The sequence below is a fragment of the Balaenoptera musculus genome, chromosome 8, assembly GCF_009873245.2.
Source record: "Balaenoptera musculus isolate JJ_BM4_2016_0621 chromosome 8, mBalMus1.pri.v3, whole genome shotgun sequence".
NCBI lineage: Eukaryota > Metazoa > Chordata > Mammalia > Artiodactyla > Balaenopteridae > Balaenoptera > Balaenoptera musculus.
This window is the reverse complement of record NC_045792.1, coordinates 23785244-24273357: the sequence shown is the minus strand read 5'-3', so window position 1 is coordinate 24273357 and position 488114 is coordinate 23785244. Positions and strand designations below refer to the sequence as shown.

At 43.1% G+C, this 488114-nt stretch overlaps 1 protein-coding gene and 2 long non-coding RNA genes across 22 annotated transcripts; 1 reads left to right on the top strand and 2 right to left on the bottom strand.

Annotated features, from left to right (window-relative positions):
- Positions 1-12230: 12230 nt before the first annotated feature.
- NCAM1 (neural cell adhesion molecule 1) lies at positions 12231-324977 on the bottom strand. Of its 20 annotated transcripts, XM_036862073.1 has the most exons (24): positions 324581-324923; positions 78459-78533; positions 76565-76783; positions 75373-75516; positions 74862-74999; positions 73654-73771; positions 73061-73227; positions 65627-65769; positions 59466-59495; positions 55276-55426; positions 54761-54945; positions 54313-54409; positions 53834-54004; positions 52081-52212; positions 50985-50999; positions 46751-46798; positions 45130-45171; positions 41504-41506; positions 33036-33160; positions 29492-29672; positions 19466-19673; positions 18143-18259; positions 16347-17153; positions 12231-14899 (listed from the first exon to the last, which is right to left on the bottom strand). In XM_036862073.1, the coding sequence occupies exons 1-24, from the start codon at positions 324630-324632 to the stop codon at positions 14779-14781; spliced, it is 3489 nt and encodes a 1162-aa protein (XP_036717968.1). In that variant the 5' UTR covers positions 324633-324923; the 3' UTR covers positions 12231-14778. The 20 variants fall into 20 exon arrangements, with proteins under 20 accessions (XP_036717968.1, XP_036717973.1, XP_036717974.1 ...); XM_036862078.1 differs by lacking the exon at positions 16347-17153 and having other exon boundaries at positions 324581-324917; XM_036862079.1 differs by lacking the exon at positions 16347-17153 and having other exon boundaries at positions 29492-29669; positions 324581-324916.
- LOC118899989 lies at positions 19804-25496 on the top strand. The gene is made up of 2 exons (XR_005021022.1): positions 19804-21942; positions 23223-25496. It is a non-coding gene; the product is annotated as an uncharacterized LOC118899989 (long non-coding RNA).
- A 78734-nt stretch (positions 324978-403711) lies between the features above and the next one.
- Positions 403712-408597, bottom strand: LOC118899990. Its single transcript, XR_005021023.1, has 4 exons — positions 408440-408597; positions 406993-407122; positions 404803-404947; positions 403712-403828 (listed from the first exon to the last, which is right to left on the bottom strand). It is a non-coding gene; the product is annotated as an uncharacterized LOC118899990 (long non-coding RNA).
- Positions 408598-488114: the final 79517 nt, after the last annotated feature.

Sequence of the window (488114 nt, the reverse complement as noted above, 5' to 3'; positions counted from 1 at the left end):
TTGAGGCTGTGGTTGATCAGAAGGACACCGACGGTCAGCTGGACTTGAGTGCAGGAGAGCAAAGACGTGATGAACTCGCCCAGCCTCTCTGCATTTGTCTGTCCATCCCTGCAGCTGACGGCAAAAAGTCCTCAATAAAGCAATGAGCACTGCATCACTTCTGCCTTCAAATCTCATACAAGTTCTTCTTTTGGCCAACTCTAATTGGAACTATACATAGAAGGGAGTTCTGGGAAACAGTAGCCAAGTGGACAGAAAGCATTTCCATCACGACATTCTCTGACCATCCAATCTAAAGTTCTCACCTGGTCCTACTCTGTCACATCACCCCATTATAATTCTCTGGGTGGCATGTATTGCCAGCTGCTGTTGTCTAATTTGTTTATTGTGGAGTTCCCCACTAGAAAGTTAGCTCAGGAGAGCATGGATCTTATCTGTCCTGGTGCCTACTTGATATCCAGGGCCTAGAACAGAGTAGCACATGGAGTTGAATAAATGTCCCTCACTACCTTGCCTTCGACAATTCCTTATTTTTGGATCTGTTCCAACACCCTACTTCCACATGCTGATTTCTTTTATTAAATAGGAATTAATAGAATTCTTTTGGTTTAGAGTAAAAAGAATGTTTACTTAGACTTAAATAAAGGGGAATATATTGGTTCGTGGAATGGAAAAGTCCAGGACTTTTTCAGGTACGGCTGGATCCAGGGTGCTCCCATGTCACTGAGATTTGCTCTGCTTCTTGTGCTTTGGTTTCCACCTCGGGCAAGCTTTCCCCTCAGGTGGCACCTTTTCTCATGGGTTCAGTGAGAATAGAGTTTCTTTTTGCCAGTAGTTTCAATGAAAGTTCTGAGAGCAGAAGGGGAATCCTCCCTCTGACCCCTGCCCCCATCCCAAAAAAGGTGCCGTTGAGAGAAGGAAGGAAAATGAAAGCCAGCTGGGCAGATACATTTGTTCACTACAGATTTGTTGTGAGGGTCAAGAGATGATATTTTAAAGTTTATGACATATAGTAAGCCCTCAGTTACGATGGCTACTACAACAATAATATTGTCATGTAATTATTATTGCTGCGTGAAAGAATGTTGTACACTTCAGGGTACCAAACCAATGTTGGATGTCATTACCTCCTTCGGAGTTCGTGGGTTTAGACAGTTCAGGAGGGAGGAGAGGAGAAGGGCTCCTTTCCCATGCCCCAGGGGAGGTGGGGTTTTCTGTCTGGGCAGCGGGGTTGGAGGGAAGTCTGGTCCTCCTGTGGTTCTCAGGATGGCCACTTGGTGGCAGCCTTAGCCCATACTGCTCCCGTCCCAGCACCGTCCCAGTTTGACTAGCCTGCTCATCTGGGCTTTCCCAGGAACCTCAGGGTCCCCAGCCCTTCTCAGACCTGCTGCTTGAGACTCTCCCTTGTGCTGGAGATGGGGGCCACGTGTACACAGATGCGATGCACACAAAGGATCTCCACAGTTCCTTGGTGTGTCGGGGTTGCGGTGTGAGGGCAGGGAAGCTTTGGGAGTTGGGGGCATCTCCACCAGGAGTTTGCAGGACTGCCAAGAGGCTGGGTGTGTATTTGGTGAATAGCCTGGGTAGGGGACTCCAGTGGACATTTATCATGTTCAGGTTGCCAAGCACTTGTGAAGCATCTTTGCTCCATTGGAGGAAGGTCTAGCCTTCTGAGTCCTAACCACCCCCCCAAAAAGTTGAAGCCTGAGAACTCATCCCCCAGGCTTCTTTGTCGCTACCAACTGGTCCTAGGTGAGACCCAGAGCCCTGTGACCAGACTCATGGACGTGAGACCCAGCCTGGAGATGAGAACAGCATGAGGAGAGAAGTTCTGCCATTTTTCTGGCAGAGAGTACAGAGGCGTCAGCTTTCTCTTGGAGGTGGGGGTGAGGCGGGGGCAGATGGTAGCAGCTGAAGGCCAGGTGCCTGACCTGGATGTGGCATTGCTTAGGGGAGAGTGGGTAGTGGCAGATTTCTCATCAGGCCAGCTCTGCAGTTTCGTTACGGGCATTGCTTTTGGAAGCTTGGTCTAAAGCCCTGTTCTCCAGGCCTCCCACAATGGTGTGAGCCATTCAGTCTCCTTTTGTAAAATCATGTTTGGGGTTAATCCACCAGAATCAGCTTTAGTTGCTTGTAGCTAAGAGCCCAGACTAATGTAGGTGCTAACACTGATTTATCACATGCCAACTGCAAGGCCTCTTTTAAATTTCAAATAGTTCTATGAGGTAGGAATTCTCATTTTATAGATATAAGCAAAACATACTCAGAGAGGTTAAGTGCTTTGCCCATGGTCACACAGCATGGACATACCAGAGCCTCAAGTCCAATGTAAGGTATGTTGGTCTCTGGAGTCCAGATCTTTCCACTGTGCCAGGCTCTTTGCCATCAGGTCAGGGACATTATCGGTACCTCCAGTGCCCAGCTCAGTGCCTGACACATAGTAGGTGCTCAATAAATATCCGACCTTAATAAATACTGAACAAATAAGTAAATGAAATGCCACAGTCTTTTTTCTTGGAGTGTGGTCGAGTTTGGAGTGTCTTTGGGGTGGAGACATGTCCCGGTAAAATGTCAGGTGAAACTTGTCTCGGAAAGTCTCAACCCTCCTGAGAGCCCTGTCTCCTCCTGGCTCCAGCCCCTCTGCTCCATCTGGAACTTAACTGTCTATCCCCAAAGGTGAATTTGAACGATGGCTGTGATCACGTTGACAATTTGCTTCCTCCACATTTAGTGGTGGCAGGAGTGCAGAGTCACTGCTATCAAAGGAATTGAGAATTTGAACAGAATCATCTGTGCATCTGATGCATCAATCTCCTTTCCTTGTGCCTGAGGAGTGGCTGCCCAGCCTCTATTAAGGACCTGACTGTCCACTTCTAGGGCTGCTCTGAGACAGTAGTGTTCCTCTGGTTTGTAAAGCCAGGTTCCCTATAATTCTGGTTCTGCTTGAGCCCACAAGAGTATCACATGGGACGCCCACTCCACCCCCCTTTCTTTTACTTGTTAGGTTTTTTAAAGAATTTAATTAAAAAATTTTAATTCAAGTATAGCTAATTTCCAATGTGGTGTTAGTTTCAAGTGTATAGCAAAGTGATTCAGTTATACACACACACACACGTACACACACACACGTATATTCTTTTTCAGGTTCTTTTCCATTACAGTTTATTACAAGATACTGAGTATAGTTCCCTATGCTATACAGTAGGTACTTCTTTACCTATTTTGCATATAATAGTATGTATATGTTAATCCCAAACTCCTAATTTATCTCTCCCCATGGCAGATATCCCCTTTGGTAACCATAAGTTTGTTTTCTATATCTGTGAGCCTATTTCTGTTTTGTAAATAAGTTCATTTGTATCACTTTTTTAGATTCCACATATAAGAGATATCATATGATATTTGTCTTTCTCTGTCTGACTTACTTCACTCAGTATGATAAGCTCTAGATCCATCCATTTTGTTACAAATGGCATTATTACATTCTTTTTTATGGCTTAGTAATATTCCATTGTGTGTGTGTGTGTGTATATATATATATATTATATATATAATATATATATATATTATATATATATATATATATATATAATATATATATATATATATATATGTATATATATATACACACCACATCTTCTTTATCCATTCATCTGTTGATGGGCATACAGGTTGCTTCCATGTCCTGGCTATTGTAAATAGTGCTGCAGTGAACATTGGGGTGCATGTATCTTTTCAAATTAGAGTCGTCTGTGGATATATGCCCAGGACCCATTCTCTTTTTTAATTGATAAGCCTTCAGGTGTGTGAAGGCAGCCACTTGAAGTCTCCTGTATTCAGTCCCACGCCCTCCCACTTGCTCCCAGGTTTTCTTCCTCAAGTGAAACATATATACTTCCTCCCCACGCTCCTCCTCAGATGTGGATTTGTGTTCCTTCCCCCTCCAGTGGTTCTGCCCTAGACACACCCCACTGGCCTGTGCTTCTTGGATGTGATGCGGGATCTTGTGGTATGAAAGCTGTACCACAAGTGTGGTCTGCCCAGGGCCGGGTGGAGTGTTGGCTCACGTGTTCCTCGCTCTGGGTACCTTATGACTGGGTTCAAATTCTGGCTCTGCTTTTTACTGGCTGTGTGACTTCGGGCAAGTTAGGAAACCTCTCTGTGCCTCAGTTTCTCCATTTGTAAAATGGGTTTATTACAATAATATCTACTTCATAGAATTATTATAAAGACTAACAGAGTAAATATTTAAGTTAATTAGAACAGCGGCTGACATAGTATTCGAGAAGTGTGAAGCAAAAATAAATACAACAGTCAGTGTCAATATCACAAGTATTATTGAATGTCTACACTGCATCACCTCTCATGCTGACTTTATAGCCAATTAAAAATCCATTGTCTTTTTTTCCTTTTTCTTTCTTTTTCAAAAAACAGGCTCTGCTGCTAAGCCCCATCCTGTCAGCACATGCTTCAGTAGTTGGATTTCAGGGAGTGTACAGGAGTTCACATCTATTCCTCGGACACGACATCATCTTGGTTGCTCCTTGTCTCAAATGGCTGGCTTGCTGGATTGCCAACTCTGCCTTCCAGCGTGTGTGGTGAAGTGTGCTGAGCCGTGGGCAGTATCTTGCTGACTCCAGACACCCGACTGTGTCTGCAGCCCTTCCTGTCTGTCCCTGCACTACCACAGAGCCTCCTGAAGAAGCCTTTCCCTGCCCTTAGCTGGACGGGCTGGGTCCTCAGGCCAGGCGCCTGATGTTGAAGCGAGATGGTCCCCAGACACCCGCCTTCCAGCCTTCCTCCACCTGCGGTCTCAGGGCCAGCTACAATGGAATCCCGCCACCCCAGACCTGCAGCCTCAGGATCTGGGATCCAGGAATGTGCAGTTTATACAGTGTCTCAGGAGACCCAGAAGGCTGGCCGAGGGGATGATGGAGGAGCTCGACCAAATGTGGCTGCGGATGAGTGCCGCCACTGACCTCCCAGCCTGGGCGGGGTGGGGCGGATGTGGCTGCCCGTGGGAGACCCTCTCCTTGTCTCTAAGGACCCGCTTTCTTTCCTCCTGCAGCGTTAGGACACGGAGTATGGCAGGACTTGTGGGCTGGATCCCTGGGCTCCGAAATGCGGATCCCTGAGAAGTTTCACCCTCTCTCAGCCCAAGAGCTCGTCAGAGCTTCTTCCTCATGTTCACTGTCACGTTTCCAGCAGGCTGCTGATGGCCATCATGACAAGAAGCACTCTAGACAGACAGACCCTGTGGGTTTCCTTGTTCTGGGCTGGGCTTGACAGCCACGCGCCTGGGCTCACCTGCTCAGGAAGAGGCAACCGCACGGTGCTGTCCCCGGCAGGCCAACACACCGACACCTGGACCTGGGGACCGGGAGGCCTCCACAGACCACACCAGCCTGTTCTCCTGCCTTCTGTTTGCTCTTCCCAGCCTCCCAGCCCGGAGATTTTCCCCTTAGAGAAAACTCCACAGAAGGAGGTTCCCTGGGCTAGCTTGGTCAGTTCTGCCCATCAGATAACCATGGGTTTGAGTAACAGGATGGGGTCGACCCAGCTGCAGTGTTCTTGCCTTTCATGATCCCCTAACCCGAGTCTTCCCAGCCTGCCTCCATCGTGGAGGGGCTGCTCACTGGCTGGACTTTGTTACCAGCCTGGAGGAAGGTGATCAGGGACTGGGACAGGCAGAGCAGACCCTTTCCAGCCACATGTGAGCCCTGTGACCAGACACTTCCCTGGTCCCTAGGGTGGACTTCTTCAAGACTGAGTGGCACTGCTGTGTGATTCAAGTTCAAAGGCATCTTCCCTGGCCAGGTACAGACCCTGTTTGCACTTATACACACACACACACATACACAGACACACTCACATAAACACACACACACACACACACACACACATACACATGAACATGGGCAGGTAACCATGGCTGGTGTCCATATATATAGATATGTTCACTTCATTCATGCATTCATTCACTCCATGATTCATGAAGCAGGCAAATACCAACCTTCTACTTCGTGGCAGGTGCTTTATGAGGCACCAAGATAAAGTAGTGAATAAGATAGACACAGAACCTTGCCTGGAGAAGTTTAGAATCATAGGGAAAGAGAAGCATTAAATTAGACATTAAAAAAAGTGTGGGGTTATGTTAGCTGTGGACACCAGCTAAAGCACGAGAATAGAACCCTGAGGACCTTCTTCAGGGTCAGGTGCAACCCCCTGGGTTGTGAGATCTTGGGGGCATCTGAAAGATCCTGTGTGAGGGGCTGGGTGACAGCAGCTGCTTACAACAGTGAAGAAGCATTTCAATATTTTAACAACCTGATACAACTGTACTTGCGAGTGCCAGCTGTATACTGGCCCTGGAGAGAACATTGAACAGGGGAGTATGCAACCTGGATCAGGTGTCAGGAGATATTTAAGCCGAGACCTGAGGATGAAGTAAGAAAAAAGGATTAGTGGGCACTGCGGGTGCTGGAGAGGATTCCAGAGAAAGTAAGAAACGCTTGGACATGCCAGGACCCGTAAGTGAGAAAGAGCCTGGCATAATTAAGGAAATACAATTTTTTCCACTAACTCTGGCACATGGAGTATGAAGGGAAAATCACTGTGATGGGCTTGGAGATTAACACGATTAGGGGTCATGTCAGCAACACTGAGAGGGCTGAGGGCTTAGTTTGTTGGAGATTACATTTCTACCACCCCATGGCATGGCAGATTGAAGGAGAAATTAAGTTCAACGTTAAAAAAAAATTTCATTTCATATTTATTCGAGAGTTTGACCCACCACGCAACCCTGCCAGCCAAGAAAGGCTCTGGGTGCATGGAACACGTGCTCCTTCATGTTTTTAGGTCTCTGCTTAATGCCAGATCCTTGGAGAGGTCTTTGCTGATTCCTCCTTATCAGACAGCCATTCCTCCTTCGGGACCTGCTAGCATCCTTTCCTCACTGCATATTTCTCACCGCACTCAGCCTGGACTCATGATATATGTTTATTTAGGTGTAAGCTCCATGAGAGGGGGGTCATTGTTTCCCCAGCATCTAGAACAGTCATGGCCTTGGGGCCAGTGCTCAATGATGTTTGTTGAATGGATCTTGAATGGATGAAGAAAGACCCCATGAAAGGCGGAGAGAAGGGCCAGCACCCAGGGATGGAGATAGCCTTTAGGAAGGGGAAATGCTGCTTCCTTATACGGGAGCCAAGAGATGGTGGGGGGGGAGGGGAAGGGGGCAGAGGGGTTGTAGGTTTTGTGTGGGTGCTTGAGGTTGTTCCTTCCTGCCAACTGTACTTTTCCTTTAGAAGAAGGAAGCAAGACCATAAGCTGAGATGGAAGGCATGGCTGAGGGAAGGGTTGGTTTGGGGAAAGTGAAGACGTGTGTAGCCTATGCACGAGTTGTTGAGAAATATCCGTAAGATTGTCAAGCAGTGCTAGTGTCAGAGTCTAGTTGAGAGGGACTTATGTATTGGTACTATTGTGACTGATTACCTGGTTTCTCTCCAAAGGTGACCAGCTGTCCAGGGGTGAGCAAAGAGCCGGCAGCCAGATGATTTTCCAGGGCTGAAGTTTTACAAGAGAGACGCAAAGTGAGAACATTGAGGCAAAGGAGTGTTGGATTTTTGGGAATGAGTGGTTGACGTGCTGGACCAGGGAATGGAAGCTGGATACGGAGGGAGGGGGAGGGAGAATGCAGCAAGTAGGGAAAAATCTGGGAGTCAGTGAGTAGCAGACTCAACAAGGACAAAGCGCTGGTTTATTGGGAGTAGCTGAGTGAGAGAGCTGGATGGCCACGGCAGTGTTGGAGGGCAGGGAATATGCGTCTGAATGTCTGATTCAGGCTGGATGGCTGAGGTGATGATCAGGTCTGGGGTTTGGTCAAGGGATTAGGTTGTTCAAGGTCGCTGGAGACGAGGAGTTCAAGCTGTGTGTTGGAAGGGTTGTCTGCGTAAAGCACTCAAGTCATGTAGGGTGATGGAGGAGCTTCAGGAGAGAGGAAGATCATGAGCAAAAGTCAAGGCTTTGACAGATCAGAGGCATAGTCAGGAGACTGCACATGGCAGGGACAGCCTGGAATCAGATGCAATCAGATGGTCTTTCATCTTGTCAGTGCAAGCTTGTTCCTCCCCCGACCCCCTGTGTAAGTGCCATTGTTCTAAGTGCCAGATAAAGAGTCATTCAGTTTCTTCCTTGACATAGAGCTGCCTCTGAATTTTCTTTTCTGGGTTCCGTGCTTGGTTCTCTCCTCTTCTTCATCTATATTCATTCCTGGGTGACCTCACCAAGTGCCAGGGTTTTAAACCCAAGCTCTGTGCTGCCAGCTCCGACCTGTGTCTCCAGACTCTTGAGCTTCAGTCTATTCAAAATCTTCGCTAGGATGTTCACATGGATCTCAGACTTAAAGTGTCCAGAACCAGAGTCTGCATCCCCAAACTCTGCTTCTTCTTTACTCCTTTTAGAGAGTAAATGGCAATTCCATCTTTTCAATTGTTTTGGCCCCCAAATCTGGAAGTCATCCTTGATGCCACTCTCAAACCCACATCCAATCTATTATCTATTTTTGACAGTTTGATGTTCAGCAGAGCCAGAATCTGGCCACTGTCTGCTTCCACTGGATCCAGCTTGCTCCACACTCTCCATCTTGTCTCATCTACATTATTGCCTCCTAACTGGTACCCTTACTTCCTCTCTTGCCCTGCTCTGGTCTATTCTCTACCCAGCAGCCGGAGTGACAATTTTAAAACTTAAAAGTCATGTCAGTCTTCTGCTAAAAATTTTCCTTTGGCTTTCCATCTTAGTTGAAGAAAAAGCCAAAATTCTAGCCATAGTCTACAGACCCTATGTGATCTAGCTGTGGATACCACTGACTTATCTCCTACCTCTTCAGCCTCTGTCCTACACCATCCCTTGCTCTTTGCTCTGGCCACACTGCCCTCCTTGCTCTTTATCAAACACACTAGGCAAGTGCTTACCTCAGGACCTTTGCACTTGCTGTTCTCGCTGCCTGCGATATCTTCGTTCAGATACTTGCATAATTCAGTAGCTCACTTCTTTCAGGTCACTGCCCAATGTCATCATTTCAGAGAAGACTACTCTGACCTCCCCCCTCACCTGGACTTATTGTTGTCCATAGGACTGACCACTCCCTGATTTAGCCACGATAGGCTAAATAACGTTATGGTAACAGATCCCAAGGTGAAGTGGCTTATAACATAAAGGGTTATCCAGTGGTATGCTGAAGCCAGCTTGTACTGGATCAGAAGAGCCAATTGTTAAATTTTCAGGAAATTTGTCAGTGTTAAGCACGGTCATTATTAAAAGTTAAATTACATAACCTTCCAATTAACAAACATTAAAAATGAGGACAGTACGTACTCAAAACACATCAGATCTCCATTGTTTTACAACATTTTACTATTATTATTAATGTATATGAAGTTTATTATTATTACCCCATATTATTATGACCTCTGTGCTTGAAGTTATCTATGTCTTTTTTATTTGTATTGTGGAAATACTAATATATAATATGTGCTACTGTGCATTTCTACCTAACTCCTCATGCAGTGATGACATGTAGAAATCAGCCATATTGGGAATATTTACATACCCCTGAAATCAGTAAAGCTACAAATCAGGGTTTGATCGTTTTTGTGTCTCTCTGTGTGTGTTTATCTAGACTTAAAAAAGTGATGGGGAAAATACTTACGATGCAGATTAAACTTCAAAGTGTGTCACATCTACAGCCATTACACTGTGAATAGCAAAAACTGAAGCAGTATTCAAAAACTTACACCTGATTTGGCAAAGAGGTTGCTCACCACTGATGAGTGAGTGAAGTTCTGACCCATAGGTCTTCATCGTGTCACTTTCGTCTTACTTATTAACATAAATGAATATATCAGGCAACATTCATGTTGGAAGTATGCTCATCCATCATTTGCAGCCATAGGTTGATTATGGATACAAGACTTCAGCAAAAATGAACCAAAGCATCTGTATCAATTGGGTACATGGCATTTCAGTGTAGAGTAGTTTGTTTTACTATTTGTAAACTGCATTCTTTATATCAGCAAAGTTTCTAATAAACATACACACACACCACACGCACCCCGTACTTACATACCCACCCCTCCCCTCCTGCTTTGGAGAGCTGGTTGTTAAACATTCACTGGGTTGATCCCACATGCACACGCCATGCCCATCATGGGTCCTCTGTTCACACCCCTCACTCTGGGCCCAGGTGATGGCACTTCTACCACGTGCAGTGTTGCTGACTGCTGTGGCAGGGGAAGAGACCCACTGGCTTTCAAAGGCTCCACCTAGAAGGGACATGCACTCCCCTGCTCCTATTTCATTGTGGGAAGCAAGCCACATGGCCACATCTACTGTAAGTGAACAGAGAAGTGTAATCCTGTCACGTGCTGGGAAGGAGGGGGGAGAACTGGAATGCAGGTGAACAGCCCAATGACTCCACAATGTACTAGGTTCTTGTGTAGAATCCTCAGCCCCACACTGAACAAACATTCCACTGGAGAGTGTTTTGTTCACTGCTGTCTCTTGGAGCACCTTGAGACACTCAAGAAATACTTAGTGAATCAGAGAGGAGACTAGCCTGAAGGAGGAAGGCTCTGGAAGCAAGCCCTCATGGATCAATGGAGAGGGTTATCCAAATCTTGTTCTCTTAGAGCCCCTCACCCCACCATATGCAGCTGGAAATCCGTGGCACAGGAAGTCACATAGATGCATGTGGTTCTGTGCCATTTAAACAGGCCCTAGGGCCAGTGAAGGGACAAACTCTGGGAGTGGCTGCAGACACCACCCCAGGAGAAGGCTCCACTGACCCAGGCTGAAACCAGGGTGAGGGTCATAGACCCGAAAGATGGTGTCACTCAGATTCGTGCAGGTGCAGGGTTGGCCCTGAGAAGGAGTTACATTTTGCTCCCTGGGCTCCTTGCTTGCCTCACCCTCGTCCTGGCCTCTTCTCCAGGAACTCCTGATTCCATAGTTTAATAGATGATCCCAACTCTACTGGCTGCTTCTTCCCAACACAGCCAGACAGCAGCGTATGCAAGAGAATTCTGAGCTGAGGCGAAGTTTTCTTCACTCTCTGTCTAGATCAGAGGTTTCAGTAAATCCCAGGGGTTGAATTAAGGCTCCACGTGCTGAGCAGGATGACAAAGTAATAAGGAGAAGGATAACGTATTCTAGAATAGCCTCATGCATCTACCTCGGCGTTGGCACCTTGGAGCTCAGGCGTACACTGTTATTCCACGTGGGTTTGATGTTATCACACACCAGGGAGGCAACAGCTCTACTCCCATTCGTTGAGCACCTACTATGTGCCAAGGCTTTCCTATACGCTGCTTCATTCATTACCCAGCACCCCAACTCTAATAGCTTGGTATTTCCTGTTTGTCAAAAGAGGAAACTGAGTCTGGAGGAGATTAGGTAACTCTTCCAAGGTCAACAGGGAAGTGGCAGAACGAGGATTTGAATGCAGTCTTTCTGAATCTGACATCTGACCCTTCTCGACGAGGACTCCTCTATCAGCCTGAGAGAAAAGACTAAAAACTATCATTCAGGCAACATGAACTCAAGACCCTGGGTTTAAATGAGGTAAAAAAAAATACCAGAGGCATTTCCACATTTGATTCACATGCCAGACTTCCACGGATTTGAAATAAATCCCAGTTGGACCATAATAGCTTTCTTTTTCTTTCAATTTTTATTGAACACAAGTATTCTGACAGAATGCAAAGTCAAAATTCTCAGTTAGTACTCAGTATTTACACCAGTGAGAATGGAAACAAAGGTGGTATCGATGTTTCACTTGGTAAAAAGTTTGTAACAAGAGAGAAGGCCCCCGAAGTCGGGAATGCTGGGTAGAGATGTTAATGGAGATCTGATAACCACCATCCAGACAGACAGCCTACAGTGAAAACCTGGGACTTGGAAGGCTCCATAGAAAAGCGTGAAAATAGCGTTCCACTTCAAAGCTGCACTATATATACTACAGCCCTTCAGGGTTCCGAGGCTCCGTGCATGGCACTTGAGTGCCCCTCCAGCAGAACCTGGCCGTGCCGGTATTTATGTGAATACATATGTATGGCACATACACATATAGACACATAGACACTGGAAACCGGTAGAGTGATCCCTCCTTCAAAAAATTAAAAAAAGGAAAACTATAAGCTTTTATCCTTTAACATAAAAGATAGAACGTCTTGAAAATAAAGTGACTCCCTCTTTGATTTTAAAGAAAGCACTGCTCTGTTTCTTTCTTTTTTTTTTTTTTTAAAGAAAAGAAAGCTCACGCATGCAGAGACAAATCTATGTATGATGGGAGAGAGGCAAAACAAAAGGTTGACAAAGTTTTGGGTTCCAGCCAATGGCAGAGCCAGGGTTTAGAGAGGGGGGCAGGGGAGTCAGCTGCCCTGGGCCAGGTTATCTGAGGGTTGACCATACCTCTTTCTCTTCCTAACCACCGGAACCAAAATCAGTTTACTTGACCACAACCCCTTGGAGTGAGATGCACAGTCTTGACGAGGTATAGTGTGGGCTTGGCCTAGGTAGTCAAAGCCATTAACATCACAAGATGAGGAACTGATTCCACTGACAACCTGGGGAACCGGAAGAGCCTACCACTCCCCGCTGGGTCCTCTCCGTCTGTCTCAGACGCCCAGGAGCTCCCATCTGCTGTGTGCTCTGTGTGCTCTAACAACTGTCTTCACCTGACTTGTTCCTGAGGGCCTGTGCATTCGAACCATAGATTTGTGCAAGCCCTAACATCAAAGGGCCAGAGCTGTGTAGACCGGGATCCTCCATTTCCATCCCCAGGAGCTGAGAAAATGCAAAATAACCCCACATTGAGCAAATGACAAGACCATTATTTTTCACAGTTTGATATGATTATCTAGCATAGCGCCACTGATTAGTCTGCAGAAGTGTCAGAACACTGGGGAGTGTGGCCCACAGAACAGACTCAGGGGAAGCCTTGCTACCCTAACCTCCTGCTGTTTTGTACCTTGGGAAAGGTACCTGCAGAGTGCTGATTTCTGTTGACTTAGCATCATCTTCATTATCACAATCGCTTTTACTTCATTTTCTTTGTTTAAAGGCTTCAGTTCCTTTTAAGATTTATTTTTGTTTCCTGAATATTTTTTTCTGAACTATCTGCTATACCTTCCACAACCAAACTATGTTGAAATTTTATTTCAATACTATGACAAAAACACGTTTCACACTAAAATATTCACGCATCCACAGTGCACAAGCTTGCAGTTCTAAAGTAGAATGAGGAAAAAAAAGCAAAATTTCTATACAAAGGGCTGGCTTTTCCCTTCTCCCCCCTCCCATCCCCCTTAAAGTTTCTGTATTTTTTTTCCCCCCACTTGGTTTCCAATCCAGGAAAGTTGTGTTATGACTCCAGACAGCAGGTTGGTTTTTTTTTTTTTTTCTCTTTTGTTTCTACAAATGCTGCCTAAGTGAACAGAAGGCCGATGTTATTTTACTTCAACAGACTTCCAAAAAAAGACACTAATTCCCTGAAGCACACATGCTCTTCCGCTCAAATCTAGATTCTGGGCTCAAAAGGAAATTGTACGTATATATTTTATTTGGCTTTCTACAAAAAAGGGGATGTTTGGGGTAAAAATGTGTGTTCACCAAGACCAGCCCCAACTATACAATCTTCTCTGCTTCATTCAACAAAGCCTAAGAGTCCTTCAAAAGGAAGGACAGGGATGCCTGGGGAGCAGATCCTTTTCACAGATACAGGCAGGTGGTAGCTAATCAGAAGTGGTCTAACCCCCTAGGAGACAAAAAAGAACTGAAAACCCGAAAGCAAAACCATTCCAGAACGAGATGGATTTTCACCTGAGTCGCACACAGGCAAAAATTTCAAATCAGAAAGGGGGGAAGAGCCACTGTAAACAATCAGATTTCGTGAAGCTGTCCTGTGATGATCCTACACCCCTAGGCAGTACTTGTAACTTAAAAAAAAGGCAGCTATTTTACATGGACATTGAAACACAACTGAAGTCAAACATTTGTCAACTTGTAAACACTGGAAAGCAAAGTTGGCAGAAAGGTAAAAAAAAGAAGGAAAAAGAAAAGGAAAGGAAAAGAAATCCGAATACTGCAAATTGAGATCTACCCCCAGAAGCTGCAATTTGGCATTCTTCCTACAAAACAAGAGTCTATGTGGGAATTGAATTCAGCTAGAAAGGGTGACACACTTTGCATACTGAACAAATACAAAGTGAACAGAAATTATAACTTATTTATGAGGTTTTACAGAGTTCAAACTCGACTGAAAGTATAAAAATAAACTTGGACTTTGTTCATTCGGTTAGTCTTAGTGTCTGGAAGTATTTCTCTGAACCTGGTCTGTGCCAGTTGGGCAACACCAAGTGCGGTCTTCCTGAACCTAGATTTTTTTTTTTTCTGAGCTTCCTAGATTCTTAATTTGGGGTCCTTTTGTTTGATTTTTAAATGGTTTCAGGAAACGGAGAGTCCTAGTTTGGCTGTGGGTTTCACCTTTTTGTCTCATTTTCTTACAAGTGAGTGCACAACAAAGGAACCCTTTCTATAAATCTACAAAAAGGAGATCCCACGTTGATCTGCTTAGTTTTTGTTTTTTTGTTTTAAAGGCAAAAGACACTAAAGGAATGAGGTGTGTGTGTGTGTGTGTGTGTATGAGATATTGGAGATGCTCTGGTGAAGCTGTTGTGTCACTTTTTATTTTGATCTTTGCTGGTATCTCGTCACCCATCATGCTTTGCTCTCATTCTCCTTTGTTTGTGTGGCATCGTTGGGGACCGTCTTGACTTCGGCTGGCACTGGCTTCGTTTCTGTCTCCTGGCACTCCGGCTTTGCTTCTACAGGACCCTTCCTGCGGAGAATCAGGAAAACAGCACTGAGACCACGGTCTGCAGTAACGCACCCTCTGGCCAGTTCCTCAAAGGGGGCTCCAGTTAGAGCACTGGTCTCCAAACTCAGCTGCACGTCAGGATCACCTGGCGTCTCTAAAAATCACTGATGCCTGGGCCGTGTCCCCAGAAATCCTGATTTAATCGGTCTGAACGTGGTGACTTTTAAAAGCACCCAAGTGGTTCTAACTTGCAGCCAAAGTGGAGAACCTCTGAATCAGCGGAAGGAGCCCTTCCAGCCCTAATCTGATGCCAGGGGCTCCAGCTTTACCTGGGGTGGTGCAAGTGCAGCAGGTGCAGCCTTTTCCTCACCCTGCATGGCTGCAGCGGCCCAGCTTGGTATGAATCATGTATGTTGGGCTCCCTGGTACTGATTCCGGAGGGCCCTCTGCAAACCACCTGTTCTTGCCTGTCCTCGCCCCCCCACCTCTGTGCTCTGCCTTTCCTGGTGATGCCTCTATGGCTTGCCCGGGCAGGGTAAGAAAATGCTGTTACTGAGGCAGCTTTCCATGGGAGTCGGGTGAGAGGCCAGAGTGGGCTGCCGGGCTGCAGGGGAGCTGAGTGGGGTGGAGTGGGCGGGGCTGTCCTTTTATTTTCTGACAGATTCGGGGCTCCTGGTGAGGGTCCCCTTGCTGCTCTTGGTGGCAGCACCTCCGCTTATCTGGGAGCAGCCACAGGAGCCTCTATAAAAGCCTCTGTCTGACTCTGCCTCTATCAGTCCCAAGAGTGAGAATCTGGTTTAAGGACGCACCAGAGCAGACTCAGACCCCAGCCCCAGCTGGTCCCCCTGCATTTTGGCCTCACACTGAAGAAACCTGTAAGCTGAAGGACCTGGCCTCGAACTTGGAAGACCCAGCGGTCACTCAGTGCTTGGGAGCTCTGCGTCTTCACTCAAGGGCAGGAGACGCAAGGGTGGGTGGGTGGGTGTGTCGGCTGGAGTGTGACGGGGCCTTCTGGACCACACAGAGCCTCTCCCCACACGAGCCTCAGGGTCTGCCTCCTTACTTCCCGAATACCCGTGCCATTCTGCTGGGGACTCGGCCTTGCCCTGGATGACACACTGCCTGCGGGCCCCAGGGTGGCCGATCAGGGCACCTTGACCTCCTTTAGCTCACTTCCCAAGCTACGCTCATCCGTGGCCCGAATGCAAAGGCTCCTGCAGGGACGACGGACGCCACTGCTAGGACGAGAAGGATGAAACCTAATTAACGTGGCCTAATTAGTCAGCAGGCGGCTGCCCGCCGGGCCTGCTGCCTGTGCCCACGCTCTGCCTCGGCCCAGCCCCTGGCTGACAGTCGCCTCGGAGAAGCTCTGGAGTAGGCTGAAGACACATCTAACAGGGAGGACACAGCACAAACGCACACCACCACGGGACACCCCCCGACGACAGTGGACAGAGAGAGGCCGTACTCGGTCTTGGCTGGCGCAGGAGGAACAGCGCCGTCGGCCGTGGAAGGAGCAAGCTCAGGGGCTTGTCCACTGGCCCCGGCGGCGGGAGCAGGAGAGCCCAGGGCTGCAAAAACAGCCTTTGCAAGGTCAATATCTGGGGTCTTGAAGTTCCCTTCATCCATTTTAAAGTCCTCGCCCTGGGCAGGGTTTGTGGTGCTGATGGAGGCCGCCTCGCTCTTCGGGCTGGCGAGGGCCCTGGCTGCCTCGGCTGGGCTCTTCGCGGTGCCGGGCTGGGTGGGCTCAGGGTCCGGACCTTTGGTGCCGGGAGCCTCCTGCTTGGCCTGGGGGGCTTCTGGGGTGGGGGTCGTCGGTGCCACCGCTAGGGGACCGGCTGCCCCGGCCGGGGGGGGGACCGGCTTGCTGGCCGGAGGGGCCTTGGGGGCCTCGCCTGCACTGGCAGGGGCGCTGGGGCTGAGCACGGCCCCCTGGTTTGCCAGGACGCTAGAGGACAAGTTGCTGGCGGCGGGGGCTGAGGTCGGGGGGTCGCTCAGGTCAACGAGGGGGGCGACCTTGGGGGCTGAGGCTGGGGGCGGGGAGGTGGCGGTGGCGCCGGGCCCCTTGGAAGGGGTGGCCTGGCCGGTGGGCACAGAGTTTGAATCAGGGGTGGCCGTGGCCACGGGGGCGATACTGGAGGTGAGGGTGGTGGTCTCACTGGTGGGGCTGTTCTGAGCAGTGGCAAAGGTTTCGGTGATAGTGTCAGAGTTAGCGGTGACGGTGGTGACAGAAGGCAGCATGTCCTCAACAGTGGCTGTGGTGTCAGCAGGCAGCCTGTGGGGAGGACAGGAAGTAGAAGAGATAGACGATGAAGCTGAGACGGACAGAGAAGCCAGGAAGGGCGGAGGCCAAGGCGGGGGCCGGGGGCTGGCATGCGGGGGACGCACAGGCACGGACACAGGCCCACAGAGAGAGGAGGACGCGAGAGGAAGCACACGCCCAGGCGGGCAGAAGAGGACACAGGAGACAACAGAGAACTCGGCAGTCTAACAGGGCCTGTCACCTTCCTCCCTGCTGACTCCCCTCCCGATCTGCACGGGGCTCCCTTCCCTACGGCCCTGGCGGCCCTTTCGGACCCCTGCCTGCATCTCGACTCAGGGAGAGGCCAGCTGGAGCTCAGCGTCCACCACCGCAGGCGTCATAGGTCCCTGGGGAATTGGGCCCACCTGCCCCGGAGACGAAGAGGGCTCCACATGGTCCCTCAGGGCTGTGGGTGGTCCAGCCAGAGATTTTGTGCTTCCATGAAACTCCATTTCCTTCAAACCCACAGGACCCATGATACCCACGTGGTCATTACCATCACAGCTGGATGTGGCTTCTGACCGAGGGTCCCCAACGCTTCCGAGACCAGGAGAACCAGGGAGCTTTTACCAGGGCCCCAGCTTCCCTTGCCCTTTTAGGAAGAATGCAGAAAACCCTAGAATTCTTGGAAATCCTAAACAGAATCTGCTAAGCTCAGCCTCTCTCAATGAAGTTTTGTCTCCTTAAGCCATTTCCAGAATATGTGTGTGACCTGGGCACAGGGTCTAGGGATCCCACGTACGCACGGAGGCTTTAAGGCATCCACAGCCACCCAGGTAGAATCAAGAATGCCTCGTGTCTAGGGAGAGAGTGGGGTCAGGCGCTCCTGGCCCAGCACTCCAGAATTCTGGCCTGCCATGCTCGGCGGGGAGCCGTGGGTGGGAAGCATGGAGCTGTGCGTAGGGTGATGCGGTGGGTGTGAGGCTCTGCTGAGGAGGTGGCAGCCCGACCCGCCCACGTACTCGGGCTCCGTCAGCGGCGTGGTCTCGTTGGGCTCTGTGTGTTTCCCTCCGTCGTGTTTTGGGGTCCGCTCCTCCTCAGTTCGCACCTCCACGATGGGTTCCTTGGACTCATCTTTCCTGTGGAGACAGCTCTGCTGGTTCCATCCCAGGGAGCTGGGGGATGCAGGGGGCTCCCGGGGAAGCCAGCTACAGCTCAGGCACCTGTGCCTGGCCCGAGGCTGGGGGGTGGGGGGGCGGTGGGATCCAGAACCAGAGTCAAGTGCGGCATCTCAGCCCCCGCTCTCGCTAGCTGTGTGACCTGCTCACCCATACCTCCGTTTCCTCACCTGGAAAATGGGGCAAATAACAGTTTCTACCTTGCCTAGACGTTATGAACATTAACTGAGATAATGGATATAAAGTGCTTAGCACAGTGCCTGGCACAGTTCAGTGCTCAAGTCATCTATATTCGTATACACGTAAGTATGTACGCGTATGTGTATGTGTATACATAAGTACGAACACGGATAAGTATATGATGTATATATAAGTATACGTGTACATATATGTACGTATGTATACGTGTAAGTATATGATGTATGTATACCTGTAAGTGTATACGTATATGTAAGTACATACGTGTATAAGTATAGCTATACGTATATGTAAGTAAAACATGTATACGTATGTGTATATGCATGTACATACATGTATAAGTATATGATATATGTATATGTATATACAGTGCCTGGCATGGGGTGGTGCTAACAACTTATTTCCTTGCTCCGTCCCTTCTCGCCTTGCTCCACCTCAGCCCCACCCAGTGACAGTCTGTGAAGGTTCCTGCTATTTGGCTCAGGATCTGTTTCTCCAGAGATGCTGGAGCACATCCTCCAGGAGGATGCTGGATCGTCCTCCAGGAGGACAGGTATTTTCATCTGCTTTGTTCACTGCTGTCCCCTCACGCCTGGCGATGGCGCCGTGCCTGTAGCGGCTGCGCCATAAATATTTGTTGAATGATGGATGCATGAACGGCAGCAAGGCAAGTGTGTCTCTCAAATGCTGACTCCTCCCTGGTAGCTCCCCTCCAGGCTTAGCTCTGACAATTCCCCTCATTTTGACCTACGTAGGGATTTCAAACGTCTATGCGATTCTAGTTGTGGGGTTGGGTCCAGGTGTCTGCTTTTTAAACAGGTACCCCTGAAGACCCTGCTTTGAGAGACAGTTCTCTAATGCTCTGCTCCCCTCGGGGTTTCCAATGGGGAAGCTGAGGTGGCTCCCTTGCTGGGTCCCAGGCCGGGGCAGAGTCTAGCACTCCGCAGCAGCGGGCGGGTCTGCACTCACGAGAAGGCGGCTTTGCCCTCCTCCATGTCCTTGCCCTTGGCTCCAGGCCCGGCTTTTCCGCACAGGTTGATGGCGATGCACATGAGCAGGCCACACTTGTTCAGGAAGTAGCAGGTGACATCCACGGCCACCAGGAGCAGGACGAAGGTGACGACGAGGATGCCCACGATGGCGCCCGTGCTCAGGCCTGAGGTGGGGCTGCCGTTGGCTTGGTGGGGAGGGAGAGAGGGATGGTGTTGGTTAGTACACTGAGATGCAGACCTGGACCTGCCGAGCAACAGCCCTGGGGGTGGGGTAGAGCCCACAGGACGGCTGTGGCATCTGTGTTCAGAGTGACACTTTCCCTGGGGCCTTTCTACCCCTAGGTGTTGAGACAACAGGGTCTCTTTCTATCTTCAAGAGGGAAGGATGGCAGCCTCCTTTCATAGACCAGGGGACAAGGGCACAAGGCACCCACAAGTCAGGAGGAGACTGGGCACTGTGTCTCCATCCCTGCTCTCAACCCACACTCAGCTGGTCTCCCCGTGAGCCCTGGGAGCTGCCAGGGACAGGGTCCCAGATGGGGCGACAGAGGGTTCCCAGGGCTTCCTTTGGGCTTGTGGTGACGTCAGGCACAACAAGATGCCCCGCGCACCTCCGCGCTTCCTTCCCCCTCTTTAGGAGCCGCTCCAGAGGATCCCGACTTTGGACCACATCCTTCTTCATTGCACCAGGAAGACGAATGAAGCTCACTTACTCTGGAGATATAGGGGCCTCGCCAGGCCCAGAGGGCAAGGTGGACGGTCTGGGAATACTCACCATCTGGGAGCCAGGCACGCTTGGATCAGATTTCAGGAAACCCAGCCGACTCACCCAGAGATGCACGCATACACGCACGACAGGCTCACTCACACAGGACACGTGCCCACCACAGACGGACACACATTCTCACCTCTGAGCAGCACCCAGCATCCCCGCTCTAGCTGGACTCACTTGAATGACTCAACCTCTGTGTCTTACTCCCTGGTGTCCATCTAGAATCCCCTGGGGGCCCTGGGCTATTGATGGTATCACAGAAGGACCCCAGGCTCGGCTCCATTGGGTCCCCTCGTGATGGGTGCTAGGCGCCTGTGGTGGACCCCTGACCGCTTGGTGATTCCCACCAGCATCTGGGAGGCGGAAGGCTGTGCTGGGGGAAGCAAGGACCCATGCGGAGCTCTGTGGAAGCCAGTGTGGAAACCATGACCCCAGGCTGAAAAGTGGGTACCCTGCTTCATTTTTCTTCTTCTGGGAAGACAGGGTTCCAGAAGGGGCAGCCCCATCGTACCACCAGACCTTGTCTGAAGCTTCCTCTGTCCTCCGGACCCACTGGGGTCACCCAGGCCTGTTGACTGGAGGCAGGAACTGTGGCCAACACAACCTGGGTCTCACTGGGCCTTTGCTGAATCTGGGCCAGGCCCAGGGGCTTCTGGCCACATCACGTGCCAAATGATGGAAAGAACAGGTAACTCAAGGTGACAGAGATGGGCCACACACTCTGTCTCCCTGTGGTTTGTGCTCCTGGGAGGCCCTCTGTGTGTCCCAGGGGCCCTGCTCAGGCATGGCGGGGCTCCTTCAACTGCTGTCCTATTCTGATGGCCCTTATTTCTAACTTCAATTCAGGGTATAGGCCACTGGCCAGCACATAAGAGACGACCACTCACAACCTAATTCCTGGCACCCAGGGCTCAGCTGGGCCTGCGCCGCAGGAGCCTCCTAGGATCTTGAATATTTTTGGCTCCTTGGGACCTTGTTCTTGCTTCCCAGCCCCTCCTCAGGCTCCCCCACTGGTCCCTTTCAACCCCACACTGAAGACACAGCCTGTTCCCCAGGAAGGCCCGAGTCTGGCAACGGGCTCCATGCCCAGAGGACCCAGCTCTGGCCACTCTGTCTCTGGCCTTTGGCGGCAGGAAACCGGCCACGGGTCCCTGCGTTCAGCTAGAGCCAGTCTTCTCCCCAGTAGCACACCGTCCACTCTGCTTCCCCGTGGTGCTCACACATCCACACACAAAAGCAAAGAAATACATGCAGGCCTTCCTGGTCTCCAAAATACCAAAGCTGCTTCCCTGAACAGGGAAGAAATATGGCCTTGGGCTTCCTCCCCATCCCATGACTCAGGGCTGGAGGCCACCTGACACCCGTACCCAATAGGTGTTAAGTGTCTACTTCCTGCAGAAGGAGCCTAAGGTATTTCTGTGGGGAAAGAATGTCTGTATTTTTGGACTCAAAGGCACTAACACCATGTTCTGAGGTTTATACATAAATATCGTTTTAGGGAACTAGTCATGTCTCTAAGGAAGAAAAATAAACCACTGCAAAGCTGCTCCGTGTGGGAGAAGCAGCCGTTATCCACCTGTGCTCTGGGCTCAGCAGACCCATCAGAGGGCTGCACTGCTCTGAAGGCCAAGGCCAACACCTCCAAGGGCCAGGAGGGCAACGAGACTGATAGAAAACAGAAGGTAGGGCAATGGTCTTCTCTCTCATTTGATAGAAAATTCAAATTCTTTCCCTTAGTCTAAAAGGTGCTACACGTGCTGTGGACTCTCCCACTCCTCTGAGCATCATAACTCAGGGCACTGAGCCCCGCCTCCCACCCCTGTGCTCCAGCCGGGAGCGCCTCCATTCTATCTGCTCACCACGCCCAGCCCGTTCCTGTCAGAGTGCCTGGCTGACGCCTTGCCTGGAACCCTCCAGCCCCGTCACCTTGTGGTGGCTCTGTTATCCTGCAGGTTCAGCTCAAATGTCACCTTCTTGCAGAGGTTCCCCCCTCCCCTGCCCCGATCTCTTATCTACTCAGGCACCTCTACCCAGTACCTACCACATTACCCTGTTTTATTCTCTTCTTACCACTATCTGCCATTTTCTGTTCATTGACATGCTTTTTATCTGGCTGCCCCGCCCTCTAGAATATCCTGGCAGGTACCCTGTCTGTCTCGTGTCTCCCCAGCATCTAGGACAACCCAACTTACAAGAAATGTTCAAAGAATATTTGTTGAACAAAGGAACAGTGTTTAGCCTTGGAGATAAGAACACTGTCTCCAAATATTTAAAGGTGTGTCATGAGAAGGAAGTAGTCTTATTCAGTGTCCCTAATGGATGGCAACTATGGGGGTAGGAGGCAAACTTGAACTCACATGAGACAGAACTAACACACAAGAGCTATTTAAGTGTGGTGTGAGCTGCCTTGGAAGAGCTCCCTGTTGCCAGAGGCATTCAAGCAGAGGCTGGAAAATCCCTTGGCCGGGATACCGTAATGCTCTGGATGAGTTTCCTGCACTGGGAAGAGCCTAGGATAGAGGATGTCTTCAGGTCCTCTTCAACTCTAAGAACCTGTCATTGCATGTGAGATGGCCTACAGTCCCCAGCACAGGGTACAGATTCCCTAATGTCCATGTCCTCCACAGTGTGTACTGAGCAGGACTTTTTCCTGCAAGACAATCGGTAGGTCCCATCTTTATTCATTGATTCTTATGATTTTATCTTTAGTTGAAAAATAAATACCTTTTAGCATAATGTTTCTCTACCTGCAGCAGAATTCCTGGGGTGCTCTGTTAAGAATTCAGATTCTGGGGATCCCCCATTCCACCAAGTCAGAATCTCTGGGGGTGAGGCTCAGGCTCAGGATTTGATGGAGCACCCCAGTGATTCTTATGCACCCCAGATTTTGAGGACCACTGTTTCTAAGTTTTCTGCCTGCATTACAATGAATAACAGCTGTTCCTATGACTCCCCACCCAAGGATGAGTTGTGCAGTCTTACCTGGTGGCCCTGACCTAACTGATGTACTTGATGGATGGAGAGAGAGCAAAGACTTATCCCCAAGGGACCACCCAGTTCACCATTAAGAGTCTAGACTTCCAGAGGAAGTGAGGTACCCCTCAAGCTGGAGAAAGGATGTGCGGAGCTTTTACAAAAAACTGTAAATAAAGGAAACACCGGATGCAAATGAAAGGGTATCCAAGTCAAGCCAACATTCATTACCTCTTGGTGGCTGTTACAGAATTGTTTAGTCCAGGAAACTAGAAGGACAAAGGTTATCTCCTGCATCCTGCTTAACATTTTACAAAAGGAAAAGAAAACAACCTTGGGGTCTATCTTTGCATGACCTTCCCCTGACCTTTCCTGGCTACCCCATCTGCACACCTGCATACCTAGAGTGCTTCTTGGGAGCAGTTCCTCCACAACCTCCGGGCTTCCAGCTGCGCTAAACGGTGGGGTTATGAAGCTGGGGCTGCCCATCCTCTGTGGTTCCTGGTCTGGGAGGTGTCGGCACTGAACACCTGGCTTGCCCAAGACTGAGACCTACAAGTGCCTACGCTCATAAATGCCTCAAAATGGGAAGATATCTCCCACCTTACAGTTGAGGGGGCCCGAGTCACTGTGTCGCGGGACATCAGTGCAGAAGTGCCCCCTCCTGCCTCCGACTCTCGGAACCATTAAGCTGAGGTTCTGGTTCACTCGTCTGCTTGTTCCTTCCTGGAATCTGCTGAATAGATGGCTGGTCTTGGGGCTTTCAGGAGGCATCCAATTAAGTGTGATTTTAAACAGAATAGGGCTTGTCAATGAGACCCTTCTCTTAGATTCTCTCTGTCACCACGTCACTCTGTGAAGCCTCTGATATGAAGTCGTGAAGGGAGCCGTGCAATCGGGAGAACTTGCAACAGAGTTGTGGTTCTGGTGGCCCAGAGTGTGCCCCTGATCCCAAGGTGACCACCTTCTGGCTCTGCAAAGGCACTTGCCCCTCGCCCTGTCTGCTGGGGAAAGTCCAAGGAGGCGGTGACCCACAGCAGCTCTTAGGAGAGCTGAGAAAACTGCATCACTCCTCATGAGGAAGGGAAAGCGATTCCTTTGGCTAGAACTCCACTCAGCAAGCTACGAGTTTGGGGTCCAATTTAAAGGGCTCTCTGGGGCAATCAAAGTAATCCAGGTACCTGTGAGGTGGAGGCAAAGGGATTTTGGCACTTTGTAGGATACACAACTATCAAATAAAATCCAAACACGCTGGTGAGTTCACATGAACTGTTATTTCCTTTAATAATGCGAAGGTGTAAACTTCATCAAGGCCTCGCTGATTATCTACACAACAATGTTAGCATTCTTATTAGTAGAAAAACGTGATCCACACCTGCCGTATAAATATTCCAAAAAACGAGCAGAGAAGCCCTGTGGCGTGTCGAGACTGGGCAGCACTGAGACAGGGCGCAGGGGCAGGGCGGCTGAGCGGGGCGGCGAGCGTTCCCTCCTTCAGGGCCTGTCTTAGGGGTTCCCGGCAGGGCTGAGGGCTGCAGCCACCATGAGAGAACTCAGCGTCCGGTGGGAGCGGGCGTGCCTGAATGCTGTCTCCCGAAGGGCATCCCTTACAAACCATGGGCCTGTCTGAATGGGGCCAACGCAATGACCCCAAAGTTGCTTCAGCTGAGGCCTGCTTGGCCCAGAATGAGCTGAGGGGACAGGGTCATGGATGTCAGCCCTCCCCACACTTTGGGCCAGATCTTCAGAAACACAGACATAGGCCCTTGCCTATGGGATTGGGACCAGGGTGGGGCAGACCTCTGAGATGGGCCCTCCTGGGTGAATATGCAACTTCTGCCAAAGATGATACCAAGAGCCTGCCGGGAGTCAGGGGACAGGGACGGGTGACCTGCATGAGGACCACCTCTCCCTCCTTTGCCCTCCTAATGGCCCTGGGATTCTACACCGGGCCCGGAGGCACCATGGGCCTCTTCTCGATACTCTGCCTTGTGCCTAAGAACCGTGTCTGCTCCTGCTGCCGTGGTGGGACGGGAGATCGGGGATCCCGGGGGAGAGGTTCATGGCGGGGCTGGAGGCCAACGGGGCTGGGGTGACAGGCGCTGCCTGGCTGAGCTGTTGGGTAACCTGTGGCCTCCGGTGTGTGTACCTGACCCTCTAAACTGCCAGCACTGGGGACACGGGCCTGTGCCCACTGACACGGGCAGCTCTGCCCTGCAGACCATAGGATCATTTGGATTCCCAAAGAGAAAGGCTCGTCTTTGAACATTAAAAAATAACAACGGAACCAAAAAGTAAAGAAACCAAAAAGAACAAAGATCAAACTTCTGTGGAGATGCTCAGAGATGAGATATGTGGAATGATATGTGACCACAACGGAGGGGGCAGTTTTTATTCAGGAGAAGGTACCCCCGAGCTCAGACACTGACGCCCCTGAGCAGGATTCACCCGAGTCTCTACGGGGAACTTTAACAAATGCACCTCACCTCCTCTCCTGGGCATGTCGCGGGGTACCCCCAACAGCAGAGGGGCAGCTGGCTTCCACCAGAATTTTTAAAATGTCACTGAAGCCACTGACCGACAGGGGGTCGGGGCACTCGGGCAGTATGACAGGCTGGCTGGGTTCCAATTTATGGGCACTCCGGGCTGGCCCTGCCTTGCGCTCTACTGAGCACGTGTGGGGAGGGGGGCGTGACTCGCGCCAGGCTCACAGTGGATGCTTCCAACCTGGGGGACTGATGCTTACGCGATAATGTGGGTCACAGTTGGGCCACATCCGCCAAGACACGAGGTCTGTGGCTGATCTGTAGCCATGCAGCAGGTATCACCCTGACTGGGAGACACGCACCTTCCAGAGCCCACAGGTGCTGGGCACGTCCTAGGGTGGCCCTGTTCACAGAGCCAGCGTCGGGTGCTGGTTATACTACCAGGACCAAAGTGCCTCCCAGGATGTTGGATCAGCCCCAGAAAATACTCAACAAATCCAAGTTCTTCCGCTGCATGGGCAACAGGGTGACTTACTTTGCCCATCATGCCAGCAAAATGCTCCGGCGAATCGCAGCAGGCTTACCAGGGGCACTTAAATGCGAGCGAAGCCAACTACTTATTGAAGGGCAGCAGAGGAGCACAGGGTTACAATGGGGACACGGGGTGATTTTAACAATCTGATGCAAGCTTTAGAGAGTACTTAGAAATCCTTCTCTGCTACATCATTTTCAGGTAAGAACCAAAAATGCAACCAGTAGCAGATGTGCAGAAACTTTTCTGTAAACCTACTGTAATGGTTTTTTGTTGTTTTTTTAAATATATATTATATAGAGAGAGTTTAAAGAGAAGAGCTCCCAAACATTTTTATACTGCTATGAAAAAGGGGGCAAACTCCTTATGAAGTGGCACAAAAGTATCTGTGAAGGGTAATAAGTCCGGAGGTCCAGCTTTTTCCAATTGCCAAACCTTCCTCTTCCACAGAGAGCTTGGTGGTGTGGCCATGGCAGTCCTGACAGATTCTTCCAAAGGGGGCACTGATCATTGTCATAGGAACTGGGCTTTTAGGCAAATTTAGTTTTTTGGCATTCAAGTTCCTAACAGAGCAAGAGAAGAGTCACTGCAGAGAAAAGCAATGAGACAAAGGTGTAGGACGCGGAGGAGCCTCCCAAGGTCGCTGCAGGTGCCAAGCAATGGGTCCTCAGAGAGAATGTGGTTGTTTAAAAACAAATGTGGCAGTGGGGATGTCCCAGTGACGTCCAAGGTGATATGTGTGACGACAGACACAGGAAGGGGAGGGGGGAGGAGGAAAGAGAAGGAAGAGATAGAAACAGAGAAAAAAAAATAGATAAAAAGAAAAAAAAAAGGTCAAATATAGAAAATGCACGAATCAAAGGTTAATTCAATTTTGTAAATTAAACTGACAAAGGTTAGAGAAGAGTTCAGTGCGGTATTATCACCATAAGGCCAGTTCCGAAGCTCAGCGAGGCCAGAAGCAGCACAGCAGGGTGAATTCAGGGGTTAGGGGTCAGCGAGCAAATGAAACTAAAGTGAGAGAACAGAAGCCTCCACAGGCAAATACAAGAGTCTGATTAGGAAAGTGTTACCTTTGATAAGGGGAGGTCTCTAAGATGCAGTCAGGAGTCTCCCCACGGCCTTCTAGTCTCTAGAGCTTTTTACACATTGGGGTAGAGATGCATCTGATCACTGTAGTATGTGCAGCAAACTGTATGCAAGGACGGGGGCCACCTTTTCAGCAATATATCGGACTCTTCTTCCTATTGTACAATCCCCCCACCCATAGCGCTCTTAAAGAGAATCTAGTTCTGCACCTCTCACCTCCACCACCCACTGACCAGAGAATTCCACCGTGAACGTACATCTCGTAATTCAGAGGTTTTATTCGCAGGTCCCAGAGAAGTCCAACCAAGCAACCTCCTTCTAAAACCTATGCAGTAGAGGCCGAAGCCCTCTTGGGGAGGTGAGTAGCCCCTCCAACCCTCCCCTTTAACTGGGAGCCTGGGAGATTAGCCAGAAGGACTCTGACAACTCCGGTGGGCAGGACCCGGGGGACTGGTCTTCCCAGAATTTCTGTATCTGACACACAGTGGCCCCAACTTCTCCAACCCCAGAAGCTGATGCCGCTGGCAGTACCCAGCCTGGGAACGCAGTGTGTCGGAATCACCACCTACGAAGTCTTACCCGAGGAAATAGAGGCCAGGAGAAATCTGTCTCACTGCAAAGGAATCACTCAAGGCTTCTCACTCCCCCATCTCCTAAGTGCCCCATAAAAGCCGAGCAGATAGCCGAGCAGATCTGGACACTCCCACCAGACTGTCAATTTCAGGGAAAAACTGACCCAAGAACGCAGAGAAAGAAGGGGCAGAGAATAGAGAGGGCCACCTCTATTTGGACAGCCTATGAAGCAGTCAGGAGAACACTGTTTACAGTCACAACCAGATGCCTTGGCTTCATCACTGACCACGTGATCAGTGCCTGCAGAGAGACACCCACCCTAGCCTATGCTAAGGGGTCTCCCTGTCAATGCAGAGGGGAGGACCACGGACACTTCTCAGCTATGGCCGCCAACTCCCTGGGGGCCCGCACACATCTATCAGACACACACACTCATGCACAACCAACCATCGGGAAGCACACACTGATCTTACTTTGTTGCTGCTCGACTAACCCACTTCCACACACACAGCCCTGTGTCATAGTAGCCCATGTCCTTTCTGGCCTCTCTCCCTCTGGAAAGAGCAATCGTGGTCACTGAGCTGAGAGCTGGGGGCAAGCACTCTAGACAGGACAGGCATAATGGAGGCCAGACGAAGGCCACCGGGAGGTTGGAGCATCTTCCTACCACACTTGGACACTGCAGAGCGTTTATGGCGACCCCTCCACTAGGCTGCAGCTGTGTGTTCTATGCCCACCTCTCCTGCCTGTGGTTGGCATCTGGCTGCTCTGGAAAAGCAGAGAGGGACGATGAAGATCTCCTTCTGCTCCAAGGAATTAGGTCATTGAGGAGACTGGCCATCAGCAGCAAGCCAGCTGGGCCGGAAAGCAGAACTCTCACTTTATTCCCACACTTGAGTTGGTCCTGGATCCCTAGAGACAAATCTGCATCTCCTGGGAGAGCTGCTCCCATCCCGGCCTCTAGCAGACTGGACTGCCTTTCATGGATGGGGGTTTCCAGCGCCTACTTTCTCCACTTGTTCTGTTTCAAGTGGCTCAATTTAATCTTTGTTTCAATTGAGAGGCCCTTGGCAGAGAGGATTTTTAACTAACTAACTGGGCACCATATGTTCCTTCTCTCGGGGTTCCCACAGAGAAGAGATTTGGACCACAGTTGTGCAGGTAAGCAAGCATCAGATAGAAAGTGCTTAAAAATAGTTACGTGGTCCTTGTATGAAATGGTAGATAGCAGATAAGGTCTCGAAAAAGGATCCTTCCTCAACCAGCATCCAAAGCTTGGCTGGAGCTGGGGTCTTTCCCATCTGAGGGGTCCCACGGACTGGCTTATCATCAGTCCTCCAAGGCTGAATGACACAGGACCTTCACTCAGGAGGCTTGGCCAAGCCTTCCTGGGGGTCCAGTCCATCTCAACCTACTGCACAGCTAGGTACAAAGCAAAACTAAGCTTTGCATGGGCAACCGATCATGAGGATGGCTGTAAGCAAGCGAGTTGTCAGGGGCTGTTCAGGCACATTAGGAGGTGCGGCACTTGTGCATTAATTCAAAGCGGGAAACTCACAGAAAGCAAAGCCGTCATACCTGGGATGGCTGTGGGCTGGGCCGAGGTCCTGAACACAAAGTGAGCTGCTTTGGACTTTCCCTGCTGGTTCTCAGCCACCACACAGACCTCGTACTCGGCATTCCAGTCCAGGGACTTGAGCATGACGTGGTCACTGCCAGATGGGAGCCTGATCTCTGGTTTCCATTCGGAGGAGAGCTTCTGGGAGAAACCGGCAAGAAAGATACAAGACACCAGAAAGCTTTAGATGAAATAGCTGCTAAGACCAGCTAACAGGAGGAACATAAGGGATTGTGCAAAACAGAAATAAAAACCAAAGATAGGACATGGTCTTTATTTTTAACCAGCCTGAAAAACCCAAAGGTAAATGATCACGCAGGTCAGGAGGTCAACCGTGCGTGCCTGCAAATACAAACAGTGGCAGACTGCCAGTGTGGCATGGGGCCAACTCTTCAATGTCCTGTGCATCACCTTGAGAGCATGCAGGGACCCAAGCTACACTCTGGAATGCTGGCCCATGGCCTAAGGATGACCTAGAAGAGTAATCCAACAACTGTGTTTCTTGTCCTGTTTCAGAATGTTGGTCACACTCAGGTGTGTGACTCACCTCCCTGACATGGGAACACTGCACAGATTCCACTTTTATTAAAAATAAAAACTATCATTTATGGAGCACCCACTACATGCCAGGCATTGGACTAAAGGCTTTCTGCACATTTTCTCACTGCATCCCTACAACAAGCCTGCCAGTGCTTTTGCCAGGCCCTTACTAAAGCTGATGACTGGGAAGGGAGGGAGAGGTCAGGTGACTTCCCCAAGCCACATGGGCAGTCGAGCTGTGGCCAAGAGCCTCTGGGCCCAAAGCCTCTCGTAGAAGGGAGCTCAACACACATCTGCTGCACTGAACTGGATGGTCCTTTTCCATGCAGTGTGACCTGGTCTCTGAGACTGGAGCTGGAGGTGTCACAGGTGTGAATTCTTCTGTCAGGTCCAAGGCTGAGGTGCCCAGAGTGCCTACAAGGTACACTCAGCTTAGCAGAGCACTGCCCAGGGCATAATTTCAGGCACGAAACTGGAGTTATAGGTGCCCCTCTTTTCTCGAATGTTCTTTCCAGTTCTATCCTACACGTTTGCCAGTGAGTTTGTTCTAGGTGGGAGACGTTGACCCATGTCTACTGGATATTGGGCTGCTCCCTAGAAGAGCAGAACATATGCTAGCAGTGTCACCTGGAAGGTGGTCTAGCCCGTGGCTGAGGCTGGAGGAAGAGTTACATTCCAGGAGAGCCAGCCATCTTCCCAGAAAAATGCTTTGTACCAGCCAAAGAGATACCTTTAGGAATGGGATAGCACTCGTGTCATGGCCATGAGCAGTGTGGGGAAATGCTGGAAGGGAGCGCTCGTGACCTCAGAGTCTAACTGGAAGCCGGGCTACGGCTCTAAGTTGGCTCCTGAGAGTGTCAGCATGTGCCCCATTTTAATTTAAAACGAAGAAATTCAGCAGTTTTTGTACTCTTTCTCTGAAAGGCTTCTTTCCTTGGCAAACAACATTACAAAAGAGAGAGCCAGAATATAAAGCAAACATTATGTTACATAATACATATTAATAATATATAATAATAGTAATGTTCAGCAAATATTAGGATTTTGAGGTGGAAGAGAGAGGACAGCTAAGGTTGTCGAAGTCTAACATATCCCAGTGTTTTGCCCCAATTGTCTTTTTAAGGCAGGCCAGCCTGGCACAGCTGGGACGGCTCTTCTGGAACACTGACACCTGATGTGGCCTCATAAGGGAGATATTTCCAGCCCCAGCCTGCATCATAGCAGTGATTATCACAGTTACCATGTACAGAGTTTTCCAAGTGTCAGGCACATTTCAGGTTCTTTGCTTATGTTATAACTAATCTTTACAACAGCTCGATAAGCTCTCCCCATTTTATTGATGGAGAAATGGAGATTATGGAAGACTGGGTGACCTATTCAGGTACCAAAGCTGGAATTGGGTCCCATGTCTGTTGGGCCACATCAGCATAACAACACATAATAACATCCTCCCCCCACACTGCCCACTTCCAGTGGGCTCCATGGGACCACCTGCCCAGTCCCTGCATCCTACTCCACAGCAAGGAAACCACAGGGACCTCTCAGATGGTGGTGCCTCTGGGCTGGGCCTTAGGAAAGTCAACTGAGGCTCCTCCTCCAACATCAGGCTCACACCGGACTTCACAGTTAAGTAGGAGAGGGCTGAGTGGACTGACAGGCTGCCCAGCGGCTGAGACGTGTGCCCGGGAGTGCTCTGTGCTGTACGGACTCTCCGTAAACCTAACCGGGTTAGGGCTCCCACGGCACTTCAAGCAGGGCTGATCAAAAGGCAGAGAGGGAGTAAGTCAAACTTCCTGGGAAAAGTCTATTTGGGGGGCTATCTGAAGAAAGAAAGCTCCTCTCAAGTTCATTATTTTCTACGGGCAAGAAATCCTAGCAAGAGGCTATTTCCAATGCTCAGAGGCTGCCTCTAAACCTCTCAGCAATTGGTTGTGGAAGGCAATGGCCAAGGGTCATTCTAAAACCAAAAAAAACCCAAAAAACCACAATGGGATGATTTTCAGTTTGGGGGTCGGGGATGACAGGTGGAATGTCAGAAATCTTAGATGGGTGGTGGGCAAACCCAGAAGAAAAGGCTTAAGGCCAGGCTCACTGGTAGCCGGACAGCAGGGTGACAACAGCTCAGGTGGGCTGCATGAGCACTGGGGGTGGGGCGAGGGAAGGAGCTGATTTAGGACCTGAGGCAGTCCAGGCCGGGGGCTAAGGACCCCGTCTCTTCAGGCACACAGACCTGGATTCAAACCCTGGCATGCCTGGCTGTATGAGTCACGCGGTCACTGACTGCATAAGCCTCACTTACTTCCTCTGTAAAGTGGGGATAATCATTAAGACCAACTTCGTAGGGTTCTTGGGGAGAAGAAAATGCATGTGATCATGGGCCTGCATGCCTGGCCTATGATACACACTTTATCCAAGTGTGATTATCAGATATCAGTATGTTATTTGCAAAAAGTACTGGGTGATGGCAAGATAACTTCGTAGAATAATTTAGGAAGCAGAAAAATCAATCATGGTATGGATTTGTCGTCACCAAAATCATTTTAGAGGTTTTAAAATGGTCTCAGTGTGTTTATCCATGCTATATGTAGCACAGAGGACCATATTCAATATCTTACGATAAACCATAATGGAAAAGAGTATTAGAAAAAGAATGTGTATATATATATATATATATGTATAATGGAGTCACTTTGCTGTACAGAAGTAATTAACACAGTGCTGTAAATCAACTGTATTTCAATTAAAAAATATAAAATAGGGGACTGAAAAAAAAATGGTCTCAGTGTAGACATGACCTAAAGGCTGCAAGTCAATCCTGGAATGTAAAACCCTAACCTGGACCCAGGAGCCACCTGCCAGGCACAGAGGCCGCCCCTGCCCCCCTGGACTTTGCACGCTGCTGCTCCAAGAAGGCAGGTGTCAGGGTTGCGGGGTGGTGTGAAGCCCGGGAAGGAGGCCACTCACCGCTCGGTACTTGACCAGGTAGTGTCGGATCGGGGAGCCGCCGTCATCCTGCTTGATCAGGTTCACCTTAATAGAGTTTCCATCCTCTCCCATCTGCCCTTCGAGCTTAGGTGCACTGGGTTCCCCTGAAACAGCCATGTAATTCGCATGACATTTTCATCCACAAAATGAAAATCCAATCCATCAGAATGGGATGTAGTGATGGGGTGGGGCTGGCCTCTTGCTTTCTCAGCAATTCAAATGGTTAAAAAGCAATGCATATAAAACTTTGAATTCCAGTTGGATGCCTCAGACTTAGCCCAAACTGAGAACGCCTTTTGGGAATGTTCTGGGAAACTGCCCTCCCTACTAGCATAGTCCTTTCACCATTTTAGAGAGAAGTGTTGTTTTTTTTTTTTCTGTCACGTGCTTGTATTTTCTTTTAGCTGCTCTTACAACTGCAGATTTAACTTTTATGAACCTGGTACATTTTGAGGAACAGCCTGAAATAGGGGAAAATGTATGCATTTAAGGAGAAAACTTACACCCATCAAATAATTTTTCAAAGCAGCCCAGTTTTTTTCCCCTGGATATATGATTCATCCCAGTGGTCTAATCCCTAACTGGGGTGGAATGATGCTGCATTCGTGTGACCATCTTTGTATGAATTAAATTTTATTACTTAGATTCATTAAAAAAAATAACGAGTTTCCAGTTGTGATTAAGTAAAGCACGAGTTGCTGTAGGCAAGTTTCTTGTAAGTATCCTGCATTTGTGGCTCAACAGCCTGAGTGATAATCCAGTAATCTTGGTACCTTGTATTAATGGAACGATCATTAAAGTCTTTTTATTTGTGAGAAGAGAGAGGGAAATATGTCTTTAGCATTTCTCAACAGAAAAAAGTCAATGTTTCTCTTTTCCTTGCAGTAGAACTCTGAATCCAAGGTCGAGAAGAAAGATAAGCTTGTACGTGACAAACTACCAGGGCTGGGACGGTTCTTCAGGAAGATGCCGATTTACTTAAAGAGAAGCTATTTCATTAGTATATGTTGAAAGCAATGAGATGAGAGAACATCTGTTATAAAAAGTTAAAATGAAGATTTAAAACACTTGGGAACCCTGTACTTCCTGTGGAAAGCATCTCTGTATCTATTTCATGACCTCAGACAGAAAATTTGGAGAGCCTATAAAACAGTTACCTTCTGGGTGGGTGGTCCTCGCTTGTTCTCTGGAAGATAGAATCACAGACATGGGATACGAGAGCCAGGGGAGGCTTGTCACCAGGCTTTGGGCCTCATCACCCACAGTGTACCTTTCGTAATTTAATGAGAAGGTTGCTGGTAAGGTCAGTCCAGCCCACCCTCCTCACCCAGCTACTCTGAGAACCTACAGTGGCTGAGTGTCCTACTTTTCCTTTTGAGGCAAGGAGGAACCAGAGACAAAGCTAACGAGAGCCCTGCTACTCGGCCTGGGCCGGCAGCACACACACCACCTGGAAGCTCAATTAACAGGATGGCAAGACGATCTTGGTGCACATGTACTAGTCATGGGGACACATAAAAGCAACAACAGGGAGGCTGTGTAATCTTAATGTCTGAGGGATAAAGTATTTAGGAAAATTTGTGTTTATTATGTGTTTTCTTCAATCAGTAATTAAGGAAAAAGAAAAAGAAAAGCTAAAAGATAAATGGGCTTCAGGCAAAGACCTGTCCTGCTTTTATGCCACTATCTAGCCACCAGCACCAACTACTCAGTGGAAAATACTTAGAGATTTGGTTTAGATAATGTCAAGGTGCGTACGCTTCTCAAATTCTTTTGGACCATTCTAAGTCTTAGATAATATTTCAATTATGTCTTATACCATTAGAGATATGCAGTGCCAAAAAGAAATGCAAAGTGGAGTATATTTTAGAGCAGGGAAGGAGGTCTGTGTAGATTCAACAATGCTGAACAATGGAATAGGAGATGCAGTAGAACTTTACAAATTCTACTCTCTTGCTCAGTTAGAGTGACCACCTCGTCCTGGTTAGCCTGTGACTTTCCAGGCATTAGCACTGCAAGTCCTTTACCATGGACAAACCCTTAGTCCCAGGTGAAATGGGATGTTGGTGACCCTGGACTGAATGAAGACTTACATTAATCATTATAACTTTCTGTATTCAGAACTGCAACACTGACTCTGGGATTAATGGTCTCTTTGCCTTAAGAAGGAGGGAAGGAGGTGGCATCAGCGGTCCTTCCAACACACCCACCAGGCAAGGACCTAGTCCTTCCCCCGAGGCCTCCTAGGAAGGGAAATAGAGATTATTGCACTGGGGCTGCTCTGTCTGTACCTTCCTTCCTATTTTCTCTCAGATTTGAGCTGTATGGCTTTCCAAGGCTGAATCAATACCACAAAACAGTGAACCCTGCTTTGGGGGGAGTGTCTACTTAGAAGGGGCTTTCTCTGATGTTGTGAAGCTCCCTTTAGAACTGAATGCTAAGGATGCCACAGTGGAGCTCAGGGTGTCTAGTGCCTTGGCTAGGTCACTGCCTCAGTCTCCACATTTGCAAAATACCAGATGCTCCCGAGGGCTCCTCCTCACTCTGATATCACCGTGACACTGTGACAGTCACTGTGCTAGGATGAGTTATCAAGAACACCTTGGCTATTTTCATGATGCTGTAAAACACAGAACCCCAAATCTAGGATGTTCAGTCAATTTTAGGGAGATGCACCGCAAGTTCAACAATTCCATATCACTTAGGCACAGAGATGCCCATTTTTTCTACAATTTTAAAAAAGTTATCTCAAAAAATTCCTGTCTTTGAAAAAAAGACCCCAAGAGTCTTCAAAGACATATGAACAAAAATCTAGCCAAGGAATCCCTGCAAAAACCAAGAGCCCTGATGAAGGTGCTGTCCTATTTTTGGATTTGTTTCAGAAAAAATATAGTGGGAATCACAGAGCAACCACTAAAAATTATACCACAGTTAGAACATAGTTCTAACATTTATAGAAGTTAGAACACTATAATTTGCCACCATTTTAGCTGAGTGACTACCACGTAACTCTGATGTGTATTGCTTTCTCATAGAATTTAGAGTATTTTATATCATATCATTTAGAGTGCTTTAAAGATAATTTATTCATCAAGTGCACATTCAGTACATACTAAGTACTGGGTAGTCCATTAGGCTTCCGAGTTTCAAAGGTGATTAAGACAAGGTTTTGTTTGCCAAATGAAAAAACTTAGTTATTCAATTATTATTCAATTCTTTGCATGGTGGGGCCCTTGTACAGAACTCTAACCCTTCCTATGACAGTATTTCTAAAGGATGATCCTATTGAACTAATATCATAGAGATTTGGACCAACTATATGGCCATGCAACTTGTTGTAAGTACATACAGATGTGGAAAGAGCAATATTTGTTTAATCAGTTGTCTTACTCATCTTCAAATGTTTACTGGCAGCCAATTTTTTTAAAGATTAGAAATGGGGTTAAAGAAACGATCTCCTAAGCTCTCTGGAAAAATAATGTTCCAGCCACGCCTGAGGAGGGAGGGGGCTGACACCAAAGAAATGGGCCTGGCATTCAGGAGGCTTGCTGCTTTATTGAACACATTAAGAGAGGAAATTATTTAGAGGGTCCCAGCATACACTCTGTTCTGAGATGGCTGCTCTGATTGAAATCATTATGGGTAATTTCAGCAAAACCAATATTGTAATTATTTGTAAATGTTGGTTTGCAATTCAGCAGCAATCGGCAGGTGGCTCCAAGAAAACCCCTGGGGTTAATTATACTCTCTGAGTTTAGCTTCAGCCATGAGTCAAATTTTTTTCCCTAAATATTTTATGTAAAGACTAAAACAGTGGTGTTCGTAAAAATAAACCTTGTCAATAACAAATATGAAATATCAGGCAGTTCTGGTATTTTCTAGAAGAATGTAAATCGTGTATGCAAGAAAAAAATAAAGAATGTACCAGAGAGACCGCATACAGTCAAAAATATTACTGGCAGGTCCTATAAATTCCCCTTAGAAACCGTAATTGAAATGTGTATTTCTGGCCATGTAGATTGCAGGTTCTTCTTTGTAATTATGGTGCTACTGGCCCTAAAATCAGAGTCAGCTTCATGTCTTTCTCCTCGTCAGCAGAAGCCCTGGGACCAGAAAACTACTGCTGGATATCTGAATTCCACAACAAAAATTCTAACAAACCCAGGGCCTTTGAACAGCAACTATGAATTTTGGAAGGAAAACAATATTCTACTTCTCACTCAAAAAGCCCAAGGACCAAGAGTTGTATGTTCTGAATGAAATGCTGAGGGGCCAATAGGCTGAGACAGGCTGGACCTGGGTTCTGTCTTCACCCACTTTGTTTTCTCTCCCATCAGGACCCACACAGGGTTTGGTGCATCTGAGAAGAACCCAATGATGGTTATAGGGCCTGCATTAGAATCTTTTACTACCAAAAAGGATTGTCTGGCATTAAAAATACTGTTCGTTCCGTTTCTCCTAATCCCTGTTCCCCTTTACTGATTATTTATTATAAGCAATTTGAAACTGTTTTAAAAAGTCCAAAATGTATGATTAAGCTGTTCTGATATGACGCTTGCTTGATGTTTCCAATTCAAGAACATTTAAAATTACATCAAGAAGTTCGAAGTTTGATTGGTCCTTACGGGATCAGCAAATTACCAAAGGGAATCAGGACTCAGTTATTAGACCACCAACTCTCCTTCCTCAGACCAACCTCTTAGCCCTAATGTCAAACAGACGAATGTGATCTATGCCACATACACTCCTGGACCCTCAACATCTCCCTGATGCCTCTTTGGCAGCCTACCTGGCTATTCTAGTCTAAGGTGGTTTTCCAGTACTCCCAAAGAGCAGCCTGCAGTGCTTGGACTGGCATCCATTTGTCTCGAGCATCGCTCCCCCCAGATCAGGCCTTTGGAGTAAAGTGTTCTTTTTCTCCTGAGCGCTTGTCTCTTAATTGTTAAGGATCTGCTGTGCTAGCATGACCTGACTCTATGCCATCCTAGTCCCTGGCTCTGGGGAGTGCTGGGGTACAGAACGAGCGGGTATGGGTGTGGCCAGGTCCCCCACTTCTACAGAGTAAGGATGCTTGGCTCTCTGCGGCCAGGCTCATGGAGGCATCCAGTCCACAAATCTTCCCAGCGCGAGTTATATCTTGGGAATTGTGAATGGGAGTGCGTGCTGGCGGGGGATAGGGGGGAGGCCTGGCAGCACCGAGGACGAATTAAACAGCAACAAATGAACTCTGACAGACCGAACCACAAAAGTACCAACTCCCTTCTCGTGGGTGTCATGAAAACACCAACAGATTCATTGATCAATTATCTCTGTTTCATCATCCTAAAAAGAAAATACAACCACAAAGGTATGGCTTGTGGTTATGGGGGCTGATCCAGGCTGAGGAAGTTAAGACAGAAATAACTGCCATCACCAACAATTAACTTGGCTCCTGCCTCCGAGGTCACAAGGTGGGTGCGTGAACATCTCCAATACTATTTCATGGACGTGAGATTCGTTATTGAGAAGTATGAGGCTCCTGGGAGGTTTCAGCCCTCATACTGGTAAACCCTAGGGAAACGGGCACTTTCTGAACCCCGTGGTCCATGCCCACAGGATTCGGGCTGATATACATCACTGCCTTGGTCCCTTCATGCTAGCTTTCTATCCTGGTAACCACCAGTGCTGGGAATCCTTAGGAATAAAGGCAATTAGAGCAGAAGCCCTGGTGAAAAGTCTATGTCGACCTGCCAAAGACCGTGGCAATCCAGACACACAGCTGTAAAAAATAAAGGAGGGGGGGTGGAAGGGATGGTTAGTGAAGTTTTCAATCTAAGAAGGAAGAGTGGGTGTTAAAGGGTTTAGTTCATCAGAATCAGCATTTCCTAGTACAAGTCAGTGTCAGTAGCTAAAGAAAAAAAGATCATTACAAATGAGTGGGGAGGGATCCATGCTCAAACATGCAGCACACGAACAGGGGGGTGCAGGGGGCATCTCATCACATACATGCTGGTGGGAAGGGTGTCCCATTTATGCAGAGTCCTCGGTAGCTGATGGAGGCATGGAGGAAGCGGGACCCGCAGTTATGTGTTGTCATGATACCAGAAATAAACTTTGGCATCAGGGGCTCAAATTTACACTCTCAACAAACCCATGCCTGTGCCCTTGGGCCAGATGTCTGAGCTTCCCTGCCCTGGACCCCTCCCTGCAGAGCTCTGTGGGCTCAGGGGCCAAGTGGCCCTGGGCTGTGCTCAATGCCTGTGTTCATCTCCTTCTGGATGGAAACCAAAGGTGCACGGACATCTGGCATATGTTAATCACATCGTAGGCAATTTTGTGGGGGGGGGGCTGGGGGGGGCGGAGGGTAGTGGACACTGGATGTAATCTATTGTGGGCATACAACCAACCCACTGTTCACTTAAACCCTCTTCATTAGGCTTAACTCACCTGAAACCTTACTAATGCCCAAAGGAACCATCCCTAACTAAGATTTATTTTTCTCCTCTGTAAATTTTATTTGCTCCAGCTTCTCCATTCCCTTCAATTTTATTATTAAAGGCCATTTCCTGCTGCTTGTTGCTCATCTGTGTAACCATCCTCTGTCTGCCCCCTTGCAAATGGCAGGAGAGGGGTGGTTTGATGAGGGGGTGATCACGTTTTGGAATTCCGCAGGCTCCTGAGGAGATTTTTTAGTGCTGGCCAAATTTTCTACTGACAGCCAAGACCACTGCTAAGGTGTGTTTCTAGGGCAACTGTGGGAAACACCTTCAAACACTTCTAGCCTTGCTTAAAATGTCTGCAAGAGATCTCTCCTCAGAGGTGTGAATTAGCTTCTACCTTGTGCTTCATTCTGAATCACAGCATTGCACAGAAATGACCCAACTTGGTTTTACAGAAGAAACTAAGGGGTTTCAGCCCAATATCTGCTTACACTTCAGCTTTCAGGGGAAAGGTTCAGCCTCTGAGCAGTCACCCCAAGTCTGAAAAGAGCCTGTCTCCCTCAGGGAAATAATGAAACCACATTTTTTTGTGTGTGGGACTTGGAGTGTATATAATCATAGGTTCCCAATGTTCTTTCCTCTTCCCCTAAGACTCACAGATTAAGATAATTTTTTAAGCTAGGTCCAAGTTTTTAGCACTGTAGAGGTTCCCTGCTTTGGGGACATCCCTCCTTTATTTCATACGATGTAAATGTTAAACATCTCCTTTTTTGGAAACGAGGATGCCTCCCATCCAAGACCCTGTCCAGGAGTCTGGTTGTAAATGGGACTAAACTGGGGCACGGTGGCCATGCCCAGAGAGCTGAAGTCCTCAGAGGGGGTCAATGCGGAGGGCGAGGGGTGGCACGTACAGGGCTCACACACGTGGGGTGCACGGGACACAGGACAGACCAGGGACAGAGCACATGCGAGATGAACGGCCGATGGTTTTGTTCGTGTGGATGTCGCCCAATCAGCTCTCAGAGAAGCGAGGTCGCCGGGGACCCCTTGCATGCACGGGCGCCCTGGGGGGTTACTGGTGTTAGTTTCCCTTCTGTGATCAGTTTAGCCCGTGTGTGTCTCAGGTTGTGACATGAAGTACAAATTTTCAGTTAGTCACGCACGTGACTCCCAGGGTAGGTTTGAATGGGTGTTTGATTTTACTGGGGGAAGTGGTGAGCAGAGGTTTCCTTTACTCTTCATGGTAAATAAGAAATGTTTTTACAAGGTTGTGACAGTCACAATATTAACTAATTATTTTGTCACTCCTGTGCGCTTAATTAGGTTATAATTTTTTTTGCCTTTGCTGCAAGGGTCAATTGTGTGCTTCTGGATTACATGGATCTCCAGTCATGGTAATTGTCAAGTGACTTTTGCTTTGAGTTTTCTTCCCTCCTGCCCAGAGTGGGAGGTGGGCCACTTGAAAAGTGACACCTCGGCCATCACAGCCAAACTGCTCTAATTCCAAATTCTTAAATCTCTCATTTCAGAAAGTCCTCAATCTGCATGAATTTTATGAAACTCTCTCATTGGTTTTGAGCAAATACAACCTTTGGGAATGATACGTTTCTCTCTGTAGCAATGTTATGTTTTCATGGAAGTGGGACATTTTAGAGCAACTGTGGTTTGTAGAACTACAAAAGTTAAACAACAATGCTATAAAGCTCATTTGCAACATTGATTTCTGGGAAATAATGTTTACGAGCTATCTGGTGAAAATTCAAAGGTGCAAATTCTGCCATGACTAAAGTGATTTTACCGTAGCCAAATTTCTTGAAGCAAACCATTAAACCAAAGGCTGTCATGGTATCAAATTGTCATGTAAAGGCTACGAAGGATGATGAATTCTGGATGTGCATTGATTGAGAACAAGAGGAAATCTCTCAAATGGCTTTGCTTAGGAAATCCGAGACAGGAAGAAATGAGTGGGCCCTACGTGCCAGGCTGTGGTCCCAGATTTATTTCACTAATCAGAACAAAGAGTTTTACCTTCTGTTCACCAGCGTGGACGACATCATCAGCACCATGCAAGCCACATGACAAAGTCACATGATACGCACGCACATGATTGGTTGAAAGGAAAGTGGAGGAGATCACATGGAAAATACAAAAAAATTAAAAACTGATGTAAACAATGGGCAGGGAGAAAAATCAACAACAAAATCACAGACTAAATAAAAGGAGAAATTAACTTAAATTAGCAGCATATATAGGAAACATTGGAAGGGCAGTAAAACTGCCTGGAAATAGAAGACTAACAAATCATAAAGAGCATTTGGTTAACAACACCAATAAGCATTAGCTACAGCTGCAACACTGCATATTAATACCACATCAAGGAGCATGGAAACTTGTTTTGAAATGGGGAGGTGTCTCTGTCAGGACCCAGATGTCAAAGTCAATCCAGGAGACTGTTGAAGGAGAAGAACAAGGCAAGTTATTCTTCACAGATTCCAGAAATGTCTCGGCATCCTTGGAAAACAAGGGCAATGAAACAGAGCATGGTCATGAAGGAAGAGTCCCATGATTTTTAAGGCGCAGACCGTGTGCCCTGGAAGAACAAAATATTACATTACATTAAGAAGTCATTTCATGTTTCCTTTGGCGCAATGAGGAGGCGGGTGTGGGATGAGCGAGGGTTGGAGGATGCAGGCAGAGAAGGTGGCCAGGGATCTCATCTCACTGCCGTATTCGTCTACCCATGTTATCCTAGGGGCCACCATGAGATAACCCCAATCAAGACACATATAAAAGAAGAGGCCACTACTTTGTTCTCTACATCTGTGAGTCTGCTTCTTTTTTGTTAGATTCACTAGTTTGTTGTATTTTTTAGACTCCACGTATAAGTGACATCATACAAAATTTGTCTTTCTCTGTCTGACTTATTTCACTTAGCACAATGGGTACCAGTGGGGAAGAGGTACAAACTATTTGGTTTAAAATAAGCCACAAGGATATATTATACAACACAGGGAATATAGCCAATATTTTATAATAACTATAAATGGAGTATAACCTTTAAAAATTGTGAATCACTATATTGTACACCTGTAACTTATATAATATTGCACAGCAACTATACTTCAATGAAAAAAACAGTTAAGTAAAGAACCATGAAGTAGTATAATAAAGATTCTAACAAAATAATAAAAAAAAAAGAGGCCAGTGCAGAAAGGGAATAGGTTTCCTTCCGGAGGTTGAGACCATAGCTCTGTCAACACTAAACAGCAGAAACTGAACCCCTGGCTCAATGAGCTAAGAATTTGACATTAAACACATGCTCGGGCATTTGTGGATACAGTTATCTCTTTAGACTTGCGGTGAATGGATAAGACACGAGTTTGATTTTTACAATGAAAAAAACAGCTTTCTTGTTTGGATTTGCCTATATTCCTTTTTGTCCTATGTTATATTTACATCTGATTTGTTACTGAGTGATTCTGCTTCATCAAAAGGCCTTTTGGGTTTCCCACCTTAACTTGCACAGGCCAAGGGGCGTTTTGGCTATTACCAGTTGGAGCCAAGAGAGAAGGAGGGCAAAGAAGGAAGGTGAAGATACCTTTCTGCCCAAAGCACACCAATGTTTAAAAATGATTCAAGAGAAATGCTTCAACCAAGTGACACAGTCCCTTGCCACTGTGAGCTGATAAGAGTGTTTACTTCTCACTGTCTGACACTGCACAGAGTCTGGCACATTCCAACCAAGGGTGCCTGCAGGGATTATAGACAACTGAGCAGTTTCTCCTTTGATTTTACTTAGGCTACCTTCATTCGTTCATAATTATAAATGAATTAATACACACACACAGAAGCAAAAATAAAAGACATTATTTATATTCAACCCTACTGACTGACTGATGATTGATGGATTTTTGGATGCTTCCAGCTACTCTGCTGTTAGTTTCACTGCAATTCACATGTGCTCCATTCTGCCTTACAGCTGAGAAATATGTTCATGCTAAATACGGGCTGCTGCCCAATCGTGACTGTCTTTCCTCTATCTCAGTATCCACTGGGACCTACAATTTGGGTCAGTAGTCAAGTGGTTCAAAATAAAGAAGACTCAAACTTTCTTCTCTTTGGATGTCACTGCTAATCATTTTACCTGTGGGCAGAAATGACTGATGTTTAAAAATTAAACCTATGTCAGGGGAGAGACACCTAATTCCTCCTTAAGGAAAAATCTGGATCCAAGATTCTATTTTCCTTCCAGAGAAGACCAACCTACAGTGAGACACCTTAAATATGACCCAAGTTGTGCAAATGCATTGTGTAGCCTTTTCCCGCTATGCTCTGCACGGCACACACACTGCACTCAAGCTGCAAAGGACTGGAGCATGGCTGTTAGCAGATGAAAGGGTGCTGTTAATTTCATTCCTTTTCCAAATGCAGAGAAACCCATCACCTGAATTAAACCCATGTGAGCACAGCTCATTGTCGCCTGCTCTGCTCACAAAGTGTAACCTCAAAAGCATCAGGAATTAAAATTCACTGCAGCACGCACACAGTGAGAACACCAAGAAAGCAGACCCTCAGCTATGTTCTGCAGTAGAAAAGAGAACCACTTCATGCAACACGCAGAAACTCTTTTCTTCTCTGTTCAATTATGTATCAGAAACCCTAGCCCAGGGAGTGGAGCGGGAGCTGTACTTTGCATTCTTGCTTTCTGCCTTCTGCTCTGACTACCCTTAATGGGACGCACGTCATTTTTCCTGTGCACTCAGAAGTATTATAAAATCTAAAACTCGCACACAGCTGTGGACACACACACACACATTCCAGTTGACTTGTCAGTGAGTTTAAGGCCTAATACACAAGCCCACTTCATCAGAGCATTATAAAGACTAGCTTGGAACATGTTACAGATTGTGATGAAGTGTAACGTTTTCCGTGATGGAAAAGCTGGTACAGTTTGGCCATCAGGAGATGAATTCCAGAACTTTCATATAGACTTTCAGCACACAAACTTGACAGAGCCTGGTTATGCTTTTTGAGGCCATAATTTTTCTAGCACGAGGGAGGCTAGAAGCCTCTCTCCTTCCCCGCGTGTTCGGGGCACACACTTCCACACTCTGCAGGAGGCAAAGGAGGGCACGCTGTCAGGTAGCAGAGGCTCCCTCCTTCCTCATCCTCTCCCTTTCCCCAGGCAGCCAGCTTCTATTCCTTCCCTCCTTGTTCTCAGTCTTTTAGCTATTCTATTTTAGCCTCTGTGTGTGTGTGTGTGTGTGTGTGTGTGTGTGTGTGTGTGTGTGTGTGTGTGTCGGAGGGGGAGAGACAATGAAAGCTGGGACGAGATGCTCTCCTTTTGTCTCCTCAGCATTTCTCTAATCATTTTCTGTTTTTTTAACTTGTGGGTAAATTTGGAAAAGTCTCCTTGTGCACAGAGTTTTCTTCAAGAATCACCCCAGTTCTTTTAGTGACACTGGGTCTGCTCTCTTGGCCAGGCAGACAGCATGCTTAGGGACCCACACCAGGCAAGGAGCCTCCATGCATGCACAACTGTTGCTTTCAGCACTCTGTGGGGGGGGCGGGGAACCAGGGACAGCACTATGACCCACGAGTCGGCTCTGCCACAAGCAGCAGTCTGGCCCAGGGCAGCTAAGCTCTGTACTCACTAGATGGTTTGGTGGTGGCAAGGGCAGGAAGAGGCCAGGTTGCTATGGAAATATGAAGGATGGAAAGGGCACAGAAAGGTGAAAGAGGGAACGGAGATAAATTAAATTTATAAATACATATCTATGTGTGTGTATACATATTAAGGCATTATTATAAAGAAAAAAAGAGATGGTGAAGCAGGTATTCTCATTTCCTTCTTCCCTGATTTATCAATATGAATGTAGGTATTTTAAAGAGATTATCAGTGATTTTGCTGACAAATTACTCTCACGCAGCAAGAAGTAACATAACCCTCATTTAGTCTTACTATGAATTCCAGCTACTACGTGCTGCACACTGTTTTGTGTTTTTTCGTACTTAATCGTTAATTATCATAAATACCTATAGAGTAAGTAGAATCTATCCTTCCTTTGGGAGATAAGAAGTGTGAGGTTCGGAGAGGTGGGATGACTCATTCAAGGTCATGGAGTTATATACAGAAGTAGTGGAGCTGGTATTTGAACCTGGACCCCAAACCTGAATTCCTGCTGCTACAGTCCACTGCCTGGAAAGCAGTGCGTGGGATAGGCGGGCTTGTCTCCAAGTCAAGCAGGTGCCACAAAGGGCTCTGAGCTTGGGGCTTGAATCACTCCCGAGGTTCCTCCCAAGGGGCAGGGCTTCTGAGGCACCAAGGGGTGAGGGTCAGCTGGGCAGCCCCACCGGCTGCACTGTCGCTGCTCTGAGCACATGCGGGCGTGACACCCGGGTCTCACTCAGCAGCTGTCCCGCTCTGCTCTTTCCCTTTGGAGTGCTCGGTTCGTCACTCCGGACAGTGGGAGGCCCGGAGCTCTCCCTGCGCCCGGGGACTCAGGGCAGGGCAGCCGAATAAAATAAGGTGGTAAACGAGTGAGGCTCAGGCAGGGTGACAAAGCCTGAGACTGACCAGGCGACACAGCGGCCGGCTTACTGGCACTGCTCCTAGGTGGGCAAACAGCTTGATAAATGCCAGGTTTGTTGGTATGTGCCGGGGGCGGGGGTACGATTACTTCTTGTGTTTTATAGAGGAGAAAAAACAAGGCTCCCTTGTAAAGGGTTAAATAATGTGTCTACGGCCAGGCACATCTGCAAGCAGACACACTGCTTCTTTTCCCACAAATATTTACGAGAAATATATGCATTTATGGAGAAAGCAAAAGCTACAGACCTCGCTCTCTAATTTCAATGTCTGAATCCAACTATGCCAATTAAAATGGAGGGTGAAAACACAACGACCCAAACATTTCTTATGACCCTGCAGAATAGACATTTTTCTTGGGAAATTCCTTTGGCTTCTCCAAATAATCAGCCCACTATGAATCTCGAGGACAGGGCTGGGGCTGCCACAGCCTCAGGGAGCCTGTCTGCGGGGTTTTCTGTCCAGAGCCATGCTTTCCACTCGCCTCCTCTTGCGGGCAGAGCTGTCCCCCGTGAATCTGAGCGGACCTGTGCCTACTTCTCATCTGCTTCTCTAAAACCCGGTGCTGCTCTCCACTAACAGAGTGGAATTATCACCTGGTAAGGGAGGTAACGTGAGGCAGACCCACTGTGGCTGGCAGAGAGCAAGCAACCTGCAGAGAGATGGATGAAGAAAATGATACTCACTATCTGGATGAGACAATGGAACAGGGGTGGAAGAGCTAGCAGGAGCCGCTGAGGAAAGAAAAATGAAGGTGAAAAAAAAGGGAAAAAAAAGGTCATCGAGGCACACAGATACTGAAGGGAAAAATGGAAGAGGCAACCCGGGGGTGTCAGTAAGAGAAGCTGAAGCGAGTTATAAGCGGGAAGGAGAACCCCATGCGTGAGAACAGGTGGCTGGCGGCCCAGCAGAGAGCAGGGCCTCTCTGACTTCAAACCCTGAGCCTGTGCGCCTGCCAGGCCCTGCCGTTCAGGTAAGGGACTGGGCCAGGAACAGCTGCAGAGGCCTCCAACCCTGCCTGGAAACAAAGAGCCAGTTCAGCAGGACCAGCTGTCTCCATAGGATCAGGTGTCAGGAGGGAAGGGAACCTGGACCCCAGCTTAAGGCGAACCAGCAGAAAAGGGGAAAAGCACTTTGGTTTTGCCATTACCTACCTCTTCATGTGTGTATATATAGGCATATACCCACATGGATGGCACGTATTTATAGCAAAACCGGTGTGTCTCACTCTCTGATTTCAAGGTCCCAATGAAACAGAAACGACCATCCTCCTTAATGTTTGTGACTGGGTGAGGTCGGGATGGTTTGGCATCTGGATGGTATGACAGCCACTGCTGCCCTCCAAACCCTATGAAATGTGATGCTCTGGCTGCTGCTGTGTGCACAGAGGGCAAAGCAAATTAACATCGGGTGTTATTCTTGCCCTCGAGAGAAAGGGAATGTTCGAGGGACCGGGACTAACCAAGTTAATGCTAACCAACTTTCTGCATGGAGAACCTTTAAAATGGTGCGTCCGAGACATTTTGGACACTGAATGGATCTTTAGTTTTTCACTGGCAAATATTCAGAAGTTGTCCCATCAGCAATCACAAAACATAGTCCCCTTTGAGAGCTGTATAAAAATTTGGAAAAACATCACTGTATCTCCAACATTGCGTTGACACTCATGGTTCTGTCTTTCTCGTACCTTCCAGATGAGGGTACCTCATTAAACCATCGAGTACAATGTCACTGGAATCAGAGCAAGACAGGCTACTAACTCATCATGACTTGATAACCTGGTTAATTCTGGTAAAGGTGTATCTCTCTCTCCTTTTTTCCTTTTTATTTCTTTATTTTTTGGCTTGAATTGTTTGCATGATTGTCCATATCATTCTGGCAAAGGGATAGGGGTTTATGTGCTTTAACCACAATATATTACAATGCTTTAACTTATACTTGCCATGTGCCATCTAGGGGGCAAACTGAAAACACAAAAGTCTCAAGATGCCTCTTTTAAAAAGTAGAGACCCAATTATAACATTTATACCTGGAAAGAAATTGTCTATGTCGCTTCATGGTACAGAAGCAAATGAAGAGGTAACATTCAGGCAATGAGATTCTGAAGGTGTGTGGTTCATTCGTGGAGGAAAGAGTCGTAATAAATTGTCACATCATTTCTTTAGGGCTTTAGCAGCTCTGAGAGGGAAGCAGCCCCTCTCAGGGCAAACAGAGGTTGTGAGCTTTCCACCTAAGACTTTCTTGACAGCACGCAGACACCTGGCCTAAAAATACATGAAACAGGGACTTTTTCCCAGGTTGGAATTCCGTTTGTCCCATTGGAGCCACAGCTTCCTTTGCCTTCACAGAAACAAAGGGACCTCCCAACAGGCAAGCCCGGCTTTCAAATCGGGCCGCTCCGAAGCAGGAGTCCTTGAGATATTGGCTAGTTTCACCTTCTCATCCCTGTTTTGACATATTCATGCCCCCAAATGTGGAGTGGTCTATTAAGGAACCATGAGAGCAACACTAATATTGAGACATTTCAACAAACTTCAAGTGCTGAGGAATGGCTCTCCCCTATGCCTCCCAACCCGGAGGGGCCGGCAGCATTGACTCTGCCCGGGGTGCCAGCCCCTGCTGACCCTATACCGTCTCCTCCTTGGAGGTGGGGTGTACCCAGCGCCTACCTCCAGTGCTACAGGAGCAGGCTGTGCACCTGCACCCCGACATCACAGCAGGGGAATGCACTGTCCGTGGGCAAGATAAGCCAGCTTCAGAAACCAACACCCCTGGTTCCTGGGCTCGGTGTAAGCCCACAGCTAAACTGATGGCTGATCTTGTTCAAGTTCAGACAGCCTTTGTGTCTTTCAAGGAATGGGAGTGAGAACTCAGAGAAGGTCCTTCCTAAAACTTATCCTCATTTTCTAGCAGCAATAACTGGGTTTTGTTCTGGCAGTGGCAAGCATTGGCATCTTCCTTCCAACTGTAACCTTTTCTCAGGATGGCTCTAGGCATGACAGGATACCCCTGGGGCGAATATCCTCACTTCAGCAACTCTTGGAAGGCTATAAGTGTGCAAGGAAAGTCCATAAGAACCAACTTTAGTGAGAGCATGATAGTCTCTCACCCCGCTCAAGCCCTTGAAAAAGGCACGTTCAACTCTAAAACTGTGCCACATTCTCTTTATCTAAAAGAAGTTTGCTTTTTAATTCTTTAAACCATACCTTTATTAGGTGATTGAGAAAACTGACCTTTCATGACACTAGCAATGCCTGCTGCTGTATCCCTCATGATTGACTTGGAATAGAGAACTGACCCCACCATTTTCCAAAGAACTTCTTGGAATCTTGGTTAATTATCCATCTTCATACTGGCAGACAACAAACAATAAAATCTAGAGGTCTCCTTTTCTAAAAGAATTAAATGTTGGCTTTTAAAACAAAAAAAAATTCTCACCTTAACAAAGGCTGGGCTGGCAGTGAATTAAAACCACTTATGACCTTTGAAGTTCAAGACCCAGTTCCTCCGATTCAGTACTCAAAACCCCGTTACTGGTTAGACACTCAGAAGGAGGCCTGACCCTAGCCTTCCTCTCTGTCATATAACTAAGCCGGCCTTTGTTCACTGCTAAATCTAGAGGAGAGGACACCCGAAGACCAGGTTAAAGATCCAGGAGGAAGGTGCCCTCGTGCCTTCTGAATGCACTCAGGGCAGAGCTGAGCTGCCAGCCCAGAGCACACAGCTGTCAGTCCTAGCTGTCAGCTCCACCCCACACACGATTCTGAATCCTTCCAGAATTGGTTCATTCAGGAACCAACTCTGCTGAGAGAGTAGATTTAGCACTTGCTCGAAATCTCAGAATGCCTACCCTGAGCTACTTAGTTTCTGCTGTTGCTGCAGTATTTCTGAATAAATTTCAAAAAGATAAGCTTCCCTGAGAGCCTTTCAGGAGCTAGGAGCTTTTTATGAAAAGAGTGTGCAGCTTAAGACTTCCCTCCACCATTCTGAGCTCATCCTGGGAAGAAGCTGAGCCTCAGTGGACGCAAAGTTTGGGGGGCATCTATGCAGGCTGAGACCAGAGCACAGTTCTGTTCCTGGAACAGCAGGCGTGCTTCCTGTTACCCCTGCTCCCAGCTCCACTATTTACAGCTTACACGATTAAAGTGTCCTTCCTGGGGAGAATCACCCTCTCTCTGCATTCTTGGCAGTAGAGCTACTAAGTAGCTGGTCAGTTTTCCCAAACATGGAAATCCACGTTGCAAGTAACCTAGTGCTAGAGAACAGAGTTGACCAGAACTGGGAGTTTGACTCCCCTGCAGGATGTACCTGTGATTTGAACCCAAGTTCATGCTGTTCTTTACAACTGTAGCTACTGCTGCATGAGGTTCCCCTACCCATTCTCCTTAGAACCTTCCAGCTACCATCCTGCCAGACAGAAAAGGGAGACGCAGTGAGCTCAGTTCTTTCACCTCCTAAAAGCAAATGTGAAAATCCTTCCGGGTTCTTGTGCCCATGAAGGGATTTTGAACAGAGGCCTGGCGAGGCTGTGGCAACCCAGCCACACTTTTCTGGCAACCCAGCTAAAGGTGAGACGGTGCTATAGCCTGTTATTCAGAGACCCTCTGCACACCTCCGCCATGCTTGGCTCAGCAAAATGTTGCCACAGGGTAATCGTCACACACAGAAATTAATAAATAAACACAATTTCAAAAGACACAAAAATTGCATGCTCTAAAACAGGACGAGTGTTAGCCTCTTGGAGTAACCTACGGACATTAACAAGGGCACAACTAGACTAAGGTCAGTGTGGTTAGGGCCCGGACGATATCATCTACTTCAGCCTCTAGGGGACAAAAGGGACCAGAACTAAATTAAAAACTAGAACTAGCAGATGTTAACACTATAGAAACAGGTAATGAGGTATGAAGAGGCACTTACGTGGAAGAGGGCTATCTGCATATCCCATGGATGGAACACAGACGAAAAGAAAAGACAAGAGACAGACCCAAGAAAAAAAAATAAGATGTGAAAGAAATGAATAGGATCCGCAGAACACACGGAGCTGGAAACTCAAATTATCAAATTACTTCAAATCCAGAAAGAAGCAATTCCTGCACGAGGAAGATGAGACAGGCTTTCTACTTCTGGGAAGAGGTAAGGGGATCACTTCCCAGGCCCCTGGCTTCAGAGAGAAGAAAGCAAAGGATTCCCCTGTGTGCTTTTTAATCCCAGGAGTCAGAGAGGGCCCAGGGAGCTCTGTGACCACTGGGGAAGTCTGTGCTACAGCATCTTCTTCACCCGGATGGACTCACCATTCTCCCAGGGCAGGAACTCCAGTCTGTGGAGGGACAGGACTAGACCAGGGCTCACCCAGAGCCTGGCTATGTGTGGGAAGGGAGGGAAAAGTAAGGCATGCCTGGTTTAAGGAAACAGGGAGTGATGGAGACAAACAAGAGCTGCAACCCTGAATGGGATCAGGAAGAAGCGACCCCTGAAAGAGGCCTTGACCAGGGAGACCCCAACTGGGCTCTGGGTGTGGGAAGGGAGGAGGAGCAGGAAGGTCAGAGGCCATTTTTTTCCCTTCTGCCTTGTTGGGGTTTTGCTGCTGCTCATATATCCTACAGCAGGCTCCGTTTTCCTATAACTGAATATCTCTGCTGCATCAAAAATCCCACAACTAATTATGTCAACTGTCACTGCCTTTACTGTCTTCCTTCAGGTCACCAGGTGCTTAGCGCCCTGGTGGCAAAAAGCAAATCTCCCCAAATCCCTCCCTACCACGTGGCTGTGATTCTTCCTATTGTCTTTAATAACATGTGTTAGTGGTTTTCCTCCCTGGCTGTTATTCTAACAAGCTGGACCAGCTGCTATGATGGTGTCACCAAGCCCTTCAAGAAAGTGAGGACAAAGGGACTGGGTATCAGTCATCACTGAGGGCGAGAGAACTAGGAGGTGGGACCACCGTGAGCAGAGGGATCTGAAAGACAAAAAGCTGCCCCCAAGGGGAAGAGGCTGGGCAGCTGGCTTTACTTACGGACTGGCTGCGTCTTGAACTCGGAGGCTGCGCTGATCTCACCCAGACCCTTGCCATTGAGGGCTGCCAGCCGGACCGCGTACATTGTCTCGGGCTTTAGGCCCACGATGGTGACGATGCCTTCCATGCTGGCTGTCATGAAAATATGAAAAGGGTCACAAAGGAGGAAAAACCTATTGGTGAAGTGGTATAGCTGCTATGGAAAACAGCAGGGCAGGTCTCCCCAAAATGAAACAGAGCATTATCATTTGATCCAGCAATTCCACTTGTGGATATATGTGCAAAAGAACTGAAAGCAGGGACTGGAATAGATATTTGTACACTCAGGTTCACAGCAGCATTGTTCACAACAGCCAAAATGTGGAAACAACCAAAGTGTCTGCTGACAGATGAATGGATAAACAGAATGTGGTCGATACATACAATGGAATATTATCTAGCTTTAAAAAGGAATGACATTCTGACACACACTACATGGATGAACCTTGAGGACATTATGCTAAGTGAAATAAGCCAGACATAAAAGGACACATGTTGTATTATTCCACTTATATGAAGTACCTAGAAGAGTCAACTATACAGAGACTATTACTAGTCAACTAATAGAAAGTAGAATGGTGGTTGCCAGGGGCTGGGGGAAGGAGGGAATGGGGAGTTATTGTCTAATGGGTATTGAGCTTAGGATGATGAAAAAGTTCTGGAGATGGACAGTGGTGATGGTTGCACAACAATGTAAATGTATTTAATGCCACCGAACTGTACACTTAAAAATGGTTAAAATAATACATTTTATGTTAAATATATTTTACCACAATAAAATAGTTAACTAGAAAAAAAAAGCCACAGATTTGGTATGAGGTTTCAGGGGGGAAGTCAGGGAGGTAAAGGATCATTTTCTTCTAGCTCTAATCCTGATTACCCAGAAAGTCCTCCCAGCCCTCCCAAAAGCTGAAGGAGTGATAGGAGTTTCCTGGCAGGATGAATGCGCAGTACAACTGGGTTGGAAGATGTCTCTGAATTGCTATGACACCGTGTCCTAGCCCATTCCCAATTCTACCCTCATTTCCAGGATTAAAAATTTCTACAGAAACAAAACCTACTTCACTGAGTTATTCCAATTAAACCCCAAAGGGAGAGTTAGACATAAATATATTCAGTCCTCAGGGAAAGATGATCCGAGCTCAGAGACTTCAAATTGCAGTCATCCAAGGGTCATTTTTCAAATCTGTGGTTTGGAAATATATCATAGGATTGACTTAAGAGCAGACCTGTCTGGTTGGCTCTGCTTATTTGGTTCATTACAGGGCAGTCCCTGAATAGACCCAAGCAGGACTGGATGGGTGAGAGCAGAGAACCTGAAGCACATGGAACCCAAATATGCAGAGCAGGGGGGGACTGGACTCCTCTGGTTGTGCCCAGCACCTAAGCAGGGCTTCCGCTTGGCATGTGGCTGAGCTGGCCTCATCTATCCTGCCAGGGTCACGAGAACCAGGTTCCGAAGTACCAGGGGGCAGAAGGCCAATAACTCTACATGAGATGTGACCACACCCTAAGTCTGGGGGGCCGGTGATGGTGTTGCAGCACAGGAACATCAACAGGACGGCAGGTGGTGGCATCTGGCCTCTCTCAGTATTGGGGAGTGGTGCGCACCCTACTCAAATGGGCAGTCAGGGTGCCAGCATCTGGTGAACGCAAGGGGTGAGCGTGTGCCCAGAGTCATCATTCTAAAGTAAACCGGGACTCTCCAACTTACCTTCTTTGGCATCATACCACTTGGAGTGCCACACTTCCTCGTCTATTGCTCTCCACTCAGCCTTGTATTTGAGGATGGGCACCCCGCCTGTGGCCTCTGGCTCATCAAATTGCACCTGTGCTGTGCTAGAATATGGCTCCACCTGGTCAATGGATGGTGATGATGGGGTGTCTGTGAAAAGGACATATATGGAGACTCAGGTGAGCCTGATTTGGCCCAGGATGTAACTCCCAATCATGAAACACATCTCTCTCATTTCTTTTAACTCTTGGGAATCTTGTCGCCTATATCCTGTCTCCTGCTGGTCCACCTCACCATGCAATTCTTTCCCAATGTGTCCCATGTCCAGATCCTCAAAGCCCCCAGAGCTCCCAGCCTCCTGACCCTCACACCCTCTTCTTCCCACGCTCCTGTCATCACAGAAGGTCATGAAAAGGGCCGGCAAGGGTGAGGGTGGTGCAGCCGTAAGGGGTGCTCACCTGCTTGGACAAGGATGAATTCCAAAGACTCCTGTCCGATGCGGTTCACTGCGGTACAGTTATAGTTTCCAAAATCATTTTCAGAGTCCGGGGTCACCTTTAGAAAGAAGGAGCTCTTGAGTTATGAGTGTCCCATGGAATGGCCCCCACCTCAGATCCTTATTTATTGAACTAAAATTAGTAGAGAATAGAATCAGTAAAGCTGCAGCCCAGCCTTAACCCAGAGAGAACAGAAAAGGGGATCATGGGAGAGGCACACTCTGCCTCCCAGGCCCCAATCTAGCTCTGGGGAGAGAAAGAGGGCCGAGGCTCACTTTCTTCCTCAGCCAGTGGCTCCCCTGCTCAGGACGTGCCAGAGAAGCAAGTGAGAAGATGTTAGCTGTATCCAGGAGCCTGCCCATCCTCAAACGGTGCCTCCTCCACCCTGCCTGCTGCCCCCATGTCTCACCTCCAGGTAGCTGGCAGACGGGGTGTTGTAGATCTTGATGTTGCTGTAGTTGGAGCTTGGCAGCAGTTGACCGTCTCGGAACCATGAGATTGTGGCACTGGGGTAGGCAAACACCTCGCAGGTGATGTTCACCTGGTTGCCCTCCCAAGTGTACACAGCCACAGGGCCCTGAAGCTTGGGGGCATCTGCAAAGAAGGACAACAGCCCTCAGGAAGACTGCCACGATCGTGACCCCTCCCCCCACTCCGTCTCCTGGCACCAGGAAGCTGGTCATGCCTTGAGGCCAAGCTGGTGCCGGGGGACAGCAGAGACCGGGGTCACTTCCCATGAGCTGCACGGGGAGACACGCAGACTTGTAAGAAGCCAGGGGACGGCGTGAAGGGGTGCCTTGCGGACGCAGCTTTGAAATGGCCAGGGGCCAACCACCATGGGCCGGGTCCTGGCAGCTGTTTCCCTCTGTCATCCTGACCCTGCACGGCCCTCCCTGCCCCCTGTCTTCCCACCGTTTTCCTCACATTGCACTTCGAGGTACACGGACTGGGAGTCCTGGCCGATGGTGTTGCTGGCGGTGCAGATATACTCCCCAGCGTCTGTGTACTGGATGCTCTTCAGGGTCAGGGACGACACGCGGGCATGGCTGCGGACCACCATGTGCCCGTCCAGGGTCTGCCAGGAGGGGAGGGACAGCGTCAGGCCCGGGGCTGGGCGGGGCCAGGAGACCGGGCCATCACTGTCTGCAACCAGCCTCACAGCTCTCTGCTCTCTGGGCCAACGTCTAAGTCTCGCTTTAGGTACCGACTTGCGAGGAGGCTCCGGAGAGCACTCTGGGAACTTGGGTGCACCCCAAACAGAAAATGGGACTCAGTTTACCCAAGCAGCTTAGCCTATGTGCCAAGATTGGCTTGAGAAGGACAACCAAGGCCCCCAAGACGATTTGGTTGGCACATCTAAAATGGAAGCCAAAGTCTGGCCAGCAGGCGTTGCAGCTGCAATAGCCCTGCCTCGTGAGATTCTGGAAAACTTGCACTCCCGTCCTTTCCTTCTAGCCCCCTGCCCATCTGCCCGTTCCTTGGTGCATGCACACATAATGGGAAATCCGAATAAAAGAAATTATACAAGAAATCCATATTTCTGCAGATGCCTTACTTTCCTGGATGCTTAAAAGTAAAATAATTTCATTGAAAAAAGTCCAACAATTCGGAGCTCAGGAGCTGTTGAGCTGGAAGTGAGGGGAACTGGGTCCCCTCTCCCGGAACAGTGATACAGACAATCCCAGGCAGATTTGGAATCCTGGACACTATAGTCACCATATTCTAGCCCTTGACACTAGAATTGTCTTCCTGAGTCTCTGGAATTACAAGAGTTGGTCAAACAGGGAATAAGCATATGAGCCCTGGGCAATGGGTACCGAAATATTTCCAAGGGGTTTCCCCCCTTGACACTCTTAAGTAAAATGGTTGCTGGCCTAGGAAGAGTCTAGGCATGCGGTCTGAGTTCAGACCCTCAAGAAAGCTGGCAATCTGAAGAAGGAGTCTAGCTCCTCGTAGGCTGGGCCATACTCTTTAAGTCCAGTGAGCGATATTCCATAGAGATAGACAGGTGAGTGCTCTGCATATCGTCCGTCATCCCATGAGGCTGGGCCTTTAAAGAACTAAAGAACACCTGCCTTCAGGTTCTTTTGAGCTGCTGTTTGGAAGCCCAAAACCCAGCATTGAAATATCATATGGCAGCCAGTTTGGGGAGCTCAAAAGCAAGACACCATTGGCCTTGACAGAAGTCTCAGACCACAAAAAGTCCCATCACTGGTAGAGCTAATCTGTTTCAGTCATTTAGTCCCATCACATTCATATCCAGAAGCCAGAACACAACTGCCAGCAAAGAGGCAGAAGAGCCAAGCAAAACCATCACTACCTACTGCAGCGAGGGCCACCCCTCTCTGACAGGAATGCCCAGATGCCTTGGCTCTCGGCCTCCACGAGGCCTGGAAAGCTGTGAAGCTGATGGGCTGAGAAGCTGCACCCCAGGGGATGAATGGGAGCTGACACAGGCAGGTGTGGAGCACTTGTCTCAAAAGTCTACGGTCATGTGCCAAACAAAATCTTGAAGCATCATCTAAACTCGTGGCATCAGGAGTGTGAGGTCAACGCTGCAAGTATCTCTGAGGGCTGACCTGACCTGCTTGTCATTCCTATATTCCCAAGACAGCAGAATGAAGGCAGAGGGGATTCATGGTTTACCCCGGCCTTTCTGGTTACCTCAGTGAGATCACAGGTTCAGCCAACAGTGATGCCAGCCAGTGACTGAACTGTAATTTTTTGTCACACACCCAGGATTTGTCCTGGGGCTGCCACCACAAACACGGAAAACTGATCAGAATCTTTCAGAAGTCAAGAGAACATTTCCATAAGGAAGGATACAACAGCAAAAGATGCAAAGAAAGTCGTGTAGGTAAGAGAAGGACATTAACAAGTAACCACAAAGGGGGACATGAGCAGTTTTTACTCAGAATGATCTAGAAAATGGTCAAAGAGAAGCTCAGGAAATGGTTGCATTCACAGCCTTACTTTTTTTCCCCCTTCTCTCTGGTCTCTTTGTCTAAATTTCTCTCTGGAAAATTTTCTCATTTAATGATGTCAGCAGAGCAGTAGGCAGCCTTCCATAGAGAATTTTATTTTGCGGTGGCTCAAAACAGGATTGACGATGGAATTATTTGCCAGATGCCCAGTTCTCCCTCTGAGGGGACGCAGACAGACTCCAGTGTGATTGGACTATCTCCTTCTGAAATGATTTACTCTGGCACCAGGACAAAGTCAGAGAGTGCCACCTCCAAGCCATCCAGACCACACGTCATGCTGATGGTCCAGGCTCGAGGAGGAAGCAGATAAACTCTGGGTACGAATGAAACGATCACTATGGCAAGAAGACCCGGTTTTGCAAAAATGTATGAAAGGCAATTATAATTGCTCTTCTCATCAAAACATTTTTGTCTCTCTTCTTGCAGGGAAAAGTCCTAAGGCTTTCCAGAACTTACAGAATGAAATTAGCCATGACCCAAGCCTTCTTTTGAGCTCATCTGGACTCATGGTCTTCATCCCTGACTGAGACAAATAGGAGGGAACGGAACTTCTGAGCCCCAGGGGGCAGAACTCACTTGAAAGTCAATTATGTCCAGAGCGAGATAACTTAAGATAAGGACACTTCTGCAAAATGGAGTGAGGTGTCTGCTTTCCTGGGAGTAAACCAATTACTTCCACTAATAATAACAATTCTCTCAACATCTCCTTAATGCTCCCTGATAAATCTCAGCTCCTCTTCTAGCCTGTCTAAATCTGAGTGACGGGAAGATGCACAAGGCCAAGCGGAATGAGAGGGGTAGTGGCTCAGAAGTGGCTGATAATTAACCCTTCTTTTCTCCCTTCCCCAATCCCAACGAGCCCATGACTTTTGGGCAATAAAAACACCCAGTCTGTGACAGCACTCCTGGGGAGTGTTTACAGGAGGCAAGTGTTTTAGAGAGGGTGTGCACCTAACTACAGTCCCTACGACGTGGAGGAAGGAATGACACAAAGAGAGCTTATAATGAATTAGATTTGATGATGGCAGGGTGCAGAAACTAGCATCAGTGCCTGGGGACAGGCAGTTAACTTTTAAATATTAAACAGCATTAAATATTTATAGCTATGACCTGAACACATGAGTTACGTGTTCTGAATAATTATCATTTCCGAAAGACTGGAGGATGGGTTTACCCAATTAAAATACAGTCTACAGGATTGCCATATTCTACATTTATAGTATTAAACAATATCAAAGTTCCATCTGGAGAAAAGGCTACTTTTTAAAAAAGTATTTATAGATTAGATTCTTGAACTTCATCTAAAACATACTGTTTTTTATTTCACTATCTGTCAGTTAATCACACAAATCAGGTCAAGAATGATAGGCATGATCATCAGTAGGGTCTTGGGGATACAGCAATTACAATCTAAAGATTTATATTTAGCTTCAGTTTTCAAACTAAGTCCCACATTACCCAAACTGAAGCAAGCAGTCAGAGAAATTTCAAAGGCTAAATATGCTACTGACTTAAAAAAAAAAAAAGAACCATTTGTGACAAATCACTCTAATCTCATAAACTTAATGCTCTATAAAAGTAACATAGATATGTTTCGCAATTTGGGAAAACCAATGAGAGATGTCATTTGCATTGCTTCGAGATGAGATGTGATGTGGTAATTTACCAAGACCAATCATGATAAAATAAGCGAGCAACAAGATGAGTTGAGCTGGAAAGGTAAGGGCTGAGTGGGTTTTTAGATCATTAACTCTGTGACTTTATGATCCAAAGCCACATCAACCAGGTAAGAGTCAAAAAAATTTTATCATTTCAAAATGCCTGGCCTGGGAGTTGGGGCCATTTATTTCTCTAAGTATAATTACCTGGATGTGATTTTATCAGCACCAGCAAGAGAATAAGATCCAGTTTTAGGAAATAATAAGGATTTGTTCATCCACTCCCAACACAGCTTGCTTGCTCACCCTAAAGTGACACTATTGCTAAGTAATGTCTACCACTATTGACCTATTCTTTAATCTAACTAAATTACTAATTAGTTTTAGCATGTCTGGTTATTAAACTGTAATGGTGAGTTGAACTGTAATGCTTTCAAAACTACAGACTGGCTAGTGGTCAGGTAAGCTATACCTCTTGCTTCTCTGGTCGAGTCCACGAAGCCTGTAGAGAACAAGATATAAAACACAACAAGAAAGCAGTAAAATTTTACAACATGTTGCTTTAGAGAATTGATGTATCACACTGCATTCCGTGCACATGCAGCTTCTTCTTAATTCAGAACTTTTTCCAAGGTCCACTTTCAACAGTGTGTTTACTACCCAATTTAATTTAGGATTTAGCTTATGTTCAGCTTTCTTCCCCCACTTATGCACATTAAGATGTATAATTCAAACGTAAAGGCTTTCCTAATCTTTGGAAGACGTACATACGGATACCAGCAGATATATTAGACTGCTCCTGTTCCAAAACATCTTGAATATTCCTCGTAATATTAGGTGATACTACTAGTTCTAACCACACAATCTAGAGATACTTCTAGAGTAGGTTTCCTCCTTTGGATTTTATTGGACAGCTTATCACCAATATACTATTTTGTGCTCATGTATTTTGTAACTCTTTGCATGCATTCTATTAAAAATCAAATTTTTATTTTAAAAAAAGGAACAAACAAAGGAGCAGAAGGGTACATTAGGAATGAGAAGTATGCCCTTAAGACAGGAAGCTTTGAGGATACTGAACTCTGAGTGCTATGGTACGTTCCAGTTGGTTCTTAAAGACAGAGGGACGCCCAGATGACATGCAGGCTTAAGCGTTCACCATCTTCATCAAAGATGGCATTCACAAAGCGGGTTTAGGTATTTTCCTACCCACATCAAGATTTTTATTTATCCAGCACTGGGGAATCTACTATGCTTACAGTTTTTCTGATTTCACGCTGGGAGTCAAAACTATCATACATGCGTTATTCTTTTTATTAGATGGCATGACTGCCTGATTGTCCCTCATGTTCAGATGGAAGAAGGACAGAAACGACGCCAGAGACACAGTAATGCAATCCTGGGAATGCAAATGAGTTAGCAAACATTCAGTAAGAGTCCGCTAAATGCAAGGAGCTTTTGTGAGACATGAGGATGGAGATGTTGAATTATGTCACATGATGTTGGCATGAAGAAGAAAGTGAGTACAGAGGAACACGCATAGACCAAAGTAACAGTGGGCCAACATGTCAAATGTGGTTGCCATTTCCACATCACTTAGAAGCTTGTCTGTCACATGCCAGGGCTGCATGAATCAAGACAATTTTCAGGGGCCCTATCATATGGAGTTGTTTGTTTTTCAGATATGATTCTTCCTGTGTCTCTTCTAACTTACTGTGGTTTTGTGGCTTTTAGAATAAGTAGGTGCTAGTAACACAATGCTTTCAGTAGCCTGACCTTCTACCTGTGTGCCTGGTAGGATAATAGGATATATCTTGACCCTGATAATTTGATGAAGGCGTGTAGCCCACTTTAAGACAACCTGATATGCAAATATACATACTTAAAACCTAAACTAGTATATGATTAGCAGTGCTCCCAAAACTGTTAGTTCCAGTTTCTTTTAATATTTGCATGTTTTATGATCTTACACACAAGTCTGTAGGAGTATGTATACAAATTAAAGTGAAGTGAAGTGACTGATAGACACTTATCCTAAGTATTCCCTCTTATACTTCTGCCCACATCCTGGATAAACTACACTCCAACTGCTCAATGCAGGCACCTTTCCCAATGTTTAAGAGCGAGCACCTGTTTTACACTGAATGAGGAATTCTCCCTGGTGAAAAGAAACTTCGGTTTCTAGGGAATCCAGAATTTCAAAAGGTTTCTCTTTTTTGTAGGATACTCTGTCTACTCAGAATTCAAGGTTCATGAAATGCCTTTCACTTATTTCTATCTCTTCGGATCTCAACTCTTTGCTCCTCTCCTTCTCCTTAGACATTAAGGCTTCACAAGCCTTTCTTTCCCAGTCTCTTCAAAGGCACTGATACGTTCAAATGAGCACAGACTGGACTTGTTCTGCCAGGGAGAGAGGATGTAAATTACCATCCAGGGCTCTCACTCAATATGTAAATGGTACCTGGAATTTAGCACCACTCACTGTGAGTCTTTAAAATACCTGGCAGTTTAAAAAATGAGTCTCAATAGGATGGGTAATAAAATGATACGGATGCACAAACTTTCTTTGTATCTGCAGTCACCACAATGACCTCCATACACATCGATCAAACTGACCCATTACGATATTCAAAATTTTTTTGTCAACAGACTAGTGACCACTAAGAAATGGATTAACTTTCAGACAGATGATCTCCTCTAATGATCTTAGTGACCCAAACTTAGCCTAGCTATTATCATTTGTTGAGTGAAACCAACTCAACTAGCTGAAGCCGAACGGATTGATTATAATCAATCTTAAACGAGTGACTAGACTAAACCTAGAGACATTGTCAAAGACAGAGTGTGACTTTTGGGCTCAGTGTACTGGTTTTTGCTTTTTTTCCCTTCTTTTTTAAATGAAGAACATCAGTATTCCATTAGAAAGTCACCACAAGCCTATGAGTGAAAGCCTTTTCTCCCCTCTCCTCTTAAAAAGGATTAACACTAGATTCAACTAAGCAGTGAAGCAAAAGACCAAGCTGCTTTAATCAGCTTCTGTTGTCACTAATTTTATTAAAGGAAGCATTGAGCCTTCCGTGAAAGTCATCAGAATCATAAGAGAGCGCCATGGCGTTACGTGCTCCACCTTCTGAGCTACTCACCCCAGGGAAGCTCCGGTGGCATTCTAAGGGCTCTGTACTTGACCTTGTTCCAGTCAACATTTTTATCAGTGACTTGGACAAAGATATTTCAAATAAGCATTCATACAAGGTTGGAAGCAACAGCTAATAGAGATGCTAGATGGCAGTTGCATGGGGAAGGCTGAATTGCCTGCCCTTGGGTCTTGTGCTTAGAACTGGGGTCACCATCGACGGCTATACCCCATTACTTTTAACAAACATAGATAAAACAGGGGGGACCCACATTGGTTGAAATGCCCTGGACCCCAAGAACTCTAGGGACAGTTCTAATGAAAGCCAGTCCTGACTGCTCAGAAAGATGGACTAAAATAGTCGTTCTCCAGCCAAGGAGTGTTTCTGTATGTGACACTTTTGGTAACGACAATGATTAGAGTTGGTTACTAACATTTAAAGGGAAGGGACCAGGGATGTTAAGTATCTTGCAATGCACAGGACAGTCCCAATGAAGAAAGAGTCTTCCCAAACTGTCATTTGTGACCCCCACTGAGAAATATTGGGTTGCAACAAACAAAACAATTTTTAATAGAAATAAATATAAAATTCTACATCATTGGTTAAGCAATCAATTGCATAAGGACAGGACAGGGGATATGTGGCTTAAATGCAGTTCATGCCAAGAAGAGCTGGGCATTTTAGTTGACCACAAGCTCAACAGGAGACAACAGAATGAGGAAACTGCTAAAGGGTTAACGTGATGTTGACAGCATTTCAGGGTCCAGATCAAGGGAGCAATGAGCCAGGAAGTCTGCATTAGCTATACTGGGCACCACAAAGTTATAGGGGACACTAGGGAAGTGAAGCTCTCTAGTACAGGACGACTAGAAAGGTGAAGGGTGTGGAAACCATAAGATAAGAGCAGCAGTGAAAATAACTGGATGTGTTACAGGGCAGAAGCCTGACTAAAGGAAAACTGGAGAGCTAGTTAATGGCTCTCACACAAAGGACTGAGTTGTAGGGGCTGGAAGGCTGGGAAGTGGCAGGGGCAATGAAGCAGGGCCTCTTAACCATCAGTGTTGGCCACCTGACTGCAAAGAACTGACACTGTCACCCTTCAAGCAGGGGCTGAGTGACTTTTTGGCAGTAAGACTAGATAACCTCCAAAGGACCCTTCTTCCAACCTTCTATGATTCTGGCAAGTTATGTGATCTACTTCTCAGGAGGCTTATTTCCCTTCCCAGTAGAAACAATTGGCCATTCTTACTGCTCAGCGCATAGTCTTGACTTTAAAAAGAAAACTTTTCTTCCCCTCCTATAATTCTGTGACTCTAATAATCTTGATACCTAATTATCAATATATATAATGCAACTTCAGCTGGAGGAGAAAACGAGAAGCAGCTGCCAAAGTAAAAGTGAAATTTACTGTCTGGAGTCCACCTGGCTCACGAATAGGCCATCTCTGTTTCCTTAATTTTTAGCCACCCCCGGTATAAGATGGCTATCATGCCTCTTTGATGTCAATATGTAATGAATAGAAATAGCAATTTTTCTATACAGCGTTTCATTTAGGCAAATATGCTGATCTGGGGTCACATCACTGGCCAATTTGGAAGGCTTGTTCTAACACTGATTCATTCATGTTGCAGTAATGTCACTTGAAGGGGGTCCACAGTAAAAGAAAGCGCAACACAACCTATGTGGCTGGGCTTAAATAATTATCTCAGATTGAGACTAATGATCTACACTGATAATTGAACTATGCAAAGCCTACTTGGCTTGAGATGGTCTCTGCTAGACACCTTTGGTTTTAATATTTAGGAAGTATGAGTGTGTATTAATGCCTGGTTTTTTGTTCTCATTCTATAAAAATGAATTCACAGATACAAGCCAGAAGTGCCCACCTATTAAAGGACCTGAGGTAGGCACAAATCTTAATAACTCTTCTGGTCTAGCTTGGCCGTTGAGCTACTCCTAGGAAAGATATAGAATCTAAAACCATCATTCATCTGGGGTAGATGTTATTTCTGTCCTTCCCTCTAGATCAAAGATATACACTGGGTCATTCTGGACAAATCTACTCTCAAGCCTGATGTAGAAAAATCTGCCAAGTGGCAGCCCTGTGGTTTAAGCCTTGAAATGTATATTCAATCCACGTAACACACACGATGGGAGCTAAAATCTGAGCTGAGGGTTTAATTCCAATGTTGATAAAGTATCCAAGTAAACACTACATTACTTAATTCAGTTGGTTTTCACAATATCAAACAGCATACGCAAGTTTCAAAAATACTTAGCAGTTCCTCGGTTGAGTTTTTGTTAAGTTGAATTCAACTCTGGAGGTAAAACTTGCAAAAATTAATGGGTTTTTTTGGAACAGCAATTTCTGTTCCTCTTGATTTAGTTTTGTTTTCTATTAGTAGGAGAGAAATCAGTTCTTCAAATGCAAATCCCAAATTTGGCTCTGAAATTTCACACTATCCCTTTTTAGCTTTATTTAAGTCTACCCTCTCTAGGGATTTCCTTTAGGCAGGCAGAAGAGTGAAGATCTATCTTCTTTGACGTTCTAGTCAATCAGCAATCCATTATAAATGTTCTTTAAGGCTAAGGCCATTACTCCTGAATAGGTGACAAAGCTCTGGCCAACTAAAATGAAGCCCATTACTACAGGATATATGAGATGAGATTGGAGAAGTGCCATAAGAAGGTTTAAGTTGCTTTAAAACCAAGCTTCTTCCTCCCCCTGTCTTTTGGCCCACTCAATAGCAAAAGGCTGCCTGATGTGGGGTTACCTCAATTTTTATAGACTGTTAATAATAACGACAGCTTTCCGGTGGCCTATAAATCCATGTGCTTGAAAGCTAAATCTTCCCAGTCATTTAAATTTGCCAGGAAGGTTGCTATAATGTTCTTCATCTCTCAGAGAATATATTGTAGAACCTGGTGTAATCATCATCACATAGAAACTGCTAATTATTTTTGCCTTTAGAACAAAATGATATGCAAGTGTGGCCGAGAATACAGGCAGACACAAAGGCAACCAAGCGTTTGTGCATATAGGGCATGTAGAGCATGAACATACAAATCACAAGGAGAAGAATTAATAGGCTCATCCTGATCCCTATTAAGTTCCGGGACACGTTTCCTTGGGTGCTCCTGAGATGATGCTAATATCACCCAGTGCACTGGGACCTTAACTTTCCTTGGTCCTCCCAGCTCCATAACCCTGGTTTGAAAATCACTGTCCCCTTCCTCCTTGCGACGTCTAACCTAACCATACCCACTAACATCACACCCCTGCAAATCCATGCAAGGAATTGTGCCCCTTCCATCCCAAGGGGATGCTGAGCAGGCCACAGCCAGGGCAGGCTGGAGGAGGGGGGCCATAGGACCTGGCTGCAGCCTCCAGTGGCCACATCCCATTTTCGGGTTCACCGAAGAGGACCGGGCATGGGGCAGAATCAATCCATGTAGAGTCTGCGCTCCATGGCCCTGAAACTCTTGGGCGACATTATACCTTTTCTTCGCTGCTGATGTTTCGGGTGGATGTTCTCCAGGTGATTGAGGGAATGGGGTCTCCTGAGGCTTCACAGGTAAGCGTGACCTGTTCCTCTAGTTCCATGGCAGTCTGGTTCTCTACGTAGGTGATTTTGGGTTTTGCTGAAAAGACAGAACACTTCCATGAGTTTGACATTTTTTTAGCTTTCCAGGTTTGAATTATAAAGGCACCATTCAACAAAGGTTATCAACTTATTAATCATAAGGCCCTATTCTAGGTGGTGTATGAGTTAACGAGCTGAACCCCCCAGCAGCTTACAATGGAGCAGGCATAGGACGACACCAAAGTGACAGTAATAACAACGTCCCGTATGGGGAGAGTGCTGAGGGTGATGGTGCAGGAGGCCTGAGCAGAGGAAGAGCTCTCCTCTGGCTGAGTCTTCATGAGGAGACAGTTTTGGGGCTGTCTTTGGGGCTGGGTTGTGAGATTTTCAGTACGTGGAACTTTGGGTGGACACGGAGTCATTCCGAGTGTAGAAAGGCACGTGAATGAAAGCAAAGAAGCAAGAACGTGTGGAGAGAGGGTGGGGAAGAGAGCAGAGCGTCAGGGTCTGCGTGTCTGTGCCTCAAAGCAGTGGGAGACAATGCTGGACCCAGGCAGAGAGCATCTTGATTACCCGGTTACAACTCTGGCTTGAATTTTATCCCCTGCCTGGTGGAGACCCACTGACAGTGTTTAGTCAGAGGAATGAAATGCTCATTTGTATTAAAGGAAGGTTAATCTAGGCAAAATTGAAGATGGAGAAAACCTGAAGGTGGGAAAACCAACCTGGAAGCCCTGGCATTGCCCCAGATGTGATGGAATACAATCTTGAACATCCCCTCGGGGTTGGGTGGGGGGAAGGGAGGAGAAAGGGCAGCGTCAAGAGAGATGCTGAAGGAAGGCTTTACAGGAAGTGGAAGCGAACAGAGGGCAAGTAGAGATGGGAAGAATCCAAAGAAGAAATTAGGAATCCAAATGACTCTGAGATTCTTAATACCTAGGAGGGTTGTGTTAGCATTAACTCAAGTACGGAAATGTGGTGGGTGACTCACTGGGGGCTGGGGAGTGGGCTGGGGCTTGGGAATAAGATGAGCTGAGATGAGCTCATATCCCAAATGTTTTGGGTAATGCAAGAAAGCACAAGCATTCGAAAGCTGAGTTTAAATGTAGAAACATTAGAGAAAATTGAATTTTCCCGATTTAAAACAATTATCCTCTGAAATCACTATACTCTGAAATCCATCGAAGAGAAAAGATAACACTGCACAAATATAACTTATTTCACTAATAGAGAAAAAGGCCAGGATAGATAAACAAACAATAAATAAATCAGAATTATGGATAATTTTTGAAAGAATTACATTTCCTTTATATTCAAATTCATACAGTAACTCCAAGTAGACCATTAAAACTACTGCCTATTATATATCCTCCAAGTTGAGGCCTTAATTCTGTTTTAATAAACAGAAAACAATGAGGGAGCTGTGCATTTTCTGTAGCAAATATCTACTTCTATATAAGATGACTCATTTAGTTCAAATATTCTCCTACAGTTAATCTGTACTAATGGCCTGCTTATAGCAAATCCTTTTTTAAAAATTAATTAATTAATTAATTAATTGTGGGGGGCTGTGCTGGGTCTTCGTTGAGGTGCGCAGGCTTCTCTAGTTAGCGGTGCCCGGGCTCCAGAGCGCTGGCAGGCTCAGTAGTTGTGGTGCATGGGCTTAGTTTCCCCGCGGCATGTAGGATCTTAGTTCCCCAACCATGGATCGAACCTGTGTACCCTGCACTGGAAGGCGGATTCTTGACCACTGGACCACCAGGGAAATCTCCACAAATCCTTTTTTTTTTAAATGTTTTTTTATTGTGGTAAAAGTCACATAATATAAAGCATACTATTTTAACTATATTTAACTGTACAGTTCAGTGGCACTAAGTACATTCACATTGTTGTGCAACTCTCACTGTCATCCATCTCCCCGATTTTTCACTTTCCTAAACTGAAACTCTGTCATTAAACACTAACTCCCTATTCCCCCTCCCCACCCCCTCCCCACCAGCCCCTGGCATCTACCAACGTACTTTCTGACTCTATGAGATTCCACTTACACGAGGTACCTAGAATAATAGCAAATCCTTTTTTTTTTTTTAATTGGAGTATAATTGCTTTACAATGGTGTGTTAGTTTCTGCTTTATAACAAAGTGAATCAGTTATACATATATATATGTTCCCATATCTCTTCCCTCTTGCATCTCCCTCCCTCCCACCCTCCCTATCCCACCCCTCTAGGTGGTCACAAAGCACCGAGCTGATCTCCTGTGCTATGTGGCTGCTTCCCACTAGCTATCTGTTTTACGTTTGGTAGTGTATATATGTCCATGCCACTCTCTCACTTTGCCCCAGCTTACCCTTCCCCCTCCCCATATCCTCAAGTCCATTCTCTAGTAGGTCTGTGTCTTTATTCTCGTCTTGCCCCTAGGTTCTTCATGACCTTTTTTTTTTTTTTTTTTTTCTTAGATTCCATATATGGCTAGCACCCAGGCACATCTCAATCTAATGTGGTCAAATGATTACAAATTTGAACTGATGGAGCCCACATGGGTGAGGTTTTCCCACAGGAAGGTTCTGTGTCTATCTTGATCAACAGAACTTTCAAGGAGGTTATAACTCATATTGGATGGAGTAAGTGTTAAGTGTGTTGAACAGAAGGTTTTAGAGAGGTAAAATAAAAGTTGCATTTCTCTACTGTTAAAATCACAGATTGAAAAGTTAAAAAATCAGCCAAACAACTGAATTCACTGAACTGACAGTTGGTCTGGGGTCTGGAGGCAGCCACAGGAAGGCTGACTTTCTGGCCTCTTGGAACCTACATGGACATTGTGATCCAGATAGTGTTTGCTGACCTTGTCCCACTCCACAGTGCTATGTCCTGGCAGCAAAAGGTTAGCAGAAGACAGACAAGGGACAGTTAACATCAATTAATAATATCTGGTCTTGGTGACTCCATTTCCCAGATGGTTATAAAGGCTACACTGTGTAAGTCTTTGAACAAGGCAAAATATATTCTTGTTAAAAACATTATTAACAATGGCTAATTTTGTATGGGCTACAGAGGCTGTTGGAAGGAAGGCAAGCTTCTCGCTGGTAACTTATTCCTTTCTGCACTTCAGAAGCAACGCTATTGTTGGAGCTAACTGAAGGCTTAGAATGCTGCCTTGGAAATAGGATAGCAATACCATTTATTGTCCAAATTGGGGCATGCTGGAGAGTGAAAGGCATGCTCTGAATAATTACTCTGGGACAACGGGCTTCACTGAGCAGACAGGGACAGATTTGGGGTCATCCTGCTTATGAAAGCTTCCTTCCTTCTGAACACCAGCATCTAGAAGAATCTCGCCAGGTTTTATCTGCGGATGGTATGTGCACCATCTTAATGAACCTCCGTTCTCGGCCCTTGTGACTTTGGATCCCTGTCTTGTTCTCCACCTGCCGCCATGGGACTTAATGCCTTAGAATGTTTCATTGCACCTCTCCCCATGGACCCTCCTGTGAGCACAGCTGTCTTTGTGAGTTTTCTAAACATGCTTGCTCTCTCCATCCAGCACATCCATGGCTCTGCACCCGGCCACTGAGGGCCAGACTTGTCTACTCTAACTCCAATCCAGGGTCCTGCAAGCCCAAGGAGGGCTCCAAGGCCCCTGCTTCCCTGCACTGAGGTGTTGGGCATGACCGGGTACCCCTTCCTTCAGGAGCCTGCTTGTCCTTTGCTGTAACTCACAAGGGCTGCTTTGGTCCTATGGGGTCAGCTAAGCAAAGCTTCTGCCCACTGGTGAACTTGCCTCAGACCACAGCACCATGAGGCCTCAAGAGCATTCGTACAGCATAATAAGAATCTGTGGAGACAAAAATACTTCTTCAGAAGGGCCCAGAGGAGGGGAGCAATGGAAATTCACTGCCAAGTTTAAAGGAAGGTAGGATGCTCTTAGTAAAAAGAGCTTCTGGCTGATAACTAGGGCAGTGCATACTAGAACACGTCCCTTTCTTAGGAAAAAATGGTATTAGGATAATTACGATAGTCCCTAATTTAGATATGTCCCTTACACACTAATGGCTAGCCCTTCTTGAAGCCACAGTTCTGAGAACTTCTTTACTATCTAAGCTACAGGCTTCTTTCCTCTTCTGCCTCATTGCTGTAACCCTGCTGCTTCTGGGGAACCTACCTCATTTCTCTCCAAATGCAGGTCCCCGATGGCAAGCCAGAAGGCAGAGGAGAGGGAAAAAGGGGCTGAAGAAAGATGAAGTCCCAACTAGCTAGCCCTTCCCCACCTGGCTCCCAGGCCTTAGTACCAATCTCCAAAACCCATGGGGAGGACAGAAGGAGGAGGTGAGAAAGGAGGTCAAGAACGTGAAATGAAGAGAAAGGAGGGTATACATGGGGTACCAGGTCGCTCCAGGGAGACCATGTGAACTCTCCTCAGGATGTGACAGAGGAGGATGGGGCGTCTATGATCCTTTTACCTGTCTCTGCAGGAGTCGGCCCACATCTCCTTGTTTGCTCTACTGGGCTGCCTAATGAACGTTCTCCCAGCTGCAGTCTTGGGAAAGAACTGTGGTAGTGGAGTGAGAGAGAGAGAGGGAGTGTGTGTGTGTGTGTGTGTGTGTGTGTGTGTGTGTGTGTGTGAGAGAGAGAGAGTGTGTGTGTGTGTGTGAAGAGTGTGTGTGTGATGCAGGAGGGAATCTGTGGCCAGGGAGGAGGGCGGAAACACAAGTCCTACCGTCCCACAGTTCCTGCATCCTACTTTCCCTGCCTCCTTCCCTGGACTCACCCACCCTCTTCACCTTAGCACAGCCCCACATGGCTCTTGACACTACACACTCCTTCTTGGGGCAGCCATCGCCACCAGAGAGGCCTGGAACAGAAGCCAAGATCTCTTCTTGACCAGCCAAGTTAGAACTGAGTGTACTTCCGTAGAGAAACCACGTAATCCATGGAGGTAAAGGCAGAATCCACTAGTCATTCCATATGGAATTCAGACGTAATATGTGTTAAACTGGGTTTCATGGAGGAGTGACCACAATTGCTAGCCCAGGGAATGGATGTGAAAGCTTGGGTTTGAGTCCCGGCTCCTTGGGTAGGACACCTAATCTCTCTGTGCTCAATTTCCTCACTTGCAATATGGGGATAAAAATTAAATCTACTTCATAGGATTATGATGAGGTTAAAAGAGGTCATTTATGGATAGTACTTCACATGCAATGTGCTAGGCACACTATATGTGCTCACTTTGTGTTGGGTATTATTATTATTACTTTATGGAGCTGATATCTAAAAGAAGTTCCTAAAGACAAGTGATTACATGTTTCCAGGTTCATCTCTCTGCCACATACATTATGCTTCATTCATATAAAACTAATTATGATTCCCTCATTTATGCAAACACGGGTGTCTATTACATGCCAGGTGATGTTCTAGGCCCTGGGGGTACGGCTGTGAGTGGAGCAGACATAGTCCTCGTTCACAAGTTCACATTCACCACAACATGGGCTCTTCCGGCCTCGATGCCTGTGCGGCGTGCCCTGAAAGGCTTGTCCACCTCTCCTGCATCTGGGAAACTCCCACTTGGGAAAAGCATATCATCTTCGAACACTTCTCTAACTTCTGTCACACAGGACCAGAAATCAAATCATTTCTTATAAAACACTGTGCATGTTGCTTATGAAGTCATTATAATGGGTTGTCATTAAAAATTTCAGCACTGATTATCTCCGTTAGCCTGTGAACCCACTGATGAGAACAGAGTGCATGTTACTCATCTTTGTAACCTGGGCAATGGCTGGGCCCACAGCTGGTACTCAAGTGTTGTTAACTGACACCATCTATTATAATTTATAGGCTTATATGTTTATGTCCCTTTTTGTGCTTCTCAGGGTCAAAAGACCATATCTTACTCATCTCTGTAGCCCCTCGCCCAGCAACAAGGGCACTTAGTAAATATTTGTGAAAATTAAGGAATACATTAACAAATGCATCTGTCTTTCATCTAGAAAAACTTAAAATCAGAGCGACTGGGATAGATAAGTCAGAATCAGAGAAAAGACCGTCAAGAATATTTTCCAAGAAGTTTAGCTTCACTTTCAAGTACGTACAGTTAATTTGGACCAAACTGATAACCTGTTTCTAAGCCTATTAATTAATTGTCATTAATGAGTAAACGGGATTCATCTGGGATAGTGGGTCCAATTGCACATAAACGCTTGATTTTCAAAGGTCTCTGTTTACAGACATCAATGATTTCTCCTGATCAGGCTAAACAAGCGGGTCCCAGGCAGGTTCCCAAAGCGCAGGTGCGGGAACCACCAGGGAGCTGCGTGCGCCAGGGCTGCCCCTGCAGTGTCTGTACTCTGGCAGCACCACCTACAGTGGACTCGCTTATCTGTGTTTTTAAAAAAGATGGGCAGACAGAGCTGAGAGCCACTAGGTTAAACATCTCTCTGCCACAAATTTGTTTGTCAAAGTCAGGTCAAAGTGCATTTCAGCTCTAAATGAATGGACGTTAACTGAGTTTATAGAGACGAAGTGAGTAGAGATATGGAAGTTCTTTTCATGACTTTTATGACCCTGCTTCACACAGGCCAGGGAAAGAAGAAATGGAGACAGAGGCAGCCACTTGGTCACTAATATTTAGCAAGGGCCTATTCCGTGGTCTGGTGCTGTTTGGAATGCCAGAGATAAAGTGACGTGTAAGAGTGGAGGCAGGAGAAATAATTCCCCAAACCAGTATGTAAATGAGATGAGTTTAGGTACAGAGAAGGGCACTGAAGAAGAGATGGGTGGGGTGGTGATAAGGGAGATGCACTGGCCAGAGCAGGGAGGGAAGGATTCACTGAGAAGATGATCTGAATGATGCACTGACATCTGGATGAGGGATGACACGAGGGCAGCTCACAGGGGATCTGGGGAAATGATATTCCAAGCAGAAGAAGCATCTAGTGTAACAGCCCTGAGACAGAGAACAAGCTTAGTGTGTCTGAGGGAGAAGAAGAGGGCTTCCGGGGCTGGAGAGCTTTAAATGTAGAGCACAGCAGAGGCATGACGAGGTCAGGAAGGAAGCCAGGGGCTAGCTCAGATCTGGCCTCTGTTGACGGCAGGGAGTCTTGATTTTATTCTGGTTGCAATAGGAAGCCATTGGAGGATTTGAAACAGAGGAGTGGTGCTTAAGGTTATTCTGGCTACTGTGAGTGGGCGGGGCTGAACGGGACCGATGCATGGCTTGGACTAGGGCTGACGTGGTGGAGCTGGCAAGAAGTGCAGTAGATTCCCAGGCAGAGTGGGCAGGGTCTTGCTGATGGACTGTGTGGGGTAAGCGGAACTGTGGCAGAGGGGTGACCTTGACCCCACTGTCCTTACCGAAGACCTTGAGGTGGATGGACGCATCCTGCTCGCCGGCCTTGTTCTCGGCGATGCAGACGTACTCGGCCTCGTCGTTCTTGTCCACCTTCCTGATGGTCAGCTCAGAGCTGTCGTCGCTGAAGAGGTACTTCTCATCCTCCTCATTCTCTATCTGCTCCCCGTCCCTGCAGGGCACAGAAATGTAAAGGACCGTGATTTTGACTACAGAGCTAAGAGGTTAATTTTTAATTAGCTTCCATAAAACGCGGACCGAGCTCACGCGAAAGACTGAATCTTCACAGAAAGTTAAGACGCCAAATTGTACTTCCTCGTGATTCCTCTACCCAAACCTCCGATTCCGCCCAAGGGCTGCAAAGTGCGCCCCCCAAAATTCCAAAGAGAACCTCTGGTTCTGCCCCACAAACTGAAAATGAAGGAATCCAATGCACACGCAAGGCAAGAGGACCTGACAGAAAAGAATCCATTCTGCACCCAGAGCTGATGCTCCCCAGCTGCCCACCCCTGTTCCCTTGAAACGCCAACACAGGACAGGGCCTGCAAGGTCTCCTTCTCCACTAGTCGGTGATAAAAAGCACGAGCCAGTTTCTTACTTTGTCCAGCTCATGGTGGGTTCTGGGAAGCCTTCGGCATCGCACACCAGGGTGACGGACTGGCCGAGGTTGGCGGTGGCATTCACTATGCTCTGTCTGGCCTGGACGGTGGGCGGCACTGAAGGAAAGAAGGACTGTCAGGGGTGGCAGGGAAAACTTGGAAGGACCTGCTGGCCTGGAGAAGAGGCACTTCCGGGAGACCCCAGGTCAGACAGTCAAGAGTCCTGGGCAGCTGCACAGTTACTGTAAGGGATCTAAACTCAGGTGTGCACTAAATAATTACTGTAAACTGGATCAATAATTCATCCACAAATGCACATTAGTACTTTTCAACAATGCATAGTATTGTTATACATATAACATTATATAATATTGCTTTTCAATAATATAGATTTAGAAGCTATATTAGTATGTTTTGTTCATTTTACAATGGTATTCTATTTCCAGTAGCTATTTATCATTATATATTTTCTTCATCAATGCATACCAATCTTACAACTGCCATGATTGATGGAACTTGACTTTCAAAAGGGGGCTCTTGATGTTGGAAAAAGTTCAAAACTCCTGCTCCTAGTGATTAAATGGTTAATACCAATTTGAAATGCACCAGCTCACCAAAGAGTGACATTTCTCTGGGACTGTCACAAACAACCCTGTGCACAAACTATTTTTTACCAAAGGAACGAGAGGGGGAGAGTTTGGCAAAAAATATATATCAATATCCAAAGCAATTTAACCATGACTTACTTAATTTCTTAGTACTGACATTTCCTGTAAACATCTTGTAAATGTCAGATCGATTCCATGGGTGTGTTTATTTGACACTGAAAATTAAGATTAATAAGCCCATGGACTATGATTCTGACTGTTCTGAGGCCTGAATTGATTATAATATTTTCTTTGAAGACTGAACCAGGGGACTAACTTAACAATTACAGTAACCTCAAGGACAGTGAAGGATGAATAAGAATTTACCAGTAAGCATGGGGCAAGCTTCTAGTGTTAAGATAATGAAGGACATTCCAGAACTGCACTAAAAGTCCCCACAGTTGAGGGAGACCCAAAGACAAGTGTGTTTAAAAACAAACAAACAAACAAACTAACAAGACAAGGCAGAGGTTGGGGGTGGGCTGTGGGAAGGGGTGGACTCAGTTGCCGTGGATGAGCCAAGGTTGTAGCGGTGGAGAAAGCAGAACAGATCTCCTCACCATTCACAATGACCTGAATGTCCTTGAAGTTGATCTCCCCGCGTGCCAGGATCCTGCCTTCACAGCGGTAAGTGCCCTCATCTGTTTTCTTGATGCCCCGGATCTGGAGGTAGTTGTTGGCCAGGACTATGAATCGGACTAGAAGAGACAAGGCGCAGGTTCATCCAAGGATCAGTCAGAGGACTGGTATCTGCAGGCAGGTGGCTGAGCCTTTCCTTTTGCCTGCCTTCAGGCTTATGGGGGGGGCGGGGGCTGGGAGCGGGGAGAGGCTCTAAGCTGCAATAGGAAAATGTGGCCCTGGCTCCAACATAGAGCCAAGGGCAAAAGTCTATTGGAAATCTGTCTTTTTCCTTGGAGAGAAAGTCAAGTGCTTGAACATACAAGCTATAGACATGCAACCTTTGACCTGGAAGCAACATGGGGTTCTGGGACACTGGAATCTGAGTTTGGGCTAGAATGCCTCAGAAGCTGGTTTCGTGGCCCAGGGGAAAGGACAGCTGCCAGGTCTCACCATCTTTTTTCAGGATGACATCTCGGCCTTTGTGTTTCCAGATGATGGTTGGGGGGAGGGAGCTGACCACATCACACACAATCACGGCATCTTCCCCCTCCCTGAACTCCTGTGGAGTTGGCGCGTTCTTGAACATGAGCTTCTCTGGAAAAGGAGCAAGAGGAGAGTGAGGGAAAATGGCTGGTTCTCCCACAAAGATCCCTTTTCACTGGCACCATACTGCTTGGATTCGAGTCCATATATACAGTGGTACCAAAGGGGGTCCCACCCATCACTTGGCCAAAGATGCAGGCAGAGCAGCTGGCACAAGGAGGGGAATATATCACCTGTGTTTGGCAATTAGTGTCTATTCAAAGTGCTAAATTTATCCCATGTTGTGCAGAAAAGGGTCTACAGAAGGAAAGGATTGTCTTTACCAAGGGTCTTCGCCATGTGGGATGGAGCCAATGAAACACAGTGCACAGGTAAAATGAACTGGTAGAACATTTACTCTACAACTAATAGTAGGAGCCACCAGTCCTCCCTCTGTCTCCCACTCTGTCTGGCATCCCATCCCCAGCCTGTCTACAGCAGAAAGAATTTTGAAGAACAAAACAGAAGAAAAGCAGGCTTATGGCAATAAATACTGTGACAATCAATACTGTTCCATTGGCTGTCACCCATCATTACCCTGGCCAACAGGACAGATGCATGATAACAAGGTAATGAGATGCCACCTCCAGACTGGTTTCAGTGGCAATGGGAACTACCCGCTCTGAGTGGCACAGAGTGTTCAGATAATAACCCCACGCACTCCACCGAGCCTTTGCACTCCATTACCAGCAGGAAAAAGTGAAATAAGAGGGGATAAACTGAAGTGTACAACAGTCAGTCAACACTTGGGGAAGGGAGAGGGGAACCCATCCTAGTCCTCTGGGAATGGTGTAATTTCAATTTAGGGAATGGAGGCCAGTGGGAGGTAGCTGTGACCAGCATGAACACAGTTGTGAGTTCGGAGTTGGCCGAGGATCATTTAAAAATATACTGGAGCTCTTAGCTTGATGCAGAAAAGACTTAGGGAAAAGGAGGAAAGGGGCCCTGTCAAGCCCTCAGTGGGTCCTCTACTCCATCCCACTCTCTTTGCTACCCATGTGCCTTCCTAGACAAAGGAGAGGACAGGAACACAGAAGAAGGAGGAGGAGGAGGATCTTACGGAAGATCTTCACATTGACCGTGGCCTCTGACTCGGTGCCATCCTCTGCAGTGACCACGCACTTGTAAATGCCGGCATCATCGATGTTGGCATTGTAGATGGTGAGGGTGGAAGAAGAGTCATCATTCCACACCACCGAGATCCGCTGCTGGTTCGGGGTGAGCTTTTCTCCGTTGGGGGAGAACCAGGAGATGTCTTTATCTTTGGCATCTCCTGCCACTAAAGAGGAAGAGATTATTTTCAAACCACTGATGCTGAAAAGACAACGACCCCTCCAGGGTGACAGTGGGTACTCAGTAAGAGCTACTGAGCAAGAGCTCATCAGGCTTGATGACAAGGCGGGGATGACCATTCATGTTGGAGGTTTCTGTGTTTAATTGTTATGTCCATAATAGTATTTGGAAAGAACTCAACCAACACTGGTGCTGGTATTTCTCATACTGGTCCCATCCCTAGTGAGGGAAGAGAAGAGATATTTACTGGGGACCCACTGTGTGCCAGGCACTAAGCTAGGAGCTTATAACCTCACAGAATGGGGGGCAAAGGGAGTCAGTATAGCTGGGATCTGAGCTCAAGGCTAGCTGGTCTGAGCCAACTCATCAGCTTATTTTCCAGGGCTTAGATTACGGTCTCTGAAGTGGAAGATGAGACTCTGGCTAGTTTTGGAGTTTACACTCCAACCACTTTCATTCCAGCATCTGCCTGCACAAACTGGCATGACTGTCATTTCAGCGCTCCCGCCTCAGAGAGGCAAATGCATCTGCCTAAATGCTGCAAAGAAGGTAGCCAGCGTCGCCTCTGCATCCTTTCCCCAGGCACCTTGGGATACGGCTGCTGAGCTGTCCAGACACTGAGCTGGAACAAGGGCTCTGGGACCCCCAGACATGGCTTTGCCCTGCCTCTCTGCACAGCACCCTTCCCCAGCCCACATCCCCCGCCCTGCAAAGATGCTTAGTGTGGAAATGAAGCAGCCTTCCTTTCAGGGCCCATCATGTTTTCAATAAATATGGCTATTTGCAAGATGTGCTATGGGCTCCACGGCTGCATGTTCAGATCATTTCAATTGTTGTAGTGAAAGCAAAGCTGGAAGGAAAACATCCAGCGGCCACCAGCCGCCTCATCTGGTGCAAATCATGACAGCATTTCAAGGCCCCTCCCTGCCGAAAGCGGCTTGCTCAATGTCAGTTTACACCTAGCTCAGCTCTTTCCTGGTCCTTTCATGTTCCAAATCCCAGGCATCTCACATACAGAGACTCCAAAGCCTCATATGAAGCCTTTCCTCCACAGGACATTTACGGATAATTAGCTGAGCTGTGGAAATGGGGGCATATTTTCTAAACAAAAGACAAGGACACCAGGTCCGACAAATTCTGATCTCTCGTTGGGGCAATGGGACAGAATATTGGAATTCACTAGAGAGCTGGGAAACCCAGGGCACCTGTCCTCACAGCAAAAAGAGGTACTGGTACTCAGTTTTCTTTCAGGCACTTTTTAGGCCTTCTTGGATTTTCCTGCTCTGGGGGATTCTAATAATCCATACACTGACCCACTGAAGCATTCTTTCTGCACCAGCCCTGCTCTCCAGTGTCATTCATGGGACTCTGGATGTACACAGCGCAGGGGGTCTGGGGGCTGTGCTGACTTTCCTAAGAAAATCCCTAGACCTCCTCCATCACGAAGCAGAAGTCCACACAGCATATTTCGCTGTCCTGGGGCAGCCTTGGTAAGGGAAGGAAGGGGGTCTGAGCACTCCCCTGGCTCTCTGGTCACCCTGAGAGCCTGCCACAGGGTGACCCGAGATTCCAGGCACACTGCGATCTGCCGGGCAGACACAGCCGCTGGCTCTGCTCTGAGGGGTGGGTTTCCTGAAATGCAGTGTGACACGGGCACTTGCCTTGGCATAGGAAGAATTTGGACTCTCCGACGCTGATTTCCCCTTGGCTGGGAACAATATCCACCTGCAGAGAAACTGAAAAAGACAATGTCCACTTTAAACACACGTTTGGATTTCTGAGACAGAAACCAGAGCTTTGATTCAAAAACGGTCTCCCCGCTCACATCAAGAAAGAGTGAAGACAGGAAGTTGTTTGGGTTTTGAGAACTTGTCACCAGAGTTCCTCATGCCGAGGCCAGGAGTGGACGGGGTCCAGGCCATTCCCTGTGGAATGGGAATATCCTCTATCACACCGTGCAGGGTCCCCTGGAAGATCTGGGGGTGACCTCTTTGCTAAACGTTTCTGACCCCTTGAGAAGGCTTAAAGTCCTGCTCCAAACAGCAGCACGTCTGGGATGCACGGAAACAGCAGCCCAGCCAGTTCCATGTGGATCATCAACCTGCAGCATCCCCACAGCTCTGTTAAGAGGGAAGCCTGCCGCTCCACAACCCTGCACAGGGCTTCCTGCCACTTCCCCACACCACGGAGCTTGACCACTACGGGGAAGGATTCAACGTGAAGATCCAAACTGATTTTGAAGCAGGGGAGGCCCAACAAATACTCACCTTACCTCACAACTCTAGGGCCAATACACCTCTTTGCAGAAGAGGAGACAGCAATCAAACATCGTCACCCCAAGTAGTCAGTCAACTCTTCTGACATGCTGGCGTCTGTGCCCTGCGGCCCCCTGAATCTCTTGGCTACTGCACTGCAATATTGCAATATCTATACGCTCCACTCCACCCATAAGACAAAATACATTGCACCGGATCTCACAGATTGAGATTGAGATTGATCTGCTTAGACCAGATAACTGTTCCTCATGAAAATATACTCTTAGGGTAGGAAAAATGCTGTTATTCATTGGGATTCAACTTCCTTCTGCCTTTCCTCCTCTTAGGTGAAGTAAATCTGCAAGCTAAAGGCTAAGGGATGTTTGGTTCAATGCGTGTAGCTTCTCAAAGCCGGTATGAAGGAGGGGCCTGGACAAAATAGACCGAGTAACAGAGACTCAGCTAGCCATTCCTTCTAACAGCCATTTTCTCTTCACAGTAGAATGGAGGGAATGTTCGTTGCCATGGTGATAGCCTTGCAGAGCTGCTGTGGGTCTCAGTCTGCGCTCATTTGATGAAGAAGCAACCATGGTTGTGCTCAATGGAACAGAGGGATCAAAGGGCCTGCTTGGGCAGGGAAGGGGGAGCATGGGGGCAGCTCAGCTATCAGGGGCGCAACCTTCCTAACTGTCCTACAGACAAAGCAGCCCACGGAAAAACCCAGCAGAGGCTGCAGAGAAAGGGATGGTTCGGTGGGACAGGAACGGAACAGGGGAGGAGTGAGGGTCATGGTGAGGAATCGGGAACAGGCTGGGAGAGGATCCTGAGGGCTCCACTGTGAGAATACGAAGTGGGAGTCCAGAGACTTCCAAATGCTGGTTCAGAAGAAATAGTATAGTAACTGCAGGGCAGCCTGTCTCTCCCTCGGTCAGTTTGCTGCTGATGACTCATTTGGGGCCGAGGATGGAATTCTTCCTGAGAGCAGTGAAATGTCTTCCCCTACCTTTCCTGAATTTCACCCGCAGTGCACAGAACTGCAATGGAATATAATGCCGGGGCCACGGCACCCGGGGGGGCAGAAGTGCCCGGCGGTGGCAGGTTTCTCCCATCACTCTCTTCTGGATGGAGTCAGGGCCACTGAGTTCTAACCTGAGGGAGCGGAAGGGGTCCCAACCATCACCATGTCCTGCCTCCTGATTTTCCAGATCAGAAAAGAGAGGTAAAGTGACTTCCCTAAGGTCACATCTAGTGAGGACCAGGGTGGCCCCAGAGCCCAGGCCACCTGGTTCCCAGGTAAGTGTTCTTTCCATTACATAAGGCTGTCTCTGTGAGTAGGGGACAAAATGCTTCCACTCAGTTTAACAAATAATCCTGCCAACCTGAGGAACAACCTTCAGATGCACATCCCCTAAGAGAACAGAGCAAGCCCGCAGTATTTGGGGGAGCAGGGGGCCCTATAGCGAGGGCTACAGGCCAGTGTCATCCATCTTAAGGCCAACCAGGACCTTTGCGTCCCTGTCTGTGGCTCCCATTCCATGGAACAACCGGCCTATGAAGCCCAGAAGCTGCGCCGATGCCATCTGTCACCTAAGTAATGGTCCTTTCTGGAGTTTACTGGGGCATTCTTTAGAGAATTAGAGACATATTTCTGCCTGGAAAGTTCACTGGCCCATATGCTGTGTATTAGCAGCCAGCTTCAACATATGGATCCTGTGACTCTCACAGATCCCTTACTGCTTTGAGAAGGATTTTCTTATCCCAAGTGAAAAAACAGACTTCATTTTTTTCAGCTCTTTTCAAACAGAACATGACTCTCAAGAGGGAGGAGAACACGGCAAGGCTGAAAAGTTTCCATACTCAAATGTGGCCAGTATCTATCTTTGGACCAAGGAGAGAAGTGAGAAATAAGAATTACAAAGGAACTCCCGGCTTCACCAGATCCCATGAACACATTTATCATCACAGAGATTTTTTTAAAGAAGAGATATCCATTTAGACGCCTGACCTTTTGCACACATGGAAAAGATAGATTTCTCCTTCTAGACGCCAGTCAAAGCCAGGTCAGAGGAACCCCAGACTCTCTGAAAAGTCAACGCTTGGATGTTTTCCACCGAAGCACAATGGCTGATTATTCTTCCCCAAATGCAAAACCTTGAATTATTAGGTTTAATAACGGTAAGTGGAAATCCTGCTCCAAACCCCAAACTCTTTCCCTTCACTTCTTGTGGCCTTTTCCTTTATTACTGTATTAGTCCTCTCACTACTCCCAATAAAAATTCCTGCCTCGACTTTCACCTTTCTCCAGTTGCAAATATAACTGAAATTTCCTCACCAGGCCTACCTCAGACCCTTTAGAGCAACTATGAAAAACACTTCTCCCAGAAACAGTATCTCATTTCTTGCTTTGCAGAAACATTCTCTGCAGAAACACAGTGTGTCATCTTAGATGCATCCAAAGACACACGCTTATAAACACAGGTAGTTGGACCTGGCTGGGACCCAAGGGCAGGCTTTCAGTGTCCTCCCCTAAGGACTCATCCCCAAGGCCTCTGGCAGCCAGTTCACACTTTCTGGTTTACAAAGCACACTTTGTTACTTCACCTGAGTCTCACGACAATTCTGGGGTATAAAAAGGCTGATACTACAGTCCCCATTCTACAAAAGAGGGAATCAAAGCTCAGGGAAATGAAATAACTTGCCCAGGGCAACTCAGCTAATAAGTAGTAAAGTCAAGATTAAAAGTCATCTAATTTTAAGGCTCCAGCTCTTCCCCCTGCACTCCATAACTACCACTAATCTTTTCTTGGCCTCCTAATGGGCTCGTTATTGTTATTACCTATTAGTTACCATTTGCTCTCTTTCTAAATTATGGGCTAGAAAGAGCAGAGTGTACAAACGTCTTATTATCAAGTTGCTGCCATCACTTCTACTCTGGTTAATTATAACTGGCCTCTCTGTTCACAGATAACCATAGCATTATAATTCCCATTTTACAGATGGGGAAGTGGAGGCTCAGAGCCCTAAGTAATGGTAACAGTGGGGTCAAGATTCAAAGCCAGGTCAAATGCATCCAAAGCCCCAGCCATTTCTCCCACACTGTTCTATCCCTTGTGAACAGACAGAAAAAGCTTCTCTTGAGAATGGAATGAGTCCCTTCTCCATGTCTCATTGAAAAAGTAAAATAACCCCGTGAGAGATGTATATGTTTCAAAATGTGTTTTCTACTTAAATGTATTTTTTAAAAAGTAATGCCTTGTTCTGAAAGATATGCCAACTTGTTTAGCAAACAGCTTCAGGTTGAGGTAGAAGTTTTGTGATTCCCAACTCCCTAGCAGAAGCAAGCTGTGAAGTCTCAGTTGCTGAGAAAAAGGAATTAAAATTTCAGTTCTAAAGGTGCTAAGGCACTTATCAGAAGAGGTGGGATCTTACCAAAGCAAAGCAACAGAAAAAAATTATTCTGATTTCAAAAAGGAACTCATAGATTTCATCTGAGTCAGGAACTTCTTGCAGCAGTTTAATTTTACTGTTCTTTTCAGATTCTTATGTGCTTGAGGAAGTAGGAGCTGAAAGCAGAAAGTGAGCCCAGGTCTCTCCCATGGCTAATTGACAGTACCTTCTTGTTAAATGGTTATAAAGACACTGGTTCCTGAGGAAGACAGACTGCAGAGATGCAGCAGACCCAGGGCCAAGGTAGGTGCACCTGCAGACCATGTTCTGGTCACCATTTTAAGAGATGGGTGAACGACAGAGGATTAATCGGATCAATGACTATGCACCAGATAAAGAGATTTTCCAAAACCTATTTAATAACGGCTAAGGAGTTTTGAAAAAGGCATCAAAGTCTAGTTCTACATTTATTTTGTCAGCTATTGTTCTAGAAATGAGCCTTAAATATCACTATACTTAACCACTTTAATGGTGACTTATTTTTTATTTTTCAAAGTATACTAAAGTGTCTTTCATTTGACGGTTCTGTGGGAAATCCAGATGCTGGAACCAGGAGCGTGATAACCGAGGCACCCCCGCTTGCCTAGACAGTCTGCCCTCATTGTTAGCAAAGTACTCGAGGTAAGATAAAGGGCAACTTCACTGATAAACCAAAGAAACGCAATGAATGTAAAACTGAGACTCAAATGGCAGTCCTGTAGAGTGGGGAAGGCCATGGACTCTGGGCCAACCCTCAGCTCTACCACTTACTAGCCAAGTGTAATCTTGGCCAAGTTATTTAACCTCTTGGTGCCTTTTTCCTAATCTGTAAAACGGGGAAAAACAGAACCCTTTTCATAGGGCTGTTGGAAAGATTAAATGAATTAATACATGTAGAATAGTCTCTGGCACATAATACACATTTTATACTTGTGTATTATTATTATTAATAAGCCTCTATCAACAACCCTTCCCAAGGAAATTATTTTGGTTACTATTTTTGAGAGAAGCTATGTTTCCCTTTATGGTTTTAAATAAAGTAAACTTCCTGAATGATCCATGTGTTGGTCAGGTGGACCGATTCCACTCTCTACATTACTTGAAGATATTTAACTTGCCTGTCAGAATTTTATTGGTATAAAAGATGACTGAATTCAAAGCCAAAAAAACAATAATGTAGGCACTCTAGCCAAGTCACTTCACCTCAATTCTCTCATCTGTAAAATGGGGATGATAATAAAACTGAGGTCTTGTGGTTGGATTGTCTCATGGTTAAGAAGTCAGGATCTAGAGTCAGAGAGGCCTGGATCCAAATTCCAGCTCAGATACGTAGTAACTCTGAGTTCTCAGGAGAGTTTCAGGACCTGTGATTCCACATTTGTAAATGGACATAACTCAATCAATCTCGCAGGGCTGTTGAGATGATTTAGAGAAGTAATGTATGTAAAGTTCCCAACACAAGGTCAGGCTGTGCTGGTTGTCTTTTAAGTGATAGCACATACATGATAGTACTTTAAACTCACACACACACACACAAATACACACACACCCCCTAAACAAACAAAATCCCCAATAATGCTTGTAATGAGAATGAGATAGCAGGAACCTCTTGTAGACTACTGGATTCAACTGTCCAAAATCTATTAAGGGGCGTGTGTGTGTGTGTTTATCTACATGTATGTATGGGAACATCCACTGAAAGCATAGATAAAAGTGTGTGTGTTTGTGTGTGTGTGTGTATGAATAGAATAATTCAACTTGTCAGATTGCTACTGTTGCAAGAAGCAGCTGGACATAGGTAACTTTTCTCATTTTGGGAGAGAAAAATGAATAAACAATTAAGGATGACAAAGGAGTCTCACCCATTCTTGACATGTGAGTCTCACAATTCTGGCTTGAGCTACTGTTGACAGCAGCTGGGTAGGAGAAAATGAGGTGGACTGTTTTACTTTCAAATATTAACCCAAAAGTTATATGTCACTTTAAAGGAACTATAACATATATGCTTAGAGATTTTGGCTTCTGGTTCTGTATAATGGCATCATAATGGCAGACCATATTCTGATTGCCACTGGAAGCATCCTTCTTGTTTAAAGCTGGTTCATAGCAGCAACCAAAATCATCTAAGAGTCATACTCAGGGCTGCCAGTCTCTTGGTCAGCCTAGTTAGGGCCCCATCTATGTAAATGCTGGGAATCCTATGTAATTCCCATTTAAACCTAAACACCCAGAAATAATCTAGCTAGGGTTTCTAAGCCAACTGAGATAATTTATGACCAAACCCTTGGGAAACCCTCTGTGTGTAGTCCTCACAGGACCCTGGGCCCCTGGCTTCTCCCAGTATATCAGCCAGCCTAGAGAGTGAAGGTAGCCCTCAAGAAAGCTGTGGTCTTCCCTGGTTGACAACACCAGCACCAGCAGACTTGCGAGAGCAGAACTCAAGACTGGAGAAGGAAGGGAAGCTGGCTCTTGGTGGTGGTGGTGGGTACATGGTTTATGCCTTTTGAATGGAGAAACCAGAGCTTCTGCATGAAGACAAATCATACAGAGAAGCTGTAGATAAGATACAAACTCTTCTAAACCAAACTCACTTAGTTCATATACCAAGCAGGTTTCCAAAGCCTATCATTTTAATAAAGCCATCAAAACTGGACAATGTTTCATTACAAAACTGATGCAATGACAATTCCTGGTGAAAATTCTCTTTAACTTCCTCAAATCTCAGGACTCTTCCAGAGTGATGGGGGGAGGTACGCAGAAGGTGAATATGGCTTCAGAATTCTTCAGCTTTCTATGCAATATGATAAAATAGTTGATATTATAATATTACACTAAGGAAGAAAAAGTATTGAGCATCACTACACAACTGAGGCCTAGATGGTTAATCTGATATCCTGTTACCCCAAATAAACTATCCTATGAAATTCTGGTAGCCAAACAACAGAAACCAACTTTCTAGAAGCAGGAAGCTCTATTTCTTAGCATAATAAATTATATGAGCTGCTGGGAATCAGGAATAACTGGGTTCTGGCCCTGTTCCATAGGGCTGGCTTCATATCAGAACACAGAGCCAAGGCAGATAATGGCTTCAGCTCTCTTGGCCTCCTGAGTTCCCTGGGTCAAATTAACATTTCATTAGTTCTGATCGGATGGTTTAGTTTTATAGAACTAAATCAGTGGTTTCAAACCATGGTTGTTATCCCCACGAACTACTTAGAAGCTAGAAAACTTGACTAATGTCACACAGTGTCCTCGTGCTTCTGGTTATAGGGCAAGAAGATCTACGCGGTGGTTTAATCTGCTCAGATGTGATAGATTCACGCTATCCCCCAGGCTGCCACTCCCACAGCTAACCCCCACCCCCAAGAAAGTACACAGTTCCTACTAGGAGCATTCTAGAGCATCTTTAATAGGGAGTCAGAAGAAATGACTCAAGGGATATTAATCAGGAGCACGACCCAAACAAATTCCACACCACACCCCCAGATCAGACACAGGAGAGAAGCCAGCCGAACTCTGATGAAAGGAGCCGGTTGGTTTGCTTGTTTTTATAGAGGATCATAAAGGAAGGAGAGGCATTGAAGAATTTACTGAATTTTTTTTCCCAAAGCAGCAATAAAGTCAGAAGGAGTCCTATAGAGCCTCAGAAGGGCCAGATTCCAGGCCAGGAGTGAAATCCTTTCTGAGTGGGCATTCGTACTGTCTCCTATAGTCCACAAGGGGTGAAGGCAGGAATGTTCCACAGCCTCCACCCTGGGGAGCACCCAGCTGAGGGCATGAGTGTGTACCAAGAGGCGGCAAATGTGGACTAGTTATACCCTGACTTCTGTCTTCTACTCTGTTGGATTGATTCACAGCCAGGGTTTTAGAGCTAACATTTAGTAACAGAGAAGGTTCGAGCTGGGGGGACCTGACATATAATCTCCAACCCCTTCATTTCACAGATGGGAAACACAGGAGCAGAAGTCTAGGGTCCCTGCAGCAAAGTTCAGGAGTCACGAGGTTGGGCCCAGGTGCTGACTGCTGACTTGAGGCCTCTTCTTGCTTCTGTGTCTCATTTGCTTTGTGTGTTCCCAGTAGCTATTTTGCCAACTCTTTCCTCTTGCCTGGTTTGCCCCGGTCTCACCTCTGTCCCCAAAAAGCAAGAGTCATCACTTGGAGAGACTGGCTCTATTACGTGCAGGTAGGAAAGCTGGACAAACAGCTGGTGGTCTACCTTCCTGTCCGAAGCCCATTAAAATATCTGGTGCCGCCAACACCAGCCCACTTTATAACAGAAGCTCTGGTTCCCTGCTTCCTTTTCATAATTTTTCTTTAAATAAATTTATTTATTTTTGTCTGCGTTGGGTCTTCGTTGCTGCGCACAGGCTTTCTCTAGTTGTGGTGAGCGGGGGTTACTCTTCATTGTGGTGCGTGGGCTTCTCATTGCAGTGGCTTCTCTTGTTGCGGAGCACGGGGTCTAGGTGCGCGGGCTTCAGTAGTTGTGGCTCGCAGGCTCTAGAGCGCAGGCTCAGTAGTTGTGGCGCACGGGCTTAGTTGCTCCGCGGGATGTGGGATCTTCCCGGACCAGGGCTTGAACCCGTGTCCCCTGCATTGGCAGGCGGATTCTTAACCACTGTGCCACCAGGCAAGTCGCCCCTGCTTCCTTTTCAGACTGTCCTTCCTGCTGTTTCCCTTTTCCTGGCAGAATGACTGCCAGCCAGCACTTTGCCTGCAGTTGAATTACTGAAACGTAGGGGAAGGATAGATGCAAATAGATGTTTGGAACCCAGCTAAGCTTCTCTAGATAAACAACGTAAAATCTATCAACCTGCCCCGATAACCCAGGCCTTCTTAGTAAACAGCTGTGTGCGATTTGATAGCTGCCAGGATGCCCCTGACAATGTTTCCTTAGGTCTGCTCTTCTGAAACCTTGCCTTGACAAAATGACTCATCCAACTTCTCTTCTTCCAGCTATAAAAAGGTACTGATACAAGGAGGATCGTTTCTCTCCCTCCCAACAGCTTTTGCCAACATGGCAAGAAGTTGGAATTATATCTTCCAATATTTGTCCAGCTGTTGTTTGCAGATGTTATATTCTTTACACCCAGAAAATAGAAATTTAGAGAATGCTGGCATGCAACTTCATCCAGAGAATTTCAAATCCTGCCCGTGTCTTTCAAAAATGTCTTATGTGATCATAGCTTTAAGCACATCTGGGCTATTGAAGATACAAAAGCTTATAATCTCTTAAACAACCAGTGCAAAGAATTGTTAAATTTAGTTTCTGTCAAGTGAAAAAAATCACACTCTCAAACCAAGATATATTGTTTATATATAGAGTGATTATTTTGTGCCAGTCCCTGTACTAAGCACTTCATTGAGTTCACGTAATCCTCATAACAACCCTATGAGATAGGTACTGTTATGATCCTATTTGACAGATGAAGAAACTTAAGAACTGAAAGGTTAACTAATGGCCCAAGGTCACAAAGCTAGTAAGAGGTAGAGCCGAGATTTGAACCCCAGGCAGATCCAGCTCCATGGCCCTTGATCTTAAGTATGTATTACTTAAAGTTGGTTTCAATAAAAGTCAACTTTCATGAAAAAGGGGTTGCTCGTGTGCTGGATGAACCGGGAGACAAGTACATTAGTAGAGAAGAATACTATCTACTCAGGGATGTACTGATTCTGAACAGGGGCTGGAAACAGGTTGCTTGAATTCTGAGCCTGCCAGGCCACATGCCTCTCCCTGCTGCAGCGCTGACTTTGTCCCTGACCTGAATCCTTCTAGCCCCTCTGCTCGCCACCAACGGGTCTGGCTTTGATGCCTACTGGCAGCCACCAGAGCTCAGTATCAGTGGTGGTCACCAACAGGGGTCAGGCAGAGGCTGTGAGTGGGACTTTCCCGTCTATGGGTCACTCCTGATCCCCCAATTTGGATTCTGGATAAGCCGTATCATGCCTTATTAAAATGTGAGTGTTAGAATTATTCTTTGCCAACACAAGTTGTGACTGGCTCTTCGCTCCTCTGCAGGGTGTGCGTCTGAACTGGGTTATTAATGCAGCTCCTCGGCCAGTGTTTTCTCAAAGCACTCACTCTCCTTAAGAGGCCATCTGGAGAGCACCATGGTAAAGAGATTCTTATTAGAGGTCACAATCTCTTCTGCAGGATAGACAGTCCATTCCCTACTCCCTTGGCCACTGTCACCCCTCATCAGACAGTACCTGACCTGTTGATTAATACATAGAACCATATTACACAAAATTTTGAAGGAGATAGAACAGAAGAAAACTCAGCCACTTAATAATAATTTTACAAATAGTATATCCATTATCTGGGAAATAATTGTATTACTTTCTTGAATTAGAGAACAAATAAGAAAGCTGTCGCTGGCACCATTAATTAGGGTAAGAGCTGAAATGCCATATCTGTCACTATGGCTTATCAGGAACTTAGAAGTGAGAGCAGCCCCAGCCCAGGTGGGGTGGTGGGGAGGAGAAGGGGCAGTGGCAGACGGTGGCCGTGTGGTGGTCCTGGCACATCTGAAGTACATCCTGGTTCTGAGTCTGTGGTACTACATCTGCCAACCTTAGGATCCATCCATCCATCCAATTACAGAACACTACTTTCTGATTTTCAGTTAAAAGTCCTTTGGCTACATTTGTGGCCTCCTTCTGTCTTCACACAGTGTGATTTCAGGGACCCAGAAGAGCCCCCCAGTATTCTCCCAGCCCCAGGCTGGTGATTGACACGACATTTTCATTCTTGGTACTTCTACCTTCTGATGTGTATGCCTACTAACAGCCAGCAACTCTACATTGCTATCAGTCTTTCCAACTTATAATGAATCAATGATGTGGACAGAGTTTGTTGGGAGGGCTGGGAAAATGGTCTGCTGGGTAGGCATAGGGAGTTTGGGGAAAAAAACAACCAAACACATAACATTCCCACTCATCTTCGTAGCTGAGACCTTCCACGTGTGCTAACTACGCTCCTTTCTTGCCCATAACAATGCTACAACTCTAAAGAACTGCCAATAAGTCATAAACATTCAATATGGAGTGAGATCCTTATGATATATCCCTTACAGTTTTTTTGTTTGGGTTTTGTTTTTGTAGTAGGGTTTTTATTTGAGCAACCATCACTAACTTCTTTCATTATTCACTTAGACTCCTTCCCTTGCCCAATCCAAACCCAACTGTCCTTGACAAACTCACTTTGCTTTATCCAATAGGCAGGAGAGCCTTTGAACCCCAGCCTAAGAAATCAAAGACAGAAAGATTAAAGAGAGTCCCCCCCATGGCACCAAGTCGTAATGGGCTTTGATGTTCAAGGACTAAAACGAGTGGGATCCCAAGGAGCCAATTCAAAGGTCAGAGGCACATATGATGCTCACCCATGAGAAACAAACACAAACCCATCTCATCTGATGGTGGCAGAATCTTCTTGGAAGGATTTCACAAAGGCAATGTTTCTTAACTTCCCCTTCAAGGTGACAAACTCTAGTTCTATGAGCAACTTTAAAACCAAGTAACTAAACCATTATTCCTGAATCCGTATCTAAATAAAAAGGCAAAACCTGCCAAGAGACAAATTCTCTTTAGGGGAGGTTTATGGGAAACTTCCTCTCAACTTCAGGAGACCAAACCCCTTTCCTGGCAATGGGGATTTAGTGTCCACTGTGATCCTGCCTGCTGGTTCCAGCACCAAGTCTAACTAAGGGACTTGGGCAGGACACGGGGGAGAAAATGTGCACACACACTCACACACACACACACACACTCACACTCCTGCCTCGCATTGTCTTCCTGGACAGCAAATTCCCCTTGGGAACTAACTTTTGAACTTTCAAGATGATGTCAAGTCACAGTGACCAGGTAAAACTGGATTCCTTAAACTCAGGGCACTGACCACTGAATTCACAGTCAGCCTCATCAGTGGCTAAACTTGGGAGTGGAAGCACTCGTTTCTACTCCAAACTGGACTGACAGCTACAATACCGAAGAGCCCTAAGACTAGTGGCGATCTGAACATATTTAAATTGGCAGAGCTCACACATGATGATGCTGCTTTGTGTTGCGTGTAACTTTTAGTTTTCTTTTCTTTTCTTTTCTTTTTTAAATATAAGCAAGTTGAAATTGTAAAGACTTGTAGATTTTTTTTTTTTTTTTAATTTTTGGCTATGTTGGGTCTTCGTTTCCGTGCGAGTGCGAGGGCTTTCTCTAGTTGCGGCAAGCGGGGGCCACTCTTCATCGCGGTGCGCGGGCCTCTCACTATCGCTGCCTCTCTTGTTGCGGAGCACAGGCTCCAGACGCGCAGTCTCAGTAGTTGTGGCTCACGGGCCCAGTTGCTCCGCGGCATGTGGGATCTTCCCAGACCAGGACTCAAACCTGTGTCCCCTGCATTAGCAGGCAGATTCTCAACCACTGCACCACCAGGGAAGCCCAACTTTTAGTTTTCTTACATCCCCACCAGAAACTCCCCAAACAAACTCCATGCTGCAGGGCTTTAACGGTGCAGACAGACAAGGCTGTAACTGTGGCTGTCTTAGAAGCAACAGTGCATCTGTCTGCTGTCAGGATGACTATGGCATCCTGGGGGTAACTCAGCAGATCTCTTAGCACCGTGGATCGTGACAGAATGGGTCACTCATTTCACATGCACTGGGATCTCCCCAACAGGCCTATCTTTTGTGTAATGGAGTCCCTGCCTTTATTCCCCTCCCATCACCTCTCTTCCCATCCCACCCCCAACTCTCAGGGTTGGCCTTCTGAATATTTCCATCAGAGAGACAGACAGACAGAAATCCTACACACCCAACAACAGCAACAAACTTTGGCCAAACAGGAAAAGCACGGATACATATGGATATATAGCCCTCATGTTTGCATTATACCTTATTTTGTAACAAGGCCTTTATTTCTATAAACAAGTCATAGCTGTCAGCATCACTATTTGGCCTTTAAAGGTGCCAGTATCTTATAAGAAAGCTATTAAACAGTAACAACCTGACAACCAAGTCTCCTAAAGGGACAGAATCGCCAGAATAAATGGCTAGAGCAAAAAGAGCTCACAATCCCAGTAGAACTCCCTAAACTCCCTTGGGGACGAAGAATCCGTGTCTGAATTTCATCCTGCTCTCTGGAGGTATAAGCGATTACTCCCTCTTCCTCTTTTCTGTTATGGGGTCTACACATAGATTTACATTTCATGAAGCATTTCTCACTGAGTCCGTTCAGGCAAGATGACACAATTTGAATAGTCTACAAGATATTACCAACACACACACACCAAGATTCCCAGTCTGCACAATGTCAGTCTCAAAAGCCACTGAACTGCGACTTATAAGCCTGCTTCCTACGTAAGGCGAGGCGATGGTAACACCTAAGATTTTCCCCAAACTTCTAGGTAGCTTTTAAAGCTGAAAACAAAAACAAAAACAAAACCTACCACATCAAAGACTTCTTGACCTCTATATCATCCTTTTTCACTGAACCCTTGGGGCGAGGCTATTAAGTGACCAAAATGGGCTCAAGTCTCGGGTTGGCCTTTGTCTTAGACCAAGACTTTTGTAACACCCCAAGAGAGAATGACCCAGAGACCAAGACCTGAAATCAAGGGTACTGGGTCCAGTTTCCCCACAGCAAAATCTGCCGGAGTCTGACTTATTCCTGCCTCTTAGCGAAAGGCCTTGCTATACAGCTCAGAGATGGGGAACTCCCTTAGAGGCCAGGTGCCAGAGGCAGAGCCTCAAAGGTGAGAACGGGTCAAAGAAAAGAGCTGAGAACTGCAGTCGAGAAGGAAAGTGCCTTCAGGGGAGAGAAAAGAGATGGAACTAACTGGATGACATATTAGTGCAGTGTAACAAAGGCCTCGAAAGAGCCTCAGGAAGCAGCCACCCTACATGCTGATTCTTCTGCTTCTCACAACCTTCCAGAAACCACCAACTGTGACATAAGCTTCACAACCATGCCCTGTGTGAGCAGCCCCGACCCTCCTGCTGTGTGCTCTGGACTTGGAGGCCATGCTGGGACCTTCCGGGAGACCCCAACTATGGGCACAGAGGACTGGCACAAACCAGACTGCACGGAGTGCACGATATTCCCTTACACTCTGCAAAAAGTGACACTGCTGGATTTTCTTCCAGGGAAAATCAACCAGGACCACGGGAGGGCTGATCCAGGGCTATCCTGGTCTTAACTGTTAAAATCTGGCCCCAGGATCCTCTAAGGCCATGGAAACCATAACAGAAGGGATCTGGAGGTGTAGAGGTGTGAAGTCAGTCCCTCCTCCCTGTCTCCATAGCAATGAGCTTGCACCTCCGTCACAGCCTCACTGTGTTATAATGTAGCAGCACCTGTTTAGATGACTGAACTCCGTAAGGACTGAGCCTTTGCATCCTCAGTGCTCAGCACATAGTATGTCTTAAGTGATGTGCTGAATTAACTGAAGATCTTTTTTGATTATTCTTTTCTGAGGTTCACATGAGTCTAATGGTTCTGAAATGCATGGGATGCAGGAGTTCAGGCCCTGGAATAGTGTCAGGTTACCTGCTTAAGAATCACCTGGACGTTTGTGAAAAATAGCCTTCCTTACTGCACCCCTAAAGATACTGATTCCGTACCTGCAGTGGGGCCTTGTGATTCTAATTTTAAAATGCTCCTCAGATGATTTTGATATGTAGCCAAGTGAAGATTCTCTGGCCTAGTCAATAATCTACCTGGCATAACTGATGAATTGCAAACAATACTGAAACCACCTAAACTCTTCAAGGCCCTGCCTGAAGTTTTTGATTTTTATAACCATTCTTATGTTGCCCTGCTACTTGGCCATTTATCACATTAAGCAATGTGACACAGCTCTGCAGAAACTCCTATTTCATGCATGTCTTTTCAAGTTTGTCACATTAGTACTTTAGCAAGTATAACCCTATGCTCAAAACCAATATACAAGTAAACATCACGTTTTTCTAAGAGCAGATATGCCTTGCAATCAAAATGGATATAATAATAAAGGACAGGAAATTACAACTGGGTACCACTGTCCTTAACATAGAGTTTGACATCCTTGGTTCATCTAGCCCAGGATGACAACCTGATGCTACAAATGGAAGGTCTCAATCAGTGTCCGTGATCAGTTGAGCAATCTTGCTCTTGCTTTGCTAAGCAGGTCAGCCTGAATTCTTCCCTGTATAAGCCATGTCTATAGCTCTGCCCCCGCAGATGAATGTGCTGGTCACTAAGTGGATGTGGTGTGAGAAATCTATTCTGAAAGCTCAGGGCAGATCTTTGTTAACTGTAAGAGAAAAGAGAGGTGAGGGGGGCAGGCATGAAGCATCAGACACTATCTTCCTAAAATGAGACTTCAGGGTTCTGAAACAAAAACAGTCTTTAGAAATTTTGAATTGGCTCTAAGTCATAAAACAAGATGAATTACTTCTATAGTAGCTTCAAAAGGGCAGTTAAAAAGTATACCCGGCCCTATCCGGCAGAAAGCATCCTGGTCCATGGTATAAGGAACTACCTGCCTCTTACCTTCATCGTGTGATATTGATGAATTTTAAACCTCTACAGGACCATTTAGCAGGCTCTCAATCCCCTGCTGAACCTGATAAAAGAAAACTTCCAATTGTTTCAAACAATTCCTAGCTGAATTCGTCTTGCTTTCAAAGCTGCAGAGTCCCAAGGATGAATGCTCTTCTTGTATGTAAAAGATGATTATTTATTCTTAATATCACTACGCTTGCTCACTGATTTTTTTCCTCTTCCCTACAGCACAGGCCTCACTTTAAAAGAAAAAGACATCTGGTGATTCATTAACTCTTCCATGAATGTGGAAATTCATAACCACTGCACAAATGCAGATGCCTTTTCCACCCAAGTTATAGATCTTTCTGCCCTTTCAATGTGGATCTCTATGGCTTACATACTCCCTACAAAATACTCCCACATGCAGGAAATATAGAAGAAAACGTACACATACATTTTCCTATTAACCCTTATGTCTCCTCTTTCTTAAACTATCCAGAGAAATTCAAACTACCCAGAAGAGTCTGTCACCACTGCTCACTCTCCTGAGGATACTGAGGGACCCAAAGGGACACCTGGAGCACCACATGGGGACCTCATTTGCTTTCCAAGTGGCCAGTGCACATAAGAACAGGTAAGCCTCCAACACTCAACTTCTGGCTGGTTAAATAATTCGTAGCTGTAAGTTTCTTGGTCTTAAAATTAGAAATTGAAAACAATATTTAAGAGATGACTCCAATTAGAGGAAAAAGGGGAATAAAAGAAACACACCAAACAGTAGACGGTAAGCTACCTAGAGCGAGGGCAGGTCTTTTCTGCAATTTCAAAGTGTCTTGTACTTAGTTTTATACCCAGCAGGTTCCAATAAATGCTCTCCACTGCCTGACAGCAACCCTCCTTTCATTTATGTTTTATCTCCCGAGGTGAATATTGTTTCTTAAACTACTTGCTTAAAAAAATGTATTTTAAAAATGTTTCCAATGGAAATGCCTGGGTCAGTCCCTAAAAGTGAGGCCAGTGGGAAGAGAATCCCTGCGGCCACTCAGCAGGAGATGTGGATTCTGGTTCTAATCGCCTCATTTGTGCTGTGGCATTGGTGCCTCAGCTGTAAGATCAGGATAAAAGAAGAGGCAGAGGGTGGCAAAGTGGGAAAAGCAGGTGAAAAGGAACCAGAAAACCAGGATTTCGTTTAGCCTTGCCCCTAAAACACCTCCAGGATTTGAGGTAAGTCATTTTATTTTGCCAGGTCTAGGTTTATTCATTTGGAAAGGAAGAGGTTGGACTAACTGATTTTTAAGGTCCATTCCACCCTATGGTCCTATGACTGGGGCCAAGTTGGCAGTTCATCAAGGGGTTTCCCCATCTTCCTGCCAAGGTTGGCTTGTCCCAGTCCTGCCAGGTGGGGTGGGGAGCTTGAACCTGCAGGCAGAGGCTCACCTGACTCCTGAGCCAACCCTCACGGATGCTGGCGACCCATCAGAAGCCCCAGTCCCACCAGGGAGGCCAGTGCTGCCTCCTTAAGCCTGGGGTCCTGGAGTACTGACGAGGTGCTGCCCTCTTGCCAGCCCCCTCCCGAGGTGGCGCCCTGGACTCTGGCTAAAGTTCTGGTCCTAGCCAATCAGACCACCCAGAATGCAAGGCTGCCACCCACTGAGCTTGGAACATGTCCCTCCTCCATACTCCACCCCTGCTGCCTCTGCTCCCACCCCAGTCCTTCCTGGTTCCCCCTGTTTGGTGAGACAGAGATGGTGGTTCTATCTGCACCATGCAGTGGTGGGGAAGACAAGCAAAATGCCCCGTGAAGCGCATCGTACACAGCAGGCAATCTACCAATGGTAGTCGTCATCACCACTGATAACCATAATGCAAGGCAGAAAACGCAAGCGCCTGGCAGCTGTTAATTACGCCGTGTGAGAGCCCAGAAAAGCAGCCTCAGAGCAGCCTGATGGGGGAGCAGGCCCCCTTCCCGCCCTCTTGCAGGATGACGCTGACAAGAGGGAGCTTAACAAGCTGACCCTGGCCCTTCTCCAGTGCATTCCCAGTCGTCCTTGGACGCATTACCGTCTGGTAGGAGAATGAGAGAAACAGAGAACAAGACGGACTATTCTTTTATCAAGACTTTTACTCCCACTGGGGTACAGTCAAAAAGCTTGATGTTTCTTTAAGTGTTAAGCCATCCCCATGGACTTAAGGGAAGAGATTTGAATAACTCTGAGGACAGACAGTAAGCTGTATTTTGCCAAATAACATCATTATGACAAGGGCTATAAGAAAACCAAGGAGCTAGAAAGAAACTGCTGTCTCCATTTGTCTTTTTTCCCTTCTTGGGTTTATGCAGTAGTAAGCTACTTAGACATGAGGATATACCCCCTAGGGCCTATTTCAAGGAACACTTTTTGAAGCTTAAGTGGCTAAGTGGTTTCATTCAAAGAATGTTTAAACCCTGGAGGCTAGTATGTCAAAATGGAGTGGAGTTCCTTAGTCTAAACCCAGGTGGCTATCCATCATTGTAATGAAATCAGGAGAGAATCAGAGAGGCTGGACCAGCCAAACATCACCAGGATTCCGGTTGCTTCTGAGGTCCAGTCCTGTTTATGGCAAGGAGAGGGAAGTCCATCTGGACCAGAACCACGTGGTAAACCCTTCCCTAAGGAAAATCTGGCCATATCATTGTAGGCTTATTCACACTCAAAGCAGGTCCTGGGCCTCAGAACCTGTGCCTCCCAAAGCCAGACAGTCGAAAGCCCACCAAACAGAGCTCAGGGAACCTTGCTGACTTGGACAGCAGGAGAGTGGACAGCTTGGAAGCACGAGGCTGACGGTGCCCAAGAGGCGTCCCAGGGGCTCTGCCTACAACACACATGTTCACACCAGATCTCACAAATGCCTCTAAGCAGATTCTCCCAGCCTAGGAGGAACTCATTCTAGTAGGAACTTGTCTTTACATTATTAGTGAAACTGAGAAAATGACAAAGAAGCAGAAGAATCGGCATTGCTATTCCACTTATATCAAGTAGTAAAGAGAAAGTTCAGTATGAATGAGGCCCCCCATTTGGGATACAGCACTCACATCAGCAACCGAGTGTTTAACTCTGGGCCAGACGCTTTACAAACGTCATCTCTGGGACCTAGCACTGTCCTTGCACACTCACTGACTGAGTGATTGAAGCTCACATCCACCCTCCATGGGGGGGCTACTGTTACCCATTTTACAGATGAGAAGACTGAGGCCTAGAGAGGTTAAGTGAGTTGCCCAACATTACACAGCTAATAGCTGTGGTTGGGGGGGGCTTGGCTTTGAGAACTCAAGGTTGCTCTGCTCCAAAGTCCACTTCCTTTGTCTTATACCATGATGCCTCCAATAATGCAGTGGGGCTTCCAATGAGAGACTGATTTCTTCTCCTTTTTCTACTCCAAGTCCAGGTCCTTGCTGTTTATTCTTAGGGGTAGAGAGAAGAAGCGAACTGACAATGCTACAGGGAAGATCATCCTTGCCACATGTATTCACACATCACGCCCACACTTTCCTTAAGGGTGCTCTGTCCTGGGCTAGGCGCCCAGACATTAAGCCTTTTGAAAGATCATTCCAGAAAGTGGCTTGTGATTCTTTTAATACCAAGTCTGATGCTAAGAAAAACTCCACCCTCTAACCCTTACCTTTACAAGTTTATTTTCTTCCTTTAGCTAACGCTCCCCAAAGGGGGAATCCCGGGGATGGCCAAATGCCTCCATCAAATATGCTCTCTCCTGCCTTTCAAACCCAAAGTTCTCAAAACACTCTTTTTACTGGGGGTATTTCTTATCTGCAGGATGAGACCAGAAGCCTCTTCAGGACAAGGGTAGGGTCCTCCTGTCCTCGCCATCCTCCAGGCGCTCAGCCGTACCTGTCCCAGCGGATGTTCAACGCAAGCCAGGTGAAGTGAGAAGCACGGAGAACATTCGGCACAGCCCCTGCTGCTGCTGGCGTTCCACACACGTGGGCGTGTGAGCAGAAGCAGATGTTGCTGTGGCTCCATGCTGCCTGGAGCTCTGGGGTCCTGTTCTGTGTGCTGATCTTGGGGAAGCCACAGACTCCAGATCCCCAGTTTCTTCATTTATGAGAAATGAGTGTGAACATTCTTTGAATTTAGAATATTAATGAGTTGGATTCTTTCCTTTCCCCTATTTCCCAAGATACTGCTTAAAGACCCATTGTCACAAAAACCATGTGTCTCCATATTTTAAGAGACAATTTAAAAGCAAAGGAAATCTCTGCGTTTCATGCTAAGGAGGTTTCAGACATCCTCATGTTTCTCACGATTTCCATGTGGTTGGTTGGAAGCTCTTTCTAAAACCTAGCTGGTGATTGTCTACCTTCTATCATATGCCCCCGAGGGATGGGAGAGAAGAAATGACCCAACTGTTGATAGTAAAGCCACACCAAGACTGTCTGGCAGCATCCTTATTAGCACGGCAGACAGAGCAAAGATGGCTAAATCATATACCTGCCTCTCTCTCATGGCTGCGCCACTGAGTCCTACACAATAGACCTTTGGAAGCAGCCAGCTTGTCCCCTGCACATTGGGTGAGCTGAGGCAAAGACAATTTTCCAGGCTGTCTGGCTATCAAGAGACACCAAACTGCTTAGCCGAGCAGACGTGATTTCCTTCAACTTGTTGCAAAATTCTTAAACAAACTTTGAAAATGGAAATGTGTTCTCATTTTACTTCATAGCTAAAGGATGGTGAATGCTTTACATGGGAATCAAGTTGGGGGGTACCCACGTAAACATACACTCTCACAGAAAACAAGATGAGGCTCTAAAACGATTAAAAATGGGTAATGACGTATCATTTAAAAACATATGATAGGCTTTCATCACACTTGTCTCCTGCCCAGTGGCATGCGGGTAAATGGCTCTTGGCGGTGGGGGAGTCCTAATTTGTAGCACTTGTCAATTTCTGTGGTGTAAATACTCCCACCATGAAATTTCAAGCTACCAGAGTGATGTTTCTGAATGTGACTTTGGAAAAGATACCCACAATAGGCTGTTGAAAACTGGTGGACCAGCTCCAACATACACCACTGTCCTGCCCAACGTTTAAGCCCTAATCCTGGGCTACAAGGCGGGGCGGGGTGGGGGGTGGTGGTCACCAAGAGCCTGCTTTCTCTGGCCGGGCAACAGCAACAGGTGAGTGAGTTGATGCAATCTGGACGAATGCACGTCAGCCCTTCAAAGGTCAGCCATCCTAGAACACTGAGATCTCACCGCCATCTTCCATGTCGTCATCACTCTCTGGACTCTATTCACTCTTCAGAAAGCCAGCAAACATTTCTGTCCTGAGATCACCCTGAGGGCTCAGGAAGAAATTAGCCTTCTTTCCTTTTTACTGAGCTCTCTCTCCTGATCCCAGCAGGCAGGCTGGCTTTGGTTATCCTGCATATGCCCAAACCCAGGCTGTCTGTCAGGAACTTGCAGAAAAGCAGAGTGTTAAGTTTTGCTAATTGGCCTCCAGGATGAAGGAGGTTCGTCAGAGGCCCGTGGAGATGTGGCAGGACCAGCCTGGGTGCAGTTACATTTCCAGCCAGTTGGCTTATTCTCCCAGATTTCATCATCCTGCACATGAAATATACACTGGAACTTCAAATCATTTCTAAGGACAAGAGGCTAGGTCTGGTATTGGGAGATGAACCCTGCACCCTGGTTTAAGTCACCATCTGCATTCGCCTGGCATGCCGTGGAACATGAGGGTCGCCCCGTCCTAAGGTATTTTACTCCTCCCCTATGCTTTCCTCTCCACTGGGCTCCTTTTTCTGTCTCCCTGCCTCTCCTCTGCTCTCAGGTTCTCTTTCTGTCTCTGTTTCATTTTTCTCTTCTAAGATAGAGGCACGAAGAGGGTGGGATGAAGAAGAAGGACATTCGTGATGCGAGGATGGTATTTGCATTTATTTCATCTGCAGGGTCTACCTCGTGCTTGTTTCTTGGACTTTAAATCCCACATAGTCTTTAAGGAACTGCTTTTTAGAGCTTAACTATGCATTTATAGAGTCTCTTTTCCAAAACAGCATTCCTCCCACTCATTTCCCTCCAGTGGATTTGTCTTTCACTTTTGCTGCAGGCATCCCTTTTGAGGGAGTGCGGGGAGGGTCCATGGGAGGACGGATATGAAGGTGACAAGCAAGAGAGACAGAGATAAAAGGGAGGTGGCAGAAATGGAGAGGTGGGCGTGGCAGTCCCACCTTGGCCGCCCACGGGCTCCTGTCAGTTCTGAGCCTGACCTGGGGGCTCAGCCTAAAATATCCCCCACCCTGACAACCCCCCTTCCGTTCATTCCCCACCACCGGGTCTGACCCCCACTTCACCTGCCGCCTTCAGGGTTGTGTTCCATTACAAACGACAAGAAAAGCGTGAGGCTCCTCCCAGATGACTTTAAACAGTGGCTCTTTGAGTACAATGTATCCTGTCTTCCTTCCTGGTGGAATTTCAGACCATGTAAGGCGGTTCCGGGAAAGAGAGAGGCCTATAGAGTTGATGCCCTTGAAGCCACCCTACGTGGGCAGCAGCTTACACCAGGCCTACTCAGCCCGTGAGTGTGATAAACACCAGTGCTGCAAACATTCCAACCGGAGATATGTTTAAATACGCAATCTGTGAATCCAAGGCAACCAGGAAAACATACCCCAGGATGTGCTTGAGATAACACATCTTGTGATCCTGCCAATGACCCCTACCACACTGTCAGACAAGAAAGTCTATTCAGAAGTTTGGAGAAGATGCAGCAGGACTATACATTCCAAACTTCCAAAGCCAAGTTTATCATTCCTGGTGAACTGACACAGGATATCATTTTCATACCCTTCCACATGTTGATTTTTCATTGAGGATACAGCCCTCATATAAGAGGTTGGTGGACAAGCTTTCCTCAACATGCTGGGAAATAAATGGTGTATTTTTTTTTTATGGTACAATGGAAACATTTGGAAAGCATTTAGTGTATCTGCTGTTAGGAATTTGTTAAGCTAAAGTTGGCCCCATCTCAATGACCACAGAGAAAAACCACACAAATTAAACATATAAAAAACAAACAATGGGGTGATTTACAGATGTCTCATATCTTAAGCTGAAGCTTGGAAGAAAAAATTAATCTTTGCAAAAGCCCATAACATCTCCCTTGAAAATCATGGAGTGTTTTGTGTTTCTCGTTTGCAGACCAGTGGGTGTTCTCAGAGGTGGGGTGGGGATGTGGCCTCAGAATAGACCAGATGGTTTTTCAAGATGTCAGAGAATTGGACGGTGATCGAATAGGGCTTCACCTACTCTCTTGTAAAATATAACAATCAATTGTGGACGAAACAGCTTTGGTGAGCTGTAGAACACCTAGCATCCTTTCTGACCCTGGACTACTTCCTTGTACTAACTCTTCAGCACAATCAAAGCAGAATCTAACTTTGAGTAACATGAGGAACCTTCACCCGTACCTTTGCTTCTAAAAAGCTACCCAGCACCCTTCCTAAACCTATAAGCCTCTCAAGTGCCAGCCCTATCTTTGATCTCTGCAACCTTGGGACCAGCACCCTTCTTGGCACGTAGCTGGGCTACACACAGTTGATGAAGGGATGTGAATGAACCCACTGTGGTCTCTGGATTCTCACTCTGTGTTCTTGCCATTCGAGTCTTATGATTTGATCTTGTTCTACCAAGGCACGTTGTATTTTATCAAAAACACCAGCATCTGGTGGTTGTTAACCAACCACCCTGTACTTACCATCCTCTTCTCTTAACTCACTCATCATCTCCTCTCTACCTGCTCACCAACTTCTGCATTGTCTCCAGTTTACTTAAACAGCATTCTCATTTTCATTATTCTTGCTTCTTTCTTCTTTCCCTCTTTCTTGCATTTATATATATGCATATTTACATATATGCACAAACGTGTTGGGTTTTACATATAGGAACATAAATATGTGTCCAGATATGTAAGGAGTGTGACTGATGTTTTTTCACAACGGCAAATGACATGAAAAACATAAAAACAAAGATATTCTATTATTTCTCCATACAAAGAGAAAAATTCAAAGATTCATCCCTTTCAGTGTCATAACTGCCTTACTAGCAAGACTATATTCCTACACCCTGGGGGAATATAGGCTAGTTCTCTAGAAGCTTAGGCCTGGCCTAGGTCTAAAACCAAATTACACATGTGGTATATTGAAATATACCCCCGCTCTTACTGAGGAATGGGGCCAATGTGCAAAACTCCTAAATCAAAAGTACTTTCTACAAGGTGAATAAAACGGTGAATAAATCAATGACATACATGTGAGCAGCGGGGCAAAGTTTCCCAACTGGAGGTGATGTATGCAATTCAAGTGCTTTCCAAATTGTTACAAAATGCACGACTCACATTCTACTCCTTGCCACCTTCATTCAAACAGTACACACAGCCTCCATCTCTTGGGCCAAGATTTATTGTGGTGCTGTCATTCACAAATCAGCACAACTGGTAAACTCTATTAAGCTTCCATCAACTCCTCATGTTGCATTGGAGACCTCAGTCAACCTTTTGACAACAACTGTAAAATGTCTCCAGATGGTTAACATAGCACATCAAAGTTAGTATTCAAAGGCTTCAGTCAATCTAAGGAATACAGATCTCCCACAAAGGCATGGCACCATCCAGCAACCTCAGTTGCCAAGGCACCTGTGGAGACTTTTATTTTGTAGGGGCTGCAAGAAGGAAGCCTTTTGGGCCCCAGCTGATGCGCAAACACCACACACACACAACCTTCTCCAGTAGATGCAAAGGTTTTATTCCGAGGATGGAGCCCGAGTTGTTGGTGGGCCTGGAGTGAGAGCAAGTATGACATAACACTTGTACTCCACCTTTGATGGAATCCACGCAGAGGAGGCTTTCTTGCTGGGATTCCCCTACTCTAATCTACCTTCCATGTTGCATCCTTCTCTTCACCATTTCTTTACCTTATTTCTGTTTCTTTTCCTTAGTGAAAATATGAATGGGACCTGGTATCTCAATGCCACATGCAAGGGAAAAAAAATACTAAGTCGAATGTGAACATTTTCACATTTCCAAATTTGCAATATCTTTAAAATCTGTGCCAGCCAAGGGTGGTTAGAAGAACCGGGTGGGGACAGCTCCACACCTCTGGGAGGAGGACCAGACGGGCCGCAGCATAAGCTGGGGGAATGGAGGGGCAGGATGCCTGGCCCCTGTCCACCAGAGACCTCTATCCCAGGAGTCACAGCCCTACCTGTTGACTACATTTGCTACAACAAATCACTACTGCAGATGTTTCTTTCTTTCTTTTTTTAAAAAATTTTCACTAAACCCTCACAAATTTATTTTCAGATGCAAAGAAGGTTTCTGTACAACCTATGCTCCTTTGCATAAACATTACTAAATGCAATTGAGGTTGCTTAGAAATAGCTGGTGTTTGATGGGAAAATGGAGTCTTAGTTCTGAAAGAGAAACCTCAGTAAGATCTCAGTGTGTGTGAAACAGCAAGCAGTCAAGGAGTACAGAGGGAGTTGTGAGTCTGAACCACTGCAGGGAAACTTACCGCCCACCCCCTTCCACCATTAGGGTCTTCTCAGTTGCTCTGGTTATTTTAAAAAGGATAGGATTGCCAGGAAATCTTCTGAAGGGGATATATATTTAGATCTATATATATATTTAGGATTTTCCATTTCTAGTCTCCTAGATCAAAGCAGACCATAATAAGAACTCCACTGTCTAGTTAAAGACCTTATTCTGCTGCACAGGACACACAGCATTTACACTAACACACTGACAAAGGTAACATACCACAGAGATTTGTTTTTTACCATTAAGTACCTTCACTGGGGGTAAGGGATGATCTGGGAAAAGTGGCCGCTGGCATTGAGCTAGCCAGAGGCAACAACAGTCTAAGTTCAGAGACTGATTCTTCTGACCTCACCCCGGTGCACCATCTCTACTCGCAACCCACAGTAACCCATCGTCCCAGACCAGTGCTGTGGTGCTGACCCCACCGGGCTGGTGGGTTCCTTCCATGGGCCCTGCGCATCCTATTTTCTCCAATTCTAGAGATAAAGGAGCTGAGGCTCTGAAAGTTAAATCCAAGAACACAAGCCTTGAACTAGGAAAAAGTGAACGTGGATGGAGATTTTGTTTCCTGTCCCACTCCCATCAATAGCTTTTCCAGCATCTCATGCTGCCCCTAAAATGTGTATGTTTCAAGTACTGTGCTAGCATCAGTCATACATTTCCCACCTCCATAATGAAGTGCTCACAAGCCTGAAAAATATATCCGGACAAAGTGCTGCTATTAAAACAGTGGAGACCCCTCCCGTAGCAGCTTCCCATCCGATCCCCCCTGCCCCGTTCCTGCCCACTACGGGGGCGATTTGCATCATTATGTGGTCCCTTCTTATTGTACTACCAGGGCTGAGGTCCAGGGAAGCAATTCAAATGAGACCCCAGGTTTATGGAGATTCTTAACATAGTTATAAATATTCAAATCAGGGCTGGATCTTGGCAGAATTTTTCTAATTAAAATTTAATTCAAATTAAATCAGCCACATCTTGACAGACACGGGAGACAAAAAGTTTTGTGGTTTCGTGAGGGTTTTTTTTTTTTTCCCAACTAATCAAAAACATGGCTAATGTAGTAAGAGTAGGGAAGGGACCCTGTCCATGTGATGGTGGTTACAAGTGAGCAACAAAGGGGATGATGCAACCAGAAGCCGTTGCTTCCGCAATCTCAGATCATTTAAAAATGGCCTATTACCTAAAAATCTGAAACACAACAGACCCTACGTAGAGGCAGGAGCTGCCATGAGCAGTATTTTTAAAAAGTGTAATTTGACAACGTCATGGGAAAACTATTCAACATCATCTGCACCTCAGTTCGATCCCAGATTAAGCCTTCAAAACACAGCTGCCAGGCTCAAATTTGCAAATACAGATACAAATTTCCTTTTTATAACAGTCAGACTTGTAAAAGGCAAACAAAACAGACAATGCAGCACTTAGAACACTTCCAGCTAAGAAGGAAAAAAGAAATCCATTTCAAGATCCAAAGCAAAATACCTACTTTTCATGGTAAAACAGCTTTATTCATTTCTACTTCCTTCACCGAACACAATTTAAACTCCGCATAATTTTTGCTATCAACCCCTCTCCCACAGACTGCAACAGCTAAAATGCCAGTCTGTCTCCAACATAATTAAACAAAATGTGCAATCTTCTAAAATCTGTGAATAAACAATATAAGGCAAAATAAAAGACCCAGACAAAAGAACATACTGAGATCAATCCTCAAGCTATAATATCCTCACATTCCACCAAGGAGTACTTACAGGATCCACTGTGGCACGGAAAATAATAATTCCAGAACACAATGAGGACTAGGTTGCTGGGGACGGTGCTGCTGGGAGTACAGGCGAGGACACTTATTTGGAATGTAGAGGGGACGAGCTGTATGCAGTATACGAGAAAAGACAGCTTTGATGGCAGCTTCTAGAATCTGCCATAAGTCTGTGAAGACAGCTTGGGAGGAGTTCCAACAGCCCAGCCTGGACTGACGGAGTTGATGAGACTAGGGACTTACGGGGAGAGATGGGATGTATTAGTTTGCTAGCACTGCCAAAACAAAGTACCACAAACTGAGTGGCTTCAACAACAGAAATTCCGAAACTCCTTGTCTCACAGTTCTGAGGCTAGAAGTCCAAGATCAAGGTGTCAGCAGGGCCATGCTCCCTCTGAGGCACTAGGGAAGGATCTGTTCCAGGCCTCTCTGCTTGTTCCTGGCAGTTCCTTGGCTTAGGGCAGCGTCACTCCAGTCTTCAGATGGCACTCTCCCTGTATGCACGTCTGTCTCCAAATTTCCCTTTTATAAGGACACCAAGTCATACCGCGTTAGGGGTCCACCATATTCCAAATGAGTATGATCTCATTTTAGCTGAACTAATTACATCTATTTCTGAATAAGGTCAGAGGTACTGGGGGTTAGGACTCCACCTGATGAATTTCGGGGAGACACAGTTCAACCCATAGTATGTACGAAGGAAATGCATTACCTAATTGGACAGTAAGTGATCATTAAATCCAATTCACTATTAGCTCTGGGAGGGCAATAAGTTATCCCTTTTCATGACGTATCTCAAGCCACATGCCTTCCCAAATTCACCTTTGGGAAACAGAGTGGAGAGGACGGCTGAGCATGGTCTTTACAGCTAGATAGACCTGGATTCAAATTCTGGCTCTGTCACTTAAGAGCTGTGTGTTCGGGACAGATTGTTTAACCACTCTGTTTCCTCTTCTGTAAAATAGAGACAACTTCTATGTAACAGGTTTGTAGTAGGGATTGCATGAGAAAACATAAATAAAGCAAGTGTCCCATCTTATGGCACAGCGGGGCAACCACCATTCATTAATTCACCTCCCCTGTCCCTGCCCTGCTTCTCTCTGGAACCCTGCACTTTCTACAAAAAACAAGGCATCTGAAAATCGTCACTCTACTTTATTTTTAATTACACTACTGCAAATTTTCTAAACACAAACACAATGTAACACCAACATCAGCTCAGATTACCTGGCCCTTATTTACAACATAAATAATTATTTTAATGCAATTAGCTTTTAGCAGTGTTGGAAGACAAGCTTAATGATTTTTTTCACCCAAGAGAGCTCTGATTCATAACTTCCAATGTGTATTCAATGTAGTATGAAAGAAAAATGCCTCCTTTTTGCCCTTAGTCCATCTCTTTTATGAGCAAATAGGCCAGGGAGACATGAAAATAAAACTTAAAGAAGCAGCCTGAAACTGAAAAGGTAAAATGAAGCAAAGCAAAACAAACAATGAGAACAAAAATCACCCTATCCTTCCCCCACTGTCCTCCCCGCCCTTCCCCCTCCCCCAAACTAATTCCTCAAAATGATGCTTCACATTATTTTGATCCTCTTAACATCTGGCCAGTGTATTTCTTAAATTTTAACCCTTTAAGGTTAAGTAAGTATTAGACATTGAGTCTAAGACATCACTTGCAAAAATATCTCTGTGGAACAAACATGCATTACATCTCTAAAATATACAGGCAGCTCATACAACTCAATATCAAAAATAAAAAATAAAATAAAACAAAACAACCCAATCAGAAAATGGGCAGAAGATCTAAAAAGATATTTCTCCAGAAAAGACATACAGATGGCCAAAAGGCACATGATAAGATGCTCAACATTGCTAATTATTAGAGAAATGCAAATCAAAACTACAATGAGGTATCACCCCACACCGGTCAGAATGGCCAACATCAAAAAGTCTACAAATAATAAATGCTAGAGAGGATGTGGAGAAAAAGGAACACTTCTCCACCGTTGGTGGGAATGTAAATTGGTACAGCCACTATGGAGAACAGCATGGAGATTCCGTAGGAAACTAAAAACAGAGCTACTATATATATGATCATGCAATCCCACTCCTGGGCACATATCCAGAGAAAACTGTAATTCAAAAAGATACATGCACCCCAATGTTCACAGCAGCACTATTCACAATAGCCAAAACATGGAAGCAACCTAAATGTCCATCGACAGAGGAATGGATAAAGAAGATGTGGTATATATACACAATGGAATATTACTCAGTCATAAAAAGAATGAAATAATGCCATTTGCAGCAACATGGATGGACTTTATCATACTAAGTGAAGTAAGCCAGACAAAGACAAATATCCCATGATATCACTTATATGTGGAATCTAAAAAAATGATACAAATGAACTTTCTTACAAAACAGAAACAGACTCACAGACATAGAAAACAAACTTATGGTTACCAAAGGGGTAAGGGGAGGAGGGATAAATTAGGAGTTTGGGATTAAAACATACACAATACTACATATAAAATAGACAACCAACAAGGACCTACTGTATAACACAGAAAACTATACTCAATATCTTGGATTAACCTATAATGAAAGAGAATGTTAAAAAAGAATATATATAGTTATATATATGTATAACTCAATCACTTTGCTGTACACCTGAAACTAACACAACATTGTAAATCTACTATATTTCAATATCAATAAAAATTTTTTAAAAATGCATTACAATTTGGGGGTTTAGAAGTGTCCTAGATCTAAAGTAAGAAGGACATAATCTGTCCTCTCTCCCTTTCCATTTCCTGTGTTTTGCTCACTTGTTGTCACACATGTACTGCACACTCTGTCACAGAAAACCATAGAGGATGGGCATGGCCAAAGGACAGCAATCCTACTTTAAGAGTGGATAGAATCTTAATAGCGGGGAGAAAGAGAAGTGAAAGAATATACATAAACATGAATACACTTGGAAGTCAGAGAAAGGTTCTAGACATGTTATTTCATTCTTCTTGGAAAAAAACAGCCGATCAACGAAACAAACAAAGCAAACCAGGCTGTGAAAAATATTTGCCAACCTCCTCTGAAACAGCAATGTGAAATAACTGGGACCAATGTCTTCATGGAAATGATAGTCACCTTATTTACACCCAAGAGCCTAAATAAAAATCAGGAAACTTATGACAAGTGAAAATACATATCATCTGTTCTCCTATGTGATGTAAAACTCAAAACAATACATTTGTGAGGAGCTGCCACATGGACAGAAGAAGGCAAGTTCTAGGTTTTTCCAAGCAAACAACTTTTCTCTCTGCATTATTAATGTGGAGTCAATCTGTACTACTGATTTCACACTGGGGAGAAGTTCAACCCAAATTGTTCTACCAATAAAGGCAAGTTGAAATGATCTGCTAGCGTCCTAACATGGGTAAACAGGTCTGTCTAGCTATCTATTAAACTGCGTCAACAACTGTCCTCAGTTTCTGGATTTGGTATATGATTAGTATCAACTAGGTAAGTCTCATCCTAGGTTTCCTAAGCTGGTTGTTATTTCTGCAAAGCAATCTGGAAATGGGCAAAAAGACAAAGAGAGAGTGAGAAAGAGAGAGAGAGAGAGAAAGAATATCTTTGCTTTCCTCTTTAATAGGCACACAAGAACATTTACATTCTGCCTCCAAGTTCATGCAGTAAAGGTCCCTTTAGTATCCCATAATAACTCCATGTAAAAGCTTATGCTTAATCACACAGTTAACATTTTCATGTGGAGTTGTTTCCCTGGCTCCCCCCACCCCTCCACCCATCTGGATTCCCAGCTCCCACCTCACACAAGTTAAACATTTCCCATTGATTAAAAAGTGCTGTTAGTGCAACTTTACTATCATCCGTGGTTAAACAGAATTAACTCAGCATTTCAACAAAAGAAACTGGATCAAATTGCTCTGCAATTTTGGGTAAGAAACAAGATTTCTTCCCACTGTGTACAGACTAAGTCAGGAGCAGCAGGACAGATCTGAGAAGTTAATAACACATCTCAAGCAGAAGTGTGGGAAAGTACATTAATTACTAGGTAGCGGATATCAACAGTGCAACTAACTACAATTACACATGCTTAAGTGATGCGGGATGTAAACCGATCTCAGAGGACGCACGCTGTCCCTTCTTTTTTCCTAAGGCGTGTTCCGTTGGGGATGCACTAAACGGTGGAGATGGGCTAGTTATGATTCCGCTAGCAGGGAGGCTGCCACAACTAGGGAGTAACTGTCCAGGTTTCTCTCCAAATAACAGATGTGAGTTGGAATTCCAAACCTGCATTTACAAAAGCAGTAAAAGTAAAACAAGAGACCAAACACGAATAGAACCCAGGCTGCAAGACTTTGGTTTTCAAAACGCAGACAGATGCATTGTGTATCTAGCACCTCTGCACAAGGTCCCATTTTTCCAAAGAAAGTCCTGCAAATGATTTGAATTAACTTGATTATCCAGCCTAACCTGGAAGGAGCCTTACATGTCCGATTCAATTTTAAACACGATTCTGGATTCAATTCCATTTCCTTTTAGATATGGAAAAATGTGTACTGTGAAATTCTAACTTCATGGCCCAGTCACAATCTAAATTATTTATACAATTTCCAAAGACGTTATGTAAGAGGTGCCTAAAGATTGGATTTAACCTTTCAAAGGTGAAGAAAAAAAAGCATCTTTTTTGGCATAAAAACAACACACACATACACCCTAGCTATCACACTGTATTATGAAATCACAGCAAATTGGTCACACTAAATCAGTTCTAGAAAAATCTGCTGATAAACTTGACACAGTGCCAAGAATTAAGTCCCACTCATTTTGGGCTCGAATTGTGTGAACCCTGGGCAGTAACTGCCTCCCAAATGGGTGAGGACGCAGGGAACACGCCCTCCAGGCTGGAGATGGACCCAGCTGCTTCCCTGCCACCCCCTGTACTCCACTAGCCCCACCCAGGGGCCTGGCTCCAGCTTCAAAGTTTGGAATTGAGGCTTTTGAGTAACTGCTGAATGTTGAGTAAGGATTTGATGAAAACACTTTTTTTAAAAAAAAATTAAAAAACTATTTTGTCACTCTGAAATAGTAGGCTGTAGTCACTATGTCAGGTGGCACCTGCCCTCACAAGTGTGCGGGAAGTGGCCTGAGCCACCGTGTGGGACCGACGTCAACCCACGTCAGCGGGTTTGGGGAGCAGACCCGGAGGGTGGCTCACCTCACGGCACCTCAGACTGTGGGGCTCTATCACGTTGCTCGTAAACCACTCAAAAACATGGTGTTTTTTTTTTCTAAGAATGTAAGTGAGGAAGCTCAGAAAGATACAGACACACACGAAGGCCATTTCAGCCTTTTCTGTAAGCAAGGCAAATCTGAGGCCAGTGATTAACAGGAAAAGCTCAGGGTTCTGGCTTCTTTACACGGATAGGTCTGAGTTCCTGACAGCGCCTCTGATGACAGAAGGATCAAGACTGTGTACTTAACATGTCCTATGTGTTCAACAGAGGCATGAATACTGCAGCGCACTTTAAATGCAAGTCAAAATCCATTACGTCAAATCCCAAAGAGGCAGAAATCAATTTGCGTTGATTGAACAAGAGTGAATGAGTGAATACTCTAAGAAGCCATTTTTTAACCTGAAATCTGATCTAATCCAGTTGATTTTTTATATTACTAAAAAGTAGTTAAAATGATTGTGTTTGTATTTCCTTTCTTTGTTGTTGTTGTTTTGCCTATGTGGAGACATATATCGCAAAGTTCATATACAGTACATAGAACAGAGTCAACTTTTTTTTATCCAACGACGACTGTATTTGCTGGAGGTAGGACTCCAGATTTCCTTCTACGACATGTAATGTGTTATGAATCTGAGTATCTGAAAGGCTCCCTCATTATCTAAACAAGTCATTATTCGTTGTCATCATTTAGCAAAGTACAGGCATAATAACAGCCTTCACAAATGTTTTATATTGTTCCTCATATTTTGTCATAACCTATCATATACCTCCTATAACGCCACAATCTGTACTTTAGGTAAAATGCACCTGCTTTATAGGCGAGACACAGAGATTAAGAAAGGTTCAAATGACCCACCCAAGGTCATACAATTCCACCAGATTTGTAATTGCACAGCAGTACCCCACGGGCTCACTGACGTGGAGCGACGCGGTACCCACTGGTGGGCGCTTTTTTCTACTCTGTGTTTTGTATGGCTTTTCAGGGTCCTTCTGCAAATTCCTTTCACACATCCTGCCCCTAGCAACCAAGCTGCAAGGCCTTGGAGGCTAGGACCATGGCAGGGATCCAGGTCCCAGGCTCCTCCTCCTCCTTCCTGCTGCTGTCTTTTTGCTATTTTTCTGATCATTATCACCTCTCCCAGGGAGAAGGCGGGGAATATGAAAAGGCATGGAACTGAATCAGTCAATTTTGCTACTTTAGGAGCAACAGAAGGAGGGGAGTAGGCAAGAAGCCAGTGTAGCTAATGGTGGTCTTCTCCACACTGAAGCTGAGCTACCCTGGAGGAATCCAGATGGCTGGAGCATCCCTCAAGTGGGGCAACACCAGAGGCTGCCTTATTCATTCAGTGGTACATGATAAGCTTCATAAGGATGTGGAAGAATATTCCAAATAGGTAACAGTCCAGGCAGGGGGCGGGAGAGGAAGGCTACACAGACCCCAGCTCTGACCAGGTGTCTCAGAGGCTTAAACTTTATTCTCTGGAAAGTGGTTTTGAAAATTAACTACAGGTCTGAAAAGTGGTGATTCTTAGTACTTCCCAGGCTCCACTGCGTGTAAGACAGGTAGAGAGCCCAGAGACCACGTCTCAGATTCTGGATCTTAGCTCTAAAAGGGACCTTTGAAATCATCTTTCTGAACAAGTGCTTTTAGAAACTACTGGCCTTACCCGCATCCATCCCAGTGGACAGATGCGGTCTTGCTTGACCTTCCTCCTCTTTCTTTTTTTTAAACAAGGAAGAAGCATAAACACTCTTTATTATTCTAATATTAATATCTAATTCTGTTTATTTTCTTCAGACCATTGATTCAGGCTTTCTTTCTTCTTTCTTCCTCTCTTTTTCTCTTTTTTCCCCCATGATGGTAATATTTAAAACTAGCTTTTCTGTTTATATTTAAAGGAAATACATAGTCAAGTTATTGGTAGTTATTTTGTGAAAAATCAAAGGTATCGATTTTAGGAACTATAAAAGCAACACTAAGGAAAGTATTCCATTCACACTTACTTGCTGGCCAAAGATAAATGACAGGGCGCTCTAAGTTGTAAGGACATGAATGTCCTACGTCAGACCCTAATAATCTTAGGTGCAGACAATTTTAAGAGCTGCCCAGCTGGTCTCCCTGTTTCTGGTTTCTTCTCACTCCATCTACGCTACACGTGTTACTTCTGTGGCATTGATCTTTATAAGAAAACATCTTGGTCTTTCACCCAACAAGTATCTGTTACCCTCCACTGCCTTCAGAAAATAAATAAGTAAATAAGCAAACCAAGAAATAAAAATGAAACAAAACCATAAAAGCCCTCTAAATTCCCAAATCTCCTCCAATCTGGCTGTATTTAATTTTTCAGACCTGATTTTCCGACGTAAATCCTCCATGCCAACTAGTCTGCCAAACTCACTGTCGCCTCGCAATGCCTTCTGCTTCTCCACTGATGAGTTTTTGTTTATTCACATGTTTCCACCTACCTCTTCATCAGTCTGATCCTCTTGTTTCTAAGTCACTCTATCTGTGGAAGGAAGGCACCTAGTGATGCTAAGGGGGGGCTGATAATGCTGGGGTTATTTCACAGCTGCCCTTCTCTAGCTTCTGTCCTCCCCTCAGAGAAACTTCCACAGACACACCTGGCCCTTGTTGTCAGTGAGGAAGCAGTGGGTCCCCTTCTCCACCACTAATTCACAACAGAGGTGCTAAGTGCAGACTGCAAATCTGACATACCAGAGGCATCGGGTCAAAGGCAACAAGTCTCCACGCGGGAAACTGGTGACTCTGCATTCAGCCGGGGGAGATAACCACACACTCCATATCGAGATCTACTGTAGCCAACATCAGGTCCAGGATGACCCCGGGTGCGGTGGGGTGCCCTATGGCCCCATCTAGGGGAGGGCCCTATAGGTGTCTCATCCTGTAGCACCCTGCACTTCCCTTTGGAAATACCTCTCAAGCTTTTGTTCGCTTACTATCTGTCTTCTCCGCCTGACCTTGCACTCAAGGATGCCAAGGTCAGCGAACTCTCTCACAGCTTTGTACACCCAGCACTTGGAACAGTGCCTGGCACATTACTGGAACTTACGACTTTAGGGCACCTAAACCCTGCCATTTTCTTCCTTAGATCACAGCCAGGTCTGAGCAAAACTTTCCCTTAACTTTATTCTAGATTTTCACTTCTTATCCAGCTTTTGGCCCATAATAAGTGGAATGCTCAAATTATGGCCTTCCCTCCAGGCAAGCAAGGGGCACTGCCCACTGGCCTCTCTGGGCTGGGACTGGACACACCCTTCCTTGAGAACGCGGCCTCTCATAGGAACGATGCCTTGACTCTGACAAGTTACTTTCCATAGTGCTCTGGACAGCTTCCAAGAGCAGAACCTCAGCCCCAGCCCTGAACTTCCTGGCTTTGAGGACCAGTTCAATAGAGAAATCCACAGAGGTCAAAAGTGCAACACCCTATCCTCAGGGGGAGGCGGGGATGGGGGGTGGAGAACAAGGTCCCAGTAGAAACAAAAGCATTAAGTCCACGTGGCTGACCAGGCTACTGAGCCGACACTGATGCAAAACAGCAGGATGACTGGGTTTTTTTTTTTCTCCCCCCACTCTTTCAGCACTATTGCAGCATTTATTTTACAGAAAGGTAAAGATCTGCCGCAGACTAAGAAATCTTAGTCTTACATCCGTGACTCCAATTGCCAGGGATCTCTTCCACTTTTCTTCCTGGAGGCAAGAAGACTTCCCTGCAGCCGGAGAAGGTGGGCAGGGTGTGAGGTTACAGGATGAGGAAGCTGCCTGGAAGTTCTCCCAAAGCAGTGGGTCTCTACCCCGCTGCATGTTAGAACCACACGGAGCTTGGAAAACACTGATGCCTGCACCCCACCCCACCAAGTCCCAGCATGCAGGGGTGGGGACAGTGTTTGTAACTACTCATGTTCCCAGGTGACTTTCACAGGCAGCCTGCGGTAAGGGCATCTTTCCCAGAGAGCTGAGGCAATGAACTGAACGTCCATCTCAAATCTACATGTGGGCTGGGGCTCGAGTGGCCACTAGGGTGGCATGTTGAATCATTAATGAGATTGTGTCTCAGTTGCCGCAGCCTCATGTACTCCCTCGAGTGGCCACTAGGGTGGCATGTTGAATCATTAATGAGATTGTGTCTCCGTTGCCTCGGCCTCGTGTGCTGTGCCTGAGAATATGTGCTATGACTGTAACAACAAAGGAAGAACAAACAGGGCAGAATCCAATCACATTTCTGGTGGAGACAAACATTTGGACAGTCCCACATTCATTTTTTCTTTCCCCATCACATTATGATCATCTCTACAGCAACTCATCTTTATTTTGAAAAGCCATTGAAACAAATTTTTTTCAGTATTATTTGTTCAAGGAGAGTGATGTCATGGGCTCGCTTTCTTTGTAATTTGGGAAAGAAAGATGGATTCTTCCACTTTCAGCCTCAGTAATAGTTATTAGTCCAGGACGGGCGCCGAGGAAGCAATCTCTGCAGATAACAGCAAGCCCTAGTCTCCTCTGCTGCAGCCCAGGGAATTGAGCCTGAGCTGGGATTTTTGTTTTTTACCAAATAAATGAAATGCGGACTAGGCTTCAAATGACGGGAAACCGAGTAGACAAAGGGTTTGCTTATACTACCGTGTTTTGATATTTTTAGCTCTGTCTGCAAAGGCTAAATTACAGTAGGAATCTGGACCCGTCCCTTGGCAATTGCCTTGTAGCACACCATAACCGTCTTGGGCCGCTCTTCCTCCCCAAGGAGCCATAACTCAAAATTACAGATCCTACTGAAATAAACCCCTAACTGCTTGTTTGTTTGTTTTACTCAAGTGATCCTCACTTCCTAGCATAACACCCTTGGATTCTGAAAATATCTCGAACAGCGGTTCACCTGGCACACATGAGGATTTCACGTTGTTGGCAGGAAACAATCCAAGCCAAGGTTTCAGGGAAAAGATCAGTTCACGGGATGGACAAATATGACCAGCTGCTCCCTGGCACAGAAGACTGTGGAAACTCAGCCTATTGTACGGAGCCCCACCACGGCCCGGGGTCTCCACTCTCTCCCTCAGTTCTGCCACAAGGCGCCTTAAATCAAGGCTCCAGTTCCTGCCAAATTATGGGCAAGAGAGTAGGGGGGACTATATCCTCATGCTTAACAGGGAACGTGGGGACGTTCTCTAATAGCCTAACATACTGACCACAGTCAACAGTCAGATGGATTTTATGTATGTTTCCCTATGATAAATGCACTGTCTTTTTTTTTTTTTTTTTTTTAAGAGCTTTACCCTGATTACAAGATTGATCAGTCTCTGGAATGAGCTGTCCAAGGCTGATAACAGAAGCATGAAAAGGAAGCACACACATTTTCGATAGCTCAGCAAGCACACATTTGGCTATAAGAACACACTCCAAGAGCCTCTTATCATACCTGGATCTCTTTCGGTGGCATAAGGTTTAGCGATAACAGCATAAAAAAAGGGGATTCTGACTCCAAGGCATGATGTCCACCAACTTAAAAATGCCAGGTAGGGTTAAGGGGAAAGACGGAAACATTCTGAAGCAAGAAATTAAACATTTTGAATTAAGATTTTAAAAATTGACAAAGAAACCCCCTGTAGTATATAATCTCCATTTTGTAAAATGGAAGTCATTGAGTATTGGGAAGCTATTTTAATTCCCTGCCCTTTCTTCTCATCTGTAGCATAGATTCTCATTTTCTAACACGACCGTCTGTCCTGACCAACAACAAGTGTAATTCAATGTTCTTGTCTGTCAGCTCTCTGTGAGATAAAAGTGAAAGCAGAGCATGCCTGCCAGACCCCCGTGTATTCCAGCCATGGAGCCTCCACGAACACATACGTAGGACATGGGAGCTGTGCATCTCAATGGATAAGAACATATAGTTTATGTTCTCCAAAAGCCCTTTAGAGGAACTATCAGAAAAGCAGACAAGGCCCAGACCATAAATCAATTTATGGTTGATTTAACCTTGTAAAAATTCCCTAGGTCAGCACAGTCTGCTTCATCATACAATCTGTAGCAGATTCTTTCCAGAAACCGCACTATATAATCAGGACCCGCCATGACCTTCTTTGTTTGGAGCTGGTAAAGCCATCTGCAACTGCAAAAGCAATCATTTTAAGTGCTCAAGATGAACACCTAGAGCAACCACTGGCACAATCATACAAGCAGCTTCCAACAAAAAAATGCTGTGTGCCAAGTGGGGTTGAGGGTTTGCAATGGCTGCTGGTGGCAGAAAATAAAACCAGTTCAGGGGAAGAAACACTCTGGAGTTTCTCTTCACTGAAGATCAATAACACCGGCTGTGTCTGATTCTTTCATAATTCCTGCAAAACTCTACAGTTCCAGGCTCACTCCCATCATGCAAGATCTGGGATATTGTACTGGTGCCAGGAAAATTAGACAGCATAAAAGGAGCCCTGGGACTTCATGTCTTGCAATTGGAACAGTCCTGTGGAAACTGGGGCAGCTGGTAACCTGGAGTGAAGCAGAACTAAAGTGGAGGTACAATCTCCTTCTCTGAAGCACCATTTAGCTCCATGACCACATTCATACTGTCAACTCCAATGTGGTCAGAGATTGTCCAAGGCCATGTTCCTAGGCCTGGTGTTCAAAGGCTGCCTGAGGGAACGCAGCGGGGTCTGCCCCCCATGTGTGACCTCAGGGGCTGACAGAAATAAAATCAGCTGCAAACCAGAGCCTTCCTGCTGGCCACAGCCTCTCCAGGCATCGGGCACTCATGGCTCTGTCTACATGGTATGAGCAGGTTCAGGTGGGCATGTTTCAGACACAGTGGGAAGGAGGGAGCTATATGCAGTAATGACTAATAGGACTGGTTACAGTTAGGGGACTTTTAAAAATATTTTAAAAATCAGATTACTAAAAATTTCAACTGGATTTTCACTTTCAAAAAGCACTTAGTAGAAATAACTCTCTCTCTAGAATATATACGTTTATACAGACAGACAAAGTCTGAAAGGACAGTTAAATTCTTAACTGTAGGGGTCAGGGGGTGGGAAGTACAAACTACTGGGTGTAAGAAGGGCTCAAGGATGTATTGTACAGCTTGGGGGACATAGCCAATGTTTTGTAGTGACTGTAAATGGAAAGTAACCTTTAAAAATTGCATAAAAATTAAAAAATTAAAAAAATTCTTAACTGTAAAGGCCACACCACACGTTTCTATTTTCTTCATATCTAGTACATTTCACCCAGATGTTTAATAGATGCTCAAGGGAATGGTACAGCATAGGTAACTTGAAAACTGACAGTACTGTAAACATTTCTGCAATTGGATATTTCCCAATTATCAAGTACTCTTTTATTTCTAATTGATACCTACAACAAAAGAAGTGAACTATTAAATTATATAAACATTTAATTTAAGAAATATATCAAATTTAAATATATGAAACATAAATTTTAACTTCTAATTATAAAATTCAAGATTCCTGACCATCAAATTTGAGAAAACATACTAATGTCAGTTTTTAAAAGTTGTCTTGTTACATTTTACAAATAAGCTGCAACAAGCCATTGATTACATTAGAGCCGTAATCTTATGGAGCTCCCATGGGCATCTATATATAATTTAGAAAGATTAAATACATCACTCTATTCAATAGAGGCTTATGCTCTAACTAAAGAAAATCCCATCTCGCATTAAAAGAGATGCTGAGTTTCAGTTTTCAGTGGGTGGCGCTGGTCTCTAGAGATAACTATTGTTAGAAATCACATATTGTTATTTATTATTGAAAAAACATACTCCAAATACAAACTTGCTGTTCTAGATAAATTAAGATATCAAAATGTTTACTGTTTTGGGTGATGTTGCTTTCCTAATAATTCAACTTAGCAAAAATATGCCCCAAATGACCGTAATTAACCCAATGAATAGGAGAAGCTTTCATCAATTTCACTCACCCAGTGTTCACTGGACAACTAGGTGTTGTGTATTGACTACACACATGGGCACAGTGCACTGAGCACTGAGAAGGCATAAGAAGTCTGATGTGTGGCCCTTGGAGAACTCCATAATTTGGCGAGTAAACCCATAACTTAAAGCAACCAAGACAAGGTAGTGTGTGCACAGTCTGCCTTATTATAGCAGGGGTAAAGAGAGGGACAAAGGAGAGAAGAATGGAGGGATTTGCACATCTTCTTAACATTCTGTGGGACAAAACGGGAAGAGTGAGTGAAGCGCCTCTGCTGTGCACAGAAGTATGGCAGCTGCTTGAGAACAAACATTGGTGCAGCTGAGTTGTGAGCTCAACTAGCCCCACTGCTCAGGGATCACCATTTTCAGTTGAAATAACTACTGACACACAAACTAAGGTTACTCAGACTTGGGGATTGGAAGATATTTTCTCAAAAAATGAATGAAACAAACCTGTCATTTTAAGGAAAATACTTGGCAGTATTTGTGGCCAATGACGAAATTCAAGCTTTCAAGAGAAAATTACCATTTCGGAAAACTGCATCCACCAACGTGAGTATAATAGCTTTCCAATACTTAAAGACTCTTCTGATGAAATTTTGGTGATAGCCATGCATACAATTTTAAATATTATGTAAAAAATGTGTTGGTATTTGGAAGGTCTACATAACTCAATGGACCAATATTTTCTAAGGGACCAATACATGTAAAAAATCATGCAGGAGTAAATTATTCACCAAAGTGCAAGACAAACCAAAGAATTTTAATGTAACCAAGTGCAAAAAGCTGATTGGTATGCTTTCAGATTCCACATTTGCAACCAACTTTAAAAAGCTGCTGCTTGTCAAGTTTTGGTATAGTGTTAAAGAATATCCACAATTGTCTTAAAAGTCTACTAAAATACTCCTTCCTACATATCTGTGTGAGGCTGGATTTTCTTTATATACTTCAACAAGAACAGCATACTACAACAGACTGAATGCAGAAGCAGATATGAGAATCCAGCTGCCTTTTTTTTTTCCACTGTATTATTGATTTATTCTTTTTTCATTTAAAAATGTTACACTTAATGAATATACTGTTAGTACCCACAAGCCAGCTAGCAGATCTGTTTTTTTTTTTTAATTTTTGAATTTTATTTTATTTATTTTTTTATACAGCAGGTTCTTATTAGTCATCAATTTTATACACATCAGTGTATACATGTCAATCCCAATCACCCAATTCATCACACCACCACCATCCCCACCCCACCGAGGCTTTCCCCCCTTGGTGTTTGTTCTCTGCAACTGTGTCTCAACTTCTGCCCTGCAAACCGGTTCATCTGTACCATTTTCCTAGGTTCCACATATATGCGTTAATACATGATATTTGTTTTTCTCTTTCTGACTTACTTCATGCTGTATGACAGTCTCTAGATCCATCCACGTATCAACAAATGACCCAATTTCATTCCTTTGTATGGCTGAGTAATATTCCATTGTATGTATGTACCACTTCTTCTTTATCTATTCGTCTGTCGATGGGCATTTAGGTTGCTTCCATGACCTGGCTATTGTAAATAGTGCTGCAGTGAACATTGGAGTGCATGTGTCTTTTTGAATTATGGTTTTCTCTGGGTATATGCCCAGTCGTGGGATTGCTGGATCATATGGTAATTCTACTTTTAGTTTTTAAGGAACCTCCATACTGTTCTCCACAGTGGCTGTATCAATTTACATTCCCACCAACAGTGCAAGAGGGTTCCCTTTTCTCCACACACTCTCCAGCATTTGTTGTTTGTAGATTTTCTGATGATGCCCATTCTAACAAGTGTGAGGTGATACCTCATTGTAGTTTTGATTTGTATTTCTCTAATAATTAGTGATGTTGAGCAGCTTTTCATGTGTCTCTTGGCCATCTGTATGTCTTCTATGGAGAAATGTCTATTTAAATCTTCCGCCCATTTTTTTATTGAGTTGTTTGTTTGTTTAATATTGAGCTGCATGAGCTGTTTGTATATTTTAGAGATTAATCCTTTGTCCGTTGATTCATTTGCAAATATTTTCTCCCATCTGAGGGTTGTCTTTTCGTCTTGTTTATGGTTTCCTTTGCTGTGCAAAATCTTTGAAGTTTCATTAGGTCCCATTTGTTTATTTTTGTTTTTATTTCCATTACTCTAGGAGGTGCATCAAAAAAAATATTGCTGTGATTTATGTCAAAGAGTGTTCTTCCTATGTTTTCCTCTAAGAGTTTTATAGTGTCCGGTTTTACATTTAGGTCTCTAATCCATTTTGAGTTTATTTTTGTGTATGGTGTGAGGGAGTGTTCTAATTTCATTCTTTTACATGTAGCTGTCCAGTTTTCCCAGCACCACTTACTGAAGAGACTGTCTTTTCTCCATTGTATATCCTTGCCTCCTTTATCATAGATTAGTTGACCATAGGTGCGTGGGTTTATCTCTGGGCTTTCTATCTTGTTCCATTGATCTATGTTTCTGTTTTTGTGCCAGTACCATATTGTCTTGATTACTGTAGCTTTGTAGTATAGTCTGAAGTCAGGGAGTCTGATTCCTCCAGCTCTGTTTTTTTCCCTCAAGACTGCTTTGGCTATTCAGGGTCTTTTGTGTCTCCATACAAAGTTTAAGATTTTTTGTTCTAATTCTGTAAAAAATGCCATTGGTAATTTGATAGGAATTGCACTGAATCTGTAGGTTGCTTTGGGTAACATGGTCATTTTAACAATATTGATTCTTCCAATCCAAGAACATGGTATATCTCTCCACCTGTTGGTATCATCTTTAATTTTTTTCATCAGTGTCTTATTGTTTTCTGCATACAGGTCTTTTGTCTCCCTAGGTAGGTGTATTCCTAGGTATTTTATTCTTTTTTTTGCAATGTTAAATGGGAGTGTTTCCATAATTTCTCTTTCAGATTTTTCATCATTAGTGTATAGGAATGCAAGAGATTTCTGTGCATTAATTTTGTATCCTGCAACTTTACCAAATTCATTGATTAGATCTAGTAGGTTTCTGTTGGTATCTTTAGTATTCTCTGTGTATAGTATCATGTCATCTGCAAACAGTGACAGTTTTACTCCTTCTTTTCCAATTTGGATTCCTTTTATTTCTTTTTCTTCTCTGATTGCCGTGGCTAGGACTTCCAAAACTATGTTGAATAATAGTGGTGAGAGTGGACATCCTTGTCTTGTTCCTGATCTTAGAGGAAATGCTTTCAGTTTTTCACCATTGAGAATGATGTTTGCTGTGGGTTTGTCATATATGGCCTTTATTATGTTGAGGTAGGTTCCCTGTATGCCCACTTTCTGGAGAGTTTTTATCATAAATTGGTGTTGAATTTCGTCAAAAGCTTTTTCTGCATCTATTGAGATGATCATATGATTTTTATTCTTCAATTTGTTAATATGGTGTATCACATTGATTGATTTGCATATATTGAAGAATCCTTGCACCCCTGGGATAAATCCCACTTGATCATGGTGTATGATCCTTTTAATGTGTTGTTGGATTCTGTTTGCTAGTATTTTGTTGAGGATTTTTGCATCTATATTCATCAGTGATATTAGTCTGTAATTTTCTTTTTTTTGTAGTATCTTTGTCTGGTTTTGGTATCAGGGTGATGGTGGCCTCATAGAATGAGTTTGGGAGTGTTCCTTCCTCTGCAATTTTTTGGAAGAGTTAGAGAAGGATGGGTGTTAGCTCTTCTCTAAATGTTTGATAGAATTCACCTGTGAAGCCATGTGGTCCTGGACTTTTGTTTGTTGGAAGATTTTTAATCACAGTTTCAAGTTCATTACTTGTGATTGGTCTGTTCATAGTTTCTATTTCTTCCTGGTTCAGTCTTGGATGGTTATACCTTTCTAAGAATTTGTCCATTTCTTCCAGGTTGTCCATTTTATTGGCACAGAGTTGCTTGTAGTAGTCTCTTAGGATGCTTTGTATATCTGTGGTGTCTGTTGTAACTTCTCCGTTTTCATTTCTAATTTTATTGATTTGAGTCCTCTCTCTCTTTTTCTTATTGAGTCTGGCTAATGGTTTATCAATTTTGTTTATCTTCTCAAAGAACCAGCTTCTAATTTTATTGATCTTTGCTATTGTTTTCTTTGTTTCTATTTCACTTATTTCTGCTCTGATCTTTATGATTTCTTTCCTTCTGCTAACTTTGGGTTTTGTTTGTTCTTCTTTCTCTAGTTCCTTTAGGTGTAAGGTTAGATTGTTTATTTGGGATTTTTCTTTTTTCTTGAGGTAGGCTTGTATAGCTATAAACTTCCCTCTTAGAACTGCTTTTGCTGCATCCCATAGGTTTTGGGTCATCGTGTTTTCATTGTCATTTGTCTCTAGGTATTTTTTGATTTCCTCTTTGATTTCTTCAGTGATCTCTTGGTTATTTAATCACGTATTGTTTAGCCTCCATGTGTTTGTGTTTTTTACGTTTTTTTCCCTGTAATTGATTTGTAATCTCATAGTGTTGTGGTCAGAAAAGATGCTTGATGCGATTTCAATTTTCTTAAATTTACTGAGGCTTGATTTGTGACCCAAGATGTGATCTATCCTGGAGAATGTTCTGTGCGCACTTGAGAAGGAAGTGTAATCTGCTGGTTTTGGATGGAATGTCCTATACATATCAATTAAATCTATCTGGTCTATTGTGTCATTTAAAGCTTGTTTCCTTATTTATTTTCATTTTGGATGATCTGTCCATTGGTGTAAGTGAGGTGTTAAAGTCCCCCACTATTATTGTGTTACTGTCGATTTCCTCTTTTATAGCTGTTAGCAGTTGCCTTATGTATTCAGGTACTCCTATGTTGGGTGCATATATAGTTACAATTATTATATCTTCTTCTTGGATTGATCCTTTGATCATTATGTAGTGTCCTTCCTTGTCTCTTGTAACATTCTTTATTTTAAAGTCTATTTTATCTCATTTGAGTATTGCTACTCCAGTTTTTTTTCGTTTTCCACTTGCATGGAATATCTTTTTCCATCCCCTCACTTTCAGTCTGTATGTGTCCATAGGTCTGAAGTGGGTCTCTTGTAGACAGCATATATATGGGTCTTGTTTTTGTATCCATTCAGTAAGCCTGTGTCTTTTGGTTGGAGCATTTAATCCATTCACGTTTAAGGTAATTATTGATATGTATGTTCCTATGACCATTTTCTTAATTGTTTTGGGTTTGTTTTTGTAGGTCCTTTTCTTCTCTTGTGTTTCCCACTTAGAGAAGTTCCTTTAGCATTTGTTGTAGAGCTGGTTTGGTGGTGCTGAATTCTCTTAGCTTTTGCTTGTCTGTAAAGCTTTTGATTTCTCCATCGAATGTGAATGAGATCCTTGCTGGGTAGAGTAATCTTGGTTGTAGGTTCTTCCCTTTCATCACTTTAAGTATATCATGCCACTCCCTTCTGGCTTGTAGAGTTTCTGCTGAGAAATCAGCTGTTAACCTTATGGGAGTTCCCTTGTATGTTATTTGTCATTTTTCCCTTGCTGCTTTCAATAATTTTTCTTTGTCTTTAATTTTTGCCAATTTGATTACTATGTGTCTCGGCGTGTTTCTCCTTGGGTTTATCCTGTATGGGACTCGCTGCGCTTCCTGGACTTGGGTGGCTATTTCCTTTCCCATGTTAGGGAAGTTTTCGACTATAATCTCTTCAAATATTTTCTCGGGTCCTTTCTCTCTCTCTTCTCCTTCTGGGACCCCTATAATGCAAATGTTGTTGCATTTAATGTTGTCCCAGAGGTCTCTTAGGCTGTCTTCATTTCTTTTCATTCTTTTTTCTTTATTCTGTTCCGCAGCAGTGAATTCCACCATTCTGTCTTCCAGGTCACTTATCCGTTCTTCTGCCTCAGTTATTCTGCTATTGATTCCTTCTAGTGTAGTTTTCATTTCACTTATTGTATTGTTCATCTCTGTTTGTTTGTTCTTTAATTCTTCTAGGTCTTTGTTAAACATTTCTTGCATCTTCTCGATCTTTGCCTCCATTCTTTTTCCGAGGTCCTGGATCATCTTCACTATGATTATTCTGAATTCTTTTTCTGGAAGATTGCCTATCTCCATTTCATTTAGTTGTTTTTCTGGGGTTTTATCTTGTTCCTTCATCTGGTACATAGCCCTCTGCCTTTTCATCTTGTCTCTTTCTGTGAATGTGGTTTTTGTTCCACAGGCTGCAGGACTGTAGTTCTTCTTGCTTCTGCTGTCTGCCCTCTGGTGGATAAGGCTATCTAAGAGGCTTGTGCAAGTTTCATGGATCTGTTTTGCCTCTTTCCGAGGTTTCACCTTATCTTGCAAATCATACTGCTTAATTCCTTTATAGCTGATTCCAAGCCACCAAGGAAGTCCTTGTTTATCCTTTACTGCATAATAATGGACTCCATAGGTCGGTAGAGCTTCTACTATTTTCATATACTGAACCACAGCTTGACCCCGAGTCAGACCTTTGATTTTCAAATAATGGTCAATTACCCTGTCCTCACAGTAGGCAAGGGAGGGGTGCTCTTGCAGAGTTTTGGTTGGAAAGTCTGATAATGTCTTTAAATCTTTCCTGGCATTTTCATCACCAGGGGCCCCTCGGGGAGGTGGTGTTAGATCGAGAGGACCAGTGGCTGCTTGACTGGTTCTCCGGACTCCAGGTCAAAGTGGAGCAGCTGGGGAGGAGAAGGAAGCAGAGGAGGGAACTGGAAAGCCAGGAGGAGAAAGGAGGCCAGTTGTCTTTTATTAAGGGAGATATTAAAAGAGATTTGTAAAAGTATAAAACAAGGCTGCTACTCTCAACTTTTTTTGTTGTTGTTTTTTTATTACCATAAGTATTGATTCATATAGCCAATATAGGTAAAAGAGCTTTGGGGAACGTAACAATTTTTTAGGAGTGTAAAGGCTCCTGGGACCAAAAAGATTAAGCGCTGATGATCTAGAAGCAGACTTCCAAACAACAAAGTGTCTGACTAGTAAGAGTATAATGTACCAAAATAGATAAACAACAAAGACCTACTGTATAGCACAGGGAACTACATTCAATATCTTATAATAACCTATAATGGAAAAGAATCTGAAAAATAATAGATATATATATATGTATAACTGAATCACTTTGCTACACATCTGAAATTAATACAACATTGTAAGTCAACTATACTTCAATAATAATAATAAAAAGAATGCATTGGCAACTGCTCCAAATATAACCAATACAGATACAAAATTGTCATTTATTTGGTTTGTTTGATGTGAAACTAAAACTTGGAACATTTTCAATTTGGGTGTGGGCGTCTGCTCAGCAATCAAGTTTGAATTAACTACATTCCAAATGCTGTAGGTGCTCTAGCCTTTGGAGCCCAGCATTGCTCTACTGGACGCAAAAGTGCAAATTAAAGTGCTGCATGCTTCAGGTTTTTAAGCAGCATATGCAAGTGGGTCTTTTTTTTTTTCAAGTGGGTCTTACTTTGTTTATTTTTTGTGTGTTTTCCTGACGAGGGAATCCTCTTTTGTCTTCAAGTCTTCAATGCTTCTCTCTAGGCTAACCTTGCAATATATCTTCCAAACTGGACCAATTAAAAGTGAAAAGGGATACAATTAAAGTAATTATGCCTGAACACCAGGCACAAACCATGAGTGTCCTAGACAAACAAGGACATGTGGTCATCTGACTTCTTCCCAGGCCACCACCCTCAAGTCTGACTGATATGCTTTCTTGATCCCTGTAGCATCTACCCCAAGCCTTCCTCCTGCTCTCTCTGGAGATGACTGCTTCTCTCTTATCAAGAACACAGAGGACCACCAGACTGCCATGTTCCTCCACCTCAACACTGCCTTCTTTGCCCATGTATTCCTCTTTCTCTTCATCTTCTCTTGTTCTTGGAGGAATAAGGATGCAAGGCTCTGCCATTCTCCGATCCCTGCTTAATCCAACAAGCAGTTCTTTGCTGGCAATTCTCGCTCTCTCTTCCATATTTTCTCCTTCCAACAAGCCATGAACATTGTAGTCTTTTCTCTCTAAAAAGTCTTCCCTAGACCTCAAGATACTGTTTTCTCTATTCCTTCCACTGTCTGTGTTTTCTCCTGCCCACTTCGTGACAAACCTCTCTTTCTGGGGGCCTTTTTCCTCCCACCCCTTCAACACAGGTGTCCCCAAAGTTCTCGACTCTGCCCTCCTCTCTTCCCACGTGCTGTCAGTTGGCATGATCTTCCTCTCCTACAGTGTGTCATAGACACAACTAATTGTGATTAACTCTCAAATATGTATTTCTAGTACTTGCCTCTTTCTTTCTTTAAAGCACCTTTTCCAAGGTCCATCTGTGTTTTGTGCATCTCACCTGAATGGGCAGCTGGCACCTTAAACTCAGCAAACTCAGCGTGCTCCACACAAAACGCATCCTCTCCCATGTTCCCTTTCTGGCAACATCGTCCTCTCAGGAAGCCTCAACGTTTCATCATCTTTTATCCTTCTGCTTCCATCTCTCCTACATACTTCTTTCTCCCAGTTGTCCTGTTGACTTTCATCATAAACTCTAAAATGCCTTCCACTTCCATCTCTTCTTTCTTTTCCTACTGCCACTTCCCTGTTTCAGGCCCATGTGTCAGTTGCTCCAACTTCAGAGCCAGTTTCATACCTCATCTTCCTGCCTCTTCTCTTTCCCTCCACCAGTCTTCATGGACACTTGGCTAGGGAGGGACTCTGACGGTGAATGTGGGCACAGCTCAGAGGAGTCTTCAGAGAAGGTCTCTACCAGCAAGCTGAGAGCTGAGAGGAGAAGCCAGTGGAGGGATGAGAAGGGGAGAAGGACCAGAACAGTACATTTACCAGACGTCCAGTGAGGGGAGAGTACGAGGAAGGAGGTGGCCAACAGTAAAGAGTGCTAGGAGAAGTCAAAGACTTGAGACTGGAGGAGAGGACTTTAATTTGGCAATCAAAGATCACGGTGCTCTTGGAGAAAGAAGTTTCAGTTCCTGAGTGTGGGCGGAGGACCAGCCTCTAGGTTCTCAACTTCTCATGACCACCACTGGCATTCTCCTTCAGCTTCTCCTTATCTCGGTCACATTCTAAGACCACTCTTCTTTTGATAATTGAAATGCCAATACACAACTCTCCAAGGACCGTTTTCTATTCTTCCAGTTCCTCTACACCCTCAAAACCCCCTAAACTCAACTCTTTGATCTTGACGAGCCACCAAATGTCACCTACTCTGGGTTCCACTTGGCTCCACTTGTTTTTTTCCTGTTCCGTCAGACCCTGTCGTCCAACACCTCACTTACTGCCCTGCTGGCATCCTTCATTCTCTCATCTGCGTTTTGTTACACCACAGTGCACAGGTTGAAATGATGCAGTACTGAGGTACATGGGGCTTGCTGGAGGAAACTCCCCAGCCCTCACTGTCCCTAATACGTGATTCTCCACTCCAATCTTCAGTGGTCCCTCAGCATCATTCAGCAATCCTTCTCCAGGTCAACTTTCTTCTTTTTTTCATTCCTGCACTAGCCAGTTTAACTCATCATGGTTTCCTCAAGACCTACAATTCTGCCCCATCTCTCAGCAGATTCCTTGCCTCCTTCTCCACAAAGAAAGTGAGGCCTCCAGGCATGAACGTCAACTTCCCTCCTTTAATCCTCACAATTACAACATTGAACACTGTGTGTGGGTAGATACACGTATGTATATAAGCAGATGTGTGGCTAGATGTACAGGTGTATGTGTAAGCATATGTGTGTGTGTGTGTACATGCTCACAGCCTTAATCAACACAATTTTTAAAGCACCCACCATGTGCCATCCACTGTGCCATGCATTTTGTAATGTGTTATCTCATTTAATCCTCTTACCATGCTTCTTCTGCTAGTCAGAGAAGGTACATTTCTTTACATCTGCCTGTCTCCTGAGAGACCTCTGTCCCTATTTCCTATAACTTCCTCCTCTTTGCCAGGTCCTTCCCCTCAGCAGTTCAACATGCTCAAGTCTTCCATCTTGAAAACCCCACAACTTTTCCTCAGTCACCACTTCTCTATATAGCCCTCTTAGCAGCCAAACTTTTGAATAATCTTTGTTCATTACTGCCAGTTTCTCACATCTCATTTGTTACTCAATCCACTGGAAACTAGAATCTATTCACATCACTCCATGACTCCATGAAAAGTATCACAAGTGTTACTACTCCTGCTGGTACTGTCTCAGGACCCACTCTGTGCTACTCTATTATACCAGGTGTCATAAACTCATTCTCTTGTGCAATTCTTCTCAGCATTTACCCTAACAATAATTGTTCTGGCAATTATTTGTTTAATGTTTGCTCCCTACAAAAGACTGAAAGTTAACTTGGAGCGTGGACCATGACTATTTTCTTTACATTTGTGTCCCAAGTCCATGCACAGAGTGGGACCTCAGTAAATATTCATTGAGGGCTTCCCTGGTGCTGCAGTGGTTAAGAATCTGCCTGCCAATGCAGGGGACACGGGTTCAAGCCCTGGTCCGGGAAGATCCCACATGCCGCCGAGCAGCTAGTCCCGTGGGCCACAACTACTGAGCCTGTGCTCTAGAGCCCGCGAGCCACAACGGCTGAGCCCGTGTGCCACAACTACTGAAGCCCGTGTGCCCTGGAGCCTGTGCTCTGCCACAGGAAAAGCCACCGCAATGAGAGGCCCACACACGGAAACGAAGAGCAGCCTCCGCTCGCTGCAACTAGAGAAAGCCCGCGCGCAGCAACGAAGACCCAACACAGCCAAAAATAAATAAATAAATAAATTTAAAATAAATAAATACATACCTACGTACATACATACTCGTTGAATTAACGACTGAATAAATAACCGAATAATGCTTTAAGGTAGATCCTTGTATCTCCATTAAACATGAGAAAAACAGGGCTCAATGTGGTTAAATGACTTTCCCAAAGTCATATGGCTAGCACGGGGTAAGAGCCAGGACTCAAACCCAGATCCAATGATAAGCCTGTGCTTGTCCAGTGCCCCCTGTGATCTCCCCCACCATTACCCTCACTGCTGCCCATACACATGAGACACACTCTCAGATTTACACATCTAGCCCAGGCCTTTCTTCTTAGCCCCAGATTCAGATGCACAACTCTCCACTTTAAATTTCCACCTCAAAGTCCACCTCTAACCAAACTCAACTCATTATCTTTCCCAAACCTACTCTTTAACTCTTACTCTTAATGTTGTCACCATCGACCCAGATGACCAAGCCAGAATCTTGGGAAATATCTTCTCCATCACACCGACTACACACACACACACACACACACACACTCTCTCTCTCTCTCCCAGTAACTACATTCTGTCCTTTCTCCCTCAACACCTCTTCCATCCACCCTTTCCTCTAAATCACTATACTGTTGTAGTTTAGACACTTACAGATTTCACCTGGATACCAGCAATTGGGTCGAGCTGGTTTCCTTGCATCTGGCTTGACCCTCTACAATTCATTCTTCCCTTATATCAGCATCATCTTTATAAAGCACAGATATGATGATGTCACTTCCTTCCTTAACACTTTGTAACACTTTGATGGCTTGCTATCCCAGCTAATGGGATAACCAAGCAAAATCTCCAGAAATGAGACATAAAGACCTAGATGGGTTCCTTCTGCCTGTGTCCCGAGTCCCTCCTGACACATGCTCCCACCCTAGGCTTACTGAGGTGCTTCCAGTGCCCTCCAGCCCACCGTGCTGCTTCACTCACCACTGTCTCTGTACACGCTTCCTCTCCTGGAAGGAACAACTTTCTTCATTATAGTCGTCCTCATGAACTCCTACAGGTACTGCAAATCCACGTTCTTCAACAAAGTCCTTCCAGACCCTTAAAACCCTCTTCCAAGCTCCTACTGAACATTACGGTTTCTATATAGGATATGCCACACTATGCATCAATTATGTTTACTTGCCTGCTTCCTTGCTATGTTGTAAGTTCTTTAAGGGAGGGACCAAAATTTTTTAAATTTTCTTATGCTCAATACCTAGTAGCAATGGTGTCCAATAGAGTTTTGATGGTTGAATGACTAAATACTTTACAAATGCTCCATGTTCCTATAACTGAGCTCCAACCTCACAGAGAACAGGAGCAAAAGCAAAATGAACTTGGTTACGATGGTCCTGATCCATAAAGAGCAAAAGCATGTAAGGTTTGCCTGCCACAGCCAAGTGCTCAAAAAGAGAAAATGTTAGAAACAAATATCATATATTAATGCATATGTGTGGAGTCTAGAAAAATGGTACAGATGAACCAGTTTGCAGGGCAGGAATAGAGACACAGATGTAGAGAACAAACGTGTGGACGCCAGGGCAGGGGGCGGGGGGTGGGGAAGGGGGTGGGGGGGTGGTGGTGGATGAACTGGGAGATTGGGATTGAAATATATACACTAATATGTATAAGGTAGATAACTAATAAGAACCTGCTGTATTAAAAAAAATAAAATAAAATTCAAAAAAAAAGAAAAGAAATATGCATTTTTGAGTATTATATGAATATTTTTAGAAATATTACACTGACTTGTTTCACATGTTGGCTTGGGGAAGAGAAGATGCCAAAGGGATGTGCGCCAGCTGTAGTTTCCATTTGTTCAAAAAAATGTAAACCATGATGCCAGAGGCAGAAACTCACAAATGCAGCACGGTGGAAGTGCAGCCAGACCACATCAAGATTTCTGCAGCCTTTACACTTGGATTTTGTTCGAAAGGCAGGGCCTGTCACCCCACACATGGGCTGTGTCAAAGAGTGAGGCCTAAGGTCAGAGCCTGAAGCTCAGACAGCAATTATGCTGTCTCCAGACACAAGTGTGGGATGTCTTCCCATAGCTCATTTGAAAGATTCTTAAACTTTGGCTGCTTCCAGCCATGTCTTATCTTTCTTTAGAACGCACTTCAAATCTGCACTCGGATGATCCAGTTCTCACGTGTACCCTCTACTGGAATGGAAGGCAGCACGTTGCAGGAGTGTTTTGCCCAGAGTTAGAGGAGATCAAATAGCCAGCGTGTCTCCTCCGCCCTCTCACCTCCCACTCCCTGCACCTGTGGCCCTGCTGAGGATCCTTATGTGCTATGGTGGCCTCTCAACATCCGCTTTCCATCTTTCCCAAGTCAGCTGCTGAGCCCGGTAAGGCTCTGGGCTGGTGGACTCATGGGATCTAGCTGCGCACTCACTGTACCCTGGGGGAGCGTAAGAGAGCACAGTGGCTGATGAGTGACAAAGTGGAGTGAAACCGAAGGCAGAGAGCTGCTAATGCGGGCCTGGGTCTTCCAGCAGAACCTTGCTCCTGAGTGAAGGGCCTTCCATGAAAGCTGATGACAGAGACAGATTCCCTTTACCCATCATTTCAACTTTATTCACTAATGGGCTGAGTGTGAGGGCTCAGAAAATGTGCCCCACTCAGGTAATGCTGTGGCTTTTCCTACCCACTGTCACCCTGGCTTGTAAGTGAAAAATTCACAGAATCTGTCAGGCAGTGGAATGTCTCCTGACCGCATCCAATTGACTAGTCACTTTCAGCCTCCCCAGCAGAGAGTACATCTTCACTTATAAGGAATGATTTCAGGATCATGAAGATGGTCAGTTAGATTTGGCTGTAATTTCTCTCTCTTGAGCTCCCAGGAGAACTGCCTGACTGGCCCATGGCTTTTGCAAATTGACAAGGGGGCCTCAGCTTCGATGTTTCTTTTGCAAGTTTTTCTGGCTGGAGTCTACATTTCTCTTAATTTGGTTTCAGCTGGCATTTTCAGGCTAAGGCCATTCCCCTTGTACATTTAGGATTTAGGTCTTTGGTTCAAGAACCAACCGGAAGCTGAAAAAAAGTCATTAACCTCAAGCTTGTCATCTCAGAGCATCCATGTGGCTGACAATGTCCCAGAGTGGAGGACCAGCACCCTACCTGGCTTTGCTCCTACTTCTAAAATTTTGTGCTCAATATCACATTGTCTCGTTGGTCATATCCCGTTTCTATTATGTATTAGATTAAGATGGGATCCTTTAACCAGGCATTCAAGGACTTCAAAACATACTCACACCTCAACTATCTAGGCTTTCTCCTCCAGGTTGCCTGACAGGGACACTCCATCTGCCAGCTTCACTCAACCTCAGGTCTGAATCTTCCATTATCCTTTCCTCCCCACACAGTAAGCCTTTTCCTAGATTCCTAGTCTGATGACACTCTAGCCTAAATCCATTCAAACTCATCCCGCTTCCTTCATACACTCTTCCTAGTCTGCTTAGTTCACAGAGATCTCTCTCTTTCTTGATGTCCCCACAGTAAAAACTGCCAGACAATTGGCGAACAGAACATACTGCATCTTTTGTGTTCTCCGATTGTCTTTTGTGTGTTGGTTGTGCCTCCCCAAATGAATGACAAATTCCTTAATGGCAGGTAAACAGCTGTACAATTCTTACCCCCTCCCAATGCCTAGATTGGTGCTGGCATATGAAAGGTACTTAATAAAGATCTGCTCAGTTGAATCCAACAAAGCAACTTGGATCATAAATGATCTTCTCAACAGGAAATACCAAGTGAGCAGGCTGGTGTCATAGCCCCTGAAGTGCCAAGTGACTCATTCAGTTTCAATATAGACAGGACCACACATGCAACCATTGCTGCACCCAAGTGGGTTGATTTGAAATCAATTTAAACTACTGTGTGCAATTCATTCCATTTTTTCAAAAAGTACTTTTATATTTCTCGATATCTTAATTCATATTTTCACAACTCGAGATATATTTATTTAACTTGGACATTTCTAAAATAGCAATTTACTTGCATATTTTTAAAAATTATTTTTTACCATAGCAAAGTTGATTCAGGCTTTACATATTTCATTTTAAATGAAGCAGACTTTGTATTGTTTTTCCGTCCAGTACTAAAGTGGCTGAACCAATGGTGTGCAGTGTGCCTCACTATTTCTCACTGCCCAGTTTCAATCATTCCCAGCCTTTTAAATTCTGACTTCTGGACAAATGCTCCCAAATATATGCTTCGCAACTTCACCTTTCTTCAAAGTAGATGTCAATTCCACATCTACTACCAGAATATCTTTTTCAAATAAAACACAATAAAAGAAGTCAGCAACTCTGTATTCCAAAATTCTATTTCCAAGGCTGTTTGAAATTTATAATTCATTTTCCATAGAAACGGCATTATAAATAGTAATTCAGTTAGTTCTCTGGCTGGAAAACAAAGCTTAACTAATCCATCTGCAAGGAAAAGTAGCAGAAAGCAATATGGTAACAATATGAGTAATTAAATGAAGCACTAAAAAGTGAATGTAAAAAAAAAAAATAAGTTCATCTCGGTTGTTAATATTTAAAGAAAGCACTTTCACTTAGAGGACAGGGAGACTGAGATTGCGGATATCTGGAGGACTTTTAGTTACAGCCACACAGTACTAAAATCTGGCAGGTTCTAGACCTACCTCCTCGATCCAGTTGCCAGTCCTTCTGATTCTTCCTTCAACTGACCTCTTCTACTTGTCTATTCTCTTCCATTCCCTCTGCCCCTGTCCTCAACCAGACATCCTCCTCCCTGACCTGGATTATTCTCACGGTTTCCTAGTTGGTTTCTCTGAGTCCAATTTCCTCTTTAAAATTCATTTTGCATATGGCATTCAGATTAATCCTTTTTGAACTGTTCTGCTCAACAGTATACCATCTCCCCCCAATGAGTCAGAATAGCATAGGCCTTGCCAAACTTTCTGGGGTGATGTGTAGCCTGGTACTGGGGGAGACCCCTCATACTGGCAGGGCCCATTCAGGGACCAGTGGAGGACCCACACAGGGTCCAGTGGAGGACCCACTCCCACGCAAAGTAGTCCAGGCACCCAAATGACATTTAGAATTCTTGGTCAGGAGAGAGCACAAGCTCTCTCCCTTTAGACTGCCTGAATAGTTGATCTGCTCTCGAAGACCAGAAAGTGATGTCTCAATCTGGTTACTACGTTATTCTTTTAGAGGAGCTAGAATGTTGAAGCTCTCGGCCAAAAGTGGGAGGATGGGGAGGTGAGACAGTTTGGTCTTCCGTTTGGTCTCAGTTGCCTGTGATCCCTCTGAGCAGAGTGAACACAGACCTGTTGGTACAACCTGACAGAGAAGCATCACAATAGTGAAAGAGTCTTGCGTTGGTACAAAGCTCCTTTTCTGAGACTCTGTTGTGTCTTCATTTGTTCCAAGGAGACAGTGATGCCCTCCAGCCACAAGGAGGATTGAGGGAGGTGCTTGAAAAGACCTCTAGCGGTGTCTCATACATACATACAGGTATGCGTTAATTAAATCGGAGATAAGGAGATGTACAAAAGCTTTGGGTCAGAGCCTCCAACTCTTGACCAACCCCTGGCAGATGCTTTCACTTGGACGAATGCCCACTTTATCAACTTTGGGCTGGAATTCAAGCAGAATCTTGCTTGCTGTTCTATACTCCATCCTGACTCACTAAGAACAACTATCTGGGGAAAGGAGAATTACTGATTTACAATTCAGATCCAAGAAATACTCAGGAATGAAGACAATAGCAAATCCAAATGAGACACGGAGTCTGCTCTGGTTAATTGAAACAAAACAAAACAACCTCAAAAAACAAAAGCCAAACAAACCAACAAAAAAACTCTGGATCTGGCCAGCCAAGAGCAGAGCCACTGCCTGTTGTCATGGTGACTCGGGCACTGCAATCCAGGGCTTCTGAGGGCAAAGACTGTGGCTGCAGAGGGCCACACCCAGGGCTCTGTGGTCCCTAACTCAGGCTGCTTCTCTCCGAGGCTGGCAAGAAAAGTGAAAGAGGGTTGGGAAGATGTGTATTTGCTTCCATTCTCCGTGTGGTACTCACAGAGATATGTATTTTAGGACTAATCATTTTGAGGCATTATAGCTGTAGAAGATTTATCCATTTTCAAGGCATTTTCACACACTAAATTCTAACAGCAGCCCAGGTATTATTTCCATTTTGTAGATGATAGAGCTTAGAGTGGTGGCCATGGGACAGGTCACTTAAACCCTCTAAACTGTGGGTTTTTCACTGGCATAATGACTACATGGAATTGTAAACGACAGAGCTCTAAATGTTAGAGAAATGTCACTCCTGGCCAGTGTCATTCCCATACCATCCCACCCCCTGACCCCCACCCCAATCTACTCCTAAGAAAAGATAACGCCAAATAGCATTAGACACTGAGGTGCTACTCAATGCAGAATGTGTCCTATCCATCTCTGTTATATATTAGTAGAGGAGTTGTCCTGTTTCTAGCTCCCTGGGCTGTTTGGAAACTATGGGGCATATCTGGAAACAAAGACTGTAATTGCAGTCTGCGTTTCCAAACCTCCCATTAGCAGAGTCATGCCACCTACTGTGCTGAGAGGTGACCTCATTAGAAGAGGAGAACTACCAGTGCAAACTCAAAGCTTCCTGAACCCTCTGGCAGTTGGGCCTGTTCTTGGGGAAGGCGTCCAGCAGCTGCCACTCACGATGGGCTTCTGTACCCCACATTTGCAAAAGCTTTTTTTGCAGGCCTTTGATCCTCCCAGGAGCTAGCTGGTTTTGTTTTGTTTTTATCCTCAAGCAAGATGGCTGCTGATTGCAATGAGCTCAGAATAGCAGAAAGTAATTAAAAATTCATTTTAAAATCTATTGCACAGTTTACCATCTACATTAAGAACACCGATGGGGTAAACAGGCTGGCATCATCTTCAGTAAGGCAAGGCAAAAGAAGAATTCGGGCAGTCTGTTGCACACAGTTTAGGAGCAGTAGATAAAATAAACTGTATTTCAGCTGGCCTTTGTACAAGTTTTGTAGGCCTTTTCCTGAAAATGCAAGCGGTCATGACAGAAACCCGCATTTTCCAAGAGAATTTGGTAGCCATCTGATGGCCCAGTTATCTCAATCTTGTTGATTGAGATAATTCTTCAGGAAAATGGATCTCCTGTTTTCAAAGAGCAGTTCTCTTTAGAGGTCAGTGACCAATGGTGCCGGGAAGCTGACATTTTAACAAGCACTTTTTTTTTCTAATGATGTGGATCCACTGTTTATCGCATTATTTTGGGAACCTTTCTGCGTTGAATATCTAGAGTTTAAACCAGCCTTTGATGTGCAGACTGAGCTGCCAAAGTAGTAACAGAGGTGCACCTGGACCCCAGGCTTTCCTCCATCCCACCAAACCCTCACCGTGCCTTTTGCAGTCCCAGACCTGCCTGTGACCAGCAAACACTGCCATCAACTCCATCCCTGCCCTTGGCCCCAGTCTCAGTACCAGAAGCAAATTCCATTGGAAAATAGATATTCTCTGCAAGAAAGTCCATATGCAAGACATTTTTCTGAGGGCTTTTTTTTCTTTAAACTCTAGCAGAGAAAGTGCTACTGAGAACACACTATTGAAAAGAAGTTAACTTGCGTTAAGTGATCTGTATTTTCACCCATGAGCTATGTTTTCTGGGTCCAAACGTCACTTTATATCAATTTTGAAGCGTGGCAATAGGAATCTGATGATGAATATAATAAAACAGTTTCATTTAGCAATCGAATTACATTATTAATATTACTGCATTACCCATTTTATTCTAGAATTTATGTTCATTTTCAGAACTAACAACCCCTTCTGCTCAGTGCACATATTTTATGTTTAAAGTAACTTGTTGTACTCCAACCCAGGAAACAAATACCGAATCAATTTAATCTCTCCCTCTTCCCCCAACACTGAAAGCAAATGTCAAGTGTTATAAAGCTCCCCAATGATGTCAATAATTTTATTAAAACTTGAGATTTAATATCTCTTCTCATATCCTTGATAGAGGATTTTAGTAGGTAGGGCTATAAAACTAATAACCTAATTTTCACTGCAAATATTTTCATTCACCTGGGGCAGAGTAAACCAAGGCCTTTATGGTTTCGTTAAGCCAGATTATGAGCAATTTTGATTAAAACCAAAGACACTGACATTTTCCAAACAGAAAAGGAGTGTCACCAGAATCAATGTCTTGGCCATTGCTTGTGTCCAGATGAATCCAGAAGCTGGGGTGGGAGAAACTGCCTCCAGAGGGTTGTGGGTCTAAACGATCACAGGTTCTTAGCATTTCCTGCCTGATCCTAAGGGGGTGGAGGTGAAAGGTGGGGGGTGGAGCTGGGAGGGAATCTGTGCTCTAGTCACACAAGGGTAACACCTTCTGACCTCAATTAACATACACATGAAGCGAATATAGAGACATTTCTTTCAATAAACGTTGAAATCAATAAACGTTGAAAATATCAAAAGCTAACCTTTTTCCAGTTTCCAAAGCAACAAAGAAGACCACGGATGGAGAGGTCATTAAAAAGCAGGGGACAGAGCCAAGAAGATGGAATAATGATGTTCACATTTCTCACTCTTACCGGTGTTGAAGTTGCTTTTATTAAGACAGTTAAGAATAATTTCAAGTTTCCAAGGGAAAAAAATTGAGTTGAAGATTCTGATTTTTTTTCTTGTAATTATTTCAGAAACAAATGCTAAATCACTTATAATCCATTATAAAATTATAAGTGATGTACTGTAATGCTAGCATGGGCATGATTTCTGAATTTTACTAGGTTTTCTCCATTTGTAGTTTTTATATTTAGGAAAATATGCCTTGATCCAGCCCAGATTCAAATATAAAGAATAATCATCATGTTTTATAACAAAGGTCTGTTTTGTGGATTCTTTGTTCATGTTATTACATGTTTATATTTGAAGATAAGGCAGCTGCTATTGGTATTCCGGGGGCCAGTAAAATTGAAACAGTTAATGAATGGGTGTCAATCTTTTCCAGATAGAATATTCATGTAGCTTGAATGACAGCATTCATATTTTTGATAATAAACTAAGAGGAGGTATCGGCTTTTCTTAGATTATGAGTTAGAAATGTGCTGTGATACATTTAAGATGATGGACATCATGTAAAAAGTCTTGTTTTTCTTAATCATGTACATTGGCTGGAGGACCCTCTACTCAAGGAAATGGCCAAGGATTCAGTGATACTACAAGGTCTATGATCGTTAACATTTGTCAACACCTGCTATGCAGTAGACACTTTACATACGTGATTTCTTTTCACCCTCACTACTCTTTGACAGAGGAACTATTCCTATTTTATGGAAGAGAAAACATAGCTTAAAAATTCTAAGAAACATGTTAAAGGCTGTTATACAGGACACATTCTGCCAACCTGGAAAATACAAATACTGAACCAATCTTTATAATTAAAATTCACCACAACATTGCCTTGGGTAATGAGGGGAGTCAGCTCTTTTTCTCTTAGGTTGCTGAATTACTCTGAATTAAGAGCTTTTAAGCAGTAACTGTAATGTATTAGCGGTTCTACCATTTTTAAAATATTTAAATCTTTTTCTAATTACAATAAAATTTATCTTATTCTACATGGACCCAGAATGGACTATTCTGATTATTAAAACACTCTGGCTAATAAAGTGTTAGGGGAAGACTACTAATCTTTAAGAAGTAGCAAAAATCATATGCATTCAGTATCAATGAAGTACAAGCTTTGACGATTCAGGAATCATGTAGGAGACGGTAATGCTGGAGGGTCATTGTGACAAAGACCGGTTATAATTTCACAAGGAAAGCAGGACAACACTACTTAATAGAGATTTCTAGTTGTCAGAATCTTAGATTTGAAGAACTGGAAGGCACCTTGGAGGTCCTCCAACCAAGCCTTTTATTTACAGGTGAGGACTCGGAGACGCAGACAACTGGCAGCTTTAAGTGACACACCCAAGGTCATCCAGGAGCCCAGTGGGAGCCACCTAGTGACCAGAACCCATGGTAACCAGTTCTGCCTTGCTAAGCTGATTCATCAAAATCATAGGTACCCTACGTAGCTCATCATCACTTAGAACAAAACAAAAAAGGAAAGATGTGCCGTCATTTGCCTTCTGAATTTGTTGATTTCCAAGCAACCACAGATTTACTCTTTTTTGTTGTTTTCTGTGACAGCTATTCCCTGGATCATCATTTTCTTTCCATAACTTCCACAGCACAATTAACACACCTTATGTCATGCTGTAAATAGACACAGCAAGGAACATGCACTTTCTCTGAACGGTTTCTGATTTTTCTCTCTTCTCTAATACAATTTTTATTGGGATTGAAATGTGGAGAGGAGTTCTACGAAGCATTCAATTCCAGACTTGCAATTTAACTTGCCAGGTCTAACTGGGGGATGATTAATCAATTATTTACTTAGCTGGCACCATTTTCCTGTCACTTAAATCATATTTAATTTCAATCTATTATAATCCATTCTCAGTGCTGAGCCAAAACCCTTGATGCACTATCTGCTTATGAGATGGTTTCACACATATAGCATCAAAGTACTAAGTGTCTCATGTACATTTACAGATGACGGACTGCCTCTGTTAAGATGTGGTTCATGTGCACGCTTTGGAGATTTCTATGTTTTACAACTTTAACATATCCGGCGCCATTTAATACCACGTGAAAAACCACCAGAATGATCTAGATCAATAGTCTATTTAATGTGACAAGTCATCATTCATGTAAAATGGGACTTAAATATTTTTTTTGAAAATCATCCAAATCTTTTATTCCTGCCTCCTTCACAACAGGAAGTCAAAACTCTAAAGCTATTTGAGATTTAAAAGCCCAATGCAATGTACGAAACAATTAAATCCTAGTTCCGGGGAAAATATATATAGTACATTTTGGAGGGATAATTGCACTGGGTGTTTACATGATACTAGAGAATTAGTGTTAATTTTCTTATGTATGAAAATGGCACAGCAGTCGTGTCAGAGCATAACCTTATTTTAGGGATAACGCCCTTATTTTTAGGAGATGCAATAATGAAGTATTTGGGAGTTAAGTGTCATGACGTCTGCAACTCTTTAAATAGTTCATATACAAAACATAGATGAAGCAAATATGGCAAAATATCTGAATTTAAGTAGTTGGTATATAGGTATTCGTTGTACTATTTTTCCTTTTTTTAGTTTTTTTTTTGAAAATTTATAATAAAATTGGAAATCACTAAAATATCACTTTAGAGAAATAATTCAGAATTGCTTAGTTTTATACACCTTACGTCCCCCCCCGCCCCCATCAGGGGAACAGAGAACCACTGTTTGGGGCAGGTGATGGCATGGTAACAGATGACAGAGAAAACAGCTATTTCCCAGAATGAGTCTCCAACCAGAAAAGATAAACACAGTGAAAAGAAGAGGAGGCCAAAGGTAGGTGAGGATACAATAAGAGGGCACCCACCTATACATGAGCACTTTTCCAGGCCCTGGCAACTTCCACCTAGGTTGTTCAAGGAGGATGCGTGTGCAACCGTGGACACACCTGTATCTAGCTCTTAGGCTTTACAGCAAAAAGAAGAGGAAGGCACTAGGACACTGCAGATGTGCAAATGTCCCAATTTTCAAAAGGGAAAGTGTTCTGTTCTTAGAGAAGACAGTGGTTTAAAGCCATGCTTTATATCTACATATATTGAATCATTATGTTGTACACCTGAAACTAATATGTTATATGTTAATTACATATCAATTAACAGCAAACAAAAAACCGCATGCTGCTGCACCTTTTGAAGCCATCTTGTTGTTGGCTACAGACTTACAAAGGGGACACACCCAAGGATGTTTTCCTAATGACATACACTAACATGGAAAAGCCTGCTCATTGCCTGCTTAGAGCTGACCCCCGCTTTACCATTCTGTCCCTCACTCTCCTAATTTGTAAGATAGGAAGAACGTGCCTATCTCATGGGTTTCCCGTGAGAATCAAATGAAACAGCATTTGTAAAGAGCCTAGCACTGAGCCTGTCACCTGTCACCAGGTAGGGACCAATAAGTGGTAGTCGTCATTACCATGTAGGTTTCCAGAATCAAAGCACTCAACTCTGTGTTTTATGATAATCTTCTAGCCCATGTGGAAAAATTAGGGGCAGGTTGTCAATATAAATAGGCTTATTCATATCTAGTTAAAAAACTTCCTCAAGAGGGCTGATGAACGGATCAATGTCAACCTAGAGAGAGGTTTTAAGTGTTCCAATAATTCATCTTTATCTTTTTTTGCTTCTACTTTTATATAAGACTGAAATGAATACCATTCAAAAATGTGGATGAAAAAATATTACAGAGACAACTGATACACCAGAGAGAAGAGCACTAAAGTACAGTGAGAACACGCCTAGAGGTGTGTGAAATGGTTCATTAGGGTGTGAGAAGGCAATTTGAGACTATTTCTGTCTATTCTTAAACTTGAAAAAAAAGTTAAGCTTTGCTAATATTCTAAATGCACTGAGTGACAGTGATATTGTCACCTGGTCTATAATGGAGAGGATGGCTTGTCAGGTAAGGTATACAAGGAGTCTGAGGGTTTCTATAACAATAGACGATTGAAGATAGTCTCCTATTTGTTTGTTCTCTTTCACTGTATTACCACACACAGCTGTTTAGTTGAGCTCTGTTAAGTGGCTTTATGGATTGCATTATCTAGTTTTAACTACAGAATCTTCCCTAAATGGACAGCTGGCTTAAAAAAAAAAAAAGATTCCCCAAAGAAATCATGGATTGAAGATAATACTAATGAAGAAAGCACAAGTGAACAACAAGAAAATGGCAGAGAGGACAGTTCTACTGTTCCTGGCATCTGTACTATGCCAGCCATAGGAGATAAAACAAGAATGATCTAATGAAAGCTGATCAGAAATCAATAGAAAAATGTGAAATCACCAAAATGATTTGAGATATGGATTTGACTCACTAGTTGAACCTTGCCTTAAGTATATATTATGGCTTGAGATATTAGCTAATGACATCTGTATATACATTATAAAATAACAGACACATTATCTCGAGGGTGGCTACTCAAAAGGTGTTTACAGGGCTTCCCTGGTGGCGCAGTGGTTGAGAGTCTGCCTGCCGATGCAGGGGACACGGGTTCGAGCCCTGGTCTGGGAAGATCCCACATGCCGCGGAGCGACTGGGCCCGTGAGCCACAACTACTGAGCCTGCGCGTCTGGAGCCTGTGCTCCGCAACAAGAGAGGCCGCGATGGTGAGAGGCCCGCGCACCGCGATGAAGAGTGGCCCCCGCTTGCCAGAAGTAGAGAAAGCCCTCGCACAGAAACGGGGACCCAACACAGCCAGAAATGAATAAATAAATAAATAAGTTTATAAAAAAAAAAAAAAAAAAGGTGTTTACAGGCGAAGTAATCCATTAAAAATATTTAGAGAAAATAATCCGGACTCAAATTTCAAAATAGGCTGGAACATGGGTCAATTTTAACCATAATGAACTGTAAATGAGATGAATGCAAAAAAAGTCCTGCATTTCAGGTCAAAACGTCCAATATACAAGTAAGGATGCGGGAGACTTGCCTACAAAGCTGTTCATGCCTCCCTCAGGGGAACTCTAGGGTCTAGAGACAGGGAGCAGATAGCCTCACTGTATTCTGCTGGCCCACAGGTGGAAGGCTGTTCAGTTTTACCAGAAACATACAGGCTTCCGCAGAGAGGCTGCAGGCCTTGCCTGGAGGCGGGACTAGAACCCTGGGAGGTAATTCTAACTCTGAATTCTGCCTCCGTGAAGACGCAGGACAGGATCTGCATAACAAACAAACAGAATTTAAACAGTTTAGCTTGTTTAAAGGTCCAATGGATGTGGTAGGCAACCCACTCAAATGTAACTCCATGATGATAGGAACTGTTGCTTCATCTTTGTCTTGTTCAATATTGCATCCCAACACCGGAGCTAATGGCTGGCGTCTAATATATGCTCAGCAAATGTTTGTTATCACGGTAGGGTAGGGCACGTCTCATCACTTGAGGTATCCATGAAGAGGCTGCAGGGGTTTTATCTCTAAGGAATTTCTGACCCTAAGATGCTACAATTTTATATTTGCATACAAGCTTTTCTTCGCCAAATTGAAATATCACTAACACAGGCCTCTGAGCCTCTTTACAAGTTTTTAATTGAACACTTCAGATTTCTATGGATGAGATTCTCTATTCAGAACAACTTTGATTTTTTTTCCCCCAAACAATTTGGGATTTTCTTTTAAATCTTTCTCTTTTTTTACTTCTGACAACTTTTTTTTTAACAAAAAATGTACAGAGAGATTCTCGAAGTCAATTCTGCCAGGAATTTGTCAACAGCAATACTTTGTCTTATCTCTCTCTCTATCCAAGAGACTGCAAATAAATACAAAAACGAATGTGGTATAACAAGCCTCAAAGTATTTTAGCTAAGGTTTAAGGAAGAAAAAATAATTAAGGACCATGAAGATACATGTGCCTGAAGAAAAGGTAGATCTGGCCACATATCAAACTGATGACAGCATAGGGTCCATATTTGATATTTTCTGCAACTTGACAGGACAATAGAGAATCATTCCTTAAACCGTTTCAGCTTATCAGAAATTAGATTCTTACAAAAAAACTTCAAGTGGAAACTAATAGTGGAGGAAGTCACTGCCAAATTATGAATATAAAAAATATACATGATACCCTGAAGTAGCCCTGAACATTATCTCTTATGCTGTAGCTAAACTTAAAACAATTTTGCTCATCTCTTTTAAAATAAATATCAAACAAAGATCTGGTTTCCCATCAGCAGCAATATTAGTATATTTTAGTTAGTATTTTCTGTAGAACATTTTTAAAAGACACTTAGTAATTGTGATTTTATTTAGAAGATAAGAACTGTCCCAGCAAGTCCCTAGGGTAGGTGGCAGTCTGACTGGTCTTTCTAGAAAGCCTTGGAGAAACACTAACCCTCACAATTATCCACGAAAGACAGGCTAAGCATTAGTGGGACAATGCCCCGTGTGGGGAAGTGCTGTCAGAGAGACGCATCTGCTATTTGCCTGGATGTCAGCGGAAACCGCATCAGCCTCATGATAGACTCTGGGTGGCCATCTGTGATGAGCGGGGCAGAGGAAGGATTCCTACACTGGAAGAGTCGAGATGACCTCTAAAGGCTACAAGCAACTCTAAAACTCTACAGCGTTAGGAGATGCTAAAAATGTGGGTCTGCTGGATGACTAGCTTCCATGGAGATTTCCGGAGTGTGTGGAAAATACACTGTTCCTTCAAGACATAATCTAAAGGGCAAAAAGCAGGTCATTTTTTAATCACTGCATCCCATCACCAAGATTAAAACACAAAGAAAAGCATATTCAAATATAAGAGTTTCATTCATGCAATAGAATCAACTAAGGAGGTATCATAAAAGAGCCCAGATCACGCAGTATCCACATTCAAGGTGGAGTGGAAGGCAGTGTCTCACCAAGAGAAGTATCAAAATGCAATACAAAAAACACCCAGCTCAGCTCTCTGTCAGTTCCTGCTAGTAGTGACGGGGCTATCATCTTGCTGTTTGCTATCCCAGGGAGGAGAGCTGTCAGGAGACACAGGCAATGCTGTGGCTCCTCAGGCCCGGGATGACAGAAGCCCCTGAGTCCTGGGCCATGACAGATGCTGGACTGAGATAACCAAAAAGAATAGGAAATATACAGAACAGCAGCTGGGCCAGACAAATTCAACTTCCACCTGCTGTTGATTTACACATTCATCTCTCACACTCGATCCCAGCCCATGTAAAAATCTGCCAGCACGTGGAGAAATTAATCAATCTGGGGAAAGGGAGGGAGTTATCCATGGTCGATTTTATATTCTTTCTGTAAACACATTTGTGTAGCACAGAGGCAGCTGAGCTGAATGAACAGCAGTGGCTTTTTCTGCTTTCTGCTGTAATCACCCATACACCTGGGACTCACACAGCTCTCGCTGTTTTCTTAGATGAGAATTTTTTTTTTCCTGGGGTAAAGCTGGCTTTGGAAACTAATTAGATACGTCTGTGTTTTTTGTTTGGCTACCAGAGGACACTCTGGCCACCTAATTTGCATTTCTGTCTTGTCCCTCCCTTGTTGCCTTTGTTGTTTTTCCTTTTGTCTGAACAGAGAACAAGAATGATTTCCAAGCACGGCTGGTCAAACATGTGACTCTTTAGGGTGTGTGTCTATATATATATGTAAAATTCAAGTGTCTCATTTGTTGCAAAACAACCTTTATTCTGAAGAACATTTCAGCTCAAGGAAATGCTCTTTAAAATGTCTAATTCCCCACTGTGATTTCCTTTAAAGTTCTAATTAGTTGTGCACAGTAATGAATTCTGTAAATTGCAGTGTTTCATTTAAAGCTTTTAAGGTACCGAAGGCTCTAATAATGAGTTTTGCCACCATCAACCTTTGAAGAAAGTAATTTTGAAATTTAGGTTTCATATTTTTGGAGAGGCCATACATCTTAGAAACAATCACAATGCTGAGTCTCAAATTAATATTTGTTGCTTAATGCCATCAAAATGTCAGATTAATGAGTAATTAACAACATTTGTCCATAATGTTATTTCCTTCTTTCTGCAAAGGCCAATGGCGTAATGGAGAATTCAAGCCATGAAACATCTTCCAACAAATATATTTCCAGAGTTTCCATTTTAAATAACTCATTAGGTCCATAACTGTCTTTTTTAATGGTCAGCAAACAGCTGGGTTTCGAGATAACACGGTGAACATAACATATTCATGTTATTTAAGCTATTTCTACATGTCACTAATACTCTTTGATTTGCTGGTCTTGAAGGGGAAAGAAACCATCACCACTGCTCTCCCTACAACATACACACACCCTTTTTTAAAAAAAAGAAAGGTTTATCTGCACCAACAACCTCCTTCTGTCATGCTCTGCTTGAGGACAACTAAGTTCCTTTTTATTCTGTGTCTGGTTTTCAATCTTTCCTTCTCTTCTTGAACTTAATTGAAACTTGACGCTCTTGGGGGACACGCCCCCTTCTCACCCTCCCCGACAGACGGGCAGAGAGCTATCCTCTGGCCCCGGTCAGCTTCAGCCCAGGCCTCCCCGGGCATCCTCTCTCCATGCCCCTTCATGCTGGAGCCCATGGCCCACAGAGCCCTCCAGACGTTCAACTCCCTGCGGTCTGTTAACCCCCCTTTGTCTACACTGGCCTCCCTTCTCCCGTCCCAGGCTCAGCATTAATGATTGGGAAACGGCCCTCTCCAGTAGCCCAGCCTCCTGCCTTACCACTTTCCTAAGCCTCTCAAGTCAGTTCCCAGCCCGGCTCCATCCCCACCATCCATCCCGCCCATTCCTGCACCTGGGTCACAGATGGCGGAGACAGAAGGCACATCCTTACAAACCTGGTCTTTCACAGATTCAGACACGGCCAACTTGAGAAGCACAGAAGCTGCCATCCATCACTTCACACGGGTCTCGTGGTCTTCCTAACCCAGACCCCACAGCAGCTATGCCCATCTGTCTGTTTCCCGTCTGCTTATCCTCCCAGCTTCTCCTCAATCCCCAGCCGGGAAGGGGAGACGGACTACAGAGAAGGCCCACGCTCTGGTGTGCGCGCCCCTCATCCCCCGCCCCCTCCACTCTTCACTAAGGGAAGAAGAGCCTCTCCAGCCCGCCTTCCCCATGAATCCCACGTCACACCCCAGCCCACTCTCACTGCTCTCTCTTCCTACACTTAGCCTCTCTCTACTGAGCAGCTTTTCTCACACTTATTTTCTTTTAAAACCAAAACAAAAGCAAACCCTTTCTTTGACCTGCTATTATTCCTCTCACTCATCAACCTCTCACCTTCCATTTCCTGCCACACTCCTTGACTCTGCGCTGCCCACTTGCAGGCACCCCGCGTGTTTATTCATTCCTCTCTTAACCTTCCACAGGCTGGCCTCCTTCTACCTTCACAGTTCTACTGACGACAACACTCAGCGTCCACCAAGCACCCGCCTCTTGACAAATTCATCAGCACTGCTCTATCCTTCCCTCTTGATCAGTGGTTCCCAGCACTTCCCGGACATAAGGATCACTGATCGTTGATCATAGGATCCTCACTGATCACTGAAAGTTTTAAAAAATATAGTGTCTGGACTGGGTCCTATCTGTAGACATTCAGATTTAATTGCTGCGGGGTGCGGCTCAGTCATCGGTACGTTTTTAAGAAGCACCCTAGGTGATGCTAATGTGTACCAGGTGCAGCCCTGTTCCCGAGATGATCACGACCCTCACCTGGTAAGTTCTCTGTCTGTGCTCCGGGCATGGGGCCCCTACTCTTCTCATCCTGACTCTTCCTTTCTGTCCTCACTTCTGATTCCTATGCTTTAGCACGCCCATGCATTTTCTCCAAGGGATAGTACCCCACCTCACGCACGTGTGCCTAATATAAATAATTTATAATTCCCAGTATGAAAAATGTCCGTATCTCCACTCCAGTGGAAACCTAAAAGCCAGTTCCCCCGTATGACTGTTGTGCATTTCTACCTGCATATTTTGCAGTGACTTGACGACCAAAATGAACTGATGTCTAAAAACCATCTCCATCTTATCAGTCCCATTCCTATCATTTGTACTACTACGTATTACTTTTATTTCAATCTAAACTGCACTAAAATTAAAATCCTGAATAAGTGAAGCATCCACTGTAGAACTTCGCTTACTTCCAAATTAATGTAAAAGTAAATGAAACCACAAGGGAGACTCATTGTAGTCTACCAACTATATTATTTTTGGACAAAAAAAGGCCCTCCCCAGACCCATATGATACACAAGGAAACCTGCTTTCAAATCTCCTCATTACTGATCGTCAAGAAATAGTTAGCCCTGGGGTTCCCATCAAATGTGTTGATAGTTAAATTGACTTGTGAGTATTAACTGGCTTTGCCTCCATGACACCACAGGTAGACCTGGCACTTTGCATAGTTCAGCTCATCCCTGATTTCCCATGAAGAGCACGGAGGAATATACACAAAATATTTGGTAAGAAAGATAGTTCCCACACTGCTCTCAAAGGCTCAAAGTGCCAATGACACGAAACATCTGGGATGAGGAGGCCTGAGGGGCAGGATGTGTGCCTGCCCAGGGCACACACCCAGCTTTCTTTTTTTAATTGATGTATAGTTGATTTACAATGTAGTGTTAGTTTCTGCTGTACAGCAAAGTAATTCAGTTATACGTATATATGTATATATATACATTCTTTTTTATATTCTCTTCCATTATGGTTTATCACAGGATATTGAATATAGTTTCCTGTGCTATAGAGTAGGTCCTTATTATTATCCATTCTACATATAACAGTTTGTATCTGCTAATCCCAAACTCACAATCCGTCCCCCCCAATCCCTCCCCCTTGGCAACCACAAGTCTGTTCTCTGTGTCTGTGAGTCACACACTCAGCTTTGATGAAGCCAAACAGTTTCTTCATCTTGCTCCGGAGCCTCACATGGGTCCAACACACTTTACTTCTCATGCTCACCCTCTGCAGACCCCGCTGCCCAAGTTTGTTTTCCATCTCAAGAACTGAGTCTGAGATGCACCCTTGCAGCTGCTACTAGTGCTGTTTAATTCTGCCCAGTCACTTGTCTTCTCAAATAACGAAACAGCCAACACAAGTCATGAAAATCACATTAAAAATATCACTTGAAGTGTGCTCTTGACGTTTTCTTACAGACATGTTATCTATTTTTTAAAAATCAGAAAATGATTATTTTTTTCTCAATCTGCCTAGCCACAGGTGAGTCCCACCTCTGCCTGTAGATGCTGTCCTGGTAGAGCTTAACTAGGACTGCAGTTAAGCCACATTGGTTGACAATATCACAGAATTGCCCCACCAACTCACCTTCTTAAATCCCACCCTGTTCACTGTTCTCAAACACTTACGAGCACCAAGAGAACTTCTGGAAATCAATCCTTTTTTGCCACCAGGAATTCAGGCCCATGATGGGCAAGGTCTGGTGCCCACAGCCCTGGAGAAACCAAGCTCAGTAAACGTTCACCATAGCCTGATCCAGGGTGCCCCAGGAGGGAACTGGTAGGAAAAGACAGAAACCACCAGCCCTGTAAGATCTACACAGCACTCTCTTCCCTTTGTGTGGGTTACTGCAACAGAACAAGCTTCTTCCACATAATGAGGCAAGGAGATCTGACTTGATAATGAACCCTCAGCTCAACATCATTTACACGAGACGATACATATTACCCAGAAAAGACTTACAAATGTATGTTACAACAGGACAACCATCCCAGTGTGAAGATAACGGGGAATGTGGGGGGAGCATGTGATTCTACAGCCTCTGCCCAAAAAGTGTAGGAAAGAGAAGCAGGGGAGAAAAGAATGTGCTGAGTAGCAGGATGGGGGATGATCACCTGCCAGTCGATAAGCCTCAATGAATGTTCAGCCCCAGGAGACACTAGGCTGGAGGGCTCACTATGTTGAAGACTTCATAACACAAGAGACAGTGATAATTCACTTTGGGAAAGGACATGGCAGGATTCATCTAATCAAAAGATGGGTACACATATTCATGGGATATGGGTACCCAGGTTCACAGCAACACTATTCGCCAGAGCCAAGAGGTGAAAAAATCCAGATGTCCACTAACAGATGAATGGATAAACAAAATGGAGTATATATATATATATACTTACAATGGAATATTATTCAGCCTTAAAGAGGAAGGAAAGCCTGTCACCTGTTGCAATATGGATGACCCTTGAGGACATCACATTAAGTGAAATAAGCCAGTCACAGAAGGACAAATACTGTATGATGCCACTGACATGAGGTATCTAAAGCATTCAAATTCATAGAAACAGGGAGCAGAATGGTGATTACTGGGGGCTGGGGAGAAGGAGAAAAGGGGAGTTGGTGTTTAATGGGTAAAGAGTTTCAGTTTTGCAAGATGAGAAAGCTCAGCAGATCTTTAACACAACAATGTGAATGTACTTAAACACTACTGAACTGCACACTTAAAAATAATTAAGATTGGGCTTCCCCGGTGACGCAGTGGTTGAGAATCTGCCTGCCAATGCAGGGGACACGGGTTCGAGCCCTGGTCTGGGAAAATCCCATGTGCCGCGGAGCGGCTGGGCCCGTGAGCCACAATTACTGAGCCTGTGCGTCTGGAGCCTGTGCTCTGCAACAAGAGAGGCCGCAATAGTGAGAGGCCCGCACACCGCGATGAAGAGGGGCCCCCACTTGCCACAACTAGAGAAAGCCCTCGCACAGAAACGAAGACCCAACACAGCCATAAATAAATAAATAAAAACAAATACTTAAAAAAAAAAAATTAAGATGGAAAATGTTGCATGTTTTTTACCACAATAAAAAAATGCAAAAAGAAATATGGCAAGTGTGTGTGTGTGTGTGTGTGTGTGTGTGTGTGTGTGTGTGTGTGTTTAGCAGCTACAAGACTCTAAGTTTTCCCTTTTGGCAGAGAATCTAAATGGTCTCTCCCTTATCATGCAACAGGTATAATAAAACCCCAAACTGGATCATTATTGGTTGGATTAATCGTGCTTTAGTGTCAATCAAGACAGAGCAATATTAATGCTCCTCTAACCTCCTTTCACTTAATATTTCAGTCTTTATAAAACTTAACTGTGAAACGTCTGTAACTTGCTCTCCATGTTCGTGAGCCAATGACAAAAAAACTCATAAATACGAAGACCCCACCCACACCTGTGCCTCGTTTCACACCAGCCCCAGAAGAGAGGCAATCCATCAGCCAGACATTGATACTAGAATTGAGGGCTTCACAATCAATCCCTTTTTCTCTTAAAGTCAAAAAATTCCTAGTGGTCAAAATGTAACTCTTTTTTGCTGTTTTATGAGTTGGTACTGCTTCAGCAAATTAATACCATTTGTGGTTCCTTACCTTTTGGTTTGGATGCAGAAGAGATGAAGGAATTTCATGGCAATGGGCGGGACACAGCAGCCGATCACCAGGTTGGAAAGCAGAGCAATAAAGAAAAGGAAGGAGAAAACTGTTAGTTTATGTCCTTGGAAAGAAGGACAAAGTACACCCCCGAGTAACGTCTATCGCTTGAAGAACACAGCAAGAGCACAACGTAGAGATATTTTGAAACACAGTGACACGCTTCATCACAGTGACCTCTCCTTCCATCATAATTAGAAACCTAGCGCTTCTGGCACCAAGAACAAAGACAAGACTCTTCGTCATCTAGTAAGGACTTCCCTCCCCAAGCTTGTCTTTTCTTAGCTGTTGATTCTGTTACTAAAAACACGTAGGACATCATTCCTCCTTCAACAGGGCAGAACAACAGGCTCTGTGGGCACAGATTTCTATCCTTGCAACCCTTTCTTCTGAACCCAAGAAGAGAATTCCACTTCTGGCACCTACTTCCAACACACCAGTACCGACTGCTATGTCCCCAACATATGAGAAGTGTGCTGTGAAAGCATCAGGACACATGGCGTCTGGGTGAGAGGCCTTGGGTGCGGGAATGCCACTGTTCTGCAGTCCCAGTAGGTGCAGGGCAGCCCTCTCCTGGGGGGGGCGGTGTCAGGCCACCACCTCTCCCATCCTTGTAAGAGCTGAGCTATCACAGGCACTGGACAGTGGTGCTCATACCTCAGAAGTTCCTAGACACACACACACACACCCCTCAGAAGTTCCTAGACACACACACACACACACACACCTCAGAAGTTCCTAGACACACACACACACACACCTCAGAAGTTCCTAGACACACACACACACACACCTCAGAAGTTCCTAGACACACACACACACACACACACTCATTCACTCTTCCTAATATGCTGGATCCCAAATGCATGTGCGCCCTCATTAAAGCTGTGTGGCCAAGCTTAGGAGAAGGAAGTTGTGTTGACTGTGACATCTGGAGGAAACCACACTGGAGAAACCACGAAAGGAGAGAAGGGGAAGGCCCCTCCCCGCAGGCATTAAGGAACACACATTATCCAGTGCTGAGATATACTAAACAGATGCGATTTGGGGGAACCTGTCTTTTCTTGTTATAAAAGGCAAATTCTCACAGCCTGGCTCAAAATTTAAGAGAGTCTCCTGGGAACACTGTCTTTCCTTACATAGCTTAAGGCATGATTTCAATGCCTATTGTTAGCTGTATGAGGTGAGCCTTTCACAGAATATGCTTCTAATTCGGCTGACTTTTTTACTCCTGGCAGAGGGCAGGGGGGCAATGACAGGCCTTACTGAATACCAGCCCGACGGATGGTCCAGCAAGCTGAAGCACTGTCCACATGGCAGGAGGATGGAGAGGATATGCATTTCCTCTCTCACAAAAAAGCATCACGAGTCCCCTTCTCATCCAAACGGTATCCAGCACAGAAGGACACACAGCTCTCAGTCAGGGCAAAGGACATAGTTAACCTGGATCCGGATAGACCTGGAGCTCCTAACTGTCCTCCAAACTTCCTTTCCTTTCCTCCCGGGCACACAGCTGGACTGCACACCCAGCCTCCCTTGAAGAAAGCTGTGGCCGTATGGCTGCATCCTGGTCAATGGACCGTGGGTGCAAGTGATATATGCCACCTCCAAGACTGGCCCACAGAACCGCCAGCCCAACCCTCCACTCTCCCTTCCCCGGTCTGCGGGCTGGATGGTGACGTCCAGGGTGAAGACGGCAGAGCTTCGTCACCCTGGGGCCCTGAACGACTCTGTGGAGCACAGCCTCCCCCCGTCCAGCTACTGATGTTTATGGGCCAGAGAAACAAACTTCTACTGTGCTGAGCCACTGGGTCTGGGAGTTTACCTGCCACAAGGGCCCACGTTCCTCTTAACTAATTCACCAGTTCTACTCCCTGGTGAGGGGCTAGCTGCCAGCTCTTAGCTCTCTTAGATGCCTCTGCCTGCTTCCAACAAATCCCTCCCTTGCCCTTGAGCCAATCTGAACGCGTGTTCTTCCTCAATGAATCTCTGAGTAAAAGATGGGCTTGAAGCAAATGCTCTAGAAGCCCAGCGATGGGCACAGGTGACCTGCTCGGGAGGGGGAGGAGCAGGTGGCTTTGTGATCCCCTTCGCGCAGCTCAGAAGGGCTGAAAGCACGGAAAGAAGGATGACTGACGGGCATCAACAGGGCTCCCTACCAAGGACATCAATTAGGTTGTTCGTCTTAGCCTACCTACGTCAGAAGAAACAAATAGGCTTAAATTAATTCAGAAGGCACATAGAAAAGAACTTCCTGCCAGCAACTGGAATGTCTTAGATCAGACCACAGGGTCTGATGACTTCAAGCTAAATATGAACAGGCAGACAACTGCTCCCAGTTGGTCTGGGGTCAAGCCTTTACTGACCATCCCTCCTGTGACCTTTATACTAAGGAAGCAAACTTTCCAGAGGAGAAAACAAAGAAAAGCTCTCTAGTAGTTTTCCTTATAATCCATGCTGTGCTGTGAGGAGACAATTACTAGGGATTGTTCAGCAAAGGGATGTAGCAATAACTCCGTCCACCTTAGGAAAAACATGTCTACACACCTCGTAACACACTCCGTAGAGCCTGAGACAGCCACCCCCATGGCCACATCTGTCTCCTGCTGCTGGAGATGCATACATTCACTTAATATACATGTACGGAGCATCTGTAATGTGTATGACACTGGACTCGGGGCTGTAGGGGAAGCCAGGACTCACAATCTATAGTCCCTGTCTTCAAGATGCTTACCAACTACTAACAGAAGCAGGACATAAGCATGAGAGGTTCAATAACATAACAAGGCAATAGTACACATGATGTCACAAAGAGTACAGCCTAATCACTGCGCAGAATTCAGCCTATCGTTTGTATCCAATTTGTTTTTCAAACATATTAATTTGCCAGTATCACTGTTCCCTGGAACTCCCAATTCCAGCTGGCCTGTGTGATTTATTTCCTCGTAACATATATCACTTTGTAAATCAGTGTTTCATTGACTGTGTTTACTAAGCTTGACAAAGGCAGGGATTTTCTCTCTTTTGTTCACTACTGTACCGCAGTGCCTCACACAGTGCCAGGCACATGGTGGATGCATAATAAATATTTGTCAAATGAATGAAAACTACTCCAAGTTTCTAAGTACAGAAATTAATAATAAACAATCACCTTGCTCTTAAAAATAGCCTTTAGCCTCACACAAAACATCCCAGTGTCCTCAGACTCTCTGAGGACAATAGCCAGGGCCCCCTCAGCCTGCTCACCAATGGAAATACAGAGCACGGCTACAAACTGACAAGGATCTCAGTGTCAAACCCAAGATGCTGGTATTTAGAAGATGCAGTGGGCAAAGCTCGTGTTTCATATGGCTAGCTGATTATTTAAAATAGTAATGTTATAGCCAGGAAGGTGACCCTCAGTCACCCCTGTGTCCAGAGGGCCATTAGAGCAATCAATGCCATTTAAAATATGGCAGTAACATTTAAAAAGCAGAATGGATGCCCTGCATAAAATGCATGGACTAATAAGACAACACAACCCGAAGCTACAAGAGCAAAACGCTGAATCACTGGCCTCTTTACTCAGCTAGCAAGAGGCTGAAAAGAACCTCGGGGGCAGAAGAATTGAGCTGCGCACCCCTGTCACTCACCATATCTTCTTGATTCAGGACGCCCACCAATATTGCACAGCCTCCCAAGGAAGCTTGAAACTCAGATTCCTGTTTCTCTCCTAGCAATCTCCGTGCCAGGTATTTATTTTACATTCTGTGCTCCTATGGCACGGATAGGGAAAAACTAGCTCTCAGGAGTTCCTCCAGAATACGCTGTATTTAATCACTAGATGAAATGAACAGGACTTGGCCTTGTTCATCTGTGTTCGTCTCACAGCTGTGACCGAGCGGGCAGTTCAGAGAGCAAATGACTGATGTCATCCATCTTGGTCACTGTAGCTGGCATAAAAAATACAGATCCTTGTCTGTAGCGTGCCCAGGAAACAAACCAGAAAAGAATCTCATTATAGTCAAGACCAGTCCAGCAGACGTGTACGGAGCTGGTTTCATGTGCACGGAAAATTATGCAGAAACCAATCTGCCAGGGACAACAGTTTAATTTTCAAAGGCAAAACTTGGCCCTAAGTGACCAAGCTAAGAATAGATTTTTTACTGAAAGTATCTTCATTTGTCAGACACAAAGAGTCCTCTTCGGGAAACGAGAAGGCCTACTTCCCGCAGAACTGAGAGGGGAAAGTTGTCATTGGGCGGTAGGGGTCCCCCTCGGAGATTTAGTCTAATGAAAAGACAAAAGGCTTGAACCTCATGGCTCCCAGACAGAGGATTGGTTTAATCATTCTGTCCTCCTTTATGCTGTACATAATCTCCCCCGGGGTTTAATTTTTAATAAATTGTGTGTGTTGGAAAGCATGTGTGAGCATGCACGTACACAGACACGCACACACAGAGACACACACACTTAGAGAAAGTATGGCTTTATTAACTCCCCAACTGCTGGTACCAGAATGTCAGCGATACACTCTACCCCCAATTACAAGCACTGCACTTCTAACGCATATTACACAAACGTGGCAGCTACTTTTACCTATCTTTCCATTTTTCTCTTGGAGTCCCTGCCGACCCTGCTAAAGGGAAGCGCTAATAAAACTTGGGCTGCAGAGCCAATTTTTCAGCTTGTAAGGCCAGGCAGTAGAGATATGAACAAATCATCTCGAAGAATAAAGACGTCCAAAGGAGTGGGACAGGCCCTCTGCAGAGGGCAGAGGTTTAAAGCGCAGTGCGGTGGAAGTGACAAAGGCAGAGGTCTTCGTGACTATTTCCATCCTGGGGTATATCACCTTGCATTGTGATTTCCCTTTTTACACAAGTGTCTCTCCCACTAGACTGTGAACACTCTGTGGGAAGGGGCTGTTTATTACTGACTCTTGTAGCCAAAGCTCCTGGAGAAGAATCTATGGGCAGGAGACCTTCAGAAACCTTATCTCACTGGTTGATAACTCATGGGGTGCTTTCATTCCCAATTCACAGAAAAGCAAATTGAGGCGTGGAGATCTGAAGTTGCTTGCCCCAGCTCACAGAGCTAGTAAGTAGCAGACCTGGGACACAAAGCTCAGTCGGTTGGGTCCCCACCTTTCTGTTATGCCTGCTCTGTCCCTGCACAAGAATCTGGGAAATGAGCAGTTACAGAATAAATGGACAACGCCATGAGACTTGGACGTTTAGATACAAGGGAAGGGTGGTCACTAAAACTCGGGGGTGAATGGTGTGTGGATTAATTAATGGGGAGATACCAGCCTAGGAAACACACAGGACAGTGACGGGGGTCCACACTTCAGTGCCAGGCAGTGGGTGGACATACCACAGGGAGCACCTAGGAGAAGTGATGACCCAGCCACACCCAGTGTGCCAAGCGCCCCCACCCCACTGAATCACCTCTGCTCAGCCCTCTGTGTTACAGGTGCCCCCTGCAAGGGTGAAGGGACCTGGTATCTAAGGTCGAAGACGTTGTTAAGTTCTAAAGAATCAGCAAACAACTGACTTGTTGAAGCATGACCCATCTTTAAATTGGGACCTGTCCATGTCTTTCTCTTTATAATATGAAGGACGCCACTGATCACTGGCTTGGTTTTTGCTACTGGGCACCAATCACGTACCTTTTTCTATTATAATTACTTTTCCTTTGGGTGGAGATTGAATTACAACATTTCAATGCCTTGCAGCTCTTAATGTCGATATATTTCTATCCTCCCATCACTACTTACCACGACCAATTTTGCTAAAAACAATGGAAATTTTAAAGCACTATCCTTAAAAGACAATTCCTGACTAAAAAGACGTTGCATTTGCTCTTCCATTGTTATCTGCAGTCCCTGCTTTTCACGAGAGCCATTAGGCCAGGAGCTATATGGCTTCGTTCTAAATAGCTCCTGGAGGGAAAGAGATGGAGCGCTTCTCCCCTCACGCACCTCACAGCTCCCTACTGGCAAACACAGGTGGGCGCAGTGGTTCTGCTACAGCCCTGGCAAGTCCTTGTTTACTGCAAATTCCATTTATTGCTCTGAGGCAGTAGAATGTACTTAAGTAATAACAGAATTACCTGGAGAGCTTTTGTAAAAATGATTCCTAAACCCCATCCCTGGAGATTCTGGGGTGGAGCCTCGGAATGTGTATTTAACAAGCACTCAGGTGAGTCCGTGAGGGGTTCGGGCTTGGGAAACACAGTTCTGCCTAATAAACCAGAGGTAATGCAATAGAGACAATCTGTAGCTCACACAACCTGCAAAGATCACCACCTCCTTTCATTTCAACAGTGGTCAGAACATACTTAGCAGGCGCCCAGCAGGCACTGGGTCTCACTGTGGAAGGCAGCAGGGAGCACAAAGGAGGAAGGCCTTCTCCTCCAGAGGAGGTTGAAGCCTGGCCGTGTCCCTTGTACCCGTATCTGTCTGGTTGGTCTGGACTAAGTCATACCTGTGAGTAACTGGCGTGAGCATCCTGGGATCTGTGCAATGGGGGCAGGTCTGCCTAAGTGTGCCCTGCAAGGTAGATGAGCTCTTCCACTGTGGTGAACATGTTTATTCTCTCTCTGTGCTGTGAGTGAATCTGTATTGTGTTTGCAGGGGTGGGCTGGGTGGCTGAGCAGATTCTTATTGAAAAAGTAACAATGTTGCCTTTTATAAGAGAAATTTTGATCTAAAACGCATTTCAAAACTACATAAGAATGTCGGAGACAGGAGAAGCTCGATAATTCGTCAATCGCATCCACTGAAAATATAATTATGAGAAAAATGAACTGTAATGATATAATAGATCTTTTTGTGTTACTTAAGGACTAAGCAATGAAGGAGGAGGGTGATAAGCATGAGGAGAATGCAGCTATAAACACATCTGAATTAATCTCAGGACCACGTGAGGCGACACTCACCCCACCTTCATCTCCAGCCTGGGACAGAGGCAGCGCAGAGAACTCTGTGCTTTGGAGTCTTGACATATCGGGGTTCAAATCCCAGCTTCACTACTTAGATGAGTTGTCTGACCTTGAGCAAACCGTGCATACACTCACTGAGCCTTCTCTTTCTTATGAGAGTGGTGTAAGGATTAGAGCTAATATTGCAGAGCACAGGGCCTGCCACGTAGCAGGCACTGGATAAATGGAAGCTATTTACTGTTATTATTACTTGTTGTTGTTAAGGGTAGTTTAGGGAAGGAGAGACTCAAAGATCTAGGATTCACAGATTTCACAGATGATCTCAATGTATATTTTAATTTTGAAGGATGGGTTGGACCATTTGAAGCTCTATCCCCATGTCCAACTTGGTGACCTGGTGTCCTGCACTCTGCCCAGGTGGATTCCAGCAGGTCGTCTGCCTCTGCCCGACTAAGCAGCAGTTTCTAGACTGAAGTGGTACAAGCTGCTGCCCCCAGGAGAGCCCCAAACAATTCTTCTTCTCAAACCCAACAGGGAGCAAAGGACCACTGTCCTCACCCCCAAATGGAAGTCTGCTGCAATGTTGATATAATCAAGAAGTAAGGAAAAAGAAAAGATAATCCAATTGCATCCCTTCCATTAATAAAGACAATTGAGATTTCTCTTGATTTGTTTGCAATAATTTCCCACTTTTTCATGAATGGAAACATGCTGCCATTTTCCAGCATGGTATGGTGACCAGGGTTAGAATTTCTAAGATGCTACAATCATCATTACACATGAAATCTGATCTATTAGCTAATAGGTATAACAGTGAAAACAACCCTGCCTGGAATCTTTACAGGGCCTAGAGAAAGCCTGATTTACTAGGCTCCTCATTCAAACCCTGACCTACACATTTATCAAACAAAGGCATCCATTCTGCAAAACATTACCAGAAAGTTACTACCCAACTAAGTGCTTCAGACATCTGAGGGTTGCATTCTATTTTGCTCTAATTATATTACTTAAGATTTTATAAGTTGTCTGATTTAGAAGGCTGATTTACTTACAGCGCTAATAGAAATGACAAATATTACATATGCTCATCTAAAACCTGTCTCAGTTGTTTTCGAGGTACCACTAGTGTGATGACTAATGCTAGGCATCCAGGCCTTTAATGACTGAAGGCCTCAGGCAATGCACACTTACTTTTAGGACACACATCAAGTCTACATTCAAAGCACTGCTGAGGAATTTAACAAAAGTGTCGATCCATGCTCTTTTGCCAGATCCCAAGTCATCCAGCTGTCGGTAAACGTGTTTTATACCAACTTTAATGCAGTAGTGAAAGCCAGACGAACACATGCAGGAATAATGGGGATTAAAAAACATTTTCCAAGTATTATATACCTTTTCACGCTGGTGTCTTCAAGTAAGTTATTATCCAAGGAAAGTTCTTCAAAAATAAATTATCATCAGAAGATACATTGAAGAATGAAATAAACCACTGTTTCTCATATGTTATGAGCTTTAAGCGAACAATAAGACTAAAAATGAATAAATAATTTTTGGATTATCTTGTGATTCTACAGTTTCCAATCTGAAGAACACACAACAGCTGCTTTACAGCACAGAGACTTCACCCCTGCTAGGCAGTGGACTCAGAACGCGAGATGGAGGGTGTAGATTTCACCGTGCAGCAGGATGCTGAGTAGGACTTGGGCCACTGCCTCATACTGGTCAAGTGGGCCTAAGTCCCCTTGCCAGGACCCTGTCCAAAAGGGCAGCCTACAGATAAAGAGACCTCACGAAGAAAAGGCTGTAGGTTATATCATTAGGTGACTGTATTGAGGAGAGTCAACACTGGATGTCCCGTACCTGGGAACCATGCAGTGGAGAGTCCCCAAAAGGGGCCCTGAAGAACACTCCTTTGGGTTGGATGTCTGCCACCTGGCAGGCAACCACCCTCAGCCATACCTACAGGGAGAGGCCTGCAGCCACGACCAGGGATGTGAGGGACACCTGTCTCTCCTCCCCACCCTAACTTAAGAGACAAAGGATGAGACAAGGGGAGGGGTGAGACTGTCCCAAAGCTCCAGCACATCCTCCACCCTTCTCCAAGGTGTGGGAAGGAGACACAGAGAGTAGCCCTGCCCCTCCCCCACTTCCTTAAGCCCAAAGAGGGCAAGTGCTGGAAGAAAGGGGCAAAGATGAGATTTACAAAGGATATGGGACTGGTGCTTTAAAGCAGATGGTTCTGAGTTTACTTTTAATTAATGAAAACAATTGGGGTTCCACCAAAGATGTTCAATTTAATAAATCTTTCCTGAGGTTCTACTATGTGCCAGGCACTATTTTAGGCACTTGGGTGACAATGACACAGATGAACAAAACAGGCAAGATCCCCGCCCCTCTTGCTACTAGTGGGGGAAAGGAGATTTAACCCAGCACGGTTAATTAACAACAGTGAACGGAGAAAAATAAAACTACTGAACCTCTACCAAGTTCAGGCCAGTCAATAAACCAGTTTCAATAGCTTTCAAAGATTTAGCAATTTTTTTTCTGAAAGTTTTGCTTTCAGGAAAAACACTGCCTTCTGCAAAAGTGCCCAGAGATCAAAGAGCTGCTTAAGAGGAGGAAAGGAGGGCTGAAGGGAGAAGTGACTAATAGAACAATGTATATATGTATAGAAATTAAATGTCTTAAGCATTCTCAGAAAAGAGTATGTTGAGGTTTTACAAGCTGAGATGGCAGCTGTATCCGATGGATATTTGATCCCATTTCTTCCGTGAACACTCTCCTGGGAGATGGGACTAGAGGGCAAGCTGGGGACACCCAGGAAACCATGAATTTAGAGAGATGCTTAAGGGCACTCAAGATCAGATGAAATAGACTAGAATGGCCAGGTAAGAATTTAAGACCTGCTTTCAATTATACCAAGGCAAGCATGACTGTGTTTTCTAAATATTTTCTCTTAGAAAGTCATTATTTATACAGTAAATAGGTCCACGTTATGAACAACTCAAAAATCTTTGAAAGAACACCCAAAGTTTCCTCTTTCCTTTCCTCTTCCCTTCATCTCTCTCCCTTCCCAGTTGCTGATTTGACTCCATCTTCCCAGGGAAGGACTCTGAGGGTCACATCTGAGAGGTCTGGCGGGCATGAGACTCATGAAGCCTGATGGAGACAAGGAACCTCTGGCATCTTCGGGGTGATGGCTCTGAATCCCAGAGTGAATTCTACTCCCCAGTCTCCTTCCTGAAATGGATCACTGCTTTCTTCTCAAAAGCCCCTTTCTGGGCTGGAGTGTCCCTTTTTCTTCTAAGATTGGTGTGTACTTCCTTGGCGGATTCCATCCAAGGTACAGTGTGTATGAGCCAAGCTTTATCTTCTCAGGATAATAAAAGTGGCCTAAGAAGTGGGTCAGTACAAAGCATGACTGCAGTGATGTCATGGGAGGCCTCTGGTACCCTAATGAGCCCGGGTTATAGTTTAAATTAATGTCAAATTATTACCCTGAATAATGCTAAAGGTTGTCTACTAAGGCCTCAGTTCCTGGCTGTTCACAAGGTAGAGTGGTATAGATGATGGTAGTTACTTTTAAATAACTGGGTGTAATAGGGGAGAACAAACCTGACTCCACATTAGATCTGTTCTGTTGCCTGTGCTCTGCACCTTTTGTAAAACAATGTTGCCTATAGCCTGAAATATACAGGATAGCCTGTTCTCAGGACTCTGACCTTTAAGAGTCCATTCATATAGAGATACAAAGTTGCAGAACAGAAAATAACATTTGTTTTATTGGAGGTTTACAGGAACATCCTGCCCTGACCTATGTAGATATCTGCAAGAACAAAGGATTCCACCACTAAGAAGTTTGCACAACTAACCACGCCCTCCCTCACCTTGCCTTTAATAAAAGTGTTTTGCTGAAACCCTTTGAGAAGTTCGGAGTTTTCTGGGCAGAAGCCATCTGTCTCCTTGCATGGCCCTGCAATAACCTTTCTCTGCTCCAAACTCTGATGTTTTGGTTTGGCCTCACTGTGTGTCAGGTACTCGAAATTTGTTCGGTAACATGGGTACTAAAAAAGATAAGGACACTTCTACTCTGAAACCTTCCAGCTTTCCAAAATGAGTTCACTTTTTTTTTATAAACATCTTTATTGGAGTATAATTGCTTTACAACGGTGTGTTAGTTTCTGCTTTATAACAAAGTGAATCAGCTATACATATACATATATCCCCATATCCCCTCCCTCTTGCATCTCCCTGCCCCCCTCCCTATCCCACCCCTCTAGGTGGTCACAAAGCACGGAGCTGATCTTAACACTGCCCCTGGATAATGTCAGCCCACAGGGTGCTAATGGCCCCGGAAGCTCCTCAGAGCAAACACAGGATTAACGTCAAAAATTCCTCATTGGGGAAACCAAAGTGCCAGCGCAGCTCAAAATCTTTTAGTGTCGTGCCTGCAAAATGCCCCTTCTTAATAAACCGGTAAATTTTCCAGCCTGGCACAGCCAAGCCTGGCTAATTCTTTTTAGACAACCAAGAGAAAACTCTAGCTTCAATTCTTTTAGAAAACTATTGGCCTAATTAAGCCCAACAGCCAGAATGCTAAATGCAAATCTTAGTCCTCCAGTAATTTAGCTCAAGCAGCAAAGCTACTTTCCCTTTTCTTGTTCCCACTAAGTATTTTGTCATCATGAATTGAGAATAATAAAAATAAACCGACGCCGGTAAATGTAACTCCAGACAGGGTACTGGGTTGTATGGAAATCTATGGGGCTGACATTAATAAAATTCTGTTTAATACATTAAAATAGTATTTTATAGGAAAATTTCAACATGTGCCACAGAGAGGAGGCATGCTGAACCCATTGACATTTAGCTAACAGAATTTTAATAGACTTGAGCTGGCCTAGGAAGGAAGAAAAATAGGAAAGAAATGCCAACCAGATGATTCTCTAGAGGATAATTCATTTTGGTTTTATGTGACATTAAATATCACTTCCTCCACCAAGGTTAGAACCTGCATTAGGCTTAACAAAGCAATTTTCACCCATTCCCAAACTCCATCGTCATGGTTGCCAGATCAACCCCAGGGTCTGGGGCACTGCTACCAACCATTCTAACAAAAGCAAGACAGTTCCCTGTGGGTGATGCCATTTTCCATTTCACGAAACACTGTTGGAACTTCCGTCCTCTTGGCCGAGTCTGATGGCTGGCTTGATTTCACCTGGTCCACGGCTATCATTGGCTATCGCTCTGGATAGAAGCTCTGCAGCTCTGAAGGCAGATTCCCTCCAGCGGGGCAGGTCGAGAGCCCTCAGCCCTGGTTACTCAACTGATTAGTACTTCACAGGGCAGGGAAAGCAAAGTGCTCTCCAACCCCCAAGTGACCAGAGTCTTCAGAGTATTTCTCTCCTTCCTTTGTTTTTCTTCTTCCCATCCCCCTTTTCCTATTTACCTTCTTACTCTTCTTCCCATTTTCCTTCTCTTAAAACTGCCCATGAAGTGATATCTTAGCATTTGTCCAATGTTTTCATGTTCTTCTCATAATTTGAAGGTGATTTGAACATTTTATATTTCTTTCTAAATATATATTTTTTAAAGGCACTAAAATACATTGATTTTTGTTTGTGCTCTGTCATCGTAAGATTTTGATAGTTTAAACTTTTGCTATTCTTGACTTGCTTTAAATATGAAAGTTTTTTTTTTGCCTTTTCTTTTTTTTTTCTTTTGCCTTTCTGTTTTTCAATGGCTCCTTTTCATTCTATATGCTTCAAATGAGCACTAAACTTCAGTTGTCAAGTCTCCGGGTTTTCTTATTTGCAGATTCCTTTCACTTGTACAGATTCGCAAGTTTAGTGCTTTAGTTCAGAACTCAAGCTTCCCTTTACCCAAACCTTTTTACTGAGCACCTACATAAGCCAGGAGTAGGGCCAGGCACCGGGGGGGTTCATCGTTCAACAAGATAAGGTAACTGGCTTATATACCAGAAGGGGAGACAGTAAAGTCTACATATATAAAATATTCAGAGGTGTTGCCATGTGTTACAAAGAAAATCACTCGCATGCTTTGGGAGAACAGGCAGGAGGCCTGATTGAGATGGGTGGTCAGAGAAGACCTCTCCAAGGAGCTGGTTTTTAAGGGAGCCAGCTGGGCAAGGAGATGGGGCAGAGAATTTCAGGGGAAGGAACATCAGGAACAGAAGCCCTGAGGCAGGAAGGAGCTTGCGTTTTCTAGGAACTTGGAAAGAATGTGTGAGCGACTGGGGCCCAGCCAAAGGGGAGAAAGTGACATAGGAAAAGACTCAGAGAGCGGGACCAGAGCTCACAGGAGGCTTCTGAAGAAACTGGATTTTATTAAGAAAGTCACTGAAAGGCTTTAAGCAGGGGGATGGCGTAATTTTTGTGGTGTTTCTCTTTACGCATCACTCTAGGAGAATCTGAACTCCTGTCTCTGACTGCAGTCCAGAGTACTTTCTAACACATTCTCAAGACCAAATTACTAGTTACATCCACAAAACACACCAACATCCTGAATCTACCCCCAAATGAACGCCACTTAGAAGAAAATAGGACAATATGTACCTTTATGAACTCAAACATTTCTGAAGGCATATAATCGACTCAACTGTAAAATGACAGATCCATCTAGTTTCTAAAAATTAGGATCTACAGCTTCCTGCCTGTACATATTTGGTTTTGTTTTATTTTTAATTCATCATCTCCTTAGAAATCACTAACAAGTATTGTAACATAATGAAATGTGTACAATAGTTTCCCCAAATATTTTATTGAAATGATAAAGCAGTTATTTTAAAAAAAAACCAAGGAACACATTATAAGAAGAATGAAAAGAATACAAGATGTAAATAGGAACTAATAGCCACATATCTAAGTCAGTGTAGCTATTGAATTTTAGGTGATAAGCAGAAAGGAAATGAAAGAAAAAGTTAATCTTCTTTAGAAACAATCAGTAACATAATCCCCCCTTCCCTGCCTTTTATCTGATCCAATCAATCACACATTTATTGTGAACTTACTATTGGTGTGTGCTGTGATTCACTCCATCCACCCCTGACACAGCTGTCTTCCTCCACTTTTTCTGTCACTGTTTCTTTATGCTATGGCTCCACCTCTGCCTGTCTGTCAGTCTTCTCTTTCAAGCCCAGCCCTTGCCATCACCCTTGACTCAAGAGCTCAGCTTCCCCTTGGAAGGCCTACTCCTCACTTTTGAAAGCCATAAGGGCTGTAAATGAGGCGCTGATAAGATACAGAATGGATCTGGCCCAGTGACAACTTCTCCCTAAGCCTGAGAAAAGCTTCCCCAGCAAAGGCAGTGGTCTTTTCTGAGACATTTAATAGGTATAATTGTTAATTACATGAGACTCCTTTGGGCTCATTTAGGTTTTTCATCTACCCATCAGGGCTAGAAAAACAGCTGAACAAAAAGCAGGACTCCTCTCCAACACAGACACAGCTGAAGAACAAATGCTTAAGAAATAAGATTAATGTCCTCTGAGAGTACAAAGATTTAACAAGTTATTTTTAGTTTCAAGTACCTAGACACTAGGATACAAAGAAACCTCAGAAAAAGGAAGACTCAGCTGGAAAACTCTGACAAAGTCGTATTGGCAGTGGAACCTCATGAAACCAAAATTGAAAATAACAGATGATAATGCACTTTAAAAAATACCTTCTTGGGCTTCTCTGGTGGCGCAGTGGTTGAGAGTCTGCCTGCCAATGCAGGGCACACGGGTTCGAGCCCTGGTCTGGGAACATGCCGCAGAGCAACTGGGCCCGTTAGCCACAATTACTGAGCCTGCGCGTCTGGAGCCTGTGCTCCGCAACAAGAGAGGCCGCGATAGTGAGAGGCCCGCGCACCGCGATGAAGAGTGGCCCCCGCTTGCCACAACTGGAGAAAGCCCTCGCACAGAAACGAAGACCCAACACAGCCATAAATAAATAAATAAATAGAAATTAAAAAAAAAAAAAACAAACCTTCTTACAATCACTGCTATTAATCACTCTTAGCCTAAGTAGTCCCGATGATATTGCAGATGTGGAGCAAATGACTGCTTGAGATGCCTATTTACAGTATTTTGTGTACTAAAAAATCTGTCATTCTTTTTCCTACCCCCTCCAAATTTTAGACGTCAAGTAGTTCCTTGTGATGATAAAAGATGTACGATTACTTGACCTTCATAGGTCACTGTATCCATTTCTGTTCTGACTATAAACTAAAAGCTGAGAAATCTCATACATTTATAACTGGCATGAAATTTACCAGGATTTAGGTGGTTTTTGCCCATTTAAAATTGGTTTTCCCTCAGTATAGCCGGACAAAGTTTCTGAGGAAATCAGTACTTTTCATTATCCCTGAAGTCTATAATCCATGGAGAGCAATTTCTGGATGGTCACCAAAACGTTTGCAATCCTTTTGTGGTTGGTTTCAAAGCAAAACAGCCAATAAGACCTTTGCCATGACAAGTAGATGGTCTGGGTTGGGGGACTGAGGGAGGCGGGGTGGGGAAGAGGTGGAAGGTACAGGCGCTTTGTGTCCCTGAGCAGAATGCCATGGGTAGAGGAAGGCTCTGTTCATCAAAAACAGTGTAACTGACCCGAAGGCAGGACATCACGTTTGTAATTCAGGTTTCCTATAACATGGTGTGAAGATCCCTCGTAGTGGCAAGGATGCCAAAATGGGAATAATTTACATCTGAGCACTAAATGCATCTTGGGTTTTGTCTGTAGCATATTAGTCTACTCCCAGTTTTGCCAGCCACCAAACAGTTTATGCAGATGAAGTGAAATACACAAAACTGTGTTTCGAGAGCATTATTAGCATAAAGATATTAATGCTGCCCTAATTTTGTAACATTTTCTTGGCACATGAAATATTGAAGGCCAATTTGCAAAGAGAAACATGTAATTTATGTATTCTACACTCATTCTCAAAAGGATTTGAGGCAGAAAACAGAGAATTCATTTTACAGGGAGTGCCGACTTGAACTCACCAAAAACAGAAAATGTAACCTTCTATATTCATAAAGAGGCATATTTTTATAAACATTTTTTTCTATGAAATTTTACATTGTTAAAAAAGTTCCAGTCATAATACTAGATTTTCATCTGCTTTTTGGCCCCTTTCCCAAAACACAGTGGTACCTTTCTCCAAAGGCCAGGAAACACATGACAAGACCTCGAATGAAGAATTTCACCACACTTTTCGGAATGTATTGAGAGCAGAAGTGATGCAAAGTGCCACATTCTTTGGCAGACTTTTCTGGGGTCAGCTTCCCCGGCACCTTCTTGAATAATATCTTGATTGATTGGACTTGCTCTTTGAAATGAGCAGACTAACCCAGAGGGAAAACAAGAAGCTTTACTCTCCCTGAGTCGATACATTTAAATAACTCGAAGCCTAAAACGAGTCTAGTTGTCTAATGGTTTGATGCAGATGAAAGGTTTTGGAATCACTTGAAAATATGTGCCAGCTGACCTGGCCCCCTCTGGTTTAAGGTCCTCCTATCTGCTGCGCTGTCACTTCTGCCAGTCAGTGGCTTTGCAGGGCTGTGACAAGTTCCCTGGAGGAAGGGCTGCAACTGTGGTGCTGTCAGTCTATTACCTTTCTTCCCCCATCACCCCATCCATAATAAAGGCACAAAGCAGTAAAATTCCAGAGCAGTGGCACTGAATGGACAAAAAGTTATTTACCAAAAGAATGTAACACTCCAGCAACAAATGATCTTTAAGCATCTTAGAGTAAGGCTCTGGACTAAGTACTGCAAAGGATGTGAGTTACTGTCAAAATCCTCACTGCCTAGAAGGGGAAGGAGATGATCAGACATCAACTACACATCCAAGGTATTTATTATGCCCATGAATTTTTAGAGGCGATCTATTTCCAGTTCGTCACTTTAAACCTAGATTTTTGTATTTGCTTCAGACCCATGGCTACTTGGGATTAGAGATATCAGTTGAAACTTATGAGGGGGAAGAAGAAATTTTTTTATTCTCTTAGCAGTATAATTCCTCTTTAAAAGAGATTCATTTACTAAACTGTACACCTAAAATTGGTCAGGATGATAGATTTTATGTTATGTGTATTTTACCACAATTTAAAAGAGAGACAGAGACAGACAGAGACAGAGAGAGATTTTAGTGGTTCCTCTCCTCTTGGGTAACATCTCCTCAAGCTGTTTTCTCACTTCTTGGCTTCTTCCACACTTGCTCTTCACCCACTATTTAGCTGGGCAGAATCTCTGAGTCTAAGCTTGGCGAGGTTATTGTTATTGTTATTTGTTATTGTTGTTATTGTTGTTTATTTCCCCTCCAGCTTTACTGAGATGTGATTGACAAATTAAGACTGTATATATTTAGGTTGTACAACATGATTTTTTAAAGGTGTAAAATATGATGATTTAATATACATCTACATTGTGAAATGATTACCACAATTAATTTAATTAACCCATCACCTTACATAGTTACTAAACAAACTAAGGCTTGCAAGTTAAAGTCAGCTTACTTCTGTACAGCAAAGAAAACCATCAAACAAAATGAAAAGGCAACCTACGGAATGGGAGAAAGTATTTGTAAGCCACATATCTGATAGTGGGTTAATATCCAAAGTATATAAGGAACTCATATACTGAAGAGCAGAAAAGCAAATAACCTGATTAAAAAATGGACAAAGGGCCTGAATAGACATTTTTCCAAAGAAGCCACGCAAATGGCCAACAGGTACCTGAAAAGGTGCTCAACGTCACTAGTCATCAGGGAAAAAAGCAAATCAAAACCACAATGAGATATCACCTCACACTAATCAGGATGGCTATGATCAAAAAGGCAAGAGATAAGTGTTGGCAAGGAGGTGGAGAAAAGAGAACCCTTGTCCACTGTTGGTAGAAATGTAAACTGGTGTGCCCACTTTAGAAAACAGTATGGAGGTTCCGCAAAAAAATTAGAAATAGAACTACCACGTTGTTATTTGGTCTAAGCAAAAACTGCTTCTCAAATAGTATGTGCAAATAGTTTTCTTCAGAGCATCCACGAAACAGAAGGATCCCAAAGAGTACGTGTAACAGGGATCTCACTGCAGTTCCTCTGTTCTTCTGCTCTTGTTCCTAGAACAATCTGGAACTTCACTTTGTTCACTGGCTAATGGTAGAATCCACTGGTCCTGACTTTCTGGTCACTGTGTCCCTTACAGAATCTAAGGCATCGCTGGCATCTTGGCAGTGGGGTGAAGGAGTGATTTTCTTTCTTGATTCTCTGTATGGATGCTCAGAAACCATAAAAATTAGAACCGATGATGGGCCTTTTGTTAACATAAAATTGGCAGTAAGACAGCTCATACCCGCTTCTCAACTCTTTGCTTGCATATTTTGAACCTTTACCAGGAATGTGGAGGCAAAATATGTTGCTCCAACTTTCAGCTTTCCACTAACAAAGTAATAATAGTAAGAAAGCTTTATTTTCTTCAGTATCTCTTTCCAAGCTGGTTTTTTTTTTTTAATTTATTGATTGATTTATTTATTTTTGGGTGTGTTGGGTCTTCGTTTCTGTGTGAGGGCTTTCTCTAGTTGCGGCGAGCGGGGGCCACTGTTCATCGCGGTGCGCGGGCCTCTATCGCGGCCTCTCTTGTTGCAGAGCACAGGCTCCAGACGCGCAGGCTCAGTAGTTGTGGCTCACAGGCCTAGTTGCTCCACAGCATGTGGGATCTTCCCAGACCAGGGCTTGAACCCGTGTCCCCTGCATTGGCAGGCAGACTCTCAACCACTGTGCCACCAGGGAAGCCCCAAGCTGTTTTGTATGGTTTATGATGGACACCTAGTTTAAAGTAGCTTTTTGTTTCCACTCCCTCTGTGCTTCACTTGGGTGGTGGGGTCAATGAACAAAATGCAGAGATAAGGGCAACTCAGAAACTCACAAGACACAAAGGGTGGACCTTTGACAGCTCTACCTCAACCACTTCTCTTCCAGGACGACGCTGACTGTGGGTGCTGACTGCACATGGACCTCCTCTCAGGAGATCCATTTATTTTTTATGCCTCTTGAAAAATAACCTAAGTTTATAACTATTGGGTGCAGTCTGAATGTTTGTGTCCCCTCAAAATTCATATATGTTGAACTCCTAACCCCCGAGGTGATGAATTAGGAGGCGGGGCCTTTGGGAGGTGATTAGGTCAGGAGTGTGGAGCCCTCATGATGAAGATTAGTGCCGTTATGGAGGGAGACACCAAAGAGCTCCCTCACCCCTTCTGGCATGTGAGGTTACAATAAGAAGACGGCCCTCAAGGAGGAGCAAAGCCCTCCCCAGTCATGCACCATGATCTTGGACTTCCCAGCCCCCAGGACCGCAAGCAACAGATGTTTGTTATTCATAAGTCTCCCCCTCCTCCCCCTCTGCCACCGCCCAGTCTATGGTATTTTGTTATAACAGCCTGAAGAGACTTAAGACACTATCTTTTCAAAATTCCCTAATACAAAAAGGAGACATTGGTGGGTTAGGTATAACCCCCCCACCCCACCAGTTAAGTGAAACTTTCTTATTTTCTTCCTTTTTTCCCCCCTAAATGGGTAGAAAGGAACTTGTCTTCATTTCTGTTTCTCAATACGCTACAGATACAAAATTTTAGTGCACCGATAAATTAAAGGTCCATGAATCAGGGACTTGGCTTGGCTCCCTGCTGACTCTCCAGCCTTGATCGGTCAAGAAATACCAGTTGCTGGTGGAATGACTGACTGGTATGACTTTAAAGTGAAGAACTGAGCAACCTGAGTGCGTTTCCTTGCCGGGATCTTCTGGGTCACCGAAGTGAGGTGCTCTCCAGCCCTGTGGACCACACCTTCCACCAGAGGGAGCAGGGGCACCACCACAGTCCCGAGGACACTTGGTGCAAAACCACAGGAGACGCCTGAAGGGGAAACTCAGAAAGTCCCTAGGCACAGCAAGAAAGAATTTAAATCAAAGCCAAAGTGAAGAAGAATAAATCTTGAGGTCCATGTAAGTAAGGGCAACGGCTAGATTAAGCCAACATAGACCTTCTTTTTCCTGCTGCTTAAATGTCTGGGGCTCGTGACCTAGAAGGGGCCTCTGCCTGCCTCCTGGTTACTAATGTGGAGGTAGCCTTGCCACAGTGCATCTCATCCTAAAAGCAGAAGGGACAATGACCACAGCCAAACCACTCTGAAATCCCTCACTGCAATGCTCTGAAACAGTTCTATTTGTGTCTCCAGCTCCGGGGAAAAGATCAGTTATGTGGGTTGTTTTTGGTCTGGCACAAGTGCTATGATGACTTCATTCCAAACTCTGGGCTGTGATTCCACCTAAGACCAAATAATTCTGCACAAATCACCATCAACTCACATAAATGGCAACAGAAGTTTAATATTCAAGGTCTCCACTTTCTTCTCCAGACAAATTTAAACCTAAAAAGGGCAACAGTTTGAAAGGCTGGCCATCAAAGCACACAGCTGTTAAAGCAGATCATTAGCCCTTTCTAAGTCTCGGCATGAATGAGAAGGTGGTGAGGTGGACAGTGGTGTACAGGGGGATTCAAAAGGACAGACGTGGGTGACTAATTTTGCCTCATGGACCACCATCCATAGATCATGGAGATCACAGGGTCGATTTTAAAGCCCAACATCATCTAAAAGGAAAGATAATTCAAGAGGAGATCTAAGATGTATCAAGATTAAAAAAAAAAAAAAGACTCACATCAAACTAAAGCAGCAAGCCTTAAGTATATTTAGCTAATGAAGCTTTGGAGAGTAAATTATTCTTCCATGGCTGCTGAAACAAGCAACAACAGCAAAAGATACTCTCTATTTTCTGAGTGGTTCCACCCTCTGGATGGAACCTGTCAGTCCACAGATGTCCGATTCGGGCCATTCCTGGGAGCCTACTGATGGGATATAACTGTTGAGCAATCATGAAACAGAGCATCCCAAGCAGTGAACATGGTACTATTTTAGGTTTGTTTTAAGGTAATGATCAGAGCAAGTGGAAAATTACATATAATTCAAGAGAGAAACCCAGGTGACAAATTCAAATGAACAATGACAAGTTTCTACAAGGCAAGATCCTGGTATATTTCCTTACTCTGCCCACTGCATCTTGCCCAGTCTATAGCAAGTGGTCAACAGGGACTTACCGATTATCTAATTTAAAAAGATATATCTATGGGCTTACCTAAAAAGAAATCGGAGGCCAGATCCTTTCTACAAAGCTACCACTAGATCAGAGGATAGAAGGAATACATTAAAGGAATGTAATAGACACAGAAAGATAAAAACACAGTAGCTAATCAAACCCACTGAGTCTAAAATGCTTTCCAAAAGTTGGGGGATCCTATAAAGATGGTGGCTTCTTGTTCTAATCCTACTCTTCTAGGCAGACAGGCTTTCATGAAACTAACAAGTACTTTAAAAAAATCCTCAAGAGAGAGGCGAAAAGTGTGTTAACTTTGGGCGGGAACAGGGAAGGCTGCGCACACTCAGCAAGACCCATGAAGAAGCTCTCCTAATGTCTGTGGAGAGATCTTTCTCTACATAACGGCAAACAATGAGCCTTGTCAAATTTTTCTTATTTTTCATTATGGGAAACGTTAAGTGTCACGATACTTCAAGCATGCAGCGTGAATAGAAAACAAGATGGCACACCGACTCACGACAATGGTAAATCAAGTGTTCTGTCTGGCAGGAAAAATGTCATTAGCCTGCGAAGTGATCTAGCTGATGTCATTTTTGAAACAGAGGTCTACTTGAATTTATGAGGAAAACAATTGACTTTCTTCTCAGCCATCTACTTTGAGAAGGAAAATATTTATTGTACTTTTTAAAAGAAAGAACATTCATACTCCCCCCCAAATAAGTTTATAGAGTAAATATTTCCACTAGCAAAACATGGAAAACAGAAGTTCATTCTTAAAAAGTCAGGTTATGAAGAACTAACAGCCTCACGCCCAAATGGAGCATTAAGGTAAAAATAGCTCATCATTTTGCTCATTCCGCACAGGTTGGGCCTGCCTTACTATACCTCCAATGCAAGGTCAAGGAAAATGTACTGAAAAGTAGAGTCTTCAGGTACCTAATAACTAGAAGTCTAACAATAGACAGAATGTTCCCAAAGAAGTTATCTAAGCAATTTACCAGTTTCACTATTTTTCAGTCAAAGCAACTGTGTTCTGAGAGAATTTCTTTTTTTCGTAGTAAACATGCACAGTAAAGCTTAAAAACAAGATGTGCTATAAGAAAATTCAGACAAAAGCTAACTTACATAATTAATAAGTGTATTCAAATAATCATGCTCACTGTTCATGACAGATGAATTGTTATTGATTATAAAGAATGCTTTTGATATATTTTTGAGTGAAAAAATAGGTTACATGACATTTAGAGTATAATCTATTTTTAAAACTGTATTTTTATAATGAGTATGCATAGGAAAATGTGTGGAAGGATATACAACAAGGTTTTACTATTGCCTTACATGTTCAGTCATGTTTCCTGAGGAATAATTTATGTACAGTAAAATTCACTATTTTTCTATACAGCTCTATGAATTTCAACAAATGCATACAATCATATAACCACCACCCCGATCCAGGTGTAGACCACTCCCATCACTCCAGAAAGTTCCTCTGTGTCCTGTTGTAGTCCATCCCTAACCCCATCCCAGCCCCTGGCCATCAAAGATCTGTTTTCTTTCCTTTATCATAATTATGCTTATTCTAGAACATCATACAAAAGGAATCATACAGTAATCAGTCTTTTGATTAACATCGGTTTTTCTTTTCTAGAATATGGGATTATAGGTGATGATCCCTTTATTCTTATTATCTTCCTTTCCTATATTTCTAATCTTTCATTAAAAACTTAACTATTTTTTCAATTTAGAAAAAACACAAGCAAAAACTAATTAATTGTGATGCGCCTATGGTGAGGAGACAAAGCCATGAGAGCACATGTGAGAGCAAATGTTGTATAAGATATGAAGACTGTGGAATTACTTCACCAAAGAGTTAACTTTGAGAGGCAACGGAGAATCAGCTAGGGCTTGGGGAAAATACTAGTTGTGCTATCTACCAGTTGGGTGGCTTTAGGTAGGTTTTTTTTTTATCACCTTCTAGCTTCAGTGTCCTCATTTTAAATTGGGGTTTCAAATAGTTCCTCTCTCATAAAGTTGTTGCAAGGATTACATGAGATTGTGCATATAGGCCACTGGCACTGGGTAAACTTTAGCACTAAAATTGTGTTTATTATTTATTTGGCTGTTCTCATCAGTATTATTATCATTATGGAGACCTTGGGAGGTTTTCTAATACAAAAGGACATTTCTAAGCCCAGGAGAAGAGCCACAGGGAGAGAGAATAAGGGCAAGTAGGGGCAGAAGGAAGGTGGCTTAGGTTACACGTTCACGTTTCAAATCTCAAAACTAAACCGTAGACATTTCGCTTTAGAAAATGTAAATCTTCTGATTCTTCTAAACAAAGTTCTTATCATTTTGTTATGATCTCTGAGCGAATTCAAACCCCTGTGGTTTTCTATTCTTGGAATTTTAAGTGATAGCTCATTATTCAAGGCACCTTGGGACATGTAGTATTAATAGTAAAAGACCAGGCACCCTTACAACTTTAATCCATATTTTCTTACTATTTAGAACCCAGCAATCCTTTAGTGAAAATATACATTTGCATTTATCTAATTCTCTCCCCTTCACCCCACATGAATAGCCCAAACCCTCTAACCTTTCTTCACCCCACGATGAGGGTAGCCAATTATACAGCCGGCAGTCTAAACGAGAACATGACACTGAAGATCAGTGAGCAACAAGACCGAGCAATTGTAGATGTTCATTTCTGCAAGGTTTTTGGTTGTCAGAGACTCTGGGGTAAGAACGAGTTCATAAGAAACAAGTATGATCCACCTTTATCTCCCCAAGACTGTACTACATGCCAGGAAGTAAGTCTATCTCTTTTGGGAAGTTCTCAAATGTTTTGATTGAAATAGAACATCTCATTTAATTTTCATCCTTATGATGAATTCATAATTCATGAACCAGTCCAGGCTTTTCATAATAAATGGCAATTAAATTAAAAACATGTCTGCTGTCTTTGGCCAAAAATATACATATAATAAATGTAGGACTACTGGCTTCATGCATTTTGGTCAAAAAATAATTAGAGCCACAGTAAAGTTCATAGACATAACATTCATATGTGTATGTCTCTATGTGTATGCATGTGTGTGTATATATGTATATATGTGTGTGTGTGTAAATGTTCATGGAGCATACGTTATTGCAAAATCGCACAAGCCAGGGAATGATCTGCCAAGCTCCAGGCCCCTCTATCAGATGCCTGCTCAACTACAGGAGATGGTTCCTTTGACTAGAAAATCTTACCATCTCCACACCCTACCTGTCATTCAAGATGCAGCTCACGTGCCACTTCTCCATCAAGCCCCTTTCAGTTTTCCTGCACCAGAAATGACCTTCTCCTTTCTACCTTGGATTCATTATTTATATACCTGTCCTCTCCCCATGACAAAGCAAAAGGCTCCTTGAGAGTACGGCCCGTGGAAAATTATCATTTGTATCTCCCTCATCCACTAGTGCCTAGCATAGTACTTTGTACCAATTAGGGGCTCAATATAAATTTTCAGAATAAAATGAATATTTTATTCCATTTCACTACAATCATCAATTTTTGCTTTCATAAGATAGCAATGGCTGAACAGTCCAGAAAATGAGACTTGAGAGTAAGGCTTTGGTAATATTCTAATTTCCAATTCCTGACTCCTCTTGAAACCTTGTTAATATTTCAATGGACACATCGAAAAGTCCATAGATCTCCAGGCCCAACTCCAGTAAAAAAAAAGAATTTGAGTGTTGAGGGTTTAAGAAGAAACTTGTTTTGGATGGTGCAGAGTGCCTGGATTGAAACTGATGAAAGCATTAAGAAATGATTGTCTTCCATATGCTTTCAGGTTAACAAAGAACTTTTTGTCCAGATATGAATACACCAATCACAAGCAGCTTCTAAGTTTTAATCATTTAATGACCCGCATATGAGAGACGAGTCAAGAAAGACAGTAGGCATGTCTCCTCTTTTCCCAAGCTAAGTACCATGCTGGGGGTGGATAACTTCCTCCCAACTTCTGATAAAGCAATCACCCAGAAAGACAGAGAGCTCTGAACAATATTCATCCCAATTTGATAGGTGAAGTGTCAAAAGTTTAAAAGTTAGGGGAACAAACATGTGGCATCCTTCAGCGCTCTGCTCCAAGACAACTATCATTCACTGACTACACAATGCGTGGCTTTGCCAGCCTTTTGCTCACTCAGTGCTCACAACAAGGTGAATTCCCATTTAACTCATTTTACAGATGATAATACTGAGGCTTGTATTATTAGACATTAGGCATACACTATAGTCCACAAAGCAGAAACATCCCTCAAGTCCGAGCTTACGTCCTATGAGTTAATCTTTAAAATCTAATATTAAAATTTGGGGACAATGTTGACATAATGGACAATGTCGGTCAATTCATTTTCAATTGACTCAAGTGCACACAACTTATTTTCTAACTGTTAAGAGTTTGGGGGAACTTATCTCTGAATGATCATAGAATTTCCAGAACATTCTGAATTTCACCTAGGAGTTAATAATTTCTGAGAAAAGGATAACACAGGTTTAGTAACAGAAAAGTTGGAGCTCACCTGGGGACTTCTACTGGATTCTGTTCCTAGGATTGCTCCCAAGGACTCTACTGCCTGAGTATGCCGTCTGGTCAATGTGAAAGGTATAACATTTCTAGGAGCGATCTTTTCTTTCTTGAAGCTAAATCTCAAAGCCATTTATTGAGCGCTTACTCAAAAAGCCTGGAGCATTGTACATATTATCCCATTTAATTTGATCAAATTTGTATTTTAAACGAGGACCCTCAATGTCCATACAGAGAGGTTAAATTTCTTGGCTATGAACCACACAACTAGTAAGAGGTAGAGCCGGAACAGGAACCCAGGTGTTCCTAGCTTTAAAACCCAGGCTTTTTCAACTACACTTTACAACCACAATCCCCTCCCAGCCTCCCAAATATTTTTGCTTTCTATACCTCTGAGGTTAAAAGCTCAAGTCCATCCAGCTTCTTTTCAGGATACAATCATTTTCTTAATGCTCATCTTCATCATTAATTCACCAAACTGAACTGAAAGTTGCGAAATGTTTTTGACTAAAGAAATCATGGTGTAAAACAAACTGACAGAGCTCTGATTCCACTGCCATTGCTTAGAGAATGAGGGAGAGAAACCACAAGCAACTGTTGATTGCGTGTCTCAGCCCACACCAAACAACTGCCTCTTCTCTGACTGCCATTTTTACATTTTCTTTGGCCTTTTTTAGAAACAGATGGGCCAGTGACTGGAGTATTATCAGTTCCCATGTATGCAGCTGGAGCGTCCCAGAATTGCAGAAATAGCAATCTTCTGAATAATTTCTCCTGCCACAAACAACTGCTGCTTCTGCGATAATAATCCCCTTAGTGGACCCAGAGAGCATTCTTCCCATTCCAAGAGCCACGGTTCTGTTTATTTTAAACCACAATGTCCTTTTGTATTTCGGCTGAGAAATGCTTCAGATACGTGGGCCACCTGATCTTTGTTTTGTCTTTCCGAAGGCAGATATACCAGATGATAATATTTGGGTTAAAGGACATTTTATCTTCAGCTGTCATAAAAAAGGAAGACCAGGATAGGAGGCAACTGAACTGTTTTTGTTCTTTTTCTTCTTACTCATTAAGTCCGGGAGCCTTCATGGGTAGGGTATCACATGAACTGCCCATTTTATGACACCAACTCTTAGACTCCCAAAAGGCCAAATTAGTACCAACCACAAACCTTGTTGGCCATATTTTGACCATGATGCCAGGCATTCAGAAGTTTTCAGAGTTAAAGACGTTTGTTGTTACACGGGGAGAATGTAGATCTCAGACCAAATATCTATTTTTTTCATCTGAGTGCTTTGCAACCACAAAGTACTCATTTGATAAAACAGGACCTGATAATATTTAGAAATAACTGAAATCACAATATACATAATAATAAACTCGATCTGTCATCCACGGAACAAGCCTTAGCTTTTTTCAGATAATATTTTTCTCTCAGTGGCAAAGCCTACACCAATCAGCCAAATAAGTAAATAAATTACAAATTATTAAAGTTATTAGATTTTTATTAAAGCTATACAAACTGTATAACTCTGAAGAAACTAGTTTTCAGTGATGACAAAGTTACATTAAGACATAATTTTCCAATTTGTCAAACGCATCAATTTTCTAACAGCTTTGAGTTATAAGTCAGATACCAAATAATTCAGCCTTTTAAAGTTCAATGGTTTTTAGTATATTCAAAGAATTGTGCAACCATTACCACTATCTAATTTTAGAATGTTTTTATCATCCCCAAAACATCCCCAGTGGCTGTCACTCCCTATTCTGTCTCCCTAGACCCTAATAATCACTAATCAACTTCCTACCTGCATAGATTTGCCTATTATGGACATTTCATACAATATGTGGTCTTTGTAACTGGCTTCTCTCACTCAGCATAATGTTATCAAGGTTTATCCATGCTGTAGCAATCTATCAGTACATTATTTCTTTTAATGGGCAAATAATATTTCCCTGTATGAATGAACACCTTTTCATTTATGCATTCGTTAGTTGATGGACATTTGGTTTGTTTCCACTTTTTTGACTATCGTGAGTAATGTTGCTATAAACACTGTGTACAAGTGTTTGCATGGATCTATGTCAAGCATTTCATTTTTAATGACAATCACAATCTTTGGTGAAGGAAGAAATGTGCTATTTTACCGCAGTGAAGGGAAAGGTTTTAACAGTAAGCGCTGTGTGAGAGCGAGCAGGCTAAGTAGGCACAACCTACATTGGCTGGATGTGGGGAGGCAATGCAGCCCATCCCTGCCTGGCCCGACGTACCAGCACGGCAGCCAACAGCAGGGGCATCCCTCTGGCCATTCCTCATGGTGTGATTGAGATCACAGGCCTTCCAAGCTCACCAGCACATGCCAAGCGTGAGCAAATCTTGCCTACCCCACCCAGGGTCCTCACAACTCATCATTTCCTGATTGTGAAGTGGAGAGAGAGTGTCTAAGTCAAAACCCTGATGACAGATGCTGATGGGGACCAAAATGACCTCCAAATGTATTCTCAATAAAGACTGAAGCAGGTCAGTATGCAAATCAGATTTTTATTAAGTTTCCTCCCATGTGACACACGATCTCATCCAAATGAAAAGAACTCATTCAAGTAAACAGATACGTTAGTAAAAGAATAACTCAACCTATTTTATGAAAATAGTAGAAAAGGACCTACACCATTAAAATGCACTTTGTTTCTATGTCCATTAAATATCAAAGGCAAGTTTTCCAAGGGTCTGAAGTACTAGTCAAAGAGGTTATACATTAACTTCTTTGCCCTCAAGTAAAATAATATGAGAATTCAAGTGCATAAGACAATTTATTCCAAAACTGGAGGTTCAAAAGATCAGTAATTATGAGGCTATGTAGCAGAGAGGGATGTTTTGCATCCTCTAAATTACCAGAGGTGGTTTGCTAACTAGCACACGTAGACAATGAGTGATTACCCCCAATTCAGCTTTGTTCTCATTAGAAAAGGACTTCGACCAAACTGAAAGGCAGCCAGAGCCCAATAATACCACAGTCAAGCCCTGTTGTCTTTTCACAATTGGATCTGCATTTTCTTAAAGGAATACAAAATCACAGATGCAATGTGCTCATTCACACACGTATCATCACGGTTATTTCCATTAGCGAAATTATAGCATCTGAATTTCTTGTAATTAAAAAAAAAAAAAAGATAACCACAGAAGCAGCATCAGAGTCTATATGACTAAACTCTGAATTCTTTTAGTAGAGCAGTGTAAATCATTGTTGCTTTTCTCTCCACTCCTACAAACAAGAGGTTCATCCGTCCCTCCTCCCATCCCCACAGGAAAAAAAAACAACACGAAACAAAACCCTGGTCTAGGCCTCCACACAGTCACACTATCCACCACCGAAAGACACTGGGGTCTGTCCTGGGTTTGTGTTTAGAAAGCTGAAAAGGAAAGAGATCAGAAGGAGAAATGGACACACAGGACAAAAAAAGGGCCTACCCCAAGGGCAGCCAAATCTACCCACTGCCTTTTTTCGCAAGGCCCTTGAGCCACAAAAAACATTTACTTATTGGAAAAATTATATTTAAATCATTAGAAGAAAGTCAAATGAAGAAGAATATTCTACGATATATGAATATTACATAAAAATCCAATTTCAGTGTCCATTAATAAAGTTTTATTGGAACACATCCCTGCTCATTCATTTACATATTGTGGAGGTTACCTTCAGGCTGCAAAGGCTGAGTTGAATAGCTGTGGCAGAGACCAGAGGGCATGCAAAGCCAAAATGAATCATTATCGGGCTCTTTATAGAAAAAGTTTGCAGACCCTTTGTCTAACCTAGCCAAAGTGTAGATTTCATCCCAAATCTCTAAAATGGATCTCAAGAAAGAGGGAAGGTTCTAAACTACCCATTGTGACTGCGTGGGTGGGAGGTGGGACATTTACGGACAGAGGTAACTGAGATGGGATTCCTGTTACAGAAGCACAAAATAAGTCAGATATACCAAGTTTGCTGGCTTGAGAGTTTTTGCCGACAAACGACTTGTCTCCTTTTATAAATGTGTGCTGTCAGTGAACACAAGAACACATTAGTTGCTCACAAATTAGCATTTAGTACAATTATCTACAAAAGGGACAAGGAATCCATTTACATTTCAAATCTTCTTCACTCCATTTAGCCTGCAACTTTTTTCAAGTAACAAAACACATCCAGGAACACTAGATAACTACTTCTTATCAATGTGGACGCCATTTTAATCCATCCTTTAATAATGTTGCCGTTGTATGAAGGCTGAGGAGTGAAGCAGCTAGGGAAACGGAATAACTAATGAATAGAAATTGGAACCTGGCGAGCTCACTGACAACAGCCTGAGTGTGATGATGTCAAAGTTTCATTAATTGGATGTGTTAATCAACCTCTCCCCGTGTACTCTTGTCCCCTTAACTCTATCCTGTGCTTATCAATGAATGCAACATACTGGGTCTTTTGCCTAATTCAAACATAATATGCAGAAAAATGTCTGTAACCAAATTTCATAGCCTAAAAATCACCCAGTTTATTTTGGATCTAATCATCAAGGAGACATCTGTCTGTTCTTATGAAGAAATAAAGGAAATAACCCAAATACAAGATTATAAATGCTTTCAAATTCTGGAATGGGAATGAAAAGACTTTTAATAGTTGATCTTATCTTAAAGATTTTGCTCCAGAAATCTTAGCTGTACTCTTCACCTTCCCCACAAAACTGCTAATATGTGTTTGCTTTTAGTGGCTCATGTATGTGCAACAGAAGAATGATGGTCTAATTTTTAATCAAACTTTGCTCGTGTTTCAACTCTTCAGTTCTTTTTTTACTTTTTTAATCATTCAAAGTAAATAAGTAACTACCATGTTGCGGAGAGGCACAGATGGCTGGGGAATCTATGGGAAGCCCAGATGGTGTATCAACATGCCCACAAGCCAGTCATCCCATTGGCAGCTTCCAACCTGACAGTGGCTGGGATTAATATAACCTCTATAGTCTCCACGCCAGCTGAGGGGCTCACAAGACTAGTGTTTGGGCCAGAAAAGATGCTGACTAAAGACATCCAGGTCTCACTTCGCTATCTGCAGCAAATTTGATTTCAAGTTTCATATGGACTGAAATGGCCCAACTTCCTTGGCAGCTGTTATAGGTCAACCATGCTTCTAAGACCACCTAGTGTTGTATGTGGGAACACGTGTGCCCAGATGTGCCCTCGTGTGGATTATAACCTCTTATTTTTCTTTAAGACAATCCCTATCACATTTACAATTTACAGTTCGTGGGAAAAGTCCTCTAAAAACTAAATACCGAGTGAATAATATTCCTAAGGAACTTTTTCACAGGACTAAAACAAAATGCAATTATTATTCACAACATTATTAAAGGGCAGAGTTTACCAAAATCTCCCAAACAAATAATGAGTTTGCAGAATTAGGAAATAACCACATTTCCTTTCATTTTTATCAGGCATTAATCTATCCTTAGAGGAAAATAAAAACAAACATACCAGTGTTCTTAATCAATTTGTAGAAAAGACTAACAGAACATCATGTAAATAGGCTAATGTGTGTAAACAAAGGAGAGATGCCCGGTTGTTTGAAAATCAGCTTATTCATGTTATAAAATAATACATACAAATTTAGGACATGCTTATTTAAGAAGCATGTCCTAAGAAATAACAAATCCATATTTATTAAGTTATACAATGCTCTGGGCCTCAGTTTCCCAATGGGGAAAATGATCTCAAAGAGGAGATTGTGGGAACTAAATAATTAATACACTAAAGTGCCTGGGAGGTTGTAAGCACTCAAAGGTGTTAACTATTATTACTTCATTATTAAAAGTATTGCTAAAGTTTTAATCACATTCTTTTCCAAAGAATTTTATTTTTTCTGATACATAAGGAGATAGAAAATAAACAGTTCATTCAAAGAGCATAAATGCAGGCAAACAAAGTGAGGAAATTAGATAATCAGAAAAAAACAGGGGAGGAGGAAACAGGAGAATGTATGACACTACGGTTTATAATTAAGGAGCAATACACAATGCACTCATAATTTAGAACAGATCATAGAGAAGCAGAGTTAAATATGGGAAGTAGAGTATGAAAGCAACAGAGGAAAATTATGATGCCATTAAAAACAAGGTCACAAAAAAGGAGTCTGTTGTAGGAGTCTATGCAAGAGAAAATGACAGCTTGGACTGGGGTCTCTGGGGTGACAGTAGTGAGAATAGTATTTATTCAATTTGGAAGGTAGAGCCAAAAAAAATATTTTACCCTAAAATATTTTTTTATGGATTAAAACATTGATAGCCACAGTTGATTGAACACCTATTATATAGTAGGCACATTACTTATATTATCTCATGTTACTTCTCCCAACAACTCTGATACAGGCAGTATTAATATCAGAATACAACGGGCAAATTGAGGAACAGAGAAGTCTGCTAACTTATCCACTATTTACATCTAGCAAGCAGTAGAAGTAGGACTTGAATTCACATCTATCTGATTCAAGAGCCCACTCTTTCCACTATATCATCTCACCTCCAAGTTTGAAAAAGGTGCAGAAATCCCTATTCACGGTTATTGTGAACCTATCAGCATGGATAACTTAACAGAAAGCTAATAACTGTATCAATTATTTTTTCAGGAAACATGCAATATTTGAGAATAAATCTTGGTATAATAAAGTTTACTTTAATAAGTTAACATAAAAAAAAAACAAGGTCACACCTTTAGCAATGCTAACAACATGGGAATTCAAGCCATTAGGGAAGAATCTGCTGGCTCTTTCATATTTCATTTTAAAACTTTTAATAATTATTCAGATAGTCTGTCATTGCCACAACAGTAGAGAACATAGGAACTCTGGGATGGCCACCGAAGAATACTCTAGAAGTAGGTAAGTGCACCAAAGTGGAGGGATGGCAGTTGATACCGAGCTCTTTCCAAGTCAAAGGCAAACCTGGTAAATCTTTCCTTAAATCTCCTGAGAAAGAGTAGGTTCCCTCCTCCAGGCACAACCTAAGCTGGATCCTACTACTTTAAATATCATCAGGTTCCTTCTTGGGATGGGGAGAACCAAAAAAGGAGGAAATGATCTCTTTTAAACACATTCCCTTTTATCACCTGGAAGCAGTGTAAAGGACCAGAGTGCATTCTAGGGAAGCCACATTAGAGTTGCCTTAGCAACACCCCAGATGAGTTTAGAGATGGAAACCACCGAAGAGGTCACTGCCTAGCGGCTTCTACCAGGCACAAGAGGTACATTTAGGGTGAGGGGCTCTGGTTGATGAGTAGCTGGGATTTTTCCATGGACAGGACCTCAAATAGCCTGTCGGTTCTCTAAAAATAAAAATCACTTGAAGCAAGTGTGCTATAACCACCCAGGGAACCTAATCCTTTCACTCTTTTATTGACGTGGGTTTGGGTGGCCATTAGCTTCTTCTGCTGCTTATCTTTTTCAACTGCTTTCTACCTTTCTGGTTTGTTTGTTTGTTCATTCACATTGCTCTGCTATTCAGAGAAATAATGAAGAGGTTATTATAAACAGAATTAATTTATTCTAGCTACTGGTTCAGGAAAGCATATGGTGAATGTGACAGGACAATAGTTATCTGTAACCATGCAGTGATAAACTCGAGAGAAACAAATCAAACTGGGGTGTCCCACCCACTGCACAGCAGACAGTGAATTTATTACTTAACACCCTTCCCAAGTCTCATTATGCTTTCTGGGACTCTCTTCCAGATTTCCCCAAGGTCTTATTTATCCTCTCTTGATGGACAGTCCATAAGGCAGCATAATATAGTAGTAAAGATCATGGATTCCACAACCAAGCTACTTAGACTTGCCTCTGAGCGCCACTAAATAAATTTAATTGGGGGAAAATTAATGTCTCTAAGCTTCAGCATTTTTTCTTCTTTTTTCATTGAGGTATAATTGACACATAACATGTATCAGTTTCAGATGTACAAGGTAATGCTTTGATATTTGTATACACTGTGAAATGATCACCGCAATAAGTCTAGTCGTCATCCATCACCAAACAAAGTTAGAAAAACAAATTTTTTTCCTTATGATGAGAACTTTTTAAGATTTACTCTCTTGGAAACTTTTAAATATGCAATACAGTGTTGTTAACTATAGTCCCCATGCTGTACATTACATCTCCATGAGATATTTATTTTTAAGTTTGTACCTATTGACCCCTTTCATCCATTTTGCCAACCCCCGAACTCCTGCCCCCTGGCAACCACCATTCTATTCTCTGTATTTATGGGGGATTTTTTTTTGAATTTTATTTTATTTTTTTAGACAGCAGGTTCCTATTAGTTATCTATTTTATACATATTAGTGTATATATGTCAATCCCAATCTCCCAATTCATCCCACCACAACCCACCCCCCACTTTTCCCCCTTGGTGTCCATCCGTTTGATCTCTACATCTGTGTCTCTATTTCTGCCTTGCAAACCGGTTCATCTGTACCATTTTTCTAGATTCCACATACATGCGTTAATATACGATATTTGTTTTTCTCTTTCTGACTTACTTTACTCTGTATAACAGTCTCTAGGTCCATCCACGTCTCTACAAATGACCCAATTTCGTCCCTTTTTACGGCTGAGTGATATTCCATTGTATATATGAACCACTTCTTCTTTATCCATTTGTCTGTCGATGGACATTTAGGTGGCTTCCATGACCTGGCTATTGTAGATAGTGCTGCAATGAACACTGGGTGCATGTGTCTTTTTGAATTATGGTTTTCTCTGGGTATATGCCCAGTAGTGGGAATGCTGAATCATATGGTAATTCTATTTTTAGTTTTTTAAGGAACCTCCATACTGTTCTCCATAGTGGCTGTTATCAATTTACATTGCCACCAACAGTGCAAGAGGGTTCCCTTTTCTCCACACCCTCTCCAGCATTTGTTGTTTGTAGATTTTTTGATAATGGCCATTGTGACTGGTGTGAGGTGATACCTCATTGTAGTTTTGACTTGCATTTCTCTAATAATTAGTCATGCTGAGCAGCTTTTCCTATGCTTCTTCGCCATCTGTATGTCTTCTTTGAAGAGATATCTATTTAGGTCTTCTGCCCACTTTTTGATTGTGTTGTTTGTTTTTTTAATATTGAGCTGCATGAGCTGTTTATATATTTTGGAAATTAATCCTTTGTCGGTTCATTCCTTTGCAAATATTTTCTCCCATACTGAGGGTTATCTTTTCATCTAGTTTATAGTTCTTTTGCTGAGCAAAAGCTTTTGTTTCATTAGGTCCCACTTGTTTATTTTTGTTTTTATTTCCATTACTGTAGAAGGTGGGTTAAAAAAGATCTTGCTGTGATTTATGTCAAAAAGTGTTCTTCCTGTGTTTTCCTCTAAGAGTTTTATAGTGTCCAGTCTTACATTTAGGTCTTTAATCCATTTTGAGTTTATTTTTGTGTATGGTGTTAGGGAGTGTTCTAATTTCATTATTTCACATATAGCTGTCCAGTTTTCCCAGCACCACTTATTGAAGAGACTGTCTTTTCTCCATTGTACATTCTTGCCTCATTTGTCACAGATTAGTTGACCAGAGGTGCATGGGTTTATCTCTGGGCTTTCTATCTTGTTCCATTGATCTATATTTCTGTTTTTGTGCCAGTACCATATTGTCTTGATTACTGTAGCTCTGTAGTATAGCCTGAAGTCAGGGAGTCTGATTCCTCCAGCTCCGTTTTTTTCCCTCAAGATTGCTTTGGCTATTTGGGGTCTTTTGTGTCTCCATACAAATTTTAAGATTTTTTGTTCTAGTTCTGTAAAAAATGCCATTGGTAATTTGATAGGGATTGCATTGAATATGCAGATTGCTTTGGATAGTATAGTCATTTTCACAATATTCATTATTCCAATCCAAGAACATGGTATTTCTCTCCATCTGTTTGTGTCATCTTTGATTTCTTTCATCAGTGTCTTATAGTTTTCTGAGTACAGATCTTTTACCTCCTTAGGTAGGTTTATTCCTAGGTATTTTATTCTTTTTGTTGCAGTGGTGAATGGGACTGTTTGCTTAATTTCTCTTTCTGATATTTTGTTGTCAGCATATAGGAATGCAAGAGATTTCTGTGCATTAATTTTGTATCCTGCAACTTTACAAAATTCATTGGGTAGCTCTAGTAGTTTTCTGGTGGCATCTTTAGGATTCTCTATGTATAGTATCATGTCATCTGCTAACAGTGACAGTTTTACTTCTTCTTTTCCAATCTGTATTCCTTTTATTTCTTTTTCTTCTCTGGTTGCCGTGGCTAGGACTTCCAAAACTATGTTGAATAATAGTGGCGAGAGTGGATATCCTTGTCATTTTCCTGATCTTAGAGGAAATGCTTTCAGTTTTTCACCATTGAGAATGAAGTTTGCTGTGGGTTTGCCATATATGGCCTTAATTATATTGAGGTAGTTTCCCTCTATGACCACTTTCTGGAGGGTTTTTATCATAAATGGGTGTTGAGTTTTGTCAAAAGCTTTTTCTGCATCTATTAAGATGACCATATGGTTTTTATTCTTCAATTTGTTAATATGGTGTATCACATTGATTGATTTGCGTATATTGAAGAATTCTTGCATCCCTGGGATAAATCCCACTTGATCATGGTGTATGATCCTTTTAATGTGTTGTTGGATTCTGTTTGCTAGTAGTTTGTTCAGGATTTTTGCATCTATATTCTTCGGTGATACTGGTCTGTAACTTTCTTTTTTTTAGTATCTCTTCTGGTTTTGGTATCGGGGGATGGTGGTCCTGTAGAATGAGTTTGGGAGTATTCCTTCCTCTGCAATTCTCTGGAAGAGTTTGAGAAGGATGGGTGTTAGCTCTTCTCTAAGTGTTTGATAGAATTCACCTGTGAAGCCATCTGGTCCTGGACTTTTGTTTGTTGGAAGATTTGTAATCACAGTTTCAATTTCATTACTTGTGATTGGTCTGTTCATAATTTCTATTTCTTCCTGGTTCAGTCTTGGAAGGTTATACCTTTCTAAGAATTTGTCCATTTCTTCCAGGTTGTCCATTTTATTGGCATAGAGTTGCTTGTAGTAGTCTCTTAGGATGTTTTGTATGTCTGCAGTGTCTGTTGTAACTTCTCCTTTTTCATTTCTAATTTTATTGATTTGAGTCCTCTCCCTCTTTTTCTTGATGAGTCTGGCTAAAGGTTTATCAATTTTGTTTATCTTCTCAAAGAATCAGCTTTTAGTTTTATTGATCTTTGCTATTGTTTTCTTTGTTTCTATTTCATTTATTTCTGCTCTGACCTTTATGATTTCTTTCCTTCTGCTAACTTTGGGTTTTGTTTGTTCTTCTTTCTCTAGTTCGTTTAGGTGTAAGGTTAGATTGTTTATTTGAGATTTTTCTTGTTTCTTGAGGTAGGATTGTATTGCTATAAACTTCCCTCTTAGAACTGCTTTTGCTGCATCCCATAGGTTTTGGATCATCATATTTTCATTGTTATTTGTCTCTAGGTATTTTTTGATTTCCTCTTTGCTTTCTTCAGTGATCTCTTGGTTATTTAGTAACGTATTGTTTAGCCTCCACGTGTTTGTGGTTTTTACATTTTTTTCCCTGTAATTTATTTGTAATCTCATAGTGTTGTGGTTGGAAAAGATGCTTGATATGATTTCAATTTTCTTAAGTTTACCGAGGCTTGATTTGTGACCCAAGGTGTAATCTATCTTGGAGAATATTCTATGTATACTTGAGAAGAAAGTGTAATCTGCTGGTTTTGGATGGAAAGTCCTATAAATATCAATTAAATCTATCTGAGTTAATATCCAAAATATATAAACAGCTCATACAACTCAAAAACAGAAAAACAAACAACTCAATTAAAAAATGGGCTGAAGACCTGAATAGACATTTTTTCAAGAGGAAATGCAGATGGCCAACAGGCACAAGAAAAGATGCACAACATCTCTAATCATCAGGAGAATGCAAATCAAAACCACAATGACATATCACCTCATACCTGTCAGATGGCTATCATCAAAAGGAACACAAATAACAAATGTTGACGATGGTGTGGAGAAAATGGAACCCCCATACACTGTTGGTAAGAATGTAAATTGGTGCAGCCACTGTGGAAAATAGTATGGAGGTTTCTCAAAAAACTAAAAATAGAACTACCATATGACCCAGCAATTCCACTCCTGGGTATATATCTGAAAAAAATGAAAACAATTGTTTGAAAAGATACATGCACCCCAATGTTCATGACAGCATTATTTACGATTGCCAAGATATGGAAGCAACCTAAGTGTCCATCAACAGATGAACGGATAAAGAAGATGTGGTGTATACACACACACACACACACACACACATACACACACACAATGGAATACTACTCAGCTATAAAAAGGAATGAAATTTTGCCATTTGCAGCAACATGGATGGACTTGGAGGGTATTATGCAGAGAGAGATAAGTCAGACAAAGACAAATACTGTATGATATCATTTATATGTGGAATCTAAAAATTACAATAAAGTATTGAATACAGCAACAAAGAAGCAGATTCATAGAAACAAAAAACAAACTAGTGGTTACCAGTGGGGAAAGGGAAGGGGGAAGTGGCAAATAGGGGTAGGGGGTTAAGAAGTACAGATTATTATGTATAAAATAAGCTACAAGGACATATTGTACAACATGGGGGATATACCCAACATTTTATAACTATAAATGGAGTATAACCTTTACAAATTGTGACTCACTATATTATACACTTGTAACTTATATTGTACTTCAACTATACTTTGACAAAAAAGAAATATTTTCACCAATTGTGTTTAAAATAAAAGGCTTTGGCACTTGGTAGGATAAGCTTCAGCTATCTGAAATATTTAGGTATGTGGAAATCCCCACTGACCTTGAAACAGGAGATAAATGAATCCTATTTTTTTCTTGTACACTTAACACAGAAGCTTACACAAGTTCAACTTAAATGCACCTTGATGATGATAGTGATCCCACTGTGATTTTAGGTATTTATGTCAAAATAAATGTCCATAAATGCAAATAAATTTATTTTGACATACACGCCTCCAGACGTTTAAAGAACCACTCAACTGTTTTCACTAACAACCATCTAAAATGTGTTCTTAAAAAAACAGCTACTAGCCTTAGGGACAAAGAGTAAAAGCAAGCCCAATTCATCCCTTAGTCAGTTTCAACAAATGACAAGTTTATATCCTTTTTTTTTTTCTCGACAAGTTGATATTCTAACAGCTCCCAATGAGACTGGCAGTCATTTGACAGGTAACCAGATCATTCAGCTAACAGGAGAACATATTTGTTGACTCCTAATTTGATGATCACTTTATATTAGCTGCATGATGCTATTCATTTCAGTTGAACCCAACAAACATGCACTGAGTTCCTCCTTTGTATTCCATCTCTCATTTAAGTCCTGCACAGAATACAATAAGTAAGACACAGAACCTGCCCTCAGATGAGTGAATATTTGTGCAGGTGCCTGGCAAACAGTAGATCCTCAATAAAACTATTCTGAATCCATTAAAGCAGAAGACAGCATTACATAAGAGCATTAAAAAGATTTCCAGTATGCTCTGGGGCTTGCAGCTTGGGGGGGGGTCGAAAGAAGCTGGGATTTGGACTTGTGAGCCATGCTGGGATCCCAGCTCTGCGGCTTCCTAGCTGTGTGATCTTCAGCAAACTTCTTAACCCTGTCAGACTCAATTTGATCCCATGTAAATGGGGATAAGAAGTCTTCCAGCTTGTGGGACTTGCCATTGGAGCATTAGATATGATGCTTGTTAAGCACTGGGCTTGGCGCAGGGCAGGGGCTCAATGCCTGGTTAAGTAAGATGAGGCACGGAAAGGAGGTTGCAGGGAGCAGGACATGCTTTCATACAAACTTATGATAGGAAAGACAGGCGGAGGCATTCCAGGCAGAGGGAGTGCTGTGAGCAGGGCCTGGAGGAGGACTGGGCAGGGCACACGCATCTATCAGGGGAGAGGGAATCACTCTGTCGGCCGTATTAGAATGGCTGAAGACACAAGGCAGCAGGATGGAAAGATGTCAGCTGAGGGCTTTGAATCCCAGGCCCAGGAGTTTATAATCTGTAAGGTCAAACAGGGATCCACTGAGAGTCTGGGGCAGGGAGGAACACAGGCAGGTAGAAAAACAAACAAAATATTTAAAAATTCAGAAATAGCATAGAGCTAGAAGGGACCTGAGGATTGATCTACTCCAATGGATGCATTGTTACAGATAAGGAAACTGATAAAGTACACAGGAAACACGCTCAGAGTCCCAGGGAAGTTGGTACCAGTGCAGTGTACAGACTGGAATCCAAGTCTCCTGATTTAACCAGCACTTCTCCCCCAATGCCACTAAAATATGGTGTGTGTGTATGCCAAAATATGGCATGATATATATGTGTATATACATACGTATAGACATACACATGTAAACATACACACACACATATACATACATACATATACATACATATATTTACACACACACACTTTTTCATGCTTATGTAAAAATATCCACCAATGTACATATATTGTGGTGATAGAGAATGATTTCCTCTGGGACAGAGAAGCAGACAGCCACTGAAAGGTTTCCCCAGACATTGGCTCCCTCTCCAGAACTGGCACAATCTCTCCCTCTACCCTGGTTCCTTACTCAACTTTCAAACCTACTCAATACCCCCTTCCACCCCCCTACCCGCCCATTGCCCTGCTAATCCCATATCTTTTAAACATTCCTCAAAGTTAAATATAAGGAAGCAAAGAGACAAATCCAGAAAGTGGGACTTTCAGAAGGACAGTTGTAGAAAGCTCAACAAATCAATGGCATAAAAAATAAAAAGCAGAGGTCTGCTCTGGAGTGAAAGATGCCCATGCGGCATAACCACCAAATGTAACACGTGAGCCTTGCCCGGATGCTCACTTAAAAAAAGACATAAAGAACAGACTGGTGGTTGCCAAGGGGGAGAGGTGGAGGGAGAGGGATACACTGGGAGTTTGGGGTTGGTAGATGCGAACTATTACGTTTAGAATGGATAAACAACAAGGTCCTACTGTATAGCACAGGGAACTATACTCAATATCCTGTGATAAACCATAATGGAAGAGAATATGAAACAGAAAGTATATATATGTATAACTGAGTCACTTCGCTGTACAGCAGAAATTAACACAACATTGTAAATCAACTATACTTCAATAAAAAACAAAAACAACAAAAAAACAAAAGGTACCCCTAAAAAGACAGTTCTTAGACAGAGAAATGCAAAAAAAGACCGGATAGTAGAAGAGACTGTTAATGCTGGACGTGACAGTGACATGACAGCTGTGCAGGCAAGTGTCAGTATTCACAGAGGCACCTATGAAAGTACATAGAGGTGAAATGAGGATGTGTCTGAGATCTGCTTTAAAGTACTTCCAGCATATAATGAGCGGCAGATGAAACAAGCAAGGAAAAATCTGGATTACTGTTGAATCTGTGTAATGGGTATATAGGGGTTCATTGTGTTATTCTACTTTTGAGTATGACTGAATTTTTCTTGATTAAAATTGGGGTTTTATTTCCCCCCAAAACCAAACAGACCAAAAACCCTTACCTACACCTTCCCCTTCAAAAGCGATCCCACTCTCTTTTTCCATTCACTGACATGCTGGTTCATCTGACTGCACTTAAACACTGGGATCTCTCTGAGGCCCCTGCCCCTTCTCACCCTCCTTCACCTCTCTGGGTTTCCTCATCTGCACCCATGTCTTCAATTACTATCCAGAAACATACCCTTAGCCCTAGCCTTGACCTCTGAGCTGAGCTGCAGTGGGCGTTTCTGATTACCCTCTGTGCGCATTCCCCTGAATACAGCACACACTCACGTGGGCATACTTACCTGATGGAACATGCTAACCTCCCATCTTCCTCCTTTATTCCACATTTTAGGCAAAGGTACCGCCACCATTTCCCTAGGATGGAAATCTCCCGCTGTCATCAATTCCTCCCCGCCCACCCTCATCCCCACTTCTACCTGATAACACCTTTTGTCAATTCTGTTTCAGAAAAGTGTCTCAAATTCAAACCCACCTCAGTATCCCACTGCCCAAGACTCAGCTCAGGCTTAGAATTCTATGATAAGTGCCCACCTATCTCCTAGCCAACAGCTATCCCCAAGCCAGCCATCCTCCACTCTGCTAAGCCAGGGCACTTCTCCAAATCAGACCTGACCTTGCCAGAGGTACTGACAGCCCTCCCATAACTGTCTCCTCCTTCAGAGCTCAACAGATTTGTGTCTGAATCCCTAAGAGCAATCATTAATTACAATAAAAATATTGAATGTTTACCCTGTCAGGCATTCTACAGATAAGGAAACTGAGGCACAGAGTACAGTAATCTGCTCAGGGTCATATAGTCAGTAGGTGGCAAGGCATAGATTTGACCCTAGACACTCTAGTTCTGAAGCGCAGGCACCCTCTCACAAGGTTAACCTAATTGACGTCACTTCTTGAAGTTAACGTCCCTAAGACTCAGTTTTTTAATCTGCCAAATGGGATTAACAAAGCCTACTCAAAAGGTTGTTGTAAGGATTTGATGAAATAAGAACTCAAAAAACATTAGCTATTGCTATGCAATGGATTGTTTCCAGTTTGTTGAGAAGGCATTCGGAGATTCTCAGCTCAGTGTGGTTTCCCCTCCCCTCCTGCAGTATCCCTAGTATGTTTCAGAACTTCTGGGAAGGAGCCTGTGTCCTTTCACTAAGTTGGCCCGGGTGTGGGAGGCTCCCCATGTTAAGGGAACCATGTCCAAACAATCATTCGACTGTGCAGTCATTTATTTGCTCAGCACCAACTGAGTGCCCTTCATTGCACTGGGAACTGGGTAAACTGGATAAGATCCCTGATCTTGGATGCTCAGCCTGTGGTAAGATAAACACACAAACAAAAAATTATATGAAATAATGCCATTTGCAGCGACATGGGTGGACCTAGAGATTATCATACTAAGTGAAGCAAGTCAGACAGAGAAAGACAAATATCACATAATATCACTTATATGTGGAATCTAAAAAAATGATACAAACAAACTTATTTACAAAACAGAAATAGACTTACAGACATAGAAAACAAACTAATGGTTACCAAAGGGGAAAGGTGGGGGAGGGATAAACTAGGAATTTGGGATTAACAGATACACACTACTATATATAAAATACATAAACAAGAAGGACCTGCTGTATAGTTCAGGGAACTATATTCAATATCTTGTAATAACATATAATGGAAAAGAATCTGAAAAAGAATATATATATGTATAGCTGAATCACTCTGCTGTACACTTGAAACATCTAAATCAACTGTATTTCAATAAAAGTAAATAAATAAATATTAAAAAAACAAATAATTATATTATGGCAGAGTGAGTGCTATATCAGAGGATGATACAAGGGAAAAAGAAATGCTGAGAATATAGTGACTAGCTTTGCTCGGGGGGGAATTCAAGGACATGGCACAAATCCATCATGAGTACTTAGCAAATAATAATTTATGATGGGGCAGCTATACTGTTCTTCTTCAGTCATGCTCCTTTTACAAAATTATTGAGTTTTGATGAGACCCCACTAAATACGAAAGCTTTAGTCCCTTTCTGAGCTTAAGGTTATCGGGAAATCTTAACTGCGAAACCTCAAAGGTCCAATTTACATAAGCAACCTAACAGCTTGAAGAAGGAGAGAAATATAAAATGTATTTCATTAAAAAAAATGCTTAGATTATTTAATAATTCAAAACTGATACTATTTCCTTTCATATAAAAGCACTTGTATAAAAACATACCTATGGCTTTCTGCATATGAAATGGATATGATTTAATATTAAATATTTCCCTCTATATTTCTCTTTATCTAGAAAGCATGCCAGAGATGTTCTTGCCAATGTGACTTACAAAAGACCAGGTCAGGGACTTCCCTGGTGGCACAGTGGTTAAGAATCCACCTGCCAATGCAGGGGACACGGGTTCGAGCCCTGGTTTGGGAAGATCCCACATGCTGCGGAGCAACTAAGCCCGTGCTCCACCACTACTGAGCCTGTGCTCTAGAGCCTGCGAACCACAACTACTGAGCCCTCGTGCCACAACTACTGAAGCCTGTGCGCCTAGTGCCCGTGCACCACAAGGAAGAGTAGCCCCCCGCAATGAGAAGTCCGCACACTGCAACGAAGAGTAGCCCCCGCTCACCACAACTAGAGAAGGCCCGCGCGCAGCAACGAAGACCCAACACAGCCAAAAAAAATAAGAATAAATAAATAAAATAAATTTTAACAAATGTTAATGGACCCAAGAGAATTGAAAACATTTGTTAAGAAAAAAGAAAAGACCAGGTCAAAGCTAACAGGGTTGTTTGAGAGCCAACAAAAAAATATTGGCTCTCCCTTCATTCCAGCTCAAATGGCCCAGATCTGCCTGCTATTAGCCTATCAGCCATGGGCGAGGCGGAGCTAGCAGGACTGAAACCTGTGGGCCCAGAGAGGGGCAGGAGACAAGAGTGTGGGCCACCACAGTGAGTCCCAGGCCCTAAGTGCTTGTCACCCAAACATGGGCCTCAAAGAACCTGCTGCAGAGGAGTGGGATGTGCCCCAGTGGTGGCAAAACAGCACAAAAGCCCTGGTCTCCCGTCTGTGCATTAAGGTTCTGAAAGCACAGCCAGTGGAAAACCTCTCCATTCTACGACAGCAGGGAAGACTGAGGGGACTATTTAGTTCAAGCTCTGAAGACAAAATGGCCAGTGTACAGAGGCTCATCCAGCACGCCAAAGCTGCAGATACCAAAATACAAAGTCATCATCCTACAGAGATTTTAACCAACCTATCAGTCTGATTTCTCTGATCAAAATGGTGCCAAATGATAGAACTTGTCCCCTACTCTCACATCCAAATCCACTTTACCTTTCTACCCCCCTTCATGCTGTCCTTGTTCAAGTTCCCTGATGGGTCCACACTGGTTATAAGCCAAATGGTCAAGAGCTATAACAATGGCCTCACCCTCAAGCCCCCTCCCCCAAGCCATCCTTCTTTGTTTTTGTAGCTGTTGTTTTAACTGCCTAAAGGAACTCGAGTTTTCTCTGTATGTTTGAAGCAGCATGATAGCACTTCTCTGCTACTGATTAACCCCCCAGAGGTAGCAGCAGCGAGGGCAACTTGCAGGTGTTTTGTGCGGGGGGCAGGGGGGTCCGGTGGGGGGGTCTCCTGAAGAGAAGCACATCACACAGCAGCTTCCCACTGGCCAGGGAAGGGGACCCACTGGGACGATGTAATGACTTCATGGCCCATCGGGGTAGGATTCCATCCTGGGTACTCCACTGGTCTGCAGAGGACCCTTTACAATCCATCTGCTTATTTGCTTTTAAGTAAAAAGGTGTGAAACGATTCCTCCAGTCAGAAAAGGAATGACTTCCATGTACCTGATTATGTCCGGTGGCTACTGAGTAAGTGTGCCTCCCTTCCATAAAAGTCTGCTCCTAATGTCCCTATCTAGAGAAAAAAGATCGGGCGTTTTAAAATATTCAAAGAGATGCCTTCCAAAGGCTAAAGAATAAAGAAGCTCCTTCCAGCTGTGCCCCACAAGACCATCAGTCTCAGACGGCAGAACCTTCAGGACAGAGCTGCATCACAGTTGCAGGACTTGGGGAGGGAGGAAGATCAGGATGGAAACTAAGTTTGAGGATCTAACAGGAAAATTGTCCTCCCATTTCACTTGGGGCAATGAAACAGCTAAGATTCGTCGAAGCCCGCTTGACCATTTTTTTCTGTTTTTCTCTGAAACAAGCTTTCCCTAAGCGAGCCTTCTCTGTCCTAAACTAGATGCCAGAAAGAAAAGCCATGTGGGCAGTGTGTGACCTGTTTTCCATCAGATGTCCCGCTCCCTGCTGGCAGCGTGAATTAAGGGGCCTCCAAGTAAGAACTCTCCTTGAAGAGCACCAAATACTAGTGATCTGTGTTATGGTTGCAACAGAAAACCGCAAGCCTGCGTGTGTATAAAAATATAACTGGGCAGACCCGGTATTTTCTAAGTTACCCATTTATTTTGTCATTCACTAACAAGCTAAAGCCAAGCTTCAAAGGCTCGGGAAGAATTGATAATGAAGAAAACTTTAATGGAGAAAGAATTCTACCCATACAGTAGTTTTCTGCAAATTAAGATTGCTATTATTGTTTTAACATTGAGCATTTTAGTATTGAACGTTTTTGTATTTTAGCAGTTAGCATTTTAGGACTGGTACTGTGTGGGAGCCGAGTTTGAGGACCACTGCTGTGAAATAGTGATCATGGGCCGGTGCCAGTTCCTGCCAAGAACAAAGAGGGGATTCTTTACTGACGGTTACAAGAGATGTTATATAATCTCACTCCTTTCATCCAGTAGCAAGTGTAATTACTTATTTGTCTAAGATGAAAAGCATTTTGCCACCTAGGCTCTACTATTTTGATTTTATACTCCCCCTCGCAACGATCAGGCAGGGTCGGCAGGGAGATGGTCAGACTTTCCTGACCCTTCAAGTTCCCCATCAGGTAATTATCTTTAGAACTGAGGCAGACTTTTATATAATTGCAATTTTATTTGAGAACTGAGTCCATTCTGCCTGGATTTGAATCCTAATTCCACTCCTTGGTAGCAGTGTGCCCTTGGACAGGTTAGTTAACTGCCCTGTGCCTCTGTTTCCCTACCTGTAAAGTATAATCACCATAATGAAAGTACCTGCCTCACAGTACTGCTTCTGTTTCTTTCCATTTTAATCTTCTCACTCCCTGGTGTGCTGAAAAGGAGGAGGACCTACAGCCAGAAAATCTAAGTTTGAACTCTCATTACACTTTTTTTTAAATTAAATCATCCCACCTTTGTACAGATAATTGATAGTCAGGCAAGCCACCTAACCTTTTAAAATCTTAGTTTACTTATCCGTGAAATGGGGAGAATAAAACCCACTTTATAGGATTCAAGGATTGAATGAGATATTGGATGTGAGTCCAAATTATCTAATTATGCATGTTACTTGTCTTCTTTTATGATTCATGACTTATTTGCTGTCCTCAGTACCAACCCTGGACAAAATTTTCTTGTTAACTAATTATCTCCCCCAACCTCTGATACAGCTCTGCCTGCTAACCTCCTTTTTTCATCTTAACATTTTGATCCTAGCCTTCTTATCCTCTCATGCATGTCTGATTTCCAGGTATTATAAGCTGCAATTCCCGAGGATATAACTGCAGCGATGAACTATGTTCTGGCACTGGAAACTTGTGTTGCCTAGAAAAGCCTGAGTCCAATAAAATATCTGCAACACACTATCCTGCAATCAACCACGTGGGCCAAGATATATGCCTGGCAGAAAGCTACCGAAATGGGCCCACTTAGCTGGGAGGCAGTGGGGTCTGATAAAATATTTGAGGGTAAACAAATTTCTCTCTTACCTACTCTTCGATCTGGGGCAGTTACTCAAGCTTGTTGAGAAGCAGTTAGCTTATAATTTAAAACTGATGTATGCTGCATAGTGTATGTGTGTCGGGAGAGGGGGTGGAGGGTCCCTCATATAGACTGGATCTTCTAGGAAATCAAACTTGTGACTACCCACACTCTGTCCACTTCCACAAAAATCCCTCTCATTCTGTTCTATACTTTCTTTTCCCATAGCTATTAGCACTTTCGGAAGTACTATACAATTTACTCAATTGCTGTCTACTGTCCATTTTAATCTCCACTAGAATGTGAGTCCAGGAGAAGGAATCTTTGCTTTTCCTTTTGCTGATGTATTTCAAGTGCCTAAAACAATACCTGACTCACAGTAGGTGCTTAGTGAGCACCTGTTGAATGAATGAACGAAGCACAGCCAAAACAGAACATAAGCCAAAATATGTCTAGAAGTGCTAACTTTTGGGGAGTCATGTTTTGGGTATAATTTAAATTTCTATGAAATTTTTCATTATTTCTTCCAATTTTAATTCAAAACGCCCTTTTTTCCTTTCCCTCTAGTGTACTGGAGCTATATAGAGAGTTTAGGTTTTATGGATATAACTCACAAGTAAGACACCCAACTCGCAGACTGGACTTTTCCCCAGTACACTCCCAGTTAGGTAACGACTTTGTGGCCGCTGAGCAGGGCATCTGTGTTCAGAAGAAGGGGAGGAAAATACCTCCACAATCATCCCCCAGTATTTCTTCCTTGGCCTTTATGTTTCACACATTCCCTACAAGTTCAAGAGTTCATGCACTGCATTTCACTACAAATTATGCTGCAAAAAGTGAAATAATGTGCTATGTGATTCTAAATCTTCTTTTCCACAAACTCTGCTGTCTTGCTTTATTGTTCAGTGATGCAAAACTTCTCTTTTACAGAAGATGTATTAGTCTTGATCCCATTAATATGGTTCAGTAATACTCTAAGTAGTAATCCATGCAAGGCAAAGTCCTCATGAATGTTAACTAAAACACACAACCAACAGTGTTTTTTGCCCTGTCAGAGCCTTTAAATTTATCAACTCCGAGTACACAGCATAACGTAATATGAATGAGGTCAGAAAGAACAGTTAAAAATCATTTTCTCATAACTCCTTGTTGAGGTTTTGAAACAAAAACAATCAGAAATACCACAACTTAGCGATACTTAGAAAACCATTATTCAATGCACACAAACCCCCATAAATTTTGAAGATGTTACTTTCATCAACTTAATACATATTTCACTACATAATATTAAGTTGGATGTACTGAAAAATCTATTTCTTTCTCCTGTACGATCATAAAACCTAACAGACATAGACAAAGAAGCCTGCACATTATTTTGGGGAGGAAAAATGCACCCAAATCCCTGGTTATGCTTTTTTGGTTCAGTTAATCATGACAGAAAGCACTGTAATCTTCCTTTGGAAAAATACACTTTCTTCAATAACATGAAGATCATAACAGATTATCATTATCATGTATCCTCATCTTCCCCTTTCTGAAATGTCTCCCCCACTGCTTTTTTGTGAAACATTCTGTTTTCTTTCCCCAACACACAGTTACCATCACTTTTCCAAACTCTTCCAGCAGGTTGGTTCTGCAGACTGCTGGATTATATGCCACTCCAAAACCAGGAAAGCGAGGAAAGAGGCTCAGTACCTCTAAGTGTATCACTACCTTGAACCATGGTTGCTCATTTAGTGAATTAAACCTACTTAATAGCTTTTATGCCCTGATTTTTAAAAAAATCTAAATCAACTCTATCTTTTAAACTTTCAAGGGAAGAACCCAAAGCCTTATGAATTTTGAAGCCAAATGTGGGGTTTAATGAAATGCCTGGATATGGCACATTCTGATTTCTCAACTGCTTTGCTAATTCTACATTTTTAATACACACTGGTCCCAATTACAGCTATCTTAGCCCAAACAAAAAGTAATTAACAATATTTTCCAACTCCCCCAAAGATAATAAAATTCAATTGATTAGCTTTCATTCTCTCTCAATTCCCATCCTCTAATCTGCCTACCATTGACTGAGGAATAAGTATCATTCCCTTGAGATTTACTAATTTTACTATGATTTGGAGTTAAGCACAGGATTTAAATCTACTTAGCATTTATGTTTAAAGCTTGTGGTGCTTCTCTGATGAAGCAACTTCAAAAAAACCCAAACAAATCCAAGACTAACACTAAACTCTGACTCTTCAGTGTATAGTGCCCCTCCAGAGCCATTTATTTTGCTAAAATAATTGGTCACAACATGGGAACAAGGTCACCACTTTTCAAGGTGATTAAAGTTCAGTTTTCTTTTCAAATGTCTTACTTAGGAGGCAATTGCTAGGACACTAGAAAAGCAGACTGACGGAAGTATGACCTGGCTGGCTGTCATCAGGCCGAGGACACACTGTGATGTCAGCACCTAAGGAGAGGCCATGTCCTTTGACCTCTATTGTGCCAGAAGTCAGTGGCATGTGTAGAGCTCCTTAAAGCAGGAGTAAACCTGCTTTCTGTTAAAAGGCTGGAAGAGCAATGCACAGACATCTTTATACAAATCTATTTATAATGATAATGAAGCGAATTATGCTAGGAAGCTCTATAAGTGATCAAGAAGAACAAATTGAAAGTTATTCATGCCTCATACTCATCCTCTCCAGGGTACCCAGTTCAACAGCTCCTATGAATGGGGAGTTCTGCACCCCCGAGTTAGCTGTATCACATCAGGCAGGGCATCGCTGGAGTCACTTATGTGTGGATAACTTCAGAAAGGGACGAACAAATGGGACTGAATGACACACTGCTAAGATCTGCAACAACTATGAATCAGAAGAGACAGAGAGTTAGGGATGCAGAAGTTCACTTTAAACCAAAAAAGCAAGAAACCAAAGTCAGCGCAGGTCATCTGTACAGTGTTCTTTAGGCTTTTCTGCCTTTCAGTCTTTCCACTGTTAGCTCAGAACACAAATTCTATAAACATAGTGACGTAAACAGAAAGACTAGGAAGCAGGAGATACAACCATGACCTGCCCAGCTCCGCTTGCAAAGGACTGCACAAAGGTCCACCAGCTTCCAAAAAATGATTCTCTCTGCCTTTCGTAGGCATCACCAGTGATGCACTTAGCTGGTCTGTTTGAGAAGAACAACTATCTCCAGAAAGAAAGGCTGCAATACAATCATGTGCTTTCTCTCTGATTAAAATTTGTATTTGTCTAAGTCTTAGAAAAATAGATTCTATGGTCTCAGGCAAAAAAAAATATGTCTTTGGGCTTCAGCTAATCTGGAAGGTTGCTATGTTTTAATTCTTTATATACCCTGTATTGCTACAAAGTGGACTAAAGTATAGTCAACTTATAACTACCCATGACAATTGAAGGGAAGCTATTCAGATATTCTAACATAAAACCTTACTGTTGTTTTCCTTACCTTGTATTAGGATTATGATTTGTCTTCTGAGAATTTAACACTTCAAACTTTATTGTTTCAAGCTACCTAACAAAGACTCTGCCAGAAGCTGGAAATTTGTCAAGCTTTCCCAATCTACTATTCCGTTCACACCTCTTCCCAACTTTCCAAGTTAGGAAGATCCTGAACCAGTATGTATGGCTCACACTTTCTGATGAGAAAGAGATAAATAAGAAATAGGGATGCACCTCAGTGCTGCATGGGCTGTTAGCACCATCTTCCCTAACGATGTTAGTAAGAATTTAGAAGCAAGAGACATTCCTGAGCATCTAAACTGTGATCCATTTCAGAGAGTAATAGCTGTTCAATCTTCAGTATCAGATTGCTTTGCCCTTCATGACTTTTGTCAATTGATCAGTGAAATGTATACTTAAGAAGAGTGATCAGTCACAAACGTATAAATGTTACCTGAAGATTAGCAGGAAGTCAGAGGTGCCTTTTAGACGATTCATCGCAAAATGTGCACCAAAAGTGGTCCCTACTTTGTCAGTTCTGAAAAACCAGCATTCAGTCCATGGGCTCTGTTAGGCTTCCCTGAGCCAAGAGCCCTATACTGCCAGCTCCTTCTGATTTACAGCTACAGCCGTGAAAGGCAGACTCTTCCCCCAGCTTCTCTCCCAGGGCTCTTATAACCCCACCACAGACAGCAGATTTTCTCCCTCATAATGAGTGTCAGTGCAATGTGAGGATAGTTATATGGAATTTGGGGTTAGAAACAAATTTGTTTGTACTCATCTTTTATCATTTATCAAGGTGTACGATTATTCCCATTATTGGTATGTAACGCAGCTTACAGAAGTCAGATATCATTTGCTAAACTGTGGGAGAATAGCTTCCCCAGCTCTCAGAATGGAGATAATTGGGGAGAATGGCATAACCTCCATGAGCTATTATCTATCTATACGGTATATGTAAGCTGAGTGAAATAAATCTACCCTGGCTCTATTCAGAAACCCAAAAGGTTTCCACTCAACGCTGGGGAGTGGAAACCTTTTGGATTGCGTTTGTTATGAGACGTGATCACGTGAGGCGTGGGATTCCTGGTCCAGCTCTGCCTGCAGACAAGCCAACATCCGTATCAGTCAAGACAAATTTCTGTCAATTTATACTTTTAATAACCTTTATGGATGGAAATTCTACAGTTTCCCTTGGTAGTCAGCATAAGAATTTAATGATGCTGACACCCAGGTTTCTGTCCGGGGTTTAGCAGGCTTCTCAGTACAGTGACATTCACATAGCTGTGCAGACAGCGTCAGGGTTCAGGATGACTCAGTCAGTGAGACTGCCATCGATAACAACAGCACATTTATTGCGGGCTTACTATGTGCCACAACTGTTCCAACTGGTTTGCGGACTAATTTACTTCACTCTCACAAGGACTCTATCAGGCAGCAAACACTTTTGTCATCCTCATGTTACAGGGCAGTAAGTTGGATGGATCAGTAATATACAGCTGGTCCTTGGTAGAGTGGCCCAGCTGTAGGGCCAGTGCTCTTAACCATTACGCTGTCTCTAAGAGCATCAGGATAACCATGTGGACATCAGCTTAACCACATCACAAGGTATACAGCAGAGGAGCACTGAATACTGAGGCAGGAGACCAGTTCACTACGACTGTATTTCACGGTACATAGGAACCCAACAATTGTAAGATGCAGCATTATTATTTTTCATACCACTAAGAAAGAAAAAACCTTGTTGATCAAACTATGACACAGTGGTCAAAAGCCACCTATTATAAGACAATTCTCATTTCAGAGATGTTAAAATGAGGGTGAAAATGTGCATTTCAGAATTTATCAACTACTGTTACAGTATTAATTACAATGAACAAATCATATAACCTAAGGCTCAGTTTCTACATCTATAAAATAGGAGGCTGATGATTATTAAGGTCCCTTCCAATCTACAACTCTAGGTACCACCTATATAAGGAACAGAGCGAGCACTGGGATGAGGAGAGTGAGGTGTCCAGGACCCCAAATTTAAGGAAGCACTACTCTCAGGTTGGTGCAAGTCCAGGGTGGGTACCTGAGAGTGAGTGCCCCCTTAAATCATACACCCTGGCACCTGGCATCCTCATCCCAGTGGGGCCCTGATGAAGAAAGCAATGAAGGATTCAGACCATTTGTCTTCTGGAATTTTTAATCAAGACCTTTTATAATGACCTGTTCACATTTAACAGCAACTTTTCCAATTACTTTCATCTTTCCTACAGAGACCTATTTCCTTGCCTTGGAGTATTTCTTTACATTTCTATTCCCTCTCCAGCTCCTCCCCATTTCTATTTTTTTTTTTAATATAAATTTATTTATTTATTTATTTTTGGCTGTGTTGGGTCTTTGTTGCTGTGCACGGGCTTTCTCTAGTTGCAGTGAGTGGGCTTCTCATTGTGGTGGCTTCTCTTGTTGCGGAGCATGGACTCTAGGCGCACGGGCTACAGTAGTTGTGGCATGCAGTCTCAGTAGCTGTGGCTCGCGGGCTCCAGAGCGCAGGCTCAGTAGTTGTGGCGCACGGGCTTAGTTGCTCCGTGGCATGTGGGATCCTCCCAGAACAGGGCTCGAACCCATGTCCCCTGCATTGGCAGGTGGATTCTTAACCACTGTGCCACCAGGGAAGTCCCCCCATTTCTATTAAAATCCCTGATTCCAAGTTTGTTCAGCTGGTGCTGCAATGTTTTTACTGAGGCCAGGGACAGATGTGTGAGCTCCTCTGGGCTGGTACTTCGCTGCATCTCTTAAGTTATACACTGCACTCCATCTCGTGGGAAACCCATTGCTGATCTCAAGGAATGGATATAAATGAGGCCCTTGCTACTTGGACCACCAGGACCACATTACCTGGAAGCATCTTAGAAATGCAGAATCTCAACCCCACTTCTGGCCTTGCAGAATCTGCATTTTAACAAGTTCCCCGTGGTACTTTATAAACACAGTTTGAGAAGCACGGGACTAAGCAAAATCATGCCAAATATACAGAAAAGCAACTCCAATGAAAACTACTCCTTATTAAGCACCTAATATGTGTCAAATGCTTTCCATACAGCATCTCCATTCCATTCAATAATACAGACAAGTAAATGATGATCCATTTAAATTCAGTGACCCAAGTGGAAGTTATTCTGGAAGTGTGGTATACCTATCACTTCAGGCCAATGAGGCAAAGTTTTGTAAATTTTTTTTTCTGCAAATTGTATCATATTCACCTCCCATTCTTTCCTTACAACTATAAAGACTAGAGATCAGGACTTCCAGTTTGCACAGCCTGATATTCACTGTGTGCACTTGAGCTAGCTATTGAACTTTCTGAAATCCAGTCGCTTCATCGATAAAATAGGAGATGATAGACTGTATTATAAGGATGGAATTAAATAAGGGATGTAAAGTGCTTAGCAGTCTTCAGCATGCAGGAAAAACTCAACAAACAAAACACACTACACCCCTCAGCCACTAGCAAAGGCTGGTTAAGCTACACAAGTACAAATCATTAGCCTAACAATTTGCCCTATGTTTCCATTTCCTTAAGAAAAAAAAATTAGGCTCACTGTGTTTTGGGGATTCTCCATCTATATACACAGCTCCTAAGTGATGACAGGCAAAGATATCATTGTCTCTTTGAAAAACCTCTCCTCCGAGTAACGATATCTGATGTAACTTTACTTGTGACTGAAAAATCGAGCAGCAAAAAACGCCCCCCTCCCATGACTGTACATGCACACACTCTGATAGCACAAGAGGCACCTTGCTCATTTATTGAACACCAGGGAGGTAGAGGGTTGCTTTTGACAGAGCTGTTAGGCAAATAAGGATCCTCCTGGCTGCTGAATAAATTATGTTATTCTTATTTGACCTTGCCAAACTAGGTTTGAGTGACCGACACGATCCAGCATTGTCTCCTGTTCATTCGTACGATGTGACAGGCACGCTCACCATGTCCAGACCCTTCTTGCCTTTGTTGCTTTTATAAAAGGTTTCATTGAATTGCTTATTAAAACTGCTGTATATAAAACTACGCCTTTGAAAGATTTCTCTGGCTGGGCTCCAGCTCAATTAGCAGACTACTTCCAGCTGATGAAAAGTAACAGTCAATATCAGATTAGAGTTAGCAACTATTCACCAGAGTAATCAAATTAGATTTGGGTATCTATGGTGACACGACAAAAATTTCCACTAAGCCCTGTGGTTTACAGTAAGATGACCATGGCTTTATATTAAATTATTGTTCAAAATGTTTTCTCAAAATCTAATCTGCATCTCAGGAGATACACAGTCAAGTCTATGGGCATATCAAAAAATGTATAACCAGTGCTTTTCCAATTTAAATGCTAAGTAGCCTAAAGGGTCTAGGAGAACAATTTGCATGGATCTTGGTCTTTCTTCTCTTCCACCAACTCCCTCCTGATTATCAATTATGACTGGCCATTGTCAAGCTGAAATGCCTGAAGTACCAACTGATCTGTCAATGAAACTGACCAAGTCTGTAGTCCAGGATTGGGAGGATAACAGAAAAAAAGAAAAGACAATCACAGCTTTTGATATGCTTACAATCTTAATAGGATATTAAAAATACAAAGTAAAAGACAATATTAGTACAGCAGATTTCAACTTATGTGCATACGGAGTAAAAATATACATATATGTAGACACATCACGTGCAAATTGCGTTTAACTGCAAGTGGGCAGAGTAAATTTAGCCTTTATCGGGAATTGTTGTGTTTAGTTCATTTAAAACAAAACAACAAAAAACCCTTAGATGAGGTTTTCTTCTATTTAAAAAAGTCTCTGATGCCCTGTGAGATGGGGTCATCTTTGCAGACCCCTAGCTAAGAGACATCACACAGGTTCTTAGGAAGCAGGCACCTTGCAGAGGTCCCAGCAAGACTGGACCTCCCATCAGCTATGGTCCACGTCCAGCTCTGGGTCCTATAAGCATAGGTGGGATACATCCTCTGCACTTCCTGGGAATGGAGCCCTGGTTGATGGAAGTTGGGCGGCTGTCTTAGACCTCTTTTCCCCACAGATGCCAGCACCCCCATCCTGCTGTCTCTCCACAGATGTCTTTCCCCCTGCTCTGATACACGAGAGTCATCCAACCGGGGAACAAAGTGACAGTCTCTCCTCTGACAGGCACCCCCAGTCTTTACTGGGGATATCCTCCAACCACCGATTGAATTCTGGAAGAGAAATCACTACCTTTTAGTGTTGGAAGAATTAAATGAAATAGCATATATGAAAGTAATTTATAAAATGTAAAGGCTAAAGAAATGTAAGAAATTATTATTGCCAGACATGAACTGATTCAAAAAAAAAAAACACATGTACAGTGCTTATCTTCACTCAAATGTCAATCAGATTGCTCTGGATCCAAGCAATATGCAAAACAAAGTGAAAAACAGCACAGCAGAAGCCACTCCACTCTGTTCCCTTAATGACTTCCATTTACCTTGGGAACTAAATACACGATGACTTGGCACTTAGGGTCGCAGCAAGCACCAGGAAAACAAAGCCAGCACTAACTAACATGAGTCTTCTTAAGACTCCGTCTATACGATCCAATGTTTTGGCAATTCACAGTCACAGCCATGTCTCTTTTTCTCTTGTCACTATAAAAATACTGTTATATGATCTAGAGCTTTAGAAATTATATCAGTTATAGCCTCCATTCAAACAATTAACTTAATAATCCATGATTACCAATTAGATGCTCAATTGGACAGATGCTTGATCTTACATACAAAAGCAGTGCTGCTTGTGAATACCACCCACATCAAACTTGACTGGCAGGTGTTTTTTTCTAAGTTAAAAAAAAGAAGTCTTTTCAGAGCATTTAATTTTCAGGGTTTTATGTGTCTGATTTGACAACCTGTATGTGATTTAGATGGAATACTTTGTATTTTTACTTTGCAAATCGAAATTTTCATCAGGAAACTGTGTTTCTTTAAGGACATTTCAGGCTTTGGGGAAACATATATGCTTACCTGGGAGACCCGTTTCAAATTACCAGGTAAAGCACATTTCTGTAGTGGGCATTTGAAAATCACATCACATATTACTAACTCGATAGGGTGTATCATCTTCTGCCAGCCTCGCTGTTCATTATTACATAAATGGATGGTAGAAAAAAAAAGATAACTATAATTCCACATGCCTTATTCAGCCCCAAATCTGTTCTCTTTTCCAGAAACGCAATCAGATATCTGAGCCTATTCTCTGTAGAATTTCAGAATCTGAATCTCTGGTATTATCCCTGAAGACGTTGTACCTAAATTATAATATACTGCAAAATTATTAGGATTTTAAGCCTTTAAAGATACCTTTGTGCACAAAGCCTCCCAAAGAATGAGGACCATTCCTTTAGAAGAAAAAGTAAGCTGAAGCAAGAGTTCATTTCTCTAATATGTCAATCTTGAAGTGGTTTTGTTAAAATAGAGTGACCATGTCTTGCCAGTAAAGGAAAATGACTGGAGAATTACCAAATCGATGTTTTTAGCCACTGTAAAATAGACTTCATGGACTGGCTGACTCATTTGAAAGTGCTAGAATATCACGGTCTGCTATTCATCAAAGACAAGTTTGTCTAATTTTTAAAAAAACGTTTACTGATTTTATTATGAAACGTTTAAACATATTCCGAAAAACGTGTATCACAAAAACTACATAGCTCCATGGTTTATCACAGATAACCTTAATTTTCACATTGACCAGATAAAGAGTAAATTAAAACACTTGGCAAAGTCTTTACAATTAATTATTTATCTGGTTAATAAATAGGTGAGACAGATGAGTCAGCCTCTGACTCTGGGACATAAGAAACAAACAAGAAACAGACATAGCACTCAGCTCCCTTGGAAGGGAAAAAAAGGAGGCTCACGAAAGCCAGGATAGAAGGTCCCGAAGAAGACAGCAGACCAGAGAAGAGCACTGGTTGGAGTTGGTCTCTGGATTTGAAGCCTTGTTCTACCACTTATCAGTTGATTGAGTTTAGGAAAGTCCCTTAACCTCTGTTGCCTAGGTCTCTGCAGCTATTAAATGGGGAATGAATCAGATAATACATGTAAAATGCTTAATACATAGTATGAACTTAACACACACGTGTCAAGTAGGCTTATCTCTTAAGGAAGTTCAAGGATAAGAAGCACAAAATTAGAGCCTCACGCAAACTGGAAGGTGGTTGGGATCAGAGGCTGGTCTTTCTCAAAGGCCACAGGGCCACCCTCTCTCGTGGTGCCTCTACTTCTCTCTCCATGTTGCTGGGTCAACTCTCCCTACAGACGGGCTTCCCCTCTACTCCAGTGGGCACGCGGCCCAGTGGCCAGAACTCTCTAGGACCTTTCAGTTGCAGGGTGCACTGCCAACTAACTTAGCCTCTTGAGTTTCAATACTCAAATCATTATGAGAGAACGACAAGTGGACCACATCAGCTTGCCAATACTGGACAGCTTCTGAGTTGGCTGCACTTGGGACAGGTCTCCAACCCACTCAAGTCACCTGCGGTCAGGAGTCAGCTACAGTGGTCTAGAGTATGGTGATGTGGGTCAAGCAAGCTGTAGGCAGACCACACTGTGTGGTCTAGATGACTCTCTGAAATGCTCTCCCAGAAGACTCTTCCTCAGAATGTGGAGGATATGAAAAATGAAATATAATGAGACACCTTTAAAACCTTCTCTCACCACTACCCTCCATGTCTACCCCAACTGTGCGATGAAAACAGTTATTTCACTAAAGGGTATAACTGTGATACCCTCCTTAGTCTTAGGCCCTGGAAAGGACCGTATAATGGGTGGGACAGTGACTCCTCAAAAGATATGTGCATATTCTAACCCTGAGAACCTGTGAAAAAGACCGTATTTGGAAAAAAGAGTCTTTCCAGATTAAATTGAGGAGATCGTCCTGAATTTAGGGTGGACCCTACATCCAATGACAGGTATCCTTTTAAGAAAAGCAGAGGGAGATCTGAGACACTAGCAGAGGCCATGTGAAGGCAGAGGCAGATTGGAGTTACACAGCCCCAAGTCAAAGAACTACTGAACCATTAGAAGAAAGTGGGAGAGGCAAGGAAGGAGTCTCCCCTGGAGCCTTCAGAGGGATCAAAGCCCTGCCCACACCTTGGTTTCAGACTTCCGGCTTCCAGAACTGGGAGAGAATACATTTCTGCTGTTTTAAGCCACCAAGTTGTGGTCTTTGTTATGACAGCCCTAAGAAACCAATACAGACTCTAAAATAAGCATCTGTGTTTATCCGTTCAAGAAATACTTCCTGAGTACCTACTACATGCAAAGCCCTGAGCTGGGCAGGACACTACGAACATGCTGGGTAAGATAAAGGAAAGGGGGATCCAACACACAAATTTGGCACATGGGCCGGCATGGTGTCCAACTTCACGACAGTGTATGGTGAGAACACAAGAAAAAATCTGGCTCAAGAACAGAGGTACATAGTACAGCCCGCTGAGACTGTGGGTGGACCCCGGGGGTCAGGTATATAATACTCGGAGAACAAATGCCTATATTTAAGTTAAATACAGTGTGCCTAGGAAAAGCAAAGTGCTCCCCTAAGCCCTACATAGAGAAGGAACCTTCTGAATTGCTCTTCCTCCTTTCCTTGCCCAGCAAATGTCTCTACATCAACATCAAATGCTATCTCCCCGATGAAACCTTTGCTGGCTGACTCCCTAGGAAAACGAGCAATTTCTTCCTCTGTACATCACATCAGGCTTTTCATACCGTTATTGCAGCACCTATAGTACTGCTTTGTCATCATTTGCTTACAAGTCTCCCTTCTCCACCAAATTAAGGCTCCTAGACAGAAGGGACTGTGCCTGATACATCCTGGGGTCCCTAGTACCTGGCGTAAGAGATGCTCAATATATTTCTTGAATGAATGAGTCAGAGTTATTTATTTATTCATGAGCCAGGGTCCTGCATTGAAACATGCATAATAATTAAGTGTTAAAACATTTTGAGGTCAGATATTTAAGAGTAGTCTTGTTCACAGTCAGAATGAATCATATTTTTGTATCAAAATAGAAACCTTTTCTATTCTTTTCTGCTCACGGTAATTCATGCCAACATTTTGGTATACAGTCAAGAGTATAGGCACAAATATATAAATAAAGTAGCCTGAACATCATGTAGCAAAAGGCAATAAAATAATTTATCAAGTTCAAACTACCTGAATAGAATTCTTTGAAATGCTAGAAACAAATCTGTCCTAATTTTTCTATAGAAGGAAAATGTACATATAAATGTTTCACTTTACTTTGCATTTACATGCAAGGACTATTTTAGATCAAACAGTAGTCTAAGGGGCTGTTATTAACAGAAATGGTTTGGGGCTGAGGATTCAACAAAAAGAAAAAAAAAATCACTCAACTATTTGTTTTTTAATGTTTACAACCAGGAAACACCCATTTACCTGTACAGCAATGGAGAACCCATTCCTCTGCTCCTTCTCATATTATTTTTTCCTCTAAGGGCAACTAAGTGACGTGTTGCCACAGGTCTGCAGGGACCATGGCTATGCTCCTAAGGAAATGGGCAGGAGAATGAACGGGCAATTTTCCCAACTTACAGAACAAAAACTGGAGCCCAATGGAGGATGGGCAAATGTGTTTTTACAAGGAGGGAAGCTGAATCAGCAAACTGCTTACTGAAAATGCCCCCCTTCTCCACTCCAGACCAGGAGTCTCTCTGCAGTGGCTTCTGACCAGGGACACTGAGTTTGGTGATGCTGCCGCAGTCCTATCCATGCCGGAGCCCAACCTCATTAGACAAGTCAGTTCAAAAGAGGACAGGGAACCTTTGCCCACTGGACATCAGACCTTTTTCTTTGAGTCAACGGTAAGATTTTGATTGTTCCAGACATTTCCTTTAGGATGTTAAATCCCCCCCCCCCTTTTTTTTTTTTCATTTTAGCTTCCTTTTTCCTTAATGAAGAGTCAGAGAGAATGGATGCAAGGAAACCAGTTATAAATACAGGCCACTGTCCAATAATGATGATAAGCATTTAAACAGCATCTTGCAATGTACATTATTTCATTTTTTATTCCTAACAATTACACAAGCAAGCAGAACAGTTATTATTCCTCCGCTTTCATGTAGAAGAAACTAAGTTTCTGAGGGAATAAGTGGTCTAGTCAAGTCCATCTGGCTAGCACGTATACTTGATGCCAGATAAAGTGGTTCGTATCAAGCCCCCGGGGTATTCCCTTTAACCAGAGTTGGCATGCCAGAGACCCACCTGGGACCTTTTAAAGTTCTCGCCATTTAGTCCTAGGCAATCTCTTATTTGTAGAGGTAGCCAAGGAAAGCGGAGAGCTTTACTCTAAAGAGTAACAACTAGTGACTCGAGAACTACCCATCTCAACTTTGCCTTCTCCCCTAGACCACGGAACTCAACATCTGAGTTCCAAGGATGGCTGATGAATTCAACTGAGTAGGAGGGTGGCCAGTGATTGAGCCGCTGTACAGATCTACAAGTTCCGACATGTAAACAAGCAAGTTTCCTCCTGTCCAACGTCATCACCTCTAGAAATGTGTGAGGGATGCCCTAAGCAGGATGGATTTACAGTCACAGATAGAGCCGGAAACAGAGCATGGAAGGGGTTAGAAATTCAGGAAGCTGCTCTCTTCTTAGACATGTACTGCCCGGTACAGGAGCAACTAGTCACGTGGAGCTCTTTCATTTCAATTTGAATTAATTAAAAATAAACATTCAGCTCCTCAGTCATACTACCGATATTTCAACTGTCCAACAGCCACATGTGACAAGTAGCTACCATCGTGGACAGCAGAGAAAAAGAACATTTCCCCCACTGCAGAAAGTTCCATTGGACAGGGCTGTCCTAGGCTGTTTTTCCTTTTCACAGAGGGGACCCAAGATTTTTACTTAGGCATGACTCAGAAAGAACTTGGTTACTTTAGGTACATGCCACTGCAGAGGGCAACATGAAGAAATGATCATCTCCCTGGCGGCACTCCTACACCGGACCCAGGGCCCCATGTTATACAAATCCAGGGTACCATTCCCATCACAGTGTACATGAGTCACGTCTTGTGGCATAGTTCAGGGTTTGTCCTGTATTACGGTTGCCTATGGCCACCCTGATCATCCCCAATTTACAACTTCTTCTTCAAATGTTTGATGTCATGTCCTCAGTATTCAGGAAAAATAAGGACCTGAGACAGCCAAGTTCAAAAGAAATCTGGAGAAAAGGACACAGCAGCATCATCCAAAGGAATTTTCAAAATAACTTACCTGAGTGAAGGTGTTCTCTTATAAAATATTCTTCTTACCTCTGTACTGGCATGTTTTTCCTTCCAAATCTCATTACTAATGCTTCTCTAACACCTACTCCTTACTCAACAGCAGAAATCAACTCCCACTCAAAAAACAGCTAAGTATTGCCACTTAAAGACTCATAAATACCAGATGTAGGTATTTTATAAGAACATTTTCGAAATTCAAATTGCAGGTGAGTGTTGCAGATTTCCTTCTGTAACTTTCTTTCCACTGGTGTCACAAATTAATTGATCAGGAGGAAAAAGAACGACAGGTGCATTCCTCACTTCCGACACATACGCCCTCCCACCATGACCATCCACCTTGGGTGCTCTGTAATGTACTGTGTATATTTAAATGTTTTGTAAAAGGTTCTTTTCTCATTAGCTTCCGTTAGAATGAGATGCTTCCATATGGCTCCAGGGCATTTAAAAAGTTAGCAAAACTTTTAAAATAACAAAATTAAAATAAATTAACCTTATAATTAAAAAATTGATGAACATGATCCAATAAAGTCTAATGCCATGCTAAAAATACTCTTGGAGTGCCAGAAGGCGGGGTGACGGCTAGAGAGGTGTAAAGAAAGACATATCTCGGCAGACGCATTCCTGTGATTTGTGAGAAATGAAAATGTTTTTTAAGCTAAATTTTTAAAGATAACTTTTCTACACACAGCTCTCCTTTTCTTACCCTCTGTACTTTGGTGAATACATCTTTTCACTTGGACTCAGTGTAAGGGAGCTGTGTTTTTGAAAAAAAGGTCCTTTTTCTTTCTGTAGAGATGTATTTACACTCAGTTGGAGAAAAAAAATAACAATATAAAAACAAGGTAAGAGGGCTTCCCTGGTGGCACAGTGGTTAAGAATCCGTCTGCCAATGCAGGGGACACGGGTTCGAGCCCTGGTCCAGGAAGATCACACATGCCGTGGAGCAACTAAGCCCGTGTGCCACAACTACTGGGCCCGTGAGCCACAACTACTGAAGCCTGCGAGCCACAACTACTGAAGCCCACGCACCTAGAGCCCACGCACCGCAACAAAGAGTAGCCCCCACTCGCCACACCTAGAGAAAGCCTGCGCGCAGCAATGAAGACCCAATGCAGACAAAAATAAATAAATAAATGAATAAATTTATTAAAAAAAACAAGGCAAGAAGCAATGGAAAACACTTAGAAACCATGATTATTGGTTTAAAGCCCATGGAAGAAATTGTCTTTTAACACAGCAACCAGTTTGGAACTGTCTCAAGTGAAGTGTGTGTACTGAGTCAGCACACATGTAAATCAAGACACGAGTTATAGTTAAAGTCGTGCAATAAACATGCACCAAATGAAGGTGGTCCTCAAATGTTATCCCCCTGTGGGTAGATAGTGCGTGAGAAATCTACGCAATGACTCAAACACGACAATTCAACAAAACAGGTCCAGATTAGGCTTTTCTGAGCTTTGCTTACCTGGAGCATCAGTACAAATTCTCTATGAGATGCTCTGCCTTCCCTGCCCAGAAAGTTGACATTGCAAATGAATGGATCGGCAATGAAAAGTAACACACTGAATTCACCTATAATACATTGGAGACTAATATTTCATTGATTAATTTTTAATTTTAAAGATGGCAATGCCCTTGGCCTTCCCCAAAATGAATGCCCCTAATTCACTCTTCAATTTCAGTCTTTATTAATAAGCTTAGTCAAAACTCATTGGTCCAAATAAAAGTAACGCAACCATTGGTCCAAACAACAAAATATAACAAAACTACTAGTGACAGCTTCTGAAAAAAAATTATGAATTATCAATGATCAGTGGTCATTTTAAATGTAGTTACCAATTACCAATGAAAAGTTGCCAAAAAATTGGAAACCTTCAAAAACTTTTTTAATTTGGTAAGAGTTACAAATGAAAACTGAGTCCTGCCGTTTGCTCATGGCCAGCAAAGTATTCCACCTAAACCAGCTGTAAAAAGATCCAGCTTCTCAGTACAATTCCAACCAGCAGTAACAAATCCCAAAGCAATACTTGGAAAAGTTGCTCAAATGAAAAGCCCCAGGGAATATCATCCTATTCATTCTGCAAACACTTACAGCAAATTTCTATGGCTACATCCTGGGCTTTGGTACCACTGCGAACCATTTCACCTCTGTAATCCTAAATTGGTCCAGTGCAATATCCAACTGTGATCCATTATCATTCCCCCTCCTTTCTATCCACCCATTCCAGCCATACCAACTCCTACCATCTGTTGGGACTACACCCTCTTCCTGTCCCTTTTCTTCCAATCAATCAGCCTCCTTGACTTCATAATCCCCCAATTTGGGGCTTAATCACTCTCCAACCTAATTCCTCAACCCCTCATCCTTGTACCACACACACATGCCCAGAAGAGGTTCAATCCAACCATCCACTGATGCCCCTCCAGCAGAGGGCTTGCCAAGTGCTACCGAAGAAAAATAAACTATGCAGACCAGACCAATGATAAATTTGTGGTTTCCAGTTTCAGCACACCCCCAAAAAACATTTTTGTGAGGGAGGTATCCAGGCAGCTGCCTTTCCCATTTATCCACATTTTTACCACCTTCTCAAAGCACCCAGGTCCTCCCTTTTCTCCCCTGTCCATCAGCAAATGACCTCTTCTCTTCCTTGATGGTAAAAATAGAGGCCACTGAGGAATAGATTTTATCCGCTCTCAGGCTCTCTTCCCAACTACCTCCAAATTTATCTGTATTCCTATCACTCCTTCTTACAGTTCCTCCAATTACAAAGTAAAAGCCATACCTTTTATTTGAGACTTCTGTCTCCCACCTGTACCCTTGATCTCCTTCTGTCTCCCTCTGGGGTCCTGCCCATCAATCATTCTTCTCTCCTCTACCCTAATCTTTCGCTGCCCATTCCCTCGGGTCCACTAAAATGTTCATGTCTCCTTTCAAAGATATAACAGCTCTCCTTCAACCCATGCTCTTCTCCAGCTCCCTGTGCATTCTTCTTTTTCTAGGCAAACTTCTTGAATGAATGACGTTTCCTCATCTTTCATTTAATACCAAATGTGCTGCAATCTAGCTTTTTTCTCCACTACTCCACTTGGTATGATGTCACTTTTTTCTATTTCCCTTAACCTTTCTATCTAGTTATTCTCAGTGTCCATTTCTTCCGGTAAACACTGCCATGTCCTAGAGTTCCACCAAGCACGATCACACCATTTACCATCTAAACCAGGACACTCTTCAGTGTGATAGGCAGTACACTGGCCCTTTGTTCACCTGGATTCTGACCCTCTCACTGGCTCACTCATATTCAGCCTCCATTCAGACACCTTCACTTCTCCTGTGACTCCCCTTTCCCCAGGTAGGATGCTAAATCCTGGATCCGCATCTCCAAGCCCGAGCCTTTAGGAGAGCTAAAGCCATAGCTGCATTTTTAAAACTGCAGACATCCTCCTGAATACCTCACAGACACGTCAGACACAACAGACCCCCGAAACAACACACCACTCTTGTCTCCGGCTACCACACGCCCTATCTCGGTCAATGGCATTACCACTCCTCCCATCACCACAGCCAGAGCCTCAGAGTCATCCCCAATGTCCCTTCTCCCCCCTTCCCACCAAAATAATATTGACTCTAAACTGTCATCACATTCTGTCAATTCTTTGTCTTAAGAATCCTTTAAACATCATCTCTCCATCTCCAAGGCCACTGCCTTGTAAGTCTCTCTTCATCTGCTTAGGACAATGTTCCTTGACTTTTTTTTTTTAAAGCTCAAGCATGCCCCTTTTTCCTAAACAGAAATACACCTTGTCCTGTACCCAGCCCAGTCCTGAACGACTCATCTCCTTTAACTGGTCTCCCTGGATCTACTTTGGATCCTTCTGGGTCCTTCTCCATTCTACTTCCAGTTATCTGCCTTAAAAGAAATCTAATCATCATGTTATAAAATCCTAAAACTCCTAAAATCCAGCAAAACTCCTTGCTTGGTCACAGAGGCTTTATCATGGTCTGCTCTTGTCTACACATCCTGCCACTCCTGACTTACACTTTCCCACTGCCCCCCTGTCACTCACACTAGACCAAACCACTTTAAGGTCCTAAAGCTCTTTTATTAGCTGCATGGCAAATTTCCACACAACCTTGAAGATTTTTCCGCTTGGGTTTGAATGCCACCCTCTCCCTAAAGACCTCTCTGTCCTTCTTCTGGACACCTGTTTCCACTGCTCTCTGATTATTCACACTCAGGGCCGCCTCCACGAGGGGACTCCACGGCTCTGGAGACAAGGGTCACTTCTCACTCATCTCTGTCTTCCACATGCCCAGAATACAGGAAGCAATTATTAAATACTTGAGAATCAATAAATGAATGAATTAATGAATACAAATGAAGTACCATGTGCCAGGACATCTGCTAATATAGTACAAATATTAACCACATATAAATTAAGCACAATCATCAAGTGAAGCTGAAAACCCCTTCTCTCCATAGATGAGCCATGCATTATGCCTTCTTGACAGAATAAGACTGCATAGTATTATGTGAAGTTAAAGGGCCATAATGATTCAACTGAATAGAAAAACTACTATTTCTAGGTCCAAATCATCAAAACCCCACATCTTCCAGTGGTAAGGTCCCTAAAACAGTCACAAGGGCCAGGTATAGCAATGAGACCCTTTTGGTAGAATGTCTACATCACTCTATTCTGTAAGACTAAGAGCTGGCATTTATACTAGGGATGGAAGATTATGGTATGTTAGACATATCAGACTATGGAATAAATCATAGGAATTTATTCTTAGCCTCATCCGTAGAACTAGATGAAATGAATGATCAGTACAATTATAGATCAGCATTTGTAGAACTATCTTGCAGAATTCTAGGTTCTTCAAAGTATTACTAATATTACCATTAGCAACCATTTTTTAAGGACACCTCAAGTGCCAGGCACAGTGCCAAACATTTTATACACAATCATTTCATTTAATTGTCATAATAATCCTATGGACATCTATTATAAGTATACCTGCCTTCAAGATGAGGGAACTAAAGCTTAATTATAGAACTTTCCCAAAGTTCCATAATCCAGATGAGTATCACCTTGAAGCCAGAGTTGTTAACCACTGTTGCCCATGTTCATACAAGTTTTGGAAACTTGGTATACTCATGACCTCCTTGGAGGTTACAGTCTGCATTACCATTAGAAGGACTCTCAGAAGTTTCCCAGCAAAGAAAGCCTTTTGACTTTGTTTAACACAACAATCTTCAAGCTTATTTGACCCCAGGAACCTTTTTTAATGGAGCCATTTGTAACATATCAGGGGGCACATGTCGTGCAGAAGACAATTTGGCTTTAGGTGGTAACCAAAGGGATTATGAACTCACTGAGGCCAGAAAGGAGCTAATTGCAGCATTCGATACAGGTGACAGAGCTAGTGAGGCATTTGTGTCACAATCTCAAACACCAGGTGACATAATAATGGTGACAATATTCATGAGTCAAATGAAAAGTATTTTCCATTCATGGAATGAGACTCTTTGATTTGATCCATGAATCACAAAACCAATTCAAGAAGCCAATTTGCCAAGGGGCAGTGGTGGTAAAGGCTTCCTGACTGGGACCATGGTTTTCAAATGCTGAGTCACAGAAGTGCCTGCTTGTGCTACTTTCTGGTCCTGCCACACTTCCTTCCTGTCCAGGACACTCACATCCTTAAAAGAAACCCTGGGCTTCCAATAAAACATAGTTTGGGAGACCTAAGTGTAAGAAGGCTGAGAACAAGTGGCTTTGTGACAAACAACTCACTTGTCAATTCCACTGAATTGCTCTCTCTTATTTATGCAAATTCCATTTATTGACCACCTACTCTGTGTCAAACTCTACCCTAAGAGGGATGACAGCCTTCCCCTCAAAGAGCTCCCAGCCTCATGGGGGGAGAGCAGGATACAGAGATAAAGCAACAGACCTCATGCAGTGTTGTACAGAAAATGTGCACAATGCTACATGTACCCTCTCTGGTCCAATTCTTTGTAGAAGGAAAGAGGATCCATAAAGGCTTCACATTCCTCATTCTAAAATGAGTACATTTATAATAAAACCTGCCCTCCAAAATCCTAAGGGAAAATGGAGGTTAGAGCCATAAGAGAAAAGCTGATTAAAGGAGTATGTAATTTGAAAGTCAGCCAACATGTTCACAGTGGGCAAAGCACAGAAAGCAGGAGTTGAGATGCCTGCGGTCTAGTTTTGATCCTGAGAGGCCTTAGCAGAACCCCTGGCCTTTGCTTCTTTTTCCTCTGTCCTACATGGATGCAGTGGATATAAATTAATATAATGTGATGGGCAAAGACTTATATAATTAGAGAAGACAAATAGAAAAGACAAAAAGCTAATTTAAGATCCATTATAACAACTATTACAGAAAACAAATTTATTTCTGTATATAAATAACTTTATGTGGACTTTTACAAGACTAAAATTAAATTACAGAATTGCTTCTTGCCTACAGAAATTTTTTTCCCCACTGAACTGTTCATCTTCTAAAGTCAGACAGGTTCAAAGGGATCTTTAGATGACTTCTTTTTACCAAAATTACTTATCTGACAATCCCTGGTTGAGTAAATTCACATCTACGTTCTATACTTACAAGATAAATGAGCCAGATGCATTATGAAAATGAAGGGACGAGGACCAGCCAAATGACGTCCTCTCATGAATCACACTAAAATGCTCACGTGTTCTTTTAAAAATTATCATTATTCTTTTTTTAAATTGAAGTATAGTTGATTTACAATGTTGTGTTAATTTCTGCTGTACAGAAAAGTGACTCAGTTATACATGTATATATACATACTTTTTTATATTCTTTTCCATTATGGCTTATCTCAGGATATTGAATATAGTTCCCTGTGCTATACAGTAGGACCTTCTTTAAATTATCATTATTAATAGACTTTATTTTAAAACACAGTTTCAGCTTGGGAAACTAGTACAGAGTTCCCACATCAACCTATACCAAGTTTCCCTACTATTAACATCTTACAGACCTATGGTACACTTTTTACAATTAATGAACCAATATTAACACATTATCAATAACCCAAATCTGTCATTTACTTATCATTTCTTAGTTTTTTCCTAATGTCCTTTTATGTTCCAGAAGCCCATCCATACATTTAGTTATCGGGTCTCCTTCGGTTTCTCACGGCTGTGACAGTGTCTCAGACTCTCCTTGTTTTTGATGACCTTGACAGTTGTGAGGAAGACTGGTCTCATATTTTGTAGGATGCTCCCTCTGTAGGAATTTGTCTGATACTTTACTCATGATTAGATCGGGGTTATGGGTTTGGGGAGGAAGACCAGAGAGGTAAAGTGCCATTTTCATCAGTCATTTCAAGGCTACCTCCTATCAACATGATTTATGACTGTCAACGTTTGCCCTTGATCCCTTGGCTAAGGCTGTGTTCATCAGGTTTCTCCACTGTCAAGTTACCCTTTTTTCTCCCCTCTCCATACTATAGGAAGGAAGTCACCATGTGCATCTTATCCTTAAGAAGGGGGAAGGCATGTTCTCCATCCTTTAGGGTGGAGTATCTCTATGATTTATTTGGAATTCTTCTGCACATGAAATTTGCCTTTTCTTCTGCATATATTAATTTATTCAATCATTTACTTGTATCAGTATGAACTCATGGATATTTATTTTATACTTTGGGTTATAATCCAATACTACTCTGCTTATTTTGTTGTTCACACTGTTCCAGCTTTGGCTACTGGGAGCTCTTTCAACTGACTCCTGTGTTTCTCTGACACACCCCCATCAATGTGATTCTTTTTTTTCTTTCTTTCTTTTGGAGCCTTTCCTTACTTTCTGGCACTACACGATGCTCCAGGCTCATGCTGTATATGTCCTGCCCCAGTCCTAGAATCGGCCATTTCTCCAAGGATCTGGGCACTAAGTATGCTTGTTGCTACTGAGGTATCACTTCTTTTAAGCCCTTTCAGGTGACAGAGCAAAGAAATATATGTGTGTTTACTAACCCGCATACATATACTTACCTATAAATATTTCTATATGCAATTATATTTATATGTACTAAGTAAAATATTATGTATTTTTTAATTCTCCAGAAATTTTCAACACTTTTAAGTTTTCTCTTCAAAGTGCCTCAGAAGAAAACTATGTCGTTTACATTTAAAATTCCCCATGGAGCCTAGCATTGAATGATCATTTGTCGATATGAAATACAGAGCTGAAGAATAGGTTGAGGTATATCTGCTAGTAGTAGGTAAGCCTCTGTCTCCTCACCTATAAAATGGGGATAGCAATGATGCCAACTGAAAAGGATTACTGGAGAATTAAATAAGATGATGCATGTAAATATTTAATACACTAATAAGCACTTAATAAGTGATAAATAAAGTTCTAGCTTATGGGAAAATATTTTCAAGAGCCAAAGATATAATGATATAATTTCAAGTTTTGACTTCTCTATGGTTGTCTTATTCATTTTTATCACCTTACTTAAAAGTAAGTGTTGATTTAAATGTACTGTTTTACTCCAAATACACTTTTTTTTTTTTATAGCAATAATGCTACTAGTCATGTTACTCCTGGCTGAAGGCACAAAGAAATTGATTCCCTAATGTACACCATCACAACCCGTCTTGAGGAGTGCTAATGGGCTAAAAACAGGTGTCACAGTGAGGAAGAGAGAGCAATGAGACATAGGATTAAAATTTCCACATGCCCCTACTCCATCAGAATGTCAATCACTCCACACCAGACATGCCATTTAATAGAAGGTAGTCAGGGTTCCCACAGAAAATAATTTCAACTCTTACAGCTGATTAGAACTGTCTCAGTACTTGGAAGAGCTGTCCATACAAATCTGGAACAACATGATCAGAATGTCTTCCATCTTTTATGAGAAGATACATGACTATATATGGCAGAGAAACTGCATTATTTCCACATGAAGGGCCAAACAAGATACCAGTCACACATGGTATGTGTACAGAGTATGTTTTCTGAGGACTGATTTTAAGTAACACTGATGAGCCCTTAATGCATATTCTGGTGCTCTGAAAGATCACTTAAGTATTCACTTAAACTAAATCTGATTAGGTTATTAGCCTAACAGGGTCAGAATGAAGTAACATGCTTCTTTAGGGTAGATCGCATGAGTTTGGCATTTTAGCAAAGCAGGCTACGGTGTCTGAGATGTGAGTGGCCCCTGAGAACTGCAGAAGGTGTGAACCCACCATCTAAGTCACAGCAATTACGTGGGCCCACGGTGCCAACACAGCACCATGTGAACTGTGCATCTTGCAGGTCTTCAGAAGAGCTCAGCATAACCAGTCTATTAATGCTGCGGAGGGATCTCCAGAGGAGGCAGAGCAAGGTCCAGAGATGACCTGTGCAGTAGGTGCAATGTCAAGTTCAGACTGCACACTGAAGATGGAGATTTCTGAGCATGAGGCTTGGCCACAACCACAGGGCGGGCCTAGCCGCAGGCAGAGAGCAGAGTCTAAATCAGAGAATTAGGAAAGTGATCTTAGAATTAACAACAGGCGGCACACACCATACTAGGATATGGCTGTGAATCTCTGCCCTCCACAAACCCCTGGAACAGCCCCTGACTGGCCAGTCCTGCCCTTGCCCTCCACATAGCACCTGGTAAGTTAGCTCATGTTCCTTCTCTGCTTAAAATGCTGCATTGGCATCCCATTGCCTTCAGAGTGAAGTCCAGAGCCCTGGCTGCCTCTCTAGTCCCTCAGGCTGCTTCAGCCACATCTGCCTTCTTTGAGAGGCTGCAAGATTCTTGCCCATCTCTGGGCCTTTGCACATGCTATTCCTTCTCTCTGAAATTTCCTTCCTCCCATTCTTTACAGGGCTGGTTCCTTCTAAACTTTCAATTTTCTACTTAAATGTCATCACCTTGGAGTGGTCTTCCTTGACTTTTAAGTATCAATATTCTCTAGCCCAATACACTATTTTGTCTTTTTGTGGCACTTAGCGTGGTTCAAGGTCATTTGTTTACTTATTTACTTGTTTTTTGGTCTGATGCCACCACTGTGCCATGAAATTCATGAGGACAGGGAACCTGCTGGCTTTGTCTTTCACTGTTTATCCAGCGCCCAGCACATCACAGGCATTCGGTAAAAAGCACTGGTGTTGAAAACATGACGCTCAGTGGAGACGCTGGGCCCAAAGGCCACACATATTGTATGATTCCATTTATGTCCAGAATAGGCAAATTGAGAGAAACAGAGCACAGATTGGTGGTTGCCATGGGCTGGGGGAGGTGAGAACGGGGAGCACCTGCTTAATGGGTATGGGGTTTTCTTTTGGCTGATGAAAAAGTTTTGGAACTAGAGGAGGTGATGGCCTCACAACACTGTCACTGTAATCAATGTCACTAATGGCAACGCTATGTTATGTATATTTTACCAGTATCAAAAATCAGCGGTGTGAACCAGTGCACGCATTGTGCTCACGTTGCCTCCCACCTTCCTGGTAGATGACAGCTAGGAGGTAGGGTGCTTCTTCCTCAGGCCGATGCCAGGTTGTATGCCTGCCAGACATGGATGCAGCAGGCCAGGTGCTTACCAACTGGACCATTGAGATGGACTCACTTTTATCAAGTGAATTAATCCAATGAAAACCAAATCCCCACTTCGGTTGTACACGTATACAGTCAAACAGAGAAACCCAGTTCAAGTCCCCTTTTTTACTCATAGAGAGGACAGGATGTGAGTTCCCTGTATTTGTCCCACGTTCAAGCCACCAAGCTGGCCCAGAGGGGGAATGGGAAATAGGAAATTTCAAAGCAGAAGATCTCTTCTGTTCCTTTCCTGCTTCTGCTCAGTGTCAGTCCCAGTGCTAGGGAGGCTTGCCTTCACCATCTAAGAACTTTCTTTGTATTTGGAATATTTACTTCCGTAATTCACCACTTTTGAGATTACAAGTAAAACGAAGGTGTAGGGTTGGGGCGGGGGAGGTATTGGAAGTAAAATACTACTGACACTATAAAGTTAGAAGGTGTCTCCAGTAAAATATGTAATTCCTGCTACGAAGGTCGGTCAGTCACTTAACAACCATTTTTTTTGTCTTCCTTCATCTACTTGCAACAACTTGATCAACACCTTGAGAACTCTGCACAGTCCTAGAAAAAGTCAGAGTGACTAGTAACAGCAATTGAACTGCTTATTCAAAGGAAATATTGGGGAACACCGAGGAAGTGAAATGCAAAAGATATATAAACATTATCTTTCCAAATACTGAAATTTAAGTATAGGAGTTTTTAAAATAAAATTTGTAGCCCAAAATGTGAGATTCACTTTTTTGGACAGGGAACAACGGGTAACCTTCTGAGTCTCCCATAGTTTGGATCCCACAAAAAACAACATAGCCTTTATCAAACTGTGAATAATTTAAACCATGTTTATGAGTTCATAGGAGGAAGAATCTTTCTAAATCAACTCCCCAAACTAGAATTCTTGATAAGCTGAGCCTTAAAAAGACACAGACTAGCTAAAAGAAATGAACACGTACTTTCTTAAGGACCTGGATTAGGTCTTTAAAGTGAAGATGCCTACATTATACACAAATGAATATAAATATCCAAATTTAGTTCATAAGGCCAAAAAAGAGACACTGATTCTCAATCATCCGCTGGAATCAGCCATTGCGGTATCATAAAACATGATGTATCAACCAGCAAGGGTATACATCACAATCCTGTTAAATATCTTGTCTGAAATGCTTCTAAATTATCTTTTTAAGTGAAGCAACCCAGATCTACAAAACCTAGATACAAACACTTTAAAGTCAGGAAAAATTTAATCTTAAAAAACCTTGAAATAAAATCTTCTAAAAAGTAGAAAAATATTTACATTTTCTACTTCAGACTATTTTGAGAATCTCACATTCAGTATTCAGTCTTCTCTAATATATTCTTATTCATCTATTCTATCTCCTAAGTAACACGCCTCCCCCCGCCCCCCCCCACACTCCCTATAGAGTTCTGGGGAAGAAAGAGGTCCTCGCTAACCTTTTCTGTTTGCCCTTTGTTTCCACTGGATTAGTAATAATGTACCATTCATTAAGCACTTGCTATAGTGCCAAGTGCTTTATATACATTATCCCTAAAACCAAGCTTTTTCTCCACTTAATGGGAAGGAAGCACTGGCTGTGGCAGAGCACACTTTACAAAGATGGCAGCAACAATACCTCCCATCCCCATGCTCTTGTGCAATGTATCCCTGCCATCAAGAGGTGGGCCCTGTGGTGCCTCAACTCATAAAATATGGTGGAAGTGACACTGTGCCAGTTACAGGCAAGACCCTTAGCTGACCTGACAGCTTCCACTTTCTGCCTCTTGGAAACCAGCTGCCACATAAGAAGTGGCCTCCCTGAGATTGCTGTGCTGTGACAAGCTCAAGCCTCCAGAGGGGCCCTTGGAAGATGAGCCAGCATGTGGAGAGGCAGGGGAACAAGCCCATGGGCATCAGAGGTATAAGTGAAGGAGTCATCTTGGAAGTCGATCCTCCAGGCCCAGGCATCAAAACTGATGCCATGAGGATGAGGCATAAACTGTCCATCCAAATCCTTTCTCATGTCCACAAAAACATAAGCAAAGTAAAATAGCCGTTTCAAGCCACTGAATTTTGGCTTGTTTGTTACACAGCAATAGATAACTGTAACACTCTCCCACGGACACCTTAGCTTTGGAAGGGTCTTAGATCTAAAACAGACTGAAAGAGATTCCGGTTGAGCTCTATCTTATGCTTGGAAATGTATAATTTATCCCATTTTACTAAGAGAGCAACTGAGGCCCAGAAAGATTAAGTGACTGGCCTAAGATAGCAGAGTTTATCCATCATGTTTTCCTTGGCAAGTGGAGGAAGAAGCTTAGAACTCTGTTCTCTTGCTTTTTTATTGCTGTGCAGCCTTTCTCCTAGTTACTTTTTCAAACTCTTTGACCAGAGCATGAAAGTAACAATAAAGTAAATGGAGAACCAAGACTTTATGATTAGAAGAAAACAACGGCCAATAACAGAGACAGCAGATTGCAGTTCACCAACCCATGTTTCTCATTAACTCGCACTTCTAAGAGTGAATAATGACTTTCCCCACATTAGGCCAGCTTAATTTGTTACGTGAGTCCACTTTGCTCTCAGTAGCATCAGGCCAATAGCTGTGGAGCATCCCTACACCGAGCTGGCTACAAAAGCAGCTGCAGTTAAGCCGAGGGAGTCAGTGTGAGAGGCGTGAAGGACCAGAAATGGGCTATGACTGGACTCTACTCCTTGCAGCTCCTTTAAAGGTCAAGAAGAAGCAGTTCTGCACTATCTGCTCCAAACAACTACAGAGTGAAAGCCAACTCCAATTTTGAATTTAAAAGTAGCCAATTTCAAAAGGTTCCATTCAATAAGCCAAACATCCTCCTCAATATAAAGATTCTATAAACGTGGGAACCTATGAAGGGGTCAGTGCTTGACGGCATGTCTTCTGTGCCAAGGAAGAACACACTCTACCTCAGTCAAAACGCCCTCACTCCTCGTGCTCTCAGCGTCCCTTCTAACATCCATCCCCTCTCACAGCCCTTTCTACCAGGCTCTCTGGAAACCTTTCTCATTGAAAACATACCCACTCACCCACTCTCTCCACACTTTCTCCATATCCAGCTTTTAATGGCAGGCTCTTCTCTGAGGACAACACTTCCCCATCCAAGGAAATCCACGTATACTCCCACATCCTCTGCACTACAGGACCATAAAGTGGGGCAAGGGAAGTCCTGCAATGCAGTGAACAGTGCAACCAACTGCTTATTGAACATCTTCACCTTGGAGATCCCAGAGGTACTAAAATTCCACATGTCCATAATTGAATTTATTCATCTTCCTCCATGTCAAAGCTGTTATTTTGGGGTTTTGTTTGTTTCTTTCTTTTTTCCAGCTTTATCGAGCTACAGTTAACATATAACATTGTGTAATGTCCACAAGATGTCCAACATGGTGATCTGAAGTATGTGTGTACTGCAAAATTATTACCACAATAAGGTTAGTTAGCACATTCATCACCTCACATAGCCACCTCTTTTTGTGCGTACACAAAACTGTTATTTTGTATTCTCTGTTTCAATTGATAGAGTCTGTCCATTCATGCTAGAAACATAGAAGTTATCTTTGACTTCTTCCTGTCCCTCACCTCCAACCCCACAATCAGTGACAAATTACTCAAGTTTCGCTCATATATATTTTAAAACTTATCCTTCTTCTGCATTCTACCACACCCCTAGTTTAGTCACTCACAGCAGCTTAACTGGCCTGACTCCATCCTAGTTCTCTCAGATTCAGACTCCCAAGTAGCCAGAGTTCTCCCTCTGAAATACAACTGTGTCCTCATCGTTCTGTTTAAATTCTTCAATGGTCTGCTCTACCTGGAGGATAAAGTCTAAGTTCCCTAACACTGTTAGCTAGACCCTCTTTTATCCCATCCCTACCCATTTCTGCAGCACAGTATTTCACCTCTTACTTCCTCACTCTATTGCTTGTAGCTCCCAGCACACTTCATGCTGTTTGTTACCTCTGCACCTTTACTAATGTCATGCCCTCTCTGTCTGGGTGCTCACCACCTCTCTGTCCTCTCCCACACTTCACCTGGTTATCTCCCAGTCACTACTACATAGAGTTCAGGTGTCTCTGCTGCTAGGAAGTCATTCCTGCCATTGCCCTTCATCTTTCACCACCCATAGGCTAGGTTCCTTGCCTGTGTTCCTGTAAGAGACTTGGATGACCTCTATCACTATATCTGCAGCACTTTCCACAATACTCACTACTAACATAGTTTAAAGAAACTATCATTTACTCATTCTTTGTTTCTCTAGCACCTAACACCAAACCTGGCATTGTAGAAGATGCTCAAGAAACTTTTAATGACGGATGATTAAATTATTATAGGGATATAAGACCCAGAGAATAAGTCTGTACCAAAATGTATCTGTTATCTATGGCTGTATAACAATATTACAATAATTTAGTGGCTTAAAACAATACACAGTTATTGTCTAAGAGTTTCTGTAGCTCAGGAATCCAAGCATAGCCTGGCTGGGTCTTCTGCCCGGGGGTCTCACAAGGCTGCCTTTAAGATGCTGGCCAGGGTTGTGGTCTCATCTGGGGCTCGACTGGGGAAGGATCTGCTTTCAAGTTCATGCAGTTGTTTCCAGCATTCATTTCCCTGCAGACTGTTGGGCTGAGGGCCTCACTGGAACTGGAGGTCTCTCTCCAGTGCTTGCCACATGGGACTTTCCAACATGGCCAGAAAAGGAGAGAGTGGCTCAGTAAGACAGACATTACAATCTTATGTAATGTAATCACAGAAGTGGTATCCCATCACCTTTGCCATGTTATATTTGTTAGAGACAAGTCACAGGTTCCCTCCCCCACTCAAGGGCATTAAAACCAAGAGGTGGGAACCATGGTGAATCTAAGAGTCTGACTGCCATACAAAGATATGGTTTTGAGAGAACTCAGCAGAAGGGGTGTGTAGCTAAAACAGCAAGGAGAGGACTGAGAACAGCAAGAGCTTGTTAATTGTGTTAAAAAGAGTATGTTTATGTGCAAAACTTACTGCACAATCTTATTAATTTTTCTCTTTATGGAAATGACTTTTAGGTTACTAGAGAATTCCACAATTAATAAAAAAAAAATCTGTAAAGCATAGCTCTGGGTTTGGGGGCAAATACTAAATTTAAAACATTGACCATTTTCTACTTCTACATTCTTATCGGCATCATTATTTTTGTAACTGGCTCTGTAGATCAGCTAGACTCTTCTTAAATCATTTATTTTTCATCCATTTTACAGGGTGTTTGGGGCCCAGGAAGCAGAGCTTTATTTAATATATCTCAATAATTTATAGCCAACAATACACTGAGGGAAATGTCAACCTCATAAAAACTGAAATTTGAAAAGTGAGAAATGTTCAAATTTTCCTCAGAGAAAGAGAAACTTATGAAAATAAGGCAAGTCAAGGAAGTATATTAAAACATTTCAAAACATAAAGAATGTGTTCAATGCATCAGCAAATTTTAGATGTGTCCCTGTGAGCTGTGCCACATCTATTACAAAGATGGCAGCCTATGACTGCTTTATGACTAGGCCTGCCACGCTTCAGACAAATCAGCACCGAATGTGGCCAGTAACACAGTGGTCACTTCAAGGTAGAACTTTGCCTCAAGGCCTTCCTATATCCTCCCTTAAAAGGGCTTCAATCCTTTTTATAAATGTTATATTTCCCCTGTGAGTGGCTCTCTGCTCCCTCTGATTCCGGGTTAATCACAACAGTTATGGAGAAGGTCCCCAATGCCTCTCAAGAGGTACCACGAATGAGGGAAAAGGAAAAAAACAACTTCTGACTTTCTCCCAAAACATAAAGCTATTAGCAATCATATGCAAAGACTTGGAGACCAGACCAACCTGGCCTCCAGAGAGCCAAAGGGGTCAAATTCTCCACAGTAAAAATAGCCTCTCAGGCCTTTCTTTAGTGATCAGGGAATAAGGAGAGAATTTTCCAGTGAACTTTTAAGCTTCTATGTAATTTCTGAGGCATAACTATTATCTACAATTAGATTTTCAGGGTTTCCCAATGAAATTCAATAGCACTCTGAGGATTCAACTGGAAAAGTACCCTTTCTCAAGGGCAACCAGATTGTAAAGGGTATGGCTAATGCCTCAGGTAAGGGTTTAAAATGCTGAGGTTGGGATTTTAACATTAAGCCCGCAAACCTACCAGTCCTGGCACTAAACTGGCTGACGCTGGGCTCCAGCTAAGCATCAAGAATTTACAAAAGAGCATGGATGAGGGTTCTAGAATCAGAACAATCATCCTTACTAGCTGGGTGGGTTGTTTCACTTCCCTGAACCTCAGTCTTCTTCCCTACAAATTGCCTATTTCACGGACTGGTAGCCTGAATCCGGGTTCAGACATCTCCGAGCATATTAGGTGAGCTTAGAGGAAGGGGAGTCTACCAGCAACTGAATTTATCTAAATACAGAAGAGAGCCAGGCTCACCAACCTGACTCGGGTTGGAGGGGAGCAGGGATCTTGAATTCAGCAGGGTAGAGACTACACAGATCCATCCCCAGCCGAGACCTATGGGCTTGGGCTGAGCCCAGAAAGAGGAGGCCGACATGGAGAAACCAGAAGAGCCTTTTTGATGAGGGGCTCTAGGTGACATGGGGGCATAAGCAAGCTGCTCTAGTGTCCCCGAGGCAAAAGCATGACAACCTGAGAAAGGAGTGAACTCTCCTTTCACACATGACAATGTGGCCTTATTGTAACATAGGCTCCAAGGGACACAGAATATTTGGTACCCTGAGGATGCATTCAACAAAACTTACCAGATATTAGCTGAGCACTTATACTGTGGTTGGAAGAACAGAGACAGGACTGGGGCAGAAGGCACCAGAAGCCAAGGTAGAGGTACAGAGTTGCACTCTACACAGGGGGGCTCAGAGGGGAAGACAGGAGAGAAGATGCCCCCCCAGGAACCCGCAGGTACTCGAAGGGAATTTTGCCAGGGTGAGATCCTATGGTTACAGGTGGGGACGAGTGTCTAATATCATTAACATCAGTCTGACCCTCAGTCTCATTATACAAGTAGGACAAGCTGGGGAGATCAGGGTCATTACCATTATTATTTGCAGTGGGAAAAATTTGGAAATTAAAAAAAAAATAAATCCAGATTTCACAAAATTTTCTTCAAAGCAAAGCAGGAGAGATGAAGAATATTCCTCCAGTGATTGTGAGGCAAGAAACTGCTCCTATCATCAGGCCAAGTTAAATTGTGCTAGTTCAATTTCCTTATAGTGTCTCACGGTTTTTCCCAGCTTCTCTCCTCCCGGCTTCCTCATCTTCCCAGAACCCCATGCGAACCCCCATCTCTGGGGGAGGAGCAGGGGCTGCTGTAAGGCCACTGCTCAGATTAGGCACGAGATGGAAACTCAGGTCACATTTCATAAAAGATGACTTCTGAGAAATACCAAATCTGCTTCCCACAGCTCATGAGTTCTTCAAAGTCCATTTTAATTACCAATGTTTCAAAGGAAAAGTCCTTTGTCTACTTATTCTTTAAACAGGAAGTTCAGGTTTTCTTCCATTTGAAATTGCTTTATTGACTTGACTTGCAGCAATTCTCTTAGGTGGGTATCACCAGCAGATCCCATTCAGCTAAGCACTGGATTCGATTACTGTCAAGTAAACAACTTACCACCCATGCAGATTCTGTCCCCAATGAAATCCCCGTGTTACTGAATTGAACACTTCTCTATGAAAGGAAACGGAAAAGACCCTCTCACCAAAAGGCACACCTTCATGCCATATTGTGCTAGTGTGGTTCCCTGAGCTGTAGGGACACTGCACATGGAAGACCAAGGAGGTGTAAGGCAGCAAACTCAGCCCTGCATCTACATCAGAACTGCTTCTCAGGAGGGTGATGTGTAACATGGATCACTATGAACTATGTCTCAAAAATATTTATATCTTTAGACCTACTTATACCATTTGTAGGAATTTGTACTAAGAATAGAAAGTGAGTGTAGAAATTCACAAGGATGTTCATGGCAATGCTATTGATGGGTGAAAAAAATGGAAAGAAACTAACGCTCAATGATAGGAATTGGTTAAATAAATTAGCCAATTAAATATCCTACAGGTATTTTCAGACATTTAAAAAATACAGCAGAACATATACATATAGAAATGATACTATAATGAGCAAAGCAAATTTGTACTGTAATTTATAAAACATACACGTTTGTACATAGAAAAAAGAGCCAAAGGATAGACACCAAAATGTTAACATTACTTATTTTTAGGTGGTAGTTTAATGGGTAATTTTAATTTTCCTCTTTTGTCTGAGTTTGTAAATTTTCAATAAAAACATGTGTTACTTTTTTAATAATAAAAAATAAAGTATTTTGGTTAAAGTTAGACGAGAACTAAAAATAATCTAGCCCAACCTTTCATTTTTAAATATAGCGATGGTCGAGCTTCAGGAAGTGTATTGGGCAAAAAGAAACTCTACCACCAATAAGTGAAAATAATTTCTTAAGTTGTTATTCACATTAATGTTACCTCTAAATAAAATTTGTAATTAAGTGAATTACAAACTTATCAAAATAATCTCTGACTTATTATGAAACTAGAGCCCCTCTAGAAGAGTAGTTCTTCAGGTTTTCTGCGTCACTGAGACCACATTTTGAAATATTTGATTAATGCCATCAATGCAACTCCCAGAAAATGCACAAAGCTCTAATAAACGGAAGTTTAGCACGTTGGTTCAGGGATTCAGAGACCCAAAAGCCGGTCCATGGGTTCCATACAGCAGTGTTGTACGCCGTGACATGAAATCGTATGATGTGGAACAGAAAATGATAGAATAAAGAAGAATAAAAGGGAATAACATAAAATAGATCATGCATTTATTCTTTTAGGTGTCTGTGTATTCTAGATTGTGATTAAGCTTTCTCACCATGCGGTAGGGTTAATCTGTAGCAAAGTGACTATCCTAGAAGCCCATTACTTGGGTTAAAAAAAATCCTGCACTAGAAGGGTAAATAGCATGAGGGTGATTTAACCAAGCATCAACTACACCTTTTGGAGGAAATAAGGGAAAAGAGTGGAATTTCTTAAACCTCCTATAAAAAGTTACCTATTGCTGCTTGGAAAAAATAGGAGTTAAAAATTTGGGTCAGGGCCTGAGCAAGTACTTTTGGATTCTTTCTGGTCTATATTCCTTATGTATCAATACTTAACATTAATTATTTCTAATTATGATTTATTTACCACCTTTAAATATGGACAGCATTCATTCATTTACTACTCTGATTTCTGTGAAAGTAAATCATATCTGGCCACATGCAAACTCATTTTCTCTTTCTTTCTCTCTCTCATTCATTCTCTGTCTCCTTCATTCATCTCCCCCTGCCTTCTTCCCAGAACAGAGCAACAGCTAGAAATGGGGCAATTCTACAGAATTGATTGAATCTGAGACATCCATACCAACCACAAGGAGACAAATGTCTGTTTCAGACTGTCTCCAGCTCATGCAAAATGCCTGAATCCAATGGATCTATCAGAATGGTGGATTTGTGTCCCATTAAGACAACTGATTCAATCAAGTTTTCTCTCACACCTGTTTCAGCATGAGCCACTGAACAGCTCTCGAACACCCCTTGTCAATAGGACAGACACACACCTCCTTAGTTTTATGGGAAGCTCTTGTAACTGTTTTAGTTCTCACTCAGGAGAGTGTAGACAGAGGAGGGAATTGGTGCCAGGTGGGGGGCTCTTCGTTAGAACTGCTGCTATTTTTCTGCTCTGTCCTTTGGAGCTTTGACATGCAGGCCTACACCATCTGTGGCAGGACAGCCCATGGAAACCGAAGCTGAGGCCAAGGTCACCTTCAGCACTTTCAGCCCTTCTGTTCCCTTCCCCAGGTGCTCCCCAAAGAGTATCTGCAAAAAGGGTCATTGCCCTGCATGAAAGTGTGGAAGCAGAAGGAGAACTTTAGGCATTACTGGGAGATATAATTTTTATTAACTCATTACATGTGGAAAGCACTCTTTCAGGTTCTGAAGTCACATTACATAGGCTACATCTGGCCCTGACCCAAGAGTTTCAAAGGCAGTTCCAAATAAAGGAAAGGAATTTTCAGGGAAGAAATTATCTAAGGTCAGTAAGAAACAGGCCCAGGATGAATCACAAATTAGGGTGAAGGCCAGGGAACTGATCATAAGACCTTTTTTTTTTTTTTAATTTAGGCAAAACTTGCATAACACAAAATTAACCATTTTAAAGTGTACAATTCAGTGGCATCTAATATTGTGCAATTACCACCTATATCAAGTTCCAAAACATCAGTATCACCCCAAAAAGAAAACCCTGTACCCATTCAGCAGTCACTCCCTGATCCCAGGATCTTGAGCTCAAAAGCAGATCTGACACTGTGAGGTCTGTTCACAAAAGGTCTAAGCTGAGTATAACGTCAGGCAGGAACTTTGCTCTTCTCCTCCATCCCTGTATCCTCAGTATTGCTGAAGCGATGCTGAATAATTGGGAACCAAACTGAGTAGCACAGCAGAGAACTTGACTTGTCACTAAGCCAGCGAAGTATTAACCCCTCTCTGTCTACCCCCCAGACACTGAGCTGGGCCAGGCCATCAGTTCTGGAATCTAGAGACCTGAAGGGGCCTGACACCCAAGTAAGAGTTAAGAAGGACCAAATTTGAAGACATGAGGTTTAGCGAGCACTTCCAAAGTGATAGAAGTTTTACTTTATCCTATTTAACCCCCCATGGGGACACTTGGATCTTAAGGAAGCAATTTGTGTGAGCTCACTCAGCTGGAGAGAGGCAGAGCTGGGGCTGGGGCCTGGTCAGTGCAGCCCAAAGCACTTGCCTCCTAACACTAGACCATGGCCATTTTACAGATGAGGAAACTGAGGCTCAGAGCAAAAGCAGCAGGAACCCAGGGAATCAAAGATACTACAGGCTTCAGGACACTTCAACATCAGGATGGGCAGGAAAGCTGCCAACTAGATGGGTGAGTTTACATCTGAGTCCAAAAGGGAGAGTCCTCACTCTTTGGTGATGCAATCAGAGGCAAGACTCCATGTCCTGGTGATACTGCAAGGTGATACTGTACAGGTCGTAGGGTGAACCCAAAGGTTATGACTAGAAGGCAAACATAATCTATAAAGTGATCCACAGAACCCACTTATGTAATGTTGTAACGTAAAAGATCACTTTCTAAGCACCTAAATACCCACTGGTTTTAAAGCTTTCAATGTTTCTGTTAAAAAGAATATTGTTGGAGCAGATGGCAATGTCAATCCCAGCAAATGGTCTCTCCCCCTCTCCCTCCTCAACTTTTTAGAGTTCAGTTTTGTCTCTTTTTCTCAGGGAAAGCAGAGGACAGAGTGGTCAGTGTGCCTGGTAGTTTAAGCCTCAGTGACAACACTCTGAAGCAGACACTGCTCTCTACCCACTTTCAGATACGGAACCAGAGGCCCAGAGAGGTGAACTGCAGCAGAAGATGTCCCTGCAGCCAGCTGGCACCTCCGAGGACAGCAGCCACGGGGACTGGGACACGTGAGAATTAGGAGAAAGAGGACGTGGAGGTGACTTCCGGGACGTCAGGAACGACACTGAAGAATTTCCCCCATAACAGAGCTAGTGCAACAGAGAAACAGTTCTGAGACTACACTTAGGACAGAAATTTCACCTCCCACCTGGTGTGGTCTGGGAAGCAGTGGCTATCTTATTCATTGGTTTGCTCAGTAAAGCCCAACACATTACTAATATTTGAAAATTTTCTTTCTGTATTGCTTTCTCTGGGGTTATAATCTTAAGTTATTTGAAAAGATTTTAAGTGTGAGTGTATTTTACTTTATTCCTATTTTAAGTGTGATTTTACTCTTATTGGTGATTTTATTCCATGTAGGAAAAGAATGTCCTGAAGTAAATAAATATTCAATTAAATAAATAAATAGAATCTAACAGGAAAATAGGATTCACTTTGTCTATTATTATTCAGGAAAAATATGACACAATGAAAATGTTAGCTCCTGTATTACAAGACTTGCAGGAACCATGTGTTCCTGTAAAAGTACCAGTAGCATAAAATCACAAATCTCCCAAGTGCCTGGGATGCTGTCTACATGGATCACGTGAAAGCCTAACAAATACAAGGCTTAAAAGATGCACTTTAACAGCCAGTATCTTTCCACGTCTATGAACTGTTCTCTAACTATCCATCTGTCGGTCTATCCATTTGTCTATATACCCATCCATCTATCAACTATCTATCTATCTATCTATCTATCTATCTATCTATCTATCTATCTATCTATCTATCTATCTATCTATCATCTGCTCTGTTGCTAACATAAAACATTCAAGACTGTGAACAGATAACTTCCCAGCCAGGTAGGTATCTTTGGCTCTCTTGTTGAAAAGAGTCAACACCTCTTAACCCACAGCTGTAAAAGCGAAGTTCCAACTGAAGATGACTGAGAGTTGTGTGTAAACATTAGGTAGAAATTACAGGTTCTGTGTGCCTTGGGCCAAACGAGTTTTGGTCCTGCCAGCATGGGCAATACAGAGTAACGGTATAGAATGTGGGCTCCAGCATTTCGCTGCCTGTGTTCAAAGCCTGAGCTCCTCTCTTCCCAGCTCTGTGTTCCTAAGCAACTTACTTAACCTCTTGTCTTTATTCTGTTGTGAAACAAGGTGATATTAATATCAACCCCAAGGACTGGATTAAGTGAGTCAAATAAGTACAGTGCTCAGACTGCACCTGGCACCTACCGGGCACTCAATAATGATTACTCTGTCTACAGATCATTTTATATCTGGTTCTTTAACAGCAATCAAATTAGTATAGACTACTGAGCAAACTGTGCTCTCTCTCCCATGTTGTTTTCCCCAAACGCCATCAGAAGCTATGGAGTATAAGTCTTGAGAAACATACCACCACTCATCTTTTTTTCATAACTCACCGATAGCTTTTGTAGCTCTATTCATCTTCCCGCAGAGCTTTAAATGACAGAACTTCTAACATTCCCAAAGCTGATCAGCAGATAACGTAACACAGTTTAAAAGCCGGTTTTAAAAAAATAAGAGAACTCTTTTATTCAAAGAAAAATTTCCTTGAGTTAAGCCACTTCACTCACCTCAAAGAGAAAAGCGCATTTCTATAACATGCTGGCCCATTTTAGCAGACAGGATGAAATAAAAGAATTTACCCAGTCTGAATCTATCATCAGGGGGAAAAGAAGAAATATTATCTCTATCATTTAAATTCATTTGCGATATATTTTTGTATCGAGGTGTATAAATAATGCATGATGGCATTTCGGAACCGTGGATTCATGCTCCAGTGTGTCCTATTACCTTCCACTCTGTGGTCACAGTGAACAGGATCCTGTGGTGAGCTCAGAGAGCTGTTTTAGACGGAAAAGTGGGAAGGGAATGGCCTCTCCCGGGGCTCTGATGTGTCTGAGTGCACTTCCTCCCTCCCACCCCCACTACCCTCCCAGTGGGTGCTCTGAGGCCTGGCTGTGAGCCACCGCGATGTCCTTGGGAGAGGGTCTCAGGGGCTGGCAATGATCTGCAGTCATCGCAGTTCCCTGAAATGGCCATCTTCCCGCCGCCCAGGGAAGCCAGTACAGCAGAGGGAGTCGCCCAAGGCTGGTTCGCCTACTGGGAGGGGGAAACAAGCTTCCTTCCGAGCTCTTTCCTAGGAAAATACTTATCCAATAAGCAAATTGTGATCTTCATCTCATGTAAACACGTATGCCTTTATTTCTTATCTGTTTAAAGAATACACCACAACTGGAGACATTTTAGCTCACAAATTTACCACCCTGCTTGTCGGTAGAAATAAAAATGGGATAAAGCTCACTAACGTATTTTGCTGTTCGGTTCTACAAATCATGTTTTACAGCCTGTGTGTGTGTGTGTGTGTGTGTGTGTAGTAAGAATTGGCAAGGGAAAGTACAGCACAGTGAAACAGCGAAAAACAAATTATTCTCTCATCTTCCCTCAAATGTTAAGTAAAGGTTAGTAGGTCCACCTTGGTGTGTGACCATGTCCTGAAGAAATTATTGATCCAAAGATGTTCAGACAATAGTCTCATATAGAACAGCATGAAAAAGAGCAGGTAGAAAAGAAGGAACCAGAGAACATAGTCAATTCTTGCCTGACATCCTGGTTTTGAGGAGAAAACTCTTCAGACTTCATAGATTTCTAGTGGACCCAGAAAAGCCTTGTTTCATTTGGTTAAAGAGATTTGATTGATCTTGGCTAAATACTGCCAAGGCTAAATAGTATAATGAAAGTATCATTATTATATCATTATCAGTATCATTATATCAGAAAATAGCGATACTCAGTAAACCTGCTGTGAAATCTTAAAACAGGACAAATACTCAAAACCGTCTGGACCACAATTAAACTCATACAACCATCTGCAGGGCACCTGCTAGGTGCTGCTAGGCACTGAGGGGGGGTCAGGACCCTGCAGGTGGTGATGGGGAGGGGCCCTGAACACAAGGCGTGTCCTACAAGACAGGGAGTTGAAAGTGTCATTGTGACATGCAGACTCTGAGAGTTTGCTACCAGCTGGAAAGATCACAGAGGCTTCTTAAAAGAGACAGTATTCCAAATCCACTTTCAATTAAAAGCAGGATTTCAATAGGCACAGATAGGGGAGGGGAGAGTGGGAGTTAGAGGAGAAACTGGTCTCTCCTGGCTGTGCATATGCATATCCTACCTCTATTTAAATTTATTTATTTATTTTATTTATTTATTTTTGGCTGTGTTGGGTCTTTGTTGCTGCGCGTGGGCTTTCTCTAGTTGTGGCGAGTGGGGGCTACTCTTCGTTGCAGTGCCCAGGCTTCTCGTTGCAGTAGCTGCAATTCTCATTCTCTTGCTGCGGAGCACGGGCTCTAGGCACGCGGGCTTCAGTAGTTGTGGCATGCAGGTTCAGTAGTTGTGGCTTGCGGGTTCTAGAGCGCAGGCTCAGTAGTTGTGGTGCACGGGCTTAGCTGCTCCGCAGCATGTGGGATCTTCCCGGACCAGGGCTCGAACCCGTGTCCCCTGCAGTGGCAGGCAGATTCTTAACCACTGCGCCACCAGGGAAGTCCTCCTGCCTCTATTTAAAATGCTCCCTGTCACTCATGGGATGGAGTAAAGGCCCCTCCTTGACCTGTCCCCTCCCCCCTCTCTGGTTCATTCCTACTGTGCGGATTTCTCATCCCAGGGAGTAGGTACATGCAATTCCCTGAGGTTTGTTTCTGCTCTGCTTCCCACCCTCAAGCTTTTACACACAGGTTCCTCTTCCTGGAAAACCGTTCCCCCCTCACCTCCCAGCTCCCCACATGTCCTGGTTCCCTCCAGATTCCTTTGATCCTTCAGTGCTGAAATCAAACTCAGTCCCCTCAGTGGAAGTGTCTTCATCATCCCAGTAGAGGAGAGCCCTACCATCCCAGTAGGGCCAACGTGTTCAGAAGCCCAGCCTGCACCCAGGTGGGTGGGAAACTCCACTCAGCCCTTTGGCTGGCAGAAGAACAATTCTCCTATAGCTTCCACCATGCTGCACTTGGCCTGGAGGAGAGGAGAGCAGCACCGGAACCCCAGCATCCTCATGGCCAGTGGTACCAAGGACCAACCCCATGTCCTCTCCAGGGCTCTCCTGACCCATTAGAGCAGGGCTGCTTCTACTGCCTCTAGGTCAGCACTGGGGGAGGGCTCTGGCCCAAACTGCTGGTAGCTGCTTTAGAAGGCAGGGTTCTTAGTGCCTTTGTCCCCGCCTTTGCTCCTAAGTCATAAATCCAGGAAAACAGGAATAAAACCGAGTTACTCAGCTTAAGTTACACTCTATTACATAATCCATCAGGGTGTGTCCCACTTTCCTGCTCATGCATCTGGGGGCCCTACTAGACCCAGAGCTCCCTGAGCATAGGGAAGGTGTGTCATTCATTGCTTTAGCCTTAGTCCTTGGTAAATCTAAGTATGTCATCCATCCGTGATGGTGGAAGGCAGGAGAGAAAAGCAACAAATATGAAAGGGAACAGCAGAAAATACAGTAGAAAAGAAGGTTGGCCCAGATCACTGTTTAAATGGCAAAATAAGAAACTGAGAATACAGATGATGGCAAGGAAGAGGAAGAGGAAAATAATGGCATTACTGAGCACATACTATGTGCTAGGCACAGTTCTAAGTGCTTTCCACATGTTGTCAATAAAGGCGAGGATTCGAGGAAGATTCTGGAACAGGAGAGTGGTGGGATCAGAATGATGCTTTATGAAGATTTATCTAACAGCAGCAGGTAACAGGGGCAAGCAGGGGGGAAGGGGTGGTAGTGATCCCACAGAGAGCACGTGTGGGATGTGCAGAGGAAATGGAAAAGCCAGGGCAGAGGCAGAACCGAGGCTCTCACAAGGGACAGAGTGACAGTGAGGAAGAGACTGAAACTCCGATAACAGGAGGAAAGGGAGGAGGGAAGATGATGGGTGCTGTTGGTTCTAAGCGCATCCAGGCAGGCATAGAGATGCGCACTGGAGCCAGAGGAGGGAGCAGAGCTTGAGACAGGCTCGGGATCCTCACAGGTGGACGCTCTGCAGTTACGAGGATGGGCCTTCCAAGAGTGCAGCGTGGTCAAGGCAGAGCCTGAGGAGGGGGGTGATGGGGAGGGATGCAATTTCAGTTGAAAGGTTGTGGAAGAAAAAGGAGGTAAGGATACCGCTTCCGAGACACGTGATGGGGAAAAGAAGGAAGAGGAGAGAAGTGGGGGACAGCTTTCTCTGCTCCTCTCGGGCCCCAGGAAACTTTATGCTGTCTGAAGCCTGGAGGGAAAGATCTGCTGGAGAAAGACGGCAGATGCCACAGGGAGAGCCTTAACTGATGAAACAAGGTCCCAGCGGAAGTTAGAGGAGGTAGAAACAAGGGCAAGTGCAAAACTTAGCTTCTGAAAGCTATTTCTTTTCCTTGCAATTCGAAAGAGGAGGAAAGTGGATTAAGAATAAAAGGATCATTTGGGGGATGGAGAAGGGGAAAGCTGAGGGCATTCTTTTCAGAGGGCTTTTCCTTCCTGGTGATGTGTAAGAGGGATGGAGGGGAGGGCAGTGCTTGGAGGAGTGGAAAGGTCTGAACCAGGCATTGCCACAGGGAACAGAGGGGTCATCAGTCGGTCACCGGATCACCTGACCACCAGCCCAGCCACTCCAGGCTGATCCATCTCCCGAGGGGGTCAGAGTGATATTGTTGGTACTGTTGTTTCAAATGGGGGAGAACAAATCTTAAAATGTTTTTTTCTCCCAAAGACACAATAAAATAGCATAACAAGAGGAGACTTAAAGGTGTCTATATCTTCTCTCTTTACATTTTCCCGTTACACTCCAATGAGCCGGTCTACAATTGGTTCGTATAAAGTAGTCAAAACAAATCCGAAGCTAGATTTCTCCATTACATAACCAGATGGTCAATTCATTGTACAGTCGCTCCCAGCTTCACAGAATATAACAGCACACTCTCCAACACTACAACAAAAGACAAGTCTCCCTCCAGTATTCTTGTTGTAAGAAGAGTTTTTAAAAATGTTTTAATGTAACCATGCCGAGGGGTAGGAGGGTGGGGAGGAATGGAATGGGACTCTGAGATTAGCAGATGCAAACTATTATAAACAGAATGGATAAACGACAAGGTCCCACTGCATAGCACAAGGAACTACACTCAGTATCCTGTGATAAATCATATGGAAAGAATATGAAAAAGAATGTATATATATGTATAACTGAGTCACTTTGCTGTACAGCAGAAATTAACACACTGTAAATCAACTAAGCTTCAATAAAATAAATTTTTAAAAAAAGTTTTAATGTAACACACATAAAGGTGTATATGGGTTTATGATAGTTATATCCAGTTTGGGAATGAAAAAATAAGACAGCATCAGAATCCTGCATCTAGCTATTTTTTAAATTGTGTATTAAATGTAAAACATGTTTAATAAAATATTTTCAGGCAGGGATTATTCCATAGCTGACTGAAATCTATCTCACCATATATTCTGCACCAATGACTATTTCCTTGTAGCTGAGACAGCCTAAGACAAATTTATAGAAACTACTTCACACTGTATCCCTGAACATTTAAATTGAAAACAAAATATTATATGTTAATTTTTATAAAGTTAGGCAGAATCATAGTTCAAAAAGAAAGAAAAGGTCTTACCTGTTGTAAAATAATAATACAAGAAGAAATGCAACAGCCAAACCATCCGGAAATGTTATTCCAGCCAGATGGGGGTGGGAGGGAGAAGAAAAAGTTGTGATCAACAGTGATATAAAAACATTTCATTTTCTAAACAAACAAACCAAAGCATCGTAACAAAATGAGCATTAACAATCATTTTGTAAAAGATGAAATAAACTATAGAACCCATCATTTTGCTGTATTTGTTAGCTTCTCAATACAAATAGAACTATCCAACATAGAAGCAGTAATTCCAAACAGAAATTATTTTTATTTATATGATAGAGCAATTTGTTTTAAACTTAAGAACTGGAGTAGGCAAACTACAGCCCACAAGTCTAATTTGCCCACCGCTTGCTTTTATAAAGTTTTATTGGAACACAGCCACACCCATTTGTTTACGTATCCTCTGTGGCTACTTTTGGGATACAACAGCAGATCTGAATAGTTGCTAGAGAGTCCATATGACCCTTAAAGCCTAAATATTTACTATCTGACTCATTACAAAAAATGTTTGCTGACTCCTGTTTAGGAGTAAATGGTAAAATTATTCCTTTACCTTTTCCTTCTCAGACAATTCCAGCCCAATCAGCCTTGACATGTGCTGCCCAATATGGTAGCCACTAGCCACGTTTGACTACCGCGCACTTGAAATGTGGCCAGTCAGAATTGAGATATGTAAAATACATGCCAGTTTTCAACAGAAAGTAAAAAGCTCATTAATAAATTTTAAAATATTGATTACATACTGAAATCATACTTTTGATAGATTGAGTTAAATAAAATATGCTATTAAAATTAAGTCAAATATGTGATATAAAATTACATTAAAATTCCAGCCATTTCTTTTTCCTTTTTTTTTTTTAATGTGGCGACTAGAAAAATTTTAAATGCATATGAAGCTCACCTTTTATTTCTATTGCACAGTAGTGGCCTAGAGTCAAGGCCCAAAACAAATAATGCTCTGAGGACTAGGTCCTTCCAGGATCTGATCCAAAACTAACACACAACTCAACTTACAATGGTGTGTAGGCTATACTCCTAGGACCTAGCAGCAAATGATAGACAATTGGTCTGCTTTTCGATTTGCTTAGTAACTGAATTGCACAACTTGTCTGGATAATTTGGTGCTTGAGATGGTTTAAAAAATGAGTGAAAATGTTCAATTACTAGCTACGTACAGACACAGTTTAAGCTGTTGGGCTCAAACTGCCTAGGAGCAAAAACTTTTGGTAAGGGTCAATTACATCCTTCATCTTCCCTCATTACATAGATAGGAATAATGTGAGCTCTCACTTCCCGCAAGTTCAGTGCAGCATATAAGTAAGTAAGGGGAGGTGACAGGGAAGGGCAGAAAAAAAATCAAGTTCCTATTAGTGCATATGTGCCAAATGCAAAAACCAGATTTGAAGAATACAACCTATCTTATATAATTCATACTTCACACGTATTCTGTTTAACACTTACCTCACTTAATACCCAAAGGTCATTAGATACAGAATTCTTTTTTCATGAGTTGCCCATTGATTAGGCATATTATTTCCATATAAGTCTATGTAGTAAAATTAGACAAACTGATGTTTACATAGATGATGAGAAGTCAGCAGCCCTGGAAATGACTATTCACCTCATCACATCCACAATGTTTGTGAAATATAACATCATATCCCAGATCGTAAACATCCATTTCTCCCAAGGCCACACAGAGCCAATCACATGTGGTGTCTGTGATGGAAACAGGCTGATTTTTCACCACTTGTGAAAGCAGTCTCATTACTCAAGCAACAAGCAACCGTCGTGGGGCAGGCACGGCAAGAAAAGGAGGGGAGCAAAGCACCTCCCCTCGCCCTCAGCATTTCCATGACATTTTAAAAATTAAGCTATTTCCAAGGCAATGGAGCAATGGAGGCCAAACCCCCAAGTTCTTCAGGGAATGAAATGAGGTCCAATGCTCCTGATGTGCTGGTTGGAGCTTCCCCAGTGCTTTCTGTCATGTTTCAACTATCCAATCACCACTCTGCTACGGACCCCAGGCCAGGCTGGTCCACTCTGCTGGATGGTGAGGGATACAGGGGTGGGCAACAGCTAGTTCTTCCTTGCTCCAAAGATGCTTAGAATCAAAAGGGAGATCAGATGAGCACAGCTAAAGAAACAGGATGTAGGGCAGACCAAGGTAGATCCAGAGCAGAAAAGCAACATGCTAGGAGCATGCACAGATGGGAAAGATCCTTCCTTTTCAACTAGAAGAGAGTCAGGGAACTTTTCATGGAAAGGACGGCTCGAGATGAAGAGTGATGAAAGGATTCTGTGTCGAGAGAATTACCTAAAAAAGGTAAGGAGGCAAAAACGCGGTGGGCATGTTGAAAGAATGGTAAGCAGCACATCTTGGCTGGAACATGGATTTAGGGATTAGAGTCAGATAATTGAACAGCATGTTGGAAATGGGTCATGGAGAGTGTCTCCACGCTGGACAAAGAGACCCAGACTTCATTTGGCAGGCAGGGAAGAATCACAGAAGACTCCCAATCAGGAAAATGGCAAGATGCAGAATGACACAGAGGCCAGAGCCCTGGACGGGGCATCACAGAGCCCTTAGTCATGGGAGGTGCACTCCCACTGCAGGGGTGACTCTGGCTTTCTGGGACCATATTTCGTTGTTGTTGTTTTCTTGGAGGTGGGCTGGAGCAGACAATCTCTAAAATTCCCTCATGCATAAGAATAAGTCTGCGTCCAGGAGGAGAGCTGTGTTTGGGGAAGACCGATGTGACATTAGTGTAGCCCCAGGCTGGAGCCTAGGACCAGGAAGGAGGGGACAGCAACACAAGGGACACATGGAAATGAGAACCCCAGCGTGTGTGTCTGAAAGAGAAAGAGAGGGCAGCATAGAAACACCTGAAGCATTGAGAAAAGAAAATTCTGTCAGGCTTATTTATTTAAAATATTGGTAGAACAGAAAGGAAGGAGTCACCAATGATTGTAAGGTTTGGTGTCTGGGTCTCAGAAGACCTGCACCCTCAGCAATTCAACTGAGACCAGCCAACACTTATTAATCAACTCCGTCGGTAGACAGACCCTGTGCCGGGCAAGGGTCTCGGAGATGAGCAAGACAGGGAGGCTCCCTGTGGCCAAGCACAAGGGTGAGGCTTCTGCTGGTGTGCATCTTTGTTTCTGCTGCGGTATTACTTGTTTGTGGGCACAGCAGAGGGACACAATGGCCATTAGAGCCTTGGACTAGACCCCCGACAGCCTAGAGCAGTCAAAGGGCAAAAGGATCTGAATTCAGAAACCCAGCTCTTTTGCTTTTCCCCCTGTGTCACTCTGAGCAACCCCTGTAACCTTTCTGAGCTTCAACTGCCCCATCTGTCAAAGTGGTTGACAATACAGCCCTTCCTATATTATGAAGCGGTTTAAATAAGCTTATATATGTGGGAGCACTTTGTGAATCTCCTAATGCCTTATGAATGCTGTTCGACGCGGCTGTTCATTCTGAGGTGCTGGTGTGGCATCCAGGTACCCAGTAAAACTACAGGTACACAGACTGGGAGAGGGGCCCCGCTAAAGATAAGTTTGGATTAAGATTGTAGTTAAGATTGTAGTTAAAGTCATGAGAACACATGGAGGGGCTAAGGGAAAAAGCACAGTGAAAAAAGCTGAGAGATAAACTTAGACGGATGCCCACATTGATGGACCGGAGGAAGAAAAGAGTCAAAGGAAACAGAAGGTGTCCTAATGTAGGCATTAGAAAAAACACTGGCCTTGAAAACCCACGTACTAGTCCAGACTCTCCTATTTATTGATTACTTGGCTTTGGACAACTTATTTAAGCCTCTAGTCTTTGAACGTAGACACAGGTACCCCTGGGGCATCAGTGATGAACAGAAAAATACCAAAATCTTAGCCTATCTCTATAGTGCCAATTTCCCCCAAAGATTTGATGCAGGGTGTGGAGAGAGGGCATTTACCAAGGTAGGATGAGAACTAGAATAGTGAGGATTGTGATAAAACACAGACAACCCTGAGGAAAGAGAGGCTCCCAGAAGGAAAAGGTGATCAGAAGTACCAAAGAAGGCGGGCAGTCAAGGAGGATGAACAGCTGAAGGGCTAAGGGATTCAGAAGTCATCAGTGACTTTGGAGAGAGGCATCTCTAAAGTAGAGGGGACAGAGGTGGATGGCAAATGATGATGGGAGGATAGAAGGTGAGGTTGTAGGAAAAATGGGGCATGAAAGGATGGTCGTGTCCCAGGTCTCGGGTGAGTCTCTGGGACGGGCCACCAAGCGAGGGTCCTTGGCTTCACACAGGAAAGAATTCAAGAGTGAGCGATAGTAAAGTGAAAGCAGGTTTATTTAGAGAGATACACATTCCATAGGCAGAGTGCGGGCCTTCTCAGAGGGCAAGAGAGGCGGCCCCAGGACATGGGGTCCTCTCAGAAAGAGAGAGCGGCCTGAGATATGGAGGTTGTTGGTTTTTATGGGCTGGGTAACTTCATAGGCTAAAGAGTGGGAGGAATATTCTAACTAACATGGGGAAGGGGCAGGGATTTCCAGGAACTGGGGCACCACCCACTTTTTGGCCTTTTATGGTCAGCCTGGGAATTGTCATGGCACCTGTGGGCGTGTCATTTAGCATATGCTAAATAATGTATTAAAGGAGCATATAATGGTGCTCAAGGTGTACTGGAAGTTGAATCTTCTGCTGCCATCTTGGGCCTAGTTGGTTCTAACCAGTTTATGTCATATCCTGTTCTTAATAGTTATGTCATTCTTTTGATGGTTGTGCCCTTCCTTCCTGTTTCTGCACCTGAGAAAGGAGGTGACAATGGCAGAAGGAAGAAGCGGAGTTGACAAACAATTCAGGCTATGGAATGGGGGAGATGCAATGTTTCTGGAGAGCAGAGGGGTAGAGACTTCTTGGAAGGCTGATGGATCAATTACTGAGGAGTGGGAGAGAGGGCCCATGGGCAGAGTTTACCCTTAAAAAGGAGAAGGGGTGGCTCTTCTGTTGAGACTGTGGGGAGAGGAAGGACTAAGAACACGAGAGGTTTGAAGCAGGAAAATAAAAAGAAAGAAACAGTTCATATCAAACAGATTGAAACTTCCAAACTGGGGGTGAGGTCATTTACTAAGAGCTCAGGGCTGGGAGCTCGGGGCGTGGGAATGGTTTGGAAGAGCCCCCATGGGGACTGAGCTAGGGAACCAAGGACACAGGACTACATGTGCTCCCGGAGAGCTGGCTTCCAATCAGAGACTTGGCCCAGGCAGAGAGGGGAGTGGGTCACTCTGAGGAGGGGCTGACAAGGCAGGCTCTCAGGGAGACCTGGACGCTTCAGGTAACGCGGTCACATTCTCTGGCCTGGGTGGTATATGCTAAATGCTGCACTGGGGTCTCCCCAGGTAACAGCTTAGTCCAGGGAGAAAGAAAGGTGATCTTCATTTTTTTCCTTGTTAAGAGTGATAATAGAACTAAAGAGATCATGGCAATCATAAAATAACAGGGTACTAATTATTTAGACCAAACATACTTAATAAATGTCAATATATTATGTTATATTATTATGCCAATAATATAACACTATTGGAATAGTGTTAAATTTATTCTAAAAATTACACCAATGCACCTCTCATCCAGCTCTGCTAGATGATACAGGATTCACATACCTGAGTTTACCAAATAATGATGCTTTCTTCCTAGAATGCCAGGGCCTTTAAAAAATAATTTTAACACCATGTTCTTAAATGAGAACAATGCATTTCCTTACTAGGCGGAGCATGATTTAATATCTTCTTGGTGCCTAGGGGTCATCATTATAAAATCTGTCACTATGCTGGACTCTATAATATGATAATGCCTTCAGGAGTGCTGAGATGTGCAGAGTTACTTGTCCATTCAATAAACATCCCAGACCTTGATGTCATTATAGTCCATGATGCTGCTGTCTCCTTCTCAATGGTCACATCCCAGGGTGAGATTTGTCTTATAATGGGTTGTCCACAGAAACTTGAAAGGACTAAAGGTTCTGGGGGAAAATATATAATCAAATTTATTAAACCAGAATTGCTGCTTTCACTGAATTACAATGAAATGGTCTCTAGCTGAAAGGTCCAGGGTGTTTCCATATGTTTCCTACAAAGCGAAGTGCGTGGGTTTTGTGACAACTATTTTCCTCAGTGCTTAGATATTTCACTGTGTCTCATTTTCTTGTCTCTGCAAACTCAAAGAATGAGCTGTCAGAAGTCTGACCCCCAGGAAACTATAATATTATTATATTGCCTTCTCCACTATTAAGTGCTGAAGGGTCTTGCTTGAAGGTTATTAACATGGTCTTCTTAACATAGACCTGAGAGTATTTTATTATAATAACAGAATATTTCCCACGTGTTCTTAGATGTCTAAAGAGAATAGAAGCTATTTTTTTCAGCCTTGAATTTCTCATCATAAAAGGTATCATGATAGCCTAAATGACTTGGGTTCTGGGTTTGGCTAGTCATGCTGACGCTTTCCAATGATGAATCCCTTATTTAATATTTTTAAACCACAAGCTATTTGTGAATCCCTAAAGCTGCTGACAACTAAGGAAAGGTAATATTAAAACAATATTTCATCTTCATCTTCTATCCCATCCTACACCCTGAGATGGTAACAGATTGGAACTGTCACCCAATCAGACATCTTCTAGGTCTACAGAAACCAGGGCCATTAAAAAGAAGAGGGGCAAGAAGAAGAAAAGAGATAACCACAAACCTTATAAGCACCTCATATGTTCAGATAAATAATATTACTTCTGGAATGCGGCTAGCTATATACACAAGGATACAATGAAAAATAGCTTCCTTTCTTAATAAAGGAAAGAGACCCCCCTGAACCCATCCATTAGTGTGTTTCTTGTCTTCAACACTCTATGCTACAACAAAGCCTTCAGGGTTTTCTGTTAAATCTAGGCCCCAAATTCACAATCCCTCAAGAGGAGGTAAAAGTAGGAAAAAAAAGTCTATTCTGTCTCAAGGACAAACCTCTGATAGACAAGGGTTTCTCTGCCCAGGTGCTAATGTGCCACCCGTCTGTGAAGAACTGGACAGACAGGCAGCAGAACAAACTGACCGCCAGGACATGTGGGTGAGTTAAGCTGCAGCCTAATTACCATGACTGGATTTGAGGTTAATTTTCCTTTTCTGACAATAGCACAAAATAAAAGACAGCTTCATCAATCATATAAATTAGCATAGCCCTCAGGCTCAAGCCTCAAAGAAACTAGGTCAAATCGAAAAGAAATCAGAATAAGTTGCAAGTCAGAACTTGAACAAAAGCAGATTATAACTCTCAGCAATTTTTTCTCTCTTACGGCTGCTCAGTGATATCAAACAGAATATGTCTAAAACAATGGTAATACCAGGGCCAATGCATGAAAATGTGGCTGGTCAAGAGTCTTTATAACTATTCCTGCAATAGGATTCCTGCAATAGGATTGATCTAAATTTCCTTAAGCCATTTCTTCAGTCTCCACCAGGAGTCCTTGTTACAATGCTGTGAATACAGGATATTCAGTAAAGGCTTATTAACTAACTAAGGACAGGCAGGGGAATGAAAGTGCTTTTTATAATGATGAAACCCAAAGTTCATAAAGAAAGAATCAATGGTGTGTTTACTAATTATATTTTAGGGACACACCGAACACAAGCCCATTTCCTCATCTCCATCAGTCAGAGATTAGAGGTGACATGGGAAGAGGTTAAATTATATACGGATAATGGAAAGCACGAAACTACAATATCAAATGTATAGCATTACTTTAATCTCGTGACACTTGCATCTGGGTACGTGTGTATGATATCTTACATAGTTAACATTTTATGAATTAAAAAAGAATTTTAAAGGGTTAATGTACAAAAGCCACCGGTGGCCTCTCAAGGAGTACACTTCACCGAGATGTGTAAGGAAGCTGGGGAAACATATCCCTCTATAAAGACAGCTCCTGAGGAAGAAGAGACCTGCAGTGGTGTGGCTGTTGGTCTTTAATTCTCGTGAGCTTCTTTATGGAGAATAACCACTAGGCTCTCTGTGGAGTAGAGGAATAATATATTTCCCCTTCTGGGGCTTCCCTGGTGGCACAGTGGTTAAGAATCCGCCTGCCAATGCAGGGGACACGCGTTCGAGCCCTGGTCCGGGAAGATCCCACATGCCGTGGAGCAACTGAGCCCGTGCGCCACAACTACTGAGCCTGCGCTCTAGAGCCCACGAGCCACAACTACTGAGCCTGCATGCTGCAACTACTGAAGCCCGCACGCCTGGAGCCCGTGCTCTGCAACACGAGAAGCCACCGCAATGAGAAGCCTGCGCACTGCAACGAAGAGTAGCCCCGCTCACCGCAACTAGAGAAAGCCCACACGCAGCAGTGAAGACCCAACACAGCCAAAAATAAAAAATAATAATAAATAAAAATAAATAAATATGTACAGCTTAAGAAAAAAACAAAAAAGACTAACTCGGTATCAAATTTAGGATTGAAAGCAAAAGGAAGAAGCCTTTATATTTTCATCCCAATTCTTCAGCGTTCTTCATCCTGTCTCCACACTTGTACATCCTGAAGCCGGCGCCCTTCCAAGGGCCCAACCGTACATTTCCTGCTATATTTTCAAAACAACTACTAATATTTCTGCTACCATTTCTATTACTACTTCAGTGTACAGAGTAAGGTAGGAATCTTCTCAGCTCTGCTTCCCAAGGCAAGTCTGATAATATTACTGATCACACATGAAATGCAGCCTATTTCAGAAGCATGGTTCATCCCAGAGCCGCAATTACTGGTCCTAATTCCGAAGCCAGAATAAGTGATGTGTCTGAATTCCAGGGAGATGACTGAATGGAAATGTTCACATCTGATCACCTCTCACATACAAATTACTGTGTATGCCAATCTGGCAATTACCTCAAAAGTAATAGTAAAAGCCATGCAATCAAATCCGTTATTATGGTTGCCTTCAATTATGGGAGGCAAGAACCTGAGTGCAGAAAATTTACTGAGGGGGGAAAAATGAGTCTCTGTATCTATTTTAATTTTAAATCAAGTCACTTCATTTCATTGGAAAACTCTTTTAATTTTGGAAAAGACTCCATTGAAATACCCAGCTAAGTATAAGAAAATAATCAGCTCATTTTCCCTGGCACACAAGGAAACTTTGCACAGAAAACAAAACCTCAACTTCCACTCTTTTCTTCCACAATTTTATTCAATTACAGACAGAGATGCAAGTCCCTATCGCTTCTTAAAGTGACAAAGAAAAATGGCATAAAGAATATAAAATAGCCTAAAAATATGATGATGCCCTCCTGTATTGTGTATGACAGAGAAAACACCATATGGTCACCAAACCCTACTCCTTTCCTGCCTGGGCACATAAGAATGTTTCCCAGCCTCCCTTGCAGCTAGATGGGGCCACTGGAATATGGATGCAAGTGAGGCAAAGCACATCCAGGCCTTGTTCCTAGAACCTCCCCTGTGGTCCGCTGCACTCTCCCTGCATCCTGTAGGTCAGCCCACAGGATGCAGGGGATTCTGAGAAGGACTAGAGGATGGATGAGCTTGAATCCCTGGATGACTGTAGGGAGCAGAGCCTGCCCCGCCCCCATACTCCCAGGTACCTGTGTTAAGTCCCTGTGCTACCCCCTGTGTGGGGGAGGTTGTTTCAGCAAGTGCTATAGCCTAACTAAGTGCAAAAAGCACAGGAATCAGTTCTACCATCTATTCCTTACGTGGAAGTCTGGAAATCTGCTCAGTTTAAGCTTCAATTTTTCATTTATAAAAAAAGATAATAGAATTGATCCTTATTATTGGCAGACTGCAAATTCACCATTTCACCTACCAGATAAGCTTTATCTGTACCCCTGAAATCAGTGCTGGTGGCCCCTCTGGGGTCAGTCAAAGACCTGTGCAGAGCATCATCCACATTCCCAGCTGCGGTGGAACAAGGCCACGCTCACCTTCTTGTTTCCACTCTCCTACTACAAACAAGGGTCCTTTTCACGGTCTATTTAGTGCTACGTTTTTCTTTGAATTTTTGTTCTTTTTGTTGGTGACTTTGCTGTTGAAAATGGTCCCCAAGGTACCGCTGAATGCTGTCTGGTGTTCCCAAGCATGCAAAGGCTGTGATGTGCTTCACAGAGAAAATACACGTTACATAAGCTTCGTTCAGTCATGAATTAGACATGCTGTTGGCCATGAGTTCAGTGTTAATGAATCAACAGTATATATTAAATAAAGTGTCTTCAAACAGAAACACACATAAAACAAGGTTACGTATTGATCAGTTGGCAAAAATATTGTGACCAGAGGCTGGAAGGAACCTAACCCTAGAACATCTTCCTAGAAGCGATGATTCAGGGCTTGCTAATCAGTGCTCCTGGCAACTTCATAGAACCTCCTATTACAAATAAGGAGAATTGACTATAATAGCGTCCTTTACAAAATAATGAACATTGATGTGTGTCCTACCTTAGTGGGGTATAAAAATGTTGATTATTGTTTCCTTTAAAATTTCAGCTGTACACTGGGCCAACAAAATCACTTTATTTACTCTCCATCCTACCTCAAATCCCTAGTGGAGCAAGGATTAGTCCTCCTTGCTTGGTAACTACTGCCCACAGTAAAGCAAAGTATTATGTTCAAATTAACTTCCTTTATTATGCAGTTTTTTACACAGCTTTCAGAAGTCTCTAATTGCATTTTTTCATTTTCTTTTCTTGACAGTTGACTTTTTTCAAACTCTTTAATCATATCTGGTATTGTATGGACCAAACATCCCCTTTTCCCCAGAGTCCACTTGCCAGGAGCCCCACACCCTCTTGTCCTGACCTCACTTGGCTCCTCTGCAACTTTGCTCTCATCCTGAGACTTTCCTCACCACTCTCGCGAGATGCATAGATTCTTCCCGAAATCCCTCATCTTTTTTTTCTTGGTTCTCTCCCTCGTTTTGCTGAAGCACATCCCCCTAAATTCCCAACAACACCTGAAGTTATTAATTCTCAACCAATCTTGTGATTATGGTCACCCATGATGTTGCCACCTCGACCACATCACCTCAGTCGTTACCGCACAAGTTTGAGTCTATGTGCCTGAAAAACACTGGCTTTTGTGATTTACGCTAGTCTCAGAAAAGATTATGTTCACAATTTCTGTGCAAAAGGAGCAGCATTAGCTCATGAAACAGCCGGCTGGGATTAATAGATCACCTCCTAACATTGAAGAAGTAAATGTGTTTGCAGGTTGTATTTAAGATGTATCACTTTCTGAACTCTAGTGATGTTTTTAGATTATAACTGAAAGAACGATATCACATGTTGCTGAGAAGAAAAGGAAAAATAAAAGTAGATGTACAATAAATTTGAGCAGTTGTTATGCTATTTTATTTTATGCTGATATTTACATAGGAAAATCAAAATGGCCAGTTGATGTAATTGCCCAAATAACTTAGAGAGGAAAAATTACCCTTATACTGCACCAAGATGTTGATACTAAATTGTTTAAAATGTGCATATGCACTAGTTTGATTTATTAGATAACCTTATAATCCTATAAGTGCCAAGCAACGGAGAAATATCAACACGATTTGACAAGGAAATCCAGGTTATTATATAGATACTTTTTATTCCCCCAGAGATCACTTTCTGGGAATCAATTCAAGGATTTGGTTTGGTAAGAATCAAATCTACATCTCCAGGAAATTTAGGAATAAACAGTGCATCCCTCCACCATAAGAGCATGCCTTTTATACCAGTGTGATTCTTGTCCTCTGATTCAATACTGGAAGGGACTTCCCATTCTATCCAATATGAATCTAAAAACCCTGAGAGGTAGTCAGTTTCCATTAAGTTACATTAGCACGGAGACCAGGAACGTAGAAATTCTGATTTCAGTTACCTTAAATTGAAATAAAATCTTATTAAAGGAACTCAAGTCATTCATAGAAATGCTGGCTCACTGAAGCCATATGACTCAGGTCTTTGGTTATTTGGAGGTGTCTAGTCTAATGACTTCCTAGATTTGACAGTTTGGGGTAAGGTAATTCTTACACATTCAGGTGAAAATTCACAGCAGTCATTATTAAATGCCAAAAGAAGATATCTGAGATCAACTTCATGCCAATGACTTATCTACACCAACAATTTATCATGCAGCAGGTTCTTCGTGGCAGCTGGACAAGGATTACAAGAACTAAAATCCAGGAGATCATCTTTAAAGGTCTAGATGAGTTAAAAATTAACCTAACAAGGAGCAGCAGCTTTCACACCTGTAATGGAACCAACCCATCACATGGGGACACAGCTTCACTTTCAGGACACCACTGCTGTGTGACTTTGATGTCCACTGGCCAGGTGCTAACATTTAAAATTCCTACAACACTGCTTCTATTCATTTCCACCTACGTGTTGCTCCAGGATGTTTTATGTCCCCTTTAACATCTCAATTTTTTTTCTTTCTTTGGGAAACAAACACACATTTTGAATTTTTTTGAATTAACAGTGGAAAAGGCTGTTGATTTCAAAATTGTTAAGAATATTAAATGCTGTCATATTGAATTGCTCCTTTGTTCACACAGATCTCAAGATGATCCCAGGTCCTTGGATGGAGGAGAAGAAAGCAGTCACAGAATACACCTCACCTTTGTGCTCCACCTCCACACACGGAATCTTATTTCCCAGACGGGCACTGACTACAGGTGCCTAACTGAAGAGAGCAAGCTTAAGTCCCTTCTGTTAGAACAAAACTGAGAAGGAGGAAGCTCACCGGACTCATCATCCAGAAGAAAAATGGCAGAACAATACAGTCCAAAATATAAACGGAAAAAAATAAGTTTTCTGCTACCAAATGTGAGGAGACAAAGCTTGCTGCTCTTGAATAGCTGATAATCTAATTGAAGTTTATTCTTTTGATAACTTCAAGGATCGCTCAAATGGATAACTCTGAGGTGGTTTTGACATATGAAAATAGTCAAAGGCATTCAGAGCTAGGTCCAGTAAATGAGTCTCCTGGGGGTGCTGTCAATGACAATGATGCCTGGAGACTGGAGGAGTGGCTTTTCTGCACCTGCCACTGCCTCCCATGCTCCCAACTCTAGGATCTACCCCCCACCCCAACTGAAAGTGCAGGTTTGAGCCAAGACCAGATGTTATCCTGTGCGCCCACCACCTCGTCACATAGCTTGGTATGTGCTGATGCAATAAATTAATAATAATAATAATAATAAATATCTGCTGAAACAGTGTCTTGGTAAAAAGACTGAGAATGGCCCCAAATCCTTCTCCTCTTGCATCTCACATAACCTCTCTAGAACAGCACAGTTTCTACATGGTAAATCTGCCTATTTGATCTTATCGAGGCATGTTCACAGTGTATCTATATGCAACGAATCTCTGTGATTTGCAACAGTTTTATTGGTACTTTATGGGTACCTATTAAAACTCTCGCTACCTCGTCATCATTTTCATCACTAGGAATGCTCGGCAGCTATTGCATCCTCCCTCCACCAGCCCACTTAGCAGCATCTTGCATTCACTGTTAAATAATCTTCACAACAAGCCTGCAAGATGAACCATGGTGAGGGCGGAAGACCTTGGGGGAGCAGGGAACTGGGTACGAGTCCAGCTCTGAATATGTGACACGGGGTAAGTTGCCTACTCACTTTGAGTCTATTTTTCCAACAATAAAATAGACATTAAAAACTTAAAATTTAGTATGGCTGTAACGTACGTTAAGTGCCATGTCTAACAAGTTTTTAATAAATGACACCTATTTTCATTATTACTATGATCTTAAAGATGAGTAAACTCAGGCTCCAAGATGCTAAGTCACTCAGGTAACCAACTGCATGGCTGGTTCCAGAGCCTGTGCTCTCTCTCATGTAAAATGTTTAACCACAGAAGGACATTTTACAATGTTTAGCATCTTTTGTTGCCACCGTTTAAACTTTACACAGTATTTGTTTGTTTCTAATGTTTTCAAAAAAATATATTGATTATTCCCCACCTGCATCCTTGAAGGCACCACTACCATAAGAGGATGTACGTCCCTTTCTGTGAAGGCTCCTCCTACGTTTCCACAAGGCACTAAAGAAAATAGGCACCTCTCTACCTATTATACAGACATTCAATTTCCTCAAAAAGCACAAAATCCTGGGGAAGCAAATTAGCCAATGAAAACCTTAACTACTAAGTTACTTCCTTTTAGGTCCACCATGATTTCACGTATGTCCTAGACATGAGTTCCTGCCCATCTCTACAATTCTTATTAGTTGGGCAATAAGAAAGAAACTGATTACCCATCTGGTTTAATCTTTTGGCTTCATAGGCTATATCTGGAATTTACAGTGCTTCTCTAAGAAGGCCCTGGAGTTTTACAAAGTAATTCATAACTCCTTTGAAATATTTCCCTTAAACCATAGAATCCGATCTTTTGAAAATCCTTGTAACTCATAATTCAGTCTATGCACTTAATAAGCGTTCTTGAGCACAGCAGGCTCTGCATAAATAGTTGCTGACAGTTCAATAGCATTAGCTGATGATGGTAACGCACTTAAAAATAAATGCAAACTATGTCAAATTGCACAGTGTGGGTACAGCCACACAATAACTCAAAAGAGTGTCCCTAAAGCAGCCAGCCCACGTTGATGTTTCTCTTACTCTATGCTTACATGTTTGCAAGTGTGTGTGTATCTCTCTCTCTCTCTCATTGCTGGCTCCTTTATATCATTCAAGTCTCATTTCCAACGTCAGTGGGAGCTTGCATTGACTACCTGCTCTCTGCCCACTTACTCTCTTTGCCATTGTTCCCTTTTATTTTCTTCATAAGACTTCTTATGTCTGAAACATCTTATTCATTCATTCATTCACTCATTTACCCTTTCACCATCTGTCTCCTCCAAACAGAGTGACAGCTCTCTGACAGCAGGGTCTTAACTTATAGGTTACCACTGAACCTCAGCACCCACAAGGGTGCATGGCACATAAGCAGGTGCTAAACAAATAATATGTGAATAAAGGAAGAAAGGGATGAATAAATACAGCTGTTTTTATAGTTCTTCTCATAACTTAACCAGTTATGTCTCATAACTTAACCAAACTATAACCCAACATGTGAGTAAGAGCTTGTTTCCATTTATAACTCTTAAAAGTCTTTAGAACCATTCTATATATACTTAGGTACTTAAAAATCTCTGATTAAAAAAATGATTTGGGAAGTATATAAATTACTCTGTTAGGTAAGCAAATTATTTAATTCCAATGGTTCACAGACTAGATGGCCAAATATTTTAACAACAAAACCATTATTAACTGACTACAGCATTTTCTGAAACCACTGATGAGACAACTTGGGATATATTGTTCATTTATTTCCAAATCTCAAGTTTTCTCCGATAGGCATGAAGCAGAGCACAAGTAGTAAATCATCCCTGGTTTCAACTGGTTAGTTTTTTTCATCATATCATAAGCCTTAAGATTCCTAATCCCCATTTTACCGCTGAAAATGTAAACTTCATAATGAGGTAAAAAGTATATTGTTACATTATTTTTGCAAGCAATTTGTTAGCACATGTTGGAGTCTGGAAAACCATCTCCTACATACTTATTAAATATAAAGCTTTCAACACATTGGTTGATGCTAACCTTTCTAGATTCCACTAGACTTCTAGAATAGTAGAGGTAAACAAATCACTCCAACAATCACAGAATGAAACGATTAAGAAAAGACTGCAAAAATGGGTAAAATAGTAAACTAGAGTCAGAAAACATCCAAGATATAAAACTTATCATATGTAAACTGAATACAGAATGGAATTTGCCTGATGGCTCCAAATTTCAGCTAAAGCTCAAATCTGAAGACAGCCAGTGAAAAGTTATTCTGGCCTTAAAGACACATCACCTCAGGGCCTATTAAGAAGTACCTGAACTGGTCTTTGGACCAACCACATCCATCACCTCCCTCCCATCTCTATAAGAGACTAGAGATTGCTGGGGAGGAGATTCTCTGACCTAAAGCAATTCACACATATTGGGAGTGCTCTGACCTTTCCCACCCTCCAATCTGAAACTGAATAATGGATACCCCAAGGCAACCCCTTGAAGTGCTAAAGGGTACTTGCAGGGAGGAAAAACTAGACTGGCCATTTTAAATACCTGAAAGTTACTAAAGAACTAGAAGGTCTACCCAAGAAGTTGTTAAATACCTTGTGTTTGAGGTTTATGAAGTATTTTTTGCAGAAGATCAGACCAAAATATTGCCCCATGCATTAAACTGAGTTTACTGACCACCCATTAGGGAAAATATGCAGTTCATTGAATGCTAAACGCCTTTTCATGTTTTTGGCAAGGCTATTTTAAAAGAATTTCCTCATTTTGTATTCATTCAACATCATTAAAACAAGAAAAGAGATGAAATCCCTAATTCTGTAAAATTATTAACCTGACCTTGAATACATATGCATATATTTGTATTGATTTCGATGCACAAAGACAGACACACACACACAGAAAACAGAGCTCTAAAATTGTTACTCAATCATAGGTGGTTTTAAGTTATTTCTTTTTTCTTTTCTTTTAAAGGAAAAACTACTCTGTTCATACTCCCCAAGTCCTTCAATGGGTTTTCTTCTTTGAGAATGTTTTCTGCCTGGAGATGGTCATTGAAATGAATGAAAAATGGACAAGCCCGGCCAAGTGAATTCTTGGCTGTAATCTCCTTGGGAAGTGCTTTGTGGGTAGGCAGCTGAAAGAACTGCTATAAAAGTCACGGAGTTGGCATTTAATCATTTCCGCCTCTCCATTCCCGGGTCACATCTTTCCTTTTTGCTTGCATAAGAAATGTAAGGCTGCTAAGAAGGAATCAATGTTTTAATGTCTAAGTTCAATCAACTACCAAAGATTTGTTTTCTAATAAGTGTTTCTTCAACAAATTTTCTGCTTTTCCCCATGGTGAGAAAGATAACCCACATCTATGGTACCACCATTTATTAAAGTTCTTATAGCTCTGATTTTTGTATAAATAGTAGAGTACCTAGCAGTTGTGCTGGAATCTGCTAATCTTCTCCCTATAGCCTCTTGTCTCCTCTGTAGTAATAAGGACTGGGCATCTAGTGAGGTACCCTGCCACACAGCTACCCACCTACATTATCTGGCTTCTCCTGCATTGGGTGTGGTCTGGTGGCCAAGTTTCCGCCAGAGAGACTTGCAGCTTCCAAGAAGCCACCTCATGGGAGAGGGAGGATTGCCCTTTTTTGTCACTTCCTCTTTCCAACTGGCTGGAATGCAGATATGATGTGATGACTAGAGCTCTAACAGCCATCTTAGGCCATGAGGTAGAAGCTCCCTGATAGCATGGGGAAGTCATCATACCAGCTCTGGACTACCTACCTTCGAATTTCTTTTATCTAAAAAAGAAACAAACTATCTCATTGAAGCTACTCTCATTTTAGGCTTTTGGTCATATAAGGCCAAACCTAATCTTAATTCAATTTGTGCTTTCTTGGCACTCTCTCTACCAAATTCTATTCTCAAAACCCATTTATGCCCAGTTATCAAAAACAAGGTCTCTAAATTCTCCCAGGCAGATTTATATGAAGCCATTAACTAAATTCCTTCATTCCGTAAGTCTAAGTGGCAGGCATGGCATTGTCTTAGAACGGTACTGGAGATCATCTATGCAATCCCAGAAGAATTTATCTGGCCCAGAATGGAAACAACAAAGGTGGAGACTCCAAAATCTTCCATCCTCTTCACTAGCCTAATAAGCCAGCAAAATATGTGCCTCTGAGAACTACACATGCCCAGGTTTCTAAACTAGAACGAGAGGATTAGACTCACTGTCCCAAGACAATGTGTTTGCATTGAGAGCATTATCCTAAATGAAGTCAGTCAGTCAGAGGCCTGTTGGCTTAAACCAACTCCCTCCAATATATGCTTAGTCTCAATGCATCTTTTAAACTCAAGTTTCAAGCTGGTGGCCTGACATCAGACTTTCCTGTTATGAGTTTCTGTTCATTTCCTTGGACGGATTATATAATTCCTATTACAAAATGTTTGCAAATCACTCTTAGCACTTCGATGATAAGATGGCTCTGCTTCAACACATTACCAGGCTAGGCATTTCTCCACATTGCAGAGAAACAACCACCGCTGCAGCTGTGGCTTGGTTTAATTCTTTACCTCTGCCCTTTTGGAAGTTTAGTATAGTCTAGTAAATGGTGTTATTATCCTGAAGGCTAACTAAGTGAAGCCAAACAGTCTATAGTAGGTTTTTAAAAGCCACAAAGATCTCTTGTAATACTCTAACCATGCAAAATGACAATTTGTAAACCAGCACAAGCCGCCAACTTATTTAGTTTCATGACAATTAGAAAATCACCATGACATTATTAGTTGCATTTTGTATAAAAGATATATTCTTTAGGGATTTAATTGATATAATGTATAAACAGAAAATATCTTTCTCACATTATGAAGCGTGAAAAAAATTCACAGAAATTCCGAAAGCTGATTGAGGTTAGAAAAGATGAAAACATACTACAATTTGTCTCTTAAAACCACTTTCCTGTACCAACTGCTATATGACTTAAGCCCAAATGAATACCCTAAGGATGTTATCATAGCTTAGCTCTGTTTCTTATTAGAATAAGGCTTCCACACATATCCCTGGACACATTTATATAATGTCTTCTCTATTCCTGGTTAACTTCCTGGACTCCTGACCAGACATTTCCATAAGGCCATCCTAACAACGGATGCCATTCACTGCATACTCCGTAAGAGGGCTCTGTGCATGGAGGCTCTTTGCATCCCACTCTGTGGATGGACAGAGAAAGGACCACAGCATGCTAACTCATGACCTTTTGGAGTGATGGTCTGATTCATTCAGCCAATTCTTACTCAATTTTGAGTAGAGCACTTAGCACAATACCTGGAGTGTGGTAAACACTCAACTGCATTACCGTTATTGTTCTTATTACTACTAATTTCTTATCCTAAAAGTTAGTAGTTCCTGACTAGTGCGAGCCATCAACTAAGAAAATAATCAACAGTAATACATCACCAACTACCTGCTATGAAATAATGAATCCAATAAAATGATGGATATAAAAACGCTTTTAAAATCCTAAGGGCGGTTTCTTCAGCAGAGATATGTCCCAATACCTCCTTCTGGGAGCAAACTAAGTTGTGCTCTGCTTTGTGCAGAGCAAAGGACTCAATGTCCTTTGCTTTTAAAAAAATCTTTTACAGTTTCTAAAATAAAAATAAATGTAAAAATTAAATTAAGAAGTCTAAGGACTGGTTCAAAGGTAAGGTGTAAGGGATCTTTGTCATCTGAATATCCAAGTTCCTACAGCTAAGAGGGCTGGGGGCGGAGCATAAGCCACCTTAGTACAATATTCACTGGTAAATTGAGCACTGATAAGAATAGTTCCAACTGAAACAGCCCTTCCTGACGCTTATGTTCCTTCCTCCCCTTCAGCTCAGTGTCATAATCCGTCTCTTCCTGATTTTCAGATGAGGTATATCCAAAGGTATAATGCAAATGGAATGAAAATAATCACAGATCTCACAAGGATGTAGTATTGCATAAAGGCAATGAAAGCAGTGCTGAAAACCTGCTCACATCACAGCAGAGCTGTTGACATGAGTGGGACTAGCTAACAACCAAAGAGGTTAAAACTGACTAGGATGACGGCAGGATGGTTGCTTCCAAGAGGATGATCTAACTCCTAAAGGATTTAGAGAGGCTCTTGAAGATTGTTGCAGAAATGACCCTCTCTGATCAGGCAGTGGAAAGTGTAATGTGCAACAAAGGATGTCCTTTCATGTTATTACACAATTCCAGAAATATTAGGAGGAGCATCCACAGTGATGGCTTAGTCTGCTCGAGCTGCCATAACAAAATGCCACAGACTGGAGGGCTTAAACAACAGCAGTCTACTTTCCCACGGTTCTGGAGGCTGGAAGTCAAAGATCAAGGTGTTGGCAGCTTTGGTTTCTTCTGAGGGCTCTCTCCTTGGCTTGCACATGGTCTTCTCACTGTCCTCACAAGGTGCTCTGGTGTCTCTTTCTCTTCTTATAAAGACAACAGTCATTGGATTAGGGCCCGACCCTTATGATCTCATTTAACATTAATTCCCCCAAAGGCCAAATACAATCTCATTGGTCTGGGGTTTGTTCTTGGTAGGCTGATTGCGGATAGAGGGACCACAACTTATCGGCACAGTCCAAGGGTGTGCTGACAGTCAGAGGTCGGTTAATGACACACCAGGTGTCTCCTCTCCCTAAGCATGACCAAGCACCATGCTTCATTCGGGGCATTCCGAAGAGAAGGGTTCTCATCTTAAGGCCAGAGTACAGAAAGGCATAAAACACCTTCTACTGCTCCTGGAAATAAGAAACCTATTCTCCCACCTTTGTTCTTTATGCAAATCTGTACAAGCACTTCCCTCTGTTCTTTATAAAGAGTCCAACATGGAAAAATAGCAATTTTGGTAGTAAAACTTCTCTACCAAAAATGATAGTTCAATAAAACTAGACCACTTAGCACTTTTATAATGAGTCTATTAAAACAGGTCTTTCAGGATAAAGCATTTAAGACCATGACTGTTCTAAATGACTTAAAAACAGAGTAAAAGCTAAGCACAACCAAAGCAGTATTGTGAATGGTTAACTGAATGAGGACCCACCATCTGTACAATCAATCATTAATAAAGCCAAATATTTCAGGTTTATTCTGCAGTGACTGATTAAAATATATTAAATGGACATGGCTGAGCCACGTAGACATGGCTAAAGTACATGAATTATCTGGCAAATCTAAGTAGCCCCATCCAAGACTCCAAACGTGGGAATCGTCAGAAGTAGAATCAACGCTGCCCATGACGAGCACAGCACACATAAACAATACCGTCCCAGGGAAGGGTTGCCTGAATAGATTCATCTACGTGGCCCATGGTTATACTGCTGTGTAATAAGTTCTCTTAAGTGCGCAAGTTCCTTCCCCAAAATATCTCCTTTTCATTCCTCACTCTTTTATGGAAAAAAAAAGAAAAAAAGAAAAAACTTTAACGTAATGGGCATGGCTATTGCACAATAATATGAATATACTGAACACTATTAAACTGTACCCTTAAAATGATTAAGATGGTAAATTTTATGTTATGTAGACTTTTTACTACAATTTAAATTCTTTTCAGTAAAATGCAAAAAAAAAAAGAAAAAACCAACAGAGAGAGAGAGAGAGAAAGCCATAGACTTTTGACCTATTCATATTTTCAGCTAAATCATAGGCCAAGTAGGACAACATAAGAGATGTAAAATCTAAATCTCAGGAATATTTCAATTTATACCCTTTGTTCAATGGAAATTTATTCCAAATATAATTGGTACAAACAGCAGCACATGGACAAATAGAGAATTTTTTGGTGCGTCTGATTTCTTTTTTTTTTTTTGACTTCCATACTTTACACCTATTTGATGGAAGGGATCAGAGGAATTGTTTCACTTAATTTCACCCTTACTACTTGCAGTAGAGATGCCAAGACCACTGTTTTTTCAAATTTCATAATAATGGGAAATTTTCATTTATTGAGACAAATAGGGATGTTGGTACAATATGGTAGAAATATCTGATACAGATACAGCATATACAGTATATCATTGCTATAAATGAAAAAGAAAAAAATTCCTCATATTTACTTTGTGTATTTCCTTCTCCTCTTCATGTTCAAAGCTTCTGATTAGAGTTAATTAATGTATCAAGGTGTCCTCGAGTCCTGGTCACGCTTGTGCATGCACATGCCCACACATGACTACACACACGCACACAAATCCACATACACGCACACACAGTATTCATGGCTGATTTTACTATCAACAAAAAGGTCCAACAATCATCTTTTATTTTTTTCAGACCCAAGTGAAGGATGTTTTTGTTTGTGCATCAGATCCATTGATGAAGTCACCACAGCTCTGGGAATTACTCACTAGCTAAGTAGGCTTGCTGTGACACCAGGGGAATATGAACCATTGTTTTTTCCAGGAGTCACAGTAGCAGACACTACTCTGCTTGTTCTTATTTAAAGGTTGAAGAGAAGGGGACTTTTGGAAAATAAATTCTAAAAGATCTGAAAATCATAACAGCTTTACGTCTGCTTTAAAAAAACTTAAAACATATCTAAACACAATTAAATTTCTAACCCAGTTCATTACGTATTATTTATCCTTGTTTTTTTTTTTTCCAGTCAGCCTCATTCACCTCTTCCAGTGATGGAAGATTCACCTCTTCCAGGCATCTAACAACAAACGCTCTCAACTTCTAGCAAAAAAAGAATCTCTCTCAAGTCCTCTTAGAGAAGGTGGAGGCACTTCTTCTACCTCCATGCAAACCACTCAAGACGCAAGGAAGGTGACAAACCAACCTCCAAACCATAGTCACTGAAACAGGCTGACATACTTCGCATTAAAGAAGGCCATAAGCTCCAAACCATGATATAACTGTGTCAGGTCTGTGCTTACACCTAACTGATTCCCTTTAATACAACAGTTCATTGGAAGTACCTTCTACTCACAAATACTCATCACTGAAAAGTAAGCAACAAAGAAGGAGATTCATCTGGACACCAATTGTTTGCCTGGTACACGCCAAAATAACTTGTAATTTAGAATTGCTTGCTTTCACGTGTCTCCTGTCTTCTTTCTGACCTACTTCACATCCTTTTATTCCTCCAAGTGATTTATAAAGTTTAAGAGTTGCCGTTCCCTTTCTCTCAGGAAACACTAGCACATCCTCCAGAACAGTTAAAAAATAGATAATGATCCCCCTCATCGTCTCCCTGTTCTAGCTGAGTTCTGTTTGTCACCCACAGGGCCATCAGCAAAGGCTCTCAGGAGATAGTCGTAAACAAGCAATTAACACACCCTCCAAAGCTGCGGTGTCTGCCCCACATGTCTCCTCCCCTCCCACTGGAGGCTTCTCCACCAAGCTCTGCTCAGACATGTGTGCTCCTGCCTTAAACCCTGAAGGCTAGCGGGCGAATCGTCATGACTCAGTAAAAGCTGCTTGCGTTGGGGAGGTGGCAGTGGGGACAGCAGTGAAAGAGAAGGGCAGTGTCCAGAAACAAGACCTCCACTCAAATTCACAGCTGGGTCACCACCTTTGTGGCCCTGGGAAAGTTGCTTAACCTCTCTAATTTCTTTCAGCTGTCAAATAGAGAATAAGTACAGGACAACTCACTGGTCACCCTGAGGATTACCCAGGACGGCATGTGAAGTTCTTCACTCGTTGCCTAGCTGATCATAGTAAAACCCCAATACTTACTGTTTGCATGAACTCAGCCTCCTAAATAGATCTGTGAATGGGCTTAATAAATTGAACCATTTATGGACATTTCCTTGAGTTCCTCCAATTAAAGCTGTTATCAGTTTCCAATCAATTTAAATCAAATATTTAAAACCTGGCACAGCACCATCACCCTGGTCTGGCTCTTCTCCTAGGAAGCCTGCTCAACACCTGGTATCTTCAGGCTGCTGAGTCAAGGTTCTCTCATATTCTAACTTTGTCTCAAAGAAAAATGTCTGTCTCTATATCCTCCTTTTATGACAAAAGCCCTAAGACAAAGGTACAAACTCCAGTGTTAAGAGTGTAAGTGTAATGCTTGTTCCCAGTTACCTGTCTAGATCTATTACATTAAGAGTGACCCCCAGCCATCCATCTTAAACCGCCCATGACACCAGAGAGTCACAACGAAAATATTTCACAAGATCTGGATGTATAAGATGTGTCGATTGTGGTGTCTTCCATGCCCACAGTTCTTCCTAAAGGCAGCAGCCTTAAATGACTGTATTCTTTTTTTTAATTTTTATTTTATATTGGAGTATAGTTGATTAACAATGTGTTAGTTTCAGGTGTACAGCAAAGTGACTCAGTAATACATATACACGTATCTATTCTTAGGTGACTGTATTCTGTTCTGCCGAAACTGCTACCTGGGCCAGGGAAGGGTAGTACCATGAGGTGGCCTGGGATCCGGGGCACAAGCCTGCCTCTTTAGAGACCTGAACTAGAAAATACTGGAGGAGTGAGATGGGGAGGTGCAGGATGAGAGGGAGAGTGGCTGGAGGGGCCACAATGAACCACAGATGCCTGGAGAACGTGATGAGAAAGGAAGAATCAGGAGGTCGTGGGGACTGTCTGGAGGTGGTGCAGCCCAGAAGGGAAGGCAGGAAGCCGGCTGGCGGCAGCTTGCCCAGGCCCAGGGATGCTCGATTACATCACTCACAGCCTTCAAGTGAAGATCCAGAAACACCTGCTGCCATGGGCCCCAGCGCAGCAGTTCTGGATTCAGGATAAGCCCTCATGCTCCCAAGTGTGCCAAGCTCAGCCCCGGGTTCCCGTGCTCAGATTTCCACGAGCTTCGGTTTCGCTGACCGCCTGGGGTGTGTGCTCATCTGAATGGATCTCTGTCCTTACGACCCAGAGTGTCACAGCATCCCGTGGGGATTTCCAATGTTACGGAGACTCCACCTTTTACTGCTGTAACTTATCCCTCAAAACATCCCCTGGTAAAGGAGACACTGGAAAATGGACCCCAAACAACTTCTATGACCGACTTTTATAACATACAGTTTTGTATTTCATTACAACATTCTTTCTGCATCATGTCACACTGCTCAGTAAAAGTCCTCCTTTACGACAGCATTCATTCATCAAAGAAGGGAAGGAGCTGCCTGCCTGTTTTGTTCCGTGTCAGGGGTGACGCTGGGCAGACGGAAATGAGCCCCATGGGAATAACTTTACAAGCTGCCTCTCTGCCCTTACGCTGAGGCTCCCCGCACAAACAAGCCCCCCGGCCCTCTGCACACGAGGTGAAGGAGAGCCATCTGCTTGGAAAGCACATGTTTCCGTCCAGCAGCCTGCCCTGAGCTAGCATGTCTCTCCATCCAGAGGGCTGCATCATATTATATTTTGCATAGCTCTGTTTTACTTATTTCAGGAGATGCCAAGTTCATGGAATGTTATAGTCTAAAAGTATTACCAACTATAAGATAAAGCATATTTTAAACATGTTCCCCAGGCCTGCATAGTGTACTATTTATGTGCAACAGTATAAATAAACAAAGTTTCAAAGATTAGAAATGTGCAGGGCTTCCCTGGTGGCGCAGTGGTTAAGGATCCGCCTGCCAATGCAAGGGACACGGGTTTGATCCCTGGTCCAGGAAGATCCCACATGCTGCAGAGCAACTAAGCCCGTGCGCCACAACTACTGAGCCTGCGCTCTAGAGCCCGCGAGCCACAACTACTGAAGCCTGTGCACCTAGAGCCCGGGCTCCACAACAAGAGAAGCCACCGCAATGAGAAGCCGGCGCACCGCAATGAAGAGTAGCCCCTGCTCGCCGCAACTAGAGAAAGCCCGCACAGCAACGAAGACCCAACGCAGCCAAAAATAAATAAATAAATGTATAAAAAAGAAATGTGCAAAAATGCATATAGAAATACTCTTGCTCCATGCTCTTTCTTTCGGGAACAAAAAGTCATGAGGGTAAATCGAGACTTGTATTTGTCTTTAAGAAAGGTAGTTTAATCTGAGACATTCAAAGGGACAATTAGGTCAGCTATCATGTATCAAAATCTTGGGCAAAATGCCAAGCATTTAACTTTAAAAACTGCTTTGGAATTTGGATAAATATTTAAACTACTTTTATAAACACTGATAAAGCATGAAAGTATGAAAGTGGATTTTTTATTTGTTTCAAATAAATGGAATATATTGACATTAACCTGGCTAATACAACACATAGCTCTGCGAAAGTGTATCAGTTGAGGCAGATTGTTTTTAGCTGCAAGAAACTAAAATCTTAACTCAAATCTGCTTAAGCCATTAAAAAAAAAAATCTCGCATAAGCAGAAGAACAGAGGTTGTGTAAATTGATAACGGGAACACCAAAAACCCGTCTCTCGGCTCTGCAGTCTCAGTGTTGGCTGCATCTTTAGATGTGTAGCAATATAGATTTAGCAGCTTTGTGCAAGAGTCTAGAGGTGACAATGTCCAGAGGAAAAATATATATGATCCATTTTTGTAAATTTTTCTTTTGCTTTTTAGAAAATTTTTTATTCTGAAAAATTTCAAACGTACGGAAAAGTTACAAAAATTACACAGCCCATATATCCTTCACTGAAATTCATCAGTTGTTAACATAATTCCCCATTGCTTTGTCTCCCTCTCCATAATATATACATAATACTATTATTGCTGACCCATTTGAGAGTATGTTGCAGACATCATGATCCTTTACCCTTAAATACTGCAGCATCTCTCTCCTAACGACTGGGAGAGTCTCATGTGCCATCTGTACCGAGTTGACTAGTGTCTCCCCCAAAATTCGTGTCCACCTGGAACCTCAGAATGTGACCTTATTTGTAAATAGGATCTCTGCAGATGCAATTAGGTAAGATGAGGTCATAATGGATTAGGGTGGGGCCTAAACCCAATGAGTAGGTGTCCTTCTACGGCCATGTGAAGACAGAGGCACACACGGAAAAGGCCGTGTGATGACAGAGTTTGCAGCGCTACGGCTGCGAGCCAAGGAAAGACAAGGATGGCCAGCAACTGCCAGAAGGCAGGAAGAGGCAAGGAAAGACCCTCCCCTGGAGCCTTCAGAGGGCACATGCCCTTCCCAACTCCTTGCTTTCAGACTTCCAGCCTCCAGAACTGTGACAGAACGCATTTCTGTTGTGTTAAGCCACCCAGTTTGTGGTCCTTGGTTACAGCAGCCCTAGGGAACTAATACATAAGCACAACACATTTATGAAGTTCAGGAAGTCTAACACTGATACAATGCTAATATCTAATATACAATCTATATTCAAATTTCATAAAGTTTTCCAAAATGTCCTTCATAGCATTTTTTTTTCCCCAAACCACACTTCAATCTAGGATCACACATTGTGTTTAGATGCCATGCCTCCTCAACCTCTTTCAATCTGAACCTGTCCTTCAGCCTTTCGTCATCCTTCATCACGTTGATGGTTTGATGAGTACAGGTCAGTGGTGTGATACAGCAAATGAGATTGCTAGGATCCCCATCATACACAGGGTGTTTCTTTTACAGTTGCTCATGCTGTGCATGGTACCACCACCACCAGCCTCTCTGTCTATCCACCCTCCTCCTCACCACGGTAAAATTCCTACCCCTGTTGAAGGGCCCAAATAAAGGCCTACCCCCGCCATGAATCTCTTGCCCACTCCTGATTATATCATTTCTCCTGCTTCTTGAATTACATCCATAATAGTTACTATCTTAAGAGTTCATTTGACACTTAACGATAACTCGACTTTATTGTCATTCAACTTTTCCTAAGTATGCATCATATCTTACCAAAATCACCCTTACTGCTAGTACTATGTACTCAATATGTACATTACTTGAATTTAATTTAATTAACATTTTCAGTAATTTATTACACAATTAAATACTTGGTACTCTCATTAACGGACTTTTCCTGTTCTTCCTGCTTGACTTGGGTATAGCGGCAAAAGAAAGTAATGAAGAGCAGATCTTTCCATCTCAGAAAAGTCAGCAATTATAAATCAGTAATTATTTCCATGAGAACAATTACGCTTCCAGGTATACAGCTGATGTTTCCTCATTAGGAGAAAGCACTCCAGAGAATAGACTATGACTCATAGATAATAGGGAAGGTGGTTTTATTATCAGCGATTGCATTGAAAAGCTATATGATCCTGTTATTCATAGAATAAGGAAAATGAAGGAATTAGAGTCAAGCCTCACTTATTCGTACTTACGTTATTGAAAGCCTATCTGACTAAAATAGAGAAGTCTGATTTATATAATGTTTCTGAGGAAACAGTTTGATTCTTTCAAGTATAAAGAGTTATTTTTTAAAAGCCAATTCATAATGAATTGCTCAAATGAAATCTTGCTTTAATAAATATATAAGAAGGGGCTGTAATTAGCAGATCAGAGCCAGAAACATGAATCAAACAGAAGACTAATTTAGTTCAGAATCAGATCTGGGAATGCTTTGACATCCTAGTTTTATTCCAGTTTCATACTTTCCGAAAATATAAAATTGGTTCATTAGGTGGTTTTGCTTTTCCTTTTAAAACTGAATTAACAGTTCCTTTCTGGTTCAAAATATGGTTCAATTTCCTAAGTCAAAGAAAGCTTCAGCATCTTCTTCTTAGCCTGTGCACTGGCATCGCTTATGCTGGAAATTGCAGACTCTGTACCTAAATAAGAGCTTTACTGTGCTTGCAGGTAAGTCATCTTGCTCCCCTTCTGCTTTTGTTTCCTTTATTCTTATTACTTGATCCCTTTTCATGCTTTCATGATGCATACAAAAGTAAGCATCACTCTAGCCCTTTTTGAATTATCACAAATAACTGAATCTTCCAACCTGGGATTAATCTTTTCATCCTCTACAATCCCAAAGCATCTCTAGGACCCTGATCTTACTTTTCACTCAAAACTTGGATACTTGGTCTTGGAAAAAAGTTCTTTCTGATCCAGGGATGGATTTCAGTGATGAGTCCCCAACAGAGAAATAAGCACTAAATCACATTCAGTTACATATATATCTATTGAGACTCCTCTCCTCATTGCCTGTCTAGTTATGCTTATTCTCATATACAGCAAGAACTGTTTAAAACCTTCTAATTAAATAAGCACAGTGAAGACTTCCTACCTTCACAAACTTCAAGGTTTAGTTTGACTGAGCAGATAAAAGTTTTGCTAATATGTCAGTAAGTCTAGGGTGTGGTCCTCACGAGTCCATGCTGTTTTAAAAATGGAAAACAAATGGAGATGACCAGCATGTCAACCATACTGTCTATCAGTTTCCTCCTTTATGAAGTTCAAGGCTCAGTGTCTCAGGCTAATTCAGGTTCTTCATGAACAGCCAAAGCCTTTAGAGCAAGTTACTGTACTCTTCCACTGTGACGCCCCCAAATCGCCCCGTGAGAGACCTGTCAGGACGACACACGACAGTCTGCAGCTTATATTGGCCTTTCTTTGGTCTTTGGCCCTGTGCACAGGACTCAGCTATGCTTCAGGCTCAGTGAGCCCACACTCACCCTGGAATCTGCTGTTTATATAGAGTCTCAGCCAAAAACTATAGTTGAAGGAAGATCAGCAAGAATGATCTCCCAATGGATCAAAAAACATTTCAGAGTGTAAAACCAGAATGTGTTCTGGTTCTCTTTCTTCTTAACTTTTAACATATTGATTTAAAATCACAACAGAGAACAGAGAGATAAGTCATCTCCAGACAACGTGTTTTTAGTTTCACTACTTGGACAGACAATGGGCTTCTCTCTGGAACTATCAGGAAGAATGACCACCGTTTGAATATTCTAAGCTCAAAAATCATAGTTTTGGGAAGTTGTCCTCCAATATTAACTGGCTTATAACCAGCAACTCATTTCGGGGTACATTTTGCAACGAATTTATGGGGAGGCTTTTGCAGGTAATAAAATTAGACATATGAACTGGTAAAGTTTTCTGTGGTTGAAATGAGTCATTAATCCTGCTCTGAAACTGTCCTGGCTAAATTCATCACAGCCATGTATTTCCACCCCTATGAAACTGCTTTTATTGAGGGGTGCTTTGGAGAAATCCCCTCTGCTTATACTGAGGGAAGCTATAAGAAATGGCCACATGAAACTTACTCCATACCTGTGATTATTCTTAAAACTAGTATCAGAGCATCACAAGATAAAGGCCTTACTCGGAGGATAAAGGTACTGACCCTTCATTGAAAAATGTCATTATTTACATTCAGAATCCATAATGATGAAAGCATATTAGAAAAAGAACATGAAGAAGAGGGATTTCTCCAACTCTTAATTACCATAATTCATGAATTCTAAATCCCCACGTATTGTAAGATGCACCATTATTTTACGAACTAAGAAAGAAATAAAAGCTGTCAATTAAATTATGCCACAATGCCTTATCACTTCAAATTTTTGTTTCACACCTAGTAAGAGAGTTCTTTTATACACAGATTTTTATCAGATATCACCTTTGTACTTAAGTAAAAAGGAAAATATCAGAAAAAAATGAATTAGTTAAGTATCCCTAACACTTTTTTACATTCAGAATCCAACTTCGGATTATGTTTTGACTCCAAACCATCCAGTTCCACGTCTTTCCACACAATATTACCTCTGTGCCATCAAAAGCATTGATGACACAACATCTGTAAGACGGCTCCACTACTGTCACTGGGATTTCCTTCCAAGCTGCTGATACGCATGCTGCACACTTGCTGCTGGTCCTCTGGATGTCCATGCGTGCAAAGGCAATCACAAGTACATCACAACTGCTGCATGGCTGAAAGCTGCTGTCAGACACCATTGACTATAAGAAGCAATCCTGTTTCCAGAATTATTATAATGGAAACATGTGTTCCTTAGAACCAATGCAATGGGGTAGTTTTGCGACCTTGCACAAGTCCCTTAGCCTAGATTTCATCTGCTAATCGAAAGGAGCATCCTTGATCAGCAGGAAAGGCTCCCAGGGCTTTAAGATTCTGTGACTTTATTTGTACTGCTTTGTTTATTAGGTAGTTAGGCTCGAAACAATCAATAGGATGCTTTTAGACTATCTGAAAACAATTTGAGAATAGAGAGAGGTCCAAATTTCTCCTGCTCCCTTCATTTGGAACTACCTGATGAGACCTACAGATTACTTCTGGATGCCTTTACCCAAACCTAGGCTGCAGTGCACAGATTTTAACTTAAGGATATCTACTCAACTGGTTTTTAAGAAAGCACAGCACCTAGAGGGGAAGGAGACAGGTACCAATGCCCATTTATCAGAAGGAAAACCATGTCCTTCATAACCAAACTGAACATGGGTTCCAGTCACAGGCCTACTACTTACCAGCTCTGTTAAGTTTAGACAATTATACAATGCCTCTGTGACTCCCTCAAAGTCCTCCTATGTAAATGAAGGTGAACATTCATGCCTCAGTTTATGTGAAGGAATACACATCTGGTAGAGCATCTAGCACCACGTATAGTCAATCAACGTTCCCTTCAAGGATATGAATTCTGTTGAATTCTTCCCTAAATCCTAGACCCACAATTATTTGTAAAGTTGCCTTGATTAATGCATTGCTTCCTACTCAATGACCAAAGGAGAGGGGAGCAGGCTTTGAATTTCTATACTCTTAAAAATGTCACGCTCATGAAGATAAGCAGTATCCCTTCTTTCATAGCAGCTAATTTATTTGGGATCTTTTTATTTCCTCATGAAAGTCAGAGAGTTTAGTACCTTCTAAATATCACAGCTATATGAAAATGGTACACTACTTTAATAAAATTATGTTATGCAAGAAATCACCAAAGCCACTGCTGCCCCACCAGCCATCCCATGGCAAGAACCTGTGCTAACTTTGAACTCCTGGGGCCCCATAGGGCCAAGTTTTTGAAAACTATGTTTGTCTTCTCACCTTATGAAACATTTTGCCTGCTTCTGTCCGTTTCAATTTTGATTACCAAAAAACCCACTAGTTCAACTTTCTGCCATAATTGCAGTCTATCAAAAAAGTTCTATTTATTGTAAGCATACAACTACTCTCAAATCCAATTCACCATAGCACAAAAGTGATAAAAATCATGGTGTTTGTTCTATTGTGATAATGACTTATTTACTTGTTTCTAAAAATTCTGTTTGCAATCAGGAATGCCACCTGTGGGTTTAAAACAGGAAACAAGAAATAGAGGTTTTAAAACCATGCAAATGTGCAAGATAATGATTAAAAGTAATAACCATCTGAAAGTATTGAGGATTGAGACAGACATGGAATTCACTGTCCCTGAGGGTCCCCACAATGAGCTGACATGATTCCCTTGGCCACAATTCATGACTCCATAGTGAATAGCAATAGTTAATCAAGAAAGCAGAGGCTATTTCTTTAAAACATGGGTTTTAGTACATGGAGATGCAAATGAGGCTCACTTTGATAACCCTTGCACGTGTGTAAAAACACATGCAAGAAGTGTACAGTCATTCCTTTCAGAATGACATTTTATAAACCAATCTTGCAAAGTAAGAAGGAAAACTGCCAGAATTTTTGGACGTGTATTGGCAAGGAACAATATGATATAAAGCTCAATCAAGCAAACAAAGAAAAAGATTGCTCAAAGCTGCCTTCAAGATTGGATACAGAATCTCTTCAGAAGGAAAAACTCACATGTTGAGAGATAATTTGTTGAAGCTCTAGACTGAAGATGTGGTCAAAACAGTCTCAAGGGGGAAAAAAAAATTATATGTATATATATATATATATATATATATATATATATATAAAAGAATAACCAAGTTGAAAAAGGCGTCATTTTTGAATGACACTATTACAGGATGTTTCAATGTGCTTGAAAGACATACCTACCTTCCATATTCAAGATGAAAGTCTATAAAATGAGCAGTTAGGCCTCCAGGCCCCCATCCCGACATTGCAGTTAAGCCACCACTGCTCCCCCAAACCCTACAGAAGATACAAGGCTGGACTCAGGAGAAACTGAGTCGGTGACACCAGCAAAGAAAATGTACAAATGGGAATGGAGATCTACACTGAGAGACTGAGTGAGAGCTGAGTGATGAGACCCCTCTCACCTAATCCCCTTCCTCACCAGATCCAGAATGGCAGAGCAAAGCTGCCATCCCCCATTTTCTCCAGGCAGAAGACTAGAAAAACTGAACCAGAGAACTGTGGAATTTCAAAATACTGGGAACAGAAACAAGATATTAAACTGCATCCTGAAAATGGAAAACTGGGCACACACAGAAAAGTGGGAATCAGAATGCCACTGGACTTCTTGACATTGATACTGGAAGCCTAAGAACAAAGAAATAATGCCTCCAAAACTGCAAGTGAAAATTTTCTTCCTAGAATTCTCAAATGATCCTCATTTTAGCAAAAAAAAAACAAAAAAAAAGACAAACATATATACTTGTGCGTAAGTACACACAGCAAAAGAAAAATAGAAAGACAGAAAGGACATAAACAAAAATGTTAAAAAAAGAGAGAAAAAATAATTGTTAAATAGCTGGTTAGATATTAAAATTCATCTCAGTGTTTCTCGCATGGTTGGAAGAAAGCCAACACAATGAGTTCTGTCATCTCATTATCTCTTTGGTGTATTTACAATGACGATGTCTCTGAAGACATTTATCCTCAAAATTCTTTAGGTAAAACCATCTGGTGAAGAAATATTAAATAAGATGTATGAGTTTTCAGCTAGGCTGATACTGACACATATCAATATGTCAGCAAATTTGGACAAACTGATGAAAAGAAAACCTTTTTATGACTATCAGTCACTGCATCGTTCACTCCTTAATGAATCTGACACCCAATTAGCTCAGCATATTCAAAAGGACAGTTAAAATTATTCTTAACATATATGCATCATAAATTGAATACTTCTATGGCAAATCTGTAAGGCACAGGTAAGTGGCTTTTTTTTTTTTTTTTAATTTTTATTTATTTATTTATTTATTTATTCATTCATTTATGGCTGTGTTGGGTCTTCGTTTCTGTGCGAGGGCTTTCTCTAGTTGCGGCGAGCGGGGGCCACTCTTCATCGCGGTGCGCGGGCCTCTCACTGTAGCGGCCTCTCTTGTTGCGGAGCACAGGCTCCAGACGCGCAGGCTCAGCAATTGTGGCTCACGGGCCTAGTTGCTCCGCGGCATGTGGGATCTTCCCAGACCAGGGCTCGAACCCGTGTCCCCTGCATTGGCAGGCAGATTCTCAACCACTGCGCCACCAGGGAAGCCCAGGTAAGTGGCTTTTATGTTGGCTTGGCAAGAAGGCACTAGTCGAATTTCTGAATGCAGGGTTTATTTCTTATTTTTCATCATAGGGAAAAAATCCTATATTCATTAAAAAATCCGGATAAGCTGAATGAATTCACTCTTCACTTTAAAGAAGCGGTAGTCCACAGAGTTGGCTACTTTAACAGACTTCTACTCAAGTAACAACTGAAACGTGAAAAAGAACAACAAAGCTGAATGTTTTTGCCACACGAGACAAGACAGCTGCAATTAAAATGAAGTTTGAAAGTTGGATGAAAAGTATAAGGATTATTTGGGACATTTAGTTCATTTACATGTGATAAAAATGAAAACATTAATGATAAAATTAAAAATATGATCATCAGTAATCTCTTGGCATTGAGAGGCCTTTCCTTCCCTAAAATAGAGAGAGAGAGAGAGAGAAAGAAGGCACTATCAATTGACCAAAGACCCTCTGAATAATGATTTACTCCTTTAATAATAAGAAGTATGCCCTCAACACTGCATCCCACCACCCTCTTCAGCAATATTTTAAGCCTTTCTTCCAAATGATTATGATTCCAAATGATTACTATATATATGTATCTGGGTATCAGAAACCAAGACCAAAGGAAAGGCTTGGACCATGAAACTGACTTTTGACATCGGCTTTCCTCAGTTCAACTCAATTTTCCAAAATTAGTAAAATTCAATTAAATACCATCTTTCTGTTTAACTAAGACCCAAAGGAAGCATTTTTGTTTTTGTTTTCTGAATGGTTATTAACTTCAAATATTAATCTATTATTAAAAGGACTGTGTAAATATCATAAAAGTATTATCCAAAATTTGCATAAACCTTTAAGATAAAACACAAGACTTCAAAGAAATTCCACTTGTTCTCCCCTCTCAGGAGCCCTCCAGGTGTTTCCATTTACACCCCTCTGTTGCAGGGGACTCAGGTAGAAGGTGGCTTGGAAAAATGAAATTCCCTCATTGCGTACCTTCCATTATCCCAATACTTATCTCAATATCTGAGGGGCACAGAGGAAAGTAAAACATAAATGACTTGATGGAAGCCCCTTCAAACATGCATTAATCAAAAAAGGAGCATTTAACTTTTTACCTCGTAGAACATAGATTATACCTTCCCTCACAAACTTATTCATTCGTTCCTATTAAATTAAAATGTACTGCAGGCTTAATGTGTGTCCCAATTTGTGACATCTTATTTTTAGAGATCTTTGTATTCTCTGAAGGTTCCCTAGAACAGAACAGGTTAATTTCTTCCTTCCTTCCTTCCTTCATTCGGACAATATTTATTGAATACCTTTTGCAATGAACATAGGCTTCTGCCTATGTTCAGTATCTCGGAGGGAACAACTGCTCCCCCTTTATCAGTTCATGGGGTTCAAGGGAGGCTGACTCCTCCCACTTCCAGCTGTCCCTACAGGGACGCCTTCTCCCAAGCCCAGCCTAGTTTCAGAAATGGGTATTTGACCCAAACAAAGCTAATGAGAGCCCCCCCGTCCCCAGGGCTTTTGTTGGGACAGTTAGAAGGAGACAACCTCTTATTTCTGGGCTTAGTTGTCTAGAGCTGCTGGTTCCTCTAATTGCCTCCCCATGGAGAGAGCCTGCCTGGGAATGAAGCCAACGCAGAAGGAAGCACAACGGAAAGATGGAAAGAAAGGAAGTCTTGGTGACATCATCCGTCCACCTGTATCCAGGCACGTCTGAAGGACTGCACTTCACCACTGCATTTTTATTATATGAGCCAACGAAGTCTGCTTAATGTTTATTTTACACCAGTTTGAGTTACGTTTCTGTCACTTGCAACCAAAGGGTCACTAATACACCAAGCCCAGGACTGGGCACTGTGCCAGCCTGTGGGGCTATAACAGCAAATGAGACAAGTGAGTGGGTATCTGTGTGGCTTCCATGACCAGAGAACGAATAGGGACAACAGAATGTCCAGTTAAGAGAGAAGGCTTCACAATCGGTCATAGCCAAGTCCAGGTCTAGCTGTGCTATCCACTGGATATGGGACCTTGGATGGTCCCTAACTAGACCTACCTCACAGGCTTGTCTTAAGAATTACATGAGATTCTCTATGTCAGTCACTTAGGTCAGTAACATGCACATATGAAATGCCCCAAAACACGACTATTATTATTAGCAAGGGAAACGTGACTAAATTCCTCAATGGCCAGTCCACGTCATCTGATCAGAGATTTCAGTCCTCTTACATACCATCCTTCCTTGCACTGGAGCAAACACACCCAGAGTCATGTCTATGCTCCAGGAAACACTGCTCTTCACCAGCCCAGAGACTATGAGCTTGCTGTCCAGTGTTGTTTGGGGTGCACTCTATCACAACGAGGTTGTCACACCACACCTAGGAGAATATCTAGGGCACTGTTTTATCACCCCGCCTACAAAGAATGTGCAGGGACACATGGGCGCAACATACGCACACAGGATGGCTGTTGTAAGAAGGAACCAGAGGACTCACATATTCTCTCACCTCTACGTGACCTTTAATAGAATTTCTATTTTTGGATTTAGGGCAGCCTGCTTTCCAACTTCAGGTTGCAGACGTGGGAAGATTCCTTCTTTCCTGTCATTACAAACTAAGTGCCTAGATCCTGAGGGGGAAGACACTACTATACACATGCACAAATACACATGCATATACACATACACACATATAATTTGTGTGTATATATGTATATGTGTATCTATACATTAAAATATATATAAATAGATGTGTGTGAATATATGTATATGTATGTATGTGAAATTCTGTAGAACTGGCACCCAACACCTAAAAGCTTAAAATAAAAGCAGTTTTAAAATGGTAACCACTAGACCCCAACCTCCCTGCAGCAACTTTGACTCATCAACCTTCTGGGAACAGTGTTAACTATGCCACGCTCAAAGATCCATCAAGGTAACGCCCACTCTAACACCCAGAGGATGACAACCATATTTTGGGATGCCTGCATTTTAATTCACGTGGCTTGAACTCCCTCAACCCGAATTCACCACGTTTCATTACGTCATCACACAACCTGCAACTAGTTCCTGCACTGCCTGTCCTCACGTGCTCACGTTTGGCTTGGGATGAAATCATAATAATACTAATAACACTTCCAATAATCACTGCCACCATTCACTGGGCTTCTTATGTGCCAGAACCTGGAAAAGGAGACCAGAGAACTCCAGCCTCACCATACAGCTCCATAGTCTTTCCGCTCCTAGCCTCACCACAATGGTAGCTGTATCATTTATGTGACTGTTGCTTTAATGTCTGGCTCTCCCACTAAACCATAAGCTCCAAGGGATCAAGAACCTTTTCTTTTTTACTCACCCCTTAAATCCCAGCACCTAGCACAGTCCCTGACACACAGTAGAGACTCAATGAGTATTTGCTGAATGAATACATAAATGAATGTGCAGACAGTGATACTGAGATTATAAAGAAACAGATTAGGTCACACAGCTATTTAACTAGTGGCAGAATGTCAGCCCAGGTGATCCTACAGCAAACTCCTTCCTCTGTGTAAAGCTTCTTATGTATCTGACTCTTCAGTAATTCAAATTAATCTTATAATAGAAAGTGTACCAAAGTAACCAATTACCATCATATCAAATGATGTTTTAATTTAAATAAGCTTTATTTATATTCTGGTGTTTTAATTTAAATAATTAAATTATTAATCACTGTACTTCTTACAGTGAGCTTATAATAATGACAAAGGTGCAAAGTACAAATAAACACACACTTCATAAGACAATTCTAAACCACCCAAACCTCCCTTTAGGTCTGAAAAACGACACAGCTGTTTGTGACAAGGACATTCTCTCAGGGGAAACGTTGCCTGAATGTGATTACCTGGAAATGACATCATGATTTATAGCACAATATTCTAAATTCTAAAGCTGTAATTTGTAATGAATCAGACAATATCCATATGGGACCTGGTTTCCTCTTAATTGGGGTTATCTGCATTATCCACTTTGTTCTAATTTTTTTATTAAAAAAAACTCTCCTGCAAAACATGAAATGCAGACTCCAAGTCACAGTAATTAAAAAATGAATACACAGAGAGTTAGAAAGAAGAATATTTTACAGAGTGTTTTCCTGAATTCTCTAGAATTGTATGACGTCTATTGCAGATAATCCAGAAAACATGACTCATTTTTTAAAAACTTTTTTTTTAACATCTTTATTGGAGTATAATTGCTTTAAAATGGTGTGTTAGTTTCTGCTTTATAACAAGGTGAATCAGCTATACATATACATATACCCCCATATCTCCTCCCTCTTGCGTCTCCCTCCCACCCTCCCTATCCCACCCCTCTAGGTGGACACAAAGCACGGAGCTGATCTCCCTGTGCTATGCGGCTGCTTCCCACTAGCTATTTTACGTTTGGTAGTGTATATATGTCCATGCCATTTTCTCACTTCGTCCCAGCTTACCCTTCCCACTCCCCGTGTCCTCAAGTCCATTCTCTATGTCTGCGTCTTTATTCCTGTCCTGCCCCTAGGCTCTTCAGAACTTTTTTTTTTTTTAATTCCATATATATGTGCTAGCATATGGTATTTGTTTTTCTCTTTCTGACTTACTTCACTCTGTATGACAGACTCTAGGTCCATCCACCTCACTACAAATAACTCAATTTTGTTTCTTTTTATGGCTGAGTAATATTCCATTGTATATATATGCCACATCTTCTTTATCCATTCATCTGTCGATGGACACTTAGGTTGCTTCCATGTCCCGGCTATTGTAAATAGAGCTCAATGAATATTGGGGTACACGTGTCTTTTTGAATTATGGTTTTAAGAGCGTGTATGCCCAGTAGTGGGATTGCTGGGTCATATGGTAGTTCTATTTTTAGTTTTTTAATGAACCTCCATACTGTTCTCCGTAGTGGCTGTATCAATTTACATTCCCACCAACAGTGCAAGAGGGTTCCCTTTTCTCCACACCCTCTCCAGCATTTATTATTTTTTTGATCATGGCCATTCTGACTGGTATGAGGTGATACCTAATTGTAGTTTTGATTTGCATTTCTCTAATGGTTAGTGATGTTGAGCATCCTTTCGTGTGTTTGTTGGCAATCTGTATATCTTCTTTGGAGAAATGTCTATTTAGGTCTTCTGCCCATTTTTGGATTGGGTTGTTTGTTTTTTTGATACTGAGCTGCATGAGCTGCTTGTATATTTTGGAGATTAATCCCTTGTCAGTTGCTTCATTTGCAAATATTTTCTCCCATTCTGAGAGCTGTCTTTTCGTCTTGTTTATGGTTTCCTTTACTGTGCAAAACCTTTTAAGTTTCATTAGGTCCCATTTGTTTATTTTTGTTTTTATTTCCATTTCTCTAGGAGGTGGGTCAAAATAGATCTTGCTGTGATTTATGTCATAGAGTGTTCTGCTTATGTTTTCCTCTAAGAGTTTTATAGTGTCTGGCCTTACATTTAGGTCTTTAATCCATTTTGAGTTTATTTTTGTGTATGGTGTTAGGGAGTGTTCTAATTTCATTCTTTTACATGTAGCTGTCCAGTTTTCCCAGAACCACTTATTGAAGAGGCTGTCTTTTCTCCACTGTATATTCTTGCCTCCTTTATCAAAAATAAGGTGACCATATGTGTGTGGGTTTATCTCTGGGCATTCTATCTTGTTCCATTGATCTATATTTCTGTTTTTGTGCACTACCATACTGTCTTGATTACTGTAGCTTTGTAATATCGTCTGAAGTCTGGGAGCCTGATTCCTCCAGCTCCGTTTTTCTTTCTCAAGATTCTTTGGCTATTCAGGGTCTTTTGTGTTTCCATACAAATTGTGAAATTTTTTGTTCTTGTTCTGTGAAAAATGCCATTGGTAGTTTGATAGGGATTGCATTGAATCTGTAGATTGCTTTGGGTAGTAGAGTCATTTTCACAATGTTGATTCTTCCAATCCAAGAACATGGTATATCTCTCCATCTGTTTGTATCATCTTTAATTTCTTTCATCAGTGTCTTATAGTTTTCTGCGTACAGGTCTTTTGTCTCCTTAGGTAGGTTTATTCCTGGTTATTTTATTCTCTTTGTTGTAATGGTAAATGGAGTGTTTCCTTAATTTCTCTTTCAGATTTTTCATCATTAGTGTATAGGAATGCAAGAGATTTCTGTGCATTAATTTTGTATCCTGCTACTTTACCAAATTCATTGATTAGCTCTAGTAGTTTTCTGGTAGCATCTTTAGGATTCTCTATGTATAGTATCATGTCATCTGCAAACAGTGACAACTTTATTTCTTCTTTCCAATTTGGATTCCTTTTATTTCTTTTTCTTCTCTGATTGCTGGGGTTAAAACTTCCAAAACTATGTTGAATAATAGTGGTGAGAGTGCACAACCTTGTCTTGTTCCTGATCTTAGAGGAAATGGTTTCAGTTTTTCACCATTGAGAATGATGTTGGCTGTGGGTTTGTCATATATGGCCTTTATTATGTTGAGGTAAGTTCCCTCTATGCCTACTTTCTGGAGAGTTTTTATCATAAATGGGTGTTGAATTCTGTCGAAAGCTTTTTCTGCATCTATTGAGATGATCATATGGTTTTTCTCCTTCAGTTTGTTAATATGGTTTATCACATTGATTGATTTGCATATATTGAAGAATCCTTGCATTCCTGGAATAAACCCCACTTGATCATGGTGTATGATCCTTTTAATGTGCTGTTGGATTCTGTTTGCTAGTATTTTTTTGAGGATTTTTGCATCTATGTTCATCATAGATGATGATGAACATCATTGATGTTCCATTGATCTATATTTCATCTACAATTGGCTTGTAGTTTTCTTTTTTTGTGACATCTTTGTCTGGATTTGGTGTCAGGGTGATGGTGGCCTCGTAGAATGAGTTTGAGAGTCTTCCTCCGACTGCTCTATTTTGGAAGAGTTTGAGGAGGATAGGTGTTAGCTCTTCTCTAAATGTTTGATAGAATTCACCTTTGAATCCATCTGGTCCTAGGCTTTTATTTGTTGGAAGATTTTTAATCACAGTCTCAATTTCAGTGCTTGTGATTGGTCTGTTTATATTTTCTATTTCTTCCTGCTTCAGTCTCGGAAGGTTGTGCTTCTCTAAGAATTTGTCCATTTCTTCCAGGTTGTCCATTTTATTGGCATATAGTTGCTTATAGTAATCTCTCATGAGCCTTTGTATTTCTGCAGTGTCAGTTGTTACTTCTCCTTTTTCATTACTAATTCTATTGATTTGAGTCTTCTCCCTTTTTTTCTTGATGAGTCTGGCTAATGGTTTATCAATTTTGTTTATCTTCTCAAAGAACCAGCTTTTAGTTTTATTGATCTTTGCTATCATTTTCTTCATTTCTTTTTCATTTATTTCTGATCTGATCTTTATGATTTCTTTCCTTCTGCTAACTTTGGTGTGTTTTGTTCTTCTTTCTCTAATTGCTTTAGGTGTAAGGTTAGGTTGTTTATTTGAGATGTTTCTTGTTTCTTGAGGTAGGATTGTATTGCTATAAACTTCCCTCTTAGAACTGCCTTTGCTGCATCCCATAAGTTTTGGGTGGTCGTGTTTTCATTGTCATTTGTTTGTAGGTACTTTTTGATTTTCTCTTTGATTTCTTCATTGATCTCTTGGTTATTTAGTAACATATTGTTTAGCCTCCATGTGTTTGTATTTTTTACAGATTTTTTCCTATAATTGATATCTAGTCTCATAGCATTGTGGTCAGAAAAGATACTTGATACGATTTCAATTTTCTTAAATTTACCAAGGCTTGATTTGTGACCCAAGATATGATCTATCCTAGAGAATGTTCCATGAGCACTTGAGAAGAAAATGTATTCTGTTGTTTTTAGATGGCATGTCCTATAAATATCAATTAAGTCTATCTTGTTTTTGTATCATTTAAAGCTTGTGTTTCCCTTTTTATTTTCATTTTAGATGATCTGTCTGTTGGTGAAAGTGGGGTGTTAAAGTCCCCTACTACTATGACTGTGTTACTGTCAATTTCTCCTTTTATGGCTGTTAGCATTTGCCTTATGTATTGAGGTGCTCCTATGTTGGATGCATAAATATTTACAATTGTTATATCTTCTTGGATTGATCCCTTGATCATTATGTAGTGTCCTTCTCTGTCTCTTGTAATAGTCTTTATTTTAAAGTCTATTTTTTCTGATATGAGAATTGCTACTCCAGCTTTCTTTTGATTTCCATTTGCATGGAATATCTTTTCCCATCCTCTCACTTTCAGTCTGTATGTGTCCCTAGGTCTGAAGTGGGTCTCTTGTAGAGAGCATATGTACGGGTCATGTTTTTGTATCCATTCAGCCAGTCTATGACTTTTGTTTGGAGCATTTAATCCATTTACATTTAAGGTAGTTATCGATATGTATGTCCCTATTACCATTTTCTTAATTGTTTTGGGTTTGTTTTTGTAGGTCCTTTTCTTCTCTTGTGTTTCCCACTTAGAGAAGTTCCTTTAGCATTTCTTGTAGAGCTGGTTTGGTGGTGCTGAATTCTCTTAGCTTTTGCTTGTCTTGTAAAGGTTTTAATTTCTCCATCAAATCTGAATGAGATCCTTGCCGGGTACAGTAATCTTGCCTGTATGTTTTTCCCTTTCATCACTTTAAATATGACCTGCCACTCCCTTCTGGCTTGCAGAGTTTCTGCTGAAAGATCAGCTGTTAACCTTATGGGGATTCCCTTGTATGTTATTTGTTGTTTTTCCCTTGCTGCTTTTAATACTTTTTCTTTGTATTTAATTTTTGATAGTTTGATTAATATGTGTCTTGGCGTGTTTCGCCTTGGATTTATCCTGTATGGGACTCTGTGCTTCCTGGACTTGATTGACTATTTCTTTTCCCGTAGTAGGGAAGTTTTCAACTACAATCTCTTCAAATATTTTCTCAATACCTTTCTTTTTCTCTTCTTCTTCTGGGACCCCTATAATTCAAATGTTGGTGTGTTTAATGTTGTCCCAGAGGTCCCTGAGACCGTCCTCAATTCTTTTCATTCTTTCTTCATTCTGCTCTGTGGTAGTTATTTCTACTATTTTATCTTCCAGGTCACTTATCCGTTCTTCTGCCTCAGTTATTCTGCTATTGATTCCTTCTAGAGAATTTTTAATTTCATTTATTGTGTTGTTCATTCATCATTGTTTATTTGCTCTTTAGTTCTTCTAGGTCCTTGTTAAACATTTCTTGTATTTTCTCCATTCTATTTCCAAAATTTTGGATCATCTTTACTATCATTACTCTGAATTCTTTTTCAGGTAGACTGCCTATTTCCTCTTCATTTGTTTGGTCTGATGGGTTTTTATCTTGCTCCTTCATCTGCTGTGTGTTTCTCTGTCTTCTCATTTTGCTTAACTTACTGTGTTTGGGGTCTCCTTTTCGCAGGCTGCAGATTTGTAGTTCCCATTGTTTTTGGTGTCTGCCCCCAGTGGCTAAGGTTAGTTCAGTGGGTTGTGTAGGCTTCCTGGTGGAGGGGACTGGTGCCTGTGTTCTGGTGGATGAGGCTGGATCTTGTCTTTCTGGTGGGCAGGACCACGTCCAGTGGTGTGTTTTGGGGTGCCTGTGACCTCATTATGATTTTAGGCAGCCTCTCTGCTAATGGGTGGGGTTGTGTTCCTGTCTTGCTAGTTGTTTGGCATAGGGTGTCCAGCCATGTAGCTTGCTCTCATTGAGTGGAGCTGTGTCTTAGCTTTGAGGTGGAGATCTCTGGGAGATCTTTCACCATTTGATATTATGTGGAGCCGGGAAGTCTCTGGTGGACCAATGTCCTGCACTCAGCTCTCCCCGCTCAGAGGCACAGGCCTGACACCCGGCCAAAGCACCAAGTCCTTGTCAGCCACACAGCTGGTGTAACTATTCTCAGCATGACTAATTTCAACCTGATGTCACCGAGCTGCAGTGGTGTGTTATCAAGCAAAGCCTTAATAACCTCAATCAGCACTCCCTAATGCTTTCATTGATTTTTGCTGAACTCTTGCATCACCAGCCAACCTGTGCTTGCAATTCCGTCGTGATTTGACAGTACCAGACTTAGTGCTGACATAATTGACTCCTGAGGCCGCCATGAGAGCTAAAAACTTTATTGCTACATTTTTGGTGGCACTTTTTGTCCTTTGAACAATATGGAATAAAATTATTAGCACTACATAATCAATATTCCATAAAATATCAGGAAAAGGTTAATAACAATATATATTTTAAGCCCTCCCCCTATTTTTAATGTCTGTGTCATACCAACCTGATGGTTCACCCCAAATGTACCCTTTGAAGGATGTACATTTGAAGGTGTAGGATCTAATCTGCACTTCAATTAGGACCTGAAATGAAGGGAGTTTAATTTAGTTTTTATTTTTGGCTCAGTCCAACAAGAATGAAATTATGATGTTATGTGTTATTAAAGTGTAGAGAAACCTGTTTAGCTCAGTTTTTAAAATGTGATTTTATTTGGCGGACTCCAAGTATTCAAAGGCATTTTAGCCGATGCTGGATCACCCCTGGGAAAATGAAGTCCTAGATGAGAAAGTAAAAAAGAGACCTGGGCACACATACTATGTGGGCATGAAAGACACTCAGAAACAGCTGTAAGGATAGAGTAGATATTCACTTGGAGCTTTTGGCTAAAACATGATAACTTAAGCTTGGAGAAAATAAAGGCATCTTAGTATAGAGAGGTGCTTGGAAAGTAAGAACCTGTATCCTAAACGGCAGTGAGAAGAAGTAGAACAAAAGGGACCAGAAGCTGGGTTGGGGGAGGGAGGTGGAACAAAAATTTGGAGACTTAGAGATGAAGTACTACATTTGTATCTGGGATTTTTTTTTCCTTTTCCTAACTGGGATTTATCAAAATGTGTCAAACATCAAGGTTAAATATTTATGCTGTTAAATCAATAATGAAAGAATATAAAAAGCAGATGAACTGAGAAGGAATCCCCATTTCTCTCCCATCCATCCTTAAAGAAATCTAATTGCCTGCAGGGCTCTTAATCAGACTCATGTCGGTTTCAAGTCCTACAGGTATGTGCCTGGGCCAACTAGCCAAGGCTGAGTAGAAATCACCCTGCAATGTCAACCTCTTTTATGATGAACACATCACATGGCACTGTGAAAAAAGCCTAGATGTTGAATCAGATGGAAAAAGTTGCTCTCCAAGCCTCAAACTCTTCACTGAACCCTTCCAATCCAACTCCAGCATCTAATGACTCCAGGGCTTGATGATGAATTCTAATTTGGGCTCTGCTCTCTGCTGAGCACCCAACCTGGCACCTCCTTGTCTGGGACATGCAAGCTAAGGATAGGCAGGTCAGCCCACTTCTTGGTGAAACGCTGGAAAGGATCTAGAAAGAACAAGAGTCTTCATAGGAAAAGAATCATTTTTTAGGTCTTCGTAAGAACAGAACCAATTATCCACAAAGCTATACTGTTCAAAATGGAATCATCAGTTAGCTACAACTAAAACATACTGTGTTAGACCTGAAAATAATCTTTGATGGGATAACTTCTTTATTACTTAATTTAATTATGGTTCTTATAAGAGACATTGCAGGAATTAGCAGCCCTCAGTAAATTCTTCTATGTCTTGACTCCCCTTTGACTCACTCATTTACTTGCCATTTATTCTCCAGCCCAAAGAAAGTGAGAGAGAAAGAGAGAAATAAAAAAGCTTACATATGTTTACATATATCTTAGTATCTAATAATAAAAAAAATCATATTTTTCAGGGAAAAAAATCTACTTTTTCCTAGCCCTGAACTCTGATGGTTTTATCACTTGGATCTTTATAGAAGGAAAACTGCAAATAATGGGCAATGACCCAAAAGCAGTTTGACCAAAGAATGCAAAAACATTTCTTTATATGACCATCTTACATGGCCTCATTAACCTCTCTTTTGAAAATCCACCCCCTAAAAACAAAGAAGACATGACAACACCTATAAATCTCTTTTTGTGGTGAATTAATACACTATGGAATTAATTAATGTTCCATCTTTGTAATTATCACTGGTTTTTATGTTTGATGTAGGTGGAAATAAAGTAGCCTTTTAATTCTGATGTTATTTTCTCAAATAATAGGTTCCCTGACCCAGTTAGTATTCTTTAACACCCACAGCCTAATATGGTAATTACCCGTTTTTTCTGATTAATTTTTGCACTAACAGAGGAGGCCCGGGAAAGGGTGTGAAAGTGTCTGGTTCATCCTCCCACCCCCACCTCTAATTCTGACTGAAGCTTCTCGTGCCCACTCCCCCTCAGGGACCTGTCCTGTGCACCCTTCTTGAGAGAGAATGCTCTCAGGTAGCTGTCATGACTGCAAATCAAGCTGATAAAATCCTTACCACAGGGTTTGCTGCTAAAAACTTGACCTGTATTACCCTTACCAGCAATGTCTGCAATTTAGTTGGAGGAATCTACTCTCTGGAAAAGCACTGTGTGATGAGCAGGGTTAGAAATGAGCACGTGTCCTCAGAAGATACTGTATAATTGAAATTTTCTAGGAGGGTAGATCCTAAGGTAACCCTGTGAGGTGATGGATAATGTTAATTAGCTTGACTGTGGTGAATCGTTCACAGTATATATGTATCAAATCGTCAAGGTGTACACCTTCAATATATGCACTGTTAAAAAAGGTAAAGACAATAATCTTCCACATTCAAACTTTTTCCATACAATTAACAGATTGAGCTAAAAGTACAGGACTATGGGCTCTCCATTGCATATGTAAACCCAAATGGCAAATCATCAGAGGAGATTTACCAGACTCCCTAATAAAAATAGGTGGAATAAGACAATTGCACAGCCCTGTCTTTCTGGAGACCAAAATGTCTGTGTAAATAAGAGGTATAAAACAGAAGACCCGATAATCTCAGGTGGGGGATATATTCTAAGAAAACAATCCCAAAAGCAAAATAATCTTTACAAAAGATTATTGCCAATATCAATACTGTTTATGAGGACTTTCCTGGTGGCGCAGTGGTTAAGAGTCTGCCTGCTAATGCAGGGGACATGGGTTAGATCCCTGGTCTGGGAAGATACCACATGCCGCGGAGTAACTAAGCCCGTGCGCCACAACTACTGAGCCTGTGCTCTAGAGCCCCTGAGCCACAACTACTGAGCCTGCGTGCCGCAACTACTGAAGCCTGAGCACCTAGAGCCTGTGCTCCGCAACAAGAGAAACCACCGCAATGAGAAGCCCGCGCACCACAACAAAGAGTAGATCCCGCTGGCCGCAACTAGAGAAAGCCCATGCGCAGCAACGAAGACCTAACGCAGCCAAAAATAACTAAATAAAAATAAATTTAAAAATTAAAAAAAATACTGCTTATGATATTAAACAATTAGAAACACACCAATTTGTAATAATAGGGGAAAGGTTAAGTATGATTATGACATATCAACGTGATGGATATTTTATCACTGTTAAAAACGTTATGTAAGAAGTTTCACTCAATGCAAGATGAAGAAATTCTAGTGATCTGCTGTACCACACTGTGCCTCTGGTTAGCAGTACTATGTTGTACACAGAAAATTCGTTAGGAGGGCAGATCTCATGTTAAGTGTTTTTGCCACATTAAAAAACCAGTACTACATAAGCACACAGTCATATAAATTATACATAAAATAATATTCATTTGGAAAATTATATCATATGTGCACTGCTTACACCTATGCAAAGTGTACAAACACACACAGATAAAAACTGGAAGTAAATTTAAAGTTATAAACAGAGGTTTCAATTAATTATATTCCCTTTTTCCTACCCAATTAAGTGTATAATGACATTTTTTAAAAAAAATCAAAATAGTGGACAAAGGGGAAGAGGATAGGTCCTCAAGTAGAAATGCCACCAGGAGTTCTGATTTGCATAAAGAAAGGCTGGTTCTCACTTCGATGATAACTCAGTGTCTGGGCCCTTCTGGCAGTCAAGCTCCACCAAGGCTCCCAACCTGTCAGGCAGTGTTGATTGATCACTTCAATAGAACTAGCCAAACAGAACCAGATCAGGGTCAGTAGATTTTTATCACCGGGGCCACATTACATTTATATTTGAGATATGTCCAAAGATCTTCACAGCATCTTCAGTCCTCTACATTCCCCTAATGCTACGTCTACACTAGCCAAATAAATCTGAAAATGATCATATACTATGCAGACTCGCTCCATTTCTACTGTTCCTATTTAAGGCTCACGACTACATATTACAAAATCATTCCTTCTCCATTTAAAGTACAAAAATAGATGACAATAGGATGCTAATTAGTGCCTTAATCCCTGCTCAAAATAGCGCGGCTTGGAAAACAATGCTGGCAGTTCCCACACTATAATATCAACAAAAACTCAAATGTGGAGAGCACTTTACAGTATAGAAAATGCTGTTGTAAACATTAGTTTACACCACCACAAGATCCTTACATTGTTAAAATTCAGCTTAGCTTATATTAAGATGGAGTGTCAAAAAAAAGAAAAGATGGAGTGTCAAGTTCTAGCAGCTTTCTAATTGCAAGGAAAAGTAGGCAATTAGAAGAGGCCTATTTAGAGGAGCTACTTCTCAGACAGCTATGATATGGAAAACGATATCACTTAAAGCTAGCAATTCTTTTAATCCAAAGTTAGGTGGGAGGGTATCGAATTTAACCACAAAACCTCTTTATTTTTCACAGGTCCTTTTATGGATTCTCCGGTCGGGGGGGAGGGGGGCAGGAGTGGGGGACGATTTTGGATTCATTCTACTGAAGATCTGACCAGAGTCAAATGTAGAGAGGTTACTGAATCATTCCTAAATACAACATTTCAATTTTCAAGTGTATTATAATTCAGCAGACACTGACTCAGTGATGATTATGTGCCAACCTCCAGCATATATAAATAGATGAAGAAGACAAGGTCCCTAACGTCGGTGACTGAGGCAGGGCTACAGAACAACTATCAAGCTTGGGATCTGCTGAGCCCTTCTCACTTGGATGATAGATAACACAGCTTATTTCTTCTCCCACTCAAGTCTCCACTGTAATAAAGGGATATTATAATATTCTTTATAATAAAGGGATAACATTATAATAAACGGAAAAGAGAAGCATGAAAGCACAAGAGCAAGAGAATGGGAGGGGAGTCATCAGCAAACAACGATGATAACAGATCTCTACAAAAGCAGATAGAAAACGGTGCCTGAAGAAGGGCAAAGGAGGTCCAGCAGAAAATACAACCTTGAGGGACCCAGTGCCCCACAAGGCAGGAAGTATCTGATCTGCCTTGCAGATACCCAGACAGACTCAGGCCCACCAGGCCCTCTGGAGAAGGAGCATGAGCTGCAGGGCCAAGGTCAGTGGGGACTAATTAAGAGTTACAGACCAGGCTGCCTTCTCCTCTTCCCCATCATCTTATCTCTGAAGACTAAATTATCAGGTTTCTGGATCTCAGGCTAGAAGAAGAGGCTTTCCCCAAAATGAAGAATATAAGTCTTCTCATTGCAATGACCCATCAGGAAAAATGAACTCTGAAGGTCCACACTTAGGCACATTGTGTTAGAACGTTCAGAACAACAAGGGTGAAGAAGAGATCCTATACGCTTTCAGAGAGAAAACGAAGACACGTACAGAAAATGAAATATCAGATTGGCATCAGACTTCTCATTAGAATTAAGAAGGTTAGAAGACAACAAGAAATGCCTTCTAGTTCCAATGGGGAAATTGTTTTCAGCCTAGAAGTCATATGTAGTCAGCCCTGTAATTAACAGGACAGCATGCAGACATCATCAGACATGCGTGGGCAGAACAAAGACATTATTAGAAATGCATGGACTAAAATGCAGAAAGTTTACCTTTCATTCATCCTTTCTTAGGAAATTATTTGAAAATGCCCTCAAACAAAGCCGGATAGTAAACAAGGAAGAAAAGAAAGGCATTAAATTCCAAAAACTGGATTCGACCAAGAAGAGCAAAGAAGGGTCATCCTGGGGTGATAGCTATGTAGCCAATCCGAGGTCAACCAACCCAGAGGAAAGCAGCAGGGGGACAGAGGAATCAGGGATTCCTCTTCACAAAAGGGATTCCTTCAAACCTAGAGACACTGGGGAAGCTTAACAAGGTGATAAAAGCAGACAATGCAAAAACGAAACAAAACAAGAAGTAGAAACTTTAGGAAATCTTCATAGGAAAGGGTATATAATCATAATATTCCATTTGACTCCTCAATGAATAGTATTTACTTAGTCATCATAATGTAAAAAATATTTATTGATTTTCAACTTTAAAATTTAAGCTATAAAGAAATCACTGAAGACTTAATTATGGGTAAAGAAAAGCAAGTACATGTTATCCACATTGATAATATAAAAGGAAATGGACAGATGTCAAAGGCTGGGAGAAGAAAGATAATAGGGAGAGCTGAAGGGAGTATAAGTGTGCTGATAACCTCCATCCATAGTTGACAACACAAAAAGCAAAGTAGCAGCTAACTGCTTAAAGTTAAGAACTTAACCAACCAAAAATTGCAAATAGTGATGGACCTGTTTTCGAAGATGGGGGTTGGGTGAGTTAGGGTGATGTCAGAAAGATACACTTCTTGATTAACAGATACACACCACTGTATATAAAACAGATAAACAACAAGATCCTACTGTATAACACAGAGAACTATATTCAATACCTTGTAATAACCTATAATGGAAAAGAATCTGAAAAGGAATATATATACATATATATTTAGTTATATTCAATATATATAAATGAATCACTTTGTCGTACACCAGAATCTACAACAGCATTGTAAATCAACTATACTTCAATGAAAAAAAGTCAATGACAAAAACAAAACAACAACAAAAAAGAAAGATACACTTCTTTTATCATAGAGGAAGTCAATAAAAAATGACTAAAATTGATCAACCCAGAAAAAACAGTACAAATTTACATAAAAGGGTACACATTTTTGCATTTGCTTATATATCAATATGAAGAATTTTCTAGAAGAGACAAGAGTTAACTGATTTTTCTGACTTTTCTCCTTGGGGAGATTCTAAGGTATAGGACAAAAGGTGAGAAGATTTTTCACTTTATGTATTTTTATACTTTTTATTTTTGAACCACGTCAAATGAATTACCTTTTCAGACAATGAAATGTGTTAACAATTTAAAACATACAAATATATTATTTAGCAATATGGAGGCAACCAAACTAAAGAAACAATGAAAAAGTATAAAAGCAGTTCCTTTTACAGACGGGGGGGTTAGTTATCAGGGAATGAGTGCTTTTCATTACAATTTCACCCGCACAATACTTTTAACAATTTGTGCATAACAAGCTTCATTAAAAATTTAAATGAATAAAAATAAACAAAAAACCCCAGATGAAGAAAAAGGCTTCTTTAAGAAAAGATGTCTTTCAGAGGAAGCAACTGTCACATAATAATACAAATCATCAATCATTCTCTACAATCCCCCTCTCCTATTTCTCCAAGGCTTCTTCCTCCTTACTCCTCCCAAGAGAATTTCGTAATTATGATACGATTTCCAATAAAATAATAATGTATTTAATGTGATAAAGGCTGAAGAAAAGTTAGCTACAATGAATATTTCTCCCTTAAAACTTTTATTACTGAGGCAACAAACATGTAAACCATTACATTTCTCATCATTAAAAGAAATGGAAACTTTAAATGACTTTATCAACATTTACAGACTATCTATTGTGAATCATAATTATGCATAATTACTCATTGATGATACTTCAAAATATGTCCAAAATTATTACCAAAAACAATTTTTTCATACAAACATAAACTTTAAAAATACTCAGACTGGGGGTAAAACTAAGAGTCAGCAGTCCCAGCAAAATGAGCTGTGTTAACCTGGCCAAGTCATCTATCCCCTATCCTCTCTTTCTTTTGCACCTTATTTCTTCATGTGTAAAATAAGTTAGATAAACCCAATCTCTAAGATCCCTGCCAGCTACAGTCATTTTTTGCTTGTTTGTTTTACCTTTCAGGCTATTTGCTAGTGAAAATTTAATAGCAAAGACTCAATTAGTGGATGTAACCATTAATGTCCAGACACGGTAAGAGTCTGACAAATTGTAATATTCTATCAACCACATCACATTGTCCACCCTGAGTGAGGTTACTAAGGCTTTTTCAAAGTGCTGCCACTGGGTTCTAGTTTGGCTATTCCATCAGTCATCTGAGGTGTGCTGCTGGTAGCAGATTGAGGAAGTAGTAAAGCACAGTCCCTGTTCTCAAACTGTTCACATGTAGAGGGGGAAGTGAACAGTAAAAACAGTACAATGTTGAAAAGTGTTCTGGAAGAATTAAGTCTATGGTGCTAAATGGAACGCAGAGAGTAGAGTAATTCACTCTGCTAAAGGCTGTGAAAAGAGGATAGACAAGGAGAGAAGAGAATCATGAAACACCTTTTAGGATCCAAGTGTAAATTGTGCTTTTTATTCTTGTTAAATTTCATCATGTTAATTTTAGCTCTTTAATCCAGACTATTGAATCCTGATCCTATTAGCCATCATTTAACTCTTGATCCCAATCTGTGCCACTTATATTGCCTTTCCATCTAAAGTACTGATTAAAAAGTTGAAAAAGAAAGTACAAGCGAGTCCTGCAAAATGCAGGACCAACCTGGATATTTCCTTCAAGTTGATGATGGGTATCGTCATTTGACTAATATTTGCACTTAACTTGTATTTTTCTCCATTTGACTATCATGGTAAACCAATGTAAACCCCATCTTCAGTCTAGAAATCCTGCCAAAGAAAGAAAATTGAGGTCTGACATAGCTTTTTCATAGCAAACTTACATGAGGTGCTAGACCTCTCCCCTGGGCTCACATATGGCATGCTTAATTCTTAAAACTTTCTTAATTGTTAAAATATTTTTAAAACTTGTCTAAGATAGACATTCTTTACCAGTCTGAAGTAATACATAGAAGTCACCCGCTTTCCATTTAAAAACAATCAGCACTGGGGCTTCCCTGGTGGCGCAGTGGTTGAGAATCTGCCTGCTAATGCAGGGGACACGGGTTCAAGCCCTGGTCCCGGAAGATCCCACATGCCGCAGAGCAGCTGGGCCCGTGAGCCACAATTACTGAGCCTGCGCGTCTGGAGCCTGTGCTCCGCAAGAAGAGAGGCCGCGATAGTGAGAGGCCCGCACACCGCGATGAAGAGTGGCCCCCGCTTGCCACAACTAGAGAAAGCCCTCGCACAGAAACGAAGACCCAACACAGCCATAAATAAATTAATTAATTAATTTAAAAAAAAGAAAGACTAGCACCGATTTAAAACTGTATAATTAAAAAAAAAATCAGCATTTTTGTTCAGATTTCTCCAAGTTATTTCTATAACTGTCCAAGAATCTTATTTACAAATTCTCCTAGTATCCTAGAATATAGTTTCATTAATGCCAAGGGATTCTGAAATCTATTAAAGCTAAATAAATCTCTCATCTATTAGCTATGTTATTCACCATCAGCGCTGAAAAATAAAAATCCCAATGAGAAGTTGGTATGGATTGAAAACAAACTTCGTCAAAATAGAGCCAAAGTGAACAGATAAAAAAGAGAATAAGATTGCAAGGCAGGAGTATGATGTACAAATGGCAGCTCCGTGGTCTTACTTTTTTGGAAATATACAAAACAGCAATTTGCTTAAATGACTCAGTAACCATTTTTTTTTTTTTTTTTTTAGTTTCAATTAATATTTACATTTATCGAATTACATTGCAACCTGCGGAGTTCTTGGCACAATCCTGAATAAGAGTGAGAAAGAAAGAAATAGCATTGTTCCTACAGTCAACCCAAATTTTTGGAGCAGCTCCTAGATGCCTGGCCCTTTTTGGGGTTCAGCAGTGATCAAGACAGGAAGAGTCCTGCTTTCATGAACCACGTAGTGGGGAGGAGAGATGGGTGCAACTCGGGTGAGGGATTTCACCTTGCTGGACCTCTGTTTTGTCATCGGGAAAATGGGATGGGTGTTCCTCATTTTCTGGGATTGTCCAGCCCTCACATTCTCTGATTCCATAAGAAGCATTTGTTTTCCTGTTTCTGGCACAAGGTGGCCATCCCTGGTTTCACATCAACATGATCTCAGGCACAAACCTCCTTGTTTTTCCATTTTGTCTTTAAGTTACTTGTTGAAACAACTTGGGAGAGCTGGTTTTCCTTAGTTAACAATCACTTTTTGATGTTCCGCATTACCTGCGCCAGTCCCCTGCCCTGTCCCCTCCCCCCGGTACTTTAGCTCAGGGAGGAAGGAGCGCAGAGGGACTCAGCTGAATAAGGGGCCTGCGCGCCTCGGGAGGAGTTTTCAGCCGCTTTCCCCGCAGTCGGGAGGAGGGGCGCTGACGCTGCAGCCGGACCCTGCGCCTCCCTTGCCCCGTTTCCCCTCAGGACGCTCAGGCCGACCCCCTCCCCACGCCCACCAGGCCTCGCGAGCCAGGCCGAGGGCAGGGGCGAGAGGAGGGTCAGTAACCATTTTTACCAAACATTACATATAAAAACTGCCCATCCCAGAGAGTGGGTGTTTGGCTAGACTCTGTCCTCGGTCCTCTCTGCTTCTCTCTCTAAATGGACTCACTCTCTGAGACCCATCTACTAGTTAAATGACTGCTGATGTAACCTGATCTCTCCTAAGAACTCTAAGTTTCTATTTCCAGCTGTCTACTCGGCTTTTCTTCCTAGACAGTCCACTTTAACCTCAGGGTGAACTCGCCCCAAGCCAAACTATCACCTTCTGAAAAAATTAAAAGTCCCCTCTTCTCCTTCCCCATTTCTGTTGCTAGTGCCACCCTAAGCCGAAAACCTAAATCATCGCTACTCTTCCTTCTGATCCATATCCAAACCAGACAACACGTTCCTTAGCGTTCCTGCCATTTGCAGTGTCTCTTGCATAATCCCTTCCTTTAATTCTCACAATCAAAATTCAAATTCAATCTTCTATCATCTTATACAGGCTCTCCCCTCCCCACCATAATCTTTCACAACTTCCAAGAGAAGGGCAACAGATTCGTCTCTCCAAAACACACTGTCATCATACATTCCCAGGCTCTAGAGTTTCCAATGACTGATGACTCCCAACTTCCCATCTGATGAACAAGGCCACCCACAGTGTAACCTTCAAAACCATCATTCTTGTTTACTCACTGCCACCAAACCTTTGCACCTACATTCACAGCTGGAATTTAGGTGTGAATCTAAATTTAATTAAATCTAAATTTAATTTAAAGCATTTAAACATCATAAATGCTTTAAATCTTACCTCTCAGTCCAAGCCATAAATACATGCAAATGCATGAATGAATGGGTCTACCTACAAGGGACTTAAAATGAAACTGAGTCAATTGGGAGCTTACTGGGCACCTATTTGCAAGATGCTTTGCTAGGCACTGTAGAGAATATGAAGATTTGCATCATGTTCAAACATATTAAAAAATGCATCTCAATTTCCAATCAAAATAAGTTACAAATCTCTTAAGGGAAAAAAATCCTGTTAGAAGCTAGGTGCAGCCTACATCACAAAACAAGTATGTCTGAAGAAAACTTGATTGTGTTCTTCAATAAATATTAAATTCACTCTAAAAACTAAGAACCACCAAATGAGAGTCAACTAATTTCATTACAATTCAAATAACCTTTGATCTTTAACCTTCTTCTGTATGTCTAAGATGTCTTTATTTTTAAAGATATTTCTTATTGAAAATGTTTGGGAATAGTGCTTTAAAGAAATAACTTTAATAAGATGAGCTTTTCAATGATCCTTCAAATTCCTTATTCCCCAGAGGTTAACCATCTTGCATGTCTCCTCTAAATGATTATGGGCATGGTAGAGCCAGATACATCTCTTTGAAAGCATCCTGGAGGAAAATCTACAAGCTGTCTAGAGAGCTTCCAGTTAGCTCAAGACCACTAGTAAAGATTTCTTCTTCTTTCAGTGAAAGAGCCATCCTATCAGAAGTTCCCCACCTATGTTCTAGAAAAGCAACTCTGTGTTTGCCAAACACAATGAATGCCATCTAGGAATTATTTAACCATTTTCATATTAATCACCACAGCATTATCTAATTAATATTTCATTTATGATCACCGAAGAAGTATCACATGTCAGGAAATACATCTTAAATCCATCTTAGCTTGGCTTTAAAATGCAATGATGTGTATTTTTTACAGCTTTATACTTTAAAGGACTACAAACAAATGAACATCTTTCTTCTACAGTTCATGAGTGAAAGATTATAAAATGCTGGAAAACACATCATTCTATTTTTCTCTATACACAAAGAATCCATGATAAACTTTAAACTACAAGATGGGGGAGATGGAGATTGACAATCCAAGCACACAGCACAACATAGTAACATAGCACATGGTAAAGCTACTAGGTATGTGGGAGGGATGATTCTCCTCTATCTTCTGCTACCTTAAGTAACAGCTCCATGAAACAAAAGGAAAATCTATCCCAGTCAAAGAGGACATAAATAGAACACACGAATGTTCCCCTTCTCTTAGAAGACAGACACAGATGTTTTCAGATGCTAAGGATTCTTCTTTGTGCCAGGGGTAATCCTAGCTTGTTCATGCTGAATAGTTCTTTCAAGACTATCCAAATAAAGTTATTTTAACTATTGTCATGAGGATGTAATGCACACAACCTAAAAGTTAATAAGAATGAAAGATAAATATTAACAAATACTAGGATTTTCTAGGATTAAAGTAAACCTTCATGGTTACAAGGGAACAAATGGCTAATGCAATTAAGGACCTTACATGACAAAAAAGCAAAATTTTCACACTGAAGTATCAACAACCATGATGAACATATTTATTTTCAGACTGATACCTCACAGACCAATGAAAGCTAGTAAAGAGATTGAAAATGTCTGACTCTCTCTTCCATCGGACTGTAAGCTCCTTGAGGGCTCCTATTTGATCCCCATTTCCTAGCGTGAAATTTACCTTTAAAGTACTACATATGCTGCTAGGTTAATAAATATTAAATAACAGCACTGATCATTTTAAAACCTCATATGAATCAACTTCACATGAACTTCTTTACAAACTTTAGAAGTACCTTGTGTAAATACTAGTAAGTTATAATATTCACTATCAACTCTTTTCTGTTAGAACTGAGGAGGGATTGGGGTTTTTTTTTAACAGGATATCATCTGATTTCCATGTCACTGATCATGCAGTTGATCCAAATTAGTCCTCTAAGACAGTTGAAAACATTACCAATCTTTCTGCATTCATTTTCACTCAACATTCATTGAGCACCTACTATGTTATGGGGCACTGTGCTTCTCTGGAGAATAAAATGATGATCAAGATGTGTGATAACTACAGAATGGTTTGATGGGTAAGACTGACAATTAAGCAAACAAGCAATTATAGTACTATTGATAAGTACTATGATAAATATCAATATTATAGGAGTATGAGGCACTATGGAAGCCCATGGAAGGAGGCAGCACCTAATCCAGACTTGAAAGATCAGAGGAAACTTTCCTAGAGGAAATAACATATAAATAGAGAACCAAAGAGATGAATAAGATTTTGCTAGGCAAAGAGAAAGTGAAGATTTCCTGCACTGGGAACAGCCCAGAATCAAGGCACGGAAATTAAGGAGAAGCATGGCTACGGGCTACATAGAGTCCATGAGAGCTGGAATTGAAGGTGAGGGGTGAGGAACAGTGAGAGCTGAGGTTGGAGAGATAAACTGAAGTCTGATTATGAATCAGACCTTTTAAGCTACATTAGGGAGATGGGATTGTATCCTGAGAGTAGGGTGCAGCTATTGTTTCTGAGGCCTGCGTGGGAGAGGTCACTTCATCAGAACACTCTAGTTATAATACGGTAACTGCATTAGAATGGTGGACCTCAAAGCGTGGTGCCCAGATCAGCAGCGTCAGGAACCCCTGGAAACATGTTAGAAAGGTAAACTCTTGGGCCCTACTCCAGACCTACAGAATCCAATACTGTGGGAGTGAAGCCCAGCAACCTGTGCTTTAACAGGCCTTCCAGGTGATTCTGATGCATGTACTGTGCAGGTGGTAACTGAAACTAGGGAGTAGATGCAACTACCCTGAGAAAACGTTAAGCGATAAGCGAAGAGGGCCGAGGAGAGCCCCGGGAAACACCCACGTTTAAGAGATGAGCAGAAGAAGACTCAGAAAAAATAAGACTGAGGAAGGGCCAGCCAGAGTGCTAAGAGGAAAGTCAGGAGACTATGGGGCTATGGCAGCAAAAGGCAGGCACTCATAGGGTCAAGTCTGTTGAGAAGTCAGGCAAGACAAGGACTGGAACGCATCTCTCCTGGATTTAGCAATGACAAGGTCATGGGTGACTTCAGCAAGAACAGTCTTAGCGGTGTGGTGGGGCTTGAAGCCAGACTGTGAAGAGGTAAGAGATGGGATAGCGGTTGGAGAGGCCAAGAGATGAAGGGCATTTTTAAGTTGAGAAAGACTTGGTCATATTTAAATGCTAATTAAAAGGATCCAGTGGAGGCAATCATTGAAGAATGAACCCTCTAAAAATGTGGGAGGGGACGTGACCTAGTAAACAGGTTCCTGGGATTAGTCTTGGACCGAACCGGATTCACCTCTGCCACTGTCACAACACAAGAGGCAAAGACGGGTGTGGGTACAGGTATATTTGTAGGTTGGGGGAGTGAATTTTCATCTGAGGGTTTCTATTTCCTCTGTCAAATAAGTATAAGAGGAAAGGTCATCTGCTAAGAGTGATGGGTGGAGGAGGAGTGAGAATATGGTTAAAGTCTAGATAGGGCCCATCTTAGATGGGGGCCAAGCTGAAAGCTGGGGAACGAGCTGGGAGCGTCACTCACTGAGCCACATGAGAGAAGACAGTGACCTAATCAGTCAGATGGTGGCAGTGGAGATGCAGATAAATATATGGATTACAGAGATGTTATGGGAGTAGAATTATCAAGAATTGTTGATTGGTAAATTAGAGGAAATAAGAGGAACTTGTCTACATATGGTGTAGAAGATGGATGAAAGGTTCCCCTGCATGGAGGCCGCTTTGTCTGTGAAAGGGGATCATAACACTTGCTTCACATATGGCCCCTGGAGTGAAAACACATGTAAAGAAGGTAGACTAGTACTTAAGGAAATGCACAGCAAATGGTAGCTGGCAGAATTAGTTTGCTCTTATAGCAGAATACTTTGAACAGAATAAGCACTCATATTGGTTGACTGATGACTGATTGAATGAATGAACAAATGAATAAGGATGAGTGCAAACAAAAGCAGAATGAATATTTCCCCTTCTGCTTCTACCCCTGCCTAACTTTACAATAAAGATCACAAAATACTACGTGGATATTTGACAACAGTAAGCACTTTTATTAAGGTGTAATAATTGTGAGGATGTACTTAACTAGTTCTTATCTTTATGGATGCATACTGAAATACAGATAAAATGTTATAATATTTGGGATTTCCATTAAATATGGGATGGGAAGGAAGAGTAGGAAGTATAAAGGAAATAAAGTAGGACTTAAGTTGATAATTATTAAATTTTGGTGATGGGTATATGGGAATCATATTAGTCTAATTTTGTGTTTGATTGAAAAGTACGTGGTAATTGTTTTTGTTTCTGTTTTTCTCCTCAATCACAACAAAGTTAATCCACAACCTCTGGCAGAACACAAGGTCATAAGACATTTAATTGCCATGCGGAAAAAATAATATTCAAATCTTCTGGATCACCAATGAGGATATGACAGATATTATATTAGAGAGTGGTTTTGTTATTCCTTATTTATTTCATGCAATGGGGGTAAGGCTTTTTTCATAAAATAGGTTTGAAGTATAGATTAGTATTTTAAAAAATGAATCACCTTATTGCTCCTTTACTTCATTCAATCCCATCCATCTCCCTGCTTTGGGTTTGACGAAATACGTATCCGATGCTGCTCACTCATCTTAATGCCTAGACACACACTCACTGAGATGCCTGCTTCCAGCTCTCCTACACTGTGTGTCACTCCTCCTCTCAACGTAGGGCCTTACCCACCCCTGTTCGCTCTACATGTTTGCTCTGCCTGGCACCCCTGACCTGCCCCTGTGCCTGGCCACTTCCTCCTCATACTTCAGGTCTCATCATTAATCTCATGCTCCCTGAATGCCTTCCTGGACCCTGAGACTGTGTTGAGTGCCCTTCTTATGTTCTTGGAGCATCAGTGTTCATGCTAATGGTCGTTCTCTCCTTTACGCTCCTTACCAAAAGGGGGCTCAAGCACCGTGAGCTAGAGGACAGCTGTAGTCCATCCACCAACATCTATCGGCTCTCTATGAAAACTCGAATCCATCTCCTCTGCTGCAGCCCCTCTGCCAGTGCCTGCACCACCCATGAGTCACAGCACCAGCCCCTGAGCCAACCTCCACACCACCATCCCCCACCTAAACTTTTTCAAGGGCTTCTCAGTGCCGCCTTCCTTAGCCCATGCCCCATTTTTCTTTCCTTTTGCTTTTACTATAATAAATACATAACATAAAACTTGTCATTTTAATCATTTTAAGTGTACAATCCAGTGGCATTAATTATATACATAATGTTATGCAACCATCACCACTATCTATGTCTGAAATGCTTTCATCACCCCAAACAGAAAATCTGTACCTATTAGACAATAACTACCCCTACCCCCAGCCTCTGTCATCTATTTTCTGCCAAGGACAGACACTGTGTCTCTCCATGGATTCGCCTGTTCTAGAAATGTCATGGAAGTGGAATCATACAATATTTGTCCTTTTGTGTTTGGTTTATTTCACTCAGCAAAATGTTTTCAAGGTTCATCCATGTTGTAGCATATATCAGAACTTCACTTCTTTTCATGGCTAATATTCCACTGTACATATACACCATATTGTGTTTATCCATTCTTCTGTTGATGGACACTGGGCTGTTTTCCACTTTTTAGCTATCGTGAATAGGGTTGCTGTGAATGTTGGCATAGAAGTATCTGTTTGAGTTCCTGTTTTCAATTCTCTTGGGTTTACTCCTAGTCATAGAATTGCTGGGTCATATGGTAATTCTATGTTTAGCCTTTTGAGAAATTCTCCTTTTGATAAACATAAAACTCTCACACCTACCTCAAGACCACGGTATGCTGCTTCCCTATCCCCCACGTGAACTCTCTCCCTTGAGAATCACGCATCTCTAGGGAACATGCAAGAGCCTTGGCCCAGCTGGCAAGACTGTCCACAGTTTGGCCTCTTGTCTCCCTTTGCCATCTCATCATCTTCCTCTCCTGGGTCTAACCCTGGTGAATCCGTGTGACTTTCAGAGGCTATGCCTCCATGCCTTCTCCTTCCCTTCCTTCGCCTACTCCCTTGGAAGAAACTGTCCAAGCCTTTCTCGATCTTCTCAGGTCTCCCACAGAACCATCTCTGCACCAAGAGGGCAAAAATTACCACCACTCTGAATTGTTCAAAAGGAGAAAATCCACATTGGCCTCTCTCAGCTCACAGACGCTGCCATCAGCCAAGCCTACATTGTATAAAAGCTCAAGGAAGTCTGAAAACAAAACTTTACTGGCATAAAATTTCAAGGTCAAACAGATGGCGGTGGGTTATCCAAAGGAAGTTTCATCTATTTAGTGTAATAAAATGCTAGCATAAATATGTGCTATTGATCTTTAATATGCTACTAAATACCATATGTAACATTTCATTTGACTGCAAATGTCTCAAGGAACGGGATGTGACCCTCCCCAATGACAACCCCTTCCCTTCAGGCAGTTATCTTTAAGGGGGTCTATATCTTTAAAAAATAAAGAGCTCCATCTTAGTCAGGCAACTGAAAGCTTATGAAAGAATAAAGCAATGTTCAAACTTTTATACCATGGAGTCTCATGGTATGTCATCAACAAATGTGTTGGGTGATGCTTAGTTTCATAGCTCTATATTTTATACCATCTTTTGTTCCATCTACCAAAATTAATTTTAATAAAATAACAAATTTCACTTTGGCTTTCACAGATTCCACTGGGAAAAAAATCTCTGGTTCATTTGTTTCCCTCCAAATGACAGCATATACCAGCTGTGTGTGTGTGTGTGTGTGTGTGTGTGTGTGTGTGTGTGTATCAGCTTTGAGATATAATTCACATATCATACAATTAACCCAAATTGACTATACAATTCAATGTTTTTAGTATATTCACAGTTGTCCAACCATAATCACAATCTATCTTATTTTAAAACATTTCATCACCACCCCCCCAAAAAAAACCCCATACATATCAGCAGTCACTTCCCATTTCCCTCCAACCCTTCAGGCCTAGGCAGCCAAGAATCTATTTTCTATCTTCATGGATTTTCCTATTCTGGACATTTCAGATAAATGGAATCATACAATATGTGGTCTTTTGTGTCTGGCTTCTTTCACTTGGTATAATGTTTTCAAGGCTCATTCATGTTGTAGTATATATCAGTACTTCATCCTTTTTATTTCCGAATAATACTACATTGTATGGATACACCACATTTTCTTTATACATTTATCAGTAAATGGACATTTCAGTTGCTTCTATTTTTTTAATGGTTCAGTGTTCTTTATTTTAATCTCCCTATTTTATTTTTTTAATATTTATTTATTTATTTGGCCACTCCAGGTGTCTTAGTTGCGTCATGTGGGATCTTTAGCTGTGACATGAGGGATCTTTAGTTGCAACATGCAAACTCTTAGTTGCGGCATGTGGGATCTAGTTCCCTGACCAGGGATTGAACCCGAGCCCCCTACATTGGGGGTGCGGAGTCTTAGCCACTGGAGCACCAGGGAAGCCCCCAGTTGCTTCTATTTTTGACTATTATTAATAATGCTGCTATGAACCTTTGTGTACAAGTTTTGGTACAGACGTATGTGTACACTTAGAAGAGTGAAACTGCTGGTTCATGTGGTAACTTTAAGATCTGCCAGGTTACTTTCCAAAGGAGCTGCACCATTTTACCTTCCCACCAGCAAAGTATGGTGGTTCCAATTTCTTCACATCATTGCTAACATTGTTATTATCTGTCTTTAAGTATAGTTGATTTACAGTATTATATTAGTTTCAAGTGTACAGCATAGTGATTCAGTATTTTTACAGATTATATTCCAGTATAGGTTATTACAAGATAATGGCTATAATTCCCTGTGCTATATAATACATCCTTGTTGCTTATCTATTTCATACATAGTAGTTTGCATCTCTCAATCCCATACCCCTAATTTGTCCCTCTCCCCTTCCCTCTCCCCTTTGGTAACCAGAAGTTTGTTTTCTATGTCTGTGAGTCTGCTTTTGTTTTGCATACACAGTCATTTGTATTATTTTTTAGATTCCACGTATAAGTGATATCATGTGGTATTTGTCTTACTCTGTCTGACTTATTTCACTAGGCATAATATTGTCTAGGTCCATCCTAGGGAGTGTGAAGTAGTATCTCACTGTGGTTTTGATTTGCATCTCCCTGATGGCTAACGATGCCAAGTATATTTCCTGTGCCTATTGGCCACTTTTATATTAGCTCTGGGTTTTCATAGATGCCTTTTATCAGATTGAGGTAGTCCTTTCTATTCCTAGTTTATTGAGTGCTTATATCATGAAGAGGTGTTATACTTTGTCAAATGCTTTTTCAGCCTCTACTGGTCCTATTTTTTCAAACTACATCTTGGCTCCTGCCATTCTTTAGAATAACAACCCAAACACACACTAAATGTGTCTATGAAATATTCTGCATGAGCCCCAATTAAACACAATTTCCATATACATGAATATTGCAGGAAGCAATTCAAATAAAATAAATGGTATCATCAGAGGATCTGTGTTCAACTGTCAAATAACCAAATCTGTACAATATTAAAGAAGGCAATAAAAAGTACTTACACTGATAGCCAAATATACCAAAGCCAAGTAGTTTTTAGTAAAACCTGTGTACAACTTTTAAAATCAGTTAACCACCTTCTAATTTTTAACAAAACCATTTAGAATAATAAGCTTTGTCTCTATGATTACACATAATCATTTTGTCAAAAGATGTGTACACAGATAATGGCACATTCCCTCCCTTGTAAAATTCAAAGTCTAACTGGGAATGCCATAGACTGTGCAGAATTTTTTAAAAGATGCTAAAAACAAGTAAAGGATATTAAATCAGCCTAAAGTAACAGACCTCCAAAATAACTAATGTACATGTCAAGGTTCTGGAAACTATACTGGCTCACAAGGCTGGTGCCAGCTAGAACTGACTAGAACTAGGAGATCAGGGAAAGGCTTCAGGGAGATGTGTTTTACCAGGGTAGAAGAGAAACACAGATGAACTAAAAGTAGCTCACCTAATAATAAGATCTTATTAAGAGAAAGCCTCAATAAGAACATTTCTTCTGCTTATTCTCAGTGTTTATTTTTAGCCAATGAGTCTGAAAATACAATGAAGCAAAGATGCCATTATTAAAATAATTCCAAAGAAATCACTTAAAATCAATTTGGGGGGCAAATTATATCTTCAAGGTGTTAACTAAGTAACATATTTTCTCCAAAAAATGCTACTACATAATTCACTTAATTTTATACTATGTATCTCTACCCTACACCCCAAAACATAAACACTAAGATGCAGACGTTTTTTGGTTCATGTTTAATTCCCCTGAGATTTCCAATATTATAAATATCGCCAAAATCTCAATTTAACTCTTTTGGGATTCAGAACAAGTGCCTGGAAAATTACAGAGATCTACAGGGGCATCGGTTGCATCCGAGGAAGATGAGGCATCTCCTCTTCAACCCAATGTTCAGGATCCTAACCCACTGGGATTGCACCACATGAAATGCAGTGGGCAAAAGGGACTCTTCTTCCACAAAACACTGCACTAATTCTCCAGCATTCAGCTTCTCCACTTGAATGGAATAAAAACCCTTTTGACAACAACAATTACAATCCCCCCATTTTTTTCTCAGGCACACTATTGGACTTCTTGGTGCATGCACAATGCAAATAAGGCAAGCTTCCTTTCACAGAGTGATTAATATGCAACGACAGCCTGCTTTTTTAGGAGGATGTGAAGAACCACCAACAAGCTTTTCTAAACCCAGAGGTTTCTACAATTATTTCCACTGTTTATTTTTAAACAGATTACACAATAACAATAACGCCAAGCGCTTTAGCTCTAATTTGCCAATATTTTGTAAACAATGACAATTTAGATTTTGAAACTTTTTGTATTATATTTAAGTCTATGGTCAACCATGGGTGCCAATATATTAATTTTTTTCCCCCAAATCTAGGAAACTCACTTGTGTGAAACAGGATTCAAGCTATACCTTCTTTTCAAGAAACAGCACTTCATTTTTAAATAGCAAGACCTGACTGGCATATACCTTTGGCAAACTAGTGATTTTAAAAATTTATTATAAATTCCAAAATAAGACTAAGAAATTACATTTTAATGGTAACCCATCTAACTTATATGTATGTGCCTTTATAAAACTTATGATTTTTCCAAACTATTGTTAAATTCAATATAAGGCTAAGGCTATGTTTTGATAGAAAATTAAATGGAATTTGTTCAACAAAACAATATCACAAAGACAATGGAATCTACAGATTACATACATATGCACATTTAATCTCAAAATAATTTAGGAAGCATTTCTAATCACATGTCTCCTTGGTGACTTTTACCAAAGTTTCCAAGAAAATGCAAACTAGCAGATATAATATTAGACTTTCCTTACTAAAAATTTTACTTGTGTCTCTTTTTTTTGGGGAGTGGCCTATCTCCATCTACATAGTCTCAGGAAGAGATTCCAATCATACAACTACCTGACTTTCCCACCTAATATTTCAAACAAAACAATCATCAACAACTCAAACGTTTTGCTAGGGATATGAATTTTTCTATTCAATGTATTAAACGTCAAAATGTACATTTGATTTTTATGTTCATTTTTTAAAAAACCTCTATAGTTAGAGTTTTAAGACACGGTGTTATATATGGATGAGACTTTTGGCTTCAAATTGAATTTCAGTCAAAATATTTCAAAATTATATGTAGGTCAATACTAATTATGGCCTAAATCAAATCCATCTTCTTGCCAATAGACCCAAATCCCAGGGCATGTGATGACAGGCCAAGAGGAGTTGATTGTGACACCTGCATATCATCAGTTTTCTTCTAGGATAGATAAGAGCATCATTTCAGGGACATCAGCAAGTCATTCAAGTTGTTTCCTTGTGACGTTGGAGTGTCTAGCTAGTGCAAGTCCCTTACCTGCCCAGATTCTCCGGACATCACCAGATACGTAACCAACCCCATATTTATCACCACCATATTCACTGTAGGTTTACACTGTTTTCTTCTTTTGTACTTTTAAATTCCAAGTCAAGAAGTTTGTAGTTACAAAAGAAACAGAACGAATTTATTTGTTCTAGTCTATAAGTAAATAAAAAGATGAAAGTGAAGACTAAATTAACAGTGGAACTCCTCATTTTAAATCTCTCCTGTTGAGTTGGTTAAAAGAGAATATAATTTTAAACCCACTCATTACAAACAAAAAGTTTAATATTTAGAAACTCATACCTACATTGTTAAAATAATTATACATACTTATAATTTATGTTTGCTGAAAATATACCCCACTAAACACTGATTGTTATGGTATTTAAATAATACAATGTAACTGCCTGAGGTTGTCTGTGATAGCTATTCTCTTAATATTGCACAGAGCAGCAAAAATATAACAGAGTAATATATCGATTTACCTCCCAGTGACTTCAAAAGCGTCTGGTGTAAATACCTCTAGAAAATCAAATAATAAATGATTATCCAGGTTTCTTATTTAGATACAAAACTACTCTCCAATACCTAAATCAATTAATGTGTGAAATCTTTATCTTCTAAAAAATAATGCCTAATAATGGCTGTGAAGAACTATAAACCATAAATATATTCTTTTATGAGAAGGGAGGAAGGGGAATGAACGGTCTGCATGACCAGTTATCTTAATTGAGCCTGACCAGTAATTTAAATTCTGATTCCAAAACCAATTTAGCTGAAAATGACCTCAAACTGTAATCAAGGGCAGTTAATGGACTCATTTTCAATCTCTTATCTTCGAAGATATCACACAATGTCCCTTTTTTGCTTCATTACGACAGATGGTTTTCTTGGATGAAAATTTAAAATTTTAAACATGTCATGAGTAACTTTAAGTTACATACACAGAAGGGAAAATCTGAGAAAGGAATAAATAACTCTTGGTTATCTTTTTTCTGACATTTCAAGGTTGTCTTTGGTGTCATTCCACAGGAATAAATATTACAAATGTAACCAAAAACAGTTCAGAAAGTAGTTTAGAATTTTTTACGAAACTACTGAATACATTCATCTTAGACCAACTACACAGAACATAGTAGTTATTCCGTAAGTACTAAATTAAGTGAATGTTTCTGCTACCCAACAAGTCTGGGACACAGCCATTTGCAAATGTGTTCATGAAACTGCTCTTATTCTGGTTCACAGCATCACTGCCAAGCCCATGTCTTTATATCCAAAAAATGTGGGATCTCAGGCCACCCTGGCATCTTTTCAGGGCTCCTTAGTTCAGAAAATGTTCTTCAACAATCTGAGACAGGCCCTAACTCCCTGAATTGTCAATTCTCTTGAAGTTGCCTTAACTTCATCTTCTTAGGTCTTTGCCTTTGATGCACCCCTGGAGCCTTTACCTTTTCCTTTAAGAACTGTGCAAGCTTCTTCCAATCTCAAAAATTCCATACTAAACCATGTGAGATAAAAGATTTCAAAAATAGGCTTTGGCTTGTAGCAATTATGAACACTGAAAGACACAGGTCACCAGAGGGTTCTCACAGTCTGCTCCAAAATTGAAACTCACAATTCCTCTCTTACCACACGCCTTCTCACACCACTAACTTCAACCCAACACACACACACATGTACACACACACACACACACACACACACACACATAACCCATAGGAGGGTTGCAGTCATGTATCTCATCTCCCATCCTGCATTCTTCCTCACGCCAGTAAAAGACTGCACTTTTATTAATGGAGAGTTAAATCACAGGGACTTTGCTCTTGGGGATACCAGGCATTGTTGAGGGCAGAGTGCCCCACTGCAAACAGGAGGATTAAATGAAATCTTGACAACTGAATAAAATACCCCCAAACCATTTTTCCCAGTCAGCTTAGAGAAAAAGAACAGTCAGACTTATACCCTATAATTTGCAAAATGTTGGATTCTCTTCAGCTGATCAGCACAAGACAAAACACAGGTACTAATGCGTGGATGCAGACGTCCCCCACCCAAGGGACCAGATCTCTGCAGAATCACTCTGCGGTGAAGCCCACCCACATGGAGCTTCCCTACAGCTTTTCAGTGTCTCACCCTTAATTACCAACAGACAGCCAGGGACCATTAGAATTTCAGAAATGAAATGAGACAACATGAAACACAGCAGAGATATTAAACCCAACAATAAAGAGGAATTCAAAGGAAAAAGAGACAATACAGGAAGCAGGAAAATTTTCTAAAATACTCAGCGATATAAAGATTATTGCATCAAGAAACAAGAAGAGGGTGCTACCAAAGAAACATCAAGACCACATAAAAGCTCTTAGAAATTTTTAATATATGCTTATATAGTTATGTGTTTTATATGTTATATATGTCAGCTGAATATAAAATTCAATAGAAATATTGGCAAAAAACTGAGAAAACCTCCCAGAAAATAAGGGATGGGGCCTGGTGAGACAAAGAAATGAATAATAGGAGACAGAAGATAAGAAAAGTCAGATAATCAATCCAATTTCTGAATAAGAGTTCCAGAAAAAGAAATTTAAAAGATATGAGAATAGCAAATAAATGAGGTAGGACCATTTCTCTGCACTGAATGACATGAATTTCCAGACTAAAATGGCCTACTGAGAATCTACTCCAATAAATGAAAACAGACCTACATCAAGGCACATCATAGTGAAATTTCAGAACACTATAAAGAGAAGATCCTAAAGTCTTCTATAGGAGAAATAAACAAGTTTCATACAAATTATCAGGAATTAGAATGCACTGGATTTCACAAATGCAACACAGAAAGCTAGAAAACCTGGAGCAACACCTTCAAAACTCTCAGGGAAAACAACTTCCAATGTAGAGAATTATATCAGGCAAATATAAATTAACTGCCACAAGCCTAGAAAACTAACAGTCTAGACTGAAAAACAAGGGTTAGGTCTAGGATATATGTCTGAGAGGAAGAAAAAAAATAACCATGTTTTAACATATTGAGAGGGGATATATACTTCAGTTTGAGAACTTGACCATGAATTAATGATGGGTATGTAGAAAACTAAGCTAAAGAAAACTGAGGCCATAATAAACTCCAAAAAAATCCAGAAAACTGTAGAAGGAATAAAATCATAGCATACATCAAGGCTCAGCTGTGAAAAATATTTACATGGTCATAATAATGTAAACATTAAATACTGGTTTAACCAAAAATAGAAAAATTGCTATATTGGGAGGCTAAGGTAAAGGAAGTAGGAGGTGGTGGGCAGTGCGTATAGGAAAAAGTCAATAAGTAATACCTAAGACTGAAAATTAAGAAAGTATAAATGTGGAGATAAAAAATGCGGAAACAGCTAAAGGAGTAGAAAGTGGTTACTTTAGGGGAGTCAAAATCAATGGTTGGAGGGGTAAGGAGGGGTAAGAAGGAGTAGAAAGAGTTGGGGAAGGGGACTGATGTTTTTTGTTACAAGTCTTATAAAACTAACTTTTTAAACATAGACATTTCATTTTGCTAAAAGTAAAAATTAAACTCAAGAAAGAAGGGAGGCATGACAACCAATTAAGTCCAATTGCTTGACTAGTTAGGATCTTTAATCTCAAGATATATTTAGTATAACTTAGCAGAGAAAAACAAACTAGCTGACCCACCTTATCTTAATGGTAAATAAATAGCTATGGGCTTCAAGCCAAGCTGAGAAGCTATACAGTATAACGAAGTCACCTTATAAGAATGAAATATGAAATCTCCTTTGTCCTAAATCCTTGGGGATTAGAATGTGTCATGAGTAGATTTTCCAGATGAGTAACACTAACTACATTGCCTCTTTCATCCCAACTTGCCATTGGTGAAGATAATGGTGCCTATGTTTAAGTTTGTTTTATTTTTCCAACTATATGGAAAAATAGTCTTAACTCCTTTAGCACCTAGTACAGAGCTGAACACTAAAGACACATGCTCAATAACTGAGTCCATATAACTGTTACCTGCTGCTTGAAAATGAGGTTTGGTCATAAATAGGCATTATTTATACTGCACTGTGTTAGAGACATTCCCTTGGCATTTGTGATGTATAGGGCTTTCTTTTTAGCCAAATACTAAATGGCTAAGACTGACATGCTTTTTTGTGTTCTTGAGTCTGATTCTCATAATTTTTCCATCCATTCAAGTTACTACATCTTCTTACCATCAGTGTACCTGTACCTAGTGGTCATGTTTCATTTGATTCTAATCTGAATCTAGGAATCTTTATAAATGTGGTAGAATCTAGGAAATTAATTCAGAATATATGGGCTCTTTGTGAATAAAGGTTTAAGGGCTTTAAGGGCTTCCCTATGAGTCAAGTGTGTACAATTCAGTGCATGGTCTTTGGGGACATGTATTTTGGCTATCCAGAGGCTGCATTCCTTCACTTCTTCACTCTTTCCCTTAATTCTTCATTCTTCATGTTCCAAAAAATAAAGGTTGCCAGACAAATGACTTCCATATTAATCAAGTATCAACAGTAGGTTCTTTATCAGCAACCATTACTTCAAATATTATGGCTCCACCATTGACAGATTTAATATTAACTCTATGAAAATAGAAAATAGAATCTATATAAACCAATTTGTTTTTTAAACTTCCACTTTTCTCAAAATCAAGATGACTTTGCTTTCATGGAAGGTAAAGCAGCTAAGCAATCAGCCACAGCATTTCAAACTCAGTTGCAACTCATGGTGAGTTCAATGCTTAACTCTCAGAGGATAAAAAATAAATGGAAAAAATGTGATTCTAATTATAATCAATATCTAAATCCAACACTAACTGTACACCCCTTCACTGTGAACTTTAGCAGAAAGAAGGGAAATGGGAAAAAAATGACTGAGTTTACTATGTGCCAGACAGTTGTATAAATTACCTCATTTTGTCCTCACAACAGCACTTTTAGGTGGGTATTATAATCCCTGTCTCACACATAAATAAACTGAGTGTTGGAGAGATTAAATTACTGGATCAAGGTCATGGACAGCAGGAGAGCCACCTTTCAAAATCAAGTCTGATATAAAAGACCTACAGAGCGCCCCCTACAGTATGCACTGCCGCTAAAACACCAAAAAGAGATACTAAATTAAGAAAGGAAGTATTGGGGGTGGGTGGGGAGGAAGGTCCAAGAGGGAGGGGATATATGTATACATATAGCTGATTCACTTCGTTGTACAGGAGAAACTAACACAACATTGTAAAGCAACTATACCCCAATTTAAAAAAAGGAAGATAATTTATAACTATAACTTAAATCAAAGTGTTTGTATTGAATTTAGATCTTCTCATGCCCAGGATAGCAGATCTTTAAGGTTTCCATTTGTGCCCTAAATCTAAATATCATATAGCAACTGCAGCTTAACTGGTGATTGGCAGTATCTCATGTGGACAGAATGGACACTTGCAGATGAAATATGAATAAAAGAACATTAGAAAAGTGGTCAATCTCAACCATTTCCACTCCTTTGCTGATCTGATAAAAGCAATGCATCCAATATGTGACAGGCAGAACGGACTTCAAAAGATTTTGCATGAAAAGTAATGACTAATGGGCATGGGATTTCTTTGGCAATAATAAAAATGTTTTGAAATTTTTAAAAAGGTAGGTGCATTGCCTCGCCAACCTCTTCTGGCTCTCTCCCTCAGTGTGCAGGTATATATGCCCAGATGGCCCTCAGCTTAAAGCCTTCCCAACAAACACCTCTTCTCCCCTTCTTTTTGGTCAAGTGTCCGGGATATCAGCTCTTACTCAGTCTTTGATTCTAAGAACTTGAATTTCACCATCCGACTGAAATTACTCTAAGATCACCACTCTCCTCCAAATCCAAAGATGCTACTTGAGTCTCATCCTCCTTATACTCTTACCTACCTCTTTTTTATTGCACTATTTGTTTTGCAATCTGAACATAAAGCTCATCAGAGAAAGCTCAGATGGTATAAAAATTAATCTTCTTCCAGTCTTAAGAAGTGAAAGAGATTTTTTAAAACAAAATTGGGATTATGCTTATAAATACCATTTGTTTCCAACTCTTCCACTTAACATTATCATCCTTCTCTAACCTAGGCATTCATACCATGAGGCTCTGGCTACCTTTTTTTGTTCAATATCACTTTCTAAATTATGGACAAGATACCATTCTAGATGCTACATAAACACAACAACATAAATACTTCGGGTGTGATAAAGACTCCACAATGTACGCGTTCTAATTCATGGTGTTTTCTCTCCACCAAAAGAGGATAAAAATATAGACTACTACGACTCTCAGTCTTCTTGGTCTCCTTAGCTGGGCTTCCTCCAAGCTTCCTTCCAAACACACAACAAGTAACATACCTCATCCACGCTAAATCCTTCCTTTACAACCTCCTTCAGAGCTCACTTAAACTGAGAAGAGTTCCAATCTCCCCTGGTGCACAGGTAATCTTTATCCTGCCTCGACAATCTTAGCCACGTTTCTGACTTTAAATGCCACCTGGTATTCCCAGTTGTCTTTTCTTTCTCCACTAGACAGTAAGCTCTCTTACTATCAAGGAATTGTACATGAGAGTTTTTGGGTTTTGTTTTACATCTGCAGCTAACAGATTTCGGACATGCTCAGTAAGTATTTTCACTGTCACTACTTCTCGCTCTCCCCCAAAACCCATTAAATCTCTATCCTGTCCCTTCTCTGCACTACAGATAGTTTTACCTTCTCTCTAGTCCTATATTCCTCCATCTATGAGGATTAGCTTTCTAACTTTTTTGATCTGAGTCATAACATGATATATGTTTTCCATCACAACCGGGTCAACAAAAGTTTAACAAAACAATACCTGGGTAGGTACACTACATAAGACATACTCTCTTTTCTATTCTACTCCATTCCTTCTTTCTTCCTTTTATTCCTTCCTTCTTTTTAATGCTAGTGGAAGCCAACTGAATAGATTTCACCACCCACGGCTGAAAAATACTGACCTGCATACAAGTTAAGACACTAGGATGCCCAAATTTTTTCTAAAACCTAATGTGTATAAAATTGAGGTTATCCATCTTTCATCCAAGGTAACCCCTCTTCTCAATTCCCTGTCATACTGACAGTACCATGATTATTTCATTACCTTGGGTTTGTTGCTTAAAATTATTTTTCTCTCTCAGTCAGCTACCATTTTGGAAATATCATCTACCTCTCTGGTTGATTTGTCATCTCCAACATGTCAGCTGTGTGTCCTTTTTATCCTAATCCAAAGCCATTACAAGCGTACCTTTCCAAGATTATCTGTTCTATAAAATATATCGCAGTTGGATTTCTTTAACAAGCCCCTCTGATACATAAAATTTAATTTTTATAAGACTTTTCAGCTACGTATCTATTAATAAAAGGTAGAGTTGTGAAGTGTTTTGGTTTGCAGTGCATTTCACATACATTATTTTATTTGCTTCTCCTACTCAAATGAGGAAATTACAGTTCGAAGGTATTAAGTGACTCACACAGATTCACTAAGTAGTTGGTGGCAGAGCCAAATCTTGAACCCAAATCTTTTTAATCTAAGCCCAACAGTTCCTTTCCCGACATACACATCTTCCTACCCCATAAAGCAAAAGACTTTCATTAGACTTCACTGGCCTTCAAAGCAGCTTTAACTGGCTCTCCTATCTCCTAGCCTCTGGGTTCTCCATCACCTACCTGATTTTTCGTAATGCAGCAAAAATCCTTTTACCAACTCACGATTTTGTCCAGCCACTATAGTGGCTGCCACATAAAACCAAAACTCCCCTTAAGGACTGCAACGATCTCTATTGATTTGCTCCTACTTAATTCTCTGCTAATTCATAGCTGGCAACAAATACAGAGCCTAGCACAGCAGACGTTCAATTGCTGTAGTTGACTATACTCTTAAATATTTTTTTAAATGATTTCTCTTACATCTCCAGCAGCACCCTCTCCTTTGTGCAGCATTTAAAATTTTAATACGATTTGTCCCAATATCCAGTCTGCTTTCACTGCTCTTCAATACCAATAATCCTCTAGCTAGATGCATCTCCTCCTACAGAGAGCTAGGTCCTTCCTCCTCTTATTTATCCTTATGTCCCTGGAGCTTCAGATCAAGTACTAGCTCTGCCACATCTTTTTCCAGACATTTAAACCAACCAAGACAATTTTTGCCTTTCTGAACAATTCTCACAATTATTACCTGTCTCCTTCCTTCTAGGCACTTATTCACATAGTACCTTTCAGGATTTCCTAAGTGTTTGAACAAAGTAAGTGGTTTCTCCCCAGCCATCTGAAAGCCTCTGCAGGCCTGGTATAACTTGCTTAAATGTATTTTCTTTTTCCCCTCAGCCTCCAGCACAGAACTCTGCACATCACATTCACAGCACACCTGTTTAATAAAGATTTCAAATAAAACCTCCATGCAGGATGAACCTTTTAAAAGAATATATTGAGTACCTACAGCATATTACCTGTTTTACATATGTGATTTTATTTAAGCTCACCAAAATCCGTAAGGGAGATGTCATTTTCTCCATTTTACACAGGGGAAGCAGGCTCAGAAGGGCAGCACCTTGCAGAATGTCAGTGACAGTGACCTCAACCTAGACCTGTCAGACTCCAAAGCTCTTGATACTGCCCTCCACCTACCACTGCCCCCTCACTTCCATCGGATCGGTCAGCCCAGAAGCCAAGCAAATTCACATTTGCTTGGCATGTATTCCAAGGCTATATGTATTCAAATTATCCTAACTTTAAAAAAGGATGAAATTCAGCCAACGAATATAAGTTATAGTCCCAGCTTCACCTGTGTAAATCACTTACCCCTTCTTAGACTCAGTTTCTATTTCAAGACCTAACATGATCTGGCCTTAGAGAATTGGTTTTTCTCCTCATCTCTGGCCACTTCTCCCCCAAGGTACCCAACACTGTTCCCCAAACGTGACTGTATACATTCATATCTCCGTGTGTTGGTTCTGCTGAATCACATCTTCTTCCTGTTCCATCCAGTGAAGGCAAACTGGTGCCCCATGCCCAGCTCAAGGGAGCCCCAAGCAGAGTTAACTGCTTCCTTCCTTGTGCTCCAATGGCATTTAATTCATGTCTCTATTTGTAAGTAGAGTATGTCTCTCCCCAACACTAGATGGTAAGCTCTAGAAGCAGAGGCAAATCTTACTTGACTTCATAACCCAAAACTGAGCACAATTCCTGAAACTATTTGACAATCACAAGGTTTCAGGAAGGTTCACTGAATTAAGGAAGTCAGGAATATTTGTTGTGATTCAACCAATGTTTGTTAAATAGTCAATCAACCATGCCTTAAAACGAGAAGAGCGTCTGTCCTTCCTACTTCACAGAGAGTTCTTTAAATGTTACCTGCTCACTCGCCCAACTACGCAAAGAAAGATTTCCCCCTGATAATCTCTCATAGCACCCTTCTCCTTTCCTTAGTTTTTAATCAGAATATATAATTATAAAGATGTGTATGAATTACTTTGCTAATGTCTATATTCCTCCACACTATTAGACTAGAAGCTCTATATAGGGACTATGTATGTTTAGGTAACAAGAATGATGTTATGTTTAGTCTACCACTGTATTCCTAGCACCCAACACCCAATAAGTGCTTGATAAATATTTACCGAATAAAAGATATGAAAATTAAAAGATATAATGCATATCAAACACTCTGTGAATTGTATAGTGATGATTAAGACACACTCACTTATTGGGATTATATATTCAGTTTATTCGCTCTTTCATAGCTAAAAAAAACCTTCAGTCTCTTCTCCAGTATCATATGCCTTTAGTTGGCAAACCTCTTCCTGCGCCGCCAATAGGGCACTTATGTTTGACTCATTTGAATAATAATATCAATTACCTTATTTTATTCCAGTTTGTAATTTACAAAAAATATCAGCAGTGAGTGAGACATATTAAATCACCTCAGATCTCACCTAAGATATTCTATAAAATAAAGGTCAAATAGCTTTTTCTTTTCAAAAATAACTTTGATTTTGATACATGGTTCCAATCTTCAAAGCACTGCACAACATTTACAAGGTACATGTTTAACACATTGTAACAATTAGCTTGCATTCTCAAGCGAGTGGGCCCAAGGAGACCAACACAGTTGCTACGGCAGGTCAGATGTTTGCATGGGCTCCTCTGTTACACGGGTTCCTTCCAAGGCTCTGGAGGGGATGGGGACCTGATGACCTGTTCTAACGGTCGAAAGCAAGAGAGTACTGAATTTTCCTTAAAGAGGGCATTCAAAATTGTAGACCTTTTGGCCCCCATGAGACCCAGATGCATGCCTGTGCTAAAGGCTTTCAACCTCATAATGAGACCACTTTCTCTCTGAAGTATTCATAAACCAACAAGACACGCAGGCATATTTAAAAAACAGATTTTAAAAAAATCTAGTTCTCATCTTTGAAGTAGAGTTCCTATTACATCCTTTTTTAAAGTCTGTCTAAAACAAGACCATTATGTCTGAATAATTATTTTTTCTAGACCCATATACACCCCTCTTTCTCCTTAATAAGCACAGCTCATGTGCATTTGAAAATATTCACAAGATCTCTACCAAGTAGGTGTTACTAATTTTCCCATTTCACAGAAGAGGAAACAGACTTAGAGAAGGGAACTGACTTGCCCAGGATCAGAGAGCTAATAAAGGATCCGTGTGCCTGGGATTTCATCCTAGGGCCCTAGGCCGCTGGCCACACTTAATCTCCAGGCTCTTTTACTCACAGGGTTCCTTGACAGCAGAAATTAGGTCATCATGGTGCTTTGTAATTCCCCACAGAGCTGATGATAAAAAGCTGGCACTCAACATATTTGATGAACTATTTAAGAGAATACCTATTGTAACCCAATCTCTAACAGTGTGATACCACTATGAATATTCCTAAATGGTGAGGTAATCAGACCTCTTAAGAAAGATACAGGATGGAAAACAGGGCCAGATGTTGCCAGGGTTTGCAGCTTCAAATCAAAGCTACTCAGGGAGAGTATCCAGTGGAATACAAGTTATGCAGAGGCCTTTCAAGTCATACCAGTGAGGCAATCTTTGAATTGAAAGGCAAGCATATTTACATATATCTGAGAGAAAACGAATGCCTAACAGGTTTATTAAAATCTTTTTTTAAATCAAAAACATACATACACAAGATAGACCAAATGTCTTGTCCTTCTAATATAGTCCTCTTTGAGTGATTGCCTGGAAGCTAAATTAATCCTGCAGGAAGGGAAAAGTGTGTCTACCTAACTGAAAACAGTGAACTCAGTGGCTGCATGTAGACATGGCCTAACATTGTAATGTAATGAAAGTGCCCGAAAAGCCGCCATTTGGCACCCAGGCCAACATCAAAAGGCAAGGCTCCTAATGAGGATCTTCAGCCAAGAGACAGCATTTCCACACCGTGAAATAAAAGAGTGTAATGGCACCACTGGAAACGCCAAATAATTTATGTCCCTCTACATCAGCAAATGGTTTTAAGGTTTGGCACCAAGAGGTAATAACAAAAAGGGCTAGAGTTGACATGCCTCTGACCTTCAGATTGACTTCTGCATTGTACTGCTCTATAGTAGTAAGTACATCTACCTGGATTACAAATAATAGTTTCACTACATTTTTTTTCATATGAAAAACTTGGGATCTCACAGAGACCTATTCATTAGGACTCGGAGAGGTCCTTGGGCATTCACTCTTCCTAAGAGGCCGTCTCTGACAATATTGCTCAGAGACTCACCATTTTAAGAGATGTATAAAATTCTCCTCTGAATCGTATTATTTCTTCCTTTTTAACTAAAGGAATCTTAACCTTTAGTCTTCTTGATTCAAAGCTCAAAGAGCTATTATCATTACATGGCCTGTTGAGTCATGTTTTCAATTTTGTTTAATTTGTAACTCATTTTTAAGACTGGAAAAATGCTATGTATAATTTCCTGTCACTTCTTTTAATATTCCAAAAGTTTCTTAGCCTATATATCCGTTAGGTGACTAAACCGAAGAATTATCAGTTATGGAATTTACATTAAAATATTTATATTGACAGCATAAGACATGTGTGTGCTCAAAAGCTCAATACTTAAATAGTGCAGGAGAGCCTTTTTAAAACGCCTTTGTCTCCTCCCAGGGTGACGGTTCCCAGAAGACTGATGGGGGCAGGTGCCAGTCCCTTCTCTCCCCTCCCTGCCGATTGGTTCTGCTCTCCAGCACCACAAACCCAAGATCAGCAGGGAAAGTTCAAACCGTTCTTTAGCAACAGGTAGTCGATCACTTATTTTCCACCAAGACAGGAAGAACTGTCTGTAAAATATCTTTGGAGGTCTGCCAGCAGCACTGAAGCCCCTTTCAGTCTGGAAAGCAGCCCCAGTTCTGTAACTCTGAAGACCATAAATGTGGGGGATTCATCAAACTAATATTAAATAGAGGATTTGTCACCTTAAAAAATTCAGTGCTTGGATCAGAAATTCCAAAGTCTGTATTTCAAGCAGTGTAAAGTTTACAAGATGCTGTCTGTAATTTACAAAACTGAGTTCTGCAGCAAACAAAAACATCTGTCATGTCTAAAGATTAGTATTTGAATGACAAAATGGTGCTATTTTGAAAGGCAATTAAGATGTCGTTCCCTATGAAGAAAAAACATAGATATAGATTACTTACATTAAATGACATATTACCTATTTGAGGAAATCAATTAATGATAAATGTATTCCAAAGAAAAAGCACTATGCAAAACTCAGAATTTGGGGTTCCAGTGACTAATTTTTCTCTCTTACTGCTGCCTTGACTAAGCACCTACAGTCCTTGTAAACAGCACACCCACACCATAATTTTTTTTTGGCAAACAATTAGTGCCTTAATTCTTGAACTATCACGCTCGAGAAACAATAGCCACTTAAATCAACAAACCCTCAGTTTAATCAATTAGCATAGAGTCTTAGATGAACCTCCTTTATTAAACATGCATGTGTCCTGCTATTTTCTGCTATTTTAATATTATTTTTTAAAAAACAGATCCTGGGTAAAGGTATCTGGAAAGAAATCATCAAGTTCAATGTGTTAGGGGAAGACAGGGGGAGCTTCTTGAAAACTGACTCTAAAAAACATTGTTAAGTTTTAGACTAATGAAAACTTAGCCCCAGTTGGTAGATCTTTAGAATCTTTGTAGTGGGAATAGCAACTCAAAAACTATTAAACAAATGACAGGCCAAACATCCACAATGTCTGGATTTTATTCTCTTTTCGTTTAATTCTGTTGAATTTTAAATAAAGTTTAGGTTATTTTTTTAATATTTTAAAATATGCTAATAGTTGTTGAAAAATAATTAACTTTTCGGTTTTTGGACAGAGTTGTAAAAGGTTTCCCACATTCTTAAATATGGCTTTACTACATTCCATTAAATTTTGTTCAGAAAGATACATTACTGATATTAAAATAAAAACCAATGAAAAAATATAGCTCACCATAACGGTATTCATAGCAAACTCTGCTGAAACATACCTTAATTCGTTTAGTAAATGATATTATATATACTGTAAATACAGTGCAAGCTAGCTTTTGGGTAGCAAAGGTGTTCTTTGTTCTTAATCTGGTGCTACTTGTTAGAAAACCAGTCCTGATCACTTGACTCTTCCAAGTTAAACTGGCAGAGGATTATAAAATTATCAAATAAACATATGACTTAACAACCATTCCAGATAATTCCATCAAACAATTTTTCCACAAAACATCTAAAACTGCAGCTAGAATAAACTCAAATTTGCTGTGTAATTCCACAACGTTTCACTTTATTCCTAAGGAGCAGAAGACACCAAAATGACAGAGGGGCAGCAGACCTGATTCCTTTGGTATATTAAGGTGAGCACACCTTACATCTAAATTTTCATGTGCGCCCAGTGGAGCAGAGACTGAACAACCATTGTCCCTGGAGACGACAGAACACTGCAGGCCAAAAAACAACAACAACAAGAAAACGTATGTGTGTGTGTTTTTGTTTTTATTTTCGTCCTGACCCTTTGACTTGAACTCTACATTTTTTTTTAAACTATGGTAAAAACAATACTTTAATGGAAAATTCTCTTTGGAAAACCGCTCAACTTCTTTCTTTTGTTAAGCAACCTTGTATGTGTTTCCTCTTCTGCCTTCTTCCCATCCTCACGTTACTAGGGCCACGAACGAGGACGCTTTCCTTCCAGAAAACACCGGTCAGAATGCCACCCTTGCCTGGGCAGCCTTGAACATCCAATCTGGGATTCCCTGGGGATCCCAACACCAAGAGTTACACCCATCACGACGCTGGAAAGGGCGTCTGGGCGATCCCCCCTAAAGGCCTACCAAAGATCAGGTCTCTACCGTTACGCCCCCATCTAGAGGAGAGGACGTCCCAGACACGCCCCCCCGCGTGCAGGGCGGGGAACTCGCGCCCGGGAGTCCCACGGACACGATGGGAAAGGGCATGCCCGGGCGGGGTGGGTGGGGGCGAAGCTGACCCGGGGACTGCCGGTACAGAACGAGAAGCCCGCTGGGGTTGGCCGACCCCCTCCCCCTCCCCCTCACTAGGGGCCTCACCACCCCTCCAAGGCCCCGCCCCCAGCTTCGCCCCCTGCCCGCCGGTCAGCGCACGCGTGTCGGTGCGCCCAGCCTCTGCGCCCTCCCAGGCAGCACGCTCCGGTCTGGACGGTTCCGCGGGTGTGTGTGTGCCAGAGGGGCGAGAGGGATGCTCCAAGTCGGCGTGAAGGAGGCACGAGTGGGGAAACACGGGCGGGCCAGACCAGGAGACCTCCCGGTAACCACCTCGACTCCATTTTATCTCCTCGGAAACTGGGCAGGCTGGGGACCCCGCCGCAGGGCGGGGTTCCTCCCGGCGGGGGGCGAGAGAGACCGTTACGCTGGAGCACCGGGAGACGGTCCTGGCAGCTCGCGGCCGCCACCCGCGCCGAAATAAAAGCCTCTCGCGGCTTCCCGCCCAGCCAGCCTCTCTCTGATTGGTCGCCATGGGAGGGACCCGAGTTGGCCTGAGGCGGCGGCGGAGCGCGTCTCTCGTGCCGCCCGGGGAGGGGGCGCGTTGGGTGCTCCCCGGCCCGCCCCGCGCGCTCCCCGACCCAGGCTCGGCCGTCTAGGGCAGCTCCAGCGGCAGCTGGCAGCGGCGGCCACAACACACAGACCCCTCCGCCCGGCTTTCCTCGGGCGCTTCCCAGCACACGCCCCCCACCGAGAATGTCTGCCCACCCCACCCAGCTCTCTGCGGTTCCTGCTCCTTTTCTTCCCCCTCCCCGTCCGTCAGCTCCAAAACGCAAATCCTGCGGTGGGGTGGGGCGGGGTGGGATGGGGTGGGGTGAGCAGCTGGAGGGAAGGGTGGGCACGCACGGAAGAATCTTCCAGGGAGGCCGGGATGGAAATACCCCAAATGAAATAAACCTCCCTCCCTGCCGCCAAGGTTTTATGGGCGGCGGCGCAGCCCCCGCAACCCGCGGCAGCATCACTACTGTCTGCCTCCCAGCTCCTATTGTTCACACTTTGCCAGGGTCAGGAACCTCGCCCAAAGAAAGGAGACTGGGGCGAGGTGTTTCGGGCGGCTACCTGCCATTCTTCTCTCGCACCACGCAACATGGGGCTCGCGGTGCGTGTGAAGGCACACACGCGCACACACGCGCGCGCGCACACACCAGGCAACCCCGATCACGCCCTCCTCGCCCTCCGCCCCTCCGCACTTCCTCCTGTCAAAACGCGGCGCTCGATCTTCCCATCCCTCCTTGCTCCGGGCCGAGAGCAGGCTTTGCAACTAACCAGATATTTGGCAAATGAAAAACTAACGTCATACCGACGGGGGTGCAACAACGGCCACACAGCCCTGAGATTCTGCCCATTTCGCCCCATTTTTCAAACCGTTATTCGGCCGGGGCCGGGGGGAAAGGCGCAAAGGCGGCGAGCCCCACTTTATTAGACCCGGGGAAATAATGATCGGGGGCGGCTGCCCCGGCCTTATTGTTCACTCTTCGCGGAACCGGGGCTGACAAGCCCCTTCCCCACAGAACCCGAGCCTGTGCGGCTGCACCACCGGACCGCGGCCTCCCCCGCTCCGCCGCCCGCCACCCGCCTTCGGGGATGGAGCGCTGCCCATCACCGGCGCGGCCGCAGCGTCCCGGGAGCGGGCTGCTCCGCTCCCAGCGCAGCGGGCACACAAAGTGGGAAGGGCGGGCGCGCTGGAGGGGCGCCCGGCACTCGCTACGCGGGGAGGCTGCCCCGGTCCAGGCAGCCCGGGAGGGTTCGGGTGGGCAGCAAGGGCGACGCGCTCCTTCCTCAGCTCAACGAAAATGACCACCCTTAGCATTCCATGTAAAACCACCCCAAATAACAGCGTTCCTCGGGGAGAGGAGTGGGGGGAGGGTTCAATTAGCAAATCAAATTGCGAATATTAATTTTGAAAATGTACCTGCAGTTCCCAGGAAAAACAAAGTCCAGATGAGATCCTTAGTTTGCAGCATTGTAATCTGCTGGCCGGGAGGGATGTTCTTGCCGCGGTAAATTCTCTGCCCCCCCCCCCGTGCAGCGAGTGTGGACAGCGGCAGAGCAACAGACCTAGGGGCAGACAATTGCCAGGCTGAGTATGATTATTTTTGCAGAATTGTTTCCTGCCAGCCGCCGCCGAGCTGCGTTCACGCGCTGATCGGAGAATGAGTGACAGTCCCAGCCTCAGCACATTCGCAACTCGGAGATCCTTGCGCTGGCCCGGGTTCGCTTTGATGGAACTGGGGATGGGAGCTGGGGGCGGGGGTGAGAACCTCACTGTGTCCTTCCACCACGCCGGCCACAAATAGTGCCGAACATCAAGGAGGTAAGAGAGACAGGGGAGGCAGCTGCGGCCGCCTGCAAAACCCGGCGTGGAAACTGCCGGTGGAGTCGGGCTCTTTCACAGGCAGTCTTCCAGGCAGAACTGGGATTTCTTCTTTTCACACTTCTCGCCTATGCCTCCGCGGTCCTTGCTGCCATCCAGCCTTCCTTAATCAGGAAGGTTGGATACTTTAATAACTAGTAAATAATAAAAGTAAAATCTTGGGTTTGTGTAGGGTTTCAAAGTTGTCGAATCCTTCATTTAGATCCTAAGATCCTTGAATTATAAGGATAGCCTAGGATTTAGTTGTTTTAAGTGCAGGAAATTAGAAATTTGGAGGAGGGGGATTGCTGTTGTGGGGTTTTGTTTGTTAATTTGTTTGTTTGTTTGTTTTATACTGGCTATGAAGTTTGCTCTCCCACAGAGAGGCAGCAGATCTCAGGGGAAGGAGGTGGGGAGCAACTTAAGTTAGAAGGAAAACGCAGATGTTTAGAAGGGATTTTCAGAAATAACTACAGGAAAATGTTTTCTTGTTTATAAATGCTGGAATCTGTGGTCTCTTTATAAAGATAACCAAGATTTTTTATGTAGGTTTTACGGTATAGGCACAATATTAAATAATATTTTCTTACAAGGGCATACAACCTCAATTTTTAAAGATTTTAATATAGAATATCACTGAGGTACCAACGCAAAGAGTTTCAATGAATCTTCCAGCTGTTATTTTAAACAGAAGAGGGTGGGGGAGCAAGGTGAAAATAAACATGTTTCAGCACCTGAGCAAGGTTTGAGTGTTTACAGAACAAAAGGTGAGGCAGAAAAAGGAGCTCACGGTGTCCTAGATGCTGGACTAGCCTACTAGCCTAGCACAGTGAAACCCTCCCAGAGGAAGGCTGCCTGTCTATGTTCAAAGCACCAGTGCACCAACATCACCATGCACTCCATTTGTCTTTAAAGGTCAGACTCTTCACTGCTGTATCACTCTTCAAAAACCCATTCTCTGCTGGCTAACCAGCCAGCCTCTGTTACTGGAGAGGCTGGCACCCCTCCCCCTCCCCTCCTGTATACTAAACCCAGGTGGGCCAAACCAACAGGCTGAAATACAGGGGCCCCTGAAAAGTACTTCCTCCCCCAAATCTATCTTTCACAACATTTATTTTTGTAATATTTCCCTCATACCAACTATAAATAATTTTAAAATACAGAGAAGTAGAAAGAATCCCACAGATTCCAGAGATACCCACAGATTTTCTAAGTCTTCTCTATATGCATATGATTTTTGTCATTGACATAGTATAGCAGTGCCTAACGTCTCATTATAAGCATTTTTCCAGTTTGTTAAAAAGTCCTTTGAAATCCTTTATAGCTATGTAGTATTTCTTCATATTGATGGCTCTTCAATGGTTTCTCCACTGTTGGATATTTAGATTGTTTCCAGAGCTTAATAATATCAGTAATGTTTTTTGAACATCTTTTAATAAGTATTTATTGAACAACCACTGTATTTAGTCCTGTGCTGGGTACAGTGAATTATATAGTTGTTGGTGGTGTTTTTAATGGTTGCTGTATTTAGCATATTTGGCTTCAGACATGCTAGCATGTAAAATTACCACATTGGCCTTGTAAATGTAAGTGGATAAATATATTAGACTCTTTCTTAAGGAAGAGGTTTTGATAGCAGGGAAAGATGGAGAGAACAGGCTTGAGGGGAAAGGGAAGAAAGTGAAGGTTGGGATACCCAAGATAAAATTTTTCTATTTCTAATTTTACCAAGAGTGAGAGACACAACCTTCTCTGCAAACCTCCCTCCCTATAGTGCCTATCCATAGAATTAAAAGATTCCTTACTATTTTCCTCCCCAAATGTCCCTATTTTTAGTTTTTTAATGTAGGCAGGTGTGGAAGTCCTATCTTACTTCAGCATGACTGAACCCCCCCCCCAGCCCCTCCCTTCCCTGTGGGGCTGCTGCTCTCTGTTGTGATGATTCATTCTAGACTTCTGGCCCCCAGGCATTCCAGTCCACACTCCATGTATCTCTCCTGTGTTCTTTTAACAGGATCCATCACTTGTGTCCAATTCGTCAGCTCTCCACTTGTCAGTGCCCACATCTGTGAGCTCTGGGTGTCAATCCTTTCCTGGACCTCACTTTGAAATGAGGCAAAACTGTGTCCCTCCCCAGACCTCTCTTCCCAGAGGGAGTCCCAGGCTGTCAGGCCCACATTAATGAGCATCTAGCGAGTGAATAGCCAGGGGACTGAAGCAGAGGAAGGAGACACTCTGGACTGTTTTAGAGATTGGAACTTCCCTAATAAAGCAGAGAATGGGCTATAAAATCAGCCACAGCAAGAAGACCAGCCAGGAAGCTATGACAGTGCTCTCTGGATGGGCTGGCAGGTCCTGATCCTAGGCAGTGGCCCTGGGGAAGGAAGCCAACAGGAGCACAGATTTCAGAAATATTTCCAAGACAAAAAACAGCAGAACTTTGGAACTTTCTGAAGATGGGGGTCTGAGGCAGGGGAAGAAATCAGAATTGCTTTCATTCATTCAACAAATACTTATTCAGTATCAACTAGGTGCCCGGCACTGCTCTAGACACTCAAGACATAGCAGTAGACAAAAGAGTATCTTTGCCTTCATGGACTTCTGTTCTTATGGGGAAGATAGAAATTAATCTACAAATATCTAGTATGTAGATGGTAATATGTGCAAAGGAGAGCAATAAAGAGGGGTACAGGGGTAGGGAGTTCTGTGGGGACTAGCATTTTGTACAGGGGAGCCAGGGGAAACATCTCTGATTCAGGGATATCTGGCCAAGATCTCAAGAAAGTAATGACTCCAAAGCTTCCAGTGTGGGCAGTTAAGTAGCTGCTGGTAACCTTGACAGGGAGTGGAAGAGGAAGGGCAGACTTAGACAAGGTAATAAGCAAAGGAGCAATGGTGTCAGCTCTGAACATACTAATTCTGAGACGTTTGAGGGATATCCAAGTGGAGATGTACAGAAGACGAATAGTCAGATGGAGAGGAGCCCAGAGAACATTAATATTTAAGCTGTGGGCAGACGGAACTGCCAAAGAAATAGTGAAAACACAGAGACATAGAGAATTGGAACATTATAATGTCACCAAATCGAAAGGAGAAGAAAGTTTTGAAGTGCTCATATAAGAAGACTTAAAAGTTTTCTGGATTTGACCATTGGGAAGTCATGAGTGGTCTCTGAGAGAGCAGCATTCATGGGGAAGGGGAGACATCAGTGTCCCAGGAACGGAAGACTGGCCAGGAAGGAGCAGCGGGGGATGTGGACCACTCCTTAGAGGAGCCATGTGATAATGGAGGAATGTGGTAAGGATAGTAACAGGAAGACAAGCTTGAGGGAGAAGGAACCTTGAAAGGAGGTTTTCTTCTCTTCTCTTTAATATGAGGATTTAATTATTAGGTTATAAAGTAAATTAATTTGCCGCTAACTCCTGCTCACCATCACCACCACGTTATGGTCTAACTTGGACTACTTGAAAAAATGAACTTGGTCTAGAGTCAAGTGCCCTCACAAGTGTTTTTCCTTATTTAAGGCTTCTTTCCTGTTGGTGTTGAAAAGGAGAACCAAGGCAAGACCTCAGAGCCCACAGAAATCCGAGGAACTCAGTTTAAACATTTGACATGAGCAAAATGCATTCTGGGAAACTCAGCAGCCTAAGCCCAAAGCCAAAGACAGTGACCTGGGGCTAGGAGAGGCTGGGGAAACAGAGGCATGCCCAAAGAGGTGAGTGTGATCTAGGAAAGAGAGGACCACAGAGCTAAGGAGTGAGTCTCTAGGGAGCCCTCAGAGCTCCCTCCTAGCTTCTCATATTCCTGATCCGGTTGACATGAGAAGTGACTTCTAACTTCTACGGTGTGATGGGGCTGAGGCCACTGACATGCTTCCCTCCTTGCTCAAGGCTGGCTCAGGCCCTGGTTAAGGACTAGTGCACACTCATCCGTTGATCCAGCTGAATGATGCTGGGGACTCCAAAAGCCGAGGGATGAGAAAGGTCGACACAGAAACCACTACTTCTTTGTGAGGGTTGTGCGCTGCACAACTTCAAGGGGTGCCTTTCAAGTCCCACTCATCATATATTTAACCAGATGTTAGGACAATTTTTGTGTCAAGTGCAAGTAAATAATCTCAGGGAAGGGGTGATGTTTCTTTTTTTCTTTCTTTCCTCCTTCTTTTCTTTCTCTTTCTTTCTTTCTTCCTTCCTTCCTCCCTCCCTTCTTTCCTTCCTTCCTTCTTTCCTTCTTTTTTTAAAAATTTTGCAGACACTTTATTAGAGAGTGCTTTCAACCCTGTATACGAAGGGAAGAAAACAGTTTGGAAAGAGGGAGAAGCTGAGCCATACCGCAGGCACAACAAGGTGTCAGTCAGCCCCTGGGAGCTGTGAAACCAGCTGTAGTGTCCTGGCATGGAACAGTCATCAGATTTAGGCTGAACCTGACCTTGGGAGAGGCAGCTCTCTGCAGCCAAGGGCAATTTCTCAAGGCTAACAGCTGAGAGCATCCTCCCAAGTAGAGAAGCATGTCGTCCCCCAGTCCTGAAAGTGGCATCTGTGCAGCTTAGCACAGCATCCACACACAATTTTAGCTGTAAATCGAAATATAATTGGGGGGAAAGTTAAATATTTTTTCTTTTCTTTTTTTATTTTGGGAAAATATATGTAACATAAAATTTACCATTTTAACCATTTTAAGTCTACACTTCTGTAGCATTACATTCACATTGTAGTACAGCCATCACCATTATCCATCTCCAGAACTTTTTCACCTTCTCCAACTGAAACTCTGTACCCATTAAACAATAAATCCCCATTTCCATTCTTCCCCTAGCCCCTAGTAACAACCATTCTACTTTCTGTCTCTTTGAACCTGAATAGTTACACATACAAGAACAATCATATGTTTGTCCTTTTGTTCCTGTCTTATTTCACTTAGCATAATGTTTTCAAGGTTCACATAAGTGGTAACATGTGTCAAATTTTCCATTCTATGTATATACCACATTTTGTTCATCCATTCATTCATCAGCTGACGCTTGGGTTGCTTCCACTTTTTGACCGTTATGAATAAAGCTGCTATGAACATGGATGTGTAAATATCTGTTCAAGTCCCTGCTTTCACTTCTTTGTACCTAAAAGTGGAATTGCTGAATCATGTGGTTTAATTTTTTGAGGAATTGCCATACATTTTCCACAGCTGCTGTATCATTTTGCATTCCTACCGGCAATGCATGTGGGTTCCAATTTCTCCACAACTTTGCTAACACTTTTCTTTCCTTTTCTCCTTTCCTTCCTTTTATCTTCCTTCCTCCCTTCCTCCCTCCCTCCCTTCCTTTTTCTTTCTTTCTTTCTTCCTTCTTTTCTTCTTTTCTTTCTTTCTTTCTTTCTTTCTTTCTTTCTTTCTTTCTTTCTTTCTTTCTTTCTTTCTTTTTTATAGTAGTCATCCTAGTGATTGTGAAATGGTATCTCATTATGATTTTATTTGCATTTCCCTAAGGTCTAGGGATATTGAGCATCTTTTCATGTGCTCATTGCTCATTTGTATATCTTCTTTGAAGAAATATCTGTTCAAGTCCTTTGCCCATATTTTAACTGGGTTATTTGTTTTATGCTATTGTTGAATTATAGGAGTTCTTTATATATTCTGAATATGAATCTCTTATTAGTTATACGATTTACAAATATTTTCTCCCATCCCATGGGTTAACTTTTCACTCTGTTGATAGTGTCCTTTGATACATAAGTTTTTAATTTTGATGAAGGCCAACATGTCTATGTTTCCTTTTGTCTTCTGTGCTTTTGGTACCATATTCAAGAATCATTGCCAAATCCAAAGTCTTGAAGTTTTCCCCCTATATTTTCTTCTAGTTTTATGGTTTTAGCTCTTACATTTAAGTCTTAGATCCATTTTGAGTTAATTTTTGTACATGGGTAAGGTAAGGGCCCCGTGTTATTTATTTATTAGTTTTCCCAGCATTATTTGTTAAAAAATATTTCCCCATTGAATGGTCTTGGCATCCTGGTCAAAAATCCTTTGACCATATATGCAACGATTTTTCTATGGACTCTCTATTTTATTCCATTGGTCTATAGTCTGTCTTTATGACAATATCACACTGTTTTGATTACCACAGCTTTGTAGTAAGTTTTTAAATCAGAAAGTGTAAGACCTCCAACTTTGTTCTTCTTTTTCAAGATTATTTTGTTTATTTGGAATCCCTTGAGAGTCCACATGAATCTGAGGATAATTCTTCTTTTCAAAAAAGGTCATTGGGATTTTGGTAGAGATCGAGGGGTACTGTTTTCAAATCTGTCCAAATTGTTACCTGGTCTAGTATCTGGAGCCATGCTGACATCTTGGGGATGGATGTGTGTTAGACATTGCACTCTAGAGCTATGGGAAACTGAGTCACAGTGAACTATCACAAATTGCCGACTTGGGTGATCTATTCTTTCCAATATAGATATGGAGAGATGAAGCAGGATCAAATCACAAGAATCAGATCATGAAATTGCACAGCCAGTTTAGAGAGGTGACAGTGTGCTAATAAAGGAAAGATGGGTTTAAATGGTTTCTTGGCTTTACTGAACTCAAACCTCAGAGACTCAAACCTGTTTTATCTTTGAAAACAACCCCTCTGAAACAGGTGATTTAACAGTCTGGAGAAAGGAGCCAGGATCTCCATGTCAAGATCTTCTAAATCACAAAGTGTGACTGAGCTAAAGTTAAAGACAGGATCATTTCCTTTCTCCTTCTTACACATCCTCCTACACACCCCAGCAGAAATGAAGTACAGTGAGGTGAGTCCTCAGGTCCTGGAACTTGACAATCTAAGTTCAAGTCCTAGCTTCTCCACCTGTAGGCTCTGTGGATTTGGGCACAGTATTTCCCGCCTATAAACCTTTTTTTTTTTCTCGGTCATAACATCTGCCTTTCAGATGTCTTATGAACATTAGTTAAAATAACATACATAGAGGACTTAGTGCAGGCCTGACACTCTTTCATTCAACAGATATGTACTGAACCCCTGTCACATGCAAGGCACTGTGTTAGTTGTGGCAATAAAAAGAAGTCAACAGAACACATGTGTTTACAGGCTTGTCAAGAAGACAAATAACTAAACAAAGAGACCAAAAAATTATAAACTATAATTAGAGTCATGAAAGATATAAACAGCATTGTTTGACAAAGAATGACAGTAGAGATATATTTTAGATCAAGGAGGGAGGTGACAGGTAAGTTGCAACCTAAAGAATGAAAAATACCCAGCCATGTTTCCAAGTAGAGGAGCATTCCAGGAATGTGCAGAGATCCCAAGGTCAGAAAAATCTAAATGGTTCTAGAAACTAAGAGAATGTGAGTCCAGGATGGAAAGAGCAAGTGGGTTAAAGGACAAAAGATAGGCACCATGTGAGCCAACTTGAAGCTAAAGTAAGGAGCTTGTATTGTAGTCAAAGTTCAAAGAAAGCCCCTGGAGGACTTGCAGCAGCAGAGTGACAGGAGTTGTTTTCCATGTTTTAATAACCATTCTGGCTGCTGTGTGGAAAATGGCTTATAAGGAGACAGGTGTGGGTATGGGGAGGCCAGTTATTATAGAAACCACCACAGAAATGCAGGGAAGAGATGATGGAGGCTGGGGAGGAGGTGGCAGGAGATGAAGAGGAGCAGAGATAAAATGGATCAAACTTGCTGATGGATATGAGGAGAGAGAAGATGCAGAACATGCTGGGAGAATTTGGAGAGGAGGGGGGATCAAGGGTTAGATTTTGGACAAGTTACGTCTACCTGGGAGACATCCACATGGAAATGTCACGTTGGTGGTCAGACATGAGTATGGAAGTCAGAAGAGAGAGATCTTAGCAGGAAATATAAATTTTGGAGTCATCAGCATTAGTGGCATCTAAACCCACGGGAAAGGATGAGGTCACTTAGCCAAAAATGAGGAGAAAGAAGAGAGGAAGGCTTAGGCCCTGATCTAGAGAAACAACAATTTTATGAGTTCAGATGAAGAAAACAGAACAAGCGAGAAGACTGAGATGAGGTGTCGTGAGGTCAGAGGTCAACCAGGAGAGAGCAGCATCTCAGGACCAGGGGAAGAGAGACTTGTAAAAAGGAAGGATGTGCCATGTGATGAATGCCGCTGAGAGGCCAGGTGAAATGAGGACAGAGAGGAGTATCCACCAGATTTGGGAATATGATGGTCATTAGTAACCTTGGCAAGAACAAATTCACACCCTCTGGGTTGAAAGTGAGTGCCTAATAAATGTTAGCTATAGTAACAATAATAGGCTCCCTACTCATTCCTTCTTTGAGCTTCTGTGATAATAGAAAGACATCTGGGGACTGATCAGGGCACAGAAGTGCAGCACTCAATGATTAATCACACATACAAGTTGGTCTTATTTTAAGGTGTAAACTCAGACACCAATGTCCTTCCTGAATAATTGCCATAGTAGTTGTAGACAACTAATGCTCTAAAAGATTTGGTTGCATCAATACTTGGGGTAAGAGGGGAAAATATATCCCTTTCTCCTCCAACTATCTTTACTTCCCCTGCTCAGTGTCCTCCCTCCTGTTCCTCTGTGTCTTCTGTGGTTATACTGCTTCCCTTGGTCACACCCTAAAATACCAACAGGTATTAACCTCAGCACCAAGGAAAAGAGCCTAGTGGGCAGAGCCAACACTAAATTTAGGTCCCTCCAGGCTCATCTGTATCTTTGGAGCCAGAGAGGGTCCCATCCATGGAACCAGTACCCACTTGTGGCACCTCCTCTCCTAAGAGCAAGCACCTTGGGGAGTGAGAGAGAAAATGAGGAAGCAAGATGGCAACCATTCGTAATGAAAGGCAAAGGCATTCATCCCATTCCCACTATTACCACCACTGTCGCTTCTTTGCAAGAAGAACCAAACTGCTTTCCTCCGTTACACAGCCACTGCATTACATCTCTCTTGAGAATCCTCTGGAACCATCCTATAAAAACACAGCACCAAAGAGGATGGTGTTGCTGGTTCTACACTAGTGACAAAATCCCAAAGAACTCTGAATTTGAAGTCAATATGGGTCTAAATGCCACCCACCCCCACCCCACGCACACCTTCCAAACACTGGCAGCCATTTCTACCCTTGTCCCTCTACCCCTTGGGTGCAGATGGTTCCACAGAGCCCGAGAGCTCCCAGGAGATACAGCACTCATTCTAGTCACTGTCTCCAAAAGAGAAATTCCAGCAAGAACTGTGGAGTGGGCAGGCATGTTCCAGAATGGGAGGCTCCCCCCGACCACCATCTGTCCTTGCATCAGCAAAAGAGCAATCAAAAAGGAAGACTCCACTCAGTGACTCTCTGAGCAGGGGACGAATGTGACCTGGACCTCTGGTCCGAGCTACCCTTCTCTGACCCCCCACCCCTGCTGCCCCACCATAAACGTCACTCTAAATTTTATTGAAGGAATGGGATGAGTAAACAAACCAAGAAACAGCTCATACAACTCAATATGAAAAAAAAAAATCAAAAAATGGACAGAAGACCTCAGTAAACATTTTTTTTCCCAAAGAAGACATACAGATGGCTAACAGACTATCAACATCGCTAATTATTAGAGAAATGCAAATCAAAACAACAATGAGATATCACCTCACACCTGTCAGAATGGATATCATTGAAAAGTCTACAGATAACAAATGTGGAGAGGATGTGGAAAAAGGGAACCCTCCTACACTGTTGGTGGGAATGTAAATTGGTGCAGCCACTATGGAAAATAGTATGGAGGTTCCTCAAAAAACTAAATATAGAACTACCATATGATCCAGCAATTCCACTCTTGGGTATATATCTGGAAAAAATGAAATCAATAATTTGAAAAGATACATGTACCCCAATGTTCATAGCAGTGCTGTTCACAGTAGCCAAGATATGAAGCAAACTGTGTCCATCAACAGATGAATGGATAAAGAAGTTGTGGTATATATATACAATGGAATATTACTCAGCCATAAAAAAGAATGAAATAATGCCATTTGCAGCAACATGGATGGACCTAGAGAATATTATGCTTAGTGAAATAAGTTAGAGAAAGACAAACACTGTATGATATCACTAAAAGTGGAGATTAGGAGATGCTACACATGAGTATATATGCAAAACAGAAACAGAATCACAGATATAGAAAACAAACGTGGTTATCAGAGGGGAGAGGGAAATGGGAGTCAAATTAAAGATACGGGATTAAGAGAGACAAACTACTATGTATAAAATAGATAAGCAACAAGGGTATATTGTACAGCACAAGGAAATATAGCCATATTCTTGTGATAACTTTTAATGGAGTATAATCTATAAAAGTACTGAGTCACTATGCTATACACCTGATATTTATACACCTGTATATTTATACACCTGAAATAAATATAATATTGTAAATCAACTATACTTCAATTAAAAACTCCGGCATAAAACAAAGCAGCTAAAAATAAATAAAATAAATATTAACCAACTATACTCCAATATAAAATAAAAATTAAAATAAATAAACAAACAAACCAAGAAAGAGCTTGAGGCTCACTACATCCTGGGACTTTGGCCGGGGTCGCTTCCCAGCTCCCATGGCTGCAGTTCAGGCCTCCTCATATCTCACAGTGATATAACCACAGCCTCATGACTGTGCCTCCACTCTCCCCCTTCAAATCCACCTCCCCCAACCTCCGGAGCCATCTTCCTAAAAAGAATATTTGTAAAAAAGGTGAAAGAGTCACTTCCCCACAGAAAAGCCTTAAAGGCCCCCCATTTCCCTCAGATGAAGTCCAAGCCCCATCAAGGCCCTCCCAGTCTTACCTCCCGCCTCTTCTGGTGCCCCCTTGCGGCCCTGAGTAACCATCCCACCTGGGCTCCTGCTGGCTGCCTGGCTGACTTCTGCTCATCCTCTAAGACTTGCTTCTGAGGTCGTCTCTTCCCTGACCTTCCAATCTCTTGCTCCTTGTGCCTTTCCCCTGGGCTAGGTACTCTTCCCAGATGCCTCCAGAATCCCTTGGCCCACCTCCTCATTGCATTTAATTATCTAATTACCTATTTCTGAATCCATCTCCCCCACTACCCCTGGACATCCTTTAGGACAGGGAATTTCATTCTAATTTCTATATCACTAGTACCTAGTTTGTTGCCTGGCACTTAATAGGTGTTCAAAGCTTGTTGTGGAATTACTGAATTAACGTCATCAATAACTTTTTCCTGCCCCACTTGTCCTGAATATGGTGAAAGCTACCTTTCCATCATGTAGGAGTTGCTCAGAGAACAAAGTATACAGTGGAGACAATTATAGGTCTAACTAAGTAAAGTCAATTTTTATTTTAAAACATCTTACAAAGAATCCTTGACCTTAATATCTCAGGCTAGCCTCAGAGGCCAATCTTTCTTGGTTTGGATCCTTCTATCCTTGATTAATTGAGAAGATTCTATTTTCTCCTCAGTTCCATCCTGCTTTTGTCCACGAAGCTCAGGCACCCTGGCATCAAGCACATTTCTGCAGTATCTTCCCCTGGCATCTCAGTTCCTCCTCTGGACTCAGAGCAGCAGCCCCCAGATGTCTGCAGAAGAAGCCAGCCTGGTCCCTGGCTCCAAGGCTCGTAACCACCTCCTCCTTCCCCGGTGGCTTTCCCTTCCTCCTTTCGAGGGCTGGTTCCTGTCTGCCTTTGCTAATGCTGCCTATTTATAAAATGGGGTGACAAAATTCCATATTCCTGATTTTCCATCTTTCTGTTTGCTAGATAATTTCAGGTTGCTTTCCCCCCTGTGATTTCTAAACAAGAGAATGAGGAAGTTACTGCCCTTACTAAAAATGCTTTGTGTCGTGTGCTGTATCCCTGGGTCATAGCACAGACTCTGGTTTATCAGGTTGCAACAGTTTTACCTACTTTGTCCACTAAAGTACTGAGAACACAAACAGTTTCTATGTGCAATTAACCTTACAATAGCAAGAGGGAACTTGGAGCCATAAACAAGGGCTTTCCAACTTCTCAGCATCTTGACCTGCCTTCCATTCCCGCCCCCATCACCTGCCATTTGTGTGCATTCCTGTTTGTTAATGTCCCCCTCAAATGTGATGCTCAGAGCAGAGAAGAGGACCGGATGAAGAAGAGGTCGGTGGGGCCATTGCCACCTTCACTTGGGATGCTGCACGTTGTCCCTCTCAAGTCCAGGATCACCCGGGCCAGCAACTGGCTGAGCCAGAGCTAAAATCCCAGCACCATGTCCTCTCCTCCTCATCCAAACTGTCTTCTTGTCTGACTGTGCCTTGGAAAACCTGATGTAAGGAAATGAGCAGGAAAAAAAGAACATTCATGTTGCAAAAGGGTTGCTAAAGGATCTTTTAAATAAGTCTCTCTCTAAGTGCATGTAAATGTTTCTGTGTGTTCATTTATTTATTCAAGCACCTTCCGGATTCCAGGGCTTATTCTGGACACAATCAGGTGATAAATAAGACACTAGCTCTCTCCTCACAGGTAAAGGAAGAAAAAGGAAGGCCAAGGAACAAACATTGCTATATACATTCTTTGGGACAACCACTTTGCTCGTGTACATTTATTTAATCCTCACGTGACTCTCTGAGGGGGTGGGAGAAGTCCCATAATCTGTCCAAGGACCTGAGCCCAGGCCTGTCCAGCCCCATATCAGTCAGGATAAGCTAGGTTCTGCAGCAATGACAGCTAACCCCCAAGTCTCAGTGGCTTAAAAATAACAAATGTTATGTCATGTGAGTTAAGGATTCTCTTCTGTATTGTCCTCACCAGGGGACCTCATCTGAAGGGGGTGTCATATCCAGGCTTCCATGATTGGGGAAGCAAGAAAAAAAAAGAAAGAATGGTATGGCAAATCACATGTAAGCTCCTAAACTTTCCCCCTGGAAGTGGCCACATCACTTACACTTTCATTTCCTTGAACAAAAGGAGTCATGCAGACCTTCTTATCTTCAGGGGGGCAGAGAGGTGAAAATCTATTGTGCCTAAAAGGAGAATCAGAAATACTTAATGAACATACTAATAACTACCACAAGCTCCAAAGCCTAAGTTCTGTTCCACTACACTGTACTTGAAACTAGCTGGAAAGATTAACTGCTTTCAAAGGGGCTAGGGGCAGGGAAGCATAAATCTAGAGAGTTAGAAGCCACTACCAAAGGAAGATCAAAATCAGGAATGAAGATAAGTTATCTTTGAAATATACACGAACATTAATGAAGAATGGGATCCTTTTGACACAATTCAGATACACCTACCAAATTTACAAGCACCTATAGAATACACACAAGAAATGAGGCCCTGCTATCATGAGATCTTTTAGGATTTTAATAACTAGGACTTGGTTCAAAGTCCTTTTATATAATATCCAATTTCTGGCTAAAATTTATATTATGACAAGATATCTGAATATAAGGAAAGAGCCTGCCACCTCCCCTTAGTCCTGTGGATGAGAGCACTGGGAACTGGAGTTGATCTCTATTTATTTCTGAAATAATATCCTAGCAATTACCTGTAAATTTTAAAGTGATAAATATGCATAAGAAAGCCAAGCTTTGGAGGACTGCAGAGCCCTCCACACAGGTAGAGATAAACCATCAGCAGATCTGTACAATTATGGAAATCCTTATAAGAGACTAGGAGTCAAGATAGAACCTCACCCTTTCCAAGACATAAATGTGGACTCATAGGTGGTCTAAATGAGATCATTATCCATTGCATCACATATTGTTTGTCTAATAGTATCATGCTTAGTCACTGAGGATTTAATTACTTAAATTCAGATTCCAAATATCACAGAAGAGTCCTCCTAGGCCATCCTCATTTTAAACACACACACACACACGCACACACCACACCGCACACATCTTTCTGCTCTTCTTCGCATTAAGGAGAAAATTCTGCATTCTGAAATTGCTTGTGAGTTTAAATCCCATGATTGCAAAATGATGCAAGTACATGGCAATATGGCTTCCACCTGGGGAAACATGGCTAAACCACTTCCATCAACGGACTTGAACTGACTGGACTGTCTTCCAGTGCTAGCTTCTGTGAGATGCTCCAAGATAAAAGGGACTTGTTTGGCTTTTAAAGTAATGTCATCTGTTCAGTTGCTTATCCTTGGTATAGGTTGTCTGGCTGGTGATGAATGCATTTCTGAGCTACCATGTACTGTAGTTGTTTGACATGTGCTCTCCTAGGCATGTATTTTAATATTGTTTTACACCTCAGAGAATTAAAAGATAAGCATATTAATATAAATATACATATATGTTCTGTATTCCAAACACAAACACTACAGATCTTTCAATCTTTAATTATTTTTTTAATCTTCTAAAAGAATCACTGTGTTTAGACCTGGGGACTGCTGTTATCCTCCATGCATGAGAAAAACCAGAGTAAATGCAACCACGTGCAAAATGAACTTGACATTCAAAGAATACTAAGTGAGCACTTGGTATGTGCCCGGTGCTGAGCTGGGTGCGGCACATTCTATCAACAACTGTTTAGACTCATTCAAACTTGTTTTATCCTGGTTAAAGATGTTTGTTTGTTGTGTTAGTGATTTATTAAAAATTCATTAACTTAAAATCAGAAAGACACCTCCAAATCAGACTCTGTTTTTATTCATATAAGTGTCCAATATAATAAATGAGCTATGGGTTTATTAAGAGTATGCTAAGGAAGAAAGCAAGTTCATTACCTTTATTCATTTTTTAAATGAGAGACCATGTCTCTACTAATTTTCCTAATAGGATTCTTCTTTTCACTGTCACTTGCCTTCCCAAGAATGGAACTGAGGCGTTGCCTGGGGCACCAAGCCTAAACTCTGCTTTCTGGACTCCAAGTCTCAGCCTCACTGACTAACTTAACTTCTCACTGTTTTCTGACATGAATTTTCTATTAAGGTCAAATTGTTCCCCTCTGCTTCCCCTACACATGGCCCGCTAACTCATTTAGCCACTCACAAAACATTTATGGAAGGCTTGCTTTACATGCCAGGCTCCATGACAGGGCCTGGAGATGAAAAGGAGGTGGGTTTTATTTGTAAGGAGCTCAAGTCGAGGTGTGAGATGGGGAGACAGACCCCCAATCAAATAATCACAAATCATGCACAGTGGACTTGGGGGCCATGAGGAGGGAATAATTTTGTGTGTGTACGGGAAAGGGTGCATTGGCGGGGAGGTCAAGGACAGTTTCACAGAGGGGAGGCTGGTGGAGCTGACCATTGGACATTTGCCAAGTGAGCAAGTGGGAAAGGGTATTTTGGGCAGAGGGAACATTCTGTTCAAAGGAATGCAGTATTAGTCCATGTTGCTCCTCATGCAATCTCTTCCCTCTTGTCTATGCTGCTAAACTCGGATTCATCCTCATCCCTAGACTAGCAGCATGCATTCTTAAGACTGGGAGGAAGCCTAGAGATCATGCAGCCCAAGTCCCTTGTTTCACAGAGATGGAATTTGAGGTGTAAAGTGTTACGTTGTGAATCATGCTTTGACCCTCAGTCCACTGTCACCAAATGTGTCCCACATATATTTATTGAGCACCAACTGTGTATCAGACAGCTTGTCAACAAAGACAAGTTGAACTTAGGTTTTGCCCCTGCAAGAATTTATTTCTCATTAGCAATACACCGCCTGGAGGTTAAGAACACTTTGGTGTCAGACAGACCGGAGTCTGAAGCCTGACCCTGTGACATTCCTGTTGGTGACCTTGCATGAGTTACTCATCCTCACTGAAACTAAGTTTCCTCTTATAAGAATGAAGATAACACTAGAATACTATTCATAGGTTTGCTATGAGAATTCAGTGCGATAACATTTGTAGAGCATGAAGCACTTAACAAATCTTAGCTATTAGTTATATAGTCTTAAGACAACATTGGAAAATAAGGGATGGTACAGAGTATGTACTCAATTTAAAAAGAGCTATATGATTAATGAATTACAGTTTCAATTTCAAGGTCTGTACCTGATCAAAAATTAGTATATAGTTCCTTGAGAACCTAGATGCCACAAAGCTTTGTGTCAGTCCAAATTAAAATGGAGATTTTTCCCCCCTAAGGTCCAGTAACCTCTTGCAATATAATGAAACCTAATTACTCCATTAGTATCATGCCATCTTTAAAATTGGTAGGTCTGAACAGCATTCTGAAAATCAGCTGTTCGATAGGAGAAGCGCTGCTTCCTCATTTTATGGGTCACACCCCTTTAGCCATTATACTCTGCTTCAAGCCATTTGGGCTCCACAGGGAACTGTGAGACCATCTCCTGCTCTCTGAAACATTGTCAGGAAAAACAGAGTGTCATTCTGGAAGGAAGAACAAGAATGAAAGAGGGAAGACACAAAGAGACCGACTGTGATTCCACATAAGATGGAAGTTTAGAACAGTGAAAGACCTTCATAAATGGAATGGACTGCCTTCCAAGTAGTGGGGGGGGGGTGTCTCATGTCTGCAGGGGTTCCAGAAGATATAAGATCATTTGGCATCACTTTGTAGGAGAGACCCTGGAAATGTCTGGGAAGGAGAATCAGCAGTGTTTACATCCCTTCCAATAAGTTTCTATTAAGCCATTCAAGCAAATGTTTATTGATCATCTGTTACACATCATCTCCATTTAAAGTGCTAGGTAGACAGCAGTAAACAAAACAATGTCCCTGTCCTCATGGAGGTTACATTCTAGGGAAATGCTATGAATCCCTCAGTGAGGTAACAAGCAGTGAGGTATCAGGGCAACTGAGCTGATTCTCTCTTTTCGGTGTGGAGATCTGAGTTGCCAGGTCACGAGAGGATGAATCTTCATCAATACATACCACTTCTGCCTATGAAAATTAGGCAAGAGAAATAACTCAGTATGCCATATATGGAATAAATAATGCACAACTTTTATTATTATTATCTTTTTTGATTATTGGCAGAACTTTATTAAAAAGATACAGAGATGTTTTCTTTTTTAAAAATTTTTAGTGGAGTATAGTTGATTTACAATGTTGTGTCAGTTTCAGGTATACAGCAAAGTGAATCAGTCATACATATACATATATCCACTCTTTTTAAGATTCTTTTCCCATATAGGCCATTACAGAGTATTGAGTAGAGTTCCCTGTGCTATACAGTAGGTCCTTATTAGTTATCTATTTTATATACAGTAGGGTGTATATGTCAATCCCAATCTTTCAATTTATCCCTCCTCCCCCTTACCCCCTGGTAACCGTAAGTTTGTTTTCTACATCTGTAGCTCTGTTTCTGTTTTATAGATAAGTTCATTTGTACCCTTTTTTTAGGTTCCACATATAAGCGATATAGATTGTCTTACTGAGTGAAGTAAGTCAGACAGAGAATAATGCACAACTCTAAATGCTGCGACTAACTAACTACAGTGGTAAATGCTCGAATCATCAAAATCCTCCAAGATAAATTTACAGGCCATGACTTACACATTTGCCTGGTTTTTATTTTATGGGCTGCACAGTCTAACCCCAACCTTTGACTCTGTGACCACCCCTGGTTTGAGTTTGGGTTTGAACAGCTGCCCAGGCCATCAGTGCTTCAGTGTGTTTGAGCAATAACTCATGCAGAGACGTTTAAGAGCTCACACATCCTCAATAGACTAAAAGCAAGAGAAATAAGATTCCATAGCAACAACATGTCACTCTAAATCATCATTGCTGTTTCATGAACAAAGTGAGAATTGCAATAGAAAATACAGCAGGGAGTGAGACCAGTTCAGCAGATATGATCAGCTATTTTCTGGGAATTAGATCACTTTGGTTAGAGAGACCACAATATGCTCATTTTTATGAATCCTAAAGCTAGAAAAATTTGCCATTATTTGTTACTTTGTCTTTCACTGAAAAAAGGGGTTTTATTTCCCTCCCTTGTTATTTGCATGGAGATATCAGTACTGATGAAGACAGCCAGCGTGAATTTGGAGCAAGAGGACTTGAATGCTGCAACTGAAAACCTTTGCTGATTTGATTAAGGTTTTGCTTATTATGATAAATATTCCAGCAGCCAAAAAGTAGCTGGTAAACATTTGAGGGACTGAGCTGGGACTTACCTCATTGTGGGATTTGCTGATCATCCAGTTTTGTTTAAAAAAAAAAAAGAAAATGTACCCAAAGTGAGCTCTCACATATGTGAAAGCTTGGAGTAAGCTACATTGGCTCGGTAAGGGCTCTGACCACAAAGACTGCTCGGAGCACATATAATCTTAGGCAGAAACAACTTCCCAACACAAACAGCAAATGGAAGCCTCTTGGAAATTGCTTGATAAACTGTTAAAATAATAACTGCTTATCTTAGAGTTGGCTCAAGATTGCAATGTTGGAAATGATACAGCCAAAGATCAGAGCAAGCATTTCCTGCAGTGTAGCTGAAAACGAATGTAGTTTTGTTTCAGTCATTTGTAGAGGAAGGACGGGGGAGTGGTAATCTGTTCTTATGTATAAAAAGGAGGAGGGTTCATGTGTGCTCATATATTCCAGAACTATAAAGATGAAGACTGATTTAAAATTCAGACAGCTTCTCTCTTTCTTCCCTGTTTTGACAATAGACAGCTGTGTCCTTAAATGTGTTCCTCTCAGGGAAGTTTTGTTCTAGAGATGCCTGTGTGCTCCAAAATAATAAACATGCATTGTTTCCGCTAACGGTTTCACCATAGTTGGCTCCAAGATGGCTGGACTGTCCTACAGGTAGCTTTTAAGCCTACAAGCAAACCTGTGTAAAAACTCCCTCTCAGTTTTATTCCCTAAGTCTCTTCACAATTCTCTGAGGACTCCCCCATCTATGGTGGGCCCCTCTTGTAAAAAGTTACCAGGGTCATAGGCATACATATGCTGCTATTATCTTTTAACCAATTCGATTTGACTTGCTATCTTGATGGCATTGTTGGTTAGATTATTTTGCCATCTTACAAGGGGATTGAATTGAGTATTTATACTTGTGGATACAAAAATTGATATTTAAAATATTATTTATTATCTTTATACCATGGAGGAAAGAGTGCAACTAATCTTCTTTATACACCGTATGTATTGTCTCATTTAATTTTCACAATAACACTGTGGGGTATGCTTTACCTACATTGCCTGTATTTTACTGGTTAAAAAACAAACAAGCCTGATGTTCAGAGAAATAACTTGGCTTCTGGTTTATTCTCCACACAACAAAGTAGTCTTTAAAAACATAAATTGGAATGCTTTCACCCAAGATGCAACAACAGTGACTAGATTTACCCTCCAATCTAAAACAGTTGAAAACTGGACAAAATATATAAAACAATTATTTTTTTTAAGACATTGGGCATCAGGCAACTAAGGACAGTGATCCCTGAGAAATAAGAAACAAAAGAGATGGTCCCCACAATGCTCCAGTTTACTACCTTCCTGCTTTCTACGTGCTTACTGCTTACTGTCAAGGAGCAGGGACTCCCTGACTTGAGGATCCAGAACTGGAAGCCCAGGGAGGCCAAGGGAGCTCAGAACAAATTATGGAAGAAGAGAAAGCATATGGCAGACCAGTCTGCTGATCTGTAGAGGGTCCCATTAAGTTTTCAGCCAAGTACTAATCAGTTCATGTGTGTGAGGAAAAGAACCACGAAAGGATTATAGGGAACAATCACTGGAGGTCACACAGCAGTAGGAATAGTTTATTTCCCAGCCAGCCAGAGTGGAAAACTGTGTGATTAATGGGGCACTGAGTAGGCATTGAGCCTAACTCAAAAGAATTTTGCCTCCAAAACGGAGCATAATTAGTCCTAGACAAAATGCTACTCTGGCCTCACTTCACGAAACTTAAGAGCAAGAAATGAAAGGATCAAGATGTTTCCAAGTAACTTTTTTGTGTCTCAGAGCAAAGTTAGGAATAGCCATAGGAATACAAAAATATCCAGCACCCAACAAAGTGAAATTCACAATGTCTATTATCTAATCAAAAATTAATAAGCATGCAAAAAAGGCAAGAAAATATGAACTAATAATGAAGAAAAAAGTCAATAAATTAAACTGACCCAGAAATAACACAGATGATAGAACTCACAAACAAGACCATTAAAACAGTTGTTATAATTACATTCCATATGTTCAAGAAGTTAGAAGAAAGGTTGAACATTTAACTAGACATGGAAGATATATACAAAGGCCCAAAGCGGAGGGGGCACCTTCAAGATGACAGAGGAGTAAGACATGGAGATCACCTTCCTCCCCACAAGTACATCAGAACTACATACAGGGACTTCCCTGGTGGTCCAGTTGTTAAGACTTCACCTTCCAGTGTAGGGGGTACAGGTTCAATCCCTGGTTGGGGAGCTAAGATCCCACATGTCTTGGGGCCAAAAAAAACCTACTTCTACATGTGGAACAACTCCTACAGAACACCAGCTGAACACTGGCAGAAGACCTCAGACTTCCCAAAAGGCAAAAAACTCCCCACGTACCTGGGTAGGGCAAAAGAAAAAACAGAAACAAAAGAATAGGGACAGGACCTGCACCTCGGATAGGGAGCTGTGAAGGAGGAAAAGTTTCCACACACTAGGAAGACCGTTCACTGGTGGAGACGGGGGGTGACATGGGGTAAGCTTCAGAGCCATGGAGGAGAGCGCAGCAACAGTGGTGCAGAGAGCAAAGCAGAGAGATTCCTGCACAGAGGATCGGTGCCGACCAGTGCTCACCAGCCTGAGATGCTTGTCTGCTCAGCCGCCGGGACAGGTGGGGGCAGGGAGCTGAGGCTCCGGCTTCGGAGGTCAGATCCCAGGGAGAGGACTGGGTTTGGCTGCATGAACACAGCCTGAAGGGGCTAGTTCGCCATGGCTAGCCGGGAGGGAGTGCGGGAAAAACTCTGGAACTGCTTAAGAGGCAAGAGACCATTGTTTCAGGGTGTGCGAGGAGAGGGGATTCACAGCACCACCTAAACGAGCTCCAGAGGCAGGCGTGAGCGGCTGCTATCAGCGCAGACTCCAGAGACAGGCATGAGACACTAAGGCTGCTGCTGCAGCCACCAAGAAGCCTGTATGCAAGCACAGGTCACTCTCCACACCGCCCCTCCCGGGAGCCTGTGCAGCCCGCCACTGCCAGGGTCCTGTGATCCAGGGACAATTTCCCCAGGAGGACACACGGCGTGCCTCAGGCTGGTGCAACGTCACGCTGGCCTCTGCCGCCACAGGCTCGCCCCACATCCGTACCCTTCCCTCCCCCCGGCCTGAGTGAGTCAGAGCCCTCGAATCAGCTGCTCCTTTAACCCCGTCCTGTCTGGGGGGGAACAGATGCCCTCAGGTGACCTACATGCAGAGGCAGGGCCAAATCTAAAACTGAACCCCAGGAGCTGTGTGAACAAAGAAGAGAAAGGGAAATCTCTCCCAGCAGCCTCAGGAGCAGCAGATTAAATCTCCACAATCAACTTAATGTACCCTGCATCTCTGGAATTCCTGAATAGACAACGAAGAATCCCAAAATTGAGGTAGTGGACTTTGGAAGCAACTGTAGACTTGGGGTTTGCTTTCTGCATCGAATTTGTTTCTGGTTTTATGTTTATCTTAGTTTAGTATTTAGAGCTTATTATCATTATTATATCTGCTTATTGATTCGGTTGCTCTCTTCCGTTTTTTTAATATATCTCTATATATTTTTCTTTTTTTCCTTTTTCTCTGTTTGTGAGTGTGTATGTGTATGCTTCTTTGTATGATTTTGTCTGTATAGCTTTGCTTTTGCCATTTGTCCTAGGGTTCTGACTGTCCATATTTTGTTTTATGTTTGTTTTTTTTTTAGTATAGTTTTTACTTGTTATCATTGGAGGATTTGTTTTTTGGTTTGGTTGCACTCTTCTTTTTTACTCTCTTGTTTCTTTATTACTTCTTAATTTTTTTATTGTTAATAGTTTTTTTCCATTTTAATCATTTTATTTTATTTTATTTATTTCTTTTTCTTTCTTTCTTTCCTTTTTTTCCCTCCCTTTTCTTCTGACCCATGTGGCTGACAGGGTCTTAGTGCTCTGGCCAGGTGTCAGGCCTGTGCCTCTGAGGGGGGAGAGCCAAGTGCAGGACACTGGTCCACCAGAGACCTCCCAGCCCCATGTAATATCACACAGCGAAAGCTCTCCCAGAGATCTCCATCTCAATGCTAAGACCCAGTTCCACTTAACGACCAGCAAGCTACAGTGCTGGACACCCTATGCCAAACAACTAGCAAGAAAGGAACACAAACCCATCTGTTAGCAAATAGGCTGCCTAAAATCATAATAAGGCCACAGACACCCCAAAACACACCATTGGACGTGGTCCTGCCCACCAGAAAGACAAGATCCAGCTTCATCCACCAGAATACAGGCACCAGTCCCCTCCACCAGGAAGCTTACACAACCCACTGAACCAACTTTAGCCACTGGGGACAGACACCAAAAACAACGGGAACTAAGAACCTGCAGCCTGCAAAAAGGAGAGCCCAAACACAGTAAGTTAAGCAAAATGAGAAGACAGAGAAACACACAGCAGATGAAGGAGCAAGGCAAAAACCCACCAGACCTAACAAATGAAGAGAAAATAGGCCATCTACCTGAAAAACAATTCAGAATAATGATAGTAAAGATGATCCAAAATCTTGGAAATAGAATGGAGAAAATACAAGAAACATTTAACAAGAACCTAGAAGAACTAAAGAGCAAACAAACAATAAATGAAATTAAAAATTCTCTAGAAGGAATCAATAGCAGAATAACTGAGGCAGAAGAATGGATAAGTGACCTGGAAGATAAAATAGTGGAAATAACTACCACAGAGTAGAATAAAGAAAAAAGAATGAAAATAATTGAGGACAATCTCAGAGAAGAATTGAGGACAATCCCAGAGACCTCTGGGACAACATTAAATGCACCAACCTTCGAATTATAGGGGTCCCAGAAGAAGAAGAGAAGAAAAAGGTGACTGAGAAAGTATTTGAAGAAATTATAGTTGAAAATTTCCCTAATATGGGAAAGGAAATAGTCAGTCAACTCCAGGAAGCACAGAAAGTCCCATACAGGATAAATCCAAGGAGAAACACACCAAGAAACATATTAATCAAACTATCAAAAATTAAATAAAAATTAAATACAAAGAAAAAATATTAAAAGCAGCAAGGGAAAAGCAACAATTAACATACAAGGGAATCCCCATAATGTTACTAGCTGATTTTTCAGCATAAACTCTGCAAGCCAGAAGGGAGTGGCAGGACGTATTTAAAGTGATGAAAGGGGAAAACCTACAACCAAGATTACTCTACCCAGCAAGGATCTCACTCAGATTCGACAGAGAAATTAAAACCTTTACAGACAAGCAAAAGCTAAGAGAATTCAGCACCACCAAACCAGCTCTACAAGAAATGCTAAAGGAACTTCTCTAGGCAGGAAACACAGGAGAAGGAAAGGACTTAAAATAACAAACCCAAAACAATTAAGAAAATAGTAACTGGAACATACATATCTATAACTACCTTAAATGTAAATGGATTAAATGCTCCAACCAAAAGTCATAGACTGGCTGAATGGATACAAAAACAAGACCCATATATATGCTGTCTACAAGAGACCCACTTCAGACCTAGGGACACATACAGACTGAAAGTGAGGGGATGGAAAAAGACATTCCATGCAAATGGAAATCAAAAGAAAGATGAAGTAGCAATTCTCATATCAGAAAAAATAGACTTTAAAATAAAGACTATTACAAGAGACAAAGAAGAACACTACATAATGATCAAGGGATCAATCCAAGAAGAAGATATAACAATTGTAAATATATATACACCCAACATAGGAGCACGTCAATACATAAGGCAAAGGCTAACAGCCATAAAAGAGGAAATCGACAGTAACACAATCAAAGTAAGGGACTTTAAAACCCTACTTTCACCAATGGACAGATCATCCAAAATGAAAATAAATAAAGAAAACACAAGCTTTAAATGATACATTAAACAAGATGGACTTAATTGATATTTATAGGACATTCCATCCAAAACCAACAGAATACACGTTCTTCTCAAGTGCTCATGGAACATTCTCCAGGATAGATCATATCTTGGGTCGCAAATCAAGCCTTGGTAAATTTAAGAAAATTGAAATTGTATCAAGTATCTTTTCTGACCACAACGCTATGAGACTAGATATCAATTACAGGAAAAAATCTGTAAAAAATACAAACACACGGAGGCTAAGCAATACACTACTAAATAACCAAGAGATCACTGAAGAAATCAAAGAGTAAATGAAAAAATACCTAGAAAGAAATGACAATGAAAACACGATGACCTAAAACCTAAGGGACACAGCAAAGGCAGTTATAAGAGGGAAGTTTGTAGCAATACAATCCTACCTCAAGAACCAAGAAACATCTCAAATAAACAACATAACTTAACACCTAAAGCAATTAGAGAAAGAAGAACAAAAACACCCCAAAGTTAGCAGAAGGGAATAAATCATAAAGATCAGATCAGAAATAAATGAAAAAGAAATGAAGGAAACAATAGTAAAGATCAATAAAATTGAAAGCTGGTTCTTTGAGAAGATAAACAAAATTGATAAACCATTAGCCAGACTCATCAAGAAAAAAAGGGAGAAGACTCAAATCAATAGAATTAGAAATGAAAAAGGAGAAGTAACAACTGACACTGCAGAAATACAAGAGATCATGAGAGATTGCTACAAGCAACTATATGCCAATAAAATGGACAACCTGGAAGAAATAGACAAATTCTTCGAAAACCACAACCTTTCAAGATGGAACCAGGAAGAAATAGAAAATATAAACAGACCAATCACAAACACTGAAATTGAGACTGTAATTAAAAATCTTCCAACAAACAAAAGCCCAGGACCAGAAGTCTTCAAAGGCAAATTCTATCAAGCATTTGGAGAAGAGATAACAACTATCCTTCTCAAACTCTTCCAAAATATAACAGAGGGAGGAACACTCCCAAACTCATTCTACAAGGCCACCATCACCCTGATACCAAAAGCAGACAAAGATGCCAGAAAAAAAGAAAACTCCAGGCTAATATCACTGATGAACATAGATGCAAAAATCCTCAATAAACTACTAGCAAACAGAATCCAACAGCACATTAAAAGGATCATACACCATGATCAAGTGGGGTTTATCCCAGGAATGCAAGGATTCTTCAATATGCACAAATCAATCAATGTGATAAACCATATTAACAAATTGAAGGAGAAAAACCATATGATCATCTCAATAGATGCAGAAAAAGCTTTTGACAAAATTCAATACCCATTTATGATAAAAACCTTCCAGAAAGTAGGCATAGAGGGAACTTACCTCAACAAAATAAAGGCCATATATGACAAACCCACAGCCAACATTGTTCTCAATTGTGAAAAACTGAAAGCATTTCCTCTAAGATCAGGAATAAGACAAGGTTGCCCACTTTCACCACTATTATTCAACATAGTTTTGGAAGTTTTCGCCACAGCAATCACAAAGGAAAAAGAAATAAAAGGAATCCAAATTGGAAAAAAAGAAGTAAAACTGTCAGCTGTTTGCAGATGACATGGTACTATACATAGAGAATCCTATAGATGCTACTAGAAAACTACTAGAGCTAATCAATGAATTTAGTAAAGTAGCAGGATACAAAATTAATGCACAGAAATCTCTTGCATTCCTATACACTAATGATGAAAAATCTGAAAGAGAAATTAAGGAAACACTCCCATTTACCACTGCAACAAAAATAATGAAATCCCTAGGAATAAACCTACCTAAGGAGACAAAAGACTTGTATACAGAAAACTATAAGACACTGATGAAAAAATTAAAGATGATACAAACAGGTGGAGAGATATACCATGTTCTTGGATTGGAAGAATCAACAACGTGAAAATGACTATACAACCCAAAGCAATCTGCAGATTCAATGCAATCCCTATCAAATTACCAATGGCATTTTTCACAGAACTAGAACAAAAAATTTCACAATTTGTATGGAAATACAAAAGACTCCGAATAACCAAAGCAATCTTGAGAAAGAAAAACAGAGCTGGAGGAACCAGGCTCCCTGATTTCAGATGATAATACAAAGTTACAGTAATCAAGACAGTATGGTACTAGCACAAAAACAGAAACATAGATCAATGGAACAGGATAGAAAGCACAGAGATAAACCCACGCACATATGGTCACTTTATCTTTGATAAAGGATGTAAGAATATACAATGGAGAAATGACAGTCTCTTCAACAAGTGGTGCTGGGAAAACTGGACAGCTACATGTAAAAAAGTGAAATTACAACACTCCCTAACACCATACACAAAAATAGACTCAAAATGGATTAAATACCTAAATGTAAGGCCAGACAGTATAAAACTTTTAGAGGAAAACATAGGTAGAACACTCCATGACATAAATCACAGCAAGATCTATTTTGACCCACCTTCTAGAGAAATGGAAATAAAAACAAAAATAAACAAATGGGACCTAATGAAACTTAAAAGCTTTTGCACAGCAAAGGAAACCATAAACAAGATGAAAAGACAACCCTCAGAATGGGAGAAAATATTTGCAAACAAAGCAACTGACAAAGGATTAATCTCCAAAATATACAAGCAGCTCATGCAGCTGAATATCAAAAAAACAAACAACCCAATCCCAAAATGGGTGTAAGACCTAAATAGACATTCCCCCAAAGAAGATATACAGATTGCCAACAAACACACAAAAGGATGCTCAACATCATTAATCATTAGAGAAATGCAAATCAAAGCTACAATGTTGTATCACCTCACACCAGTCAGAATGGCTATCATCAAAAAATCTACAAACTATAAATGCTGGAGAGGATGTGGAGAAAAGGGAACCCTCTTGCACTGTTGGTGGGAATGTAAATTGATACAGCCATGATGAAGAACAGTATGGAGGTTGCTTAAAAAACTAAAAATCAAACTACCATATGACTCAGCCATCCCACTACTGGGCATATACCCTGAGAAAACCATAATTCAAAAAGAATCATGTACCACAATGTTCATTGCAGCTCTATTTATAATAGCCAGGACATGGAAGCAACCTAAGTGCCCATCATCGGATGAATGGATAAAGAAGATGTGGCACATATATACAATGGAATATTACCCAGCCATAAAAAGAAACGAAATTGAGTTATTTGTAGTGATGTGGATGGAGTTAGAGTCTGTCATACAGAGTGAAGTAAGTCAGAAAGAGAAAAACAAATACAGTATGCTAACACATATATATGGAATATAAGGAAAAAAAAAAAAAGGTCATGAAGAACCTAGTGGCAAGATGGGAATAAAGACAGACCTACTAGAAAATGGACTTGAGGATACGGGGAGGGGGAAGGGTAAGCTGGGACAAAGTTAGAGAGTGGCATGGACATATATACTCTACCAAACATAAAATAGATAGCTAGTGGGAAGCAACCGCATAGCACAGGGATATCAGCTCGGTGCTTTGTGACCACCTGGAGGGGTGGTATGGGGAGGGTGGAAGGGAGGGAGATGCAAGAGGGAAGAGATATGGGAAGATATGTATATGTATAACTGATTCACTTTGTTATAAAGCAGAAACTAACACACCATTGTAAAGCAATTATACTCCAATAAAGATGTTAAAAAAAAAAAAGAGTAAAAAAAAAAAAAAAACTAAAAATAGAACTACCATACGACCCAGCAATCCCACTACTGGGCATACACCCTGAGAAAACCATAATTCAAAAAGAGTCATGTACCCCAATGTTCATTGCAGCTCTATTTACAAAAGCTAGGATATGGAAGCAACCTAAGTGTCCATTGACAGATGAATGGATAAAGAAGATGTGGCACATATATATAATGGAATATTACTCAGCCATAAAAAGAAACGAAATTGAGTTATTTGTAGTGAGGTGGATGGACCTAGAGACTGTCATACAGAGTGAAGTAAGTCAGAAAGAGAAAAACAAATACCGTTTGCTAACACATATATATGGAATCTAAAAAAAAATAGAAAAAGATTCTGAAGAACCTAGGGGCAGGTCAAGAATAAAGACGCAGACATAGAGAATGGACTGGAGGACATGGGCAGTGGGAAGGGTAAGCTGGGATGAAGTGAGAAAGTGGCATGAACATATATACACTACCAAATGTAAAATAGATGGCTAGTGGGAAGCAACCGCATAGCACAGGGAGATCAGCTCGGTGCTTTGTGTCCACCTAGAGAGGTGGGATAGGGAGGGTGGGAGGGAGATGCAAGAGCGAGGGGATATGGGGATATATGTATATGTATAGCTGATTCACTTTGTTATACAGCAGAAACTAACACACCATTGTAAAACAATTATACTTGAATAAAGATGTTAAATAATAGTAATACATAGCTTATAAGCATTAAAAAAAAAAAGGCCCAAACCGAATTTCCAGTGGTGAAAACAACAACATCTGAGATGAAAAATACACAGAGGCAAGGAGATTAACAACAGATTAGACAGTGCCAAAGAAAACTTGAGAGAACTTGAAGACACAGCAATAGAAACTATCCAAAATTAAACAAAGAGTGCAGTGAGCTGTGTGTGACAACTTCACACAGGCTATATACATGTAATTAGAGCCACCATAGTGGGAGGGGCTGAATAATATTTGAAAAAATAATGGTAAATTGTTTTCAAATGTGATGTAAACTATAACCTCACAGATCTGAAAATCCCAATAAACTCCAGGCACAAAAAGCATGAATAAAGCTTCATCAAGGCACAGCATAATCAAATTTCTCAAAACTTTTGATAAAGAGAATATGTTACAGGTATGCAGAGAATAAAAGACATCTTCCTGGGACTTCCCTGGTGGTGCAGTGGTTAAGAATCCACCTGCCAATGCAGGGGACACAGGTTCGAGCCCTGGTCCAGGAAGATCCCCCATGTTGCGGAGCAATTAAGCCCGTGTGTCACAACTACAGAGCCTCTGCTCTAGAGCCCGCAAGGCACAACTACTGAGTCCTTGTGCCTCAACTACTGAAGCCTGCGCACCTAGAGCCTGTGCTCCACAATAAGAGAAGCCACCGCAATGAGAAGCCTGCACACCACAACGAAGAGTAGCCTCCGCTTGCTGCAACTAGAGAAAGCCTGCATGCAGCAACAAAGACCCAATGCAGCCAAAATAAATAAATAAAAATAAATAAATTTATTAAATAAAGAAAAGATACCTTACCTAAGGAGGGTCAAGATAGGAATGAGAGCAGCTTTCCAGTCAACAAGGTGGCAAAGCTTTAAAATACTGAAAGAAAAAAAATTAATCCAGAATTTGATACCCGGTGAAAATGACTTTCCAAAATGACAGCAAAATAAAGCATTTTTCTGAAAGAATTTATCACCAGTAGACATGCACTGCAAAAATGTTAAAGGATATCATTTAGGCAGAAGGCAATGATGCTAGAGGAAATCTGGATCTACACAAATGAATGCAGACCACTAGAAATGGTAACTTGGGTAAATGAAAAATACTTTTTTTATGGTTTATATCTCTTTAAAAAATAATTGGCTGTTGAAAATAAAACTAATAAAAATGTTATGAGTGTTATAGCATACAATATAAAATGTATGACAAAAAAAGCATATAAGCAAGAACAAGAGAAATAGAAGTATACAGATATAAGGTTTTTATACTATACATGAAATGGTATAATATCACTTTTAGGTAGATGTTGTTAAATAAGATGTATATTATAAATCCTAAAGCAATGGCTACAATAATTCACAAAGAGCTATAACTAATAAACCAAAAAAGTAGATCAAATGTAATCATAAAAATACCCAGTTTCTTAAAAGGAAGAAAAAGAAAGAAACAGGAGGGAAAAACCATGTGAGGCAAATACAAAACAAATATCATGATAGAATACTTACACTCCAACATGCTTTAAAAAACCACATTATGTGCTTTTAAATGGTCTAAATATTTCAGAAGGCAGAGATTATTAGATTGGATAAAAGAGCAAGAACTATACCTTGTCTGCAAGAAACCCACTTTAAATATAAAGATACAAATAGTTTAAGAGTAAAAGGATGAATGACTTACACTACTTGATTTCAAGTCTTTTTATAGAGCTACAGTAATTAAGACAGTATAGTTTTTGTGGAAAGTTAGACAAATAGATCAAGAGAACAGAATAGAGTCCAGAAATTGACCCACACATGTGTGGTTGGCTGATTTTTGACAAAAGTGCAAAGGCAATTCAGTGGAAAAGAACAATCATTTAGGAAATGGTACTGGCACAATTGGATATTCATAAGCAAAAACAAAAAAAAGAAAATAACTTGATTCATATCTGATACCATAAAGAAAATTAACTCAAAATGAATAAGAGACTAAAGGTGAAACCTAAATTCATAAAAAAAATTTCTAGAAGAAACACAAGAGAAAATCTGTGTGCCCTAAGTGTTAGGCAAAAACTTCTCAGACACCAAAAGGATGACCCATAAAAGAACAAATTGATAAATTGGACTTCATCAACTAGGAATATTTTCTCTTCCAAAATATTGTTAAGAGAATGAAAACAAACTGAGTGAAAAAATATGCAATTCAAATATCTCATAAACAACTTGCACCCAGAATATATAAAGAACTCTCAAAACTCAATAATGGGCAAACCCTCCCCCCCAAAAAAAAGATTTGAACAGGCTCTTTGTCAAAGAAGATATACAGATAGCAAATAACAACATGAAAAGGTGAATTGATCTCATTAGCCATTAGGAAAATGAAAATTAAAACCACAATAAGGTACCACTGAACACTATCAGACTGTCTAAAATTAAAAAGACATGTCAAGTTTTGGTAAGGACATGGACTAACTAGAACTCTTCTTCACTGCTTATGGGGATGTAAAGTGGTATAACTATTTTGGAAAATGTTTTCCAGCTTCTTAAAATGTAAAGCATATACCTACCATATGATATAGCTATTTTATCCCTAGGTGTTTACCAAAGAAAAATGAAAGCGTATGTCCATACCAAGATGGGTACACAAATGGTCATAGTGGTTGTGTTTGTAAGAGCCCCAAACTGGAAAAAATTCAAATGTGCATCAGCAGGTGAATGGATAAAAAGTGTGGTATATCCATATAATGGACTACTACTTAACAATGAAAAGGAATATCTGTTAATATACCCAACAACATGAATTAAACCCAAAATAATTACACTGAGTGAAAGAAGCCAGACAAAATGAGAACATTATGTATGATTATTTTATATCAAATTCTAGAAAATACTACTGATTATTAGTGACAGAAAGCAGATCAATGGTTGCCTGGGTAGGGACTGAGGGGGTACTAGGGAAGACTAACAAAGGAAAATCTGTGGAATGTTGATTATCTTGATTATCTTGGTGGTTTCAAGGCTTTATACACATGTCAAAAAATCAAATTTCATAGTTAAAAATGTATTTAGTTAATTGTACATCAATCATACCTCAATAACCAGTTTTAAAAGTATGTAAATTAGAACATGTCACTCCCCTGCTTAAATTATGATTAATTGCCTATTACATTTAGAATAAAATCCAAACTCTCTCATGAACGACAATGAAAGGTCTGCATGACATTTGTTTCCTAGCACATCTTGTTCTACTTTCTTCTTGATCAACACATGTTGGTCACACTTGCCCCCTCTAGGTTTTTTGCACACACTAACTCTCCCACTTTGGGGTATTTTATGTGCTATTTCCTTCACCTGGGACACTTTACCTTCGTGTGTTCACATGGTGAGCTCCTTTCATTTTTCAGGTGCAATATCATATCATAAGACAAGTACTGCTGTTTAAGTAGTCTTCCCTCCAAAATTATTCTTTCTTATTGCACCGTATTTATGTTAGCCATAGCACTTAGCAGAAGTTATAATTATACATTACTTATTTATTTACTTGTTTATGATCTGTCTCTCCCACTAGGCCATGAGCAGATAACGTCTTATCACATTGGCCATGTCAACGACACACTAACCTCCCACCACCTCCATGCTGTCATGTACAATTACCCCAGCCTGACTATGCCCTCTCTGGTAATAGCTTTTTGTTTTAATTGGGGTATAGTTGTTTTACAATGTTGTGTTAGTTTCTACTGTACAGCAAAGTGAAGTAGAGTTCCCTGTACTATACAGCAGGTTCTCATTAGTTATCTATTTTATACATATTAGTGTATATATGTCAATCCCAATCTCCCAATTCATCCCACCCCCCTCCCTTTCCCCCCTTGGTGTCCATATATTTGTTCTCTACGTCTGTGTCTCTATTTCTGCCTTGCAAACAGGTTCATCTGCCTTGCAAACAGGTACCATTTTTCTAGATTCCACATATATGTGTTAATATACAATATTTGTTTTTCACTTTCTGACTTACTTTCCTCTGTATGACAGTCTCTAGGTCCATCCATGTCTCTACAAATGACCCAATTTCATTCCTTTTTATGGCTGAGTAATATTCCATTGTATATATGTACCACATCTTCTTTATCCATTTGTCTGTCAATGGGCATTTAGGTTGCTTCCATGACCTGGCTATTGTAAATAGTGCTGCAGTGAACATTGGGGTGCATGTGTCTCTTTGAATTATGGTTTTATCTGGGTATATGCCCAGTAGCGGGATTGCTGGGTCATATGGTAGTTCTATTTTTAGTTTTTTAAGGAACCTCCATACTGTTCTCCCGTAGTGGCTGTATGAATTTACATTCCCACCAACAGGGCAAGAGGGTTCCCTTTTCTCCACACCCTCTCCAGCATTTATTGTTTGTAGGTTTTTTGATAATGGCCATTCTGACGAGTGTGAGGTGATACCTCATTGTAGTGTTGATTTGCATTTCTCTAATAATTAGTGATGTTGAACATCTTTTCATGTGCTTCTTGGCCATCTGTATGTCTTCTTTGGAGAAATGTCTTTTTAGGTCTTCCACCCGTTTTTGGATTGGGTTGTTTATATTTTTGATATTCAGTTGCATGAGCTGCTTGTATATTTTGGAGATTAACCCTTTGTCCATTGATTCATTTGCAAATATTTTCTCCCATTCTGAGGGTTGTCTTTTCATCTGTTTATGGTTTCCTTTGCAGTGCAAAAGCTTTCAAGTTTCATTAGGTCCCATTTGTTTATTTTTGTCTTTATTTTCATTACTCTGGGAGGTGGGTCAAAAAATATCTTGCTGTGATTTATGTCAAAGAGTGTTCTTCCTATGTTTTCCTCTAAGAGTTTTATAGTGTCCAGTCTTACATTTAGGTCTTTAATCCATTTTAAGTTTATTTTTGTGTATGGTGTTAAGGAGTGTTCTAATTTCACTTTTTTACATGTAGCTGTCCAGTTTTCCTAGCACCACTTATTGAAGAGACTGTCTTTTCTCCATTGTATATTCTTGCCTCCTTTGTCATAGATTAGTTGACCATAGGTGCATGGGTTTATCTCTGGGCTTTCTATCCTGTTCCACTGATCTATATTTCTGTTTTTGTGCCAGTACCATTCTGTCTTGATTACTGTAACTTTGTAGTATGGTCTGAAGTCAGGGAGCCTGATTCCTCCAGCTCCATTTTTCTTTCTCAAGATTGCTTTGGCTATTCAGGGTCATTTGTGTCTCCATAGGAATTTTAAGATTTTTGTTTTAGTTCTGTGAAAAATGCCATTGGTAATTTGATAGGGATTAGATTGAATCTGTAGATTGCTTTGGGCAGTAATAGCTTTTCATACCAACCACCCCCAGGAGAGGTCATGTGTAGTCTTGAAGAAAAAAAAAAAAATCAACTGATTTTCTGAATGTTTTATTTTAAAAATCAGAGGGAAAGCCAAAGTTTTGATTTGTAAGAGCTGAGCTTTGAGAGAAAAAAAGGTATTTTTCCTCCTTGTTAAAATTGACACAAGATTTACATCCAACAAAATGTACAGATTTTGTTTTGAGAAATGTATACACGTGGGTAACCACCACTACACTTAACATAGAGAATATTCTCTTCACTTACTAAGTTCCCTGATGCCCCTTTCTAGTCAAGATTCTGCCCACCCCTTCCAAGCAGAGGAAACCACGATTCTGATTTCTATCTATCACAGTAGTATGGTTTGTCTTTTCTAGAACTGTGTATATTATACATGGAATTATACTTTTGCCTCTGACTAATTCCATTCCACATAATGTCTTTGAACTTTGCCATATTGCTGCATGTACAAATAGTTTGTTCCTTTTTTTTTTTTTGATAAGCAGTATTCCATTGTATGGATATATCACAGTTTGTTTATCCATTCCTCTGTTGATGGATACATGAATTTGCCAGTTTTTAGCTGTTATGAATAAAACTGTTATGAACATTCTTTTTTATCAATTTTTGATTGAAGCATAGTTGATTTATGAATATTTTTGTACAAGGATTTTGTGGACATATATTTCTCTGAGGTTAATACCTAGCAATTTATGGGCCATAGGGTAGATGTATGTTTAATTTTATAAGAAATTGCCAAAATGTTTTCCAAAGTAGTTGGATCATTTTACATCTCCGCCATCATGTGTGAAAGTTCTAAGTACCCCACATTTTTACCACCCATGGTATTATCAGTACTTTAGATTTTAGTCATTCTCATGTCTTCATGGATGTGAAGTGGTATCTCATGGTGATTTTAAACTGTATTTCCCTGATAACCAGTGGTATTCAGCATCTTTTCATGTGCTCTTTGGCTATTCGTGGAACCTACTTTATGAAGATACTGTTGAAGTCTTTTGGACATTTAAAAAATTTGGATTGTTTGTCTTTGTATTATTGAGTTGTAGGAGTTTTTAATATATTCTGAAGTCAGGTCCTTGGTCGGATATATGTATTGTGAATGTCTTCTCCCACTCTGTGATTTTTTTTTTAGTCTAACAGTATCTTTCAAGAAGGGAATTTTAGTTTTGCTAAGTTCAATTTATCAATTTGAGAAAAGGGTACTGAGAATCAAAAAGTTGAGTCCTAAAGAAGGTAGCGTAAAAAGTCTATGCCACAAGCCAATATTTTTGAAAGAATTCATGATTTAAGAGCTAGTTTTCCTTACTGCTCAAGAGGAGATTAAAAGTCTTTTCTGGACTAAAGAGAAGGGGGGAATGGGAGAGGAAATCAAGACAAAATGGGGTTCTGCACAACCCCTACCCCCCACCTTCCTGGGGTAAGTGATCCATGTCTCAGTCAGCGTGTGGGGATCCCAGAGCAGAGAAGACCTATGCCTGGCTTTCCCAGGAATGAGCCAAGGAAAAAGAAAGCCTTGTCCAAAGCCTCACAGAAGGGTAGCAATGGTGGGTGAGATATAAGCGGACAGGCCTGGGGGAAGACTTGGGAGGTATTATTACTCTCAGAGAAAAGTGGGAAAAGCAGAAAAAAAAGAGTTCTTAGATCCACCATGGGAGAGGTGAATGCTGAGAGATGGTGGGCGAACTCAATGTGGTCCAACTTCCACTGTGAAAGCATGGACATCAGGAGTGATGCCCAGCATCTGAGGACAAGGGTGAAATAAGGTGAAGTTCAACCCAGTGAAGGCCAGTGTAGACAAAGGGCCATTGTGAATGAGACCCCATTTTACCCTGGAATCCTCTGGAACTTAAATTACTCCCCAAAGAAGGGGAAAGGGGAGGAAGGCAAACATGAACCAAGTCTTCACCCAGACGAGACATCGCTTTAATACAGAAGGAAGTGAGTTTTACCTTGAATCGGCAAGATTGTTTCCCGCTACCAAAAGGATATGAGAACTTGAGAACTAAGTTAAATTAAGTTATAGAGAAATAGACTTTCATATATGAACCCCTGAGTTTTATGATAGTGAAATTACCCCAGGTGGAGTCGTAAGGTGTTCAGGGCAGGGACCATTTCTGTGCTGTTCACCAGCTGATACTCAGGGTTTTGACCTATGCCAATCACATAGTACATGGTCAAGCAATAGTTTTAAGTGGATGAAAGAAAATGTCTCAACTATGGTGAAGTGAGTTTGTGTGACCTCAAATCCCCCAATTTTCTGGCTTTCTTTCTACATTCCTTTCTTCCTCACATAGTGAAATTGAGGACAAATTAGCCATGTCCTTGGAACATAGCAGCAATGGGAATAGACATTTTATTTTCCCTTTCCTTGACAATTGGTAAGCAATTATTTCCTTAAACCTGCTTTTATAAATGGGGGATTATTTAATCTAGTAAATTCATCCCTGGATGCCATATCATATGATTCAATATTCTTAACTCTTTACACATCTTGAGGCCACTGAGGTGTTCTCTAGGAGTTAAAAAGTTTTTTTTAATACACTAAAAGTAAAGAATGACATTCATTTTGTTTTTTGTTTTTTTCCTAAGCTGTGACTGACATTCCTATGTCTCGAGGTGAATTGTAGGGAGCAATGAAGACCCTGTTTCTTAAAAATTTATGGACAGTGGTAGATATGAAAAAAAACCTGTCCTAATTTATAAAGGCTTACAAAGGATGCTGAGAACCTTCTGGTGGCACTTTAAGGAAGAGGGCTGTGCAGTACTCATGAGAACCAACTATGGAATCACATTTTATCTCATATCCAGGCTCTGCCACTTATCAGCCATGGGCTCTTGGGTCAGCTGTGTAAGCTCTTCAAGCTTCGGTTGAGTCACCCAGGGAAGTTTAGACTATTACATGAGATGATATGAGCTTAGCAGAAAACCTGGCACAAATTGCTTACTCAATTCATTTTAGCCATTTCATCATAATTATCTTTATTTTTATTCACTGACATTCTGAAACTGGAACAAAGTGGTGACATACTTTTCTTGAGAATAGCAAAGTCTGAACATGGTTAGGGTGAGATTGTTAAAACATTTCCTTGTGCCAGGTGTTCAGTTTTCAGGAACCAATGTCACAGACCCAGGCACCTCTGTAAACATATTTGAAAGAAGTCAGAGGGGAAATCACTTCCAGGGAGCACCATTTCTTTGAAGGCAATCTAAATGATGCCTTAGGGTTTGGAAAAGAAGTTGAGGCTTCTCCTGGTGAATGAAAAAAATGCTCAGGAACAGAAAAACTTGGGCTAAACGTGTGTTTCTTTTTGTAACTGCTATTTGAAATTCATTAACAACTAGCCCTATTACGGCAGCAGGAGGTATAAAAACAAATGGGATCCTGACTGTCTCCCATAATCGAGTGAGGGGCTGCGGGCTTTCAAAATCATTTGGAAAGGAAACTCAAACTTAGGCCAGAACTTACTGGCTGACTGATGACCCACCAGTAAATCTTCAAGCAAAAAGAAGTTGATTTTGAATCCATTCAGAAAGCATTCTTCATTTGATCCTCCTAAAACCTAATTTATTTAAATATAATTCATTCAAAGTGAGGCAGCTGTCCCAGAAATCAGAAAAAAGCCTACTTGTTTCATGTTGGCTTATTTGTTCTTCTGCTAAAGAAATTAACTTGAGGGTGTGGACACAGCATCCTGGGCCCACTTGGGGATTTTATACAGGGCAGCTGCATCAGGCGCAGCTCCCAGATGGCACTTTGGAGAAAAGATGGAGGCTTTGAACTAACTAATAAAACAAGGGATTGGAAGCAGGGGAGGGAACACTAGAACACGGAGGGATGTGACCTCAGTAGTATCAAGCCATTAAGATGAGGCTTCAGAAGTAGCCTTGGAAGCTACAATGATTTGGACAAGGGAGGTGACCTTTAAGAAAATGACATGAATATCCAATTAGATGATCTTCTTCTGCACAATTACTGCTAAACCTCTATTAGATCCAAGTTCCCTGCATAAGAAAACTGTTCCTGCAGTGGACAGAAAACAGCCAAGGGGAAAATATCCATCCTCAGATGAGTGTGAAGATTCTAAGTGATGGAGGGTGAGTCCAAGGATAAGAAATGGGAAGAGGGGATGGAGTTAACACATAGTGGAGGGTATTGCTGCTGTCCCGGGGAACAGAAAAGGACAGCTTCATAGAGAGAAATGGGAGCAGTAACAGGGCCGAGGTGAAGAACTTTCTTAGTCCTACAGATAAGCCTGTAATATGTCCCCAGTTTTAGGTCTTTGCATAGCTTTTAAACACATTTGACCCAACTCTGCTGTCTAGATAGAGATTGCTGGAGACTCTTGTCTCCCCAGACATTATTTCACCTGACTTGAAAAGTCTTTCATGAGTTTAAGGAACTCTTAGCATAACCATCTAGGGCTGTGGGACTCATGATAATGGGATTCTCAATGCACATTTTAACCATTACTTACCCTCCAAACCATGTTTGTTTATTTATTCATTTATTCAACAAATGTTTACTGAGTATGTATTACATGGCAGGTACTGTTCTAGGTTCTGAGATTATGGTAGAGAATAAAACAGGCACCACCCCTGGCCTCAAGAAGTTCACTTTCTAGAGAGAAAGACAATCAATATACAAGCAAACAGACAAAGCAGATACAGAGTGTAACACATTTTGTGAAAGAAACAAGGGGTTGAGATATAGAGTAAGAGGGGGGAGAATTATGTTCAAAGTCAAGGGAAAGAGTCTCGGAGGCCTAAGGCAGGAGTATAATATAGTGCTGCCATTCTGGAAAGCACACCAGCAGTATTTACCAATATGGAATCGGTGGGGGTCTGGGACCCAGCAATCTCCATCCTACCTATATATGCCAGAGATATTCTTGCTTAGGTCTGTAAGAAAATGCATTTCAGAATGTTTATTATTATAACGTTTTTGATAAGAGGGAGTTGGAGGGGTTCATCACTAGGGTGAACGATTGCTATGGATTATCGTAGAACGCTAAGAAGCAATGGACAGGATGAACGGGAATGTAGATGGCTCTCAAAGTCTTAATGTTGAGTAAAAAAGTCAGAAAACAGAAGGAGACTCAAAGAACAATACCTTTTATGTACACTGAAAACACACACTAGAAACATCATAGCAAATGTAACTGGGATAAATTAGAGCCAATCTCGATCCTCTATGGGGAGAAGCGGAATGAGAGTAATGATGAGGTCAGAAGAGGAAAGTCATTTTTAATGGAATGGGGGAAGAGGCTTGAATGGTCTAGCCCTGACGATGTGCTACAAACGTAAGAGTACAATTGACTCAGATCTGCACCTGGGGTTAAAACAGAGCAAAACAAAACAAAAGAGTGAGAAAGAGCCAGCCAGGCTGAGTGCTGGGGGGATACTCTGGCTAACCTGAGAGGCTTGCGGAAAAGCCTCAAGGCAGGCAAAGGGCTGGCCTGAAAAAGGGCCAGTGATTGTCAAGAGTGATGGGGAAGGGACGACGGATGAAGCTGGAGAGAGAGGATGGAGCTTGATTGTGCGAGGCCCCGCAGGCCATGTCAGGAGACTCAGATTTTATTGAAAGAGCAATGGGAGGCCACTAAACTATTTTAAGCGAAAAGGGATAGGCCTTAGTTGATGTTTTAACAGATCAAGTTGTCTGTGGTGGAAAGTCTGGACAGGACGGAGCAAGAGGAAAACCAGAGACACCACTGAAGAGGTGCTGCCCAGGTGAGAAATGCAGGTGACCTGGACCAAGGTGTCCACACACACGGAGGGGAGTGTTTGAACACACCTGTACGCAAACACATTCACACTTCTGCACTAGGCTGAGGAGAAGACTTCAGTCTTTACGTGTCTCACGTTTCTGCTTTTCCACAATGAACATAACCCAATGTTTGTTCTCTGTTGGGTCTCTGCTGCAGAAACATGAATGCCCATGATGCCTCAGGCTTCACCCTAGCCCCACTCCCATCCCAGGTAGCCTGCAGCTTCATTTGCTCACAGGTGTTTGCCTCCTAGTCCTGGACTTTTCCCAGCCATGAAGGAGTCACACAGGTCTCCCTACGTATGTCTGTGGTCAGGATGGTTAAGAACTGAACTCTAGAGCCTGATGGCCTGAATTTGATTCACAGCTCCGCCATTCATTTACTAGCTGTGTGACCTTGGACAAGTTCCTTTGTGTCTCTGTGCCTTAGTTTCCTCATCTGTAAAATACAGATAACGATAGTACCTATTTTGTAACCTATTTCTTAATTAATTATTCTATATGAAGTGCTCAGAACAGTGCTAGGCATTAAATCCATGTCCTTTTAGAGTTTGCTATCATTATTATAATTATTATTAGTAGTGAAGGGAGACAAATGTTTTCCCCACTGACATGCCTAGTGATTACAGCTCTTCTAGCAGAATCCTTTCTGATAAACATCAGCCAGGGATCCTGCTGCCCTGCCTCCTCCCTGCACCCCACCTACACTTTGAACAACCAAGCTCCTAAAACATGAGATACTTTTTTCGATAAACTCCAACTTACGTGAATAGCCCCATGCTTCTCAAGGACAAAAAAAATTCCTTGTTGTAAACAAGGCTGAAGATTTTAAAACTTTTCTTAAGTTAAAATGAATGTGTCATATGCCACTTTTTTTTTTTTTTTAAGTGAGCCAGGCTAAATTTATTTTTATACAGAAATAAAAGAAATTGTATATAACTTGACTGCTGCTAACTAACATGGTTTTCCCCCAAGTTAGTCTCTATGTGTAAGCTTCTCTAAATGCAATCCAGGAGCCTAGTGCATCTAAATTTTTGAATTTAGAAGTATAGCTTTTGTAGTGAGATTTTTAAAAAAATTTAAGTGAACATTCTTGTGCATGAATACATTACATAATTACATTTTTCATATATAAAAAGACAAAATAGTTACTATTAATCATTTGCCATTACTTTTTTTTTTGCCATTACTTTTTAAAATAATCTATTCTGAGTTGGGCATAAAATGATTTTTTAAAAATACATTATCTTTTATAGTATGTTAGAAATTGAGAATTTGTTATCATTCCTGAGGATGGGACACAAATGTATAGGCTACTATTCTCCAAGTTAACTTTAAAAAGCTTCTCTGAATTGAATTTGAACTGAAGCTTTTGTTACTGTTTTTCTTACTGTCTTTAGGGCAATCACTTTTAGTACTTTAAAACAGAGAAAAATAATTCATTGAAGTTATAATTTCTGGGATTTGAGGGAAAATTCTTAGGAACTATTCTCCAAATTAATCCTATTTATTTAAAAAAATAGGGAACTTTTTTAAAGCCTTATTTTCATAGAAGCAAAATTTCTTATCTACATAAACCCAGTACATTTTAATAAACTAAATATATTTATCTCATGCACAGACCTCTAAATAAAACTTATCTCGAAGTGGTACATTCAGTATTCATGTCTTCAACTTCTTCTGCCTCTGGAACTGGCAGGAAGGACACGATCAAGGACTTGCAAGAAGAGGTTTCAAACCTTTATAATAATATTCGATTATTTGAAAAAGGGATGAAGTTCTTTATAGGTATTATACTTAACACTGTTTTTTCATTGATTCTCATAACTGTTCTTGGACATTCATTTTAATGAAGCGCTTTTATTTTCCAGATGATACCCAGGCTGCTCCTTACCAAGCACTTGCTGAAGACAGTGTATACTGATATCACTAATCTCATTTTCAGCTTCTTAGCTTCGGAGTTAATGATGGCAGTAGACGATCCTGCAACCATTGCAAGGGAAGTAAGTTAGTGATTTTCTTGCCACTCTCGATGTGTTTTGCTTTGAAATCCGAGCATGTTTTATTTTCTCACATTTTAGGCAGATCTTCAGGGAGAAGAGGTGTCCATCATAGAAGCTGGAAGTAAAGCAGCTGAAATTTTAACAAATTCTTAAAGGTCTAGGCCCAAATTCTCTTACTCTTGCAAGATGAATGGTGTGTATGTGCCCATTCACTCATGCACTCTCTGTTTCTCATTCTTCTTCTTATACTGCCGGAGCAGATGGGAGGAGTAGGGGCTACCTCTAGCATCTTTGACTGGCTGGCTGTTGACTAGCATTCTGATTTTAGAGTATTTTAGCATATTTTTATCCCTAGTTTGTGGTCTTTTCAGAGCATAGAAGACTTTCTTTCTTGTCTGGATTCTGCAGCAGAAGCTCTTGTGCCGCAGACGGCAGGCAGGACGAACATGGCAGCAGTCCTGCCACTTCTTTTATGAGTGTATTTTTATACTTCTCATCTCATATGAGAGCTCAAAAAAAGCAGGCTTAATACCAACGTAGAGTCATACGTTCCATGTCGCTGCTTCAGGTCACGCCAATACACTTACACACGCTGGACATGGTGTGGCCAATGTGTCAGCCCACAAAACTCCCTACTGCACATTTACCAGGTGTGACAGTCATATATCACCTTTCTTTATCCCCCTCCCATTATTTTCGTCTGAACTCACATTTCCTAGCTTTCAGTCTCATTAAGCCATTCACAGTAGGTTTGATGGGCCAGTAAAATTAACCTTGGCCCTCTCAGTTATTGGCATTTTAAAAGGAAGGTTTTAATCTGAATAGACCTCTAATTTGATGATTTGAGAGTGAGGAAAGGCACTTCCCAAACATCTCTGGAACAGGGCTGGTGTAGACCTTAGGTGCCCTCTGCCAGTTGAACCTCTAGCTCCAGCACCCTCGCATTCCCTGTAGACTTCTTGAGCAGGTGGGACCTGTGTTGGGTGCTTTTTGCGGCCACCGCACATCCTCCCAGCTCAGTTCCTTTTCCAGCCTGTGCTGTAGCACCTGCTTCCCACAGTGTGATCTGCCAGGGCCTTACCTAACTTCCATACACATCTCTCACTTTCTGCCCAGGCTTCTCTGATTTGGGGTACCCGTCGGTGCAGCCTGGATGTGAAGGTGCATTAATACCCCAGGGGGCAGCCTCTGACCAAGGGGGGATGGAGCCGGTGGGTGGACGCTCTCCTGTCTTTCACATGGACGATACTGAGGAACATTCTACTTGGTTCCCCAGCACCTTGGATCATCCCCACCCATAATCCACAGTGTTGATCCAACTCGAGGACTCACCCTTGAGTCAGCTTTCCCTCCTCCCATGTTTTTCCCTACTCAGTTTCCCACACCTGTTTCCTCACACCAGTTATCAAAATAGACTACCTGCTTTCAGAGGAACCCAGGTTAAAACAGTGCCAAAGCCAACATACTTTCACCTGGCCATTTACTTTTGTGCTGTTCAGGAGAGGATTAATATGTTGACAGATTATGATTTATATAGCAGAAATTTGTCACAGAGTATTTATAAACAAGGTAAGTCCAATTGTTTAATGAAATTTAATGCAATGAATATTTATTGCAGTTTACATACTGCCAGGTGCAGAGCTGGGCTTTGAGCAGACCATGGTGAATGATCCCCCCCTGACATTGTAGCCCAATGTGTGTGGTTCCAATCTCTCCGACAATAGCTTCTCCGAGAGAACATAATGGTCCACGCTGGAAAGGAAAGGTAAGCAGATGTCCAGAGCAGGCGGCCACGCTAGGATTAAGAGTGTAGATGCCTAAGGCAGACTGCCTGAATTCACTTCCTCATCCATTATTTCCTGGTTGGGTAATTACCTAATCTCACCAAGCCTCAGTTTCCTCCTCTTAGAGTGACCTTGAAGATGAAATGGAAAAAATGCATGTGATGGTCTTATTATGTTTCCTGACATGTAGCATGTGTGGAGCCAAGTCTAGCTCTGCAGTGAGACATTGATCTTCATGTGATATGTTAGGGCCATGAGGGTGCTGGCTTTAGACAAGGGGGGATGGAGAGGAGGAGGGTGAGGAAGCTGCTATACCTGCCCAACCTGGGTCTAGTTTTAATATTAGGGACATAAAAAGGAGAATTCAGCTAAGATAAAGGTAACCACAATGAATTATCTTAACAGATGTTAAACTATGGCCACTTTTTTATTCAAGCAATTTATGTCATGTTCTGTGTTCTGAAAGTATTGCATTATGTTTACACATTTAGATGACCTATGCAGTATGACAAATGCACTCTTAAATGTTGGAAATAATTTTAACTAAAAAACTTAACATTCTCGTACATTTTGTACCACAATTTGACTAGTTTTATTTGAACAACACCTCCCTCTCTCTAATTATCCTGGTCAGCCAAAAGTTCCTTATACCTTCTACTTGTAACGTGTGGCTAATTCTACGGTATCTCTGGGAAATTTCCTGTCAGCCATTTTGTTAGAGATGCTTAAGGGGAGAGGAGGAGCTTCTAAACTGAAGGAGGAAAAGGGAGGGGGGAGTATGAGAGAAAGGAGATTTAGTATGGATGCAAGCAGTAGAGCTAGAAAGGCTAGTATAATCCCCCCTGAGAGAGCAGCTGTCTATCTGTGGGCCAGAGAAGCCATCTTGGACATGCCCTGTCCTCTCCTCCATTCTCCCGGACACCTGCACCTGCCTCCAGGTGTTTTGACATCTCCATCTCACACCAAGCCTTCTGTTCTTCTCTGAAAGTTTCACAACGTGCCAGCAAAACTGGAAAGTGGACAATTTTCCTTTGCTTCTGCCCACCCCCATTTCTGCACGCCTGTCCAAGCTACTATTCTCCCCAGGCAACTGTGAAGATATTTTTGGCTAAGGAGGGCATTCCCAGCACTCTGCCAGATGAACAGATGAGGGGTGGACCAGAGGAATGAGTGGGTGGGGGGGGGGGGGCGGCCTGAGGGGCATCTGCCAGTGTCAGGCTGGATTACAGGGAAGTGGGGGGCTTAAGAAGCTCTGTTCCTTCCCGGAGTCTCTGACTGGCTTTTTACAGACTCCCAGTGCCTCCTGAAATGAACCAGAGAGTTGGTGTAACCAGATGATTCTCCTTCAGATGAATGGTTTATTGTATCATTTGTAGGTGTAAAAAGATTATTAACTCATAATTTTATCAAGCAGTAATGTGTGAGTAAATGTTTTAAAAAGGTCACTAATTCCATTACAGTACGTTGTGTTTAATAGCCTTTAAAGGTGAAATAAAATGATTGGCTCTTAGTTACTCTCCTCCAATTTTCTGTAGACTTAATGAGGGGCTTTCCAGAAGCCCATGCCTCCCTCATCCCCCTACCCCCTTCCTGCCCGCCCCGCACCTCCACAGGACTCTGCTGCATCCAAGACATATACAGTGTGGTGGTTCAGAATTACCATTATGGGGTAAGGGAGACTAAAGTTAGAATCCTAGCTAAACTACTCAGTACCTGTGTGGCCTCGGAAGAGTTCCTTATCCTGTCTAAGCCTCAGGATGCTCACCTGTAAAATGGGATCTTGACCCCACCTCATGAAGTTCTCCCTGAAGATTGGATGAGATCATTAATGCATGTACAGTGCTAAAAAAGTGCCTGGAAGGGAGTATGAGCCCACTAAGTGTTAGCTATCATATTAGTTGTACGCTGCTGTAACACAAATTGCCCCAACTTAATCTGGGCACAACTAAGTTATGTGCCTCTGCCTCAAAACCCCTGAGAAGGTTATAATCAAGGTGTTGGCTGGGCTGCAGTCTCATCTGCAGGCTTGACTGAAAGACCATCTGCTTGCAAGCTTACTCATGTGGTTGTTGGTAAGATTCTATTCCCTGTGGGCTGCTGTTGGCTGGAGGACTTCCTCCATTCCTTGATATATGGGTTTCCCCATGGTGCGCCTCAAACAGGGCAGCTGGCTTCCATCAAGAGTGAGCAAGTTGGGCTTCCCTGGTGGTGTAGTGGTTGAGAGTCTGCCTGCCAATGCAGGGGACACAGGTTCGAGCCCTGGTCTGGGAAGATCCCACATGCCACGGAGCGACTAGGCCCGTGAGCCACATTTGCTGAGCCTGCGCATCTGGAGCCTGTGCTCCGCAACACGGGAGGCCCGCACACCGCGATGAAGAGTGGCCCCCACTTGCCGCAACTGGAGAAAGCCCTCGCACAGAAATGAAGACCCAACACAGCCATAAATAAATAAATAAATAAATAAATAAATAAATAAAATTAAAGAAAAAAAAAGAGTGAGCAAGCAAGAGGGCAACAGCGAGCCAGCAAGACAGAAGACACAGTCTTTCTGGAACCTAACCTCTGGGGTGACATTCCATCATTTTGCCATCTTCTATTCATAAGAAGCAAATAATTAGGTCTAGGCCACATTCAAGGGGAAAGGGTCATACAAGGGCATGGACACCAGGAGGTAGGGATCATTAGGAGCCATTTTAGAAGCCGCCTACACAGCTATGGACATTATTATTGTAAAGTAACTTACATTTAACAGTATCATATTTTATCAATCCTCTACTCGAAAACTTTTCTTGATTCCCCTTTGTTTATCATATAAAGTTCACATGCCTTATACAGCATAGAAGGCTTTTCAGTCCAGGTCCCTTTGCTCTTCTAGGTTTTATTCCCTGCAACTCCCCATGAATCCCTTCAGTCTACTCTACCCCTATTTCTCATATTGTCTAAACATGCCAGGTTCTAAGAGCTCCCAGTGCTTCCCCTCCAATTCACAATTATGTTCCAGGAGATTTATGTCATTGAAAGAGACGATGGTGTCTGTTTCAATTCCTACCTTTTTAGAAACAAAATAAACACATACAATTATTTACGTATTTTCCCCTTTCACAACAGAACAGGGGAGCCTTTGAGTGTGTAGCAGATGAGAATGTGAGGTGTGAGAGTGAAAAGAGGTTTGGAGGTGTTGCCGTGCATACTTATACCTCTGTGATTGCTTGAGCCTCTCTGTTCAGTTTGGTGTACTCACAGTGATCCTTCAGAGTCACATTGAGATGTCATCTTCTTTTGGTGAACACATATCCAAGCTCTTCAAGACCTACCTCTTCCCCCATCTTTTCTCTGTTTCCCCCATAGCATTTTGGGATAATCCCATCTTAGAGATCTTTTGTTATAGATAGTGTGTATAGAAAGTGTGTTGGGGATGGTGATGGGGTGAGCTCATTTCTTAAAGGATGGTCTTTTCAGTTTGTATTACCTGCCCTGCCTACAGTCCCCTGCTATGCATACTTCTTTTTTTTTTCCACTCATGGACCATGTTGCTCAAGATAGCCCTGTCTTGAGGGTGGGCCCTTGTCTCAATGGCAAGTCACCTCAGTGCAGGAGCACTGGACATGTCTTATGAGGTAACGTGTCCAAGTTCATCAGCCAGCAGGTGATGAGCTGGGATTCAAACCCTGACACTGTCGCTGCATGGCCTTTGCTTTTACTGTCTGCAGCATACAGCTACAAACACTGGCAGGAGGATAACTCTTTAAACACCTCTTGTCAGCCCTTTGTGTTCTGACAGGTGCTTCAAAGGCATGAGGAAAACATGGGATTTTTCCATGCTTCAGAACTATCTGAAAACCAATAGAGAGTCAAAAATGCTTCCCTAAGAAGCACTTATCAGCCGTTCTTACTGTCCCTGTCAATCATTCACACACTCTCTCTTTCTCCCTGCATCTTTCTGCAACAATACATTTGCTTGTGTCAGGTCACTCTTTTTTTTGCCTTCCAAAGTGCCTTCATACCTTGGGTTTACTAGAGTTTATTACATATTTGTCTCTCAACTGCAGATTCTGACCTTCCTGTATAGTGAAGCCTTTCTCTAATTCTATAAAAACAGATAGTTCAGAATGGAAATGGACCCATCTTGATGTTGTTGTTATTTTTGCCAGGCATCCTGTTTCTTTTGGGAATGGTACTTCTCCCATGCTGAAGGATCCTAGTGGGCTACCCATTAAGGTGCCTTAATCCAACCCCACTTACAGGCATAAACCTATGATCCAGTCTACAGCCTGTGACCCGTGGTCACGCCCATCTGTAAGGCATTAATTGTAGAAGTGAGTGCAAGGCCTAAGCTAAGCCAATCAGAATTATATGGATTGACAAATAGAAGTTGGGAAAAGGAAATCCCTTTGTTGCTAAGCTGGGAATAAATAAATCTGCTACTGGGGGAGCCTTCTTCTCTGTCAGGTGGAGAGGGCCGGGCTGCAGAAAGAAGCCAACAGTGCCTGATGTTAGAGCCACCCCTGCAATTCCCAGCTGTGTCCGATAATTAACTACCTTTTATCCCTAAAACTAGTTTGAATTGAGTTTTAATCATTTGATAGCCCAAAGTCATGATTAATCAGAGGTCAGGGATGGCAAGTCAATTTCAACTCACATGCAAACCACAAGAGTTGCCAGATAAAATACAGGATTCCCAACTACATTTGAATTTCAGATAAATAATGAATATTTTTAGTATAATAATTATATATATATATATATCTCCCAAATATTACATGGGATACACATATACTAAAACATTACTCATTCTTTATTTGAAATTCAAATGTAACCATGTATCCTATATTTTTATTTGTTAAATAAATAGCAGTAGTGGTTGCTTGTAACACTGTGTTGAGGATTCTGAGGCCAAGTTTAGTCTCATTGGAAAAGAGTATGGTTATTGATGAATGATGTCTGCTATGTATGTGGAAGTAGAGAGAGGAAGCATGAATGCTATGTATATACCATCCCTGGTTTAGAAATGTTTAGAAACGTTTTTCTTCTGCAGAAGAAGAAAAGTGTTCCCAAGTGTTGAGAAATTTTTTTCTTCTGCAGCCATAGGTAATGCAATGTATTTAAAAAATAGGGTGAATAATGGTAACTGCCATTTATTGAGTCCCTTTAACTAAGTCCCTTTAACTATGTCTTATCTATATAATTGAATCCTCATGACAATATTTTATCGGCTGTATTTCACAATTGAGACTCAGAGAAGTTAAAATTTTCACAGACAGAATAAATGTCAGAGCTGGTATTCAAACCCATGTCTATATGACACTGAAGTTCATGCTTTTTCCAATTCATCATTCTGCAGGAGGCAAATATTGTCCTAACAGCATATATGAGGAAGTCATCTTAAAATGCTATGCTGCAAATTGCTACATAAACACTTATAAATCCAGTTCTTGGCCCAAAATGGTAAACTGTCCTTTCACGACAAAGAGCAGCAATTCAACAACAAATTGGAGCCTCGTATGAGACAGTGTTTTGGCAAACAGATTTCAACAGTTGACACCAGAGGACTGCCAATTGTGAAAACTGATTTCAGGCTATAAATGACTATGTAAAACCAGTGTTATGACAAGGTGGGAGGGGAGCTGTTTAATGTGGAGCAGGGGGAGCTGGAGGAGCCCCGCCCAAAATTTAGAGTTGGCCATTTGTGGGGCTAGAAGGCTTATGGTTCTCAGTTACCTGCGTGAGCTGATCTGTACAAGAGCATTTGTGATTTGGTAGATGAAGGAAGAAGACGGTGTGTGTAGTTTTTGTTTTTTTTTTTTTTACTTTTCATGTATTTGATGTTCAATATTTTTTAAGCTATAAGACAGGGAGACGGTAGACAGGCAACAACATGGGTGATGGGATAGGATGGCATCCATCCCCTATTCTATTTCTTGGGAACAGGGCATGAGAGACAGAAGCTGAAGGAAAATTGTGTGATTTGGGCACAAGCAATGCTATTTCAGGTCCAGTGGAAAAAGGAGGCATGGAGCCATGGTTTCCACGTTGGCGTGCTACCCTGCACCTCTCTGGGACCTTAAGGAACAGAGGCTTGGGCATCATTTAAAGGCGGCACTTTTGGCCTGAGCATTTTCATTCTTAGGAAGAGTTCAATTAACCCTTGCAATGGCATGACTTCCTGGAGCTATTGCCTGTGCAGGGAACACTGACAATGAGGCTGGGCATCCAGTGATGGATGATGAGGGCGACAGACAGGTTCATAAGCACATGCCCGTGACAATGCTTCGACGTACCTGGAGGCCTTCTCAGGAGGGCTGGAGGCCCAAGTGAACAGATAGTCTTAAACTATTAGGGTTAATGGGATATCTTTTGTACCTACAGACAACTAAGGCCTGGGGTACCCAGTTGACAATCATGAAGACTATGTAGAGAAAATGGATAAGATAAATAAAAGGGAATTTTGGCAAAAATAGAGGCTTAAATAACCTCAAAGAGGCAAGGGAATCTAAATGTTGGATGAAGGCAATTCCCAACCAATAAAGAAAAAGGGAAATCTAAGAAGGAAAATAAAATTTTCTTTTTTCTTACCTTATCTAGGGAGGAATAGCTGTCCTCCTCTTCCTCACATGTGTTTCAAAATCCATGGCCTGACTCTGGTGATGGGCTCTTCTCCCAGTGGGGCTCTGTTATCAGGTATTAGGAATCCCTACCCTGGGTCCCTTTCCTTTTGCTTCTTTTTATGAGATCATTGTCACCTTTAGTATGTTCTGTTTCAAGACTGCAGAGTGTGTTCTGAGATCAGAAGATGCCCTTAACATTTCTCCACCATTTCAGCTTGTCCCTGGGATTTTTATTTTATTTCTCTGAATCTTATGAATGGGATGAATATTTCACAGTGCTTGTTACACACCATCCTTAATATATTGTTAAGCTCTAATTTCCACAAGGGCTCTACATCCCCAGATATGGCTTCACCTTGGCACATGCTGGGCCTGTGTCCTTTTAGACCTGTGAGCTAGGCACAATAGACATTTCTGTGGAAGAAGAAAGGAAAAACTTAAATCAGCCAAGAGCTCACTACATTCAGAGCAGCTTTGGTTTTTTGCAAGCTTAAAAGGAGTATTGGCATTTACAACAGCAGGGACAAATTAAGTGGGACATTTCTTATGATTTAGAGCTACTTCATGAGCAAAAAAAACCAGTTTCCTCAGGATGCCTTCTGGAAACATATTACCTTTTGCAAAATTCCCCACCAGCTTTCTGCAGCTGACAGAATATTTGCAAACTCTCCGCCTGACATTTGAGGTCCTCTGGGCCACCGTTCATGCAATTCCCCTCAACTTCCTTTCATGCCCTTCACAGTAAATAAGCCAATCTGTTCAATGTTCCCTGAACCTTCTTGTTTCTGAGACTTTTCTAGACCTTTCCTTCCACCTGGATGACCAGTTCTCCCTGCCCAGTTCATATCACTTTCTCCATTGGACCTTTGCGATGTGCACAGAAGGAAATTCACTGCTTTTTCCTCGGAATTTCTAGAACACAGCCTCTCAGGTGGGCCTGAACACTTGTTTTATGCTTCTATCCATGACTACTTTATCTCCCCCACTAGGTGTAATTTCCATAAATCTAAGACCCACCTCCAAATTTTCTTTGTGGGTCACCTGCTCCTCCCTCCACAATACAGATGGCAGAGGGCTGGACACATCATAGGCTATAGTTACTGTTTGTGAATGAAAGTACTAGAGAACAGTCCCCATAAATTTGGGGATAGCAGAGTTCAAGTCCCTTTGGTCTCTGGAAAATCAGGACTGGGCAACCTGCTGGTGCTGCAATGTGAACGCTCCCTCCCCTGTTGCACAGAAGATCCTTGGTGGGATGTTAGGGTGTATGAGCCCTGACTTGCTTCCTTTGGTTAGAGGAGGAACCCGAGGAGGTGCAGTGCACAGGGGCTATTTTGCAGGCTGCTCTCCCAGAGCAGAGCGGGGGTAGAGGTGACAGAACATTTGCAGCCGCATTCCTGGATTTGTGTCTTCAGCCTGATTCTCCCACCTCTGGCTTCCCTCACTTTCCACTGCCTGACCTGCCGACCTCACCACCACCAGCCCACCAGCTGCCCTCAGTCCCAGACCCAGTCCAGCTCAGGGCAGCAGCGGGCAAAGAGAGAGCTGGCTGGGGTTGGGAGGACCTTCTGCATGGGTTCCAGGTCTTCTGTTCTGGATTGACCTGGGCCCTGGCTAATGTAGTTCCTGGAATCTCAGCTCTGACCTCTCAGTAATCCGTTACATAAGAGGGTGTCCAGGTCCCCTGCCTGTCCCAAGTCCCTGTCCTCCTGTCCTCTTGGGGATCCCAACCCTCCTAAATGACTCATGATTCTCTTCCCTCTTTCTATCCCATCCCACAGCCCTAGGCTGGGCCCTCATTTTTCCCTTATCTAGAATATGCCTTCCCAATTGTTGTTTCTCCAGAGTTTTTCCTCTGGATCCACCCTCCACATAGTGAACCCAGACTCTCCACTCTCACTCCCCTGCATAGGCCATTTGGTACTCCCCATCACTGATCGAAGGTACAGCCTCCTTACCATGGCACACGAGGCCCAGCATGAGCCCACCTTTCCACTCCTCCAGGCTCACTGCTCTCAATTTCTTGTCTGAACTTTGAATCCAGAACACCCTGACCCCACCATGGTGTTTCCCTGCTTCTCTGATGCCATCATCTTTGTCTCTGGATACCCTCCCATCCTTTATACTTCTTATTTGGCCAACTATCTATTTTTTTCTTTGATCCCACTGATTTCCTCTTCACAATCCCCCAGGCCAGCTTAGATACCCCTCTTTCGTGCTCCTTAGTGTATCACGGTACCTGCCTCTGGCAGGCCAACACTTACAACCCCATCTAGAGCACGTACTCTTTATATCTTGATGCCAACGTTACTGCTCAAATCCACACGTCCTATTCAACATTGCACGTTAATGTGCCTGGCATCGCAGTCATACAGTTCTTGCGTCGCCAATGTAACGAAGGCAAAAATTCCAACTGGGACTTTGCTCCATATCCCAATCACAAAATGACCTTATAAAATGTTCTAAGATGAAAGAGTACACAGGATGTCAGTGGGTGGCAAATACCACAGATAAAGACATTCAGGATGTTAAGAGATCAGCGGTCAGAGTCATGAAAGACACCATTCGAGGGGACTGAAGGAAAAGGAACCAGTGAAGTGGGTGGGATTGAGATATTCTTCTGCAGAACTATGTCCCTTAACTCCAAACCAGATGACTCCATAACTTTAGCCAACTCCGCCACAGGTATATACATGCTTTGATTAGAAGGGAAACCAAATGAAGGGATGGCACCTTCCTAATACAAACATATTATTGTCATTGGAACCTGGATGCCAAGGAAAGGATCTGCAGGACACCTCAGAGGCATTGTTGCTCTGAGGGTCATGAAGGATAGTGGGTCAGCCTGTACCAAATACAGAATTTAAGGTTTGCTCAACCCTTGACTTCCTTTATGACCCAAGCCAACTGAAGCCCCATCCATCTAGGTCTTTTGTAATACTGATCTGATATGAGAAATTAAATAAAGTGCCCCCCCCCATATTCATCACTACAGAAAATGACAGTCTATTTGGCCCAACTCAAGATTGCCTCCTTGGGCTTCCCTGGTGGCGCAGTGGTTGAGAATCGGCCTGCCAATGCAGGGGACACGGGTTCGAGCCCTGGTCTGGGAAGATCCCACATGCCGCGGAGCAACTAGGCCCGTGAGCCACAATTACTGAGCTTGTGCGTCTGGAGCCTGTGCTCCGCAACAAGAGAGGCCACGATAGTGAGTGGCCCGCGCACCGCGATGAAGAGTGGCCCCCACTTGCCGCAGCTAGAGAAAGCCCTTGCACAGAAACGAAGACCCAACACAGACAAAAATAAATAAATAAATAAATAACCCCCCCCCCCCAAAAAAAAAGTTTAAGATTGCCTCCTTTTAGGAAGGTTGGGAAGTCCCATCAAGCGCCTCCTTTACGATGCCTTTCTCCCTCTGGTGCTTCTCATTCTAATTGACTTATTCACCATCAGTTGGGTACTGGAGATTAAGTTAAATCAGTACTTAATGGGTTCTGAACTGCTCTACTGTGGATTAGACTACGGTGCTCATTCTTGATTTAAACAGTAAATTTGATCACCATTTGCCAGCATGGTGATTTGTGCTTTGGCAGCCTTTTCAGATCCATAAGTAAACTAGTAGATTTCCCTGACACAGTAATCGGCTTTACTGTCTAGAGTCACCACACATTTTTCTTATACGTTGAATTAAAATAGAGAAGCAAGATGGTTGATGGTTTCATTTGTCGTCCCATTAATGAAACATAAAACAGATGCGTGAAACACTGTCTTAGTAATAGAAACTGCATTACAAATTATTTATCTGCAGAAATCATGTCCTGAATGTAAGGCAGGAACAAAATGTAGATTTTCTCTTGACAGTACTAGGTCAAACTATATTAAAAAAAAAAAAACCATTAAGCATAAAGTCTCCTGCTGCCATTAAATATGAAACACAATTTGTTCTCTTAGTTCCACATAGCATTAAAATCTTGTAAAATCAACAGTACATCGGACCCACTTTTGTGTGACTTTCACTTTCTTTTTTCCTGGTCACTTCCCAGGTAATTCACTAGAAGACGAGGAAATGAGAGAAACATATGTATTCGCTTTTGTCCTCCCTGTAAAGACCAGACCAGCAATGAAGTGTTGGAGGAGGAGGTCAAGTCAGCCAGAGAAACTTGGCAGCTGACTCTGGTACTGAGGGAACGAGTCCATCACCTTCATCTTCATCCTTTAATATGCAAAGGAAAACATGGCATGCTAAACTCAAGAAGGAATATAAAACCGCCTTCTAGGAAGCCTTGGCAGGACCACAAGGGAGGGATTGTAAAGTGCAATGCTTTTCTTGACTTGGATGGTTAGGAAAGCTGGAGAGATAGGGTACTCAGGTTACGTTATGTTCTTGGACGCCAACACTCAGCACCAGTGCCTTCATAAGGCGGTGGGGGGGGGGGGAAGGGGAAAAGAGAGGGAGGGCTGATGTGGCTCAAGTGTGTACTGCAGAGCATACCTTCTGGTACCTTCCCTCAGTTGTCCTTAGTGGTCACTCAAAGTGTTCTTGGATATTCTGGACGAAAGGGGTGCAGGGACATTTCCCAGGCAGCACTCCCAAGTCAGCTGTGCTTTCTTTCCCTGGACTCCTATTCCTAGAACTTGCCCTGACACTGTATCTCTCTACAGTCTGGTCTCAGGCATGGTACCTAACAACCTCGACCTGTTCATCTTACAAACAGGGAGTCTGTGGGTTCCGGCCTCAGCCTCCGCGTCCAGCTCTGACCACCCCACTGTCCAGTTTACAGCTCTGCTTGCTCCCTGCCCAGTGAGCCAGGACTACTCTCCTCTGTGCAATCCTAATACCTTTTACATGCATGACGTGTAGGATTTAAGCTATTATATCATAATTTACATATATTTAAACAAGATATTGCCTTTGGTGGACAGAGTCATTGAAAGTGGGGACTTCAAAGTGTGTGCTAATCAGCACCTCTCACAGCACCTGCCACATAATAGATGCTCAACGAAGAAGCGCTGAGTGAATGTTTGAGTGAATGATTATATTTTGGAGGGGGGCTTTTTCCCTACATAGCCATCCCCTCATAACACAAATGAGGGGAAAATGAGGTTTGCCAGGAAACCTACTTACAGGAACCTCAAAACTGGTCTATTGCCCAGAGCCTTAAATCTTGGCCTTCTGTTTACAGTGAAGGGGCCTAAATACAGATAGGAATCACACTCAGGCACTCTGGCTCATGAGGAGCCAAAGTCAAGGGTCTTTCTCTCTGGAAACACTTATAAAATTTCCCATCAAAACTGATGATAATCTTAAAAAACAAATACTGCATTTTGGTGAATAGTTTGAGTTTTAAATAGTTTGATTTTAAATAGGAGAAGAAAATTTGTGCATGATTCATTAAAAAAAATATTGTATTATACGGTGGGCACTGGAAAGACAAAATCCCTTTCTTTCAGGAGAGGAACTCATGACCCAATTGGGAAGCAGAACTGTAAATGGGATGGGCAGGAGACCTGGTTGTGACATGTAAAGAAATTGTTATGATATAATACAATACATACCCGAATAGAGAATGAACTTGATGCGTTGCTAAGGCAGCCTAGAAGAGGGAGTCCACGGGATCATAGAAAGCTGCACCAAGAGGGGGCTTGAGCAAACAAATCCATGGTTAATGCACTTCAGCTATATTAAATAAAAAGAGGGAAGGGAGGAAGGGAGGGAGGGAGGAAGAGAGAGAGAGAAAGGAGGGAAAAAGGAAAGAAAGAAAGAAAGGAAGGAAGGAAGGACTGAAGAAGGAAGATAAAGAGAGAGAGACGGAGAGAGAGAGTGTTAACTGTTCTAAGGATGAAATAGCTGGTAATGTCCGCCATTCACTTGTCTGCTCTCATTACCTTTACTTTACAATTACGTCCACTGTTAAGTAATTACACGTGAGAGCCTACAACAGTTTGTAAATAATTACTTTTTACCATGTTTTCACTCTCAGTGATAATTAATGATCCAGGCAATGACATTAGCAATACACTGCAGCAAAAGTCCTCCTCCTGCCTGGAATCTCCTGCACATTGACAAGAGCCCAGGAAAAGGCAGCTGAAGAAATAACAAAGAAGGGCTATTGTCAGGGAGCAGAACAGGATTTGGACTAGGTGTGAAGGCCAATGGCCCAGTGTCCAGTTGCACTGTTTCCTCTTGCTGGCTTTAAGATTGTTAGCCACTCACAGTGCGTTCAAGGCTCTAAGCAAACTCCTTGAAATGTATTTGTTCTAGGAATTTGAGACATTTAAAAACGTTTACGAGCCCCCTTAAGAAAATAATTCCTGGGCCATAAACTCTAAAATCTTTGCTTATGCATGCAGAGAAATTAGGCTCACCCAATGTCACATCGTGTCACATCGTGCTTGGGACAGCAGTGTCTGGGGACAGTGGGTCAGAGGGACAAAACCAGACCTAGGCGTGAAGGTGAGGCGGATAGTTTGATTCAGTTGGATTTCTCCTGGGACTGAACTCTGGGCCAGTTGTACCTTTCAAGACTGGATCAGACACTTTGGAAAGGTACACCTTAGAGGAAGACCCAGCATGAGTGGGTCTTTCGCTGGTGGGGAGGGCACCGCTCTCATTACTAGAAGTCATTTAATGTTGAACAAATGGGAAAGGCGAAGGTTTTTTGGAGTCATTCCACCAGAAGGGAAAGATTTGCAGTTTACTGAACCACGAGAGATGACCTGAAATTACCTTTGCTCACCTACTGCTGGTCACTCAACCCACCAGGTAAGGAGGCAAACCCTCTCTGAATGCAAAATATTCCACAGGCAGCCGGAAGCTTTTTTTTTTTTCCAACTGTGTCTGCTCAACTAGAAACAAGTCTGTTGTCAGTGATCCTCCTTTCTGTAAAACCTTCTCCTAGAACTTTTCCTTTTGTTTCTTTCACCTATAATCTTTAAGGAGATGCTTCTCCCCTCACCACTGCTTTGACAACCTAAACATCTGCTGTGAACGCCCGGAGCCTCTCAGAGAGCGAATCCTCTTCTGAAGAGATGTCTGATGGGTCTAAACCTCAGCATGTAAACCGCCAGCTTCTGGTCCCCAGCCGAGGAGAATCGATCCCATTCCTCTTTGAGGAGCAGTGGTGTGAATATTAGGCAGTTTCTGTTTAATGGGGTCCCTAGAGTTTGTGGGAGGAGGGGCTAGCTTTCATCTCTCTGGTGCCCAGAGTTCACCAGGAAAGGCCAACAGGGGAGAACAGAAAGGGAAAGGAGGGGACAGCACTCTCCTTTCTGCTGCAACTTCTGGAAAAGTTGAGGATTCAGGGCATGTGGGGGAGGAGCCCCAACTGTGAAAAACAGTTTGAAGAACTGCCAGGCTGAGGTTTGCCATCTTGCTGGCAACTCCCGGGCTGAAATTGAGGTCCTGTTCCTGCCACCACGGAGGCGGAGGATAACCATTCCTTTTCTCTCTTTTTTTTTTTTTTCTTTTTCCTGTTTTTTTTTTTTGATTTATATTGTTGTGTTAGTTTCAGGTGTGCAGCAAAGTGATTCAGTTATATATTCTTTTTCAGATTCTTTTCCATTATAGGTTATTACAAGATACTGGATATAGTTCCTTGTGCTATACAGTAGGTCCTTGTTGTTGATCTATTTTGTTTAATTTTTAAAATTATTTTTAAAAATTTTTTATTTTTTAAAATTTTTACTGGAGTATAGTTGATATAAAATGTTGTGTTAGTTTCTGCTGTACAGCAAAGTGAATCAGTGATACATACACATAAATCCACTCTTTTTAAAATAATTCTTCTGCCCATGTCGACGGTCCCAGTCCCCCAGGGATGCTGACTTAGTGCCGGGTCATCAAATCCTGGACTTCTCATGGAGGATCTCATGGGAGGCAGGGAGTGTCACAGATAAGGCCAGGGAGGTTGGCAGGGGACAGGTTTGGAGACCGTCTCATGCCAAGCTAAGGAATTCAACTTTATCCTCTAGAAGATGGAAGACCATTGAAGAGTATTTAGCTGAGGAGAATTGCAGTCAGATCGGTGTTTTAGGTAGGACAACTGTGGCAGCTGAGTGAGGATGAATTTGAGGGGAACAGGACAGGTCAGTTAGGGATCTCTATTGATAATTCAGGGGCTTCCCTGGTGGTGCAGTGGTTGAGAATCTGCCTGCCAATGCAGGGGACACAGGTTCGAGCCCTGGTCTGGGAGGATCCCACATGCCACAGAGCAACTAAGCCCGTGAGCCACAACTACTGAGCCTGCGCGTCTGGAGCCTGTGCTCTGCAACAAGAGAGGCCGCGATAGTGAGAGGCCCGCGCACCGCGATGAAGAGTGGCCCCCACTTGCCACAACTAGAGAAAGCCCTCGCACAGAAACGAAGACGCAACACAGACAAAAATAAATAAATAAATAAATTAATTAACAGAAAGATTAAAAAAATAATAATAATAATTCAGGGAAGAGCCTCAGGACTCGCATATATCCAACCACCCATTGGACACTTCCACTTCCGTTTCCCACAAGCAAAGAAAACCTTATCCTGCTTCTCCTAAATTCCCTATCTTGGTGAATAATTGCCCAACCACCCTAGTTAGAAACATGGTAATCATCCTTGATACCCTTCATTTCCCTCTTTCCCCATATTCTATCACCATGGTCTTCTAACTCCAATATTTCCCTCCACTCCATTCTTAAAATCATCACTGTGGTTCAGGTCTTTGCCATCTCCCCCCTGGACTTTTTCAATAGCCTCCTGAACGTGGAAGTAGTGGTCCTTAGAGGGTCTGCTCTTTCAAGAAGGGCAAAGGAATAAGAAGTGTCCACCCTGGGTTGCAGATACAAGCTCCTGAAGAGGAAGTCTAATCTGAAACCAGCAGGCTAGGGTAGGTGCCCATCCCCTGCTATAATAGCATTTTTCACGTTTTGTTGATGTTATCTGGTTACATATCAGTCATTCCCTTGAGATCAGACATCAGCAAAAGATGGACCAGATCTGGCCTGCCACCTCTCTTTGTAAAGAATGTTTTATTGAAAGAAACCATGTGCGATTATTTGCATATTATCTATGGCTGTGTTTTAGTTGAGTCGTTGCAACAAAGATTATGCGATCCACAAAGACTAAACTATTTGCCACCTCGCCCTCTACAGAAAAAGTTTGCCAACCCCTACTCAAGCCTAGAAACTTGTCAAGGGTGAGAAGCTGTGTTTCTGTAATTGTTGTATCCCTGGGATCTAGCCCTTTGCTTAGAACATAAATATGTGACTTGTATGTGTGTTACATGAGGGGGACAATACCACGTGCAACTCGATGGTGTTGAGGAGGACATGTTGCAGCCTGATTTCCATATGCACAGGAGCAGATGTTGAGGCTGCCTCTTTCCTTCTCAGATGGAGGCCTCCAATGTAAGTTACTCCACTGTTATTCTTAACAGTGCAAAGCTCCATTTAATAGTAAAGTCCCAAACACCTTGACTCATCATGCCCTCTGGGTGGCACTGCCTGCAACCCTTAGACCCTAAGCAACGCCACCCATCCTTCAGCCAGTGGCTACAGATCCTGGCTACTGTTAGTCCCAAATGAGGACAAAAGTTTGGAGACGCCTATAAGGGGCTTGGTACATTTTTTTATAGTTGTACTGCTTTCAGTAGGTTTTGACGGTTGAGTGTAATTTGGGGAGATAGATAATGGATTTAGTTGTTACTTTCTAGAAGCAAAGCATTAATCTAACACGGGGGCCCCAGGCCTGTCTGCTGGTGACCGGGCACCATGCTGGGTTCTTTTCCTGCGTTGTCTCTGCTCACCAGTTTTGCTCACTGCTGTATCCTATCTCTCTAGAACTCTGCCTGATGCATGGTAGACGCTCAACAATTATTTGTTAATGAAAGTTCATTTGAATTGTTTTATATCCTCTTTTTTGCCTCCCTGTGAGCTATGCCTCACTATGCCCCATTTTACGGATGATTAAGCTGGGCTGGGGAGATTCTGTAACACGGCTGGTCAATGTCACGGGCACGATGTAAATCCAGATCTTTTTGTCTTGGAAGCCTGTATTCTGTCTGTAACATCAAAATTCAGACTGACAGGAGCTCCATTTTGGACCGAACATCCTCATTTTCCTTTTTACAGGATCAGAAATGTATAGGAAATTCCCAGGCCACTATTTCCCAGGTTCCAGTCACCATTATGTGATTTCAGAAGCTGGGTCTTCAAGAGCCAAAGTGAATTCTTTGCCTAAAATCGGTACTATGGCCCCGGGGATTTCTCTGTTGCCTGTGCAGATTTTGGCATATTCTCTGAAATTTCTGAGCCACAACCCCTCTCCCATGCCACTGGAGAGAATCCTGTGCTCACAAAGGCTACCCCGTGTTCCATTCAAGCACAATGAGAATCAGGCAATTGAGCTGTACACCGGCTTTTCAAAAGGCTCCAGTATAATGTGGCGATTGTGTCATGGACAACAATAATAAAGAAAAAAACTCCCAGCCAACTTTTTTCACATGACTGGAGAGAGAAAACAAGCAAACACAACACGGACCGAGCCTCCCCCCACTTTCCTCCCCAGAAGGCAGGTTCTAGAACCACTGCTTGATTCTCTATGTCACAAATCCGATGATGATTGGAAATTTCCTGATACTTAGTGCAGCAAGGGAATCTAATTGGTGATTTTCATTCCCTTGGCTCTGAGCTCTATTTATGGCTGAACTTTGGTGTCACATCCATTACCAAAATATATCATTAAGTAGCAAAATCCACCTCAGCAGGTGAGATTAAAACTGATCATGTGGAAGTTTTTACTTGTGTTTCTACCCAGGCTGAAAACCAGACTTTGTGCTTTTCCTCTTCCAAAGATAATCTTCACGTTAACGGACTGCAAAAAGCAGCCTGACAGCAAAAAATAAATAACTAAACATTTATTAAAGCCTCAATAAATAGTAATTCACTGAAGATAAGATTCTTCCTCCTGCAAGTCTAAACGCCTTCTAGAAATTATTTCAGAACTCTTCCCCTCTCTCATCCACACTCTTTGCCATCTTGCTTTGCATCTGGTTCTTATCTGGCTTCTCTTGCCTTCAGGATCTTGGAATGAATTCCAAGCCATTTTCTAAGTGACTCTGGAAGATCAGGGAAGGCTCAGTTTGTAAATGCTGGAAGGGAGGCTGATGGGATAGAAATGTGTAAATTGCAAATTCTGGGTGGTCTAGATGCTTTCCCAGCCTAGTGAGCTCTCCAAAGTGCCACTCGTGCTCAGAGCTCTTCAGAATGTCCTGGTTTGGGGAAGGAAGAGAGAAGCAGCCACGTGGAAACCACCACAAGTAATGTTTCCAGTTCATATTTCTTGTTGTACTGGAAATCCGTCAGCAACAGGAGACTGCTTCCCCCTGTTCTTAAACATAGTCCTTAGATCAAAGGACAAGAGAGTTGGAAGGAATCTTGGAGATCTTCTTGTCCAATCCCTTCATTTTACACATGCTTAAAATCTCTTCCACTTTAAATTAAAGCTCTCCCATTACTGTGTGTTGTTCTCCAGTCACCTCCGTAGCTTTCAATTTCCCTTCATTGCCAAACATATTGAAAAGTAGCCTAGATTCCCTCTCCTCCTCCTTCATCTTTCCGCAATCCATCGTTTACATATTATTCCTGGAAACTGCTTGTTGCAGAGTCATCAATAACCCTCCAGTTGCCAAAACCAATGAACGCTTGCCAGTTCAATCTTGCACTGTGCCCCTTGGATGCTGCTCACAGCTTCTTTGGGAAACTCTTCCCCGCCAGCTCCAGTGACCCCCTTCTGGTTCTCTCGCTTCCCTGACAACTCCTGCTCAGTCTCTTGCTGGTTCTTTCACCAGGTCTGGAAACACAGCTTTCCCCCATGGCTCTGTCCTTGGCCTTCTTCTCTTTTCCTCTGTGCATTCTATTTGGCTGATCCCACCAGGTCCTATGACATCAACCATCTCCTCTATGGCTGGCTCCCATAGGTATGTCACTAACTCAGATTTTTCAGCTCCAAGCAGTGTGTCTTACTGCCATGGCATCTTCACCTGGCTGCCTCGTAGGCACCTCGTACATGACTTGTCAAGGATAGAAATCAGTTGTCCTCTTTCCCCATCCAGTCTTCCCTTCAGAGTCCTTGTATCTCTATCAGTGTATTCAAGCCAGAATCTGTGGGGTGACCTAACATCTGCTTCTCCTATGCATCCCACACCTAATTTTTTCTTAGACTTTAATGAAAGCACATTCATTAGCTATTCCATTTTCTTTTACATTTATTTTATTGAAGTATAGTTGATTTACAATGTTATGGTAATTTCTGCTGTACAGCAAAAGTGATTCAGTTATATGTATATATACATTCTTTTTCATATTCTTTTCCATTATGCTCTATCACAGTATATTGAATATAGTTCCCTGTTCTATACAGTAGGACCTTGTTGTTTATCCATTCTATATGTAATAGTTTGCATCTGCTAATCCCCGTGCCCACTCCATCCTCCCTCACGCCCCTCCCCCTTGGCAACCACAAGTCTGTTCTCTATGTCTGAGTCTGTTTCTGTTTCATAGATAATTTCATTTGTGTCATACTTTAGATCTCACATAGAAGTGATATTATATCATCCCGCACCTAATTAATCACCAAGTTCTTCCAGTTCTTCATTCTATGAATCTTTTGGCTCCTGCCCTGCCACGCTTTCTATATCTTCCCTGTCCTATTGCAACACCTTCCCATTGATCTCCCTGGTTCCACTTCCTGCCTCTCCAACCCATCCTCCATATGCAGGTCAGAGTTGTCTTACATACACTGATCTGATCTGGCAACTCTCCTGTTTAAAAGTCCTTGATGGTTCTTCATTGTCTGTAGGATAAAATGCAACCTCCTTAGCCAGACATAAAAGGCTCATCATTATTTAGCTCCTCTGTACTTTCTAACCTCATTGCTGGCCACTTGTACCCTCTTACAGTCATTCCAAGTCATGATCAGTTTCTGGCATCTTTCATGCAATTCTCACCCCTGCACCTTTGCATATGTTCTTTTTTCTGCCCTGGAGGCTATTGACTCCTTGGTAAGTACCAGCTCATCCTTGAAGATTGCTCAGACATCTCTTCCTCTGTACACTCTGCCTTGATCTCCCTCAGGCACAGTTAATTTCTTTGTTCTCCATATTTTTATAACATTTTGACTATGTCTTTCTTAGCATTTACCCAGCAATTTTGTAATTGTTTATTTACAAGACTGTTTCCCCAGCTAGAATGAGCTCCTTGAGGGTGAGGACCTTGCCTTTTCTATCTTTTGTATTTCTGATACCTGGTAGATCCTCTATAAATACAATTAGAAAATGAATGAGAAAAGTGAGATTCAGAGAGGTGAAGTAGATTTTGGATTTTCCCAATCACACAGCCAGTCAATGGTGATTTCTGGGCTGGAACTGTGATCCTCTGACTCTGGACTTGTGTCCCATTTACCACAAAATGACTGACTGAAATTCAACTCCCTACTGGGGTGGGGTGAGCGTGGGTGGGTATAGGGCACTGGACAGACCCATCCACTGATATCAAAGGGGATATAATTCAGCAGGCAGAACTGGCATCTGGAGGGGATCTGCAGAGACAAGAGTGACCAGTGCTCTGGGTTGTCAAAGTTGGGGGAAGGCACAGGAAGAGATAGGTGAGCCTTAACCAGGAAGCATAGAACCACTGCAGAGAAGCCAGGAGCAGACAACATTCAGAAATCCAGGAGGACAGGGACTCAGTGAGGTGGCATCAGATAAACTTATCAGAAGGACTCTGTGTTAGGGCTTTCCAGAGAAACTGAACCTATATGATGATTGATACCTAGGTTTAGCTCTATCTATCTATCTATCTATCTGTCTGTCTGTCTATCTGTATCTCTATCTCTGTCTAGAAAGAGATTATTATAAGATGTTGCCTCTCTCAATTATGGAAGCTGACAAGTCCCACTATGTGCCATCTGTAAGCTGGAGCTCCAGGAAAGCAGGAGGTATAGTTCAAAGGCCTGAGAACCAGAGAGCTGAATGGTACAGATTTCAGTCCGAGTCTGAAGGCCTGAGAACCAGATCACCAAAGGCAGAAGATTGCTGTCCAGATCAAGTTGTCAGGCAGAGAGTGAATTCAACCTTCCTCTACCTTTTTGTTCTTTTCAGGCCCTCAATTGATTGAATGGTGCCCACCCACATTGGGGAGGACCATATGTTCCACTCAGTTCCCCAATTCAAATGCTAATCTCTTCCAGAAACACCCGCAGAGACACACCCAGATATCTGGGCATCCCATGGCCTGTAAGATTATCCATCACAAGTTCCTATTTTAGCTGCCAGATAAAGTCAGAGTCCTGGTCTTAAAAACGAGAAGCTTAGACTGATCACCAAGAGGACTTGGGCACAGGTAACAGGACAGGAAGCCAGTTACCAGAATCAGGTTACAAAGTAGAGAAGACAGGGAGGGAGGCTGAGAATAGGGGAGGCTATCACACCCTTGCCTCTCAGCTATGTTACACTCTAAAAAGCAGGTGTTTTCAAAATAGACAATAGTAAACATCTCCCGAGGACTTTCTCTCTATTTTTCCCTGGGTCCATTTTCCTTTATTTCCAGTTGCATTTCTGTTTACTAAAAACAAGCTGGTACTGACTTGGAATGATTGGCCAGTGTCCCTCATTTTGCACAGAAGAAGGTATCTGCTCATGCAGTCAAGGTGTATTTAGAGCTTGGAAAGAGGGCAGCTCTGCCTGGAGGGCTTCTCAACTGGTCCTTGGTAGCCTGTGTCTGAGAAGATGACCTTGGGCTGGGCTTCAGATCCACACATCTGTTTGTTTCTGACCTGGCCTCAAAAGAGGTATTAAAATGTACTCCAACTCTTTATCTTCCCCATCCTGATTAACCAAAATGTTTAATAAGTAACAGGGATGTTTCCAGTAATTTAGCACTTCATTAGTAATTTGTTCTATTAAAATATGTATCACCCAAATCAACTCCATTCAGACAACCTTCACAAAAGATAATGACTTCTAATTCCCATTACCTGAACAGCTTATAAACCTTCTAAGTGGTTTACTATTTTTCATTAAGGTGTATCACAGACAGATTTTGGACCTTGCAAAAAAGTAAATAAAGCCCATGAAAATTGAACCAGAGATAAGCAAGTAAAAGTGAATAAACACACTTAGAAACCCCCTTAGGGATACTACATCATGACCGTGCAGGAACAGCCTTTGTGTTTTTGCATAAAACAAAGTCCACTTCTTGTTAAGTCAGGGAATTTGAATTTTGCCTTTTCAGATACCTAAGGCAGCTGGAAACTTCATCCCTATTTCACAGAGATGAAGGCTTATAAAATCAGAGAATGTTGTGAGAAGGCGTCGAAGTATTTCATAATGCAGATGAGAGGAATTTTGAAGTCAACAGACTGTGTTTGGGACAGAATGGTTCGCATGATAGCCTGTCCGATCACTATTAATGGGTGGTGAATATGGTGCATCCACATCTCTACAAATGACCTAGAGACTGTCATACAGAGTGAAGTAAGTCAGAAAGAGAAAAACAAATATCATACACTAACGCATATATGAGGAATCTAAAAAAATGGTATAGATGATCTTATTTGCAAAGCAGAAATAGAGACACAGACATAGAGAACAAACATATGGATACCAAGGGGGGAGTGGGGGTGGGATGAATTGGGAGATGGGGATTGACATATATACACTACTATGTATAAAATAGATAACAAATGAGAACTTACTATATAGCACAGGGAACCCTACTCAATGCTCTGCGGTGACCTAAATGGGAAGGAAATCCAAAAAGGAGCGGATGTATGTATACATATAGCTGATTCACTTTGCTGAACAGTAGAAACTAACAACATTGTAAAGCAACTATACTCTAGTTTAAAAAAATAGTGAATAAGGTGGAGATCTCACCCGTGGTTTGTGGCTTGACATTGACTTTGCCTGTTTGCCTTTCTTTTTGTATCTGCTCCACAGTACCCACTACAGCACTGAGCACATAGTAGGTAGGTTATGCTCATTTGTTTGACTCCAGATTGCTGCTACCTAGTATGCATTGAGAACACACCATGTGTCAGTTGCTGTACAGAAATGTTCAATGTCACCTTATTTATCCAGTGATTGGAGCTTACTCTTTTAAATAGCAAAATTTTGCTATTTTGCGTTAGCCAATTTTGACAGAAATTATTCTCTAATATAATGCATATTTCTTTGTCTGCCTCCAGAGAGAAGACAGAATATGACCCCTACATTTAAGGGTCTAGATGGAAAGCAGGACTCAAGGTATGAAGTGATAGCAAGAATTAAAGGGAGAGCAGGACGAGAGGCACAATGGAGGCGAAAGGAGAAGTAACCTGCAGCCATGTGTTCATTCCTTCACTCAGCAGATATTTGCTGAGCACCTACTATGTGCTACCACTGTGCTACAGACTGAGGATTCAGTGATAGGCCAAGCAGATGTGGTCTCTGTCCTCCCGAAGCCTCCAGGCTAGTGAGAAAATCTGAGAAGTGAAAGCACCATTCTAATGTGGTGGGATACATACTGTGATGGAGAAAAAGACTGAGGATGTATAAAATGAGGCAGCTCAGAGGAGCATCCTGAGGAAGGAACGAGCATGGTTGCCCATTCCACTCCTCAGTATGTTAGTGAGAACCGACTAGATTCCTGGGGTGAACAGATGTGAGGGACACTGCAGAACTGCCATCTCCTGTTCTCCAAAGAAATGTGTAGGACAAGAGATAGGCAAACATGAAGATCACAGGGCAATGGAGATACAGCTTTACTTTTCCTGTGAGAGCAGTTGACGCTTCTAACTGGATCAATGTGGTGCAGAGTGGAAGTGCTTCCCCTTTAAGGTGTGCTATGCTGTGATTTAAGGAAGGTGAGGCAGGTGTCTTCATAGAGCCCTTTATCTGACGCTGACATTTTTTTAAATTGCCGTATAGTTGATTTACAATTGCGTTAGTTTCTGGTATATAGCAAAGTGATTCAGATATATATTCTTTTCATATTCTTTTCCATTACGGTTTATTACAGGATATTGAAAATATATATATATATATATATATATATATATATATATATATATATATATACATATATAAAGTAGGACCTTGTCATTTATCTATTTTATATATAGTATTTTGTATCTGCTAATCTCAAACTCCTAATTTACCCCTCCTCCATCCCCTTTCCCCTTTGGTAATCATAAGTTTGTTTTCCATGTCTGTGAGTTTGTTTCTGTTTGTAAATAAGTTTCTTTGTATCATATTTTAGATTCCACATATAAGTGATATGATATGCTATTTGTCTTTCTCTGTCTGACTTACTTCACTTACTATGATAGTCTCTAGGTCCATCCATGTTGCCGCAAGTGGCATCATTTCATTAGAGTTTTCTATGGATATATGCACAGGACTGGGATTGCTGGATCATATGGCAACTCTATTTTTAGTTTTTAAAAGAATCTCCATACTGTCCTCCATAATGGCTGCACCAATTTACATTCTCACCAACAGTATAAGAGAGTTCCCTTTTCTCCACACCCTCTCCAGCATTTGTAATTTGTAGACTTTTTAATGATGGCCATCCTGACCGGTGTGAGGTGATACCACATTGTAGTTGGATCTGCATTTCTCTAATAATTAGTGATGTTGTGACTTCAACATTTTTAAAAGCAGTGTCTCAGCTAGCTATTTCTGCATTACAAACCACCCCAAAGCTCAGTTGCTTAAACCAGTAGTATTTATTCTGGTTCCTGAGCTCCAGCTGAGTGGTTCTTCTGGTCTTGGCTGGGCTTATTAATGTGCTGGGCGTCATCTGTGGATCAGTTCACCAGCTCTGGTGATCTTGACTGGTCTCTGGCACATTTGGGGGTTTGCTGGTTATTGGTTGATCTGGGATGGCCTTGGTTGGGGCAAGTGGTTGGTTCACATGTTCTCTCATCTTCCAGAAGCCAGTCTAGTTATATTCATATGTGGTGGCAAAGTTCCAAGAAAGCAAGTGGAAGCATGAAGGCCTTTTGATGCCTAGGCTCAGAACTGACATACTATCACTTCTGCCATATTCTGTGGGCCAAAACAAGTCAGGTCGTGCAGACTCAAGGGTGGGGAAATACCCTTCAGTTTTTCACGGGAGGAGCTACATAGTCATGTAGCAAAGGCATAAACTAGGAAGCCACTTTTGCAGTCAATCTACAACAAGCAGCAACTTTGAAAGTGCTGGAAAACCCAGTGTTTCCCTGGTATCTTTGTCACAGCTCATGTCTCTGGTGTCCTCTGGGCCTTGTCATGATTGTGTACACCTGCTTCTGTGAAAAGGAACAGACATCAGGCCCCTACAACTTTCCTCAGCCTCCTTTGTAGGGAGTTCTGTCTTCCCACTTGCGTGCAGTGGAAGTCAGCCAAACCAAGAGTCATAAGGGCAAACGCCCATTAAACAACTCTGGTCAGCTCTACTGACCATAGTCATCATATTGATCACTGATATTGATAGATCTTCCCTGGTCAAGAGACAGATCCATTGGGACAGAATGGTTGGCAGGTCACCACATCCAGGGAGAGTGCCGTGTGTGCTGATATACCTTTAATGAACATTTAATACAGTGCTGCATGCTTGAATGAGTTTGGGGTCACTGCTAATAAAAACCTGGGCTCAAAAGTCTCATATATTTGGCATAAATGTGCCACCAGGCATTGAAATACCATGAGTCCCATTCTCACTTCAAGAAATGAAAACCAGTTTTTCTTAGGTGAAGATAAGAATCTTTCTTCTTTGTATCTTCTGATAGAATCTTTTGTATTTTCAAACTCTGCCCCTTTCAGGGTTCATGTTTTCTTGACTTTGCATTGGGAGAAAGATTTCCTTTTCTTCCTCAGTTTCTGTTATAGAAATCAGAGGAAGGCTATTGTGAATAATGTTGCAATGAACAAGGGAGTGTAGATATCTTTTGAGATACTGATTTCAGTTCTGTTGGATATAAACCCAGAAGTGGGATTACTGTATTATATGGTAGTTCTATTTCTAAGTTTTTGAGGAACCACCATACATTTTACATTCCTACCAACAGTGCACAAGGGTTCCAATTTCTCCACATTCTTGCCAACATTTTAAAAAAATAATAGCCATCCTAATGGGTGTGAAATGATATCTCATTATAGTTTTGATTTGCATTTCCCTGTTGCTTAGTGATGCTGAACATCTTTTAATGTACCTGTTGGCCATCTGTATGTCTTCTTTGGAGAAATGTCTATTCAAGATCCATTTTTTTTTTTTTTTGTATTTGTGCTTTGGGTTCGTTTGTCTTTTTTTTTTTAACTTCTTTGTTGGAGTATAATTGCTTTACAATGGTGTGTTAGTTTCTGCTTTATAACAAAGTGAATCAGCTATACATATACATATATCTCCATATCTCCTCCGTCTTGCGTCTCCCTCCCACCTTAATAGGTGTTTTGTTATTGAGTTGTAGGAGTTCTTTGAATAGTAATCCCTTATCAGATTATTCACAATAGCCAAGGCAAGAAACAACCAAAATGTCCATTGATGAATGAATGGAGAAAAAATGTGGTATATACATACCTGGACTATTATTCAGTCTTAAAAAGAAGGAAATCCTGTCATATGCAACAACGTGGATGGACCTGGAGCACATTATGCTAAGTGAAATAAGCCAGTCACATTTGTAAGGACAAATATGGCATGATTCCATTTCTATGAGGTATCTAAAACAAACTCATAGAAGCAGAGATTAGAATGTTTGTTGCCAGGGGCAAGGGTCTGGGGAAATAGGAAGTTGTTCATGGGTATACAGGTTCAGTTATGGAAGACGAGTGGGTTCTAGAGATCTGCTTTATAAAATAGTGCCTTTAGTTAATACTATATTGTGCACTTAAAAAAAATTGTTCAGAGGGTAGATCTCATGTTAAGGGCTCCTACCACAAAACCAAACCAAAACCAAACCAAAACAGAACCCTAAAGGGACATGAGGTAACTTTTGAAGGTGATGGATATATTTATTACCTCGACTGTGGTGATGGTTTCCCAGGTTGATGCATATGTCCAAACTCAACAAATTGTATGCATTAAGTATGTACAGTTTTTTATGTATCAATTATACCTCAGTAAAGCTGTTTTAAAAAAAGGAAACCTGAGAAAGGGCTCTGATGGGACACTGGCCCTGGGTGCCTGCCATGGTCCAATCAACTGCCTCCAGGGGGTGGTACTATTGCACTAACTGGACATTACCTATGGCAACCTGTGTGTGGAGGAAGGATCAGTTCCTGACAAGATGCACGGGGATGAGTGTGGGTGGGGGTGGGGATAGAGGGTGGCTGGTTGGGAGTGAGGGTAACAATGGGGCAGGGAGTAGGATCAAATAGTATTTTTCTAGTTGAGATAGTCCGATTTATTCAGACTAGCTTGCAAGTGCCATTAGACTACACAGACAAGTTTATGAACAGTTAAATTATAATAAAATACTAAAACAAAAGCTATCTATGGTATTTACTATATCTTTGGTCATAAATATTTAGATACCCTCAGAGTCTACAAGGAGGCAAAGATGAATCACTAATTACATCCTGAAATGTGCTTTCCTGAATGTTCCCCGCTAACAGCTTTCTAATTTGTTGCTTTATATCTTTTCAATGAATTCTATGTTAAAATGGTTATTTGAGATTTCTGATTTGTTGAGTTGTGGATCGATGGCGGTTTATCTTATGAGCAGAGTTGACCTATTGGCAGGAATCTTGACATGCCACATTGCAACAGAGGCCTTTGCCAAGGGCCATGTAACTCTCCTCTGGCCCTCTCTACTTTGATTCCCCACTCACTCAGCTCAAACCATCCCATGAGCTCTCAGTCCTCACACGGCCCATCTGTCTGTTGTATGGGTGGACTCTAAGGAAAAGAGTAAGAACATTATGGCCCAGCTTTATAGAGGAAAACAAGCTAATTATTGTCCCAGCGGATAAATACTATATTACCCATTCTGTGGATAGTGGTCCAAAGACAGTGTACGTAATAAATGAGAGGAGCAAAGAACTGCTGCTTAGGGACTTAAATGCTCCAACTTCTAAAGACTCTCACTGCTCGATGAAAATATCTCCAGTGCTTGACTCCGAAAGAATTCTAGAAAGTACAAGTCTCATGCATCACATTCGGAATTTAACCCCTTCCCAGCTGCCATTTTCTTGAGGCCAGCAGGTTCTCTGAAGGTCTCACTGCAATCTTTTCCTCCCATCTCCCTGTTGTCACCACTCTCTCCCAGATGTTGCTAGTTCCAGGACCCAGCTCATCTATTTGACATTGGTATTTCTTGCTGAGAGATGGCAAGTATAGGTTGATGGGTTTGGCAGCAGCAGAATTGTTCTGAGCAGAGCTGGTATATGCCTTCTTGGTAACTTCAACCCAGGGAGGTTAAAAAGCAAACAAGCAAGACAGCCAGCACTTGCTCTTTTCTCCTGCTTCTTCTTCGGTACATAGCTTTCCTGAGTAGGAGTTGGGTCTCCCATTGCCAGATCATCCAGTGAGAATTCACGCCCCTTAATATTAATAGAATAAGCATTTGCAAGTCAGATATTTTTTAGCATAAGCAAAGCACAGGATTTTCCTGATAAAAGGCTGTTCTTGGCTTACCCTGGGTTAAGATCTTTCTTGATTGGCACAGAACTGTTTCTGCTGTCTCTTCATGTGCCTGTTACCTGTCGTGGAAAGGGTATAAATACTGACACGTAAGCTTGTAGTTCAGGCTTTTCTTATGGCACTATTTCACCTTTCCCTGGTACTAGGAAGGCCCCCTACTCCCCATGCAATTAGCATCAATGGGCTGCTTGCTGTCATTGTTAAATGGGAAGCAGAGGAACTGCATTGGTTTTCTGCTGTTGTGTTTCCTTATTTTCCCAGGTTTGCGCCCAGAACATAAGACCCATTCTAACTACTGCTGTTAAGCCCTGATTGCTGTGACACATTATTAAGAACAACAAAGCCCTTTTGTTCTTTGCTCTCTCTGAGGGAACAGCCAACTCAGCCCTCCCCCGTGGAAGTCAGATGCTCTTGGTCTGCCATTTACACATACTTTGACTCCAAAACCATGCATTTGAGCTGAATGAAATAGTCTGGGGAAAGTTCCGTTGTAGAATGTTTTGATGCACTGATTTGGTTCATCCCATTTTATTTCAACAAACGTTTGTTTAAGACTTATCCTATGCCTGACTTTGGGGTTGCACAGAAAACCAAGTCAACATCCCTGTCCTCAAGGAACTCACAGTCCGTGGTAGAGAAAGAGAGATAAATAAAGTAAGTTAAAGTGAGTTTGAAACAACCTACCACAAGGAACACAGAGGTTACTATGGAAGCAAAAGGTGGGAGCACTAAGTCTACCAGGGTAAGATGGGAGATCTTTCTAGGGACAGCGATGATAGAACCAAATTTTAAAGAGGTAAGATTCTTGAAACATTTATTCATTCACTCAACAAATATTACATTTCCGAAGGGCGAGGCACATAAGTACTCCAGTGAGTAGGTGGATAGGACCTGAGAGCAATTGTTGGTGGATGGAGAAATGTCAGGAAGAGGAAAGACCATGGAGAGAGGCATGGAGAGCTGAGAGGAGGGGCATCCAAGGAATTGCTAAAGTCCAGGAGTGTAGAGGAGAGTGATGAGGCAGGGGATAGAACATAAGGGGTGAGGACTCAGTTCTAAAGAGTCTTTAGACTGAACCTTATTCTGAGGAGGAGGGGAACTATTAAAGGATCTTAATAGTGACATAATCAGATCTACATTTTAGCAAGACAACCCTGTCCTGTTCAAAGAACAGAGTGGAGACAAGACTCAAAGAAGGAAAATTAGGAGACTATTGTTGTAATTAATGGAGTAGAGCAATGGCTTGGGTCTGAATAAAGGCAGTGATATTGGGTTGGACAAAAGGGCATACATGTGAGACACATTTAGGGTTTAGAAATGATAGGCATAACGGGTGGGGGAGGAGGTGTATGGGACGGCTTCAGGATGAGTTCCAGTTTTCAGACCTGCATGACCAGCTAAAAGAGAAGACTTGCACTGTGTTGGAGAAGCCTGGAGGAGAAGAGGATTTAGGGAAGAAAGACAGTGAGTTGTGTTTTGAACAACTTAAGCATAAAACACCTTTGAGGATGTCTTTTAGGCAGTCAGAAATGTGGGTCTTTAATTTGGGAGAAAGGCTGGGCTGGAGGTATCGTTTGAGGAATCACCTCCTTAGGTGGTGATCAAAACCAAGGGCGTGGATGAGAACACATGGGAGAGCCTGTGTGGGAAGAAAATGCAGGAAAGGAAGAAGCATAGGGCAGAAATATTTAAGGGACAAAGGCAGTTGAAAAGGAGCCAGCAAGGAGATCAAGATGAAACAGAAATGAGAGAACCTGGAGAGACAGAAGAGATCATTCTTTCAGAAGCCAAGGGGAAAGAACATTTCAAGGAGATGGGAATGCAGAAAAAAAGGTTTAAAATTTTTTTTAAAGGAGGTAGAGAGTAAGAAAGGAAGGGAGGGAGGGTGGGAGGAAGGGGCTAAGCAGGAAGAAGAATAGAAAGAAGCTCTTGGACTTGGCAATTAGGACATCACTGTTGAACTTGGAAGCGGTTCAGTAGAGTTTCAGAAGATACAGAGATTCCTTCCTAGTTCAAAGTGGTTCATGAAGATTTTCCTTGCAAGAGGCGAAAACCAAATGAATGAAAAACCTCTTTGATTTAGTTCTTAAAAACAAACAAACAAAAAGGCATACCTGCACCGGTCCAGTTTCGTTCAAGCTTTAGCAAATTAGTGTGGCTCAATCTGCCATTGGTTCATGATTCAGTGCAATTCATCTGTGACCTCCTGCCTTGCCGTCTTCTACATCCTCATGTGGTGGTGGCTGGTCCTGGTAACAGACCTTCTTTGCAAGACCCTCCTCTTCTCCTAGCTGGTTGAACTTGGGACTTCAGCAGCTGATCTTATCACTTTAAAGGCAACCTTCTATCCACAGTTCTCCTTACAGAATTTTCCAGCTCACAGGAAGCCCACTTCCAAGAATAATACCATGTTTCTTCATCTTTCTGTTTTGTTTGTTTTCTCCATGTGTAGGAGTAAGTTTTAGGGCTCTTGGTCAGAGGTATTTTATAAAGTAAATTGGGAAGGGGAAATCTGTCAACAGGAAAGGAAGGAATAGAGAGGCAAAGACACTGCAAATAAAGAGCCACAGATTACGTGGAGCTATGGAGAAAGTGGAAAATAAATAAGAAGGAGGGGGAAAGGATGGCACAGAGAAATATGAAAGTGAAGGTAAAATATTATTAGGGACACATAGTAGGTGCTTCTAAAGTATTTGTTGACTAAATGAATAAAAACAACGCAGGGGGAAACATGGGGCTGTTGTAAACCTTGCTTCTGCTGTGTTTACACTTTGTTGTCCTCTGCTGATGGGGACCCTATGCCCTCTCCTGTTTGCAATCCAGAGGAGGCCCCAAGCTGTGGGGTAAACCCTGCTCATCCCAGAAGGTGGGATGACGTGTGTCCTGAGCAGTGTGGCTGCCGCCCAAGCCTCCTGTATTGCAGTGATGCTCTCCTTTTCATGCTTATTGGCATATCACCGATTCAGATGTGCTGGACCCCAGAGGGTTTCTAGGTAGTAAATAAATGACCCCTCTGAGTTTGTACTTGGCAAAGACATGACCAGGTTGGCTATCTTTGTAGGCCAGTGAATGAGATGCCCCAGGAGTACAGTAGAGCTGTCGACTCAGAAACCTTCTTTTCGTTGTTCAGAGAAAAATATCTGCACACAGATAATGTGCTGATCCTGGGTTCATCCAGTTGCTAGAATGGACACTGCATAGCTCACCCCACATCCAGTGGGCATGTGAGGAAAAGTGTTCAGCAAGGGTTACTGTCTGACACACAAAAAAATACTGGGAGAGGAGAGGGGAAACTGGCCCGAGGCACCGCTGGACCCAGGAACTCACATTCCATCACTACCTCTTGACTAGTTTCCCTAATTATTGGCACTTTCTCTGAAATGACATCTCCATGAGGAGGTGACCAGTGGCTGACAGGCCCCAGTTAAGATCCATCCAGTATCATAACCAGACAGGGAGGCAGCTCTTCACCTAATCTTCAGTTAGACAATCCCTCAGGAAGGATCATGACCAGCCTAGCTTGGATTATATGCCCGTCCACAGACCAATCACTTTGGCCAGGGAGGTAAAGTTCTGTGATTATCCCATGTTGGGCCAGGTATCCACATCTTAATCCATCATTAGCCAGAGAGGTTCAATCTCATAAGAAGATGTCAGCCGCCAGCCGTTCCCAAAGGCTGTTCGCAGGAAGAGAAGTATCCTTGTTCTTAACAAAGTGCCACCTGAAGAAACTCTTTCTCTTCTGGGTATTGGTTATATGTTTGTGAGGAATGAGGCTATCAACGCCATTCTGCAACCATGAGGGGAGTCAGCCAATCATAGAAGGGGGCACATCTGAGGACATGGCAGAGACAGGGAGCTAGAGTCTCTGGACGGATCCAACCCAGACACTTGCCCTTCCTTGGCCCTTTGAGTCCATAGCATTCCTTATTCTTTAGACCAGTTCAAAGTTGGTTTTTTGTTTCTTGTTTTTGGTAACTTGCAGCCAAAAATTCCCTAACTGTATGGGGGTGATTGAAGAGTGGTTCTAGAAAAAACTAAGAGCTGCTGAGCAGCCAAAAGAGGTCCACTAAAGCGAGGATGAGGAGAACGCTGCCTGGAGGACATCTACGGCCATGCTTAAGTCTGAAGGAAGAGCCTTGGATTTTCGTTGATGTTCAGTGGAAGATGTGGGCAGGGGAGCCAGGCGAGGCCTCCTCATAGTTACTGACCCTCACGGCAACTCCTGACTACCATCCATTGTCAACTCTAAGAGCGGGACCCTGGACCTGAGGGTGAGGAGTACTGGCTGCATTTCATGCTAACTGTTGGTCCTTGGGGCCAGGCAGGCCAGGGTCTTCCTTCTGGACAGTGACCTTTGGGGAGGTGAAGCTGGTACCTCAGGTTGGGGGCCCCATGCCTTCTATCCCAACACCCTTTCTCTGCTTCTGTAGGTTAGTGTCCTGCTTGCTGTAGGATAGGTTAGGGTTAGTGTCACATGGAAAGAGGGTTTTGTGAAGTGAGGGCACCAGAAAAGGCACTCTCCGGGGATGGAGGGCAGCAGGGCGAGTCTCACATCAGTTGGAAGACTCTAGCTTGGCCAGTTGCTTGGGAGATTCTTCTTCCCCAGGTGCCAGCTTCTCTCCAGACCTTGTGGCCTAGAGAGCCGTCTCACCTCTCTCTCTCTCACCCAAGCCTCAGGAAATCCCAGGCCCAGGGGACAATGCTGTCTTGTTCCCAAGCTGTGATTTCTGAGTGGCCTCTAGTTTGGGGGCCCAGGGAGCAAGAATAACAGGCTGGGAAGCAAGGAAAGAACTGCTCTGGGAGCTGGGCTGCAGTTTCTTTGTGTTCCCTGCCACGTGCCCCTCTAATCTAGGACAGAGGGCCTGCTCCCAGCTGGGCATTGGAAGGGGCCCTGGCCTTTGGGCTCCTGGGAAGTAGGACCAGAGTAAGGAAGAGCAGGAACCTCACGGGTCCTTCAGGGCAGCTGAGGGTGTCTGAGTGTGAGGATTGTTCAGTCTGACCTGACTGGTGCATGTGTCGGCGTGAGTATGTGTCCGTGGGTGTGAATGTGGATGACTCTATGAAAGTATGTATTTGCTCTCTCTGTGACTCCTTGATTATGGGTGAATAGAATTAGAACCCCAAATTTGGTAGGTCTTGTTTGTCAGAAATAGACCTAAGCTTATCCAAGCCCAAATGGAATTAGACTACCCGTCTTCGGCCTTAGGACTTTGTCCTACAGTGGCATTATCATGAACCAACTCAGTGTTGTACGCAGGCTCCTCGGGCTTGATGGATAAGGCCTGGTGTATGTGTGTTGTTTGTGTTGCTTGTGTGTATGCACTTAACAGTCCATGTGCACTAGCCATGGTTTGTGCATGATCTGTTGTAGGCATGCTGGGCAGAGCTTAGCAGAGACCCGGTCACATATTAATATAATAAAATGTGTGGACTCTTCCTTAGACGATGGACTAGCCTCCTATCCAGGCCTCCTACCTTCAATCCTTTCATGCTTTCTTTCAGGGCTCCCTGCACTTTTCCACCAAAATACCCCACATATGGTGGTTCTCAATCCTGACAGCCCATTAGACACTGCTTCCCAGGCCTCATCCTCAGAAGTTTGAATTTAAACAGCCAAAGGTAGTGCCTGAGACTTGGCGACTCTTGAAAATTCCTCAGATGACCCTGATGTACAGCCAGGGTTGAGAACCACAGGTTAAAGGAAGGGGACCACGAACCCCTCTGCTCTGGGCCTGGCCTATAGCTGCTCACAGCCAGGGTGAGATTTCTTGGACTTCGCTTGTTTTTTATCAAACATTCCTGTGATTTTTGCTAAATAAATGTAACACGTTCACACTATAACCACACTATTTTAAATTACTTACCAATGAGTTAAATTTCCACTCCAAAACGGAGCACCACGTTTTTGCCGTGCCTCCCATGCCAGCTCACAACCCCATGCTCCCGGGTCTACATGTACCCCAGGAATGCAAACCAGGGCTGACTTACCTGCACCTCCCACAAAGCCTTTCACCTACAAATCTTTGGGATGTGTTTGCCAATATTTACCAAGGTAAGAGGTCAGTTTTCCTAAAAGTTCCCTTTGATCTTGTCTTTGTTCAAAATGTATGATGGCTCTCCATTGCCTGGGACACTGATTCGGAAATAGAGTAAAGATGCCCAGGTGGTACAGGAAATTACATTGGGGGTTCATTAACAAATTTTTTTAAAAAGTAGCTATGTATATATTTTATGCATATTGGATAAATACAAATAGGACATAAAACTGTGATTATTATATTATTATTTCTTAGAACAAGGCTAAGTTTTAAAAAAGGGGGTGGGGCGTAGTTGTAAATTTGATTTAAAAAAACCCACTATGTCAATAGTATTGCTTGGATGTATGTGTCCAAGTGAGAAGTAAATGACTAAACGATGGCATTCACGGCCCATCTAGTCTGACCCTGACCAGTGCTTCCAGCCTTATTTTTTCTTCCTTACCCAAAAGGGCTCTCTGCTTTGTCAAAAAGGCTTACAAATAGTCTCATATATACAGGTCCCATAAAAACATGAACTCTGGTATAGAATTACAAACTTGTGGTTACCAAAGGGGAGAGGGAAGGGTGAGGGGGCATGGGACTAACAGATACAAACTACTATGTATAAAATAGATAAGCAACAAGGATATGTTGTAGAGCAGAAGGAATTGTATCCATTAGCTTGTAATAATTCATAATGGAGTACAATCTGCAAAAATACTGAATCACTATGTTGTACACCTGAAACTAATATAATGTTGGAAATCAACTATCCTTCAATAAAAAAAAATAATAAAATGCAAAAAAACCCCAAAACAAAAACATAAACTCTGGAACTATTCTACCTGGTTAAACCAATGGTTCATCCAAGTCCAAGAGGAAGAGGCACATACTCCACTTCTTTTTTTTTTTAATAAATTTATTTATCTATTTATTTATTTATGGCTGCGTTGGGTCTTCGTTGCTGTGCGTGGGCTTTCTTTAGTTGCGGCGAGCGGGGGCTACTCTTCATTGCAGTGCGCGGGCTTCTCATTGCGGTGGCTTCTCTTGAAGCTCTAGGTATGTGGGTTTCAGTAGTTGTGGCACACGGGCTCAGTAGTTGTGGCTCGCAGGCTCAGTAGTTGTGGCGCATGGGCTCAGTTGCTCTGCAGCACGTGGGATCTTCCCAAACCAGGGCTAGAACCCGTGTTCCCTACATTGGCAGGTGGATTCTTAACCACTGCACCACCAGGGAAGCCCCAGACTCCACTTCTTGACAGGGGATGTATGTGGCAAGGTTCTGAAAGAACATACAAGATGGATAAGATTGTCATGGCCATTTTTGGGAAATGTAATCTGCCACAATCCATTTCACAGATTTCATACACACTTCATGATCTTATATGCACATGTAGGTGAGGTTTAGGATAAACAGGCAAGAAGCACTCTTCTCTCCCTCCCCTTATTCATATCCAGCTTGACAGAAAGGCCTCAATTCAGGGGGCCTATTGGGCCATATGTGGACAGGGCTTTGACCTCTTCCTTCAGACCTGTGGAAAATGCTAGGGATGCAGACAGTCTGAGCAGGAGCAGATGAAGGAACACACAGCGATCTTGCCTACACTGCCCTGCACACCAGTCCTCCAACCCTCTTCCCCTTGCCATTGCACTTTGGCTCCTGGAGTAAGTTCCCCCGGTCCTCCACATCTCTCCTTTGGCCCCATGCCTCTAGGGGGAACACGCCAAAGCTAAGGGAAGAGGGTAGCCACCACAGGACCCTTGGGGAGTTAGTACAACACAGTGATTAAGAGTGAGGATCCTGGAGTCAGATGGACTTGGGTTTGAATTCCAACTCTGCCAATGCTGTGGCTTTGGAAAAATTCCTCAGTTCTCTAAGACCCAGTGCACCATCAGTTAAGTGCAGGTAATGGTAAGAGCATTTCCCTCAAGAGTAGTTGTGAGGATTAGATGAACTGATGGAGATAACACTACTCATCTGTGAGAGTTTGTGGGAAGGAGAGGGAGACTCTTAGAACTGGAAGCATCTTTGGTATCATCCAATAATAATAATCACACTTATTGAGTGTTTGCTGTATGCCAAGCACTTCACGTACATTGACTAATTTAATCTCTAAAAGTTTCATGAAATGGGTATTTTAATCTCCATTTTAAAGAAGGAGAAAGGGCCCAGAGAGTTTCAGTACGTTGCCCAAGATGGGATAGGTTGGATTTGAACCCAGGTTTTTCTGACTCTGGCCTCAGAATGGTTCTCACCTTGGACAGGGCTTCTTAACAGCGAGAGTGTGTCTGGGGCCCCCGTGGTCGCTCTGAGTGACAGTGAGGCTGTCAGGCGGGCAAGGCCGAGTTTGCTCTTTCACAGTTCACTGCAGATGGTGCCAGGGAGTCATTGGCCATTAACCTTGAGGTCACGGAGAAACATAGCTGCTGTTGTTCCAGGATGCAAATGTGCTTTTTGGCACAGTGGTCTTTAACTCTCCCATAATATATCCTGTGCTCTCTCAGCTCAGGGCCTTTGCACATGCTATTCATTTATTCATTCAGTAAACATTTTTGAGCCCCTCTTGTATGCTAATCACAATGATATGTGCTGGGGTAAGACCACTGGACAGGATGAACAAGTTGTGTTCCCTCTTGGAGTTCACTTTCAAATTGCAGAGGTAAAAGGGAGACAGAAGATATTCATGGAAACAAAAGAGTGAAAAAGATAACCCCAGATTTGGGATCTGTTAATCACTAAGAAGAAAATAAACAAGGTAATGGAAAAGGGAATAGTCTGGAACACCTCCCAGACCTAATTATCCTTTAGGGTGTACCCAGATAGCACCTATTCTGAGAATCCTTTCTGGCCCAACAAGTCTAGGTAAGACATTCTCCAACGTGCTACCAGGGCATCTGACTTACCACTGTCATGGCATTTATATTTGTTTGTTTACTTGTCTTCTCTCATACGAGCCTGTGTGCTTCCTGAGGACAGGGACCAGACACTGTCCCCAGCACCTGGAAGGTGTCTGACACAGCAAAGGTGTTTGATTATTATTTGTTGAATTAACGGATGGATGGATAGATGGATGGGTGGATGGATGGACAGAGGGATGGATGGATGGATGGAGGAATGGATGGATATGTTTTTCTGGGTGAGACATCAAGGCTATTTTTAGTGCAATTATGTCCTCAAGGTTGTGTGATCTGATTGCATTCTTCCAAACTGCTGCTGGTTGTCCTTTTTTTTTTTTTTTTACATATTTTCGGATTTTAATGAATGAGAATGATTTGCACAGCAGCATATGGCTACTTTAATTAAGCAAAAGGTATCATTTTAGTAGCATAATAAATAGTGTATAATTTATCAGGTCTCATGTGTATTTTAGAAGTATACCATGTGGGCTGTATAAATCTTTCTGTATTTGGGAGGGGGCGGGAAGAATGCCTATTGATCTGATGCAAGACAGTGCATGGAAAAAAGGAGCTGAACATCTTGGTTGGCCCCCGAAGAGGCAGTTTTCTGTGCTGGGGTCATCTTGACACCCTAAAAAGCAGAGGAACTAAGACAGGCGAGTGGGAGTGGGGAAAAGCCACCAGCTAGTGTTGTAGAATTAAGAGTAACCCTCTGTTTGTTCCTCATGGAACAAAGCACTGAAGAGGTAGTTCTCCATTGAAAGAGGTGCTGCTTGGAGAGTTGGAAAGAGGCCCTGGGCTCCTGGGCTTTGTTGCTAAGCATTTGCTCAGGGCTGGGGAATTAGAATCCATCTGGGAGAAGGGGCAGGCTAAAAATAAGGCAGGGGAAAGCAAGCTTATCACGTGGCACAATGGAAACCCAGTAATAGTGAGATATGGCAAAGAAACACCAAACAGGTTAGAAATAGACCCTGACATAGCTATACAGATAGACAGATGGGCTGGCTGGGTCCAGGACCTTTCAGTGAGCTAGATGCCTCTGACACAGAACAAAAGGTGCCCAGGCTCTCCAAGAATACTCAGCACTGTGATGAGGGCCTTTCCTGGGTCAGCGCTCCCCTTCACTAGAGACAAGGGCAACTGATCCCTGTGCTATGGGACTCGGATGCCCAGATGGGGAGTCACCAGGAAAATGAAACCAGGGGAAAGGGGTGCTCTAAAAAATGAATTTTCCCCTACGGAACTCATGGACACTTTCTGTAAACAAACTGACCTGTTATTTGCCCTCCTCATGCCCTCCTCAGAGAAGGCTTCGTGGAGAAAGTGGACAGAGAACAGGGTCTGGTAGGGTGAGTCACATCAGACAGATGGAAGGAGTGGGAGAAAGGCATTAGCAGAAACAGAGGAACAGTGTGCCACGTAGCATACCTTTTATTACATTTTATATGGACCCCATGTGGGAGATATCAATTCTATTTCTCCATCATCTCTCTGTCTATTCCAGAGGCTGCAAGGAGACATATGTTTGGGGACAATGAAGAAACCTACCTATCTGAGCAGAGCATCTATGGACAGGGCAGATCAGCCTATTCTGATTTCATGCACTTTTGAAAAGTACAAGGAGGTGAGATGAAAAAGTAGATCGAGAAGAGATTGTAGAAAACCTTGGAGGCTTTATCTGTAAATTAAAAAAAAAAAACAAAAAATCATTTACTACCTACGCCTATCTACAATATGCAAGGCACTCCATTTGGGCTGGGCTGTATCAAGAAGTATCTGACTCAATCAAATTGCTGCTTGGGCAGCTCCATTTGGATGACCCCCTGGCACGTTAGACGCCACATGGCCAGCACACTACTCCTCATGTGTCTGCTCAGATGAGCGCCTTCCTTTATTCCTTTTTCCCAGTTAAAGGCACCAGTGTGCACCCAGTCACCTGAGCCATAAACCCAGTATTTATTCTAGACACTCGTTTCTCCCTGACTCTCCATGTTAAGTCAAGTATCACATCCCACCAATTTCACCTCCTAACCCTTTCTCCAATCTCTCAGCTCCTTTCTATTTCTCTTTCTTCAATTGTTACATTCCTAACTGGTGCATTTAAATCTATCTGGGAGAAAGGGAAGACTAAAAATAAGGCGGGGGGAAAGCAGTTGGAAGTTGCTCCTTGGTGCCCCTGCCTCCAGGCCTGCACCCCTCCATTTCAGACACCCCACTACCACCACGCCACCCCCTGCTTAGAACTCTACAAGGATTCTTCAATAGCTAAAACAATAGTAGTTGCTGGTTTTTTTAAACTTTAGAAAATTTCTTTTTCAAATAACCCCAACATATAAAAGAGGTAAGAGCCAAGATGCTCTGATGAGTGACTCGCTTGCTCAGTCTTGCTTCTTATCCCAAAGCACCATGAAAGACGCCAAGTGCTCCCATAAACACAGTTTAAAAGCTCACAGGAAATGTCCAAGCCACTTAGCATGGCTTACATAGTGTTCTATAACCTGGCCCTTGGCCATCTCTCCCATCCCACTTCCTGCCACTCTCTCCTTCACATTTTAGGCTCCAGTTACACTGGACTGCATGAGATTCTTCCCAGACATCTGATGCTTCATCTCTCCATCCCCTTGCCCTTGCCTATTGGAACCCTCTGCTTGGACCATCTTGCTCTCTCCACTGGCCCCATCAGCTGCATAATTCCATCAGTCTCTCCAGACTCTGTTCAGGCCTCGGCTCTTACCAGAAGCTTCTCTGAACCCTGAAACAGGGCCAGCTGTCCTGACTCTCTGTTCCCTGAGTCCCATGGCTGTAACTCAACCACACACCTATACTGGATTATGTGTTGTCTTCCCCAGGAGACTGTAAGCTCCATGAGGATGCAACTGTGACCCATTCATCCCTCTCCTTGGCTCCTAGCACAGTGCCAGTGCCTGACACTCAGTGGATGCTCAGTAAACCTTTGCCATGCTGAGCAGTGGAATGAAGACCAGCGCCCCCTTACCTTCAAGTAGACTGTGCAGACCCTGCTGAGCCGCCCTATGGTCTCAGTGATCACAGAATATCCCTTCTGTCCCATGGCAGGAGACTCAGGTACATCGGCACCCTCTCCAGGGTGTCCAGCCTGACCCGCGTGGGCCCTGACGGATGGAAGGCTGCTCCGCTGGCTCGCTCCCTGCCAGGCCTAAGGGAAACACCAGTTCTGATCACAGATACAGTGACACATCAAATTCCTTGGGCGTGAGGCCAGCGAACAGGGCTGGCGAGCAGTGGAAAGAGACTGTTCCAAGACTTTCATCAACATGTAGCTTTTCTGAGGACAAAGATGAGCGATGAGGCAGTTGCTTCAAGAGGCAGATACAGAGCTTCACCATCCGGCTCGGCTGACAGGAGTGAGTCAACCAGGCACTTGATACAGGAGGTTTAGGGGACAAAAAGCCCCTCGTCACCATGTACTCTGGGGGAGAAAGTGGCTAAATAGGGGTTTCATAATAGTTGTGGAAAATGATGATGTTATAGGCTGAATTGTTCCTCCCCAAATTCATATGTGGAAGTTCTAAGCCCCAGTATCTCAGAAGGCAACTGTATTTGGAGGTGGGGCCTTTAAAGAGGTAAAATTAGGGTGGGTCTTCATCCCATATGATTGATGTCTTTCTAAGAAGAGGACATTTGAACAAGGCTATGGGTAAAGAGGGAAGACCACGTGGAGACAATGGGAGAAGGTAGCCACCTACAAGCCAAGGAGAGAGGCCTCAGAAGAAATCAACCCTGCTGACACGTTGATCTCAGACTTCTGGCCTCCAGAAGTGTGGTTTAAGCCCCCCAGTCCGTGGCACTTTGCTATGGCAACCCTAGCAAACCAACGGGTACAATGTGATGAGGGGCTCAAGCCTTCTGGGGCTACAGCCCCCTGAGTGCCACTATCCTCTTGGAGGGTTTCCGGATGCCCTATCCCCATGAGGTTGTCTGCTCTCACAGCACCTGGTGCTTCTGGCTTGGCTCCCATCACACTCTAATACAAGGCCTGTATTTTTTACTTCTCTGTCTCCCTAACGAGACCCTGAGCTCTTTGAGGGGACTGTGTCTCTCTTATTCCCAGTGCCTGGCACAGAGGCGGTACCCTGTCAATAAATGTTTGTGGGATTGATGAATTGGAGCTGGGCTCTGCCTAGGTGTTTGCCATCAGTTTCTCTCTCCAGCCCTTCCACCTGAGGCTGCTCCTTAAATTGACCTGGCTTGGGGCTCTCAGCTGCCCCTCCTCTCCAGCTTCGAAGGCCACTGGCAGCACTGGTAAACAAGCCTCCAGCCGGAGGAGCTTTGGGATGAAATGGCCTAGATGGGGGGAGCAAGATGATCGGTCCCTGTCCTTCCAAGCACTGTGACTGGCTGTCTGTCTGAACGGGCTCCTGTGATTGGCTCCCCAAGCAGTAAGCGAGGTTCATGAATCCCTTCCCTCTAGGTGTTTCCTGCTAGCTTTCTGGCTGGGAGAGGGGCTGCTGTCTCTGAGCTTGCTCTGTTCTAGTCAGTGTTTGCTGCAGCCTCTAGGTGCAAAAACTGCTCACAGCCGGAGCAAACAGCCCCTTCCTAGACCTGCTGAGAAGGGGATTAGCTGAGGGTCGGTAGGGGTCTAACACAACCTCTTTTTGTTGGGTAAACACAATAACTATTGATATACCTGCTCTCTGGACTTGACACCTTTAACTCAATACAGAAAATCAAACCTCCTAGCAGCAATTCGATTCTAGCCACTTCCCTCGTTCTTCTTTTCCTTCGGTTTCCCTCCTGGGGTTCGACCTGTATTTTCCATTTTTTTCTGCAAGTTGAAAATGTAGGTTACCGGCTGGCTGCCAAATCAGGAAGAACTGGTAGTTAGAATGAGTGGATCTCCCACCCGTCTCAGCCTAGAAATGTTCCTTACTGTCCCAGAAGCTCCAGTAATATTTGGGAAACCATAGTGATAATAATAATTATTATTATTTATGTATTGTAGCTGCTAACAGTTTACACATTATAATAATTCCTCATGCAATTTTTATCTTACATGAATGGACATTATGCCATTTGTCCTCAAAACCCTGATGCAATTTACATTTTTTGATTCTTATTTTACTTTTTGAAAATAAGGATAAACCTTGGTTGGGAGGTTAAGTGACTCGGCCAAGATCACAGCCCTAGGGCGGAGCTGGGATGCATCGGGATTTACAGACCCATTAGGGGAAGAAGAAGTGTGTCCACTGTGGAGAGTGACGTGTTAGTGGGAGGAGGGAGGTTATTCTACCAGGTTTAATTCCGTGGGCTGGAAATTCAACATCCAGCCTCCTTTTCTGGCCCAGTTTCCAAGAAGTGTTAGCTCCACTCACTCCCAAGGTGGGCTTGTCTCTGGTCCTTGAGTCATTCCTGCCCTGGACAGTTCTTGGGTGGGTGACAACCTGTCTGTGGTCAGTGATGGCAGTGGTCAGCAGGAAAGTGTCTTCCCTTCTTCCCGCCTGCCTCTTTGCTTCTCTTCTGCTCAGTGATCTCATAGAAGCAGATGAAGGTGATGACACTGGTTTACCATTTCTTCACAAGACTTTTCCTGTGCTCCCTGCCCCTGTTCCACTCTACTTGAGTGGGGGGGGGGGGTCCCTGGAGAGGAGTTCTTAAATCATTTATTTTTAATAGGATTTAAATAGCTTATCTGGCATAACTGTGTCTCAGGTACCAGATAGTTTTCTAGTTCTTTCTGGACCTTCTCTCATGCAAGGTACCTTTTCTGTTTCGTTGTTTTAATCTTGTGAAAGTAGCACCAACTTTAAAAAAATCGAAAAATTACTTTATAGAAAATGGGAAATAGGTTGAGTAAATGGATATATATGAAGGAAAATAGTGGTGCATAAGTTTTCATTTCAGGGACTCTAGAAAACTGAAAAGTAGCCACCCCTCCCTCGTTTCCCTCAAGTTTGACGTGCTGGGTTGATGCAAAAGGAAAGCATCATCTTTGTGGACCCTCAGGTGCTGCAGGGCTTACTTAAGGGCATCTGTGTGTAAGAACATCCTTATACAGTGCTTGATGCAATGCCTGGTACCTAGTAAGTGCTCAGGAAATGAGAGGTATTATCACTATTAATAAAAATGAGACAATGAAAGAAAAAGATTTGATTTGTCTCCTTTTCTCCGAAACCCCTGAAATTGACTCTTTTATTCAGGGTTTATGTTGTCCATCTCAGGAGAGAAGGCATCTCTACTGACTGTCAAAGTGAGACCTCTTGGGGGTTGGGGCAGGGCAGGGGTCTGGCTCCTGAACCTTCCATGGTATGACAGTTTGCGTGATCACTCTGAGACCTGCTTTTTTGTTTCCAGGTGTCTGGGCTGAGACTTCATTGCTAGATTGAATCTGAGATTTTACTAGTCACTGTGTCAAATGGCTGCTGAGAGTATGTATTTGTTCCTAGAGTTACTGCAACAAAGCACCACAAACTAGATGACTTAAAACAGCAGAAATGTACTCTCTCTCGAAGTCTGGAGACTAGAAGTCCAAATTAAGGTGTTGGAAGGACCACATTCCCTCAGAAGTCTCCAGGGGAGGGTACTTCCTTGCTCCTTCCAGCTTCTGGTAGCCCCAGGCCTTCCTCAGCTTGTGGCAGCATCACCCCAATCTCTGCCCCCCACCGTCCCGTGGTCATCTTCGCTGTGTGTCTCCTTTTCTTCCAAGGGCACCAGTCCTATTGGATGAGGGGCCCACCTTACTCCAGTATGACCTCATTTTAACTAATCACCTCTGCAATGACTTTATTTACAAATAAGGTCACATTCTGAGATAATGGGAGTAAGGGCTCCGACGTATATGTGGGGGGGGGGGTGGACATAATTCAACCCCTATCAGGGCTCTTCCATCGTCCATCCCAACAGGCCTTGATGCCAGCAGGGCTCTGGGACACGACTCAAGTTTCGCCTCCAGATATGCTGCACCAGAAAGAACAGGGGCTTGACTGTGGCTCTGGGTTTCTCTCCCCCTCGCCGAGCTCTGGGCCCCGCCTGGGCAGGGTTGATTAAGCACAGTGCCTGTATCCCTATCCCACCGCATCCCAGGCATCCTTGGCTCAGTGAGCAGAACCCAGGGATCGGTGGAGAGTTTTGACCCGGCCACTCCTCCAGGCCAGCCAGAGCCCTTCCTGCCCCAGAGGAGCAGCCTGCTGAAGTGGACTTGACCTAGCCACCGGCCTTTCCCTCCTCCTGTGGCCCCCTGCCTCCTGTCCCCCTACTCTGCCACCAGAAAATGTTGTCCTGGCTTAGACACTATGAAATCCCGTTGTCTGGAGGACGGAGAGACTGGCTCAGGCTGAGTGACAGTCACAGCTGAGCAGAAAAGGGCAGAGAGAGAAAGACCACGAGAAAGAACGGAGCGAGAGCCTGCACTCAGAGAAGGGTGGACGCAGGGCGCCACTGCCCCAGGCTCCCTTGACACCGGCAGCAGCTGGTCCACCTCCCGAGAGGGAGCCCGGCTCCAGAGCCCTCCCCCCAGTCTGCAGGGACAAGTCTGCCTGGTTACCTGGCTGCTCACAATGATTGTGGAGCCTTGAAGTGGGGACAGAATAAACTGTAAGTGCCTTGCTCCTCCATGCAGGGTTATTTATTACGCACCCGGTTTGCCTCAGGAGGAGACAGTTGTTGGTTTTTATTATTTTTTCCAGAAAGATCTAAATGTTCCCTAATTAACCTATTAGTTTCAATTATACCCTCGTAGCCATTTATTTGCTAATCTGAAAAAACGAACACCCTGGATTCAAAGGAAAGATTTCCCCCTGCAACCTCTACCCTCTTTTTTCTTTTCTTCTGTGAAGTGTTTAAATCACTTGTCAACACAGAGGGAATAATGATAAAAAAGTGACATTCCATCAGAGAGCAGGGGAGAGGTGGAGAGATACAAAGGCCCCAGTGCAATCAGCCTGAGTGAAGCCTCCTCCATGTTCACTGGGGAGAGGATGCAGGCATCCCTGGCTCAGCGCGGGGGGAGGTGAGAAGAACCGGCCTGCAGGGCAGCGCTGCCCCTCCACACCCGAGCCCCCTGCCCCGCCTTCAGGACCTACCTCATGGCTCAGGTCCTACAGAGGGACCCCAGGACCACGTGGGCGCTGCTGTTGTCGGCGTCCCTCTGCCCCGACATCCTTGGCAGATGTGGCTCCTGCCTGAGACACACTCTCCCAGGGCAGCCAAAACGAGGCAGGAAACACACACACACACACACACACACACACACACTTATATTTATTTTGTGGGGAAACAAGGCATTAGCATCAGTTGTAACCACCACAGATACTATTAGCACATCAGCGATGATAACTCCCTCGTGGATGTGACAAAAAAATAAGCTGCTGTTACGTACAATTCCTTCTGTACAGCCTGCAATTCCACCCTTTTCTCTCCCTGCTGCAGGAAAGCCTGTCAGAATAAAAGAGAGTAAGGGTACCGTTATTACAGGCAGCTTCTTGAATTGATTTCTATATATAAACACATGTGAATACGCATAGCCGACATTTACTGTTAGCTGCTTCTAGGCCAGACATTGTGCTAAGCACTTGGCATACCTTGTCTCATTTATTCCTCACAACAACGCTTAGGAAGTAGATACTATTATCATCCCATTTTACAGACAAGTAGATTGAGGCTTAAAGAGGTGATGGAAATTGTCCGAGGTCACAAAACCAATCAGCGGTAGAGCCAGAACTCAGGCTCTGCTGGACTCCAAAGTGCCTGCCTGCAACAACTTTGCTATTCAGCTTCCCCAACTAAATTTATGATAAAGTAAGTAGTTTGTAAATGTCAATACTTACTTTTGGTAACAGATTACTGGTGACATCCCGCACAAACGAGGCTGAGGCCTGCTGGCGGGGGTGGGGGCAGGGGCGGAGGGAATGGTGCTGAACGCCAGAGGCCCATGTCCCAGTCTCCCTCTCACTCCTGTCTTGTAACCCTGGGCAAGTCACTCTTTCCCCTGCACAGGTAACTGTCTGTGGCCTGGATAGTCCTACCTGGCTTCAGGGGCCTGGCTTTATTTGAGAGAGAGAGGAGAGCTGGGGCTGGAGATAGGAACCCAGTTTGCTGGAGGAAACGTGAGAGCTGCCTTGTGAGTCAAGGGTCCTCCAGGAAGCCTGGGAACCCTGCAGGCCTGTGGGATGCAGGCCAGGGCCTGAGGATGACACATCCCTTCTCAGAAGGGAGCCAAGTGTCTGCAGAAGCCCAGTCAAGGAGAAGGGTGAGGAGAAGGGAGGAGGATGGTGGTCCCTCAGGACGTCACTGCGGAAGATCCCTAATGAGTAGTTCAGAGTCTGTGAACAGGGGATGCAAGCAGGGGCCCCAGACCAGAGGCTGGGGCTGGAGGGATGTTAACAAGGGCAGGCGGGGAATAAGAAAGCTGGTAAGAGTGGAAAGCAGGAAGACTTGGAAAAGCTATGATGCTGGGGGTTTTTGTTTATTTTTTTTAACCAGGACTTCAAGAAGAGTGGGACTCCCCTGAAATTGAATGCAAATTTTGTACATTCACACATTTGGGTCCCCCATCCCAGCAGCCCTGATTAGATCCTCACTGGGTTGAGATCCTAAACAAAGAAAAACCACTGTCCCAAACTATCTCCAGCAAACAACAAATGTTTGTTGAGTGTGATTGGCAGCTTTCCTGGGGCCCCTGGAAGCCAGAACTACTCCCCCACCAAGTCCAGCCGTTGGGTTGCCCACCTTGAGTTGTGAGGCTCCTTGGCGGTGCTGTGTCCAGGTGTGTCCCTACCTTGGGAAGTCTGAGAACACATCTCGACCCAAACACCCTCAACGTTTCTCATAGATTGACCATTGTCCTGAAGTTCTTGCTCGGTGGGGATTTCACACCTGCGGATAAATGATACGTCATGTTACAGCCATGCAAGACCTATGAAGCGAGTGTTTTAAAAAATAATTAAATGCGTAATTTGACACTTGCTGCTTTCTTCCATCTCTGTTCACCGAAGATATACAAAACCTAATGAATCGCACATCACTCTGGATCTAACCATCTGCCATTTCAGGCTTGGATGTCTTCCCTCCCCTCATTCCCCTTCCTTGGTTCCACAGGGTGGGCCCGGCTCCTGGGCTTTGCTGGGGAACTTCCCCAAGAAGCCTGGCATCTTCCCCTTGGGCTGAGATCCATCAATAATCTTGTCCCTACTCACTCCATCGCTTAAAACAGACCCACAAGTCTAGGGACTGAGTTCAAGTGCAATGATGTTTCATTTGACTGGGCATTGTTGGAATTTACGCAAACTAGCCAGATAACTGAAACTTATCCTTTCAAGAGCCAGAATCGTTTCTTTAAAAAATTAATCATTTTTAGTAGACATTTTTCAAAAACGCATTACACACTCGTCTTCCTCCTTAACCAGAGGCTACTGATCATAATCTCATGGAACTGTAATCTATGTCTACACTGCTTTTTAGTTGCTCTGTCTCCTTCAGTGTCAGGAGATCAGCTTTCACTCCTCTTGCTGTCAGAGTATCCATCTCTAATAGCCTCACCGCCTTTCTTTTGCTGGGCTGTTTCTATGCCTGCTGCTGCTGGCTTTGGGGAGCTATCAACCCACTTCCTCAGTCAGCTGCATTTCAGAGAAGAGTCTGGGAGGTGCTCAACAATGTACCGAAGAACATTGTTCAGGTACTGGGCTCGGCAGAGGCAGGGCTCTGTGATGGCCGTTTGGGACAGTCAAGTGATTTTTGGCTTATTAAATGGGATGTTTCCACCTTATGACTGATAGAGATACCATGGAAACATCGTCTATTTAGAGGCAGTCACCACACGTTAAAACCCTCAGTGATCATTTTGGCTGTGTTGGGTGACAGGATGTCATGAAGGAGAAGACAAGGAAGAAAAGTGGAGTTTAGCGAATGTTTGTTCCCTGACAAGTGCTCTGCTAAGACTATTCACATCCTATTTCACCTACTTCTCACCACCACTGGAGCTGTAGATACCATCATCCCTGTTTTACTGGGGAGGAAGTGAAGCCTGGAAGATTTTAATTAGTAAATTGCAAGATCAAGATGCCAACTCAGGGCTGTCTCACTTTAAAATCTACTGTCTTTAATACATTTTATTCTTGAAAAAAACATAGAATTCTTTCTAATTCTTGCATTTTTTCTCTAATTCTTTTAAATTTCTTTTAAAAATCTTCTTAATTTAAAAATTTTAATTAATGAAATCTTATGTGAAACTCCAATATAAGCAGTAACTGCAGATGCTTCTGTTGAAGGCTGCACTGTTCTAGACCCCAAGACTCTACTGGAACCCCAAGGCCTCATGGAACTCAGATTGAACACCATGGTAACCAGGCCTAGAGATGTGTCAAGATAATTGGGTTGGGAGTTCTCAAATAGAGCCAAAATAAAATTTTCTCTCACCATACCCAAGAAATGGAAGGGATAGACAGAGTTTTCCCAGAGAGATCTGTAAATGAGATCTCCATCTCAATTCAAGTCCTCCACCTTCTCTGGCCTCTTATTTGAGTCAGTTTAAAGGATTTCTTTGAGATCTGATTACATTTGGTTGCTCGGACACACCTGGACATACTGATCCCCAGGCAATTCACTTCTTGTGGGCTAGGGTTCAGCCTCCTTGGGACCTAAGATTTCTGCCTCTAAATCCTTCTTGTAACTGACTGCCCTCTGCCCCTTTTCTTCAGCACCAATTGTGCTCAGTTCATCAGGGAGCAAACATTATTTTTTTAAACTGTCCAGTGTCTAGGATGTTTAAGACATGGACAGGAACTCCCACATCAAGATGCAAAAGCAAGAGTATGTGGCAGGCCTGGAGGGGGCAACCAGTGACCTCAACAAGGAGGCTTGGTGCAAAACTGGTTGTGGCCACAGTATGGGTTCATAAGAAGAGGCAGTTAGTAAGGAGCTGGTGTGAGATTTGAGCTCTGGAGTTAAGCAAAGTAGGTTTCTCATTCTGCCTGTGCTGTTTCCAGTCCTGTGACCTAAGCAAGCACTTTAATTTCTCTAAGCCTGAATGCTCTGAGCTGCAAAATGGGCATAAAAATATCTTCCCAATCAGGTTGCTATGTGTGTTTAATGGAATGATGCATATAAGGGGCTGGGCACAGGGCCTGACACGCAGTGAGAAATCAGTAACTCTTAGTTGCTTTTATTACTATCATTATTCATCATTATATGATCAGGCAGGAAATCTAAGGAAGGAGAAGGAAGTAAAAACAATATAAAAAGCAGAAAGCTACTTAGCGCCTGGTCACAATGTATAAATTAGTTTAATGGTGATCAGTACAATGGCCTGAATTTTATCAGGAGACCCCGGGCCTGAGCCCTGCTCTTCAAGCAGAGCTCCTGAGTTGTTGGGCATTTGAATTTAGAGCACAGAGGAGAGAGTGGTCCAGGAGTCCTCAGCACGTAGATGGTATTACATACATACATTAAATACATAGATGGTATTAAGCCATGGGGCCAGACAAGTCATTTCCTGGGAAGGTGGGGATGGAGACGAGAAGGGGTCTAGCAAGGAGTGGGAGCCCGCAAAGGAGACTGAGAAGGAGGCAACATCAAGGTAGAAGGAAAGCCCGGTGTCCTGTATGCCAAGAGGAGGAAATGATTCACAGAAGGAAAGGCCAGCTGTGCTGAATGCAGTGGAGGCTGGGAAGGGACACTGCACATAGTACCTTGATAGGGGTAGCATTATGGGGAAGAGGGGCTGAAGCCTCATTTGGTGGTTTGAGTGGGGAAAGGGAAGTGAGGGAGTTGCCATCATCAGAAAGAAAACTCCTTGGAGATGTTTTGCTTCAATGATCTCCCTGAGGCTTGGAATGAGTGTGAGTTCTACTAGTGAATGTGGGGTGAGAAGGAAGAGAGTGAACCACTCCTGAGATGCATCGGCTGCTGAGGCGTCCTCTGGGAAGCTCATCACTGATGTGCTCTCTTCACGGAAAACAGATTTCAGCTGGAGGGAAGAAATGAAGTAAAAGCCCTCAAAGGCTGTAGGAATCGCTTTTCCTCCAATCAGCTCAGTGGCTGGTGTAAAGGAAGTGGGGGAGAAGGGACCAGACTTGCTGGAGCAGAATATTCCTTCCCACCCATCATGCAGCCTGAACCGTGGCTCCACGTAAGATGCGGGATTGTCCCAGCCCCTGGGACACTCGCCTGCCCTGGAGAGTTCGGGGCCACGCCCAGTCTGGCCTTACTGCCTAGTGCCCTGGGACAGGTGGCCGGGGATGAATCAGACAGCTGATTAGCACTCTCTCCCCATCTAAGAGGAGCCAGAGACATATCAATTGCTCCCAAGAGGGAGGGAAGGAGGCAGAGAAAATGGAGGTGGGGAAACCAACAGGGGTTACATCAGAAAAACAACATCATCCAAACAGCCGCGCATCCCAAATCGGTGTTCTTCCTCCGATAGGGGTGGCAGAGGCAGCTGGGACCCAGGGGAACCCTGAGGAAAAGCACCTGTGTCAGTGCCTCGTTATCTGCAGGAAGGATGCTGCCTCCCTGCCCAACTGAGGCCTGAACTGCTCTCTCTACACGGCTCCTTGGTGTCTGACATCTCTATGTTTCCCATCATACAACCCTGAAAATTTATTATAGAATGTCAGCAACCAGCTCCATCCTCCATAAACTGGGGTTTCTGCCAGGTCAGAGTCACATTGAGGCAGTGGCCAGTCCTGCCCTAACCTGGGGGATGAAGGATGGGCTTCACCAGCAGAGTGTTTTGGGGAAGAGGGCAACAGGGAAAGTTCTGGAGAGTTAGAGCCTAACTGTGGCTGCATGACCCTGGATCCATCACTTTACTTCTTAGAGCCTCAGAAACTGGAAAGTTTGGACTACGTAATGTCTTTAACAATCAGGAATTCTGTGAATTCAGCATGCTTCCAACCAAATTACTTCTGGAATTTTTATGGAGGCATTTCTCTTATTTTTTATATTCTTTCCACCCTAACTTTTGAGAGCCTAGCATTCCTGTTGATCTCAGTTCTGTGTGGGCAGAGACAGTGAGATAGAAACTGGAGGTAGGCAGAGGAGCGAAATAATTATTCATTTGAGAGATGGGGAAGGAAGTCTTAAGTCTGTAATTAAAGACAACTGCCCACAATGAGCACATCCAGTGCCCAGATCTTGGTTTTTTTTTTTTTTTAATATTATTATTCCACTCTTTTTTTTTTCCTTTGGGTTTATTTATTTATTTATTTATTGCTGCATTGGGTCTTCGCTTCTGTGCGAGGGCCCTCTCCAGTTGTGGCAAGTGGGGGCCACTCTTCATCGCGGTGTGCGGGCCTCTCACTATCGCGGCCTCTCCTGCTGTGGAGCACAGGCTCCAGACGCTCAGGCTCAGCAATTGTGGCTCACGGGCCCAGTTGCTCCGCGGCATGTGGGATCCTCCCAGACCAGGGCTCGAACCCACGTCCCCTGCATTGGCAGGCAGACGCTCCGCCACTGCGCCACCAGGGAAGCCCCCAGATCTTGGTTTTTAATACCGTTCTCCAAAAAAAGGGATCCGACTTCCTTGAAGAAATGGTTGGTTCTCGGACTGGGGCAGGAAATACACAGGATAAGCCTGGGGCAGAAAGTAAGGAAGTACTACACACACACACACACACACACACACACACACACACACACCCACACACATTGAGGAGGTTATGTCAAGGGGGCATAGGAGACAACTGAAAGAGCTCCCAATGGCCAAAGCTGGAAGAATTTGAGCAAGAAAACAAATAAAGGAGCATTGGATCATAACCCAAGGTATAGAATAAATATGCATGAGTCTATACTAATGTAAATAAATGATTGAAGAAATAAATAAATAGGGAGAAAAGACAAATCTCTTTCTCACGAGAATTACAAATCATTTAGGTAGATCCTCTGCTTTCAGGATGTGGTACATAACTCACCACTCTTTATTTGTGGGATGCACTTAATAACTTCCTTCCAAAGACTACAGTTTGGAAAGGGGGGTGGGAGAGAAACTTTAGAGTGGAGAACCCTGATACACATGACCGCAGCCAGGTGATCAAGGTCAACATCAGCAGAGATAAGTCATGTGGATGGTGTGTACTCTTGATAATGATGTTATAAAAATGACACTTCACCTCTGTGGTCTTCCTTTCAAAAACTCATAATCCTAGTCTAAGCATGAGAAAAACATGAGACATTTGAGAGACATTTTATGAAATACCTGGCCAGTACTCCTCAAAACTGTCAAGGTCATCAGAAATAACTAAAGTCTGAGAAACTGTCACAGCCAAGTGGAGCCTAAGGTGACATAACAAATAAATGTCATATGGTGTCCTGGATGGGATCCTGGAACAGAAAAAGGACATTAGGTAAAAACTAAGGAAACCTGAATAAACTATGGACTTACTTAATAACCATGTGTCAATGTTGGTTCATTAATTTTAACAATGTACCATACTAAAGTAAAATGTTAACAGTAGGGGAAACCAGGTGCTAGGTATACAAGAAATGCCATACTATAGTCATGATTTTCCTGTGAATCTAAAACTGTTCTAAAAATATAGAGTTTATTTTAAAAAAATTACCCCACCCAAATCATGTGTTTCTAATTAAATCATATGACTGGTTCGAGTCTGAGTAGAGTTGCTTTGTAATTTTAAAATTGTACTTGGATAAGGGATTGTGGTGGACACTGCTAATTGCCTACCTAATTTCTGTTTCCTTCTTCTTAATGGACGGAACACCAGTTTTTGTTCAGAGGAACAATGTGTCCAGTTAACAATACCATTTCCCCTCATTCTCTTGTAGCAAGTGGTGGCTATGATTACAGTTCTGGTCAATGAGATGTAGGGGAACCTCTGGGAAGAGCTTGTCCTCTTGAATAAAAAGAGTTGCTCTGCCCCTTATTCTGCCTGGATTTGGGACATGAGGCCAGGAGGTGCAACAGCCATGTTGTGAGCATGAAGCAACCAGCATGAGGATGAAATTTTACACATTATGGGTGGCAGGGCACAGAGATAAGAGACACCTAGGTCCCCGGTGACATTGTTGAGTGGCTGCATAAGCCCTGGACTGCCCACCTCTAAACTTCTTTTTAAGTGAATCAACTAAACCCTTATTTTACAAAAAAGTCTACAGTAGTTAGAGCTTTTGTTACTTGCAACCAAATGTAATCTTACTGATACAAGGACCAAGTCTTCAAGAGGTAAGATGAGAATGAGGACAATAAGAGACAAGACAAAATATGCCAGGCAGGTACAGCAGCAAGGATGGTATAGGAAAAAAGCTGATGTATTTGGGGAGAGAAAATTGGGTTTTAGAACTAAGAGCAATAGAGATAGTATTAAATATTAAGTATCACTATTGAGTATTTATTATACACCTGAGACTTTAAAAAATGAGGTAAACTAATTTAATCTACACGTTAAACTGGTGTGGATATGAATCACTGTCTCTGTTTGAGAGCTTGGAACATTCAGGCACAGAAATAAACTTGCTCGAGGTCACAAAATAAGTAATGGACAGAGCTAGGAATGTAATCCAGGTCATCTCAGGCCAAGGTGGGCAGGTGTCCCTCTGTACCACTTTGGAGCTCAAGTGCATTCTGTCTGAGTAAGACAAGGAATGGAGATGGTAAAGAGACCAGAGATTGAGGAGAGAAGCTGGTCCAGACGTCAGCTCCATCCGAGGGCTCTAGGGATGAGAGGGGTCAGGACATTCTCACGCTACAAGAGAACAAACAATGAACTTGACCTTCCAATGATCATAAAGAGAGGAGGGTCTACATGTAACTGGGGTTTTCAGTCAGTAAGTGTACGGTAACCCTCTAAAGACCAGGAATTAGGATATCAGGCAACAGTGAATGAAAGATGTTGAAACAGAAAAGTCCAGACTTTTTGAGATTTTTATGGAAAAAAAAGAGCATAAATACTTGTTAAAAATTCAACAAACACTTCTTAAACATATACTATGGGCAAAGCATCATGTTAGGCAAGGTGAAGTCTACAAAAATAAGTAAAGATCAGGTGGTCCTAGTTAACTGAGAGAATCCAATTAATGCATCCATAGCTTTGTATGTGGAATTGCATTCAGTGACAAATTAGGAGTTTCCTTTTTCTCCTGAAATAAGGGATGAGCACGGGGCTGTTATAATGCCTTTAGGATGTCTTCAGAAACCAAGAATCTTTCTGTGTTTTCCTTCAGGATAGGAGAAGCCCTAGTGGACACAAGATGGCTGATGGACCTCTAGCATTCCATCTGTGTCCCCAGAAGGGAGAAGGGGAAAGGCAATGTGCAAGAGTCACTGCCACTGTGTCTACCCCACCTCTTTTAGGGAGCTTTCCTGGAAGTCTCACACTAGAATTGCCTCTTACATATCATTCATAAGAATTGTGTTATGTGGACTTTTCTATTGTTATGGGCTGAATGTCTGTGTCTCCCCCAAATTCATATGTTGAAGCCCTAAACCCCAATGTGATGGTATTTGGAGATGTGGCCTTTGGGAGGTAATTAGGTTTAGACTAGGTTGTAAAGGAGGAAACCTTATGATAGATTAGTCCCCTTATAAAAAGAAGACAGATTTATCTGTGTCCACACTCATACATTGAGGAAAGGCCACGTGAACATACAGTGAGAAGGCGGCTGTCTATAAGATAGGAAGACAATTCCTACCAGAACCCAATCTTCCTGCACCTTGATCTTGGACTTCCCTAGCCTCCAGAACTGTGAGAAATACATGTCTGTTGTTTAAGTCACTCAGTCTATGGTATTTTTTTACACAGCTGACTAAGACACCTACCTACAAGGCAAGCTAAGAAATGTGCCCATGTGACATCCCAAATAAAATCCACGTTTTGTTAATATGGTTGAGGGAAGAAGACCAGATATGAGGCAGGTGACTAGCACTCTCTGCCACAACAGGCATTGCCTTCTGGAAAGTTGATTTTTCAACTGAATCAAGTAACATCAGGCTGACTATGATAGAGGTAATAAAAACTAACTAAAAAGTTATTCTGCAGAGTAACATTTCCCAAATACCTTAAGTTAAAGTCAGCATCTACCATATCTCCCTATCTTATTTTCTCTCATGAGTACCTAAAATTATGTAATTGATTCATTTACATATTTACTGTCAGTTCCTTGAGGGATACTGCCTGTCTTATTCACCCCTGTGCTAGAACAGAGCATGACACTGGGTACATATTTAACAAATTTTTATTAAACACATATTATATGCAAGATGCTATTCTTTATATAGATTATTTTATTTAATCCTTACCATCATCTTATGAGAAGTATAATGTTATTGGTTCCATTTCACAGAGAAAAAACACTGAGTCATAAAGGTTCAGTTCCTTGGTCAAAGTCACAGAGCAAGTACTTAGGTAAGCTGGGTCCAGCTCCACAGCTGGGGTCCAAATCACTACACGATGCACCAGGGAAGAGCAATGCTGCTCCTAAAGTGCCCAAAATGCAAGGACATAGCACTCTGGCTAGACCTTAAAGAATGAGTAGGGATTTTACAGTTGGTTGTATGAGGAGACTAGAGATGAGAGTGGGGATAGGGAAGGGAACCCGACCCTAATCAGAGGAAACAGTTTGAACCATAAAATCTGGTAATGGTTTGGGAATAGTGAGTAATCAAGATGCCCCAGCAAATGTGCACAGTGGCAGGTAAGACTAGAGATGAGAGGTGGGTCCAGATTTGAAAATCAAGCCAAGGTATCTCAACATTGACACTGGGGAACCTTCAAAGTTTTCTAAGTGGTTAGGACCGTGTTTGAGGAAGATCCCTGGCAGCAGCAGGGAGCCCAGATGTGAAAGGCTAATGACTGGAGGCAGGAAGAATCAGCTGGGGCTGAACCTGGATACTTACACCTGGAATGGAAAGAGGAGGATGGGTACCAAAGATGTAGCAGATGCAGAATCACAAGGCTCTGGGAGCTGACTGAATGAGATGGAGTGCGCACAGATGAAGCCAGACTACGAAGAGAAGCCAGACTACTACAAGAAGAAGACGGGAAATAAGGAGGCAGGCTGTGGCCGAAGGCAACCAGATGGGATCCATGGTTTTCTTGTTTGATGTCTGCTGACCTGACAGCAAGCAAATTCAGGGAGACACACTTTTTAGAGAATCCTAGGTCCCTCTTTTAACCTTTGAGTAGTGATGTCCTGGTCCTCTGTCTGCAAGACCTGTAACACAATTCCAGCAAAATGAGCCAGAGCTCCAGACTTCTGCATAGAGTGGTGGGTCAGGAGAACTGGTGCCAAGATGAGGCTTCCTCTCTTCCATAGCAGATGGGGCCAGTGGCTGAGGATGCTGCTCTCAGTGGTCCCCAGGATGTGAGGGGACTTTACTCCCCCACAAAGGTGCTGGATTGAAACCGTGCTGACACTGATGGCAATAAAACTGGACTTAACAGGAGGATGTGGGCTTTATCCACAGCAGGATGTATTAGATTAGACCCTGAAGAGTATCCTTGGAGGATTTAGAGTGCATATGCCCAGAAATGCTGTACAATCTCTGTCCTCCCAGGTATAACAAATGAAGACTAAGCCCCTACCTGCTCTCTGCACATCCCGTTGCCCATTATTCCCCAGGCACTGTGGCCTCTTTTCTATTCTTAGTCTCAATATCCTTCCCAAGAGCTTGCCCCTGCTCTGTGATTCTCTTCCCCCAAACCCATCCTTCTTGTTCTGCAGGTCTTGGTTCCAATATCATCTCCCACAGAGGCCTTCCCTGACCACCCCCTCCCAAACTAACACTGCTGTCCATGCAACCTGCACCTCCACTTACTTTGATTATAGTCCCCTAATTTATTTAATTTGATATTAACTTACTCCTTAACTTTCTATCTCACCCAGGAGATTAAGCTCAAACAGAGTAGGGACATTGCTGTCTAATTTGCAACACGTCTGCAGTGCCCAGAACATTTCCTGGCCCACTGTAGGTGTTCAACAAATATGTCTGGAATGAAGGAGATGGATGGGTTGCTGTATCGGGGAGCATCCAGTATTTCTCCCTCCCACCTGTTCCTCATCTTGCACCTGTCTTCATGCTCTCTTTCCAAACAGGGCCACAGGCAGAATTTATACTCTTCTGAGGATGAGGATATGTGAATTACCATCCCCTACCCCACTCCTCCCTTGCAACGCTCCTCCCCTCTGCCAGGTGAACAGACAGGAAGGGCAGGTGACTTCGGGACACCCAGATATGCCCTAGAAAAAAGGTGTTTGCAGGGGACTCCTCAGCAGACAGGACAGTGTGGCCTGGCAGGAAGTAGGTGCATTACAGAATGAGGGTGGAGGAAGTCTGTGCATTTCAGCATAAACTTGATGGCATGTCATCGTGTGCAAATCAAGCACGGATTCATGTCAGTCCACAATCAGGTCCATAGAGGCCCCAGCACCTTTCTTTCCAGCTGACAAGGGCCCCTCCTCACTCTTGGGCGCAGCAGAGACTGAGCGCCAGCATGGCAGGTGCATGCCGGGAATCTGATCAGCATTCAGCTTAGGCAGCGTTGGGACCTCATCAGTTTTAATGAATTAACACTTTGGAAAAGGCAGGGATGATGTTACAGCTAGTGAGTGTGGATCAGCTGCCTTCATTTATGCCCCAGTGAAGAGCCATCTTCTTCCTTCATTTTCCTTTCTCCTCCCAGGTGTGGAAGGCTGAAACTTCTCTAATTGCTGGAATCAAAAACCTCTGCTTTTTCTATCCTAAGCCATTCTCTAAGCTGTTCATAGAGCAAAATCACAGCAATTTTTGAGTCAATGAAAGACGGAATCATCCCTGCTGGAAATTCTGATGTCTGGTGTTGGACCCGGAGATGCTAGTCATCCTGAGCATCCCTGTCTGTCCTCCTGCCGCCCCAAATCCCCTGTAAGCTGGACAGCTGCTCCTTGGGTGGGAGTGGCTGGATCGCCACCCTTACCAGCAATGTGGACAAAAATTTCTTTGGGACAGAATTATCTGATGGGGAAGAAATCAAGAATTGGTGAAAGTAAAGGATTTTTTAAATCTGTAAACTCACGTTCTTTTTTTAAAATAAATTTATTTATTTTACTTATTTATTTTTGGCTGCACTGGGTCTTCATTGCTGCGTGAGGGCTTTCTCTAGTTGTGGCGAGCGGGGGCTACTCTTCATTGCGATGTGCGGGCTTCTCGTTGCAGTGGCTTCTCTTGTTGCGGAGCACGGGCTCTAGGCACACGGGCTTCAGTAGCTGTAGCACACGAGCTCAGTAGTTGTGGCTCACGGGCTCTTGAGCACAGGTTCAGTAGTTGTGGTGCATGGGCTTAGTTGCTCCACGGCATGTGGGATCTTCTCGGACCAGGGATCGAACCTGAGTCCCCTGCATTGGCAGGCGGATTCTTAACCACTGTGCCACCAGGGAAGTCCCTGTAGACTCATTCTTTTCTATATAGGTGGTGCCACTGCAGGTGGGAAGTTGTTACCACATTGTGAAAATAATTTGCTAAAGAAACAAAAAGAGAGTGACAAAAACAGGCAGAGTTGGTCAAAGAGAAGGCTAGGCCGAGACAGACCCACAGCAGAGAGAAAGGAACAAAGAGGCTGAAAATACTCAAGGACAGGTGGCCAGTGGCTTCAAGAGACATTCATCAAGACAGCAGCACGTTTCCACCAGGGAAATGTCCTGAGTATCCACTGATTTTGCCTGAGGGGGCTGTTCTTCCCTGTTTCCTGGAGACCTGCTGCAAATTGTTGATGGAAACAGAGCCTGGGTAGAATCCAGCTGCTGAAACTGAATAAAAATGTGATCTGATGGCTGTGAATAATCAGAGCTGCAAAATGAAGAGGGTTAGACCCAGATCACTGACTGAGGAGATTATTACTCATTCTTAGGATTCACTGTAGGTTGAGTGCCTGGTCACATTGCCTGGTTTAAATCCTAGTTCTGCAACTTATTAGCTGGGCGAACTTGGACAAGTTATTTAACTTTTCTGTAACTAATTTCCTCATCTGTTAAACAGGGATAATAATAGTAACTGCCTTAGATACTCTTGTGAAGATTGAGTTATCACATGTCAAGTGCTTAGAACAGTGCTTGGCATACTTACTATCATCAATGTCATCACTACTGTTATTGTTATTGTTATCCCTGTCATTTTTCTGGTCTGGGGGTTCCATGTGGAGCAGGGCTGTAAGCATTCATCACTTCTAAGATTGTGTATAACATGCTGTTGTCAATGACCACATTTCTCCAGCCACTGGAGTGAGGGGGGTGGGGATCTGTGCTTTACAGCTGGGAAGGAACCTCTTAATATTTCTCTTTTAGGATATTATTATGTTCTGGTGAAATTGGGATTGTGACAAAAGGAGTTTGGATCAAAATCAAATTGGTAAGTGAACTGGAAACCAGGTAGTCTAAATATTAATGTTTAAATTAAACTTAGTTCAAAAAGATTCAGAAAGGGAAGAGATTAATAACAATTGAGAACCAGTTATGAGCCAGGCACTATACTAGTTTATTTTACAAATGGCATTGGATTTAGTGCTCACATTAAGACTTCCAGGGAGTTATCATTACTGTGTTATAGATGAATAGCTTTTTGACCAAGATCACAAAGACTGGTGAAATGTATGTGGTATATGAATGCAGCCAATATTTAGGTTAGCCAGTCAGATAGTGTATAATGAATAAGGTAATGTTGTAGTTATAGAATCCAAAAGGTGAGTGTGGATTAGGTTTTTGGACTTCTTTAAGGATGTCTTTGTAAGTTCAAGTTTTAGTACTCTCCCTTTGCCCCAAAAACAGAAATAACAAATAAAATATGAGAGAGGAAGCCAACAAGAAATCAGTTGGCTCAAAAATAAGATAAACATATCTGTGAACTAGATCTAGAAGAGAACACAAGCAGGGCAGAAAAAAAACAAAGGGCAGGAAACGGTGATGAGATGGGGCACAGTATCATGCTCACTGTTTGAAGTATGGAGCTGACTTGGGTGAATGTCCCCCTTCACACAAGGAGGCTGAAAAAGCAATCACTGGCTAAGTTGCCTGGAGGCTGATTGCAGCGAGTGTGCGTCAGAACCATCAGGAGAACTTAAATTGCTGAACCCCATCCCCAGAGTGTTAATTCAGTAGGTCTGGGGGAAGGATTTGCACTTCTCACTAGTTTCCAGGGATTCAGATGCTATTGCTCCAGGAACACACTTTAAGAACCACTGTTTGATAGGAAGCTGTGGCCCCAGGGAGTTGGAAGAAAATGAACATAGCTTTGTGAGCAGGTACTATGTCAAGCCACCTCTGAATTCATGTCTGCATCTGTGATATCCTTAGCATCACTCCAGATCCAGCAATAATATTATACAACCTTGGTTCTGGACTTGGGCCCAGGGAATCAAGTGGAGGCAAGCACTAAATTACCAGATAGGGAAGCAGAGAAGAAAAATTCAATAACAACAACAACAACAACAAAACATCCCAATCAAAATGATCCCTGCAAACCAAATTCTAAAACACATGAAGAAATCTGATGGCAAGAAAAAGAGCCAATAAAATAAATAACCAGAACACGAATTAACTCCAAAAGAAGTTAAGTATATGGATCTAACAAAGTTTTATTAAAATGACGTATGTTTAAAATCCTCACAGAGATAAAAGTAAGTAACATCCATTAAGAATAAACAAAAAATATGAAACAAACTAGGAAGAAATGACAAAAAAGAAGAATAGAAGGCCATGAAACAAAACTAGTTAGAAATCTTGTAAATGAATGGAGGTAATGACAGAGAAGCAATATTTGAAGAAAAAAATAGCTGAGTTTTTTTTCAGAAAGACATGAATCCTCCAGTTTAAAATGCATCTGGATTACTGAGCAGAATAAAGATAAATACACACTTGGATTTATAGTTAAACTACAGAACATGAAGAGAAATATTAAAGCTATCAGAGAGACAACATCCTGTTTTACCAGGAATAACAATTAAACTCATAGCTGTTATCTTATTTGCAATAACAGAAGAAGGAAAACAAGGGAGTAAAATCTTCCAAGTGCTAAGGAAAATTGACCATTAACTTAAAATTTTATAGCCAGCTAAACTATCATTCTCTAAGCAAAAACAGAGAGAATGTACCAACCACACACAGGAATTATTAAAGAAAAAGTAGAAGAATCCAGAGAGAAGATCTGGAATACTAGATATGATGGTGAGAATAGAAATGAATAAAATAGTAATAAATTTAATTAACCATTAACTGTTTTAAAACAAAACACCTTGTTTTACATTGAAAATGGGCAAAATTAAAATTCTAGACTGAGGATCCACAAACATTTTCTGTAAAGGGCCAGATAGTAAATATGTTATATTTTGCAGGCCCTAACATTTTCTGTCACAACTACTCAACACTGCCATTGTAGACTGAAAGAATCCACAGACAATACATAAGTGAATGAATGTGGCTGTGTTTTCAGAAAATGTTATTTATAAAAACAAGTGGTCAGCCAGATTTGGCCTGGGAATGGTAGTTTGCCCATCCCTTTGATGCTGGCAGTGGAACGCCTGGAATAAGGACCTTGTCCTTGTCTTCTTTGAAGAAAGAATTCAGCAAAGAGATGAAGATTGTGTAATAGAGACACAATCTCTATTAGGATTCAGGGTTCACCTGGTGCTTCCCTATCTTGGCACCTAATAAATCTTATCTAAAATAGTCAATTTCCTTTTCTGTCCCTCACATTAAGCCCCCTGAGGGCAGGACTTTCTGGTTCACTGTTGCATTCCCAGAACCCAGGATAGCTGGTGCTCAAAAAATGTTGAATGAATGAGTGAGAAACATTAAGTCATAATCCCTGGGGGGGGGGAAATAAGAAAATTGTTTCTCCATTCAGAAGTTTAAATTGATTGAGAGATTTAAAAATTAGGGAAATGAAATCATCAGAAAATGATTACATTAGAAAATGAAACATGTCACACTTATGTTATAGCAGGTCAGCAGATAGATTTGGTGTGAGCTGGACTAGAGTGACATTGGAGGCCTCATGGAGAAGATGGGCTCTAAAGAAAAGGCAGGATTTAGACAGAGAAGGTAGAAGAAGTGGTAGCTGTTATTTTGAGATGCCAGAGAAGGCAGAGCTGGGGCTAAGATGCAGTCAGCTCTCTGGAATTTGCATGGAAGTACTCACTTCCCAGCACGTATCTTGAATATAAGCTGTCATGGTAATTAAATATCAGTTCTGACAAAATCTACATGTATTTTTGCATTGGCTTTTTTATGTGATTGGCTCTTGTGTGAGGTAATTATGGAGACTTCTGGGGAACAAGAAAAACTAGTGACAGAGCTGGTTTGTGTGGTCAGAACACTTGGAAGCCAGACCCAGGGAGCTTCTAGAGAGGGGTCCAGAGTCCTCAGCATAACCACGTTGTGGGTTGTACTCACTCATGTATGTTTGGCAGCCTCTCTGCCTGCCATGGGTATTTCCTTATTATTAACTGATTCATCCTTAGAATGTGTCTTCTGATATTTTAAGCAGCCAGTAATAATGATGGACCATTATTATAGGGGCTGGTCCTATAAGGCAGATCTCAGGGGAAGAAAATCCCCTTCCAGTTTCCCGGTTCTGTCCAAGGGAAGGTTTAGTGTTTGTTGGCTGGTTGTGGGCATAACTAGAAATGGGCCCTGGGGACCCCTCTGGGAAGAGGCTGAGCACTAGATTACAAGTCCTTGTGCCACACGGTAAAGCTAAGGAGAGCATCTCTTCGTGTTGTTCTCCCCACCATCTCTAAAAGCACTTAGCCCAGTGCTGACACTTTGAAGGTGCTCAATAATGTCTGATGAATTGACCTGGCCGGTGAGGGGCTGGTGAGGCTAAAGCTGCCAAGACCTGTACTGTTTGATGGGCAGAAGTGTTGATTCCCCTGGTTTTCATACTCTTCCTCCCAAGTGGCCCAATATCAGCACCAGTAGAGCTTTTTCTTTGGAGGGGGAGGTGAGAAAGGAGGGTCAACTGTCTCTGGAAAGTTATAAGTTCTTTATATTATTTGTAAATGGGCCTTTTGCAAACTTTTTCTTTTAGTCTGTGCCTCCAATTTTGTGTAATTTTGATGAATCTCTTAATCACAACTTCTTACTTTCTTGTTTCAGTGGACTTTTCTTATGGCCTTTGATTCTATTACTAACACTGGTCTAATTTTAAGTGAGTCCCTTCTCTGACTTAGTAAATGCTTTTACTCATCACTTGATGGCTCCCTAATGTCCCCCGTGCCCCCCTGCTCCTCCCTGCCCTGGTGTTATGTCAGGCTCAAGTCTCTTCAAGCTCACACACCTACCCTAAGTAGAGGTTACTTTACCTCCTTTACTAAGAAGGCTGAGGCCACCACAGCTAGTTCTTCTTTTCCATGTCTGTACATGCGTGCCTCTATTCTTATGTTCTCACCTTGTCCAAAAAGAACTGTTCTTCCAAACTTCAAGGCTAAATCTTCTGAGCAATGCTCATGATTCCATCTCCTCCAGTCTCCTTTGAGTTCTTGTTTCATTAGTTATCACCCTCCCCATATAATTTCTCCTTCCTATATGTCTGTCAACATGTTCAGGTTACCCCTACTGGAAAGCAAAGCAAAAACTCAAGCAAGCAAACACAAGACCAGCTTGACCCTACTTCCCCTTTTGTCTTTCATTCTATTTTCCTCATGCTTTTCTATTTCAAATTACCAATCAGCTCATTAAGCCTCTACAATCCCACCACCAGCAACCTTTTCCCCTTTGCAATCTGATTTGCATTTCCACTACCACAGAGAAAGTGTTCTTTGCAAAGCCACTAGTGCTTGTATATTCACCATTTCTAACTAACCGCTTTGCACTTGGCTTTCTCTTGGATACTTGGACCTCATGGCCGTGAATGTTAACATGGGTGATCACTGTCTCCCCTTCCCTCTACTGACCTCCACTATCTCCTTCATCCATTGAAACCTGCTCCCACTTCCCCCACCCCCACTGATTTATGGATACTGTCTCCATATGATTACCAATGACTTGCTAATTGCCAAATCCAAAGAATAAACTTTGCTCCTGACCTCACTGGATCTTTCTACTGTATTTGACCTTTGGTCTCTCCTGCATTTGCAAGACTCTCTACTCCACCCCCTTTGACTGTCAGCCTTGTATTCTCTGCTTATTCTGTCTTTGTCTCCTTTTGCTCTTTTTCTTCAACCTCCCCTTGAAAGTCTGGTCTTCTTTGTAGTTCAGTTCTTGGCCCTTTTCCCTTCTGACTTGATATGCTCTCCAAAGATGACCTCACCTGCTCAGGGTCTAACAGGTGTCTCCCAAATCTGCATCTTCAAGTCCAGCCTCTGCCCTGAACTTCTTCCAGACATCTTCTCCAACGAGTATCATCAGCTCCTTGATGTATCAAGTATGGACCCAACATCTTCTCCCCTCAGCCTGCCCCTCCTCACTTCCCTCTCTAGTGACTGACTCCTTCATCTATGCAGCTCCAAGTCAGAATGTTTGGAATCCTTGTCACCCCCTTTCCTTTGTCTCTAATCACCATCAGTTACCAGTCCTACCAATTTAACCTACTGAGTATTTCTCAAAATCCTTCCCTCCATTCTCCCCAGAACTTCTGCCCCAGTTCAGGCCCTCACCATTTCTTGCCTGGATTCCCAGTAGGTCTCCGGGCCCCTAGGCCTTCCTTGTCAAATCAGTCCTCCTCAGACCAGGAAGATCTATTTTTAAAACATGAATCTGACCCTGTTCTTCTTCTGCTTTAATCACTTGGATAAAGTCCAAGCTGCTTAACATGGTGGAAAAGGCCCTCATGATCTGCTCCTGCCAATTCCTCCACACTCACCTCCCAGCGCCGCCCCCTCTAATCTTCATCCTCAGTAACAGTGAGCTGCTTGTGGCCACGCCTCCCCTGGTTTACACTTAGCCTCTGCTGTGTTTTTTTTTTTTTTTTAAATTGGAGTATAGCTGCTTTACAATGTTGTGTTAGTTTCTACTGTACAGCAAAGTGAATCAGCTATGTGTATAACATATATCTCCTCTTTTTTGGATTTCCTTCCCATTTAGGTCACCACAGAGCATTGAGTAGAGTTCCCTATGCTATACAGTAGGTTCTCATTAGTTATCTATTTTATACATAGTATCAATAGCGTATATATGTTAAGTCTATGCCTTTGCTCATGCCGTCCCTCCTTCCTGAAATGCGAAGCCCTCCACCATTGTCTGGATGAGTCCTACTAGATAACCCTTAGGGCTTCCTTAATATCTAGTATACACCTTGATTACTGCACTTCCACAGTGTTTGATGGCTTTGACAGTTGAATCTTCTTTTTGTGTTTCCCAACTACCTTGAGTTGTCCCTTAAATGGAAATTTAAGTTTCCCGGATTGGTTTTGTCTAGCTCAGAAATCTATCTACTGGTAGCAGATACCTTAAGGGATCCACTGTTAGAATGAATAGTTGTCATCCCTGATACCTGTCTTCCTTTTTTTTTTCTTTCCCTCTCAAAAAAAATGCATTATATGCTTATTATGTGCTTTGCTGGAAACTGGAAATCAATGACAGAATGGTGGAGCAGGTCTTTGATCTTGTGTTTACAGATATGGGGATCCCCTTGGTAGCCCTAGTTTACTGGCTATTCTGCAACTCAAAAAGTTATCCTAATACATTTATATTTTCTGTCTCTATCATCTTTTGAAATGACAAATTCCATAAACTATTATGTATTATATGAAGTAAAGAACAGACTAGCATAGAAGTTAAGGTTTTAGATTTGGAAATATCAGAGTTCAAACCTGGCTCTCCCACATGCTAGATATTTGACTTTAGTCTAATTAACTTCACTGAGCATCAGTTTTCTATAAGTAGAAAGGAGAGAACAAGAATACCTAACTCCAGGGGACTTCCCTGGCGGTCCAGTGGTTAAGATTCCACGCTTCCACTGCAGAGGGCTTGGGTTTGATCCCTGGTTGGAGAACTAAGATCCCGCATGCTGTGCAGCGTGGCCAAAACAACCCAAAACCAAACCAAACCAAAACAAAACAAAAAACAAACCTAACTCCTAAAATATGTGACTATTTTATGTGATAACATTTGTGGAAACAAAAACAAAAACACTCAGCTTGGTGTCTGCCAGGTGGTAAATACTCAATAGGTGGTAACTATTGCTATTATTACTCAAGTATCGCAGGGTGTGGTATAGGAAAAATCACAGGAATTAAGACCTTAGGCAAATCACTGAACCTCCCTTGGCTTTTGTAAAGTAGTCATCGCCTCCTCACCCCTCATCCTTCTTAGAGAACCAACCCATCCCCAGTTCTTAGAGCAGCCCTTTGTGCTGTGCCTCTGCTTATCCTAACCACAGCTGATGGAAACAGAGGTAAACACTGGAATCCAGCTAAGCAGAATCAGACTCTCTTCCAGGAATCTGGGACTTGGATACTGAGACATTGACTTGGATGACAGAGGGAATAGGAGGAGAAAGGTGTGTGGTGGAGATGGAGGTCAGAAAGCTAAAGCTGTGACTATAAGTCTGGGTTGTGGGAAAGCCATGGAGTATATATAGAGAGAGTAAGTGTGAAAGCAGAGGACAGATCTGGGAGGAACAAAGATGGGAAAGAGGTCATTCTGCCCTGAGGGACACACAAAAAATTTCAACACCTGAGATTCCAGTTTTAGGTCCCTTGTGTTCTGGCAAAGCCTTGTTTCCTATTTTTGTACATGAGTGAAATTGACTGTTGTGTCTTCATATGAAGTCCCTTTCCTTAAACTGGCCTGAATGGGTCTCTGTTTCCAGCAATTAAGTGATCCTTAATCACTAAGTTTGCTTCCAACTCAGAAACCACACACTACGGTTTTATTCTCCTTTTAATCTCTTACCTTAGAATGTGGTAAAAGAACATTTGGCAACTTTGGTTTAGATTGTTCTTTACTGTATGGATTTTGGTCATGTCTTCTTTATACCTACAGAGAGGAATCTTGAATTCTTCAAGTTTTTCCTCAAATGGAAGCTTCTTCCTCCTCCTTCTGGACCTCCTTTTCATAGCTCTCCTGTATGTTTTTTTTTTCCCCAAAGGAGAAAAAAAGTCTCAATTCTTACAGAATTTTAAGTTTAAGGGAAGTTAAGTTTAAAGCAAGACTAATGCTTGGTATGATTTCAGCTACCCAATATTTTATAGATCTTTTGGGCTATAACAAGCAGACATGGAGCTCAGAAATAATCTTTCAGGAATCCAAGTTTCCTTCTTTGGATTGGGCTCCAAATCCTTCAATTTATTTAAATGTTATAGAATTTTATCCCTAAACATTGCCCATGTTAAAACAAACCTGTCAGTTTTTTCTTAACCCTCTCTCATGAGTTGGTTGTATTTGCAAGTTTTAGCAACAGTATGTCAGAACACATGAAGGGAAGTACATTCAGCCCTGCAGTGGACAGTGCTCTGGGGTGCTTATTCTGTGTTATCCAAATGGTAGCTGCATGTAACAATTTAAATATAAATGAATTAAAAATAAATAAAATTAAACATTCTGTTCTTCATTTTTTTCTAGCCACTTTTCAAGTCCTTAATAACCACTGTGGCTAGTGGCTACTATATTGGATAGTGCAGATATAGGTTTTCTCCATCATTGCAGAAAGTTCTATTGACAATGATGCCCAGAGGAACCTAGGATCCAGTTCAAGGAAGCCTGCAGTAGGAGACAAGTCCCACAGATTTAGAGTGAGTCCTGAGTAGAAGAGGTAAGATATTGGCTCTTGGATCAGGTGATATTTGAGGACAATGTCTGTAGGCAGCATTGTCTTCAAATATCTGGTCTGGCCCAATCAACCAAATGGACTTTAGAGACAGGACTCCAGCTCCTGAGGAGGAATGGTGTGTTAGTTGGCATAATCTCATTGTCTATTAGTTCACAGTCTATTAGGTAAATCTAATCATTTGGCTCTAACTTATCTTTAAGAGTGGCTGGGAAATGTAGAGGATCATATGTATATTTGGTTAACACTATCTCTACAACATGTAGAAAAAGCAATGTAGCTCCCCAGCCCATAAGTAATGGCTCTGTAAGGTAATGAAGGTAAGGACTTTCATTCAGCTCCTTGGGGATTGAGACTATACCAGCAGTCAATATGGCACCTAACACACAGCAGTACTTAACAAACAATTGCTGGATTGTGTTGACCTAGGTACAAAAGCTGGGGCCTAGGGTAGGCATTGGGTCTCAGAAAGAGGGAAGACCTGATGCTAAGGCCTAGGAGGTTGGGCTAGACTCCTTAAAGGCCCTCTGATTACAGAGGGATTTGCCCCAAAACTAGGACGGAGATTGCAGCTCAGGCCTCAGCTACGGGGAGAGGGAGGCTGAAGGGACTGAGTTGGCAGCAGAGTTGTTGTGTTTTTGCCCATCCACACAATTCCTAAGGTCTCCCCCAGTCTAATCTCTTCAGCTTGGTACTTAACTTATGGGAATAATTTAACGTCAACTGCAAACATGGAGATGTTATTGGAAAGGCTCTTATCAAGATCATTAGTAAAGACCTAGCATGATCCTTTATATTTATCTCCCTGAAGAAGAGACTATCCATTTATCCTTATCCTTTATTTTCTGTTTCTGCACCCATTCTTCGCTCTTAACAAAGCCATTTTCCTCACGTACACATCATGCCCTGATTTCTTATAGTCTTTGAAATGGAATCTTGCCAAAGGCTTGCTGAAAGTCTGAGTAGATTATATCCACCAGTTCCCTTATCTATGTGCCTATTTATTCACTTCTAGAGCATCCATAAATAAACATGGGCTCTGTCCCAAGGTTCTACCCTTGGGGTTCTGTCCCTGTCTCTTTATTCTCTCTTTAACTGCCTCTTCTCCAGGGATGAGCTCTACAACTTGACCTCTTTCCAGGCTCCGATTCTGCATCTGCAACTGATGACTCCCTCCCTATGCATCTAAAACTGAGAATAACACCTCTCTTACCAAACTCACTCCCCCTCTAGGCTCTCCTATTTCTGTCTCTTGACTCATCAACTTTCTAGTCACTCAGGCTTAACGCCATGACTCAGATCTGATTCCTCACTCTCTCGCCCTACGCTCCCATCTCATATCTAATTAGTCACCAAGTCCTGTGCTTCCTTCGTCATGCCTCTCAGGTCTTCTCCCTGCTTTCCCTTTTGCACTGTCACCAGTTAAATTTAGGCCCCTGTGGCTTTATTCTTGGAGTATTGCGGAAGTCGCTTTGCTATGCTTCATCTTCTACCAACTCATCTGACACTCATTTATATTAAGACCCTGGATTTGGAGATGTCTAGACCTGTATTCAAGTCCTAATACTATCGTTTATAAGCTATGTGACCTTGGAAAAGTTACTTTACCTCCAAACCCCAGTTTTCTTATCTCCAAAATATAACTAATATTACTTAAGAGATCATGAAGTGTTGCCTATTTTATTGTGTACTAGGCATTGTCCTAGATATAGTAGACATTGTCTAATTAAATACCCCACAATAAACTTATGAGGTATTAATATTCTTCTTATTTTACAGATGAAGAAGCTCCGAAAAGTTAAATAATTTGTCTAAGAAGTCCACATGGTTAGTAAGTATCAGAGCTCATGTTTAAACGTAGACAGTTTGATTCCACAATCTATACCTAACTACTATTATGCCTCCTAACATAATAGTGACTCAGTAAGTATTAGTTATATAAATAACCAACATCTAAAATGCAGCTTTGACCCTCCTGATAAAAAGTCTCCAGTGGTTGAACTTTGTTGAATAAAGTCCAATAAGTTTAAAATTGTGTGATGGTACCCACCCTCTAAAACTTTTCAATGTGTTCTCATGATGGTTATGATTTTTTAAAATCTATAACATATTGATGCTTCTGGTTATGATAGAGCACTATGTATTAGACTAACATTCCCAGTGAGAAGCATAAAATCTGGATAAAATTACAAAATGGTAACTTGGAGGTATAAGAGAGCATTTAAGGCATCCAGAACATAAAGTGTTAAACTCCTAAATTCATAAATTTATAGTTTTAAATGAATATATTCAAAAACTAAGGCTTAAATTCAATTATCTAAGTATCCCTTCCAAAAAGTGCAAAAAAGAACAATAAATAATCCCAAAGAAAGTTAAAGGAAGAAAAAGTTAAGTGCATAAATCAATAAGTAGAAAATAAATGTACAATAAAGAAAATCAACAAAGTCAAAGTTTGGTTCTTTGAAAATTTTAATAAAATTGATAAAGTTCTAGCAAGACTGATCAGGAAAACAGGAGATGAGAAAATACTATATCAGAAATAACAAAAGAGGCATTACTACAAGTTCTACAGATATTACAATGATGATAAGATGATGTTTTGACTGACTTTAAGCCAATAAAGTTGAAAATTTAGATGAAATTGAAAAATTTTTAGGAAAAAAATAAATTTACCAAAACCACCATAAAAAATATAAAATAGGAAAATTCCATACTATTAAAGAAATTAATCCTTATTTTAAATCTTCCATAAAGAAAACTCTAGTTCCAAATGACTTCACTAGTAACTTTTAAAAACATTTTAGAAAAAAAAAAAAAACCTGCCAATTTAACTAGCTCTTTCAAAAAATAGAACAGAAAGAGACACTTCTCAACTCATTTTATTAGGCCAGCATAACTTTGATGTCAAATCTTGACAAGGATATTACGAAAAAGAAAAATTACAGACTAATCTCCCTCATGAAAACAGAAGCAACTCTAATAAATAAAATATGAAAAAATTAATTTAGTGATATACGAAAAGAATAGTATGTCATGGCCTTGTGGAGTTTGTTCCAGGAATTGAAGAATTGTTTAACATTAGAAAATCAATCAATGTAATTCATCATATTTATATAATAAAAGAGAAAAATCATATAATCATCTCAACAGTTGCTAAAAAAATATTTGACTAATTTCAAAACTGTTCATCACAAAAAAATACTCTTAGGAAATTAGAATAGAGGGAACTTCCCTTCCTGATAAAAGGTGTCTTCTAAACTCTTACTCACTGGCAAAATATTGAAAGCTTCCTCCCTGAGATAAGTAATGAGACAAGAATGTCTGCTATCATTGTTTCTATTGAGCATGTACTGGATATATTAGCCAGGGCAATAAGACCATGAAAGAAATAAAAGTATACGAATTGAAAAGAAAGAAAACAGTCATTATTTGCAAATGACATGATTGCTATGTAGAATTTCCATAAGTATATACAAATAAATTATTAGAATTGATAAGTAATTTTAGCAAAAACTTAGCATTTCCATATACTAGGAGAAAGCGATTAGGGAATGAAATTAAGGAAAGATGCCACAAAGTCAAATCACTATGTAATACAGCTGAAACTAACATAATATTGTATATCAATTATATTTCAATTTAAAAAACACAAAAATAAAAAGCAAAAAAGAAAGATGTTGTTACAGTAGTATTAAAACTATCAATAACTGGAAATAAATTGAATCAAATCTAAAGAAAACTACAAAACATTGTTGAGAGAAAAAAAGAAACCCAGTAAATAGAGGAATGTGTTCATATTGAAAGAGCCAATATTATAACCTTGTCAATTTTCCTTAAATTTACTGATAAGTTTAATGTAATTCCAATCAAAATGCCAGTAATATTTGTATGTGAAAATTGACAGGCCGATTCTTAAATTTACATTGAAATGCAAAGGCAAGACTATGACGATCTTGAAGAAGATCACAGTTGAAGGAGAAGAGGGTTGGATATCAAGACTTATTATAGTAGTAAAGTAATTGAAAGAATATGTTATTGGTGTAAGGATAACCAGATAGATCAATGGAATAGATTGGAGAGTCTAGAAACAGACCTACACAAATATTGTTTCCTGATTTATGACAAAAGTGCATTGTTATATAAAGTATAAAAGATAGTTTTTTCAATGAATGGTGTTAGGTCAATTAATTAGATATGTATATAGAAAAATGAATCTTGACTTTCATCTCCACTAAACACAAAAACCAATCCAAGAAGGACAATAGACCTAAATGTGAAATGTAAAATGATAAAGATAACATAGAAAAATATCTTCATGACCTGATGTAGGAAAGAATTTCTTAAGAGACACAAAAAGAACTAACCATAAAGGAAGAGATTAGTAAATAGTTTATTATTAACATAATTTACTTCTTTACACATATATACACATATGATACGAAGCCCTTTTATAGAATGCTTAAATGATGTCAAAAAAGAAAGGAAGAGTGAGAGAATGAGTGGAAGAACGGAAGAGAAAGGGTGAGAAGGAGGGAGGAAGGGAAGGGAAAGGACTGAAGAAAGAAAAGAAGGAGGGAAGGACAGGAAAGACAACCTTCTTCCCAATGGGTAAAAGCTTGAACATGCACTTATATTCTTTTTTTAAATATAAAAAGAGAATATTTAAATGCCCAATATGAAAAAGTGCTCAGCCATTGGGAATGCACAGAAATACACAAATTAAGACCACAATAAAACATCACTATATATGCAAGATTAGTTACAATTTATTAAAAAAGAGACAATATCAAGTGTTGGCTTGGCATAGATATGCAGTAATCTCATATACTACTGATGAGAGTATAAATTGGTACAACCACTTTGGAAAACTTTTGGGCAGAATCTACTGTAGCTAAATAGATGCACAACTATAACCCAGAAATTCTAAATTTAGATGTATCACCAATATAAAAAATAAAATAAAATAAAATAGCATATATGTAAAAAAAAAAGACTACAAGTTTGTTACTAGCATCTAACTACTTCCATAATGTTTTAATCACCTCAAACAGAATCTCTGTATCCATTAAGTAATAACTCCCCTTCCATCTCTTGCTAGCCTCTCAAATCTGCTTTTTGCCAAGGATAGGAACTTCTTTCTGTATCCATGAATTTGCCTTTTCTAGGTATTTCATATAAGTGGGATCATACAGCATTTGTCCTTTTGTGTTTGGCTTATTTCACTTAGCACAGTGTTTTCAAGGCATGTTGAATGCATGTTGATACATGGAGCTGTGGTTCATTCATTCTTCATTGCTATATAGTATTCCATCAAATGAATATACTACATTTTCTTTATTCTATTGTTGATGGAGGGTTTTTCTCTCAGCTTGTAACCATTGGAAACAATGTTGCCAGGAACATTCTTGCAGCCTATTGATATTTATATGTTAGAACAGTGCTAACTTTGTGAAAAATACTGAGTACTTAGGTTTGGTATCCTTTCCTGTAAGCTATTCAATTAAAAAGTTTGTTTTAAAAATAGTGAGGAGTAGGGGGAGGAGGAGAGAAAAAGAGAAAAAGAAAAGTCAGAGTTTGGGCTTCCCTGATGGCGCAGTGGTTGAGAATCTGCCTGCCAATGCAGGGGACACGGGTTCGAGCCCTGGTCTGGGAAGATCCCACATGCCGCGGAGCAACTGGGCCCGTGAGCCACAACCACTGAGCCTGCGCGTCTGGAGCCTGTGCTCCGCAACAAGAGAGACTGCGATAGTGAGAGGCCCGTGCACCGCGATGAACTGTGGCCCCCACTTGCCGCAGCTAGAGAAAGCCCTCGCACAGAAACGAAGACCCAACACAGCCAAAAATAAATAATAAATAAATAATTTAAAAAAAAAAAAAAAGTCAGAGCATGGCCTCTAAAGCCCTGTGAAGTCTTAAGTTAAATAATCTCCCTGGCGATCTTGGAGTATTGGCTCAACAAGGCTATTTTGGTTTCTTGGTTTTTGGGCCAGGAAGACAGATGGTGCCTTCCTCAGGACACTCTTGGGCACGGACAGGATTGGTGGAGGTGGAGGGTTAAACCAACAGGCTAACATGGTCTCTATATTCTAAGCCAGCCCACAGTGTGGTTTCACTAATCTTTCTGTAACCCCCAGGGCAGTATGGGGAAACAAGACCGACACAGCACATTTCTATGGTTCCCTCCAAATCTCTCTGAAGATGTTTGTCTAGGACTCTCCGTGCATCTGAGGGAACCCAGGGAGCTAGCAGGGCCTTCCCTGTTCCCAGTGAGTTGCTGGCCAAGCTTCATTGGCCTCAACTTGGGGTGCAGTGGGCACATGGGCACCAGGAGGGCTCCATTTGTTTCTGTCTTCCCTAGACTGTGCGGAGTCGAGAAAGAGGCCCAGCCTCATCATCCTCTTCCTCTTCCTGTTTCAGTCACGCCTGCCTTCCGTTCCTTACCTATTTCTTGTCTCTTCCCACCTCAGGGTCTTTGCATGTATCATTCCTGCTGCATAAAATACTTTTGCTTCTCTTTTGAGCCTAACTCCACCTCTTCCTTCAGATATCAGTCAATTCCCACATCTTCAGGAAAGCCTGCTCCTCTTGGCATCTGATAAACACTATCACCTCATTATTCTCTTATTGTAGCATTTACCCCAGTTTCAATCGGTGAATATTCAATTCATTTCTGATTCTCCCTGTAGATTACAAGCTCCATGAGGGCAGGACTGTATGGCTTTTGTTCATCATTCAAATCTGATGGCTAGCACAGTGCCTAGCAAAGAGTGAGTGAATAATTGAATGAGTGAATGAATGGATGGATGAATGAATGGGTGAGTGTATCCAAGGCTCTCCAAAAGCAGCCTACAGTCACAAATCCAATTGCCTGCCTGATACAAGCCCTCATTCCTATTTCTTCAACTTCCCTCTGTGTGGGGTCACACACCTCTCCCCCAACACACACACACACACACACACACACACACACACACACATACACTGCTTATAGGTGGAATCACAGGAAATTGCAAGGGCCTCTCCCTGCATGCCAGAAGGGAGGGGCAGGAATGGGGGCAGGGCAAGCGGATTGGATTTCTCTCAGAGGGGCTGCTTGACTGATCCCCTCTGCACTCATTGGCCTGGTGGTTATTCCTGTTGCTCTGGCCCAGGCAGGATGCACCAAGAACCTTTTCAAGCTGCCACTAGGACAGCTTAAGTGAACTTCAGGCCACTCCTGAGTGATTGGTGTGATGGCAACTCAGCCCTGCCATCAAGCTCCGGTCTCTCCAAGGAACGAGTTTGCTGTTCAGGGTCATGATTTCAGCATTCCAGTCAATTTCCCACTCATCACATGGCCCAGTGGACAGGGGCCGAGAGCCCAGGATCCCAGCCTCTAGTCCCACCCCTTCCCACCCCCACCTCCCCAGAACTGAAGGGGTTTCTGAAAATAAAAGCTGGAACATTAAGGATCAGAGGAGCTAAACAGAGGCAATTTATTAACTGCTGTGCAAGATGGGGGTGATGGGCAGGGATGACGCCAGGGTCCTGTCATCCTTGGACAGGTGGGACCTTCCAGAGGCCATCTACCACCTTTCTGATTCGAGGCAGGACTCTTCCTCCCTCACCCTGAATGACAGATGTGTATGTGTCAAACTCTTTGCTCATCCTTTCCAGAGGTTTTCTAGAATGTTTACTTCTTGTAGCTAAACTAAATTTCTTTTGCTTCATTTAAATGTTGACTCTGGTTCTTCCATTCTGGAAACAGGGAACAGTTGTGTCAGCTGCCTTCATTCAATCATGCTTTCATTCATTCAGCACATATTTACTGTGTGACTACTCCGTGCCAGGCCCTGTGTGAGCACTTGGTGGGCAACGCCATGGACACGGTTCCTGCCCTCACGGAATTTCAGATTAATTGACAATAAGCTGGCGAATATTTGTAAATTGTAACAAATTGTAACAAATGGGGTGAGGAAGAAAAATTAGCTGTGGTCATGGAGGGCAACAGGTGGGGGAAGGGAGGAGGCAGATGGAGGGGCCGCTTTAGATTTGGCGGCCAAGGAAGACCTCTCTGCAGAGGTGCTACCTAACCCGAGAAGGAGCCAGACACCAGGTCTGAGCAGCATGGGGAAGAGCATCTCTGGGAAAAGGAGCAGCATGTGCGAAGATGCTGGGCCACAGAGTCAGTGCCCAGAGGGGAGCCTGGCCCTTCTGCAGAGGACGCCGTGTACCCTCCAGCCTCCGGCTCTTTGACTTGTCACCACTGCAGAGCAGGAATCTCTCCTCCACACAAATGCCTCTTTCTCCTCCAGCAGAAGCCTCACGCCAGCCTACCCAGCCCTGCCAGCAGAGTCAGCTGATTGCTGGGCAGTTACAGTCAACAAAGAGGGAGAGAATTGGGAACAGGGACAATTCCCACCAGCGTCACTGAGGTCATCTGGCTTGGGGGACAGGCTGCGGGGAGGACATTTTTTCTGCTTCCATTTCTCCCCACATTCCTGGGGGCGAAGAGTGATACTAATTGCTGCTACCACCACACCTGCTTGCATTCCTGTAGCATTTCACTGTTTATAAGATGTCCTTAGGTGCATTAGCCCATGTGGTCCACCCAACACCTCTATGAGTAAGATATACAGGACTGATCACCCCCATATTCTGATCAGCGTATCGACAGTTGCTTAGGGTGCCAACTTTCCTTCATTCCACTCTGCCCCCTAAAGCCCCCTTACTGTACTTCTTTAATTTTTGCTGGCCTCTCCCCCACTCTCTCCCTTTCCCTCTCGAGAGAAGGGCAAAAGGGGTCAGACAACTGGCAATAGGTTGGTTATAGGATGGTTTGTGCCCATCTATGTAGCTGCTGTTGGCTGCCAGCTTTTTAACCATTCCCCTTCTCTCTTGCTGATAGACTTCTGGTTTTTGTTCAGGTGGAAATGTCCCCAGCCCCAGGGGATGAATCATAATTGATTTAAGCCAATCATGGAAATCTGATCCCTGTTGATAGTAATTGACCCAGGGATGGGCATGAGACCTAGTTCTGGCCAATGAGATGTAAGTAAATGACTGGAGGATTATGAGAAAGATTTTATTGTCTGATAATAGGAAAGCTAAAGGGGGGGAAAATCCTTCCTTTACCCCTGCATTCTTCCTTTTGAGTTGGGACACTGAAATGTGGGGATGTGATTCTGGAGCTCTGGTAGCCATCTTGTGATGATGAGGGCAGCAGAGCAAAGGAGGGACTGAGCCCGGTGAAGATGATCAGTTAGCTCTGAGCCAACCCTGGGGCCACCTATCTCTAGGCTTCTTATAAATAAGGAACACATGTCCTTGAGGTTTAAATCTTTAAATCCTTGTTACTTAGGGTGTGAGTCCTGGACCAAGCATATCAGCAGCATCTGGGAGCTTGCTAGAAATGCAACTCTCAGGTGTCACTTCAGACCTATAGAATCAGAAAGTGCATTTCGGAAAGATCCCTTAATTGACTCATGCATATTAAAGTTTGAAAAGTACTGGTTTAAGCCACTTTAAGTCAGTCAGATGTTTCTGAAACAGGAGTCCAAAACCCTGACATAGCAACCCCCAGGCTCAGGTTTTCTTAGGATCCTAGGGACGTTCATCTGATTCCCAGATTCTAGAGGCAGGTGCCCACCCCCGTGTCTCCATGTGGGTCTGAGCTCTAGGACAGGCAGGTGAGAGAGACCATTACAACCCTTGGTGCTGCCCTGGAGATCAGTCAGGGGTGCCTCAGGGAAGGGAGAGTGACCACAGCTGAGAGGAACCCTCAGGCCTAAAGGGAAATTTCTGGGCAGGTTCACAGGCATGATGCAGGGTGAAGAGCCAGTGATATCCCTTTTCCTGAACAGAATGGGCTGAGGGAAGGGCAAGGGGGTTGGTCCAGAAGGTCTGCAGGGAACCTGTTGGAATGTACGCACCTCACAGGGACTGAGGGAGGAGCCAGTGTTGGGAGGGGGGACCTCTGGGGGCCACTGCCCCCCAGGATGGGCTGGCTGGCCTGGCGCAATGAAGATGGCCTGGTTTCCTTTTTGGAGGTGGCTGCAGGTCTAGTTTTGGAAACTGGTAACCTTTCCAACCCTTGGGTACACCTGGATTTTCAGTTCTGTTCTGCACCCCAGTAGTACTGCCTGATATTGTGGGTCTTGGATGAAGAATTTCCATCTACTTTCTCCTGCACAGCTGGGCAGCAGAATCCACCTTGGGAGATGGAGAATGGGTCCAACTCCTAAGGAGTGGGAGGCAGCATCTAGCTGTGCTTTCATGACACAGTGGGGGGAGCCTCGGTGTGCGGCCCAGGCCCTCTGACTCACAGAGGTGATACCGTTCACCTGCCGTCCGCCTAATGGATTGTGCGTCAGAGTCCCCTGCCCCCTCCCCGACTGCTTTATGTGGCACATGGGATGTGTTTATCCTGGGACTCCATATGTCAAGGCAGTTTCTTAGAGGATGAAATGTGCAGTCAGACATAGCCGGTGGGAATAAGAGCTCTATTGCTCATCAGCTGCGAAGCATTGGGCAAATGAATCTTTCTGACTCCCGGCTTCTCCATCTCTGAAATGGGAGTCACAGTACCTACCTCCCAAGGTTGGTATGAAGACTAAACGAGAGAGTCTGTGCTTAGCCTTCAGGAAGCACCCAAAGGGAGGCTGAACTTATTCATATTCCATGTGTCTCTGAAAGTGGCATCTTGGTGAGCCTGAGGGCCCAGGAGCCGAGGCGTGGGCCTGAGGAGGTGGGGGCACAGTGCGGCGGGCGGTCTGGGATATGGGCACCGGAGCCTGGATTCCCAGGGGGGCCTCATCCCAACCACCTGACTGGATGAACCAGAGAGAGACACAGAGAGAAGTCGAAGCTTCTTTGCTGTCCCAGAAACGAACTCCCTCGATGTGGCCCCAACCCACCCAGCTGTGAAACTGAAATCATTACCTGCTTCCTCTCAGTGCCCTTGACTGGCTCTCTCATCCTTCTTTTTTTCTTTTTTTTTTTAATTAATTTTTATTGGAGTATAGTTGCTTTACAATGTTGTGTTAGTTTCTACTGTACAGCAAAGTGAATCAGCCATACATATACATACATCCCCTCCCTTTTGGATTTCCTTCCCATTTAAGTCACCAAAGTGCATTAAGTAGAGTTCCCTGTGCTATACAGTAGGTTCTCATTAGTTATCTACTTTGTACATAGTATCAATAGTGTATAGGTGTCAATCCCAATCTCCCAATTCCTCCCACCCCCCCTTCCTCCCTTAACCCCTTGGTATCCATACATTTGTTCCCTGTGCTATTATAATTGAGGTGCTATGAAGGAAAGGCACCTAAGAATGATGCCTTCTTTCTCTTATCTCTCATCCTTCTTGAGGCAGGTGCATGTGTGGGGGGCCACGGGGCAGGCAGGGGAACTGCCCTCAGTCCTGTGTTCTGCCTGGGGCCCCTCGGAATCACCCTCTGTCTCCCACAGTGAGCTCTCTACTGCAGCACCCTCTCGCTCCCCTGTGGTTTTCCTTCTTTAGGCAAGGACTTCTGCACCCTCCTCCACCCACCTGCAACTGCCCCCTCCCATGCACACACAGATCTACTCGGTCTACTATTAGGAGTCACGTGCCTGGTACAAGGCAGGCACCATGCTAGGTGCTGGGACACAAGGTAAACCCGATGTGGCTCCTCAGTTTATTCAGTGGTCTGCCAGACCCTGGAGGGTTCAGGGTGTGGCTGGGTCTGATGAACTGTTGGGTCAATGGGTGGCCACCTCCCCTGGTGGCAGCAGGACATGGAGAAGGGAAAGGGGAGACCCTCTCAGTTTCAATGGACCCCAGCATGGTGTGGGAGTGTAGGATGGTGCTGCAGCTTTGGATGCTTGGAGTCCTAGCAGGAGGCATGGGAGGCGCTGGAAGGAGGGAGCTGCCCCCTTGTGTGGTTCAGGGGGCTGTGAGAGGCAGAATGTGAAGAGACTGTGAGCAGAGCTGAGGCCCCCTGGGAACTCCCCAAAATAACCAGAGAAGATGTTGCTGTGTGTGAAGGGGGCTGACATCTTGCAGTCCTGGAAGTCAGCATGCCTTCAGGCGTCCACGCTTATGTGTCCTCCTGTGTCCCACAGGCTGCAGAAGCCTGGGTGTCTCAGTCTGCTCGGGCTGCCATAACAAAGTACCATAGATGGGGTGGCTTAAACAACAGATGTTTATTTCTCACAGTTTGGGAGGCTAAGAAATCCAAGATCAAGGTGCCAGCAAATTCAGTTCTTAGTGAGAGCTCTCTTCCTGGCTTGTGGATGGCTGCCTTCTCATTGGGTTCTCATATGGCAGAGAAAGAGAGAGAGACAGAGACAGAGGGAGAGCATTCTCTGATCTCACTTCCTCTTATAAAGGCACTAAATCCCACCATGGGAACCCCAGCCTCACAAACTCATTTAAGTACATCCCAAAGGCCCCACCTCCAAATATCTTCACATTGGGGGTTAGGGCTTCAACATGAGTCTTGAGGGGACACAAACCTTCAGCCCATCACACTGGGGACATGTGGGTTGCCCTGGAATACCACCTCGTTGCATTCAGAGCAGACTCACCTCCCAGCTTCTGTTTTCCCCTCTTCCTCCATCCCAGAGTGGCCATATGTTGGTGGCATAGGGGGCTTGATTCCACCTATCTCCCAGAAATACTCACCCAGAAAGCAGAAATATGCACACAGTAGAATCCTGCCCTTCTCTAGGGTGGGGCGGCACTAGCATAACTTGCACGCCCACACACACACGTGTTCAGAAGGCAACTGTCTCGCATCTCCTCCAGGTGTGTTCCCCCAAGTCCCCTTTGCCTCTAATCCCCACCTGACCCTCCTGTGACTCATGTGACTCTGTTCTGGAAAACAAAATATATGTCCTCGAAGGGCTGGGGCTTTTGGAACAGGATTCCTCTAGATGACACTCCCGGGGCTCAGTCCTCCTCCCTGCTCCTTCTCTAGCTACGCTTTCTCCCTAGTTGATCTCATCCAGTTCCATGACTCCCAAATCCAACCACTTACATTGATGTCTTCACTTGGATGTCTAATAGGCATTTTATTCAGCTTCAAAGAGCTCTTAATTGCACTTCTCCACCCCAAACTGTTCCTCTTGTTCTTCACCACAGCAATAATTACTACCCCATTTATCCAATGGCTCAAACAGAAACTGCAGGAATCTTAGATTCCTCCCTTTCTCTCATCCCTCACATCTAATTCATCAGCAAGTGCTGTTGTTTCCACCTCTAAAATATCTCCTGGACCCTAGTATCTCCTCTTCACATCTACTGCTACCCACCTTGACAAAACCCTCACCGTTCTCCCCTGAGCTCTGTAAGGACCTCCTAGCACATCTCATTCCTTCCACGCTTGCCCTGCTTCAATCCATTCTCCTAATAGCATTCTAGAGCTTTTTTTTTTTTCTCCTTTGGCAGTGCTGTGTGGCTTGCGGGATCTTAGTTCCCCAACCAGGGATTGAACCTGTGCCCTCAGCAGTGAAATTCTGGAGTCCTAACCACTGGGTCACTAGGGAATTCCTCCTCCATCCCACTTGCCTCTCTGTGCTGTTCCTCCCTCAGTCTCCCTTCAGCCCTCCACATGCTCACTGCCTAGAATGTCCTCCTTCCAGATCGCTGTGTGGCTGACTCCTTTATACCATTTGGGGTTCAACTCAAATGCCCCCCACTCACAGAGGCCTTCCTTGAATTAAATTTAAGTAGCCCCCCCATGCCAAGTCAGCCACTCTTTAATTCATTCCCCTCTTATCTCTGAGTCATTTATTATTATCTGTGATTATTTTATTTAATTATAGGTTATCTGTGGCCCCCCCAATTAATCATCAAAGATCCATCACCTGCGCTCAATAAGTACACTCTCTCTCCAGCATCTAGAACAGGTAGAACAATGAATAGTCAATACACATTTGGTGAATGTATACATGAATGAAGGAATGGATCCTGTGGACACTTTTTAGAAGTTGTTTATGGTAGGAAGATGAGACTAGAAGAAAAGGCTCAGTGCCAGAGGGACCTTCATCTAACAAGAGTTTTCACCTCTTGTGCATTGTCTGTGTGCCAGTTCTTCACATGTAGAGTCTCACTGAATCTTCAACAATCCTAAGACGTATACACTATTATGGTTTCTCTGTTATGTATGAGAAAAGTGAGCTGGATAGAAGTTTAAGAACTGGCTCGAGCTCACACAGCTAGTGAACAGTATAGATGGTACACAGCCTTCTCCATCATCTGACTCTCAAGGAACTTTCTCCGGCCCCACTCATGTGCCTCCTTTGTTGGGGGGAGTCAGGGAATGCCATAATGCCAGCCTTGGGGGATGCTAGCTTCTGCCCCAGGAACAAAGAGGACGGTGAGTCTTGCCTTCTAAATGTCTTGTGGGAGGCCCTGAGGTCAGGGAAGCTCTGCAGAGCCACTCTGCTTTTCCTGAGCTTTGTGCAGTGGAGAACTGTTAAACTGCTATTATTTCCTTTTCCTACAGATGTGAGGCAGCCACACAGATGTGAGGACAGCAGGCGAGTTAAGTGACAGTGATTCCTCAAGTGGAGGAATGGATGAAATGACTTCTTCAGGGCTGTGTTAGTCAGCTAAGTGTTGATCCTGTGAAAAGCAAGCATATATAAATCTGCACTGAGGCTCTAGAAATTTCGCCTGCTAGCTGTAGAGAGATGACTAGGAGATTGACCACCTGCCCTTGGGCCATCTCAGTCCTGGCTGCTGCTAGGGGTTTGGCCGGTGCCTGTGACCTTGGGAGGGGTCCTCAGGGTGCATTCAGGAAACAGTACATTAAGTAATGGAAGCCTCCGTCAGAGACAGTGATAGATCTGTTTTCAGCTGCTCCCTGTTGGGGTGTGATTGATTCCCCGGGAGCCTGCATCCCTTTTCTTACTTAATGAATGTGGGTGATGGATTTTTGACAAGATTCATTTTGACCTGAACGCTACTGAGCTAAATGAATCAACATTGTCAATTTCTCTGCCTGGTCCTGAAGAATAGTTACGTGGATGAGGACATTTTTCTTTCAACTGAAGTATTTTAGCTACTGTGGCTCCCCAGCGAAGGCCTCCCTGTGCCAGCTGCCACCCGCCGCCCCGCAGCATCCCTTTCTGGAGGTGCAGGGGGACAGTCTCCCCTTCTGTCCCCGGTCCCCAGTTCAGGCCCACCGTCTGTGCCCGTTGGGCCGCACACCGTGGAGCCAGAAATGTGCGTCGTCATTGGGCTTGGCTGGGTGATGAGAAGGGAGAGTTTTGCCTCATCTCTTTCTCTCATAGCTGTGATTCCTGAATCGGCACATTACTTACTTTACCGCAAACCTAATAAGTATCCAATCTTTAAGGCACTGCTGATGTATAGCTACTAGTTTCTCGGGATGGGATTTTCACATTAATCTTTTTGCTCTCAGTCTAAGCAGATATTCATATGAACGGTCCTAAGACACCTCTGGGCTCCTGCCTCTCTCTGCCTTCCCCGAATTCTCACAGCTGCATCCACCACTGGGCTCACTGGCAGGGTCAGTTTCCTGGGTCCTGACTGTTGGGGGGGGGCGGGGGGCTGGGCGGGGGAGGGAGGATTTGGGGTTGGGATCTAGTATTGCTCTCGGCCTCCTCTGCGTCTGACAAGGGGTGACTCTGAGAAGTGGGCATTGTTGCATTATATTATTCATAATGCTTATGCTACTCCATAAAATAAGTTAGATTATCGGGATAATTCACACAGGAGAACTACAATTCAATGCTGAAGACTATGTGAGGAGCTCTGGTTCACAGAACAACCCTGCAGAGCACCATGAGAGACAGATGCACATGAGCCAACTGGGGCTCACGGAGCTTCAGGGCCTGCTCCAGAGCACCCAGCCATCCAGGGGTCCAGGGACCACTGTGCTCTGTCTACAACGTCCCATGCTCTGCCCCCCAGTGGAGACTAGAGCTGAATCACACACGTGGGTCAGACAGCAGGGCAGGACTGCAGCTGGACTCTGCTGTCGAGTGGATGCCCATCACACTGGATGCCAAGGGGACCAGGACTAGGCTTCCTGGGGGGAGCCTGAGGCACCTGCTGGGCTCCCTCGTCCCTGCCCTTGCTCTGGCCCATCACCACCGAGCTCTCCTCCAGAACCTGCCCTTCTGCTGGGCCTTGGGGTAAGGGTGCTGGCTGATCCCCCATCCCCCGAGCCTCTTGGCAGGCTTGGTTCTAGCTCCCAGATCGCCTTGTGGTTCCCTCATTCCTTAGCCCATTCTCAACTTGCTTGCTGAGCTTATTTTTCTTTTCTTTTCCCCAAAGATTATTTATTTATTTATTTAATTTATTTTTGGCTGCATCGGGTCTTAGTTGCAGCATGCAGGATCTTCGTTGAGGCATGCATGATCTTTCGTTGCGGTGCGCTGTCTTCTCTCTAGTTATGGTGCACGGGCTCCAGAGCGCATGGGCTCTGTAGTTGAGGTGCACGAGCTTAGTAGTTGTGTCGCACGGGCTTAGTAGCCCCGTGGCATGTGGGAATCTTAGTTCCCTGAACAGGGATCGAACCCGCGTCCCCTGCATTGTAAGGCGGATTCTTTACCCCTGGACCACCAGGGAAGTCCCCTTGAGCCCATTATTCTTGAACAATTATTTTAACAATGCCTCTTGCTTCCAAGGATGCTTGCTCACTCATCCTCTGAGAAACCTCAGAAGCTAACGGTGTAACCCAGCCCTCACCAAAGTCAAGAGAAGTACAGCCTCTGGTCGGGGGTCCACTCCTAGTTAATGGTCTAAGAGGCCAGGACCCAGGACTCCTGAGTCTGTCTGACACTTTTCTCATGACACCACATTTCCTCTTCCAGCCCTTGTCTCTTTCCACACAAATGGCCCGTTCACATCTCTACGACTTTATTAGTCTTTGCTCACATTGTCTGGGATTGGGGGACACTTGCTGAACTGATCTGGGGAGGTGAGGTATCCTGACTGCTGTCACTGTAGTCTTAGCCTGAGAATTATTACAGGGCAGAATATTCCAGAAAGACAGGACCCCTGCTCATCTGCAGGCTGTAATGAAATGAACACTCTTGCATCTTTCTCCTGGACAGCCCCCTCCGAGCTACTAGTGGGTCATAGCAAGGCAGGCCCCCAGCAGCATGGCACTCCCGCCTGAGGATGGAGTGACCCTTCAGGCTGTGTTCCCTGCCCTGCCCCCATCGGACACCCCTGATGTGGTGTGGCCGGGAGAGAAGGACTAGGGAGGGTGGTTTGGGGGCTGCAGGGGAAGGCGGGGCAGGGGTGGATATCTGTCTGCAGCTGAGGCCTATAAATCTGCGGGCCTTTCAAGAACACAAAACTTCAGGCAGGCCAGCCTGTGGGGCACTTGGGGAGGCCGGGCAGGAGCTGGGGACAGGGACCGGGCAGGCAGAGGAGACAGCCAAGGCCAGCCAAGTGGGTTCTTCCGTGGAGCAGAGAAGTGGGAGGTCTCTGGCTCCTGCCAGACTCTGGGGGTTTCAGCTTTTTCTGAAGCTTTCTCATATCTGATACCCTTACGTGTCCCCTGGTTAACTCATCTTGCCCTGGACGGCTAGGGTGACTGTGAGAGGAAACCCCTCACCGTTTTACCACGCTGGGGAAAGCCACGCTGCAATTTTCTGGAAAGTTAACAAATTCTCAGGGAAAAAAGTACGGAGATTCTAGACCAGCCGTGGCCTGGCGAGTCCCAGCGCTCTTTCCTTAGTTTCAGACTCCTTGGTTTTGGGCCCCAGGGTTTGAAGGCTCTGCCCTGGGCGGGTCCCTGCCCAGCCTCTGAAAGGTTAGAAGCCCTGTCCCGTTGAGCTCCCTCCCAGCCCCACCTTCACTCTGAGCGATTTGATTTGTGTGGAGAGGAGTACAAATACCCCTGAGAGCAGAGTAGATGATTCTGGACTTCTTCCATTGGGGTCATCTTACTGACTGGTTATTCATCTGGGTCCAGGGGGAGAGTGGAGTGGGGTGGGGAACGTCTGGCTCTTCATTAACTCCTTCACTGCTGGCCTGTCCCCTGCCTACTTAATATAGGCGCTTTCAGGCCCGTTCTGAAGTAGCCAGGGCGGGGCACAGCCATCCTGCGGTGGGTCTGGCGTTTATGGTGGAGTTGCGTCTGGTCTTTCTAGTTGGCATCTGGGGTGTGGCTGGGGTCTCTGCTCTGTCCTCCAGCCTACAAATCTAATCTACAATGTCCAAAGAACTCTTGGACTTGCCTCAGCTTCTTCAGGGTCTCACATTCATCTGACATAGAACAGGCAGGTTGTAAGAAAGACAAATTATTTGCAGAGAAAAATTTCCCTATGCCAGGAGAAGAAGCAGATAGAGATAAATGACTGGAGCTGTTTTTAAGATTCTTAATCACTTGCTTTCCTTTCCAGGGGCGAGCCAGTCTGCTTTCCTCCAGAGCATCTTCTTCCTAAGATGCAGGTGGATGAAAATGAGACTGCAGGGGGGACTTCCAGGCAAACAAGGATAAGAGAGAAACATAGAAGGAGGTACCAAGCTCGACATGGCTGAGGGAAGACAAGGCACCCCTGGAATTTGTGGGAGTGAGGACTGGCTCTCAAGTGTGAAGGAAAGGAGGGGAGGAATGGTCCCCACACCTCTGACCTTAACCCTGAGCACTCCCTGCAGCTTCCTGCCCAGCGGGTCCCATAGCAGCCACACTACCAGCTTTCACAGATGACAGCTCACACTGAAATAACTTGTTCCGAGGGTAGTTGGTGATCAATGACTCAAATTAAACCTCAGAAAAGGTTTTCTTCCTCCCTGACTCTTTATAGGTCTCTCAGCTTATCTCCTCCCCGGATGGTTGTATAAGCCAGATGATGGCTGTGTTAGCACTCTAGAAAAATAGTGAATTCACAGAAGATTTAAGGGGTGAGTGAGCCCTTGGGTGGACCAAGGGTGGGGAATGAAGGGTGGGAGGGACCAACACCCAAACCCCAGCCATCATTCTTTCCAAGCAGCCATCCAATGCCTCTCCATCCAACACCTCTTTTCTCTTTTTACTGCTCCAGCCTTCCTGGGTTAATAAGGACTATTCCTGCACCCCAGCTTTCCTGACCAGCTCAGATGGTTTCAGCTTCTAAATCAGGTTATCTCTCCAGTCTGCATTCCCAGTAACTGAATTATCTTTGCATGAGTACACAGAGGTCTGGGCAGGGAGGAGGGGCTGTCTGGACTGGGACCTATCTTTCTGGCTGCTCCCCAAGCTAGGTCTTAGCGCCTCCTAAATGATGCCTGGGTCCCCTCCTCTCTCCCCCCAGTACAGCCTTTCAGTCCCAGGGGAGAGAGGGCAAAGAGGTCTTCAAGGATGCCGCCTACGGCCTGGCTGGGCGGAGAGCCAGTGGACCAGAGAGATCAGCTCTGTTCTTGGCAGGAAATAAAGGGCCAGCATGGAAATGCCACCCAGGCTGGGATTGAGATCTGTGGAGTGGCAGCCCTGAGTGGGTGAGGTGAAGGGGAGCAAAGGGTGACCCGGGCTCCCTCCCTGGCAGTCTCCGTTCCCCCGACCTGCAGTGCTCAGCCTGGCCAGGGAAACCTGCTCTTTGTCAGTGACTGTCAACCTTCCATAAACCTCTGAACCCCCTTGGGAGGGGGCAGTGTTGAAAAGGCTGTTTCCTAAACCCAAGAGTTGGGAGTCGCAGGTTTCGGGTGAGACCTGAGGACCAGTCTTTTAACAAGACGTCCAGGGAGGAGGGAAATGTGAGGAATGCGGATCTAGGGATTCAGACAAGAAGGTTAACTAGGTCATTGGAGTTCTTCTTTTACAGACCAGGGTGGGGTCAAAATACACTTCCCCAGCCTTGAAAACAGAGCTTTGGTGTCAATATGGTCCTTGGACCATTGCATTCCTCTCTCGCCCTGGCACCCACTAAAATCACTAAGGGTGTTTGCTGAAATGCAGATTACTGGTTCCTAATATGGATGTACTAAATCAGATTATCTGTGGGTGGGGCCTCGAATATGCATTTATAATAAATACCCCAATGATAATAATAATAGTCTAGGTTCATATAGCACTTACTCTGTACCAGGTTCTTTCAAGAATAGTAACTCATTTCATCTGCACAATAGTTTGTGAGGTAGATTGTATTATTATTCTATTTAGCAGATGATGAAACTGAGGCCCAGACAGGTTATTTAACCTGCCAAGGACATATAATTACTTAGTGATTGATCCAGGATTCAGACCTGGGTTGGTAGCTGCTAAAGCTGGGCTCTAACCATCAGATCACACAGCCCTACTGCTTTGCACGGAGGCTAAAGCTGGAAACTCCTCCCATCAGTCATGGCACTAGCTTATGACCAGCTCTGCAGCAGAGGGAGGAACTTGAACAAGAGCTGGTGACTTGGTCACTGAGGGTACAGACCAGGAAGAGACTTCAAGGTCTGGGAAGAGTCAGGAGGCCAGGATGTTAACATGCCAGGCGAGTTTAGGCAAGGCTCTTCTCCTCTTGAGCCCTTGGTTCCAGCCATATGTCAAGAGGACGCTGAGCTGAATGACTTCTCAATTTCTTCCTGGCTCTAACATTTGAAAAATATGTGCATTTCCTTTCTCTGAGCAGCTGGGGCAGTTTCCTGAAAGGGTGTGTGTGTGGGTGTGTGTGTGTGTGTGTAAGGGCAGTTATATGTAGGGGCAATGTCCCCAGCCCAAGACTGGCTGGGCATTAAGGTTTAACTGCCATGAGTCTGGGTGTATCCTAGGCCAAGCCAGTGCAGATGGGTTGTGACTTATCAGGGCAGAATTTGCACTGGCACTGGGGCTGTTTCTGTCTTGACTATTCTGTTTTGTCCTGAAATAATGCACTTGGGGTCACCCGAGGAGAGAATGAGAGAAAGAGAGGTTGGGAAAGCTTTTGGAGTGAAATGGAAACAGCTTCAGGGAAATAAAGGCCCAGAAGTGGGCACCAGCTGTGGCTGACTGTGCAGTCTCTTTTCTGCTTACAAGCCAGTTCCACTGGGCCAGGCATTCTTCTGCAGTCGAACTCAGTTCTGTGAACAAGCCTAGGCCACTGAGGACTCCACAAGAATGCTCCACCTGGGACAAGCCAGCCCCTCATTGATCCTGCCTTGTCCTGTGTAGTCTCAGCTATACTGTAGCATATAAAATAGTGATTAACACTGGGTCCTTCTTTGACACTACAGCTTGTTCTGCAATCCTTTAGCCCAAAAGGGAATGGCTGGCAGGGAGCCCATCCATGGGGCCTTGCTGACAACTCCACCCACGCAGCTTTCAGTGGTGCCCTGGTGAACAGAAGCTGTAGCAAGAGGCTGTGGTGTGTGCATGTGTGTCAGGAGTGGGTGGGCAGCTCCCAGCGTTCGGTGAGAGGCCACTGCCTCTGCGGTCACCTCTGCAGCAAGAGATCATCCTCTAGTCCCAGCTCCTGCCTTAAAGCACAGGACACCCAACTCTCTCGAGCTCCACGGGGGTCATCGGGGGACTAAGGCTCTCTCTCCCAGTGCTCTGCGGGGTTCCAGGACACATTCAGCTGGGACAGGGCTGGTGGCCCGGCAAGAACTCCAATGCAGTTAGGGGCTGGGCGTTGATCAAGCAACCACTTCACAGGGTTGAAGGATTCCTTTTGAACCAGCATTTTGTCTTAGTTTGGGCTGCTATAAAAAAGTACCAAAGTACCAAAGTACGATTGTTATAAAACAATGGAAATTTATTTCTCACAGTTCCTGAGGCTGGATGTCTGGGATCAGGGTGTCAGCATGGCCGAGTTCTGGTGAGAGTTCTCTTCTGGGTTCCTCACTGCTGCCTTCTCCTTGTGTCCTCACAAAGTGGAAGGAGGGCAAAAGAGCTCTCTGGGGTCCCTATCATAATGGCACTAATCCTTTCCTGAGGACTCCATCCTCATGACCTAAGCACCTCCCAAAGGCCTCACTTCCTAATATCATCACACTGGGGGTTAATCTTCAACATGTGAATTTTGGGGGGTCATTGCACATCTCTTGGGGTATGAGGAGAAACCACTGGCCCTGTGGTCATCTGTGCAATTGGCATTAGCCATGGAGCAAGGCCGTGGGTTGGGAGCTGGGGAGGATTTCTGAGGCCAAGAGAATGCGGAGGTGAGCTGAGAGGGAGGTCTCCCAGGGAACCAGCCCAGGTTCCTGCTGATGGAGCAGTGATCACCCTGTAGTCTCCAGAACATTCGGTCCCCAAGGCAGCCTCTCTGTCTACATCATTTCAAGCAGGACCAGGACTCAGAGCTGTGATGACTTCTTCAGATTCCAAGCCTGTTGCTTCAGAGGAAGGGGAGGGGCGCCTAACAGAGCAGACTTCTCCACTGGAGACAGGTCTATGCTCAGGGCATAGGTGCTTGGACAGTGCAGCGATTCCTCCTCCATGAAGCTCTTCTCAACACCCCCGGTCCGGCCAGAGCGGTCCTTCCCTGACACTCCACTCTTGCCCTGCACTATCCCAGTGCAGCATGATGGCTGTAAGTTAGTCTTCATGGGAGCTCCCCAGGGCAGAGCCCCGCCTATTCACTCCTTATTCACTGTGGTGTTCATGAAGTGGCTCATGGTGCGGCTCATATTCCGAGTTCTGTTAAAGATTGTGGAATGGATGGTGGGAAGGTCACCAGGAGCTCTCTGCTTAGGCCTCCAAGAAGACCCTTTCTTGGTGATTCACCCCTTCTCCCAGGCCCTGTGGGAAGGAGGGGGTCTGCCCTAAGCTCAGAGAACCACTCCTTGCAAAGGAAGAAGAGGATGGTTGCACACTCAGCAGTTCTGGAAGGGCACTTGGGGCTGACAGCTGCCTGACTGACTCATGAAAATGGCACCCGTGATGGGTGAGGCCTTTAGCAGCCCAGCGCTCCACCCAGGATTGGAAGACGAATCACGCGCTCCCTCTTTACCTTCCTCCCAGGCCCCTGAGTGGAGCCCCGTCTGCTTTCCTGCAGCCACCCCATCCAGGCAGAGATGAAGCTGCTGTCTGGCAGCAGAGATCTTCCTCGCCATGAGTCAGGTAGAGAAACAGCTTGCTTCCCAAGGAGAAAGTGGAACTTTGTAGGCACACAAGGGTAAATACTGAGTGTAGTATGCTGCTAATTAGCTGCACAAAGGCCATTAGCATTAATGAGATCTGTCTCTGTGACCGATTCCCTCTTCACTGAGCAGGCAGCCTCACTTCTCTGGGCCAGGCTTCCTGGCTCTGGCTCGGTGTTCTGCTGCTGCTGTGAGTCTGTGTGATACTTTCCTCTTGAATAAAAGACAGCTAGAATCACAAAGAAGCCCCTTCTCTTTCAACCTTGCTTTGGAACAAAAGCAGAAACTTCAGGTTAAAGATACACTTAAAAGATTGGAAGTGTTTCGCATTCTCAGCCCTAATCATATCCCCTCCTCCTGACTTTGGAATACTAGGCTAGAAAGTCAAAGAGTAGAAAAGAGGAAAAATCATCACCAAGGTTTTTTTTTTTTTTCCTTTGAGCACTTAATATGTACCAAACAAGAGCCGTACATTACCTAATTTAAGCCTCACAATAACCACATGAGGTAGATTCTATGATGATCCTCATTTTGCAAATGGGGCGGTGAGGCTCAGAGGGGCTAAGGGATGAGTAACTTGCTCACATTTCCACAGTTAAAAAATGGAAGAGCCAAAATGATTCAGCCATGCTGGAATCCAGAGCGCATGATCTTGACCACAACACTGAACTCTCTTGAAAAGGATCCTGGGAAGGACTGTACTGAACAGTCTTGCCTCTTTAGAAGTAGGGGAGGAGAATTAAATAAGCCAAAGTACTTGGTTATCGTTAATTAATACAGTTATTTATTTACAGTTTATTTAATGTCTATTATGGTCTTGGTGTGGGGGATGTAATATATCATCCTTGCTCCCTTGGAGACTATCATTAAGTGGTAATACAATGGAAACATGACTATAATAAGAGGTAACATGATCAGTGGTTAGGTAGGTACTGTGTATTACAAGGGTACGAATTGGGGCCCTTAATTGTATATGTGAGGGCATGGGAAAGGTGAAGCCATAGTTTAATCTGTTCTTTCCAATTTTATTGAGATATAATTGACAAGTAATATTGTGTAAGTTTAAGGTGTACAACACGTTGATTTGATACACTTACATACTGTAAAATGATTATCACCATAGCATTAGCTAACACCTCCATCCCATCACATAAGTACCATTTTTTGTGTGTGATGAGACATTTAAGATCTCTCTTAGCAACTTTTAAGTATATAATACAGTATTATTAGCTATAACCACCATGCTGTACATTAGATACCCAGAACTTGTTGATCTTACAATTGGAAGTTTATACCCTTTGACTAATATCTCCCCATTTCTCCCATTCCCCAGCCCCAGGTTACTACCAATCTACTATTTCTATGATTTCAGCTTTTTTTAGATTCCACATATAAGTGATTACATATAGTATTTATCTGTCTCTGTCTGACTTCTTTCACTTAGCATAATGCCCTCGTTTCATCCAAGTTGTCTCAAATGGCAGTATTTCCTTTCTCATGGCTGAATAATATCCCATGTGTTCTCTCTCTCTCTCTGATATCTGAAGATTATATATATATATAAAATCTTCTTTATCCATTCATCTTTATTCATTCATCTGTTGTCAGAAACAGACACTTAAGTTGTTTTTATTTCTTGGCCTTTGTGAATAATGCTGCAATGAACATGGAGGTGCAGATATCACTTTGAGATCCTGTTTTCATTTCCTTCCATAGATACCCAGAAGTGGGATTTCTGGATCAAAGGTAGTTCTATTCTTAATTTTTTGAGGAACTTCCACACTATTTTTCATAGTGTCTGCACCAATTTACATTCCCACCAATAGTGCACAAGTGTTCTCTTTTCTCCACATTCTTGTTAGCACTTATCTCTTGTCTTTTTTTTTTATTAATTTATTCATTTTATTTATTTTTGGCTGTGTTGGGTCTTCGTTTCTGTGTGAGGGCTTTCTCTAGTTGCGGCGAGCGGGGGCCACTCTTCATCGCGGTGCGCGGGCCTCTCACTGTCGCGGCCTCTCCTGCTGCGGAGCACAGGCTCCAGACGCGCAGGCTCAGCAGTTGTGGCTCACGGGCCTACTTGCTCCGCGGCATGTGGGATCTTCCCAGACCAGGGCTCGAAACCGTGTCCCCTGCATTGACAGGCAGATTCTCAACCACTGCGCCACCAGGGAAGCTCCTCTTGTCTTTTTGATAATGGCCATTCTAACAGGTGTGAGGTGATATCTCATTGTGGTTTTGATTTGCATTTCCCTAATAATTAGCAATGTTGAGCACCTTTTCATGTACCTGTTGGCCATTTGTATGTCTTCTTTGGAAAAATGTCTATTCAGGCCCTTTGCCCATTTTTATGTTGGGTTATTTGGTTTTTTGCTAATGAGTTGTATGAGTTCTTTATATATTTTGGATATTACCCCTTACTGAGTATGGGGTTTGCAAATATTTTCTCCCATAGGTTGCCTCTTCATTTAAAAAATTTTTTCCTTTGATGTGAAGATTTTTAGTAGTCCGGTTTATTTATTTTTGCTTTGGTTGCTTCTTTTAATCTTTTTGAATCTCTTTTTAAAAACATCTTTAACATTTGGAGAAGTAAACTGTAGTGGATAGAGAAGGCTTCCTGGAAGAGGTTCTAGAGCTGAGCTTCAAAGAGTCTGTGTTAGTCAGATGAAAATAGCAGAGGAAGGACATTGCTGGTCAAGGTGTCACTTGGAGCACTGACATGGAGGTGAGGTACAGCAGAGTGTGTGAAGGGAGAACTATAAGTGTACTTGTGTTTGTAGAGCATGAAATTTGTAGCAGGTCATAGTGAGGAACGAAGCTGGAAGGGTGGTCGAAGGTAGATCACAGAGGGCCCCGTAGGCAAGACAATTGAGCTTGGACTTTATCCTCAGCAAATGGGAGCCATGGTAGGACTTTCAAGCACAGGAATGTCATGGAAGATGAGACTGGCAAGGACAAGAGTGGTAGCTGATGGTTCGATGGTAGCTAGATGCTATTTTAGTAACTTAGGCAAGAATGGTGGTGGCCTGAATGTGAACTATAGTAATAGGGATGGAGACTGGATACAAATTTGATAAACATCTAGCAGGTTGAATTGGCAAGTCTCAGTGGTTGACTAAATGCAAGGGGCTTGATGAAGAGAGAGGAGTCAGAGATAGCACTCAAGTTTCTGCCTTAGGTAAAGAGCTGCTATTCTCTGAAACAGGGAACACAGAAAGTTTGGGGATGGGGCATGGTTCAGGTTGGGCCACATTGAGTGTGGTATGACTGTGGAGTATCCAGGTGGAGATGTCTAACAGACAGTCGGATGTGAGGTAGAGAGTCTAAGGGAGCCACGTGGAACATCCTGAGCTTGATACCAGCTGAGATCCTGAGGATGTCTGGATTCACCCAAGGTGGATACTGGTGAGAGGAGAGCTGATGTGTAGCACCTGAACACCACCCCACCTTCCCAACATTCTTGTCCAACTACATCTTCAGAAAGGAATCAAGTTCCTGTGTGCTGTGCCTGGGCTCATCACTCTCATCCTCCCTGAGCCAGATCTTTGCAGTTCTTCTATACCCAAGTCTAGACCTTTGGGATTACACTGGGAAGATCCACTGGCAGCAGGATAACTCTAGAATTCCTTCCTGTATCTCCTGGCTTGGAAATGACAAGGAATTGCTGAATCTGGTAATGATGCTGGTGGGCTGCCTACTGTCCTATCATCTCCACCCTCCCCAAGCATCTCAGCTCTTTCCCACTCTGCCCAGTTCTCTTCTTGTTGGGTCCATGTTGCAGTGGAGGTTGAATCCTACATGGGTTGCTTATCCCATAGGGAGTCCAGCTGGTTAGAGAGGGTTAGGCACAGCCTGTCCTATGCATTGGAATTGATTTTGATAGTTCTTTCCTGCTTCTAGCACTAGCCCTTTTCTCCCATCCCACCTAATACCACCGATCTGGTCAAGAGTAGCCAGCGTTCCCCATTGTGGCTGTCCCTGAGCAAGACAGATTTTCATGAAATTACATTTCATCAAAACATACCTGTTCCTTTTTTTCCTTTTCTTATATCACTTCTCTCTGCTTTCTAGACAGCTCTCCCATATGACAAAATCCTCATGATTATATCTGGGCCCAGCAGCAGCAGGCCAAGTAGGAAGAGAACAGCAGAAGGGTAGCTGAGAGGTACAAGGAAGCAGCGCCATGAATTAAGTCTAAAGGTCAGCTAAGGCCACAAACAGAGAAATGAATAGCAGGGTTAATAGTTGGGAGAATCAAGAACAGGGCAGACCAGAATTAAATAGAAAATGTGTGGTGATGAACTGAGACCAACCCCTACCCACTTCTATCAGGAAAGAGATTTGAGGGTCGGAAGGAGTCTAATAGGAGCTGGTATCTGCCATCCCAGATGGCTCAGGCCCAGCCACTCACAGCTAATGTGATGGCTTTTATAATGTAAGCCAGGCTCAGAAAGCAGTCAAAAGCTGCTTAGCTCAGTAATTCAAGGGTAATTTTTCTGCAAAGAGCAAGGTCAAAGACACATTAAAGGGAAGACTCTGCTTTTCTTAGGTGAGGTCAGACTGAGGGGAAAAATGGCGCTCACGTTAGTGTTTTTGCTTCGAAGATAACCAGTAAGGAACAGCAGACTGAAATTAGAGCATTCACTCCTTCCATTCCTCTTGAAACTAGAGAAAAACCTTTATTAGCATTCTATTAAACTAAAGGCTCTGAGTTAGCAAGACACAAGAGGAAAAGGAGGAGCAGACATCCTCCCACACTCCTACAAGGGTGGTTTTCAGAGGGAGGGGTATGGGATACAGATTAGAGAGTTTGAATGAGGGGATGCAAGGGATCATCCAAGTGGGACAGACTTCTGAAGAACTAGGCCTCCTTTCCTTGGGTGATAGAGAAGAATAAGCAAGATAGGAAGAGTCATAAACTAGTATCCTTCCTACATCATGCTAGGCTGAGAGATCTACCTGAGCTTTCAGCAAAAAATTGAGAATATAGCAACTGTACCCCAGTATCTGTTATATCTGGAAGGACTGGTAAGGCAGGAAGTATGTAGGGAAATGACAAGGCTTCTTTCTGTATTGCACAACTCCAGGGGGTACCATACACACGGAATTCACTGTGAATGATTCCTTCCAGAGTTTGGTGACACACGGCAGCCTTGAGTAAGGGAGAGCACTTACTTCCTGTTCAGCTTGTGGGTGTGGTGGACACCTGTTGGTATTGTCTGCAGCAATGTTCTTCCTTCTTTTGATAAAGAGTGCTGATTTGGGGCGGGGAGGTCTCTCCCTCCTTCCACTCCACCCTTCTGACTCCTGATTCCATGAAGTTTCATGAGACTGTCCATCAGGGGCTCAAGCTAGCCAAATCTCTCCTTAGAATCTGAACCGTTAGTAGAAATACACAAGATCAGAAATTGTTGGAGCTGATGTATTTTTTATGGCAACAACCTAAGAAGATTGTTTATTACTCCTGTGGCCACTGCCAACCCTTTGTGATGCTTACAAAAGGCACACAGCAAAGGGAGTAGAGGCATCTTTGAGCAAAGAAAAAGTCACCCTTTTTCCAGGCAGACAAAACCCTGTACAGAGAGACAAGTCTTGATGATCAGAGAGCAGGTTAAATCCACTCTAATTTGCCCACTCAGTTGGGTGCCCTGATTACTTTCATCCACATGTATCCCTGGAGTGGTCCTGTTTTCTGTCCTTCCTGAAGCCAAGTTGCTTGGATTTTCTGTGTATTCTGTAACTACCCTACACCCTTCAGCTTAAGTTAGCCAGAGGTTTCTGTTGCTTGCAGTCAAAGAACACAAAAAGCTGCATGGGCGGAAAACGGCAGAGACAGGGTTGAGGGCACCCCAGCTCCCACTGTGAATTACTTAGCTGAGGCAGCACTGGGTATTAGCAGTATTAAAGATATTTATGAAACACCAGTGGCCAAGACAATAATAGAGGCACAAAAGATTATAAAAGTCAATTCTCTAATTTTTTCTCATAGATTAACACATACCTCTTCAAGGCAGAAGAGGAGGGATCCTGCCAACTTCCAGGTGACACATGGCCTCTGTACCAATTGAGAGGACAGGTAAGGGAGGGGATGTAAAGGAACTGTGCCAGGTGGTTCATGTCAGCCCAGATGATCTGAAATCTCCTAAGATACCTTCTTGCTCTAGACTATGAGATTATTTACTTCCATCATGAGATAGTCAGTTCCACTGGATCAATGAGTTTCCCGTTCTCCCATGACATATTTGTACTATATCATGGCATTTTGTAAGCTCAATCTGCATTAATTCAGGAAAGTTTTTTCTTTTGTACGCATTTCTCTGCTTTTAACACCCCTTCTTTCTTTTCTATCTCTCTTTCCCCTTGATACTCAATGTCGCAGGAAGGACTGCGTGCAGTATGTGGATTTGGAAATGATCAAATCGAGATCTGAATACCAATTTGCAGTTTACTAGCTGTATGACCCTAGGAAAATGATGTATCCTTCTGAGTATTTTTTTTTTTCATTTGTAAAGGCACATGGTTTCTGCAGTGGATACTTATTGTCTTTGCCACCTAATGTCTATTCCTCTTTCTTCTGCGACAGAAACCCAATATTCTCTTGAGAGTCCCCTCCACTGACATACAAGCCTGGTGTTTTGCAAGGGTAGGGGGCACAGATGTCATACTCGTTCTCTCCAGAGATGCACATGTGATCCAGGTTCGTCCTATTAATAATGGGCATTGTTGTGGAATCTAAAAAAAAACATGATACAAATGAACTTATTTACAAAACAGAAATAGACTCACTGACATAGAAAGAAAACTTATGGTTACCAAAGGGGAAAGGGGGGTGGAATAAAGTAGGAGTTTGGGATTAACATATACACACTACTATATATAAAATATATAAACAACAAAGATCTACTGTATAGCACAGGGAACTATATTCAATATCTTGTAATAACCTATAACGAAAAATAATCTGAAAAAGAAGATATATATATACATATATATATATATATATATATGTATGTATACATACATATATATACATAGATATACATACATATGTGTGTATATATATATATATATATATATATATATGGCTGAATCACTTTGTTGTACACCTCAAACTGACACAACATGGTAAATCAACTATACTTCAATAAAAAATAAATAAATAAATAAAAGTATGGGCATTGTGTCTCCCAATACTGTGATTGGTTCATGGGTGATCATGTGACCGAATGTACACCAATAAAAATCAGGCCCAGGACATGAATTTACATTATTTTTTATTTATTTATTTTTTAAATTAAAGTTTCCCTTTATAGTTCGTGCTTTTTTTTTTTTTTTTAAAGTATTTATTTATTTATTTATGGCTGTGTTGGGTCTTCGTTTCTGTGCGAGGGCTTTCTCTAGTTGTGGCAAGTAGGGGCCACTCTTCATCGTGGTGCGTGGGCCTCTCACTGCCGTATCCTCTCTTGCTGCAGAGCACAGGCTCCAGACGCGCAGGCTCAGTAGTTGTGGCTCACGGGCCCAGCTGCTCCACGGCATGTGGGATCCTCCCAGACCAGGGCTCGAACCCGTGTCTCCTGCATTGGCAGGCAGATTCTCAACCACTGCACCACCAGGGAAGCCCATATTTACATTATTGAGAAAGAGAGATTTTAATTTCCTCTAGGCTTAAGTCTGGAGCTGCTGGGAGCTACTAAATAGACGAACGCTGTTTCAGAGTGATTCCAAACAGGGGAAATCAGAGCTGAGAGAGGAAGAGAAACCAAGTCCTGAGTACATAATTTTAGCTGTTCAATCCAGAAGGGCCTGACACCTAAAAGCCCTGGATTTGGATTTTTTAGTTACTTAAATCAATATACCTCCCCCACCCTTTTTTTTTGTTGTTAGGCTGTTAGAGTTATATTTTCAGATACTTGCACCTGAAAGAGTTATGATACCATTTATTCTGAAACGTTTTGATAAGGATTAGAATTTAAAAATGAACAATGTCTGGATATCACGACCATAGTGACCTTGATTATTTTCATTGTTCTTATTGTTGCTGGTATTTTCACAGGTGCTCCAGGGTCCTCACCTCCTCCTTCTCCCCTCAACCAAACTGTCTGGAGAGATTCTATGGACAGGCATTTCTAGTGCTGGGACAGCACCAGGGTGGAGGAGGCTGGAGGCTCCTGTGTCCTTCTGCTATCACAGGGCTGACCTCCATGTGGCAGGGAGCAGAATTCAGAAGCTGCTGCCTTGAAGTTTCTCTAGAGACCACAAGCCTGAGAGACCACCAGAAGTAGGCCTCATATCTCTCCAGCCATCCCCCTTACCACATGCTGGACTGGGTAGCTGGGATTCTGGGATTGTGGGACTGGGGTGGGGGTGGAATTGAACTTTAAATGAGCAACATGCTAAGTCCATTTCTTTCTAGGCGGGCTGAGGCAGCAGGAATCCAAAGGGAGAATGGGAGTGGGAGGGGTGTCTCTTAGAGGCGTCACAGAGCATGCTGGGTCTCCAGGCTGAGCAGGGCTGGCTCCTGCCCACAGCCTCTAATGCTATTTGATCCGCTCATTAGCAAGTATGAAACGTGGGGAGTTCAAAAAAGAGAAAGCAAAACAAAACAAAACTCTGCAATGAATAAACTAACAGATGGTGACTCAATTCAATATGCATCCAATCCACCCCACTACCAAGGACTTTGTTTGCCTAACAGTGGAGACTGGGGATGGAGAAGGGTCCCTGCTGCAGAGGCTGATGGGAGGACCCCAGATCCCCTCCCCCACCCTGCCCCTATCTCTGTATGGGGACCAGATGGGTATTCTTGTTTTAAAGCTCCTTTCCCTTGGGTTGATCCTGAATTCATTCTCTGATCCAGAGAGCAAGGTCCTTGGGGGAAATGAGGCTGGCATTGCGGGGAGGGGAGGGAGCAGCAGAGGGGGATGAAAAGCCATGTGGAAGCTGAGGCACAAGGTCAGGGTGACCCTTCCCCCTCCCATATACACACACAGAATGAATCAGAAGGCAAGGTAGCTGGGGAACTGGTACTCAAAGTTCTGCCTGATTCCAAAGCCTTCATCCTTTCCACTACATTTCCTGCTTCCAAAGCCTGGACCACTGCCCACCCCCAGCCTTGCTCTGCCACTGACTAGCTGTTTTGATCATCATCAGTTGACTTCGAATCTCTGAGCATTGAGATTCCTCATTTGATAAATGGGAACAAGAGCCAATGGACCTTGCCACTGTCGCTGTGAAGCACATACCAGTGTGTGAATGGGGACGTTTTATGTAATCCTTGCAGTCTGTCCAGATTCTCGTTAGTGGCCATCACTGTTAGGGTCCAGGGTGTCACTGGCCTCCTCCTCACTAGGGAGCCGACAGATGGGGTATGTGTACAAAGAACAACCATCAAATGGGAAAAGAAGAACCACTCGATGAAACAGCATGTTTGTGCCAAACGTTGGCCAAGACTGACTGGAGACTGTGGCTCAGGCCAAATCTTGAAACTGAGTCCTGGGGCACAGATCACACTTGCCCTGACCTCCAGAGAGAGAGAGGAAGACACTAGACGGACCTCCATGTGTACTCATCTGACCAGCCACAGGGCGTGGGGTGGAGGCCTGCCTCTGCCTCCGAGAAGCAGAAAGAAACAGGGAGAACCAGAGGGGTCAAGCCTGGTTCTAGAAAGATCCAGGTGTGTACATAGGAGAAAAAACTTCCAATACTCTCTTAGGTTCTGTTGCTCGCCTGGTAATAAAGCTGACATAAGACAGGCTAATGGGAGAAAAGCATACAAATCTTACTTCATATTTTTATAGCATATGGGAGCCTTCAGAGGAAAAATGAAGACCTGAAGAAGTGGTTAGGACAGAGCTTACATATCTTTTTAACAAATTTTGGAGAAGTGGCCAGATCAGAGATATTGAGAGTCAGAAACCTCAGCTCAGCCTGGACTAAGGTTCAGGTGCTATTGGAAGGATCTGTGGGAACAGCTCACATCCTCTTTTGCAGGGAATGAGCAGGACAGGGAAGGCATGGGGGAGACAGGCAGGCCTGGAATTCAGGTCCACCTGTCAAATGACCGATAAATCAGCGTTGCTCAAACGGAAAGGCTGCCCTGTTGGACAACTCCCTTTGTCATTTCTTTTCAGTGGAAAGAAAATGAATATTGATTCTGTTCTTGCCTCTGTGCTGTGCCCCTTCAAATGAGTATGATTGCGTTTCCCCAATTCAGTGGGTAACGTTCAGGTGTTTAAGGGCAATTCCATCTTCGCAGAACTCAGCCTTTGAATTGCAAGCCTGGTGAGGTGAGAGTGAGAGTCTCCTGGGGTCTTTACAGGTGAGCAGAGAGGGACTTCAGGTCTCAGATGGTGTTTGACTAGTCTCCTGCATTCTGAAAGGGCAGGCTTAGAACACGAGTCATCTGAGAACCGGCTCAAAATTAGGTTTGCCAAGATGCTAAAGAATGGTTCCCATGGATCCTTGGAAAAGGTGAACCATTTTGTCAAGGAAGTGGGGACTCCTGGGCAGGATCTCTCAACTTTTTAGTGAACTATTCCTAGTGGAGAATGAAAGAGTGTGCTTAGAGTCCTGGGATGTAGTCTGAAGCTGCCTGCTTCAGGCACAAAATTATTTTTAACCTCGTGGAACATTGTAAAAATTCTTGAGAATTTTGCATTCTTCCTGATATCCTATATATGTTTTAATATAAAAATAATGTTCTGAATCAGTGATCATCCAGTAAAGCTGATAGGAGAGGAAAATACAGCATATTTATGCTATGGCTTGAAGGCTTGGTGCCCTATGCCCTGGGGTATGTTATTTTGAGAACCACAGCCCTTGCACAATATATTCAGGCACATGGGCCCCATGATTCTAAGCTTTGTGGAGGTCACTACTGTAGTGTACTTGCTTCATGCCTGGGTCACCCTCTCACTGAGGATGAGAAAGGAGTGTGTGTACTCCCACATCTCAGACCTCTCTGAATTCTGGAAAGTTGTCCCCTTGGGGACACCAGAGGCATTTGGTACCCCACCTGCAGGTAGGGATATCCCTCTTTCAACCTGTGAAATAATAGAAAGGATATATATTGGTATCTTCTCCAGGTTCCTGGCACAGAGCTCCTTTTTAAAACTCTTGTAATTTCCTAAGTGATAAGAACGCTAGGAGCATCTCTTGTTTTGATATTTGTCTTTGACCCCGTCCCTGACACAGCGCTCCTGAAACCCTCACAGTTTCCTAGATGATGGGCGTGTCTTCTGTTCTAATGAGGTGACTGTGGGGGGGTGGATGGTTCCTGGATGAGGGCTCCTCACCAGAAAGACCAAGCCATGATTAGAAACTTGGCATTTTCAGGCCTGCCCCCTGTTCTCTCGAGAAGGGAGAAGGGCTAAAAATGGAGTTAATGATCAATCATGCCTAAGTGATGAAGCCTCCATAAAATCCCCAAAGTACAGGGATTTGGGAGGGAGCTTCTGGGTTGGTGAACACTTGGAGGTATTGGGAGAATGGTACACCTTGAGAAGCTCCGCCCTCCTCCCTGCACACCTTGCCCTGTGTATCTCTTCCATCTGGATGTTCATCAGGACCTCTATCATATCCTTTTATAGGAAACTGGTAAACATAAGTCAACTGTTTTCCTGAGTTCTGTGTGGAGCTCTAACAGATTAATCAAGCCTGAGGAGGGGGGCAGAACCTTGATCTATAGCCAGTCAATCAGAAGCACAGGTGAAAACCTGGAACTGTGATTGGCATCTGAAGTGGGGGGCGGGAGTCTTATAGGACTGAGTCCTTAACCTATAGAATCTGATGTTGTCTCCTGGTAGGTAGTGTCAGAATTGAGTTGAATGGTAGAACACCCAGCTGGTGTCACAGAGGAGAGAAGATAGTAAATTGCTTCCTATGGGGAAAATCCTCCACATAGCTGCTGACCAGAAGTGTCAAAAGTGAAGTGTTCTGTGTGAGTAGTAAAGGGGACTCCCAGGGAAGAAACACATAGTAGGGAAAAATTGTGTTTTTCCCTGCATAGGAAGGAAAAGGCTGAGTTTTTCCATTACGCAACCCATACAGACAGGGTCACATGCACTGATAGGGCTCCGAGATGGACTCCAAGGCAAGTTCACGGTGGATTTTAGTGATGTGGCCACTTCTCTGATAAGCCACGAAGGCTGCATGTACATCAGTAACCAGTAGCGAGGGGCAGGTGGAAGAGGAAGCAGAGCATGGGATTCATGAAAATATATTATCTTTTGTTTCTAAAATCATCCCCCTTGTGTTATCTAAATGGACATTTATTATGAGTTTCCATAGTTACAAGTAGAAAAGGTAGGGAGAGAAAGGAGTGGAGTGTAATTAAAATGCTGACTTTAATATCAAAAGTTATATGTGATGTTCTCCACCCCACCCCCTGCCCCCTGCTACCCTCGCCCAATTCCCACACACATTTGGGGAGAGAGCCTAAAGGGCTAGGATAAGAGTAAAGAAAAAAAGAGGTTAACTTTGAGGCCACAATCCCTTCTGTCCACAGGTTACTAAAAATGCCCCAATTGTTTGTTCAAACTATGCTCTGCAACCCTGTGCCAGTAAAATGGCTGGGTCTGCGTCCTCCTGACGATCTGCTGTTCAGGAGGAAGTGGGGTGAAGGTGTCCCCTATATATATGTTGTATGAGGCTGAGCCATGCTTGCTCAAAGATCCAGGGAGGAAGACCCAAGCCCCTTGAACTTGGGAGGACAGCCTGTCCAGCCATCATGCAGCAGATTCTCAGGGTATACTTGCTTGGTCAGGTTGTCATCACTGGGAGTAATTTCCGCTTTCCCTGTCATCTCTGGTCCTGCCTGGCCGGCTGGGAATGCAACGCCTGTGCACTGCTCTTGTGCAGACAGTATTTAACTTCCATAGCACAGGGCTGGGGAGTCTGGCATAACGAGGTACAGATCTGTTTGGCCTGCACTTCAGGGAACCACGAGTACAGGAGGGAATCTGGTTGGAGGTAGCCTTGTCGCTTGGAGAGTAACCCTGCCGTAAAGCTCTGAAAACAATCACAGTGCTGTGGGAGGCCCTCGTTCTCCTCCTCAGGCTCTGACACTACATCTTTTTCAAGTACGATAGGCAGTGTGGCAGGCTGAGAAGAATGCGGAATTTGGCTTCACAGGGCCCAGGTATAATTCACAGAGAGGCAAATGGTGGCTGTACCTCACGGGATTGTGGGGAGGAATAATTGCATGCACCTGGGACGTTTGTGGCTGTGTCCAGGTAGTGCCAGGGCAAGGAACATCGCCTGGGGGAAGGGTTAAGGAAACGCGCTCAAGGTCCAGCTGTTTTCCATTCTTCCCCATGCACCTGTTTCCTCCAGATCCTGACCTAATCACTGTGTCCCCTGGAGATCTGATCCTGTGTAGCTGAGGAGAATGTAGACCCCTCCTCTGTGAAACTCTCTCTGTACCTCTCTCCCCAGAGAGAATTAGGGGTTCCTCCACCCCCAGCATCCAGCATTTCCTTCTATTTCACTTTTATCACACTGATTGCAATTACTTGCTTACTCATCTGTTCCCAGCAAAAGGCTGAGCTCCACAAGGGCAAAGCCTGTGTTGTACTAAGTAACTGAAAATAATAGGAAATTGTTGAATGTTTGGTAAATGAAAGAATGAGAGAGGCTGAAAGAAACAGGTTGTGCTGACCTAAGAACCTGATGGCTCATCTTTGGCTTTTTGGACACTTGATTCCCCCAACATTTTCACAGCTTTTCCTCCGTAAGGAAGAATGTGAATCTGACAAGTCAGTACATGCTGAGCAATAGAAAACTCATTGGCACTATCATAATGATTCTTATATTTCTGTAGAGTTCTTTACATTTTCAAATCACTCTCACGTTCATGATTTCATTTGATTCCTATCAACAATTCAGCAGAAAAAGACAAATGGAAGCTGAGATTCAAGAAGAAGGCAAGGGACTTGTCTAAGACCATGAAGGTAGGTGGTGATGGAACCAGAATTAGAATTCTAACTTTGTGGTTTCTGTCCAAATGCTCTTGAGGGGAATATATGATGCTATTTACCAAACATACCTTTAAGAGGTTGTGGGGAGTGACGCACCAGGTGTGCAGGGCAGCCACTCAGCCATTCTTCATGAATATCTTCTGCATGATTACCTGGGCTACGCACTGGTATAAGTGCTGAGAATATGGAGAAGAATATGACACAGCCTTGACTTCATGGAGCTTAGGGTCTAGTAGGGGAGGCAGATACATAAGTTGAACTTGAAGGATTGGAGATCTCAGTGAGGTCTACCAACAGGGTGGTAGGGGAGAAGAAAGGGAAAGAAAATTAGTCTATTGGAATTTGCATTTCCAAAGGTGGAAGAGTTATATGATGAGAGGATCTAGAGTGTGGCCATAGGAGGGTTGGTTGAAGCTAATGTGGATGAATGCTGTTGGAGGTGATGATGTTAAGGAATTTTACAGATAACACTTTGGATGGATAGTTGGTATAGATGTGAAACAGATGGAGACAGGAACTGAGAGCAAAAGATACTTTTGAGCCAGCTAATAAAATCTGTAATGAATGAGGGGAGTGAAAGGAAGACAGAAGATAACTGTGACAAAGACAAATAAAAGAGTTAAAGGATAGTGAACCAGATGACATAACTTTCAAAGAAAGAGGCCTTTTTGCAAAAGAGTGCAAAAAGTGTTCGAAGGAAGCCACTGGATTGAATTGGTGTTCTGGGCTGAATATTTTTAACCTCCCACACCCCACATTCATATGTTGAAGCCCTGTCCACCAATGTAATGGTATTAGGAGGTGGTCCTTTGAGGGGTAATTAGGTTTACATAAGTTATTAAGGGTGGAGCCCCTAAAATGGGATTACTGCCCTCATAAGAAGAGGAAGAGGGACCAGAGCTCTGTCTCTCCAAGTGCACACACCAAGGAAAGGCCATGTGAGCACACAACGAGAAGGTGGCTGTCCGCAACTCAGGAAGAGGGTTCTCACCAGACACCAAATCTGCCAGTACCTTGATCTTGGACTTCTGAGCCTCCAGAACTATGAAAAATAACTGTCTGCAGCTTAAGCCACCAAGTCTGTGCTATTTTGTTATAGCAGCCTGAGCTGACTAAGACAATTGGTAAATCTCGTCTGTTATTTGGGATTAGCTAAGGAAAAAACATGGCTTAACAGAACACAGGCTTACTTCTTCCTCACATTGCTTATCCAACACTGATCATTCAACAACAAGGGGAAGAGGGAGCTCTGCTCTATGTGGGCATTGAAGAACCCAGGTTGATAGAATTCCCTGCATCTTGAAATGTATCATCTGAAACATGCGACCTCCACAGTCACCACTGAGAGAGAAGAGATGGCCGGAGAGCTGTGCACTGATGCTTAAATGTCGTACGTTGCCTCTACTCACGATCCAGTGGCCTATCCTAGTCAATGGCCCCAGTCACCTGTGAGAGGGCTGGGGAGGTGGTGGAGCATGTAAATATTCAGTGAGCACTGAAGTTCTCTCTGCTATCTCTGTAGCACACTCCACAGACTTGTTTCATTCATTTATTCAATAAATATTGGAGTGCCCATTTGTGTCAAACAGTGTGCTAGACGTTAAGGATCCAAAGATGAAGAAGTGGTTGAGCTTCCTGCCTAGGGAGCTTTTGTCAAATGCTGATGCCTTCTTGTTCTCTTGGTGCCCAACCCTGAGCCCTCTTTGACTATCTCCTTCCTGGTTAGACTCTTGGTTGTGACTTCTGTTAAGATCTCCTGCCTCCTATTCTAGACTCAGCTTTTTAAATGAAATCTCTTCTAGGCTACACGTTACATTGGGTAGAAGAGGTATAATTCTGGTATTATGAGCCATATCTTTTCCAGTTTTTCAGCATCAGGGATGTGGGAATGAGTAGTTTTGGGACATTAGTTTTCCACTGATGAAAGATGGGATTCAGACCCCCTTCAGGCAGATGTGTCCCTGGATACTGACCTGAGCAAGAGCTTCTCCCATCTTCTCAGGTGCCTAGGATGGAGTGATGAGTGGCATCTGGCTGCGTTTTAGGCTTGCTGCCTGTAGGATGTAACAGGATTCCATGGGCCACAATTGACAATTTATTAACTCTGGAAACCAATATTGCACATAAACCTCCCCAGCCCTGGCCATCCTGCAGTGAGCACTCCCTCCCCGTTATTCCTATAAATCACCAGAGAGAGGCTGGGAACCGATCAATGAGAAAAAATTATACCATAGCATTAGATTCCATCATATACAACTTGAACTATTACTTTTCTGTCCTGTGGTATGAGGAATCATGAGAATTAATAGTCTTCCTCTTCTCCAGCGATGCGTTTATGACACAGTGTTACCTACACCTATTTCTTCCTTAAAACCATCAATTAATTTTGGGTACTTACAACTACTCAGTCACTTCCTGAAATTAGCAAGCCCCCCCCCCAGCCCCACCCTCATAGAGTCTTAATGGGATTTTAAAATAATGATATGCTTTCCCAGTTTGGGCTTCCTTCTAATGCCTGATTCAGAATAAGTTTCTGCCTCTGACCTTCTGCCTAGACTTTTCTCAGCTCCCTGTTTCTAGGGAAGTATCTAGTACTCAACCCCAGTTTGCCTCTTCTCTGCAGATGGTCAGGATGAGCAAGCCTAAACTCAAGGTGATTTCACAGTCACCATCCTTCTCTGGTTCCCCCATTCCCTCGCTTTGGGGGAGTCCCCTCTGAGATCTAACTCCTTTGAAAGCAAAATGGAGGAGTGAGGTCCTCTGAGCAAATAGCCCAGGGGATACCCCTCTGGGGAAATCCCAGTACTTGAGTGGCTACAGTGCGCATAGGTAAGCTGTAGGTCAGCTGCAGATGATGGTAGTGGAAGGTTAGGTGGCCGAGGACATGGAGATGATGCATGGACAATATGGAGTCGGGACATAATAATAAGTCTCAATGTCTCTGAGATAATCAGCAAACATTTGCTGAGGATCTTCTATGTGCAATACATTGTGCTAGATGCTATTTTAAACTTTTACCTGATTTGTATATAAACCCAGATTTTCTGTGAGAGAAGCAAGAAATTCTATCCATAAGTGCTTTTCCCTAGTCATTTTCTGGTTAGTTTTTAGTAGGTTCACAGGGAGGGGAAACATCCTCTGGAATCATTCATTCATTTGTTCACACATGCACAAAATATAATTAATTAATGTTATATGGAAGGCAGTGCTTGGGATGATCTGGGGTATACAGTGATGACAAAAACATAGCCCCAGACCATACATATTTGCAATCCTGTATGAAAAGTAAGACTCCCAGGCAGGTATCTCACAATTCAAGGCAGTATGTGGCAAATGCTTTATGACTGGTGGAAAAGAAGTCTTTATTGGTGGAAAAGGTAAGAAGGAAAACTTCGCTAGCTGGCTTTTTCCTGTGGACTTTTGCATAAACCAGAACCCCATCACCACCTTCCAATCCTACTAGAGCTGGAGTCTGAACCACCAGGCACAATAGCACTAGTCCAAATGACTGAACAGCTGGAAAAGTGTCCTGGGGGGCTCCTAGCACCTGTCACCTGTTTCTGAGATTTTCCACCTCACACAGCATCTAGGGCTGCAGGGGGACCTGCCATGTTACAGTGAGGACCCACCCTGAAGCGGAGCTGATGGTTGAGGTGAGAGCTTTGGCTGATTTTGTGTGACTCTTTCCCCAGGATTTTTGGTCTTGGGCTTGAAAGAGTGGAGATTCTCTCTTTTTGTGGCTGGACTATAAGATGTGTATTTTGGGAGCTGCCAGCAGCCATGTTTCCTATGACCAGACCAGAGAAGTAGGGGAAGTAAGCTTGCAGAGAGAGAGGAAAGAATAAAGTAGCGACCAGGAAAGAAGAATGATTCGAGATGTAGAGAAAGTCCTGAGGGAATCTGAGCTCCTCGTTATAGTAATTCCTAAACCCCAGCTGAATTCTTGCTGTTGGGTTTCAGAAGACATCCCAATGTTCTTACATTAAATTCTCCATTTTGCTTCAACCAACTTGAGTTGCGTTGAGCATCTGTCACTTTTTTTACAGTGTTAAATCGATCGAAGTACACTAGGCTGCATGAAGAATTTATAAAAGAACTACCTGGAAATCCATTATCACAACTCTCAAAATCTCTCACCTACAACAAGGAAATCATATATTGTCCAATTGTTGGAAATCAAGAGAGGATTTTAGAAGAGGTTGCCTGAGGGAAGTCATGCTCGGAGCTTCCCTTCCCCACAGAGTGGAAGTATTTTTCCTGCATCTCAAGTCACAGGAAAAGCACCACTTGGAGCTTGTTATTTTCCCCACTGTTAGGGCATCCAGGATACTGGTGTCTGACTCCTGCCCATAAAACTTCAAAGGCAAGAAGGCCCGAAAGCCCCTATCTTTGTGAAGCTAAGGAAGTTGCTGCTGCATTGGGACTGGACTGTACTCCTGGGGTTTGTGATGGCAGAAGAGACAAGGGTGTTTTCTATGGACCCTGTAGGCATTGATGGGAGAGAGAACTGGCCTGAATCCACTGTAAGTTTGCCCGAGGGGGTTGTAGTGGAAATCGCATACGGAGAATCTGTGTAGAGTGGGCCTGGGGAGGGGTGGCCAGCGGGAAGTTGATGCAGAGCCTGAGTCATGAGGATGCCAGCAGCTGCTGCCAGTGGGGCCTCTGACGAGCCATGAGGGCACCCACGAGAGGGAGGACAGCTTTAGACACCCTCCAGATCCAGAGCCCTTGAAGCCATTTCACTACAGTTCCTGTCAAGAGAAGACTTTCCTCCTCTTCTCACCTGTCCTCCCTCCCCATCGTCCCACATCCAGAGAGGTCAGAGGGGGTTGAGTTGAGCAGAGGGGGGTGACTGAGAAAGAAAAAGGGTGCTGACTGCACCCCCCTCCCTAACTCTTTGGCAGGAGCCAACTGAAGTTGAGGCAGGAGGGAGGAGGGTTATGTTTACTGACAGAGACAATGTCATATGTTACCACTTTCTCTTCACTTTTTTTTCCTTCCGAGGCCCACTTCTCGGGCCCCTGAAATTAGGTGGGACTGTATGATTAGTTGAGGGGAAGGACATATGAACAGAAGTGATGTGTGTCATATCCAGATGGAGGCACAGAGAGGCCCCTGTGTGATTCTCTAGGCCCCTAAGGGACAAGAAACCACAAGATCAAAGTGGTCTGGATCACAGAGTCACCACTTGGAGGACAGCTGTCTAGTAGTCTTTCCTGACTTCCACTGCACTCTGATTGAGTCAGAAGTAAAATGTATGCATTGATCCCTGAGCTTTTAGGGTTATTTGTTACCATGGCAGAAACTTATAACATCCTGATCACTATATCTTTGTATAAAGATTGATGTGTTGATTATAATATTGAAATGGACACTTTAAATTATTGAATCTAGATACTATGTTGATGACTTGAATTGACCTACAGTCTCTAAGAATAAACAGAAAAGTCAGAGATTTTACCCTGTGTCAAGGGAAAGAGCTAGCCATTGGACAAGTTTGAAGGGACAGTGGCAAAAAAACACAAACACATTGCCTTTTGAGCATATCTCATGGGCCCTGTTTATGCAATGCAGTGGTTACTCTTGCAATGGGAATAATAACCCTTGCCTCCTATGTAATTTGCCTCATGTAAATTGCAAACAACTTGGCATATGTCAGGTGCTTAATAAAAGTCAGTTTCTTTCTAGGGGAAGAGTGGGAGAATATGAAAATGGAAATGTAGAACAGGGGATATGGGATGTGGATGAAAAACTTCACCAGCTTTACTCTTCTGCCCAAGGCAGAACAGCTCTCCAGGTCTAAGGGTCTAATCTCTTCTAGAAATGTTAAAAATTAAAATTAATATTAATTTTTTTCTAATTAAAAAAATTGAAGTTTAGAAAAACCTCTGAAGTTTAGAAAAAGAAGACTTTCTTAGAGACCCATGAAAACAGAATCACTACTGGCTAGGAGATCTTAGACAAAATAGTCAACCTCTCCAGACTCAGTTGTTTCACTTGGCCTAGATGACCTAGCTGGCCCTCTGAGTTCTAATAGTCATTCTAGAATGAAACCACTCATGGGGAGAGAGGGGAGGTAGGGTGGCCCATCACATGCTGTGTACCCTTAGGTGCATGAGGTCAACACATTTGCGAGGGGAAGCTGGGCTGGAGAAATCTATGGCTTCGGGCGCTGCCCATCCAAGCCCACTAACTCTGTTAATCCTCAAGCCCGAACTGTTTTCTTGTAAAGCCATCGTAAATTCATTTCCCTATAGCTGGCACAGCACTAGTCCTCCAATCTCCCCAGGCCTGGCTGTAAAGTGGGCTTGGGCTCCAAGCTGTGCGTGCGAATATAACACAAATATTTATCTTGCCCATAAAATACAGTGACAAGCTGCCCAGTGTAGCTGGGCCCCGCGGTCTTGTAAGGTGAAGACCGGCTACAGGGGGCAGCTCGCGCCTCGGGGCCCCGCCCGGCGTAGCCCGGTTCAGAATGGGCTCAGCTGTGGAGGAGTATTTGCTACAACTGCAAAGGGCAGGTTCTATTTCAGACCTGTGGTGTGTGTATTTCTTACTGACTCCTTTTCAAAAAGCGAAATCAATATCAGGCCAACCAGGAGATTTCTAGGGATATAAACTGTGGGGCTGGGCGGGAGCAGGGAGGCTTCTGCCTTGTGATCAGTAGAGCAGAGCTCTCTGGGAGGCCCTGATCTGCGCTGAAGTTAGCGCTCACCACGCCGGGGACAAAAGCAGAAACCTTAGACGACCCCTATTTTGATCACCGGCTAGTGTAACAGGGCTTCTCGCGAGAGTTCTGGATCACGAGGGTGGGGGAGGGGCGGTGGGTGTGAGTGGTGGAGGAGGGGGCTGGGCTTCCTGGTGCACGTGCCTTGGGGATGACCCTGACCAGGAATGGGGCAACGGGCCTGCTCCCTCTTCTCAGACAGGGAGGGTTCTTTATTGGCCTCTACGGACACACTTCTAGAGGGACTTCCAGCCAGCACAGTGATGGAGGGTTGGTAAACAGGACCAGCCTTAGGGTGGTGAATGGGCTCCAGCCATCGCGTTTGATCCCTGGGACCACCACCAGGCAAACCCCCCCCCACCCCCGTTTAACCATTCTCCCAAGTTGCCTGAAGCCCCGCCTCTAGCAATAAATGCAGAGTCTGAGGCAGTGGCAGCACTCCACTCACTGTGAGTGAGTTGTCAGATCATTTTCTCTTTCATGTATTCATTCAACAGACTTTTGTGAGCGCCGACCAGGGGCCAGGCCCTAAGAGCCAGTGCTTGGCCGGGAATCTCTGGAGAAGAGGGAGGACAGAGACGCCCCTGGGCCCTTGGTGCCCGCGGGGCCGGGAGGTGCTGCTTGCTGAGGGCTTAGGGGAGGGAGGCCAGCACCCTTCCATCACCTTGAGTGGGCCCGACAGGGAGTTCCCCTGGGGGGTTGGAGGCAGCAGCTCCCAGTGGCACCCCGTGAGCTTTCAGCTCTTTGGCTCATTCCAGACCCCTGATTGGTGGTCATCCCATGGGACTTGGGGCTCAGGCTTGGAAACCTACAGAGATAGGACCTTGTGGGGGATGGAGGGGATCCTAGAGAGGGGTTCCGAGCCTGTATTCGTTTTTTAAAATTAATTTGTATGAGATTATTTGAGGCCTGATATGTACTATAGGAACCTTATTTTTATTATTTTTTGGCCGTGACTTGCGGCATGTGGGATCTTAGTTCCCCGACCAGGGATTGAACCTGTGCCCCCTGCAGTGGAAGCATGGAGTCTTAACCACTGGACTGCCAGGGAAGTCCCCAACCGTGTGTTCTTGCTCTGAGGCCCCTCTCCCTCTCCCAGTACCCCCATCAGAGGTTCTGGCACTACACTGAGGAGACATGTGGGGGGGGAGGGGCACTTGTCCCTCTGCTCCCCAGTCTCTCTGCCCCCAAGGCGAGGGGAGGGGAGGCTCCCAGCCCCCATGCACTCGCTCTGCTCCTGGGATGGGTCCGAGCTCCATTTCTCAGGGGAAACAAGGCCAGGAACCTCTCCCAGCCAGTGGCCCCTCCCAGGGCAGATTTTAGCAGAGTCGATTTGTTATTAATGATGTTCTAAAAGCAGCAAGTTTGTGGCCAGGGGAAATCAATTGGCCAGAAATGTGACAAAAGAGGAAATACTCTACAGCATCTGAATGTCTGAATTATTGATGCTTTCATTTTGAGGCTTTCAGACTGTGTCAGCTGGCGCTGAGCTGACACACAGCGACGTGCTCTCTCTTCCCACCCTGCTTCCCTGGCCCTGTTTGGAACCCAGGGAAGGTTTGCCCTGACAACAGGTGTGATCCCAGGGCCTGGCCAGGGAGGCATCTAGACAAGGAGATGGAGGAGTTAGAGGGTGTCGAGTCAGCCAGCTCTGGGAGGCCCCAACTCTGGCCTGAGGGAACCGCTCTGAGATTTGGGACCCACGTCTCTTCAGCCCCAGAGAGACCCCCTCATATCCACTTTAGCTGCTCTGATAGGCCAGTGCCCCCTGCAGAGTCCACTTTCTTTCTTGTTTTTTTTTTTTTTAAAGTTTAATTTTTATTTATTTATTTATGGCTGTGTTGGGTCTTCGTTTTTGTGCAAGGGCTTTCTCTAGTTGTGGCAAGTAGGGACCACTCTTCATCGCGGTGCGCGGGTCTCTCATTATCGTGGCCTCTCTTGTTGCTGAGCACAGGCTCCAGACGTGCAGGCTCAGTAATTGTGGCTCACGGGCCTAGTTGCTCCGCGGCACGTGGGATCCTCCCAGACCAGGGCTCGAACCCGTGTCCCCTGCATTGGCAGGCAGATTCCCAACCACTGCGCCACCAGGGAAGTCCCTCTTTCTTGTTTTTTGAGGGGCTTGAAACTTCTGGAGCATCACCTGATCTTTACATGAGGGAAGGAAGAAAAAAAAAATCCTCAGCTACAAACAAAAACCAGACCTTGTTCCTCTTAATCTAGGAACCATTATCTCTTCAATCCCAGCTTTAAGATTCAGAGCTAACATACGATGCTAGTGGTTCCTGAAGGATATATGAATTCATTTCTGACGTCTGCTGCGCTCTGAAAACCATTCGTCCACAGGCTCCAGGAATGACAAGGTCTCTGGGGGTCACCCCCCGCCCCTGCTCCGTTCTCTGGCTTCTCAGGTCTCTATTTTCACCAGCTACTACTATTGCGCACAGCTCTGTAAATAATCTCATTGCCACGTAAATGCTGACTCCCTCTAAGAGGATCTGGTAAATCCTGATTATGAATTCGTGTCCCTACTTCTAACTGGCTTGCTCACCCCCCGCCTTGCCCCTGCTGGGTGGAAATGCATGTAGGAAGCTCAGTTACAGGCTGACAAGTTCAGCAAATGAATGAACACACTTCCTGTCCACAGGGTAGAATTTCACTTGGAAGTAGTCTCTGGCCTCAGCCAGGGCATCAGGGCTGTGTCCCATGTCAGGACACTTCAGGGGAGCAGGAGGAACAGCTGTTGAGCAGATGAAATGCTACTTGCTGTCAGCACCTTTCCTCAGCAACCTAACCCTTTCCCTGCCAGCTCATTGCTCTGGGCCGCTGTCAGGCATGATCCTGCTGACTTCCAGTCGCCGGATTTTAACCATATTTCATCAGTAGCAAATACCAAAGGCATTTGATCTCTGAGCATCTGCTAGAATGAATGAATTCCTCGTTCAGGCCCATTGCTTACTCCTTACACCTTCATGGAAAGTGAAGCAAGGATTTCTTGTTTCACCTTCCATGAAGAGTGATCACAGAGAGGCAGGGCCTGGGGGGTGGGGGGTGGACAGGAGAGGCACACAGGCCCACTGAGAGGTGGCCCAGGGGACAGGAAGAGACCTGCAGGGCAGGGGCTAAGGGGGAGCTGGGAGATGAGGGAGGAGCCACAGTCTCTGCGGAGTTTCCCCAGTCAAAGGGAAGGGCTCACAGGCCCAGGTGAAAAAGGAGAGAGAGGCAGGGCCAAAGAAACCAGGTGTCCTGGCTGGTGGCCTGCAGGCTTTCCTGAGCTCTGCCCTGCCGCTCTCCTTGCCCGCCAAGTCTGGCTGCTTCTCCGGGCCTTCTGGGAATGCTAAGCCTCTCTCTTTGCCACCTCGGGTTTCCTTTCGGTGAAGCAGTGAGCAAACAGATCCACAGATACTAGCTTCCGTGAGACTCTTGAATCTTTTTCAGCTCTGGCTGGCCTCAGTTTCCCCATGAGGTTCAAGTGAGTGGAGAGAGAGCAGGATCAATGAAAGGCAGCATTTAGCTTACTCAAGGCAGGAGCATTGGTGCCTGCACAAAGCCATGTTTCCACCCACCGTGACCTCAGCCAGTAAGGTAACCCATCTGGAGCGTGATCTGCTGACCCCTCGCTCCCCACCGTGGCTCCCCGAGTGTGTGCTGGTCCTCCCATCCCAGCGCCAAACACAGCCCCACGTCACTGTTCACGCTGGTGATTTGCTACTAAGGAAGCTGCTGCATGGCTGGGTCTCAGATGCCCATCAGATGCATGGCTGGGATGCTTGGGCTGTGGTAAACAATACTGCGGTTTGCCTGTAAACTGCCAAAGTGGCAGCTTCCCTGACATCCGCCATCATGCCTCTCACTGCAGCAGCAACAGTGACAAGAACGCGGCCTCCTAGACAACCGCGCACCGGCCCCGCTTGCCACGCCTGGACCAGGACGTTTCCTTAAGGGGTGTGGCAGGAGTTTCCCTTGCCGGTGGGAGCCTGGCCCAACCACACGCAAACCCTGCCTGAGGAGTATGGTTTAGTGACCATTCTGGCTGGCCAGACAGGCTGGGGCGCAAGCCCACTCTGCACGGAATGGGCTCCAAGAGGATGGTGTACCGAGGAGGCATCGTCGTTAGCTGCTTCAGAAGTAGGAGGGCGTAGCGCAGCCGAAGCCCTAACACTGCCGTGGACCTGACCCCCATCCCGCTGGGCTGTCTGCTTAAGTAATGTGACTTTGAACAAGGTTCTTAGCACCTCTGAAATCTGTTTTTCCCCACTGTAAAACAGGAAAAGTAAACCCTATCTCATATACTCGTGAAGATTAAAGATAATGTGTCCAGTACATAATGGATTTTCAATAAATGTTAATTTACCTTTCTGTCCCTCCCAACCCCATGTGGTGATTCTAAGTGGGGTAACGATACTGAATCAATAGTCTTCCCTCCAATCAGAAGCCTTTTACCTGCACTGTGTCTTTAAATAACCATTAGGCGTCACCTCACCAACCGTCTGCTTGTGCTTGATTGCTGAGTGTTCTATTTCTCGTAGGTGGCTTTTGAGCCTCTGCTTGAACACCTCCAGGGACAGTGATCTCATTAGCTCCCAAGATAGCCCATTATTTTTAGAGAGAGCTGCCTGCTTGAAAGTTCTTTCTATGGAGCTGCTATCTGCTTACCTGTAATTTTCACCTGTTGGTGTCAGTGCCCCCTCTGGAACCACCTGGACCGATTTGATTCTGATCCCTCCCCTGCTTGGCACGGTGGGTGTCACTATTGAGAGCACAGACCTTGCCCATGAGAAGTCACAGGTCAAGATGAGAGAGGGGCAAGGCTGGGAACTTGTTGCCTCGCTGTGTGCATTTTTTGTGTCTGCAGGGTATGCAGTCAGTACCCTCTCAGTGGGGTTGAGCTCCCAGAAAGGTTTCCCCGTCACAAGGCTCCCTCAGAATCTGGAGGAAAGGTGGGCTGGTCCACTTGTACTGAGCTCTTGAGGGTGGTGTGGGAGATACAGTGAACCCAAATGACCTCTCGTGGTGCTGAACTTCCTGCCTGGGAGGCCGAGGGCCCCAGGAGCCATGGGCACAGGATGGTCCTGCAATAGCAGCCCGGCAGATCCTGCTTCCTCTCCGGTGGTCGGGCTCCGTGCTGTCCCTGCCAACGTGGTCAGCCAGCAGCTCTCAGAATTATTTTCTGGAAGTGGAATTTATTTTGCGATTCAAGCAGGCCTGTGCTCTGTGCATGCCAGCCAAGTGCTTGGTATCCAGGGCCACTCCACTGTGGGCAGCTGCTTGTTTGGATCCCCTAGAAAGGAGCGTGCTCAGGCAGGAAGCCTGGGGTCCGGCAGGGTGGTGTCTGAGCCCCAGGAGCCTGGGTTTTCTCTGGGAGAGAGGTGTAGGCATGCAGGGACAGTGGGAAGAGAGCTCACTGTAACTGGGAATGTCATCCAGGGGTGAGATGGCAGGTACTGCAAGAAGGCAAGAGGAGATTGGCGGGGTCTGGGCTAAGATGCAATATTCACGAACCAATGCCCTGTTTCCAGCCAGCGCCTCCCCAGAGCAGAAGGCAGTGTGCCCGGCTTGAGGGAGGTTAGGACAGCTGGTGCTGGTGACCCTGCAGTGTGGCCAGCTCTGAGGAGGAACCCGCATGACCATCAGGAAGCTGTTGCAGCTCAGAGGTGGGTTCAGGCCTCTGTTCCCAGCCTCTGTATCTCTGATCCCTGGCCTCTGTACCCATCTGTATCTCTGATCCCTGGCCTCTGTACCCATCTGTATCTCTGATCCCTGGCCTCTGTACCCAGGCCTCTGTTCCCGGCCTCTGTATCTCTGATCCCCAGCCTCTGTACCCATCTGTATCTCTGATCCCCAGCCTCTGTACCCAGGCCTCTGTTCCCAGACCTCTGTATCTCTGATCTCCGGCCTCTGTACCCAGGCCTCTGTCCCCAGCCTCTGTATCTCTGATCCCCGGCCTCTGTACCCAGGCCTCTGTCCCCAGCCTCTGTATCTCTGATCCCCGGCCTCTGTACCCAGGCCTCTGTCCCCAGCCTCTGTATCTCTGATCCCCGGCCTCTGTACCCAGGCCTCTGTTCCCAGCCTCTGTATCTCTGATCCCCGGCCTCTGTACCCATCTGTATCTCTGATCCCCGGCCTCTGTACCCAGGCCTCTGTTCCCAGCCTCTGTATCTCTGATCCCCGGCCTCTGTACCCATCTGTATCTCTGATCCCCGGCCTCTTTACCCAGGCCTCTGTTCCCAGCTTCTGTGTCTCTGATCCCCGGCCTCTGTACCCAGGCCTCTGTCCCCGGCCTCTGTATCTCTGATCCCCGGCCTCTATACCCAGGCCTCTGTCCCCGGCCTCTGTATCTCTGATCCCCGGCCTCTGTACCCAGGCCTCTGTCCCCGGCCCCTGTATCTCTGATCCCCGGCCTCTGTACCCAGGCCTCTGTTCCCGGCCTCTGTATCTCTGATCCCTGGCCTCTGTACCCAGGCCTCTGTTCCTGGCCTCTGTATCTCTGATCCCCAGCCTCTGTACCCATCTGTATCTCTGATCCCCGGCCTCTGTACCCAGGCCTCTGTTCCCAGCCTCTGTATCTCTGATCCCCGGCCTCTTTACCCAGGCCTCTGTTCCCAGCTTCTGTGTCTCTGATCCCCGGCCTCTGTACCCAGGCCTCTGTCCCCGGCCTCTGTATCTCTGATCCCTGGCCTCTGTACCCAGGCCTCTGTCCCTGGCCTCTGTATCTCTGATCCCTGGCCTCTGTACCCAGGCCTCTGTTCCCAGGCCTCTGTATCTCTGATCCCCGGCCTCTGTACCCAGGCCTCTGTCCCCGGCCTCTGTATCTCTGATCCCCGGCCTCTGTACCCATCTGTATCTCTGATCCCCGGCCTCTGTACCCAGGCCTCTGTTCCCAGCCTCTGTATCTCTGATCCCCGGCCTCTTTACCCAGGCCTCTGTTCCCAGCTTCTGTGTCTCTGATCCCCGGCCTCTGTACCCAGGCCTCTGTCCCCGGCCTCTGTATCTCTGATCCCCGGCCTCTATACCCAGGCCTCTGTCCCTGGCCTCTGTATCTCTGATCCCCGGCCTCTGTACCCAGGCCTCTGTCCCCGGCCTCTGTATCTCTGATCCCCGGCCTCTGTATCCAGGCCTCTATTCCCGGCCTCTGTATCTCTGATCCCCGGCCTCTGTACCTAGGCCTCTGTTCCCGGCCTCTGTATCTCTGATCCCTGGCCTCTGTACCCAGGCCTCTGTTCCCGGCCTCTGTATCTCTGATCCCCGGCCTCTGTACCTAGGCCTCTGTTCCCGGCCTCTGTATCTCTGATCCCCGGCCTCTGTACCTAGGCCTCTGTTCCCGGCCTCTGTATCTCTGATCCCCGGCCTCTGTACCTAGGCCTCTGTTCCTGGCCTCTGTATCTCTGATCCCTGGCCTCTGTACCCAGGCCTCTGTTCCCAGGCCTCTGTATCTCTGATCCCGGCCTCTGTACCCAGGCCTCTGTTCCCAGCCTCTGTATCGCTGATCCCTGGCCTCTGTACCCAGGCCCCTGTCCCAGGCCTCTGTATCTCTTATCCCCGGCCTCTGTACCCAGGCCACTGTTCCCAGCCTCTGTATCGCTGATCCCTGGCCTCTGTACCCAGGCCCCTGTCCCAGACCTCTGTATCTCTGATCCCCGGCCTCTGTACCCAGGCCTCTGTTCCCAGGCCTCTGTATCTCTGATCCCCGGCCTCTGTACCCAGGCCTTTGTTCCCGGCCTCTGTATCTCTGATCCCCGGCCTCTGTACCCAGGCCCCTGTCCCAGACCTCTGTATCTCTGATCCCCAGCCTCTGTACCCAGGCCTCTGTTCCCAGCCTCTGTATCTCTGATCCCCGGCCTCTGTACCTCGCCTACTGCTTCACCGAGCCCCACCCCCAGTGGCTGGAAGGCAGCCCCACGGGAAACAGTCTGTTTAATGCGACATTACCCCTGGAAGCAGTCTCCGCTACGGAGACTTAGCCAGCCTCTCTGTGCAGGGGCGGGCACCCTCACGGCCTAGAAATGTCAGTTCTCTTCTAGTGGGGTTCCCTCTGCCCCACCCCCTTTCTATTTTGGGCAATTTGTGTCTGGGTGTGGGGAACGCCTCTTCCTTCTCTCTGAGGTGGGAGTCACTCTGAGTCCCAGGCCCACATCTCAGGGCCTTTTGCCCAGAAACCTCTAAGAAGCCCCTTGTTCTCGCTCTCTGTGTGGAACAGTGGTGTGTTTTGAGGAATCAAAACCCCTCTTGTCACAAATATATTCCCTTAGGCCCACCAGAAGCAGGTGCTGAAATGCCCCCAATTCCAGTCATGTTGCTGTTAAGAAGGATTTTTCTTCAGAAAGACCCTGTCAAAATGCA

What these genes read in the sequence shown, in the direction of transcription:
- NCAM1 (XM_036862073.1), bottom strand. Translation starts at nt 324,632, where the DNA reads ATGCTGCAAACTAAGGATCTCATCTGGACTTTGTTTTTCCTGGGAACT. An exon ending in GTGGTATGATGCCAAAGAAG is followed by an intron (nt 52,213 to 53,833) that starts GTAAGTTGGAGA and finishes TTTTCATGACAG; the next exon opens with CCAGCATGGAAGGCATCGTC. An exon ending in CCAGCCCACAGCCATCCCAG is followed by an intron (nt 19,674 to 29,491) that starts GTATGACGGCTT and finishes CTCCCCACCAAG; the next exon opens with CCAACGGCAGCCCCACCTCA.